This window comes from Dryobates pubescens, chromosome 22 (assembly GCF_014839835.1).
Source record: "Dryobates pubescens isolate bDryPub1 chromosome 22, bDryPub1.pri, whole genome shotgun sequence".
Classification (NCBI taxonomy): domain Eukaryota; kingdom Metazoa; phylum Chordata; class Aves; order Piciformes; family Picidae; genus Dryobates; species Dryobates pubescens.
In genome coordinates, this window is record NC_071633.1 from 14,219,994 (window position 1) to 14,747,495 (window position 527,502).

At 62.6% G+C, this 527,502-nt stretch overlaps 40 protein-coding genes across 50 annotated transcripts; 23 read left to right on the forward strand and 17 right to left on the reverse strand.

Moving 5' to 3' along the window:
* The first annotated feature begins 3,367 nt into the window (after positions 1–3,367).
* On the forward strand, positions 3,368–6,501 carry RAD9A (RAD9 checkpoint clamp component A). Its single transcript, XM_054171804.1, has 11 exons — positions 3,368–3,486; positions 4,131–4,201; positions 4,305–4,427; positions 4,520–4,634; positions 4,711–4,810; positions 5,364–5,473; positions 5,557–5,663; positions 5,752–5,816; positions 5,911–6,012; positions 6,101–6,314; positions 6,401–6,501. Exons 1-11 carry the CDS (start codon positions 3,453–3,455, stop codon positions 6,497–6,499), a joined length of 1,140 nt encoding a protein of 379 aa, XP_054027779.1. The 5' UTR covers positions 3,368–3,452; the 3' UTR covers positions 6,500–6,501.
* Positions 6,502–6,631: 130 nt separating this feature from the next.
* PPP1CA (protein phosphatase 1 catalytic subunit alpha) lies at positions 6,632–15,877 on the reverse strand. The gene is made up of 7 exons (XM_054171682.1): positions 15,802–15,877; positions 12,585–12,716; positions 11,699–11,929; positions 10,721–10,825; positions 9,319–9,542; positions 8,217–8,351; positions 6,632–7,036 (listed from the first exon to the last, which is right to left on the reverse strand). Exons 1-7 carry the CDS (start codon positions 15,854–15,856, stop codon positions 6,926–6,928), a joined length of 993 nt encoding a protein of 330 aa, XP_054027657.1. The 5' UTR covers positions 15,857–15,877; the 3' UTR covers positions 6,632–6,925.
* A 3,583-nt stretch (positions 15,878–19,460) lies between these two features.
* Positions 19,461–27,737, forward strand: CARNS1 (carnosine synthase 1). Of its 2 annotated transcripts, XM_054171685.1 has the most exons (10): positions 19,461–19,493; positions 20,192–20,210; positions 21,176–21,407; positions 21,754–21,843; positions 22,213–22,700; positions 23,262–23,442; positions 24,182–24,267; positions 24,983–25,214; positions 25,315–25,586; positions 25,865–27,737. In XM_054171685.1, the coding sequence occupies exons 2-10, from the start codon at positions 20,208–20,210 to the stop codon at positions 27,089–27,091; spliced, it is 2,811 nt and encodes a 936-aa protein (XP_054027660.1). In that variant the 5' UTR covers positions 19,461–19,493; positions 20,192–20,207; the 3' UTR covers positions 27,092–27,737. The 2 variants fall into 2 exon arrangements, with proteins under 2 accessions (XP_054027660.1, XP_054027661.1); XM_054171686.1 differs by lacking the exons at positions 19,461–19,493; positions 20,192–20,210 and adding an exon at positions 20,251–20,275.
* Positions 27,738–29,772: 2,035 nt separating this feature from the next.
* RPS6KB2 (ribosomal protein S6 kinase B2) lies at positions 29,773–35,034 on the forward strand. Of its 2 annotated transcripts, XM_054171687.1 has the most exons (15): positions 29,773–29,890; positions 31,066–31,100; positions 31,171–31,291; positions 31,400–31,468; positions 31,559–31,706; positions 32,405–32,462; positions 32,549–32,649; positions 32,761–32,851; positions 32,975–33,065; positions 33,196–33,303; positions 33,658–33,720; positions 33,828–33,905; positions 33,994–34,101; positions 34,192–34,304; positions 34,851–35,034. In XM_054171687.1, exons 1-15 carry the CDS (start codon positions 29,819–29,821, stop codon positions 35,011–35,013), a joined length of 1,419 nt encoding a protein of 472 aa, XP_054027662.1. In that variant the 5' UTR covers positions 29,773–29,818; the 3' UTR covers positions 35,014–35,034. The 2 variants fall into 2 exon arrangements, with proteins under 2 accessions (XP_054027662.1, XP_054027663.1); XM_054171688.1 differs by lacking the exon at positions 33,828–33,905.
* A 1,277-nt stretch (positions 35,035–36,311) lies between these two features.
* On the reverse strand, positions 36,312–38,221 carry PTPRCAP (protein tyrosine phosphatase receptor type C associated protein). Its single transcript, XM_054172035.1, has 2 exons — positions 38,144–38,221; positions 36,312–36,935 (listed from the first exon to the last, which is right to left on the reverse strand). Exons 1-2 carry the CDS (start codon positions 38,219–38,221, stop codon positions 36,330–36,332), a joined length of 684 nt encoding a protein of 227 aa, XP_054028010.1. The 3' UTR covers positions 36,312–36,329.
* A 451-nt stretch (positions 38,222–38,672) lies between these two features.
* On the reverse strand, positions 38,673–44,366 carry CORO1B (coronin 1B). The gene is made up of 10 exons (XM_054171887.1): positions 44,141–44,366; positions 42,937–43,059; positions 42,717–42,846; positions 42,463–42,644; positions 41,503–41,622; positions 41,314–41,418; positions 41,088–41,233; positions 40,915–40,972; positions 39,576–39,860; positions 38,673–39,080 (listed from the first exon to the last, which is right to left on the reverse strand). The coding sequence occupies exons 1-10, from the start codon at positions 44,339–44,341 to the stop codon at positions 38,961–38,963; spliced, it is 1,470 nt and encodes a 489-aa protein (XP_054027862.1). The 5' UTR covers positions 44,342–44,366; the 3' UTR covers positions 38,673–38,960.
* Positions 44,367–46,790: 2,424 nt separating this feature from the next.
* On the reverse strand, positions 46,791–47,903 carry GPR152 (G protein-coupled receptor 152). The gene has a single exon (XM_054172036.1). It carries the CDS (start codon positions 47,901–47,903, stop codon positions 46,791–46,793), a length of 1,113 nt encoding a protein of 370 aa, XP_054028011.1.
* Positions 47,904–50,752: 2,849 nt separating this feature from the next.
* On the forward strand, positions 50,753–56,827 carry LOC104304469 (calcium-binding protein 2). Its single transcript, XM_054171832.1, has 6 exons — positions 50,753–51,066; positions 52,791–52,821; positions 53,957–54,100; positions 54,741–54,850; positions 56,520–56,667; positions 56,753–56,827. Exons 1-6 carry the CDS (start codon positions 50,821–50,823, stop codon positions 56,779–56,781), a joined length of 708 nt encoding a protein of 235 aa, XP_054027807.1. The 5' UTR covers positions 50,753–50,820; the 3' UTR covers positions 56,782–56,827.
* Positions 56,828–59,321: 2,494 nt separating this feature from the next.
* Positions 59,322–73,709, reverse strand: OSBP (oxysterol binding protein). Its single transcript, XM_054171886.1, has 14 exons — positions 73,334–73,709; positions 72,429–72,637; positions 71,553–71,800; positions 69,766–69,964; positions 68,626–68,728; positions 68,476–68,530; positions 67,578–67,709; positions 66,543–66,788; positions 65,428–65,548; positions 65,227–65,330; positions 65,014–65,109; positions 64,737–64,918; positions 60,414–60,634; positions 59,322–59,465 (listed from the first exon to the last, which is right to left on the reverse strand). The coding sequence occupies exons 1-14, from the start codon at positions 73,681–73,683 to the stop codon at positions 59,323–59,325; spliced, it is 2,409 nt and encodes an 802-aa protein (XP_054027861.1). The 5' UTR covers positions 73,684–73,709; the 3' UTR covers position 59,322.
* Positions 73,710–76,061: 2,352 nt separating this feature from the next.
* Positions 76,062–86,168, reverse strand: PATL1 (PAT1 homolog 1, processing body mRNA decay factor). The gene is made up of 18 exons (XM_054171896.1): positions 86,092–86,168; positions 85,142–85,253; positions 84,790–85,001; positions 84,618–84,695; positions 83,326–83,520; positions 83,145–83,246; positions 82,937–83,026; positions 81,695–81,903; positions 81,526–81,615; positions 81,169–81,346; positions 79,974–80,097; positions 79,745–79,842; positions 79,581–79,640; positions 78,927–79,075; positions 78,221–78,380; positions 77,700–77,855; positions 77,046–77,137; positions 76,062–76,215 (listed from the first exon to the last, which is right to left on the reverse strand). Exons 1-18 carry the CDS (start codon positions 86,104–86,106, stop codon positions 76,062–76,064), a joined length of 2,274 nt encoding a protein of 757 aa, XP_054027871.1. The 5' UTR covers positions 86,107–86,168.
* A 1,054-nt stretch (positions 86,169–87,222) lies between these two features.
* On the forward strand, positions 87,223–98,287 carry STX3 (syntaxin 3). Of its 2 annotated transcripts, XM_054171883.1 has the most exons (11): positions 87,253–87,655; positions 89,449–89,529; positions 89,634–89,733; positions 89,845–89,919; positions 90,039–90,106; positions 91,354–91,462; positions 92,071–92,144; positions 92,243–92,377; positions 94,393–94,503; positions 97,593–97,694; positions 97,893–98,287. In XM_054171883.1, exons 1-10 carry the CDS (start codon positions 87,626–87,628, stop codon positions 97,668–97,670), a joined length of 861 nt encoding a protein of 286 aa, XP_054027858.1. In that variant the 5' UTR covers positions 87,253–87,625; the 3' UTR covers positions 97,671–97,694; positions 97,893–98,287. The 2 variants fall into 2 exon arrangements, with proteins under 2 accessions (XP_054027859.1, XP_054027858.1); XM_054171884.1 differs by lacking the exons at positions 94,393–94,503; positions 97,593–97,694; positions 97,893–98,287 and adding exons at positions 94,166–94,276; positions 95,542–95,885 and having other exon boundaries at positions 87,223–87,655.
* A 1,640-nt stretch (positions 98,288–99,927) lies between these two features.
* Positions 99,928–102,703, reverse strand: MRPL16 (mitochondrial ribosomal protein L16). The gene is made up of 4 exons (XM_054171825.1): positions 102,606–102,703; positions 101,666–101,731; positions 101,406–101,554; positions 99,928–100,448 (listed from the first exon to the last, which is right to left on the reverse strand). The coding sequence occupies exons 1-4, from the start codon at positions 102,670–102,672 to the stop codon at positions 99,963–99,965; spliced, it is 768 nt and encodes a 255-aa protein (XP_054027800.1). The 5' UTR covers positions 102,673–102,703; the 3' UTR covers positions 99,928–99,962.
* Positions 102,704–105,226: 2,523 nt separating this feature from the next.
* On the forward strand, positions 105,227–108,394 carry LOC104296265 (cobalamin binding intrinsic factor). The gene is made up of 9 exons (XM_054171983.1): positions 105,227–105,296; positions 105,425–105,595; positions 105,733–105,876; positions 105,969–106,112; positions 106,190–106,365; positions 106,451–106,688; positions 106,795–106,936; positions 107,487–107,605; positions 108,310–108,394. Exons 1-9 carry the CDS (start codon positions 105,227–105,229, stop codon positions 108,369–108,371), a joined length of 1,266 nt encoding a protein of 421 aa, XP_054027958.1. The 3' UTR covers positions 108,372–108,394.
* A 2,261-nt stretch (positions 108,395–110,655) lies between these two features.
* On the reverse strand, positions 110,656–114,347 carry LOC128898353 (cobalamin binding intrinsic factor-like). The gene is made up of 9 exons (XM_054171903.1): positions 114,251–114,347; positions 113,950–114,131; positions 113,667–113,808; positions 112,801–112,944; positions 112,548–112,723; positions 112,225–112,462; positions 111,977–112,121; positions 111,308–111,426; positions 110,656–110,737 (listed from the first exon to the last, which is right to left on the reverse strand). Exons 1-9 carry the CDS (start codon positions 114,318–114,320, stop codon positions 110,676–110,678), a joined length of 1,278 nt encoding a protein of 425 aa, XP_054027878.1. The 5' UTR covers positions 114,321–114,347; the 3' UTR covers positions 110,656–110,675.
* Positions 114,348–124,771: 10,424 nt separating this feature from the next.
* LOC128898347 (membrane-spanning 4-domains subfamily A member 15-like) lies at positions 124,772–129,886 on the forward strand. Of its 2 annotated transcripts, none has more exons than XM_054171862.1 (6): positions 124,772–124,945; positions 126,139–126,258; positions 127,257–127,313; positions 127,593–127,724; positions 129,419–129,532; positions 129,624–129,886. In XM_054171862.1, the coding sequence occupies exons 1-6, from the start codon at positions 124,856–124,858 to the stop codon at positions 129,738–129,740; spliced, it is 630 nt and encodes a 209-aa protein (XP_054027837.1). In that variant the 5' UTR covers positions 124,772–124,855; the 3' UTR covers positions 129,741–129,886. The 2 variants fall into 2 exon arrangements, with proteins under 2 accessions (XP_054027837.1, XP_054027838.1); XM_054171863.1 differs by having other exon boundaries at positions 129,426–129,532; positions 129,624–129,742.
* A 10,851-nt stretch (positions 129,887–140,737) lies between these two features.
* On the forward strand, positions 140,738–143,853 carry LOC128898352 (membrane-spanning 4-domains subfamily A member 15-like). Its single transcript, XM_054171885.1, has 6 exons — positions 140,738–140,918; positions 141,188–141,307; positions 141,567–141,623; positions 142,681–142,836; positions 142,969–143,088; positions 143,627–143,853. Exons 1-6 carry the CDS (start codon positions 140,748–140,750, stop codon positions 143,633–143,635), a joined length of 633 nt encoding a protein of 210 aa, XP_054027860.1. The 5' UTR covers positions 140,738–140,747; the 3' UTR covers positions 143,636–143,853.
* A 287-nt stretch (positions 143,854–144,140) lies between these two features.
* Positions 144,141–146,739, forward strand: CCDC86 (coiled-coil domain containing 86). The gene is made up of 4 exons (XM_054171847.1): positions 144,141–144,318; positions 144,686–144,815; positions 145,742–145,816; positions 146,378–146,739. The coding sequence occupies exons 1-4, from the start codon at positions 144,164–144,166 to the stop codon at positions 146,495–146,497; spliced, it is 480 nt and encodes a 159-aa protein (XP_054027822.1). The 5' UTR covers positions 144,141–144,163; the 3' UTR covers positions 146,498–146,739.
* Positions 146,740–150,442: 3,703 nt separating this feature from the next.
* LOC104296264 (acyl-coenzyme A amino acid N-acyltransferase 1) lies at positions 150,443–152,715 on the forward strand. Its single transcript, XM_009896049.2, has 3 exons — positions 150,443–150,905; positions 151,019–151,221; positions 152,128–152,715. The coding sequence occupies exons 1-3, from the start codon at positions 150,443–150,445 to the stop codon at positions 152,713–152,715; spliced, it is 1,254 nt and encodes a 417-aa protein (XP_009894351.2).
* A 2,142-nt stretch (positions 152,716–154,857) lies between these two features.
* On the forward strand, positions 154,858–162,572 carry ZP1 (zona pellucida glycoprotein 1). The gene is made up of 13 exons (XM_054172037.1): positions 154,858–155,017; positions 156,340–156,461; positions 156,738–157,004; positions 157,236–157,752; positions 157,825–158,133; positions 159,304–159,447; positions 159,581–159,765; positions 160,309–160,406; positions 160,555–160,682; positions 161,014–161,203; positions 162,023–162,173; positions 162,300–162,384; positions 162,466–162,572. The coding sequence occupies exons 1-13, from the start codon at positions 154,858–154,860 to the stop codon at positions 162,570–162,572; spliced, it is 2,463 nt and encodes an 820-aa protein (XP_054028012.1).
* A 1,199-nt stretch (positions 162,573–163,771) lies between these two features.
* PRPF19 (pre-mRNA processing factor 19) lies at positions 163,772–170,962 on the reverse strand. Its single transcript, XM_054171743.1, has 16 exons — positions 170,872–170,962; positions 170,546–170,695; positions 169,465–169,541; positions 169,244–169,385; positions 169,085–169,158; positions 167,991–168,053; positions 167,858–167,899; positions 167,681–167,755; positions 166,874–166,949; positions 166,564–166,673; positions 165,914–166,069; positions 165,759–165,828; positions 165,449–165,534; positions 164,495–164,665; positions 164,209–164,314; positions 163,772–163,915 (listed from the first exon to the last, which is right to left on the reverse strand). The coding sequence occupies exons 1-16, from the start codon at positions 170,888–170,890 to the stop codon at positions 163,818–163,820; spliced, it is 1,515 nt and encodes a 504-aa protein (XP_054027718.1). The 5' UTR covers positions 170,891–170,962; the 3' UTR covers positions 163,772–163,817.
* Positions 170,963–172,581: 1,619 nt separating this feature from the next.
* On the forward strand, positions 172,582–173,608 carry TMEM109 (transmembrane protein 109). The gene is made up of 3 exons (XM_054171846.1): positions 172,582–172,853; positions 172,949–173,051; positions 173,139–173,608. The coding sequence occupies exons 1-3, from the start codon at positions 172,644–172,646 to the stop codon at positions 173,507–173,509; spliced, it is 684 nt and encodes a 227-aa protein (XP_054027821.1). The 5' UTR covers positions 172,582–172,643; the 3' UTR covers positions 173,510–173,608.
* A 1,409-nt stretch (positions 173,609–175,017) lies between these two features.
* TMEM132A (transmembrane protein 132A) lies at positions 175,018–186,780 on the forward strand. Its single transcript, XM_054172038.1, is given in 14 exon segments — positions 175,018–175,194; positions 175,196–175,241; positions 175,244–175,369; positions 176,405–176,619; positions 176,740–177,252; positions 177,351–177,718; positions 177,927–178,070; positions 179,364–179,556; positions 180,298–180,441; positions 183,297–183,499; positions 184,214–184,493; positions 185,044–185,235; positions 185,607–186,548; positions 186,550–186,780. Coding segments are annotated over 14 exon segments (3,744 nt in total). The 3' UTR covers positions 186,751–186,780.
* A 2,333-nt stretch (positions 186,781–189,113) lies between these two features.
* SLC15A3 (solute carrier family 15 member 3) lies at positions 189,114–192,117 on the reverse strand. The gene is given in 8 exon segments (XM_054172039.1): positions 189,114–189,289; positions 189,731–189,893; positions 190,004–190,162; positions 190,242–190,446; positions 190,537–190,608; positions 190,704–190,851; positions 190,933–191,222; positions 191,575–192,117. Coding segments are annotated over 8 exon segments (1,734 nt in total). The 3' UTR covers positions 189,114–189,135.
* Positions 192,118–196,166: 4,049 nt separating this feature from the next.
* LOC104296259 (uncharacterized) lies at positions 196,167–215,515 on the forward strand. Its single transcript, XM_054172040.1, has 18 exons — positions 196,167–196,368; positions 196,716–197,024; positions 197,980–198,279; positions 199,119–199,184; positions 199,389–199,529; positions 199,663–199,799; positions 199,911–199,992; positions 200,095–200,175; positions 200,312–200,481; positions 201,457–201,558; positions 209,795–210,209; positions 210,295–210,357; positions 210,500–210,808; positions 211,969–212,247; positions 212,954–213,085; positions 213,799–213,852; positions 214,235–214,357; positions 215,430–215,515. The coding sequence occupies exons 1-18, from the start codon at positions 196,167–196,169 to the stop codon at positions 215,513–215,515; spliced, it is 3,051 nt and encodes a 1,016-aa protein (XP_054028015.1).
* A 3,205-nt stretch (positions 215,516–218,720) lies between these two features.
* VPS37C (VPS37C subunit of ESCRT-I) lies at positions 218,721–224,273 on the reverse strand. The gene is made up of 6 exons (XM_054171937.1): positions 224,235–224,273; positions 223,263–223,363; positions 222,051–222,166; positions 221,803–221,974; positions 220,560–220,642; positions 218,721–219,791 (listed from the first exon to the last, which is right to left on the reverse strand). The coding sequence occupies exons 3-6, from the start codon at positions 222,141–222,143 to the stop codon at positions 219,108–219,110; spliced, it is 1,032 nt and encodes a 343-aa protein (XP_054027912.1). The 5' UTR covers positions 222,144–222,166; positions 223,263–223,363; positions 224,235–224,273; the 3' UTR covers positions 218,721–219,107.
* Positions 224,274–234,958: 10,685 nt separating this feature from the next.
* Positions 234,959–237,623, forward strand: LOC104296257 (pepsin A-like). Its single transcript, XM_054171942.1, has 9 exons — positions 234,959–235,017; positions 235,101–235,248; positions 235,867–235,984; positions 236,175–236,293; positions 236,390–236,589; positions 236,847–236,963; positions 237,076–237,220; positions 237,300–237,392; positions 237,486–237,623. The coding sequence occupies exons 1-9, from the start codon at positions 234,959–234,961 to the stop codon at positions 237,621–237,623; spliced, it is 1,137 nt and encodes a 378-aa protein (XP_054027917.1).
* A 3,714-nt stretch (positions 237,624–241,337) lies between these two features.
* On the forward strand, positions 241,338–244,282 carry PGA5 (pepsinogen A5). The gene is made up of 9 exons (XM_054171941.1): positions 241,338–241,393; positions 241,532–241,685; positions 242,206–242,317; positions 242,479–242,597; positions 242,688–242,887; positions 243,083–243,199; positions 243,330–243,468; positions 243,963–244,055; positions 244,133–244,282. Exons 1-9 carry the CDS (start codon positions 241,338–241,340, stop codon positions 244,280–244,282), a joined length of 1,140 nt encoding a protein of 379 aa, XP_054027916.1.
* A 2,231-nt stretch (positions 244,283–246,513) lies between these two features.
* On the reverse strand, positions 246,514–257,600 carry VWCE (von Willebrand factor C and EGF domains). The gene is made up of 20 exons (XM_054171690.1): positions 257,491–257,600; positions 256,325–256,419; positions 256,144–256,233; positions 255,786–255,914; positions 255,566–255,682; positions 255,361–255,477; positions 253,621–253,749; positions 253,217–253,533; positions 253,043–253,136; positions 252,878–252,960; positions 252,654–252,741; positions 252,434–252,519; positions 251,498–251,615; positions 250,934–251,019; positions 250,634–250,730; positions 248,315–248,397; positions 248,073–248,163; positions 247,894–247,976; positions 246,715–246,805; positions 246,514–246,521 (listed from the first exon to the last, which is right to left on the reverse strand). The coding sequence occupies exons 1-20, from the start codon at positions 257,598–257,600 to the stop codon at positions 246,514–246,516; spliced, it is 2,112 nt and encodes a 703-aa protein (XP_054027665.1).
* Positions 257,601–261,281: 3,681 nt separating this feature from the next.
* Positions 261,282–281,407, reverse strand: DDB1 (damage specific DNA binding protein 1). The gene is made up of 27 exons (XM_054171965.1): positions 281,329–281,407; positions 279,812–279,960; positions 279,622–279,738; positions 276,426–276,647; positions 275,257–275,371; positions 275,052–275,149; positions 274,623–274,781; positions 274,129–274,212; positions 273,773–273,889; positions 273,313–273,415; positions 272,607–272,682; positions 272,417–272,525; positions 272,085–272,263; positions 271,830–271,993; positions 271,634–271,741; positions 270,457–270,664; positions 269,604–269,699; positions 269,267–269,378; positions 268,632–268,755; positions 267,866–268,030; positions 266,966–267,060; positions 266,668–266,838; positions 264,740–264,849; positions 263,766–263,935; positions 262,776–262,878; positions 262,247–262,370; positions 261,282–261,510 (listed from the first exon to the last, which is right to left on the reverse strand). Exons 1-27 carry the CDS (start codon positions 281,387–281,389, stop codon positions 261,427–261,429), a joined length of 3,423 nt encoding a protein of 1,140 aa, XP_054027940.1. The 5' UTR covers positions 281,390–281,407; the 3' UTR covers positions 261,282–261,426.
* Positions 281,408–282,349: 942 nt separating this feature from the next.
* TKFC (triokinase and FMN cyclase) lies at positions 282,350–290,558 on the forward strand. Its single transcript, XM_054171970.1, has 17 exons — positions 282,350–282,510; positions 282,618–282,807; positions 282,893–283,003; positions 283,104–283,285; positions 284,636–284,714; positions 284,853–284,942; positions 285,030–285,064; positions 285,150–285,234; positions 285,304–285,393; positions 286,406–286,522; positions 286,680–286,799; positions 287,390–287,527; positions 288,327–288,433; positions 288,531–288,634; positions 288,743–288,776; positions 288,893–288,982; positions 290,318–290,558. The coding sequence occupies exons 1-17, from the start codon at positions 282,505–282,507 to the stop codon at positions 290,468–290,470; spliced, it is 1,731 nt and encodes a 576-aa protein (XP_054027945.1). The 5' UTR covers positions 282,350–282,504; the 3' UTR covers positions 290,471–290,558.
* A 2,025-nt stretch (positions 290,559–292,583) lies between these two features.
* Positions 292,584–294,405, reverse strand: LOC104299789 (lysosomal membrane ascorbate-dependent ferrireductase CYB561A3). Its single transcript, XM_054171691.1, has 5 exons — positions 294,191–294,405; positions 293,308–293,516; positions 293,074–293,228; positions 292,737–292,893; positions 292,584–292,607 (listed from the first exon to the last, which is right to left on the reverse strand). The coding sequence occupies exons 1-5, from the start codon at positions 294,372–294,374 to the stop codon at positions 292,584–292,586; spliced, it is 729 nt and encodes a 242-aa protein (XP_054027666.1). The 5' UTR covers positions 294,375–294,405.
* Positions 294,406–295,985: 1,580 nt separating this feature from the next.
* Positions 295,986–298,728, forward strand: TMEM138 (transmembrane protein 138). Its single transcript, XM_054171950.1, has 5 exons — positions 295,986–296,049; positions 297,025–297,266; positions 297,349–297,520; positions 298,333–298,408; positions 298,510–298,728. The coding sequence occupies exons 2-5, from the start codon at positions 297,139–297,141 to the stop codon at positions 298,620–298,622; spliced, it is 489 nt and encodes a 162-aa protein (XP_054027925.1). The 5' UTR covers positions 295,986–296,049; positions 297,025–297,138; the 3' UTR covers positions 298,623–298,728.
* Positions 298,729–299,862: 1,134 nt separating this feature from the next.
* On the forward strand, positions 299,863–301,713 carry TMEM216 (transmembrane protein 216). The gene is made up of 5 exons (XM_054171954.1): positions 299,863–299,916; positions 300,137–300,238; positions 300,352–300,444; positions 301,267–301,468; positions 301,578–301,713. Exons 1-5 carry the CDS (start codon positions 299,904–299,906, stop codon positions 301,591–301,593), a joined length of 426 nt encoding a protein of 141 aa, XP_054027929.1. The 5' UTR covers positions 299,863–299,903; the 3' UTR covers positions 301,594–301,713.
* Positions 301,714–304,091: 2,378 nt separating this feature from the next.
* On the reverse strand, positions 304,092–319,669 carry CPSF7 (cleavage and polyadenylation specific factor 7). Of its 2 annotated transcripts, XM_054171934.1 has the most exons (11): positions 319,631–319,669; positions 318,433–318,551; positions 314,753–314,858; positions 312,575–312,793; positions 310,662–310,765; positions 309,492–309,637; positions 307,659–308,067; positions 306,733–306,851; positions 306,478–306,646; positions 305,293–305,466; positions 304,092–304,251 (listed from the first exon to the last, which is right to left on the reverse strand). In XM_054171934.1, exons 4-10 carry the CDS (start codon positions 312,764–312,766, stop codon positions 305,298–305,300), a joined length of 1,308 nt encoding a protein of 435 aa, XP_054027909.1. In that variant the 5' UTR covers positions 312,767–312,793; positions 314,753–314,858; positions 318,433–318,551; positions 319,631–319,669; the 3' UTR covers positions 304,092–304,251; positions 305,293–305,297. The 2 variants fall into 2 exon arrangements, with proteins under 2 accessions (XP_054027909.1, XP_054027908.1); XM_054171933.1 differs by lacking the exon at positions 314,753–314,858 and having other exon boundaries at positions 319,631–319,663.
* Positions 319,670–319,737: 68 nt separating this feature from the next.
* SDHAF2 (succinate dehydrogenase complex assembly factor 2) lies at positions 319,738–323,315 on the forward strand. The gene is made up of 4 exons (XM_054171953.1): positions 319,738–319,844; positions 320,524–320,747; positions 322,253–322,362; positions 323,003–323,315. The coding sequence occupies exons 1-4, from the start codon at positions 319,830–319,832 to the stop codon at positions 323,131–323,133; spliced, it is 480 nt and encodes a 159-aa protein (XP_054027928.1). The 5' UTR covers positions 319,738–319,829; the 3' UTR covers positions 323,134–323,315.
* A 361-nt stretch (positions 323,316–323,676) lies between these two features.
* PPP1R32 (protein phosphatase 1 regulatory subunit 32) lies at positions 323,677–326,143 on the forward strand. Its single transcript, XM_054171692.1, has 9 exons — positions 323,677–323,821; positions 323,908–324,016; positions 324,099–324,322; positions 324,903–325,003; positions 325,093–325,143; positions 325,243–325,329; positions 325,415–325,501; positions 325,838–325,910; positions 326,013–326,143. Exons 1-9 carry the CDS (start codon positions 323,677–323,679, stop codon positions 326,141–326,143), a joined length of 1,008 nt encoding a protein of 335 aa, XP_054027667.1.
* An 870-nt stretch (positions 326,144–327,013) lies between these two features.
* LRRC10B (leucine rich repeat containing 10B) lies at positions 327,014–327,922 on the forward strand. Its single transcript, XM_009899989.2, has one exon. It carries the CDS (start codon positions 327,014–327,016, stop codon positions 327,920–327,922), a length of 909 nt encoding a protein of 302 aa, XP_009898291.2.
* Positions 327,923–338,811: 10,889 nt separating this feature from the next.
* SYT7 (synaptotagmin 7) lies at positions 338,812–382,646 on the reverse strand. Of its 6 annotated transcripts, none has more exons than XM_054171928.1 (13): positions 382,514–382,646; positions 365,566–365,669; positions 362,486–362,568; positions 359,696–359,827; positions 356,955–357,170; positions 351,978–352,367; positions 348,815–348,940; positions 345,236–345,371; positions 343,536–343,806; positions 342,748–342,917; positions 341,580–341,694; positions 341,272–341,471; positions 338,812–339,126 (listed from the first exon to the last, which is right to left on the reverse strand). In XM_054171928.1, exons 1-13 carry the CDS (start codon positions 382,542–382,544, stop codon positions 339,022–339,024), a joined length of 2,079 nt encoding a protein of 692 aa, XP_054027903.1. In that variant the 5' UTR covers positions 382,545–382,646; the 3' UTR covers positions 338,812–339,021. The 6 variants fall into 6 exon arrangements, with proteins under 6 accessions (XP_054027903.1, XP_054027902.1, XP_054027901.1 ...); XM_054171927.1 differs by having other exon boundaries at positions 362,486–362,565; positions 365,566–365,672; positions 382,514–382,606; XM_054171926.1 differs by having other exon boundaries at positions 365,566–365,672; positions 382,514–382,606.
* Positions 382,647–425,457: 42,811 nt separating this feature from the next.
* Positions 425,458–426,433, reverse strand: LOC128898323 (basic proline-rich protein-like). The gene is made up of 2 exons (XM_054171693.1): positions 426,376–426,433; positions 425,458–426,275 (listed from the first exon to the last, which is right to left on the reverse strand). Exons 1-2 carry the CDS (start codon positions 426,431–426,433, stop codon positions 425,458–425,460), a joined length of 876 nt encoding a protein of 291 aa, XP_054027668.1.
* On the forward strand, positions 425,579–519,291 carry DAGLA (diacylglycerol lipase alpha). Its single transcript, XM_054171967.1, has 21 exons — positions 425,579–425,695; positions 467,013–467,184; positions 471,703–471,841; positions 472,871–473,082; positions 476,712–476,813; positions 478,390–478,528; positions 483,408–483,495; positions 491,894–492,028; positions 492,866–492,943; positions 495,288–495,412; positions 496,638–496,794; positions 497,468–497,551; positions 497,671–497,748; positions 505,005–505,085; positions 508,048–508,190; positions 510,528–510,596; positions 512,296–512,368; positions 513,709–513,905; positions 516,351–516,480; positions 517,311–517,492; positions 518,353–519,291. Exons 3-21 carry the CDS (start codon positions 471,747–471,749, stop codon positions 519,278–519,280), a joined length of 3,096 nt encoding a protein of 1,031 aa, XP_054027942.1. The 5' UTR covers positions 425,579–425,695; positions 467,013–467,184; positions 471,703–471,746; the 3' UTR covers positions 519,281–519,291.
* Positions 519,292–527,502: the final 8,211 nt, after the last annotated feature.

Here is a 527,502-nt window from a genome sequence, read left to right on the forward strand (position 1 = left end):
ACCCCAGTCATGCTGCTGGGATCTGGTTTCCCCCTCCTTGTCCCCAGCACACAGCGTGGAAAAGTTGGGAAAAGCCACTTCCACCTCCCCTGGGGAGTTGCTGTAGTGTGGCTGGGGCTGTGGGAGCAGCTGTCAGCCCTGGGCAGGGGGGGGGGACATCAAGTCTTGTCCTGTCGCCACCCCCCCCCCCCCCCAAACATCCCCAAAGGCAGCACCAAGGTCGTTTCTGAGGACTTTTCCAGCTCAGTTCACTCTGGGCCCACACCTGAGAGAGAAGAGAGGAGGAGGAGGAGGAGAAGGGTGAAACACTCAGTGAACGTGGCACAAGCCCCCTGACCCAGGAGCAGCGTCAGTGCCCCCCAGACAGCGAGACAGCCCCATCTGCAGCCCCTCCCACCCCCCCCCCAGCTGGTGCCCAGCAGTGTGGGTGAGCCCATGGCCCCCCCACCCCCATGCCCACGGGCACCACGTCACCCGCAGCGCTGTGGGCAGCTGATTTCACCTTCGTCCCCTCGCCGGCGCCGCGCCCGGGGCCTGCCTCCCACTGCTGACCTTTGTGGCGGGCAGCAGCTCGCCACCCGGCTGTGCCACAGCCTCTGCCCGCTCACCGCGGTCCCTTGTGCTCCTACCTGCCTCCCAGCTCCGCAGCCAGCTTTGTCTGTGGCATCTGAGGGCTGCACCGTGGGCAGATGAAGGAAGGAGAGAAAAAGGGATGCCGAGTGCCCCAAAAAACCCTGGCACCGGGGTGGGTTTGAATCCCAAATCGTCTCCAGACACCACCCCCCCCCCCCCCCCAAACTGTGAGTTACACAGACAGGGCACTGTCCCAGTTCCTTGGGGACACCCCTGGGAGACAAGCCAAGGGACGTCTTGGGGGCACCAAGCAGCCATTTGTCCCCTGCTGCCAGCCCCAGCTGTGGCCGTCTGTCTCCCCGCGCCGCTGGCTGGGCGAGGGCACAGCGCCATGGTGCCGTTCTGGGAAGGAAGCCGGCAGCCCCGCGAGCGGTGGGCAAGCTGCTGCTGTTGGGAGATGGCCCACCAGCCCAGCAGGCACGTGGAGGCCACCCCAGGGGTGGCAGGGAAGGTGACAGGTCCCCAGCCTCGGGGGTAGGTTGAAACCAGGGGTGCCGGAGCCCTCGGAGGGCTGCCAGGCTCCTGCTCCCGGCACGCATCCAGCCCGGTCCCCAGTGCCTCGTCGGTGCCGGCTGGGGGAGGCCAGGGGAGGAGGGGAGGGGTGCTTGTGGCTTTGGCCACCACTGAGGTGTGTGTGTCACGCCCGCAGCCAGCTGCGTCCTATCCACAGCCCCATAAAACGCTGAGCCCCGAGGCCAGAGCCCCTCCTGGGGACGGCGGCTCCAGAGGAGCCCCGGCTGCTGTTCCAGAGCTGGAACGGACACACACACAATCCCATCCTCCTCCTCCTCCTGGGAGGAAGGGGCTGGCAGCCAGTGCTCGCCCCAGAGGTGGAGTGAGCCAGATCCAGCTGACCCCGTGGAGGCTGGACCCCAAAGCCAGGCCAAGGCAGGCCTGGGAGTCCCCTGAGCTCCCCAAGCCCAGGCACACGCAGGCGGCTTGGCCCAGGAGCGGCCCCAGGGAGGTCAGAAGTTGATGGTACCTGGAGGGGATGTGCTGCTGAGGGGTGCTGGGTCCAAAATTCCAGCTGTGGGGCACTCAGAGAGGTGCTGAGCACCAGCAATGCACCTGAGATGGAAAAAAAGGAGGCAGAGAGGCTGTGGCTGAGGGGCTCTGTGCCCCCCCCCCCCCCCCCCCCCCCCCCCCCAGGTGCCAGCCACATTCTGCAGGCTACAGACTGGGGGGCCCCTCAGCTTGGGCTCTGCAGACACTGAGCCTAGGAGGAGGGACTTGGGCAGTTGCTGCTCCTGCTGAAGGACCCCACTGCAAGCCCGAGTCAAGTTCCTCACAGCCAGATTTCCTCCCCCCCCAGCCTCCCTTGAGGCATCAACCCGAGATGCAGTCACTCCAGACTGGCTGCCTGCATGAGGAAAGCAATTTACTGAGGCCCCCCCACCCCAGCAGGACCATTTACCCTCCTTATTGCTTTCTTACCCTCACCCACTTCAGACATGGAACCAGCCTTCTAGGGTGGAAAGACCCTGAACTGCTGCCAACCTGGCTATGGCATCCCTGCCCACCCATGTGCCACCAGCCACCAGCCAAGAGGCTGAGACCTGCAGACACAGGGCGGAACACTGGGCTCACCAGAGACCCTGGAGCAGAGACTGCTTCATTAAAGCCTCCTGTGACCACCCAGATCTGGGGAGCACTGTGTGGGGCAGGAGCTGGCAACAGCAGCTTGTTGGATGGGACTGAGCTAATGGAAGTGAGAGAATGGGGTGAATCTTACCCTGGCTGCTGGTGGGGGAGAAGCAGAGGGGCAGGCAGGAGGGGGTGCATCAACAGGATGGCTGCTGGAGGGAGAAGGGGGCAGCTGGAGCAGGCTGGGAAGGGGGACTGGGATCTAGTGGAGAGCCACGGTACAGCCTGGGGTTACCAATGCCATCTAGGGGAGGTCCAGGAACCTCACAGCGATCCAGAGGATGCAGAAGAGCCAGGGGTGGGCCCAGGGGTGGGCCCAGGGGCGGGTTGAGGGCCTGGGATCAGTGGCCCAGGTCTGTAACTGGGGTCAGGGCCTGAAACTAGAGCTCAGGCCCAGGGTCGCGGCATGAGCCCAGAGTGGGTACCTCGTGCCAGGGGATTGGGGCCAGGAGCCGGGGGTTGGGGTCCGGGGTCGAGGTTGGAGCCTGGAGCTGGGGTCCAGGACCGGAGCCAGGGGCCGGAATCAAGGTCAGAGTCGGGAGGTGGAGTCGCGCTGAGGGGCGCAGAGCCGCTGTCGGCAGTCGAAGCCCCATTGGCTGAGCGCCACGTCACTCCAAGAGCGGGCGGTGCCTGCGCCTTACGGCCCAACAGAAAGAGAAGGGAGGCGGAACTACATGATGAGCCCAGCCCTCAATCACGTGAGGCGAAGCCCGGCACCAAACACCGCCCCGCGGCAGTCACGCGGGTAGCGCTGGCCAATCGTCCGGCGGTGGAGGCGGGACAAAGGCGGGCTCCCACCCAATGGGAAGGCGACGGGAGAGGGCGGCGGCGGGATCGGGAAGGTGGCGGCGCGCGGAGGAGAAACGGGCGGAACCAACGGCCGGGGGGAGGTGGGGGGGAGGGGGGTACGGGCGCGACCACCCCCGGGCTGGGCGGCACCGCCGGGACCCCCCGAAATCGGAGAGGGAGGGAAAACAGTGGCAGGGGAAGGGTGGACGTGTTCAAGGGGCGGGAGCGGGGCTGGGCTGGGCTCGTCCATAGAGGCGTGGGCAGCGGGAGAGCCCGAGCGGAACCATTCGGCGGGGGCGTGAGTTGGGGCGGGGCCTAAGCGCTGGGGTGGGGCCTGGGCGGCAGGCGCGAAGCCCCCCCACGTGTGCCGGTGCTGACCCCGCGCCATGAAGGGCGTCATCATCGGGGGCAACGTCAAAGGTGAGAGGGTCGGGGGTGGAGGGGTGTGTTTGGAGTGGTGGTGGAACACGGGGCGTGGGAGGTGAGTGGGGAACGGAGGTGGGGGGGGCACTACAGTGGTAGAGGGGCACAGTGGGTATGGGGGGCACGGGCGAGCGGGGAGCAAGGAGAGTGCTGGGGGCACTGGGGTGTGTGGCGTAGGGGTGGGGGTGTCACAGGGGGGGTTGGTGGGAATGATGGTGTGAGGGGCCACTGGGGAGTGGGGGATGTGGGGAATGCACAGGGGGTTTGGTGGGTGTGGGGTCATCGGTGGTGTGGGAGCATAGAAGAGGTGTGGGGCATTGAGTGTGTGGGCTGCAAGGGGTTTAGCGGGAGTGGGACGGCATGGAGAGTGGTGGACACGGGGAGTGAAGGGCATGGGGGCGGCAGAAGGATTTTGAGGAGCATGGGGGAGTGGGGCACAGGGAGTAGAGGAGGCATGAAAGGAGTGGGGATGGAAAGGAACTGGGGGGGTACAAGGGATGTGAGGGGAATGGGGGACATGAGGGACATGGGATTTGAGAGGTGTGGGGTTGTATCCCTGAAGAATGGGAAGCAATGGGAGTACAGGGCGGGGGGGGGCACAGGAGCACCCCGCCTGACCCTCCCCTTCTCCTCACCCCCAGTTCTCGGCCGTGCTGTGCACTCCCTGTCCCGCATTGGGGACGAGCTCTACCTGGAGCCCACCGATTGCGGGGTACGAGGCACCAGGCCTGGGGGGCAGAGCCGGCTGGGAGCTTGCCTCTTGTGCCCGCTGTGTGTCTCAGCTGGTGCCAACGCTCTGTGTCTTCCCCCACAAGCTGTCCCTCCGCTCCGTCAACTCCTCGCGCTCAGCCTTCGCCTCCTTCCTCTTCGCGCCCCTCTTCTTCCAGCTGTACCAGCTGCCTGAGCCCCAACCCTTCCGATGCAAAGTTCTCATGAAGGTGAAGCCCCCTGCCTGGGCACCCCCAAGCTTCTTGAGGGTGAGGGGTGCCAGGTAAGGGTGACTGTCCCCTCTCCTGCCCCTTCCTTACAGTCCTTCCTGGGTGTCTTCCGCTCGCTGCCTTCCCTGGAGAAGACGGTGGGGAAATGTCTGATCCTGCTCAAGCCCAGCGCCAACCGCCTGGTCCTGCAGCTCCACTGCAAGTATGGTGAGTGCCAGCGCTGGGAGGGGGCATGTGGTGGCACTGCCAGCCTGCCCTGCTGAGCTGGTCGCCTCTCTGCCAGGTGTCACCAAGACTCACAACCTGGCTTTCCAGGAGTGCGAGCGGCTCCAGGCTGTCTTCGACATCCAGCAGTGTGCCAGCAGCCTCTGTGCCCCAGCACGGTGGGTGGCAGCACAGGGACACTGAGCTCTCCAAGGGGATGGAGGTGGCACAGAAAGATGGGATGAGGTAGAGGCTGGGGTGGCAAAGGGTGTGTAGGTGGCACAAAGGGGACACCGAGGTGGCACCACATTGCCGAGGGAGGCTGGGGTGGAAGAGAAGGGATCCTGGAGCAGCAAAGAAGATGCATGAAGAGGACACTGAGTTGGCATCAGGGTAGGGAAGGAGGGCATGGAGAGCCTGGGTAGGTGGCACAAAGGGAACATGGAGATGGTACTAAGGTGGGAGGTGGTAGAGGCTGGGATGGAGAAGGACAGTTGGATGGCATGAAAGTGACACCCAAGGTGGCACCAGGGTAGAAGGGATGGCAGGGGGCGCCTGGGTCAGCACAAAGGGGACACTGGGGTGATAAAAGTGATGTGGGTGGCACAAAAGGGACACTGGAGTGGCACCAAGGTGGGCAGGGGTATAAAGGAGAGTTAAAGGTGGGACCCTGGGGGGGAGTTGGGGTGGTCAGCCCCAGCTGCCCTCACTCACCCTCCCCTGTGCCTGCAGGGTGCTGGCAGAGGCCGTGGTTCACTTCCCCCAGACTCTGGCTGAAGTGACGCTGGGGGCTGGCCCTGGGGGCAAGATCAGCCTCCAAAACTACGTGGAGGATGAGATGGGTGAGCCCCCTGGGGGGGAAGTGGGTGCCCCTTCCCTGGCCTTGGGGTGCCACCACAACTCCCTGACTTGCCATCACCCCCAGAGCTGAAGAAGACAATGGTGACAGAGCTGTGGCTGGCAGAGGACGAGTTCCAGAGGGTGGCAGTGACCCCAGGCTCCTCCATCACCTTCTGCCTTAAGGAGTTCCGGGTCAGGCCCTGCTGGGAAACCTCCCAAACCTTGGGGTCACTCCATTGAACCCCTCCCAACCCCTTCTTTGTCCCTCTCCACCTGACAGGGGCTGCTGACCTTCGCTGAGGCCTCCAACCTGCCCCTCACCATCCACTACGATGTGCCCGGCAGGTAGGAGTGGGCATCTCAACCCACCCCTGTGCCAACCTGCCCTTGGCTGCCCCCAACCCTCACAACCCTTTGTGGCCTTCCACCCTCCTCCCAGGCCGGTGATCTTCACCCTGGAAGATGCTGTCCTGGAGGTCCACCTGGTGCTGGCCACCCTCTTGGACCCCAAAAGTGACTCGCAGCCCCCCATGGCTAATGGGTAAGCTGAGGATGGTGTTGGGTGGCATCAGCAGGGACCAGAGTGAACGGTCACCAATCTGCCCCTGCTTGCTCACTTCTCACCCCAGCAACGTCTCCAGTCTGCCCCACCCTTCTGATGACCTCCCTGATGACCTCGAGTCCTACATGGTTGCCATGGAAGCTGAGGAGGAGCCCGAGGTGCCCCCCAGCCCCACCTTCCCCCTACACACCCCATGTCCAGCCCAAAGCGACCCTGAGGAGGAGGAAGAGGAAGAAGAGGAGGAGGAGGGAGCGGTGCCAGGCACCCCCCCTCACAAAAAGGTGTGGGATGGGCATTTGTCTAGCTGGGGAGGTGGGGGCAGAGGGGGTACAGCCCCCTCCTGACCCCCATGTTCTCCCTCCCCCAGTTTCGGTCGTTGTTTTTCGGCTCGGTGCTGACGCCAGGGGAGCAGATCCTGGCCCCCACCCAGGAGGTGCTGGCAGAGGACAGTGACAACGACTCCTGAAGACCCCCACCCCCCCCCCTTCATAACACCCCCACCACACACACAGTGTCCTCCCCAATCCACCAGCAGCTCCTAAACATGACCCATTACAAGTTTATTCCTCAAAAAAAGCATCCTTGCTTCCCTACCCCCCACCCCCTCCACTGTTCCCCCCCCCCACTCCCCCACCAACCCCAGGGCTGGGCTCTGGGCTTTGTAACTGCCCCCTCCCCAACCTCAGCCCTGCCCTCAGAGTGGTCTGTGGGGGGCAGCTGGATTTGGTTTGGTGGAGCTTGGCTGGGGGAGAGAGGGGGGGGGGGAAGGCAGGATCTTCCAAATAAAAAACCGACTTGAAAAGGTGACCTGATGTTTAGGGGGGCTGGGGGGGGAGGGAGGAGGGATCCTCCAGACCCCCCCCCAGCGTGGGGTGGAAGGGCAGCTGAGGGCTCATTTCTTGGCTTTGGCAGAGTTTCGAGGGGGGGTCACAGGGCGGCCGGCAGGGTTCAGCCCACTGAACTGCCCATATTTGCCCTTGTTCTTGTCAGCTGGCTTCAGGATCTGGGCAGGGAGAAACGGGGGGGGAGAGGGTGAGGTGGGAGTCAGGAAAGGGTGGGGGGTAGAAAAGGGTGGGGGGATAAAAAAGGGTTGGGGGGGGGGAAAAGGGTGGGGGGGAAGGTGGAAAAAGGAGGAAAGGGTGAGGAGGGTGTGAAGAAAGGGAGAGAGAAATTGGGGGGGAGGGAGAGAGAAATTGGGGGGGAGGGAGGGAGAAATGGGGGGGGAGGGAGGGAGAAATGGGGGGGGAGGGAGGGAGAAATGGGGGGGAGGGAGAAATGGGGGGGAGGGAGAAATGGGGGGGAGGGAGAAATGGGGGGGAGGGAGAAATGGGGGGGAGGGAGAAATGGGGAGGGAGGGAGAAATGGGGAGGGAGGGAGAGAGAAATGGGGAGGGAGGGAGAGAGAAATGGGGGGGGAGGGAGAGAGAATTGGGGGGGGAGGGAGAGAGAAATTGGGGGGGGAGGGAGAGAGAAATTGGGGGGGGAGGGAGAGAGAAATGGGGGGGGAGGGAGAGAGAAATGGGGGGGAGGGAGAGAGAAATTGGGGGGGGAGGGAGAGAGAAATTGGGGGGGGAGGGAGAGAGAAATTGGGGGGGGAGGGAGAGAGAAATTGGGGGGGAGGGAGAGAGAAATTGGGGGGGAGGGAGAGAGAAATTGGGGGGGGAGGGAGGGGAAAAGGGTGAGACAGGGAAAAAGCAAGGGGGGGTAAAAAAGGGGTGAGGGGAGGCCAAAGAGGGGCGAGGGGAGGCCAAAAGGAGAACAAAAAGAGCAAAGGATGAAAGGGGAGGAGAAAATGGTGAGGGGAGGAAAAACGAGGGAGAAAAGCAGGGGGAGGGGGGGAAGGAAAAGAGAGGGGAGCAAGTGTGAGGTGTGTGTGAGGCAAAGGTGTCGAGGGGGTTGCACAGCCTGCCCCAACTCCCCTCTCCCCCACCCCAGAGCCGTGTGTGGAGGCTGCCCCCAGTTCCTCCCCACCTCGGCAGGTCGCAGGGCCCGCCCGCAGCGCCCACCCTGGGTCTGTGTGCGATGCCCCCCTGCTGGCTGTGTGTGACACCCCCCCAGCTGTGTGTGACCCCCCCCCCAGCTGTGTGTGACACCCCCCCCCAGCTGTGTGTGACACCCCCCCCCCAGCTGTGTGTGACACCCCCCCCCCCAGCTGTGTGTGACACCCCCCCCGCCCAGACCCACCTGGAAGGAGCACATCAGGGTCTCGTCCACGCTCATCATGGCCCCGGCGTTGTCGAACTCCCCGCAGTAGTTGGGGGCTGAGAAGAGGGTGACCAGCTGGCGCTTGGCGAAGAACTCGTACCCGTCCTCTACCACCTGGAGAAGGGAGGGGGCAGGGAGGGTTAAACAGCACATGGGCGCCCCCCCAGGGCACAAATACCCCCACCAGGGGCATGCAGCCAACCTCCTGGGGGAAAACCTCCACCCCAGGGGGGAAAACGTCACCCCCCTGGGCGGAAATGCCCACCGCCGGGGGTTGAACGTCCAGCTCCTGGAGTGAATACTCATCCCCACCCCACCCAGGGCAAACATCTGCCCCCTACAGGGGTGAACAGCCACCCCCCTGGGGCAAATATCAACCCCCTGGGGTGAATATCTAGCTTCAGGGGCAAGCAAAGACACCCTGGGGCAAACACTTAACCCCCTCTGAGGTGAGTGTCAATGCCCTGGGGGGCATGCCCAGCTCCTGGAGTAGATACTCACCCCCTCTGGGGCAAAACCCACCCTGATGGGGGCAAAAAGCCACCCTCTGGGGCAAAAGTTCACCCCATTAAGGGCAAGAAGCCAACCCCTGGGGCAAAACCTCCCTGCTCTGGGGCAAATGCCCACATCTCAGGGCAAATCCCTGCTCCCAGGAGCAAATTACCACCCTGGGAGGGCAAATAACCACACCATGGTGCAAGTCCCTGTGCCTTGGGTCGAGTACTCACATCCCCTTGGGGCAGATACCCACTGCCCTGTGCCAATATCCACCCCCTGGGGCAAAACCTTACCTCTCAGGGGCAAAACCTCACCCCAGGGGCAAATACTCTACCTTGGGGGCAAAACTTCACCTCCCAGGGGCAAACCCTCACCCCTGGGGCAAAACTTCACCTCCCAGGGGCAAAAACCTCACCTCTGGGGCAAAACTTCACCTCCCATGGGCAAAAACCTCACCTCCTGGGGCAAAAAGCTGCAGAAGCCCAGCCCCCAAGGTCCCCTCCAACACCCCCAAGGCCAAGCATCTCGGGTCCAGGGCTGAGCCCCGTGCCCGGGCACGGCAGCGGCGTGGGCACGGCGGTACCTGGTGCGCCCGGCAGATGAGGTCCAGGTCGTGCTTGTGCAGGAACTTGGCCACCACCTCGGCGCCGAAGGTGAAGGAGACGCCGCGGTCGTTCTCGCCCCAGCCCTGCACGTCCTTGTCGGGGTCCGACCACAGGAGGTCGCACAGCAGCCCCTGGTCCGGCACGTCCGTGGGCCGCATGATCCGCCGGATCTGCTCCATCGACTGCAGGTCGGGGGACAGCCCTGCGGGGGGAGCAGGAGGAGGCCAGGCCCCGCTCGGCGTCGGCAGAACGGTTGCAGGGGGAGGAGAGCTTCAAGAGCCTGGAGTGCAACCCTTCCCCCAGCACCCCCCCCGGGCAGCACCGAGCCGTGGCCCCCAGCACCGCAGCTCCAGGGCTTTGGAGCCTTCTCCAGGGGTGGGGACTCCAACGCGGCCCTGGGCAGCCTGGGACAGGCCTTGACAACCCTTTGGGTGAGAGTGTTTCTCCTCATGTCCAACCTAACCCCCCCCTGGGCAACTCGAGTCCATCTCCTCATCCTGTCACTTGTTAATTGGCACAAGAGCCCAACCCCCACCTGGCTCCAGCCTCCTTGCAGGGAGTTGAGGACACAGCCTCAAGCTGCACCAGGGCAAGTTTAGGCTTGAGGTGAGGAGAAAGTTCTTCACTGAGAGAGTTGTTGGCCATGGGAATGTGCTGCCCAGGGAGGTGGTGGAGTCCCCATCCCTGGAGGGGTTCAGGAGGGGATTGGACGTGGCACTTGGTGCCATGGTCTGGTCATGAGGTCTGTGGTGACAGGTTGGACTTGGTGATCTTTGAGGTCTCTTCCAACCTTGGTGATTCTGTGACTCTGAGTTGCAGAGAGCCAGAAGCTCTCCCCACAGCCTCCTCCTCTCCAGGCTCAACACCCCCAGCTCCCTCAGCTGCTCCTCCCCAGCCCTGTTCTCCAGCCCCTTCCCCAGCTTGGTTGCCCTTCTTTGGCCCTGCTCCAGCTCCCCAATGTCCTTCTGGGAGTGAGAGGCCCAAAACTGCCCCCAGGATTCCAGCTGTGGCCTCAGCAGTGCCCAGCCCAGGGGACAATCCCTGCCCTGCTCCTGCTGGCCACACTCTTGCTGCTCCAGGCCAGGCTGCTGGTGGCCTCCTTGGCCAGCTGGGCACCCCCTGGCTCATCCCCAGCTGCTGTCACCAACCCCCCCAGGGCCTTTCCCACCAGGCAGTTTCCACTCTGCCCCCAGCCTGGAGCCTTCGTGGGGTTGTGACCCAAGTGCAGGACCCAGCTCTTGCCCTGGGTGAACCTCATCCCATTGACCTCCCCATGGATCCAGCCTGGCCAGACCCCTCTTGGGAGCTTCCAACCCTCCAGCAGAACCCCTAAGACATCAGCACACAGCTCCTGCCCCCTTCCTCCAGCCCTGTGCCTACCTCCATGACAGCAGAAGATCTTCTCATCCACGATGGCAGCAATGGGCAAACAGTTGAAGCAGTCAGTGAAGGTCTTCCAGAGCTTGATGTTGTATCTCCGCTTGCCTGCAAGGCACAGGGGGGTGTGGGTGCCAGGATGCCCCTTTTGGGGGGGGGTACAGGGGTCCCCAATGTAGGCTTGTGCCCCCCAGGTGAAGCACATGCAGCTTCTCACTGGCTCTGGCAATGCAATAGGGTGGTGGCATCTGGGAGGGAGATTGTTGGCACCTCTGAGGGGGGCAGGAGGTGGGTGTGGGACACTCAGTGTGGATGGTGCTGGGGGAGATAGGCTGGCACAAGGGTGGCAAGGGAACATAAGGGTGGCATGAGAATGGGGGGGGGAGCAGAAGCACATAGCAGGGGGGACACAGGGACACAAGGGGGCAAGAAGACACAGAGGTGGCAGAATGCTTGTGGTGGAGATGTGAGGAGGCAGGGGGGGTTGTGGGGTGGTGAAGGGGATGCAGGGGGACACATGGGGATGGCAGAGGGGTTGTGGGGTGGTGAAGGTGCAGAGGGACACATGGGGATGGCAGAGGGGTTGTGGGGTGATGAAGGGGGTGCAGGGGGACACATGGGGATGGCAGAGGGGTTGTGGGGTGGTGAAGGGGGTGCAGGGGGACACATGGGGATGGCAGAGGGGTTGTGGGGTGGTGAAGGGGGTGCAGGGGACACATGGGGATGGCAGAGGGGTTGTGAGGTGGTGAAGGGGGTGCAGGGGGACACATGGGGATGGCAGAGGGGTTGTGGGGTGGTGAAGGGGGTGCAGGGGGACACATGGGGATGGCAGAGGGGTCGTGGGGAACGTGAGGTGGCAGAGGTGTTGTGAAGGGACACAGAGGGCTGGGAGCAGTCTTGGGGAACACAGGGAGAGCAAGGAGGCTGTGGGGCTGGGGGAGGGCAGCGGTGAGGGGGCAGGGGGCTGTGGGGGTCACCCACACTCGTCGTAGAAGCCGTAGATGCGGTTGATGCTGGCACACTCGTGGTTGCCCCGCAGCAGGAAGAAGTTCTCAGGGTACTTGATCTTGTAGGCCAGCAGGAGGCAGATGGTCTCCAGGGACTGCTTGCCCCTGTCCACGTAGTCACCCAGGAACAGGTAGTTGCTCTCGGGGGGGAAGCCCCCGTACTCGAAAAGCCTCAGCAAGTCGTAGTACTGCCCGTGGATGTCACCTGAGACGGGGGGGGGACATCACACTACAAGGTGAGGGAGGAATCCCAGCTCCTCAAGCCACCCCTCCTGCCTCCCCCAGGCTGTACTGGGGACCCTCTGCCAATGCAGGCTTTCACACAGGCTCACAGGATGTCAGGGGTTGGAAGGGACCCAAAGAGATCACCCAGTCCAACCCCCCTGCCAGAGCAGGGCCATACAATCTAGCTCAGGTCACACAGGAACACATCCAGATGGGGCTGGAAAGTCTCCAGAGCAGGAGACTCCACAACCTCTCTGGGCAGCCTGCTCCAGTGCTCTGGGACCCTCCCAGGGCAGAAGTTCCCCCTTGTGCTGAGATGGAACCTCCTGTGCTGCAGCTTGCATCCGTTGCTCCTCGCCCTGTCACAGGGAGCAAGCGAGCAGAGCCTGTGCCCTCCCTCCTGACCCCCAGCCCTCAGAGATTTACAAACCTTTATTAAATCCCCTCTGTGTCTTCTCCTCTCCAGACTGAACAGCCCCAGGTCCCTCAGCCTCTCCTCCCCAGGCAGCGCTGCAGTGCCCTCACCGCCCTCCGCTGCGCCCTCTCCAGCAGAGCCCTGTCCCTCTTGAACTGCCCAAGGTGCCAGGCCGTGCCCGCCGGCATGGTGCCCTCCCCCACCACTCAAGAGCTCTCACCACAGATCTTGAGGGGAGCTTCCAGCTCCAGGAGGATGGGCTGGCTGAGGAAGATCTCCCTCGACTTGAGGCAGAGCCCGCGGATCTCGTTCTCGGTCAGCTGCACGTTCTTGCCCGGCCGCGAGCCTTGCACTGCGCCCCCCCCAGGAGAGAGCAGGCGTGAGGGCCCCTGGCACCGGGGGCACGGGGCTGCTGCCAAGCCCTGTGCCCACAGGCGGCCGGGGGAGATGCTCAGCAAAGACTCGGGGCTGTCCCCCACCAACCTCGGGGCACCTCCCTCCTCCCAGACCCCCCCCAGCTGGCACACGCCCTAATGCTGCCCCCCCCAGCCTGGCACCCCTATGCTCTGGCACACTCCCTAATGCTGCCCCCCCAGCCTGGCACATGCCCTAATGCTGCCCCCCCAGCCTGGCACATGCCCTAATGCTGCCCCCCCAGCCTGGCACATGCCCTAATGCTGCCCCCCCAGCCTGGCACCCCTATGCTCTGGCACACACCCTAATGCTGCCCCCCCAGCCTGGCACCCCTATGCTCTGGCACACTCCCTAATGCTGCCCCCCCCAACCTGGCACACGTCCTAATGCTGCCCCCCCAGCCTGGCACACGCCCTAATGCTGCCCCCCCACAACCTGGCACCCCTATGCTCTGGCACACGCCCTAATGCTGCCCCCCCAGCCTGGCACACGCACTAATGCTGCCCCCCCAGCCTGGCACACGCCCTAATGCTGCCCCCCCAGCCTGGCACACGCACTAATGCTGCCCCCCCACAACCTGGCACCCCTATGCTCTGGCACACGCCCTAATGCTGCCCCCCCAACCTGGCACACGTCCTAATGCTGCCCCCCCAACCTGGCACCCCTATGCTCTGGCACACTCCCTAATGCTGCCCCCCCAACCTGGCACACACCCTAATGCTGCCCCCCCAACCTGGCACACATCCTAATGCTGCCCCCCCAACCTGGCACACGCCCTAATGCTGCCCCCCCAACCTGGCACACATCCTAATGCTGCCCCCCCAAGCTGGCACCCCTATGCTCTGGCACACTCCCTAATGCTGCCCCCCCCACAACCTGGCACATGTCCTAATGCTGCCCCCCCAACCTGGCACCCCTATGCTCTGACACACTCCCTAGCAATGCCCCCCTAACCTGGCACATGCCCTAATGCTGCCCCCCCCAACCTGGCACCCCTATGCTCTGACACACTCCCTAGCAATGCCCCCCTAACCTGGCACATGCCCTAATGCTGCCCCCCCAAGCTGGCACCCCTATGCTCTGGCACACTCCCTGATGCTGCCCCCCCAGTCCCAAACCCAGCAGCCCTCCTGCCAAATCCTGAGCCCCCAGACTCCATTCCCCCCCCCCCCAAACTTCAGAGCCACCCCCCCCCCCAGTATCCAGCCCCCTAACAGAGCAGGCCCAAGATTTCCACCTCTCCCCCCCAATGTTCCCCACCCCCTCCCACCCCCAATGTTCCCCACCCCCTCCCCCCCCCAATGTTCCCCACCCCCTCCCACCCCAAGCACTCCGCTCCAGGGCAATCCCCCAGCGAGGGCTCAGCTGGCCTGCTGGGGGGGGAGTCTGCAGCCAGGGAGTAGGGGGGCAAGGAGGCTGTTTGGGGTGCAAACAGCAGGAGAGGGGGAAAATGAGGGCATTTTAGGGGAAAAAGGGGCTGCTGGGGTGGGCTGGAGGCCTTTAAGGGGGATGGGCACCATTGGAAGGGGATCAAAAGGGATTGTTTGGGGGGGCATGGGGAACATTGAGGGAGCCTAATGCCATTGAGGGCCAACGGGGCCATTTGTGGGGGGTCTGCTGAGGGCCTTGGGGGTGCTGGAGGAGAGGATGTTGGGGGGCAGGCAGGGCCACTTGGAATCAGGGCAGTGCAGGCTAGAGAATGATAAGGGGGGGGGCTATGTGGTGGGGGGATGGAAAGGGGCTGCTGGGGAAGGCTGAGGCCATTGTGGGGGCTGGTCTGGGGCCATTGGTGGGGATGGGAATGGGGCAGTCTGGGGGGGGAATGGGGCAGTCTGGGGGGGGGAATGGGGTAGTCTGGGGGGGGAATGGGGCAGTCTGGGGGGGGAATGGGGCAGTCTGGGGGAAAGGAGGCTGGAGGCTGCTGGGGAGGGAGAAATGGGGCTGTGGGGGGCGGAAGGGGGGCTGTGAGGGGCGGGAAGGGGCTGTGGGGAGCGGAAGGGGGCTGTGGGGAGTGGGAAGGGGGCTGTGGGGAGCGGGAAGGGGCTGTGGGGAGTGGGAAGGGGGCTGTGGGGAGCGGGAAGGGGGCTGTGGGTAGCGGGAAGGGGGCTGTGGGGAGCGGGAAGGGGGCTGTGGGGAGCGGGAAGGGGGCTGTGGGGAGCGGGAAGGGGCTGTGGGGAGCGGAAGGGGGCTGTGGGGAGCGGGAAGGGGCTGTGGGGAGCGGAAGGGGGCGGTGGGGAGCGGGAAGGGGCTGTGGGGAGTGGGAAGGGGGCTGTGGGGAGCGGAAGGGGGCTGTGGGGAGCGGAAGGGGGCTGTGGGGAGCGGGAAGGGGGCTGTGGGGAGCGGGAAGGGGCTGTGGGGAGCGGAAGGGGGCTGTGGGGAGCGGGAAGGGGCTGTGGGGAGCGGAAGGGGGCTGTGGGGAGCGGGAAGGGGCTGTGGGGAGTGGGAAGGGGGCTGTGGGGAGCGGAAGGGGGCTGTGGGGAGCGGAAGGGGGCTGTGGGGAGCGGGAAGGGGGCTGTGGGGAGCGGGAAGGGGCTGTGGGGAGCGGAAGGGGGCTGTGGGGAGCGGGAGGGGGCGGGAGGGGGCCGCGGGGAGAGGGGAAATGCGGCTGTGGGGCGGAAGTGGGCTGCTGCAGGCCGCTGTGGGGGGCAATGGGGCTGTTCTGAGGGTGCTGCTGGGGGCGGGTTGGAGGCCGCTGAGGGGAAAATGGAGGGGGGGGGACCGGAGGCCGCGGCTGAGAGGAAATGGAGCCATTCCCGGGAGGGGGAAGAGGGCTGGTGGGGGGCGGTAAGGCGCCGGGAGGAAGGAGGCAGCCGGATGCCCTCGGTGAAGCCCCGGTGCCGTGGTGGGGTCCCGGCGCCGTTACAAGGGAGCCTGGAGCCGTTCCAAGGTGTGGGGGGAGGGGGCGGAACGTCCCGGTGCCGTTACGAGACCCCGCGGCCGCTCGACGCAGGGGGCTGAGGGGGTTCCCGGGACCGCCGGGTGTCCCCGGGCGGGCAAATGCGGCGGGCGCCGGCTCCTCTCACCCTCCAGGAGGCGGCTGATGATGGAGTCGAGGTTGAGCTTCTCGGTGTCCGCCATGGCCGCCGGACGCTGCCGCCAAGCCCCGCCCGCCACGCCGCGCGCACCACCCCCGCGGCGCGCCCCGCCCCGCCAGCGCGCCCCCTGCCGCCCGGGAGGAGTCGGCGCCGCCGCCGCCGGGTTGGTGCCGGGCGGGGGCAGCGGGGGTGCTCCCGGTGACCCCGGGGCTGGGGGGACAGCGTGACGTCCTTTGTCATAGTGACATCCTTCCTCGCAGTGCCAGCCTTTGCCGTGGCACCGTGGGTGTGACGTCAGGGGCACAGCGACAGGACAACCCCAGCTTGCGGGGGCGCAGCGGGGTGTCCCCAGCTTGCGGCGCAGGGATAAGGGGACGCCAGTGACACACGGCGGGGGGGGGGCATGGGGACCCCCGGTAAGGAGCAAAGGGGACACGCACACGCCCCGTGGGAGCTTCATAGGTCGATCCCCGCTGTCACCCCTCCTTTCTCCGAGCTCCTGGGGCCACCTGTTGCCAGCATCCCCGGGTTGTTGCTTGGAGGCTGTTGCCACCTCGATGTCCCCAAGGCCACCCCGAAGCTTGGGGACACGGCCTGGGGTGGCACGACGTGGGGACGCAACTAGCCCCGTTTGTCCCGCCTGTGTTCCCCGCCCCAGCTCACAGCTCCCCCTCCCCAGCCTTGACATTTCTGCTGCGCGGTGTCAGTTTTACAGCCGTCCCCCGGGTGACCCCCCCGGGCTGGCCCTGTCCCCTGTGTCCCCTGTCGTGTCCCCTGTGTCCCCCCCAACGTTTCCTTGGGGCCCCCTCAGCCCCGCCTTGGCCCTCCCCGGGGCCGCCCCGCCCGGGACCGGAGCTGGCACAGCCTTTGATAGCACCGGACAAACTGACAAGCACTGTCACCCTGTCTCTGTCGCTGTCGCCGTCGGTGGGTGCTGGCGCGGGCGGGAATGGGGGGGGGCCGGAGGGGGGATGTGAGCAGAGAGGGGGAAGGTGCTGGGGAGGAGCGGAGGAGTGGAAAATGAGAGGGGGTACGAGTGTGTGTGAGTGTACATGTGAGACTGTGTGTACAGGAGTGTGTGTGTGTATGAGTGTGTGTGTGAGTGTACATGTGAGACTGTGTGTACAGGAGTGTGTGTGTGTATGAGTGTGTGTATGAGTGTGTGTGTGAGTGTACATGTGAGACTGTGTGTGTACAGGAGTGTGTGTGTACAGGAGTGTGTGTGTGTATGAGTGTGTGTATGAGTGTACATGTGAGACTGTGTGTGTACATGAGTGTGTGTGTGTATGAGTGTGTTTGTGAGTGTACATGTGAGACTGTGTGTGTACAGGAGTGTGTGTGTACAGGAGTGTGTGTGTGTATGAGTGTGTGTGTGAGTGTACATGTGAGACTGTGTGTACAGGAGTGTGTGTGTACATGAGTGTGTGTGTGAGTGTACATGTGAGACTGTGTGTGTACATGAGTGTGTGTGTACATGAGTGTGTGTGTGAGTGTACATGTGAGACTGTGTGTACAGGAGTGTGTGTGTACATGAGTGTGTGTGTGAGTGTACATGTGAGACTGTGTGTACAGGAGTGTGTGTGTACATGAGTGTGTGTGTGAGTGTGTGTGTGAGTGTACATGTGAGACTGTGTGTACATGAGTGTGTGTGTGTATGAGTGTGTGTGTGAGTGTACATGTGAGACTGTGTACATGAGTGTGTGTGTACATGAGTGTGTGTGTGAGTGTACATGTGAGACTGTGTGTACATGTGTGTGTGAGTGTGTGTGTACATGAATGTGAGTGTGTGTGCACATATGAGTGTGTGTACATGTGTGTGAGTGTGTGTATATGTGTGAGTGTGTGCACATGAGTGTGAGTGTACATGTGTGTGTATATGTGTGTGTACATGTCAGTGTGAGTGTACATGAGAGTGTGAGCGTACATGTGAGTGTGTGTACATGTCAGTGTGAGTGTACATGAGAGTGTGTGTACATGTGAGTGTGTGTACATGTCAGTGTGAGTGTACATGAGAGTGTGTGTACATGTCAGTGTGAGTGTACATGTGAGTGTGAGTGTACATGTGAGTGTGTGTACGTCAGTGTGAGTGTACATGTGAGTGTGAGTGTACATGTGAGTGTGTGTACATGTCAGTGTGAGTGTGTGAATGTGCACGTGTGTGTGAGTGCACACGTGAGTGTGTGGGCTGGTGTGCACACGTGTGTGCTTGTCTGCAGGTGTGTGTGCAGCTGCGCGTGTCCACGTCTGCACGTGTGTCTGTGCATGTGTGTCTGCGTGCCTGCGTGTCTGCGTGCCTGCATGTGTGTGCTCGCCTGATGTCTGCATGTCTGTCTGCACGTGTGTGCGTGCCTGCATGCGTGCAGCGGTGTGCCCAAGCCCGTGTGCGCAGAGAGCTGCAGGGCTGTGGGGCCCGTCCGTGTGCACGGGTGCCCGCAGGGAGCGGCTCTGCATGCAGGCAGCGGCGCTGCAGCGCCGGCTGGGCAGCACCCCCGGGCCCTTGGGGTGCTGGTGGCTGTGCCAGGGGAAGGTGGCAGTGGGTGCCGGTGGCAGGGTGCAGCTGACAAGGTGCTAGTAGCGGTGGGAGGCAGGGGGTGACAAGATGTGGGTGGCAGGGGATGGTATGGGGTGGGTGGCAGGATGCCCGTGGCAGGGTGGCAGTGCCAAGGTGTGTGTGGCAGGGGTTGGTATGGGGTAGGTGGCAGGGGATGGTACAGGGGCGTGTGGCAGGAGATGGTATGGGGTGTGTGGCAGGGGATGGTATGGGGTGGGCATAAGGGGATGGTATGGGGTGGGTGGCAGGGGATGGCACGGGGGTGGGCGACAGGGGATGATACAGGGGTGGTGTGGTAGGGGATGGTATGGGGGCATAAGGGGATGGTATGGGGTGGGTGGCAGAGGATAGTATGGGGTGGGCATAAGGGGATGGTATGGGGTGTGTGACAGGGGATGGTATGGGGTGGGCATAAGGGGATGGTATGGGGTGTGTGGCAGGGGATGGTATGGGGTGGGTGGCAGGGGATGGCACGGGGGTGGGCGACAGGGGATGATACAGGGGTGGTGTGGTAGGGGATGGTATGGGGCAGGGTGCACGCGGTAGGGTGGCAGTGCCGAGGCGCGAGTGGCAGGGGGTGCCAAGGTGTGGGTGGCAGCGGGTGGCAGGCCGTGTGTGGCAGGGCAGGCAGGGCCCCGCGGCGCGGTGGCTCGGTGCCTGCTGGTGACGGCGACAGTGACGCCGCGGGCAGCTGGAGCTAAGCCGGGGGACGTGCGGCCTGGCAGCTCTGCCATGCTGGGGAGAGTGGGACAGGGAGGGGGCGGTGCCCAGCCTGGGGCCAGGGCCAGGGGGCCAGGGCCACCCTGACACGCTGTGCCACCACCCCGGGTCCCCACGGCCTCCTTATTGTCTCTCCGTGGGGACAAGGACAGGAGCAGGGGTGTGAGCCCAGCTCGTGGCGAGGGTGCCAGCGCCTGGCGCGAGGTGCCCATGTGCCCCCCCGGCTGCGGAGGGGACAATGGGGCTCTGTGCCGCCCGCCGTGCCCGCCGCCTAATCCGGGGCACGGGGCCGGGGGCCGGGCACCCTGGGGTGGCACCAGGGGGGGTTTAAAGGCCAGAGCTGAGTGGTGTCCCCTGTGCCAGGCGTCCCCGAGCCCTCGTTCCCTGCGAGCTCTCAGGCCACCGCAAGGTACCCGCGGTGGGCACGGGGTGGGGAGGGACACGGCGGTGCCAGTCTGGGGACAGAAGAGTGGTGCCCGGGCTGCAGGGCGCATGGACCTGCCAGGGACCCTATGTCTGGGTGGTGGGGGAGGGGACTTCATGGTGGAGGAGAGGGGACTGAATCATGTGTCCCCTTAGCCTGGCACCAGGTCCTGGGCACCCCGTGGGGACACGCTTCTCTGGGTGGGGGTCCTGGCACAGTGCCACAGGGGTGTAGGAGCCTCCGGGGGTGGGGCAGGGAGTTCTCTGCAAGTGGGCACCACCCAGCTCCTTGCCCCAGTTTCTCTCCATGCCCAGGCACCCTGGTGGGAGCTAGGCACCCACCGAGGGGTGACAGGGAGGTGCTGGGTGCCCTAGGGCACTGGCACCCCGGGGCTCTGCTGAGCTGGCAGAGGATTACACTAATCCCTGCTCGGGCTCAGCCGGGGTCACCGCGGCTGGCACCGAGGGGACAGCCTCGGGTCATCAGGACTGGCACTGAGGGGACAACCTGGGGTCACCGCAGCTGGCACCAAGGGGTGCCCCAGGAATGGGTGCCTGGCCCCAGCGGGTGCTGCAGGAGGGGTACCCTGGGCACCGCAGCGTGGGGAGGGTGGTCCCTGGCACTGAGTGAGGGTGGCACGTTTCCAGGGGTCCCCGCTGACTGTGCCCGTCCTTCCTTTGCAGCCCATTGGTCACCAGGATGGTGAGTGGCACCTGGGGGGGGTCCCGGTGGGGGTGAGCGCCCCGTCCCGGTGGGGCACGGTCCCGGTGAGCCCCAGTGGTGCCGGGCACTGTGGCAGGGAAGCAGGCAGCGTGGCACGCTGTGCCCACCCACCGCGTGACCCCGTGGGGACAAGGGGATGCTTTGTCCACAAGCTGGTGGCCTGGCAGCTGGCACTGCCCCACTGTCCCAGGGGTGGTGGCTGTGTGCCCGGCACCCACTGCCCCCCACCAACCTGGCACCCCACCCACGTGCCCCTGTGCCCTGTGCCCCTCTGCCAGCCCCTCACCCCCGAGGCTGCCCCATGTCCCCTATGCCAGCACCCTACCCCCATGCCAGTGTCTGCCCCAGTGTCTGCCTTGTACTGGTCTCATGCCAGTCCCTTAGCCCCTTGCAAGTCCTTTAGCCCCATTTCAGTCCCGTGCCAGCCCCATGCCAGCCCTGTGCCAGGCGATTAACCCCATGTGAACCCATTAACTCTATGCCAGCCCCATGCCACCCCTTTAGCACAATATCAGCTCCATGCCAGCACTATGCCAACTCATTAGCCCCTATCTAGCTCTGTCAGCCCCATGCTAGCCTCATGCCAACCCCATGCCAGCACTGTAGCCCCATGTCAGACCCATGCATGCCCCCTGCCAACCACTTACCTTCATGTCAGCCCCATGCCAGTCCCATGCCAACCTTATACCAATCCACTAACCACATGCCAGGCCTAAGCCAAACTATTAGCCCCATGTAGCCCCCTACCAGCCTCATACCAACTCATTCGCCCCATGCCAGTTCCTTACCAGTCTCATGCCACGTCCTCAGCCCTATGCCAGCCCATCAGCCCTATGCCAGCCCCATGCCAACCCATTAAACCCATGTCAGCCCCGTTCCAGCCTTGTGGCAGCCTCTTAGCTCCATTCCCAGCTCTGTGCCAGCCTCACCTCTGCCCCCTGCAGCTCTCGATGGAGCAGTCGAGTGTAGAGCAAGGATCGTGCCCAGCGGAGCAGGAGTGGGCAGGGCCCGAGGCGCTGTGCCCAGGCTGGCTGGAGGATGAGGCCCCTGATGGAGAGGTGCCCGAGGACAGTGAGGACCATGATAATGCCACCCATGCCTATGAGCTGCTCCAGAGTGCCCTGTGCCAGGAGGGGTTGCCCCCCACACTGGATCGCTCTGCAGAGCCCCGCACAGGTAGGGGGCATAGGGGACACGGTGCCAGGCTGGGGATGTGAGGGTGGCAGGGACCGAGGTGGCAATGGGGGGCACCCTGCCAGGCTGGGAATGAGGGGGTGGTAGGGACTGGGGTGGCAATGGGGGGCACAGTGCCAAGCTGAGGACATGGGGGTGGCAGGGACAGGGATGGCGCTGGGAGTGAGGAGCTAAGTTGGTGTTGGCAGGAAGAAGGGTGGCCATGGCGTCACGGTGCCAGGCTGGCAATGACAGAGTGACAGTGGGTTTGTAGCCTGGTGGGAGTGCCAGGGCCAGGGTGGCGATAGGGTGCCCATCCTGGGTCTGGTAACACTCGCCTTGCTGGCAGGATTTGGCCCGCTGGATGTGACCGTCTGCATCCTGGGCTCCCCCACTGCCTTTCTGCCCATCCTGCTGGAGGGTGGCACCCGCTGCCCAGGTGGGTATGGCGTCCCCACCCCCACTTCCGTGAGCCAGCCAAGAAGCCCCAGCAGGTGTCCCCATCTCCCACCCAGCTCCCCCGGCCCCGGCCCAAGGCGTTCCCTGCACCCACCCGTGCCTGCGTGACTGGCACTGGGAGGCAACCTGGGGCGGGGGATGAGGGTGGCACCGACCCCTCTGCTCGTGCCCCCCCTGCAGTCCCATCCACGCCAGCACCCCCCAGTGCAGTCAGCAAATGCCACCTCAGGGTGGCACAGGGCAGCCACGGCATCACTCCTTACCCTCCCTGGAGGGGTGTCCCCTTTGCCCCTCATCCCAGGGCAAAGGTTTGGAGACAACGGCTGCCTGTTCCCATGCCCACCCCCAGGTGCCATGGTGCTGTGCCTGTCACCCACCTGGGCCAGCCGGGTGCCCTCGGAGACGTCCCCAGGAGCCTGGTCCCTGCTGCTGTCCCGGGGGATCTCCTTCGAAGCTGGGGGTCACAGCACCCTGGAGACTTTCGTGCCACCCCGCCGTGCCAACTACGTGACGGGCACCTTCCCCGCGGGGGGTCCTGAGGGCGGCTGGGTGGGCGAGCTGGCACGGGACCTCGACTGCCCCACGGGGGGGTCGGTCCCGCTCAGCCGCCGCCTTGAGGACCCCCTGCTCACCCGCTGGCTCCTGGCAGCCCGTGCCAACCTGCCCGTGCCCCCAACCCTGGCCTTTGTCCTGGGGTCAAGAGGGGACCTGCCTGCGGAGCTGGTGGCACCTGGGGTGAGGCTGGTGAGGCTGGAGGACCCCCAGGGCCAGGAGAGCCTGGTGAAGGAAGAGGTGGGCACCTTCCTGGGGAGCACCGCCATGGAGCCCTACAGCCAGGTGGGCACAACGGGGCGTGGTGGGCACGGGAGTACCCATGGGGCATGGCAGAGGGGTGGGCAAAGACATGTGGGGCATGGATGAGGTGTAGGGGGCGTGGGCATGGCCTGTTGGGGCATTCAGGGGCACTTGTGGGTCATGTGCCAGTGGGGTGGCATCAGTGATGTGTGGTGACAACTGTACCCAGGGGGAGTGGTGGCTGGTGGGGTGGTGGTGGTGGTACCAGGTGACATGGGACAGCACTGTGGTGAGGTGGCACTGGGTGGCACGGGCTGGTGTGGGGTGACATCGTGGGGCACATAGCTGATGGTAGGTGGGTGGCCATGATGTGGGGTGACATAGGAGTGCCCTGTGCGGGTGGTGGGGTGGCACTGGGGGCATGCGAGTGGTGGGGTGGCACAGCGGCACCTGGAGACATTGGTGGGTGACAGTGATATGGAGGTGGCCTGGGGGTGCCATGCGGTCGGTGGGGTGGCACTGGGTGGCACGGGGCTGGCACGGTGGCATGTGGAGCTGATGATAGGTGACCGTGGCATGAGGTGACCTGGGGGTGGCACGCAGGTGGCGGTGCGGCCGGCGGGGTGGCTCTGGCGTGGGACGGGCACCCACAGCACCCACGGGAAGGAGGAGGGGGAGGCGGTGGCACGGGCAGTGGGTGCCCGGCTCCGAGGGCTGCGGGAGGAGGACAGCGTCCTGCTGGAGGCCCTGGTGCCCACCGCCCGCCTGCCCGCACCCCCCCCACGTAAGATCCCCGCCCTTGGGTGCCCACCGCCCTGGGATGGGAGGGAAGGACCCCCCAGGCTCCCCGTGGCTGTGGTGGCCACTTGGCTGGCCCTTGGGATGGGTGTGGGGGGGACCACCAGGGTGTGAAGGTGGCCACCACGGACCTTCTGTGGTGCCCTGGGGTAGAGGTGGGGGGCAAAGTGGCCACCTTGGACCTCTGTGGTCCTCTGGAGCGGAGGAGAAGGCTGTACTGGTCCCTCATGGTCCCCTGGGGGTGGGGGAGAAGGTCACCTTGGACCCCCGGAGTCCCCTGGGGCAGGAGTTGGGGAGAAAGTGGCCACCCTGGTCCCATGGGGTAGGGGGGAAGGTTACCCTGGTCCCCTGTGGTCCCGTGGTGGGGTGGGGGAAGGTTACCCTGGTTCACTGTGGTCCATGGGGTTGGGGGGAAGGTAACCCTGGTCCCCCATGGTCCCCAGGGGTATGTGGGAGGCTACTGGCCACCTGGGCTGGAGAGGAAGGTCACCGTGGTCCCCTGGGGCAGAGCAGGGTGGTGAGGTGGCCACCTTGAACTCCCCACACTCCCGTGGGGCTGGGGCTGACAGTGGCCAAGCTGGAGCAGACAGTGCCCTGGGGTCGGGGTTGGCCACGGCCACCACGGTGCCACACAGGGTCCAAGAAGCTCTTGGGGTGGGGAGGGTCAGGCAAGGCCACCCCACGGGCAGGTGGTGGCCGTGCCTGCCCTGTCCCTCGCCCCCCAGGCAGCCCAGCCCCACGGCTGCCGGTGGCCCTGCGCATCTGCACCCTCGTCTGCAGGTCCTGGGGGGACCGGCCCCAGCTCTGCCAGGTACCAGCCCTGCCCAGCCTGGGCTCTTCCCCTCCCGGCCGGTGGGGCACGGTGTGGGTGGTGGCCCAGCAGGTTATGGGGTTGTGGGACACGTCCCCAGGTCCTGGTGGCCTTCCGTGTCCCTAGGTCTGAGGTGGTCATCCGTGCCTCCACGTCTTGGTGGCCCTGCATGTCCGCAGGCTATGGTGACCACCCACTGTTCCCGTGCCTGGGTGGGTCACGTCTCCAGGACACAACCCAGATGGCCCCAGGTGTCCCCAGACAGCTGTCCGTGTCCCCATGCCCTGGTGGCAGCCCTTGTCCCCCTAACATTGAGTCACAATGTCTCCAGTCGACAGGGTGACAGCCCACACCTCCAGGCTATGGTGGCCATTCATATCCCCATGCCCTGGTGGCAGCTGGTGTGCCCATGCCCTGGTGGCAGCTGGTGTGCCCAGGCTATGGGGTGGCAGCTGGTGTGCCCATGCCCTGGTGGCAGCTGGTGTGCCCAGGCTATGGGGTGGCAGCTGGGGTGCCCATGCCCTGGTGGCAGCTGGTGTGCCCATGCCCCGGTGGCAGCTGGTGTGCCCATGCCCCAGTGGCAGCTGGTGTGCCCAGGCTATGGGGTGGCAGCTGGTGTGCCCATGCCCTGGTGGCAGCTGGCGTGCCCATGCCCTGGTGGCAGCTGGCGTGCCCATGCCCTGGTGGCAGCTGGTGTCCCCACGTGTCCCCACAGGTGGCATGTGCCGTGGGGCGTGCGGAGGCCCCGGTGCGCCACGGGGTGTCACTGCCCCAGGGCCTGGACTCCAGCCTGCAGCAGTGGGGGGTGGTGGCCCCCGGCCAGCGGCAGGTCCTGGCCACGCGGCTCCGAGAGGCCGCCGAGGCCACCATGGCTGCCATCTCGGCCACCGAGGCTGAGCTGAGTCCCCAGCAGCGTGGTGGCACCCGTGCCCGCACCGACCTCCTGGGTGAGCACCGCCGGGGAGGGTGACCGTGCCGGCCCCCAGGTGCCACCCCACGGCGGTGGCGCTGCCGCCACGGTGCTGAGCGCCACGTCCTCGTCCCCAGGCGTGGACTTCTTGCTGGCGTGCGTGGACGATGCCCTGGAGCTGGTGGCCTTGTCCACCAACAGCCAGCGCTGCCTGGAGACCTGTCTGCTGGCCCACGGCATGGGGCGCGCCACGGGGGAACCCCCCGGCGACATGCCCCGGGTGGTGGCCGAGGTCCTTCTGCACCGGGCGCAGTGTCACCTGGTGGAGGGCAAGGACATCCTGCTCATCGGGGCTGGCGGTGTCAGCAAGAGCTTCGTGTGGGCTGCTGCCCGCGACTACGGACTGAAGGTGAGCAGAAGGCTGGGTGGGCACCGCCATCAGCCGGCTTCAGAGCGAACGCTGCGTGCCACCCTGCCCACAGCGGTGCCACCCTGCCCACAGCGGTGCCACCCTGCCCACAGCGGTGCCACCCTGCCCTCAGCGGTGCCACCGTAGCTGTGCCCAAGCACCAAGCGGTCTCTCTGCTGTCCCGGTCCGTGGGGAGGGGGTGGCAGGGCTAGGGTGCCAAGGGGTGGGTATCCTCTCTCTGCCACCACCACCATGGTGACACCTCCCCGGGACCTCAGATCCACCTGGTGGAGTCGGACCCGGAGCACTTCGCGGCGGGGCTGGTGGAGACCTTCCTGCCCTACGACAGCCGGGAGCACCGGCGCGACGAGGAGCACGCCGAGCGGGTGGCGGAGCTGCTGCGCTCCCGGGGCATCCGACCCCACGCCTGCCTCTCCTACTGGGACGACTGCGTGGTACTGGCGGCACTGGTGTGCCAGCTCCTGGGCCTGCGTGGCTGCCCACCCGCGGCCGTCCGGGTGGCCAAGCAGAAGAGCCGGACCCACCAGCACCTGCAGCGGTGCCGCCGCGGCCGCCCGCCGCCGGCCGCCTTCGCCGTGCCCTGCCGCCGCCTGCAGAGCCACGGTGACGTTGAGCGGGCGGCTGGCACCGTGCCCTTCCCCGCTGTGGCAAAGCTGGAGTTCGGAGCCGGCGCCGTGGGGGTTCGACTGGTGGAGAACGCCGGGCAGTGCCACGCTCACGCCGCCCGCCTCTGGCGGGACCTGCGGGATGACGACGATCACCCTGGCATCGGCTTGGGCTGGGGCAATGCCATGCTGCTGATGGAGTACGTGCCGGGCACCGAGCACGACGTGGACCTGGTGGTCTTCCAAGGAAGACTTTTGGGGGCTTGGGTGTCCGACAACGGCCCCACACGGCTGCCAGCCTTCCTGGAGACGGCTGCCTGCTTGCCGTCCTGTTTGCCCGCCGACCGGCAAGCCCAGCTGGTACGGGCAGCCCTGAGGTGCTGCCAGGCGTGTGGCTTACGGGATGGTGTCTTCAACGTCGAGCTCAAACTGGGACCCACCGGGCCCCGCCTCCTGGAGATCAACCCTCGCATGGGGGGGTTCTACCTCCGCGACTGGATCAGGGAGATCTACGGTCCCGACCTGCTGCTGGCAGCCGTACTGGTGGCGCTGGGGGTACCGCCGGTGTTGCCCGCTCGCCCGGTGCCCCGCGGTCACTTGGCCGGTGTGATGTGCCTGGGCTCGGAGCACGGGGTGGCACTGGGGGGCGGCGGGGGCTTGGCAGCTCTGCAGGCTCTGCATGAGCGGGGGCTCGTCCGCCTCAACCGGCTCTTTGAGGAGACGGCGGGGGACGGCGAGTACGAGGAGCCCTGCCTGAGCGTGGCATGTGCCGGGGAAACGCGGGCAGAGGCCTGTCTGCGCCTGCTGGGGCTGTGCCAGGCGCTGGGCATCGACTCGCCACGTTACCCAGTCGAGCATTTCTTGTCCCACTTCAAATAGCGCCGGGCAAGCAGCGGGGATGGAGGGGGAACAGCCGAGCATGGGCATGACCACCCTGCTGTCCTGGCATCCCCTCCTGCAACCCCGCCACCCCATGCCCTGGCATCCCTCTGGCACCCTGTTCCCTGTCCTATGACCACAGCAACTCCATTCTCTGGCATTTCCCTGGCATCCTCCCTGCCCTGGCATACCCCCCACCATCCTGGCACCTCATCCCCTGGAATCCTCTCAGTCCTCTGGCATCCACCCATTATCCTCCTACTCCATCCCCTGCCATCTCCCTAGTGTCTTGCCACCACATCCCCTGCCATCTTCCCCTGCCATCCTGGCATCACATTGCCTGGCATCCCCCCACTCCCCTGACACATCAGCTCTTGGCATCGTCCTGCCATCCAAGCGTTTCGTCCCTGGCATCCCATTACCCTGATGCCCTATACCCCTGCCCTGACACCCCATACCCTGGCATCTCCCCATTACCCTGACACTTCATCCCCTGGAATGTCTCTTGGCATCCTGACTCTTGGCATCCCATTCCCTGCCATTCATCTGACACCTCATCCCCTGGCATCCCCCTCACCATCCTGACATCCCATCCACCTGGCATGCCCCCATCACCCTTGCCCCCCATCCCTTGGCATGCCCCCTCCAACCCCATTGCCCTGGCATCCCATCCCCTGGCACACCCAAGCCCTGTCCCCAGCATTCCCTGTCCCCACAGCTGGAAGGGGTCCGGTGCCATTCCCATGCCAGGGGACACTAGGGCAGGGGGCACAGACAGGGTTCTTCTTTAATGAACCTTTGCTAATGGGTTGAGGGGAATGTGAGGACACCCCAGGCGCCCCACCAGGACAGCTGGCACAGCCTGGGGTGTGCTGGCATCCGCTGGCACAGGGAGACCCTACAACAGCACACTAGGATCACCAACGAAGCCCGGGGGTGGGGTGCTGAACGTCACCGTTTCCCCCCAGCGACACAGGACTTCCACCGGCCCCGAGACCCCGCGGCAGGACGGGGCAAGGAGCAGAGGGCAGCGCTGCCCCCGCAGAGAGGGACAGTGTTGGGTCCTAGAGTGAGAGGCAGCCCCTATAGGAACCCTACGGCAACATGTAGCCCCTATAGTGCCTCAGACTCTACAGTAACACCAGAGCCCCTCCAATAACACAAGACCCCTATAGAGAGACTTCACACTAACACACAGCCCCCTATAGGGAGCCTACAGCAATGCATAGCCCCTACAGAGCGCCAGACCCTACACTAACACACGGCTCCTATAGAGACCAGACCATAATAACACATATAGAGCCCTTACACTTACACACAGCCCCTGCAGGGAGCCTACAGCAATGTATAGCCTCTATGGAGCCCCAGACCCTACACTAACACACGGCTCCTATGGAGACCAGACCATAATAACACGCATAGAGCCCTTACATTAACACACAGCCCCTGTAGAGAACCTACACTAACATACAGCTCTTACAGACCCCCTGCACTGACATGCTGCCCCTACAGAGCCTCTGCACTAACTGGGAGCCCCTGCAGTGACCTTACACTAACACACAGCACCTGTACAGACCCTGCACTAACACAGAGCCCCTAAACTAACACATGGGCCTTGAGCTCCTGCACTAAGCCCCAACAGTGACCCTAAAACAACACACGGACTCTACAGAGCCCCTGTAGTCCCCGCAGCTTCCTATAGAGCCTCTACAGCCCCTATAGAGCCCCTACAGCTCCTATAGAGCCCCTGTAGCCCCCATACAGCCTCCATGACCATTAAAGAGTCCCTATAACCACTACAGAGCCCCTGCAACTCCTTAGAGCCCCTATGGAACCCCTACAGCCCCTGTAGAGCCCCTATAACCCCTTTAGAGCCCCTACAACCCCTTTAGAGCCATCATAGAGCCCCTATAACCCCATAGAGCGCCTACAGGCCCTTTAGAGCCTCTACAGAGTCCCTACAACCCCTTTAGAGCCCCTTATAACCCCTATAGAGCCCAAATAACCCCTATAGAGTCCCTATATAGTCCCTATAACCCCTATAGAGTCCCTATAACCTCTATAGAGCCCAAATAACCCCTATAATGTCCCTATAGAGTCCCTATAACCCCTATAGAGCCCCCATAGAGCCCCTAGAGCCCCTATAGAGCCCCTACAGCCCCATTAGAGCCCCTACACCCCTTTAGAGCCCCTATAGAGCCCCTATAACCCCTATAGCGCCACTATAGAGCCCCTACAGCACCCATAGAGCCCCTATAACCCCCATAGCTCTCATAACCGCTACAGCTCCTGCAGCCCCCCGACCCCACACTAACACCGCCCCACACGTCCCCAACGCTGATCCCCGGTTGGGGGGGAGTACCGGGTTGGGGGGGCGGGGGGGTGTCTCGGTCTCTTCCCGATTCTCCCCCCTCCCCCTCCGGTGTCGTCACGGCGTTGCCGGTGATGTGACAGTGACGCGGCGGGGGGCGGTGTCCACAAGTAAAGGCTGTGAGCGGCCCGCGGGGCTCTGTCCTTGTCCCCTCCGTGCGTGTCCCCCATCCCGGGAACACCCTCCCGGGACGCCCCCTCCCCCGCGCAGGGGATTCCCGGGATCCCCCCCGCCCCCCGAAATGACGCGAGGGGGTGTGACCGAAGGGGGCGTAGCCAATGAGGGAGAGGGTGGGGGCTAAGGGGGCGGGGCCTAAGGGGCGGGTCCCGCCGGGGTCCCGGTACAGCGGCGGCGTCATGGCGGGGGTGTTCGATATCGACCTGGAGACCGAGGAGGGCAGCGACGGGGATGAACCCGAGCTGGGCACCGTGAGCTGGCACCGGAGGGGGACGGGGGCACCGGGGAACCGCGCACCGGGATTGCCACCGGGAGTGGGGAATGGAGGCACCGAGACCGGGGAACAGGGACACCGGCACCGGACTGAGGATGGGGATGTGGCGACCTAGAGAGGGACAGGAGCACCGAGAGCGGCTGGGGACTAGATCTGGGACCGGGGGCTCCGGGCATAGGCATACCGGGAGCGGCTGGGGCCGGAGTAGGGGACACCTTCATAGAGGCACCGGCACCAGCTGGGAACAAGATCAGGGATCGGGTGGCACCGGACATAGGGATACCGGGACAGGCTGGGGCCGGGATTGGTTGCACCGGGACTGGGAATGGTGACACCGCACCGGACTGAGGATGGGAATGGAAACAGGGACGGGAGCACCGGGAGCGGCTGGGAATGGGGATCAAGGACAGGGAACACCAGGAATGGAGATAGGGGCACCGGGACTGGCTGGGACAGGGAGCATGGAGAGCGGGGATGGAGGTACCGGGAGTGTCTGGGGCCACGATCGGCGACCAGGGACGCTGGGACTGGGAATGGGGGCACCGGGACTGGGCACCGGGACAGGGATGTGGGTACCGCGATGGGCTTCAGATGGGGCTTGGAGCCGGCTGAGCAGCACCGGGACGCGGTGGGGATGGAGAGCCCGGGAACTGCTCGGTGCAAGGCACTGCCGGGGGTCCCGGTACGACCGGGCAAAGGGAGGCTCTCGCTGGGCAGGGCCCGGGCTCAGCCCGAAAACATCCGGCTGGGCCGGTGGCACCACGCCTCGCCCTGCCTGCCTGCCTGCCATGGGTGCTGTGGGTGTCCTAGGGGACATGGGTGCCCTGCCTGCCATCCTGCCATGGCTCTCCTGCCTATCCTGGGTACCCTGTCTGCCGTGGGTGCCCAGACATAGGTGCCCTGCCTGTTGTGGGCACTCTCTTTGCCATGAGAACCCTTCCTGCCACAGGTGCCCTGTCTGCCATGGGCATTCTGCCTACTGTGGGTGCTCTGTCTGCTGTGAGCACCCTGCTTGCCGTGAGCATCCTGCCTGCCGTGGTCTTGGCTTCCTGCCATGGGCATCCTTCTTGCTGTGGGCACACTTTACAGTGTAGGCACCCTGCCCACCAGGGCCCCCCTTGCCCACCAGTGCCTATGGTTTCCCTCCTACAGGAGATGGAGATGGAGCCCCGGGGAAACGGCCTGGAGTAAGTTGGGGCCAGGCAGTGGGAGGGGCCAGGCAGGGGGTCTGTCCCCTCTCACCCCCTGTCCCCACAGGCCGGTGGGACACTACGAGGAGATCGAGATCTCCGAGAGCAGCGTCAACAACGGCCCCGAGCACATCGGCCCCCACTGCTTCGAGCTGCTGCGTGTCCTGGGCAAGGGTGGCTATGGCAAGGTGGGGAGGGGAGGGAGGGCACGGCAGGCTTTAGCAGGGGAAGGTGGGGGCTGCAATTTTGGGAGGTTTTGCTTCCACACCTCCAACCACTCCTCGCCATCCTTCCAGGTCTTCCAGGTCCGTAAAGTCCAAGGCACCAACACGGGGAAGATCTTTGCCATGAAGGTTCTGAAGAAGGTAACGGCAACCCAGCCCCCTGAGCCACCCTCCAGCTTGCTGGAGACCTCCCCCACCCAAGCTCACCACCTCCCAACCCCCCTCATCAAGGCCAAGATCGCCTGCAACGCCAAGGACACGGCTCACACCCGAGCTGAGAGGAACATCTTGGAGGCCGTCAAGCACCCCTTCATCGTTGACCTCATCTACGCCTTCCAGACGGGTGGCAAGCTCTACCTCATCCTGGAGTGCCTCAGTGGTAAGGGTGGGCTCCAGAGGGTCTCATGGAGGCTTAGCAGGCCTTGAGGTGGCTCAAGGGGTCCTGTGGTGGCTCAAGGGGTCCTGCGGTGGTGCTGGGGGTTGGTTCGGGGTGCCCTATGTCTGGGCACCCCTGGATTGTTCAGGGGTCCTGGGGTGGCTTCAGGGGTCCTGTGGTGGCTCTGGGGGTTGGTTCAGGATGTCTCAGAGATAGCATAGGAGGATCCCTGGTTATGGTTCAGGGGTCCTGCAGTGGCTCTGAGGATTGGTTCAGGGGGTTCCAGGAATGGGTCAGGGGCTTCCAAGGTGGCTTAAAGGGTCTCAGAATGATTCTGAAGGTCTCATGGATGGCTTAGGAGGGCCCATGGATGGTTCAGGGGTCCTGGGGTGGCACTAGGGGTTGGTTCAGAGTGTCTCAGAGATGGCTCAGGGGATTCAAAGGTGGCTCAGGCGTTCCTAGGGATGGCTTAGGGGGTTCCAGGCATGGTTCACAAGGTCCCATGGATGGGTCAGGGTGTCCTGGAGATGGATCAAGAGATCCCATGGTGGCTTAGGGTGTCCTGGGGTAGCTCAGGTCTTGGGTTGATTCAGTAGGTTCCAGAGATGGCTCAGCAGATCCTGGATGGCTCAGGGGATCCCAGGATGACTCAGGAGGTCCTGGGGTGGCTTTAGGAGGTCTTAGTTGAGCTGATTTTGCAGGTGGAGAGCTCTTCATGCAGCTGGAGCGGGAAGGCATCTTCCTGGAGGACACTGCCTGGTAGGGATGGGGTTGGGGAACCATAGCTGGGGGCTGGGGTGGGGACCAAGACCCCAACACCACTCACAGTGCCCTCCCTACCCCAGTTTCTACCTGAGTGAGATCACCCTGGCACTGGGTCACCTCCACTCCCATGGCATCATCTACCGAGATCTCAAGCCGGAGAACATCATGCTCAACAGCCAAGGTGGGTTGGATGGGGCTGGGGGGGTACAAGGTGTGTGGGTGTTGGGGGGGGGGAGGAGTCCCAGCAATGGTTCTTGACAACCACCCCCCCCTCCAAAATGTTCCTCCTTAGGTCACATCAAGCTGACAGATTTTGGGCTGTGCAAGGAGTCGATCCACGACGGGGCCGTCACCCACACCTTCTGCGGCACCATTGAGTACATGTGAGGCAGGGGGTGAGGGTAGGAAGGTCCCCTGGGGGTGGGGGTGGGGGGTGGGGCTGTTTCTCAGCTCAAGGGACCCCTTCCTCCGCTGGAACAACCCCCTCCCCCCACCCCCACCCGCAGGGCCCCCGAGATCCTGGTGCGCAGCGGGCACAACCGGGCGGTGGACTGGTGGAGCCTGGGCGCCCTGATGTACGACATGCTCACAGGATCGGCAAGTCCCACTCCTGCTCTTTCCTCTCCTCGCCCTGGCTGGCTGGGTGGGGGGTGGGCAGCCCTAGCAGGGTGATGTGGAGCCTTCCTCACCCTCCTGGCTCTTCCTCACCACCCGGTGCCTCTCGCAGCCCCCTTTCACCGCCGAGAACCGCAAGAAGACCATCGACAAGATCCTCAAGGGCAAACTGGTGCTGCCCCCCTACCTGACCCCCGATGCAAGGGACCTTCTCAAGAAGGTACAACCACCCCCTTGGCCAGCTGGGGCCTGCCAGAGCAGCTTTGTGTGGCTCCTACCAGAACTGCTGTCCCCTGCTTGGCTCCATAGGTCCATCCAGAACAGCTTTACGTAGGTCCTACCAAAACTGCTGTCCCCCACTTGGTTACCTAGGTCCTACCAGAACAGATGTAGGTCCTACCAAAACTGCTGTCCCCCACTTGGTTACCTAGGTCCTACCAGAACAGCTTTATGTGGGTCCTACCATAACTGGTGTTCCATGCTTGGTTCCATAGGTCCTACCAGAAGAGGTTTCTGTAGGTCCTACCAAAACACAGCCCCACCATGCCCCACTCCATCCCCTTTTCTCTTCCAGTTCCTCAAGAGAAACCCCAACCAGCGGGTCGGAGGCGGCCCAGGTGATGCAGCTGACGTGCAGGTACAGGCAGGGGTGGGCAGCAGGGTGGATGCCAGGCTGACACCCCCCCCCCTCCCTGGACCCCTGACCCTCCCCACCACCCACCCCCCACCCCCACCCCCCCGCAGAAGCAGCCTTTCTTCCGTCACATCAACTGGGAGGATCTCCTGGCCCGCAGGCTGGACCCTCCGTTTAAACCGTGCTTGGTACGACTGGGGGCGGGCGAGGGGGTGGGCAGGGGGCGACCTATGGGTGGGGGGCGCCCGTAGGAGCACCCACCCCCGCTTCCTGCAGCAGTCAGAGGAGGATGTCAGCCAGTTTGACACCCGGTTCACTCGCCAAACCCCCGTGGACAGCCCGGACGACGCTGCCATCAGTGAAAGTGCCAACCAAGCCTTCCTGGTACCCCGCGGGGCGGCTGCGGGGGGAGGGGGGGCGCTCCGCAGCAAGGTGGGCACCCCCTGATGCCCCCCTCCCCAAATCACCTCACAGGGCTTCACCTACGTGGCCCCATCGGTGCTGGAGAGCATCAAGGAGGGGTTCTCCTTCCAGCCCAAGGTGCGCTCCCCCCGCCGCCTCAACAGCAGCCCCCGCACCCCCGTCAGGTACCTGGGGCTGGGGGCAATAGCTGTGGGGGGTGATTGGGGGGTGGAGGGCATTGAGGTGGGCACCATAGGGTGATGTTGGGGGGGCAAAGGGGTGGACAGTGGTGTGGTAGTGCTCTGTGGACTACTCCTGCCCTTCATCTCTCTCTGTGGGGGCAGTGGGTTGGCGGGGGGGGGGGACATCGAGTACAGGAAGCTGGGGCAGGGCACTGGGCACAAGGGGATGGGGCTGGGCTGGGTAGTGGGCACAAGGGGATTGTGGAGGGGTCATTGGGCACAATGGGACAGGGCTGGGGTGGCACTGGGCACAATGGGACAGGGCTAAGGGAGCTCTTGGCGCAAGGGGACAGTGCTGGGAGGGGCACAGGGCACAAGGGAATAGTGGGGTTGGGGCATAGGGCACAATGGCACAGTGCTGGGGAAGCACTGGCCCCTCTGGGACAGCACTGGGGGTACAGTGGAGGGGGGACAAGGAGGGGTTTCTGTGGTGGGCAGGGGATGCCCACCTCACTCCACCCCCTCCTATTTTTGTGTGTGTCCCCCCAGCCCTGTGAAATTCTCCCCCTTTGAAGCATTCAAGCCAGGAGGGACAGGGGGAGAGCCAATGGAGGTGGGAGCCACCCTGCCACCCCCTCCTCCAGAGGGCACAGCCCCCTTGCCCATCAAGACCAAGAAGCAGAAGGGAAGTCGGGGGCGGGTGCCCAGGTAGGGGTGGGGTGGGGGTGGGGATGGGGAGGGCTAGGGGAAGGGCTGGCGTCCCCCCATGGGGTCAGGTCTGGGGGGCACCCCCAAAGCTGCTTCTGCTCTGGGTGTCCCCCCAGCTCGATTTCCCCCCCATGCCTGCTCACACAGACGCCAGGAGGAGCTGGTTTGGGGGGGATGGGGGTGGGCAGGGGCACTCCCAAGGGTGTGGCTCCCCAAGGGTAGGATCCTTGGGGTGTGCCCCCTCCAAAGGCGTGGCCCAGCTGCTGGATGTGTGATAATTAAAGGACTTAATCAGGCCTTGGTGGTCCTGTGTTGGGAGGGTGGGTCCTGAGGGGGCGTTCTTGGGGTGGGGCATGGGCTGCAGGCCCTTCCCCTTTCCTTGTCCCTTATCCACTGTGCCCCCAGTCCTGTCCCCTTATGCCCAGTGCCCTGCCCCCTGTCCTCCTGTGCCCAGTGCCCCCCATTACCCCTTCTCTGTGCCACTCCACCTGTACCCTCTTGTGCCCAGTGCCCCTAGCAGTATCCCATTGTGCCCAGTGCCCCTCCTGCAATCTGCTTGTGCCCAGTGATCCCTATAGCCCCACTCCCTCATGCCTGGTGCCCCCCAGTGGTGCCCCCCAGTACTGCCCCCTTGTGCCCGTCTCATTAGGCTCCGCCCCTCCATTAGCCCCACCCCTTCCATAGGCTCTTCCTCTTTATAGACTCCTCCCCTTCCACAGGCTCCTCCCATCCACAGACTCCACCCACCATAGGCTCCACCTCCTCCACAGGCTCCTCCTCTCCCATAGCTCTTCCCTTCCATAGACTCCTCCCCTTCCATAGGCTCCTCCCCATGCCCCACCTTTTCCCTTGACCACACCCACTCCCCAAGCCCCGCCCACTACAGAACTGGCAGGACATCGATTGGACAGAGCTGCTCTTTTATTGGCCAGCAGCCAGGCTCTGGCAGCCAATGGGGAGCTTCAGACAGGGACAGGTAGTGCCCGCAGGAGGGGCAGGGATGGCACAGGGCAGTGACGGCACAGGGTGGTGACGTCACAGGGCGGTGATGTCACGGGGTGGGCGGTGCCATCACGGGGCAGTGACATCACAGGGTGGTGACATCCCAAAGCACTGACTAAAGTGCAGTGCCATCCCAGGAGGGTGATGGCACAGGCAGTGGCATCCTCCCAGGGCAGTGGCACCACAAGGTGCTGATGTCACACGCTGGGGGTGACGTCACGGCAGTGCCAACAGGGTGAGGACGTCCTGGGGGGTCGCAGGGCACTGCCAGCACAAGCTGGTGACATCCCAGGGTGGAGATGTCCCAGGGCAGTGCCATCACAGGGCGGTGACATGTGGCCCTGTGTCCCCCCACGCCGCGGTGCCTGAGAAGGAGTGGAGGTCACTGAGCAGGGCCTCGGCGCTGCCCCCTGCCACCTGCCCCACGCCTGGGGGGCTGCCTGGGGTCTCCTCCTCCACCTCCTCCTCTTTCTGCTCTTCCTCCTCCTCCTGCTCCTCTTCCTCCTCCTCTTCCTCCTCCTCTTCCTCCTCCTCCTGCCGCCTCAGCTCCTGGCTCCAGGGCATCAACTCTTCCTCGTCATCCCGAGGTGCCATCACCACCACCACGTCCTCCGCCAGGGCTGTCCCCTCCCCGTCCCCGTCCCCGGGCAGCACCTCGGTGTCGCTCTGCCGTCCCCGCAGCCGGTGCCAGCCTCCCCGCAGCAGTGCCAGTGCCCTGTGGCCCATGGGCCGGGGATGGTAGCGCCCAGGCGAGAGCCGGCAAAGGTGGTGCCAGGCTAGTGCCAAGCCCACCACCAAGCACAGCAGGACCCCTAGCAAGGTGCCCACCGCCCGGTCGCTGCGGCTGGCCACGGGGTCGCCCGCCGCCACCGGCCCCAGCAGTGCCAGCAGCACCGGCGCCAGGGGCTGCCACCGCGCCGCAGCCTGCAAGGGGAGGACAAGGAGGTCACTGCCGTGTGGCTGGCACAGGGCCACGATCTCCCTGGCTTTGGGGTGACAGCCACCTCCCAGGATGTGGGGCAGGGGTAGGGCAGAGGGGACAGGGACAAGGGCAGGGCTGTGTCACACCCCCGCTCGCCCCCCTCTGCCCTGGCTGACACCGGTGCGTGCCAAGCAGGTGGCCAGCTGGCCACGGCACCGGGGTGGCACCGTGACAGGAAGCTGTGGTTGGTGGATGCCACCGCACCTGTGGGTGCTGGGGGCACAGGAGGTGGGTGCTGTCCCCATGCCAGCACACACACAGCACCCTGAGCCCCTTCCCCTGCACCTCACACCCCCACAACGTGCCTCTGGGCAGCCCCACCCCAGCCCTGTAGCTACAGCACCCCCCACACCGCCCTGAACCGCCCAAATCTGCCCCCCAACCCCACCATGTTTCCCTGACCCCTCCAAATCTGCCCCCCAGCCCCCCACAATGCCCTTGTGACCTCCAAATTTGCCCCCCAACGCTATTATGGGGCAGTGACCCCCCCAAAAAACTGCACCTCATGCTACCCCAACGCCCCCAACTATGCCCACCCACCCCCAATGCCCTGAACCCCCCCAAATCAGTCCTCCCACCCCCCAAATCTGCCCCCCGTAGCCCCTGCCTCTCCATCCTGTTCCTTCTGCCCCTTCCATGCTGTCCTACCCTCCTCCCCCCCCCCACCCCGCCACAACCTCTCCGGCTTCCCCCCACCCAAGCCCTGCTGTCCCCCCTTGACCCCAACCCATCTGGGCGGGGGGGGGGGGCGTCTGTCCCACTTCCCACCACTAATGCCCCCCTACCCCCGAGATCCCCAGGGTGTTCAGGGGGGACCCAAATATAAGCAGCCCCTCCCCCCTCACAAACTTAGCAGTGGAAACAGGCAGGGGAACGATACTGCCTCCCCCCCCCCCCCAATTCACCTCACTCCCAGACACCCCCCCGCCCCCAAACTTTGGGGTGCTCACCATCAATGGGTGCTGGCAGATCAGGTGCTGGTGCCACTGGTTGGGATGGTGGGGGGGGGGGGGGCTGGCAGGGGAGAGAGCCGGGGGGGGGCCCCCCCCTGCTGCTTCCTGTCCCCCCCACGCAACGGATGTATCGACGCGGGGGGAGGCAAAAGGCTGCACCCCATCCCCCTCCCCCCCCACAGACACCTCCAGCTTACCCCAAAGACACGCTGGAACCCCCAGATGTTGAACGAGTTGTGACCCCCATCCCCCCTTCCGTGTGCCCCCCCCTCCATAATCACCAGTGCCCCCCTCCCCAGCATTATACTGGGGGGGGGTGAAAGGGAGCTTGCTCCCCCCGCCCCCATCTCCCCATTTCCTGCCTGATGTGGCTGAGCTCAAACCCGTGACCACTGCTCCTTCCTGTGTGCCCCCAGCCCCCAAACCAGCCCCCCCAACACCATAATGACTCCCTCATTGTCTCCCCCCCCCCCGACTCGCCCCCCCCCCCCCTTTTTTTCCCCCTTTCTTTCTTACAAATTCCTTTATTTGGAGTGAAAATAGAACTTTTTGACCCTGCACTGTAAGGTAGGAGAGGTTAGAAGCCCCCAAAATCTATGGGGGACAATATTCCATATTTGGGGGGGGGGTATGAGGGGGGACACACAGGGAAGACCCCTACCCAGGGCTGGGAGGGTGCAGGGAATAGTGTTTGATCCCAGGAGTAGCCCCCCCACCCTGAGCCTGAGGATAGTGGTTGGGGGCAGGGGGGAAGCCCACAGGAATGGTCCACGATTCTGGGGGGGGGCAGCACCCAGTAAGGCAGTGGGGGAGGGGCAGCACCCAGTAAAGGGGTGATGGAGGAGGGGGTGGCCAGCCCCCCAAAACGGGAGGACACCCCAGGAAGGATGATCTCAGGGAGGTCCTGGGGTGGGGAATGGTCCCTTGGGGGCAGTCCGACGCGGGAGGGGGTCCAGTGGTCCCTTGGGGGGTGTGAGGCGTGAGGTGGTCCCCTGGGGGGGCGGGAGGTGGTCCCTAGACGTGGCCGTTCTCCAGGCGGCTGAGCTGCTCCTCCAGGCGGCTGATGCGCTGCCCCTGCTCGGCCACCAGTGCCCGCAGCGTGGCCACCTCCTGCAGCACCTCCTCCAGCCGGCCCTGCCGGGCCAGGCCCGGTCAGCCACGCCCGCCGCGGCCGCACCCACCCGCCACACCCGCTCGCCAACCCGCCACACCCGCTCGCCAACCCGCCACACCCGCTCCCCAACCCGCCACACCCGCTCGCCAACCCGCCACGCCCGCTCCCCAACCCGCCAGCCAACCCCACGGCCCACCACCCGACCTATGGACCACCAACCCTGCATCCAACCCATGGGCTCCACCCATGAAGGTCCCACCCATGAAGGCCCCACCCACAAAGACTCCACCCATTCCACAACATAACCCACACCGACTCCACCTACTCCACAGCCCCACCCAAAGACCTCACCTATGAGGTGAGACCTCATGAGGGGAGACCTCACCCCACCCACAGAGACCCTATGTACCCCACAGCCCCACCCATGGAGACCCCAGATATGAAGCCCCCACTCACAAAGACCCCCCCGCCCCCCCAGAGAGCCCCCAGCCCCGCAGCCCCTGCCCCCCACCTACCGTGGGTGCGGGCGGGAGGGTGCCGAGGGCGGGTGGGGCGCTGAGGCGGGCGTGGGCGGCGGGGGGCGTGGCGGGGGGGGTGGCGGGCGCGGCGGGGGGGCCGCGGCTGTCCTGGAGCAGCGAGCGGCGGTTGACCTTCAGGTCCCGCTGCTTGCTGGGGACGTAGGCCTGGCGCAGGGACACCAGCACCGGCCCCGCCGTCCGGCCGGCCACCCACTCCTCCGCCTCCATGGCCGCCTCGGGGCCGGCCGTGTCGGGGTACAGGTCGTCCTGGAACAGGTCCGACTGCCGCCCCCCCGAAAGACAGCGTCAGAGGAGGCGATGGGACCCTCCTGCAGCCCCCCGCGGAGAGCCCCCACGCAGCTGCGCCTTGTCCTGCCCCAGCAGCTCGTGGAAACCCCCATGCAGGCAGCTCCCCCTGCACCAGCACCCCACACACACCCCAGCCCTGCCTGCCTGCATGGCAGCCCCCACACCCAGGGAACCCCCACACCCAGGGAACCCCCACATCCAGGGAACCCCCACGCCCAGGGAACCCCACACCCAGGGAACCCCCATGCCCAGGGAACCCCCACATCCAGGGAACCCCCACACCCAGAGAACCCCCACACCCAGGGAACCCCCATGCCCAGGGAACCCCCACATCCAGGGAACCCCCACACCCAGAGAATCCCCACACCCAGGGAACCCCCATGCCCAGGGAACCCCCACATCCAGGGAACCCCCACACCCAGAGAATCCCCACACCCAGAGAATCCCCATGCCCAGGGAACCCCCACGCCCAGGGAGCCCCCACGCCCAGGGAATCCCCACGCCCAGGGAACCCCCATGCCCAGGGAACCCCCACGCCCAGGGAATCCCCACGCCCAGGGAACCCCCATGCCCAGGGAACCCCCACGCCCAGGGAGCCCCACTCAACCCACATGGGAACCCCCCCCCCACCTAAGCAATGTGTTCTACCCACAGGCATGACTGGAGATGCCCACCCAGCCACTGTGCCCTATCCAGGGACCTCCACCCAGCCTGCTATGACTGAAGAACCCTACCCAGCCACCCCCATCCTGCCCAGGAACCCCAAACAACCCCAGTGAGGACCCCCTACACTGGAACTCCCACCCAGCCACCATGTCCTGCCCACAGACCCCCACCAGCACGACTGCAGACTGTAACTCAACTGCCTTGTCCTGCTGGGGCAGGGGGGATTTCAACCCACCACACCCAGGGACCCCACAAGGCCCTCACAAGGACTGATTAAAGAGCCTCCACCCAGCCACCAGTGCCCCCCATCCCAGTGCCACACCCTGGGGTACTGGGGACCACCCCCCAAGCCCCCACTGACCTTCCTTGGCACCGTCATGATGATGGGCTCACACTTGCGTTCGTGCAGCTTGTAGAACCTGCCCAGGTTTGGGGGGTCCAGAGTGGGCCACAGAAGGGTTGAGGAGGAAAATGGGGACAAACCCCCCCTCCGCCCTTGCCCCCCAACCCTGTGTCCCACCTCCCTGTGCCCACCTGGCAATCTCACACTTGCTGACGTCCAGCCCACGCTTGGGCATCCAGCCCATGCCCCGCTGGGACTCCTTGCTGGTGAAGGTGTTGAGGAAGTGGATGTAGGGAGGCTCCTCCGTGATCTCAAAGTACCGGATGCTTGAGTCACCCTGGGGACATGGCATTAGGGTGGGGGTCTGCGGCCTGGGGAGGGGCCCCGAAGGCCGGGGGCCACGCCGCGGGGCCGCACCTTGCCGCAGACGTAGACCACGTTGGTGTCGGGGTCGTAGAAGGGCAGCAGAGCGCCGTTGCTGGAGTCCAGCTCCTGCAGCCCCATGGGCTCCTCCAGGTTCTCCTGCCCGGGGGAGGGGGGGGGAAGGTGTCAGCCCCATGGCACACCCCCGACACGGTGCCAGGGGACCCCTGGGGCGCTCCTCACCGTGTCCCACAGTGCCAGCTGCCTCTCGCTCATGCGGCTGAAGCCGGTGGTGAAGATCTTGCCGTCGGCCAAGAAGACAGCCCGCATGGGGCGGGCCCCCTCGTGTGCCCGCTCCTTCTCCTAGGGAGGGCACAGCTGGGTCACCAGCACCGCCCTGGCACCGCCCTGGCACCCACAGATGGCACAGCCAGTGGGGGACACCCAGGGGAGCGGCAGCCGAGCGACATGAGACGGCGCTGAGAGACAAGGGGGGGTTGGAGCAGCTCTGCTACAAGCATAGGCTGAGGGAGCTGGGGGTGTTCAGCTTGGAGAAGGGAAGGCTCCAGGGACACCTAATAGCAGCCTGCCAGTGCCTGAAGCAGGCTACAGGAAGGATGGAGACTGCAAAGGCCTGCAGGGACAGCACCAGGGGCAATGGCTTCAAACTAGAGAAGGGCAGAGTGAGATTGGATAGCAGGAAGGAGTTCTTCACCATGAGGGTGGTGGGACACTGGAACAGGTTGCCCAGGGAGGTGGTTGAGGTATTTAAGGTATATGCAAAGTGAGGCTCAATGAGGCCCTGGGCAGCCTGATCTAGTTGGGGATGTCCCTGCTGACTGTCAGGGGGTTGGACTGGATGAGCTTTGGAGATCCTTTCCAGCCTGGACCATTCCATGATTCTATGACTCTATGATCTATGCCTCTCTGATTCTATGCCTCCCTCATTCTATGACTCTCTTGAGTCTATGACTCTCTGACTCTGATTCTATGACTTGATTCTGAGACTCTGATTCTATGACTCTCTGACTTGATTCTGTGACTCTCTGACTCTCTGATTCTATGACTTGATTCTGTGACTCTGATCCCATGGCTCTCTGACTCTCTGATTCTCCAGTTCTATGCCTCTACGACTTGGTTCTCCCAGGGGCCGGATGGCGCCGTGGGGAGGCGAGCAGGGTGACAGTGGGTGGGGGCACTCACGGCCACCACGGTGCCCCGGCGGGGGTCGATGACGCGGATGGCCTTGTCCTTGCAGGCGGTGCAGAAGAGGGAGCCGTCGCGGCTCCAGCTGACGCTGTAGATGAGGTCGGGGTGGAGCCCGTCCAGGCGGTACAGCTCCTCCGCCGTGCCCACGTTCCAGATCAGCACCACGTTGTCGCACCCTGAACGCCACACCGGGAGGTCACCTCAGCCCCTGTGTCCCCCCCGCCTCCTGTGACCGCCCCCGCCGGTACCTGCGCTGAGGAGGACGTTGCGGGCGGTGGGGTGCCAGGAGATGATGCCAACGCGCTTCGAGTGCCCCTCCAGCACCACCACCGGCTCCGTCAGCGGCTGGCTCAGCCCGTTCTCGGGGATCTGCCACACCTGGGAGGGGGCAGAGGGGGACAGTGGGCAAAGGAGAGGGACCCTCACCTTCACCACTCCCCCCCACCCCGGCCCCTGTCAGCCCCTCACCATGACAGTGCAGTCCTCGGAGCCGCTGGCGATGACGTGGTCGTTGTGGGGGCACCAGTCGATGTCCAGCACGGGTCCCGTGTGCCCGCACACCGTGGGGTAGGACTTGTCAATGCGCCCGGTCTGGGGACAAAAGGGACATAGGGAGAGTGGTCACACCCCCACCATCACGCCAGCAGCCTCCCAGTGCTGCCACCAGCTCCCTGGCATTGCTGCCACCTTCCTGTCACCACACCAGTACCCTCCTGGTATCGCTGCCACCCTCTTGTCACAGCGTCAGCACTCTGCCAGTACTGACACCAACCTCTGCTCAGTGCGCTGGAACTGTCCTGATACCATCATCACCCTCCCAGTATCCAATGTCCTGGGTTGGAAGGCACCTTAAGGATCATCCAGCTCCCCACAACCACCCTCCTGGTATCACCACCACCCTCCCAGTACCACCACAGAATGGTTGGAAGGGACCTTACAGATCATCCAGTGCCTCACCACTACCCTTCCAATATCACCACAGGACCACACAATGGCTGGAAGGGACCTTAAAGATCATCCAGTGCCTCACCATTACCCTTCCAGTATCACCACAGAATGGCTGGAAGGGACCTTAAAGATCATCCAGCTCCCCACCACCCTCCTCCTGGTACCACCAGAGAACCACAGAATGGCTGGAAGGGACCTTAAAGATCATCCAGCTCCCCACCACCCTCCTCCTGGTATCACCAGAGAACCACAGAATGGCTGGAAGGGACCTTAAAGATCATCCAGCTCCCCACCACCCCCTCCTGGTATCACCACCACCCTCCCAGTACCACCATAGAATGGTTGGAAGGGACCTTAAAGATCACCCAGTGCCTCACCATTACCCTTCCAGTATCACCACAGAATGGCTGGAAGGGACCTTAAAGATCATCCAGCTCCCCACCACCCTCCTCCTGGTATCACCAGAGAACCACAGAATGGCTGGAAGGGACCTTAAAGACCATCCAGCTCCCCACCATCCCCCTCCTGGTATCACCACCCCCCTCCTGGTATCACCACCACCCTCCCAGTAGCAATGGCTTGGGTTGGAAGGGACCTTAAAGATCATCCAGCTCCCCACCACCCCCCTCCTGGTACCACCACCACCCTCCCAGTATCAATGGCTCAGGGCTGGAAGGTGCCCTAAGGGCCAGCCAGCTGCCCACCAGCACCCTCCCAGCAGCACCTTGTGGAGGGGGAGGACGAGGAAGGCGCCCCCGCCGCTGGCCTCCACGATGATGGCGAGGAAGGCCGGGTTGACGGCGCAGAAGGTGCTGTCCCAGGTGACGCGGGACACGCGGATGTCATCGTAGCACTGCTCCGTCTTCACCGGCTGCCCGAAGACGTGCCGGAACTTGCTCTGCCGAACCACCTTCCGGAACGACATGGCTGGGGGGCGCACGCACCCCCGCCCCCCGCACAGGAGTCAGCGCCCGGCTGGAATCTCGCGTGCAAGCAGCCAAGGGTGGCCGAGAGGGGAGGCTGTCCCTTGTCGCCCGCCCTGGGTAAAGGGCAGCCCAGCCCCTTCCCGCTAGCAGATAAACCCCTCCCTGCCCTGCCCCGTGCAGGGGGGCTCATGGGGGGCCCCTCCCACCATGGGGACAGGGAGGTGGATGGGGACAAGGGTGTTCACACTGGGTAGAGGGATGGGGAGGGTCCTGACGGGTCAGGGCTTGGGGACAGACGTGGGGTCAGGAGTGGCCCTGCTGGGTAAAAGGGGACAGAGACAGGGGCAGGGGTGGGGACAGGGATGGGGATGAGGATGGGGACAAGGACACGAGTGAGGATGGGGACAAGAACAGGGATGGAGAAAGCAAATGAGGACAGAGCTTGGGGATGAGTTTGAGACAGGGGATGAGGACAGGGATGGGGACAGAGTCAGGCACAGGATGAGAACGTGAATGGCCCTGCTGGGTAAGGGAACAGGGACAAGGACAGGGGATGAGAAGACAGATGGGGACTGGGGAGGGGACTGGGGCCAAGGACAAGGATGTGACAGGGGAGGCCCCACTGAGTTAAGGGGACAAGGATGGGGACAAGGATGGGAACAGGGATGGCCCCATTGAGTAAAGGGACAGGAACCAAGGGCAGGAATGGGGACAGAATGGGACAGGGCAAGAGACAAGGACTGAGGTGGGGTCAGAGATGGCCTCACTGGGTAAAGAGACAGAGATAGGCACAGGACAGGGACGACGACAGCAGGGGGAACAGGGATGGCCCCACTGGGTACGGAGACAGGGATGGGGACAAGGATGGAGACAGGACGGGCACAGAGGCGGGCACAAGGATGAAGACAGATCTGGGGACAGGAAGAGGACAAGGACAGGGCCAGGATGAAGACAAGAACGGGGACAGGATGGGGATAGGGCTGGCGAAGGATGAGGGCAGGAACGGGGACAGGAACGGGGACAGGGATGGGGACAGGGATGGGGCCGGTCGCGAGTCCGGTTGGGTCCAGCACTGCGGAGCCGGTTCCCGGGAGCCCCCCTCGGGCCGGGCCGGTGGCGCTGGCAGTGGGGGGGTGTCCGGTCCCCGCACTCACCGGGACCGGGGCCGGGGGCGGCGGGCGGCGGCGCGCGGGGCCGGTAGCGGCGGCAGCGGCGGGAGGGGAGGGGGCGGGGCAGGAAGTGAGCGCGACGGCCCCCGCCCCGCGCATGCGCTACCGGGGAGTGGGAGGGGGTACCGGTACCGGGGGATGAAGTGGGGGAAGGGGCGGTTCACCCCGTGTCAGTGTCCCCCAGTGGGGACTGTCCCTCCGTGGGCGCCGTCACCCCGTGGGGTGGGGATGAGGATACGGTCCCCGTGGGCGCCGTCACCCCGCTGTCAGGGTAACCCCATAGGCAGGGGCATCCCGTGGGCACGGGGTCCCCCCCGTGGGCAGAGTCCCCCCATGTGCAGGGCCCCCCAACAGGCATGGTCACCCTCTGGACAGGGTCACTCCTTGGACACGGGGACCCCGTGGATCAGGGTGCCCACCGTCACAGTGACTCCGTGGACAAAGTCCTCCTATGTCAGGTCGCCCTGCTGGGAGGACACAGTCCCCGTGGGGCAGGGTCGCCCCATAGGCAGGGTCACCCTGTGGGGCAGGATCCCCCAATTTCAGGTCACCCTGTGGGGCAGGGTCCTACCATGCCAGGGTCACCATGTGGGGCATGATCCCCTTCAGGGGTAGGGTCCCCATGGTCATGGTCTTTGTGGGTAAGGTCACCCTAAGGTCAAGGTCACCTCGTGGTCAGGGGCTGCCCATTGGGCACAGTCACTCCATGGGCAGGGAGCCCGTGGAGCATGCTGTGTCCAGGGGTAGGGTCACCCCATGCCAGAGTCACTCCATAAGCAGAGGGCCATGGGCAGGGTCTCCCCTACAGGCAGGGTCAGTCCATGGGACAAGGTCAGCCTGAGGGCAGGGTCACCCTGTCTCAGGTCACCCTGTGGGGTGCAGTGTTCCACCTGGAGCAAAGGAGGCTGAGGGGAGACCTTCTGGCTCTCTACAACTCCATGCAAGGAGGCTGGAGCCAGACAGTGTTCAGGCTCTTCTGCCAGGGAACAAGTGACAGGATGAGAAGAAACAGCCTCAAATTGAGGTTTAGATTGAACATGAGGAACAATTTGTTGCCTTTGAGGGTTGTCAAGACCTGGCCCCAGCTGCCCAGGGCAGTGGTGGCATCCCCATCCCTGGAGGGGGTTTCCAAGCCCTGGAGATGTGGTGCTGAGGGCCATGGCTTGGTGGCCAGGGTGGTGCTGGGTTGATGGTTGGACTCCACGACCTCAGAGATCTTTTCCAACCTCAGTGATTCAGTGGTTCTGTAACAGCAGCAGCTGGCCCAGGGTGATGGTGGTCACTGGCACTGAGGTGGTGGCAGTGGCACAGGGCTGACAGCGGTGGGTGGCACTGAGGTGGTGGCTGCAGTTGGCACAGGGTTGTCAGTAGCAGCTGGCACAGGGTTGCCAGTAGCAGCTGGCACAGGATTGCCAGTAGCAGCTGTCACGGGAGTGACAGGAGCGGGTGGCACGTGGCTGAGGGCAGTGGGTGGCACTTGGGCAAGGGCCGTGGCTGGCCGGCGGGCAAGGAGAGGCAGGCGGGTGAAGCACTGGCAGGCGCTGGTGGTGCCAAAGAGCAGGTAGAGGCAGGGGTTGATGCAGCTGTTCAGATTGAAGGCCAGCCCCAGGAGGTAGATGAGGTGCTCGGAGGTGCCAGGTGCCACCAGCGTCAGCAGCTGGGCCACCTGGAAGGGCAGGTGCAGCGCCACGTAGAGGCTCACCGTGGCCACCAAGATGCGCTGGAAGCGAACCGGGGGGCGGCCCCCGTGCCCACGCCGGCAGCTTGCCAGCGCCAGGGCCACCCCGTGGCACACCATCACCACGCCGAAGGGCAGCAGCCCCTCCACCAGCACCTCCAGCCAGCGCATGGGCACCTCCCAGCTGCCCCTCAGGGTGATGCACGCCACAAAGCCCGGCGCCCACTGCAGCTCCAGCGCCTCCGCCAGGACCGTGTCGGGCACGCTGCAGGCGGCCGCTGCCGCCCAGGCGCCCAGGCACAGCGCCAGCGGCAACCGTGCCGGGCGCCGGCACCGGTACCACAGCGGGGCGGCCACCAGCAGGCACCTGTCCAAGCTGATGGTCGCCAGCAGGAAGAGGCTGCTGTAGTAACCCAAAGCGTAGAGGAACTGGTGGAGTTGGCACAGCGAGGTGCCCAGCAGCCACTGGTGGCTGTTGGCCACAGACCAGATCTGCAGGATGGAGTTGGCGAGGAAGAGGAGGTCGGAGGTGGCCAGGCTGAGGATGAAGCATGCCAAGCCTTGGCCCCGCAGGCGCCAGCCCGCGAACCACAGGGTGAAGGCGTTGGCTGGTAGCCCCAGTGCCACGCAGGCCACCAGAAGCCACCCATCCCACCTTAGGGTGCCCGGTGGCAGGGACAAGGCTGGGGACAGTGTGGTGTTTGCTGCCTCCATCGGCCGAGGTCTAGCCCTGTGGGAAGCATGGGGGGCTTGGAGCTGTGGGAAGAGGTGTCGCCCGTTCCTGTGTCACCTCCTCCGTGTGTCACCCCCTCCCTATGTCCCTCCCGCCGTGTCACCCCTCCCCTGCCACACCTTCCACGTCCCTCCATCCCGTGTCACCCCTCCCCTGCCACACCTTCCATGTCCCTCCATCCCGTGTCACCCCTCCCCTGTGACCCCTTCCATGTCCCTCCTGCCGTGTCACCCCTCCCCTGCCACACCTTCCATGTCCCTCCTGCCATGTCACCCCTCCCCTGCCACACCTTCCATGTCCCTCCATCCCGTGTCACCCCTCCCCTGTGACCCCTTCCATGTCCCTCCATCCCGTGTCACCCCTCCCCTGTGACCCCTTCCATGTCCCTCCATCCCGTGTCACCCCTCCCCTGCCACACCTTCCACGTCCCTCCATCCCGTGTCACCCCTCCCCCTGTGACCCCTTCCACGTCCCTCCATCCCGTGTCACCCCTCCCCCTGTGACCCCTTCCACGTCCCTCCATCCCGTGTCACCCCTCCCCTGCCACACCTTCCACGTCCCTCCACCCTTCTCCTGCCACCCCCTTCCCTTTCACCTCCTCCTCTGTCATCTGCTCTGGTATCCCCTCGTCCTGTGTCACCCCTTATCATATCCTCACACACCACCCCCCCCCGGCATCACCCCCTCTTCGTCACTTCCTTATGTCACCCCTTCCTGTAACATTCCCATCCCATGTCATCCCCCTCTGGTGTCACCCCCTCCCTTGTTACCCCTTCTCGGGTTGCCCCTCCTCTGTCACTCCCTCCTGTGTGACTCCCTCTCGTGTCTCATCCCACATCCCCCTCCCCCCCCCGCCCCCCGCCGTGTCACCCCCTTCTGTATCCCCCTCCAGTGTCACATCCTCCCCTATTGTCCCCTCTGGTGTCCCCCCCTCTAGTCTCCCCCCCTCCCCTGTCACCCCCACTCTGGGCATCTTCCCTTCCTGTATCATCCCTTCCTCTTCCCCCTCTTCCCCCCCCCGCCCCCTTTATCACCCTCTTGTGTCACATCCTTCCCTATTTTCCCTTCTGGTGTCACCAGCTTCCCATCTCCCCCATGTCCCCCCAGCCCCCTGACCCTCTTTCCTGCCCTCACTTTGGGCTGTCCCCCTGTGTGCCATGTGCCATCCATGTTCCCCCCTGTGTGCCATGTGCCATCCATGCCCCCCCCTGTGTGTCATGTGCCATCCATGTTCCCCTTGCTGTGCCATGTGCCATCCATGTTCCCCCCGCTGTGCCACCCCATGTCCCTGTGCCACTCCCTCCTGGGCATTAGGACCTACCTTAGTGGTGGGGACAGCTGGAGCAGAGGTGGCAGATGGGGTTCCCCTGGCTGTGGGATGCCCTAAATGTGGGTGCAACTGGGAGGGGCTTCAGTTCGGGAGCTCCACCCACTTCCCCTCCCCCCACCCCCCCAAAATCTCTCCCTTTTCCCAGTACTGATACTGGAGGGGTTCCTGGGGGGGAGGCATCACCCCTGCCTCAGTTTCCCCATCTGGCCTAAGACTGGGGGGAGGCTGCACATGGAACACCCCAGTGTGGCCCCATATGGGCCCCCTCCCAGCTTGGGGACAGTGCCATGGGGCAGCCACTGGGTAAATGTGGAGCAGGACTCCCTCTCCCCCGGGGCCACCCAGTGCTGGCCTCTACAGAGCATCAGGGTGGGGGGCTTGGGCTAGCCCCCGAGGTGGGGGCGATGGGGACGTGTGTGGTGTGACAGTGCTGTGACGATGCCCCTCAGATGGCATCTCCCCATCCTGCACTGGCTTCCTGCTGCCGCCCTCCCTGCCCAGCACTGATGGTATCAGGGCACACAGCAGGGCCGAGGTGCAGCACAGTGCTCATGGCTGTCACTGCCTCCTGGGGATGTGCTGGAGGAGGGGGTCAGGGCTGAGGGCAGCAGTGGTGGATGTAAGGTGAGCGTGCTGGGGACATGGGTTGGTGCTGGGGGCATGGTGGTGGCCACAAGGTCAGAGTGCTGGGGCATGTGGTTGGTGCTGGGGACATTGGTGAGGCCATGGAGTGAGTATTGGGGACGTTGTTTTATGCTGGGGACACAGATGGTGGCTGTGGGTGAGTGCTGGGGACATGGTTTGGTGCTGGGGACATTGTGGTGGCCATGAAATGAGTGCTGGGGACATGGTTTGGTGCTGAGGGCATAGGTGGTGGCCTTGAGGGGAGTGCTGGGGACATGGTTTGGTGCTGGGGACATTGTGGTGGCCATGAAATGAGTGCTGGGGACATGGTTTGGTGCTGGGGACATGGATGGTGGCCATGAGATGAGTGCTGGGGACATGGTTTGGTGCTGGGGACATTGTGGTGGCCATGAAATGAGTGCTGGGGACATGGTTTGGTGCTGGGGACATTGTGGTGGCCATGAGATGAGTGCTGGGGACATGGTTTGGTGCTGGGGACATTGTGGTGGCCATGAAATGAGTGCTGGGGACATGGTTTGGTGCTGGGGACATTGTGGTGGCCATGAGGGGAGTGCTGGGGACATGGTTTGGTGCTGGGGGCATGGGTGGTGGCCTTGAGGGGAGTGCTGGGGACATGGTTTGGTGCTGGGGGCATGGATGGTGGCCTTGGGGTGCCACCACGTCAGCGGGGTGACCCCAGGACGCCCTTTGGGCACCCAGCCGGTCTGTGTCGGCGCCGTGGCAGCGTGGCTGTGCCCCAGCACGAGGCCATGGAGGGTGGCAGCGGCGGCTGGTGGCAGTTTCCTGTCACTAATCACCGCTAATTGGCTTTGCCCAGGTTCATGGGCCGGGGGGCGGGCGGGGGGGAGCACCTAAGAGGATTTCCCAGCCGCCTTCCCCAGGCTTGGCCACCCCAAGGTCCTGCTCCCTGCCCACCCGGCCACATGCCACGCACCCGGGGGGACAAGGGGACCCCCAAGGACGCAGAAGCCCCGGGCAAGGGGAAAGGAGGGGAGGTGGGGGAGAAGCGCCCCAAAGCTGCTGAGGATGGTGGCGGCCACCCGGGCACCAAGAGCCCCGAGTCCCGGCACGGGGGCCACGGGCACAAGAACAGCAAGAAGGGCTCTGCCGACCCCAACGCCGCCGCCAGCAAGACCTACTCCCCCTTCCTCAACACTGTCTTCGGCAAGGTGGGGACAGCGGGGCAGGCAGGGGACCTCGGGGACACGGGGCCGGGGCTGCACCACCGGGACTCGGGAGGAGGAGGGGACGAGGGGATGAAAGTGAAGACGTTCTGGGAGCCTGGGGGGAGAGAGGCGAGGGCAGGCTGGTGGAGGGGACATGGGGGCAGCAGGGATGGGGACAGGGACAACGTGGGACCATGGGGACGGGGGCAGTCCAGGAGCCTGGAGGTGGAGGGAATGTGAGGGCAGCAGGGATGGGGACAGGGACAACGTGGGACACTGGGGATTGGAACAGGGACAAACTGGGACTCTGGGCAGAAAGGGGACATGGGACTGGGCTGGGCACAAGGGCTGGGACAGTCCAGAACCCTGGGGATGGAGGGGACGTGGAGGCACTGGGGATGGGGACGGGCACACTCTGTGACCCTTGGGGTGGAGGTGACATGGGGCCTTGGGGACGGAGTCAGGGATGTCTCAGGACCCTGGGGATGGAGGGGATGTAGTGACACTGGAGATGGTGCTGGGGACAGCCCAGGGCCCTGGGGATGGAGGGGACATGGGGACAGTGAAGATGGGGTGTGGGATGATCTGGGACCCTGGAGACTGGGGGGGACATGGAGGCACTGGGAAATGAGGTCAGGGGTGCTCTGGACCCTGGGCATGGGGACATTTGGGATGGGACTGGGGACACTCTAGGACCCCAGGGGATGGAGGGGACATGGGGACAGCAGGGATGGGGACAGGGACAGTCCAAGACCCTGAGGGTGGAGGGGACATAGAGGTGGTGAAGGTGGGGTTGGAACACTGGGGACAGGACTGGGGAGACATCAAAGCAGCCTGGGGATGGAGGGGACGTGGGGGGACTGGGGATGACGCTGGGGACACCTCAGGGTCTTGGCAGTGGAGGGGAATGGAGACCCTGGGAATGGACAGGGACATTCCTGGGTGCTGGGAATGGAGGGGACATGGGGGGCAGTGAAAATGGGGTTGGGGACATTCCAGGACCCCAGAGATGGAGGGGGTGTGGGGACACTGGGGACAGGGTCAGGGATGTTCTGGGAAGCTGGAGATGGAGGGGACATGGGGGTGCTGGGGATGGGGACAGGGGGATGAGGGATCAGGACACAGGGGATAGGACTGGGGACACTCTGGGACCCTTGGGGTGGAGGGAACATGAGGACACTGGGGATGGGGACAGGGACACTCTAGAATGCTGGGGTTGAGGACAATGGGGACAGGAACTAGGGGCACTGTGGGACCCTGGAGATGGAAGGAAGGAAGATGGAGGTGCTGAGGATGGGGACACTCCAGAGCTCTGGGGACAGAAGGGACACAGAGACACTGGGGATGGTGTTGGGGACACTGGGGATGGTGTTGGGGACACTCCAGAGCTCTGGGGATCAAGGGGACAACCTAGGAAGGCAGCCCCTCGGCAGGGGGACAGCTCCAGGAGCACGGAGCAGCCTGGGGGGCAGCCATGGGTACGGGAAGCTGAGGGTCCTGGGCTGGGTCAGCCCTGGGTGGGTGACAGGTGAGGGGCCAGGGGTGGCAGGGCAGGACGGGGCGGGGGGGGCACAGGGCAGGGCTTTGTCTCCAATCCTTCTAATCCCTGCCGCCGGAGTTAATTTTGTCTCACGCTTAAGGAAGGTGACTTGGGGGGGGGGGGGAGGGGGGCTGGGGGCACTGAGCTGCAGCTGATGCTGTCCCCACCCCATTTGTGACCGGGACAGGAGCGGGAGCTGTCACCGGAGGAGCTGGATGGTGAGTGAGGGCACAAGGGGACTAGGGTGGGCTGGGGGGGTGGGGGGCTCCTGCTTGTGGAGGTATCTGCCATGGGGTGAGGTGCTGTGGGGACACCTGGTGTGGTGGGGGCTGCCGTGGGGTTCAGTGCCATGGGGTGCAGTGCCATGGGGTGCAGTGCCATGGGGTTCAGTGCCATGGGGACCCATCATGGAGGCATCTGCCATGGGGTCCAGTGCCATGGGGTCCAGTGCCATGGGGTTCAGTGCCATGGGGTTCAGTGCCATGGGGATGCAGGCCATGCAGGCTGTGCCATGGGGTTCAGTGCCGTGGGGTGCAGTGCCATGGGGTTCAGTGCCATGGGGTGCAGTGCCATGGGGTTCAGTGCCATGGGGACACATCATGGAGGCATCTGCCATGGGGTTCAGTGCCGTGGGGTTCAGTGCCATGGGGTGCAGTGCCATGGGGTTCAGTGCCACGGGGTGCAGTGCCACGGGGTGCAGTGCCACGGGGTGCAGTGCCACGGGGACGCAGGCCATGCAGGCTGTGCCACGGGGTGCAGTGCCACGGGGTGCAGTGCCACGGGGTGCAGTGCCACGGGGATGCAGGCCATGCAGGCTGTGCCACGGGGTGCAGTGCCACGAGGTGCAGTGCCACGGGGACGCAGGCCATGCAGGCTGTGCCACGGGGTGCAGTGCCACGGGGTGCAGTGCCACGGGGACGCAGGCCATGCAGGCTGTGCCACGGGGTGCAGTGCCACGGGGTGCAGTGCCACGGGGACGCAGGCCATGCAGGCTGTGCCACGGGGTGCAGTGCCACGGGGTGCAGTGCCACGGGGACGCAGGCCATGCAGGCTGTGCCACGGGGTGCAGTGCCACGGGGATGCAGGCCATGCAGGCTGTGCCACGGGGTGCAGTGCCACGGGGACGCAGGCCATGCAGGCTGTGCCACGGGGTGCAGTGCCACGGGGATGCAGGCCATGCAGGCTGTGCCACGGGGTGCAGTGCCACGGGGACGCAGGCCATGCAGGCTGTGCCACGGGGTGCAGTGCCACGGGGACGCAGGCCATGCAGGCTGTGCCCTGGGCGGGTGTGGCACCTGGAGAAGCCCAGAGCTGAGGGTGCCCCTGTGCCCTGCCCGCCCTGTGCGTGGCCAGAGCTGCTGGACGCCTTCAAGGAGTTCGACACGGACCAGGACGGCTACATCAGCTACAAGGACCTGGGCGCCTGCATGCGCACCCTGGGCTACATGCCCACCGAGATGGAGCTCATCGAGATCTCACAGCACATCAAGATGAGGAGTGAGCAGGGGGCACCGCGGGGGGGCCACCACGGGCTGACCACCATGGGGATGGCCACCACGGGGGGGCCACCACGGGCTGACCACCATGGGGATGGCCACCACGGGGGGGCCACCATGGGGATGGCCACCACGGGGGGGCCACCACGGGCTGACCACCATGGGGATGGCCACCACGGGGGGGCCACCACAGGGTGACCACCATGGGGATGGCCACCACGGGCTGACCACCATGGGGATGGCCACCACGGGGGGGGCCACCACGGGATCACCACTGTGGGGATGACCACCACGGGATGACCACCACAGGATGACCACCATGGGGTGACCACTGGGGGGGTGACCACCATGGACTGACCACCAAGGGATGACCACCACGGGGTGACCACCATGGGGATGGCCACCATGGGGATGGCCACCAAGGGGTGACCACTGTGGGGCTGACCACCACGGGCTGACCACCAAGGGATGACCACCACGGGCTGACCACTGTGGGGATGACCACCACGGGATGACCACCACAGGATGACCACCATGGGGTGACCACCATGGGGTGATCACTGTGGGGCTGAGCGCCTTGGGGCTGGGGGGCCGGGGGCCGGGGTGGGTGGGGGCTGAGCTCGTCCCTATGCCCTGGGCAGTGGGTGGCCGTGTGGACTTCGAGGACTTCGTGCAGATGATGGGACCCAAGCTGCGGGAGGAGACTGCTCACATGGTGGGCGTCAGGGAGCTCAAGATCGCCTTCCGGGAGGTATGGCCACCCCGGGGGACTGCAGGTGTGCAGGGGACAGCTGGCGTGGAGGGGACAGCTGGTGTGGGGACTGCAGGTGTGGGGACTGCAGGTGTGCAGGGGACAGCAGGTGTGGAGGGGACAGCTGGTGTGGGGACAGCTAGTGTGGGGACTGCAGGTGTGGGGACTGCTGGTGTGGGGACTGCAAGTGTGGGGACTGCAGGTGTGGAGGGGACAGCTGGTGTGGGGACAGCTGGTGTGGGGACAGCAGGCGTGGGGACAGCTGGCGTGGAGGGGACAGCTGGTGTGGGGACAGCAGGCGTGGGGACAGCTGGCGTGGGGACAGCAGGTGTGGGGACTGCAGGTGTGGAGGGGACAGCTGGTGTGGGGACAGCTGGTGTGGGGACTGCAGGTGTGGAGGGGACAGCTGGTGTGGGGACAGCTGGCGTGGGGACTGCAGGTGTGGAGGGGACAGCTGGTGTGGGGACAGCTGGTGTGGGGACTGCAGGTGTGGGGACTGCAGGTGTGGAGGGGACAGCTGGTGTGGGGACAGCTGGTGTGGGGACAGCAGGCGTGGGGACAGCTGGCGTGGAGGGGACAGCAGGCGTGGGGACAGCTGGTGTGGGGACTGCAGGTGTGGAGGGGACAGCAGGTGTGGGGACAGCTGGTGTGGAGGGGACAGCAGCCCTTGCAAGTCCGTGGTAGGGACAATGGCCATGGGGGTGACCATAGGTACAGAGGGGATGATGGTCATGGGAAGACTTTGGGGTGATGGCGACCAAAGAAGAACAATGACCTTGGCATGGAGGGGATGGTGACCATGGGGGTAACCATGGCCATAGGGGGATGGTGACCACGGGGGATGACCACAGGCATGGAGGGGATGGTGACCATGGGGTAACCATGACCATAGCACAATAGTGACCACAGGCATGGAGGGGATGGTGACCATGGGGTAACCATGACCATAGCACAACAGTGACCACAGGCATGGAGGGGATGGTGACCATGGGGTAACCATGACCATAGGGGGATGGTGACCATAGCACAGTGGTGGCCACAGGCACGGAGGGGATGGTGACCATGGGGTAACCATGACCATAGCACAGTGGTGGCCACAGGCACGGAGGGGATGGTGACCATGGGGTAACCATGACCATAGGGGGATGGTGACCATAGCACAATAGTGACCACAGGCATGGAGGGGATGGTGACCATGGGATGGGGTAACCATGACCATAGGGGGATGGTGACCATAGCACAATGGTGGCCACAGGCATGGAGGGGATGGTGACCATGGGATGGGGTAACCATGACCATAGGGGGATGGTGACCATAGCACAATGGTGGCCACAGGCACGGAGGGGATGGTGACCATGGGATGGGGTAACCATGACCATAGGGGAATGGTGACCATAGCACAGTGGTGGCCACAGGCACGGAGGGGATGGTGACCATGGGGTAACCATGACCATAGCACAGTGGTGGCCACAGGCACGGAGGGGATGGTGACCATGGGGTAACCATGACCATAGCACAGTGGTGGCCACAGGCACGGAGGGGATGGTGACCACGGGAAGGTCGTGGGTTGGCCCTGGGGGGCCGGCGGGGCGGCCGTTGGCCGCGGGGGTCAGCAGAGGCCTGGGGGGGGCCGGCGGGGCCGGTGACCCCCGGGGCCTGGGTGCCCCAGTTCGACGTGAACGGGGACGGGGAGATCAGCAGCGGGGAGATGCGGGAGGCCATCGCCGCCCTGCTGGGCGAGCAGCTGAAGGCTCAGGAGGTGGAGGAGATCCTGCAGGACGTGGACCTCAACGGGGACGGCCACGTGGACTTCGATGGTGAGGAGCCCCCCTCCCAGCTTCCCTGCAGCCCCCCTGAGGGGGGTGTGTGTGGGGGGGTCACCTCACCTCCCTCCCCCCACAGAGTTCGTCATGATGCTGTCATCTCGGTAACGAAGCCTTGGGGCAGGAGAAGACCACCCCCACCCCCCACCCCCCCTCAGAAACCACCCCCAGATCCAGCCAGCCCGAAGCTCTCTGCCATCATTAGGCTTCAGAGTGAAGAGCTGGAGTTGATGGGAATGGGGGCAGACATGAGACACCCCCCACCCTGCCACCCCCACCCTTAGAGCCTAAAACCCCCCCGGGGCAGGGTGGCAGGGTGAGTGGGGGGGCACTGGGAGGAGTAGGAGGGCATGGGGGGGTGGCACAATAAACCTCCTTGATGAGAGCTGGAGGGGAGCCTGTGCTGGTCATTTGGAGGGGACCAGCCCCTCACCACCCCCCAGGGGTGAGCTTGATGGGGTGGGGTGGGCAGGAGAGTCTCTGGGTGACAAAGTGGGAGGTCCAGGGGGGGACAGGGACAGTGGTTGCTTCTCCTCAAGGCACAGGAAGGGCTGGAGGTAGGGGACAGGGAGGGCTTAGGAGGATGGGCTGGAAGAGTTTGGGAGGGAACTGGAAGGGTCTGGGAGGGGATTGAAAGGGTTTGGGGAAGGATAAGCAGGTGTGGGGAGGGGACTGGAAGGGTTTGAGGGGGGACTGGAAGGGTTTTGGGGATGAGAGGCAGGGCAGAGGGGGACTGGAAAGATTGGGAGGGGGGACAAAGAGTTGAGGGTACTGAAGATGTAGGGAGACACACAGGGCTGGGGACTGGAAGGGAACTGGAAGAGCTTGGATGGGGGTACAGGGACAGCTGGGGGGGGAACAGGCAGGGCTCTGGACAGGACACAACACACCCATGGGGACCCCATCCAGGATGAACCCTTGTGAGCCAGTAGGGGGGCAGGGGGGGCACAAGCCCCTAAAGATTTAGGGGTCACCCCTTGGATGAGTGTCCCCACTTCTGGCTCCTTTTTCTTTGGGGGGGGGGGAGGGGGGGAGTGGACAGGAAATAACCTGCCCCAGGACCCCCACCCCCCAAGGTGTCTGAGGGGATTTGGGGGATGGGAGGGGAGACGTGGAGGGTCCCACACTCTGGCCAAGTGCCCACCCCAGGGCAGCAGAGGAGGGAAGGTTTGGCATGAGCTGTGCCCCCTCCCCCTCAGGGGGGCATCAGGGTGGCACTTGAGGAACCTCCAGAAACACTGGAGGGGGGGAGGCTGGGGGCCTTCACAGCACCCAGGAAGGGAGTGGGGGAGGCACAGGGAGGTACCCACAGTGCTGGCCCAGCCAGGAGGAAGAGGAGGAGGAAGGCTGGGGAGCCTGTGCCCCCTCCCTGCTACCCCAGCAGCCCCCCCTGGGGGTAGCTCAGCCAGCAGAGCAGCAGAGTTTTCATCCTGAGGTGCTGCTACCCCCTCCCCTCCCCCCCCACTTTCTGAGGTGATGATCCACAGCCTCTTGCTGATGAAGGGGTCCCTAAACCCCTCACCTCGATGCCCCCCCTGCCCCTCCCCCCCCTTTAAAGCCAGGCACAGCCAGGGTGGGGCATTCACAGATTTTAATTTAATTTTCTTGGAGAGAGAAAAGAAAAAAAAAAACAAAAAAAAAAAAAGGGGGAAAGAAAAGAAAAGAAAAGAAAACCCCAAAAAAGGCCTCAGACAACCCCCCCGCCCCCCCCCCCCCCCCCCCCCTCCATGGTTCAGGTCTGGGGGCACAGAGGCATCCCCCTCCCCCTCCCCTGCCTGCTTCCCCTCCCCCCATCAAGTCTCTGTAGTGTTTGGGGGGGGCAGGGGCCTGCTGCTCCCCAGGGATAGAGGGGAGAGAGTCACCTCCCCCCTCCCCCCCCCCCCCCCGAAGAACGACCCCAAAACCTCCCCTCCCCCACCTGGTCCTAAGCTCTATGGGGAAGGCACCTCGGGGGGGGGAGGGGGGGCGCTGTTGAGTCTCTGGTTGGGGTGGAGGCCCTGGTGAGAAGCCCACCCCTGCTGCACCCCAAATTCCTGGTTGGGGAGGAAGGGGAAAGGAAAATAAAGCTGGGGGAGAGGGGGGGGGAGGGAAGGAAACGAGACCAAGGCCAGCCTCGGGCTCACCCCAGTGCCAGCCCCTGCCCCCCCCGGGGGGGTGGCCAAGCTGACCTGAATCCTCCCTCCCCCCCCCCAAAAAACCCCACCCCAAAACCGTGTGAGTGTGTGTGGGGGAGGCTGTTTGTGCCCCCCAACCCCTGGGGGGGAGGCTCCTACAGTGGGGAGGGGGCCAGGAAGAGGACGAAGTGCATGTGGATGGCGGGGGGGGGGGATAAAGGAGACCCCTCCCAACCCGCCAGGATGGAGCAGGTAAGGTTGGTTGGGTTTTTTCTGGGGGGGGGGGGGGAGGTGGAGGGAAACCATACACCCCCCCTCTCCTCCCCCCACCACGGGGGGCTGCAACCCCCCCAGCTCAAGGTCAGTTTGGATGGGTTAAGGCAACCCCGGCTCGGCGTGGGGACGGACGGGGAGGGGGTTAAGACAAGACGGACAGACAGAGCTGAGGGGGGGTTCTTTGTGTGTGTGTCTGTGTCCCCCACCTCCTCCTCCTCCTCTCCTCACATCATTCTTTGGGGGCCCCCCCTGCCCCAGCTCAGAAAATGTCCGGGCACAAGCTCCAGTCCTGTCTGTCTTTGCTCTCCCAGTACCCGCCCCTGTAGACGTGCTCCTGCTCCTGCGTCACCGGATCCTTCCTGCGCTCGAACCACAGCGGCTTGTAGGGGTCGTAGGGAGTGCCTGGGGGGCAAAGAGAGCGGGCAGGGTGAGGGGCAGGCAGCCAGGGCAGGGCTTGGAAGAGAGCTTGGCCAGGGCACCACCCAAACCACGGCCCTCAGCACCACAGCGTTACGCAACCCCTCCAGGGATGGGGACTCCAGCACTGCCCTGGGCAGCCTGGGCCAGGCCTTGACAGCCCTTTGGGTAAAGATGTCCAACCTAAAGCTCCCCTGAGGCAGCCTGAGGCCACTGCCTCTTGTCCTGTCCCTTGTTCCTTGGCACAAGAGCCCAACCCCCACCTGGCTGCAGGCTCCTTGCAGGGAGCTGCAGAGGGCCAGCAGGTCTCCCCTCAGCCTCCTCCTCTCCAGGCTCAACACCCCCAGCTCCCTCAGCTGCTCCTCCCCAGCCCTGTTCTCCAGACCCTTCCCCAGCTTGGTTGTCCTGCTCTGGACCTGCTCCAGCTCCTCAGTGTCCTTCTGGGAGTAAGAAGTACAAAACTGACCCCAGGGTTCCAGCTGTGGCCTCGCAGTGCACAGTCCAGGAGGACAATTCCTGCCCTGCTGGCCACACTCTTGCTGCTCCAGGCCAGGCTGCTGGTGGCCTCCTTGGCAACCTAGACACCCCCTGGCTCATCTCCAGCCACTGTTGCCAACCTGCCCTGGGCAGTTTCCATCCCCTCTCTCTGCAGCCTGGAGCCTTCCTGGGGCGGTTGTGACCCGAGTGCAGGACCCAGCCCTTGGCCTTGTTGAGCCCCATCCCACTGAGCCCACCCCGGATCCAGCCTGCCCAGACCCCTCTGCAGAGCCTCCTGCACGTCACCGCCACCCCCCAGCTCTGTGCCCCCCACTGCCCGCCTGGGGCTGCCTCAGCCTCTTCCTCCAGACGCTGCTGAAGCTCCTGGGGGGGCTGAGCCTGGGGGGGCTGAGCCTGTGGGGGGCTGAGCCTGTGGGGGGCTGAGCCTCTGCTCACCGTCCTCGGTGGCTCTGGCAGCTTCGGCCTCGCGCCGCTTGCGGGAGGTCCTCTGCTTCTCCTCCAGCCTCTGCTTCTCGGCGTTGGCCTCGTCCCAGCGGCCGTTCTCCATCAGGCGCTGGTCCGGGCGCCGCCGGCTGTCGGTGGGGGCCGTGCCGCTCTCGGGGGCGTTCAGGGTCAGAGCCAGCTCCGAGAAGTAGTACATGTTCTCTGCATGCTTCCTGCCCCAGAGACACCCAGCTCAACCCCTGCCACCAGCACAGCCCCAGGGAACACCCAGCTCAACCCCTGCCACCAGCACAGCCCCCAGAGACACCCAGCTCAACCCCTGCCACCAGCACGGCCCCCAGGAGACACCCAGCTCAACCCCTGCCACCAGCACAGCCCCCAGAGACACCCAGCTCAACCCCTGCCACCAGCACAGCCCCTGCAGACACCCAGCTCAACCCCTGCCACCAGCACGGCCCCTGCAGACACCCAGCTCAACCCCTGCCACCAGCACGGCCCCCAGAGACACCCAGCTCAACCCCTGCCACCAGCACGGCCCCTGCAGACACCCAGCTCAACCCCTGCCACCAGCACGGCCCCCAGAGACACCCAGCTCAACCCCTGCCACCAGCACAGCCCCTGCAGACACCCAGCTCAACCCCTGCCACCAGCACGGCCCCTGCAGACACCCAGCTCAACCCCTGCCACCAGCACAGCCCCCAGAGACACCCAGCTCAACCCCTGCCACCAGCACAGCCCCCAGAGACACCCAGCTCAACCCCTGCCACCAGCACAGCCCCCAGAGACACCCAGCTCAACCCCTGCCACCAGCACAGCCCCCAGAGACACCCAGCTCAACCCCTGCCACCAGCACAGCCCCTGCAGACACCCAGCTCAACCCCTGCCACCAGCACGGCCCCTGCAGACACCCAGCTCAACCCCTGCCACCAGCACGGCCCCCAGAGACACCCAGCTCAACCCCTGCCACCAGCACAGCCCCTGCAGACACCCAGCTCAACCCCTGCCACCAGCACAGCCCCTGCAGACACCCAGCTCAACCCCTGCCACCAGCACGGCCCCTGCAGACACCCAGCTCAACCCCTGCCACCAGCACAGCCCCCAGAGACACCCAGCTCAACCCCTGCCACCAGCACGGCCCCCAGAGACACCCAGCTCAACCCCTGCCACCAGCACGGCCCCCAGAGACACCCAGCTCAACCCCTGCCACCAGCACAGCCCCTGCAGACACCCAGCTCAACCCCTGCCACCAGCACTGCCCCTGCAGACACCCAGCTCAACCCCTGCCACCAGCACAGCCCCTGCAGACACCCAGCTCAACCCCTGCCACCAGCACGGCCCCTGCAGACACCCAGCTCAACCCCTGCCACCAGCACTGCCCCTGCAGACACCCAGCTCAACCCCTGCCACCAGCACGGCCCCCAGAGACACCCAGCTCAACCCCTGCCACCAGCACAGCCCCTGCAGACACCCAGCTCAACCCCTGCCACCAGCACGGCCCCCAGAGACACCCAGCTCAACCCCTGCCACCAGCACGGCCCCTGCAGACACCCAGCTCAACCCCTGCCACCAGCACGGCCCCTGCAGACACCCAGCTCAACCCCTGCCACCAGCACGGCCCCCAGAGACACCCAGCTCAACCCCTGCCACCAGCACAGCCCCTGCAGACACCCAGCTCAACCCCTGCCACCAGCACAGCCCCTGCAGACACCCAGCTCAACCCCTGCCACCAGCACGGCCCCCAGAGACACCCAGCTCAACCCCTGCCACCAGCACAGCCCCTGCAGACACCCAGCTCAACCCCTGCCACCAGCACAGCCCCTGCAGACACCCAGCTCAACCCCTGCCACCAGCACAGCCCCTGCAGACACCCAGCTCAACCCCTGCCACCAGCACAGCCCCTGCAGACACCCAGCTCAACCCCTGCCACCAGCACGGCCCCTGCAGACACCCAGCTCAACCCCTGCCACCAGCACGGCCCCTGCAGACACCCAGCTCAACCCTGCCACAGCACGGCCCCTGCAGACACCCAGCTCAACCCCTGCCACCAGCACGGCCCCCAGAGACACCCAGCTCAACCCCTGCCACCAGCACGGCCCCCAGAGACACCCAGCTCAACCCCTGCCACCAGCACGGCCCCTGCAGACACCCAGCTCAACCCCTGCCACCAGCACGGCCCCCAGAGACACCCAGCTCAACCCCTGCCACCAGCACGGCCCCTGCAGACACCCAGCTCAACCCCTGCCACCAGCACAGCCCCCAGAGACACCCAGCTCAACCCCTGCCACCAGCACGGCCCCCAGAGACACCCAGCTCAACCCCTGCCACCAGCACAGCCCCTGCAGACACCCAGCTCAACCCCTGCCACCAGCACAGCCCCCAGAGACACCCAGCTCAACCCCTGCCACCAGCACGGCCCCTGCAGACACCCAGCTCAACCCCTGCCACCAGCACAGCCCCCAGAGACACCCAGCTCAACCCCTGCCACCAGCACAGCCCCTGCAGACACCCAGCTCAACCCCTGCCACCAGCACGGCCCCTGCAGACACCCAGCTCAACCCCTGCCACCAGCACGGCCCCCAGAGACACCCAGCTCAACCCCTGCCACCAGCACGGCCCCCAGAGACACCCAGCTGAACCCCTGCCACCAGCACAGCCCCCAGAGACACCCAGCTCAACCCCTGCCACCAGCACGGCCCCCAGAGACACCCAGCTCAACCCCTGCCACCAGCACGGCCCCTGCAGACACCCAGCTCAACCCCTGCCACCAGCACGGCCCCCAGAGACACCCAGCTCAACCCCTGCCACCAGCACAGCCCCTGCAGACACCCAGCTCAACCCCTGCCACCAGCACGGCCCCTAGAGACACCCAGCTCAACCCCTGCCACCAGCACGGCCCCCAGAGACACCCAGCTCAACCCCTGCCACCAGCACAGCCCCTGCAGACACCCAGCTCAACCCCTGCCACCAGCACGGCCCCCAGAGACACCCAGCTCAACCCCTGCCACCAGCACGGCCCCCAGAGACACCCAGCTCAACCCCTGCCACCAGCATGGCCCCCAGAGACACCCAGCTCAACCCCTGCCACCAGCACAGCCCCCAGAGACACCCAGCTCAACCCCTGCCACCAGCATGGCCCCCAGAGACACCCAGCTCAACCCCTGCCACCAGCACAGCCCCTGCAGACACCCAGCTCAACCCCTGCCACCAGCACAGCCCCTGCAGACACCCAGCTCAACCCCTGCCACCAGCACAGCCCCCAGAGACACCCAGCTGAACCCCTGCCACCAGCACAGCCCCCAGAGACACCCAGCTCAACCCCTGCCACCAGCACAGCCCCCAGAGACACCCAGCTCAACCCCTGCCACCAGCACGGCCCCCAGAGACACCCAGCTCAACCCCTGCCACCAGCACGGCCCCCAGAGACACCCAGCTCAACCCCTGCCACCAGCACAGCCCCTGCAGACACCCAGCTCAACCCCTGCCACCAGCACGGCCCCTAGAGACACCCAGCTCAACCCCTGCCATCAGCACAGCCCCTGCAGACACCCAGCTCAACCCCTGCCACCAGCACGGCCCCCAGAGACACCCAGCTCAACCCCTGCCACCAGCACGGCCCCCAGAGACACCCAGCTCAACCCCTGCCACCAGCACAGCCCCCAGAGACACCCAGCTCAACCCCTGCCACCAGCACGGCCCCCAGAGACACCCAGCTCAACCCCTGCCACCAGCACGGCCCCCAGAGACACCCAGCTCAACCCCTGCCACCAGCATGGCCCCCAGAGACACCCAGCTCAACCCCTGCCACCAGCACAGCCCCCAGAGACACCCAGCTCAACCCCTGCCACCAGCACAGCCCCTGCAGACACCCAGCTCAACCCCTGCCACCAGCACAGCCCCTGCAGACACCCAGCTCAACCCCTGCCACCAGCACGGCTCCTGCAGTCCCAGGGGACAGCCAGCTCAACCCCTTCACACCAGCACAGCCTCCAGCCTCCAAAACCCAGCCCCTAGAACCCGGCTCCCAAAGCCCAGCCTCCAAAACCCAGCCCCCAAGACCCGGCTTCCAGCAGACACCCAACTCCACCCCTTAGCACCAGCACAGCCTCCAGTCCCGGAGACCCAGCCCCCAGCCCCGGAGACCCAGCCCCCAGCCCCGGAGACCCAGCCCCCAGCCCCGGAGACCCAGCCCCCAGCCCCGGAGACCCAGCCCCCAGCCCCGGAGACCCAGCCCCCCGCCTCCCAGCCGGTGGCTGCAGCGGGCCGCCCCGCTCGCTTCTTGGGGCTGCCTTTCCTCGCCCCTCTCCCCTCACTCACGGGAGTGGGTTCCTCTTCCACAGCAGGACCTTGCTGTCCTCAGCCTCGTGGGCCCTCTGCCGCCCTTCCCCGCCGTTGTCCCCAGCGCCCAGCGTCACCTTGTAGCAGTCCATCTTCTCGTCCCAAGTGCCCAACAGGACGAAGTGAACCTTGCCGGAGGGGTCCGTCACCTCCCCGGTGACCTGAGGGGGAGACAGGGGACAGCCTGAACTAGGACACCGGGGAGTTAAACCCCCCCACCCCCCAGGGTGTCCCAGGCCCTCTCCCCATGTCCCACCTTCCTGGCCACGTCCCGTGAGAAGTAGCTGTAAGGGACAAACTTGAGGTTGCATTTGTCGCCGGTCTTGTGGTTGACGATCTCGATCTCGCCCGACTGGGGAGGGAAGGAGAGGCTTGGACCCAAGCCCGGCCCCTGAGGCACGAGGGGGTGATCCCCTTCGTGCCACAGGCAGGCCCCCCGAAGCCCCCTTCCCCTAGGCTTCCACCCCACCTGGTCTATCCAGAGCTTGCCCACGATGATGTTGTGCACGGTGGTGGTGACTTTCTTCCACGTGTAGTGGTTGCCGGAGGAGTGGAAGACGCAGTGGATGGTTCCTGAGGAGGGAAGGGGAAGGCCGGCTGTGACCTCCTGGTCGTCCCAAACTTCTCCCAAACCCACCTACAAAGGGTCTCCTAGGAGCCTGGCCCTCACCCAGGGGCATGATGGAGAGGTATTTGCCCCGAAACTTGCTGGTGATTTTGATCTCCTGGCGAAGGGTCCAGCCGTGCTTGGAGTCAGCGTGGTGGGCAGCGGCCGGCGGGTGGTGGCTCACCTGGCCAGGAGAAAGAGCGGGGGACAGCTCGCCAGTGGCCACCCCAAAGGCTGTGGGTGGCCTAGGAGGAGCAGGGCTGGGTGCTCAGTATCTTTATTGATGATCTAGAGGAGGGGATTGAGTCCATCACCAGCAAGTTTGCAGATGACACCAAGCTGGGGGGCAGGAGTTGAGCTGTTGGAGGGTAGGAGAGCTCTGCAGAGGCACCCTGCCAGGCTGGGCAGATGGGCAGAGTGCAGGGGCAGGAGACTGAACACAGCCAAGTGCCAGGGGCTGCACTTAGGCCACAGCAACCCCAGGCAGTGCTACAGGCTGGGGGCAGAGTGGCTGAGAGCAGCCAGGCAGAAAGGGACCTGGGGGGTAGTGGTCCACAGTAGGCTGAACATGAGCCAGCAGTGTGCCCAGGGGGCCAAGAAGGCCAAGGGCATCCTGGCCTGCATCAGGAAGAGTGTGGCCAGCAGGAGCAGGGAAGTCATTCTGCCCCTGTGCTCAGCACTGCTTAGGCCACACCTTGAGTCCTGTGGCCAGTTCTGGGCTCCTCAGTTTAGGAAAGATGTTGAGATGCTGGAAGGTGTCCAGAGAAGGGCAACAAAACTGGGGAGGGGTCTGGAGCACAGCCCTGTGAGGAGAGGCTGAGGGAGCTGGGGTTGCTTAGCCTGCAGAAGAGGAGGCTCAGGGGAGACCTTCTTGCTCTCTCCAACTACCTGAAGAGAGGTTGTAGCCAGGAGAGGGTTGGTCTCTTCCCCAGGCACCCAGCACCAGAACAAGAGGCCACAGTCTCAAGCTGTGCCAGGGGAGGTTTAGGCTGGAGGTGAGGAAGAAGTTCTTCCCAGCAAGAGAGGTTGGCCATGGGGATGTGCTGCCCAGGGAGGCGCTCAGGATGGGGCGCTTGGCGCCACGGTCTAGTCGATTGGATGGTGCTGGGTGGTAGGTCGGACTGGCTGATCTGTGAGGCCTCTTGCAGCCTGGCTGACTGTATCCTGTTCTGCCCTACCTGCTCACAGAGGGAGCGGTAGCCGTTCTCCTCCAGCCGATCCAGCTCGAAGGTCTCTCCCAGGAGGGGGTTGAAGGGTTTGCTGGTGCGGAAGACGGTGGTGGAGTAGGAGGAGACGGTGAAGGCGGCCACGTAGCACAGCTGCTCCAGAGAGCTCTCGCACTTGGCTGCCCTGTCCAGCAGCTCGTGGTACTCCAGGTCCTCCGTCAAGCGCTGCAGCATGGACAGCGGCTCGTTGAAGTTGACCTGAGGGAAAGGGGAAGAGAAGTAAAGCCAAGGGAAGGGTTTCAGGCTGTCCCCCATGCAGAGCTACAGGCTGGGGTCGGAGTGGCTGGAGAGCTCCCAAACAGAGAGGGACCTGGGGGTGCTGATTGACAGCTGCCTAAACATGAGCCTGCAGTGTGCCCAGGTGGCCAAGAGGGCCAAGGGCATCCTGGCCTGCATTAGGAATAGTGTGGCCAGCAGGAGCAGGGAGGTCATTGTGCCCCTGTACTCTGCCACACCTTGAGTCCTGTGTCCAGTTCTGGGCCCCTCAGTTTAAGAAGGACATCGAGACACTTGAAGGTGTCCAGAGAAGGGCAACAAGGCTGGGGAGGGGTCTGGGGCACAGCCCTGTGAGGAGAGGCTGAGGGAGCTGGGGTTGCTTAGCCTGCAGAAGAGGAGGCTCAGGGGTGACCTCATTGCCCTCTACAACTACCTGAAGGGTGGTTGTAGCCAGGAAGGGGTTGGTCTCTTCTCTCTAGCAACCAGCACCAGAACAAGGGGACACAGTCTCAAGCTGTGCCAGGGGAAGTTTAGGCTCGAGGTGAGGAGAAAGTTCTTCACCGAGCGAGTCATTCGTCATTGGGATGTGCTGCCCAGGGAGGTGGTGGAGTCACCATCCCTGGAGGGGTTCAAGAGGGGATTGGATGTGGCACTTGGTGCCATGGCCTAGTCCTGAGGTCTGTGGTGACAGGTTGGACTCGATGATCCTTGGGGTCTCTTCCAACCTTAGTGATACTGTGAGACTGTGACCCCCTCCCCATGGCCGCTCACCGGCATGGGGATCTTGGACAGCTCCTTCCCGATACAGTTCTTCATGATGCTCCACAGGTTGAGGCTGTAGTTGGGTTTGTAGGGGATGCGGGTTCTCTTCTCCTTCTTGGTGTCCTCCACTTGGTGCTTGTACTGGGGGGGGTTGGATGGAGATGAGGGATGCTGCTGTGACCGCCTCCAACCCGGCCCTACCTCACAGCCCCCCTCGCTTCCAGCCCTGCTCTTCCAAGAACCTGATGGAGAAGCCCCTTCCAAACCCATTCCTCCAAGACCCAGATAGACAACCCCCTTCCAAACCTATTCCTCCAAGACCCAGGTAGACACCCCCCTTCCAAACCCATTCCTCCAAGAACAATGTAGACAGCCCCCTTCCAAACCCATTCCTCCAAGACCCAGGTAGACAGCCCCCTTCCAAACCCATTCCTCCAAGAACAACGTAGACAGCCCCCTTCCAAACCCATTCCTCCAAGAACAATGTAGACAGCCCCCTTCCAAACCCATTCCTCCAAGAACAATGTAGACAGCCCCCTTCCAAACCCATTCCTCCAAGAACAATGTAGACAGCCCCCTTCCAAACCCATTCCTCCAAGACCCAGGTAGACAGCCCCCTTCCAAACCCATTCCTCCAAGACCCAGGTAGACAGCCCCCTTCCAAACCCATTCCTCCAAGAACAATGTAGACAGCCCCCTTTCAAACCCATTCCTCCAAGACCCAGGTGGAAAAGCCCTTTCCAAGCCTGTTCCTCCAAAAACTGGGTGGCAAACCCTCTTTCACCCCCACTCCTTCAAGACCCAGGCAGACAACCCCTTTCCAGCCCCATTCCTCCCAAACCCAGGTGGAAAAGTCTCTTTTCCAGCCCTGTTCCTCCCAGACCCAGGTGGAAACCCTCCCTCCTACCTGCTCATCCAGGCTGATGTCACTGCTGGTGCCACTGATGTTGCTGCCAGTGCGCCTGGGGTGGGATGAAGAGGGGCAAAATCAGCCCCAGGCCGGGGGGGGTGTGTGTGTGGGAGGCAAGGAAGGCAGCCCCTGAGCCCCACCACTCACTTGTGGCCCATGCTCTCGGGCATGGTGATGATCTCCGGGGCGTCAAAGAACTCATTGTCATCGTCCTCGTCGCTCAGGTCACCTTTGGCAGGACAGCAAGGGTCTGGGAAGGAGGGGAGAGGGTAAGTGAGGCAGTTAAGTGCCTCCCAGCTCCCCTCACTGGAGGATCACCTGGCACCACCCCACTGTGCTGAGGGACATCAGACAATGTTGAGGAGGAACTAGGGATGGAGCAAGGAGGTTTTGCTCCGTGAAGGAGGCAGCAAACAAGGCTTAGGAGGAGCTGGGGATGGAGCAAGGAGGTTTTGCTCTGTGAAGGAGACTCCAGAGAAAGCTTAGGGGGGAGCTGGGGATGGAAGAAGGAGGTTTTGCTCCGTGAAGGAGAGACCAGAGAAGGCTTAGGAGGAGCTGGGGATAGAGCAAGGAGGTTTTGCTCTGTGAAGGAGGCCCCAGAGAAAGCTTAGGGGGGAGCTGGGGATGGAAGAAGGAGGTTTTGCTCCGTGAAGGAGAGACCAGAGAAGGCTTAGGAGGAGCTGGGGATAGAGCAAGGAGGTTTTGCTCCGTAAAGGAGAGACCAGAGAAGGCTTAGGGGGAGCTGGGGATAGAGCAAGGAGGTTTTGCTCTGTGAAGGAGACCCCAGAGAAGGCTTAGGAGGAGCTGGGGATGGAGCAAGGAGGTTTTGCTCTGTGAAGGAGGCCCCAGAGAAGGCTTAGGAGGAGCTGGGGATGGAGCAAGGAGGTTTTGCTCTGTGAAGGAGACCCCAGAGAAGGCTTAGGAGGAGCTGGGGATGGAGCAAGGAGGTTTTGCTCTGTGAAGGAGGCCCCAGAGAAGGCTTAGGAGGAGCTGGGGATGGAGCAAGGAGGTTTTGCTCTGTGAAGGAGGCCCCAGAGAAGGCTTAGGGGGACCCAGGGATGGAGGAAGGAGGTTTTGCTCTGTGGAGGAGACCCCAGAGAAGGCTTAGGGGGAGCTGGGGATGGAGCAAGGAGGTTTTGCTCTGTGGAGGAGACCCCAGACAGCCTCTGCTGCTCACTCTCAGCAACAGGAAGGACATTGAGCCTGGCTTGAGGAAGGGGCTGGAAGCAACTGGGGGCGACGTCGGTCCCCCAGCAGCCGGGGGTGGGCGGGAAGCCGCGGCTGTACCTTTGGCGGAGCCGCCGGTGCCCGGCGCGCTGGCGGGCAGGACGGTGGCACCCCGGAACGCCCTCTCCAGGTGGTTGTGCTGCTTGGCCAGCTGCTCCAGGGTCTCCTCCAGCCGGATCCGCTGGTCCCGTTCGTGCTGCAGAGACTTCTGCCACTTCTTGCTGTGGGTCTGGGCCAGCACCAGGAAATCCCTGCAGGCCTGGCGGAGGGAAAGCGGTGCCTCACGGAAGGGTTCGGGTTGGAAGGGACCTCCAGAGGTCATCTAGTTCAACCCCCCTGCAGGGACAGCCTCCACTGGAGCCTTGTTGAGCCTGACCTTGAGTATCTCCAGGGATGAAGCCTCAACTACCTCCCTGGGCAACCTGTTGGCTGCAGAACTTGTTCCTCACAGCCAATCTAAACCTGCTCATCTCTCCTGGTGCACAGCTTATTCCTCACATCCAACCTCAACCTGCTCTGCTCTCCTGGTGCACAACTTGTTCCTCACATCCAATCTCAACCTGCTCTGCTCTCCTGGTGCACAGCTTGTTCCTCACAGCCAATCTAAACCTGCTCTGCTCTCCTGGTGCACAACTTGTTCCTCACATCCAACCTCAACCTGCTCTGCTCTCCTGGTGCACAACTTGTTCCTCACATCCAATCTCAACCTGCTCTGCTCTCCTGGTGCACAGCTTGTTCCTCACAGCCAATCTAAACCTGCTCATCTCTCCTGGTGCACAGCTTATTCCTCACATCCAACCTCAACCTGCTCTGCTCTCCTGGTGCACAACTTGTTCCTCACATCCAATCTCAACCTGCTCTGCTCTCCTGGTGCACAACTTGTTCCTCACATCCAACCTCAACCTGCTCTGCTCTCCTGGTGCACAACTTGTTCCTCACATCCAACCTCAACCTGCTCTGCTCTCCTGGTGCACAGCTTGTTCCTCACATCCAACCTCAACCTGCTCTGCTCTCCTGGTGCACAGCTTGTTCCTCACATCCAATCTCAACCTGCTCTGCTCTCCTGGTGCACAACTTGTTCCTCACATCCAACCTCAACCTGCTCTGCTCTCCTGGTGCACAACTTGTTCCTCACATCCAACCTCAACCTGCTCTGCTCTCCTGGTGCACAGCTTGTTCCTCACATCCAACCTCAACCTGCTCTGCTCTCCTGGTGCACAGCTTGTTCCTCACATCCAATCTCAACCTGCTCTGCTCTCCTGGTGCACAACTTGTTCCTCACATCCAACCTCAACCTGCTCTGCTCTCCTGGTGCACAACTTGTTCCTCACATCCAACCTCAACCTGCTCTGCTCTCCTGGTGCACAACTTGTTCCTCACATCCAATCTCAACCTGCTCTGCTCTCCTGGTGCACAACTTGTTCCTCACAGCCAATCTAAATCTCCTCTTCTCTCATGGGGCACACACCTTGTTCCTCACAGCCAATCTCAACCTGCTCTGCTCTCATTTCCAACCATTGCCCCTCATCCTGTCCTTGCAGGCCGTTGCAAACAGTCCCTCTGCAGCCTCCTTGCAGCCCCCTTTCTGCTACTGGAAGGCCAATCTAAGGTCCTCCTAGAGCCTTCTCTCCTCCAGGCCCAACACCCCCAGCTCCCTCATCCTGTCCTCGTAGCAGAGCTGCTCCAACCCCCTCACCACCTTCACGGCCTCCTCTGGACCCACACTCCACCACCTCCATGTCCTTCCTGCGCGGAGCGCTCCAGAGCTGGATGCAGCACTCCTGAGCGGATGGTCCGCCTAAGGAGGGGTCCAAAGCCCCCCAGGACCCTCCCCAGCACGGACTCACGTTGATCATGGCGTTGGAGGTGATACGGAAGAGGGTTGCTCGCTCGTTGACCTGCTTGATCTTCTCGGTGCTCTCGGCCGGCAGCCGCAGGGTCTCCAGCTCGCTGAGGGAGCGCTGCAGGGCCGTGCCGTGCTTGGCTATCAGGTCGTTGCAGGTGCTCAGATCTTCCACCTTGCTGGACAAGGTCCTCAGCGTGCTCTGCAGCTCTGTCTTGTCCGTCTGCGACACCGACTCGTCACCGGAGTCGTCTGCCGGGGAGGAGGGGACGTGAGGGCGGCTCCAAGGGGGCAGCGGCGGGGGCCCTGGTGGGGGCTTCTCTTTTTCCCCACCCCCCCAGGAGATGAGGGAATAGCTGGAGGTCTACCAAGGTTTGCCAAGATGGGGCCACAGCAGGAGCCTGACCGCTCCCTGAGGGCTGGGAGCCGCAGGTGGGATGCTGCAGGCCACCGCTACAGCAATGTCACAGCAAGGAGTGGCAGCTCGGAGCAGATGGCTGATGACCTGGCACAGGCGCTGGGTACACGTGCCAGGCTGCTCCTCAAGCCAAAGCTGGGCAGCAGGGAAGGACAGGAGAGCGCTGCCAGGCTCACACGTGGATGGGCACGGCCACCTCATCCCAAACCCCGCTCAGGGGGCGGCTACCAGTACCACAAGCCACATGCCGTGACACTGTCACCACCCAGCACCTCAACCAGGCAGAGAGAAGGACGGGAGAGAGCCAGCAGGAGAAAAGGGCTTGGCAGCAGGATGGGGACACAGGGTCACGTTTGAGGAGGAACAAAACAACCCCTGGCCCCCTGGAGGAGGACCTGTCAAGGTGTAGCAAGTGGCTGACAGACACTTGAGTGGCTGCAGGGACACCATCGAGGGCCATACCTGACTCCTCGAGCATCTTGACAGCTTTGGCCTTGGCCAGCTCCAGGGCAGTGACCCAGCGTTGCCGTTCCACCTCTGAGCTGGCCTTCAGGTGGTAGGTCTGGGCCCCACCGTTGGAGATGATGAAGTTGCAGGAGTCCTCCACGGTGATGTTGGCCGTGGCCAGGTTGATGGTGCCACGGCAGGTGTGCCTCATCTCCGCTTTGGATCTGGGGGGAGGGGGCAGGATGAGGGACACGGTGACAGGGGGCTGGAGAAAGGAAACGGCCCATAGCTTGGCCCAGGCAGTGCCCAAGCCCCTCGGGCTCCCATGGAGAGGGGGCCTAGAATTCTGCACCCTGCAGGCAGGGCTATTAATAGGGCACCAGCTCCCGGTGGCTTTGCCAAGCGGGAACAGGGCCAAGGCTGGCACCGTTGTGTTGGGGGAAGAGGGTCACAACCGCCAGGGAGGGCTCGGGGACGACCGTGCAGCTCTGGTCGGTGCCTCCGGGAGGGGACAGAAGCGTCCTGGTGCGGTATGAGGCTGTGCCAACCCAGCACGGGACTGTGCCAACCCGGTACGGGGCCGTGCCAGCCTGGCACACCCCTTCCACGTCACCGGACCCGGACCTGCCGGGGACAGGGTGGGACCCAGCCACCCAGAACACCCCAGACGGGGCTGTCAGCGCTCTCCCCCTGCCCGCCCGCCAGGCTGTAACCGGAGCTGGCAGCTGCCTGCAAGCTCCGGTTCCCCTCCATGAATAATGAAGGGCCAGGGAGGGGCACGGCCACCATGACCGGGCTCAGGTGTCCCTGTGTAGTGACACAAAGGGGAAGGGGCCGGTAACGCAATCACGGGAAAGCTCCGTGGGAGCAGGGCCACGGCCTCGGTACCGGTATGGGCGGCGGGGGTCCCCGGTACGTACCGGTAGTAGCTGAGGAGCCCGTTGCTGAGTACGAACCAGCGGCGCTGATAGCCTTTGATGTAGTTGGTCCATTTAAAAAGCCAACCCTCACGGGCCGAACCGGACCCAGCACCACCCGCCCCAGAACCACCTCCTCCTCCTCCCCCCGCCGCCGCCGCTGCTGCCGCCGTCGCCGCACCCGCCCCTGGGCCTGGACCCGCCCCACCACCCGCCGCCGGTGAAGGCAGAGCCGGGGCCGCACCAGGCGCAGCGGGCAGCGCCATAGGGCCGGGCAGCGCTGCCGCTGCTGCTGCTGCCACCGCAGCCGCCGGGCCGGGCCCCGCGGCCGCCGCTCGCAGCTCCGCCGCCATCGCCGCCGCCGCCTCCCCGCCGCACCGCCCCCGCCGCCCTGCCGTCACACGCCCCGCCCCCGGCGGCGTGTCATTGGCCTCAGAGATCCCTGTGCGTCCCGCCCCGGCGGGTTGATTGGTGCTGCTGACCGGGAGGGGCGGTGCTTGCACTCCCATTCGTTCATGAGGCGCTTGCGCCGAAGATCCTGAGGCAACTCTCCCCGCCCCGCTTCCTTACTGGTCCACCCGCCTGTCTGTCTTGACGGAGAGCCAACCATAGGGGAGCCGCGCGTCACTGACATCAGGCGCGCGGCCGCGCGGTGGAGAGGTGACTCATCCCGACAGTGATTGGCCTGGGGGCGGGGCCTCCTCTTACTCGCGTCGCCATTGGTTGATGCATTGCCAGCGGGGAGGGGGACGGTGACCTCTGACCTTTGACCGTGGCCAGGGCCCCGCCATCGGCGGTCGCCCAGCCTCTGGGGGTACGCTTTCCGGGCCTCCCCTGGGTTCTGCCCTCCCCTCCGCGAACCCGTCCCCTACCGAGGGGCCTGCTCCTTAAACCCACCCCCGGGAAGGCCTAGCCCAGACTGGGGGCACCGTGAGCCCTGTGGGGGTTGGGATCGTTCTCGGCGGCAGGAGGGCAGTCCACGGAGGAAGACGTCAGGGAGTGGAGGGTCGGGGATGAGGTTCTAGGGGCGGGGATGGAGCCCGGGGGTAGGGAGGAGGGTTCTAGGGTGGAGTCCTCGGGATGGGGAGAGGGTCCCAGAGGTGAAGGGAGCAGGAACAAAAGCCCCCAGGGGTTGGGGAGTAAGGTCCCTGGAGTCCAGGAAGGAGCATAAAGGTAGAGTGTGGCCCAGAGACAGAGGTGCATAGAAGTATGGGGTTGGCCCTGCATAGGGTTGGGCCCCAAGGGTGAAGGGGTGGAAGTCCCCAGGGCAGTGTGGAAGAACTGTGCAGGCTAAAGAGTGCACTGAGGGGTGGGGAAAGGTCTTTGGGGGTGGCAGGTGAAGGTTCCTGGGTGTGTGGGGAGCCTCAGGAGTTAGGGGGTGCCTGGCCCCTGGTGCTCTCCCCCACCCCAGGGAAGCAGAGGCCAAGCTGGTGGCAGTATACAATTCCTCTTTATTTACAATACCCTATAAAAATGTAAATTTAGAAACTTTATTCTCATTAACCAGAACCAAAAAAAAAAATTGAGAGGAGGAGAGGGAGAAGGAAAAAAAAAAACCAAATCCCCCAAATAAACAACAACAAAAACAACCAAGGGGGGGGGGGGAGGGGGGAAACCAAAAACCAAAAGCACAAAGGAAAAGAATAAAATAAAATAAATGAACTTTCCACTTGATCAGTCAGAGGGGGGGGGGGGAGGGGGGCAGGGGGCAGCCAGGGTTGGGAGGGGGCTGGTTAATGGCAGGGAGAAGTTACTCTGGGGGGTAAATACCTACAATGTGCAAATCTCTTTTGTTTTCTTTTTGTTTTTTAAAAGCACAAAAAAAAAAATATTTAAAAGGAACAAAAAAGTAAAATCAAACCCTATCCCCTCCCTCCCCCTCCCCCCCACACTCCTCCTTATTCCCCAGGAGCACAGAACAGCAGAACCCACCTGGAGGAGGAGAGGAAAAAGGGGGGGTGGGGGGGAAGCACAATTAGAGGACCCCCCCCCCACTCCTCTCCACCTCTTCCTCTCCCCTCACCCCCCCCAGAGCTGCTGGGCCTGACCCTGGGGGCTAAGGGAAGGAGCTGATTTTTGGGGAAGACCAAGGCAAGTGTGCAAAAAAGTGTGCACCAGCATTCACACAGCCAGGGAAAGGGGGAAGGGAGGGAGGGGGCAGGACAGGAACCAAGCCTCAGTGGTCAGCAGGGGGTGGGGGGCACCCTGCTGCCCCACAAACAGAGCAGGGGGAGGCTTCTCCCAGCCCCACACTCCCCCCTACCCCCCTCTTTGCCCATAGTGTGCATGTGTGGGGAGGAGCAGCCTTCTGGTGGGTGGGAAAGAGAGGAAAGAAGGGGAGGGGGGGCAGAGCAGGGAGAGGCAGCACGTTGTTGGGGGGAGCAGCCAAAACACTTCCCCCCTCCACCACCCCCCCCCAGCCCCACCCTGAGATAGGATTTTGGGGTGGGGGGCACCGAGCTGGCTGTCAGGGTGAGGTGGGGGGAGATCCTCCTGCCCTCCATCCATCCATCCATCCTCTGGATCACTCTGTGCTGAGGAGCTCTACCGGATCCCGTGCACTAAGCTGGTACCAGGGAACAACCAAATGGGGGAGGGGGAGCGGTCAGAGGAGCTGTGGGGTTCATCTTCTGCCCCACACTTGCACCCCCCAGCACCTCTGGCTTGCCCTCCACCCCTCATTCTCTTGTTCCACCCCACCCCACCCAAGGAAGAAGATGTCTGCTGCTACTCACTGCAATTTTGTCTCCAGCAGGTTGAGCTTCTGCTGGTCAACGTAGCGAGAGAAGAGGGAGATCAGGTTGGAAGGGGTGGACACAGGCTTGGCCAGGGCAGCCTGAGGGATGCGCAGCAGCTCCCGGGTTGCCATCAGCATCAGCTCAGTCCTGCCACAGAGGAGGAAGGAGAAGGGAAGGGTGAGAGGTGGTGAGGCTTTGGCTGCTCACCAAGCTCCCCCAGGGAGCCCCTGCCCTACAGACGTCTCGTGGCGTTTGGCAGTGGAACCAAGGAGTACGACCAAGTGGCCAAGGAGGCCACCAGCAGCCTGGCTTGGGTCAGCAGGAGCAGGGCAGGGATTGTCCCCCTGGACTGGGCACTGCTGAGCCCACACCTGGACCCCTGGGGTCAGTTTTGGGCTCCTCAGTCCAAGAAAGGCATTGAGGGGATGGAGCAGGTCCAGAGATGGGTAATAAAGCTGGGGAAGGGAACAGCTGAGGGAGCTGGGGGTGTTGAGTCTGGAGCAAAGGAGGCTGAGGGGAGACCTTCTGGCTCTCTGCAGCTCCCTGCAGGGAGGCTGGAGCCAGGTGGGGGTTGGGCTGTCATGCCAAAGAACAAGGGACAGGAAATAGCCTGAAATTGTGCTAGGGCAGGTTTAGGTTGGACTTGAGGAACAATTTGTTGCCCCTGAGGGTTGTCAAGGCCTGGCCAGGGCAGTGGTGGAGAGGTTTTAAAGGCATAGAGATGTGGTGCTGAGGGCCATGGTTTAGTGGTCCCTGGCAGTGCTGGGTTAAGGCTTGGACTCCATGATCTCAAAGATCTCTTCCAACTCAAACCATTCTGGGACTCCACAATCCTTTTCTTCAGCACCATGGCCATTCCCAGTGCTGCTGCTGACATCACCATTCAAATCACCTTCTTCCCAGCCCTTGTGACCCTACACAACACAGCTTCCAGCCCCATCACCACCTTCTCCCCACCCCGAGGGCAATCCGCTCACCACTGGTTGTCCTGCATCAGCTCCGTGTTGGCATCCGAGCTCTGCAGCTCCTCCCCACGGCTCAGGACCAAGTACAGCAGGGACAGACCGAACTGTGGGGACAGAGGGAGGGACATCAGGGGGGCAGGAGGGGGGGAGGGAGGAGGAGGAGGAAGGGGAGGCCAGGAGGGGGAGAGGGAGGCCAGGAGGGGGAGAGGGAGGCAGGCCTGGAGGGGAAGGAGGAGAGGGAGGCCAGGAGGGGAAGGAGGAGAGGGAGGCCAGGAGGGGAAGGAGGAGAGGGAGGCCAGGAGGGGAAGGAGGAGAGGGAGGAGGGGGAGGCAGGGAGGCAGAGGAGGGGGAGGCAGGGAGGCAGAGGAGGGGGAGGTGGAGGAGAGGGAGGCAGGGAGGCAGAGGAGGGGGAGGCAGGGAGGCGGAGGAGGGGGAGGTGGAGGAGAGGGAGGCAGGGAGGCAGAGGAGAGGGAGCCGATGGAGGAGGGGGGGGGGGAGGGAGCCGATGGAGGAGGGGGGGGGGGGAGGGAGCCGATGGAGGAGGGGGGGGGGGGAGGGAGCCGATGGAGGAGGAGGGGGGGGAGGGAGCCGATGGAGGAGGAGGGGGGGGAGGGGAGGAGGAGGGGGGGGAGGGCAGGAGGGGCCAGGGAGGAGGGAGGGCAGGACCTTGTTTTGGAGCACAGCAGTGAGGTGCAGGTTGGTGGGCGCCGACGCGGTCGCGCTCTGAGGTAGGTTCGTTAGCTGCTGCACAAGGCTGGTGACGGTCCCCAAAGGGAGGTGGTAGAGAACGTGTGAGAAGGGCCTCAACAGGCAGGGCAGCACCTAGGGACAGAGCAGAGGGGCAGTGGTGACAGGGACTTGAGCTTCCTTGAGGCTGGCTGGAGAAGATGTTTGGCTTCCAGCTGTCACCTGAGGAGCCAGAGAGGCAGCCCTTTGGGGGAGCACTCAGCCAAGAGCTGGTGAAACAAAGGCCACATTTACCAGCAGTGTCCTTCCTGGTGAAGCTGGGATGTGCTGGGCCAGCCAGCAGGCACTCAAAAATGGGCTCTGCCAGGAGCTCAGGCCTCCAGCAGCCTCCCAGGAGAGGAAGAAACCACCACGTCCTTTGCCGTGGAGATGAGAAGATCCAGCTCCAAAGCCTACCCCAGAGTGAGGGGAAACCCTATTCCCAGTTCCTGGAATCTCACCTCATCCTGAGCATCCTTCTTGATGAGGAAGGGCAAGTTCCTGGCTGTTGCCATGAGGACATCAGCTGCTTGTTCAGGTGAGAGGAAGGGGAGGATCCGGGCCACCAGGCGCTTCCCTTTGCGGATGCACATGATCTGCATGAAGTGGTCATCGCTTGGCCTGCGGAGCAGAGGAGAAAAGGTGTCCAGCCCTCACCTGGGAGCTGTGGGTAGCCCCCTGTGCCCCAGAAGGACCTCCCTGGGGAGGGGCAAACAACACAGGAAGGACACCCTGAAGCCTAATCTCTGCCTGGTTGATGGGATGGGCAGGAGGACAAGGTCTGGGTCCTCAGGGAGCGGCAAAGGAGAAGCCACCAAGGCCCTGGGTCCTTCTTTTGGCCATTTGTAGGCCAGGTCAGGTGAGAGGCAATGCAGTTAAAAAGAGGCACTCAGAGATGGATGGGTGGAGAGCTCAGGGTGGAGACACCCAAGGAGCAGAGAGGCAGCAGCCCAGCTGCAGGGATGGCAGCTCTGGGGCCGTAACCCAACGCCAACGATCGCAGGAGGAAAACGGCCAAGAAGAGGTCGAAACCAAAGGTTACTTCAGCCCCCCCCCCAGCTCCCCAGCACATCCCTGGAACCCTCAGCCTGACTTTTCCTTGGGAAACAGGTCCTTGGGAAGCCATTTTCAGGAGCTTCAAGTGCTCAGGGCCTCTGAGCCACCCACCTGTCCTGCCCAGGTGCCTTCCCCCTCAGATTGTCGTACATGTCGCAGATCTTCTGCTTCCTCTCGCCCATCAGGGCCGGCCGCTCGCCTTCCAGGCTCAGGAGGTAGCGTCTCTCGTAGTCCTCCACATCCAGGAGGAGGCTGTAGGTCTGCAGGAGAAACTTGGATCACAGCAGGGCACAGGGATCTTGCCATGGGATCCACTAGCCCCGTCTCTGTAGAGATCCAGCCCCAGCCAGGGCTCTCCCATTGACTTCGCCGGGAAAGGAACCACGCGTCCTGGGCCTGGATCACCTCAAAGCCTCATTTGGACTCAAGAGTGAGGAGAATCTGTGACCTGCAAGCATCCATCCCCTCCTGTGGAGGCTGCAGAGATCCAACATCTCAGCTCTGAGTCAAGAATGGGCCCTGCAAAGCCTGGCCAGGCTGCTTTTGGGAAAGGGTGAAAGCATGGCTGGTCCTCAGCCCCAGCTCCTCTTCTCCAAGGCTCCCCATCTCCTGCAAAGCAGCTTCTCAGCCACTGCTGAGGGGTGACTTGTCCCCAGCTGGATGTCCAAAGCTCAGTGCTGTGCTGTGGTCTCCCTGGCCCTTTCTTCATCCTTTGCACCTCACCACAGAGCCCTTGAGGGTCACAGGGAACCTCCTCAAACTCACCTTCTCGATCGTGACGAGGGTCTGGCGCCTCTTGTCTCGAACCTGCTTCTCCTTCGTCTCCTGCCAGGGGAAGACAAGGAGTCAAGGACCAGGGCAGGTGGCTTCTCTGCTGGCTTGAGCACCAGCTGCCCCATTGGGAGGGGATGAAGGGCCACAAAACTCACATCATCCTCGCTGCGGGAGGTCACCACCGCGTCGATCATCTTGCGCGGGTTGTTGACGCTGGAGACCGTGAGCTTGCCCAGCGAGCCCTCGAACTGCACTGCAGCAAGGAGGGAGAAGGGAAGCAAAGGGAGTCAAACCCCACCTCATCCTGCTTTGCCTGCAGCCCAGAAGTAGGCCCTTGGTGCCCTCTCTTCACCCACAGGTTGAGTGGAGGAAGGGGAGTTTTACCTGGCTTGTAGGTGTGCTCCAGCTTGGCCACCTGAGGCGTGATGAGTTTAGTGCGTTCCTTCTTGGGACCATCCCCGTGCACTTCCTCTGCTGCTGCCAACTTCTCCAGCTTCTGGAAGTAATTCTGAGGCAGGCAGAGAGGAGAGCTTGAGACCCCCTCCAAGCCACTTGGTAAGGATTGATGCAACACATGCCTCTTCCCAGCCTCTGCTCCAGTTCTTACCCAACCCTTATTGCTCTTCCAGACGCACCACAAGCGTCTGAAGCCGCTGCTCTTCCCCCAGGACTACTGCACCCTCTCCTCTATCACCCCTTGAAGATTAGAGAGGTCAAAGTTCCTCCCCAGCCCTCTCTTTCTCAACACAAACAATGCCAAATCCTCTCTCCCCAGCTCCCAGTGCCTCCCAGCACGCTCCAGTTGGCCCATCTTCCTCTGTCAGCACCATGCCTGGGGCCTCCCACCCCGGCCAACATTGGGCTCTTTCGCAACGGCAGAGCTTTGTTGACTCACATCCCGCCTGAGGCCGCACCAGTTCCTCTTCTTTACTGGGAGAGCAGCTCACCCACAGCTCCCCAAACCCCCTCTGTGTCAGCATGATGCCTCCTGCCAGCCCCAGAGCAGAGGTACCACAGCTGAGCTCCCACCAGAGAGCTCAGACAGCCCCACAGAGGGCTCTCGTCCCTCCTGGCCCACCACAGAGTGACAGGACTGCTCTGGCCTACGTCACCTGCTGGGGACTGTTTTCCCTGCTCCACCAACCACACTCCAGGACCAGGAACCACCCCCAGAAGACCAACTCAATCTCCCAAATCCATCCTACATAGCTTGAAGACCTCCCCAGACTCCCCTCACATGAAGCTGCCCTGTCCCACCTCAAACCCAGCTGAGATTTGAGAGTCCAGTTGTCACCGTGCTGCACTCCTGTTATCTTGACCCTCTTAAATCCATGCTACCAGCATCCACCACCAGCTCCTCACCCCTGAAGATCTCATCCAAGATCAAGAAGGCAGTTCTCCCCTTCCTCATCTCACCTCAGCCCATCCTTCTGCTTCCTCCACCACATCCCCCCTGAGCACTAGGAAGACACTGGGAGGACAGCATTCCCCCGTGGGAAGGTTAAGGAGCTCGCCAACCATCAACCAAGGGGACTGGAGGTGCACAGGAGAGACCTGGGTGCTTCCCCATCCCTGGTACCTGGTAGTAATAGTCATCTAGGTAGGGGTCAGTGCTCTGGAGCTGCATCATCTGGATCTTGGACACCCAATCCTTCTCCCTTTGCAGCATGAGGTTGGCATAGGGGTCTTTGCGCTCCTGCTGGTTGCTCCGGTGGCCTCCCCGGTCCCCAACTGAGCCGTTGAGGCTCCGGTGCTGGCTGGCAGGAGGTAAGAAGGGACCCTGTGAGCACACAGGAGCTACAGGAAGGGACAGAGAGCGGTGCACAGGCTAATCCCCAGCAGCAAGGACCCCCCCCACCTTCAGCAGAGTCGATGCAAAGCCACCCCCCTGCCCCCAGCCACAGCAGGCAGCTCCCCTCTGGGGCAGGGCACTCACTTTCGGTTCTGCTGCTGCCGCTGGTGCAGGAGCCGGCGGTGCTGGGGGTGCAGGTGGGTGGTATCCGGCCGGAACATCTGGGACTGGGGCCTGGAGAAGAGGTGGGAATCCTCAAGAGGTGGCTACAGAGCAGGGGGAAGTGGGCAAGCAGAAAAGGGATGGCACCTACCTGAGGCTCTGCAGGTGGGAGCCGGCGGGGCCCGGCGGGTGCTGCGGCTGCGAGGGGGCCGGGGGAGCCCCGAAGAAGGCACGAAACCCGCTGGCAGGAGACATCATCTGCCCAACTCTGCCTTGGAGCAGCTTGGGATTGACAGAGGGAAGGGGGCTCCCAACCAGCCCAGAGACACGAGCAAACTGGCTGGGGGACATTCGGCCGGCCTGGCAGGGCAGAGAGGACACCCGGAGTCAGGGACCTGGGGGCACGAGGCAGGGTCCAGAGAGGGTGGCTGGGTTTGGGCTGAGCAGAGAGGACACCCGGAGTCAGGGACCTGGGGCATGAGGCAGGGTCCAGAGAGGGTGGCTGGGTTTGGGCTGAGCAGAGAGGACACCCAGAGTCAGGGACCTGGGGGCATGAGGAAGGGTCCAGAGAGGGTGGCTGGGTTTGGGCTGAGCAGAGAGGACACCCAGAGTCAGGGACCTGGGGGCACGAGGCAGGGTCCAGAGAGGGTGGCTGGGTTTGGGCAGGGCAGAGAGGACACCCAGAGTCAGGGACCTGGGGGCACGAGGCAGGGTCCAGAGAAGGTGGCTGGGTTTGGGCTGGGCAGAGAGGACACCCAGAGTCAGGGACCTGGGGGCATGAGGCAGGGTCCAGAGAGGGTGGCTGGGTTTGGGCAGGGCAGAGAGGACACCTGGAATCAGGGACCTGGGGGCACGAGGCAGGGTCCAGAGAGGGTGGCTGGGTTTGGGCAGGGCAGAGAGGACACCCAGAGTCAGGGACCTGGGGGCACGAGGCAGGTTCCAGAGAGGGTGGCTGGGTTTGGGCTGGGCAGAAAGGCACAGAGGCAGCTCCTGCAGCCACACCAAGAGTAGCATAGAATCCCTGACTGGTTTGCGTGGCAAGAGACCTTTGAAGGTCACCTAATCCAACCCCCTCTGCAGTCAGCAGGGACATCCCCAACTAGGGCAGGTTGCTCAGGGCCCCAAACAACCTGGCCTGCAATGGTTCCTGGGATGGGGCATCTCCCACCACTCTCTGGGCAACCTGGGACAAGGTCTCACCACCCTCAGCATCACAAGTTTCTCCCTTCTCTCCAGTCTGAATCTCACTCTTTGAAACCATCACCCTTTGCCCTGTCACAACAGGCCTGGCTCAAAAGCCTGTCCCCAGCTTTCTTCTTGGCTCTCCAAAAGATCCTGGCTGTGGTGGAGGGGAGGTTAGGAAGGCTCAGGAAGGGGTTGGGAAGGGCTTTACCTGGGCTCCTCCAAGCAGCTGCGCTCTCTGCAGGTGGGTGAGGACGGGAGAGACGCTGTGAGGGAAGGGGTGGCCCAAAAGGGAGGAGTTCTGGGGAAAAAGAAGGGAATGAAGCGTTGGGAAAGGCAGAGGAACTCTCAGTGGTGAGGGGCACAAAGGCAGCACCCACACAGAGGGGTGGCAGAGGAGGAGGAGGAGGAGGTGGTACCGGGACGTTGCAGAGCTGGTTGGGGGACATCCTCTCGCCATAGGGAGCAGGGTAGCGCTGAGGCATCGTAGCTCGGATGTGGACAGGCTTTGGACATAGGATCTAGGGGAAAGGACCCAGCTCAGTCACCCTGGGAGCTCCTCAGAGATTATCTTGCACCCTCTGAGCCCCAAGAAGGTACCTGCTGGTTGAAGTTGGGCACTGCAGCCTGCTTGGGAGGGGTGCCGATGGGAACAGCCCGGACCGGGGGGCTCCCGATGACAGGGGACGACGAGCGGCGCGGCAGCGCCCGCTCCGAGGGGTCCCGCTCCTCCTCTCGGGTTTGAGGGGGTCTCTGAGGCAGAGCATAGTCCAGCACGGACACAGAGGGCATCTCCTGCCAGCAGAACAGCAGGAGAATATAGAATCATGGACTGGGTTGGGTTGAAGGGACCTTCAAAGCTCATCTAGTCCAACCTTGCTGCAGCCAACAGGGATATCCCCAACCACAGCAGGTTGCTCAGGGCCCCAGACGACCTGAGCTGCAGTGGTGCCAGGGCTGGGGCAGCTCCCAGCTCTCTGGGCAGCCTGGGACAGGCTCTCACCACTCTCTTCCTTCTCTCCAGTCTGAATCTCCCTCTGTTAGATCCAAACCACCACCCCTTGTCCTGTCACAACAGGCCCTGCTCCAAAGCCTGTCCCCAGCTTTCTCCTCAGCACCCCTGAGGTGCTGAAAAGCCACCACAAGGCCTCCCTGGAGCCTTTTCTTCCCCAGGCTGAACAACCCCAACTCTCTCAGCCTGGCCTCACAGCAGGCTTCCAACCCTCACACCCTCCAGAAGTCACTGTGACAACAAAGACTCCAGCACAGACTGCCCCAGCACAAGACAGCCACATCCTTCTTCCCACCCCACCCCCCCACCTCATTCCACTTCCTTGGCCCCCAACCCTGGGAAGTCCTGAGAACCCTCAGGGCCTGGCTCCACACATTCCACATGGCTCCCAAGACCCTTTATGTGGTGGCAAGGCTGTGCCACAACCACTATGGGAGGTCCACACTCAGCTCCCAGCCCTGCAGAGCCACACAACACACTCTGCCTGCAATTAAAAACCTGACTCTTAATTACATCACAGCAAATGACATTCCTCTGCCTTGAGGCACCAATATTCCACATGGGGATGCCACCAGGATATCCCTGGGACCCACAGATCACCAAGAACCCCCCAACTTGGCTCTCCAGCCCTGCAAGGGGTGATGTCTAAGAAGGCCTAGAGCTCAACTCAGGCCACACAGACTCAGCCAGAGGCAAAAATGACCTGGGGGGTGCCCCCCTCCAGCACTGTCCAGCCCATAGCAACACAGCACATCAACTGCTGAGGAGGTCTGGAGGGAGCATTAAGGAAGCCACCATGGATACTACCACACCCCCAGCATCCCTACCCCCACCATGGCTACTACCACCCCCACTATGGCTACTGCCACCCCCCCACTACCTGAGTGAGAAGAGGCCCCCGGATCCGCCGCAGGACTGCTGAGCTGTCCCAGATGCTGGAATTCAACCCTCCAGGCTGCTGGAACACAGAGAGGGAATGAGCACAGAGCTGCTGAGACCCTCCCCTGCTTCTCCCACCTCGGATCCCCCAGCCTCTCCAGCCCCATTCTTACCTGAGCGGGGACCTTGGTCTGCACGGCCTGCATGATGGCAGGGTCCTCCAGCTCGCTGTCGATGACCAGCCTGGTCAGACGTTCAGCCAAGGTGTCCTCAGGCTCACCCAGCAGGTCTGAATCCTCCCCACTGGGTCCATCCTGTTCCCTGTTGGCCACTGGTTTGTCCTCCAGCTCTGCCAGCCGCTCGTGTGCCTCCTGCCAGTCGTCGTCTGCGAGGGACCCACGGTGAGGGAGGCACAGGGAGGGCCCCGTGGGGAGGGACAGGTGCAGGGAGGGCATCACTGGGGTGGTGGGGCCCAGCCCCAAGGATGTGAGGGGTGGTTTGCAGGGGCAGTCTCCCAGCACTCACCGACAGCCCCAGCTCCGAACGTGTCGTCGTTGAACTGGTCGATATCTTCATCTTCCTCCCCCAGGGCCTGGAAGGCATCTTCATCCTCATCCAGTGGACAGTCCTCCAGGGACTGGGGAGAGCGAGGATGGGGGGGGTCAGCACTGGTCTTTCACCCCTAGATGTACCCCATAACCCCTGCTCCCTCCATGAGGCCTCCTCCCTCTGCTCTCCAGTATGCTGCACCTCCCAGATGATGCCTTCTCCAGCCCGTTATACTCCTCAGGTGACCCCCCCCCCCTCCACCTCTGATGACCCCCTATATGCTGCCTAGCCTGTTACACCTCCCCAGTGACCCCTCTCCCGCTGGTCAGACTCCCCATCTCTGCACTACAGAGCCTGTTACGCCTCCCTGTGCCCCCCCAGGCTTCTGTCCCCACCCTATTATACAACCCCAGCGACCCCCCCCGCCGACTCTTCTCAGCCCGTTATATCTCCCCAGTGATTCCCTTCCAGCCCTTTACACCTGCTCGGTGACCTCCCCACTCCGATCCTCGCCCCATTATACCTCCCCAGTGACTCCCTTCCAGCCCGTTACGCGTCCCCAGCCCCCTCCTTAACCCGTTACACTACGCCAGGGACCCCCTCCACTCCTCTCCTTAATCCGCTAGAACCCAACGGTGACCTCCTCCCTGCCCCATTATACTCTCCAGTGACCCCCCCCACCCCAACCCCACCCTCCGGTACCGGGGGTACAGCACACTCCCCGGCTCCATATCCCAACACCTTCCCGGTTCCTCCGCAGGCCTCACGGCAGCCGGTAGAGGCGGGGTAGGGGGGAGAGCGGGCCAGGGTGGGAAGGGGGCGCAACGAACCCGTTCCCGGCCCGGCGCGTGCCCTCCCCACCCTGGTCCGCGTTCCTCCTTCCCCATTAGACCCTCCCCCATCCTCTCTCCACCCTCCCCACTTACCTGATACCGGAACATGGCGGCGGCGGCGGCGCCCACCGCCCGTAGGCCCCGCGCCGCCCGCTCCGGCCCCAGGCCGAACCGCGCATGCGTAGCCGCGGGCGCACGCACATGACGTCATCACGCACGCCCCTTCCGCTAGCGGCGCAGGCGCGAAGGGCAAGGGGGCGGGATACCGTGAGGGGGCGTGGTCTCCCGGACGCCACGCCCCTTGGTGTGCTTAAAGGTTCCACCCCGGTTGCTCTTAAAGGGCCAGCGGCATTTTTTTTCGCCCCTTACCGACAGACGTGTCCCCTCTGCTATGCCCTCCCAGCTATGTCCCCCATCTCCACCCGTGTCCTCCCAGCCATGTCCCTCCAGCCATGTCCCCTAACTGTAACCCATGCCCCCCAGTTGTGTCCCCTATTCATAAACACATCCCCCAGTGTTGTTCCCACCCGCACCCGTGGCCACGTCCACCACACTGTGACCTGCGGGGTCAGCTCCGTGTCCCCTGTCACCCCTTTTGCGACTCCTATCCCCAGCCATGATCCCTGGATGTGTCCCTCTAGCCATGCCCCCTTTCCCCAGCCATACCCCCTCTCCCTGTGTTGTCCTGCTGTGTCCCCTGTCCCCAGCTGTGTCCTCCCTTCTGTATCCCCTATCTGCAGCTGTGTCCCCCCTTCTGTGTCGCCTACCTGTACCTGTGACTCCCCTTCCACATTCCCTATCCCCAGCTGTGTCTCCTGTCCCCAGCTGTGTCCCCCCTTGCATGTTCCCTCTCCGTATCCATATCCCTGAAGCTGTCCCCGCTCCGCAGACATGCCCCCCCTTTCCACGTCCCCTACCCCAGCCATGTCCCTCAGCTGTATCCCCCCATCCATGCCCCCTCACCCCAGCCATGTCCCCTAACTGTAAACCCTCATCCGTGTCCCCTCTTTCCAGCTGTGTCCCCCCGCTGTGCCCCTGTGTCCCCCCATCCATGTCTCCTCTCCCCACCCGCATCCCCTGCGTCCCCCCACCCACGCCCCCTTTCCCCAGCCAAGTTCCCTAACTGTGACCCCCCCCCCCCCCGCCAATCCGTGTCCCCTCTCCCCAGCCGTGTCCCCAGCCGTGTCCCCGTTGCAGCCACCCGTGACAGAGAAGGACACGTCGTCGTCACCACGTGTCCCTCGTGGGGACCAGCTTCCTCATCGAGCCTCCGAGCTGGTCCACGTCCACACCCCCACCCCCTCCACATCCACCCTCCAGCCTCATTACCAGCTCACGGGGGGTGGCCAGGGCCACCAGCACCGGCTCTCCTTTAACCAAACCGGTGTCCCCGGGGTGTCCCCAGGTGAAGGGTGGCTCCACCTCGTCCCTCCCCTCGGCGCCTTCCTGCCTTCCTTGCGCCTGTCACTGGGGATTAGCGGAGGGACAACAGCCTTGGGCTTGGGGACAGGGGGCACAGGGCCACCGCCACCTCGCCTGGATGTAGGAAGCCCGGGCTTGGCCAGGGAGGACCAAGCGCTGAGGTGGGCAAGGACGGGGGGACCTCCCCCCAGCCCTTGGGGGCACCATGAAGGACCGGCTGGAGCAGCTCAAAGCGGTGAGAGACCTCCCCCCTCCAGCCCACCCCCAACCCGTGGGGACAGCTCCAGGGGTGGGAGGTCACCCAAGGGGAGCTGGGACCCTGGCACCGGGGGCCCTGGGTGACATGGGGATGAGGGTCCTTAAAAACCCCACTTCATAGGGGATGGAGGACCCTGAGACCCCATCCCATGGTTGATGGGGGTGCTGGGGGTGGGGGTGGGAGGCATGGGGATGGATGGTTTCAAGACCCAGGTCTGTGGTGGATGGGGACATCATGGGATGAATGTCACCAAGCCCCCATGCCATGGAGAATTTATGGAGGTGGGGGGTCCTGAGACACCACCTCATGGTGGATGGAGGGGGGTCCTGGGGACAGGTGGCCCCAAAATTCAGGTTTGTGATGGGTGAGAGCATTATGGGGGTGGCTGTCGCTGGGATGCCATCCCATGGTGGGTGGGTCGTTGGGTGGGAGACTTCACCCCATGCTTAATGTGGGAGTCGTGAGTGTGGGGGGACCCTGAGACCCCCACCCCAGGGTTGATGGGGTGGTTATGGGGAGGGGGTAGCCCCAAGACCCAGGTCTGTGGTGGATGGGGACATCGTGGGGATGGGTGTCACTGAGACCCCACCCCATGGGGGATGGGGACACAATGGGGGTAGGGAGAGAGGTCTGTGAGCCAGACACCACCACCCCCCCCCAAGCTACGGGGGTGTCAGGTGGAGGGGACTGCAGGGGCTGGTAAGCTCTGTGGGTTTGGGGGGGTGGGCATTTTGGGGTGACAAGAGGGTCACCTCAAAGAGGGTACTGTGGGGTGGAGTGGGGATACACCAGCCCAAACTCACACTGTGTGGGGCAGAGGGGGTGTCCCTCCCCGGGCAGGGTCCTGTAATGGTTATGGGATGCCCGCGGAGGCCAGCACCCCATCCTGCACCCCACGTCTTGCCGCCACCATCTCTGCTTCCTCCTCCCGCTCTTGCCGTGCCCTGGGGCCCCACTGTCCCCCCCCAGCTTCCTGGGGACAGCCCTGCCCCGCTGTGAGCTTCCCTTCGGACGCTCTGGGGGGGTCCCAGCCGCCCTCCAAGCTGTGTCAGGGCCCCAGCGTGGGGCAGGCAGCCGCGGCAGGGAGGCTTGGCAGGGATTTAGTGGGGATTACGAAGTCATCAGATAAAAGCCCTGGGGGGGGCAAAGGGATTAATTTTATTTTTACTCTGGCGGGAGGAGACCAAAAGGGGGAGGGGGGGGAGGATGTCGGGGGTCCCCTGCTGGGGTCTGTCCCCGTCTTGTCCCCCCTGCCACCTCACAGGCAGGCGCTGGGAACCCCAGTGTGGTGCTGAATGGGGTGAGGGGAGGTGGAGGGGGTGGGACTTGGCACCCCCCGAGAAGGGATGGAGGTGGGTGGCCCTTGGAGGGGGGCGGGGGGGGATGGCAGATATGGTGTCACGACGAGGGGTGACAGCCACCCTTGGGCCCCCTGCGGAGCCCCGGTGCTGCCTGGAGCTGCCACCGGCCAGAGGCTGGGGCCATGAGAGCCTGTCCCATCCCTGCCACCATCCCTGTCACCGTCCCCTCCCTCCAGCCAAGCCTGGCAATCCCTTAATTCCTCAGCCAGATGTGAGAAGCTTGGCCACCCCCCGCAACACCCCCCCTCGCTGCAGCTGTCCGTCCGTCCGTCCCCCACGTGGGCCACCACGTCCCCATGGCTGGCTCCTGCCTCGTCCCCCCCTGACCCCGCAGGGCTGGTGGGGAGGGGGCTCTGTGGCAGTCACCCACGGGAGGGGGCAGTGACGCTCCCCACCATTGCCCCTCAGAAACAGGACGCAGACGATGACACCGAGGAGCTGGAGATCGCTGTGGACAACACGGCGTTCATGGACGAGTTCTTCTCAGAGGTGAGGTGGGGGACAGACGTGAGACCACCCCCCCTCGGAACGCCCCCCCTGCCTGCCCCCCAAGCCCCTTCGTTGCTCCCCACCCCCCTGCTTGGCTCGTGCAGATCGAGGAGACCCGGCAGAACATCGACAAGATCTCGGAGAACGTGGAGGAGGCCAAGAAGCTCTACAGCGTCATCCTCTCGGCCCCCATCCCCGAGCAGAGTGAGTGTGGGGGGCACTGCTCTCCCCTTCCCCACCTCCCCAGGTCGCCTATCCCCTCCCTGGGGACCTTCCCGTGCTGGCTTCCCCTCCTCATGTGCTGTCACCCCACAGAGACCAAAGATGACCTGGAGCAGCTGACCACAGACATCAAGAAAATGGCCAACAGTGTCCGCAACAAGCTGAAGAGTGAGTGGCTGTGTGCCCCCCCCCCCGCCACGGGGTCCCCCTTGTCCTCACGGGGAGGGCAGGCTGTGCTGGGAGCACTGGGGCAGGTCCCTGATGGCCTGGGGTTTGGCTCTCCCCAGGCATGGAGAGGAACATCGAGCAGGATGAGGACAGGTCCTCCGCTGACCTCCGGATACGCAAGTCTCAGGTGAGCTGCGGCCCCCAGGACCTGCTGCTGGGGGTTGTCCAGGTGCCACCCTGTCCCCACCCCATCCTCCACAGGCTGGCGTGGAGGGGCATGTCCTGGGTGTCCCCAGGTCTCCCAGCTCCATCCCTAGCAGCATCCCTGTCTCAGACACACCGTGGCTGAGTGCTCCCAGGCTCCATGTCGCTCTGCCCTGCTCCCCTTGGGCTGCAACGTGTCACCTTCTGGGTCCCCAGCTCCAGCACTTCATCCTGTCCTGTCTCCTGGCCCAGAGTGTCACCAGTCTTGTCCCTGGCCCCATCCTCAGCACCCTACCTTGTCTCCTGGGGCTGGAGTGTGGCACATCTGGGGCGTCCCCAGTGTCACATCCCCTGTCCTAGCTCTTGTCCCCTGGGAGAATGGCCCATAGGCACGTGTCATGCCTGGGGTGTCCCAAGCCACGAGTCCTTGTCCCCATCCCCAGCACTGGGTCCTGTGCCCCAGGGTTGGGACATGCCATGTCCCCACCACACAATTCTGGGTCCTGCTGCCTCTGGGACCAGGCAGGTGCCGTGTCCGTGGTGTGTCCCCAGCCCCATGGTCTTGTCCCTGTCCCCATCCCTGGGTCCTGCTGCCTGTGGGACCAGGCAGGTGCCATGTCCGTGGTGTGTCCCCAGCCCGTGTCCTTGTCCCTGTCCCCATCCCTGGGTCCTGTGCCTGTGGGACCAGGCAGGTGCCATGTCCGTGGTGTGTCCCCAGCCCATGTCCTTGTCCCTGTCCCCATCCCTGGGTCCTGCTGCCTGTGGGACCAGGCAGGTGCCGTGTCCGTGGTGTGTCCCCAGCCCATGTCCTTGTCCCTGTCCCCATCCCTGGGTCCTGTGCCTGTGGGACCAGGCAGGTGCCATGTCCGTGGTGTGTCCCCAGCCCGTGTCCTTGTCCCTGTCCCCATCCCTGGGTCCTGTGCCTGTGGGACCGGGCAGGTGCCGTGTCCGTGGTGTGTCCCCAGCCCATGTCCTTGTCCCTGTCCCCATCCCTGGGTCCTGTGCCTGTGGGACCGGGCAGGTGCCGTGTCCATGGTGTGTCCCCAGCCCATGTCCTTGTCCCTGTCCCCATCCCTGGGTCCTGTGCCTGTGGGACCAGGCAGGTGCTGTGTCCGTGGAGTGTCCCCAGCCCGTGTCCTTGTCCCTGTCCCCATCCCTGGGTCCTGTGCCTGTGGGACCGGGCAGGTGCCGTGTCCGTGGAGTGTCCCCAGCCCGTGTCCTTGTCCCCAGCACTCGGTCCTGTCCCGCAAGTTCGTGGATGTGATGACCAAGTACAACGAGGCGCAGGTGGATTTCCGGGAGCGCAGCAAGGGCCGGATCCAGCGGCAGCTCGAGATCAGTGAGTGCCCCGCCCCCTGCACAGGCCCCGCCCCCGGCAGGACAAGTGGGCGGGGATTTGGGCTCATGACCACGCCCTCATGGGACTGCTGGGCGGGGCCAGCCACCAGAACCCCACCCCTTGGGGCAAAGTGGGCGGCCTCGGGCCATAGGCCACACCCCCCCGGGTGAACTGGGTGGGGTTAAAGTATAGACTCCGCCCCTTTGGTAAAAAGTGGGTGGAGCCAGGTCACCTAGGCTCCACCTCCTTTAGGCTAGAGTGGGTGGGGCCTGTCCCAACCCTTTCCCTACCCTTATCCCACCCTGTTCCACCCTGTCCCCACCCTTTCCTCACACCTTCCCATCCTTATCCCACTCTACTCCCACCTCTGTCCTACCCCTATCCCACCCCTTTCCCCACCCCTGTCCCACCTCTGTCCCACTGCTGTCCCCACCTCTATCCTACCCCATCCCACCTCTTTCCCCACCCCTGTCCCACCTCTACCCCCACACCATCCCATTCCTCTCTGACTCCTGTCCTTGCCTTATCCCACCTCTGTCCCACCCTATCCCGCTCCTGTCCCAACTGCTCTCCCACCCTTGTCCCACCCTGTCCCCACCTGCCCGCAGCCGGCAAGAACACGACGGACGAGGAGCTAGAAGAGATGCTGGAAAGTGGGAACCCCTCCATCTTCACCTCGGGGGTGAGCAGCGGTCTGGAGGGGACACCAGGAGGGCCACAGGGACCTGGATGAGGGCCACAGGGACCTGGATGAGGGCCACCAACCCTGTCCTGTTGCAGATCATGGACTCGCAGATCTCGAAGCAGGCGCTGAGCGAGATCGAGGGGCGGCACAAGGACATCGTGCGGCTGGAGAGCAGCATCAAGGAGCTCCACGACATGTTCGTGGACATTGCCATGCTGGTGGAGAACCAGGTGTGCTGGTGGGACAGCAGGGACCTGGATATGACAGCAGGGACCTCTGCGTGGGGACAGCAGGGACCTGTGCATGGGGACAGCAGGGACCTGGATATGACAGCAGGGACCTCTGTGTGGGGACAGCAGGGACCTGGATATGACAGCAGGGACCTCTGTGTGGGGACAGCAGGGACCTGGGTATGACAGCAGGGACCTCTGTGTGGGGACAGCAGGGACCTGGATATGACAGCAGGGACCTCTGTGTGGGGACAGCAAGGACCTGTGCATGGGGACAGCAGGGACCTAGATATGACAGCAGGGACCTCTGTGTGGGGACAGCAGGGACCTGTGCATGGGGACAGCAGGGACCTGGATATGACAGCAGGAACCTGTGCATGGGGACAGCAGGGACCTGGATATGACAGCAGGGACCTGTGCATGGGGACAGCAAGGACCTGGATATGACAGCAGGGACCTCTGTGTGGGGACAGCAAGGACCTGTGCATGGGGACAGCAGGGACCTAGATATGACAGCAGGGACCTGTGTGTGGGGACAGCAAGGACCTGTGCGTGGGGACAGCAGGGACCTGGATATGACAGCAGGGACCTGTGCATGGGGACAGCAGGGACCTGGATATGACAGCAGGGAACTCTGTGTGGGCACAGCAGGGACCTGTGCATAGGGACAGGAGGGACCTGGATATGACAGCAGGAACCTGTGCATGGGAACAGCAGGGACCTGGATATGACAGCAGGAACCTGTGCATGGGGACAGCAGGGACCTGTGTGTGTGGACAGCAGGGAGCTGGACATGGGGACAGCAGGGACCTGTGTGTGGGGACAGCAGGGAGCTGGACATGGGGACAGCAGGGACCTGTGTGTGGGGACAGCAGGGACCTGGATATGACAGCAGGAACCTGTGCATGGGGACAGCAGGGACCTGTGTGCGGGGACAGCAGGGAGCTGGGCATGGGGACAGCAGGGACCTGTGTGCGGGGACAGCAGGGACCTGGATATGACAGCAGGAACCTGTGCATGGGGACAGCAGGGACCTGTGTGTGGGGACAGCAAGGACCTGTGCATGGGGACAGCAGGGACCTGTGTGTGGGGACAGCAGGGAGCTGGGCATGGGGACAGCAGGGACCTGTGTGTGGGGACAGCAAGGACCTGTGCATGGGGACAGCAGGGACCTGGATATGACAGCAGGGACCTGTGTGTGGGGACAGCAGGGACCTGTGCATGGGGACAGCAAAGACCTGTGCATGGGGACAGCAGGGACCTGTGTGTGGGGCCAGCGGAGAGCCGGGCATGGGGACTGCAAGGAGCAGGGCATGAGATGAGAAGGAGACCTCTGTATGAGGACAAAAAGGAACCTGTGCACGGGGACAGCAGGGACATGAGTGTGGGGACAAGTGGGAAGCTGTGAGTGGAGACAAGCAGGAACTTCTGCACGGGGACAGCAGGGACCAGGCTAAGGGGACAAGAAAGGACCTGTGCATGGGGACAAACAGCAACCTGGGCATGAAACCGCCCAGGCACTGTCCCCCAGGGCTGCCCGGAGCCCCGTGGGGACGCAGGGGTGGGCAGAGGCGTGTGTCCCCGGCACCATGGTGGCCCTGGCCGCTCTCTCAGCCCCCTTTTTGTCCCCCCCCATGCCACGCGAGGAGCCACTGTGCCCGCTGGGGACGGGTGAGTACCTGCGCCGTGGGGCCGCGCCGCTCGCCGTGGGGCCGTGCCGAACGCCACCACCCGTGGCACCACGCCACGGTGTCCCCCCTGAGCGCGTCCCCTCTGCTGTCCCCGCAGGGTGGGCTGCTGGATAACGTGGAGCAGCACGTCCGGCGGGCGGCCGAGCACGTGGAGCAGGGCCACCAGCAGACCAAAAAAGCTCTGCAGTACCAGGGCCAGGCACGCAAGGTGGGTGGGGGGGGGGAGGCTGAGTGCCACCCCCCTTGGGTGCTCTCAGTGTGTGTGTGTGTCTTGTCCCTCCTCTTTCTCCGCCTGTCCCCGGCCGTCCCCGCCCCGCCCCGCAGGGGACCATGATCGACCGCATCGAGAACAACATGGACCAGTCCGTCGGCTTCGTGGAGCGGGCGGTGGCCGACACCAAAAAGGCTGTGAAGTACCAGAGTGAGGCCAGGAGGGTGAGATGGACCAACGGCCCCAGTGTCCCCACAGTGTCCCCTCCGCAGCCCTGGCATCCCCAAGGCATCCCCAAGGCATCCCCGTTGTCCCTGTCTGTGCCTCGGCGTGCCATCACGCCTCCCAGTGCTTCCAGGACCTTCCTCACATAGCCTCCGGTAGACCTAAAGCCCCCTTGTGTCCTCCAGCCACTCCTCATGTCCCCCAGCCACCTCTCCTGTCCCCCAGACACTTCTTCTGTCCCCCAGACACCCTTTGTGTCCCCCAGCTATCCTTTGTGTCCCCCAGCCACTCCTCATGTCTCCCAACCACCTCTCCTGTCCCCCAGCCACCCTTTGTGTCCCCCCAGCCACCTCCAGTGTCCTCTTCTGTCCCTCAGCATCTCCCCATAACCTCCAGAGGCCCTGAAAACCCCTTGTGTCCTCCAACCACCTCTTCTATCCCAAACCACCTCATGTCCCCCAGCTACCCCACATTCTCCCCCTCTGTCCCCCAGCACCTCCTCATGCTCTCCAGTGACCCCAAGAACCACTTCTGTCCCCCAGCCACTTCTGTCCCCCAGCCACCTCTTGTCCCTCAACCACTTTGTGTCCCTCAGCCATCCATTGTGTCCCACAGCCACCCCTTGTGTCCTCCCCGCCACCTCTTGTGTCTTCCAGCCTTTTGCATCCTCCAGACACCTCTTGTGTCCCACAGCCACCCCTCATGTCCCCTAGCTACCCTCTAGATGACACCAACAGCTCCCATTGGCCACCAGTCACCCCCAACCACCCCAGCCAGTTCCTGGTCCTCTCTTATGACCTCCCTGGAGGTTGGCATCTCTGTCCTTCTCTGTCCCCTCACCTCCAACCTCACCCTTGGAACCCCTCAGGTGTGATGAGCTGGTGAGGGAGGGCTCAGCCCCCCCCTGCCTTGTCCCTGGGTCTGCAGCATCTCTGGCTCTTCTGGGCTCCTCTGGGCCCGCTTCTGCTCTCCATGTGTGTCCCCAAACCACGGGGCAGGTGTCACCCCAGCCCCATCTCCACTCTTGCCCCCTCCAGAAGATGCTGATCTTGGCAGCAGTTGTGGTGCTCTTGCTGGGGACAGTTGCCCTCATCATCGGACTGTCCGTGGGGCTAAACAAGAAATAGCCCCTGAGACTGGGGGGGCTGTGGTCTGTAAGTGTTTGGGGACCCTCAGCACAGGGACATGGAGGGCTTGGGGACAGTGGGCTGGCACGATGAGGCTGCTCTGTGTCCCAGTGCTGAGGTCTGGCTCTGTGGTGGTTTAGTTTCTGCTGCTGCTGCTTTTGGGGCTGGGGGTCCTGGTGTGAGGAGCTTCGTGGTGCTCAGGGGTCTGTGGTGCTCAGCACTGCTGAGGCCACAGCTGGAACCCTGGGGTCAGGTTTGGGTCCCTCACTCCCAGAAGGACATTGAGGAGCTGGAGCAGGTCCAGAGCAGGGCAACCAAGCTGGGGAAGGGGCTGGAGAAGAGGGCTGGGGAGGAGCAGCTGAGGGAGCTGGGGGTGTTGAGCCTGGAGCAGAGGAGGCTGAGGGGAGAGCTTCTGGCTCTCTGCAGCTCCCTGCAAGGAGGCTGGAGCCAGGTGGGGGCTGGGCTCTTCTGCCAAGGAACAAGGGACAGGATAAGAGGAAAGGACCTCAAGTTGTCCTTTAGGTTGGGTAGCAGAAGAAAGTTCTTCACTGGAAGGGTTCTCAAAGCCTGGCACAGGCTGCCCAGGGAGGTGGTTGAATCCCCATCCCTGGAGGTGTCTCAAAGAGGCAGAGATGTGCTGCTGGGGCCCATGGTTTAGCCCCAGCCTCGGCAGAGGTAGGGAATGGTTGGGCTGGATGATCTCAAAGGTCTTTTCCAACCAGCTCTGTGGTTCTGCCTGTGGTGCCTGGGGGCCTGTGCTGCTCAGGGCTCTGGGTTTCAGCTCCATGCTTGGCTCCATGCTCCCCACGCTGGTCCCTGCCGTCCCCATTCCCTGCTGCATCCCATCAGCTCCTTCCCCTCCAGCCTCTCCAGCTGACATCTCCTCTTTCCCTCCTCCAGACATGTCCAACCATCCCAGTGGTGATAGCTCCCAGCTGGACCCTTCCCAGCATCACATCCTGCTCCTCTCCTCTCCCTGCTCCTCCTGGACCTGCTGCCCTCATGTGCCAGCTCCCCCAGCTCAGCACCACTGCCTCTCCCTCCACACTGGGACCCTGACACTGGAGTGTCCCCCTCCTCTGGACCATTCCCTGCCAGTGCCTCATGTCCCCTGCAGGGAGGGGACAAGATTTGACTGTTCATTTTCTCTCTGCTGAGAAACCAACTTCTCCTTGTCCCCCATCTCTTGCCATGGGGACAAGAAGAGATGAGGGCCAGGCTCTCATCTGCATGGACATCGTGGGAGGACAAGGGATGATGAAGCTATGGCCAGGACAGGAAGGTTTGGTGGCACCAGCAGCTGCCAGCAGGTCTGGCCACGCTTTGCTGTCCCCTGTGCTGAGCAGACTCAGCTACCAGGGACCTTATCTAGCTCTTGGCTTTGATGTCTGGTGGTGGCATGGCCCCAGATGCTCACTGCCCCAGCACCGTGAGGAGCTGGGACGGGAGGATGTGGTGGTCACCCAAAAGGAACCTGGTGGGTCACCAAAAAGTCCTGTTTCAATAAAGGTCCCCACTGCCACCCACCCTGTGTGCTCAGTGTGACAATGGGCTGCTGAGGGGACAAGTGGGGGTCCTGGCACCTCCAGAAACCCGAGGCAGGGGATGAGCACAGCTCCGACTCAGCCTGTGGTGGCCACGGTGGTGGCTTTGGCTCAGGACCCAGAGCCTGGCACTGGCCCCAGCTTTGAGGTGCTGCAGTGACACAGCCCCTCGAGGAGATGTGACAGGGCAGTGTGGGGCTGGCCACACTGGCTCTGCCAGGCTGGGCCAGACCTTCTTCCTCAGTGCTCCTGGGTAAGTCACAGCCTCGGGCACTGTCCCAGCAGGACACAGGACCAGCTCACACCTGTCCCACTGCCTCCTCATCCTCCATCCCTTGCTCCCCAACCCCTGTCCCTTGTCCCTGCTCCCCAGCTCCATGCCACCCACATGTCACAGCCCCCTCTCTCCCCATGCAGAAGAAGATCCTGATCATGCTGTGCTGCATCATCCTTGCCATCATCTTGGCTTCCAGCATCGGGAGCATCTTCGCCTGAGCCCCTCCACCAGCTGCCCTCCAGGTCAGTGGGTGCCTGGTGGGAGGATGCAAACTGAGGTCCCTGCTCACACCCCACCCCCAAGGCACAGGTTTGGGCCTGGGTGGGGTCGAGTTGGGTGGCATTCACCCAGCAGCAGGGTGACCCTAAGCAGCCCCATCGAGGGGTGATCAGAGCCCTATCTTCTTCCTCAGTGTCACCTCATCTTCCTCCCTGCTGCAGGTGGCCTTTCCTCCTCCTACCCCCCACGTCTTGGATGATCCCACCCACACCCAACCTGCTGCTCCAGCCATGGGAGAGACCCCAGGACCCTCCTGCCAAGCCCTCAGCCCTGCTGCAGCCCCGAGGACATTCCGGAGGAGCCCACCTGCCCTGCTCCCCTTTCCCTCCCTCCCACCACTGGGTGAAGGTCCCAAGGTTTACCCCCACTGCCCTTTGCATCCCATCCTCCACTGTGGCTGATGGTGACAAATCAGCCCCTCCCTCGGTGGCAGAGCAGCCAGAGGAGCCACGTTCCTCCCCGGGGCAGCGTGCGGGTGACGGTGAGGGCTCTGCCTTGCTTGGGGTGGAAGGTGGAGCCTCCCTCCTCGCTCACAGCTTCTCCACGGTGACTTCTCCGTCTCCTTGGCTCTTGGGATGCACAGCTGCCCACACCAGAGCCCTCCTCCTGAATAAAAACATCACCCACACCCTGCTCCGGGGGTGCTGCCTTGCTTTTGGGGGTGGGTTCCGCAGCAGGAGACAAGCCCTGCCGCACCCACAGGCTCACAGGGGGTTAGGGGCTGGAAGGGACCTCTGAAGATCATCAAATCCAACACCCCCTGCCAGAGCAGGAGCATAGAACCCAGCACAGGGCACACAGGAACACATCCAGGTGGGACTTGGAAGGCTCCAGAGAAGGAGACTCCACAACCTCTCTGGGCAGCCTGCTCCAGGGCCCTGGGACCCTCACAGTGAAGAAGTTCCTTCTCCTGTTGAGGTGGAACCTCCTGTGCTGGAGTTTCCATCCATTGCCCCTTGTCCTATCACAGAGTGCAGCTGAGCAGAGCCTGTCCCCTCCCTCCTGACCCCCAGCCCTCAGATAAACATTTATTAAATCCCCTCTCAGCCTTCTCCTCTGCAGACTGAACAGCCCCAGGGCTCTCAGCCTCTCCTCACAGGGCAGTGCTGCAGTCCCTTCAGCATCCTCACAGCCCTCCCTTGGACTCTCTCCAGCAGATCCCTGTCCCTCCTGAACTGGGGAGCCCAAAACTGGAGGCAATATTCCAGATGTGGTCTCACCAGGGCAGAGCAGAGGGGGAGGAGAACCTCCCTCCACACTCCTCTTAATGCACCCCAGGATCCCTTGGACCTCTTGGCCACCAGGTCACATTGCTGCCTGTGGTGGGTTGAATATCCCCCTCCCCATTAAAACTACCTAAACCCACCATACTGCCCCATGGAGTCCCTCCTTACCCACCAGCACTCCCAGCTCCTTCCTCCACAGGGCTGCTCCCCTAACCCACACCGCTGCACCACATGTGGGGATGATGCCAGCTGCCCCTTTCCCCCTCCAACAATCATAGAATCAAAAAGGTTGGAAAAGACCTCAGAGATCATCAAGTCCAACCTGTCACCCAACACCTCCTGACTAACGAACCCATGGCTCCAAGGGCCACATCCAAGCCTTGTCTGAACACCTCCAGGGATGGTGACTCCACCACCTCCCTGGGCAGCACATTCCAGTGGCCAATTAGAATAGAATTAACCAGGCTTGAAAAGACCTCAGAGATCATCCAGTCCAACCTATCACCCAACACCATCTAACCAACTCAACCATGGCACCAAGTGCTCCATCCAGGCTCTTCCTAAACACCTCCAGGGATGGGGACTCCACCACCTCCCTGGGCAGCACATTCCAATGGCCAATCTCTCTTGCTGGGAAGAACTTTCTCCTCACCTCCAGCCTAAACCTCCCCTGGCAGCTTGAGACTGTGTCCTCTTGTTCTGCTGGTTGCCTGGGAGAAGAGCCCAACCCCCTCCTGGCTACAACCTCCCTTCAGGGAGTTGCAGAGAGCAAGAAGGTCTCCCCTGAGCCTCCTCTTCTGCAGGCTAAGCAACCCCAGCTCCCTCAGCCTCTCCTCCCAGGGCTGTGCTCCAGACCCCTCCCCATCCTCCTTGCCCTTCTCTGGCCACCTTCAGGTGTCTCAATGTCCTTCTTAAACCGAGGGGCCCAGACACTGGACAGCAGAAAGCAGGGCAGGGGCGAGAGGCAGGCTGCGGCGGGAAGCTTTAATGGGAGGCGGGAGGCGCTCAGACCCTGTGCTGGAGGAAGAACTTGCCCCAGTAGCGCCCCTTGAAGCGCAGGTCATAGGGGCTGAGGTAGCGGCGCATGCCCAGCATGTTGGCGGTGGCGACGCGCTCGAAGGTCCAAGGGTTCTGGTTGTTGAGCCTCCTCTCCTCCTCCCGCCGCCTCAGCTCCTGCAGGCCCTCCCTGCTGACGGGGACGGCGGGGAAGGGCAGCTTCCTGGCCACCTGCAGCAGGAAAGGCTGCACCTCCTGGAACTCGCAGCGGCCGCCCAGCTCCACCACCAGGCGCCCGCTCTTCACCGCCGTCACGTAGCGGTCGATGGGGCCCTTGCCGCCCCCCATGCGGTGCCCCAGGCTCTTCTTGGTCAGCGGCTTGTAGGGGGCCGGCACGCGCCAGATGGCGAACATGGTCTTGGGGTCCATGCAGCGGCCGATGGTCAGGCGGATCATCTCGAAGTGGCCCCAGTGCAGGTAGCCACCCCCCAGGGCCTGTGGAGGAGGAAGAGACGAGGCAGAGAGGGAGGCGAGGCAGAGAAGAGAGAAGAGAAGAGAGGAGAGAAGAGAGAAGAGAAGAGAGAAGAGAAGAGAGAAGAGAAGAGAGAAGAGAAGAGAGAAGAGAAGAGAGAAGAGAAGAGAAGAGAGAAGAGAAGAGAGAAGAGAAGAGAGAAGAGAAGAGAGAAGAGAAGAGAGAAGAGAGAAGAGAAGAGAGAAGAGAGAAGAGAGAAGAGAAGAGAGAAGAGAAGAGAGAAGAGAAGAGAGAAGAGAAGAGAGAAGAGAAGAGAGAAGAGAAGAGAGAAGAGAGAAGAGAAGAGAAGAGAACAGAACAGAACAGAACAGAGAAGAGAGAAGAGAAGAGAGAAGAGAAGAGAGAAGAGAAGAGAGAAGAGAAGAGAGAAGAGAAGAGAGAAGAGAAGAGAGAAGAGAGAAGAGAGAAGAGAAGAGAGAAGAGAAGAGAGAAGAGAGAAGAGAATGAACCAGGTTAATAGAAATAGATCCAGGAAATAGGATAGGATAGAATAGAACAGAGCAGAGTAGAACAGAATTAACCAGGTTGGAAAAGACCTTTGAGATCATCCAGCCCAACCTACCACCCAACACCATCTAACCAACTAAACCATGGCACCAAGCACCCCATCCAGTCTCTTCCTAAACACCTCCAGGGATGGTGACTCCAGCACCTCCCTGGGCAGCACATTCCAATGGCCAGTCTCTCTTGCTGGGAAGAGGTGGCTCAGCCTGACTTGTTGGAGCCAGTTTGGCCTTGGTCCCCTCCACCCAGTGCTTTACTTGGAGCTTCCACCTCCATAGGAGAGCCCAGCACCAGATGGGAGTCTCCACCCCAGGGATCCCTACTCCCAATCCCCCTTCAACTCCTTCCCAATGCAGCTCCCAGCCTCTCCAGGCTTCCCAGCTGTGGCTGGGGGTGGATAGCCCCATCCCACTCACCAGGATCCCGTACTGCCCCTGGGTGAAGTCGGTGGCCTCCCGGGATGGGCCACGGATGTCACGCAGATTCCGTGGCTCCCGCTTGACCTTGGGCACCTGCGGGACCTTATCCATGAATTTCAGCTTTGGCTTCTCCGGGATTACGATTCCTGCCGGCAGGACACACAGCGTGAGGGTCACAGCGACCCCTCAGGACACCCCAGTGCAGCAGCACCGTGGGTGAGAGCAGGCAGGGGGCGTCCCCTGCCGACCCTCCTTACCGCTGTAATCCGGGGGCACCACGTACTGCTTCAGCCCCGCCCGGGGGATGCTGAGACCACCGGCACCTGGGGGACAGAGCGGGGAGGTCAAACCGGGAACGTAGCCACCGGCAGCAGGGGCTCCGCAGGCGGCTCCGGCAGAGCCTGTGGGGACCCAGGAGGGAATTCTCCCGGATCTCAAACTCTCTTTAAGTTCTCAACGTCCCCATCCCCACCCCCAGACAGCACTGCTGGCCCAGGAGGCCTGGACCCCAACCCTCCCCGGCTAGTGCAGTAGGCGCCGGGGCGATACCGGAGCTCCCCCCCTAACCCCGGCTCGTCCCCGCCGGGATGCAGCCGCCCGACCATGCTCCCCGCCTGGACCCCAACCCTCCCCGGTGAGCGCAGTAGGCGCTTGGGGCTCCCGATACCGGGGCTCCCGATACCGGGGCTCCCGATACCGGGGCTCCCTCTCTGATCCCCGGCCTGGGTGCAGCCGCCCGGCCATGCTCCCCGCTGGGATCCCAACCCTCCCCGGTGAGCGCAGTAGGCGCTTGGGGCTCCCGATACCGGGGCTCCCGATACCGGGGCTCCCGATACCGGAGCTCCCTCTCTGATCCCCGCTCGTCCCGGCCGGGGTGCAGCCGCCCGGCCACGCTCCGCGCCGGGATCCCAACTCTCCCCGGTGAGTGCAGTAGGCGCTTGGGGCTCCCGATACCGGAGCTCCCCCCGATCCCCGCTCGTCCCGGCCGGGGTGCAGCCGCCCGGCCACGCTCCCCGCCGGGATCCCAACTCTCCCCGGTGAGCGCAGTAGGCGCTTGGGGCTCCCGATACCGGGGCTCCCGATACCGGAGCTCCCCCCGATCCCCGCTCGTCCCCGCCGGGGTGCAGCCGCCCGGCCACGCTCCGCGCCGGCCGCCCGGCGCAGCCTGCGGTCCCCGTGGCCGCTCCGAGTCCTTACCGGCGGTCCCCGGCCGTGCCGCAGCCGGCAGCGGCCGCAGCAGCCTCCACGGGCACAGCGCGGCCATGGCGCCCGGCCCCGCAGCTGCCCCCCGAGCGACGTCCCGGTGCCGCCGTGCTGCTGCCGCTTCCCCGGGAAACGCGGAACGGAGACATTGGTTCCGGGCGGGCAGCTCCGGACGAGTGCAGGATGGAAGAGACCTTTGGAGTCGTGGAGTCCAAACCTTCGCCCAGCACTGCCCAGGGCACCACCGAGCCAGGGCCATCAGCACCGCAGCTCAGAAACCCCTCCGGGGATGGGGACTCCACCACTGCCCTGGGCAGCCTGGGCCAGGCTTGGACAACCCTCAAGGGCAACAAATTGTTCCTCATGGCCAACCCAAACCTCCCCTGGGGCATCCTGAGGCCATTGCCTCTTGTCCTGGCACTTGTTCCTTGGCACAAGAGCCCAACCCTCATCTGGCTCCAGCCTCCTTGCAGGGAGCTGCAGAGAGCCAGAAGCTCTCCTCTCAGCCTCCTCATCTCCGGGCTCAGCAACCAAATGTCCCTCAGCTGCTCCTCCCCAGCCCTCCTCTCCAGCCCCTTCCCCAGCTTGGTTGCCCTTCTCTGGCCCTGCTCCAGCTCCTCAATGTCCTTCTTGGAGGGAGTGAGTGGCACAAAGCTGACCCCAGGCTTGGAGGTGCACTTGCTGCCAATTCACTGTTGATGGTCACTCACTCCCTGGGGCTTCCCCAAAACCTGTTGGATCCTTCCCCAGGAGCTGCTGGGCTGCTCCTCTGGCTACTGCCTCCATTCCTGCCCTTCAGTTCCGTTTGCTCCTCCCTCCTTGCAGCCTTGAATCCCATTTATCAGACCTTGCACCACTGCTCAACAATTCTCTCCCTCTGTTGAGTCATGAGAACCCCAGTTGGGATCCCCTGGGGGTGGCCACTCTCAGTTCCTCATTCCTGTGGGGCTTAACCCCATGATCTTTTCAATCACCTTTCTGTCTGGAGGGAAGAACCTTCTCAATAATGATGCTGCAGGTGATGAAAGAGCAATTCAGACACAGACACAATCTTTGATTCCTAAACCTGTGACTTAAGCTCATCCAGCCACGTGCCACCAAAAGCTGAAGCAAAAAAAAATGTTCCCCCCGTCCTAAACTTCTCTCTCCTTTCCCATTAGGTCTGCTCAGGGAACTTCACCACTCACCCCTCAGCACCTCCTGCTCCAAAGATCCTGGGTCAACTCACCTGCTGCCCACAGCTGGGGGGTTGGAGGTGAAAGAATGTGAAAGTGGCCCAAGGTCCCCCCTTCCCCAAGCTCTGAAAGGGGTTTCTCCACCCTCTCTTTGCCATGGCACAGTCTCAGGGTGTTGGATGGGGGTTTTGCAATCATTTTTTCTGATGGTGGAATGGAAAAGCAGCCTGAGCTGCTGCCTGTGGAGAGGGACCAGTGTCCACTCATCCAAGCCATCATGGCAGCCAGTTTGTCCAGAAGGATGCTGTGGGAGGCTAGCAAAGGCTTTAGTCAAGCCCAGGGAGACACATCTACAGCCTTTCCCTCATCCATGGGGGGGTCCCCTTGGCAAAGATGGAGATCATGTTGGTCAAGCAAGACCTACCCTTGGTGAAGCCATGCTGCCTGGGCATGATCCCCTGTTTGCCCATCATGTGCTGTACAGAATCAGAATTGTCAGGGTTGGAAGGGACCTCAAGGCTCAGCCAGCTCCAACCCCCCCTGCCATGGCCAGGGACACCTCACACTACAGCAGGTTGCTCACAGCCACCTCCAGCCTGGCTGCAAACACCTCCAGGCAGGAGGCTTCCACCACCTCCCTGGGCAGCCTGTGCCAGGCTCTCACCACCCTCATGGGGAACAACTTCTTCCTCACATCCAGTCTCAATCTCCCCACTTCTACTTCTGCTCCATCCCCCCCAGTCCTATCCCTCCCTGACACCCTCAAAAGTCCCTCCCCAGCTTTCCTGGAGCCTCCTTCAGATCCTGGAAGGCCACAATTAGGTCTCCTGGGAGCCTTCTCTTCTCCAGACCGAACAGCCCCAACTCCCTCAGTGTGTCCTCACAGGAGAGGTGCTCCAGCCCCAGCACAGCAGCAGTCAAGGTGAGCTGCTCCATGGCCACCCCTGGCACCAAGGTCAGGCTGATAGATCAGTACTCATCATCAGCTCCAGCCCTTTTCCAGCAGCTGGGGCTGGACTGTAAGTTTGATTCCAAGCCCTGCTGGTAAACTGGGCTACACTGCTTGCACTGCTGAGCTTCCAGTCAGCAGGGACCTTCCCCAGCACCCAAGGCTTCGAGTAGGTAACTGAGGCAGGTCTTATCATGCCAGCTCCTTCAGCATCCTGGGATGAATCATGGTCAAGCCCATGGACTCCAGCACATTCAACTGGTGCAACTGGTTCCCACTGGCAATTACAGTGACCTCAGAGGAAGAGCACTGCCCCTCCAGGGGTGACTCTCCAACCACATTTGCCACCCTCGGGCACATATATATATGAGCTGGCAGCGCAGGACAGGTGACCGGAGAAGGGCACCAGGAGCAGCTAAGAGCAGAGAGGACAACTGGACAGAGCAGTGCCCAGGGGACTGAGTGGACCTGCTTGCCCTGAGGACCAGAGGATGCTCCGTGTGGCTGTGACCGTTGGGGTCCTGCTGGCTCTGCTGGGTGGCACAGCCACCCTCTGCTGCGGTGAGTGCCAGTCCTGCTGCCAAGCAGAGACCTGTGACCTTGCCAGGGGCTGTGTGGAGGGGATGTGGCAGCCCTGGGTGACCTCTCATCACCAGTGCCAGAGGGATGCCCAGCCCCTCTCCTTCCAGGTGAGCCACAGGACCTGATCTCCATGTTGCTGCGAGAGATGGAGGCGGCCATCGAGATGCCCCCACACCCCGCGTTCCTGCTGGCCATGAACTTGGCTGGGGACAATAAAAGTGACATCCATAACAAGGTGCTGCAGTACATAAAGGAGGAGGCTGTGGAGAAAGCCCAAGGTAGGGTGGGGCTGTAGCCCTGCTATGGCACCCAGTCCAGCTGGATCTGATCCCACCAGGTCTCTCTGATCTGGCCAGGGACTGGAGTGCCAGGCCTCGGTCCCCACCCTGCCCCAGCTGCTTTCTTCTCCCCACAGATATGGCCTCGGGGAGGGTGGCTCTGGACGTGCTTGCCCTCGTCTCCTCCTGTGTGGACCCCAGGCACGTTGAAGCCAAAGGGAAAAGCATCGACCTGGTCAGCGTCCTGCAGAAGAAAACAGATGAGGAGGTGGCCAGCATCTGTATGCCAGGATGGGAGAGAGGGGCCTGGGGTCGGGGATGCCCATCTCTGCAGCCCAGCCCCCCCAGCAGCTCACTGCCCTTTGCCTTGCAGTGACCAGTGGTGTCCCAAAGACCACGCTCTTCAGTGTCAGCCTGGATGCCCTGGCCCTGTGCCTGGTGCAGGCTGGTGGCTACGAATCAGCAGCTGTGGCCCTGGCCGGGCAGGTGCTGGACCCCAAGAAAACAATCGATGTGGGTAAGGGACCCCTCCAGCCCCTCCTTTTGCCCAGCCCTGCTCCTGCTGGCCTTGGTGCTGACCCTGGGGTCTTGCAGATACCCGTGCCATGGCGGTGCAGGCGCTGGTGTGCGCCTACGGCCACGCGGACCTCCAGAGCGTCCAGGACCTGCTCTGGAAGGCAGTGTCCAACGTCACCAACGACCTCCTCGACGAGCAGGAGAGGAGGGGTGGCCTGATAGGCAACATCTACAGCATGGGGGTGGCCCTGCAGGTACGGCCTGGGGAGGGCTGCGGTGCCAGGGCTGCCCAGGCGCCGCTGCCAGGGCTGCTCACACCATCTCCCACCGCCCCCACAGGCACTGGAGACCTCCAGCAAGTTTTATGCCCCGCGGCAGTGGAACTGTGCCCAAGCCTTCGCCGTGGTGCACAGACATGACTACCAGCAGCCCATGGCCATTGCCCAGGTCCTGCCTGCCCTCGTGGACAAACCCTACCTGCAGGCAGCCAGCGTGGAGTGCCCTGCCAACACCACAGCGTCCCCAGACCAAGGCTTCTCCCCGCCCCCAAGCCTGGAGACAACCAAAGAGCACGAAGGTAGAGCTGCTGCCACCCTGAGCGTCCCCCAGAGCCCGTGGGGGCAGTGCTCCTGCCCTGTGGCACCGTGCCAGGTGCCCACCTGAGCCCTCTGCTCTGCCAGCAGCCACCATCGAGGTGCACTACCGCATCTTGAACACACTGATTGGCAACCACTTCAACAACTGCATCTCAGTGGAGGTCCCAGCTGGCTCTGTGCTGCTCAAGGTGCTGGAGGCTGCAGAGAAGAAGGAACCTGACACCTTTAGGTGAGAGCCAGAGGGGCTGAGGGGGCAGGTGGCAGCTCCCCACCGAGGCCTGAGCCCACCTGCTGCTCACAGCATCATGGAAGTGGTTGGCTGGCAAAGATCTTCAAGATCATGGAGCCCAACCCTTCACCCAGCTCTGCCCAGGGCACCACCAAGCCATGGCCCTCAGCACCACAGCTCCAGGGCTTGGAAGCCCCTCCAGGGATGGAGACTCCACCACTGCCCTGGGCAGCCTGAGACAGGTCTTGAGAACCCTCAAGGGCAACAAATTGTTCCTCAAGTTCAACCTAAACCTCCCCTGGGGCAACTTGAGGCTGTTCCCTCTTGTCCTGGCACTTGTTCCTTGGCACAAGAGCCCAGCCCCCACCTGGCTGCAGCCTCCTTGCAGGGAGCTGCAGAGAGCCAGAAGCTCTCCCCTCAGCCTCCTCTGCTCCAGGCTCAACACCCCCAGCTCCCTCAGCTGCTCCTCCCCAGCCCTGTTCTGCAGCCCCTTCCCCAGCTTGGTTGCCCTTCTCTGGCTCTGCTGCTCACAAGTTGTGCTCTCACACAGCTTCAAGACAGAGGAGACGTTCTGGGGCCCCATGGTGGTCTCCATCCATGGGCTGGCTGCCAACCCACGGGACAGGACCTACTGGGAGTTCCTCAGTGGCAAGGATGCACTGAAGGAAGGTGGGCAGCAGGGGGTGGGGGGCACAGGGGGTGATAGAATCCTGACTACTAAACCATGGCTCCAAGTGCCACATCCAACCTTTCCTGAACACCTCCAGGGATGGGGACTCCACCACCTCCCTGGGCAGCACATTCCCATGGCCAATCTCTCTTGCTGGGAAAAACTTCTTCCTAAGATCCAGCCTAAACCTCCCCTGGCACAGCTTGAGACTGTGTCCTCTTGTGCTGGTGCTGCTTGCCTGGGAGAAGAGACCAACCCCCTCCTGGCTACAGCCTCCCTTCAGGGAGTTGTAGGCAGCAAGAAGGTCTCCCCTGAGCCTCCTCTTCTGCAGGCTAAGCAACCCCAGCTCCCTCAGCCTCTCCTCACAGGGCTGTGCTCAAAGCCTCTCCCCAGCCTTGTTGCCCTTCTCTGGACACCTTCAAGTGTCTCAATGTCCTCCTTAAGTTGAGGAGTCCAGAACTGGACACAGGACTCAAGGTGTGGTCTAAGCTGAGCACAGGGCAGAATGCCCTCCCTGCTCCTGCTGGCCACACTGTTCCTGCTGCAGGCCAGGATGCCCTTGGCCTTCTTGGCCCCCTGGGCACACTGCTGGCTCATGTTCAGCCAGCTGTCCCACTTGAGGGGCACTCTGGTTCTTAAACTGAGGAGCCCAGAACTGGGTCCTGTTGCCCTGACCTCACTCACAGCTGTCCCTTCCCTGCAGGGGTTGGCACCTACAAGCCCCACAACATGGAGCACATCCTGGCCAACTTCACCACCTACTGAAGACACCAAGGCACCCCTGGCCCCAGCAGCCCCAACGTGGTAGCAATAAAAAGCTCTTTGCAGCACAGCTCTGTGTGTGTGTGTGTGAGAGAGGTGGTGGTGGGGAGTCTTTTGAGGGGGTCACAGAGACCCCAGAGCCCTGAATGGGGATGAGACCCTGGAGACAGGCTTGGGAGAAGCCACTGGAGGCAGTTGGGAACCTCAGCAGGACACTGAGGGTGGAAGGCTCCAGCCTGCCACTGGGTGTGGGACCATGAGGAATGTTGTGGAGAGACAAGGAGGGGTGGAATCCTACCCAGACCATCCCAGAGGTGGAGGTGGTGAGTCTTTTGGGGGGTGATGTTGGAAGGACAGAGATGTGCTCAGAGCTGTGGGGCCAAAGGCTTGGCTGGTGGGTCCCAGGCTGTCTCCAGGGACTGGAGCTGCAGGCTGGGCACGGATGGGATCATCCAGGGCTGGGGGGCAGGAGGGGGAAAGGCCACCTGCAATGAGGGGGAAGATGAGGAAGGGCATATGGCTCCCACCATGTCATTGTCCTCCTTCCTCCTTACTGGGCTCTCTGGGCACACCCTGGCAAGTCCCAGGTGGGCGAATCCCACCCAGCTAGAGGCCACCTGGGCCACACAGGCATTTGCTGCCAGTTCACTGTTGGCATTCTGGAGACTCATTCCCCACTAGTTCCACAAACCCTCTTCAGCTCTGCTCCAGGAGCTGCTGGGCTGCTCCTCTGGGCCCTGTCTCCATTCCTGCCCTTCAGTTCCATTTGCTCTTCTCTCCTTGCAGACTTGAACCCCATTCATCCCAGTCACGCTTCTCTGTCTGCCCATTGCCTCCTTCCATCCCAGCTCCTCCACTTCTCCCCCAGCCTGGCTCCATGGGATGGGGAGGGGCTTTGGAGGTACTGCCACAGCAGCCTCTTCAGTGTCAGCCTGGATGCTCCTGGATGCACCAGCCACCAGGCTGGTGGCTACAAAGATCGTGGGGTTAAGCCCCACAGGAAGGGGGAACTGAGAGTGGCCACCCCCAGGGTGATCCTAATTGGGGTTCTCATGACTCAGCAGAGGGAGAGAATTGTTGAGCAGTGGTGCAAGGTCTGATAAATGGGATTCAAGGCTGCAAGGAGAGAGGAGCAAATGGAACTGAAGGGTAGGAATGGAGGCAGTGGCCAGAGGAACAGCCCAGCAGCTCCTGGGGAAGAAGCCAACAGGCTTTGGGGAAGTCCCAGGGAGTGAGTGACCATCAGCAGTGAATTGGCAGCAAGTGCACCTCCAAGCCTGGGGTCAGCTTTGTGCCACTCACTCCCTCCAAGAAGGACATTGAGGAGCTGGAGCAGGGCCAGAGAAGGGCAACCAAGCTGGGGAAGGGGCTGGAGAAGAGGGCTGGGGAGGAGCAGCTGAGGGAGCTGGGGGTGTTGAGCCTGGAGCAGAGGAGGCTGAGGGGAGAGCTTCTGTCTCTCTGTAGCTCCCTGCAAGGAGGCTGCAGCCAGGGGAGGGTTGGGCTCTTGTGCCAAGGAACAAGTGCCAGGACAAGAGGCAATGGCCTCAGGTTGCCCCAGGGGAGGTTTAGGTTGGACATTAGAAAGAAATTCTTCACTGCAATCTCCTGTCAGGGAGGTGGAAGTCAAAGCACCAACAGGTAAGCTGTGAAGGCACAACCCTTCCCAAGGAGGCCCTGTCTTGGGTGGAGGAAGGGGAGCAGAGCCCATCAGCCTTCTCTGCTAGAGCCTTTCCCCCCAGGGAGATGTCCTCCTCAAGGGTTTTACATCCTGACCCTGCCTCTCCCTGCTTTCTGGGTGGTGTCTAGCATGGCCTGGCTGGAGACTTGAGCCTCAGTGGGACCTGTTTATCTCCACAAGGCTCCCTCCTGCAGCCACCTTGGCAGACTGGGCTTGGAGAAGATGATCTCCAGAGAACCCAGAGATTCCAGCTCCACCACTGAGTGACTCCATGATCTCCAGGCCCAGAGCCAGCACAACATCTCTTCGTTGCAGCATCTTAAGGAAAGTCTGGGTAGGATTCCACCCCTCCTCGTCCCTCCACAACATTCCTCATGGTCCCACACCCAGTGGCAGGCTGGAGCCTTCCACCCTCAGTGTCCTGCTGAGGTTCCCAACTGCCTCCAATGGCTTCTCCCAAGCCTGTCTCCAGAGTCTCATCCCCATTCAGGGCTCTGGGGTCTCTGTGACCCCCTCAAAATACTACCACCAGCACTCACACACACACACACACACAGAGAGCTGTGCTGCAAAGAGCTTTTTATTGCTACCACGTTGGAGCTGCTGGGGCCAGGGGTGCCTTGGTGTCTTCAGTAGGTGGTGAAGTTGGCCAGGATGTGCTCCATGTTGTGGGGCTTGTAGGTGCCAACCCCTGCAGGGAAGGGACAGCTGTGAGTGAGGTCAGGGCAATAGGACCCAGTTCTGGGCCCCTCAGTTTAAGAAGGACATAGAGACTCTTGAAGGTGTCCAGAGAAGGGCAACGAGGCTGGGGAGGGGTCTGGAGCACAGCCCTGGGAGGAGAGGCTGAGGGAGCTGGGGTTGCTTAGCCTGGAGCAGAGGAGGCTCAGGGGAGACCTTCTTGCTCTCTACAACTCCCTGAAGGGAGGTTGTAGCCAGGTGGGGGTTGGTCTCTTCTCCCAGGCAGGCAACCAGCACTAGAACAAGAGGACACAGTCTCAAGCTGTGCCAGGGGAGGTTTAGGCTGGAGGTGAGGAGAAAGTTCTTCCCAGCCAGAGAGATTGGCCATGGGAATGTGCTGCCCAGGGAGGTGGTGGAGTCCCCATCCCTGGAGGTGTTCAAGAGGGGATTGGATGTGGCACTTGGAGCCATGGTTTAGCAGTCAGGAGGTGCTGGGTGACAGGTTGGACTTGATGATCCTTGAAGTCTTTTCCAGCCTTATTGATTCGATCACCCCCTGTGCCCCCCACCCCCTGCTGCCCACCTTCCTCCAGGGCATCCTCGCCACTGAGGAACTCCCAGTAGGTCCTGTCCTGTGGGTTGGCAGCCAGCCCATGGATGGAGACCACCATGGGGCCCCAGAATGTCTCCTCTGTCTTGAAGCTGTGTGAGAGCACAACTTGTGAGCAGCAGAGCCAGAGAAGGGCAACCAAGCTGGGGAAGGGGCTGGAGAACAGGGCTGGGGAGGAGCAGCTGAGGGAGCTGGGGGTGTTGAGCCTGGAGCAAAGGAGGCTGAGGGGAGAGCTGCTGGCTCTCTGCAGCTCCCTGCAAGGAGGCTGCAGCCAGGTGGGGGCTGGGCTCTTGTGCCAAGGAACAAGTGCCAGGACAAGAGGGAACAGCCTCAAGTTGCCCCAGGGGAGGTTTAGGTTGAACTTGAGGAACAATTTGTTGCCCTTGAGGGTTCTCAAGACCTGTCTCAGGCTGCCCAGGGCAGTAGTGGAGTCTCCATCCCTGGAGGGGCTTCCAAGCCCTGGAGCTGTGGTGCTGAGGGCCATGGCTTGGTGGTGCCCTGGGCAGAGCTGGGTGAAGGGTTGGGCTCCATGATCTTGAAGATCTTTGCCAGCCAACCACTTCCATGATGCTGTGAGCAGCAGGTGGGCTCAGGCCTCGGTGGGGAGCTGCCACCTGCCCCCTCAGCCCCTCTGGCTCTCACCTAAAGGTGTCAGGTTCCTTCTTCTCTGCAGCCTCCAGCACCTTGAGCAGCACAGAGCCAGCTGGGACCTCCACTGAGGTGCAGTTGTTGAAGTGTTTGCCAATCAGCGTGTTCAAGATGCAGTAGTGCACCTCGATGGTGGCTGCTGGCAGAGCAGAGGGCTCAGGTGGGCACCTGGCACGGTGCCACAGGGCAGGAGCACTGCCCCCACGGGCTCTGGGGGACGCTCAGGGTGGCAGCAGCTCTACCTTCGTGCTCTTTGGTTGTCTCCAGGCTTGGGGGCGGGGAGAAGCCTTGGTCTGGGGACGCTGTGGTGCTAGCATCGCAGTTCACGCTGGCTGCCTGCAGGTAGGGTTTGTCCACGAGGGCAGGCAGGACCTGGGCAATGGCCATGGGCTGCTGGTAGTCATGTCTGTACACCACATCGAAGGCTTGCTCGCAGTCCCACTGCCGCGGGGCATAAAACTTGCTGGAGGTCTCCAGTGCCTGTGGGGGCGGTGGGAGATGGTGTGAGCAGCCCTGGCAGCGGCGCCTGGGCAGCCCTGGCACCGCAGCCCTCCCCAGGCCGTACCTGCAGGGCCACCCCCATGCTGTAGATGTTGCCTATCAGGCCACCTCTCCTCTCCTGCTCGTCGAGGAGGTCGTTGGTGACGCCGGACACTGCCTTCCAGAGCAGGTCCTGGACGCTCTGGAGGTCCGCGTGGCCGTAGGCGCACACCAGCGCCTGCACCGCCATGGCACGGGTATCTGCAAGACCCCAGGGTCAGCACCAAGGCCAGCAGGAGCAGGGCTGGGCAAAAGGAGGGGCTGGAGGGGTCCCTTACCCACATCGATTGTTTTCTTGGGGTCCAGCACCTGCCTGGCCAGGGCCACAGCTGCTGATTCGTAGCCACCAGCCCGCACCAGGCACAGGGCCAGGGCATCCAGGCTGACACTGAAGAGGGTGGTGCTGGGCACACCAACAGTCTCTGCAAGGCAAAGGGCAGTGAGCTGCTGGGGGGGGGGGGCCTGGACTGCAGAGAGGGACATCTCAGCACTCCAGGAAGGACACTGAGGGGCTGGAGGAGCCCCAGAGAAGGGCTGGAGCTGGGGAAAGGGTCTGGAGAAGAGGGCTGGGGAGGAGCAGCTGAGGGAGCTGGGGGTGTTGAGCCTGGAGCAGAGGAGGCTGAGGGGAGAGCTGCTGGCTCTCTGCAACCCCCTGGTTGTGGTGAGGTAGGGTTTGGTCTCTTCTCCCTAGTCTCAGGTGATAGAAAGAGAGGCAATGGCCTCAGGTTGCCTCGGGGGAGGTTCAGGCTGGACTTGAGGAACAATTTAATTGCTGCCAGAGCGGTCAGGCACCGGATCAGGCTGCCCAGGGGAGGTGGTGGAGTCCCCATGCCTGGAGGTGTTCCAGAAAGGTATGGCCATGGCACCTGGGGCCAGGGCTTAGTGGCCATGGTGGTGCTGGGCTGATGGTTGGACTCCATGCTCTCAGACAGTTCTCTGATGAGCTCCAGCAGACCTGATTTCTTTGGGCTGCATCTAACACTGCCGCTGCTGGGAGCTCACAGGGGCTGTTGAAACTTGTTTCTGGCCAGAAGGAGGAAGTCAACATCTTAAGCCTGGCTGTTCACTGGCTTTGTACCCCAGACAGGACCCTCTGGAGGGGCTGCACAAGTCCCTCCTTCCCCCCTCTCCCGTCCCAGCTCACCCAGGCTGGCCACCTCCTCGTCTGTTTTCTGCTGGAGGACATGGACCAGGTTGATGCTTTGTCCCAGAGCTTGGACTTGCTGGGGGTTCTTGCAGGAGGAGAGGAGGGCAAGCACAAGCAGAGCCACCTGCCCTGAGGTCATCTCTGTGGGGACAAGAGAGCAGCAAGGGGTGGGGGGTGGGTGTCGGGGTGGGGTGGGAGCTAGGACCTGGCAGCTGCCCAGCCCCCAGGTGCTGTGGAGAGAGCTGGTGGTCCTGGGACTGAACCCCCCACCCCACCCCACCCTACCTCGGGCTTTCTTCACAGCCTCCTCCTGTATCAGACGGAGCAGCAGCTGGTTGGCACTGCTGCCACTGCCCCCAGCCAGGTTCATGGCCAGCAGGACACTGGGGTTTGGTGGCTTGGTGTCTGAGACCGACCTGTCCAGCTGTCCCAGCATCTTGGAGACCAGGGAGCCTGGGGCAACTGGAAGGCAAGGAGCCAGGCAGCCTGTTAGCACTGCTAGTGGGGAGCCCCAGTCCCCCCCCCCCCCCGCCCCCCAGCAGCTCTCTGCCCGGTGCCTGGGCAGCCAGGCTGGCACTCACCGCAGCGGTGGGCATCTGTGCCACCCACCAGGGCCAGCAGGACCCCGGTGGTGAAAGCCACACCAAGCATCCTCCTGTCCTCGGGGCAAGCAGATCCACTCAGTCCTGTGGGCACTGCTCCCCGCGGGTGTCCCCTCCTGCTCTTAGCTGCTCCTGGTGCCCTCCTGCGGTGCCCTGCCCTCCCACATCCGCCCTGGCACTGCCGAGCGCCAGCAGCTGCTTTTGTGTGCTCAAGGTGGGTCACAGGGAGTTGAGGGGTGAGGCATTTTCCACTGAAGGACACTGGGGACCCAGCTGAGCTTCCCTGAGTCGTGAGCTGGCTGGGGTTGACCCCGGAGTGTTTGAACAGCTGGGGCAGGACCCACCTCAAACATCTCCTCCGTGCTTGGGGTGCCAGGGGAGGTCCTCTCTGCTGGGAAGCTCACCAGGCTGTGCCAGTTCAGCAGAAGGGTGTTTCAAAGGAGCTGCAGCCCTGTGTGCCCGGCCCCACTTCCCCAGAAGCTGATGAAGATGATAAGCAAGAGCCATTGAAAGGCACTTGAAGGACTCTGCCAACCTCCAGCAAGGGCAGCAGGAGGTCTCTGCCAGCCTCCAGCAAGGGCAGCAGGAGGTCTCTGCCAGCCTCCAGCAAGGGCAGCAGGAGGTCTCTGCCAGCCTCCAGCAAGGGCAGCAGGAGGTCTCTGCCAGCCTCCAGCAAGGGCAGCAGGATCCCAGGATGTTAAGGGTTGGAAGGGACCTCCAGAGATCATCCAGTCCAACCCACCCCTGCCAGAGCAGGGCCATAGAACCCAGCACAGGGCACACAGGAACACATCCAGATGGGGCTTGGAAGGCTCCAGAGCAGGAGACTCCACAACCTCTCTGGGCAGCCTGCTCCAGGGCTCTGGGACTCTCACAGTGAAGAAGTTCCTCCTCCTGTTGAGGTGGAACCTCCTGTGCTGGAGTTTCCATCCACTGCCCCTTGCCCCAGCCCAGGGTGCCACGGAGCTCACCAGGAGCAGGTTGCATCCCACTGGTTCAACACCCAGTGCTGATAAGGTCCTCCTCACCTCCTGGGTGATAGGAAGGGAGGGGATGGGTGTTGGTTTGCTGCATGTGAGTCAGGTTTGACCCCCATCCCTCCCAGCATCCTCGTGGAGGAGGTCTGCAGCTGGGTGAGGAGCAGGGCTGGGAGGGAAGGGAGCTCCCCCTGGCAGAGCGGCTCCGGCAGCTGCTACCTCGCCGGGAGGTGTTGGTGGCTCTCCCGGGGTGGGCAGGAGCCCTGCAGAGGGATGTGGCTGGCTGGCAGCGTTGGGCAATCAGTCAGGAAGCTGAGGATGAACAAAGGCTGGGTGTGGCCTGGGACCTTTCTTCCTGGCACGGCTGACCACTGTTTCCCAAAGGCTCTTGGCAGGGGCAGCAGGGCACGGCAGGGGGAGGGCAGCTCCAGGTCCATCCTCCAGGTCATCTTCTGCCCCCGGCTGTGCACCACAGGCCCATGGGCTACAGAGAAGCCATGGGCTCCCAGCACCATCCTGTGCTGGCATCATAGAATCAGCCAGGCTGGAAGAGACCTCAGAGATCATCAAGTCCAAGCTGTCACCCAACACCTCCTGACAGCTAACCCATGGCTCCAAGGGCCACAGCCAAGCCTTGTCTGAACACCTCCAGGGATGGGGACTCCACCACCTCCCTGGGCAGCACATCCCAGTGGCCAATTACTCTTGCTGGGAAGAACTTTCTCCTCACCTCCAGCCTAAACCTCCCCTGGCACAGCTTGAGACTGTGGCCTCTTGTTGTGCTGCTGCTTGCCTGGGAGAAGAGACCAACCCCCACCTGGCTCTGGAGTAGGCTGCCCAGAGAGGTTGTGGAGTCTCCTGCTCTGGAGCCTTCCAAGCCCCATCTGGATGTGTCCCTGTGTGCCCTGTGCTGGGTTCTCTGCTCCTGCTCTGGCAGGGGGGTTGGACTGGATGATCTCTGGAGGTCCCTTCCAACCCTTAACATCCTGGGATCCTGCTGCCCTTGCTGGAGGCTGGCAGAGACCTCCTGCTGCCCTTGCTGGAGGCTGGCAGAGTCCTTCAAGTGCCTTTCAATGGCTCTTGCTTATCATCTTCATCAGCTTCTGAGGAACTGGGGCTGGGCACACAGGGGGGGGTCAGACTCAACGATCTATCTCTTTGGGTCCCTTCCAACCCCTTAACACCTTCTGATCCTGTGAAATGCACTGGATCTGTACACAATCTACACTCTCTACAACACTGACAGGGACTTACAATTGAGAGACAGCACAAGAAACCTCCCCCCACCCCGGCCAAAAACCAGGGGAGCTAACAGCTCCTCTCTCCCTCCCTGCCCTCCCTCCTTGGACACAAAAGGGACAAGAGGAAAGGGCAGAGGGTTGTGAGAGCTTAGCCAAAGCAATGCAGCCAAGCTCCAGCAGGAGCCAGTTAGCCTCCCCCAGAGCCAGGAAGCCAAAAGAGGAGAAGGAGTCTTTACCAAAGTGATTCTTGGGGGAGCTGTCCCTGCAGTGGGAGTGTGCAGAGCTGGCAGCAGTTTCCCTCTTGCCCCCCAGTGGTGATTCCTTTGCGTTTCACCACTTTCCGTTCGAGATCGGTGAGCAAGGTTAAAGGTGCAGCCCAAACCCACCGCTCCCGGGGAGGAGGCTGTCACCCTGTGGGGGGGAACAGCTTGGGTCTGGGGGGGAAGGATGTGGCCAGAGGTTGAGTCTCGGCTTCTTCATCACCTCCTCCAGATGGAGGGGGAGGGCAGGGATCAGGACCAGGGGAAGAAGCTGGGAAAGAGCAGAGAGAGGGATTGGAGCTGGAGCAAGGGCAGGGAGCAAGAACAGGGAGCAAGGAGCAAGGGCAGGGAGCAAGGAGCAAGGACAGGGAGCAAGAGCAGGGAGCAAGGAGCAAGGGCAGGGAGCAAGGAGCAAGGGCAGGGAGCAAGGAGCAAGGGCAGGGAGCAGGATAAGGATCAGGACAAGAAGCAAGGACAGGGAGCAGGGCAAGGAGCAAGGACAGGGAGCAGAGCAAGGATAGGGAGCAGGGCAAGGACAGGGAGCAGGGCAAGGACAGGGAGCAGGGCAAGGACCAGCACAAGGAGCAAGGACTAGGATCAGGACAAGGAGTAAGGACAGAGACAAGAAGCTAGAGCAGGGACCAGGATGAGGATGAGGAGCAGGGAGAGGGACAGGGAGCAGAACAAGGAGAGGGGCAGGAACCAAGGCCTTTGTTTTGCCTCTTGGGCTGGGGAGATGGGCTCCAGGTGTGTGTGAGGAGGTGGGCAGGGGGGGTGGAGGCACCACCCAGCCTCCCATTGGGAGAGCTGCTGTAGCTGACCTTCACCCAGGTGTTAAAAGCCATCACTGGGGGCTGCTTCTTTTCTTCTTCTCCTCCATCATGATGAAGGCTTTCAGGAGCAGGTGGTTTGTGCTCTTCTTTGTGGTTGCAGCTTGGGCACAGGATGCCCAGGGTAAGGAGCTGCTTGGGGGGGGGGTGGGGTGGCTGCCCTCCCTTGGGCGTGCTGGGGAGTGGGGGGACCTGGGTGGTGCCAGCAAAGGAAGACCATGGGCAGGCTGTCCCAGACATCAGGTTTGGAACTAAGAGGTGAGGGAAGCCCTGGGATGGGTCCTGCATATCCTTCATCTCCCCACAGAGACCTCTCAGGAGCATCATGGCCACATCAGTGCCCTGGGCTGACCTCATGAAGCAACTCTCCTCCGTCCCCCCCCAGCCCTGCTCAGGGGAAGCTGGAAGGGGGGAGCTGGAGGGGACATCTGGAGGCCAGCAGCAGGGTGGCTCAGTGCCCTTCCTTCTTGCCCTGCTGCAGTCTCTGTTAGGTGTGGCCAAGCCTGGCTCTCGGTGGCAGTGCCCAGCAGCCTCCTGGGGAGCCGCCTGGCCCGCGGGGAGCTGAGCCTGGGATCTGGCTGCGGGGTGACCGCTGCTGATGGGGACAGGTACTGGCTGGAGCACCCCCTCGTGGGCTGTGGCACCGTGCTGCAGGTGAGGAGCCATCGGTGACCCCCTCCCCTCCTCATGGAGGTGCTGCTGCAGCAGCAGCCTGGCTCCCCTGGGGGTTGGCAGAGGAGGGCACACTGCCCCACCGGGGAGGGACAAAGTCGGGGCACCGTGGGCCCTGGCTGGGAAGAAGCCCCCCATGGGCATGGGGTCCTTCACACCCACCCTGAGGTGCCCAGGACATTGCTGTCACTGTACCCATGTGTTGGGGCTGGATCCCCCCAGGTCCTGCTGTCCCTAGAGGGGGGACCTGCAGCAGCACTCATGAGGACAGCCACCCTTGGGGCAGAGTGTGGCCACCACCAGTGACCTGAGCCTTGGCCCTCACCACGTGCTGAGGAGCCTTCTGCCCCTGGGCAGCTCCTGTTCTGGGGTGCTGGGGACACAGAGGGGGCTCTGGCTGGCGCCTGGGTGACCCCCTCCAGCCCCACACCTGCTTGTTCCTCCAGCTCCTGCCAGACAGCATCCACTACAGCAACGTCCTCCACTACCAGCCTCTGGCTGGGAGGCCTGTGGCTCACTCCAGACCTTTCTCCCTCCCTGTGGACTGCTCCTACCCCCGGTGAGCTGGGACCTCCGTGGAGCCAGGCTCTGGCTGAGCCCCATGTGCCTGCTGCTCCATGATGGAACCCCTCAGTGATGGCTCCAGCAGCCCCTCCTGGGCAGGCTGGGGGCAGGAGGGGTGGTGGGGTGGGCTTGCTCCAGACCCTTGTCCTTCCCCATGGACTGCTCCTATCCTGGCCAGCTGGGACCCCCATGGAGCCAGGAGGAGGCACACGGAGCAGGCTGAGCCCTATGTGCCTGCTGCTCTGTGATGGAACCCCTCAGAGGTGGCTCCAGCAGCCCCTCCTAGGCAGGCTGGGGCCAGGAGGGGTGGGCTTGCTCCAGACCCTTGTCCTTCCCCATGGACTGCTCCTATCCTGGCCAGCTGGGACCCCCATGGAGCCAGGAGGAGGCACACGGAGCAGGCTGAGCCCTATGTGCCTGCTGCTCCGTGATGGAACCCCTCAGAGGTGGCTCCAGCAGCCCCTCCTAGGCAGGCTGGGGCCAGGAGGGGTGGGCTTGCTCCAGACCCTTGTCCTTCCCCATGGACTGCTCCTATCCTGGCCAGCTGGGACCCCCATGGAGCCAGGAGGAGGCACACGGAGCAGGCTGAGCCCTATGTGCCTGCTGCTCCGTGATGGAACCCCTCAGAGGTGGCTCCAGCAGCCCCTCCTAGGCAGGCTGGGGCCAGGAGGGGTGGGCTTGCTCCAGACCCTTGTCCTTCCCCATGGACTGCTCCTATCCTGGCCAGCTGGGACCCCCATGGAGCCAGGAGGAGGCACACGGAGCAGGCTGAGCCCTATGTGCCTGCTGCTCTGTGATGGAACCCCTCAGAGGTGGCTCCAGCAGCCCCTCCTAGGCAGGCTGGGGCCAGGAGGGGTGGGCTTGCTCCAGACCCTTGTCCTTCCCCATGGACTGCTCCTATCCTGGCCAGCTGGGACCCCCATGGAGCCAGGAGGAGGCACACGGAGCAGGCTGAGCCCTATGTGCCTGCTGCTCCATGATGGAACCCCTCAGAGGTGGCTCCGGCAGCCCCTCCTGGGCAGGCTGGGGGCAGGAGGGGTGGTGGGTTGGGGTGTGGAGCATGTCAGCCCCCTGAAGGCTGTGCTGTGGGGCAGGGTGGGCAATGTTTCATCCAGAGCTATCCAGCCCACCTGGATCTCCTTCGGCTCCACCGTCGCCCGCCGCAGGCGTCTGCGCTTCGCCCTGGACCTCTATGACAGTGAGTAGAGGACCCCCAGACCTCCCTGCCCCCCCTTGGTGCTGGGCTGACAGGGACCCCCCTGCCTTGCTAGGGTCCCGGGGTGATGCTTGCAGCAACCATGAGCCAGCAATGTGCTCTTGTGGCCAAGAGGGCCAGTGGTATCCTGGGTTGTGTTAGAAGGGCTGTGCTCAGTGGGTGCAGAGAGGTTCTGCTCCCTCTCTGCTCTGCCCTGCTGAGGTCACCTCTGGAATGCTGTGTCCAGCCCTGGGCCCCTCAGCTCAGGAAGGGCCTCAGGGAGCTGCTTGAAGGAGTCCAGCACAGAGCCAGGAAAATGAAGGCAGTGGAACATCCTCCTTAGGAGGAGAAGCCTGAGGGAGCTGAGGGCCCTGCAGCTTGCAGAGGAGGAGCCTGAGAGGTGACCTCAGTGCTGGTGATAAAGCTGTGCAGGGTGAGTGCCAAGGGGCTGGAGCCTGGCTCTGCTGGGTGATGCCCAGTGCCAGCACAAGGAAGCTGAGGCAGGGGAAGTTCCATGGAAACAGGAGGAAGAATTATTTCCCTGTGAGGGTGCCAGAGCCCTGGAGCAGGCTGCCCAGGGGGGTGGTGGGGTCTCCCACGCTGGAGATACTCAAACCCCACCTGGCTGTGCTCCTGTGTGACCTGCTGCAGGTGATCCTGCTCTGGCAGGGGGTGTGTGGGGGGGGTTGGACTGGATGATCTCTCTGGGTCCCTTCCAGCCCCTCCCTAACATTCTGTGCTCTCCCCAAGGCTCCTGGTCCTCCCAGCTGCTCCAGCCCCCCAGGTATTCCCTGGGGGAGCTGATCAACGTCGAGGCCTCGGTGGGCGCCACCCAGCAGCTCCCCCTGAGGGTCTTTGTAGCCGAGTGCGTGGCCAGCCCCAGCGCGGCAGAGCGGCTCAGCTACGAGGTCATCACCGGCGATGGGTGAGCCCCAGGGCAGGGGCTGGGGGGAGGCTGCTGCCCCCAGGGGCTGCTCTGGCCCCTTGCTGGCGCTCTGAGGGGCGGCAGTGCCCGGCTCACCCTGCTTCCCACCCTGCTAGGTGCCTGCTGGATGGGCAGCTGGGGCGCTCCCGCTTCCTCCCCCGGCATGGGAACAGCTCCCTCCGCTTCCAGCTGGACACCTTCCTCTTCCCCAACGCCTCTGGAAGCCAGGTCTGTGCCAACAGGGGCGGGGGGGGGACCTCCACCCATCAGTGCAGGTGGTTGCCCCCCAGCTTGGTTGCCCTTCTCTGGCCCTGCTCCAGCTCCTCGATGTCCTTCTGGGAGTGAGAGGCACAAAACTGCCCCCAGGATCCCAGCTGTGGCCTCAGCAGTGCCCAGCCCAGGGGACAATCCCTGCCCTGCTCCTGCTGGCCACACTCTTGCTGCTCCAGGCCAGGCTGCTGGTGGCCTCCTTGGCCAGCTGGGCACCCCCTGGCTCATCCCCAGCTGCTGTCACCAATCCCCCCCCGGTCCTTTCCCACCAGGCAGTTTCTGCCCCCAGCCTGGAGCCTTCCTGGGGTGGTTGTGAGCCAAGTGCAGGACCCAGCTCTTGGCCTTGGTGAACCTCCTCCCACTGACCTCTGTCTCCACAGATCTACCTCCACTGCCACCTGAAGGCTGTGGCACCAGGTGCTGGTGGCACCTTGGGCAAAGCCTGTTCCTACGACCCTGTGAGAGGTGCTTGGCTGTCCCCGGATGGAGCCAGCTGCTCCTGCTGCGGCTCTGCAGCTGGCTGCGGGGGGCGGCGGCGGCGGGCGGCCGCCTCCGGAGGTAAGGAGCTGCTCGGAGGGCTCTGGGCACCCTCCTGGCTGACCTCTGTGCCTGATCAGCTTCTCCTTGCAGGTCTCCTGGGAGAAGCCACCGTCCTCCTTGGTCCCCTGGAGCTCGTCCCAGCTCTGCCCAGCTCCTCCCCAGGGACCCCCCCGGCGCTGGAGGCCAGCTGGATGCCCTCTCCTGGCCCCTCGGTCCCGGCGGTGCGGGGCGGGACGAGGGACTCCCGTGAGTGTCACCTTCCCCGGGGGGCTGCGGGGGGCGCTGGGCTGGCCCTGCTGGCCCCTCTCACCCCCACTGCCTCTCCCCACAGGGCCAGCCGCCCCTGGCACCATGCTGGCCATGGTGGCCATGTGCTGCACCCTGCTCGCCGTGAGCCTGGCCGCTTGCTACTGCTCCGTGCGCCGCCGCCGAGCTGGGGACCCCGAGGCAGCCCTGGGGGAGCCCCAGGCCGTGGCCATGGCCCCCACTGCACCCAGCGAAGACCACAGCCCCCCCAGGACCTGCCCTGCTCCTGTGGTGTGACCCTTCCCCGCTGTGACCCTTCTGGTTTGCTCAATAAACCCAGGGCAGAAACGGCTGTGCCGGGAGGGTGGTGCTGAGCACCTTGGGTGCCTCTGAGGAGGTGCTGGGCTGGCATCCCAAGGGAGCCAGCTGGCTTGGAGGACAGAGCAATGATCCCTGCCCCCGAGGGCTTGGGTGGAAAGCTTCCATCTCCAACGTGGGGACAGCAGCACGGTGACCCAGTGCCACTCCGTGCCAGCCTGCAGCCTTGCACCCGCGGCTGTAGAGCCCCTGCGGGGGGCACAGCGGCTGGGGGCACAGCGGCTGGGGGCACCTTCCCAGGGTGGCTAACGGGTGCCAAGGAGCCCGGGGGATGCTGCCAGGGTGCTGCCCAAGCTCCACATCCTGTCTCTGTGTGGGGCCAGGCTGGTGTCCAGCCCCCACACCCGGGCTCTGTCCAGCCCCACACGCAGGCTCTGTGGGTTCAGGGCTCTCTCCCAGCCCCACCGCCTGCCTCTGGAGGCTCAGGACAGTGCCCACCCTCACCCCCAGGCTCTGCGGGTCCAGAGCTCTGTCCAGCTGCACAACCTGGCTCTGTCCAGCCCCACATCCGGGCTCTGTGGGTCTGGGGCTCTGTCCAGCTGCACATCTTGGCTTCCTTCAGCCCCCATCCAGGCTCTATGGGTCGAGGGCTCTGTCCAGCCCTGGGTGCAGGCTCTGTGGGCTCAGGGCTCTGTCCAGCCCCACATGCAGGCTCTGTCCAGCCCCGGGTGCAGGCTCTGTGGGGCCAGGGCTCTGTCCAGCTGCACAACCTGGCTCTCTCCAGCCCCACAGCCAGGCTCTGTGGGGCCAGGGCTCTGTCCAGCTGCACAACCTGGCTCCCTTCAGCCCCACAGCCAGGCTCTGTGGGTCCGAGGCTCTGTCCAGCTGCACAACCGGGCTCTGTCCAGCCCCACATGCAGGCTGCAGCTCAGGGCTCTGTCCAGCTGCACAACCTGGCTCTCTCCAGCCCCACAGCCAGGCTCTATGGGGCCAGGGCTCTGTCCAGCCCCACATGCAGGCTCTACGGGTCCAGGTCTCTGTCCAGCCCCACACCCGGGCTCTGTGGGTCTGGGGTTCTGTCCAGTTGCACATTCTGGCTCCCTTCAGCCCCACAGCCAGGCTCTGTGGGTTCAGGACTCCCTTCAGCCCCCCATCCTGGCTCCCTTCAGCCCCACAGCCAGGCTGTGTGGGTCCAGGGCGCTGCTCTCAGCTCCCCCAGCTCTGCAGGGAGCAGCTGGCTGCTGCCTAATGGCCCTTGATGGATTTTTTTCTTCCAGGAACTGGCTGCAGGCAGCTCTCTGCTGGGCTGCTTTTATTTATTATTATTATTATTTTATGTCCTCTTCTTTCCCTTTTCTTTTTCTTCCTGTTTCTCCCTTTCTGAGCTCCTCTAAACAGAGCTTGGGCCTGGGGGGTGCAGGGACAGCTCTCAGCCAGGAAGGGTTAGGGGGGTGGGGGAGGGACACAAAGGACTTGAGGCCCTTTGGGGGCTGGTTTTTTCCCTGCCACTCTGCTTTCTTCACCTCCCTAGATGCTACTGGAGTCCCTCAAGCACAGCCCTGGGTGGCACAGGGGTCCCTGAGCATATTCCTAGGGGCCAGGGGCAGTTCCCAGCCACCTCTCTGGGCGGCACTGGGGCCCTTGAGCGCATCTCTGGGTGGCAGAAGGCTCCCAGTCACACTTTTGGGTGACACTTGGGTCCCCAAGCCCATCCTTGGGTGCCAGAGGTGTCCCTGAGTCCAGCCCTGGGGGTCCCCAGTCCCATTCCTATGTGACAGGAGGGTCCCTGAGCGCATCTCTAGGTGGCACAAGGCTCCCAGTCACACTTTTGGGTCCCCAAGCCCATCCTTGGGTGGCAAAGGTATCCCTGAGCACAGCCCTGGGTGACAATGGGGGGGTCCCCAGTCCCATTCCTACATGACACAGGGGTCCCTGAGCACACCCAAGGGTGACAGGGGGGTCCCTGAGCACATCTCTGGGTGGCACAAGGCTCCCAGTCACACTTGTGGGTGGCAGAGGTCTCCCTGAGTACAGCCCTAGGGGTCCCCAGTCCCATTCCTATGTGACACTGGCGTCACCCTTGGGTGACAGAGAGGTCCTTGGTCCCCTCCCTGGGGGTGGGGGGTTGGTCCCCAAGCCCACCCCTGTGATGGGTGTGTGGGGTCTCAGCATCTTTAGCCTGTGGGCTGTGGAGCAGGGGAGGGGGTGGGGTGTTCACCCGTGGGTCCTGAGGTATTCAGCCACAGCTAATCGGGGGGGGGGGTGGGGTGGGGTGGTAGTTTTCACCCGTGGGTCCTCGCTGCGGGGGGGGGGGGGGGGGGGGGGTGTTACCCGTGGATGATGAGGGGGGATTCACGCGTGGCCTGGGCGGTGCCCCCGGGGATGCTGCAGCCTCTGACATCAGCCACGTTCCACCAATGGGGAGCCGCCGAGGTGGGGTGGGGCGTGGGGGGGGGGGTTACTGTTGACCCCGGAGGGGACCGGAGCTGGCTCCGGGACCGGAGGTGTGTGTGTGGGGGGGTCCCAGTGACCCCCCCACTGCTCCCATGCAGGGGATGGGGAGCCTGCGACTGGGCAGCCGGGCGGTGATGTACACGGCTGAGACCCTGCCCAAGGGCAAGAACCGAGTGATGGGGGTGAGTCTGGGGGGGGAGGGGAGGAGAGGGGCTGGGACCCCTGCCAAAGCCTTCCCTGCCCCGCTCCCGGGGGGTTCTGCCCCGCTCCTGGGGGGTTTCACCCCTCAAATCCATCCCCCTGGGGGGATGCTGTGGGCTCAGAGGGGCTCCAGGTCTGAGGCACCCCCAGCCCTGGCAGGGGAAATTGGCTCCGTTCTCAGCCTGCCGCATTCCCGGGGGATTCCTCCCCATTCCCGCGGGGTTCTGTCCCGTTCCTGTTGTTTCCCCGTCCCCCCCATTCCCGAGGGGTTTGCCTCATTCCCGTGTCTGTTTTTTATCCTCATTCCCGTGTCCCACTCCCCCTTTTCCCTTTCCAGGGCTATTTCCCCCCCCATTCCCGGCTTGTTTTTCCCCTCCCATTCCCCCCACCCCTCATTTCAGTCCTACTCCCAGGGCTTTCTTTCCCCATTCCCGGGGGTTCTGTCCCGTTCCTGTTGTTTCCCCACCCCCCTCATTCCCCAGGGGTTTGCCTCATTCCCAGGGTCTCTTGCCCCATTTCCATGTCTGTTTTTTATCCCCATTCCGGTGTCCCACTCCCCCCTTCCCCTTTCCAGGGCTTCAGCCCTATTCCCAAGGCTATTTTCCCCCCATTCCCAGGCGGTTCTGCCTCATTCCCGGGTTGTTTTTGCCTTCCCATTCCCGATTCCCCCCACACCTCATTTCCAGGGCTTCAGCCCTATTCCCAGGGCTTTTTTTCTCCCCATTCCCAGGGGGTTCTGTCCCATTCCCATGGCTTGGTTTGGTCTTGGCTTTCCCCTCTCTCATTTCCAGGGTTTCATCCCCATTCCCAGGGCTTTCTTTCCCCATTCCCAGGGGTTTCTGTCCCATTCCCATGGCTTGGTTTGGTCTTGGCTTTCCCCCTCCCCCTTATTTCCAGGGCTTCAGCCCTATTCCCAGGGCTTCATTGTCCCATTCCCCCCACACCTCATTCCCAGTGGGTTTTGCTCCCTTCCTGTTGGTTTTCCTTATCCCTGTGGGGCTTTGCCTCCTTCCTGGAGGCTCCTCCCCGTTGCATCGACCCCCCCGGTCCTGGAGGAGCTCAGGGACCGGGGGTTCCCCCAACCCTGGGTGGGGGTAGAGGGGCTAGGGAAGGGGGTAGGTGGAGGCTGGGGGGGTGTGAGTGGTCCCCATTGTCACCCTGTCCCACGGCACAGACCATCCAGATCATGACTGGCTTCATGCACATCGGCTTTGGGATCGTCCTGACCACGCTGACCAACGTCTACACCTCCGTCTTCGTCATCGGAGAGATTCCCTTCCTGGGCGGCGTCTCCGTGAGTGCTGGGGGCACTGCCAGGGCTGCCCACCAGGGGGGAGGTGCCCACCAGGGAGGGAGGGAGGGCAACCAAGGAGGAGATGGCCATTTGGGAGGAGGGAGGGCAAGCAGGGAGGAGATGCCCACGAGGGAAGGAGGGAGGGCAAGCAGGGAGGAGATGCCCACCAGGGAAGGAGGGAGGGCAAGCAGGGAGGAGATGCCCACTGGGGAGGAGGGAGGGCAGCCAGGGGGGAGATGCCCACCAGGGAAGGAGGGAGGGCAGCCAGGGGGGAGATGCCCACCAGGGAAGGAGGGAGGGCAGCCAGGGGGGAGATGCCCACCAGGGAAAGAGGGAGGGCAGCCAGGGGGGAGATGCCCACTAGGGAGGAGGGAGGGCAGCCAGGGGGGAGATGCCCACCAGGGAAGGATTGCCCACCCAGAAGGATGCCCACTAAGGAGGTCTACTGGGAAGGAGATACACACTGGGGAGGGGTCCTCTCAGGAGGGATGCCCACCCAGAAGGAGGCCTACTAAGGAGGGAAGGAGATGCCCACAGGGAAGGGGATGGCAAGGAGGGAAGGATTGCTCACCCAGAAGGATGCCCCTGGGAGGGGGTGCCTACCTAGGATGCCAACTGGGCAGGGGGCTGCCTGCTGGAGGCAGATGCTCAGGGGGCAGGATGCCCACCCAGCAGGATGCTAAGTGGGCAGGGGGCTGCCTGCTGGAGGCAGATGCCCAGGGGGCAGGATGTCCACCCAGCAGGATGCTAAGTGGGCAGGGGACTGCCTGCTGGAGGCAGATGCCCAGGGGGCAGGATGCCCACCCAGCAGGATGCCCCCCAGCGTCCCTGGGAGCAGCAGGTTCTGGTCCAGCAGCCCTCGAAACTCAAGGACTAAGCACATGGCAGCCCTGGGAGGGGTGGGGCTGTGCCCATGGGCATCTGGGGGTGGGTTTGGGTGGCTCAGGGTGAGCTTGGCAGGGGCTGACTGTCCTCCTCCTCCTCCTCTCTTGGCACAGTTCATCATCTCAGGCTGCCTCTCCATCGGGGCAGAGAAGAGCCCCACGGAGTGTGCGGTGAGTGGCCCCTGGGCATCCCACCAGTGCCCCCCCTGCCCTGTGGGGGGTGGTGGTGGGACCACCTTGATGCCAGGTGAATGCCAGCAGGACAAAGCCACGTTCAGAAGCCTCTCTGGAAGGTTATTCCTTGCAGCAAGCAAGGTGGAGGAGCTAACCCTCACCCCGAAAGCAGCTTGAGCTGTCACCCACTGCCTGTCCCTAGCGGGGGGGGAAGTCCTTGTGGGCTTTGGGGGGGGCTGATTGTGTTCCCCCCCAACCCATTCTCTGTGCCCACAGGTGAAGGGCAGCCAGACCATGAATGTCATCAGTGCCATCTTTGCCCTGCTGGGCATCGTGGCCTTCATCGTGGACCTCAACCTGAACGGCCTCTACCGCTCCAACTTCAACTACTACAGTTACCTCGTCCTGGTAAGAGGGGGCACGGCCACGGCCCCCCCGAGCCACCACCCAGCCCCTCGAGGGGGGGCCCCAACCTTCTGGCAATGGCTGGTCCTTCCTCCATGCTCCCAGCCCACCCTGGAAAGGGTTAAACCTTCTGGGAACCTCTCCTGGTCCTTTCTCTCCCCTTCTACCCTACCCTGGAAGGGACTAAACCTTCTGGGAACCTATCCTGGTCCTTTCTCTGCCCTTCTACTCTACCCTGGAAGGGACTAAACCTTCAGGGAACCTCTCCTGGTCCTTTCTCTGCCCTTCTACTCTACCCTGGAAGGGACTAAACCTTCAGGGAACCTCTCCTGGTCCTTTCTCTGCCCTTCTACTCTACCCTGGAAGGGACTAAACCTTCAGGGAACCTCTCCTGGTCCTTTCTCTCCCCTTCTACCCCACCCTGGAAGGGGCTAAACCTGCTGGCAACCTCCCCTGGTCCTTTCTCCATCCTTTCATCCCACCTTGTACATGTGCTGGGGGAGGTCAGGGGAGGCTTGGCAGGTTCAGCCCTGGCACTGTTAGGCGCCCCCACAGCTGGTGGCACCCCGAGCACGGTGCCAGCTGCCAGGGCAGTGCTGTGTGCCTGACCTGGTTTAGGCTGGTACCTCTGGAGATGACTCATGGCCTGGCATGGCCTGGCATGGCCTGGCATGGCCTGGCTGCCTCTATAAGCCATGAAAGCAGCAAGGTGAAGGGGGGTGAGAGGAGATGGAGGAGAGGCAGGGTGATGAGAGGGAGGTGGAGGAGAGGCAGGGTGATGAGAGGGAGGTGGAGGAGAGGCAGGGTGATGAGAGGGAGGTGGAGGAGAGGCAGGGTGATGAGAGGGAGGTGGAAGAGAGGAAGGGTGATGAGAGGGAGGCGGAGGAGAGGCAGGGGGGCGAGAGGGAGGCGGAGGAGAGGCAGGGTGATGAGAGGGAGGTGGAGGAGAGGCAGGGTGATGAGAGGGAGGTGGAGGAGAGGCAGGGTGATGAGAGGGAGGTGGAGGAGAGGCAGGGTGATGAGAGGGAGGCGGAGGAGAGGCAGGGTGATGAGAGGGAGGTGGAGGAGAGGCAGGGTGATGAGAGGGAGGTGGAGGAGAGGCAGGGTGATGAGAGGGAGGTGGAGGAGAGGCAGGGTGATGAGAGGGAGGTGGAGGAGAGGCAGGGTGATGAGAGGGAGGTGGAGGAGAGGCAGGGTGATGAGAGGGAGGTGGAGGAGAGGCAGGGTGATGAGAGGGAGGTGGAGGAGAGGCAGGGTGATGAGAGGGAGGCGGAGGAGAGGCAGGGGGGCGAGAGGGAGGCGGAGGAGAGGCAGGGTGATGAGAGGGAGGTGGAGGAGAGGCAGGGTGATGAGAGGGAGGCGGAGGAGAGGCAGGGTGATGAGAGGGAGGCGGAGGAGAGGCAGGGGGGCGAGAGGGAGGCGGAGGAGAGGCAGGGCGATGAGAGGGAGGTGGAGGAGAGGCAGGGTGATGAGAGGGAGGTGGAGGAGAGGCAGGGTGATGAGAGGGAGGTGGAGGAGAGGCAGGGGGGCGAGAGGGAGGTGGAGGAGAGGCAGGGGGGCGAGAGGGAGGCGGAGGAGGGGAGCTCCAAAATAACGGGGTGGGCTTCACTCTGGGGGGAAGAGGAGGTGGGGGGTGGGAGCTGGGCGCGGGTTCCCCTCTGCTGGGGGCTGCTGACGGGGTCTTGTGCCCCCTGGAGCTGGCAGGGAACGGCATCTCCATCGTGCTGCTCATCTTCACCATCCTGGAGTTCTGCATCGCCGTGGCCACCGCCAACTTCTGGTGCAGGGCCACTCGCCTCAGCTCCAACGAGGTAGGGCAGGCAGTGGGGAGGGGGGGGGATCTGAGCACCAGCTGGTGCCCACCCTCAGCACTGCCCCCTCTCCCCCCTCCTCCTCCTCCAGGCCATGCTGATCGTCCCCAGTGCCACCCAAGCGGACCTGGCGGTGCCCATGGCCGACCTGCCCCAGCCCCCCAGCTACACCGAGGTGATCTACGACCCCAAGGAGCAGCCCACTTAGGAGGGGAGCTGGGCACTGGGGGGGGGCTCCCGGGAGCGGCCCCCCCAACCCTGCCTGCATGACAGACCTTCTCCCACCGCCACCAGTGCTTCCCTCCCACCCTGGGACAGCCTGTGCCCCCCCTGCCCGGGCAGCGCCCTGCCGCCGGCTGCTCCTCCAGCCGCGGGTGGGCATGGGGGGGGGGGAGGGCCCTGAAGGAGACCCCCATGGTGGGGTGGGGGGTGTGGGTGCTGGCTGACCACCCCCCAAATCCTTGTTCCCCTCGCCCCCAGCCCAGAAGCAGCAGCTTTGGGGGTTCTTTGCAGCTGGCCACCCACGGAGCCTGGCGAGGTGCTGGCCCCCAGCGCCTTGGTGTGGGTCCTGCATCCTCAAAGTGGTGTCCCCCCAGCCCCTCCAGCTGGCTCCTTGCACCTACAGCATCATCTTCCTCCCACTGTGCTGCAGGCTGGGACGTGCTGGTATCCCCCCTAGAAGCCAGTGAGTCCCCCCCCCCCCCCATTTTCCTCCTTCCCTGCCCCTCTGCCCCTGTGCTAGGTCTCAAAGCTTGCTGGCTGCTTTGGAGAAGAGGCTCCGAGCTGGGGGAGGGGGGCGGAATTCCGGAGCTCCGCGGGGGTGGTCCTGCCTGCACACCTCCGGCTGGCCGCGGGGGTTCGCTCCTCTTGGGGCTGAGGACCTCCCTGAGGGCTGCTGGCCGTGGAGGGAGCCCCCGAGGGGGAGCCGTGGAGGTCGCTGGAGCATCTACCTCGGCTCCTACCCTGCCGGCTTGGTTTGAGCTGGGAAATAAATGCTCTGCCCAGGCCCTTGGCTCCTCATTTCGGGGAGGGGGGAGCCATCACACAGCTGCCAACCCACCCCCTAGACCTGCTGCCCATCAGGCAAGGGCTTCCTCCTGCCCACTGTCAGGTGTCCCCTGCACTGCTCAGCCTTGTCTGGGCACGCTGGAGATGGCAGGATGCCCCCTCCCAGCCTGGAGAAGAGGAGGCTCAGGGGAGACCTTCTTGCTCTCTACAACTCCCTGAAGGGAGGTTGCAGCCAGGTGGGGGCTGGGCTCTTCTCCCAGGCAGGCAACCAGCACCAGAACAAGAGGCCACAGTCTCAAGCTGTGCCAGGGGAGCTTTAAGCTGGAGGTGAGGAGAAAGTTCTTCCCAGCAAGAGAGATTGGCCATGGGAATGTGCTGCCCAGGGAGGTGGTGGAGTCCCCATCCCTGGAGGTGTTCAAGAGGGGATTGGATGTGGCACTTGGTGCCATGGTTCAGTCATGAGGTGTTGGGTGACAGCTTGGACTTGGTGATCCTTGAGGTCTCTTCCAACCTTGGTGATGCTGTGAGTCTGTAAATCTCCCCCTTGGATATGCACAGAGAGTGGTGACAAGGCTGGCAGCAGCACCCCCAGCTTCTCCCACCCACCAGGGAGCTGCCCTGGGGCTGGGGCTGCTGCTCAGGGTGACATGGGGACAGCAGTGGCATGTGGCTTGTGATGGCAACAGAGCTGAGTGGCCCTTCTTGAACCTCCCTCCTGCTGCTGTCCCTCGAAGCTGGCTCCTGCTGGGGGAGCAGAGACTGAGCCCAAAGGGCTTTGGGCCCATTTGTGATCACCAGAGAGGCCTGGTGATGGCTCCTGAGGAGCTTGGCACCGATTTGCATTGAGCATCCTCCAGCAGATGGGATGCTTGAGGACCCCAGGAGGAGTGAGGCTGGGGGAGAGTACCCAGCAGGGGGATGCTGGTGGAGGTAGGAGCAGCCCAAGCTCCTGGAGAGGTTGGGATGGAAGTGCTGCAGCAGAGCCTGGTGTGGAGCACAGGGAACAGGAGCCAGGTGGGGGGCAGTCACTTCTCCCAAGGAATAAGTGACAGCACAAGAGGAGACAGCCTCAAGTTGCCCCAGGGGATGTTTAGGTTGCAGAGGAGCCAGGGGGTGCCCAGCTGGCCAAGGAGGCCACCAGCAGCCTGGCCTGGAGCAGCAAGAGTGTGGCCAGCAGGAGCAGGGCAGGGATTGTCCCCTGGGCTGGGCACTGGGGAGGTCAGAGCTGGAATCCAGGGATCAGTTTTGGGCTCCTCACTCCCAGAAGGGCATTGAGGAGCTGGAGCAGGGCCAGAGCAGGGCAACCAAGCTGGGGAAGGGTCTGGAGAACAGGGCTGTGGAGGAGCAGCTGAGGGAGCTGGGGGTGTTGAGCCTGGAGCAAAGGAGGCTGAGGGGAGAGCTGCTGGCTCTCTGCAGCTCCCTGCAAGGAGGCTGCAGCCAGGTGGGGGTTGGGCTCTTGTGCCAAGGAACAAGTGCCAGGACCAGGGATCAGCCTCAAGTTGCCCCAGGGGAGGTTTAGGTTGAACATGAGGAACAATTTGTTGCCCCTGAGGGTTCTCAAGGTGCGGAAGGAGCAGCCCCAGGGCGGCGGCGGAGTCCCCATCCCCCCCGGAGGGCTTTCCAAGCCCTGCAGCCGTGGTGCTGAGGGCTGTGGCTTGGTGGTGCCCTGGGCAGTGCTGGGTGAAGGCTTGGACTCCGTGACCTTGGAGGTGTTTCCCAGCGCCGCTGCTGCGGTGCCTGGAAGCCGTCCCCGGGGCCGGGGGGCGGCCGGAGCGCGCACAGCCCCCGCCCTGCCCGGCCGGCGCTGCGCCGCTGGAGCCTCATGGATTATTCACTCCCTGCCGGTTATTTCTGGGCCTGCCTCTGAAAAAATCATGAGCCTGGTGGGTAGAGAAAAGCCCCAGGGAGCAGGAAGAGGGCTGAGCAACCTCTCTCTCTCTCTCTGCTCACCCCGAGTTCATGACCCGTTGTGGCTCCGGTTCCGAGCAAAACTGGGAAGCGTTTGGCCTCAGCCTGGAGTCTGCAAACCCTCTGAGGAGAGGCTGAGGGAGCAGGGGATGCTCAGCCTGCAGCAGAGGAGCCTCAGGGCAGACCTCAGTGCTCTCTGCAACTACCTGAAGGGAGGTTGTAGCCAGGTGGGGGTTGGGCTCTTCTCCCAGGCACCCAGCACCAGAACAAGAGGACACAGTCTCAAGCTGCGCCAGGGGAGGTTCAGGCTGGAGGTGAGGAGAAAGTTCTTCCCAGCAAGAGAGATTGGCCATGGGGATGTGCTGCCCAGGGAGGTGGTGGAGTCCCCATCCCTGGAGGTGTTTAGGAAGAGCCTGGATGAGGCACTTGGTGCCATGGTTGAGTTGATTAGATGGTGTTGGGTGATAGGTTGGACTGGATGATCTCAAAGGTGTCTTCCAACCTGGTTAACTCCCTTTCCTTCCCCCTTCCCTTCCCCCTTCCCTTCCCCCTTCCCTTCCCCCTTCCCTTCCCCCTTCCCTTCCCCCTTCCCTTCCCCCTTCCCTTCCCCCTTCCCTTCCCCCTTCCCTTCCCCCTTTCCTTCCCCCTTTCCTTCCCCCTTCCCTTCCCCCTTCCCTTCCCCCTTCCCTTCCCCCTTCTCCTAAGGAACAAGTGACAGGATAAGAGAGAACAGCCTCAGGTTGCCCCAGGGGAGGTTTAGGTTGGCCATGAGGAACAATTTGTTGCCCTTGAGGGTTGTCCAAGCCTGGCCCAGGCTGCCCAGGGCAGTGGTGGAGTCCCCATCCCTGGAGGTGTTTCCAAGCCCTGGAGCTGTGCTGCTGAGGGCCATGGTTTGGTGGTGCCCTGGGCAGAGCTGGGTGAATGCTTGGACTCCATGACCTGAAAGGTCTTTTCTGACCTCAGTGATTCCATGGCTCCATGCCACAGGTCAGAGGAGGTGATGGTCCCCATCCACACCCAGCTGTGTGAAGCTCAGATGGGGATGGAGCTCCCCCTGCCCATGACCTCTCCTCTCTGCCTCTCAGCACACCGAGATGGGGCAGGGGGAACCATCCCAGGGCAGAGCTTCTTTGCCCTGCCAACCCCCTGCTGCTGTGGGACTGCAGCCTTGGAGCCAGGCTGGAGCTGTTCTGCAGCAGCAGGAGTTCTGCTGGGAGCAGAATGATCAAAGGCTGGAGCCTGGTGGGAGGATGATGATGGACACATCTGGGACAGCATTGAGGAGTTCTGCTGCTGTGTCCCACATGGCAGCACAACCTCCCTCCTGATGCCCAAAATGGCTTGAGGGTGGCTTGGTGATGGTTTCACACCAGTGCCAGCCCTGCTCTCCAGACCCTTCCCCAGCTTGGTTGCCCTTCTCTGGCCCTGCTCCAGCTCCTCAATGTCCTTCTGGGAGTGAGAAGCCCAAAACTGCCCCCAGGATTCCAGCTGTGACCTCAGCAGTGCCCAAGTCCAGGGGACAATCCCTGCCCTGCTCCTGCTGGCCACACTCTTGCTGCTCCAGGCCAGGCTGCTGGCCAGCTGGGCACCCCCTGGCTCACCAACCAGCTGCTGTCACCAACCCTCCCCAGCTCCTTTCCCACCAGGCGGTTTCCAGCCCCTCTGCCCCCAGCCTGGAGCCTTCCTTGGGGTGGTCGTGGCCCAAGTGCAAGCTCCTCCACTCCCTCCCCATCCCACAGCTCCAGCCATGAGCTCCTGGCCCCGTGAAAGGGCTGAGGAGATAGAGGGCTGCTGGAGGAGGCTGAGCCGCGCCAGCTCAGCACGCCCCGGAGCCCCGCGGAGCCCTGCGCTGCTGCTGCTGGCTCTGATGAGGCAGAGCCCCTCTCATCACCCTGCTGCTAACAAGTGCCACCCTGGCCAGCATCCCCCCGCAGCCCCAGCTGTGGAACACTTGAGCAGCCGTGGCAATGCTGGGATCTCCTCTTGAGCCCCGGCCAGGGGCTGGGTGCCCTGCAGCCTGAGCCGCAGCTCGCCTTCCCGGCCCGAAGCCGCCCGCCACGGTGCGTTTCCTCCCGGAGCCGCCTCTTCCACATTCCTAAAGCATTCCTGGCGGCCCCAGCCAGCCAGGGCCAGCTGGGGGATGGCAGGAACCCAAGGCAGGATGTCACCAGCCAGTCTGGAAGCAGATGCCGGGAGCTGAAGCTGGGTTGGTTTGCGTTCGGGTTGCGTTGTTTTCCCCCCCGCCACCCCTGTCTGGCGGAGCAGCTGGAAGGAGGTGGCAAGGCAGCTCCAGCCCTTTGCTGGCAGGAGCTCTTGGCTTTGCTTGGTGGACTGCAACACATTCCTTGGATTTTAATTGGTGGTGGTGTTCCTTGGCCAGCTGGAAAGCTCTGTGCTGACTTTCCTCCCTCTCGGGTCTCACGTTGGGGCTGGCAGGAGGCATCTGCCCCACGAGCAGCACAGCTGGATGGAGGGGGAGAGGGCTCCACGCTGGTGGCTTCAATCCAGCATCCCTTTGGATGGCAGGGTGGGGGTGTGAAGGAAGCCTTGCTGGAGGCTGAGGGTTGAGTAAACCTTGCTGGATGCTCAGGGCTTGGGGAAGTTCAGCACCCCAGCAGCTCCCTTCCCCTTCCCCCACCCCCCAGCCATCTTCTTCCCACCAGCACAGGACAAGTTTATGAGCCTGGTGGAACCCCAAAGAAATTCCTTTCTCCCAAGCCCCCAAAGCCTGCTTTGATCCAAAGAAAACAGATTCCAAGGCAGAAAAGCTGCTCACAGAGCCTTGCAGCTTCCTGGGAAGGGACTTTGGAGCCCCAGACAAAAACCCACCCAGAGTCAGCAGCTTGGCTTGGCCTCCAAATGCTTTGGGTCTCTCAGGGCTGGTGGGATGCAGGGAGCCACATTTGCTAGGACAAGGGCTTGGGGTTGGGAGTTTGCCAAAGGAGGGGAAAAAACCAACCCCAAAGCAGCTGGCTTTTATCTGTGCCATGTTCCCAGGTGGATCACAGAGGTGTTAGGGTTGGAAGGGACCTCAAGGCTCAGCCAGTGAGTGGTTTTGCCCAGGGCTGGAGAGCTGCTGGGGAGCCTCAGCCCTTGCTGGGGAGCTTCAGCCCTTGCTGGGGAGCTCCAGCCCTTGCTGGAGAGCCTCAGCCCTTGCCGGGGAGCTTCAGCCCTTGCTGGGGAGCTTCAGCCCTTGCTGGGGAGCCTCAGCCCTTGCTGGGGAGCTTCAGCCCTTGCTGGGGAGCCTCAGCCCTTGCTGGGGAGCTTCAGCCCTTGCTGGGGAGCCTCAGCCCTTGCTGGAGAGCCTCAGCCCTTGCCGGGGAGCTTCAGCCCTTGCTGGGGAGCTGAGCCCTTGCCGGGGAGCTCCAGCCCTTGCCGGGGAGCTCCAGCCCTTGCTGGGGAGCTCCAGCCCTTGCTGGGGAGCTTCAGCCCTTGCTGGGGAGCTTCAGCCCTTGCTGGGGAGCTCCAGCCCTTGCTGGGGAGCTTCAGCCCTTGCCGAGGAGCTGAGCCCTTGCTGGGGAGCTCCAGCCCTTGCTGGGGAGCTTCAGCCCTTGCTGGGGAGCTGAGCCCTTGCTGGGGAGCTGAGCCCTTGCTGGGGAGCTTCAGCCCTTGCTGGGGAGCTGAGCCCTTGCTGGGGAGCTGAGCCCTTGCTGGGGAGCTCCAGCCCTTGCTGGGGAGCTGAGCCCTTGCTGGGGAGCTCCAGCCCTTGCCGGGGAGCTCCAGCCCTTGCTGGGGAGCTTCAGCCCTTGCCGGGGAGCTCCAGCCCTTGCTGGGGAGCTCCAGCCCTTGCTGGGGAGCTCCAGCCCTTGCTGGGGAGCTGAGCCCTTGCTGGGGAGCTGAGCCCTTGCTGGGGAGCTCCAGCCCTTGCTGGGGAGCTGAGCCCTTGCTGGGGAGCTTCAGCCCTTGCCGGGGAGCTTCAGCCCTTGCTGGGGAGCTTCAGCCCTTGCTGGGGAGCTTCAGCCCTTGCTGGAGAGCCTCAGCCCTTGCTGGGGAGCTCCAGCCCTTGCTGGGGAGCTCCAGCCCTTGCTGGGGAGCTTCAGCCCTTGCTGGGGGGCTGAGCCCTTGCTGGGGAGCTTCAGCCCTTGCTGGGGAGCTTCAGCCCTTGCTGGGGAGCTTCAGCCCTTGCTGGGGAGCTCCAGCCCTTGCTGGGGAGCTGAGCCCTTGCTGGGGAGCTGAGCCCTTGCTGGAGAGCTTCAGCCCTTGCTGGAGAGCTGAGCCCTTGCTGGAGAGCTTCAGCCCTTGCTGGGGGGCTGAGCCCTTGCTGGGGAGCTTCAGCCCTTGCTGGGGAGCTTCAGCCCTTGCTGGGGAGCTTCAGCCCTTGCTGGAGAGCTTCAGCTCTTGCCGGGGAGCTGAGCCCTTGCTGCAGAGCTCATCCCAGCACTAGAAGCCTCTGCTGAGCTCCGGAAAGCTCCCAAACCAAGAGTCTCAGCTCCCCCTAAGGTCTAAAGGAAGGAAAAAGCTCTTCCCAGCGTTGCTCCACCTGCTCCTAACCGCTCCAGCTGGAGGCTGCGGGGGGTCCTGGCCCTTCCTGCTTTGGGCAGGGCGGTTGGGTTCCCTAAGGCTGGCGATGGCCATGACCACCGAGGTGGTGTGAAGCCAGCCCTGGGCGCCCACAGCCAAGCTCAGAGATGCCAAAACCTCGGGCTGAAATATTCCTCTTCCACCAAGAGCCAGCTCAGAGAAAGCCTCAGAGAAAGTTCAGGCACTCAAGGCAGGAAAAAGCCCACGGGCTCTGTGTGTGTGGTGTCCCCCAGAGCCATGGCCATCGGTCCTGCACCCCCTTTGCCCACCCCTCAAACCACCTCCTGGGTCCAGTTTCATGGCTGAAGGTTGAATCAAACCTCATCCCCTTCCTCCCTCATCCCCTTCCTCCCTCATCCCCTTCCTCCCTCATCCCCTTCCTCCCTCATCCCCTTCCTCCCTCACCCCCTTCCTCCCTCATCCCCTTCCTCCCTCATCCCCTTCCTCCCTCACCCCCTTCCTCCCTCACCCCCTTCCTCCCTCACCCCCTTCCTCCCTCACCCCCTTCCTCCCTCACCCATTTTTCCCCCATCCCATCTGTCCCTCAACCCTTCTCCACCACATCACCCCTCTGGGAGCTTTATTCCCTTCTGCAGCAGAGAATCTGGGAGCAAGCTCAGGGAAAGGGCAGGATGGGAGCAGATGGAACACCAGCACCCAGCCTCCCACCCCCACCCAGCCTCCAAGGCAGCTGGGAGGTCCTTCCAGGCCAGTTAAAGGAGGACCCCAGCCCTCTTGGCGAGCATTTGGGGATGGTGGCCACGAAGGAGAAAGCTGTGCTGACCTGGAGGGGAGTGGAAGGAGGAAGGGGCCTCCAAGAATGGCCCTTGAGAGCTCCTGGCCACGTGTGGTGGCTCTGTTCCCAGGCTGAGCTCTCATTTCCTAGCGGAAACAACCACATCTCCCTTTGGATCTCCCCAGGCTCCGGCTGGAGCCGTTCCTCACCACCTCCCTGTCCTCCCCAGGGGCAGACCCCCGGGCTTGAGGTGCTTGTGAAGGAAGGGACAAGTCCAAAGGAAACAAAAAGGCAATTAAGGAGCTTCCTCAGGACCCTTCTGGGCTAGGAGGGGTCGTAAAGTTCATGCCACGTCCTGTTCCCTGCCTTATGCTCTCCTGGAAGGGAAACCACTGCCTCGAGGTGGTCCCAGTGCCTCTGAGGACCTCATTAGGACCATGCCAGAGCTGCTCTGGGGCTCACTGCTGCCTGAACACAATGTCCACGGCCAGGGAGGGAGAGCAATCACCCAGGAGCCAGTAAGGGAGGTGTCCTCCTCGGCGTCTCCCAAGGGGTAAGCATCCAACTCCTCCCCTGCAACACAGACCTTGGACTGGGGGCCCACCTCAGGGGGTCCAAGCCCCCCTCCCCACCTTACCATAGAACCACCAGGTTGGAAAAGACCTCAGAGATCATCAAATCCAACCTATTACCTAATGCCTAACACCTCCTGACTAACTAACCCATGGCTCCAGGTGCCACAGCCAAGCCTTTCCTGAACACCCCCAGGGATGGGGACTCCACCACCTCCCTGGGCAGCACATTCCAAGGGCAAATTACTCCTTCTGGGAAGAACTTTCTCCTCACCTCCAGCCTGAACCTCCCCTGGCACAGCTTGAGACTGTGGCCTCTTTTTCTGCTGCTGGTTGCCTGCCTGGGAGAAGAGATCAACCCCCACCTGGCTGCCACCTCCCTTCAGGGAGCTGGAGAGAGCAATGAGGTCTCCCCTGAGCCTCCTCTGCTCCAGGCTAAGCAACCCCAGCTCCCTCAGCCTCTCCTCACAGGGCTGTGCTCCAGACCCCTCCCCAGCTTTGTTGCCCTTCTCTGGACACCTTCCAGCAGCTCAACCTCTTTCCTAAACTGAGGAGCCCAGAACTGGACACAGGACTCAAGGTGTAGCCTAAGAAGTGCTGAGCACAGGGCACAATGACCTCCCTGCTCCTGCAGCCCACACTGTTCCTGCTGCAGGCCAGGATGCCCTTGGCCTTCTTGGCCACCTGGGCACACTGCTGGCTCCTGTTCAGCTGCTGTCCACCAGCACCCCCAGGTCCCTTCCTCAGCCTCCATCCCCTGCTGGCTTGCACTGGCTGTCCCTCTGCTGGCAAAGCCACCACGTTGAGCAAGAGGGGCCTGATGAGATTTCCATGAACAAACTTCCTCCAGGGAGCAAAGGGCAGCAGGATCCTGGCCCTGGCCTCAAGCCCACCTCCCAGGGAGCACCGGGCAGCAAAGGGACCTCTAACGGGAAGAGGAGGAGGAGGAGGAGGTGGTGGTGGGCAAGCCCAGGCTGAAGGAGGTATCTAAGCAGGGGCTGAGGGGTGCAGGATGGGCTGAGGGGTACAGGATGGGCTGAGGGGTGCAGGATGGGCTGAGGGGTGCAGGATGGGCTGAGGGGTGCAGGGTAGGCTGTGGGGTGCAGGATAGGCTGTGGGGTGCAGGATGGGCTGTGGGGTACAGGATGGGCTGAGGGGTGCAGGATGGGCTGAGGGGTACAGGATGGGCTGAGGGGTGCAGGATGGGCTGAGGGGTACAGGATGGGCTGAGGGGTACAGGATGGGCTGAGGGGTGCAGGATGGGCTGAGGGGTACAGGATGGGCTGAGGGGTGCAGGATAGGCTGTGGGGTACAGGATAGGCTGAGGGGTGCAGGATAGGCTGTGGGGTGCAGGATGGGCTGTGGGGTACAGGATAGGCTGAGGGGTGCAGGATAGGCTGAGGGGTGCAGGATGGGCTGAGGGGTACAGGATGGGCTGAGGGGTGCAGGATGGGCTGTGGGGTACAGGACGGGCTGAGGGGTGCAGGACAGGCTGAGGGGTGCAGGATGGGCTGAGGGGTGCAGGATGGGCTGTGGGGTGCAGGATAGGCTGTGGGGTGCAGGATGGGCTGAGGGGTGCAGGATGGGCTGAGGGTTGCAGGATGGGCTGTGGGGTACAGGATGGGCTGAGGGGTGCAGGATGGGCTGAGGGGTACAGGATGGGCTGAGGGGTGCAGGATGGGCTGTGGGGTACAGGACGGGCTGAGGGGTGCAGGACAGGCTGAGGGGTGCAGGATGGGCTGAGGGGTACAGGATGGGCTGTGGGGTACAGGATGGGCTGAGGGGTGCAGGATGGGCTGAGGGGTGCAGGATAGGCTGTGCGGTACAGGATGGGCTGAGGGGTACAGGATGGGCTGTGGGACAGCTTCAGAGGAGACTCCTTGGTGCTCCTTGTGTCACCATTCACGTGGACATGTCCCAGGTGCTGGCCCCCAGCAGGGTGGGAGCTGGCCAGGGTCCCTCACTCCCAGAAGGACATCGAGGAGCTGGAGCAGGGCCAGAGAAGGGCAACCAAGCTGGGGAAGGGGCTGGAGAGCAGCGCTGGGGAGGAGCAGCTGAGGGAGCTGGGGGTGTTGAGCCTGGAGCAGAGGAGGCTGAGGGGAGAGCTTCTGACTCTCTGCAGCTCCCTGCAAGGAGGCTGCAGCCAGGTGGGGGCTGGGCTCTTGTGCCAAGGAACAAGGGACAGGACAAAAGGAGATGGCCTCAGGCTGCCCCAGGGGAGGTTTAGGTTGGCCCTGAGGAACAATCTGTTCCCTAGAGAGTTGTCCAAGCCTGGCCCAGGCTGCCCAGGGCAGCGGTGGAGTCCCCATCCCTGGAGGGGTTCCTGAGCTGTGGAGCTGAGGGCTGTGGCTTGGTGGTGCCCTGGCAGTGCTGGGGGAAGGCTTGGGCTCCAGGATCCCGAGGGTCTCTGCCAGCCAAAGCATTCTGCGCTTCCAGGATCCCCTGCCCCAGCTGCCCAGCCCTGCAGGCGATGGCAGCCACCGCGGTGACCGACGCAGGAGGCGTGAGGATCATCACAGAGCTCATCCCAGCCACGGACCCCCGGGCAGCCCAGCTGGCTGCTGGCTCCAGGCCACCCCCACCCACTGTGTCGTCCTTCCGAGTCAGAGGCTTCAGAAGGGCTCAGCCCAGGATACTGGGGGTGAGACACGGCGGCCGGGGGCGCCCCGGCGACAAGGCAGGGATCCCCGGGCACCATCCTGCTTCTCCTTGCCTGGGGGCAGCCAGGGCCGGGCCACGCAGTGGTGCCAAGTGCCAGCACACCAGGCTGTCCCCAAGACCCCTCCTGGCACTGCAGGGGGCAGGCAGGGCACGGTGTGCCACTGGGGCTGGGCTGGGAGCGGGCTGGCAGCGCTGGTCACCCTTTGCTGGTGCTGAGAGGGGGATCCCTCTCCCCTGTCCTTCCCCCAGACCATCCACATCTTCACTGGGCTCCTCCACATCTGCTTTGGGATCATCCTGACAGCTTCAGAGCACCAGGCCCCTTCGCTGCCCGTGGCCAGTGGGATCCTCTTCTGGCTCGGGGTCTTGGTGAGCAGGGACAGGGCTGGGCCTCCCCTCCTCCCCGTGCCACCGGGGGGTGAGGGGGGGTCGGGAACCACATCTCCTCCTCACCAGGACCTCCTTGTACACCCACAGCTTCGGGCTGTCCCCTCTGGGGCTGGAGAGGGGCTGGGTCCAGCCCCAAAGCCCCCTCCCCAGCCAGGGGGGCGCTGGGAGGTGCAGGAGGGGTGGGAGGGATCCACGCCTGGCTGCTGACCACCTCCTCCCCCTCTCTTTCCTGGAGCAGCTCCTGGTCTCTGGCTCCCTGCTGGTGGAGACTGACAAAAGGGAGAACATCTTGCTGGTAAGTGGGTGCCCTGAGGCCAGCCTGGGAGGGACAAGCCACCCCACTCCTTGCTTCTGTGGCTCCTGCCCCTTCCCTGGGCTCTCAGACCCCTTCCCTGCAGCCTGGACTCACCCCACAGGGTCTGCAGAGCAGCTCATCTCACCCTCAGAGATGCCCAGCAGGCACAGGGTGGGCACATCCCCACCCTCCAGGGCCTCCAGCAGGTGCTGGGAGCCTGGCAGAGTCACTCTCAGGGACAAAGGATGTCACAGAGGCTGCTTCCTCCAGGGGCAGATTTGGCCAGCTTGGAGTCATCCTCAGGCAAACAGCAAAACCTCTCCTGAGGGGGCTGGGGCTGCTCAGTCTGGAGAGGAGAAGGCTCCCAGGAGACCTCATTGTGGCCTTCCAGGATCTACAGGGGGCTACAGGAAAGCTGGGGAGAGACTTTTGAGGGTGTCAGGGAGGGATAGGATGGGGGGGATGGAGCACAACTAGAAGTGGGGAGATTGAGATTGGATGTGAGGAAGAAGCCTGGCACAGGTTGCCCAGGGAGGTGGTGGAAGCCTCCTGCCTGGAGGTGTTTGCAGCCAGGCTGGAGGTGGCTGTGAGCAGCCTGCTGTGGTGTGAGGTGTCCCTAGGTCTCTTCCAACCTGGTCTATTCCTATTCCTATTCCTATTCCTATTCCTATTCTATTCCATTCCATTCCATTCCAATTCCATCCTATTCTTACTCCATCCTATTCTTACTCCATCCTATTCTTACTCTATCCTATTCCAATTCTATCCTATTCCAATTCTATCCTATTCCAATTCTATCCTATTCCTATTCTATCCTATTCTATCCTATTCCTATTCTATTCCTACTCTACCCTACCCCAAGGCAGGGGGGTTGGAACTGGCTGAGCCTTGAGGTCCCTTCCAGCCCTGACCATTCTCTGATTCCAAGCCCCAGGGGCAGCCTTCTCCCCCAGCTCCCTGGCAACTCGTGGAGGTCTTTGTGGGAGGGGTGGGCACCCTGCTGTCACCCCCCCCCAGCTCCTGGCTGCTGCTGGCTGACTGGAGGTGACCCCCACAGGTGAAGGCCTGCTGCGTGGTCAACGTGGGGGTGGTGCTGAGCACGCTGCTGGCCACCCTGCTGCACACCACAGCCATCACCCAGGACGCCCCTGGCTGCCAGGCCACCCTGCTCCACAGCCTGAAACCTGCCTGGTGCTTCAACCCCAAGAACAAGGTAGAACCTCCTGGCCCTGCTCTGGGCATGGGGGGTTGGGGTCTGAGCCTCCCAGCGCCGGCTGGGATCAAGCAAGCACATGGGAGGGGATGGGATGTAAGCAGGACCCTTCTGCTCTCCTCCTCCTCGTAGAAGCTGAGCCATGGGCTGGATTCCATCTTGGTCATCTTCAACCTCCTGGAGTTCTGTGTGGCAGTGGCTGCCGTGGCCTTTGGCTACCATGCCCTCAAGCAGCAAAACTACTCCCGCATGGTGAGAGGGGCAGGGGCTCTGGGGGGGTCTCAGGGACCTTTGAGAGGGGTGCTCAGGGACCTTTGAGAGGGGCTGGGGGCTCTGGGGGTCTCAGGGACCTTTGAGAGGGGCTGGGGCTCTGGGGGTCTCAGGGACCTTTGAGAGGGGCAGGGGCTCTGGGGGGGTCTCAGGGACCTTTGAGAGGGGCTGGGGGCTCTGGGGGTCTCAGGGACCTTTGAGAGGGGCAGGGGCTCTGGGGGGGTCTCAGGGACCTTTGAGAGGGGCTGGGGGCTCTGGGGGTCTCAGGGACCTTTGAGAGGGGCAGGGGCTCTGGGGGGGTCTCAGGGACCTTTGAGAGGGGCTGGGGGCTCTGGGGGTCTCAGGGACCTTTGAGAGGGGGGCTCAGGGAATTTCGAGAGGGGCTAGGGAACTTTGGCAGGACCGGGACAGTGCTCCCCCGCCCCCTTCCCTCCCCCAAGGGGCTGCCCCAGGCCGGGGGCACTCAACAATTCCTCTGCACGACCCCAAACTTCCCCCTTTTCATTTTTTCTCCTCGCAGGCACTGTAGCCACGGCTAAACCCGCAGCTGTCTGCCGAGAAGCACCACGAGCTTCGGCCCTACCACAACCAAGTCGCTGGAGCCCCTGGAAGCCCTCCCCGGAGCCCGGCTCTGGAGCTGGCCGCGGCCTGAGGCACCTCCATGCCCCTGCCCCGGGCTCGGGGCCTGGCCCCGGGACGGTGGCTGTTCCCCTCCGTGGTTTGGGACCCCAATAAAGGCCTCTCGCCCAAGCCTAGGCCAGGGATGTCTCCAGAGCTCTCTGAGGAAACGGGGGAGGCCTCACCGGGTAGGACTGGGGGGGTGGGGGGGTGAACGGCCGCCGGCACAGGCCGCCCCCGTGCCCGGCCCTGCCCGGCACAAAGATGGCGGCCTCCACCCAGCGCCGTTGCGCAGGCGGGCGGTGTTGCCCAATTGCCCAATAGCAATATGGCGGCCGAGGCCTCGCGGTCGCCGCCGCTCGGCTTGCGCGCAACAGCGGCGCGGCGCTGCTCTGACGTCATCACCGTGCGCCGCAAAGGGGAAGGCGCCGCGTGGAGGATGGAGGAGCCCCAGGGGGCGGCCCCGGTGTCGACCCCTGCCCCGGCCCGGCGGCCTCGGAAGGCCGCCAAGAAGCGCAAGGAGGCTGCGGCAGTGGTCATCCCGCGGGGCAGGCCCAAATCGGGGCGGGTGTGGAAGGACCCCGACAAGAAGAGGTGGGTGCGGGGAGGGACCGGCAGGCTGCTGTTGGGGTCTTTTTGAGGAGAGTGTTTTGGGGGTCCACAGTTGGAGGCAGGGCTGCTGGGAGGTTCTCGAGCGCTGAGGGAAGCTCTGGGGGTTGTTTTTTGGGGAGATGCCATGGGGGCAGGGCTGTGGTTGGGTTCAGGCTTGGCGGGAGGCTCTGCAAGTGCTCTGGGTGGAGAGTCCCTACAAGGCTTTTGCCCCACAGACACCCTGTAGGAGCCTCCTTTATCTGACCCCAACCCCATGGAGGGTGACCACAGCAGTGGAGGGTTTCTGTGAGCCACGGGGAGCTGAGCTCTGCCTTCTCCAGCTGCCAACACGACCCCTCTGCCTGCCCAGGTTCTCACACATGATCCAGGACAAAGCACTTCGAAGCTCCTGGGCACGGAAGATGAAGGAGAGGCAGGAGAAGAAGCTTGTCCAGGACCTGGCACGGCAGCTGCAGGAGGGGAAGCAGCGGGAACGAGAGGTAACAACCTCTGGGCAGCCTGCTCCAGGCCTCCAGCACCCTCACCCCAAACAACTTTCTCCTCAGCTTCAGAGGCAACCTCCTGCCTACCACTTTGTGCCCTCTGCCCCTTGGCCTGGCCCTGGGCACCACTGAACAGAGTCTGGCCCCAGCCTCTTGCCCCCCACAGCTCCTTTAGCTCTTGCTGAGCATTGCTCAGCTGCCCTCTGGGGCTGCTTTTCTGCAGGCTCCACAGCCCCAGGGCTCTCAGCCTTTGCTCCTCACAGAGCTGCTCCAGGCCCCTCAGCACCTTCAGAGCCTGCCCTGGGCTCTCTCCAGCAGTTCCCAGGCTCTCTGGAACTGGGGAGCCCAGAACTGGAGCCAGGACTGCAGCTGTAGCCTGGCTGGGGCAGAGTAGAGAAGGAGGAGACCCTCCCTTGCCCTGCTGGGGTCTTCTTCATGCCCCCAGGAGACCACTGGCTTCCTTGGATGCCAGGGCACATTGCTGCCCCATGGGCAACTTGTTGTCCCCCAGCACTGCCAGGTCCTCCTTGGAGCTGCTTCCCAGCAGGCCCCCCCTGCCCTGCACTGCTGCAGGAGGTTGTTCCTCCCCCGGTGCAGGACCCTCCACTTGCCCTGGTTGGACTCCATGAGGTTCCTCAGCCACCTCTTCATCCTGGCCAGGTCTCCCTGAGTAGCAGCTCCTGTCCTGGTGCCCAGTCCAGGCTGTGACAGTCACAAGCTGCACATCACCCACGCAGGGTAAGGTCCCAGGCTCGCTTCCAGCCGGGCTTTGTGCCACGCATTTCACGCTCAGGTGGACGTCACTTGGGCTGCCACAGCCCCTGCAGCTCCTTGAGTGGTGCTGGTGGGTGCATAGTGGGTGGGGTTTAGGCCCAGAGGGAGTGGAGGAGCCCACAGGGAATGTTTTGCTGCTGCTCCCTCAGGAGAAGAAACGGCGAAGGGAGGAGAACATCAAACGGCGCCTGGAGAACGAGAGGAAGGCAGAGATTGTCCAAGTGGTGAGTTGTGGCCTCCAGAGCATGGAGAGCTGGGCCTCCAGTTTGCTTCAGTTCCTCTCCTCACCTCCAGTTCCCCTCCTTGGCTCCTCCTGTGGGCAGGCCTGGGGCATTCCAGCCACCCCCCAGCCACGCCGGGAGGGTTTTCTTCTCTGCTGTCCTCCAGAGCGGGGTTGAGGGGAGAGGCACAGCTTCCCTTTCATGCCTGAGGAAACCAAAGAGGGGCTCAGCATGGGGATCAGCAGCAGATGGGGTGGCAGAGTGAGGGAAACATGGTGCTGGTGGGCATCCAGGCATGATGCTGTGAGCAAACTCGTGGCTGTTCCACCTGGAAGAGACTTGGGAGGGGTGTGGAGAACCATGGAATGGTCAGGGCTGGAAGGGAGCTCAAGGCTCAGCCAGCTCCAACCCCCCTGCCACGGCCAGGGACGCCTCACACTGCAGCAGGTTGCTCACAGCCACCTCCAGCTCCATGCACAGGGCTGGGAAGCTGACAGCTCCACTGTGCCCCTGTCTCTTCCCTCCAAATCCCATTCTTTCTCCCCTGCCTCCCTCCCTCCCCAGATCCGGAACCCGCTGAAGCTGAAGAGGGCCAAGAAGAAGCAGCTGCGGCGGGTGGAGAAGAGGGACACCCTGGCCCTGCTCCAGAAGGCCCCTGCCAGGCCCCAGGCCCCCCCAGAATGAGAGGGGAAACGAGGACACTGCTGCCCAAGCCCTGCAGATGGGGCTTCCCTGCCTCCTGCCCCTCCTCAGGGATGATTCCTCAGCTTGGAGGGGCCCTTGGTGTTGGACACCGCAGTGAGCTGCTCCGGGACATGCAGGAAGCAGCTCCTGAATCCTTCTCTTTGCCTTTGTGGAGCTGCTGGAGCTGGGAAATTGGTTTTCACCTGCCCCAAATCTGCCTTTTCTGTGGAAAAATGAAGAGGAGCTGATCCATGCTGGCCTCCAGTGAATCAGTGGGGGAAGGGGGGGGCTGGAGGCTCCATCTTTGGGCTTCTCAGCTTTGCTGGGGTCACCCCCTGAGGTTCTCCTTCCTCAGAGAGATGGGGAGGTCACCTCCTGAAGTTTTCTCCCCTCAAAGAGGTGGGGGTCACCTCCTGAAGTTCCCCTTCCTCAAACAGGAGGAACTGTCATGCCCCTGGGATTGAGCCCTGCAGCTTGTCACAGAGGGGAGGGGACTGTGGAGATGGGAGTGGGGTGCAGAGTGCCACTCAGCTTGCTGTAACCCTGCTTGGGGTGGGGGTGGGAGCTGCAGAGTGGGTTGGGGTGGGGAGTGGGCAGGCTGTAATGGAAGGCTTTGGTGGGGCTAACCCCTCTCCAACCTCCTTAATCTTCAGCTTTCCTGTTTTTTTCTTGCTCTTGGTCTGCAGCCTGCTGGGAGCCAGACCAGTGGGGTGAGGGTGGGCACAGGTGGGGCTGAAGTGAGAGGGGAGCAAATAGGAGGCTGCAGTGAGGTGTGGTGGTGCCCAGGAGCTTCCTTTTGGGGAGGGGGACACAGGCTTGTGGCAGTGATGGGCTGAGGGCATCACAGCAGACCCATAGGGGAAGGGAAAGTAGGGGGGAGGGAAGTAGGGGAAGGATTGCTGGGGGGAAGGGGAAGCAGGAATGGAGAGGGAAGGAGTTGGAGGGAAGCAGGAATGGGGAGGAAGTGGGAATTGGGATGAGAAAAGGGATTGAGTTGGGAAAGGAGGGGCAGGAGGAATTGAGGGGAAATTGGGAACTGGGGAGAAATAGGAAGTGGAGGGGAAAGGAGGAATTGGGAAGGGGTAAGGAGGAGCTGTGGAGGGGAGGAAGGGGAGGAAGGAATTGGTAAGGAGGAATTAGGGGGGAGAAGTAGGAATTGGGGGGGAAGTAGGAATTTAGGGGTGGAAGCTGGAGTTAAGGAAAACAGGAACTGAAGGAGGAGGAAAGGGATTAGGGGGAGGGAAGCAGGAACTGAAGGCAAGAAAAGGGAAGAGGGAGGAACTGCAGGGAGAAGTAGGAATGGGGAGAAGCACAATTTTAGGGGGGGGAAGTAGGAATTGGAGGGGGAGAAGTAGGAATTTGGGAGTGGGAGGAGGAAAATAGGGGTTTGAGGGAGGGAAGTAGGAATTGAAGGTGAGGAAAGAAGAGAGAGGAAGCAACTGGATGGAAAGTAGGAACTTGGGGGGGGAAGTAGGAACTGAAGGGGAGGGAAGTAGGAATGGGGGGAAAGTAGGAATTGAAGGTGGGGGAAGTAGGAAATGGGGGGGAAGCAGGAACTGGAGGTGAGGAAAGTGGGAATTGGAGGGGGGGAATAGGAAATTGGGAGGGGAAGCAGGAACTGGGAGGAGGAAAGCAGGGGTCTGGGGAAGGCAAGTAGGAATTGGGGTGGGTTTTTTGGGGGGTGGGGGTGCTACAGGCAGGGGGAGGGGACCTGGCCCGTGGGCACCTGCGCAGCTCAGCGGGACTGGTGCCAGCCTGGCAGGGTCATGGGGCGGGAGGGCTCTGCCCTCGTCGGTTCTTGGGCTAATGATTGCCCAGGCTCGGGACGAGCAGATCCCAGCCTCTGCCGCCTCTCCGCAGCGCTCCGGCGGCAGCCCAGCCTTCTGCCCGCCAGGGTAAGGGTGCTGGGAACGTTGGGGGGGGGGGGGTGCGGGGCTGGAGCCCACCCCCAGGAGCTGCAGAGCCGGTGGGCGAGCAGAGCTCCGTGGCGGGGCTGGTTTTGCGCTGGGGCCGTGGTGGCTTTGTCTCCTCCCGGCGCTGGCCGGGGGCCAGCAGCTCGCTGGATTCCCTCCCTCTTGCCCTTGGGGAGCCAATGGGATCGGACTGGGGAGGGGGGTGGGGGGAGGCTCGGAGCCACTGCCCCCCAGGAGCCCCTGTCCCCAGGACCCCCTACCCTGGTGCTGCCCTGGGGTGCAGAGGGGGAGAGGGGATGCTGGCTGCTGGGGACACTGGAGCTGAGGGACAGAATGAAAAGGGGGTGACTCTGACCAGGACCTGGGGGGAGGGGGGCTTTAGCCAACTGACCCTACCCCTAGGACCCCCTACCCTGGCTCTGTGCTGGGATACAGAGGAAGAAGATGGAGAAAAGGGGTGGTGGCTGCAGGGGACGCTGGGGCTGGGGGACAGAAGAAAAAGGGGTGGCTCTGAGCAGGACTGGGGGGGAGGGGGTTGTAGCCCCTACTTCAAGACCCCCTACCCTGGTGCTGCCCTGGGGTGCAGAGGAAGAGGAGGGGGAGAGGGGATGCTGGCTGCAGGGGACCCTGGGGCTGAGGGACAGAAGGAAAAAGGTTGTAGCCCCTGCCCCCAAGCCCCCTTACCCTGGTTTGAGCCTGGGGTGCTGAGGAGGAGAATGGGGAGAGGGGACAGTGGGTGCTAGGGGCACAGAAGGAAAAGGGACGACTCTGGGGGTGACCCAGCTGCTGGCTGGGTTTGGGGGGGTGGGAGCTGCTGGAGAGGGTTTTTGGGGTGGGAGGGGGGGCTGGTGCTCCATGTCCTCAGGGATTGCAGTGAGAGCAGCTGGGCTGCAGACCCCCTCTGTGTCCCTCCTTGGGATCCCTGGGGATGGTCCCTTGCTGCCAGCCCACCGAGGGCCACCAAGCAGCTTCCTCCTCACTCAGTGGAGTGGGCAACCAACCACGGGGTGCTCAGGGGCTGTGATGCTCATCTCCACACCTCACCTGGAATACTGCCCCCAGTTTTGGGCTCCCCAGTTCAAGAGGGACAAGGATCTGCTGGAGAGAGTCCATGGAGGGTTACAAAGATGCTGCAGGGACTGCAGCACTGCCCTGTGAGGAGAGGCTGAGAGCCCTGGGGGTGTTCAGTCTGGAGAGGAGAAGATTGAGAGGGGATCTGATCAATGCCTATCAATAGCTGAGGGTCAGGGGGGAGGGCACAGGCTCTGCTCAGCTGCACTCTGTGACAGGACAAGGGGCAATGGATAGAAACTAGAGGACAGGAGGTTCCACGAGCACGGGCAGAGGGCTGGAGCTGCTCTGCTAGGAGGACAGACAGAGAGAGTTGGGGTTGTTCAGTCTGGACAAGAGAAGGCTCCCAGGAGACCTTCCTGTGGCCTTCCAGGATCTGCAGAGGGCTGCAGGAAAGCTGGGGAGGGACTCCTGAGGGTGTCAGGGAGGGATAGGACTGGGGGGGGGATGGAGCAAAACTAGAAATGGGGAGATGGAGATTGGCTGTGAGGAAGAAGTTGCTCCCCAGGAGGGTGGTGAGAGCCTGGCACAGGCTGCCCAGGGAGGTGGTGGAAGCCTCCTGCCTGGAGGTGTTTGCAGCCAGGCTGGAGGTGGCTGTGAGCAGCCTGCTGCAGTGTGAGGTGTCCCTGGCCATGGCAGGGGGCTTGGAGCTGGCTGAGCCTTGAGCTCCCTTCCAACCCTAACAGTTCTGTGATTCTAAGGGGCAATGGATGGAAACTCCAGCACAGGAGGCTCCACCTCAACAGGAGGAGGAACTTCTTCACTGTGTGAGGGTCCCAGAGCACTGGAGCAGGCTACCCAGAGAGGTTGTGGGGTCTCCTGCTCTGGAGCCTTCCAAGCCCCATCTGGATGCGTTCCTGTGCCGGATCCCGTGCTCCTGCTCTGGCAAGGGGGGGTTGGACTGGATGATCTCCGGAGGTCCCTCCCAACCCCTCTCCTCCTGTGCTCCCGCAGCTGCAGCATGGTGGAGGTGACGGTGACGCCGGAGCGGTCGCTGTCGGACCGGCGGGTGCGGGTGCGGGTGCGGGGTCTGCGCCCTGCCCAGCTGGTCACCCTGCGGGCAGCGCTGACCGACGAGCAGGGACAGGACTTCCAGGCTCGAGCCTTCTTCCGCGCCGACCCCGGGGGCGAGGTGGACCCCGGGCGCCACCCCGCTCTGGGGGGCAGCTACGCGGGCGTCTGCCCCATGGGGCTCTTCTGGTTCCTGCAGCCCGACAGACCCTTCCGCCGCCTGCTCAAGAGGGACGTGGCCGGCAGCCCCTTCCTCGTCCGGCTGCAGGTCTTCGACGGCCTCCAGCTGGCCGCCAGCCCCCCGGAGCCGCCGCTGGCCTCCTGCCGGGCTGAGCGCTGGTTCGTGGGTCCCGGCGTGCGCCGGCTGCCCGTCAAGGAGGGCAGGGTCCGGGGGGCTCTCTTCTTGCCTCCCGGTGAGCTACAGGGGGACCTCGGGGCGCCTGGGGGATGCCTGGGGGCCAGGTGGGATGGCGCCGGGGGCTCTTCCCCTCCGTGGGTGATGGTCTCTCTGTCTGGCTGCCCACAGGAGCGGGACCCTTCCCGGGGGTGATCGACCTGTTCGGGGGCGCCGGTGGCCTCATTGAGTTCCGTGCGGGGCTGCTGGCCAGCAGGGGCTTCGCCGTGCTGGCCTTGGCCTTCTTCGGCTACGACGACCTGCCCAGCACCATGGCCCAGCTCGACCTGGGCTACTTTGAAGAGGCAGCTGAGGTGCTCCTCCGGCACCCCAAGGTGAGCTCTGCGGCGGGACGGGCGGCTCCTGGGGACCAGCTCGGTGAGGAGGATGCTGTGATGGCCATGAAGGACACCCTGCTCACCAGGAGACCCCCACTCACCAGGGATGCCCTGGGGATGTCCTGGCAAGCAGGAAGGCAGTGGTGAATGAGGAGATCTTGGTGAATGGGATGTCCTGGTGACCAGGGCCATCCCCAGAAGCAAGCTCTCCTGGGGACATCCCAAGGAGATGATGACCAGGGGCTGTCCAAGCCAGCTCTCCTGGGGACATCCCAATGAGCAGGAGGTCCTGGTGAGCAGGGCTGCCCAGGCCAGCTCTCCTGGGGATCTCCCAATGAGCAGGAGGTCCTGGTGAGCAGGGCTGCCCAGGCCAGCTCTCCTGGGGATCTCCCAATGAGCAGGAGGTCCTGGTGAGCAGGGCTGCCCAGGCCAGCTCTCCTGGGGACATCCCAATGAGCAGGAGGTCCTGGTGAGCAGGGCTGCCCAGGCCAGCTGTCCTGGGGACATCCCAATGAGCAGGAGGTCCTGGTGAGCAGGGCTGCCCAGGCCAGCTGTCCTGGGGACATCCCAATGAGCAGGAGGTCCTGGTGAGCAGGGCTGCCCAGGCCAGCTCTCCTGGGGACATCCCAATGAGCAGGAGGTCCTGGTGAGCAGGGCTGCCCAGGCCAGCTGTCCTGGGGACATCCCAATGAGCAGGAGGTCCTGGTGAGCAGGGCTGCCCAGGCCAGCTGTCCTGGGGACCTCCCAATGAGCAGGAGGTCCTGGTGCCCAGGGCTGTCCAAGCCAGCTGTCCTGGGGACATCCCAAGGAGATGGTGGCCAGGGCTGCCCAGGCCAGCAGGCTGTCCCAGTGGCCAGGCACTGAGCCCTGCTGCCCCTTGGGCTCCATCCTCTCCCACCGCAGGTGCGAGGCCCTGGCCTGGGAGTCGTCGGCGTCTCCAAAGGAGCCGAAGTGGCCCTGGCCATGGCCACCTTCCTCCCCCAGGTGGTGGCCACGGTGTGGATCAACGGCACGGCCTCCCTCCATGGCACCCCCCTGGTCTACAAGGACCTCTTCATCCCCCCCATCCCCTACTGCGTGGAGCGAGTGATCTTCACGGAGCTGGGGGCCATGGACAACTCGGCCGTCTTTGACGACCCCCAGGACCCTGCCTACAGCACCTCAGCCATCCCCACCGAGAGGATCCGAGGCAAGGTCCTCTTTGTGGTGGGAGAGGCCGACAGGAGCGTCAACAGCAAGCTCTTTGCTCAGCTGGCCATGGCACGGATGCCGCCGGGGAGCTGCCGCCTCCTCTCCTACCCCGGGGCTGGGCACTTGATAGAACCTCCTGGCTCCCCCCTCTGCAGCATGTCCAGCCTTCGGGGCTCCCCCAGGCCCCTGCTGTGGGGAGGTGAAGCCCAAGCCCATGCCAAAGCCCAGGAGCACTCCTGGCAGGAGATCATCAGCTTCTTGCAGCTCCACTTGGGTTCTGTCGCCACCGGGAAGCTGTGAGGGCTGTGGGGAGGCGGTGGAAGGGGCTGGGGCTGCCCCAGGGTTTGTCTCACCACTCAATAAAGTGCAGTGCTCCTGGGCTGGGGGTGCCCCTGCTTTAGCCTGGATGGTCTCCAGGGGTCCCTTCCAACCCCCACCGTGCTGGGATGCTGTGCTCCTGCCCCCTGCATCCTTTGCTTGGGGCCTGGGGACGCTGAGCTCCTGGTGAGGGCACAGTGGAGGAGCCCTCTGTGTGTGTAGGTCCAAGGCTCTGAAGGGAATAGAATAAACCAGGTTGGAAGAGACCTTCTGCACCTGGCTTGGGGCAACCCAACAGGCTGGGGGTGAAGGGCTGGAGAGCAGCCTTGTGGAGAAGGCCTTGGGGGTGCTGGGGGGTGAAAAGCTGGAGGTGAGCTGGCTCAGAAGCCAGCCATGGCCTGGGCTGATCCCCAGCAGGGTGGGCAGCAGGGGCAGGGAGGGGATTCTGCCTCTCTGCTGAGACCAAACTGCAGGGCTGGGGCAGCTCTGGAATCATCAGCACAGACAGGGAGCTGTTGGAGCAGGGCCAGAGGAGGTCACAGCAGTGCTGGGAGGGCTGGAAGCCCTCTGCTGTGAGGCCAGGCTGGGAGAGTCGGGGTTGGGCAGCCTGGAGAAGAGAAGGCTGCAGGGAGACCTTCTGGTGGCGTAAAGGGGCTGAGGAGAAAGCTGGGAACAGACTTCTGAACAGTGCCTGCTGTGCCCAGGACAAGGGCTGATGGTTTGGAACTAACACAGAGAGATTCAGACTGGAGGGAAGGGAGAAACATTTGACCCTGAGGGTGGTGTCCCAGGTTGCCCAGAGAGGTAGGAGATGCCCCAGCCCTGGCACCACTGCAGGTCATTGCTCTAGATAAAAAAACTGCTGAGGCTGGCACCTGGGCACGGCTGAAGGGTGGCAAATGGGCACCTGGGCACGTTCACACCCAGCTTGTGCCAGGGCAGGGTGCAGGAGCTGGCTGGGACCATCACATCAGCAAGGGGAGGGCTGACTCAGTTTAAGCTGCAATAAAGGTAAGCCCCAGATGGGAAACTCTTAAGGAGGAGGAACCCACAAGGTGCTCAGCAGCCAGCTGAGGGGACCCAGCTCCTGCCTCCCCATTCCAGGGCACTGGTTAAACTGGGCTGCCTTGTCTGACCACGCTGGGCACCTCAGGGGACCACCATCAGAGAGTCACAGAGTGGGTTGGGTTGGATGAGACCTTCAAGATCATCCAGTTCCAAACCCCTGCCATGGGCAGGGACACCTCCCACTAGCTCAGGTTGTTCAAGGCCTCATCCAACCTGGCATGGAACACCTCCAGGGCACCCACATCCCTGGGACACCTGTTGCAGCGTCTTGGGGCCACCATGGCACAGGGGTTGGGACCATGACCATGCTGGCTTTGGGGTGATGGCATGAGAATGAGGTGCAGGGGAGCAACCCCAGAGCAAAGGCAGGTGACAACCAGACCAAGGGGTGACCTGGGCATCCCCTGGCCCTTTGCAGTGCTCAGGACAGGTCTTGATTCCTCACTGGGCAGCAGAGTTTCTCCTGACTCTTCATCTCCACAGGACCAAGTGCTCTTTGAAGGGCTTGTGGTGCCAGTGGGGCACTGGGGGTGGCAGCCACCATGGAGGAGGATCTGGGGGGGCAACTGCCCCATTCTCCAGCCCCTAAACCTCCCTTGGTCCCTCACCAGGCTCCCAGTCCTCTGGCTGCCTTGGGGTGGTCACTGGGGAGCCAGGTGCCACCAGTGTCCCCAACAGCTTGCGTCAAACCCCAGGGCTGCGTGGCCAGAGGGCAGGTGGGCACATGCCAGCCCCTTCCTGCCGCCTGCTCGGCTGGGTGCCAGCTGCTGTCCCTCTCCCCTGGCAGGAGGCTCTCCCAGGGTGCCGCTTTGCTCCGCGTTCCTGCCCGGTCAGCGCGGCACGGCCACGGAAGGTGAGCGCGGGGCCGGGGGCAGCGAGGGCAGCGGTGGCAGGGGAGCGAGGAGCCCTGGGCAGAGCTGGGGCAGGAGGCACCAGCCTGGCACAGCCCCGCCAGCCTGGCACAGCCCCACCAGTCAGCTGATCCCTGCTCTGCCTGCCTATAAAGCCACCTGCTCAGCGCTGACCCACGGACAGCCTCCTGCTCTGGCCAGCACCATGGGCCGGGGCCGCTGCTCCCTCCTGCTGCTTCTGCTCTTGTGCCAGTGGCCAGGAGCTGCCTTCTCTCTCCTCCGCTACCGCTACGACTGTGGGGACTATGGGATGCAGCTCCAGGCCTACCCCAGCCGTGGCCGCAGCGTCCGCTTCAAAGTCATGGGTGAGTGGTGGGCCCAGGGGCTGAAAGCCCCCCCCTGCCCCTCCTTGGGGTGGCCTGTGCTGGAGCAACCTGCTTACCCCCAGCCCTTGGTGGGACAAGTGGCTGGAAGCCCCCCCATGCCCCTCCTTGGGGTGGCCTGTGCTGGATCAGCCTGGTTACCCCCAACCCTTGGTGGGACAAGTGGCTGGAAGCCCCCCCATGCCCCTCCTTGGGGTGGCCTGTGCTGGATCAGCCTGGTTACCCCCAGCCCTTGGTGGGACAAGTGGCTGGAAGCCCCCCCCCTGCCCCTCCTTGGGGTGGCCTGTGCTGGATCAGCCTGGTTACCCCCAGCCCTTGGTGGGACAAGTGGGTGGAAGCCCCCCCATGCCCCTCCTTGGGGTGGCCTGTGCTGGATCAGCCTGGTTACCCCCAGCCCTTGGTGGGACAAGTGGGTGGAAGCCCCCCCATGCCCCTCCTTGGGGTGGCCTGTGCTGGATCAGCCTGGTTACCCCCAGCCCTTGGTGGGACAAGTGGCTGGAAGCCCCCCCCTGCCCCTCCTTGGGGTGGCCTGTGCTGGATCAGCCTGGTTACCCCCAGCCCTTGGTGGGACAAGTGGCTGGAAGCCCCCCCATGCCCCTCCTTGGGGTGGCCTGTGCTGGATCAGCCTGGTTACCCCCAACCCTTGGTGGGACAAGTGGCTGGAAGCCCCCCCATGCCCCTCCTTGGGGTGGCCTGTGCTGGATCAGCCTGGTTACCCCCAGCCCTTGGTGGGACAAGTGGCTGGAAGCCCCCCCCCTGCCCCTCCTTGGGGTGGCCTGTGCTGGATCAGCCTGGTTACCCCCAGCCCTTGGTGGGACAAGTGGGTGGAAGCCCCCCCCTGCCCCTCCTTGGGGTGGCCTGTGCTGGATCAGCCTGGTTACCCCCAGCCCTTGGTGGGACAAGTGGCTGGAAGCCCCCCCATGCCCCTCCTTGGGGTGGCCTGTGCTGGATCAGCCTGGTTACCCCCAGCCCTTGGTGGGACAAGTGGCTGGAAGCCCCCCCCTGCCCCTCCTTGGGGTGGCCTGTGCTGGATCAGCCTGGTTACCCCCAGCCCTTGGTGGGACAAGTGGCTGGAAGCCCCCCCATGCCCCTCCTTGGGGTGGCCTGTGCTGGATCAGCCTGGCTCCCCCAAGCCCCTGAGTGCCTCGGGGTGTCGGTGCCCTGCTGGGATGTGCCCAATGGCTTGAAGGAGCTTGGTGAGAACCCAGGGAGGGTTTACTGGGTGCTTGCCCACCCCAGGGAGCATCGTGGCACCTGGTTGTGCCACCTCCTTCCCACCACCCATCCCCATGGTGTGCCCACAGACGAGTTTGGCACCCGCTTCGACGTGGCCAACTGCTCCATCTGCCTCCACTGGCTCAGCACCGGCGGGGATGGTGCTGTCATCTTCTCCTCTGGCTATGATGGTTGCCACGTCCTAGTCAAGGTGAGGGTCCTGGCCCACTCCTGGGGTTCCCTCAGGGCTGGAGGTGACTGTCCATGGGTGAGAGTCAGGCCTTGGAGCGTGCTGCCCAGGGAGGAGGTTGAGTCCCCAAGCCTGGACGTGTTTAAAGGTGCTCTGGATGTGGTGCTTGGGGGGATGCGGTTTAGGGGTGAGCCCTGGAGAGCAGGGCTCTGGGTTGGAGTTGGTGACCCTGAGGGGCTTTTCCAAGCTGAATGCTGGTTGTGTCACCCTGTGCCTGTCTCTCCTGTCCCACCACAGGACGACCGCTACCTGCTGCGGGTGCAGCTGGAGGAGCTGCTGCTCAGCGGGGCCGTGGCAGCCTCCTACGCAGTCAACATGACCTGCCCCAAGCCAGGGCACGAGACCCTCGGGGATGGCAGCCAGGCAGCTCAGGGCAGTGGCACCCACCAAGCCCACAGCGATGTCCTTGTCCCCCTGGCCCAGCCTGGCCTGCTGCACCACGTCTCCCAGTCTTCACTCACCGTCTCTAGCAGCTCCCAAGGCCACTCGGAGCAGCTCCACTCCGTAGCTCAGACCCAGCCTGTCCTGCTGCGCCCTGGGCTGCAGCCCCAGCCCCAGCCCGCTTCGGTTCACCCAGGGCTCCCTGCCCAGGCTCACCTGGGCCTTCACACCCAAACCCAGCAGGGCTTAACACGCCCAGGCAGGCAGCCCCCAGTCCAGCCTGGCCAAACCCAGCCAGGGCTGCTTCAGACCCAAACCCGGCCTGGGCTGCTGAACCCTGGAGCTCAATCCCAGCCAGGTCTTCACCTCCCAAACCGTCCTGGGCTGCTGAACCCTGGAGCTCAATCCCAGCCAGGTCTTCACACCCCACACAGGCCTGGGCTGGTCCATCCTGGAGCTCAACCCCAGCCAGGTCTTCACCCCCCAAACCGTCCTGGGCTGCTGCACCCTGGAGCTCAAACCCAGCCAGGTCTTCACTCCCCAAACCGTCCTGGGCTGGTCCATCCTGGAGCTCAACCCCAGCCAGGTCTTCACAACCCACACAGGCCTGGGCTGGTCCATCCTGGTGCTCAAACCCAGCCAGGTCTTCACAACCCACACAGGCCTGGGCTGGTCCATCCTGGAGCTCAAACCCAGCCAGGTCTCCACAACCCACACAGGCCTGGGCTGGTCCATCCTGGAGCTCAAACCCAGCCAGGTCTCCACAACCCACACAGGCCTGGGCTGTTGAACCCTGGAGCTCAACCCCAGCCAGGTCTTCACACCCCAAACCGCCCTGGGCTGGTGCAACCAGGAGCTCAACCCCAGCCAGGTCTTCTTCAGCCAGGGTTTCAGACCCAAAGCCATCTGGGGCTGGTGCACCACAGTGTCCAGTCTGGCTCAGCACACACTGCTGCTCAAACTCAAGCAGGCTTCATCCACACAGGAGCTCAAGCCCCAAACCAACCAGGCTTCTCTCGCCCCAGCCTTCAGACCCACTCCCACGCTGGGCTCCTGCACCCTGGCCTCCAGAACCAAGCTGGGCTGCTCCATGCCAGCAGCTCCCAAGGGGACACAGCACTCCAGTCCCGACCAGGTATGGTACGGCCTGGACTTCAGGCTCAGCTCCACTCGGGGCTGGAACATCCAAGACTCCAATCCCAGGCCGGTCTGCTGCAGTCCATGGCTCTCTTCTACCCCTCAGCAGGGGCAGGTAGGTCAACAGGGTGGGATGGAGACTCTCTACAGCTACCTGAAGGGAGGCTGTAGCCAGGAGGGGGTTGGTCTCTTCTCCCACAAAGAGAGCACACAGTCTCAAGCTGTGCCAGGGGAGGCTTAGGCTGGGTGTGAGGAAGAAATTCTTCCCAGAGTGAGAGGTTGGCCATGGGAATGTGCTGCCCAGGGAGGTGGTGGAGTCACCACCCCTGGAGGTGTTTAAAACCAGCCTGGATGAGGCCCTTAGTGCTAAGGTTTAGTTGCTTAGATGGTGTGGGGTGATAGGTTGGACTGGATGACCTTGAAGGTCTATTCCAACCTGGTTAATTCTGTGGTAGCATCTAGCTGGGGTTTGGGACCTCCTTGTCCCTGGGAGCAGCAGGTCACAGGTGTGAGAGGACACATGGTGTGGGCAGGAGGATGGCTGGGCAGGGGGTGGGCAGGCCCAGGGTGGGCAGGAGGATGGTTGGGCAGGGGGTGAGCAGGTCAGGTGTGGACAGGAGGATGGTTGGGCAGGGGGTGGGCAGGTCAGGTGTGGACAGGAGGATGGTTGGGCAGGGGGTGGGCAGGTCAGGTGTGGACAGGAGGATGGTTGGGCAGGGGGTGGGCAGGTCAGGTATGGACAGGAGGATGGTTGGGCAGGGGGTGGGCAGGTCAGGTGTGGACAGGAGGATGGTTGGGCAGGGGGTGGGCAGGTCAGGTGTGGACAGGATGGTTGGGCAGGGGGTGGGCAGGTCAGGTGTGGACAGGAGGATGGTTGGGCAGGGGGTGGGCAGGTCAGGTGTGGACAGGAGGATGGTTGGGCAGGGGGTGGGCAGGCCCAGGGTGGGCAGGAGGATGGTTGGGCAGGGGGTGAGCAGGTCAGGTGTGGACAGGAGGATGGTTGGGCAGGGGGTGGGCAGGTCAGGTGTGGACAGGAGGATGGTTGGGCAGGGGGTGGGCAGGTCAGGTGTGGACAGGAGGATGGCTGGGCAGGGGGTGGGCAGGTCAGGTGTGGACAGGAGGATGGTTGGGCAGGGGGTGGGCAGGTCAGGTATGGACAGGAGGATGGTTGGGCAGGGGGTGGGCAGGTCAGGTGTGGACAGAAGGATGGTTGGGCAGGGGGTGAGCAGGCCAGGATGGTGCTCAGGGCGAGGCTGAGGGCACCACCCCCTCCCTGGCACCGCAGGCACCCAGCTGACGCGGGAGCAGTGCCAGGTGGCGGCGGGGAAGATGCCCTGCGTGGCCCCGGAGGGCCGGGAGGCCTGCGTGCAGGCAGGCTGCTGCTACAACGACATGGACCGGGTGACACCCTGCTACTATGGCAACACAGGTGGGAGGCTGGCTGGGGGCCCTGGGGACGCCCCCTGGCCCGGGGAGGCTGGCTGGGGGCCCTGGGGACGCCCCCTGGCCTTGGCCACCGCTTGCCCGGGGCGGGCTGACGGAGCCGCCCCCTCCTGTCGCAGCCACCGTGCAGTGCCTGCTGGATGGGCACTTTGTGGTGGTGGTGCCACGGGGCCTGGGCACCCAGCCCTACAACCTGGACAGCGTGAGGCTGGCCAGCAGCCAGCCTGGCTGCGAGCCCCTCAGGCTCAGCGAGGCCTTCGTCATGTTCCGCTTCGCCGTCACCCAGTGCGGCACCACCGTCCAGGTAGGGATGGGAACCACCCCCCCAGCCCAGTCCAGCCCAGTCCAACCCCCACCCCCTCCAGCCCAGCCCAGTCCAACCCACCCCCTCCAACCCAACCCAGTCCAACCCACCCCCTCCAGCCCAACCCAGCCCAGTCCAACCCACCACTCCCAAACCCAACCCAATCCAGCCCAGTCCAACCCACCACCCCCAAACCCAACCCAGCCCAGTCCAACCCACCACCCCCAAACCCAACTCCCCACCACCCAACCCAACCTGCCATCCCCCAACCCAACCCAGCCCAGTCCAACCCACCACCCCCAAACCCAACCCAACCCAGACCAGTCCAACCCACCACCCCCAAACCCAACCCAACCCAGTCCAGTCCAACCCACCACCCCCAAACCCAACTCCCCATCACCCAACCCAACCCACCATCCCCCAATCCAGCCCAGCCCAGTCCAACCCCCCAACCCAGCCCAGTCCAACCCACCACCCCCAAACCCAACCCACCCCCTCCAGCCCAGCCCCCGGGACCTCCCCCCATGGCTGTGTCCACCACAGGCGCTCGAGGACCGGCTGATCTATGAGAACCAGCTGATCTCAACCGTCGATGTTCAAGGGTCTCCCCGTGGCTCCATCACAAGGGACAGCATCTACATGTAAGCCAGCACCACCCCCTCCCAGCAGAGCCCATCCAGCTCCCCTTTGCCTCCAGCAACACCCAGACCAGTTCCCCCTGGTTCTGGAACTGGGAATCCCCCGCTGAGGGGTTGGAGGAGCAGCCAGGTGTGCTCTGCTCCCCCACAGCCTCCAGGCTCGTTGCATCTACAACGCCACTGACCTCCTGCCACTCCACATGGAAGTGGCTGTGCCCCCCACCTCCACCCCCCTGGCCATGCTGGGGCCACTGGGGCTCCAGTTACGCATTGCCACTGGTGAGTAGCCCACTCGGGACCGCAGGAGATGGCCTCCAAGTTGCCCCAGGAGAAGTTCAGGTGGGATGTGAAGAGAAACAACCCACCCCCACATGGGCTGTGAAGGCCTGGCCCAGGCTGCCCAGGGCAGTGGTGCAGCAGTCCCCACCCCTGGAGGGATGTCAGAGCCCTGGAGCCGCAGTGCTGAGGGCCACGGTTCGGTGGCGCCCTGGCAGTGCTGGGTCAAGGGTTGGGCTCCAGGGTGTTGGGAGGTCTCTTCCCACTCCAGCCCTTCCACCATTCTCTCATCTGCTGGACCTCCACCTGGCTGAGCCTCTCACCCTTCCCACAGATGAGACCTACAGCTCCTACCACCCCAGTGGGGACTACCCCTTGGTGAAGGTCCTGCGGGACCCGATCTACGTGGAGGTTCGGCTGCTGCAGAAGACAGACCCCAACCTGGTGCTGGTCCTGCACCAGTGCTGGGCAGCCCCCAGCACCAACACAGCAGCAGAGCCCCAGTGGCCCATCCTGGTGGATGGGTGAGCAGAGAGGGGACACTGCTGGGAGCTAGAGTGGTGTGGGGATGGTCAGTTGCATCTGTCAAAGGTCCTTCCTGCAGCTGGGTCAGGGCAATGCCAAGCTGGGCAGGGACTGGCTTGAGAGCAGCCCTGGAGAAAAGGACTTTGGGGTGCTGGGGAATGAGAAGCTCAACAGGAGCCAGCAGTGAGCACTTGCAGCCCAGAGAGCCAAGCAGAGCCTGGGCTGCAGCCAGAGAAGTGTGGCCAGCAGGGCCAGGGAGGGGATTCTGCCCCTCTGCTCTGCTCTGCTGAGACCACAGCTGGAGCTCTGAGGCCAGCTCTGGAGCCTCTGTGCCAGGAAGGCTCTGGAGGTGCTGGAAGGTGTCCAGAGAAGGGCCAGGAGGAGGAGCAGAGGGCTGGAGCTGCTCTGCTGTGAGGACAGGCTGAGGGAGTTGGGGCTGTGCAGGCTGGAGAAGAGAAGGCTCCAAGGAGACCTTCCTGTGGCCTTCCAGGACTGCAGGGGGCTACAGGAAAGCTGGGGAGGGACTCCTGAGGGTGTCAGGGAGGGATAGGACTGGGGGGGATGGAGCACAACTAGAAGTGGGGAGATTGAGATTGGATGTCAGGAAGAAGTTGTTCCCCAGGAGGGTGGTGAGAGCCTGGCACAGGCTGCCCAGGGAGGTGGTGGAAGCCTCCTGCCTGGAGGTGTTTGCAGCCAGGCTGGAGGTGGCTGTGAGCAACCTGCTGCAGTGTGAGGTGTCCCTGCCCATGGCAGGGGGGTTGGAGCTGGCTGAGCCTTGAGCTCCCTTCCAGCCCTAACAACTCTATGATTCTCTCCAGGTGTCCCTTCACAGGGGACAACTACAGGACCCAGCTCATACCTGTGGGCCCAGCCTCCCCCCAGCTGCCCTTCCCCAGCCACTACCAACGCTTCGCCATCTCCACCTTCACCTTCGTGGAGCCCCCATCCATGGCAGCGCTGGAGGGAGAGGTGAGTGGAGCAGCACCACCCCCAGGCCTTGGTCAGCAACTTCAGGGGTCCCTGCTGCTCCTCCTCAGCTCCTCAAGTGCTGGCAAGCCCCCTGGCCCTGCTGGTAGCCCCCCCGTGGTTTTTCAGGTGTACATCTCCTGCAGCGCTTCCGTCTGTCACCTCGCCCAGCCCGAGCCCTGCCGGCCCTCCTGCCAGCTTGGGATGCCCTCACGTGAGTCTGGGGGCCACCAGCCCCTTGGGGACCCCCCACCTGCCCCTCAGCTTTCCAGGCCAACCCCTTGCCCCTCTGCAGGAGCACGGCGGTCTCCGGCGGACGAGGCCACAGCTGGAGCCCTGGGGATGGTCACCTCCCAGGGGGGAGTCATCCTCCCCAGGCTGCCCAAGCTGCACACAGGATGAGACTGCAGCTGCTGGGTGAGTGGTGCCTCAATTCTCTAAGCTTCTCCTTCCTCCCAGCTCTAACTCACTCTCCTCCTCCTCCTCTTCCTCCTGCACAGCTCCTGCCTCCAGCCAGATGCTGCTGGATGTCTCCAGGCAAGCTGGACAAATAAACCAGTGGCCAGCACGGCTTGGTGGCCTGCTCTGTCCCTGGGCATGGGGGGAAAGAGGAGGGGCTCTGCTGCCCATCTCAGAGCTGGCAGCACCCCCAGCTCCACTGGGGTCTGATGGGCCCAGAAGCATCCAACCTTTTCTCTTGGAAGAGACCTTTAAGGTCATGGAGCCCAAGCCTCAACCCAGCACTGCCAGGGCACCACCAAACCCTCAGCACCACAGCTCCAGGGCTTGGAAACCCCTCCAGGGGTGGAGACTCCACCACTGCCCTGGGCAGCCTGGGCCAGGCCTTGACAACCCCCAAGGACAAGAAACTGTTCCTCATGGCCAACCCAAAGCTCCCCTGGGTCAACTTGAGGCCATTTCCTCTTGTCCTATCCCTTGCTCTTCAGCAGAAGAGCCCAACCCCCATCCTGCCTCCAGGAGGTCTCCCCTCAGCCTCCTTTTCTCCAGCCTCAACCACCCCAGGCCCCTCAGCTGCTCCTCTCCAGCCCCTTCACCAGCTTCATTCCCCATCCTTCTCCCTCTCGTGTGTAACACCCCAGAGCCTTCCTCCTCCCCACTCAGGAGGATGATGATGATGGGGCCTGCCACACAGCCCTCTGCTCAACAGCTTCTTTATTTCCTTAGTGAAACTAGAGAACTGCTTACAAAACCCCTTCATGGCCTTCCCCCTCCCACCACCCTCCGTCCACGCACCCCAGGCCCACACAAAGATCCACCACCACCACCACCACCACCCAGCAAGGTTGGAACCATTTTGTTGCATCAGCTACAGCCACAAAGCAGAACCTAAAGCCACACAGACACACACAAGAAAACCCCAAGTGGGGTCACACACACACACACAAAAAAAGGAGGGAAACTAAACCCCAACCAAACAGCTCCAGAGCGAGGCGAAGGTGAGCCCAAACTTCTCCTCTGCCAAGCAGCCACACAGCAGAGAGCCTGGAGAAGCAATGAACCACCTGTATCCCTCCCCCCCATCCCCTACTAAGCCCAAATTCTCCCCACCCCCCACTCCCACCCAAAACAAGAGCCCCAGAGCAGGCCAACAGGACCATCCCCCTCCCCCCAGCCCCACCTTGGAGGCTACAGGCTGTAGAACTTGAGGCTCCGGTCCATGCCCGTCGAGGCGATGAACTTGGCGTGGTGGCCAAAAGCCACCCCTGTGGTGAGGCCACTGTGCTCTGGGGAGGGAAAACAGCTCCTGGTTAGAGCACCAAGGGGAGTTTGGCCCTTCCTGCCCCCACCAGGAGTGGTGGCATGGGGAGACTTTGGTCGCTTTCACGCCCGCCCCCGCTCAAGGAGGCCGAAAGCTGAGGCTGGGAAGCCACCAGAGGGTCTTCTGAGGGGGGTGGGAAGCGTTTTGCACCCCCAGCACGGTCCACAAAGGCAAGGAAGTGATTCCTTCCCTCAGGAGGGGACCTCCACACCTTCCTCCCTTCCCCTCTCTGCCCTCCCACCATCCCCAGCCCCTCACCAGTGAAGTGGAGGATCTCGGTCCACTGCTTGCAGATGTAGATCTGGACGTCTGTCCCACCCAGGGCCAAGTAGGTGCCACTCTGGTCAAAGATGAGAGATTTCACCTGCAGGAGAGGAACAACAAAGCTTCAAACCTGCCCCAGGAAGCATCCAGCAGCTTCTTGGGGTGCCAGGGGATGGACAGGACCTCTGCATCAGACTTCCCCTGTGATCCCCGTGGCGGGCACTGGGAGCAGACCCTGCCCAGTAAGGCCAGCAAGGGGGGAAAGGGAATGCTCACACACCTCGAAGTTGTTGTCCAGCTGCAGTGTCTTGAAGTTCTTGAGCTTCCTCAAGTCCCAGAGCTTGACAGAGGAGTCATCTGCTGCTGTGGCCAGGTAGTAGCCATTCTCTGAGAAGGCAATGCTGGTGATGGGCCCAGAGTGGCCTGGGAAGTTGGCCACGTTGGTGCGCTCCTGGGGACAAGGGAGAGAGAGAGAGGGGCTGGGAGCAGGGCCCTGCAGCTGGCACAGCAGAGCCTAGGAGACCCCTGCAGCCACAGCTCAGCCAGGTCAGGCCTTGACAGCCCTCAAGGGCAACAAATTGTTCCTCATGGCCAACCTAAACCTCTCCTGGGGCAACTTGAGGTCCTTTGCTCTTGTCCCGGCACTTGTTCCTTGGCAGAAGAGCCCAAACCCCACCTGGCTCCAGCCTTCTCCCAGGGAGGTGCAGAGAGCCAGAAGGTCTCCCCTCAGCCTCCTTTGCTCCAGGCTCAACACCCCCAGCTCCCTCAGCTGCTCCTCCCCAGCCCTCTTCTCCAGCCCCTTCCCCAGCTTGGTTGCCCTCCTCTGGCCCTGCTCCAGCTCCTCAATGTCCTTCTTGGAGGGAGAGGCCCAAGACTGACCCCAGGGCTCCAGCTGTGGCCTCAGCAGTGCCCAGTCCAGGGGGACAATCCCTGCCCTGCTCCTACTGGCCACACTCTTCCTGGTGGAAGCTTCCATGTGCTCTTGTTGCCCTCAACAGCCAGAGCTGGGTAGCTCCAGCACATCCCTGACAAATTCCCGGCCATGGGAGCGAGCCAGACCCTCACACCCTGCAGAGCTTCATCCCACAGCAGAGCTGGCAACCTCTGGACCCTCCTGCTCCTTACTAATTCCCTCAGTTGTTCTCCATGCCTTGGTCTGAAGACTCTGCTGGGCTTCAAACCAAGCATACCCCCAACATGCCCCCCTCAACCCCAGTCCCAGGACCAGCCCTACCTTCAGGTCCCAGATCTTGATCTGAGAATCCATTGTCCCTGTTCCAAAAATGAGCCCATCAGGGTGGAACTGGGCACAAGTGAGAGCTGGGGAGACACAAGGGGAGATGGGTGACAGGTTGGACTTGATGATCTTCGAGGTCTTTTCCAACCTTATTGATCCTATGTGGAAGGTTGAAGAAGCCCTTCTGACTTTGTTAGCAAGTCCCACCACGTTCTTCTGAGCTCTAGGGACCTGAGCAGAAGAATTCCTTCTCTGCAGGCTTCCCACACTCCCCCCCAGGGTGGGAATACTCAGGCCTGAGCCTTACCACAGCCAGAGCTCTCGTCTGTCACCTTGGTGAGGACGCGGCCGGTCTGGATGTCAGAGAAAGCCCAGTACTGCAGGAGAGAGGAGCAGAGTGGTGACTCCAGGAAGATCAGGAGCGGTGCTGGGGGTGCTCTGTGGGCCAGGGGTGGGTCTCACCTGGTCATCAGAGGAGCTGAGGAGGTAATCACCCGTGGCATGGAGGCTCAGCCCCGTGACGGAGCCCTCGTGGGCACGGACAACCTGCACGCAGGAGGCGTTGGGCACGGACCAGATGCGGATGGTGGCATCAGGAGAAGCTGAGAACACCAAGTCCTAGAGAGAGAGAGAGAGAAGGGACAGGAATGTTCATGGAGAACCACAAGAGTGGTTTGGGACCTTTGAAACCCACCTAGTTCAACCCCCCTCTGCAGCCAGCAGGGACAGCCCCAACCAGAGCAGGTTGTGCAGAGCCCCAACCAACCTCCCTGGGCGCCCTGGGACAGGCTCTCAGCACCCTCAGGGTCAAACATTGCTCCCCTCTCTCCAGTCTGAATCTCCCTCTTTCAGTTCCAAACCATCCCCCCTCGCTCTGTCACGACAAGCCCTGCTCTAGTCTGTCCCTAGCTTTCTTCTCAGCCCCTGGAAGCACTGAAAGGCCACCAGAAGGTCTCCTCCAAACATCCAAAGCCTTCCCCCAGGAAAGGTGCCAACGGGTACAGACCGGCCCATGACCACCAGCAGAGAGACCTCACCAGAGAAGGGCTCAGAAACCTGATCTGGGGCAGCCTGGCTGGGAAGAAAGAGGCCACATGTGAGCCTGAGCACACCTGAGATGGGTGGAAGACGACACTGGTGACCTTCTTGGTGTGGCCCTTGAGCGTGGCCAGGATCTGCTCCGAGCTCTTGTCAAAGACGATGACGTTTTTGTCAGCCCCTCCTGGGGAAGAGAGCAGGGAGAGGTCAGAGGCACCAGTCTGTGGCCAGCCAAGTGCAAATCCACCTGCTCCTCCTGGGGACCACCACCCTCAGCAGCTCTGCCATGGGGGCTGCTGTCCCACTTCTATCACCTACGAGCAGGGAGAGAGGGACCTGCAGCCACCACGCAGTCCCCAGGACGCAGAGGAGCTTTGCCCTTACCGGTGAGGATCTTGTTGGTGTCGGAAGGACACAGATCCAAGGCCAGGATCCCAGGAATGCTGGCACTGTGCAGCCCCTGCAGGAGGGAAGAGGACACCAGACTGATGCCACAAGCAAGAAAATACCCCCAAGATGGATTGAGAAGATCTGGAGAGGGTCTGTGCCACCTCCACGCCGCTGGCACAGCCACAGTCCTCTCCTCGCTATGCCCAGGAGCAGATCTGCTGCTTACACACCCATGGAATGGTTTTGGTTGGAAAAGGCCTTTAAGGTGATGGAGCCCAACCCTTCACCCAGCACTGCCAGGGCACCACCAAGCCATGGCCCTCAGTACCACAGCTCCAGGGCTTGGAAACCCTTTCAAGGATAGGGACTCTGTAACTGCCCTGGGCAGCCTGGGCCAGGCCTTGACGACCCTCAAGGAGAAGGAACTGTTCAAATTGTTCCTCATGTTCAAGCTAAACCTCCCCTGGGGTACAATTTGGGGTCATTCCCTCATCTTGTCACTTGTTCCTTGGCACAAGAACCCAACCCCCACCTGGCTCCAGGCTCCTTGCAGGGAGCTGCAGGGAGCCAGAAGCTCTCCCCTCAAGCCTCCTCTGCTCCAGGCTCAACACCCCCAGCTCCCTCAGCTGCTCCTCCCCAGCCCTGCTCTCCAGACCCTTCCCCAGCTTGATTGCCCTTCTCTGGCCCTGCTCCAGCTCCTCAATGTCCTTCTTGGAACGAGGGGCCCAAAACTGAGGCCAGGATTCTGGGGGTGGGCTCACCAGCAGGCCAGGGTTTCTCCAGCCTCATCACAACACTCACCACGTGGGAAGCCACCTGCCGGTACTTGCTGAGCTCCTCTGGCTTCACCAGCTCCTCCGGCACCGTCTTCCCTCTCTGCAGAAGGAAAGCAGCGAGGAGATGACCATCGAGGCCGCTCAGGACGTGGCACAGCCAGGCTGCTGCGGCTGCTCTTTAGAGGGAAGCGAGGCCACTCACCTTCTTACGCTCCGTGGTCAGCACCGTGGCCTTGTCTTGGAGCTGCAAAAGAAGGGAAACGTGGTCCCGAGGGGGAAGGCTGCGGAGCAGCCCCCGCTGGGGCCTGCGGCGGCACCACCACGGCACCTTTTACCTTCTGGATGATCTCGGGGGTCATGCCTGCAAGCTCTCCCAGATCCATCGACTCCCCAGCTCCCTGCAGGGGATGGAGGAAGGAGCTGGTTACAAGGGGAGGAGGGAATGGAGCTGGTCATGCTGGGAGGAGGGAATGGAGCTGGGCCCGGGGGCTGGGAGCGGGGAGGGTGGCCAGGCCCGGGGGCTGGGAGTGGGGAGGGCGGCCGGGCCTTGGGGCTGGGAGCGGGGAGGGCGGCCGGGCCCGGGGGCTGGGAGCGGGGAGGGCACCGGGCCCGGGGGCTGGGAGGGCGGCCGGGCCCCGGGGCTGGGAGCGGGGAGGGCACCGGGCCCGGCGGCTGGGAGCGGGGAGGGCACCGGGCCCGGCGGCTGGGAGCGGGGAGGGCGGCCGGGCCCGGGGGCTGGGAGCGGGGAGGGCGGCCGGGCCCGGGGGCTGGGAGCGGGGAGGGCGGCCGGGCCCGGGGGCTGGGAGCGGGGAGGGCGGCCGGGCCCGGGGGCTGGGAGCGGGGAGGGCGGCCGGGCCCGGGGGCTGGGAGCGGGGAGGGCGGCCGGGCCCGGGGGCTGGGAGCGGGGAGGGCGGCCGGGCCCGGGGGCTGGGAGCGGGGAGGGCGGCCGGGGCCCGGGGGCTGGGAGCGGGGAGGGCGGCCGGGCCCGGGGGCTGGGAGCGGGGAGGGCGGCCGGGGCCCGGGGGCTGGGAGCGGGGAGGGCGGCCGGGCCCGGGGGCTGGGAGCGGGGAGGGCGGCCGGGGCCCGGGGGCTGGGAGCGGGGAGGGCGGCCGGGCCCGGGGGCTGGGAGCGGGGAGGGCGGCCGGGCCCCGGGGGCTGGGAGCGGGGAGGGCACCGGGCCCGGGGGCGGGGAGGGCGGCCGGGCCCCGGGGGCTGGGAGCGGGGAGGGCGGCCGGGCCCGGCGGCTGGGAGCGGGGAGGGCGGCCGGGCCCGGGGGCTGGGAGCGGGGAGGGCGGCCGGCCCCGGGGGCTGGGAGCGGGGAGGGCGGCCGGGCCCGGGGGCTGGGAGCGGGGAGGGCACCGGGCCCGGGGGCTGGGAGCGGGGAGGGCAGCAGAGGGGAGGAGGACTGAGGCGGGCAGCAGGGACTCACCGCGGCGTTGGGCTGGGCCGACGGCACCGTCTGGGGCACGATGAGGCCGGCCTGGGGCTTCAGAGTCGCCAAGGCTGCGGGAGGGAGGGCAAACAAGGAAGGGTGTGAGCGGTGGAGACGGCAAACGCGCCCGAGCCGCGGCCAGGGGCCCTGCCTCACCTTCTCTGGCGGCGGTGACCTCCTTGGTGAGGCGAGCGATGACGCGGCAGGCGGCGTCGTGCTGGTAGAGAGCGTGGGACAGCTCCTGGCGCGTGGTCTGCAGCTGCTGGCGGAGGGTGAAGCTGTGCAGCATGACGGCGTCCTGCAGGGCGAGGCGGGGTCAGGCAGGGCAAGGAGGCTGAGGGCCGGCACCGGCGCTCGGCAGCCTCCCCGGCACTCACCCACTCGTCCTGGAGGGCTTTGAGGATGGCTGGGATGCTGGTGGCCGACGGAGGCTTGGGGCGGATCGGGTGGGCGACTGCCAGGGAGACGAAGGGAATGCGTCAGCTGTGTCCTCAGTGTGCTGGTCAGAACCCCACTGCTGCCCTGACACCCCCTCAGCAACCTGCTCCCTGCAGCTCAGCTTTAAAAGCTCAGCAGAGTGAGGGTTAACCTGCCCTGCTCATCGTGGGATTGCTGTGGCTGGAGGAGAGCTTTGATTGGAGTCCAACCCTTCCCCCAGCACTGCCAGGGCACCACCAGACCATGGCCCTCAGCACCACAGCTCCAGGGCCTGGGAACATCTCCAGGGATGGGGACTCCACCACTGCCTTGCAGGTCTTGACAGCCCTCAAGGGCAACAAATTGTTCTTCATGTCCAATCCAAACATCCCCTGGGGTAACTTAAGGTGCTCTCCTCTTGCCCTGTCCCTTGTTCCTTGGCAGAAGAGTCCAACCCCCACCTGGCTCCAGCAGAGAGCCAGAAGCTCTCCCCTCAGCCTCCTCTCCTCCAGGCTCAACACCCCCAGATCCCTCAGCTGCTCCTCCCCAGCCCTGCTCTCCAGACCCTTCCCCAGCTTGGTTGCCCTGCTCTGGCCCTGCTCCAGCTCCTTAATGTCCTTCTGGGAGTAAGAGGCCCAAAACTGATCTCAGGATTCCAGCTGTGGCCTCAGCAGTGCCCAAGTCCAGGAGGACAATCCCTGCCCTGCTCCTGCTGGCCAAACTCTTGCTGATCCAGGCCAGGCTACTGGTGGCCTTCTTGGCCACCTGGGCACCCCCTGGCTCATCCCCAGCTGCTGCCATCACCCCCGCAGGTCCTTTTCCACTGAGCACTTTCCAGCCACTCTGCCCCCAGCCTGGAGCCTTCATGGGGCTGTTGTGACCCAGTGCCCATAGAGAGCATCACTGAGTGATCCCTTGGGAATCCCCTCCCAGGCTGCCCCCATCACCCTGGGGACACACAGCTCGTCTCCGACTAGGCAGAGCTGCCGTGCCTGGCATCTTCCCCCAGGGGAACCGCTATCCCTCCCCCCATCCCACCACCTTTGATGTCGATGAGCTGCTCTTCAGACAGGGGCTGGTTGTTGACCGGGTCGGTGCCGTTCTCTGCGATGTATTTCTCGATCAGACGCCGCTCGTAGACGTGGTTGGAAACCGGGGACACACAGGGGTGCTCGGGCACCTCGTTGGAAACTACGGCGGGGCGAGAAGGTGAGCAGGGGGTTACGGCACTGCCTGGCCCTGCCCGGTAGTCTTACAGCTGAGGAATCCCACCCCCCGCCTCCGGTAACCCCACAGCGCGGTCGCCCCCTGCCCGGTAACCCCGCCCCCGCCTTCTCCGAGGGCCTCCTCCGCTGCCTTGCACTCACTGGAGCAGATCAGCGCCATGGTAGGTACCGACTGCGGCCCGCTCCGGGTCCGCTTCTAGTTCCGGTTCCGGTGGAACGGGCGCGCACGCGGGGGGGGAGGGAACCGCCGCGACGCTCCCAAGGGCTCACGCGGACACCGCTGCCGCCGCCGCCGCCACCGCCGCCGGAACCGGAAACGCTCCCGGCCTGCCCCGCGCGGGAGGGGTTGGAGGGGGGGGAGGCCCCGCACCTTCCCGGCATGCCCTGGGGCGGAGGGGTGGCTGTTACCATAGCGAGCGTATCCCGGCATGCAACGGGCCGCGAGCGCAGACTACAGCTCCCGTCGTGCACCGCGGCAGACGGAGGGTGGGGGGGTGGCTGTTGGCGCGCTCCAGCTCGTCCTGCTCTGCAGCGCCCCCGTGCGGTAGTGGTGAGCGCTACCCCTCCGAGGGTACCCCGCTTGGGGAGGGGGGGTTGGGGGATTCGAGGCGGGGCACAGGTCGGGTGGAGGGGTCCCGGAGGGGACAGATAAGGGGGGGGACGACATAGAGGTCCCGGAGAGGAGGGCAGAAGGGGTGGAGGGATCCGGGGGTGGGAGGGTGCCGGGGTGCGGGGATCTCGAGGGGGTATAAACAGGGTTGGGGGGCTCGGGACGCCCCGGGGCGGGGAAAGACAGGGGGAGGGAGCCGGGTGTGGGGGACCCGGCTATGAGGGGGTCCCGGGGAGGGGACATAAAGGGGGTGGGGGACCCGAGGGTAGGGAGGTGCCAAGGGGGGGGGCGGTTATCGGGGTTCGATGGATCCTGGGGTGAGGGGGCTGGGGGAGACGGGGACCCGGGAAGGGGGGACACAGGCAGGGTCGGGGGGTCCCGGGACTGGGAGGATTCTGGGGCTCGAGGGTTCCCAGATTGGGGAATCTGAGCGGGGGTGCCGGGGATGAAGGATCCCGGGGGTGCAGCAGATGAGGTTGCGGCGGACACCCCCCGGTGGGGTGGTCCCGGAGGGGACGGGACACAGGGCTGGGGACGGGGGAGTGCGGGGGGTCCTTGGTGGGATAGACGGCGTGGTCGGGGGGATTGCGAGTGTCCTGGGTGATACCATGGGGACTGGAAAGGGAAGAGGACAACCCTCCCTCCCTTCTTTCCCACCCCCCATCCCCCCGGGGGTCTGTTGGGTGGGGGGGTCCCCAAGGTCCATGATTGGGGCGGGGCGGGGGAGTGGAAACGGGACACCCAGGGACTGAAGAGGGGACAGGGTGGGATAGGACACATGGGGAGGGGGTGAGGTGAGCCGGTGGGGGTCTCCTGGGTGGGGACAGATGCAGCGGTGGGGTTCCAGGGTTGTGTCCACCCCATCGGAGCCAGGCCCATGCCCTTGGGCAGGGCGGGCACCGTGCCCTGCTGACGCTGATACTAAAGATAGCTGGGGAGGAGGCGGGGGTGGGGGGGACACCAGATCTGGGCTTGCTGCAGGGCCACAAGTGTCCCCTCCCACCCAGGACACCCCAAAAATCGGGTGGAGAAGACCCCAAAAGCCACGAGGGGGACCTCAAAGACCAGAGGGGGGACCCTAAAAGTCACAGGGGGTGGGGGGACACCCGACAGGCATCTGGGGGAAACCCACTGCCTCCAGCCATCCCCTGGTTCTGGGCTGGTGCCCAGAAGTGGCAGTGGTGGCCCTGGCACAGAGTGGAGGAAGAGTGTCCTGTACCATAGGGTCCCGGCTCGCTGCCCCTCACCTCACAGAGACCCCTCCCCACCCAGAGCAGAGGCAAGCCACAAGGTGGAGGGTGCCATGGGTCAGCGGGCTCTGGTGGTCCTGCTGCTGTGGCTGCCTGTCCTCGGCGTGGTGGCAGCGCAGGAGGACGGCCAGGACAAGTTCCACGGCCAGGAGAAGTTTCGTGGCCATGCCACCGCCGACGACCTGCTGACACGGCTGGGTCGAGCCACCTGGGACACCCTGGAGAGCTGGGTGGGCTCTCAAGCCCTGCACCTGGTGGCTGAGGTGAGCTCCACACCCCCTTAGGGACGCAAGGGAAGCTGCCCCCAGCCTGCCACCCGCCCCAGGTCTCCTCCTTAACCCGCTTCGTGTCCCCGCAGAGCCTCTCCGCCACCGTCTGGGTGGTGTCCTCGGGGATCTCGGTGGCCCTGACCATGCTCTGCGGCATCCTGGGCGACCTCCTGGCCGCCACCGGCTTCAGCGGTGAGTCGAGGAGCCCGGAGGGGGGACAAGGACAGCCTGGGGGCTTTGTCACCTCCCTGGTGACACCTCCCCCTGTCCCTCACGCAGGGGACCGGCTGGTGCGGACGGCGGCGCTGGGTCCCAGCGAGGTGCAGCGAGTGCTGCTGTGGGGTCTGGCGGCCCTGGTGGGCTCCTGGCTGCTCTCGTGGCTGCGGGGGCTGCTCTTGCCCACCCTCCGCTGGGTGAAGATCTTCTGCTTCCTGGGGGCTTTCCTCAACGTGGCGGCTTCCCAGGAGACCCCCACGGCCAAGGCGGGGATGCTGCTGGGGCTCTGGGTGCTCTACACCTTGCTGGAGAAGCTGGTGGCGCCCCCCAGTGGCAGCAGCCGCCTGGACGAGGCCGTGCGCAGCCTGGAGTGGAAGGTGGAGGAGCTGCGGAGGAGGCAGAAGTGGGGGGGACCCCGGAACCGTGAGGAGTGACTCAAGCCCCCCCGACAAGAAGGGGCAGCCCAGCCCAGCCTACCCCCATTTATCATGTGTCTCCCCCACCCCCAAGCATGCATCCTCCTTGCTGCTCCCCCCCCAGCCAGCTCTCCTGGTGGGGTCCTGTTCTCCCACCCTGTGGTGCCCCCCACCTCGCTGGAAGTGCCCTCCCCCCCCCCCCAATCAGAGCAGCACCCCCAAAAGCTGGGACAAAGGTGCCACAGTGCCTTCACCCAACCAAAAGTGCCTTTGCCATGGGGTTAGAGGGGGGGTCCTCAGGTGTTCCTCTGCCCCCCAGCCCCAAATCCAACCCTCCATGGAGTTGGGGGGGGCAGAAAAAGAGTGTCCCCGTCCCCACTACCCCCCAGCCTGCTGGTCTTGTGCCCTTGGCACGCAGAGGGGTGCCAGCTCCCCACCCAGGGAATGTCCCCAGCACAAAAAAGAGGGGGGGGAGGGGTGACAACAACTCTGCTACCACAGGGAAGTGGGGGGGGATGTCACAACCTCCTTCCCCCCACTCCCCCCAGGCCTCCCCCCAGCCCCCTCCTGGTGTTCTGCTGCTTTTTTGATAATTGGATCTGAATAAAAACGGTTTGGACCCGGGGCTGGCTCAGATTTGGGGGCTGGGGGGGGGGCAAGGGGGTGTGAGCAGGAGGAGGAGGAAGGGGAACTGCCCTCCAGTTCCTCCCAGTTCCTCCCAGTACCCTCTCTGGGGGAGGGATGTGGTCCTGCTCATGTGTGCCCTGGAATGGGATGGGGGTGGGAATGGGAAGTGGGATGGGGAGCAGGGATGGGATTGGGGATGAGATTGGGGGGTGGGATGGGGAGCAGGGATGGGACTGGGAATGAGATTGGGGAGTGGGATGGGAAGCAGGAATGGGACTGGGGATGAGATTGGGGGGTGGGATGGGGAGCAGGGATGGGACTGGGGATGAGATTGGGGAGTGGGATGGGGAGCAGGGAATGGGATTGGGAATGAGATTTGGGGGGGTGGGATGGGGAGCAGGGAATGGGACTGGGAATGAGATTGGGGAGTGGGATGGGAAGCAGGAATGGGACTGGGGATGAGATTGGGGGGTGGGATGGGGAGCAGGAATGGGACTGGGGATGAGATTGGGGGGTGGGATGGGGAGCAGGGATGGGTTGGGGTCAGATGGAAATGAAGAGTGGGGTGAAAATTGGGGTGGGATTGGGGTGGGAAGCAGGGATAGGGATGGGAATGTGGAGGATGGTGGGGGGATGGGGAGAGGGTTGGGGACAAGATGTGATTGGGACAGGATGAGGATGGGATGGGTTGGGATTGGATGGGAATGAAGAGTGGGGTGAAGGTGGGATGGGGATGGGATGGGGATGGGATGGGGTTAGGATTGGGATGGGAAACTGGGGAAGGGGAGCAGGGATAGGGATGGGGATAAGGAATGAGGTGGGGGAAGCAGGATGGAGTTGGGGAGCAGGCAATTGGAATGGGGATGGGGAATGGGATGGGGAATGGGATGGGGAGCAGGATGGGAGTGGGGAGCAGGAAGCGGACTGGGACGGGGAGCAGGGATTGGCACGGGGTGAGGAATGGGGGGGAAGCTGTGCCAGGGCTGGCTCTGGCGTTAGGGAACGCGCCTGGAGCCGTGCCCGGCGCTGCTCGGGGCCGGTGTTTAGGACCCGGCGGGACGAGGCGGTGCCGGTGCCCGGTCCCGCCCCGGCCCCATTGTCTGGGCGCGGAGGCGGAGGGACGGGACCGGCGGTGGCTGCTCGCACGGACACGCCGCGGAGCCCTCCCGGCCATGGCTCCCACACCGGCCCCGGGAGCGGCCCCGGGGACCCGGTTGGCGCTGCTGATCGCCGCCCTGATCTGCGCCTCAGGTGAGCCACCGGGAACCGGCACCGCGAACCGGCACCGGGAACCGGCACCGCCGACCGGTACCGCCGACCGGTACCGCCGACCGGCACCGCCGCGGGCAGCGCCGGGAGCCCCCAGCTGGGCTCCGCACCCGATCGCGGGGGATCCCCGCCTGGATCCCCTCTCACGATCCCGGGCGATCCGCTCCCCTCCTCCCGCACTCGGGATCGCCGGGAGCTGCTCCTCCCGTTCCCGGGATCCCGGGGGGATCTGCGCCCCCTCTGCATCCTGGGATCACCCGGGATCTCGAGGGGATCTGCTCCCACTCGCTCCTCGGCGATCCCGTGGGGATCTGTTCTCCCTTCACCGCCTGGGGTCCCCCCTAAAAGAACGTGGGATCCACTGGGATCTCGGAAGGAATCTCCTCCCCATCCCCGGCGGGATCCCTGCGGTCCGAGGGGATCTGCTTACCACGAGATCTGCCCCGGTGCTCTCCCTGCCCCCCCAGGGAGCTTCCCCACCTCCCATGCCCCACGGGGAGCTGGGGATCGGGTGGGATCCACCCCCGGGGCCCCGAGGCATCCCGGTGGGATCTGCTCCCTGCACACTGAGGGTCCCGGTGATCAGGGTACCCTGATCCTGGATCCCAACAGGAGTGGATCCCCCCCGCCACGGGCAGAGCCTTACCAGTGTCGTTACCGGGTGGGGGGCTGCCTTACACACCCCCCCCCCCCCCCCCAGTGCTGATCTCCCTCAACAGTGACCCCCCCATACTGGTGTCCCAGTGCTGCTGCCCCCATGCTGCCCCCCCACCAACCCTGGGTGCCAGCCACCCTCCAGCACCCACTCCCGAGGGGCACAGGGGGCTTGCCACGCAGGGGACATCGTCTGGGGGGACATGGGGTGTCTCTCTTCAGAGGTGGTGGGGGGGAGGGGGCTGGACGCCTCGGGGGGTGGGAGGGTCCTCCGTGGTGCCAAGCCGCAGCCTCAGGCACAGAGACGGGCACAGATGTGGGCACAGAGACCCAAGGCTGGTGACTGTGCCCTTGTGCCCGCAGCCAGGGGTGACGGGGAGCCCCCAGACCCCGTGTACCTGCCGGTGGAGCTGGAGGTGCTCGGCGTGCCCGAGTCCTACCGGCTGCAGCGGGCAGACCAGGACGTGCCCACCAACAGCTCCCTGCACGCCCGCACCGACACCTACCTGCTGCTGGCGCACGGCTCGGCCCCCCAGCCCCTGCTGCAGGCCACCTACCCACCCTTCAGCACCCGCCAGGTAAAGGGGCACCAACCCCCCCTGCCCATCCCCCCTGCCCACCTCCCCTGCCAACCCGCCCTGCCAACCCGGGGTGGTCCGGCCTGGCCACCCTGGCACCGTCCTTGTGTCTCTTTGCAGGAGGTGCCCACAGAGAGCCCCGCAGGGAGGGAGGGTTGGGCCGTCCGTGCTGTGTCACTCGAGAGCTCCGTGTCCCCAGCCGAGCCCTTCGCCCGGGTCCTCTTCCACCTGTGGGGTCCTGACTGGATGCCAGGGCAGCGGGACCACCATGGGCAGCAGCACCACCCCGGGGAGTGGGACCACCACCCTGGGGAACGGGACCACCCTGGGAAGCAGAACTACCCCAGGGAGTGGAGCCACCCCGGGCAACAGGACCACCCTGGGCAGTGGGACCACCCTGGGGAGCAGAACCACCCCAGGGAGTGGGACCACCACCCCGGGGAGCAGCACCACCCCGGGGAGCAGCACCACCCCGGGGAGCAGCACCACCCCGGGGAGTGGGACCACCCTGGCAAACGGGACCACCGGGAGCACTCCGTGGAGCACGAACACCCCGGGGCGTGGGACCTCCCCTGCGTCACCCTCCATGCCCACCACCGCGGGCGGGTGGCCCGTGGGACGTGCCGCTTGCAGGTCAGTGCCACCCACCGCGGCCGCCGCCCCCCTGCCCGTGGCACCACCTCGCTGCCTTCCCCCATCCCCCCCAACCCTGAGCCCTCTCTGTCCTCCAGGCACCCTTGGGCGCCTGCGTGGTGGAGCTGGAGATCCCTCCGCGCTGGTTCTCCTCACCGCCCCCCACCCCCCGCAGCCGCCGGCGGGCGGCCGAGCCCCCCGTGGCCCCCGAGCCGGCCGAGCCGGCCGAGCTGCGCTACGGGCTGCTGGCGGCGGCGGACTGCGGCCGCGCACGGAGCCCCGGGGAGGCGCCGCGGTACCTGGGGAGGTTGGAGCTGCGGGGGGCAGAGCCGGGGCGGCGCCAGGAGGTCCGCTTGGACGACAAGGTCCTGCTGAGGGTACCCGACGCCAGCCTGCGCCCCGGGCAGCGCTTCACCGCCACCCTCAGCCTGCGGCACAACTTCACCGCCGAGCAGCTGACCCTCCGGTGAGACCTGCTGCGGGGTGAGCCCCTGCTGGGGACGAGGGGGACACCGTAGTGTGACCAGGTGGGGGGTCTCTGGTGGCAGAACCAAGGGGCTGCAGGTGGTGGGTGCCCGGGCTGGGGGTGGCACCTTCACTTGGGAGGGGTGAGCCCCTGCTGGGGACAAGTGGGACACTGTTGTGTGACAAGAGGGGGGGGTCTCTGGTGGCAGGATCAAGGCCAAGAAGGGGCTGCAGGTGGTGGCTGCCCGGGCTGGGGACAGCAGTGCTTGGAGCACCCAGCTGGAGCGTACCCGAGGTGCCAAGCACTCGATGGCCGTGGTGACGTGCCAGCGCAGAGGGGACAGTGAGTGGAGGTAGGTGTGGCACCCCTGGCACCTCCCCACCCAAGGGTGGGAGAGGGGCTTTGGTGTGCTAGCCCTGGACAGCCCAGTAGGGCCCAGGCAGAGGAAAGGGGACATGTGCATGGGACTCCAGTATAACCCAGTTGGTGCATGGTGCATCACTGGGGACGGGAGGGACCTGGGTGTGGCTTGCTCCCATCCCAGTGTGGCCCACTTGGAGCAGGGGGACCTCTGCATGGTGTTGTCCCCATCCCAGTATGGCCCAGGGGGAGCTGTGCATTGCACTGCTCCCATCCCAGTATGACCCAATATGGCCCAAGGGGGTATATGTGTTGCACTGTTCCCATCCCAGTACAGCCCAGAGGGACCTGGCATGACAGTGTCCCTATCCCAGTGTGGCCCAGTCAGAGCACAGGTGAGCTGTGCACGGTACTGCCTCCATCCCAGTATGGCCCAGTTTGAGCAGGGTATCCCATATGGCCCAGGGATCCTATGCTTTGCCCTGCTCCCATCCCAGCATGTCCCAGTCAGAGCAGGGGATGCTGTGCTTTGCCCTGCTCCCATCCCAGCATGTCCCAGTCAGAGCAGGGGATGCTGTGCTTTGCCCTGCTCCCATCCCAGCATGCCCCAGTCAGAGCAGGGGGTGCTGTGCTTTGCCCTGCTCCCATCCCAGCATGGCCCAGTCAGAGCAGGGGATGCTGTGCTTTGCCCTGCTCCCATCCCAGCATGGCCCAGTCAGAGCAGGGGATGCTGTGCTTTGCCCTGCTCCCATCCCAGCATGCCCCAGTCAGAGCAGGGGGTGCTGTGCTTTGCCCTGCTCCCATCCCAGCATGCCCCAGTCAGAGCAGGGGGTGCTGTGCTTTGCCCTGCTCCCATCCCAGCATGCCCCAGTCAGAGCAGGGGATGCTGTGCTTTGCCCTGCTCCCATCCCAGCATGGCCCAGTCAGAGCAGGGGATGCTGTGCTTTGCCCTGCTCCCATCCCAGCATGTCCCAGTCAGAGCAGGGGATGCTGTGCTTTGCCCTGCTCCCATCCCAGCATGGCCCAGTCAGAGCAGGGGGTGCTGTGCTTTGCCCTGCTCCCATCCCAGCATGTCCCAGGCAGAGCAGGGGATGCTGTGCTTTGCCCTGCTCCCATCCCAGCATGGCCCAGTCAGAGCAGGGGATGCTGTGCTTTGCCCTGCTCCCATCCCAGCATGGCCCAGTCAGAGCAGGGGATGCTGTGCTTTGCCCTGCTCCCATCCCAGCATGGCCCAGTGTGGTGGCTGGGGGGCAGGGGGCAGCCTGACCCCCCTTTGATGCCGCAGGGCGAGCGACTCGGCTGCGTTCCTGCTGCTGGACGTGGTGGTGGAGAACGGCACGGGGGGGCTGGCCCCGGTGCGCCCCCTGACCTGGCAGGTGGAGTACCCTGGGCAGGACCCCGAGGCCCAGAAGGACAAACTGGTCTGGGAGGTCCAAGTGTCTGAGAGGGATGTCCGAGCCCTCGTCCCCCTGGTGCAGGTAGGGGCATGAGATGTGTCCCCATTACCCACCCCACTGAGCCCACCCAGCACTGCTGACACCAGTGTGTCCCTATTACCCACCCTGCTCAGCCCACCCAGCCCTGCTGACACCAGTGTGTCCCTATTACCCACCCTGCTCAGCCCACCCAGCACTGCTGACACCACTGTGTCCCCATTACCCACCCCACTGAGCCCACCCAGCACTGCTGACACCACTGTGTCCCTATTACCCACCCTGCTCAGCCCACCCAGCACTGCTGACACCACTGTGTCCCTATTACCCACCCTGCTCAGCCCACCCAGCCCTGCTGACACCAGTGTGTCCCTATTACCCACCCTGCTCAGCCCACCCAGCCCTGCTGACACCAGTGTGTCCCTATTACCCACCCTGCTCAGCCCACCCAGCCCTGCTGACACCAGTGTGTCCCTATTACCCACCCTGCTCAGCCCACCCAAGCCTGGTGACACCAGTGTGTCCCTATTACCCACCCTGCTCAGCCTACCCAGCCCTGCTGACACCACTGTGTCCCTATTACCCACCCTGCTCAGCCCACCCAGCCCTGCTGACACCAGTGTGTCCCTATTACCCACCCTGCTCAGCCCACCCAAGCCTGGTGACACCACTGTCCCCATTACCCACCCCACTAAGCCCACCCAGGCCTGGTGCCACCAGTGTCCCATCCCACTGCCCCCCAGTCTCCCGAGGATGAGCTTCTCAAGGCCTCTGTGCCCCACGCAGGACCTGGAGCTGCTGAACACCGCGCCCCTGACGGGGGTCCCTCGCTCCATCCCGGTCAGACTGGTGATGGTGGCAGCTGGGGGTGGCATCACCCAGCTCCCAGACCCCCCTCGCTGCGAGTCAGCCGACAGGCAGGTGCTGCAGGTGAGTGAGTGGTGCTGCAGGTAAGCAGTGGTGCTGCAGGTAAGCAGTGGTGCTGCAGGTAAGCAGTGGTGCTGCAGGGGAGTGAGTGGTGCTGCAGGGCAGTGAGTGGTGCTGCAGGTAAGCAGTGGTGCTGCAGGTGAGCAGTGGAGCTGCAGGGGAGTGAGTGGTGCTGCAGGTAAGCAGTGGTGCTGCAGGTAAGCAGTGGTGCTGCAGGGCAGTGAGTGGTGCTGCAGGGCAGTGAGTGGTGCTGCAGGTAAGCAGTGGTGCTGCAGGTAAGCAGTGGTGCTGCAGGTGAGCAGTGGTGCTGCAGGGGAGTGAGTGGTGCTGCAGGTAAGCAGTGGTGCTGCAGGTAAGCAGTGGTGCTGCAGGTGAGCAGTGGTGCTGTAAGGCAGTGAGTGGTGCTGCAGGGCAGTGAGTGGTGCTGCAGGTAAGCAGTGGTGCTGCAGGTGAGTGAGTGGTGCTGCAGGTAAGCAGTGGTGCTGCAGGTAAGCAGTGGTGCTGCAGGTGAGCAGTGGTGCTGTAAGGCAGTGAGTGGTGCTGCAGGGCAGTGAGTGGTGCTGCAGGTAAGCAGTGGTGCTGCAGGTGAGTGAGTGGTGCTGCAGGTGAGTGAGTGGTGCTGCAGGTAAGCAGTGGTGCTGCAGGTGAGTGAGTGGTGCTGCAGGTGAGTGAGTGGTGCTGCAGGTAAGCAGTGGTGCTGCAGGGCTGTGAGTGGTGCTGCAGGTAAGCAGTGGTGCTGCAGGGCTGTGAGTGGTGCTGCAGGTAAGCAGTGGTGCTGCAGGTAAGCAGTGGTGCTGCAGGTAAGCAGTGGTGCTGCAGGGCAGTGAGTGGTGCTGCAGGTAAGCAGTGGTGCTGCAGGTAAGCAGTGGTGCTGCAGGGCAGTGAGTGGTGCTGCAGGTAAGCAGTGGTGCTGCAGGTAAGCAGTGGTGCTGCAGGGCAGTGAGTGGTGCTGCAGGTAAGCAGTGGTGCTGCAGGTAAGCAGTGGTGCTGCAGGTAAGCAGTGGTGCTGCAGGGGAGTGAGTGGTGCTGCAGGTAAGCAGTGGTGCTGCAGGTAAGCAGTGGTGCTGCAGGGCAGTGAGTGGTGCTGCAGGTAAGCAGTGGTGCTGCAGGTAAGCAGTGGTGCTGCAGGGCAGTGAGTGGTGCTGCAGGTAAGCAGTGGTGCTGCAGGTAAGCAGTGGTGCTGCAGGGCAGTGAGTGGTGCTGCAGGTAAGCAGTGGTGCTGCAGGTAAGCAGTGGTGCTGCAGGTAAGCAGTGGTGCTGCAGGGCAGTGAGTGGTGCTGCAGGTAAGCAGTGGTGCTGCAGGGCAGTGAGTGGTGCTGCAGGTAAGCAGTGGTGCTGCAGGTAAGCAGTGGTGCTGCAGGGCAGTGAGTGGTGCTGCAGGTAAGCAGTGGTGCTGCAGGTAAGCAGTGGTGCTGCAGGTAAGCAGTGGTGCTGCAGGGCAGTGAGTGGTGCTGCAGGTAAGCAGTGGTGCTGCAGGGCAGTGAGTGGTGCTGTAAGGCAGTGAGTGGTGCTGCAGGGCAGTGAGTGGTGCTTCAGGGCAGTGAGTGGTGCTGCAGGTAAGCAGTGGTGCTGTAAGGCAGTGAGTGGTGCTGCAGGGCAGTGAGTGGTGCTGCAGGGCAGTGAGTGGTGCTGCAGGTGAGCAGTGGTGCTGCAGGGCAGTGAGTGGTGCTGTAAGGCAGTGAGTGGTGCTGTAAGGCAGTGAGTGGTGCTGCAGGGCAGTGAGTGGTGCTGTAAGGCAGTGAGTGGTGCTGCAGGGCAGTGAGTGGTGCTTCAGCAGAGTAGTGCTCCCAGGATCGTAGAGCTGCCCAGGGCAGTGGTGGAGTCTCCATCCCTGGAGGGGTTTCCAAGCCCTGGAGCTGTGGTGCTGAGGGTTTGGTGGTGCCCTGGCAGTGCTGGGTTGAGGCTTGGGCTCCATGACCTTAAAGGACTCGTCCAAGAGAAAAGGTTGGATGCTTCTGGGCCCATCAGACCCCAGTGGAGCTGGGGGGAGCTGGGGGTGCTGCCAGCTCTGAGATGGGCAGCAGAGCCCCTCCTCTTTCCCCCCATGCCCAGGGACAAAGCAGGCCACCAAGCCGTGCTGGCCACTGGTTTATTTGTCCAGCTGCAGGAGATGTACACCTGAAAAACCACGGGGGGGCTACCGGCAGGGCCAGGGGGCTTGCCAGCACTTGAGGAGCTGAGGAGGAGCAGCAGGGAACCCTGAAGTTGCTGACCAAGGCCTGGGGGTGGTGCTGCTCCACTCACCTCTCCCTCCAGCGCTGCCATGGATGGGGGCTCCACGAAGGTGAAGGTGGAGATGGCGAAGCGTTGGTAGTGGCTGGGGAAGGGCAGCTGGGGGGAGGCTGGGCCCACAGGTATGAGCTGGGTCCTGTAGTTGTCCCCTGTGAAGGGACACCTGGAGAGAACCATAGAGTTGTTAGGGCTGGAAGGGACCTCAAGGCTCAGCCAGCTCCAACCCCCTGCCATGGGCAGGGACACCTCACACCGCAGCAGGTTGCTCACAGCCACATCCAGCCTGGCTGCAAACACCTCCAGGCAGGAGGCTTCCACCACCTCCCTGGGCAACCTGTGCCAGTCTCTCACCACCCTCATGGGGAAGAACTTCTTCCTGACATCCAATCTCCATCTCCCCACTTCTAGTTTTGCTCCATCCCCCCCAGTCCTATCCCTCCCTGACACCCTCAGAAGTCCCTCCCCAGCTTTCCTGTAGCCCCCTGCAGATCCTGGAAGGCCATCCCCATCCCATCCCCATCCCATCCCATCCCCATCCCATCCCATCCCATCCCATCCCATCCCATCCCATCCCACCCCACCCTGGGTGCCCCCCCAGCTGTGTGTGTGTCCTTTGCCCCTGGCAGGTGTCGGATTCCTGTGACAGAGTCTTCGTGGGGGGCAAGGAGAGCCGGGGGGCCGGGGGGGCGCGGGTGGATTTCTGGTGGCGGCGGCTCCACGCCTCGCTGAGCTTCAGCGTCTGGGCACCGCTGCTGCCCCTGCGTGTCCAGCTGGGGGACACCGTCCTGGAGCAGGTCAGGGGCTGGAGGCTGCCTGCTGGCACCGACAGGTGAGCCCAGTGCCACCCACGGGGGGGCTGCGTCGCCCCGGGGGGAGCTGGGAGGCGGCGGGGGGGGGGGGTGGGAGCCGAGGCGCTGGCACGCTGGGCCCCAGGGAGCTGGAGGGGAGCACCACAGCCCTGCAGAGCCCTGTGGGGCTTGGGACATGTGTCACTGCCCCACTGAGCCCACCCAGGGCTGGTGACACCAGTGACCCCATAACCCACCCCACTGAGCCCACCCAGGGCTGGTGACACCAGTGTGTCCCCATTACCCACCCCACTGAGCCCACCCAGGGCTGGTGACACCAGTGTGTCCCCACTACCCACCCCACTGAGCCCACCCAGGGCTGGTGACACCAGTGTGTCCCCACTACCCACCCCACTGAGCCCACCCAGGACTGGTGCCACCAGTGTGTCCCCATTACCCACCCCCCTGAGCCCACCCAGGGCTGGTGCCACCACTGTGCCCATTACCCACCCCCCTGAGCCCACCCAGGGCTGGTGCCACCACTGTCCCCACTCCCCACCCCCCTGAGCCCACCCAGGGCTGGTGCCACCACTGTCCCCACTCCCCACCCCCCTGAGCCCACCCAGGGCTGGTGCCACCACTGCCCCCACTCCCCACCCCCCTGAGCCCACCCAGGGCTGGTGCCACCACTGTCCCCACTCCCCACCCCGCCGAGCCCAGCCAGGCCCCCTGCCAGCAGCGTGTCCCCCCCGCAGCGGTGGCCCAGCCGAGGCGGAGGAGCCTGGGGAGGAGGCGGAGCGGCGGGCGCGGGGCTGCAGAGCCCAGTACCAGCGCACGGGGGTGAGGGTCCTGGCGCACTTCGTGTCCCACCCCCTGGACGGCGGCCGTCACCTCGCCTACCTGCCCGCCCCCCAGTGGCTCCTGGACGTCACCCACCTGGTGGCCGGCCGCACGCGGGTGCAGGACCCACGGGTGGCCTCGCTGGAGGGGGGCACCGTGGTGGTCGGCAGAGAGCCTGGGGTCACCTCTGTGGAGGTAGGGGTGGGGGTGGGGGGTTCCTGGGGAGGGGGTTGCAAGGGCTGGAAGTTGGCTCCTGGGGGCATGGAGGGGTTGGAGGGGGAGTCCTGGGGAGGCTGGAGGGGAGGTCCTGGGGGGTGCCAGGGTTGGAGGGGGGTCCTAAGGAGTGCAGAAGCTGGAGGGGGGTTGCTGTCTGGAGGGGTGGAAGGGCTAGAGTGGGGGTTCCAGGGGCATGGAGGGGCTGGAAAGGTTGGTCCTGGGGGGCTGTGGAGGTTGCAGGGTGGGGCATGGAGGGGTGTCCTGGGGGCATGCAAAGGCTTGGAGGGGGTCCTGGGGAAGATGGAGGGGGGTTCTGGAGGAGCTTTAAGAGGTGGGGATAGAAGGTTGAAGTGGGTCCTGGGCAGGGGGGGTAGAAGGGAGCTGGGGGTGCAGAGGGGTCCTGGGCGGACCTAGGGGCTGGAGAGCTGGAGCTGGGAGGGGCTGGAGAGGGGTGGCAGAGGTTGGAGGTAGGGAGGCCATGAAGTCTGGGGGCTCACCAGCTCCACCCCCCCAACCCTGGTCCCCCCAGGTCCGCTCCCCACTGTCAGACTCCATCCTGGGGGAGCAGATGCTGGTGGTGTCCGAGGAGAAGGTGACAGTGACAGAGCTGCGTGCCCAGGTGGTGGCTGGGCTGTCCCTGGCGCTGCGGGCAGAGCCAGGCCACCCTGGCATGGTCACAGCCACCGCCACGGGGACAACCGCCCTGCGTGCCCCCAAGCAGGTGAGAGGGACGGAGGGAGGCCTACCCCCTAGCCCCCGGCATCCCCCTCCCTGCCATCCCCCTCCCTGCCATCCCTGGTGTTACTCTCCCTGGCATCCCCCTCCCTGGCATCCCTGGAGTCACCCTTCCTGGCATCACCCTCCCTGGCATCCCTGGTGTAACCCTCCCTGGCATCCCTGGCATCCCCCTCCCTGGCATCCCTGGTGTTACCCTCCCTGGCATCACCCTCCCTGGCATCCCTGGCGTTACCCTCCCTGGCATCACCCTCCCTGGCATCCCTGGTGTTACCCTCCCTGGCATCCCTGGCATCCCCCTCCCTGGCATCCCTGGCGTTACCCTCCCTGGCATCACCCTCCCTGGCACCCCGGCAGGAGGCGACGCTCTCGGTCTGGCTGTCCTTCTCCGACCGCACGCTGGCCCCGCTGGAGCTCTACGGCTGGCAGGATGCCACCTTGACTGTCACCACCTTGGACCCCTCGGTGGCCACCGTCGGGGGCTCCCCTGGGGGCCCCTCCGCTCGCCCCTGGGTGGTGGCCGAGGGGCCGGGCCGCGGGGCCCTGCTGCAGCTCAGCCTGTACCCGCCGGACGCTTGCCGCCGGGGCCGGCACCGGGCGGCAGCGCTGGGCACCGGCACCGCCTGGCTCGAGGTGGGGCTGGGCCAACGCCTCCCCACCACCGGCGGCCCCCGAGCCCGGGGGGGTCGCCCCCGAGCCAGCTCCCCCTTCCCGAGAGCCGAAGGGGCCATGTCGGGGGAGGCAGTGACGGCAGCCAGCGAGCCCCGGCGGAGGGACCCCGCGGGCGTAGGACCTGCTGCCACCAAGCTCCACGGCCTGGGGTCTTCCTCGGAGGAGGAGGAGGACGAGGAAGGCTACGGCCACCGCAGCCGAGCTGGCGGGCTGGAAGAAGAGGAGGAGGAGGAGATGGTGAAGGCTCCTGAGCGGGTGACCGACCTGGAGATCGGCATGTACGTCCTGCTGGGCGTCTTCTGCTTGGCCATCTTCATCTTCCTGGTCAACTGCATCTTCTTCGTCCTGCGCTACCAGCAGAAGGAGCTGCCCGACGGCGCCAGCGCTGCCCCCTCCGCCCCCCAGCCCCACAACTGGGTTTGGTTGGGCACCGACCAGGAAGAGCTGAGCCGGCAGCTGGACCGGCAGCAGCCGGAGCCGCCGGGAGCCAAAGCGGCCACCGACGGCGGCCGCTGCTGCTGCGGGGAGCCGCCGGGCGCCGCGCCCGCCCCGGAAGCCGGGGCTCCCCCCCCCGCCGATACCCCAACGCCCGGAGCTCCTCTGCCTCGCAAAGAGGGGGGCACGGCGGGGGGGGGGCCGCAGGAAGAGGGTGGAGTTTGTCACCTTTGCCCCCGCCCGGGCCCCCGAGGAGCCCCCCGAGCCCGTCCCCAATGTCCAGTCCATCCTGGTGGCCAGCGAGGATGACATCCGTTGGGTGTGTGAGGACATGGGGCTGAGGGACCCCGAGGAGCTCAGGAGCTACATGGAGAGGATCCGGGGTAGCTCCTGACCATGGAGGGCTTCCCCCCCAGCCCCCTCCCCCCCCCCGCCCCCCAACCCCCCTCCAACCAAACCAGTAAGGCACCAAAACCTCCTCCTGGTGTCCCCCCCCACACCTCCCAACCCCATCCCCCACCTCCAGCAGGTTGTGCTGCTCCTGGGGGCCACCTTGGGGACCTCAACCCCATGCCAGCGAGGCCACCCAAGGGACCAACCCCAGCTGCCTGCAGGGGCGGGGAGGGGTCTCCACCTTAGCTCAGAACCTCCTTGGGGGGAGGGGGGTGGGTGGGTGTAGGGGAGGTGCCCACAGCAGCCCCTTCCCCAGCCTCAGTGAGGAGGAACCTGGGATGCCCCTTACTGCTTTGGGCCTCATTGTGACATTGTGTTCATAGTGATGATGCTGATGCTGAGTCCTGTGGTTTGAGCCTGAGGGGAGGGTCCCATGCCTCCTCCTCCTTCTCCTCATCCTTGGGGGGGGGGGGGAGGAAAGAAGAAGAGTGGGGAGGAAGGGGGAGGGGGGGATGTGTCCTTCACCCCCACCACACATCTGTTGGTGTTTTTTTTGTACAAGTCAGAAACATTTTCTACCTGTGCTGCCGTGAGGGGCTGTTAATTTATGGGAGAGTTTCCAGTCTGAGCCTTGGGACAGAAATAAAAGGGATTCAAAAAACTCCCACCAGAGTGGTCCTGAGGTGGCTGTTCCCTGCTCTTCCCAGCCAGGGAATCCTGCAAGTGGTTGGGTTGGAAAAGAGCTTTGAGGTCGTGGGGTCCAAGCCTTCACCCAGCACTGCCCAGGGCACCCCCAAGCCATGGCCCTCAGCACCACAGCTCCAGGGCTTGGAAACCCCTCCAGGGATGGGGACTCCACCACTGCCCTGGGCAGCCTGGGACAGGCCTTGAGAGTCTTTCTGTGAAGAAGTTTCTTCATGTCCAACCTAAACCTCCCTTGGGGCAACCTGAAGCTGCTCTCTCTTGCCCTGTCACTTGTTCCTTGGCACAAGAGCTCAACCCCCACCTGGCTGCAGCCTCCTTGCAGGGAGCTGCAGAGAGCCAGAAGCTCTCCCCTCAGCCTCCTTTGCTCCAGGCTCAACACCCCCAGCTCCCTCAGCTGCTCCTCCCCAGCCCTCTTCTCCAGACCCTTCCCCAGCTTGGTTGCCCTGCTCTGGACCTGCTCCAGCCTCTCAATGTCCTTCTGGGAGTGAGAGGCCCCAGACTGACCTCAGGACTCCAGGGATGACCTCAGCAGTGCCCAGTCAGGGAAAAATCCCTGCCCTGCTCCTATTTGGAACCAACAGGAGGGAAGGGAAGGGAAGGGAAGGGAAGGGAAGGGAAGGGAAGGGAAGGGAAGGGAAGGGAAGGGAAGGGACGGGAAGGGAAGGGAAGGGAAGGGAAGGGAAGGGAAGGGAAGGGAAGGGAAGGGAAGGGAAGGGAAGGGAAGGGAAGGGAAGGGAAGGGAAGGGAAGGGAAGGGAAGGGAAGGGAAGGGAAGGGAAGGGAAGGGAAGGGAAGGGAAGGGAAGGGAAGGGAAGGGAAGGGAAGGGAAGGGAAGGGGTTGGAAAAGACCTTGGAGATCAGGTCCTGCCTCTCTTCCAGAGCAGGGGATGGAGGCTGGCTGTGTGGTGCTGGGGTCACCATGGGCATGGACCAGCTCTGCCAGGCACAGCTGAGCCTGCCAGGCTCCTGGGGCCATGCCCTTGACATTGGCTCCACGTGGGGACAAACATGGCAGCTGGTCACGGGGGCTGGGGCTGGGCCAGCCAAGGTGACCTTGGGGCAAGGGACCTGGTAATGGCTGGACTCAGTCTTCAAGATCTCTTTCCAAGTTAAACAATTCCATGATTCCATCCCATGACCTCCTTCCTCCCTGCTCTGCCGTGAGGAGGAGGCTGCTGCCTTCATCCCCCTCCTCCATCCCTCCAGCCCCCAGGACCAGGGAGCACCACCTCAGCCTGGTCCTGAGTCCTCTCCCAGCATGACTGCTCCCTGCCCAGCCCTCACACCCCAGCCAAGAGTCTTCTGCAACGACAGCCACCAGCAATGGGTCAGCAGGTCCCTTTACTCAGGGGAGTCCTGGGGTTTTCCACCCCTCCAGTGTCCTCCAGTCTGGCCCAAGACACCCCCAAATCACCTTGGGTCATGACAGGAGACACCTCACCTCTGTCACCCTGCTCCTTGCAGTCTCCTCACCCTACCCACCTAACTGTCACCTTCTCTCTGCCCCACACTGAGCCATCTTCACAGCCCCCACCCTCCCCCAACCCCCCCAAATCCCACTGAGATGGGGTGACAGCTCTGGCTGGAGATCCTGTCCCCACCCCTGTCCTGCTGGCACTGGGTCCACCACCCCTGCCCCCAGGGAAAGGTGGTGATGCCTTGCCACTCTTCCTGGCACCACATCAGTCCTCTTCTGGCCCCATGGAGGGGTGTGGGGCACTCAGCAGTGCTGGGTGGCTCTTGTAGTGCTTGGAGATCCAGATGAAGAGGAGGCAGTTGACCAGCTGGATCCCCACCAGCAGGAAGAAGTAGTTGTCCAGACGGCAGTGGTTGATGCTCCCTGTGGGGAAGAGGGTGGTCAGAGGGAAGGGAGGGTGGTCAGAGGGCAGAGAAGGTGGTCAGAGGGCAGGAAGGGTGGTCAGAGGCCAGGGAGGGTGGTCAGAGGGCAGGGAGGGTGGTCAGAGGGCAGGGAGGGTGGTCAGAGTGCAGGGAGGGTGGTCAGAGGGAAGGGAGGGTGGTCAGAGGGCAGAGAAGGTGGTCAGAGGCCAGGGAGGGTGGTCAGAGGGCAGGGAGGGTGGTCAGAGGGCAGGGAAGTTGGTCAGAGGGCAGGGAGGGTAGTCAGAGGGCAGGGAGGGTGGTCAGAGGGCAGGGAGGAGGGTGGTCAGAGGGCAGGGAGGGTGCTCAGAGGGCAGGACACCTCCATGGCCCACATCCCACCCCCACTGGCCATAGAAGCAGCCCATGGAGGAGGTGCCACCCACGTCCTCACCCCCAGGCTCAGCAGGGTCCTTTGGGCAGCGCATCCACCCATGGGTGGGCTGTGAGAGCAGGGCCAGCAGCCCCTCCCCCAGCAGGAAGCCCAGCCCAGAGGTGAAGCAGAAGAGCCCCATAAGGGCTCCCCTCATGGACCTGGGGGCCTCGGTGCAGGCAAACTCCAACCCTGTGGAGAGAAGAGAGGGAGCAGCTCGAACCCCCACCCTCCACCCGACCCAAGCTGCCTGCTGGGCAGGTGGATGCCCCGGGGGGAGGGCAGAGGTGGGCATGGCTCACTGGAGATGCTGACTAGGAGCTGGCTGATGCTGAGGAGAAGGTGCTGAGGGACTTGCCACCAGACTGGCAAGGTGGCAGCCACGTAGAGGTCCTCGCCAAGGAGCTGCGGCACCACCCGGCTGTGCCGCACGTACCGCAGCCGCTCCCGCTCCAAGAAGCCTGTGGGGGTGAGGACAGGGAGCTGGGAAGCCACCAAAGCCTGGCCTGTGGCATCATCCCAGCCCTGCCTGGGGCCTACCTGCTGTGAGGATGGAGGTGAGGCTGAAGAAGGCGCCCAGGGCCAGCCGCTCGAGCGCTGAGGGCAGCAGCTTGCGCCGGGCGAGGAAGGGGTCAATGATGTGGTTCTTCAGGGGCACCAAGGCCAGCAAGACCACCAGGTTGGCCAGGAGCAGCCAAGCAGCTGGGAACTGGGGAGCAGAGGCAGGTCAAGCCCTTTGCCCACCCTGGGGAGCTCAGCATCTGGTGGGACACCGTCAGCTCCACCGTCAGCTCCACCGTCAGCTCCACCGTCAGCTGCCGGCCTCATCCCTCACCGTGTAGGGAGCGTGCTGGAAGGTGCTGGGGATGTGGAGGTGAAGAGCTTGCAGCTGATAAGTTGCCTGGATCTGAAAGGCAGCAAGGTGGTGGCTCCAGGGACCACCACCTCCTGGATGGAGCCAGCACCAGGGAGGGTCCCTGCCTGGGGCAGAGTCCCCCTCACCTGCGAGTAGACCATCCAGTAAGGGATGAAGGTCAGCAGCACAGGCAGCACCCGGGCCAGCACCTGGAAGTTGGCAAGGTCCTCCTCGGGTGAAGGGGCTCCAGGCTGGGCTCTGCTGCTGGGGAGAGGGTCCTCAGCCTCCTGTGTGCTCAGCCTGGGGAGAGGGACAACGTGGGAATGGCCAGGGCTGGGAGAGTTCAGCCCCACGCAGGTCTCCCAAGCTTCTCACCTGGCCCTGGTGTCCCCCGGCCAGGCACAGCCCAAGTTCTTCAGGGCCAGCTTGATCATAGAAGAGACCTGGCTGCCTCTGGGGGGCTTGATGATGAAGGTGGGGGTGGCCAGGAGGAAGATGAGGAGAGCCAAGGCCAGGCAGGCAACGGGGATGAGGCAGCTGGCCAGCAAGCTGACGTGCTGCTGGACAAAGGCCAGCAGCAGCAGGGAGAAGGCAGCCCCAATGTTGGTGCTCCAGTAGAACCAGTTGAAGAAGCGGCGTGTGGCATCACCACCCTGCTCCCTCACCTGCCAGGGCAGAGGGATGGGCCCCAGGGCCGGCTCTGAGCCTCCCCGGTGCCCAACCTCAGCCCTAAGCACAAGGTTTCTGCTTCAGCCCCTGCCCCACCACCCTCCTGTGCCTCCCACCAGCCCTCCGCACCTCACCTCCTGCTTTCCCTCCCTCCCTCCTCCCCCCATCGGGGCTGCCCCGGGGATTTTGGAGGTGATCTGTGGGGTGCCACCCCCTCGTGGGAGCCTGCAGCCCACCCTTGGGCTCAGCAGAAGCGGGAGGGAGAGCCCCAGGTCCGCGGCGGCCCCTGCGGGATGCGACGGCCGGGAAGGGACAAAAGGGGAAGGGACAAAAGGAGAAGCGCCTCACCTGCTCGGCCCCGAAGGGGCTGAGGTTGGCTTTGATGGAGCTGACTCCCAAGGCCAAGACCAGGAGGCCGGTGTAGACGGTGGGGGCACAGTAGAGCTCGGGGGGGCGGCCCCGGCACGTCCCCCCGCGCTGCCAGGAGCAGTTGCGGAGGGTGCCGGCGGGCAGCTGCCCGCACAGCGACAGGCGCCCGTCCAGCGTGGCGGCGAGGGGCAGCACGCAGCCCACCAGCAGGCACAGGGCGAGGCTGAGCACCAGGCTGCCGTAGCGGCCGAGGTAGACGTCGGCCAACCAGCCACCGACGGGGGAGAGCAGGTCCGACGCGGCCAGGAAGAACGCGGCAGCCTGGGAAGCTTGGGCGGCCCCCCAGCCGAGGGTGCTGCTGCTGCTGAGGTAGAGCCCCAGGCCGCTGGAGGTGCTGAAGAAAGCCACCCCCGCCAGAGCCTCCACCACCAGCACGGCCACACGCCCCGCTCCCCGGCCCTGCGGCCCCGGGCCCACCCCCAGTAAGGGGCTGCGCTCCCCGCTGCCCCCCCGCCCGGCCATGCCCTGCCCGACGGCTCGGGTCCGCTGCTCGGCACCCCTCTAAGTGGGCAACCGAGGAGCTCCTTGTCCTGCCGCCCTCCTTTCTCCGTCCGCCTGGCCCCTCGCTGGGATGGACACCCGGCTGGGTGATGATCTTCAGCCTCCGGTCCCGCTCCGCAGCGGCCAGTTCCTCATTCCTGTCGAACAAACACATCATGTGACAGCCAAGGAGGCTGCTCCCTCCTGGGGGCTTCCCCAGGCCGCCCAGTTGGGCTGGGGCTTGGCTCAACCCGCACACCATCGCCCCCGAGCCTCCTGGGTCCTCAGCCCCTGCTCATCCTCCTCCACCAGTGCAGCTCTGGGTCCTCATCCCCTGCTCATCCTCCTTCAGCACAGCCCTGGGTCCTCAGCTCCTGCTCATCCTCCTCCAGCACAGCACTGGGTCCTCATCTCCTGCTCATCCTCCTCCAGCACAGCTCTGGGTCCTCATCCCCTGCTCATCCTCCTTCAGCACAGCCCTGAGTCCTCAGCTCCTGCTCATCCTCCTCCAGCACAGCCCTGGGTCCTCAGCTCCTGCTCATCCTCCTTCAGCACAGCCCTGGGTCCTCAGCTCCTGCTCATCCTCCTCCAGCACAGCCCTGGGTCCTCAGCTCCTGCTCATCCTCCTCCAGCACAGCCCTGGGTCCTCAGCTCCTGCTCATCCTCCTCCAGCACAGCTCTGGGTCCTCATCCCCTGCTCATCCTCCTCCAGCACAGCTCTGGGTCCTCATCTCCTGCTCATCCTCCTCCAGCACAGCTCTGGGTCCTCAGCTCCTGCTCATCCTCCTCCAGCGCAGCTCTGGGTCCTCAGCTCCTGCTCATCCTCCTCCAGCACAGCTCTGGGTCCTCAGCCCCTGCTCATCCTCCTCCAGCACAGCTCTGGGTCCTCAGGCCCTGCTCATCCTCCTCCAGCACAGCTCTGAGTCCTCAGCCCCTGCTCATCCTCCTCCAGCCCAGCTCTGGGTCCTCAGCTCCCTGATCCTGGGATTTCCCCTTGCTATGGAGGCATCAGAGCCCCACATACCCCAGAGGACACAGTTTGCCCTCCCCACCCCCCAGGACCAGTATAAACTGGGCTGGAGCCAAGCTCAGGGCTGCCACCCCAGCTCCCCACCAGTCCCAGGCCCCCAGTGCACTGGGGTTGGTTTATCTTCAGCCCAGTTTGATGAGGGAATGAGGCTTGGCTGGGGCTGGGAGTGCAGTTTGTGGCCTCCCCACAGCCCCCAGCATCCCTCCCCATGGCTCCCAGTAACCCCACAGCCCCCAGCATCCCTCCCCATGGCTTCCAGTATCCCCACAGCCCCCAGCATCCCTCCCCATGGCTCCCAGTAACCCCACAGCCCCCAGCATCCCTCCCCATGGCCCCCAGTATCCCCACAGCCTCCAAATCCCACCAGCCCACCAGCCCCTTTCAGCATCCCCAGCATCACCCCAGCATCCCCTCAGCTCCACAGCCCCTGGCACCCCTCCTCATAGCTTCCAGCATCCCCCTCCAGACTCTGGGATCCCCACAGCTCCCACTATCCCCACAACTTCCAGCATCCCACCAGCTCCTGGCATCCCCCTGGCCCCCAGCATTCCCAGCACCCCCATGGCTCCCAGGCTCCCACCAGCTCCTGGTATCCCCATGCCCCTCAGCACCTCCACAGCTCCCAGTAGCCCCCCCTGTCCCCCCACCATCAGGCAGCCCTACCTGGCAGAGGGACAAGGTCTCTGGCTCCTGGTGGTCCCACAGCCTCCTCTTGTCCACCTCAAGCCCCACACTCAGCTCCCATCACCCCATGGAGCTCCCAGAGCCTGGAGGACCCTGAGCCCCTCCGGTGCTGTCCCGACCCCCCGGCACGGTGCCACACCAGGACCTCAAAGGCCCACAGGTGCACAGCCTGGGGTGGTTCCTTCCTGCCCCTGTGGCTCCCACGACCCTGAGGGATGCCACAGGCTCACATCGTGGTCCCCAAGAGGACCTCAGCTCCACTCAGCCCCACCAGAAGCAAGCAGGATGAGGCCACCACCCCCACCCCCCCTCCTCTCGCTCTCCTCCTCCCCGGGGTGCTGAGCTGGCTTCCTGCAGCCCACGGCCACGGAGCAGAGAGCAGCAGAGAGCACGGGGAGCTCACATCCAAACCATGCCCCCAAGCTCCTGAAGGCAGGAGGAGGTCACCACCCAACCCTCAGCTGGCCATGGGGCTGCCCCCCAGCTGCTGAGCAGGATGGAGGGGCCCTGCCTGCTCTTGGTGGCTCTCTCGGCCCTGGTGCCCGCACAAGGTACGTCGGTGTCCCCCCCAGCCTCTGCCTTCCTGCCCCTCTCTGCCTGCTGGCACCCCTTGGTGCTGGCCCTGCCCCCTCCCTGGCTCCCAGTGGGGCAGGGGGGTGCGGGGAGCCTGTTGCCGGGGGGGGGTTGGGGGGCTGAGCCCTGCTGCTCCTCAGCTCTGCTCCACCCTGAGGTGCTCAGCGTGGCCACTGCCACCTCTGCCCTTCCTTGGGGTGGCCCTCCCCGTGGGGAGGGGGGTCCCTGCTTGGCCTTGGGGGGCTTTGAGGACCCTGCTTAGGGGGTGGTGGCTCTGGGGGCCCTAAAAGTCCTCTTGGGACCATCCCACCCCAGCACCTCCCAGCCCTGTGGTGCCCTCCTGCTTCTGGCAGCTGTGAGCCAAGCCCACCCTGACTGCTCCTGCCACCAGGGTCACCCCAGGGTGGGTTTGGGGGGCAATGTCCCTTGGTGGGAGTGAGGGAAAGGGGTTTGGTGGCCACCAGGGTGGGTTGGGGGGATGATGTCCCTCGGTGGGAGTGAGGCATGTGGGTCTGGTGGCCACCAGGGTTATCCCAGGGTGGGTTTGGGGGGATGATGTCCCTGGGTGGGAGTGAGGGATGTGGGTCTGGTGGCCACCAGGGTCACCCCAGGGTGGTTTGGGGGGCAATGTCCCTTGGTGGGAGTGAGGGAAAGGGGTTTGATGGCCCAACCCACCAGGGTGGGTTGGGGGGATGATGTCCCTGGGTGGGAGTGAGGGATGTGGGTCTGGTGGCCCCCAGGGTTATCCCAGGGTGGGTTTGGGGGATGATGTCCCTGGGTGGGAGTGAGGGATGTGGGTCTGGTGGCCCCCAGGGTTATCCCAGGGTGGGTTTGGGGGATGATGTCCCTGGGTGGGAGTGAGGGATGTGGGTCTGGTGGCCCCCAGGGTCACCCCAGGGTGGTTTGGGGGATGATGTCCCTGGGTGGGAGTGAGGGATGTGGGTCTGGTGGCCCCCAGGGTCACCCCAGGGTGGTTTGGGGGGCAATGTCACTCGGTGGGAGTGAGGGATGTGGGTCTGGTGGCTCTGTGGGGGGACCCTAAAAGAGGTCTTGGGGACCCCCCAGCCCAGCAGCAGCAAGCAGCCCCTCTCCCTCAGCAGGGCTGGTGGGCAGGGAGGCAGCAGGCTCGGCAGCACCTCCTGAGCTCAGCGCCACCCAAGGCTTCGGCTCTGCCAGCGGTGAGTCCTGCCCCAGCGGCACCAGCTCAGGGCCACATCCTGCCTCCTCCAGCCTGTGAGCAGAGCCCAGGCCAGGGCTCGGTCCCAGGGCACATCCCTTCACCCCCAGGGGCGATGTGAGGAGCCCAGGAGCGAGGTTTCGGGGCGCAAAGGAGCCGCAGCCGCGGGCCCTGAGCAGGCTGCTGGCGGTGCCCGTTCTGTGCCAGCCTGGGGATGGCATTTTGGCCACCACGCCCCAGCACAGCAGGGGGCGGGGGGGGGGGCTGCACATTCCTGCACCTCCTCCATCTGCCCCCCCCCTCAAGCCTCCTCACGGTCTCCATGCCAAGGGACCCTTTGGTTTGCCATCTGCCGGCTGGCACGGCAGGGGCGAGGGAGCAGCCCCAGCTCCGCTGCTGGCAGCAGCCAAACCTTCTGCTCCAGGCTGGAGATGATCCAAAGGAGGGATGAGGGAGGGGGCTTGCCCACCCCCCCCAGCACCCACTGACCTCACTCCTCCTGCCACCTCGGCGGCTGCCAGCTCCCAGCCGAGCTTTGGTGGGGGGGGGGGGCGTCTGTCTGGCGGCATGTCCGTCTGTCCCGCCACCGTGCTGCCACCTCCTGTCCGGCTCCGAGGGGTCACTCGGCTCAAAACGGGAGGGGAGATCCTGGTGGGCTCAGCCTCTCATGCCCTGCTCTGCCCCTTGCTCCTCGCAGCCCCCACGGAGGCAGCAGCACCGCCCAGGACCCCGGCGGGAAGTGGGGCTGGGAACACCTCGGGGGCACCAGGTGAGCGTAGGAGAGACCTCCCTGCACCCACGCTTGGGTGGGCAAGGGGCTGGTGGCACAGGAGGGACCTCCCTGCACCCACACTTGGGTGGGCAAGGGGCTGGTGGCACAGGAGGGACCTCCCTGCACCCACACTTGGGTGGGCAAGGGGCTGGTGGCACAGGAGGGACCTCCCTGCACCCACACTTGGGTGGGCAAGGGGCTGGTGGCACAGGAGGGACCTCCCTGCACCCACACTTGGGTGGGCAGCAGGATGGCGACTCCTCTGCCCCCTGCAGCTGGCGGCCCCGGGGGGCGGCCCCGGGGGGCACCCCCAGCGTCCCCTCCACCTCTTTCCCCTGCCCCAGGTGCCAGGGCGCTGCGGCTGGTGGGTGGCCGGAGCCGGTGCGAGGGTCGAGTGGAGCTGGAGCTGGAGGGGACGTGGGGGACGGTTTGTGATGACAGCTGGGACCTGGCCGACGGCGACGTGGTGTGCCGGCAGCTGGGCTGCGGGCGAGCCCTGCGCGCCCCCGGCGCCGCCGCCTTCGGCCGGGGCAAGGGAAGCATCCTGCGGGACGAGGTGGGATGCGAGGGCCACGAGGAGCACCTCTGGGACTGCCCAGGGGAGCCGCAGCACGACTGCAGCCACAAGGAGGACGCCGGCGTGGTGTGCTCAGGTGGGTCTGGGGGCGCTGGGCTGGGTGGGACACCGAGAGGGGTTTGGGCTCCGAGGGGGGCAGAGGTGCCAAGGAATCACAGAGTGGGTTGGGTGGGAAGAGAGCTCGGAGGTCGTGGGGTCCAAGCCTTCCCCCAGCACTGCCCAGGGCACCCCCAAACCCTCAGCACCACAGCTCCAGGGCTTGGAAGCCCCTCCAGGGATGGAGACTCCACCACTGCCCTGGGCAGCCTGGGACAGACCTTGACAACCTCAAGGGCAAGAAACTGCTCCTCAGGTCCAACCTAAACCTCCCCTGGGGCAGCCTGAGGCCATTGCCTCTTGTCCTGGCACTTGTTCCTTGGCACAAGAGCCCAACCCCCTCCTGGCTCCAGGCTCCTTGCAGGGAGCTGCAGAGAGCCAGAAGGTCTCCCCTCAGCCTCCTCTGCTCCAGGCTCAACACCCCCAGCTCCCTCAGCTGCTCCTCCCCAGCCCTCTTCTCCAGACCCTTCCCCAGCTTGGTTGCCCTGCTCTGGCCCTGCTCCAGCTCCTCGATGCCCTTCTGGGAGTGAGAGGCCCAAAACTGCCCCCAGGATTCCAGCTGTGGCCTCAGCAGTGCCCAGCCCAGGGGACAATCCCTGCCCTGCTCCTGCTGGCCACACTCTTGCTGCTCCAGGCCAGGCTGCTGGTGGCCTCCTTGGCCAGCTGGGCACCCCCTGGCTCATCCCCAGCTGCTGTCACCAACCCCCCCAGGGTCCTTTCCCACCAGGCAGTTTCCAGCCCCTCTGCCCCCAGCCTGAAGCCTTCCTGGGGTGGTTGTGAGCCAAGTGCAGGACCCAGCTCTTGCCCTTGGTGAACCTCCTCCCATTGACCTCACCATGGATCCAGCCTGGCCAGACCCCTCTGCAGAGCCTCCTGAGCAGGGTAAGAAGGGGCAGAGCAGGTTGGCCACCTCCCTCCCCACTCTGTGCCCCCAGAGCACCAGGAGTGGAGGCTGTCTGGGGGCCGGGACGGCTGCGCCGGCCGGGTTGAGGTCTTCTTCCGCGGGCTGTGGAACACGGTGTGCGACAGCAGCTGGTACCAGCTGGAGCCCCGGGTGCTGTGCCACACCCTGGGCTGTGGGGAGCCCCTCCAGCACCTCTCCTTCGACCACACCTTGCCTGGCAAGATGCTCTACGAGTGTGAGAGCCCCCAGCCCTCCCTGGCCCACTGCAAGTGGACCTACAACAAGTCAGCTCCCTGCTACCAGTCGCGGGCGGCCGGCGTGGTCTGCAACGGTATGGGACCCCCCTGGGCCCCCCTCCCCTTGCTTGTCCCCTTGGGGTTCTGGGCTCTGTCCCTTTATCTGTGGCCACCAAGGTCCCCTTGCTTGCCCCCTTGGGGTTCTGGGCTCTGTCCCTTTATCTGTGGCCACCAAGGTTCCCTTGCTTGTCCCCATGGGGTTCTGGGCTCTGACCCTTTATCTGTGGCCACCGAGGTTCCCTTGCTTGTCCCCATGGGGTTTGGGCTCTCTCCCTTTAATTTTGGCCACCAAGGTCCCCTTGCTTGTCCCCATGGGTCTGAGCTCTGTCTCTTTATCTGTGGCCACCAAGGTTCCCTTGCTTGTCCCCATGGGTCTGAGCTCTGTCCCTTTATTTATGGCCACCAAAGTCCCCTTGGGTTTGGGCTCTGTCCCTTTATTCATGGCCACCAAGGTCCCCTTGCTTGTCCCCATGGGGTTCTGGGCTCTGTCCCTTTATTTATGGCCACCAAGGTCCCCTTGGGTCTGAGCTCTGTCCCTTTATTTATGGCCACCAAGGTCCCCTTGGGTCTGGGCTCTGTCCCTTTAGTCATGGCCACCAAGGTCCCCTTGCTTGTCCCCATGGGGTTCTGGGCTCTGTCCCTTTATCTGTGGCCACCAAGGTCCCCTTGCTTGTCCCCTTGGGTCTGGGCTCTGTCCCTTTATTTATGACCACCAAGGTCCCCTTGCTTGTCCCCTTGGGTTTGGGCTCTGTCCCTTTATTTATGACCACCAAGGTCCCCTTGCTTGTCCCCATGGGGTCTGGGCTCTGTCCTTTTACTTGTCCCCTCCCACTCATCTTCTTGTGCTCCTCCATCCCTGCTCTTCTCTTGCCAGGCTCTCAGGGCTTGCAGCCCCCGAGCTCCACGGCCATGGTGGCACCAAGCAACAGCACCCTGCTGGGTGGTGAGTGTCCTGCAGAGCTTCACCCACGGCCTGGGGCTGCCTGGGGCTGCCTGGGGCTGCCTGGGGCGGTCTGGGGCTGCCTGGGGCTGCCTGGGGCTGCCTGGGGCGGCCTGGGGCTGCCTGGGCAACCTCCCCTCCCCCCTCCTGACCTGGAGGAAGGGTGCCCGAGGTGTGAGCAGCTCTGTCCTTTCTCTGTCCCAGCTGAGGAGGGTTCTGAGGCCACAGGGCCCCTGGCCCCTCTGCACCTGCCACTCTTGGTCCTCTGCCTGGTCCTGGCAGCGCTGCTGCTCCTCGCTGTGCTGGCCTTCACCATCGCCCTGCTGAGGCTGAGGAAGAGGAGCGGTAAGGAGCCCTCGGGGTAGGCTCAGGCCACGGATGAGGTGTGGTGGGGTCGAAATTCAACCCCCCCCCCACCCCAGCTGGCACTGCCTGGGAGCCAAGCCACTGAGTGGGTGCAATCTCTTGTCCCCCACAGCCCACCCCGTGTCCCCCCTGGGTCTAGCCGGCCCGGTGCTGATGAGCCACAGCGCCCAGAGCCCCAACGCCACCTCTGGGACCCCCAACGAGTACAGGGAGCCCCCTCCCAGCCTTCCCAAAGCAGCAGGTAGGGCTGCTAGGGCAGTGGTGTCCCCGTGGAGGGGGCTGGAGGGCAGGAGGTCCTGGCTGGTGATGGCTGCCCCACCTCCATCTCGCCCCCCAGACCCCCCGGTGCCCCCCGGCAAGGACCCCGACCCCGACTCCGACTCGGACTACGAACACTACGACTTCAGCAGCAAGCCCCCCGTGGCCCTCTCCACCTTCTACAGTGAGCCCAGCCCCAAGATCTCCACCCCCACAGCCCTGGGACCCCCCCCCCAGCCTGCTCGGGGGTGCCCCTGTTGATGCCCCCTCCCTGCCCTCCCTCCAGACTCCCTGCGCCGGCAGCCTGGGGAGCAGCAGCTCCTGCTGAAGACCACCCCCGGGGGGAGGGAGCCCTCCCCTGCAGCAGGTAGGACGTGCTGGGCACCCATCCCTCTGTCCTGCAGCAGCTAGGGCATGATGGGCACCCAGCCCTCTGTCCCGTGGCGCTGGGCACCTGCTCATCCTGCCTGTGGGTGGGTGATGTGAGCCCTGTGCCCCAACAGTGCCACCCAGGCCGGGCCCCCTGTCCCGCGGCAGCTCCTCCACCTCTTCCTCCTCCTTTTCCTCCTCCTCCACCGAGCCCTATTGCAACGAGACGGCACCCACCATGCAGCCCCCCGCCCGTGGCACCCATGGCACCCACCAGCTGGCAGCACCCACCACCCACGGCTGCACTGCCTGCCCTGGCGCAGGTGGGCACTGCCAGGGGGGTGTGGGGAAGTGGGGGGGGGAGGAGGACAGGGAGTGGAGCAAGGATGGGGACAGGACCCCTGAGATGTGAGCAGGGATGGAGAGAGCCCAAAGATGGGAGCAAGGGATGGGGACAGCCCTGGAGACAGGGAGCAGGAGTGGAGAGAACAGGGCTGGAGAGACCTGGGGATGGGAGCAGGGGTGGAGAGACCTGGGGATGGGAGCAGGGGTGGAGAGACCTCGGGGATGGGAACAGGGATAGGAAGACCTCAGGGATGGGAGCAGGGATGGAGAGACCTCAGGGATGGGAGCAGGGATAGGAAGACCTCAGGGATGGGAGCAGGGATAGGAAGGTCTCAGGGATGGGCACAGGGATGGAGAGACCTCGGGGATGGGAACAGGGATAGAAAGATTTCAGGGATGGGAGCAGGGATAGGAAGACCTCAGGGGTGGGAGCAAGGGTGGAGAGACCTCAGGGATGGGAGCAGGGATAGGAAGACCTCAGGGATGGGAACAGGGATAGAAAGACCTCAGGGATGGGAGCAGGGATAGGAAGACCTCAGGGGTGGGAGCAGGGATAGGAAGGTCTCAGGGATGGGAGCAGGGATAGGAAGGTCTCAGGGATGGGAGCAGGGATGGTGACAATCCCAGGGAGGGAAGGGGAATGAAGGACTCCAGGGGACGGGAGCAGGAGGGCAGGACTGGAAGGGTGCAGCGAGTGAGCCCGTCGCCCCCAGCAGCGCCCCGTGTGCCCAGCCCAGCGCCGGCCCGGCCCGGGGCGCCAGCCCCAGCAGCCGACAGCTCCAGCACCTCCTCGGGGGAGTGGTACCAGAACGAGCAGCCCGGGGAGCCGGCCCCGCACGGCGGTGAGGACCCCCTGCGGGTGGAGGGGCACAGGGTGGCTGCAGGCTTTCTCTGTGCCCCCCGGCACCCACCTGACGGCCACTGTCCCTCCCAGGCTGCTCGGCTCCAGCCTGTCCCTCGAGGGGACACGAGTGGGACCCTGACTCTCCGGATGGCAGCGACTACGACGACGTCCAGGGCTCTGCCCGCTGAGGCTGTGCCACGGCAGGCAGAGGGACGTGGCAGGGCACACAGGGCGCTGTGTGTGGCCAGGGACTTGCCAGCAGCTCCTCCGGACCTCTCCAGACTTCTCCTCCGTGCCAGGGCACCGATCCCGCTGGCATCTGGGGGACGTTTGGTGCAGGAGAGCTGTGCCAGGCTGCCAGCTGCCATTAAAGGCTTCTCTCAGGGGCTCACTGTGTCACTTGGCCACAGGGCTGGCAGCTCACCGTGTCCCTTGGGCACAGAGCTGCCAGCTCACCATGTCCCTCAGCCAGAAGGGTGACAGGTACCTGTGTCCCTTGGGCACAGAGCTGCCAGCTCACCATGTCCCTTGGCCACAGGGGTGGCAGGTCACCATGTCCCTTGGCCACAGGGGTGGCAGGTCACCATGTCCCTCAGCCAGAAGGGTGGCAGGTCACCATGTCCCTTGGCCACAGGGGTGGCAGGTCACCATGTCCCTTGGCCACAGAGGTGGCAGGTCACCATGTCCCTCAGCCAGAAGGGTGGCAGGTCACCATGTCCCTTGGCCACAGGGGTGGCAGCTCACCATGTCCCTTGGCCACAGGGGGGGCACCTCACCATGTCCCTTGGCCACAGGAGGGGCAGCTCACCATGTCCCTTGGCCACAGGGGGGACAGCTCACCATGTCCCTCAGCCAGAAGGGTGGCAGCTCACCATGTCCCTTGGCCACAGGGGGGGCACCTCACCATGTCCCTTGGCCACAGGGGGGACAGCTCACCATGTCCCCTGGCCACAGAGGTGGCAGCTCACCATGTCCCTTGGCCACAGGGGGGACAGCTCACCATGTCCCTCAGCCAGAAGGGTGGCAGGTCACCATGTCCCTTGGCCACAGGGGGGGCACCTCACCATGTCCCTTGGCCACAGGGGGGACAGCTCACCATGTCCCCTGGCCACAGAGGTGGCAGCTCACCATGTCCCTTGGCCACAGGGGGGACAGCTCACCATGTCCCTCAGCCAGAAGGGTGGCAGGTCACCATGTCCCTTGGCCACAGGGGGGGCACCTCACCATGTCCCTCAGCCAGAAGGGTGGCAGGTCACCATGTCCCTTGGCCACAGAGGTGGCAGGTAACCATGTCCCTTGGCCACAGAGGTGGCAGGTCACCATGTCCCTTGGCCACAGGGGTGGCAGGTCACCATGTCCCCTGGCCACAGACCTGGCAGGTCACCATGTCCCTCAGCCAGAAGGGTGGCAGGTCACCATGTCCCTTGGCCACAGGGGTGACAGCTCACCATGTCCCTTGGCCACAGGGGTGGCAGGTCACCATGTCCCCTGGCCACAGACCTGGCAGCTCACCATGTCCCTCAGCCAGAAGGGACCCACTCCCTCACCCTCCCCGGGTGGGATCCCAAACCCCGTGGGACCCTCCCTCGGGTGCCCATCTCGGCTGGCACAGCCAGGTGGAGCCTTGGGGTTCAGACATCCTCACTCTGTGCCTGGGGACAGGGGCACTGGTGGGCACCCACCCAGCAGCCCCCTCCCTCGCCCTCCCCGGGTGGGATCCCAAACCCCGTGGGACCCTCCCTCGGGTGCCCATCTCGGCTGGCACAGCCAGGCGCAGCCTCGGTGGAGCTTGGGGTTCAGACCTATACCCCCGTGGAAAATTCGTGGCCCCCCCTCCCCTTCCCCCCTCCCACCTCGGCCACATCCTTCAGCTGTTTACGGAGCAGAGAGGCTCCGGGGAACAAAGGCTGAGCCGCAACAAGGGAGGAAACGCCCGAAATAGCAGCGGGGCCCCGCAGACAAAGGGCTGCTGCCGGCGCAGAGGGCACGCCGGCGGGCATGGGGGTGGGCACAGGGCTAGCCCCGCTCCCCCGGCGCGGAGGGCTGGGGAGGAGAGGGTGGCAGCGGCCTCAAGGTGGTCGCCTGCTCCGTGGGGTGGGTGGGAAGTGGGCCGGGGGCTAGGGGTGGGGTGATGGCCAGGGCATGGAGGGGCTCAGAGGGTACCAACAGCCAGGAAGTTGCAGTGCCCCAGGGGTACTGGTGCCAAAGGGCTACAAGGAGCCCCCAAGAGGGCTCCTGAGCTGGCAGCTGGGAGGGCACCAAGCTGGGGCAGCTCTCTCTGCCTGGCCAAGGAGATGCAGAGCCTGCAAGGAGCCCCCAGGAGGGCTCCTGAGCTGGCAGCTGGGAGGGCACCAAGCTGGGGCAGCTCTCTGCCAGACCTCTGCCTGAGCCTGGCAGCCCAAGGCCACTTGCCACCCACTGCAACCCCAAAGAGCTTCCTCTTGAGTCATGGAAAAAAGAATAATCTTCACCCCAGAGAGAGAGTTTGGGGCAGGAAACACCCAGGGGAACCAACCCCCTGCTCAGGGCTGGGAACTGGAGCATCCTCTGGCTCTGGGGAGCAGCCCAGGGTGCTGGCAGCGGGGGCAGGAGCTGTCTCTAGCTCAGCAAGCTGCCCAGGGTGCCCAGGAGCCCTCCCTAGGCACCAGCTCAAGCTCAGCAAGCTGCCCAGGGTGCCCAGGAGCCCTCCCCAGGCACCAGCTCAAGCTCAGCAAGCTGCCCATGGTGCCCAGAAGCCCTCCCCAGGCACCAGCTCAAGCTCAGCAAGCTGCCCAGGGTGCCCAGGAGCCCTCCCCAGGCACCAGCTCAAGCTCAGCAAGCTGCCCATGGTGCCCAGGAGCCCTCCCCAGGCACCAGCTCAAGCTCAGCAAGCTGCCCAGGGTGCCCAGGAGCCCTCCCCAGGCACCAGCCCTCAGCAGAGATGGCAGCAGGTCAATGGCAATCAGCTGCCTTTGTTAGCATGCATGACCTGGATTTGGAGGCATTAATTAGGGCACAATCAATCAACTCCTCTCCCTTTCCCCTGCTCCATCACCACCAGTGCCCCACGTGCCCTTGCAGAGAGCTGCAGGGTGCCAGCCCCTGGCACAAGCAGGAGTGCACTGGCATGGAACCTCACTCACCACCCCCCCGGGGCTGCCCTGGCTGGTGGGGCATGGGGTGGCACAGCAGCAGCTGGAGGTGAGCCAGGGGGGGCCCAGCTGGCCAAGGAGGCCACCAGCAGCCTGGCCTGGAGCAGCAAGAGTGTGGCCAGCAGGAGCAGGGCAGGGATTGTCCCCTGGGCTGGGCACTGCTGAGGCCACAGCTGGAATCCTGGGGGCAGTTTGGGGCTCCTCACCCCAAGGAGGACATTGAGGAGCTGGAGCAGGGCCAGAGCAGGGCAACCAAGCTGGGGAAGGGGCTGGAGAATTGCAGCTGAGGGGGCTGTGGGTGTTCAGCCTGGAGCAAAGGAGGCTGAGGGGAGAGCTTCTGGCTCTCTGCAGCTCCCTGCAAGGTTGGTCTCAAGGACCAAGTGCCAGGACAAGAGGGAATGGCTTCAAGATGCTTCAGGGGAGCTTCAGGTTGGCCATGAGGAACAATTTGATGTCTTTGAGGCTTGCCCAAGCCTGGCCCAGGCTGCCCAGGGCAGTGGTGGAGTCCCCATCCCTGGAGGGGTTTCAGTGGAGCTGTGGTGCTGAGGGCTTGGTGCTGCCCTGGGCAGTGCTGGCTGAAGGCTTGGGCTCCATGACCTCAGAGTTCTCTTCCATCCCAAACCTTTCCATGGTTGCCTGGCTGTGGCAGGCCTGGCACAGAGCACAGCCTGGCCAGGGAGCTCCTGGCTGCCATCTCTGCTTCCTTTCCAGCAGCAGCATCCTTACCCTGGCCAAGGGCTGAGCCAAGCCCCCAGCATCCTCCCCCCGCCCCAGGCCAGCCAGGGGCAGAGCCAGGGGCTGAGGGCTTGGTGCTGCCCTGGGCAGTGCTGGCTGAAGGGTTGGGCTCTTAAAGGTCTTCTCCAACCCAAACCATTCTCTGGTTCCCTGGCACTGGCTCCTCCCCAGCAGGAGCCAGGGGTCTGGGCACGCCTCCTGCCTTGGCACCGGTGCCCCCCGCGGCGGTGCCAGCCACAGGAGGGCGAGTTGGGGGGGGGAGGGGGGAAGGGGGAAGGGGAAAGCAGCCCCCAGCACAGGGAGGTGATTCCTGGCAGGGGGATGGTGGTGGTCTCCTGCTGCCCCCTGGCAGGGAGCTGGGGCTGGTTTGGTGTGGTGGCCACCCCTGCTTCCCCCTCGCTGCCATCCAGGGGCTGGGCTCCCACACCAGCTCACCCTGGGGCTGGGATTTCCCCTGGGGAATGGTCCCCCCGGACCCCCCCCGAGCTCCCACCACCTCAAACCCCCTCCCTGACCCCTCCAGCTCCCACCACCCCAAACCCCCTCCCTGACCCCTCCAGCTCCCACCACCTCAAACCCCCTCCGTGACCCCCCCAGCTCCCACCACCTCAAACCCCCTCCCTGACCCCCCCCAGCTCCCACCACCTCAAACCCCCTCCCTGACCCCCCCAGCTCCCACCACCCCAAACCCCCTCCCTGACCCCCCCAGCTCCCACCACCTCAAACCCCCTCCCTGACCCCCCCCCCAGCTCCCACCACCTCAAACCCCCTCCCTGACCCCCCCAGCTCCCACCACCCCAAACCCCCTCCCTGACCCCCCCAGCTCCCACCACCCCAAACCCCCTCCCTGACCCCCCCCCAGCTCCCACCACCTCAAACCCCCTCCCTGACACCATCTCAAACCCCCTCCCTGACCCCCCCAGCTCCCACCACCTCAAACCCCCTCCCTGACCCCTCCAGCTCCCACCACCCCAAACCCCCTCCCTGACCCCCCCAGCTCCCACCACCTCAAACCCCCTCCCTGACCCCCCCCCCAGCTCCCACCACCCCAAACCCCCTCCCTGACCCCCCCAGCTCCCACCACCCCAAACCCCCTCCCTGACCCCCCCAGCTCCCACCACCTCAAACCCCCTCCCTGACCCCTCCAGCTCCCACCACCCCAAACCCCCTCCCTGACCCCCCCAGCTCCCACCACCCCAAACCCCCTCCCTGACCCCTCCAGCCCGTGCCCCTCAGCTCTCCTTTGGGAGCATCTTCTTGGAGCCCCCCAAGGGAGAGCTGAGCCCCTCTCAGAACTGAGAGATCAAGGAAAGTTGGGGGGGGAGGGAGGGAGGTGCTGATGGGAAGCCCCCCCCCCAAGATGGGGATGAGCACCAAGCCCTCCCTGCCCCCCCCCCAGGTTCCTGTCCCCTTTGCTCTGCTGCTGAGCAGGAGCTGGGGAGGCAGAGGAGGCCTCAGAGGAGCGGAGATGTGACGCAGAAAACCACAGGGAGAGGAAAACCAGCCCTGGCTCCCCCCCCCCGCACACCTCCTGCCTTCCTGGGCTGGGGAGCAGAGCTGCTGGGCCCCCCCTAACCCCCCCCCCCAGCTCCCCCCCTCCCGGGGCAACCTCCAGCTCAGGCACCAGCGCCAGGCTGGCTGCTGGCCGTGCCCATGGCTGCCCAGGTGCCCACCCTGCCCCTGCTGCTCCTCTGGCTGGGGATGTGGGGTGAGTAGGGGGAGGGGGAAGGGAAGGGGGGAGGGGGGGAGGGGCTTGGAATGGGGGAGGGAGGAGGGGGTGGGGGTCGTGGCTGCTTTAACCAAGTGCCAGCAGCAGTGGTGCCAGGGGGGCCCCGTGGGGTGCCCATGGGGTGGCCAAGGGGTGTCTGTGGGACGTGCAAGGGGTGCCCAAGGGGTGCTCAAGGGGTGGCCAAGGGGTGTCCAGAGAGTAAAGGGTGGCCAAGGGGTAGCCAAGGGGTAGCCAAGGGGTAGCCAAGGGGTAGCCAAGGGGTGTCCAGAGAGTAAGGGGTGGCCAAGGGGTGTCCAGAGAGTAAGGGGTGGCCAAGGGGTGTCCAGAGAGTAAAGGGTGGCCAAGGGGTGGCCAAGGGGTGGCCAAAGGGTAGCCAAGGGGTGTCCAGAGAGTAAGGGGTGGCCAAAGGGTAGCCAAGGGGTGTCCAGAGAGCAAGGGCTGCCCAAGGGGTGCCCAAGAGGTGCTCAAGGGATGTCCAGAGAGTAAGGGGTGCCCAAGGGGTGGCCAAAGGGTGTCCAAAGAGTAAGAGGTGCCCAAGGGGTGCCCATGGGGGGGTCCAATGGGTGTCCATGGGATGTGCAAGGGGTGCCCAAGGGGTGCCCAGAGAGCGTGTAAGGGGCATCCGGTGTCCAAGGGGTGCCCAAGGGGTGCCCAAGGGGTGCCCGAGGGGTGCCCGAGGAGGGGCCCAAGGGGTGCCCAAAGGGTGCCCAAGGGGTGCCAGTCTGCCTTTCCTGCTGCTGGGCAGACTTTGGGGTGCTCAGCCCTTGGCTGAGGGCCATGGGTGCTCCTGGCACGGTGACAGAGGATGCCCTGTGCCCACCCTGGGGCAAGCCCCAAGCACTGGGGCTGAGGCCAGGGGCTGGTGAGCAGCAGAGGAGTGCAGCCCTCCACATCTTTGTCCCCCTGTCCCTGGGGCACCCCAAGGTTGCTCACCCATGAGGACAGGAGGGCAAGCAGGGACCTCCCCACCCTCATGCCCTGCCAGTTCCTGCCCTCCTTGGCTGTTCCACCTGGCACTGTGCTGCTCCAGGTGGTGGTGATGATGATGATGATGGTGATGATGGTGATGATGATGATGATGGTGATGATGGTGATGATGATGATGATGATGATGATGATGGTGGTGGTGATGGCACCATCCATTGCTTCTTGGCCATCCCTTCCTCCCATGTTAGCTAATTAGGCACTGGGGCAGGGATTGTCCCCCCCTGGGCTGGGCACTGCTGAGGCCACAGCTGGAATCCTGGGGGCAGTTTTGGGCCTCTCACTCCCAGAAGGACATTGAGGAGCTGGAGCAGGGCCAGAGAAGGGCAACCAAGCTGGGGAAGGGTCTGGAGAACAGCAGCTGAGGGAGCTGGAGGTGTTGAGCCTGGAGCAAAGGAGGCTGAGGGGAGACCTTCTGGCTCTCTGCAGCTCCCTGCAAGGTTGGTCTCAAGGACCAAGTGCCAGGACAAGAGGGAATGGCTTCAAGGTGCTTCAGGGGAGCTTTAGGTTGGCCATGAGGAACAATTTGTTGCCCTTGAGGCTTGCCCAAGCCTGGCCCAGGCTGCCCAGGGCAGTGGTGGAGTCCCCATCCCTGGAGGGGTTTCAGTGGAGCTGTGGTGCTGAGGGCTTGGTGCTGCCCTGGGCAGTGCTGGCTGAAGGCTTGGGCTCCATGACCTCAGAGTTCTCTCCCATCCCAAACCTTTCCATGGTTGCCTGGCTGTGGCAGGCCTGGCACAGAGCACAGCCTGGCCAGGGAGCTCCTGGCTGCCATCTCTGCTTCCTTTCCAGCAGCAGCATCCTTACCCTGGCCAAGGGCTGAGCCAAGCCCCCAGCATCCTCCCCCCGCCCCAGGCCAGCCAGGGACAGAGCCAGGAGCCACTGGGGACTCCTCCCTGCCTCAGGAGCAGGACTGACCTCCTCTGTCCTCTGTCTTGCAGCTGTCCCCAGCCATGGAAGAGCCACACTGAGCCTTGGAGGTGAGTCTGTGGGGACAACACTTTGGGGACCTCCTCCTGGCTTCATTAGCAGCTCCTTGGCTTCACTGCTGCCTTCTTGGCCATGGCTTCACTGGCAGCTCCTTGGGGGTGGCTTCACTGGCAGCTCCTGGCTCATGTCCTCACTGGCAGCTCCTTGGGGGTGGCTTCACTGGCAGCTCCTGGCTCATGTCCTCACTGGCAGCTCCTAGCTCATGTCCTCACTGGCAGCTTCTTGCTGGTGGCTTCACTGGCAGCTCCTGGCTCATGTCCTCACTGGCAGCTCCTTGCTGGTGGCTTCACTGGCAGCTCCTGGCTCATGTCCTCACTGGCAGCTCCTTGCTGGTGGCTTCACTGGCAGCTCCTAGCTCATGTCCTCACTGGCAGCTTCTTGCTGGTGGCTTCACTGGCAGCTCCTGGCTCATGTCCTCACTGGCAGCTCCTTGGGGGTGGCTTCACTGGCACCTCCTGGCTCATGTCCTCACTGGCAGCTCCTGGCTCATGTCCTCACTGGCAGCTCCTTGGGGGTGGCTTCACTGGCAGCTCCTGGCTCATGTCCTCACTGGCAGCTCCTTGCTGGTGGCTTCACTGGCAGCTCCTAGCTCATGTCCTCACTGGCAGCTCCTTGCTGGTGGCTTCACTGGCAGCTCCTGGCTCATGTCCTCACTGGCAGCTCCTTGCAGGTGGCTTCATTAACAGCTCCTCAGCCACAGCTTCATGACTGTGGCCAAGAGACCAGCTCCACTGCCTCATGGGCTCCACGCAGACAGGTCTCCACAGCTCAGCTTCATGCTGTTTGCCCCCCCCAACCCCTCTCCCAGCTGCCCAGGGAGCCCTCTCCACTCCCTCTCCTCCCTGCCTCTGTCTGCCACAAGCCCCAGCCGCCACCACAGGCCACCAGCCGCAGCGAGAGGTTGGCCCAAGAGCTTTTGCAGCCCTGGGTGGAGCAGGAGGTGAGGAGGGCAGCCTCTAACCGCTGTGTTTTCCCAGCCAAGCCCAGGCTGCAGCTCTCTGGGGACGGCCACCGCTGCTCTGGGATGCTGGAGGTGCAGCGGGAGGCCAGCTGGAGTCGCCTGTGCTGGGACAGCTCCCTCGAAGCCTTCCTGGACGGCACCTGCCGGCAGCTGGGCTGTGGCCCCTCCGCCTCCAAGCCCCTCCAGGCCATTGGCAGGGTTGGGAAGGAGCCACAGGTGAGGCTAGAGGGGTGCTGGAGGCCGGCGACAAAGCAGCTGGCAAGGTGCTTCTTGGTGCCAGCAAACTGCACCCACCACATCTTCCTCAACTGCAGCGGTGAGTCTGGACCCCCCCCTCCCCTGCCCCCCATCCCTGCAGCCCCCCAACATGTCCCAACCTGCTGCTCCTCTTCTCGTCTCAGAGCCGGTGAACACCACCCCCGAACCCACACCAGTGCCACCAAGCACCACGCTGGAACCCACTGGTGAGAGGCTCACCCCTGCCCGGGGCCGGGGCAGGGCGACTAAGCTCCGGGCAGGGTGGGCTTGGGGACTTCTTGCTCGGCAAGGGGAGGAAAGGGTGGCCCCGGTCTGCAGGGAGATCTTCCTCCCCCTGCTCTTCCTCAGGACCTCCCAGGCTGCTGCTGGTGGACGGAGATGTGCCTTGCTCAGGCTTCGTGGAGCTGCACAAAGAAGGGCTGTGGGGAGCTGTGGCCAGCAGCCCAAGCCTGTGGCCACGAGTGGCCACCGAAATCTGCCGGCACCTGGGCTGCGGCCCGGCCGCCCCCAGCGGGGACCGCGGCGAGCCGGAGCCGGGCAGCCTCCTGCCGGTGAGCTGGGAGGTGCTGGAGCCCTGCGGCAGCCCCTCCGTCCTCAGCTGCTTCGGCAGGACCGGCAGGCAGCGGGGCAAGCCTCCTGCCTTCATCACCTGTGAAGGTCAGCCCTCAGCCTGCCGGGCTCCCTGCTCCGGCCCCGCAGCCCTGCGCTTGCCCCGGGGCCGCTCCTGCCCGCGCAGAGCTGGGAGAGCCCTTGAGGGGGGAGGGGAGGACCAGGGGGCCGCAGGGCGGACAGCTGAAGCCCTGAGCAGAGGAGCAGCCCCACCTCCACCTGCCCCACATCACCTGCCCCACGCCCCCCAACACCTGCCCCATGCCCACATCACCTGCCCCATGTACCCCACCTGCCCCATGCCCCCCATCACTTGCCCTATGCCCCCCAACACCTGCCCCGTGCCCACATCACCTGCCCCATGCCCCACAACAACTGCCCCATGTACCCCACCTGCCCCATGCCCCCCATCACCTGCCCTATGCCCCCCAACACCTGCCCCATGCCCACATCACCTGCCCCATGCCCCACAACAACTGCCCCATGTACCCCACCTGCCCCATGCCCCCCATCACCTGCCCCATGCCCCACAACACCTGCCCCATGCCCACATCACCTGCCCCATGTACCCCACCTGCCCCATGCCCCCCATCACTTGCCCTATGCTCCCCAACACCTGCCCCATGCCCACATCACCTGCCCCATGCCCCACAACAACTGCCCCATGTACCCCACCTGCCCCATGCCCCCCATCACCTGCCCTATGCCCCCCAACACCTGCCCCATGCCCACATCACCTGCCCCATGTACCCCACTTGCCCCATGTCCCCCCCATCATCTCCCCATCACAAACATCTCCCTACCACAAACACTTCCCCACCAGAAGCTTCTCTCCATCTCCCCACCACCATCTCCCCACCACCTCCATCCTCTCCCCTCCACCACCACCTCCCCGCCAGCAGCTTGCTGCAGCAGGCAGATCCCAGCTGCAGGCTGAGGGAGAGGCTCCCTCCAGCCCCTGCCACCTGCCTGAGCTGGGGGCTCTGGGGCTTTGCTGGGCAGCAGCTGCCAGAGCCCCTTCCCTGCTTCGTGTCCCCGGGGCGGGGGGGACGCAGCTCGAAGCTGCCCTGCGCGCAGCCTGGGGGCAGCTCAGAGCGGCCAGGACGCTGCGAGCCGCTCCCAGCGGGCGGGGGCCCAAAGCCGCGACCCCAGCAGCCGCCTGCGGGGCCACCCCCCCCGGATCTGAGCCCCCTTCAACCCCTCTGCAGGCTCCCGAGCCCTGAGGAGGCTGGGGGGCGGCGCCACGCCGTGCGAGGGGGAGCCGGAGGTGTTTCACCGGGGCAGGTGGCAGGGGCTGTGTGACAGCAGGGAGCAGCGAGCCCGGCGCGGCCAGCAGCTCTGCCGGGAGCTGCAGTGCGGCAACCTCTCCTCCAGCACCAAGAGCCAGGCCCCACCCGCCCTGGGGGTCGCCTGCAGGGCCCCCAGCCTGCACCTCTGCCCTGGCCCCCTCGACCCGCTGCAGATGTGCTCCCGGACCAGAGTTGTGTGTGAGCCACCCTGGCAGGCTGGGGGCAATGGGGGCTGGGGGCAGCGCCACCTGCAGCACCTGCTGCTGGGGTGGTGCTGGGATAGAGTTGGGATGGTGCTAGGGTGGAGCTGAGACAGAGCTGAGACAGAGCTGAGGTGGTGCTGGGGTAGTGCTGAGACAGAGATGAGATGGAGCTAGGATGGAGCTGGGACAGAGCTGAGATGGAGCTAGGATGGAGCTGCAATGGTGCTGGGACAGAGCTGGGATGGTGCTGGGACAGAGATGAGGTGGATCTGGGATGGTGCTGGGACAGAGCTGAGATGGAGCTAGGATGGTGCTGGGACAGAGCTGAGATGGAGCTAGGATGGTGCTGGGACAGAGCTGGTATAGAGCTGGGATGGATCTGGGATGGTGCTGGGACAGAGATGAGATGGAGCTAGGATGGTGCTGGGATGGAGCTGGGACAAAGCTGGGATGGAGCTGGGGTAGAGATGAGATGGAGCTGGGATGAAGCTGGGGTGGTGCTGGGACAGAGCTGAGATGGAGCTGGGGTGGAGCTGATATTTCCACCCCTGGAGAAGGGGCAGAGGGAGTAAGCTTGGGGCAGGGCACAGGGAAATCCTCTCCCAGGCTCCTTGCAGCCCTCCTGGTAGGGTGGGAGGTGCCCAAGCTGCCCTTGCCCGGGCAGAAGAGGCTTCTCTGGTGCCAGCTGTCCTCTTCCCCAGGTCAGGACTCCAAGCCACAGCCTGTTGGCACACCTGCAGGCACCATCGTCAGCATCTGCCTGGCCCTGCTTCTCCTGGGCGTCCTCCTGCTCATCTGTGGCCCTCCAGCCTACAGGAGGCTGGTGAAGAGAAGTAGGTGGAAGGAAGGAGAAGGTGGAAGAAAGGAAAAAGAAGGAGGAGGTGGAGGGAAGGAAGGAGAAGGAGGAGGTGGAAGGAAGGAGAAGGGGGAGGTGGAAGGAAGGAAGGAGAAGGGGGAGGTGGAAGGAAGGAGAAGGGGGAGGTGGAAGGAAGGAGAAGGGGGAGGTGGAAGGAGCAGGAGGAGGTGGAAGGAGCAGGAGGTGGAAGGAAGGAGAAGGAGGAGGTGAAAGGAAGGAAGGAGAAGGAGGAGGTGGAAGGAAGGAGCAGGAGGAGGTGGAAGGAGCAGGAGGTGGAAGGAAGGAGAAGGAGGTGGAAGTAGAACTTCTCCTCCTCCTCCTCCTGCTCCTCCCATCAGCACGGGGCAGCTCAGGGTTGGCAGCTCCATGCATCCATCCCTCTCCCCTCCATCTCCTTAAGGGGGAGGGGATGCAGGTGGGGCTCAACCTGACAGATCCCCCCTGCCTCATTGTCCCCCAGCAGCTCTCTTTGTCCCCAAGCCTGCAGGGCAGGGGGGCTGGGGGGGATTAGACACTGAGTGGACACAAAGGAGCAGGCAGAAGGTCTCGGGGGGGATTACTGGGCTGGGGAGATGATTTGGGGTGACAGATGGGGTCTGGGGGGGGTGTGTGGGTGGGGAGGCAGCTGGAGGAAGCCAAGCTTGGGGCAGGAGCATGAGATCCACCCCCAGCACCACCTCTGCCTTCCAGTCTCCAAGAAGAAGCAGCGGCAGTGGATCGGCCCCACAGGGCTCAGCCAGACGGGTGAGGAGATGCCCCCCTCTGGGCACAGAGCTGGGGCTTGGGGGGGTGGGCTGCTCGGCCTCATGCTTCCTTTCCCCCTCCCCATCCTCCCAGCCCCCAAGAGCGGAGCAGGCTGCGGAGGGTGGGGGTGTGAGCGGGGCAGGCTGCTCGGCTCAGCCCCGGCTCTCGTTTCCTGCCTTGACTCAGATGAGAACTCGGCCGGGAGCGCCGAGCCCCAGCTCTGATGGCACAGGAGCAGCTCCTGCTCTTACTCAGCCCCCAGCTCGGGGGGTTGGGCTTGAGGGAGGGCGGGGAGGGGAGAGGAAGGTGGTGTCACCCGGAATCTGCAGCTGAGGGTCCCCAGACCCCCACCCCAGAAGCTGCCTCCCATCTTCTCTTCCAGTCTCCTTCCACCGCAACAGCACCGTCAGCAGGAGGCCACGGGCCGAGGGACAGAGGGGGCAGGGGGTGGACAATGACTATGCTCAGCCCCCCCAGAGGAGCTCCTGCCTCTCAGCTTACCCAGGTAAGAGCAGCAGAGCCTCGGCAGGGGCTTCTCCCTGCTCCCTTCCCCACGGGTGTCAAGCAGGGGAGGATGCACCCCGGGCAAGAGCACCGCGGTGAGGCAGCAGCCCAGGGGGAGAGGACTGCAGGGGGACCCTGCCAGGCTGGAGAGAGGGCAGAGTCCCAGGGCAGGAGAGTGAACACAGCCAAGTGCCAGGCTCTGCACACTGCCCACAGCAACCCCAGGCAGTGCTACAGGCTGGGGGCAGAGTGGCTGAGAGCGGTCAGGCAGAGAGGGACCTGGGGGTAGTGGTTGACAGCAGCTGAACAGGAGCCAGCAGTGTGCCCAGGTGGTCAAGAGGGCCAAGGGCATCCTGGCCTGCATCAGGAACAGTGTGGCCAGCAGGAGCAGGGAGGTCATTGTGCCCTGTGCTCAGCACTGCTCAGGCCACACCTGGAGTCCTGTGTCCAGTTCTGGGCTCCTCAGTTTAAGAAGGATGTTGAGCTGCTGGAAGGTGTCCAGAGAGGGGCAACAAAGCTGGGGAGGGGTCTGGAGCACAGCCCTGTGAGGAGAGGCTGAGGGAGCTGGGGTTGCTTAGCCTGCAGAAGAGGAGGCTCAGGGGAGACCTTCTTGCTCTCTCCAGGTCCTTGAAGGGAGGTTGGAGCCAGGTGGGGGTTGGTCTCTTCTCCCAGGCACCCAGCAGCAGAACAAGAGGCCACAGTCTCAAGCTGTGCCAGGGGAGGTTCAGGCTGGAGGTTAGGAAGAAGTTCTTCCCAGCAAGAGAGATTGGCCATGGGAATGTGCTGCCCAGGGAGGTGGTGGAGTCCCCATCCCTGGAGGTGTTTAGGAAGAGCCTGGATGGGGCACTTGGTGCCATGGTTGAGTTGATTAGATGGTGCTGGGTGATAGGTTGGATTTGATGATCTCAAAGGTCTCCTCTCCAAACCTCTCCTCTCCAAACCTCTCCCCTCCCTTTTCCCCTCCCCTCCTCTCCTCTCCAACTCCTCCATTGCTGATGGGCTTCACCAGACCTGGGGGTCAACCTCAGACCCTCCCCAGCCCCCATCATGAGCTTCCCCCTTGCCCTCCCCAGCCCTGGAAGGTGCATGCAGAGCTTCCAACCCTGCGGACAACTCCTCCGACAGCGACTACGACCTGAGCTCTGCCCGCAGAGTGTGACCTTCCCCTCCTCAGCACCTGCCTCCAAGCTGCCCCTCTGCCCCCAGCTGAGCCAGTGCCAGCCAGCCAGCGCTGTGCCAGGCTGGTGGCACAGGTGACAGCCAAGCTGTGCAGCTGCTGGACCGTGCAGGCCTTCGCTGAGCAGCTCCTGCCCTCCGCAGGCAGAGCTGGGACACGCCGAACGAAAAGGGGAGCTGGGACCTGGCACCAGAGGCTCCTGCCCATGGCAGGGGCTTGAACCAGAGGGAAGCAAAGAATCATGGACTCAGAGGATGGTTTGGGTTGGAAAAGGACCTTCAAGGTCACAGAGTCTCCAAGCCTTAACCCAGCGCTGCCCAGGACAGCCCCAAACCCTGGCCCTCAGCAGCACAGCTCCAGGGCTTGGAAACCCCTCCAGGGATGGAGACTCCGCAGTCCCAGACTGCTTTGGGTGGGATGGAACCTTCCCAACTCATCCAGTCCAACCCCCTGCACTCAGCAGGGACAGCTCCAACCACAGCAGGTTGCTCAGAGCCCCCCAGCCAACCTGAGCTGCAGTGGTGCCAGGGCTGGGGCAGCTCCCAGCTCTCTCTGGGCAGCCTGGGACAGGCTCTCACCACCCTCAGGCTCCAACATTTCTTCCTCCTCTCCTGTCTGAATCTCCCTCTGTCAGTTCCAAACCACCACCCCTTGTCCTGGCACAAAGGGCTCTGCTCCAAAGTCTGCCCCCAGCTTCCTCCTCTGCCCCTTGAAGCACTGCAAGGCCACCAGGAAGGTCTCCCTGGAACCTTCTCTTCCTTATCTGCCCCAACATCCACCCTGAACCTCCCCTGGCACCACTGAAGGCCATCCCCTTCAGATCTCACAAGGTCCTTCCCAGCCCAAGCCCTTCTGGGGCTCCACACAGTGCTGCCCTGAAGCAGTGACCAGCTCCAGTGCTGCTCACCCCAGCAGAAGCCTGCCCAGGTGCCCCCAGATGTGATGGGAGACCTCTGGGGCTGGACCCCCACCCCCAGCTCCTGCCACACTGAGAGCCAAACCCACCCATGCTGCTCCCTGCTGCTCACCCCACGCCTCAGGCACCCACAGCTCGGCTCCAAGCCAGCCCAGCTTGGCTCCAGCCCAGCCCAGCTCAGCTCTAACCCACCCTAGCTCAGCTCCAGCCCAGCTCCAACCCAGCTCTAACCAGGCCCAACTCAGCTTCAACCTATCCCAGCTCAAACTCAGCCCAGCTCAGCTCTAACCCAGCCTAGCTGAACTTTAATCCATCCCAGCTCAGCTTCAACCCAGCCCAGCCCTAACTCAGCCCAGCTCTAACCCAGCCCAGCTCTAACCCAGCCCAGCTCAGCTCCTTCCTGAGGAGCTTCCTCTGCTTTTGAGGCTCTCCCATGGGAGAGTGTGAGGCAGGGGGGAATTGTTTCAAGCCCTTTGTGGGAGGCTAAGCAGCAGCAAGGCTCAAACCTGTACTGAGAGCAGCACAACCACGCTCAGGGCTGCTCAGAGAGGGTCTGCTGGCTTCTCTGGCTCTCAAAACTGAGACAGCCACACACTCCTCCTCCTCTTCCTGCCACCTGGGCTGGGCTGAAAGCAAACTCAGGTGCTGAGCTGCAGGAGAAAAGCCTGTGAGATGCCATCAGCTGGGGCCTGAAGGAGCTGCAGAGACAAGTGCTTGGCTGGCTGGGTGGGACAGCAGGGTTGGGGCAGCTGGGGCAAGCCAAGGGTGGCTGTGGGGAAGGCAGAACTGGTGAGAAGCACTCAGAGAGATTTAATTAGCAGGCACTGTTGCCATTAAATTGGGTTTCCTCCTAGTCCTTATGGCTTCCTCTCTTCTGTCCAACACTACCCAGTGCTGCTCCTTGGGCCATCAGCCTCCTGGCCAGGGAGGGAAAGGACAGGTTGGTGCCAGGGGGAGATGGATGGGCTGAAAAGGGAGGGAGGGAAAGGAGGGATGGAGTGAAAAGGGAGGGAAGGGAGGGATGGAGTGAAAAGGGAGGGAAGGGAGGGATGGAGTGAAAAGGGAGGGAAGGGAGGGATGGAGTGAAAAGGGAGGGAAGGGAGGGATGGAGTGAAAAGGGAGGGAAGGGAGGGATGGAGTGAAAAGGGAGGGAGGGAAGGATGGAGTGAAAAGAACCTGATCCAAGCAGGCTCCGTAGGAAAGGTGGAAAGAGAGCAGCAAAGAGGAGCTGGGAGAGGCTGGTCCTGCAAGGCTCCCAGGAGAGTTTAGGTTGGAAAAGCTCTTTAAGGTCATGGAGCCCAAACCCTTCCCCCAGCACTGCCAGGGCACCACCAAGCCATGGCCCTCAGCACCACAGCTCAGAAGCCCCTCCAGGGATGGGGACTCCACCACTGCCCTGGGCCAGGCCTTGACAAGCCTCAAGGGCACCAAATTGTTCCTCATGGCCAACCTAAACCTGCCCCTGGGGCCACCTGAGGCCAGTTTCCTCTTGTCCTGGCCCTTGCTGCTTGGGAGAGGGCTGAAAGGTTTCATCAACCAACCCAAGGGGCAGCAGGCTGGAGGATGCCAGGGGTGGGGAGCAGAAGGGTGAGTGCTGAGTGCCCCCAGCACCTCCCAGAGCAAGCAGCATGCTGAGCCCAGCAGCAATGCATCAAGTTTTATTACTGTAATTAACCACAGCTCTGGAACTGTTCCCCTCAACCCACCCCAACCTCCCCCCTCCCCCCAAAGCATTTGCCTCCTCCTAGTCCATTAGTAATGGTTCCTTATAAATAACTCACAGGGATACAGGCAGGATTCCCAGGATAAAGTGCTGAGCAAAGCAGATCCCATCAACATCCCATCACTCCCTCCTGTTACCCAAGTGTTTCCTGAGAAGGGAAGGTTGGAGGGCCCCAAAATAACCACCACCACCCCCCCTCTCCCCACCCAGCTGGAGAGGGGCTTGGAGGAGGCTACAGGGGGCTGCAGCTGCTGCTTCTGCCTCCCAAAGCAGCAGCAGCTGGTGGTGGCAGCCCAGGAGCCCCTCAAAAGCACAGATGAAAACCCAGGTGGGGAACTCTGGGAAGCTCTTCCAGAGCTCTCTGTGAGGCAGAGTCCTAAGGTCCAAGGTCAGTGGGGAGAAGGCTCCTGGGCTGCAAAGCAGCAGCAGCAGTGGTAGAGATGGAGCCAGAGAGCCCAGGTCTCCCCAGGCTGGCTCTGCCTTTTTGCTTCCAGGGAGGTCTCCTTGGAGAGCAGTGAGTGAAATACTGGCAGTGTCCTCCCCCCCCACACACCTCACCCTTTGTCTTCAGGAGCTGTGAGAAGGCTGAGGATGATATTACATCCCTCTCACCCTCCCAGGCAAGGGTGGGGGCCGGTTTCTTGGTGGCTGCCAGCAGTGCAAGTCGTTGCCAGGGTCCTGGCTGTCACCTCAGAGCCTGGGTGAGCCCAGCTGGGCCTCTTCAGCCCGTGAGCCACCCCCCCAGACACAACTCCACAGAGTCAAGAGCCCGTGGTGGGGGACACATCAGCCTCTCCAGCCACCCCCAGAGCCACTCACTCTCTTCTCCTGCTTAATGCTTCTGCTCTGATGGGGGGGGGAGAGTGAAGCTCTTCATCCTCAGGCCACACAACGTGGAGGGGAGCGGTGGAGGATGCTCCCCCAGGGGGCTGCACTTAGTAGCCAGGCCAAGGAGGACGTTGAGGGTTTGGAGGTGGTGGAGGGTACCCAAAGGCTTGGGGGGGGCCAGAAGGGTAAGGAGCTTGTGAGGGGATTGGGAAGTTAGGAAGAGGAGGTTGGGTTGGGTAGGGGCACTGAGGTCTGGCTGCCCCAGGGGGGTAGTAGGGAGGGTAGACAGGTCTGGGTGGCGGAGGAGAAGGGGCAGGAAAGGGGGAGGGGGCAGGGGGGGCCCTGGAGGGAGACCAGGCGTAGACTGGAGTGGAAGATGAGCCTCCCGAGGGGGGGGTGGGATAGTCAGCAGCCTGTGCTGGGGGAGGTCTGTAGGCAAAGGAGGGCTGGGGGCCGGGCTGGGAGGAAGCGAGCTGCGCCGCCGGGAAGGGAGCGGCGGGCAGGGCCCCCCGGGCCGCGGCGCCTGCAGGGGGGCTGGGGGCCGGGCCGTAGGGCAGGGGGAGGGAGGGAGGCCCCGACGGGAAGGGCTGCGCCGGGGGCGGGGCGCCGGCGCCGGCAGGAGGAGCCGGCTGCGAGTCCCCGGCGGGCTCCGGCGCCGCCGAGCGCCGCAGCAGCTCCTGCAGCTTCTCCACTCGCACCCGGCGCAGGTGGGAGAGCTGCCGCAGCGCCCCGAACCGCGCCAGGAAGCACTCCAGGCTCGCCTCGCCCCCCAGGAACTCCTCAGCCAGCTTCTGCAGGGGGGGGGGGAGGGGAGAGGGGAGGGAGGGGAGAGGGGCAGGGGAGAGGGTCTGGGAGGGAGGGGAGAGGGGGAGGGAGGGGAGAGGGGGAGGGAGGGGAGAGAGGGAGAGGAGGAGAGGGAGAGGGAGGAGAGGGAGGGAGGGGAACGGGAGGAGAGGGAGGGAGGGGAACGGGAGGAGAGGGAGGCGAGGGAGGGAAGGAAGGGAAGGAGGGGAAGGGGGGAGAGGGAAGGAAGGGAAGGAGGGGAAGGGGGGAGAGGGAAGGAAGGGAAGGAGGGGAAGGGGGGAGAGGGAAGGAAGGGAAGGAGGGGAAGGGGGGAGAGGGAAGGAAGGGAAGGAGGGGAAGGGGGGAGAGGGAAGGAAGGGAAGGAGGGGAAGGGGGGAGAGGGAAGGAAGGGAAGGAGGGGAAGGGGGGAGAGGGAAGGAAGGGAAGGAGGGGAAGGGGGGAGAGGGAAGGAAGGGGAAAGAAGGGAGGAGAGAAGCAAAGCCATGAGTTCAGCACTGCATCCTTCCACTTCACCTCCAGCCCAGCAGAGGATGTGTGCCTCACCCAGAGACCATCCCACCAGACCCAAGCAGGACAAGGGCAATCCAGTGCTTCTGGGGAGCAAGAAGGGCCAGATGACAAAGGGCTGACCCCTGCCTTGAGGGACTGGGTTTGGGGATGCAATGGACCAGTGGGATTTGATCTGCAAGGCCTCTTCCAACCTAAACAGGTCACCCACTCCATGAGTGTTCCATGGATTTAAACCTCCAGCTCACCTCAGACTCCTCCTCAATCTTCTGGCTTTCCACCTGCAGCAGCTCCAGCAAGGTCTGAGGATGCAGAGCTGCTGAGAACTTCTCTGGGGAACAAAGGGAACAGAACCAACAAACATGGGACCGGGGAAAACCATCAGCACACAGACCTGCTGCACCCTCCCCTTCCTGCCTGGGCAACTGTTACAGGATCCCAGAAGAGTTTGGGTGGGAAGAGACCTTTGAGATCATGGAGTCCAAGCCTTCACCCAGCACTGCCAGGGCACCACCAAGCCATGGCTCTCAGCCATGGCTCTGAAACCCCTTCCAGGGATGGGGACTCCACCACTGCCCTGGGCAGCCTGGGCCAGGCCTTGACAACCCTCAAGGGCAATGAACTGTTCCTCATGGCCAACCTAAACCTCCCCTGGGGCAACCTGAGGCCATTGCCTCTTGTCCTGGCAGTTGCTCCTTAGGTGAAAAGCCCAACCCCAACCTGGCTTCAGCCTCCTTGCAGGGAGCTGGAGAGGGCCAGAAGGTCTTCTCTCAACCTCCTCTTCTCCAGGCTGAACAACCACAGGTCCCTCAGCTGCTCCAAGACTTATGCTCCAGAACCTACACTGACTTCATTGCCTTTCTTTGGCCCTTCTCCTTGCATTCCCTTGGTGTTAGGAGATCTAGAGAGGAAAGGACCTCACATGGCTGCAGTAGTTGGGATAAGCATCCTTGATCTGTGATCAGGAAACCAAAGAGCTTAGAATCATAGAATAGAATCAGTAAGGTTGGAAGAGACCTCAGAGATCATCAGGTCCAAGCTGCCACCCAACACCTCCTGACTGCTAAACCATGGCTCCAAGGGCCACAGCCAATCCCCTCTTGAACACCTCCAGGGATGGGGACTCCACCACCTCCCTGGGCAGCACATCCCAATGCCTAACAACTCTCTCTGGGAAGAACTTTCTCCTCACCTCCAGCCTAAACTTCCCCTGGCACAGCTTGAGACTGTGCCCTCTTGTTCTGGTGCTGGTTGCCTGGGAGAAGAGACCAACCCCCTCCTGGCTACAGCTTCAGGTAGCTGTAGAGAGCACTAAGGTCTCCCCTGAGCCTCCTCTTCTCCAGGCTGAGCAACCCCAGCTCCCTCAGCCTCTCCTCGTAGGGCTTGTGCTCGATCCACAACAGAGCCCTCTCTGCCACCACCCTGAAGAGCTTCTGTGCTCAGTGTGGCCAAGGCAGGCAGAAGGAGAAAGGCAGGTTTGCAGACACTCACCCAGCTTGGCCTTCTGCTCTTTACACCTCTCAGCCAGCTTCTGCAGCTCCTCATACTTGCTGGAGAGGTCGGAGCGCCCGGACTCCAGCGGCGCCTGGAACTTGAGGTTCTGCTCAGCCAAGCTCCTGTTGGCAGCCAGGGCCATCTCCCTTTCCAGCTGCAGCTCCTGAACCTGCAGGAGGGGAGAGGAGCAGAGCTGTGGAATCAGGGGGTCACACAGGTGAGGTGCTTGCCCAGCCCCACAATACCTCCTGAGACTCCAGGGCCAGGCGCTCGATCTCCTCAGCGTCCTCCTGCAGCGCCTGGAGCTCCTCCACCGTCCGGCTCCTCAGGCTGTCCATCCTCCTGGAGAAGCTGCAGGCTCCTAAGGGGCAGGGAAAGGCAAGCAGATCAAAGGGGAGGGTTTGCTAAAGCCAAGTGCAGGTAGGAACTAACCCTCTCAGGGATTTAAACCCAGCTCTGGGGGTGTGGGAGCGTGTGGGAGCTCCTCTGAAGGCGCAGAGGGAGAGGCAGCACAAGGCACAGCTCCTCTGCCCTTCTGGCCCAGCTGCTTTGTTTCCCCCTCCTCACAGCTTCTTTAGAGGGGTTCTGTCTGTGTGCCAGACAAGTCTGCCAAGGAAACACCTACTCACAGCCACCCAGTGTCTGCCTCTCACCCCCCACTTGGCTCTCACCACAGGGTCCCATTGCAGACTCCTGCTCCAAAGAGCAACAAGAGCAAGGCTCTGGTATCTGCTTGTGTCCAGCTACACCCCCAGCACACATGGGGCCATGGTGGCCACCTGGGGCTTCATCACCTCTCCACTCCCTCAGCTGCCACCTCAGCTGCTGGGTTTCCTCTCTGGGTGTTCTCCTCTCAAGCCACGTGGTGCCACCGCTGCCCTCAGGAATGGTGGAGGGATGGCTTCGGCTCACCACCCCCAGGGGCCAACAGCTCTCCCTTCTCTCCAGCCTCAATCTCCCTCTGTTAGCTCCAAACCATCAGCCCTGCACAACAGGCCCTGCTCAGAAGCCTGTCCCCCAGCTTCCTCCCCAGCCCCCTGAAGCACTGCAAGGCCACCAGAAGGTCTCCCTGGAGCCTTCTCCAGGCTGAACAACCCCAGGTGCAGCAGGGCCAGAGCAGGGCAGCCAAGCTGGGGAAGGGGCTGGAGAACAGGGCTGGGGAGGAGCAGCTGAGGGAGCTGAGGCCCCCTGAAGCCACCAAAAGGTCCCCCTGGAGCCTTCTCTTCTCCAGGCTGAACAACCCCAACTCTCTCAGCCTGGCCTCCCAGAGTGGCCTCCTCTGGCCCCACTCCAACAGCTCCCTGCCTGTGCTGTGCTGAGGACTCCAGAGCTGGCCCCAGCACAGCAGCTGGGGGGTCTCAGCAGAGAGAAGCAGATGGGCATAACCCACTCCCTCCCCCTGCTGCCCACAGCACCAGCAGGTGAGCAAGGCACTCCTGCCAGTGAAGGGGACATACCAGCAGGGATTCCAGCGTTGTCCTAATTGCTGGTGGCTTGTCTACCTCTCACCCAGGTGGAACATCCCAGTGCTATCACTCCAGGGAGGTTGCATCAGCCTCTGCAGAGAACATGGCATGACAAGGTGAGGCTCAAGTGTTACCAAATCCCTTCACCCAGGATCCAGCCAAACTTGTCCCAGCAACAACCAGCTGGGAAATCAGCTCCCTTATCAGGTATAGATGGATCTAACATCATCCCTCTGGCAGACAAGAAAGGAACTCACTAAAACAGATATTGAAGCAGGAAGATCAGGAATAATGGCAGCTGGGATGCTCAGCCCCTGCTGCCATGTGGGAATGGAGGCCATGGATGGTCTGTGGAAAGCACCCAGAGGGCCCCGAGGAGGGGGGATGCAAAGAGCTGGGCAGTGCCCCGGCTCCAGCACAGGGCAGGGGCTCTGGCCTCACGTATCCCACCGGCTGTTAGCAGTGTTCTGGCAAGATATGGCAGCGAGGTGACACTTTGCCTCTCCAAGGGGCAAGGCACAGGCTCTCACACCCCAGAAAGGCACCGAGAAGAGCCGCTCGCAGGACTGCTGCACCCCGTTCATTGCCCTCCGCGTTAGGGAACCCCCAACCTCAGCCCCGGGGAGTCCCGCCTAAGGCCTCCGTGTCCTGCCACACCGGGAAGGCGAGCTGCGGGGAACGCCTGGGTTCACCCTCCAGCTGGGACACGGCAGAGACTGCTCTGCCAACGCAGAGCTGCTCCTGGGAGGTGCAGGGGAGGGCAACCGGGAGGCTGTGGCCTACAGAGCGGCTGCCGGTACAAGGCATGACCCGGCTGAGTTCCCGCCCGCTCCCTAAGGTCCCGGCGGGGTCCCGGCTGCAAACACCCAGCTGAGGGGCTGCGAACGCCGGGGAGAGCGGCGGGCCGGGGCCTCCTTTCCCTCGCAGGGCAGGAGGGAATGACCCCGATCGCCGGGGACTCACCGCCGCGCATCCGGAAGCCTCCTTCCGCCGGGCGCTTCCTGCTTCCGGTGCGAGAGCGGAAGTGGGCGGAGCCACGGCGGGGCCGGGGGGTGGGGGGCGGTGAGGGGATTCCCCCTCCCCTCTCCCTGAGGCGCCTCCCGCCGCCATCTTGCGGCCGCCATCTTGTGGCGCTGAGGCGGGAGGGCGGCCGGGGCTGGGGGCCGGTCGTTGATCGCCGGCGGGTAAAGCGATGCTCGGCACCGGCTGCTTGGCGTTTTGATAAACCGCTCTGTGTTTGAATAAATCGCTGTGGCTTTGGTGGTGTTTCCCCCCCCCCGACGGTGCTCCTCGAGCTGCGGCCTGCTGGAGCCCCTCGCGTCCTCCATGTTGGTGCCACAGAGGAGCTGCCCCTGGCCTTAGAGAGTCCCAGGCGGGCTTGGGTGGGAAAGGACCTTCACAGCTCATCTACTGCAACCCCCTGCGGCCAGCAGGGACAGCCCCAACCACAGCAGGCTGCTCAGAGCCCCCCAACCAACCTGAGCTGCAGTGGTGCCAGGGCTGGGGCAGCTCCCAGCTCTCCCTGGGCAGCCTGGGACAGGCTCTCACCACCCTCAGGGGCAAACATTTCTCCCTCCTCTCCAGGCTGAATCTGCCTCTCTTAGAACAAAATAGAATAGAAATCAAATGGGATAGGATGGGATGGGATAGGATAGGATAGGATGGGATAGGATAGGATGGGATGGGATGGGATAGGATAGGATAGGATAGGATAGGATAGGATAGGATAGGATAGGATAGGATAGGAATAGACCAGGTTGGAAAAGACCTTTGAGATCACCGAGTCCAACCTATCACCCAGCACCATCTCATCAACTCAACCATGGCACCCAGCACCCCATCCAGTCTCCTAAACACCTCCAGGGATGGGGACTCCACCAGATGTTGAGCTGCTGGAAGGTGTCCAGAGAAGGGCAACCAAGCTGGGGAGGGGTCTGGGGCACAGCCCTGGGAGGAGAGGCTGAGGGAGCTGGGGTTGCTTAGCCTGCAGAAGAGGAGGCTCAGGGGAGACCTTCTTGCTCTCTGCAACTCCCTGAAGGGAGGTTGGAGCCAGGTGGGGGTTGGTCTCTTCTCCCAGGCACCCAGCACCAGAACAAGAGGCCACAGTCTCAAGCTGTGCCAGGGGAGGTTTAGGTTGGATGTTAGGGAGAAGTTCTTCCCAGCCAGAGAGATTGGCCATGGGAATGTGCTGCCCAGGGAGGCGGTGGAGTCCCCATCCCTGGAGGTGTTCAAGAGGGGACTGGACGTGGCACTTGGTGCCATGGTTTAGTCAGGAGGTCTGTGGTGACAGGTTGGACTCGCTGATCTTTGAGGTCTCTTCCAACCTTGGTGATGCTGTGAGTCTGTGAAGAGCTTACAACTCATCCATGGCTCCAAGGGCCACATCCAAGCCTTGTCTGAACACCTCCAGGGATGGGGACTCCACCACCTCCCTGGGCAGCACATCCCAGTGGCCAATTAGAATAGAACAGAATTAACCAGGCTTGAAAAGACCTTTGAGATCATCCAGCCCAACCTATCACCCAACACCATCTGCTCAACTAATCCATGGCACCAAGTGCCCCATCCAGGCTCTTCCTAAACACCTCCAGGGACGGGGACTCCACCACCTCCCTGGGCAGCACATCCCCGTGGCCAATCTCTCTGGCTGGGAAGAGCTTTCTCCTCACCTCCAGCCTGAACCTCCCCCTGGCCCAGCTTGAGGCTGGGGCAAGGTCAGCCAGGTGTGAGAGGGCTGCTGGGATCCCAGGCACACGTCCTGGGAAGGGCACCTCTGGCCCCTGCCTGGGGCCGGGCGCCACGTGAGGAGGGTTGGACAATGGGTGTGAGTCATGTGAAGCCCGAGAGGTCCCCTGGGCTTTGAACAAGGACCATTTGTTCGGGAGGGGTGGTTGATAAGCAGGTCAAACCCGCTGTGTTCCCTGCAGCTTGCCTCTTTCCAGAGGCTGATGAGGTGGTTTCCAAGGGCTTTGATGTGAGAAGCCATCCCCAGGGACAGGGAAGGGCTGCAGGACGTTTGCTTAAGAGGATCGTAGGTCCCAGGACTGTTTGGGTTGGAAGGGACCTCCAAAGGTCATCCAGTTCCAAGCTCTCTGCAGTCAGCAGGGGCAGCTTCAACTGCAGCAGGCTGCTCAGAGCCCTCTCCAGCCTGGCCTGGTTAAAGTGGGGCCAGCCCTGGTGGAGAGAGGGTCCAGAGGGGGGCCACAAAAATGGAATGGAGTGGAGTGGAGTGGAGTGGAATGGAATGGAGTGGAGTGGAGTGGAGTGGAATGGAATGGAATGGAATGGAGTGGAGTGGAATGGAATGGAATGGAATGGATTGGAATAGAATAGAATTAGAATAGAATAGAATAGAGTGGAATGGAATAGAGTGGAATGGAATGGAATAAAATAGAGTGGAATAGAAGAGAATGGAATGGAATGAAATGGAATAGAATTAGAATAGAATAGAATAGAATAGAATGGAATAGAATAGAATAGAATAGAATGGAATAGAATAGAGTGGAATAGAATAGAATAGAATAGAATAGAATAGAATAGAATAGAATAGAATAGAATAGAATAGAAGTGGAATAGAATAGAGTGGAATAGAATAGAATAGAATAGAATAGAATAGAATAGAATAGAATAGAATAGAATAGGATGGAATAGAATAGGATGGAATGGAATAGAATTAGACTAGACTAGACTAGAATAGAATAGAATAGAGTGGAATAGAATAGAGTGGAATGGAATGGAATAGAATAGAAATAGAATAGAATGGAATGGAATGGAATGGAATGGAATGGAATAGAATAGAATAGAATGGAATGGAATGGAATGGAATGGAATGGAATTAAGCAGGTTGGAAAAGACCCCTGGAGGTCATTGAGTCCAACCTATCATCCAACAATGAGCAGGGGGCTGGAGCACCTCTGCTACAAGGACAGGCTGAGGGAGCTGGGGTTGTTCAGCCTGGAGAAGAGAAGGCTCCAGGGAGACCTTAGAGCAGCCTTCCAGCAGCTGAAGGGGGCTGCAAGGAGGCTGCAGAGGGACTGTTTGCAAAGGCCTGCAGGGACAGGACGAGGAGCAATGGCTGGCAATGAGAGGAGATTTAGACTGGATGTGAGGAACAAGGTGTGCCCCAGGAGAGCAGAGCAGGTTTAGGTTGGATGTGAGGAGCAAGATCTGCACCACGAGGGTGCTGGAACACTGCAGCAGGTTGCCCAGGGAGGTGGTGGAGGCTTCATCCCTGTAGGTATTCAAGGTGAGGCTGGAGAGGGCTCTGAGCAACCTGATCTGCCTGCAGGGGGGTTGGACTGGCTGACCTTCAGGAGGTGCCTTCCAACCCTGGCCATTCTCTGGCTCTCTGAAGGTGTTACCCAGCCATCAGAGCTGTGCTAACTGAGTGCTTTCTGGGCCATGCTGAAGGATGAGGCCTCCTCTGTTCTCTGGCCTCCTTTCTTTGGAGGAGAGATGGCTTCATGGTCACATCACACAGATCCTCTCCCAGATGACAGCCACAAAGGCTGACAGGACAAGGGGAAGCGACCTCAGGTTGCACCAGGGGAGGTTTAGGGTGGGCATGAGCAACAATTCCTTCCCCTTGAGCATCCATCCCCATGAGAGGGGGGATTTGGGCTGGTGGGGCTGTACCCAGCTCCTCCAGGATGTGTCCCCCCCCCAAGGGGCACAGCAGTAGAGAGGTGCAGCTGGTGCTGTGCTCCTGGGGGAGGGAGGAAGGAAGCTGCTGGGGTGGCCACCAGCCCTCCTCACGAGGTGCTGGGAGGGGAAGCCACAAGGCTCATGAGGTCCCAGGCACAGGGTGGGGGTGAGGAGAGGGTTGGTGCCTTGCTGCAAGGACACTGAGGAGCTGGAGCAGGGCCAGAGAAGGGCAACCAAGCTGGGGAAGGGGCTGGAGAGCAGGGCTGGGGAGGAGCAGCTGAGGGAGCTGGGGGTGTTGAGCCTGGGGAAAAGGAAGGGGGAGACCTCCTGGCTCTCTGCAGCCCCCTGCAAGGAGGCTGCAGCCAGGTGGGGGTTGGGCTCTTCTCCCAGGGCCAAGTGATGGGCCAAAAGGAAATGGCCTCAGGATGCCCCAGAGGAGGTTTAGGTTGGCCATGAGGAACAATTTGTTGCCCTTGAGGGTTGTCAAGGCCTGGCCCAGGCTGCCCAGGGCAGTGGTGGGGTCCCCATCCCTGGAGGGGTTTGAGAGCCCTGGAGCTGTGGTGCTGAGGGCTGTGGCTTGGTGGTGCCCTGGGCAGTGCTGGGGGAAGGCTTGGGCTCCATGACCTGCAAGATCTTTCTGTGATCAGTGCCAGGCTCATCAGGGCAGGGAGGGGGGGGGGGTTGGTGGTGTGGGACTGGAGAGCAGAGGCAGTGAAAGGCTAAGAAAACAACCCCCCAGGGGCAGGGCTGACCTCAGCAGTCCTGCTCCTTCCTCAGAATTCCCCTTTTGTTTAGCATCTGGCCAAGTCCCTTTGTGGTTTTGCTTGGAGGCTCCTCCTGAGCCCAGGAGTCAAAGGAAAGTTGGAAGCTTTCCCAATGAGAAGGGTGGAGGGGGTGGGGGGGAAAGAACCCCCCCCCCCCCCAAACCAAAACAACCCACCCCTGATAATGTGCTTTTTATCTGCTGGTGTGCTGCTGGGGGTGAAGACAATGTTAGCTGTGTTCCTCGGCAGGCAAAGGGCTCAAGGCACTGAAGAGCCATTCTCTGAACCTCACCCAGCCCTTAATCAGCAGCTCAGCAGAGCTGCACCACTTAGGAGAGAGCTCAGAGAAAAGCTGGGCTTGGAAGGGCTCCTCCGGTCCAGCACCCTCCCTGCAGCCAGCAGCTCCTCAGCACCACATCACAGGCAGTCCCCTGGCCACTGCTTGCCTCTCACCACCACAATCAAACCATTTCCCCTCCTGCACTTGCTCTTTGCAGCCAGGAAGCTTTGTGGTCTCTCTGGTCCGGTCACTCTCTGGCCAAAGAAGAGCATTCACTGATTTACCAACCACAAGCTGAGGCCACCCAGGCTCTTAGTCAGCATCCCCAGCAGCTGCCTGAGCTCCTGCCCCAGCAGCAGTCCACCCACAACCACTTCAGCAGGGATCAGCCTACAGCCCTGTGGGCCCTCCTGGGGAATTCAACCAAAGAGGAGAGGAGAGGATAGGAGAGGATAGGATAGGATAGGGTAGGATAGGATAGGAGAGGATAGGAGAGGATAGGATAGGAGAGGATAGGATAGGAGAGGATAGGAGAGGATAGGATAGGAGAGGGTAGGATAGGATAGGATAGGATAGAATAGAATAGAATAGAATAGAATAGAATAGAATAGAATAGAATAGAATAGAATAGAATAGAATAGAATAGAATAGAATAGGAGCAGGTTGGAAAAGACCTTTGAGCTCATCCAGTCCAACCTATCACCCAACACCATCTAATCAACTAAACCATGGCACCAAGCACCCTATCAAGGCTCTTCCTAAACTCCTCCAGGGATGGGGACTCCACCACCTCCCTGGGCAGCACATCCCCATGGCCAATCTCTCTTGCTGGGAAGAACTTTCTCCTCACCTCCAGCCTAAACCTCCCCTGGCACAGCTTGAGACTGTGGCCTCTTGTTCTGGTGCTGGGTGCCTGGGAGAAGAGACCAACCCCCACCTGGCTACAACCTCCCTTCAGGGAGCTGGAGAGAGCAAGAAGGTCTCCCCTGAGCCTCCTCTTCTCCAGGCTAAGCAACCCCAGCTCCCTCAGCCTCTCCTCCCAGGGCTGTGCTCCAGACCCCTCCCCAGCTTTGTTGCCCTTCTCTGGACACCTTCCAGCACCTCAACATCTTTCCTCAACTGAGGAGCCCAGAACTGGACTCAGGACTCAAGGTGTGGCCTGAGCAGTGCTGAGCACAGGGCACAATGACCTCCCTGCTCCTGCTGGCCACACTCTTCCTGCTGCAGGCCAGGATGCCCTTGGCCTTCTTGGCCACCTGGGCACACTGCAGGCTCATGTTCTGCCTACTTTTAACCAGTCCCCCCAGGTCCCTCTCTGCCTGGCTGCTCTCAGCCACTCTGCCCCCAGCCTGTAGCACTGCCTGGGGTTGCTGTGGCCAAAGTGCAGCCCCTGGCACTTGGCTGTGTTCAATCTCCTGCCCTTGGGCTCTGCCCAGCCTGGCAGGGTGCCTCTGGCAGAGCTCTCCTACCCTCCAGCAGCTCAACTCCTGCCCCCAGCTTGGTGTCCTCTGCACACTTACTGCTGAGGGACTCAGTGCCCTCCTCCAGCTCATCCACAAAGACATTAAAGAGCATGGGGCCCAGCACTGCTCCTTGGGGCATCCATCAGATGAAATCAAAGGGCTTTGGCCCCTCAGAGGAGCCTCCACCCCGAGCTCTCTGCTCTGTGCCTCCCTGCCCTGTGCCTTTCATCTGACGGGGCTGATAAAGCCACCGTGATGGCCACCAATGGCTTTAGGGAAGGGACAGGAAGGGCCTGGGACTGGAAAACAACTTTGCTGCCTTAATCTGTGCTTGCCAAGATAAGGGCCAGCTGAAGGAGCTGATTTCAGGCTGAGTTTTTCAAGCCTGGGCAGATAAAGTTGGCTGAGGCCATTGCTGAGCTGAGTCAGCAAAGAGCCTTCCCCGTGCAGGAGGACATTGCTCAGTGGTCCTCTCTGGCCCCCAGAATCAGCCCCAGGATGGCTCAAGGCAGCAGGAGGGTGGTTGGCCAGTCTTGAAGGCTTCCCTTGGAGGCACTTGGCCACAGAACCACAGAGGTGTTTGGGTTGGAAAAGCCCTCTGAGCACCATTGAGTCCAGCACCACCATGGCCACCAAACCAGCCCCCAGGTGCCCTCTGAGCACCACTGAGTCCAGCACCACCATGGCCACCAAACCAGGCCCCCAGGTGCCCTCTGAGCACCATTGAGTCCAGCACCACCATGGCCACCAAACCAGCCCCCAGGTGCCCTCTGAGCACCACTGAGTCCAGCACCACCATGGCCACCAAACCAGGCCCCCAGGTGCCCTCTGAGCACCATTGAGTCCAGCACCACCATGGCCACCAAACCAGCCCCCAGGTGCCCTCTGAGCACCATTGAGTCCAGCACCACCATGGCCACCAAACCAGCCCCCAGGTGCCCTCTGAGCACCATTGAGTCCAGCACCACCATGGCCACCAAACCAGGCCCCCAGGTGCCCTCTGAGCACCATTGAGTCCAGCACCACCATGGCCACCAAACCAGCCCCCAAGTGCCCTCTGAGCACCATTGAGTCCAGCACCACCATGGCCACCAAACCAGGCCCCCAGGTCCCATGGCCACACATTTCTGGACCCCCTCCAGGGATGGGGACTCCAAGCTGGCCTTGTGGCCATTGCATTCCCAACAGGCATCCCCACACAGGAGCTGATTTATTTGCCACTCAAGGCCCATCTTAGAGCCCAGGTAGTTTTGGAGATGTCCATCTCCTGCTGCTCTTGACCACCATGCTCAGGGAACCCTGAGAGTGACCTCCAGGAATAATCAGCCACCTCCAGAGCAACCTCCTGCAGCAGGGCAGGGCAGGGCTGGGAAGCAGCTCCACAGAGAGGGACCTGGCAGTGCTGGGGGACAGCAAGATGCCCATGGGCCAGCAATGGGCTCTGGGGGACAAGAAGGCAAATGGTGTCCTGGGGGTATGAGGAAGAGTGTGGCCAGCAGGGCAAGGGAGGCTCTCCTCCATCTCTACCCTGCCCTGGTGAGGCCACAGCTGCAGTCCTGGCTCCAGTTCTGGGCTCTCCAGCTCAAGAGAGCCTGGGAACTGCTGGACAGAGCCCAGGGCAGGCTCTGAAGATGCTGAGGGGCTTGGAGCAGCTCTGTGAGGAGCAAAGGCTGAGAGCCCTGGGGCTGTGGAGCCTGCAGAAGAGCAGCCCCAGAGGGCAGCTGAGCAATGCTCAGCAAGAGCTAAAGGAGCTGTGGGGGGCAAGAGGCTGGGGCCAGACTCTGCTGAGTGGTGCCCAGGGCCAGGCCAAGGGGCAGAGGGCACAAAGTGGCAGGCAGGAGGTTGCCTCTGAAGCTGAGGAGAAAGTTGTTTGGGGTGAGGGTGCTGGAGGCCTGGAGCAGGCTGCCCAGAGAGGTTGTGGAGTGTCCTGGTGTGGAGAGCTGGCAACCCCCCCTGGGCACTGTGCTGCTGGGCAAGCTGCTGGGGGTGCCCTGCTGGGGCAGGGGGCTGGGGCTGGGTGGTCTCCAGGTGCTGGCATTGGGGGATTCTGCCATGCAAAGCTTTAGCATGGCCCAAGCTCATCAGGAGCCTCTGCACACACACAGAGCCAACCCCAGCCTTGCTCAGCCAGCCAAAGCTGCCATTCCCTGGCCACAGGAGCCAGCCTTTGGGAATGCTATGGAGCAGGGCTCCTGAGCCAGGCACAGTGCCCCGGGCAGGGGCAGCCAAACCAGGCCACAGAGCCTCCAGGCTCCCCCCCCCCCCAGCTGCCAGCTGCTCTCCATCTGCTTTTGGAGAGCACAGAGGGCATCTCCACATCGTTTGGTGCCCTCTGCTGCCAGGCAGAGCTACGACAGAGCAGGCACTGCCCGCTGCCACCCGAGGTGGGCAGCCGGCACCCAGCCTGTGCCCCACGGAGCGCTGCCTGCCCCCTGCCCTCCCCGGGGCTGCTGCCTCTGCCCTGCTGAGGGAGCAGCAGGGTTGTGGCTGGTGCCCTTTGCAGCTGGGTTTGGACCTTCCTCCTGGCTCAGAGGGCAGCTTCTGGCAGGCCCCAGCACGGCTCACTCTCTCCAGTTCTCTACCAAGGTCGGAAACCTTCAGGTCAGGACCCAAGTCGTCAGCCTGAGCCTTCCAGGTCCCTTCCCCACGGCACCCTGAGCCTGACTGTCCCCAGCAGGGTGACCTCCAGAGCCAGACTCACCTTGGACAGCAAGGGCAGCCCAGCAGCCTGCTTGTGCTGCTGGTTTCCCCTCCTCCCATCCCAGAGGATGAGGCTGGAGGGCTGTCAGGATGGCTCACACCACATCTGCCTCCTAGCTCCCAGGCTGAGAAGATCCTCAGAGGGCTCTAAACCCCATAATAACAATCAAGACTGAGAGGAGCCTGGGTGAACTGAGCTCAGGGAAGAGCTCACCAGCACATGGGACTAGAGGATAAGGCCAAGAGGGCAGGTCCTGGGAGGAGAGGATCCTTCACTCAGGAGCCATCACCATGAGCCACTTCCAGCCCAGGGAACACCAAGCCTGGCTGTCTCTCCAGCAAGCTCCTTGCCAGGGGAATTACTCAGCAAGATTAAAGGGAAGGATGGTGCCAAGTGTGGGTTGAGAGCTGTGTGGTGCCCAGGGAGGGACACTGAGCCACTTCTAGATCTCCAGACAGTCCACCAAGGTGCCTAGGCAAGGGGCAGAGGGCACAAAGTGGCAGGCAGGAGGTTGCCTCTGAAGCTGAGGAGAAAGTTGTTTGGGGTGAGGGTGCTGGAGGCCTGGAGCAGGCTGCCCAGAGAGGTTGTGGAGTGTCCTTGTGTGGAGAGCTTGCAACCCCCCCTGGGCACTGTGCTGCTGGGCAAGCTGCTGTGAGTGCCCTGCTGGGGCAGGGGGCTGGTGCTGGCTGAGCTCCAGAGCTCCCTTCCAACCCCCCCATGCTGGGACTCTGGGATGTGTCTCCATCTCCACAGATGCTCAAGCACCCAAACCCTCAGGGGACAAATCCAGTCCTGCTTCTGCACCTTCAGCTCATTGTCCAGGTGCCTCCTACATCCCCTCTCAAGTTGCTCTTCTCTTTCCACTCCAGGTCTGAAACTTTTATTGAGATTCCCCCCGCTCCAAAGCCCTTTTTTGCTCACTGAAGCCCAGCCTGTGCCCAGGTGGCTGGGAAGGGCCTGGCTGGTGTGGTTTAGGAGCAGGCAGCAGCCATGAGCTGCTCCCAGCAGCCCAGCCTCAGGGACACCCTCCAGAAGAGGTCCCTTGCATGCCCCAGGCTGCCAGAGTGGAGAGGGCTGATGGTCAAGGTGGCTTTGGTGAGGATGTGCCCTGCCTGCAAGGAGGGCTGAGGGGGCTGGGGGCTGGCCAGGAGCAGGGAAAGGTCAGGCAAGAAGGAAATGCAGCTCTGGGCTGATCACTGATAAGATAAACTCCTCTGAGGCCTCTGGAGCCGATGGATCTGCCCCAAGAAGCACAAAGCTGCCTGGGCAGGCAGCTGAGGGATGTTTGCTCCCTCCCAGCTCAGCAGCCCCCAGCATGAGGAAAGGTCAGGGGATGGCTCTGGGCCAGGGGGCAGGAGACACTCAGGGGCAGAATGGGAGCTGCTGTCCCATGCCAGTGAGGAGGAGAAGATCAAAGGAGGCTCTGCCCGTGCCCAAGACTCATCCTGGGTGGGGGGAGAGCTTCTGGAGGCCTTTAAATAGCCACAGTGGCCATGCAGAAGGTGCAGAAGAGCCACAGCCTCCCAGTGCTGCTTCTGCCCCTGAGCCCTCCTGTGCCAGAGGTGTCTGAGTGCCTGAGAGCTTCCCTGCACTGCAGCAGAGCCTGGTGAGTCCTTCCCCCTGCCCTTGCTGGCTGCAGGGGCTCCCCCTGCCCAGCTGCAGGACCCCCCCCCCTTGCCCTGGGTGGTCTCCAGGAGCTTCCTCTCCCCCAGCCCTCCAGCCTGGCCAGCTCTCCCTGCAGAGCCTGGTGGCTGCCAGCCTCTCCTGCCAGCCCTGCACCAGCACCAGAGTGGCTGAGGGTCCTCTCTGTGCCTCTCCCCAGGGTGCTGAGCAAGATGTGGAAGCTGCTTCTGCTCCTCAGCCTGGTGGCCCTGGCCCAGTGTGGTGTGTTCAGGTGAGCACTGGGAGGGGGCTGAGGACCCCCAGCCCCCTGCCCCTGCCTGGCTCCTGCTGACAGCAGGGCTCCTGTCCCTGCAGGGTGCCTCTGTGGAGGGGCAAGTCCCTGAGGCAGACCCTGGAGGAGAAGGGCTTGCTGGAGACCTACCTGCAGAAGCACCAGGCCAGGCTGGGGGCCCAGGCTGCTGACAGCAAGGGAGACAGAGAGCCCATGAGGAACTACATGGACGTGAGCATGGCAGGGCACAGGGGCTGGCACCTGCCCTCAAGCTGTCCCCCAGCCCCAGCCTTGCTCCCCTTCTTCCTTACCCACCCCCCTGGCCCCTTGCCTGTCCCCTAACCCTGGAGCTGGGGGGTTGGTGACAGCAGCTGGAGGTGAGCCAGGGGGTGCCCAGCTGGCCAAGGAGGCCACCAGCAGCCTGGCCTGGAGCAGCCAGAGTGTGGCCAGCAGGAGCAGGGCAGGGATTGTCCCCTGGGCTGGGCACTGCTGAGGCCACAGCTGGAACCCTGGGGGCAGTTTTGAGCCCTTCAGCACAAGAAGGACATCGAGCAGCTGGAGAGCAGGGCCAGAGCAGGGCAACAAATGTGGGGAAGGGGCTGGGGCAGAGGGCTGGGGAGGAGCAGCTGAGGGCCCTGGGCCATGGCTGGGCAGCAGCCCTGGCAGAGGTGGAGAGCAGTGGGAGCTGATGGCCGGAAAGGTCCTCTGCAGCTGGCAGGACTCTGGGATTCTTTTCTCTCCCACCCCAGTGAGCTCTCCCCGGTGCCAGCAGCCCCTGTGCCAGCCCTGCAGCCCCTCTGCCCCCCCTGAACCCCTCTGCCTCCCCTGAGCCCTCTTTCCCCCCCTCAGAATGAGTACTTCGGCAACATCTCCCTCGGGACCCCGGGGCAGGTCTTCACTGTGATCTTTGACACCGGCTCCTCCAACCTCTGGGTGCCCTCCGTCTACTGCAACAGCTCTGCCTGCAGTGAGTGCCCAGCAGCCCCGTGCCCACCAGCGGGGGGGGTGGCAGCCCCCGGGCTGGCTGCGGGGGGCTCTGCCAGCCCGGGAGGGCTCTGCCCTGCCTCTTCCCCAGGGCGCTGAGCGCTGGGGGAGGCCCCGGGGAGGGGTCCCCGAGGGCAGGGCAGAGCCTGAGCTCCTCCCTCCTGCGCCCCCAGGCAACCACCAGCGCTTCAACCCCGACGCCTCCTCCACCTTCGTGGGCACCAACCGGACGCTGAGCATCACCTACGGCACGGGCAGCATGACCGGCGTGCTGGGCTACGACACCCTCACCGTAAGGGGCAGCTGGGCAGCCCTGCCAGCTGCACACTGCCCGCCCCCACCCCCGGCCCCCCCAGCAGGGCCTCCCTCTGCCCCTCTCCCCACACAGGTCTATCAGATCACCATCACCAGCCAGGTCTTCGGGCTGTCGGTGACGGAGCCCGGGGACGTCTTCACCTACAGCCCCTTCGACGGCATCCTGGGGCTGGCTTACCCCAGCATCTCCGCCTCCCAGGCCACCCCTGTCTTCGACAACATGATGGCACAGAACCTGGTGGCAAAGAACCTCTTCTCTGTCTACCTCAGCAGGTGAGCCCTGCCCAGACAACCCCCCCCTCCCCCCCAGCCCCCGCTGAAGACCTTGGCTCCCGGGGCCTCCCAGCACCGCTGCCTCTGGCACCGGGCACCCGCGCCAGGTCCACCCCCACCCCCGGCTCCTGAGGAACCTGGCTCAGCCCTGACACCGCCAGAGGAGGATGGCAGCAAAGCCCCCGTGGTGCTGGCACTGCCAGTGGGGCTGGGGGGGTGCTGGCTGAGCCCCTCAGCTGCTGCCTTTCCTCTCCCAGGAACGGGGACGGTGGCAGCTTCATCCTCTTTGGTGCCATCGACTCCAAGTACACCTCCAAGGGCATCACCTGGATCCCCCTCTCTGCCCAAACCTACTGGCAAGTCAGCATGCAGAGGTAGGCCTGGCACAGCCCCCGGGCTGGGCACCTTCCCTTGGTGCTGGGGGGGGGAGGGGCTGCAGCCCCTCCTGCCATGCCCAGGAGCCTCACCCCGTGCCCCTCTGCCCAGTGTCACTGTCAACTACCTGCCCATCGCCTGCCTGGGGGGCTGCCAGGCCATCCTGGACACGGGCACCTCCCGGATAGTGGTCCCCACTTCATCCCTGCCCAGCATCCGCTTCTTCCTTGGTGCCAACTCCCAGGGCCAGGTGAGGGCTGAGGCCGGGCAGCTGCCCCCCGGGGCGGCTCCTTGGGGCAGCTCCCGGGGCGCTCACTGCCCTGCCCCTGGCGCAGGTCAGCTGCAACGCCGTCCGCTTCATGCCCGACGTTGTCTTCCACATCCACGGCGACCTCTTCCCCGTGCCAGCCCGGAGCTATGTGATCAAGGTGGGCAGCCCCCTGGGGAGGGCACTGGGGGGGGGGTGGGTTCGGGCAGGGGCTCCGGCAGCTGCTGAGCAGCCTGCACCTCGTCCTCGGCAGCAAAGCGACGGCTCCTGCATCCTGGGCTTCGACAGCATGGACAGCGACCTCTGGATCCTGGGGGACGTCTTCCTGCGGCAGTACTACAGCATCTACGACAGGGACAACAACAGGGTGGGGCTGGCCAGGGTGCCCTGAGCTGCCCCCGAGCAGCAGCAGCCCCTCCTGCCGTCCCCAGCGTGGGGGCTGGCAGCACGGAGCCTCCCCCGGCGCTCCCATCCCCCGCACAATAAAGCGATGAAGCAGCTCCCTTCGTGCCACCTCTCCTGGGGAAGGGCTGCCCCGGCCACTGGGGCACTGCCAGCGTGTCCCTGGGCATGGGCACCAGTGTGTGGGCTTAGCTGCTCTAGATTAGCTCCAAGGAGAAGGGCCTGGCAGTGCTGGGGGACAGCAAGTTGCCCATGGGCCAGCAATGTGCCCTGGTGGCCAAGAAGGCCAATGGTGTCCTGGGGGCATGAGGAGGAGTGTGGCCAGCAGGGCAAGGGAGGTTCTCCTCCCCATCTACCCTGCCCTGGTCAGGCCCAGGCTGGAGCACTGGGTCCAGTTCTGGGCTCCCCAGCTCAAGAGAGCCTGGGAGCTGCTGGAGGGAGTCCAGGGGAGGCTCTGAAGGTGCTGAGGGGCCTGGAGCAGCTCTGTGAGGAGCAAAGGCTGAGAGCCCTGGGGCTGTGGAGCCTGCAGAAGAGCAGCCCCAGAGGGCAGCTGAGCAATGCTCAGCAAGAGCTAAAGGAGCTGTGGGGGGCAAGAGGCTGGGGCCAGACTCTGCTGAGTGGTGCCCAGGGACTGGGCATGGACACCAGGGCAGGGACAGGTGGGGTACCACCCCCTGGTGAGGTCCTCAGGCACCCTATGGCCCCCTAGATGTCTTTACAGACCTAGAGGTGCCCAGAGTGCCCAGGCTCATCCCAGCAGGCTTTATGGGAGCAGCTGGTGGTCCTTATCCAGGGCTGGGTACTTCTTGGCCACTGTTTTCCTTCTCCACCGTGCCACAGGACACGTCTGGAGGCCACAGGGGTGCTGGGGCTGCTGGTGGTCGAGTCCTGCACCACATGGGAGCAGGTTGTGAGCACAGCTGCATCTCTGCCACACCAGCATCCATCTGATGCACCCCACAGCAGGTTGCTCACAGCCACCTCCAGCCTGGCTGCAAACACCTCCAGGCAGGAGGCTTCCACCACCTCCCTGGGCAGCCTGTGCCAGGCTCTCACCACCCTCATGGGGAACAACTTCTTCCTCACAGCCAATCTCAATCTCCCCACTTCTAGTTGTGCTCCATCCCCCCCAGTCCTATCCCTCCCTGACACCCTCCAAAGTCCCTCCCCAGCTTTCCTGTAGCCCCCTGCAGATCCTGGAAGGCCACAGGAAGGTCTCCTTGGAGCCTTCTCCTCTCCAGCCTGCACAACCCCAACTCCCTCAGTCTGTCCTCACAGCAGAGCAGCTCCAGCCCTCTCGTCCTCCTCCTGGCCCTTCTCTGGACACCTTCCAGCCCCTCCAGATCCTTCCTGGCACAGAGGCTCCAGAGCTGGCCCCAGAGCTCCAGCTGTGGTCTCAGCAGAGCAGAGCAGAGGGGCAGAATCCCCTCCCTGGCCCTGCTGGTCACGCTTCTCTTGCTGCAGCCCAGGCTCTGCTTGGCTCTGTGGGCTGCAGCTGCACACTGCTGGCTGGTGCTGAGGTTGCTCAGAGCCACATCCAGCCTGGCCCTGCCAAAGCTCCATTTCATTCCCTGCAGCTGGGCCGTAGCTGCTGCCGGGGCAGGCGAAGCCGCTCCGAGCCCGTCCGGGGGTGGCTCTGGGCAGGTGGGTCCCCAGCTCCTTGGCATGGCTGTGGCTTTGTTTCCCTGCAGGACAAGGTGACCCTGCTGGCAGCCACATCTCCTGCACGTGATGCTGTGACGGAGTCGGGGTGGCCTGGCCCAGCAGCGGGCACCCCCTGGCGCGGCCTGGCACCGGCGACCTTGGCAGCGCGCAGCCAGGGGCATCCTCGGCTGCCCCCAGCTCCACCTCTCCCTCCTTCCTCGGGGGCAGATGGGGCAGGATGGACACCCAGCACAAGGACCTGTTGGAGCAGGGCCAGGAGGAGGTCGTGGAGATGAGCAGGGGCTGGCAGCCCTCTGCTGTGAGGCCAGGCTGGGAGAGCTGAGGTGGTTCAGGCTGGAGGAGAGAAGGCTCCAGGGAGACCTTCTGGCGGCCTTTGAGTGCTTCAAGGAGAACTATGAGCTGGGGACAGACTTTGAGCAGGGCCCTTTGTGCCAGGACAAGGGCTGATGGTTTGGAACTAACAGAGAGAGATTCAGGCAGGAGAGGAGGGAGAAATGTTTGCCCCTGAGGGTGGTGAGAGCCTGTCCCAGGCTGCCCAGGGAGAGGTCTTCCTCATGGCCAACCTAAACCTCCCCTGGGGCAGCTTGAGGCTGTTCCCTCTTGTCCTGTCACTTGTTCCTTGGCACAAGAGCCCAAGCCCCACCTGGCTGCAGGCTCCTTGCAGGGAGCTGCAGAGAGCCAGAAGGTCTCTCCTCAGCCTCCTTCTCTCCAGGCTCAATACCCCCAGCCTCAGCTGCTCCTCCCCAGCCCTCTTCTCCAGACCCTTCCCCAGCTTGGTTGCCCTTCTCTGGCCCTGCTGCACCTGGGGTTGTTCAGCCTGGAGAAGGCTCCAGGGAGACCTTCTGGTGGCCTTTCAGGGCCTCCAGGAGCTGAGGAGGAAGATGGGGACAGACTTTGGAGCAGAGCCCTTTGTGCCAGGACAAGGGCTGATGGTTTGGAACTAACAGAGGGAGATTCAGCCTGGAGAGGAGGGAGAAATGTTTGCCCCTGAGGGTGGTGAGAGCCTGTCCCAGGCTGCCCAGGGAGAGCTGGGAGCTGCCCCAGCCCTGGCACCACTGCAGCTCAGGTTGGTTGGGGGGCTCTGAGCAACCTGCTGGGGTTGGGGCTGTCCCTGCTGACCGCAGGGGGTTGGACTGGATGAGTTGGGAAGGTCTCTTCCCACCCAAAGCAGTCTGGGACTCTATGGGGAGATGCTGGAAGAGGCTGCCCAGAGAGGCTGTGGCTGCCTCATCCCTGGGAGTGTTCAAGCCCAGGTTGGATGAGGCTTGGCTCAAGCTGCTCTGGTCCAAGTCTCCTTCTCTGCAGAGCTTCCAACCCCCTCCCTGGCTATTGTGCTGCCCCTGGGCAAGCTGCTGTGGGTGCCCTGCTTTAGGCCAGGCTGGACAAGGCTTGGAGCACCCTGCTGCAGGGGAAGGTGTCCCAGCCCATGGCATGGGGCTGACCTGGATGATGTTGAAGCTGCCTTCCACCCCACGCCAGGCTGTGACCTCTGAGCTAAGCTGGCTCCCCCCAGCACAGCTCCTCCACCACCCTCTGCCCAGCCTCACCCCAGGATGAAAGCATTTCACCCCAAACTCACTGCCAAGCCCCTGGCACCGGTGGTTGGTGGAGCTTGGCTGCCACCCGGAGTGGCCAGACGGGGAAGGGAGCGGAGTGCCCAGAAGTGACCACATGCAGCCCCACGACCCCCTCCTCAGCCCCCCACCCCGTGCCTGCAGTTTGAAGCACAGCCTCAGTGGAGGGTGTCAGCCCCCGTGCCCAGCTTGCCAGCAGCATCCCTGTGCCCTGGCCGCGGCGTCAGCCCCCGGGTGGGGGGAGGATGGCAAAGCCTGGGCTCGACTTTGCCGCGGGGCCACCTCCTGCCTTAAGGACGTTGTGATAACTGCCCCGGGAGCCGTTTGCCTTTCTTATCGGGGCCGCTGGGCAAACAAGCCCCAGCTGGGATATAAGGGGCCAGCCTGGGGCCAGGTGGCACTCTCAGCCCCTTCCTCCTCCTCCTGCCTTGCAAACCCGCGCACCCCCCGCCTTAGCCACCGCCATGAAGCTGCTCCTGCTCCTGGCCCTGGTGGCCCTGGCTCAATGCCGCATCTCCAGGTGAGCGTCCCGGGGCTGGGGAGGTGCCGGAGGACCACCCCCTCCCCCCCTCCCACCCTGTCCCTGCCTGGGTCCTGCTGATGGATGGATGGATGGATGGATGGATGGATGAATGGATGGGGGTCGTCTTCTCCCCAGGGTGTCTCTGTGGAGGGGGAAATCCTTGAGGCAGACCCTGAAGGAGCACGGCTTGCTGGAGCTGTACCTGCAGCAGCACCCCTACAACCCAGCCGCCAAGTACTTCCCCAGCCTGCTCTCTGCCGAGCCGCTGCAGAACTACATGGATGTGAGCGTGGGGGCAGGGGCAGGGGGGTCGCCAGCCTTTTGCCCCTCCCCTTAGCCCCTTCCCTCACCCACCGGTCCTGCTAGCCCCTTTGCCATCCCTCTAGCCCTTCGCTTGGCCCTTTAACAGCCCCCCAGGCCATCCCCTCAATCCCTTGCCCATCCCACTAGCCCCTTACCCATCCCACTAGCCCCTTACCCATCCCACTAGCCCCTTACCTATTCCCCTGGCCTGATACCCATCCCACTAGCCCCTTGCCCATCCCTCATAGCCAATTAACCATCCCTCTAGCCCTTAACCCATCCCACTTAGCCTTTTGCCCATTCCCTTAACCTACTGGTCATCCCCTCTCGCCCCTTACCCATGGCCCTAAGCCATTACTCCTCTGCCCCCAGCCCCTTTTGCCAGCCTCTCTGCCCCCAGCCCCTTTTGCAGCCTCTCTCCCCCCAGCCCCTTTTGCCAGCCTCTCTGCCCCCAGCCCCTTTACCCCAGCCCCCTCACCCCTCTCCCCCCTCTCCCCCAGAATGAGTACTTTGGCACCATCTCCATCGGGACCCCAGGGCAGGACTTCACTGTGATCTTTGACACCGGCTCCTCCAACCTCTGGGTGCCCTCCATCTACTGCACCAGCCAGGCCTGCAGTGAGTGCCCAGCAGCCCCGTGCCCACCAGCAGAGCTGGGGGCAGGCCCCCGGCCGAGGAAGGCTGCAGCTGGGTGTTGGGGTGATGGAGGAGCCCCCCACCCCCCCCCGGTGCCCAAGGGCAGGGTGACCTGTGACCGTCTCCCCCTTCTGTGCCCGCAGGCAACCACAACCGCTTCAACCCCGCAGCCTCCTCCACCTTCGTGGGCACCAACGACAGCGTCAGCATCGCCTACGGCACGGGCAGCATGACCGGCGTGCTGGGCTACGACACCGTCACCGTAAGGGGCACCGCGGCCACCCCCTGCCGGCTGGCACGGCACCCACGCCCCCTAAACCAGCCCTCCCTCTCCCCATCTCCCCCCCCCCAGGTGGCAGACATCAAGGTCCTCAACCAGATCTTTGGGCTGACCGAGACGGAGCCCGGCGACTTCTTCTACTACAGCCCCTTCGACGGCATCCTGGGGCTGGCATTCCCCAGCATCGCCTCCTCCGGTGCCACCCCCGTCTTCGACAACATGATGGCAGAAAACCTGGTGCCGAGGGACCTCTTCTCTGTCTACCTGAGCAGGTGAGCCCCGGCTGGGGCTGGCTCCGACCGGCGGTCACCGCCTCCCCGCAGCCCCCTACCGCCGCCGGGGGGGACCTGGCTCGGCGCTGCCGTCCCGGACGCTGGCAGCAAAGGGAGATGGCAGCAAAGAGCCCTCGGCGCTGGCGCTGCCAGCGATGGGGTGAGAGCCTCCCGCCGTGCTTTCCCTCCTCGCAGCAATGGGGCCAGCGGCAGCTTCGTCCTCTTCGGTGCCATCGACTACAGCTACACCCCCAACGGCATCAGCTGGATCCCCCTCTCTGCTGAAACCTACTGGCAGGTCACCATGGACAGGTAACCCTGGCACAGCCCCCAGGCTGGGCATCAGGCTTGCCCCACCACCACCACCATGGTGTTTTGGGGGTGGGGGGGGGGGGGGGGGGGTGTGCAGCCCAGAAAGCTCACCCCCTGTCCTTATCCCCAGCTTCTACCTTGGTGGGCAGCCTGCTGCCTGCTTCCAAGGCTGCCAGGCCATCGTGGACACTGGCACCTCGCTGCTGGTTGTGCCCAACAGCATCCTTGGCACCATCTTTGCCAGCCTTGGGGCCAACTCCAACGGCCAGGTGAGGCCCCAGGGGTGGGGTGGGGGGATGGGGGGTGGTAGGGGGGTTGTGCTGCTCCACTGGTTCCCCAGAGGGAGACCTCAGAGGGCTCTCCAGCTGCCTGAAAGGAGGTGGTGGAGAGGTTGGTGCTGGCCAGGTTGGGGCTGGTCTCTTCTCCCAGGTGACAGAACAAGAGGGAATGGCCTCAAGCTGGCACTGGGGAGGTTTAGGCTGGGCACTAGGGAACATTTGTTCCCAGCAAGAGTGGTCAGGCCTTGGGCTGTGCTGCAGCAGGGAGGTGGTGGAGTCCCCCAGCCTGGAGGGGTCTGAAGGGGCTCTGCAGTGCGGTGCTTGGGGTTTAGGGGTGACCCACGGAGAGCAGGGTTAGGGGTTGGACTTGGTGCCCCTCAGGGCTCTTCTCCAGCCTGAGTGTTTCTTTGCTTTGCTCCTTGGGGGCACACTGGTCCCTCCTGGGGGTGGGCACTGACCCTCCCCTCCCCTTGTGCCACCCGCAGATCAGCTGCAGCGCCCTCAGCTCGCTGCCCGACCTGGTCTACTACATCAACAACCAGGCCTTCAGCGTGCCCCCCACCGCCTATGTGCTAGAGGTGAGCAGCCCCCCGGGGCGGGGAGGGGCTGGGGGAAGGGCTCCAGCGGTCGGTAACCACCTGCCCCCTGGCTGCAGGGCGATGGGTACTGCAGCCTGGCCTTCCAAGGCATGGATGTGCCCACCGAGGCCGGGGAGCTCTGGATCCTGGGGGACGTCTTCATCCGCCAGTACTACACCATCTTCGACAGGGCCAACAACAGGGTGGGGCTGGCCCCTCTCAACTGAGCTGGCCACAAGGGCAAGGGGCCTGGCCCTCTGCCCTGGCACCCCCAGCTCAGTGCCTGGCAGGGCTGACCCCCACCCCCCAGCCCGGCGCTCCCCTTGCCTCCACAATAAAGCTATGAAGAAGCTCTCTTGTGTCCTGGCTGGCTGGCTTGGCTCCCCCCCTGCCCCTCCTGCCACCCCTGCCACCCCTGCCCCTGCCACCCCTGCCCCTCTCTGCTGCTGCCCTTTGGCCCTGTGGCTACACCAAGCCCCCCAGCGCCTGTGCGGCTGCGGGGCTGAGGCTGCCCACGGAGCCTCAGGCTGCCCAGGGCAGAGCTGTGCCACCCACTGCTCCCCCCCAGGAGGCTGCAGGAAGGCAGCTGGCGCTCCTCAGCCAGGCCTGGGTGCCCCAGGCTCACCACTTTCTGTCCCCATGGTGCCAGGGGGCTGATAGGGCTGGGGGTGGTCAGGAGGGATGGGGAGGGTGTGGAGGAGCACAAGGGAGCAGGATGGGAGCAGGATGGGAGCAGGATGGGAGCAGGATGGGAGCACAGCTGTGGCTCTGTCCCTCCAGCAGCCATCTGCTGCCCACCTTTGGGGCTGGTGGTGGTCAAGAGGGATGGAGAAGGTGTGGGGGACCACAAGGGAGCAGGATGGGAGCACAGCTGTGGCTCTGCCCCTCCAGCAGCCATCTGCTGCCCACCTTTGGGGCTGGTGGTGGCCAAGAGGGATGAGGAAGCTGTGAGGGACCACAAGGGAGCAGGATGGGAGCACAGCTGTGGCTCTGCCCCTCCAGCAGCCATCTGCTGCCCACCTTTGGGGCTGGTGGTGGTCAAGAGGGATGGAGAAGGTGTGGGGGACCACAAGGGAGCAGGATGGGAGCACAGCTGTGGCTCTGCCTCACCAGCAGCCAGCTGCTGTCTACTTCAGGGGCTGGGTGCTGGTGCCTGCTGTGGTTCTGGTGGTGCTGGGAGCTGCTGAGCACCCTCTCTCCTTGCTGGACACCACCAGGCTGAACCCCCACGCTGCTTCCAGGGAGCCATAGATGTGTCCTGGGGGTTGAGCCCTTTAGGCAGGGGGCAGCACCAAGCTCAGCATCCAGCAAACATCTCCCACGATGGGACCCCTGGGGTGACCCTTGGTAAGTGCCAACCAGGAGCAGACAACTGTGGTGCTACCCTCGCCCCCCCTTTTCCCCCCTCCCCAAATCCTCTCCCCCCCTCAGCTCCCTCAGGCTCAGCTTGCAGAGCCCTCAAAGAAGTCTCCCTCCCTGCCAAGCCAGCAGGGCAGGGCACATCCCTGCTGTCCCCAGGCCCCTCCAGCACTGCCCCTGTCACCCCGGGGGAGGTCACTCACCCCTGAGCACCCCCCCCAGGAGAAGCCCCACGGCAGGGTGCCCAGGGGGGCAAGCAGGAGGGGGGGGGCAGCATAAATATCAGGGTGACTTTATTGGTGACAGGCTGGGGAGGCAGCTGGACCCCTCCTCAGGCCAGTGCCCACCCTAGGGCTGTGTGCCAGGGTTGGGGGGGAGGGTAGGGGGCTGCTTTGGGCCACCCCAACCTGGCCAAGAGCATCTCCCACTCCCACAGCTTGCACCCAGAGAGCTGGGAGGGTGCAAGGAGGGGGTGGGGTGGGGGTGGTTCCACCTCGCTGTCCCGCTGCAGTGGGGTGGTGAGGGGCTGGGGACACCCTGGGGACCTCCTCCAGAGGGGGGCAGTGCCTGTGCCCCCGTGGGAGAGGGCACAGAGCCGGGGGGGGGGTGGGGGGGGGATGCTGTTGCCCAGCCTATCTGCTTGGCACCCCTTCCCCAGCCTCCCACCACTCCCTAGGTCTGGTGGGCCAGGCCTGCTGGTCCTGCAGATCCTCTCTTCCTCCTCCTCCTCCTCTCACCTGAGCCCTAGGGTGCCTCATGCCCACCGTGGCTCTCCCCACTGGCTGGGGGCACGACGGAAGGTTCCACCTCCGGGGGGGGTCCCCAAGCCCTGGGACTCAAACTGGGGCTGCCTGTGGGATCTGGGGGGGCTGCAGCCTCAGGGGGGGTCTCGGGGGGCAGAGTGGGTGGCACTGGGTGCCCGGCGGGGGCGGTCGGAGGGGGCTCCCCAGCCGCTGTGCTCCTCTGAGAGGGTCCCAGGGGCAGCAGGAGCTGTGCCAGGCTGGGGCGAGGGGGCAGAGGGGGCGAGGGGGGGCTGGGAGAGGGGGTGCCAGCGGGGGGATCCCCATGGGGTGGGGATGGGGCCGGGGGTGGGGCCAGGTCACTGCCCTGCAGGGGGAGCCGGACGTCAGCGGCTAACGGAGAGAGGAGCTCGGTTAGCACCCACCTCACCCCCGGGCACCACCCACCTCACCCCCGGGCACCACCCACCTCACCCAGGCACCCAACCACCCCCCGGGGTGCCACAGCAGGGCCGGGGAGTCCCAGACCAGCCCCTGCTGGAGCCCGGGCACCACGTTACCTTGGCAGAGTGGGCAGCAGGCAGCAGGCGGCACAGAGGACTCGGAGCAGGAGCGTGGGCACAGCCTCTTCTCACAGCTCACCTCGCCAAGCTGGCACCCAGGGGGGAGGTGGGGGTCAGCCGGGCTCCCCCCACCCCCTGCCCAGTCACATCTGCCACTGGCATGGGCACCCCAAGGGCATGGGCACTCTATGAGCATGGGCATCCCGTGGGCATGGGTAGTCTATGGGCATCCTGTGGCAAGAGGCTCCTCAGGGACGTGGGCATCCTATGGGCACAGGCACTCCATGAACATCAGCACCCTGTGGGTACTGGCACCCTGTGGGCATGGCCAACCCACGGGCATGGGAAACCTATGGGCATGGGCACCCTGTGGGCATGGGCACCCTGTGGGCAGAGGCATCCTATGGCCATGGGCACCCTGTGGGCATGGGCACCCTATGGGCAGAGGCATCCTATGTGCATGGGCATCCTATGGGCATGGGCATCCTATGGGCATGGGCACCCTGCAGCCATGGGCACCCTGTAGGCATGGGCACCCTATGTGCAGAGGCATGCCATGGGCATGGGCGCCCTATGGGCATGGGCATCCTATGGGCATGGGCACCCTGCAGCCATGGGCACCCTATGGACAGAGGCATCCCACGGGTATGGGCACCCTGTGTGCAGAGGCATCCTATGGCCATGGGCACCCTACGGGCATGGGTATCCCATGGGCACAGGCACCCTGTAGCCATGGGCACCCTGTGTGCAGAGGCATCCTATGGCCGTGGGCACCCTATGGGCATGGGTATCCCATGGGCACGGGCACCCCTTGGGCAGAGGCACCCCTGGGCACGGACACCCCTTGGGCAGAGGCACCCCTGGGCACGGACACCCCTTGGGCAGAGGCACCCCTGGGCACGGGCACCCCTTGGGCAGAGGCACCCCTGGGCACGGACACCCCTTGGGTAGAGGCACCCCTGGGCACGGGCACCCCTTGGGCAGAGGCACCCCTGGGCACGGGCACCCCTTGGGCAGAGGCACCCCTGGGCACGGGCACCCCTTGGGCAGAGGCACCCCCTGGGCACGGGCACCCCTTGGGCAGAGGCACCCCTGGGCACGGGCACCCCTTGGGCAGAGGCACCCCTGGGCACGGGCCCCCTGTGCTCCCTGGCAGCCCCTGGGCAGGCTGCTCACCTGGCAGGTGCAGCGGGTGCAGGGCTGTCCCTCGGGGCTGAAGCTCTGCCCGTTCACCACCTTCCTCCCCTGGTAGTTGCAGTCTGGGCCGGGGGGGGGAGCAAGGAAGCTCAGCAGAGGGGGAGGGGAGGGGAGGGGCACCGAGGGATCCCCTTCTGCCCAGCGCTCCCAGGTCCTACCGTGGCACACCGGGCAGCACTCGCCCTCGGGGTGGAAGGGGTAGGTGCAGAAGATGGCACAGTCCACAGGAGAGCAGGCCACAGAGCCCAGCTGCAGGAGATGAGAGAGGGGCTGCTGGCAGTGCCCACCGGGGTGGGGGGGAGGGGGAAATGGGGGAGGGGCACAAGGCTGAGGCAGCCAGGAGCTTCCTTCTGCCGCAGAGGAGCCCCAGGGCACCTCTGGTGCTCGCTGCAGCCCTCACCAGGCAGATGCAGCTGAGACAAGGGTCCAGCAGGGAGGGGAAGGTCTCATTGTTGTAGAAGATCCTCCCCATGTAGGTGCAGCCTGGGGGGGGAGGAGAGAGGCTCTTGGGTGGCTTGGAGATCATAGAACCATGGAATGGTCAGGGTTGGAAGGGAGCTCAAGGCTCAGCCAGCTCCAACCCCCTGCCATGGGCAGGGACACCTCACACCGCAGCAGGTTGCTCACAGCCACCTCCAGCCTGGCTGCAAACACCTCCAGGCAGGAGGCTTCCACCACCTCCCTGGGCAGCCTGTGCCAGGCTCTCACCACCCTCATGGGGAACAACTTTTTCCTCACATCCAATCTCCATCTCCCCACTTCTAGTTGTGCTCCATCCCCCCCCAGTCCTATCCCTCCCTGACACCCTCCAAAGTCCCTCCCCAGCTTTCCTGTAGCCCCCTGCAGATCCTGGAAGGCCACAATGAGGTCTCCTTGGAGCCTTCTCCTATCCAGCCTGCACAACCCCAACTCCCTCAGCCTGCCCTCACAGCAGAGCAGCTCCAGCCCTCTGCTCCTCCTCGTGGCCCTTCTCTGGACACCTTCCAGCCCCTCCAGATCCTTCCTGGCACAGAGGCTTCAGAACTGGCCCCAGAGCTCCAGGGGGGGTCTCAGCAGAGCAGAGCAGGGCAGATCCCCATGGAGACCTCTTTGCTTAAGCTCAGGCTGGGCTCAGTCAGCAAGGATGGGGCTGGGCAGCAAGGGTAGGTTGGGGTTGGCCATGAGGAACAATTTGTTGCCCTTGAGGGTTGCCAAAGCCTGGCCCAGGCTGCCCAGGGCAGTGGTGGAGTCCCCATCACCCCTGGAAGGGTCTCTGAGCCCTGGAGCTGTGGTGCTGAGGGCCATGGCTTGGTGCTGCCCTGGCAGTGCTGGGGGAAGGGTTGGGCTCCAGGACCTTGAAGGCCTTCTCCAACCCAAACCCATTCCATGGTTCCATGGTCCTGACGTGGGAGGGAGCTGTGGGCAGGGGGTGGAGAGAGTGGATATAGTGGGGATGAAGATGGGATGGAGAGGGGATGGAGAGAGGCTGCAGAGGGGGGATGAAGAGGGAGGGATGAAGAGGGAGGGATGAAGAGGGGGGGATGAAGAGGGGGGGATGAAGAGGGGGGGATGAAGAGGGAGGGATGAAGAGGGAGGGATGAAGAGGGGGGGATGAGAAAGGGGGATGAGAAAGGGGGATGAGAAAGGGGGATGAGGAGAGGGAATGAGGAGAGGGGATGAGGAGAGGGGATGAGGAGAGGGGATGAGGAGAGGGGATGAGGAGAGGGGATGAGGAGAGGGGATGAGGAGAGGAGATGAGGAGAGGGGATGAGGAGAGGGGATGAAGAGGAGCTGAAGATTAAAAGAAGGTGAGAGAGAGAGTGTGATGCAGAAGGGCTGCAGGGGAGCCGAGGAAGAAGGGCTGCAGGGGAGCCGAGGAGGGGCTGCAGGGGAGCCGAGGAAGGGCTGCAGGGGAGCTGAGGAAGGGCTGCAGGGGAGCCGAGGAAGGGCTGCAGGGGAGCCGAGGAGGGGCTGCAGGGGAGCCGAGGAAGAAGGGCTGCAGGGGAGCCGAGGAGGGGCTGCAGGGGAGCCGAGGAAGAAGGGCTGCAGGGGAGCCGAGGAAGAAGGGCTGCAGGGGAGCCGAGGAAGGGCTGCAGGGGAGCCGAGGAGGGGCTGCAGGGGAGCCGAGGAAGAAGGGCTGCAGGGGAGCCGAGGAAGAAGGGCTGCAGGGGAGCCGAGGAAGGGCTGCAGGGGAGCCGAGGAAGGGCTGCAGGGGAGCCGAGGAGGGGCTGCAGGGGAGCCGAGGAAGGGCTGCAGGGGAGCCGAGGAAGAAGGGCTGCAGGGGAGCTGAGGAGGGGCTGCAGGGGAGCCGAGGAAGGGCTGCAGGGGAGCCGAGGAAGGGCTGCAGGGGAGCTGAGGAGGGGCTGCAGGGGAGCAGAGGAAGGGCTGCAGGGGAGCCGAGGAAGGGCTGCAGGGGAGCCGAGGAAGGGCTGCAGGGGAGCCGAGGAGGGGCTGCAGGGGAGCCGAGGAAGGGCTGCAGGGGAGCCGAGGAGGGGCTGCAGGGGATCCGAGGAAGGGCTGCAGGGGAGCCGAGGAAGAAGGGCTGCAGGGGAGCTGAGGAGGGGCTGCAGGGGAGCCGAGGAAGGGCTGCAGGGGAGCCGAGGAGGGGCTGCAGGGGAGCCGAGGAGGGGCTGCAGGGGAGCCGAGGAGGGGCTGCAGGGGAGCCGAGGAAGGGCTGCAGGGGAGCCGAGGAAGGGCTGCAGGGGAGCCGAGGAGGGGCTGCAGGGGAGGCAGCAGCTACCTGCGGAGCAGTCGGGGCAGCACTGGCCGGGGATGCGGATGGGGTGGGGGCAGCTCTCCAGGCAGTCCGTCCGGGTGCAGCTGACCGAGCCGTCCGCCTGCGGGGGAGAAGCACTTGCCAGAGACTTTGGGGTACCCCGAAACGGCGCTGCTGGGATAAAAACCACGACCAGGAGCAGCCCTGGCAAGCTGAGGGATGGAAGAAAGGAAGAAAGGAAGGAAGGAAGGAGAAGGGGAGCAGGAGCCGTGCCCGGGGCAGGGCCGGGTAGGAGGGGGTGAAGCAGAGCAGGTTCTCATTCACCTGGCAGATGCATAACTCACAGGGATCGCCCGGAGACCAGATCTGTCCGACGGGAAACTCCACCCCGTTGTCATCCATCAAGCAACCTGGGGTGGGATACGGGGTGGGGCAGGACACGGGTCCCCCCCAGAGCCAGCCTGGCATCCTCAGCTGTGTGCCCACGTGGGCACCGCTGTGCACGCTCCTCGGCAGCTCCCCCCGGTGCCCTGCCCGGCAGCTCCTCGTCCCCAGCCATCCCCTACACCCTGTCCTCATTGTTCCCCCGGCTGTGCAAGACCTTCCCTGTGCCCAGCCTCCCACCCTCCCCATCCCCAAGCGTCCCTCACATCCCAGCCCAGCTGTAGCCCACACCACTCCTGTCCTCACCAGCACCCTGTCCCCAGGCTGTCCCCTGCATCCCACCCTCCCCAGGTGTCCCTCACATCCCACCCTGCCCATCTTTAGGGGTCCTCCATCTCCTCTCATCACTGTCCCACAGCTGCCTGCTGCATCCCACCCTCCCGACCCCCAGGTGTCCCTCACATCCCACCCTGCTGCCCCTGCCCAGCTGCCCTGGGGTCTCACCAGCAGGGGCTGGGGGGTCCTGGCAGGTGAAGCAGCACTGCCCTGGGCGCAGGAGCCGCTGGTGCTGAGGGCAGTCGAGCACGGGGCAGGGAGCGAAGGAACACTCCACCTCCCCACCCTGGGGACATGGGCACCTGTCACCCTCTGTGCCCACAGCCAGCCCCAGCCCTGTGCCCTCTCATCCTGCCCAGGCCCCACCCATGAGCCAGCAATGTGCCCTTGTAGCACAGAAGGCCAATGGTGTCCTTGAGGGCATGAGGAAGAGTGTGGGCAGCAGGGCAAGGGAGGCTCTCCTCCATCTCTACTCTGTCCCACTCAGGCCACAGCTGCAGTCCTGGCTCCAGTTCTGGGCTCCCCAGTTCCAGAGAGCCTGGGAGCTGCTGGAGAGAGCCCAGGGCAGGCTCTGAAGATGCTGAGGGGCTTGGAGCAGCTCTGTGAGGAGCAAAGGCTGAGAGCCCTGGGGCTGTGGAGCCTGCAGAAGAGCAGCCCCAGAGGGCAGCTGAGCAATGCTCAGCAAGAGCTAAAGGAGCTGTGGGGGGCAAGAGGCTGGGGCCAGGCTCATGTCAGTGGTGCCCAGGGCCAGGCCAAGGGGCAGAGGGCACAAAGTGGCAGGCAGGAGGTTGCCTCTGAAGCTGAGGAGAAAGTTGTTTGGGGTGAGGGTGCTGGAGGCCTGGAGCAGGCTGCCCAGAGAGGTTGTGGAGTGTCCTTGTGTGGAGAGCTGGCAACCCCCCCTGGGCACTGTGCTGCTGGGCAAGCTGCTGGGGGTGCCCTGCTGGGGCAGGGGGCTGGGGCTGGCTGAGCTCCAGAGCTCCCTTCCAACCCCACCATGCTGGGTTTTTGGGTCTCCCCAGCAGAATGGTGTGGGGGAGCTCTCTGGAGCATCCCTAGGGATCTCCTCAGCAGCCCTGAGGACCCTCCAAGCCCCCCAGGACCTACCCTGCAGGTGCAGGTGGTACATTCGTCCCCATCCAGGCTGAAGTGGGCACCGTGGGGGTACGAACGGCCCCGAAAGCTGCACTTTGCTGGGGGGGAAGAGAGGCAGCAGGGCTGGGGCTGGGGTGGAGGAGTGAAGTACAGCTCCTGCTGCACCCCCACCCCCAGCAGAGCTTGGGGGGTCCCCCTGTCTCCGTGGGCTGGGTGTCCTGGGGGGACCCACCTGGCTGGCAGGAGCAGCAGTCTGCTGGTGACGAGCTGGGGCAGGAGCCGGGGGGGCATTCAGGGGTGATGCAGGAGATGTTGCCAGCCTGTGGAGGACGGTGTGGGGGTGCTGTGGGGGTGGCTAAGGGACAGCAAGCCCCTTCCCCACCAGCACATCCTTCTCCCTCAGCCCGAAGCGGGGCTAGAGAGTGCTGCTCCCGCCCCAGCCCGGCGCGGACTCACCAGGCAGAGGCAGACGGTGCAGTTGCCGTTGGGGAAGGAGAAGACATCCCCCTCGGCCCGGGCCACCCCCTCATGCCAGCACCCTGCAAGCAGGAGGCTCACTGGGGGGAACCCTCTTGGGGCAATGGAGCTGGCTCAGGGGGGGCACAGCGCCCGGGAGCTCACCTGAGCAGCTGGGACAGCAGCCCCCAGCCGGGGCGGGCAGCGGGTGGGAGCAGGGCACAGGGCAGCTGATGGCCTCGCAGAGCACTTGCCCCCCCTGCAAGGACAGGTGGGGGGCTCCAGACGGGGTCAGGCTGGGGGGGCTGGGGGAGGGGTGGGGAGGATGGGGGACCTTACCTGGCAGCTACAGCTCTGGCAGCCCAGCTCTGCCCAGCGAGCCCCGGGCTCCCGGGGGACCCCCCGGTGCCAACAGTGTTGGGCTGAGGGGACGGAGGTCCCAGGAGGTCCCGCAGCGCCTGGGGGTGGCTGGGTGGCCAGGGCCACCGAGATGGGGGAGGAGAAAGGGAGCTGGGTGCCAGGAGCCGCAGCTGGGCGGTGGGAGGAGGACCCAGCCAGCAGGGGTCCTCCAGAGCCGGGTGGGAGCAGGACCAGGGTGGGTGGATGCTGCAGGGACTGCAGGATGGGGGACGGCGCCAGGATGGATTTGGGGTAACCTGGGAGGGAAAAGACGACGCTGAGGGCAGGAAGGGAGCTGAGGACATCTGCCTGAGCTGCCAGGGGCTGGAGAAGGAGGCGGTTACCTTCGCAGGAGACCCTGTCCCCGCTGAGGCGGTAGCCGGGGCGGCAGGAGCACAGGAAGCTGCCGGGGGTGTTGTGGCAGGAGTGGTGGCAGGCGCGGCGCCCCCCCGGCCACCGGCACTCGTTGACATCTGCGGGGACAAAGGGACCGGTCAGGGGCCAGGCAGGAGGGGCTGCAGCCCTGGAAAGGGCTCAGGAGGGAGCCTGGCACCGAGGTGAAGTGCAGCCTCCGTGAGGCTGGAGGTGAGACCCAGCTGAGTGTGGTGGGGCTGAGGGATGGGCTGGCCTCCAGAGGGACTGGGATGGGATGGGATGGGATGGGATGGGATGGGATGGGATGGGATGGGATGGGATGGGATGGGATGGGATGGGAGGGGATGGGATGGGATGGGATGGGATGGGATGGCCTCCAGAGGGCCCTGGATGGGCTGGAGAAGTGGGAGAGTGTGAACCTCACAAGGGCTGAACAAGACCAAGTGCAAGGTCCTGCCCCTGGGCTGGGGGAATCCCAGAATGGTTTGGGTTGGAAGAGAGCTTTCAGGTCATGGAGTCCAAGCCTTAGCCCAGCACTGCCAGGGCGCCACCAAGCCATAGCCCTCAGCACCATGTCTAGTGTCCAGCTGTGGAGTCTTACAGCACAGGGGAGCCAGGGACTTGTTGGACCAAGTGAAGATGATCATGGTCTGGAAGCCCTCTGCTGTGAGGCCAGGCTGAGAGAGTTGGGGTTGCTCAGCCTGGAGAAGGCTCCAGGGAGACCTTCTGGTGGCCTTTCAGTGCTTCAAGGAGGTCTATAAACTGGGCACAGGCTTTGGAGCAGGGCCCTTTGTGCCAGGACAAGGGCTGATGGTTTGGAACTGACAGAGAGAGATTCAGCCTGGAGAGGAGGGAGAAATGTTTGTCCCTGAGGGTGGTGAGAGCCTGTCCCAGGCTGCCCAGGGAGAGCTGGGAGCTGCCCCAGCCCTGGCACCACTGCAGCTCAGGTTGGTTGGGGCTCTGAGCAACCTGCTGTGGTTGGGGCTGTCCCTGCTGACCGCAGGGGGTTGGACTGGATGAGTTTGGAAGGTCCCTTCCCACCCAAAGCAGTCTGGGACTCTATGGGGAGATGCTGGAAGAGGCTGCCCAGAGAGGCTGTGGCTGCCTCATCCCTGGGAGTGTTCAAGCCCAGGTTGGATGAGGCTTGGCTCAAGCTGCTCTGGTCCAAGTCTCCTTCTCTGCAGAGCTTCCAACCCCCTCCCTGGCTATTGTGCTGCCCCTGGGCAAGCTGCTGTGGGTGCCCTGCTTTAGGCCAGGCTGGACAAGGCTTGGAGCACCCTGCTGCAGGGGAAGGTGTCCCAGCCCATGGCATGGGGCTGACCTGGATGATGTTGAAGCTGCCTTCCACCCCACCCCAGGCTGTGACCTCTGAGCTAAGCTGGCTCCCCCCAGCACAGCTCCTCCACCACCCTCTGCCCAGCCTCACCCCAGGATGAAAGCATTTCACCCCAAACTCACTGCCAAGCCCCTGGCACCGGTGGTTGGTGGAGCTTGGCTGCCACCCGGAGTGGCCAGACGGGGAAGGGAGCGGAGTGCCCAGAAGTGACCACATGCAGCCCCACGACCCCCTCCTCAGCCCCCCACCCCGTGCCTGCAGCCAGCCCACAGCAGCCCAGACAAGACTGCAGAAGCCTTCCAAGCCGAGGCGGTCTGTGACTCCACGAGCCCGGGGTGGGCTCAGGGCCCCCTCCCGGGGCCGCGCTGCTCACCCAGGCAGGAGTGGCGGTTGCCGTGCAGGTGGTAGCCGGGCCGGCAGGAGCAGCGGTAGCTGCCGACGCTGTTCTTGCAGCGGTGCTGGCACGGCGTGGCCAGGCACTCGTCCGTGTCTGCCGAGGGGGATGGAGGGGGAGAGCCCCGGGGTCAGCGGCTCCAGCCGGAGCGGCGCGGCTCCCCTCCCTCCGGTCCCCCACGCACCCTGGCAGCTGTGGCGGTCGGCGGAGAGCTGCATGCCGGGGCCGCACTCGCAGACGAAGCCGCCCTCGGTGTTGACGCAGAGCCCTTCGCAGGCAGCGCTCAGGCACTCATCGATGTCTTGGCGGGGAGGGGGGGGGAAAGGAGAACAGCTGGAGGTGGGGCGGCCACCGCCGCTGGGACCTGCCCTCCCCCCGCCAGGACCTGCCCCGTCCCCGCTCACCGGTGCAGCGCACGCCGTTGGTCGTCTCCAGCATGGAGAAGCCAAGAGGGCAGACGCGGGCGACCTCCTGGCACCCGCCGTGGTTACAGGAGAGGTCGCAGCCGTACTCCCCGCACGTCCCTGGCGGCTCTGCAACGGGGACAAGGGGGCCACGGAGCTCCAGTGCCACCCCGATGCCCGCCCAGCTGGGCAGCCCAGCCCTGCGGCGCTCGCCCCCTGGACCGCACCCCCAGCCGGGAGCACCTCTGAGCTTGCCGGGGATGGGGACCGCGCCGGGGGACAGTGCCAGGAGAGGTGCCGAGGAGCGTGGTGCCAGGGGGTGCTGGCTCCTGGCAGAGCAGGGGCAGGTGGGGGGTACCTGGGCAGGTGATGCCCTGCTCTCCATCCGGGCACGAGCAGAGGTTGGGAGCAATGCAGAAGCCACTGCCGCAGCCAAAGGAGCAGAGAGCTGTGGGGACAGGGGACAGGTGGCCACCAGGAGGGCAAGGGCTCCCCCCAGATCCCCCCCCCCCCCGTGCCCCCCAGCCCCCTGTACTCACGCAGGGTGCAGTGCCCACTGCCTGGGGCCACCATCCACCCAGGGCAACATCCACTGCCAAAGCCTGAGAAGCAGACATGGGGTCCCAGGCGACGTCTGTGTGACCACGAGAGGCTGAGGTCACCTTGGCCACCCTGCCCCAGGACCCCAGGGCAAGGAGCAAAGGTCCTGGGGGAGCTTCTCCAGTGAGGCCACCCTGCCCCAAGACCCCAGGGCAAGAAGCAGAGGTCCTGAGGGAGTTCCTCCATTGAGACCACCCTGCCCCAAGACCCCAGGACAAGGAGCAAAGGTCCTGGGGGAGCTTCTCCAGTGAGGCCACCCTGCCCCAAGACCCCAGGGCAAGAAGCAGAGGTCCTGGGGGAGCTCCTCCAGTGAGGCCACCCTGCCCCAAGACCCCAGGACAAGGAGCAAAGGTCCTGGGGGAAGCTATCTCCCGTTGGTGAGGATCTCTCCCATCCCAGGAATGTGAGGGCAGGAGGAGATGGAGGAGTGGTCACCGTGTGGCCATGGCCACCCCACCCCAGGGATGGATCCAGGGGGAGGCAGGTATGTGGTGACCCCCAATCAAAGTGGGATGGATGGAGGGGATCATGTCCCAGGTGAGCCAAGCAAGGGAGCATGTGGTGAGAGCAGAGAAATGGACCCCAGGAGGACATGGGGAGCAGGGCACAGAGGTGGGGAGCAGGGCACGGATGTGGGGAGCAGGGCTGATGGAAGGAGCAAGACACAGAGGTGGGGAGCAGGGCACAGATAGAAGGAGCAGGGAAGATGGAAGGAGCAGGGCACAGAGGTGGGGAGCAGGGCATGGATGTGGGGAGCAGGGCACGGATGGAAGGAGCAGGGCATGGATGTGGGCAGCAGAACCCGTGGGGAGCAGCACGGATGCAGGGAGCAGGGCACGGATGCAGGGAGCAGGACAGGGATGTGGGGGCCAGGGCACGGATGCGGGGAGCAGGACTCCTGCAAGGGTGACATTCCCCTGGTCCCCAGGGCAGCAGGAGGAGCCCACGGAGCGCCATCCCCTCCGGCCGGGATGGGTCGAGGCACCGGCAGAGCCCCGACGGCAGCTGCGAGGGGACAGCGCAGCGCAGCTGGGCACCGCACTCCACCCTGCCCAGGTGTAGCTGGGAGAAGGAGAAGGAAAAGGAGGAGGAAAAGCCGGGCTACCTCTCTACAGCAAAGCTGGTTGGCTTCTTCTTGCCGGGATAGACCCTGCCCTGGCTTCCCGGGAAGAACAGGGACACACAGGCAGCGTGGAAGAGCAGCTCCACCAACATGACAGCGTCTGCGGCACGCTCCCAGCTCCTGCCTTCCCTTCCTGCCTTCCACGGGCGCCTACCACATGTTGGCTCTCGGCCCTGCTCCTCCTGCTCCTCCTCCTTCTCCTCCTCCTCCTGCTCTGGCTGGGTCTGGAACAATGCAGGGGGTGGAGGGAGGCGAAGGCCGGTGGGGGGTGGAGAGGGGTGGGTGGAAAACCCCCCGGCCAGGCAGCTCCCCAGCCAGCCTCCCTCCCGGGCTGGAGGTGGAGGTGGGGGATGCTCGCCCCCAGGTTGGCTGCCTCGGCCAAGGCCAGCGGTTCCACGCTGGCCCCCAGCGTGCTGGGGCTCCAAGGAGAGGAAGGGGGTCCTGGAGGAGGGGGGAGGCAGCCGGGAAAGCTTGTCCCCCCCCCCCCCCTCCCCCTTCTGCTCTCCTTTCCCACATCTGGCAAAGCTCTGACATGGCCTCTCCCCACCCCTCCTCCTCCTCCTCCTCCCTCCTGGAGGCACTGGGCTGCCTTCCCAGTCCTGCACTGGGACCCACCATCGAGCAGCACGCAGCAGAGAAAGAGGCCAAAGTGGAGCTGGGCTGGGGAGCAGGGTGCTGTGGGACACCCCTAGAGCGGGGGCACCTTGCTCCAAAGCATCACCTCCCCCCAACCAACCAACCACCACCACCCTAACCTCCCCCCCAACCCCCCATCCTGGCCCCTCACCCCTTCCTGGGCTGGTGGGCTGAAGGTCACAGGTAAATGATTGATGCCAGGGAGCAAAGGGCTGCTTGGGGCGAAGCTGGGGGGGGGAGGTCTTCAGCTTCACCAGAGAGGGCACCACCCCACCAGCCCCCCCAGCCTCCAGCTCCCCCTTTGGTGCTAATTTCCCCCCACACACACCCACCAGAGAAAGGGGGGTGGGGGTCACCCAAGCTGCACACAGTGTGACCCCCAGCACCATCACTGCTTCCAGAGCAAGTCCCCGGGGGGTGGGGGGAGGACACATGCTGGATCCAGGGGGGCACGACCCCCAGGCTGGATGGGAGGAGCAAGGAAAGCTCAGTCCCAGGGGGATACAACAGCCCCCAGCTCCTGCTGGGGGGGAGGGTGGTTGGAGTGTGAGCAGTGGCATGGGACAAGCCCCAGCCCTGCCCTGCCCAGCAGCACTTTGAACCAGGCTTCTGGCACACAGAAAAGGGGGGGGGGGACGCACGACACAGACACCACCTTCAGCACCAGCCTCCCTCCCCCCCCCCCCCCCCCCCAGTTCTACTGGGGAAGGAGAGCACAGAGCCAGCCCTGCTGGGCTCCAGGGGCTTGCTGAACATCTCCTCCCCGCTTCCAATCTTGGGGAGAAGCCAAGGGAAGAAGCAGCTGTGGGCAGGGGAATGCAGAGCCCAAACATCCCAGCTCATAAAAGCTGCTGTCTGCTCCCCCCCAGCCCCAGCCCAGCAGAGACATGGCCAAATATAGCCTTCTCCTGGGACCACCTAGGAGAGAGCAGCACAAAGATGGCAGCAGGAGCCCCAGGGATGCTTGCAGCAGGAGCTTCTCTTTCAGGAGGCAGCCCGGCCCTGGCTGCTGCAAGGAGCTTCCACTACTGCTCTGCAGGACTTAAAGACCCCAACCCCAGCACGGTGGTGTTGGAAGGGAGCTCTGGAGCTCAGCCAGCCCCAGCCCCCTGCCCCAGCAGGGCACCCCCAGCAGCTTGCCCAGCAGCACAGTGCCCAGGGGGGGTTGCAAGCTCTCCACACAAGGACACTCCACAACCTCTCTGGGCAGCCTGCTCCAGGCCTCCAGCACCCTCACCCCAAACAACTTTCTCCTCAGCTTCAGAGGCAACCTCCTGCCTGCCACTTTGTGCCCTCTGCCCCTTGGCCTGGCCCTGGGCACCACTCAGCAGGGTCTGGCCCCAGCCTCTTGCCCCCCACAGCTCCTTGAGCTCTTGCTGAGCATTGCTCAGCTGCCCTCTGGGGCTGCTCTCCTGCAGGCTCCACAGCCCCAGGGCTCTCAGCCTTTGCTCCTCACAGAGCTGCTCCAGGCCCCTCAGCACTTTCAGAGCCTGCCCTGGGCTCTCTCCAGCAGTTCCCAGGAGCCTAGAAGTGGATGCAGGACTCAGCTGTGGCCTGAGTGGGGCAGCGTAGAAGGGGAGGAAAACCTCCCTTGCCCTGCTGGCCACACTCTTCTTCATGCCCCCAGGACACCATTTGCCTTCTGGGCCACCAGGGCACATTGCTGGCCCATGGGCAACTTGTCCCCCAGCACTGCCAGGTCCTCCTTGGAGCTGCTTCCCAGCAGGTTACTCTCCTCTGCACTGCTGCAGGAGGTTGTTCCTCCCCAGGTGCAGGACCCTGCATTGCCCTGGTTGGGACTCCATGAGGTTTCCCTCCCTCCCCTCTCCAGCCTGGCCAGGTCTCCCTGCATGGCAGCAGAGCCTGATGGGTGCCAGCCACTCCTCCCAGTGCTGTGCCAGCAGCTGAGGGCCTAACTCCATCCCCTCATCCAGGTCATGGATGAAGATGCTGGACAGGACTGGGCACAGCCCAGCCCTCCTGGGGCTCCAGGCCTCCAGAGCTGATTTGAGTCTAGATGAGAAGCCACCCAGGGTCCAAGTGCCTGGTGCCACACAGACCCTGAGAAGATCCTGGTCACCCTAAGAAACGTCTTGCAACCTTGAGCAAGGTTCTCTGGTTTTGTCTAACACCTGAACAACTGAAAGCTGCCCAGGGAGGGGCATGGGGGGGCTCATGGGATCTCAGTATGATGGCTCATGGATGGAGCTGATTCAGCCTGCATCAAGCAGGGAGAGAGGTCACAGAGCCATGGAGGAGGAGCAGGGTGAGCACAAGCTCCTCATGTGGAATTGGACAGCAGTCCAGAGGTGAGGGCAGAGTGTAGAGCACACACAGAGCAGTGGAGAGCAGGAGGGTAATGATTAATCCACGTGGAGAACTTCAACCCAGCACAATCCAGCTTGAGGAGGCCAAGCCTGAGCCTCATCATCCGTCACCTGAAGAGGAAGTGAGGTCTCCCAGGGCTCCCCCTCCAGAGGACTGCAGCTGGAGCACAGACTCACATCTCAGCACCTGCAGCCCCATCCAGCAAGGAACAGATGCAAAACTGCCTTGAGGGTGGGAAGAGGAGGGTCCCCTCCTCACAGTCATGGGAGAGACCTTTCCTCATGGACTACTTTATTTGGTAAAGCTCAGAATCCAACCACTGCTGAAGCTTCCCAGAACTTCCCTCCCTGAGCGAGCCACAGGCCCCGTGGGGAGCCAAGAGGAAAGGGCTCAGAGCCTCTCCCTCCTCAGCACATCCCCACCAGCCCCGGCTGGCTCCTCCAGCCCTCACCCTCCAGCTTCTCTTCCTCTTCTGGACCACCACAAAGGAACCCAGGAGAGTCCAAACCCCCCAAAAGTCAAACTGAAAAGCAAAACCCGACCCAACCACAACCCTAAAACTCAGCTCCTAAAGACAAGGGTGAAGAGCAAACCCCGGGGGCGAGGGCAGGGCCTGGGCTGAGCGCTGGCCTCCAGCAGCAGCAGCCAGCAAAGCCCAGCTCTGGGCTCAGCAGCCAAGCCTGCAGGGATCCTGGAGTCCAAGCACGGTGCCTGACCAACCACCCCACCCCCTCACAAGTTTCTAAAAGCTGGCTTTCCCCCCTCCCCAACCCCCACCCCCAGACCTCAGAGGCTCCTTCCCCCCACGTCCCCTAGGGGCGAAGCGCCGCCGCCGCCGCCGGGCCTTGAGCACGGCCGGCAGGGGGCTCCGAGGGAGAGAAGCTTCTCCAGCCTGGAGGAGATTCCCCTGCTGGCTCTGGAGGAAGGTTGTTTCGGGAAGGGGCCTGGCTGCTGCTAATGGATGCGGGTCAGCTCCTCCACGATCTTGATCAGGTCGTCCACGGTGGCTTCCCTCTTCATGCCGCTGCCGTCGTCGATCTGCGGGCAAGGAGCGGGGAGGCGGCTGGAGAACGTTCCCACAGCACCCCTGGCCTTGGGGGAAGGCTGATGTCCTCAGCAGCCACTGCTGCACTGCAGCCCTGCAGTGCTGGGCAGGGGCTCCACTGCCAGCTTGAAAGTTGGGCTTGGAAGAGACCTTCGAGAGGCTGGAGCGCAGCCAGGGCACCACCGAACCACAGCCCTCAGCACCCCAACTCCAGGGCTTGGAAACCCCTCCAGGGATGCCTGGGCCAGGCCTTGACAACCCTCAAGGGTAACAAATTGTTCCTCCTGGCCAACCTAAACCTGCCCTGGGGCAACTTGAGGCCACTCCCTCTTGTCCTGTCACTTGGTCCCTGAGACCAACCTTGCAGGGAGCTGCAGGGAGCCAGAAGGTCTCCCCTCAGCCTCCTTTGCTCCAGGGCTCAACACCCCCAGCTCCCTCAGCTGCTCCTCTCCAGACCCTTCCCCAGACTCATTGCCCTTCTCTGGACCTGCTCCAGCCCCAAAATGTCCTTCTTGGAGTGAGAGGCCCAAAACTGCCCCCAGGATTCCAGCTGTGGCCTCAGCAGTGCCCAGCCCAGGGGACAATCCCTGCCCTGCTCCTGCTGGCCACACTCTGGCTGCTCCAGGCCAGGCTGCTGGTGGCCAGCTGGGCACCCCCTGGCTCACCTCCAGCTGTTGTCATCAACTCCCAACCCCAGGTCCCTTTTGAAGGGCCCAGGCATCATCTCACCTGCAAGTTTGCCACCACCTCCTGCATCTTGGGCCTGCTGATGTCCAAGAAGCTCTCAATCAGGTCCCCGTCGATGAAGCCTGTGGCCGGCTCTGTCTTGCGCTCGGTGTGGAAGGATCTCCAGGTGCCGGTGTCAAGGAGCAGCCAAACCCCCAGGGAGCAGCCCCTCACCTACTGGTGCCCCCCAACAGCCCCACAATGCTGCAGCAGGAGCCTCCTGGCATGTGGGCCACGGTTTGGGGCTACCACAAAGGCAGCCTCAGCCCCAAAGCCTCTGAGAGAGGGCTCCTGTCCACCACGGGCACCCTCCCTTCCAGCAGGAAGCTCTGGCAAACAGCATCACCTCCTTCCCCACATCAGCTTCACCCTCACCAGAGGGTCCCAGCACAGACAAGTGTCCTGGTTAGGCTGAGCCAAGCTCTTGAGGGAGCTTCTAGCTGCTCCACACTCCCACTAGAAGGTCCCAGCAAAGATGAGCTCTCAGGTTTACCTGGCCCACGCTCCTGATCCTGGAGCTACCAAAGGATATAAGGAGTGCTCAATCTTGCCCACACTCTTGATGACTTTGTTCAACCTGTTCTGCATATCCAGGAGAAGGTTGTACCAGCTCTCTGACAGGGAGGTCACCAGGCCTGCAAAATGGATGTGGGAGGGTCAAGGCTCACCCCAGACCACCCCAGGGCAGATGCTCAGCACTGGAAACTGCTGCCCAGGAGAGCCTGGACAAGGAAAAGAGTCTCAGAGAAGTGACCCAGAGAGCAAAGCAGGTTTCTGAGGGGAGTGTGACACCAGAGTGCCACTCAAGTGGGACAGCTGGCTGAACACGAGCCAGCAGTGTGCCAAGAAGGCCAAGGGCATCCTGGCCTGCAGCAGGAACAGTGCGGCCAGCAGGAGCAGGGAGGTCATTGTGCCCTGTGCTCAGCACTGGTAAGGCCACACCTTGAGTCCTGTGTCCAGTTCTGGGCTCCTCAACTTAAGAAGGACATTGAAACACTTGAAGGTGTCCAGAGAAGGGCAATGAGGCTGGGGAGAGGTCTGGAGCACAGCCCTGGGAGGAGAGGCTGAGGGAGCTGGGGTTGCTTAGCCTGCAGAAGAGGAGGCTCAGGGGAGACCTTCTTGCTCTCTATAACCACCTGAAGGGAGGTTGTAGCCAGGTGGGGGTTGGGCTCTTCTCCCAGGCACCCAGAACAAGAGGCCACAGTCTCAAGCTGTGCCAGGGGAGGTTTAGGCTGGAGATGAGGAGAAAGTTCTTCCCAGCCAGAGAGATTGGCCATGGGGATGTGCTGCCCAGGGAGGTGGTGGAGTCCCCATCCCTGGAGGTGTTCAGGCAAGGCTTGGCCGTGGCCCTTGGAGCCATGGGTTAGCTGTCAGGAGGTGTGGGGTGCTAGGTAACAGGTTGGACTGGAGGACCTCTGAGGTCTTTTCCAGCCTGGTTGGCTCTCAGGAGGGAGGGCCAAAGGCTGGAGGCAGGAGGGGGCTCGGCCGGGAGGAGGGGGCCCGGCGGCGGCCCGGCCCTTACCGATCATGCCGTTGACTGTGCCGAAGAGAACGGAGCCCTGGGTGGGGGTGGAGGTCTCCCCCAGGTTCTGCATGACCAGGGAGCCATGGCAGAAGACATTGACAAACTCTCCCAGGTGGGACAGCCCCACCTCCTGCAGGTGCTGGCGCTCCTCGTCGGTCGTGGCCGCGCTGAAAGCCACAAAGGACCTGGCTGGGGCAGGGCTGGGGCAGGGCTGGGAGGCCGCACAAAGCTCCTCCTGCCCCCACCCAGCCTGCCCCTCAGAGCTGCCTCTGCTGCTGGGCACTGCAGCCCACAAAGCCAAGCACATCCTGGGCTGCAGCAAGAGAAGCACAGCCAGCAGGGCCAGGGAGGGGATTCTCCCCCTCTGCTGAGACCCCCCCTGGAGCACTGTGTCCAGTTCTGGAGCCTCTGTGCCAGGAAGGATCTGGAGGGGCTGGAAGGTGGCCAGAGAAGGGCCACAAAGGGTGAGCAGAGGGCTGGAGCTGCTCTGCTGTGAGGGCAGGCTGAGGGAGTTGGGGTTGTGGAGTCTGCCCAAGAGAAGTCTCCAAGGAGACCTAATTGTGGCCTTCCAGGATCTGCAGAGGGCTCCAGGAAAGCTGGGGAGGGACTTTTGAGGGTGTCAGGGAGGGATAGGACTGGGGGGGGATGGAGCAAAACTAGAAGTGGGGAGATGGAGATTGGCTGTGAGGAAGAAGTTGTTCCCCAGGAGGGTGGTGAGAGCCTGGCACAGGCTGCCCAGGGAGGTGGTGGAAGCCTCCTGCCTGGAGGTGTTTGCAGCCAGGCTGGAGGTGGCTGTGAGCAACCTGCTGCAGTGTGAGGTGTCCCTGCCCATGGCAGGGGGTTTGAGCTGGCTGAGCCTGGAGCTCCCTTCTAACCCTGACCATTCTATCTATGATGCTATGCTCCTGCCTGACCCACTCCCATCTCCTGTGGTGGAGGAGGCCAGAAGGTGCCCTCAGCCCATGCCTCACCTGTCCTTCTGGCACACAAAGAGGTTGAAAGCATTCTCTGCTCCCAGGAAGTTGTCGTCGTCCAGGATCTCCACGGCGCTCATCCAGTTGGGGTTGAAGTCCCTGGCAATCTGCAAGGGCACAAGAGGAGGCACAGAGTGTCCAGATGGCCTGGCCCTGGGATCCAGCAGCTTCATTCAACCCCACACCAACGCTCAGCAGCCAGGTGGGCATCCAGCCTGCCCTCCTCTGAATGCCAAAAGCATCCTGTGCCTTCTGGAGGCGGCCTGAGCGGCACTGGGCCGACGCCAGGGCGCTCCTGGGGTGAACAAAGAGCAGCCCCTGCCAAAGCCGTGCCCAGGGGGCACCTGGCATGGGCCAGCAGCCAGCTAAGTGGCACCTGCTGACACACAGCTACAGCCACATCCAGCCAGGCCAAGGGGAGAACAGGATGGCCAGATGGCAGCTCCCCACAGCGGGCACCCAGAGGCTGCTCTTCTGGGCAGCCTGGGCCAGGTCTTGGCAGCCCTCAAGGGCAACAAATTGTTGCTCATGCCCAGCCTAAACCTGCCCTGGGGCTACTTGAGGCCATTGCCTCTTGTCCTGGCACTTGTTCCTTGGCAGAAGAGCCCAACCCCCACCTGGCTCCAGCCTCTTTGCAGGGAGTTAGAATCAGGTCTCCCTTCAGCCCTGCCCTGCTCCTGCTGGCCACACTCTTGCTGCTCCAGGCCAGGCTGCTGGTGGCCTCCTTGGCCAGCTGGGCACCCCCTGGCTCATCCCCAGCTGCTGTCACCACCCACCCCCTGCCAGCTCCTTTCCCACCAGGCAGTTTCCATCCACTCTGCCCCCAGCCTGGAGCTTTCCTGGGGTGGTTGTGAGCCAAGTGCAGGACCCAGCTCTTGGCCTTGTTGAACCACAACCCATTGGCCTCACCACAGATCCAGCCTGGCCAGACCCCTCTGCAGAGCCTCCAGCCCTCCAGCAGATCAACACTGCCCCCCAACTTGGTGTCATCAGCAAACTGAGCATTACCCTCAGCTCTGCTCCCCCTGCCCAGAGCCTGCTGGAAGAGGCAGCAACAGCTCCCAGCAGACCTTCAACCAAGACCTTGGAGGGGTTCAAGAAAAGTGTGGCCATGGCACTTGGTGGGGGAGATGGTTTAGTGGCCATGGTGGTGCTGGGTTGATGGGGTCAGAGTGGCTGGAGAGCAGTCAGGCAGAAAGGGACCTGGGGGTACTGATTGACAGCAGCTGAACATGAGCCTGCAGTGTGCCCAGGCAGCCAAGAAGGCCAAGGGCATCCTGGCCTGCATCAGGAAGAGTGTGGGCAGCAGGAGCAGGGAGGTCATTCTGCCCTGTGCTCAGCACTGCTCAGGCCACACCTGGAGTCCTGTGTCCAGCTCTGGGCTCCTCAGTTGAGGAAAGAAGTTGAGCTGCTGGAAGGTGTCCAGAGAAGGGCAACAAAGCTGGGGAGGGGTCTGGAGCACAGCCCTGGGAGGAGAGGCTGAGGGAACTGGGGTTGCTTAGCCTGGAGCAGAGGAGGCTCAGGGGAGACCTTCTTGCTGTCTGCAACTCCCTGAAGGGAGATGTGACAGGTTAGGGAGGTTGCAGCCAGGTGGGGGTTGGTCTCTTCTCCCAGGCAGGCAGCACCAGAACAAGAGGACACAGTCTCAAGCTGTGCCAGGGGAGGTTTAGGCTGGAGGTTAGGAGAAAGTTCTTCCCAGAGAGAGTTGTCAGCCATTGGAATGTGCTGCCCAGGGAGGTGGTGGAGTCCCCTTCCCCTGGAGGTGCTCAAGAGGGGACTGGCTGTGGCCCTTGGAGCTGCAGTCAGGAGGTGCTGGTCCCTGAGGCCTTCCCCAACCTGGCTGATTCTCCGGCTGGGCTGGATGACCTTAGCAGGGCTTGGGGCTGGGAAAGAGCTCCCTGAAGAGCTTTTGACAGCACTGATACCTCCTCAAAGTTGCCCTCCATGGGTTTGTAGGCGAGGAGGAGGACAGAGCGCATCAGGTCCCCCACCAGGATGAAGTCCCCCTTGGTCTTCAGGTAGAGGGCCATGATGTTGTTGTAGTGGTTGCACTCCGTGCGCAGCTCCTTCTCCGCCGTCCACTCGTAGAGGCGCACCTGGGGCAAGGGACACCGCCTCTGAGCCTCCCCACCCTGCCCAGCAGGCAGCAGGCAGCAGCCTGAGGAGCTCCCAGCTCCAAAGCTGTGCTCCCCAAGCCCAGTCAGGGGGCTGGGAGCTGCCTACCGTGCTGTTGATGCTGGCTAAGAGCTTGCCGTTGAACTCCACCATGGAGTAGACAGCTCCCTTCACCTCCTTCTCAGCCAGGCTCTGCAGCTTCCCTGCAACAAAGCCAGGGATGACTCAGTTACTGTCCTGTGCTCCCAAACAGGCTGTCCTGAACAACACTGCCCCCTCTGGAACGTGCCCTGGGGACCAGAAAGGCAGGGGAGGTGCGAGGCAAGGACAGGGGAAGCAAACAGGCAGGAGGCAGCGCTGGTGAGGGGCTCCTGGGCTCCTCCAGAGGGTGGGAGAGGGAGAGTGCTGGGAGGGCCTGCAGGGGTCTGGCAGCACCTCCAGGTCCTGGCTGTGGGCAGCTGACAGCAGATCCCTCAGGAAAACCTCCCATCTGCTGCTGGGCTGGGAGGTCTCCTGAGCCTGAGGAGCTCATCTCTGCTCACCCTCAAGCAGCTGGCCATGAAAATGCTCAGAGGGGTGAAGGCCTCTGCTGTGAGGCCAGGCTGAGGGAGTTGGGGTTGTTCAGCCTGGAGAAGAGAAGGCCACAGGGAGACCTTCTGGTGGCCTTGCAGTGCTTCAAGGAGCTGAGAAGAAAGCTGGGGACAGACTTTGGAGCAGGGCCCTTTGTGCCAGGAGAAGAGGTGGTGGTTTGGAACTAACAGAGGGAGATTCACACTGGAGAGGAGGGAGAAATGTTTGCCCCTGAGGGTGATGAGAGCCTGTCCCAGGCTGCCCAGGGAGAGCTGGGAGCTGCCCCAGCCCTGGCACCACTGCAGCTCAGGTTGGTTGGGGCTCTGAGCAACCTTCTGGGGTTGGGGCTGTCCCTGCTGACTGAGGGGCATGGATTAGAGGAGCTTTAAAGGGGCCTTCAACCCCAAGCAATCTGTGCCTCCAAGACCTTGCTCTTACCATCAGAGTAGTGGAAGACAACGATGCGACCCTGCTTGGGCTCTGCCTCCTCAGGGTACACCATGGCAGTGCCCACAATGAAGTAGGTGTTGGGGTCCTTGCCCAGCTTGCAGGAGACCAGGCTGAGGGCATATTCATTCTGCAGAAACTGGTGAGCATGAAGCACTGGGCAAAGAGAGATAAAGAGGGGAAAATGAGTCCTTCAGGTCCTGGAAGGAAGCATCTCCCAAGGTGGGCAGAGCAGCTTGTCCAGTTCTGGGCTCCACAGTACAGGAGAGCCTGGGAACTGCTGGAGAGTCCAGGGGAGGCTCTGAAGGTGCTGAGGGGCCTGGAGCAGCTCTGTGAGGAGCAAAGGCTGAGAGCCCTGGGGCTGTGGAGCCTGCAGAAGAGCAGCCCCAGAGGGCAGCTGAGCAATGCTCAGCAAGAGCTAAAGGAGCTGTGGGGAGCAAGAGGCTGGGGCCAGACTCTGCTGAGTGGTGCCCAGGGCCAGGCCAAGGGGCAGAGGGCACAAAGTGGCAGGCAGGAGGTTGCCTCTGAAGCTGAGGAGAAAGTTGTTTGGGGTGAGGGTGCTGGAGGCCTGGAGCAGGCTGCCCAGAGAGGTTGTGGAGTGTCCTTGTGTGGAGAGCTGGCAACCCCCCCTGGGCACTGCGCTGCTGGGCAAGCTGCTGGGGGTGCCCTGCTGGGGCAGGGGGCTGGGGCTGGCTGAGCTCCAGAGCTCCCTTCCAACCCCACCATGCTGGGCCTCTGTGTGATTTGGGATTGGTACCTTCAAAGGTGTGCTGATCTATGATGAGCAGGTTGTGCACCTCCACCTCCTCACCAAAGGATGTCTCATGTGGTGCTGTGCTGCTGGAGAACAGCTTGCTGGTGCTCACACTGCTGGACAAGGCCTAAGACAGAAGGAGAGCTGTGACATCCAGCAAGTCCTCCTGCTGCTCTACATGGGTTGGGGCAACCAAGGACCATAAGAACAAAGTGAAGGAGAGAAGGTGAAGCAAGGAGCTCCCTGGGCCTGAACAAGTGGACTGGCTCAGAAGGGTGACATGAAGGTAGCACCACTGAGCAAGAACATTGATGGAAGAGTTTATGGATTGCTGTGCTTCCAGCAGAGCTCCTGCCTGAAGGGCCCTTGTGACAGCACCCCTGGGAGAAGGAAACCACCTGAGACCAAAGAGAAACCTGACTGAAGGAGGAGCCCCAAACCCAAAGGTGATCTGACAGGCTGCTGGAGAGCAGCACAGAGAGTCCTTGTCACCACCATGGAGGGAATCTCAGCACCCCATCTCCTCCCAGGCTGCCCAAGGGAGAGGCTGGAGGCTGTCAAGGACAACCTGCACCATGGTTTGGCCTGAGGTATGATGATACCCACAGCTCAGGGCTGGTGTCCCAGCTCCTCCTCACCTGGGTGCTGGCACTGGGTCTGAGGGCAGTGGTGCCCCCACTGGCATCCTGCACCTCGATACGACTCGAGAGGACACCAAAACACTGAGACACCTCCTGGTAGCAGATCTTCCTGTGGGACAAAGAGACTTGGGTGGGCAGGGGAGCCAGGAAAGGCCACCCCAAGGGGAGCACAGAAGCTCTGGAGACGAAAGAGCTGTCACAGCAGCCTGCAGGATCAACTGGGCCCACGAGGGGAAGGCTGAGGGGGATGTCTCCCCACAGCCTTGTCCCATGGGGCAGAGCAGAGCAGAGCAGAGCTCCTCAAGCCAGGCTCCCTGCCCCTGGCTCAGCTCACCTGGGTGATTCATAGAGGGGAACTGTGCGGATGTGGAGCTTCTGGATCTCATCGATGGTGCCGATGGTCAGGGTGCTGTTGTTGGCCAAGGCCAAGCTGGATGGGGGGAAAAGAAACACCATGAGAGAGGAGAGAATAGAACAGACCAGACCAGGCTGGAAAAGACCTCAGAGCTCATCCAGTCCAACCTATCACCCAACACCATCTGATCAACCAAACCATGGCACCAAGTGCCTCATCCAGGCTCTTCCTAAACACCTCCAGGGATGGGGACTCCACCACCTCCCTGGGCAGCACATCCCAAGGGCCAATCTCTTTTTCTATGAAGAACTTCTTCCTAACATCCAGCCTGAACCTCCCCTGGCACAGCTTGAGACTGTGGCCTCTTGTTCTGGGGCTGGCTGCCTGGAAGAGACCAACCCCCACCTGGCTACAGCCTCCCTTCAGGGAGTGGTAGAGAGCAAGAAGGTCTCCTCTGAGCCTCCTCTTCTGCAGGCTAAGCAACCCCAGCTCCCTCAGCCTCTCCTCACAGGGCTTGTGCTCCAAACCCCTCCCCAACTTCGCTGCCCTTCTCTGGACACCTTCCAGCATCTCAACATCTTTCCTAACCTGAGGGGGGGCCCAGAACTGAACACAGGACTCAAGGTGTGGCCTCAGCAGTGCTGAGCACAGGCCACACCTTAAGAGTACTGTGTGCAGATACTGTTGCTTGGAAGGTTGGTGGCACAGCCACAGCCTCCCTGCCCTCCCCACTCCTCACAACTCCTCTCGGGGGGGCAATCCCACCTGCCGACCGCAGGGTGCCCGCAGCTCTCCCCGCCGTGTCCCAGCCGAGGCAAGGTGAGAGGCCCACCTGTCAGGATAGCCATCTGAGTTGAGGGGACACATGTAGTTCACCTCCTTCAGGTTGACATTGGAGAAGACCAGCTTGTGGTTGCTGCTGTAGATGACGGTGGGGCGGTCGGAGCAGGCGAAGACGTTGGTGGTGGAGAGGGAGCGGAAGGTCCTCAGCACGGTCGGCTGCGTGCCCAGGGTCACCTTCTTGCGGTCGCTCAGCAGCCCTGCGGGCAAGGAGCAGGTGTTGGGAGCTGCTGCAAGGGAGGTCCCAAGAGCAGGGCAGCAGAAGGCAACGTGGCTGTGACGGCTGGGCAGAGACAAGGAGGGTAAAGCGCAGCCCTGCCGGCAGAGGCACAGAGCGGGGCTGGCCGGGAGAGGACTTCGAGGTCATGAACCCAGCACTGCCAGGGCACCACCAAGCCCTGGCCCTCAGCACCACAGCTCCAGGGCTTGGAAACCCCTCCAGGGATGCCTGGGCCAGGCCTTGACAACCCTCAAGGGCAACAAATTGTTCCTCATGTCCAACCTAAACCACTAGTCCCTTTCCTCTTGCCCTGTCACTTGTTCCTTGGCACAAGAGCTTGGGCTGCAGCCTCCTTGCAGGGAGCTGCAGAGAGCCAGCAGCTCTCCCCTCAGCCTCCTCTGCTCCAGGCTCAACACCCCCAGCTCCCTCAGCTGCTCCTCCCCAGCCCTGTTCTCCAGACCCTTCCCCAGCTTGGTTGCCCTTCTCTGGCCCTGCTCCAGCTCCCCAATGTCCTTCTGGGAGTGAGAGGCCCACAGCTGACCCCAGGATTCCAGCTCTGACCTCCCCATTGCCCAGCCCAGGGGACAATCCCTGCCTTGCTCCTGCTAGCCACACTCTTGCTGCTCCAGGCCAGGCTGCTGGTGGCTTCCTTGTCCATCTGGCCACACCCTGGCTCATCTCCAGCCACTGTCACTGACCCTCCACTGGGTCCTTTTGCACCAGCCACTCTGCCCCCAGCCTAGAGCCTTCATGGGGGTGCTGTGACTCAAGCAGTTGGAGAGATCCACCAGCTCCCAGTTCACTCACAGCTACTCCTATCTGAGCATGATGCCACCAGAACGAGAGAGGTCTCTCCAGAAGGCAAGAGAGGTCTCTCCAGAAGGGTGACAGCACATCAAGAAGGGGGCAAGGAGCCCAAACCACCCTGTCCAGCAGCTCCTGCAGTCACCTGTCTCAAGGCTGAGGCCAAAGTAGAAGAGGGCCCCATCTCCCAGGGCACACAGCAGGTAATGGCTGCTCTCAAAGGTCGTCATCAGGATGGAGCGAGGGATGATTTCTGCAGGGAGCAAGAGAAGAGCCATGAGGGACATCAGCCACCTCCAGGCAGCTCAGTGACCACTGCCACCAGGGCAGCAGAGCCCCACCTCCTCCCAGCATCTCTTTGTGCAGCAGCTCAAAGGAAGGCAGCTTCAGGATGCGGGCAGAGATGTCTGTCCAGAGCCCGATGGCGCAGAGCGGGGACATGCCGTTGCTGTCCCCCAGGGGGGTGATGTCCAGGCAGGCCACTTCGTGCTCCATTTCTGTGCAGCTGGCAGGAAGGAGGAAGCAGAGAGCAGGCTTGAGTGCCTGGGCAAGGCAGCAGAGCTGAGAGCCCCCTGGAGGCAGGGTTAGAGACCCACCTGATCTGCCTGAGCTCCTGAGGCCGGATCTCCAGGTAGTAGAGGGCCCGTCCCACGGCCACCACCACCTGGTTGCTGTTGCAGGAAGCCACGCTGATGTTCTTCCCATTGGGCTCTTTCCACTCACTCACCAGGGCTTTGGGCTCCTGGCTAACCAGCCTGACCGAAGCAGAGGTGATCTGGGCAGAGACCACACCTCTGCTCAGAGCCAGAGCTGCTCCCAACACCCAGGCAGCCCTGGCCCTCAGCAGCAGCAGCAGCACAGATCGAAGGTGGCCCCACCACCACGGGCTGCAAGGTCACCACCTGTGCTTCCTAGGACCTGGCATTACCTGGATCAGCTGCTGGTGTGCCACATTGCCACAGAAGAAGGTCTGCTGATCATCCACAAACCCTGTGAGCTCTGTCTCTTCCACCTCCTCTCCATTTAACATCAGCACCCTGGGCAGGAGAAGGAAGTGCTGCTCTAGCAAGCTCCCACAGGGTGGCTGAGAGCCTGGCTCAGCTTTAGCCCCACCTTACCTGGTCTGGCCAACAAAGGACAGCACCAAGGTATTGTCTGTTTCACGGTGAGAGTCTGACCTCAGGGGCCACAGACCTGCAACAGAGAGAGGCCACAGGGAAGCTGAGAGTCACAGAATGGTTTGGGTGGGAAAAGGCTTTTAAGATCAGGAGAGTCCAACCAATGACCCCAGCACTGCCAGGGCACCACCAAACCATGGCCCTCAGCACCCCATCTCCACAGCTCTGAAGCCCCTCCAGGGATGGGGACTCCACCACTGCCCTGGGCAGGCCTTGACAACCCTTTCCATAAAGGGTTCCTCATGTCCAATCCAAACCTCCCCTAGGGCAACTTGAGGCCATTTTCCTCCTGCCCTGTCACACTTGTTCCTTGGAAGAAGAGTCTGACCCCCACCTGGCTCCAACCTCCTTTCAGGGAGCTGGAGAGAAAGCCAGAAGGTCTTCCCTCAGCCTCCTTATCTCCAGGCTCAACAACCCCAGGTGCCTCAGAAGTTTTCCAGGCCCTTCCCCAGCTTCTCTGCCCTTCTCTGGACCTGCTCAATGTCCTGTTTGGAGGGAGGGGCCCAAACCCAACCCCAAATATTCCAACAGCTGGTGGGTGGCAAGTGCCCTGTCCCACCCCTCACCCTCAGTGCACACACAGGACGTGTCCCCACTGGTCCCTGAGGCCTGGGTTGTGTCTTAGAGCACAGGACAGCTCCCACACCTTTGATCCCTGGCAGGTCGATGCTGGCGTGCTCATGAATCCCAATCCCGTTCCGGATGATCCGCAGGGAACCCTCTTTGAAGGCCCCTGAGCAGGTGACCAGCTGGAGGAGAAGCAAATGATCTTTAACCACACATTGCTGGGAGGCTTCCCTACTCCTCCTGGCAGTGATGGCTTGAGGGCAAGATGGGGCACCCATCTTCTCCACCCCTCAGAGGAAGTCTTTCGGCAGCTGATCTTTCCTCCTCCTCAACAGGGGTACCCAAGAGTGAACCTCCTCTCTCCTTCACTGTAGGACCTCACTATCACCATCCCTGCACCTGGATGAGGCTTTTGAGATCCTCCACTGAATGGTTTCTAAGCCTTTCCCCCACCCCCTCCATGAACAAACCCACACTTACATCTGGCTGGCCCAGACCACCCTCAGCAGCAGGCTGAAGCCACGCAGAATCAACGTTACCTGCCCTTGGCCTTGTCTTTCCAGGTCCACCACACACATGTCAACAATGGGACCAAGGTTGGTGAAGGTCTCCATAGCCACCACATAGGAGCCCTGCTCATTGCTGTCCACGTTGAGCTGTGGAGAAACCAGAGTCAGTGGCTTTCAACATGGCAGGGTCACAGAACACATCGAGTCAGAAGGCTCCCTTGAAGGTCACCTTGCCCAACCCCTCCCAAGCACGTGGAAGGGATTTAGAGCAGGTTAAGAAAGCAAAATGCCTCCACTTAAGACCTCTGGAGGTCATGAGGGAAATAAACAGGTATCAAAACTCCTGTCTGGAGACACAGCTAAGCCAGGAGACATCTGCCACACACCTTCACGAGCTGGGAATCGCCGAGCCGAGAGCCAACGAACACAACTCCGTTGTCCAGGTAGGTCAAGCACTCTGCAATGGAGGTCTGGGAATGGAGAAGATGCAGGTGAACCACCACCAGCACCACCACCAGCCCCACCACCACCAGAACCCTGCCACACCCTGCAAGAACCACACCTGAGCTGCAGCCCAACAGAAGACTGAGGCCACAGCAAAGGGCAAATGAATCCCTTCATCAATTCCACAGAGTCCAAGCTTCTCCCCAGGGCAGCTCAGAAGCTCCAGGCAAGAACTTGGGCAGGTGATTTAAACTTCCAAGTGCCCAGACAGGGATTTTCTCCCCCCACCCCCCTCCAGCAACTTAACAGCTGGGACAACGTTGAAACATCCCCCTGGGCTCCAGAGGAGACAGAGCCGCCGCCCCTCGGCGGGCTGTCCCCAGCCCCGCGGCCAGAAGCCAGGGAGCCCCGGGGCAGGGCTGTGGTCAGGTCCTACCTCCCCAAGCAGCTCCACACGCAGGTCCTTCAGGGTGACAGTGCCATCCATCTGCTCCTCCTTCTCCAGGAGCAGCATGAAGAGGCGTCCTTCCATGTCCCCCAGCAGGTAGCGGGAGCCGTTGGGGTCCACGCGGTTGTGGCAGACGATGGTGCTTTGCTGCAGGCATGGGGGGGAGGGGAGCTCAGCAACCAGCTGAGGCAGCCCCCAGGGGGGCCAGCCAGCAAGGGCTTATCCCAATCCCAGCACGGTGGGGTTGGTAGGGACCTCTGGAGATCAACCAGCCCAATCCCTGCTAAAGCAGGGGCACCCCAAGCAGCTCGGCCAGGAGCGGAGTTCCTGGCTCCAAGCAGCCCCGGCGCCCTCCCAGCGGCGCAAAGAGCCCTGTGGGAGCAGGGGAGGGATCCCTGGACCCCTCAAATTGCTCACCTTGATGATGGGTGGAGCTATGGCCAGGTATTTGTCACCATTGTGGTAGGTGATGGACTCCTGCCCAATGATGATGGCGCCTCCAAAAGGCTCCGGCACTGTGTGGGAGAGAGAAGGTAAATGTCCTGCCAGAGAGCCTTGGGGCAGGAGGCAACCTGGCCCCGAGGGAGAGGCAGGAGAGAGGAGCTTCTGGGAAAGGGCCAACCTGCAATGACCATGGAGGCTTCAGCCTCCACGTTCTCCTGCTTCCAAGGACCTTTGTTGAACTCCTTCTCCCGCAGGGACACCTCGTAGGTCTTGACGTGGCGACCCTGGGGGTCCTGAAAGAGAAGCCACAGGAAGCTGCAGGCTGGGGACAGCCTCATGTGCACGGCCAGGCACTCCAGGTGGAGCTGGCAGGAGATCCACCTCACCCAAGGAGAGGCTCCAGCTCATCTCCTGACAAAGAACCAAGCCCAGTGAGCTGCTGAGGCTTCCCACCTTCTCCTTGGCCTCCCTCAAGCCACTTCACAGCCTCTCTGGGCAGCCTGCTCCAGGCCTCCAGCACCCTCACCCCAAACAACTTTCTCCTCAGCTTCAGAGGCAACCTCCTGCCTGCCACTTTGTGCCCTCTGCCCCTTGGCCTGGCCCTGGGCACCACTCAGCAGAGTCTGGCCCCAGCCTCTTGCTCCTTTAGCTCTTGCTGAGCATTGCTCAGCTGCCCTCTGGGGCTGGTACATCCCCACCTTCCTTCCCCCATCCCTGGAGGTGTTCAAAAAGGGACTGGATGTGGCACTTGGAGCTGTGGTTCAGTTGTCAGGACGGGGTGGGTGACAGGTTGGGCTTGATGATCAGTATCTGAAGGGGGCCTACAAGAAGGCTGGGGAGGGACTTCTCAGGATCTCAGGTAGTGACAGGACTAGGGGGAATGGAATGAAGCTGGAGGTGGGGAGATTCAGGCTGGATGTGAGGAGGAAGTTCTTCCCCATGAGAGTGGTGAAGCCCTGGAATGGGTTGTCCAGGGAGGTGGTTGAGGCCCCAGCCCTGGAGGTGTTTAAGCCCAGGCTGGATGAGGCTCTGGCCAGGCTGACCTAGTGTGGGGTGTCCCTGCCCAGGGCAGGGGGGTTGGAACTAGCTGATCCTTGTGGTCCCTTCCAACCCTGACTATGATACTGTGAGGTCTCTGCCAACCCTGGTGATTCTGAGGTCATTTCCAACCTTACTGACTCTATGATCTTTCCCCATGAGCCTACACCCTGAGCCTCCAGGAGCCAGAGCCACCCCCTGCACCGCCTGCTGGCCGCTGCTGCTTCTCCTCCCAAGCCTTCGGGGGAGAGGCCTCGGCCGGCCGCAAGCTCCGGCAGGGCCCCGGGAGCGCCCCCCAGCGGGAGGTACCTGATAGACAAAGCAGATGGTGGGAGCCTGACAGCCGTAGAGGAACTTGACGTCGATGACCTGCAGCTCCTCCAGGCGGATGTTGAAAGCCTTGAGCTCCTTGTTCTCCCTGTCCAGGGGGATGACCTTGAAGAGGCCGTCGTAGAGGCGCAGGCCGATCATGCGGCACTCGGGGTCGATGATGCCGATGATGCCGGTCTCCGAGGGCCGCCCGATGCGGTCCTGAGCGCCACGGCCGCGCCGGAGGGGAAGCAGAAAGGGGGGTTAGAGGCACAGCACCGGCCCTGGGCTGGTCTTGGGAGAGGAGAGCCAGGGGATCACAGCAGGGTAGGGGTCGGGAGGGACCTCTGGAGATCATCCAGTCCAACCCCCCCATCCCCCCCCCGCCAGAGCGGGAGCAGGGAAGCCAGCGCAGGGCACAGAGGAGCGCATCCAGATGGGGCTGGGAAGGCTCCAGAGAAGCAGACTCCACAACCTCTCTGGGCAGCCTGCTCCAGGGCTCTGGGACCCTCCCAGTGAAGAAGTTGAGAGGACACAGCCTCAAGCTGCGCCAGGGGAAGTTTAGGCTGGAGGTGAGGTGGAAGCTCTTCACTGAGAGAGTCGTGCTGCCCAGGGGGGTGGTGGAGGTGCCGTCCCTGGAGGGGCTCAAGAGGGGCTTGGATGTGCCTCTTGGTGCCATGGTTTAGTCATGAGGTCTGTGGTGACAGGTTGGACTTGATGATTTCTGAGGTCTCTTCCAGCCTTGGTGATACTGTGAAGTTCTTCCTCATGTCCAAGAAGGGACTGGATGTGGCCCTTGGAGCCATGGTCTAGCAGTCAGGAGGTGCTGGGTGACAGCTTGGACTTGGTGATCTTTGAGCTCTTTGCCAACCTTATTGATTCTGTGTTGAGGTGGAACCTCCTGTGCTGGAGTTTCCATCCATTGCCCCTTGTCCTGTCACAGGGTGCAGCTGAGCAGAGCCTGTCCCCTCCCTCCTGACCCCCAGCCCTCAGCTATTGATAGGCATTGATCAGATCCCTCTCAGCCTTCTCCTCTGCAGACTGAACAGCCCCAGGGCTCTCAGCCTCTCCTCACAGGGCAGTGCTGCAGTCCCTTCAGCATCCTCACAGCCCTCCCTTGGCCTCTCTCCAGCAGATCCCTGTCCCTCCTGAACTGGGGAGCCCCAAACTGGAGGCAATATCCCAGGTGTGGCCTCACCAGGGCAGAGTGAAGGGGCAGGAGAACCTCCCCCCATCTGCTGGCCACACTCCTCCTCATGCACCCCAGGATCCCATTGGCCCTCCTGGCCACCAGGGCACACTGCTGCCTCCTGTCAGCAGCTCTCAGCTGAGGAACTCCTTCTACACCTCCTAACAGGCTTCAAAGTATCATCAGGCAAGGCCAAGGTGAGGCAGGCAGTGAAGAAGAGTGTCCCTGCTCACCAGAGAGCCTGGCACAGCTCCCACTGCACACACTTCCTCTCTCCCAGCACTCCAGGAGCAGGCCCTGCAACTGGAGAAGGTCTCTTCTGCCAAGGAACAAGTGCCAGCACAAGAGGAAAGGGCCTCAAGGTGCCCCAGGGGAGGTTATAGGTTGGCCATGAGGAACAATTTCTTGTCCTTGAGGTTTGGCAAGGCCTGGCCCAGGCTGCCCAGGGCCAGCGGTGGAGTTCCCATCCCTGGAGGGGTTTCAGAGCCCTGAAGATGTGGTGCTGAGGGCCATGGTTTAGTGGTGCCCTGGCAGTGCTGGGGGAAGGCTTGGGCTCCATGACCTGAAAGGTCTCTGCCCACCAGTCCCATTCTGTGCCTCTGCCAGCAGAATGCATTTACCCTCCTTGTTTCTCCCCAGCTGCCAAAGTCACATTGCCCTCTTCTGTCCTGCTCTCAGGACCTCCCTTGCAGCAGCAGGGTTGGACTCCATGACCTTGGAGGTCTTTCCCACCATTAGGTGCTTTGGCACCAAACATCCACCCCCAGAACTCCAGCACCGTTATCAGCCTCCACAGAGCCCACTCAGAGCTCCCTGGCAGGGGCTGATAGCACCAGCTCCAGGTCACAGCAGGCACAAGGGTGGCACAGGAAGATTAAGAACTGCTTCAACCCCCACCAGCACACCAATGTGTCACTTAACAGGGCATGCCCACCATCCCCTCCTGCCCACAACCCTCTGCTTAGCTCCACCAACAATCAGCCAGCAGGAGCTCAGTGCCTGGGAAGAGAAGGGAGGTGGTGTGGTTTGAGAGCTCCCTGGAACCATTCCAGGTCAGGTTGTTTGGGGCTCTCAGCAAGCTGATCCAGTTGAAGGTGTCCTGGCTCCCTGCAGGAAGCTGGACTACTAGAGCTTGAAATGTTCCTGCAACCCAAACCATTCCATGGTTCTATGACTCTGCTCTGCAAACCGCCCCAAGAGCACAGCTGCAGCTCTGTCCACAGACCCTGAGCCCCACTCACCACAGGCAAAAACCTCTGGCAGCAGAGGAACCCCACTGGAGAGAGTGTGAGGTAAAGGATCATCAACAGCAAATCAAAATCCCAGCATGGTGAGGCTGGAAGGGAGCTCTGGAGACCACCCAGCCCCAGCCCCCTGCCCCAGCAGGGCACCCCCAGCAGCTTGCCCAGCAGCACAGTGCCCAGGGGGGGTTGCAAGCTCTCCACACAAGGACACTCCACAACCTCTCTGGGCAGCCTGCTCCAGGCCTCCAGCACCCTCCCCCCAAACAACTTTCTCCTCAGCTTCAGAGGCAACCTCCTGCCTGCCACTTTGTGCCCTCTGCCCCTTGGCCTGGCCCTGGGCACCACTCAGCAGAGTCTGGCCCCAGCCTCTTGCCCCCCACAGCTCCTTTAGCTCTTGCTGAGCATTGCTCAGCTGCCCTCTGGGGCTGCTCTTCTGCAGGCTCCACAGCCCCAGGGCTCTCAGCCTTTGCTCCTCACAGAGCTGCTCCAGGCCCCTCAGCACCTTCAGAGCCTGCCCTGGGCTCTCTCCAGCAGTTCCCAGGCTCTCTGGAACTGGGGAGCTCAGAACTGGACTCAGGACAGAGCAGAAGGGGAGGAGAACCTCCCTTGCCCTGCTGGCCACACTCTTCCCATGCCCCCCAGGACACCATTTGCCTTCTTGGCCAGCAGGGCACGCTGCTGGCTCATCCCCTGGATCACTGGCAAGGTCAAGCTGCTGCCAAGGGAGGGGGCTGCCCCCGGGAGGTGCCTGAGCAGCACTCACCTGCACGTTGCCGTGGGCCCGGGTGATGATGTCGATGCTGTCGCCGTTCTGCTTGTACTCCAGGATGCAGGCGTTGTACTTGGCCGTCAGGATGAACAGCAGGTCCTTGCTCTCCCCCTGCCGGAGCAGAGCGGTGAGGGCCCCGTCGGGAGGCTCCTCCCAGCGCCCCCCGGCCCGCAGCAGGACCCACCTTGGGGCGGAAGAGCTCCATGACGGCGGTCTTGCCGTACATCCCCACCTCCTTGACCGGCCGCAGGCCCTCCGCCGTCACCACGTAGATCTCCAGCCGCGTGTTCTTGGCGATCAGCAGGTTCAGGTCCTCGGCTGAGGTGAAGTGGCCTGGGGCAGGGAGGGAAGAAGCCACCCTCGAGCCAGGGCCACGCCGCGGGGAGGCCACCCCCGGGCTGCTCTCGCCCGCAGCAGCTCGACGCGCCGGGGGCAGCCCGGGCCCTGCAGCACCCCCGGATCGCAGCTCCTCCCTCCCACCACACCCAGGCCCCCCGGCAATCCCCCATCCCTGGGCTCCAAGTCCTTGCCCTGGGGGGAGACCTTGCCCTCCCTGCCCCTTCCCGACGGAGCTCGGACTCGGAGCTGCAGGCAGCCTGGGCTCCTCTGTGCCACCATGGAGGTGAGCCCGAGCTGCCGGGGGAGCCCCTCGCTGCCCTCTTTGGCAGTCTCCCATACCCCACCACCGCCTCTCTGTGCCCCCAGGTCTCCAAGAAGCTGGGGAACTCGGTGGCAAGCTGTGCTGATGACTCCTTGGCCGGGCTGGTGGCCTGCAACCCTGGCCTGCAGCTGCTGCGGGTGGTCCTGGGCTCCCAGTCCTCCTCCTTCCCCAGGACTTCTCTTCCATCCTTACTCCTGAGGCCCCTCAGCAATCCCCCATCCCTGAGCTCCCATTCCTCCTCCTTCCCCAGGATTTCTCTCCTGAGGGTCCTTTCCACCACCTCCTCTCTGCAGAGGAGCCTGTAACACCCCAAAACACCTCAGGGGAAGGGAAGAGAAAAAGACAGACCTTCACCACCGCCACTTCCCACAGCACTCTGTCCCCCCACTTCAGCCCCACATTCTGAGCCCCCAGTACTTGCAACACTCTTTGGAACCCCTCGAGAGCCTCAGCACCCTCTCCAGTATCCCACAACACCCCCAGGAGCCTCAGCAGCCCCTTAGGGGCCTCAGCACTCCCTCAGTGCCCCACAACACTCTCAGTACTCCACAAGTGCCCCAGGAGCTTCAGCACCGCAGGAGCATCAGCACCCTCTCCAGTATCCCACAACACCCCCAGGAGCCTCAGCAGCCCCTTAGGGGCCTCAGCACTTCTCCAGTGACCTACAACCCCTTCAGGAACCCCCAGTGCCCCACAACCCCTTCAGGAACCTCAACATCCTCCCAGTGCCCCACAGCCCCCCGCCAGCAGCCTCAGCAGCTCCCCAGGGGCCTCAGCACCCTCCCCAACACCCCACAACGCCCTCAGAACCCTCAACACCCCCCCCCCCACTACCCTCCGCACACAACTGCCCCACACCCCCCCCACGCTATCCCCCTGACCCCCCACAAGGACCTCAGCACCCCCACAGCCCCCCGGTGCCTCGCTGACCCCCAAGACCCTCAATGTCCCTCCAGCTCCTCGCGACTCCGTGCTCCCCCCTCCCGCCGCCCCCGGTCCCACAGGCCTCGCCGTGCGGCCGGGGGGGTGCCGAGCGGTACCGGTGACGCAGCCGTTCACGGCCGTCGGCTTCTGCGCCGTCACGACGTAGTTGTAAGACATGGCGGCGGGCCGGGGGGGATCGCTGAGCCGGAGGCAAGCCGGGCCCACAGGCCGCGCGGGAAGCAGGAACGGGGCCCGCCGCGGCCGCTGCGCCGCTCGCACCGCCCCCGCCGCCGCCGTGACGTCACCGGAAGCGGCCGCTCTAGGCAGCCTGGAGGACCTGCAGGAGCAGACGAGAGGGAAGGTGGGGATGCTCCGGCGGGGGCGGGGGGGGGTCCCTGCGCCGCGGGGGGGATCCCCGCTTTGGGGTGCCACCTCCTGAGTGTGTGTGTGTGTGTGTCCCCAGCCTGAGAGGGTTCCCAATGGAGAGGGGGGGGCTCTGCTCCCACGCTGGATGGCTGGGGGGAGGTCCCCGTTTTGGGGGTGCAACCCCACTCTGCTCCTCCCATTGCACTCCAGGAGGGTTAGGGGAGAGGTTACGCTGGGGGAGAGGGGATGCACCCCCTGGTCGTCCCCTGATATACGCTCCGGAGGGGGCTCCTGATAGCGGGGTGCACCTACCCTGGTCCCTCTTGCACCTCCAAAGGGGTCCCTGTTGGGGGGCTGCACACCTCACACTCTAAAAAAGGGTGTCTGCTGAGGGGGTGCACCCCCCTAGGCACCCCGCACCCCAAAAGGGTTGTCCCTGCTGTGATTTGCTTTCATTCTGGTCTCTCCACACGCTAGAAGTGGGTCCCTGCTTGGGGGATGCACCCACTCCTGGGTCCTCCTCTTCCCCAGGGACAACGTCCCTCCCTGCCTCCACTCCACCCTGGGGTGGGATCCCTGCTCATGGGGATGATCCCACCCTGGTCTCCTCCCACCCCAGGATGGGGTCTCTGCTTTGGAGGTACTCCCATCCTGGTCCCTCACTCTATGAGGAGGTCTCTGCTGTGAGCCTTACCCCACCTCGGTTCCCCCTACACCCCCCCATTCAAAGACGACACCGACCTCAGCTCCTCCCTCCCACCAGTCACCCCATATCCCGCCCTGTCCCCCTCCTGCTGTCCATGTGCCAGGCCAGGCCGTCCCCACGGGGACAAGTCCTTGCCCTGTGGTGGACCTTGCCCTCCCTGCCACTTCCCGACAGAGTTTGGACTCGGAGCTGAAGGCAGCCTGGGCTCCTCTGTGCCACCATGGAGGTGAGCCCGAGCTGGCGGGGGAGCCCCTCGCTGCCCCCTTCCGCCTCCACGGGGCTTGGGTTGGCCGTCTCCCATACCCCGCCACCACCACCTCTCCGTGCCCCCAGGTCTCCAAGAAGCTGATCAACTCGGTGGCAAGCTGTGCTGACGACTCCCTGGCCGGGCTGGTGGCCTGCAACCCCGGCCTGCAGCTGCTGCGGGGCCACCGGGTGGTCCTGCGCTCCGACCTGGCGGCCATCCGCGGCCGGGTGGCTCTGCTGTCGGGAGGGGGCTCTGGCCACGAGCCTGCCCACGCAGGTGAGCCCCTCACCGCCGCCACCACCACCCCCCCGGGCTGGCTGCCCCCCGGGACAGCCCCTGAGAGCCCCCCCTGCTCCTCCAGGGTACGTCGGGCAGGGCATGCTGACCGGCGTGGTGGCCGGCGCCGTCTTCACCTCCCCGGCCGTGGGCAGCATCTTGGCTGCCGTCAGAGCGGTGACGCAGGCGGGAGCAGGTAAGGGGCAGGGGGGGAAGGACCTGGTGGGGGTTGCTGCTTGGGCTTTCACCTCCTTGCTTTGCCTGAGCTTCACCTCCAAACCCTCCTCTTCCTCCAGCTGGCACCCTCCTGATCGTGAAGAACTACACCGGGGACCGGCTGAACTTCGGGCTGGCGCTGGAGCGGGCGCGGGCGGAGGGCGCCGACGTCAGGATGGTGGTGGTGGGGGATGACAGCGCCTTTGCTGCCCCCAAGAAGGCTGGCAGGAGAGGCTTGTGTGGCACCATCCTGGTGCACAAGGTCTGGAGGCAGGCAGCTGGTGGTGCACAAGCTCCTGGCCCTGTGGGGCTGCCCCCAAGAAGGCTGGCAGGCGATGCTTGTGTGGCACCATCCTGGTGCACAAGGTCTGGAGGCAGGCAGCTGGTGGTGCCCAAGCTCCTGGCCCTGTGGGGCTGCCCCCAGGAAAGCTGGCAGGCGAGGCTTGTGTGGCACCATCCTGGTGCACAAGGGCTGGAGGCAGGCAGCTGGTGGTGCCCAAGCTCCTGGCCCTGTGGGGCTGCCCCCAAGAAGGCTGGCAGGCGATGCTTGTGTGGCACCATCCTGGTGCACAAGGTCTGGAGGCAGGCAGCTGGTGGTGCCCAAGCTCCTGGCCCTGTGGGGCTGCCCCCAGGAAAGCTGGCAGATGAGGCTTGTGTGGCACCATCCTGGTGCACAAGGGCTGGAGGCAGGCAGCTGGTGGTGCACAAGCTCCTGGCCCTGTGGGGCTGCCCCCAGGAAGGCTGGCAGGCGAGGCTTGTGTGGCACCATCCTGGTGCACAAGGGCTGGAGGCAGGCAGCTGGTGGTGCACAAGCTCCTGGCCCTGTGGGGCTGCCCCCAGGAAAGCTGGCAGATGAGGCTTGTGTGGCACCATCCTGGTGCACAAGGGCTGGAGGCAGGCAGCTGGTGGTGCCCAAGCTCCTGGCCCTGTGGTGCTGCCCCCAGGAAGGCTGGCAGATGAGGCTTGTGTGGCACCATCCTGGTGCACAAGGGCTGGAGGCAGGCAGCTGGTGGTGCACAAGCTCCTGGCCCTGTGGTGCTGCCCCCAGGAAAGGTGGCAGATGAGGCTTGTGTGGCACCATCCTGGTGCACAAGGTCTGGAGGCAGGGAGCTGGTGGTGCACAAGCTCCTGGCCCTGTGGGGCTGCCCCCAGGAAAGGTGGCAGATGAGGCTTGTGTGGCACCATCCTGGTGCACAAGGGCTGGAGGCAGGGAGCTGGTGGTGCCCCAGCTCCTGGCCCTGTGGGGCTGCCCCCAGGAAGGCTGGCAGGCGAGGCTTGTGTGGCACCATCCTGGTGCACAAGGGCTGGAGGCAGGCAGCTGGTGGTGCACAAGCTCCTGGCCCTGTGGGGCTGCCCCCAGGAAGGCTGGCAGGCGAGGCTTGTGTGGCACCATCCTGGTGCACAAGGGCTGGAGGCAGGGAGCTGGTGGTGCCCCAGCTCCTGGCCCTGTGGGGCTGCCCCCAGGAAGGCTGGCAGATGAGGCTTGTGTGGCACCATCCTGGTGCACAAGGTCTGGAGGCAGGCAGCTGGTGGTGCCCAGGCTCCTGGCCCTGTGGGGTTTGGGGGAGGGATGGAATGGAGCCCCCACCACCCATGCTTTTGCCCTTTGCAGGTGGCAGGGGCTCTGGCTGAGGCAGGGGCGAGCTTGAATGAGATCTTTGAGAAGGTGTCAGCAGTCACCAAAGCCATGGGTATGTGTGTGGAACACCCTGGGGGCTCTGCCTTGTCCCCCAACCCCCATCCCTTATATCCCTCTTGGTATTTCACAGCCCCCAGGGCAAATCAGATTCTGCCCCCCCAGGCTTAACCTCACCTCTCTCCCCACACAGGTACCCTGGGGCTCAGCCTGTCTCCCTGCAGTGTCCCGGGCTCCAAGCCCACCTTCCAGCTGGCTGAGGATGAGATGGAGCTGGGCCTGGGTGAGGATCTGCCCCCCATGGCCCTGGCACCATTGCCAGGTGTGGGAGGTGCCCCCAGCGTGGGCTGATGCCACCCTCCCTCCACAGGGATCCACGGCGAGGCAGGGGTGCGCAGGATGAAGGTGAGTGGGGGGCCTGCTGCCCTCCCCCCCAAAGCATCCTGCTGCCCAGCACTGCCCTCACAGCCCCCACTCTGCCCCCTCCCAGCTGCTGCCGGCAGATGAAGCGGTGGAGAGGATGGTGGCTCACATGACAGACCCCTCCAACGCCTCCCGCCTGCCCCTCGGCCCTGGTGAGCCTCCCCCCGGCCCTCCGCAGCCTCCCCCAGCTCAGGGGCCTCATTCTGCTCCCCCCCCTACAGGCTCCTCCGTGGTGCTGGTGGTGAACAACCTGGGAGGGTTGTCCTACCTGGAGCTGGGCATCGTGGCTGGCGCCGCTGTGCGCTGCCTGGGTGAGTTGGGGGGCAGGGGGGGAGGCTCTGGTGTGCCCCCAGGGCTCAGCACTGGGACCTTCAGCAGTGGTTTGGCTGAGGCTGTTGGGGCACCCTCAGTCACTTGGCAGGTGACACTACACTGGCTGGCAGTGTGGACATGCTTGGAGCCTCTGCAGAAGGGTCTGGCCAGGCTGGATCCATGGCAGGAGGTTCACCAAGGCCAAGAGCTGGGTCCTGCACTTGGCTCACAACCACCCCAGGAAGGCTCCAGGCTGGGGGCAGAGGGGCTGGAAACTGCCTGGTGGGAAAGGAGCTGGCAGGGGGAGCAGCTGGAGGTGAGCCAGGGGGTGCCCAGGTGGCCAAGGAGGCCACCAGCAGCCTGGCCTGGAGCAGCAAGAGTGTGGCCAGCAGGAGCAGGGCAGGGATTGTCCCCTGGGCTGGGCACTGCGGAGGCCACAGCTGGAATCCTGGGGTCAGTTTTGGGCCTCTCACTGCCAGAAGGACATTGAGGAGCTGGAGCAGGGCAGAGAAGGGCAACGAAGGTGGGGAAGGGGCTGGAGAAGAGGGCTGGGGAGGAGCAGCTGAGGGAGCTGGGGGTGTTGAGCCTGGAGAGAAGGAGGCTGAGGGGAGAGCTGGCTCTCTGCAGCTCCCTGCAAGGAGGCTGCAGCCAGGTGGAATTCAAGCTCTTCTCCCAAGCAGAAAGTGCTGGGACAAGAGGCAGTGGCCTCAAGTTGCCCCAGGGGAGGTTTAGGTTGGACATAAGGAGCAGTTTCTTGCCCTTGAGGGTTGTAAAGGCCTGGCCCAGGCTGCCCAGGGCAGTGGTGGAGTCCCCATCCCTGGATGGGTTTCCAAGCCCTGGAGCTGTGGTGCTGAGGGCCATGGTTTGGTGGTGCCCTGGCAGTGCTGGGGGAAGGGTTTGGGGCTCCATGATCTTGAGAGTGTTCTCCAGTCAAAGCCATTCTGTGCCTCCCTGATTCCCTGGCCTCTGGAGAGCCTTTCCCCCCTCCCTGAGCCCCTGCCGTGCCCACAGAGCGCAGAGGCGTCCGCATCGCCCGGGCCCTGCTGGGCTCCTTCATGACGGCCCTGGAGATGGCTGGGGTGTCCCTCACCCTCCTCCTGGTGGATGAAGAGCTTGTGAGGCTGATTGGTGAGTGCCTGGTGCCCTGGGATGGGGACCTGGCATGCCCTGGGCGTTGGGACATCCAGCACAGGAGGTCAAGGGAGTGTCCTGCGCAGCCTGGTGAGGAGGCAGCCAGGGGCCCCTGAGCCAGCACCCAGCCTCCTGTCACCTCCTCCTGCTCCAGATGCCAAGACCACGGCCATGGCTTGGCCCAACCTGGCTGCAGCACCTGCAACGAGCCAGAGACAGGAGCTGCCAGCACCAAAGGAGGGACCAGGGACCGTGCAGCATCAGGCCACCACGGGTACAGGCAGCTGGGGGGGGGGCTCAGGGGCTCAGGTCCCTCAGGGCTCTCACCTTCCCACACCTCAGTTTCCCTCTCTCCTCTGGGGGTGGATAAGGGGAGCTATCCTCCCTCCTCCTGGGTGCCACCCTCCTCCTGGGTGCCACCCTCCTCCTGGGTGCCACCCTCCTCCTGGGTGCCCTCCTGTCCTGAGAGATATCCCTTCCTGGGTGCCACCCTCCTGTCCTGGGTGCCATCCTCCTCCTGGGTGCCATCCCCTCCTGGGTGCCCTCCTGTCCTGAGAGATAGCCCATCCTGGGTGCCATCCTCCTGTCCTGGGTGCCATCCTCCTGTCCTGGGTGCCATCCTCCTCCTGGGTGCCATCCCCTCCTGGGTGCCCTCCTGTCCTGAGAGATAGCCCATCCTGGGTGCCATCCTCCTGTCCTGGGTGCCATCCTCCTCCTGGGTGCCATCCCCTCCTGGGTGCCCTCCTGTCCTGAGAGATAGCCCATCCTGGGTGCCATCCTCCTGTCCTGGGTGCCATCCTCCTGTCCTGGGTGCCACCCCCTCCTGGGTGCCACCCCCTCCCGGGTGCCACCCCCTCGTGGCAGGGCCCAGCACGGCAAGGGTGCAGCTGGTGCTGGGGAGGGTGTGCAGCGCCCTGCTCAGCATGGAGGAGCAGCTGAACGAGCTGGATCGCGCTGCCGGGGACGGGGACTGCGGCCACACGCACGCCCGGGCTGCCCGAGGTGGGTGCTGGCACCTCGGGGGGGTGCTGCTGGGGGCTTGTGGGGACAGGGTGCCCCAGCTGTCACGTCCCAGGAGTGGGGACTTCCCTGGGACTGCCACTGCCTGGGGAATGGGGGAGACTCCAGGTGTTATCTCCAGCTGGGGAGCAGGTCCTGTCCCCTCTGAGCCGGCCCTCCCTGGGGGGCAGAGAGGGTCCCCTCTGAGCCGTCCCTTCCTGGGGGGCAGAGAGGGTCCCCTCTGAGCCGTCCCTCCCTGGGGGGCAGAGAGGGTCCCCTCTGAGCCGTCCCTTCCTGGGGGGCAGAGAGGGTCCCCTCCGAGCCGTCCCTCCCTGGGGGGCAGAGAGGGTCCCCTCTGAGCCGTCCCTCCCTGGGGGGCAGAGAGGGTCCCCTCTGAGCCGTCCCTCCCTGGGGGGCAGAGAGGGTCCCCTCCGAGCCGTCCCTCCCTGGGGGGCTGAGAGGGTCCCCTCCGAGCTGGCCCTCCCTGGGGGGCAGAGAGGGTCCCCTCCAATAGATCCCTTCCTGAGGGGGTGTCCCCGCAGTCCATACTTCCCTAGGGGACAGGGAACCACTGCCTCCTCTGCTGGCCCTCCCTAGGGGCCAGGCTCCTCGCACCCTGGGAGCCACGGCCCCCCAAATCTCCCTGCCTCCAGCGGCAGCTGCCCCAGGGCGTTGGAGGGGGCTGGCCCTGCTTGCCCCCAGGCATCCTTAGCTAGCCCTTGGGCAATTAGGTGTTCCCCCAGCTGGCCCCCACGGGGCCGCAGGAAGGTTCCCATCCCGCCCTCCTCCTCCATCCCTGCAGCCATCCAGGAGTGGCTGCGTGCGGGGCCGCCGCCGGCAGCCCCAGCCCAGCTCCTCTCCGCCCTGGCTGACCTGCTGCTGGAGAAGATGGGTGGCTCCTCTGGTGTGGTGAGTGCAGGGGGGCTGGTTTGTCACCCTGGGGGGCCCCACTCGTGCCCCTTCCCCCCCACCTCCCAACCGCGGGGTGGTGCCTGTGTCCCCGCAGCTCTACGGGCTGTTCCTGACGGCAGCCGCCCGGCCCCTGCTCCGCCGCAGCGACCTCCCGGCGTGGGCCGATGCCATGGATGCTGGCATCCAAGCCATGCAGAAGTGAGTGACGCGGGACCCCCCCCCACCCCCACCCTGGGGACCTGCCTGGGCCCCCCCAAATCCTCTGCAGGGTCCTAGCAAGCCCATCCCTGCCTCAACCCCACGCAGGTACGGCGGAGCCGCGCCGGGGGACAGGACGATGGTGAGTGCCGGTGGCCTGGGGCACGCCAGGCAGCGCCACCCCGGTGCCCACAGGCCCTGGTGGCCGCCAGCTGGGCCACAGCCACGGTTCTCAGCCCTTGTGCCCATCTGTCCCAGCTGGACTCGCTGTGTGCTGCAGCACAGGCTCTGCACGCCCTGCGCAGCCCTGGGGCCGAGCTGCTCCCGGTGCTTTCCGCTGCTGTGCAGGTACTGGCAGGGGGGCAGGGGACGTCTGGGAAGGGGGCTGGCATCTGCACGTCCCTGGGGACAAGCAGGGCCACCTCCCTCTGCAGTGCCCTGGGGCAGCTGCCACTGGATGCAAGAGAGAGTTGGGAGCTGTGTGAGGAGGGTGTGAGGAGCCTGTCCCCTAGGGAGGGACACCTGAGGAGGGGTTGGTCTCCTGTGCCCTAGGAAAGCAGGGACTGTGGGGACAATCCTCCCTCAGGAAGGGAGGGCTTGGAGGGGACCCTGTCCCTCAGGAAGGGAGGGCTTGGAGGGGACCCTGTCCCTCAGGAAGGGATGGCCTGAAGGGGATAGCTGAGGAGGGGACCCTGTCCCTTAGGAAGGGATGGCTTGGAGGGGATAGCTGAGGAGGGGACCCTGTCCCTCAGGAAGGGATGGCTTGGAGGGGAGAGCTGAGGAGGGGACCCTGTCCCTCAGGAAGGGAGGGCTTGGAGGGGATAGCTGAGGAGGGGACCCTGTCCCTTAGGAAGGGATGGCTTGGAGGGGATAGCTGAGGAGGGGACCCTGTCCCTCAGGAAGGGAGGGCTTGGAGGGGATAGCTGAGGAGGGGACCCTGTCCCTTAGGAAGGGATGGCTTGGAGGGGATAGCTGAGGAGGGGACCCTGTCCCTCAGGAGGGGATGGCTTGGAGGGGATAGCTGAGGAGGGGACCCTGTCCCTTAGGAGGGGATGGCTTGGAGGGGAGAGCTGAGGAGGGGACCCTGTCCCTTAGGAGGGGATGGCTTGGAGGGGATAGCTGAGGAGGGGACCCTGTCCCTTAGGAAGGGATGGCTTGGAGGGGAGAGCTGAGGAGGGGACTCTGTCCCTTAGGAGGGGATGGCTTGGAGGGGAGAGCTGAGGAGGGGACTCTGTCCCTTAGGAAGGGATGGCTTGGAGGGGATAGCTGAGGAGGGGACCCTGTCCCTTAGGAGGGGATGGCTTGGAGGGGAGAGCTGAGGAGGGGACTCTGTCCCTTAGGAAGGGATGGCTTGGAGGGGAGAGCTGAGGAGGGGACCCTGTCCCTTAGGAAGGGACAGCTGAAGGGAGTCTGTCCCCCATGAGAAAACAACTCAGGCTCCCCCATTCCCCGAGCAGTGCCAATCCCAGGCAAGTCCCCACTCCTGGGAGGTGCCAGCTGGGGTACCCTCTGCCCCCCCAGCCCCCATCCCATGTCCCCCCAGCTGTGCTAACACCAGGCTGGGAGGGATGAACTGGGGGTGGGGATCACCGTGCCGGTTGCCCAGGCTGCTCCTGGCACCTCTCCTGGGGTTGCTTTGTCCCTCTCCATCCTTGTCTGTTTTTTGTCCCCACCCCCTGGCAGAGTGCAGAGGCAGCAGCAGAGGCCACCAGGACCATGGAGGCTGGAGCAGGCAGAGCCAGTTACATCAGCTCAGCCCAGCTGCTGCAGCCTGACCCCGGGGCTGTGGCAGCGGCAGGGGTGCTGCGAGCGGTGCTGGAGGGGCTGCAGGGCTGAGGGCAGCAGGGCATCACCTCCAGAAGCCAGGAAGGGCCTTGAGAGTAACCCCCCATGGGCCCCAAATAAACCTTTGTGGTCACCCAAAGCTGGCCTGGAGCATCCATCCCCCTGAGAGGGTGGTGGGGCTGTACCCAGCTCCTCCAGGATGTGTCCCCCCACCCAAGGGGCACAGCAGTAGAGAGGTGCAGCTGGTGCTGTGCTCCTGGGGGAGGGAGGAAGGAAGCTGCTGGGGTGGCCACCAGCCCTCCTCACGAGGTGCTGGGAGGGGAAGCCACAGGGCTCATGAGGTCCCAGGCACAGGGTGGGGGTGAGGAGAGGGTTGGTGCCTTGCTGCAAGGACACTGAGGAGCTGGAGCAGGGCCAGAGAAGGGCAACCAAGCTGGGGAAGGGGCTGGAGAAGAGGGCTGGGGAGGAGCAGCTGAGGGAGCTGGGGGTGTTGAGCCTGGAGCAAAGGAGGCTGAGGGGAGAGCTCCTGGCTCTCTGCAGCTCCCTGCAAGGAGCTTGGAGCCATTGAGAGAATCAAGAGCTGAGGGACAACAGGCTGGGGGGGAAACCTTCTGGCTCTTTCCAGGTGGGGGTTGGTCTCTGTTCCCAAGGACCAAGAGGCAATGGCCTCAGGATGCCCCAGGGGAGGTTTGGGTTGGCCATGAGGAACAATTTCCTGCCCTTGAGGGTTGCCAAGGCCTGGCCCAGGCTGCCCAGGGCAGTGGTGGAGTCCCCATGCCTGGAAGGGCTTCGGAGCCCTGGAGAGGTGGTGCTGAGGGCCATGGCTTGGTGCTGCCCTGGCAGTGCTGGGTTGGACCTTCAAGGTCCCTTCCAACCAAAACTAATCTATGAAAGGGACAAAGAGGAAGCAGGGGACAGGGTGGAGCAGACAAAGAGCCAGCAAGGACAATGCAGATCCTCAGAGGTGACACAAACCCCAGGACCTGCTCCCCAGGCACCCACTGCTGCCACCCCAGCTCCTGGGACCCCCACCCCTCTTGACCCCAAGAAGGTGGGTACAGAAACATTGCAGAAGGCAGCATTTATTACAAGTCCATGAGGGTCCCAGGGAGACCCCTTGGCTGGTCCCACACCCCTGGGGGTGGAGGAAGTGGCAGCAGCAGCTCAGGGAAGGGCAAGGCATGGTGGTGCTGCCTGCTCTGGTGGCTTCTGACCCAGGGAGGCTCTTGACAGCTCTGGCTGCAGCCTTGAAGGGTGCAGGGAGGGCTTGGCACAGCTGGATGGGACAGAGCTGGCACGTGGAGGTCTGAGGACAGGGGCAGCAGCATCAGAAATAGAAATGCAGAAGCATCAGAGAAATCTCGTGGCCAGCAGCAGTGGGGAAGTGATTGCCCAGGGGCACTGGGCACTGCTGAGGCCACAGCTGGAATCCTGAGGTCAGTTGTGGGCCTCTCACTGCCAGAAGGGCATTGAGGAGCTGGAGCAGGGCCAGAGAAGGGCAACCAGGCTGGGGAAGGGGCTGGAGAAGAGGGCTGGGGAGGAGCAGCTGAGGGAGCTGGGGGTGTTGAGCCCTGGAGCAGAGGAGGCTGAGGGGAGACCTTCTGGCTCCCTGCAGCTCCCTGCAAGGAGGCTGGAGCCAGGTGGGGGTTGGGCTCTTGTGCCAAGGAGCAAGTGACAGCACAAGAGGGAATGTCCTGGAGCTGAGATTCAGGTTGGCCATGAGGAACAGTTTCTTGCCCTTAAGGGTTGTCAAGGCCTGGCCCAGGCTGCCCAGGGCAGTGCTGGAGGCTCCATCCCTGGAGGGGCTTCAAGGCAGTGGAGCTGTGGTGCTGAGGGCCATGGTTTGGTGGTGCCCTGGCAGTGAAGATCTCTCCAACCCAAACATTTCCATGATTCCATGATCCCACTGCTGCTGCCTGCAGCAGGCAGGAGGCCAATACAAGGAGGCCACAAAGGAGGCGAAGGAACCTTCTCAGCACAGCCCCATCTCTGCCACAGGGGAGCTGAGCCCATTCCTCACACAGGCAGAGGAGCATCAGGAGCAGGAAGCAGGAGTTCCTGGCCAGGGTGAGGCTGGAGGGAGCTGGCAGAGCAGGCAGGGAAGTGCTGGAGTTGAAGGGCTCAGGGCCGGCAGCCCCAGGAGGAGCAGGAGAAGCCTCGGGTGTCAGCGCTCGGCGGCGAGCAGCGGCTGTGGGGAGAGCCTGAGTGACCCCAGTGCCCGCAACCCCTTCTCCAACCCCTTCCCCAGCCCCAGGGGCAGACCACCCAGAGCTCCCCAGAGCCCCCCTGTGAGCTGGTGTGGCCCCAGAGCTGGTACCTGTTGAGCGTCCGGGCAGTCGGCGTCGGGGCGCTTCCAGCTGGGCCTGGCCAGGGCACCCAGCACCAGCACCCCGAAGAGGAGGAGCAGCAGCCCCAGGCTGTTGGCAAAGACAGCCTCAGGGGGCAGGAGCTTGTATGCAGCTGTCCCATTCTTCCTGGGGAGGGGGGCAGAAAAGGCACCTAAGAGCTTCTTCCCTGGTTCCCCTCAGCAGGGAGCTCTGCAGCTTAACCTCACTGCTGAGGCTGAAACCTGCTCGCTTCCCCTCGCTGCCGCAGGCAACCAGCGGCCCCAAGCCCCCTCCCTCCCTGCCTCCCCTGCCCAGCCCCGTGCTCACAGGCTGAAGAAAAGCTTCTCATTGATGCCTGACAGACAGGAGGCCAGGGACAGCATGAGGATGGTGGAGCCAAAGAAGACGTGGAGGGGTTTGTAGAGGGCACGCAGCCAGGCAGGAGCCCAGGGCAGCAGGAAGGCAGCGAGGCCGGCCAGCCACTGCGGGGAGCAGAGGGCAGGGTGAGCAGCCCGAGGGCTGGGGGGCAGGGGTGGGGATGAGGACTGAAGCAGCACCCACCTGGCAGGAGAAGAGGAGAACAGTGGCCAGCCCCAGCCAGCTGTGCAGGGAGTACATGTTGGGGGTCCCTTGCTGGTTGTGGAAGCGGAAGACAGCTGCCAGCCCCAGCACGGCCAAGGTGAAGGCAGCCAGGGCCAGCCCAGCGTGGAGCAGCTTCCAGGGCAGCTTGGGGCCGGTCCAGGCAGGGGGCAGGCGGTACACCAGGGCTGCTGTAGGCAGAGAATCCCCCAGACCCAGCATGGTGAGGTGGGAAGGGAGCTCTGGAGCTCAGCCAGCCCCCTGCCCCAGCAGGGCACCCCCAGCAGCTTGCCCAGCAGCACAGTGCCCAGGGGGGGTTGCCAGCTCTCCACACCAGGACACTCCACAACCTCTCTGGGCAGCCTGCTCCAGGCCTCCAGCACCCTCACCCCAAACAACTTTCTCCTCAGCTTCAGAGGCAACCTCCTGCCTGCCACTTTGTGCCCTCTGCCCCTGGGCCTGGCCCTGGGCACCACTCAGCAGAGTCTGGCCCCAGCCTCTTGCCCCCCCCAGCTCCTTTAGCTCTTGCTGAGCATTGCTCAGCTGCCCTCTGGGGCTGCTCTTCTGCAGGCTCCACAGCCCCAGGGCTCTCAGCCTTTGCTCCTCACAGAGCTGCTCCAGGCCCCTCCAGAGCCTCCCCTGGACTCTCTCCAGCAGTTCTGTTGAGCTGGGGAGCCCAGAGCTGGCCCCAGTGCTCCAGCTGTGGCCTGAGTGGGGCAGAGTAGAGGGGCAGGAGAACTTCCCTCGACCTACTATCCACACTCTTCTTCATGCCCCCCAGGAGACCATTGGCCTTCTTGGCCCCCAGGGCCCACTGCTGGCTCAGGAAGGAGCTGTGCTGGCAGCACACCTCCCAGCCACTCACCTGCACCATACAGCACCACCATGCCTGTCACCATCAGCACCGGGTGCCAGTTGAAGGTCCGGGCGCTGCCATCCAGAGCGAAGCCTCCACGCCAGTACTGGCACCAGGCACTGACAAAGGCCACACACACAACGCCCAGGAGAGCCAGGAGGGCACTGAAGGGCAGGAAAGGCAGGTCCCACATCACAGTGCCTGGCTGCTGGCTGCTGGGGAAGAGCAAGTTGAGCGTTGAGGCTCCCTTGGGGACCGCCGGCAGCCAGCCCCAGCCCTCAGCTGCCTGCAGCCAGCCCCAGGGAGGAGCCAGGCCACAAGGGGAAGCAGGCAAACCCAAAGAGGGGTGGCCCTAAACCAGCTGCTGCCCATGCAGTGTGAGACTGGGCCCTTCAGAGCCAGATCTCTGGGCACCAGCACGCTGCACCCCAAGGAAGAGGGCACCACAGAGGGTCTGAAGTGTCTCCTGTAACCCCAGCCCCACTGCATTGTGTGTGTCCCCCCCCCCCCAGTAATTCCTTCCCTCTCACACATCCCTGCTCTTTCCAACCCCTCAGCACCCCCAAATCTGCACCTCAGCCACACTTCCATCCCCCCCACTGGCACCTGCACTCCCTCTCAAGCCCTCCTCAGCACCTTCTATCTCCCCCAGCTGCACCCACAGCAGAGGGCTCACCCCAAATGGGTGCAAAGAGACAGCCTGCCCTGGATCCTGGCAGCCCCCAGCACCCTTCTACCCACTCTGTGCCAGCAGCAGTTCCATGGGTGGGGCAAGAGCCTCTCAGGCAAGACCCTGCCCTCAGGGTGCTGCCCCTCAGCCCACAGGGCTGGAGCAGGGGACTGGCAGGAGTGGGGCTGTGCTCATTTGCCTGGCCATTTGCATCTGCCTCCAGAAATAGCTATCTGTGTCCCCTGGTGGGGCAGGGGTTGGCTCTGTCCCCACCCAGATCAGCCACCCATGGGACCATGAGCTCAGCCACCCACTCTCTCTGAGGCCTGCCAGTGCTGGTCACAGGGCTCAGCAACCCCACACTTCCCTCAAAGCCAGTACCCCACAGCAGCCCTAAAGGGGATGTGAAGTCTGGCCCCAAGGCTGCTCCAGACCTGGTGACACAGGGCCTGGCCCCACAGCTCCCCCAGAGCCTGGGCATGTGGGGTCTGGACTCAGGATTCCCTCGCTGCCAGGGCTCTGCAGCTCCCCTAGACCCGGTGGCACAGGGCCTGGCCCCACAGCTCCCCAGAAGCCTGGGGACGTGGGGCCCGGCCCCACGGCTCCTCCACAGCTCTTCCAGCCCCGGGGACAGAGGCCTGGCCCCACAGCTCCTCCAGGCCTGGTGGCACAGGGCCTGGCCCCATGGCTCCCTCTGACCTGGCGACACAGGGCCTGACCCCCCGGCTCCTCCAGGGCTCCTCCAGCCCCGGTGGCAGAGGTCAGGCCCCACAGCTCCCCTGAAGCCTGGTGACACACAGCCCGCCCCCACGGCTCCTGCGGCGCCGGCAACACGGGGCGGGCCCGAACCTAGGGCTCCTCCCGGCCTCGGGAGCACGGAGCCGGCCCCACGGCTCCCGCAGCCGCGGGGCAACCGGGGCCCGGCCTGCTCCCGGGGCCGTACCTCAGCCCCGCCCGCCGCCCGCTCGGCCCCGCCGCCCCCTCAGCCTCGCCGAGCGCCTCCATGTCGGCCGGCACCGCTCTGGCCTCCCGCCTCGATGGTGGCCGCCGCCCAAGCCTCCAGCGCCACACACCCCCCCACACCCCCGAGACCATAGAGAGCGGCGGCCAGAGCGGCGCCGCCCCTCCAGCGCCGCCACTTCCGCCGCCGCCTCTGTGGCTGCGCCGTTACCCTGGAGACGCAAGATGGCGGCCGCAGGTCAGCGCCCGGCCGCGGCCGGGCTGCGGGAGGCGGCGGGGACCACCGGCTACCCGCAGCACCGCGGGGAGCGGGAGCCATCGGCCGCTTACCGGCGCGGGGGTGCTGCGGGGGAACATCCCCCCTCCCCCCGCCCGGTGCTGAGGCCTCCTGAGGGACTGGGGTCGAGGGGGGCCGAGGGCTGCGTGAGGGGAGAAGAGGGTCCCGGGGGTCACGCAGGGAGGCCGAGGGGACTTGGAGACGACGCAGGGAGGGGATGGGATCGGGGGGCGGGCGGGGAGCTGCTCCTTTTCTCCCCCCACTTTTCTCCCTCCCCCTTCCACACCTCCCCCCCCCCAGCCCTGTGGCTTCCTTCGCTGAAGGAAGGACTCTGCTGCCGGGACATGGGGGACCCCAAGTCGTCCTGGCCCCCTTCATCCCTCATCCCTCCCAGCACCATCTCACCTCCCTCTGTGTCCCGTCCCTCCTTCCCCAGGCTGTCGGGAGCGGGCAGGAGGAGGGCTCTGTGCCACCTTGCTTGTGCCCAGCCAGCCTCCCTCCTTGCCTGTGTCCTCATCCCCAGCAGCCCCAGGCAGGGCTGGGCTGTCCAGGGGTGGGGTGAAGCAGGGCAGCGCTGGGGCACAGCGTGCCCAAACCTGTCCCTGTAGCGTGGCCTGCTCAGCACTGCCCAGCAGCTGCTGGCAGCCTGGGGGGGGGCAGGAACCTGCCTGGATGGTGCTGCCTGGGACTCACACACCTCCCTCATCCAGGAGCTGGGGGAAGGAGAGGCCAAAACCTGAGCCCTGGTGTGGGGTGAGCAGAAAGGGCAGATGGCTTCTCCAAGAGAGCTCATCCTGCAGAGCAGGGGCAGAGAGTGGCTCAGCGTGGCAGGAGCCATTGGGTTTGGCCCTGCTTGGAGCTTCCTGGCTGAGGAGGTTTGTGAGGTGCAGGGCAGGGGGTGGGGATGCAACCAAAACCTCTCTGTGTGTGTCCCAGCTCCAGGTCCTGGCTGTAAGGAGAGGCAACGCTGAGCCCTTCAGCTCCAAACCATGAGCTGGCTCTGCCCTTGGGCATGCTGGAGCTGAAGGCTCCAGTCCTTGGGGAGAGAAGATGCTCCAGACCAGCAACTACAGCCTGGTGCTGTTCCTGCAGTTTGTCCTCCTTTCCTATGACCTCTTTGTCAACTCCTTCTCGGAGCTGCTCCGCACGGCCCCCGCCGTCCAGCTCGTCCTCTTCATGTGAGCACGGGGTGGGCACAGCAGGCAGCACAGGGGGGAGGGCTGGGCTGGGGATCCCACCACCTCTCTCTCCTCCCTGCAGCATCCAGGACATTGCTATCCTCTTCAATGTCATCATCATCTTCCTCATGTTCTTCAACACCTTTGTCTTCCAAGCTGGGCTGGTCAACCTCCTCTTCCACAAGTTCAAGGGCACCATCCTGCTCTCAGCAGCCTACCTGGCCCTTAGCATCTCCTTCCACATCTGGCTTATGGTGAGCTGGGGTGGGCTTGGGGCTGCTCCTTTTGAAGGCCCTCTCTCATGAGAAGAAAGCCACTGCAGGGACAGTTTGGTGTCCACCCTGCCCCTGTGGTTGGCATCAGGCTGGAAGGGAGCTGCCCCCATCCCAGCCCCTTCCCTAAAGGCCGTGACCTGCTGGAAAATCCTCTTTCCCCTGGGCAGCTCCAGCTCTCTGCTGGCTCCCAGCAGCCCAGGCTGGGGTAATCCCCAGCTGAAGGCCACGACAGCAGCTCCTGTTTTACCTGGGATTAATCCCCAGCAAACACCAGAGCCTGGGGTGGGGAGCAGCCCCCTCTCTGCTGGCAGCACTGGGGGCTCTCAGGGGTCCTAGCACCACCCTTCCCTCCTCACATTCAGCTCCCTCTTGTCCCCTTCCCCTGCCACCACCACCTGGAGGAGCAGCCTCAAGCTCTGCCCAGGCCCTGAACACCCTCGGAGTGAGGCTGCATCCTCACTCCACTGCCCCAAAGCAAGAGGGGCAAACGGTTTGAACAGGGTTGGGGGCCCAGGTGGTGCCAGGGTGCCCAGCAGGCAGCAGGCACAGTGCTGCCCACACCATCCTGGCAGGGGATTGCCAGGGATTTGCAGGGATCTGGAGTCTGAAGCCAGAATAGGCCCTGGCTCGCTGGCTAAATCCCCTGAGCTGCTTAACTTTTGGGGTTGGGGGTGGGGGGTGGGGGGTGGTTAGCCCCTTCCCAGCCAGCCCAAGGGAGGCAGAGGTGTGGGGTGCTGCCCCTAAACTACCAGGGGTGTGATTCCTGCCTGCTGTCTGCCTGCCTGCCTCAGAACCTGCGCTGGCGAGACCCCAGCCGCTTCGTGTGGACCGAGAGCCTCCAGACCCTCTTCGTCTTCCAGCGGCTGGGTAAGGGCTCGTGGGCACAAGCTCCCTCCCAGGCTCCCACCCCTCCTGGGGAGCCTGTGGGGGCTGCCTAACCTCAGTTCTATTCTCAACCCCCCCCACAGCAGCCGTGCTCTACTGTTACTTCTACAAGAGGACAGCAGTGCACCTGGGGGACCCTCTCTTCTACCAGGACTCGCTCTGGCTGCGCAAGGAGTTTGCACACTTCCGGGGCTGATGGGGCCCCCAGCGAGCTCTGGGCCGCCCACCCCCCGCCCTCCTCGGCTTGCCGGCAGCCCCCAGCACCTCTCTGCCCTCTGCTGGCTCCGCTGGGGAAGGGTTCAGGCTCCTCCAGCTGCCTGTGTTCCGCCGGCGCCTGGCGCAGCTCGGCTGGCGGCAGGGGACTCCCAGCGCAGCCTGGCTGGCGGGGTGGGAAGGTCCAGCCCGGGGCTGCAGCTCCTGCTGGGACTTGAGTGCTTGTGGCAAGAGGGAAAGGAATAAAAGGGGATGAGTGTTGGGTTTGGTTTTTTTCCAGAAGTTTCCTGGTGTTTGTGCTCTCCAGCCAGGGCTTGTGGTGCACTAAGAGCCAGCAGGTCAGGGGAGGTTCTGCTGCCCTGGTGAGGCCACATCTGGAATGGAGTGTGGGTTCTGCAGTGCAAGAGACTGGGAGCTGCTGGAGAGGGTACAGCAAAGGGCTGCAAAGAGGCTGAGGGGACTGAGACATCTCTGATGAGGAAAGAGGGAAGGGATGGGGGCTGTTTAGCCTGGAGAAGAGCAGCCTGAGGGGGATCTCATCCATGCTGAGCAATACTTCAAGGGTGGGGGTCAGCAGGATGGGAGCAGGCTCAGTTCAGTGGTGCCCAGGACAAGGGGTTACAGGCACAAACTTGGACATAAGAAGTTCCTGGATGAGGAGGAACTTCTTTAATGTAAGGCTGAGGGAGCACTGGGACAGGCTGCCCAGAGAGGTGGTGGAGTCTCTATCTCTGGAGACATTCCAGACCCACCTGGGTGTGTTCCTGTGTGGCCTTCCCTAGGTGAGACTACCTCGGCAGGGGGGTTGGAGTGGATCATCTCCAGAGGTCCCTTCCCACCCTCACCATGCTGGGATTTGGGATACTCTCACTCCCAGTGATGGCAGCTGCCCTCCTGGTGGCCTTCCCCACCCTGCAGTTAGACTCCAAGGTGGCAGAAGCGGAAGGGGAACCGGAGGAAGAAGTGCTCGCTGCTTGCCTGGCCCTTCAGCCCCCTCGGCGGGACGCGGGACTCGAACCCGCAGCTCAAAGGCTCCCATGGAGGGCAGCCAGAGAGGGGCCTCGGCGCCGGCCTCAAACCCCTCCTGAACCATAGAGAGGGGACGGAGAGAGCGGCCGCGGCGCAGGCCTCAAACCCCCTCGGAAACCATAGAGAGCGGACGGAGAGAGCGGCCGCGGCGCAGGCCTCAAACCCCCTCGGAAACCATAGAGAGCGGACGGAGAGAGCGGCCGCGCGCGGGCGGCGGTTTCCATGGCGATGGAAGATGGCGCCCAGGAGTGAGTGCGGGGCGGCGGGGAGCAGGGGGGACGGCTCCGGGGAGCCAGGGAGGGCAGCGGGAGGGACGGCCCCAGAAGGGAGCAGCCCCGCGGGGGACAGCCCCGGGGGTGCAGGGTGGGGGAGGGGAGCAAGGCAGAGCTCAGCGGGGCGCGGTCCGGAGCGGGGCCGTCCGGGCTCTGCGCGGCCCCCACCCCGCCCATGGCCGCCTCGCACCCGCAGGCCGCCAGCGCTCCTCGGCCCCGCTCCAGGTCCTGCTGTTCCTCAACGGCTGGTACAGCGCAACCTATTTCCTCCTGGAGGGATTCATCTTCGTGTACAAGGGTGAGCCCCCCACCAAAGCCCAGCCTCCCTGCACCCACGCCGGGCACTAGACCTCCGCGCCCAGGCTAGGGGCAGAGCAAGCCCTGAGGGCAGCTCTGTGGCTGTGCCCGCAGTGCTGCTGCTGCCCTACCCCTTCACCAACCTGGTGCTGGACGTGGTGCTCCTCTTCCTCTACCTCAGTACTGAAGCCACTCGCATCTTCTTTGGTAAGTGCTGGGGACAGCCGGGAGGGTGGCGTCCCCCTGCGGTGCACTGGGGTCACAACAGCCCCAGGAAGGCTCCAGGCTGGGGGCAGAGGGGCTGGAAACTGCCTGGTGGGAAAGGACCTGGGAGGGTGGTGACAGCAGCTGGAGGTGAGCCAGGGGGTGCCCAGCTGGCCAAGAAGGCCACCAGCAGCCTGGCCTGGAGCAGCAAGAGTGTGGCCAGCAGGAGCAGGGCAGGGATTGTCCCCTGGGCTGAGGCCACAGCTGGAATTCTGGGGTCAGTTTTGGGCCTCTCACTCCCAGAAGGACATTGAGGAGCTGGAGAAGGTTCAGAGCAGGGTAATAGAGCTGGGGAAGGCTCTGGAGAACAGGGCTGGAGAGGAGCAGCTGAGGGAGCTGGGGGTGTTGAGCCTGGAGCAGAGGAGGCTGAGGGGAGAGCTTCTGGCTCTGCAACTCCCTGAACAGAGTTTGAACCAGGTAGGGGTTGGTCTCTGGTGCCAAGCAACAAGTGACAGGACAAGAGGCAATGGCCTCAAGCTGCCCCAGGGGTTGGACTTGAAGTTCCCTTTCCTTGAGGGTCATCAAGGCCTGGCCCAGGCTGCCCAGGGCAGTGGTGGAGTCCCCATCCCTGGAGGGGTTTCTGAACTGTGGTGCTGAGGGCCAGGCTTTGGTGGTGCCCTGGCAGTGCTGGGTGGGCTCCATGACCTGAAAGACCTCTGCCAACCAATCTTTGATTGCATGGCACTGGAAGCAGGCAGAGCTGGGAAGCCACAGCCCTTTGCCACATCCCCCAACTTCAGAGCCCCCCCTCCCCTCCCCCTGCAGGCTCCAAGGGCAACCTGTGCCAGCGCAGGCTGCCCCTCTCCATCAGCCTGGCCCTGACCGTCCCTGCAGCCGTGCTGGCCACCTACTACCTGCTGCTGCAGACCTATGCCCTGCGCCTGGAGGCCATCCTCAATGCCATCCTCCTGCTCTTCTATGCTGGGGAGCTGCTGCTGGGCATCCTGGCACTGGTCTCCTTCTCCAGGTACCACACTCTGGGGGGTGGGGGGCAGAGCCGGGTGCTGCCGGTGGCACAGCAAGACGCCAGGCTGGCCTCGGGCACTGACACCTTCCCCTTCCTCCCTTCTTCACAGTGTGGACTCCTACTGAGGCCACGTGCCATGCCAAAGGACCTGGCCCAGAGGGGCAGAGAGTGGCACAGGTAGGCGAGGTGGCAGGGAGCTGGTGCCAGGGGGCTGGTGCCAGGGAGCTCGGTGGGTCTGTGAGCTGCAGCTCGGTTCCAGGGCTGCAGGAGTGGGAGATCTTTGGTGTCCCTTTTTCTACCTTCTCACCAGCATGGACTTATTTTCCAATAAAGAGTTATTTTTACCTGCTGCCTGGCCCTGGGCCTTGGCCCCCAGCAGCTGGGGGAGCGCTCAAGGGCCTGCCAGCTGCCCCCCCCCCCCCCCAAACCAACCCGGGGGGCACAGCAGGCCCCCTCAAAAAGGGGTGGGAGGAGGAAAGAAGGGGCAGGAGGGAAGGCACAGGGGCACAGAGAGCCCCTCAGGGGTGGCACAGGAGGGGCACACCGAGAGCCCCCCCCGGGGGGGGGGGGCACCGGAGGATGAGGAAGGGGTCAGGGAGAGCAGGCAGAGGGGCACTGAAAGCCCCTGGGGGGGGGGGGTGTGCAGGAGGGGGCACTGAAAGCCCCTCGGTGGGGGGGGGGAGTGGGGGGGGCAGGAGGGGGCACTGAAAGCCCCTCGGGGGGGGCCGGCACTGAAAGCCCCTCGGGGGGGGGCCGGCACTGAAAGCCCCTCGGGGGGGGGCCGGCACTGAAAGCCCCTCGGGGGGGGGGCGGCACTGAAAGCCCCTCGGGGGGGGGGGGGGGGGGGGCGGCAGCACTGAAAGCCCCTCGGGGGGGGGGGGGGGGGGGGGGCGGCACTGAAAGCCCCTCGGGGGGGGGGGGGGGCGGCACTGAAAGCCCCTCGGGGGGGGGGGGGGGCGGCACTGAAAGCCCCTCGGGGGGGGGGGGGGGCAGGAGAGGGCACTGAAAGCCCCTCGGGGGGGGGGGGGGGGCACTGAAAGCCCCTCGGGGGGTGAGAGGATGAGGAAGGGGTCAAGGGGAGCAGGCACAGGGGCACCACAAGCCCCTCAAGAGTTATCAGAGGATGATGAAGGGGTCAGGGAGAGCGGGCAGAGGGGCATCACCAGCCCCCCCAACACCACCTCCAAAGCCCCCCACCCACCCCTCCCAAAGCCCCAGGGCCCCTCCCTGTTACCTCAGAGCCACTCAAAGGGAGGAGAGGGAGAGGAAGAGAGAGAGGGAGGGAGGGAGGGAGGGCAGCAGCCCCGAGGCCCCAGCTGAAAGATTGACAAGATCCTGGAGTTTATTACACAATTAATTTCCAACCTATCAGAAAGACAAAACAAATCTAATCACTGTGAGAGCAGGAGGAGGGAAGGGGGGGAGGGAGGCAGAGCCTTGCTGGGTGCTTAAGAGGAGGGGAGGGGAGGGGGGGGGGGGGCAAGGGGCTTTTAGCTCTGTGTTTTCTTTTCCTCCTCCCCCCCCTCCCCTCCCTTCCCCTTCCTCTCTCTCTCCCTCTCCCCCACTATTTGGAAAGAAAAACTAAACCTTTTTGAAGTAAAAAAATGCAACTCTCCCCCTCCCTCTCCCCTCTCCCTCCCCCTCCCCTCCCTCCCCTCCCCAGCCCCCCCTTCAGGGTTGGGTGATTTTGTTTTTTACACCATGGGCTTTGGGATTTTATGGGTTTGGGGGTTGGGTTTTTTTTTTTGTTCTTTTGATCTCTTTTTCCTCCATTTTTTTGTGGTGATTTCAACCTAAAAAGCTTCTCCCAGAGGTGGGTTCCTCCTGGCCAGCCACAACAGTTCAGAAGGGGGGGGGGGGGGGGGAGGTGGTGTCCCCCCCGGAGGGCTGGCACCCACCCACCTCTGGGTGTCACTTTGTGTCACCCTTCAGCTCACCTCAACCAGCCCTGGGCTCTCTCTTTTCCTTCTCTGCTGGAAGGACTCAGGGTGAGGCCTTGCAACTCCAACCCCCCCCCCCTTCAGCTAAGCATGGGACACCCCCACACCATGTCCCCACCCCCGCAAAGGGACACAGCTGGGGGAGGGTAGGATCCCCCCCTCCGCCCCCCAGCACCCATGGGGCAGCTGAATTGGGGAGGGGGTGTGTGTGGGGGGGTCACAGCTTTGCCCTGCCTCCTCCTCTTCCTCTAAAACAAGGAAGGTGCTGGTTGCACAGCTGGTTTGGGGAGGGGGGGTGGTGCCACCAGGTGGGGAATGTTGGGACAAAGAGGGGTGACACCACCCCCCCCCTCCCCCACCCCAGCTCCAGTCCCCTCCCCTTCCCTCCATGCTGCTCCCAGGCAGAGCAGAGAGGGTAAGGGTGGGGGGCAGTTAAAAATGGGCCTGTGGGAGGGCTCAGCCACGCTTGGGGACAGGAGGCCCCTCCCCAGTGCTGCTGCCAGGCACCTCCACAAGATGGGGAGGGGTCCATCCCCCTCCAACCATCCCCCCCCCGTCCCCTCCAGCAGAGGGGAAGGGGTTCCACAAACCTCCCTCCATGGAGATAAAAAAAGCAGAAAGAAATCCAAGCACCATTTGTCTTTGGGTCCAAAGTGTCCACGGAGGGCGGCCCCTGGGCAGCAGGAGCTGGGGCAAAGGCCACCGAGGTGTGGGTGGGAGTCCTGCTGCAGAGAGCTGGGGGAGGAGCTGAAGGCAGGGAGGAGAGTGGAGCAGCCTCGCTCAGGGAGCTCTGGGCGAGGCGAGGAGATAGCAGTCCGTTAAAAACCACTCAGTGCTGAGCTGCTGCGGGGAGAGAGCAGAGGCAGGGTCAGAGCAGGGCCCGGGAGCCTTCCACCGCCTCGGGGCCGCCGGGAGGGCTCAAGATCCTGCCACAGGCCCCTCCCACAGCAGGGAGGACCAAGGCCTCACCCTGCAAAGCCTTCCCTCAGGACAGCAGGGAGGACCCAAGACCTCTCCTTGCAAAGCCTTCCCACAGGACAGCAGGGAGGACCAAGACCTCACCCTGCAAAGCCTTCCCACCGCCTCAGGGCAGCAGGGAGGACCCAAGACCTCTCCTTGCAAAGCCTTCCCTCAGGACAGCAGGGAGGACCCAAGACCTCTCCCTGCAAAGCCTTCCCTCAGGGCGGCAGGGAGGACCAAGACCTCACCCTGCAAAGCCTTCCCACCGCCTCAGGGCCTTGAGGAGGGCTCAGGACCACAGCACAGACCCTTCCTCGGGATCTCAAGACCCCACCACAGACCCTTCCCACTGCCACAGACCCTTCCTACCACCTCAAGAAGAAACCAGGATCCCCCCCACAGGCCCTTCCTCAGGAGCTCAAGGGCTCAAGTGCCCCCACAGACCCTTCCTCAAGGGCTCAAGCCCCCTCTCCCAGACCCTTCCTCAGGAGCTCAAGGGCTCAAGTGCCCCCACAGACCCTTCCTCAGGAGCTCAAGGACTCAAGCCCCCCCTCCCCCAGACCCTTCCTCAGGAGCTCAAGGGCTCAAGTGCCCCCACAGACCCTTCCTCAAGAGCTCAAGGGCTCAAGTGCCCCCACAGACCCTTCCTCAAGGGCTCAAGCCCCCTCCCCCAGACCCTTCCTCAGGAGCTCAAGGGCTCAAGTGCCCCCACAGACCCTTCCTCAAGGGCTCAAGTGCCCCCACAGACCCTTCCTCAAGGGCTCAAGCCCCCCTCCCCCAGACCCTTCCTCAGGAGCTCAAGGGCTCAAGCCCCCCCTCCCCCAGACCCTTCCTCAGGAGCTCAAGGGCTCAAGCCCCCCCAGACGCTCCCCACAGCCCCGGCACCTGGAGGAGCCCTGGGCAGCGCCCCCCCCGGCGGCACACCTGCCTCAGTGGTGCCGGTCCCGCTCTCTGTCCCTGTCGCGGTGCCGCTCGTGATCCCGGTTCCGCTCCTGGAAGTAGTCCTCGTGCCGCTCCTCGCCGTGCAGCGGCTCCCGGTGCCGCCGGCTGCTCTCGCGGGACCGGCTGGGGGAGCGCTCCCGGGAGCGGTGCCGCTTCCTGCCCGGGGAGAAGCCAAAGCGGCGCCTGGGGAGGAGGCTCAGGGCGGCCCCGGGCTGGGGCCCGCACCTGCCTCACGACCACCCCGGGGAGGCTCCGGGCTGGGGGCAGAGCGGATGGAAACTGCCTGGCAGGAAAGGAGCCGGCAGGGGGTGGGTGGTGACGGCAGCTGGGGATGAGCCAGGGGGTGCCCAGCTGGCCACCAGCAGCCTGGCCTGGAGCAGCAAGAGTGTGGCCAGCAGGAGCAGCGCAGGGATTGTCCTCCTGGGCTGGGCACTGCTGAGGCCACAGCTGGAATCCTGGGCTCAGTTTTGGGCCTCTCACTCCAAGCAGGACATTGAGAGGCTGGAGCAGGGCCAGAGAAGGGCAGCCAAGCTGGGGAAGGGTCTGGAGAAGAGGGCTGGGGAGGAGCAGCTGAGGGAGCTGGGGGTGTTGAGCCTGGAGCAAAGGAGGCTGAAGGGAGACCTGGCTCTCTACAACTCTGGAGCCAGGTCAGGGTTGGTCTCTGGTGCCAAGCAACAAGTGCCAGGACAAGAGGCACTGGCCTCAGGTTGCCCCAGGGGCAGGTTTAGGTTGGCCATGAGGAACAATTTGTTGCCCTTGAGGGTTGTCAAGGCCTGGCCCAGGGCAGTGGTGGAGTCCCCATCCCTGGAGGGGTTTCTGAGCTGTGGAGATATGATGCTGAGGGCCATGGCTTGGTGCTGCCCTGGCAGTGCTGGGTGAAGGGCTGGGCTCCATGACCTTAAAGGTCTCTCTCAACCCAAACAATTGACAGGGCTACAGTGAAGAGAAAGTTCTTCACAGAGAGAGTTGTTGGCCATTGAAATGTGCTGCCCAGGGAGGTGGTGGAGGTGTTCAGGAGGGGACTGGATGGGGCACTTGGTGCCGTGGTTTAGCAGTCAGGAGGTGCTGGGTGACAGGTTGGACCTGGCGATCCTTGAGGTCTTTCCCAACCTTATTGGTTCTATGAAGCCACCCCAAGAGAACTTGCAGCCTTGGAGCTGTGGGTACCTGGAGGAGCTGCTGCTGGCACTGGTGCTGTAGGACTTGGCCTCGATGCCATGCAGACAGTCTTTGAGGGACGAGAGGAGGACGCGGCACCGCTCGTCGCTGGCCACGCGAGACTGCTTGATGACCGCGATGGCCGTGAGCAGCGTCTCGATGGCATCACTGTAATCACCTGGGGAGGGGGAAACACAGAGGGGCTGAGGGATGAGGACCCACCAGAGGATGGGGGAGGACACACACACACAGAGTCAGCTTTACCTGCGCTGGCACCGGACACCGCCTTGGAGATGGCACTGCTGGAGATGGCCCTGTTCCTGTTCATGATCTCCTCAAACTCCCCTTCGCTGACTGGGGGAGCTGGAGGGCCAAGCTCCCGGCTGCACAGGGAGCAAATCAGAGCCTTAGAGCGGTGGGGATGGAGGGGGAGCTCTGGAGCTCAGCCAGCCCCAGCCCCCTGCCCCAGCAGGGCACCCCCAGCAGCTTGCCCAGCAGCACAGTGCCCAGGGGGGGTTGCCAGCTCTCCACACAAGGACACTCCACAACCTCTCTGGGCAGCCTGCTCCAGGCCTCCAGCACCCTCACCCCAAACAACTTTCTCCTCAGCTTCAGAGGCAACCTCCTGCCTGCCACTTTGTGCCATCTATCCCTTGGCACCACTCAGCAGAATCTGGCCCCAGCCTCTTGCTCCCCACAGCTCCTTTAGCTCTTGCTGAGCATTGCTCAGCTGCCCTCTGGGGCTGCTCTTCTGCAGGCTCCACAGCCCCAGGGCTCTCAGCCTTTGCTCCTCACAGAGCTGCTCCAGGCCCCTCAGCATCTTCAGAGCCTCCCCTGGACTCCCTCCAGCAGTTCCCAGGCTCTCTTGAGCTGGGGAGCCCAGAACTGGAGCCAGGACTGCAGCTGTAGCTTGACTGTGGCAGACTAGAGGAGGAGGAGAACCTCCCTTGCCCTGCTGGCCACACTCTTCCTCATGCCCCCAGGGCACCATTTGCCTTCTTGGCCCCCAGGACACATTGCTGGCTCACGGGCAACTTCTTGTCCCCCAGCACTGCCAGGTCCTTTTCCCATGGAGCTGCTTTGCAGCACGCCAACTCCTAGCCCCTGGTGGTGCATGGTGGTTGCGGGGGGGTCAGCATGCCCCTCAGTTTGGGCCCCCCCCTGTCCCCTTCTCCCCCAGCCCCTCTCACCTGCTGTGGTTGTAGGGGGCCATGGCCTTGCCGTAGGTGTCTGGCGGAGGACCCAGCGCCGCGTTGGGTGGGGGGAAGAAGGCAGGATTGAGGTGCAGGGCCGGGGGGACGGCCCCCGGGGGGGGCACAGCCAGGTGAGGGGGCAGTCGAGGCGGCGGGGGCATGAGGTGCTGGTAGTGGATGCCCGGCGGGGGCGGGGGGACGCCGAAGCCGGAGGACAGGGGCGGCGGGGGGGGCATGGGCGGGGGGGGCAGCCCCATGAGGGGCAGGGCGGCAGGGGGGCGGTTGAAGAAGGGCAGGACCGAGGGGGGCTTGTCCAGGCGGGCGGGGGGCAGGGCGTTCTCCGTCGGCGTGGCACGGCCGTCCACCGAGTCCACCGAGTCCCGGGAGTGGGCCCGCGGGGGCACACCTGCAAGAGGCGCAAGGGAAGAGCCATCAGCTGGGAGCAGAGGGGCCCTACGAGCCTTGGAGACCTCCTCCTCCTCCTCCTCTTCCTTCCCACCCAGGAGGAACCTCCTCCTCTCTCCTACAGCCCCAGGAGAGATCTGGGAGAGCTCCAGTTGCCCAGAGAAGGATCCAGCCAGCCAAACGTAGCCTCCGCTTCCGTGTGCCTCCGAGAAGACCCCCAGCTGCCCGCACAGCACCCTGGGGACAGTCACTCCTGGCCAGCCTGGCCCTGAGGAGGAAGCCACCAAGCAAGTGGGTTAGAGGGACAGAAGCCAAAAGCCACGAGGAACAGCAAGAGATCCCCAGCAGAGAGGTCACTGGGGGCCCAGAGTCTCCGAAGATGATGAATGACCCAGATGCAGAAAGGCCTGGACATGGAGCAGCACCAGGGGACAGAACCCAAGTGCCAACAGCGATGGAGATGCTGGAGGAAGGAGAACTCGGTGCCTGCCTGCCCTCAAAGAGAGGGACAGGAACCTTGGGTGTCCAAAGAGGCTTTGAGGATGAGACAGGAGAGGGATGGAAGACACTGTCCCTGCCCAAGACCCCAGTGGGAAGCCACAGCTCCTCACCAGGCCAGCAAGCTGAGCACCGCTGGGGCACCAGCTCTCTCAGTAAGGGTTCGCCCAAGCTCAGCTGTGCCAACAGAAGGGCCCTGGGGACAGGCTGAAGCTCTCCATGCCTGGTGGCATGAGGAGGTGAGAGAAAGGAACGTGCCCAAACACCAGGGGCAGCCTGGGGCCGCGGCCTAAAGTGGCGCTGCCAAGCAGCGGATGACGGCGCCGGAGCCGAAGGAAGAGCGGCGAAGGTCTGGGAGCTTAGGAAGGACTTTCTGTTTGGTTTGTTCCTCGTGGGAAACGAAGCAATGGGACCTACAAGGACCACAGGCTAGTCAAGACCTCCTCAAACATAGTCCTGGTGGGCAAGCAGTCTCAGGGTGTCACATCGCTGCGGGGTGAGGACCACCTATCGTCACTGCAGAAAGCCCACGGCCAGGCCCCGGCTGGGAACCTGCGGCACCTTACCTCCGCAGGGATGGACACATTCTGGAGGAGGTCCAGAGAAGAACTACTAATAGATATGGAGGGTCTTAGCTATGTTGATAGGCTGAAGAGCTTAAGCCCCTTCAGTTTGGAGAAGAGGAGGAGGAGGCTACGAGGGATCTTCGCGGTGTGTGAGCACCTAAAAAAGGGGATCATAAAGACTCGGGTCAGGAGCTCATCAGACTCAGCAGCCAAAGGAAACCAACCCCCAGGAGACAGCTGGCAGTGGTGCCCACCCCCACACACACCCCAGGGGGCTTGGTGGCTTCAGCCTGGCAGCTCTGCTGGGGATCTGTGTGGAGAACAACCCCCCCCAGCCACGCTGGGTCTTCACCTCACTCACGTTTGCGAGCCTGAGCCTCGAACTGCGACAGGTTCTGCCGGGTTGCCAGCCTCACCTCCACCTTGTCCCCATTGAGGATTTTGCCAGGGAGCAGCTCCAGGAGTTTGTGGACTGAGTTTTCAGAGGCCACCACCACCTCTGCATACCTAGGGGGGGCGGAAAAGAGCCTGGCTGTCAGCCCCTGGCAGGGATGTGCCCCCTCCCCACACACTTCCTCCTCACCGGGCACACAGCGCCGCCTCGTCCCACCTTCCCTGGCAGCTGAACCCAACCTGGTGTCACATGTCCCCTCCCCTCTCTGTCCCATCCCAGCTCCAGGGCAGACTTGCATCACCCTGTGCCAACTGGGTCAAGCACCATCTGCCCCTTTGCTCCCTGTAACCAAAGCATGTGGCCACAAGGGGCTGCTCGCCCCACTGCAGGCTGGTTTGGGATGGCAGGGACCTCAAAGATCATCTAAGTCCAACCCCCTGCCATGGGCAAGGACAGAGAATCACAGCATGATATGGAAGATACCCCTGGGAGATCATCCAGTCCAGGGTGATGCCCTAGAGCAGGGCACCCACAGCAGCTTGCCCAGGAGCACAATGGCGGGGGGGGGGTTGGAAGCTCCGCAGAGAAGGAGACTTGGATCAGAGCAGGTTGAGCCAAGCCTCATCCAACCTGGGCTTGAACACTTCCAGGGGTGAGGCAGCCACAGCCTCTCTGGGCAGCCTGGGGCAGTGCCTCATTATAGAATCCCAGACTGGTTTGGGTAGGAAGGGACCTTTTGAGGTCATCCAGTCCAACCCCCCCCTGCAGTCAGCAGGGACAGCCCCAACCACAGCAGGTTGCTCAGAGCCCCCCAGCCAACCTGAGCTGCAGTGGTGCCAGGGCTGGGGCAGCTCCCACCTCTCTCTGGGCACCCTGGGACAGGCTCTCACCACCCTCAGCATAAAACATTTCTCCCTCCTCTCCTGTCTGAATCTCCCTCTGTTAGTTCCAAACCATCAGCCCTTGTCCTGGCACAAAGGGCTCTGCTCCAAAGCCTGTCCCCAGCTTTCTTCTCAGCTCCTTTAAATCCTGAAAGGCTGCCAGGTGGTGTCCCTGGAGCCTTCTCTTTTCTAGGCTGAACAACCCCAACTCCCTCAGCCTGCTCTCCACATTCCCCCACCCCCCAAGATCTCTCACCCTTTGGACTGGCCATTGGCTCTGTTCTCTGCAAATTTCAGCTCTACAACATCGTAGACACCAACTGAGCGGATGGTCTGGATCAGCTGCTGGTCAGTTGTCCACTGAGGAGAAGATGGAAGAGGCTGGTGTCAGCTCACACAGCCCTTCACAGGGCTCCCAGAGTTCCCCAAGCTCAGCTCTCTTGGGGGGCTGGGGTTGACTACAGGCACCCTCAAGAGTCCCCCCCAGGGAGCTTAACATCAACCTTCAGGCTGAAACAAGCCCTAGGGACAGCTAAGAGAGTTCTCTGGAGAAGACAGAGCCCTCCCAGGGCTGTCACAGGAGAATCACTGCATGGTAGGGGCTGGAAGGGACCTCTGGAGATCCTCCAGCCCAAGCCCCCTGCTAAAGCAGGGCACCCACAGCAGCTTGCCCAGCAGCACAGTGGCTGGGGGGTTGGAATGACTCCAGAGAAGGAGACTTCAACCAGAGCAGGGTTGAGCCAAGCCTCATCCAACCTGGACTTGACCACTTCCAGGGATGAGGCATCCACAGCCTCTCTGGGGCAAGCTGGGGCAGTGTCTCAACAGTCAAGAGCATGGCAGGGGCTGGAAGTGGCCTCTGGAGATCATCCAGTCCAACCCCCATGCCAAGGCAGGGTCACCCCGCACCTGTCCCATAGCGGGGGTGGCACCTGGCCCACATGGGAAGGGGAAGGGAGGGGGCACCTGGCCCCCACAGGGAGTGTGTGTGTGGGGGCTGCCTGGTTCATGCAGGGATAGGGGTGAGGTGGGGGGGGCACCTGGCCCCCACAGGGAGGGGATGGGGGGGGCTGCCTGGCTCATGCAAGGAGGGGGGTGAGGGCAGGAAGGGGAAGGGAGGCAGGGGGGTGCCTGGCCCCTGCGGGGAGCCTGGTCCCCTAGCTGCCAAAAAGGCAGAGCCCCGAGGCAGCAGCAGCAGCACCAGCTCTGGTGCCTCATCCCATGCTGGATTAGAGGCTCTGGGATGCTGCCAGTGCCTCTCGCGGGAGGCCGTGGCCTTGAGGCCCAGCCGCGGCCCAGAGACCAGGCCCAGAGGCCTAGAGGCCAGGCCCAGAGGCCCAGCCGCGGCCCAGAGGCCAGGCCCAGAGGCCCAGCCGCGGCCCAGAGGCCAGGCCCAGAGGCCCAGCCGCGGCCCAGAGGCCAGGCCCAGAGGCCCAGCTGCGACCCAGAGGCCAGGCCCAGAGGCCCAGCCGCGGCCTAGAGGCCAGGCCCAGAGGCCCAGCTGCGGCCCAGAGGCCAGGCCCAGAGGCCCAGCCGCGGCCCAGAGGCCAGGCCCAGAGGCCCAGCCGCGGCCCAGAGGCCAGGCCCAGAGGCCCAGCCGTGGCCCAGAGGCCCAGCTGCGGCCCAGAGGCCAGGCCCAGAGGCCCAGCCGCGGCCTAGAGGCCAGGCCCAGAGGCCCAGCCGTGGCCCAGAGGCCCAGCCGCGGCCCAGAGGCCCAGCCGCGGCCCAGAGGCCAGGCCCAGAGGCCCAGCCGCGGCCCAGAGGCCAGGCCCAGAGGCCCAGCCGCGGCCCAGAGGCCAGGCCCAGAGGCCCAGCCGCGGCCCAGAGGCCAGGCCCAGAGGCCCAGCCGTGGCCCAGAGGCCAGGCCCAGAGGCCCAGCCGTGGCCCAGAGGCCCAGCCGCGGCCCAGAGGCCAGGCCCAGAGGCCCAGCCACGGCCCAGAGGCCAGGCCCAGAGGCCCAGCCGCGGCCCAGAGGCCAGGCCCAGAGGCCCAGCCGCGGCCCAGAGGCCAGGCCCAGAGGCCCAGCCGCGGCCCAGAGGCCAGGCCCAGAGGCCCAGCCGCGGCCCAGAGGCCAGGCCCAGAGGCCCAGCTGCGGCCCAGAGGCCCAGCCGCGGCCCAGAGGCCAGGCCCAGAGGCCCAGCCGCGGCCATCGGAGGGGCCGGCGCTCACCCAGGAGAAGCTGCCCACGTAGACCGCGGCTCTCTTGTTGCGCAGGCCGCTGTAGGTGTAGAGGATGGCAGGAGGCTTGGCGTTGGGCTTGGGAGAGGGCTCCTGGCGGATCTCCGGGGGGGCCTCGGGGGCGCCGCCGCGGCTCTCGCTGGGCTGGGAGCTGGCTGCTAAGACGTCGTCGTAGAGATCCATCTGATCAGCATTACTGAACTCCGAGTCCTGCCGGAGCGAGCGGCCGTCAGCCCCGCCGCAGCACGGCCCCGGGGGCCTCGCAGAGGGGCCTGGCTGCGGTGGGGAGGGGAGGGGTCCTAACAGTCTCAACAGGCCTTGGGCTCCTCCAGCACCTCCCAGCAATCAGCATCAAGCAGGAGCCCACCCCCCCTCCCCCAGCTACCACAGGAGATGCTTCAAATCAACCTGGTTGGAAAAGACCTCAGAGGTCATTAAGTCCAACCTGTTACCTAGCACCCCACACCTCCTGGCAGCTAACCCATGGCTCCAAGGGCCACAGCCAAGCCTTGTCTGAGCACCTCCAGGGATGGGGACTCCACCACCTCCCTGGGCAGCACATTCCCATGGCCAATTCCTCTTGCTGGGAAGAACTTTCTCCTCACCTCCAGCCTAAACTTCCCCCTGGCACAGCTTGAGGCTGTGTCCTCTGGTGCTGCTTGCCTGGGAAAAGAGACCAACCCCCACCTGGCTACAACCTCCCTTCAGGGAGTTGCAGAGAGCAAGAAGGTCTCCCCTGAGCCTCCTCTTCTCCAGGCTAAGCAACCCCAGCTCCCTCAGCCTCTCCTCCTAGGTCATCTCATGGGGCTGCCAATGAGGCATGCTAGAGGTTTGCAAAGCAGTTGTCCCAGTTCGGCTCAAGAGGTCTTCTGAGGTAGCACAAGATGGGCTCAAAGGTTCAGTGCCCAAACCACCTGTCTAGGGTCTGTAGTTAGAAAGTGGTGAATCCCTGGGGGGATGGTGACAGCAGCTGGAGGTGAGCCAGGGGGTGCCCAGCTGGCCAAGAAGGCCACCAGCAGCCTGGCCTGGATCAGCAAGAGTGTGGCCAGCAGGAGCAGGGCAGGGATTGTCCCCCTGAACCAGGTACTGCCGAGGCCACAGCTGGAGTCTCTCACTCCCAGAAGGACATTGAGGAGATGGAGCAGGGCCAGAGAAAGGCAACCAAGCTGGGGAAGGGTCTGGAGAAGAGGGCTGGGGAGGAGCAGCTGAGGGAGCTGGGGGTGTTGAGCCTGGAGCAAAGAAGGCTGAGGGGAGACCTTCTGGCTCTCTGCAGCTCCCTGCAAGGAGGCTGGAGCCAGGAGGGGGTCAGGCTCCTCTCCCAAGTCAAGAGGAAGCAGCCACAAGTTGCCCCAGGGGAGGTTTAGGTTGGACATGAGGAGCAATCTCTTGCCCTTAAGGGCTGGCAAGGCCTGGCCCAGGCTGCCCAGGGCAGTGGTGGAATTCCCATCCCTGGAGGAGTTTCTGAGCTGTGGTGCTGAGGGCCATGGTTTGGTGGTGCCCTGGCAGTGCTGGGTGAAGGGCTGGACTCCATGATCTTAAAAGTCTCCTCCTGCCAAAACCATCCCCTGCATCACTGTCCTGAAGGAAGCCACAGCAACCAGACTGAGCACCTGTTGGCTCTCAGGAGCCAGCTGCTCCTGCTGGAGCTGCCCCCTCTCCTTGGCGACACGCCACCACGGTGTGCCCCTCCTGCAGCACTTTGGCTTTGCAGTAACAACCTGACACCAGCCCCTGCTAGCCCCCCAGACCCTGCTGAGCACTGCCCTGCCACCCCTTCCAGTGGCCACTCATCTCCTGGGCGAGAGGACAACCCCTCTGGAGTGTCCCCAGCCCTCCAAAGTGGCCAAGCCAAGCTCTCAAGCCCCACAGCAACAAGATGAAGACCTCCTTCCCCAAGAGGGAGCAAGGGGCTCAAGCTTTGTGCCACTTGACATAGCCATGGAGCCCTTTTACATGCAAGGAGGTGGAGGAACCCTCCAGGGCCGCCAGGCTCGACCAGTGCCGCTGGGATCTTTTTCCCCCTCTCTCCTCTTCAACTTCAACCCCAGAGCATTTCCTTCTCCAGCATGCCCCCTGTGGCGAGCAGAGCTTCACCAGGGTGCCCTGAGCAGAGAGGGACAAGGCTCAACTTTGCTGCCCTGGGAGGGAGGCCACCAGGAAGAAGCTCACCTTTTGTAAGCATGTGAGGGCAAGAGTTCAGCGGTGGAAAACCAAACGTCCTCGACGGACGAGCCTCTCGCTCCTTCCCAAGGCACACGCTTCACTGCAGAGGGGTCTAGGGAGGTTCAGGTTGGAAATTAGGAACAGTTTCTCCAAGGAAAGGCTCTGTCAAAAGCCTGGCCCAGCCTGCCCAGGGCAGTGCTGCAGTCCCCCATCCCTCGAGGGCTCCGGAAGCCGTGGCGGTGCGGTGCCGAGGGCCAGGCGGCTCAGCGGTGCCCTGGCAGCGCTGGGTTAAGGGTTGGGCTCTCGTGATCTTAAAAGGTCTCTTCCAACCATAACCATTCTGTGATTCCATGAGTGCACAGCCACCCCCAGGCCCTCCTCACCTTGCCACAGCCTCACTCTTGGGGCCTTCAGAGCCCTCCTGAGGGCTCCTGCACACACAGACACTCGCACACCGCCTCCCCTTCCCCTCAGCAGCGCAAACCAAGCAAGGAGGAAGCTTCCCAGCTGTGAATTCCAACGTCCTAAATCTGCCTTCCAACTCCCAGTCTCTTCCAGCCTGGGTTTCCTTGGGATTGTACATCAATTCCCAGTCTCTTCCAGCCTGGATTTCCTTGGGATTGTCCACTCCAGGGCTGTGTTTACTGCTGAGCTCCAGACTAATTGCTCACCCAGAGAAGCAGAGCAGAAGCTTCGTGCTACAAATGACTACGCCGGTCCCCGTCCCACGGGACTGAAGCACAGCTCCAACAGCACAGAAACCAAAGCTCCTGCTCCCACATCACACAAAATCCCTACATGGGGAGGCTTGGAAAGGCCCTCTGGAGATTATCCACTCCAACCCCCCTGTTGAGGCAGCTTCACCTACAGAAGGCCACACAGGAACACATCCAAGTGGGTCTGGGCTGTCTCCGGAGACGGAGACTCCAGCACCTCTCTGGGCTGCCTGTCCCAGTGCTCCCTCACCCTGACATTAGAGAACTTCCTCCTCCTGCTGAGATGGAACTTCTGATGCTCCAGCTGGTGCCTGTTACCCCTTGTCCTGTCCCTGGGCAGCACTGAACAGAGCCTGGCCCCATCCTTTTGACACTCACCCTCGAGGCAGTGCTCAGCACTGCTGAGATTCCTGCCTCAGTCTGCTCTTCTCCAGCCCCAATGCTCTCAGCCTTTCCTCAGCAGAGCTGTTCCAGGCCCCCTCCTCAAGCATTTCACTGCAGGCTTTCCAAGGAGCTATTCCTGCCAGCCAAACCCCCATTTCTGAGGCAGGCTGTAACTTCTGGGCCCTGGCTATCTAAGCTGCAGAGCTGGCAGGAGGCTTTTCAGGAGCTCCCAGCACAGGAGGAGACTTTTTTTGTTTTCACTCTCCAAACGTTTGTTGAATTCACCTCCCACTCTCCTCCTCCCACTAAGTGCCTCCAGGCATGGACCAAGGCTGGAAGATTTCTTCTGCTGGCTTGCTTGCTTTCCCAGCCCTGAAAGCCCTTCAGAAAGTTCACAACTAAGACAATCTAAGGGAGGAGAAATCACTCAGAAAGCCTTGGTTGGGTTACTCAAGGCATCATAAGAGTGGTTGGGTTGGAAAGGACCTTAAAGATCATCTCAATCCAACCCCTCAGCCATGGGAAGGGACACCTCTTGCTAGACCAGCTTGCTCAAGACCTCATCTAACCTGGTTTAAGATGAAGTTTGTGGAGATCATAGTTGGGGGGGCAGGGGGGGGAAACCCCTCTGGAGATCTTCTCCTCCAAAACTCAGCAGCCTGACAGGAAGCTGGTGCAGAAGTACTGCAGCTGAAGCATTTGTGGTCACTGAATCACAGAATCATGCAAACACAGAATGGTTTGGGCTGGAGAAGACCTTGAAGATCATGGGAGTCCAACCCTTCACCCAGCACTGCCAGGGCACCACCAAACCGTGGCCCTCAGCACCACAGCTCCAAGGCTCTAGGGATGGGGACTCCCCCACTGCCCTGGGCAGCCTGGGCCAGGCCTTAACAACCCTTAAGAAGAAGAAATTGTTCCTCATGTCCAACCTAAACCTCCCCTGGGGCAACTTGAGGACATTTCCTCTTGTCCTGCCACTTGTTGCTTGGGAGAAGAGCTTGATTCCCACCTGGCTCCAACCTCCTTGCAGGGAGTTGCAGAGAGCCAGAAGGTCTCCCCTCAGCCTCCTTTGCTCCAGGCTCAACACCCCCAGCTCCCTCAGCTGCTCCTCCCCAGCCCTCTTCTCCAGACCCTTTCCTGGACCTGCTCCAGCTCCTCAATGTCCCTCTGGGAGTGAGAGGCCCAAAATTGACCTCAGGATTCCAGCTGTGGCCTCAGCAGTGCCCAGTCCAGGGGGACAATCCCTGCCCTGCTCCTGCTGGCCACACTCTTGCTGCTCCAGGCCAGGCTGCTGGTGGCCTCCTTGGCCAGCTGGGCACCCCCTGGCTCATCTCCAGCTGCTCCCCCTGTCAGCTCCTTTCCCACCAGGCAGTTTCCAGCCACTCTGCCTCCAGCCTGGAGCCTTCTGGGGTGGTTGTGAGCCAAGTGCAAGACCCAGCACTTGGCCTTGGTGAACCTCCTCCCATGGATCCAGCCTGGCCAGACCCTTCCAGGAGTTTTCCAGGAAGGACTCAGGAAGCAGCACCCTAGAGCCAGAGGGTGACTGGGAAAGGCTGCTAGAAGCAGCTCAGATGTTTGCTTCACAACTCACCTTCCTAGGGAGATTCCCCTCACTTTGGGAACTTTCCAGACAGCTCATCCCAACCTTTCTCCAGGGCTCTCAGTGACGAACTCCTGCTCCTTCCCAAGCTGCTGGCAGTCCCCTCACCTCTGGGATAATTAAGTTTCCACCATTTTCATCCTCTCTGAAGGTCTAACCCTGGGCTAGCCACACCCAACAACCTCCCACCTCCTCAGAATCAGATTTACCACCCTCAGCTCCTCCTCAGCCCCCTGGGAGCTCATGGCCACTCTTCCCTCCACGCTTTTTGCTTGCCCTCCAGCATGGATCACTCTTCCTCCAGTAGCTTTCCACAGCTTGCAACATCTATGCTGGAACACAGATGAGCACTGCCTGATCCCCAGACTCCCTCAACTCTGCTGCTCTAACAGCTACAGCCCCACAGCCACCTTCTTCATCAGTCCTTCCCCCATGTCCCAGACGACCCTGGGGTGGCAGAGGTGCCAACAAGCACCTCTCTGACTTCAGCTACAGCTTCTCAGTGTGATTCCAAGAGTTTGGTGCTCTGAGTCCTTTCACTTTGTTGTTCCTCTCTTCCAGCTTGGATTTCCCACTTCTCCAAGCAGGAAAACTGCCTCCCTCAAGCCCTGCTCATCGCTGCCCTGGCAAACAGCCTGCTCCACGCTCAGCTTCCCCCTTCCCAAGTACTCTGTGATCATTCCCAGGCTGAAACTCAGAGAGAGAGCCTTTATTTCCCCCCCTCCCCAGCTCAAGGTGGCATCCCCCCTGGGATTTCAGAAGCCTCAGCTCCCAGAGGCTCTCTCCAGTGCTGTCTCACCCTGCCCCATGCACACCAGTCACACCTCCCACTCCTCTCCACATGCACCTCCACGCTAATTACTCCAGCCCCTCACTGAGGAGCGGGCTGGCAGTGCTTGGGGTGGTCTCAACCCCCCCAAAACCAAGGAGGGGGATCTCTCCCTAAGCCCCAAGCCCCCTCCCCAGGAGGAGAGGTGGCTCACCTGGTTGAACTCCTCGTCGGCGTAGATGTCGATCAGATCCACTCCCTCGGACATATTTCTAGGGACAGGAGCAGGAGCCCAGGCTGGGACCAGGGCCAAGCAGGAAGATGCAAGGTGCACTGCAGTCAGGGGGCAAAAGAGTCAGTGAGGCATTGGGGACAGGCTGGCCATGCACCTCCCAGTCCCCTCTGCGCCTTCCAGTCCCCTCCTAACATCCTCAGCCCCACCTCAATCCCTCCTGCCCCTTCCCACTCCTCTCAGTCCCCCACCTCTCTCCACATGGCTGTGCCCTGCTTCTTCTGTAGCCACCTGCCCCATATGGCTGTGCCCCACTCCTTCTGTAGCCACCTGCCCCCCTCCCAGAGCCCCACAGCCCTCAGCCCACACCCATCAGGTGGAGTGGAAGGGTGTCCTGCAGCAGAGATCCCCTCAGGGGATCATCTCACCTTGCTCAACCCCTGTTTGCTGAGGGCCACCCCTCGGGGCCCTATTCACTGGGGGCAAAAACTCCCCTCAGGGCAACCACAACTTGCCCCTCACAGGAGCTGGGAGAGCCACGTTCCCCCTCCACACCCCCTACCACACTGGGACGATCCCACCCCGGCCCCAGCCTTCACTGAGGGCCACCCCTGGGGACAACAACTCCCCTCGGGGCAGGGGGGCAACCACAACCTGCCCCTCATAACACCTAGCGGGGGAGGAGGGCCCCATCCCCTCGACACAGCCCACAACGGGACAATCCCAAGGCAAGCTCCCTTTTCCCTTCTCTGAGGGGGCCCCTTGAGGGGGGGAACATGGGCCCGCTCTCAATCCCCGGGGTGGGGAGCACCAAGGCCCCTCGAGGCGGGCGACCACAACCTCCCCCCTCAGAACACTCACAAAGTGGCGGTGGAGGAGCTACAACCCCCCCCAGAGCTCCCCTTAAACCAAACACAGGGGCTCCTTGCCCTACACCTCGACCCTTCTCCTGGTGAACCCCCCCCCGCCCCGAGTGGGGACTTCCCAGTTCGAGTTGGGCCTCCCCGCCCCGGGGCAGCAGCAGCGCCGCCGCCGCCCCCTGGGCCAAATCCCCTCCACGCTCCACGCTCCGTTTGCGAGAGAGCGAGGAGGGCAAGGGAAAGACGGAGGGGAAGGGAGGGAGGAGGTGGCGGGTCTCGGTCAGCCTCTCCCCGGCCCCGGCTCGGCCCCGCCCGTTTACCGCCAGCAGGCCCCGAGCGCGCGCCAACCGCGCTCACCGCCACCGCCAGCGCCGCCGCGCCACGTCCCGCCCCTTCCGCTTTACGTCACGCCTACTTCCGGCCCGCCCCGGCGCCCCGCTGCAACCAGCGAGTCAGGGCCGAGCCCCTGTACCACAGAGCGGCCTCCAACGGACGCTAGAGCGGCGGCCGGGAGGGGCTATGGCGGCGGCCAGGGTGGGAGGACTGGGGGGAGACGGACGGGGGGCCCGGGGAGGGAAGGGGGGTGGTTACTGGGTAGAGGTGGGGCTGGGGGCGAGGGGAAGAGTCAGGGGGCGGTGGGAGAGTGAGGGAGGCTCTGAGGGAGCAGAGATGGGGGGGGGTTTGGAGGGCAGAAGGGTCAGGGATTAGAGGTGGGGGCTTGGGGGGCAGCAGGGTCTGGGGGATTTTAGATGGGGGGTTGGGGGCAGAGGGGTCGCGGTTATAGATGGGGCCTTGCGGGCAGCAGGCTCTGTGGGATTTTAGATGGGGGTTTGGGGGGTAGAAGGGTCTGGGAGTTGTAGAAGGGGGTTGGGGAGGCAGAAGAGTCTAGGGGATTTTAGATGGGGGGCTGGGGGGCATCAAGCTCTGGGGGATTTTAGATGGGGGGTTGGCAATCAGCAGGGGCTGGGAGGGCTGGAGGTGGGGGGCAGCAGGGTGGGGGGGGGCTATAGATGGCTGCTTGGAGGACAGAAGGATCTTGGGGGTGTTACAGATGGGAGGCATCAGGGTCTGGGTGTGGATTACAAGGGTGGTGTGGAGCGGAGGATCATGGCCATGAGGGGCTGGGGGGGAGGCATGTGTGTGCTGGGGGTCTCCCCATCCCTGCTGCGCTGGGGTAGCCAGGCATCATGGCCCCTGGATGTCTCTCTCCCAGCTCTGCTCCCTGCCCGGGCGGGCTCTCTGCTGCCACCTTCTGGGGCCAGTGAGGCAGCGGCGTGGCTACCGTGGGGACTCCCCGAAGGACTCCGGGAAGGACCTGCTGGAGATCCCTCTGCCCCCCTGGCAGGAGCGTCCCAACGAGCCCCTGGAGACCAAGAGAGCCAGGCTGCTGTACGAGAGCCGCAAAAGGGGGATGCTGGAGAACTGCATCCTGCTCAGGTGAGCTGCTGCTGCACCTGCCCCCCTCCTGCAGCACAGCCTTGGTGAGGAGCAGCTGGGGTTGTTGAGCCTGGAGAAAAAGAGGCTGAAGGGAGACCTCCTGGCACTCTGCAACTCCCTGCAAGGAGGCTGTGAGAATCAAGCTCTTCTCCCAAGCAACAAGTGGCAGGACAAGAGGAGACAGCCTCAGGAAGCCCCAGGGGAGGTTGAGGTTGGACATGAGAAGAAAATTCTTCACTGAAAAGGTTCTCAAACACTGGACCTTGCCCAGGGAGGTGGTTGAGTCCCCATCCCTGGAGGGGTTTAAAAGAGGCAGAGGTGTGGTGCTGAGGGCCATGGTTTAGCCCCAGCCTTGAGAGAGTTGGAGAATGGTTGGGCTCCAGCATCTTCAAGGTCTTCTTCAACCTCAACCATTCTGTGATTCTTAGCCACCCCAACAATTTGTCCCCTGCACACAGAGGTGGCTTTACAGGAGAGGTGACACCAGCCCTGGAGAGCTGAGGGAGAAGGACTGGGGTGGGGAGTGTGGCTCCTGTGTAGTTCAGCTTCCTAAAGGGGTCTCAAGTCTGAAGTGAAGAGGGAAGAGCCCCAGGTACTGCAGGGAAGAGTCTGGGGGAGTGGTGCACAGCCCTAATCTGAAACCTAAGGAGAGGTGGTGTGGAGAGGAGAGAAAGCTGAGCTCTTGGATCCAAGTCACCACAAGAGCTTTGCTGGTGTGAGTGCAGAGATCAGAGCTGCTGCTGGACAGGATGGGGCAGAGCCACAGGCAGCTGGAGGAGTGTGAGCTCCTAGCTAATGGCTGAGCTGAAATCCTTCCTGTCTAGTTCTGGGCTCCCCAGTTCAAGAGAGACTGTTGGAGAGAGGCCAGGGGAGGCTCTGAAGGTGCTGAGGGGCCTGGAGCAGCTCTGTGAGGAGCAAAGGCTGAGAGCCCTGGGGCTGTGGAGCCTGCAGAAGAGCAGCCCCAGAGGGCAGCTGAGCAATGCTCAGCAAGAGCTAAAGGAGCTGGGGGGGGCAAGAGGCTGGGGCCAGACTCTGCTGAGTGGTGCCCAGGGCCAGGCCAAGGGGCAGAGGGCACAAAGTGGCAGGCAGGAGGTTGCCTCTGAAGCTGAGGAGAAAGTTGTTTGGGGGGAGGGTGCTGGAGGCCTGGAGCAGGCTGCCCAGAGAGGTTGTGGAGTGTCCTTGTGTGGAGAGCTGGCAACCCCCCCTGGGCACTGTGCTGCTGGGCAAGCTGCTGGGGGTGCCCTGCTGGGGCAGGGGGCTGGCTGAGCTCCAGAGCTCCCTTCCAGCCCCCATGCTGGGATGCTGTGGGAGGGAGGGATGCAGCCCTTGGGATGCATGAAGAGAGCTGCTCTGGCTGATGGAGACCGCCTGGGGCTGGCCGCAGAGCGCTTTGGACCCAGCTCCTCTGTGTCTTCTGGCACTGTGCAGCAAGCTGGATGCCAGCCATGGTTAGAAGCCTGATGGCAGCCCAGCTCTTCCTCCAGTCACACTCCTCCTCTCTCCAGCCTCTTTGCAAAGGAGAACCTGGGCAAGATGAGTGAGCAGCAGCTGAACCTCTACGACCGCCTCATCAACGAGCCCAGCAACGATTGGGACATCTACTACTGGGCCACAGGTAGGCTCCAGCTGCCCACTGGGCCACCAGCCAAGGCTGTGCCAGGGCTCTGGGGGGCCCTGGGAGCTGGTTTAGGTTCAGTGAGGGTGCTGTTGGGTGCTCTGGGATGGGCCCCTCAAGTTAAGAAGGACATTGAGATGCTGGAAGGTGTCCAGAGAAGGGCAACGAGGCTGGGGAGGGGTCTGGGGCACAGCCCTGTGAGGAGAGGCTGAGGGAGCTGGGGTTGCTTAGCCTGCAGAAGAGGAGGCTCAGGGGAGACCTTCTTGCTCTCTGCAACTCCCTGAAGGGAGGTTGTAGCCAGCTGGGGGTTGGGCTCTTCCCCCAGGCAACCAGCACCAGGAGGCCACAGTCTCAAGCTGTGCCAGGGGAGGTTTAGGCTGGAGGTGAGGAGAAAGTTCTTCCCAGAAAGAGGAATTTGCCACTGGGATGTGCTGCCCAGGGAGGTGGTGGAGTCCCCATCCCTGGAGGTGCTCAGACAAGGCTTGGCTGTGGCCCTTGGAGCCATGGGTTAGCTATCAGGAGGTGCTGGGTGACAGCTTGGACTTGCTGATCCCTGAGGGCTTTTCCAGCCTGGCTGATTCTCTGATTCTGTGGGACAGAGCTGTTTCTGAGCTGCTTTTTCTTGCTGCTTTTACCCCAGAAGCCAAGCCCACCCCAGCTGTGTTTGAGAATGAGGTGATGGCCATGCTGAGGGACTTTGCCAAGAACAAGAAGAGGGAGCAGAGGCTGAGGCAGCCAGACCTGGAGTACCTCTTTGAGCCACCTCGCTGAGACGAGAGCCTCCTTCTTCCTCCCCATCCCCTGGAGCAGAGGAGAGAGACACAGGGCCCTGTGGAAATGCTGCTGCTGCTGGTCCTCTCTTCCTCCTCCTTCTCCTCCTCCTCTTCCTCCAGCAGCAGCTTTTGGACTCTCAGGATGTGCTGAATAAAGCCAGAGCTGCTAGCCCTGCTGCTCCTGCTGCCTCCTGGGCTCCGGGCTCTGATCCTCTGGTGGCCTTGGGAGCAGGTCCTGTGGGCTCACCCTGGCACCTGCCAGCTTCTCACTGTCACCAACTCCTCCCTGAGTCCTTGAAACCCCACACTTGGGGGTGCTGGCCCCACTCTTGGGGGTGCTGCAGGAGGTGGCAGAGGAGCCTCCTGCTCCCCGCAGCCCCCCAGCAGCAGGGGGAGTCCCCGTGTGGCTCTGGCCCCGCTGTGTCACTGAGCCTGTTGCCAGGAAACGCTGTCACCATCCCAACCCCTGCTCCTGTGGGGACATTCCAGAGCCAGCAGCACCCCTGGGCAGGCAGAGAGCTGCCCTGGGACGGCCCAGCCCATGGCCTGTCCCGTTGCCTGTCCCCGGGGGAAGCTGCGCTCCCTGCCCCCGGGGCTGGCCGCTGGCTTCCCCTCGCCCAAGCTGGAGACAGGAGGAAGCAGCGAACTCCTGAGCTTCTACACCACCAGCTACAGGGTGGCCCATGGTAGGGGGTGTCCCAAACCCCACCCTGAAAGGCTGGGGGGGGGGAGCTCACTCCCCGGGGCTGAGCCCCCTTCTTGCTGTCCCCAGGCCAGCCACGCTTCCGCCCCCGCCTCGGCCGCCACACCGGTGCCGGCTTTGTGCCCAACAACTACTCAGCCCTCTCCTACCTGCTCTGCCCACGCAGCACATCAGAGGGGTAGGGGCTCCTGCTGCCTCTGGGGACAGGGGCTGGGGTTTGGGGTCACTCTGAGGCAAGCCCCCCGCTCCTTCTGCCGCAGCTGCTGCCGGGACGTTGCCGCCTCCACCACCACCGAGCATTTCAGGCCCCTCTGGCTCCCTGACGGCCGAAGCTTCCTGCCCAGGCATGTCCAGCAGCCAGGGAGTGGCTACCTCCAGGAGTCTGCCCCTGCCTGGCTCTACACAGAGGGGGTTCTCCAGGGACCCCCAAAACCATCCAGGGAATGTGGCACTGAGAAACTCCACCCTGGTCCTGCCCGGCCAGGTATGGGGTTGGGGGTGCTGCTAGTCCTGGGGCCAGCTGCATCCCCAGCAGGGTTTGGGGGTCCTGGGGCCAGCTGCATCCCCAGCAGGCTTTGGGGGTCCTGGGGCCAGCTGCATCCCCAGCAGGCTTTGGGGGTCCTGGGGCCAGCTGCATCCCCAGCAGGGTTTGGTGGTCCTGGGGCCAGCTCCATCCCCAGTAGGGTTTGGGGGTCCTGGGGCCAGCTGCATCCCCAGCAGGGTTTGGGGGTCTTGGGGCCAGCTGCATCCCCAGCAGGGTTTGGGGGTCCTGGGGCCAGCTGCATCCCCAGCAGGGTTTGGGGGTCCTGGGGCCAGCTGCATCCCCAGCAGGGTTTGGTGGTCCTGGGGCCAGCTCCTTCCCCAGCAGGCTTTGGGGGTCATGGGACCAGCTCCATCCCCATCTGGGTTTGGGGGTGCTGGTGGTCCTGGGGCCAGCTCTGACACCAGGAGCTCCTGGGGCCTCTGGAGTGCCCTGCCAGGTAATGCCATGATTGGCTGTGGGGCTGGGTTGGGGGCCAGGGGGCAGTCCTGGGGGCTCCCCCTGCCCCATCTGCTCCCCACAGACATCCTTCAGAAGATGACCATTGGTGCCAAGCAGCAGTCAGGCTTCACCAGGGCCACCCCAAGGACCAAGGACAGCCTGGCAGCCCTGCCAGGCCAGCCTGTGAGCCACCACCCCCCCATGTCCCCTGGCCCCTAGAGCCTCCCCAGCCTCCCTGCAGCCCAAGGGACACTTTTCTACCCCCCCCCCAGCTCGGCGTGAGTGTCACCAGGATGGATTATGTGCCCTCTGTGCACAGCCATGTAAGTGAGACCCCCTGCCTCCCCCCAGGCAGGCAGGGCTGGGGGGGGTGGCACAGGGGACACCTGTGTGCCAGCCACCCAACATCCATCCCCTGCCAGGGCAGAGAGACTCTTGCAGCGCTGCCCCTGGGCTCCGAGAGAGGCAGCGGCTTCGCCAGGGAGGTGCCAAGGTCCCTGGGCACAGTGGTGAGCAGGACCCCACCCCCACCCCTTCTCCCCCCATGTGTCCCTCCTCCTCCTCCTCTTCCTCACACCCATTGTCTCCATGCAGGACTTGCCCAGGCTGGGCCACCAAGGGCTGCAGGCACCGGGAGTGACCCACAGCAGCTTCCTGGGACACCCTAGAGTTGGCAGAACGGTGGGTGGTGGCATGGCCAGCCCTGCCCCCTTCCCTCTCCTTGCCCCCTTCCCTCTCCTTGCCCCCATCCCTCTCCCTGCCCCCTTCCCTCTCCCTGCCCCCATCCCTCTCCCTGCCCCCTTCCCTCTCCCTGCCCCCATCCCTCTCCCTGCCCCCTTCTCTCTCCCTGCCCCCTTCCCTCTCCCTGCCCCCTTCCCTCTCCTTGCCCCCATCCCTCTCCCTGCCCCCATCCCTCTCCCTGCCCCCTTCCCTCTCCCTGCCCCCATCCCTCTCCCTGCCCCCATCCCTCTCCCTGTCCCCATCAGACCATGCACCCAACCTGCCTCCACCCTGCAGGAGCCATCAGGGTTCACTACCAACTACAGCCAGAACGTCACCCTTGGCCCAACCTGGTCCCCCCCAGCACCAGGTGAGTTTGAGGGGGGGGCACGGGGGGAGATGGGGGAGGGTCTCCCAGCTGCAGGCTGAGGAGCTCCAGCCTCACCACCTCGTTCCTCTCGGATTTTTCCAGCTCACTGCTGCCGGGATCCATCCTGGACAGCAAGACCCATGGGGGGCATCCAGCCCCAACGTCCCAGTGGCTTCAGCACCAACAACCACAGCACTGGGCTGGCAGACAGCGTTGGCCACCTCCTGGCGTGACCCCCCCACACCTCCCCCAGGGCCCAGCAGTAGCCCCCAGCATTTTGTGCCCCACTCTCGGTCCCTGGAAGCAGATGGAGTAATAACTCCCTCCCCCAAACCATCGCGTCGTTGTCAGCCCTGTCACCTCTAGCGACCTCGGGGGAGCTGTGCCTGCCCCACACTTTCATTTTGGGGGCTGCCTGCACCCCCAAAAGCTGGCAGGAGTAGCGGGTGGGGGGCACGGAGGAGGAGGAGGAGGAGGGGGTGTCAGCTGGCTGGCAGCCACTGGAGGGCTGTACGAGCCCAGCTTTCCAGAGCCGGCTTTGGGATGACACAGCTGATTTGCAGGGAAAATCCAGGCAGGGCTGGCTGGGGTGGGGAGGAGGAGGAGGAGGGAGGAGGAAGGAGAGCCCCCCCAGCGCCCCTCCCAAGGCCGGACCCAGCAGGGTGGGCAGCAATGGCACGGGGAGGGGTGGGCTGTGACTTGGGGGTCTCCAAGCGTGCCCAGCCGGGCCCCGAAGAGGGGTGGGGAGGGGGCAGGGGCTGGGCAGGGCGTGAGGAAGGCAGCGGCGGGGCAGAGGGCAGAGCGAGGGTGAGGCAGGGCACAGGGGGGCCGGGGGCAGGGCGCGGGCGGGGCACGGGTGGGGCACAGGCAGGGCACGTGCGTGGCACTGACGGGCAGGGCGTGGGACAAGCGGGGCACGGGCGTGGTCCGGAGGGCGTGGCCTCCCGATAGGCGTGGCCACCTCGCGGCTGCCCCACCCCCCCCGTCCGCCCTCCCCCCCTCCGCCGCCATTGGCCCTCGCCGGTCGCCATGGCAGCGGCGGCGGCGTGGTCCCGGCGCCCGGGGCCGGTGCCCTCCGCCAGCGGCCGGTGCCGGCGCCGGGGATGGGCAGCGGCGGCTCCTCGGGACGCGGGACGCGGCTGGCGTCGGCCGAAGGCCCCGAGGGCACCGAGCAGCGGCTGGAGGTGCGGAAGGGAAAGGTGCCCGAGGCTCTGTGGGCGCTGAGGGGGGTCCAGAAGCTGTACCTGAGCGGCGCGGGGCTGCGGGAGGTGCCGGCCGAGCTGGCCGAGCTGCGGCACCTCCGCACTCTGGCTCTGGACGGCAACGAGCTGATGGAGGTGCCCGACGCCCTGTGCCAGCTGCCTCGCCTGGCGCACCTCTACCTGGGGCGCAACGGCTTGCAGTGGCTGCCGGCCGCCTTCGCCCAGCTCCGGAGCCTGCGGTGCCTGTGGCTGGAGGGCAACTTCTTTGCCCACTTCCCCCGGGCCCTGCTGCGCCTCCCCGAGCTCCGCAGCCTGCAGCTGGGCGACAACCGCCTGGCTCGCCTGCCCGCCAGCCTGCCCGGCCTGGGCAGCCTCCGAGGGCTCTGGCTTTACGGCAACCGTTTCACCGAGTTCCCTCCTGCCCTGCTGCTCATGGGACAGCTCCGGGTGCTGGACCTGGACCGCAACCGCATCGCCGCCTTCCCCGACCTCAGCGCCCTCACCAACCTCTGCCTCCTCTCCTACGACCACAACCCTGTCCAGCAGCCTCCCGCGGTGGCAGATGCCACCCGGCTGGTGGGGGAAGGGGCGCAGGAGTTCATGGAGGAGAGGCAGCAACGCCTGCAGAGCCTTCAGAATCGAGAGGGAGAGGAGGAGGAGGAGGAGGAGGAGAGGGAGGAGCAGGAGGAAGGCGCCACTGAAGTCCCACCGGTGGTTCCCGAGGATGGCTGCCCGCTGCTGGAGGAGGAGGAGGAGGAGGAGGAGGAGGGTGACTTTGTGGCCCTGCCAGGCTCCCCTGGGGAAATGTGAGCTGCCAGGCTGTGACCAGACACCCTCGGGGGGGGAGGGCAGAGTCCCGAAGGCCAGCACCTCCCAGCTGGGGCTGGGGAAGAAGGAAGAAAACCAGCCTGCAGACCAGCAGCTGCCAGCTGGAGCAGCCAAGGGCTGCCTCCCGGCTCTGCAGGGCTGGTGGATCACTGCTGGGATCCACCAGGCCGCCTTAGAGCACCCCACAGAAGCACAGGGTGCCTTGGATGGGGCACACAGCCCTCTGCCACCACAGGTGACCCCACAGCCCCCATTCACCTGCTGGGCAGGTCCCAGCAAGGCTCCCCTGCCCACAAGCACAGCCACCTCCTGCCCATGTGCTGCAGCTGGCCCACCCCCACCCCCCGACCCCCCAAAGTGTGCTCCTGGCTCTGTGGGCAAGGCAGGACAAAGCAGCAGCATTTGGATTGGCTCCACGTGGACCCCAGCAGGCTGAAGAGCAGCAAGAGCCAAGAGCAAAGACACAGACCTCGACCTCCTCCCACTGCTGGCACTGGGCTGGTGGAGAGAAAAGCCTCCCCTGGGCTCCTCCCAGCCACCAGGTTTGGGAAGGAGCTGATGGAAGCTCCAGCTGGAAGAGGTTTTGCCTCTGTGTGGGAAGAGCAGCCCCAGCTCCAGCTCCCCCAACACGAGCATCACCAAAGCCAGGGCTGCCACCTCGTCCTTCTTCTTCTCCTCCCTGAGTACCCAGCTCATGCCAGGGAAAAGGGAACCAAAAAAAGAGGCACAGATCCCAGAAAAGCCAAAGTGAGAGGAAGGTGGTGGGCTCAGAGCTCCAGGGGAACCATGGCAGGGAAGGGAGCTGCTCAAAAGCGCAGCAGCACATCCTGCTGTGACGCCAGCAGCTCTCTCCCTCTGAGATAAGCCACTCAGATGTGGTGCTCCGGGCTGTGGTGGCCCTGGCAGAGCTGGAGAATGGTTGGGCTGAACGATCTGAAAGGGCTCTGCCCACCACAGAGTGTTTGCAATGTGCCCTGGGGGCCAAGAAGGCCAAGGGTGTCCTGGGGGGCATGAGGAAGAGTGTGGGCAGCAGGGCAAGGGAGGTTCTCCTCCTCCTCTAGTCTGCCACAGTCAGGCCACAGCTGAAGTCCTGGCTCCAGTTCTGGGCTCCCCAGTTCTAGAGAGCCTGGGAACTGCTGGAGGGAGTCCAGGGGAGGCTCTGAAGATGCTGAGGGGCCTGGAGCAGCTCTGTGAGGAGCAAAGGCTGAGAGCCCTGGGGCTGTGGAGCCTGCAGAAGAGCAGCCCCAGAGGGCAGCTGAGCAATGCTCAGCAAGAGCTAAAGGAGCTGGGGGGGGCAAGAGGCTGGGGCCAGACTCTGCTGAGTGGTGCCCAGGGCCAGGCCAAGGGGCAGAGGGCACAAAGTGGCAGGCAGGAGGTTGCCTCTGAAGCTGAGGAGAAAGTTGTTTGGGGTGAGGGTGCTGGAGGCCTGGAGCAGGCTGCCCAGAGAGGTTGTGGAGTGTCCTTGTGTGGAGAGCTGGCAACCCCCCCTGGGCACTGTGCTGCTGGGCAAGCTGCTGGGGGTGCCCTGCTGGGGCAGGGGGCTGGGGCTGGCTGAGCTCCAGAGCTCCCTTCCAAGCTCTCCCATGCTGGAGCTCTTCAGTTGGAGGACTCCTGTTCTCCTCCTGCTGTCTCTGAGCCATCCCAGCGGGGCGGGCTGGTGCCCACTGGAGGTTTCAGGCCATGCATCCGCTTCTAAGTGCCAGGGGCTTGGGTTTGGGGGCTGGGTGGCAGCCAGAACTCCTGCCACATCCTCTGCCACGCTGGTGGGGTGGCTGCTGCTGGGCTCTGTGCCCCTCTCTCTCTCTCTCCCTGCTCTGCAGCAGGAGCCGCAGCTATTTTGGACGTGATAGAACATCCTCATCCCTGGGGTGTGTGGTGCCAACCAGCAAAGAAGCTCCTGCCTCTCCAGCAGGAATGAAGCCCCATGCCCAAGTGGTGGATCTGGGGCTTGGCAGCAGCTTGGGTGGCTCTTCCCCTCGGCTTTGGTTGGGGATGGGCACAGGCTGTAGGTCCCTCCTGCCACCCTTCGCTGTTGCGGTTGGCAGCAGGCAGAGCGCCCTGGCACGGGGCACCCCCAAGCACACTGGTGGCACCTGGGGGTGCTGCCAGCCTTCAGGGGGTCAACACCATCAAGCTGGCAGGCACCCAGCTTGAGGTGAGTCATCCTTGCCTGCTTGCCACAGCCCACCTGGTGCCACCACACAGACCCCTGCCAGTCAGCGCAGGTGGCCCTGGGTGCCACCAGCCTGGCCCTGCAGAGCTCCGGAAGGGATGGGAAAGGGATGGATGGGGAGGGGAGGGGAATGGAGGGGAGGGGAATGGAGGGGAGGGAAGGGAGGGGGGTCCTTACCTCCCCCCCCAACCTTTCCCTGACCATTTCACCTTCTCTTTCACCCCCTGCTGGAGGAAGGAGCAGGGTGCGGGGTCCCAGAGCTGGCGCCGCGGCGGCGCCGACGAGCGGCACGGTGCCACCCAGCCCGGTGCCACCGGTGCCAGGAGACAGCCACCTCACCCTGGCTGGGGCTCGGGGTTGGGGTTTGTCAATCTCTTCCTGCTCTGCACAAGTATTTTTGGGGCTGTTGGCATCATCCATACGTCTGTCTCTCTATATATATCCCTGCCTCCTCTCCCATCCCTTGCATCCCGACGGTTGGTGGCCTCGCCGCAGCTGGGATCATGCTGCTATTTCCATCTGCTCCTCTTGGCCACCGGCACGAGGGAGAGGGAAGGAGGCAAGGGAAGAGGATGGGATGGGGGATGGATCAGCCAGCAGCACCCAAAAATGGGGTCAGATAAAGGGAGGGGGGCGGTGGAGAGGAGGGTACGTGTGTGTGTGTGTGGCGGGGGGCGTGCGGGTTTGAGAGGCGGAGAGGGATGAAGGAAAGGCAGCCTGGGGCTGTGGTGGCCATGCTTCCAGAATTCCCAGCTTTGGCTCAGCTGGGTGCAAAGCAGAGCTTGGCTTGGTGCAGGCACAGAATCAGAGGAGGGGGTTGGAAGGGATCTCTCAAGGTCATGCAGTCCAACCATCCCCCTGCATTCAGCAGGGCTATCACAGTATCACCGAATCACCAAGGCTGGGAGAGACCTCAAGGGGCAGGTTGCTCCTCAGGGGATTCAGCCAGGCTGACCCTGGATGTCTCCAGGGATGCAGCCTCCACCCCAGCCCTGGCAACCCCTCATTGTGAAGAACTTCCTCCTGATGCCCAGCCTCAGTCTCCCCTGCTCTGGTTTCAAACCGTTGCTCCTCCTCATCCTGTCCCCACAGCCCCTCCTGACCAGTCCCTCCCCAGCCTGCCTGCAGGTTCCCCTTCAGATATTGAAAGGCTGCTCGGAGGTCTCCCTGGAGCTGCACAGCCCCAGCTCTCCCAGCCTGTCCCCAGAGGGGAGGTGCTCCCAGCCCTCTGGTCATCCTCATGGCCTCCTCTGGACCCTCTCCAGCAGGTCCAGGTCCTTCTTGTGCTGGGGGCCCCCCCAGAGCTGGACAGAGCAGAGCAGAGGGGCAGGATCCCCTCTCTCCACCTCTGGCCACGCTGCTTTAGATGCAGCCCAGGCTGCCGTTGGCCTTCTGGCCTGCAAGTGCCCACTGCTGGCTCCTGCCCAGCTCCTCACCCACCTGCACCTCCAAGCTCTCTGCAGGGCTGCAATCCTATCACCCCCAGGCTGGGTTGTGCCAGCCCAGGCTCAGGACCTGGCCCTTTGCCTTCACAGAATCCCAGGGGCTGGAAGGCACCTTGGGAGATCATCCAATCCACCACCCCCCCTCCCAGAGCAGGGTCACCTAGAGCAGGTCACTCAGGAACTCATCCAGGTGGCTCTTGCATACCTCCAGAGAGGGAGGTATTGCCTTACAGAAGCTCAGAAGGCTCTCCTCAGCCCCACCACAAGCAGCAGCAGCAGCAGCCTGCTCCCCTGCCCCACAGAGCAGCTGGTCAAGGGGGGGCACAACCTTGTCACTTGCTGCCACCAACCACCTGGAGGCTGGTGGAAATGCTTCACCCCAGCAGCTGGATGGTGGCTCCAGGGGGGATGCCCCCCCAGGGGACCAGGATGGTGGCTCCAGGGGGGATGCCCCCCCAGGGGACCAGGATGGTGGCTCCAGGGGGGATGCCCTCCCAGGGGACCAGGATGGTGGCTCCAGGGGGGATGCCCTCCCAGGGGACCAGGATGGTGGCTCCAGGGGGGATGCCCTCCCAGGGGACCAGGATGATGGCTCCAGGGGGGATGCTCTGCCAGGGGACCAGGATGGTGGCTCCAGGGGGGATGCCCCCCCAGGGGACCAGGATGGTGGCTCCAGGGGGGATGCCCCCCCAGGGGACCAGGATGGTGGCTCCAGGGGGGATGCCCCCCCAGGGGACCAGGATGGTGGCTCCAGGGGGGGGTGCCCCCCCCAGGGGACCAGGATGGTGGCTCCAGGGGGGATGCCCCCCCAGGGGACCAGGATGGTGGCTCCAGGGGGGGATGCCCCCCCAGGGGACCAGGACTCCTTCCTCCCCCCGTGGCCACGGGTGGAATTTCCTTTATTAATGCAAGGCCAGTGCCTGGTGAATTATTGAAGAGGCACTGGAGCCTCTGCAGGGACAGCCTGCTGGCCCCTTGGCCCCTGTGCCTGGCCCCCTCCTTCCCACAGCCTGATCCCAGGGCCCCACAAGCCCCTCCCAGGCCAACCCCACCCTGTGATGGGCCCTGCCCCCCCCCCCACCTGTCCCCTTTGCTGCTCGTGGGGACACCCTGTGTGTGACCCCCACCTCGGGGTGACCCCTAGCAGAGGGATGGGGAGCCCCCAGCCTCAAAGCCCCTTGAGCAAGGCTGCTCCCCCTTGGTGCCCCCTTCTGCATGCAGCTCGGTCCTGGGGGGTCTGCTCGGTCCTGAGGGGCTTCTTGGTGCTGGGGGGGGACGTTTGGTACTGGGGGGGGGGAATCTTGGTACTGGGGGGGGGAGTGTTTGGTACTGGGGGGGGGAATCTTGGTACTGGGGGGCAGTGTTTGGTACTGGGGGGGGAATCTTGGTACTGGGGGGCAGTGTTTGGTACTGGGGGGGGAATCTTGGTACTGGGAGGCAGTGTTTGGTACTGGGGGGGGGAATCTTGGTACTGGGGGGCAGTGTTTGGTACTGGGGGGGGGAATCTTGGTACTGGGGGGCAGTGTTTGGTACTGGGGGGGGAATCTTGGTACTGGGGGGCAGTGTTTGGTACTGGGGGGTGGGAATCTTGGTACTGGGGGGCAGTGTTTGGTACTGGGGGGGGGAATCTTGGTACTGGGGGGCAGTGTTTGGTACTGGGGGGTGGGAATCTTGGTACTGGGGGGCAGTGTTTGGTACTGGGGGGGGGAATCTTGGTACTGGGGGGCAGTGTTTGGTACTGGGGGGGGAATCTTGGTACTGGGGGGCAGTGTTTGGTACTAGGGGGGGGAATCTTGGTACTGGGGGGATGCTCAGTGCTGGGGGGGGGGATGCTCAGTGCCGGGGGGAGGGATGCTCAGTGCTGGGGGGGGGGGATGCTCAGTGCTGGGGGGGATGCTCAGTGCTGGGGGGGGATACTCAGTGCTGGGGGGGATGCTCAGTGCTGGGGGGGAGGTGCTCAGTGCTGGGGGGGGGGATGCTCAGTGCTGGGGGGGATGCTCAGTGCCGGGGGGGGATGCTCAGTGCTGGGGGGGGGGGATGCTCAGTGCTGGGGGGGGGATGCTCAGTGCTGGGGGGGGATGCTCAGTGGGGGGGGGGATGCTCAGTGCTGGGGGGGGGGATGCTCAGTGCTGGGGGGGGGGATGCTCAGTGCTGGGGGGGATGCTCAGTGCCGGGGGGGATGCTCAGTGCCGGGGGGGATGCTCAGTGCTGGGGGGGGGATGCTCAGTGCTGGGGAGGGGGATGCTCAGTGCTGGGGGGGGGATGCTCAGTGCCGGGGGGGGGGATGCTCAGTGCTGGGGGGGGATGCTCAGTGCTGGGGGGGGGGATGCTCAGTGCCGCGGGGGGAGGTGCTCAGTGCTGGGGGGGGGGATGCTCAGTGCTGGGGGGGGGATGCTCAGTGCTGGGGGGGGGGATGCTCAGTGCCGGGGGGGGGGATGCTCAGTGTTTGGGGGGATGCTCAGTGCTGGGGGGGGATGCTCAGTGCTGGGGGGGGGATGCTCAGTGCTGGGGGGGGGGATGCTCAGTGCTGGGGGGGGGATGCTCAGTGCCGGGGGGGGATGCTCAGTGCTGGGGGGGGGGATGCTCAGTGCTGGGGGGGGGGATGCTCAGTGCCGGGGGGGGGATGCTCAGTGCTGGGGGGGGATGCTCAGTGCTGGGTGGGGGGATGCTCAGTGCTGGGGGGGATGCTCAGTGCTGGGGGGATGCTCAGTGCTGGGGGAGGAGGTGCTCAGTGCTGGGGGGGGGATGCTCAGTGCTGGGGGGGGGATGCTCAGTGCCGGGGGGGGAGGTGCTCAGTGCTGGGGGGGGATGCTCAGTGCTGGGGGGGGGATGCTCAGTGCTGGGGGAGGAGGTGCTCAGTGCTGGGGGGGGGGATGCTCAGTGCTGGGGGGGGGATGCTCAGTGCCGGGGGGGGAGGTGCTCAGTGCTGGGGGGGATGCTCAGTGCCGGGGGGGATGCTCAGTGCTGGGGGGGGGATGCTCAGTGCCGGGGGGGGATGCTCAGTGCTGGGGGGGGGGATGCTCAGTGCCGGGGGGGGGGGATGCTCAGTGCTGGGGGGGATGCTCAGTGCAGGGGGGGGATGCTCAGTGCCGGGGGGGGGATGCTCAGTGCTGGGGGGGGGATGCTCAGTGCCGGGGGGGGGATGCTCAGTGCTGGGGGGGGATGCTCAGTGCCGGGGGGGATGCTCAGTGCTGGGGGGGGATGCTCAGTGCCGGGGGGGGATGCTCAGTGCTGGGTGGGGGGATGCTCAGTGCTGGGGGGGGGGATGCTCAGTGCCGGGGGGGGAGGTGCTCAGTGCTGGGGGGAGGTGCTCAGTGCTGGGTGGGGGGATGCTCAATGCTGGGGGGGGATGCTCAGTGCTGGGGGGAGATGCTCAGTGCTGGGGGGGGGGGATGCTCAGTGCTGGGGGGGGGGATGCTCAGTGCTGGGGGAGAGGTGCTCAGTGCTGGGGGGGATGCTCAGTGCTGGGGGGATGCTCAGTGCTGAGGGGGGGGGATGCTCAGTGCTGGGGGGGGGATGCTCAGTGCCGGGGGGGGATGCTCAGTGCCGGGGGGGGATGCTCAGTGCCGGGGGGGGATGCTCAGTGCTGGGGGGGGATGCTCAGTGCCGGGGGGGGGGATGCTCAGTGCTGGGGGGGGATGCTCAGTGCTGGGGGGGGATGCTCAGTGCCGGGGGGAGGGATGCTCAGTGCTGGGGGGGATGCTCAGTGCTGGGGGGGGGGAGGTGCTCAGTGCTGGGTGGGGGGATGCTCAGTGCTGGGGGGGGGATGCTCAGTGCTGGGGGGGGATGCTCAGTGCTGGGGGGGGGATGCTCAGTGCCGGGGGGGATGCTCAGTGCTGGGGGGGGGGATGCTCAGTGCTGGGGGGGGGATGCTCAGTGCCGGGGGGAGGGATGCTCAGTGCTGGGGGGGATGCTCAGTGCAGGGGGGGGATGCTCAGTGCAGGGGGGGGATGCTCAGTGCTGGGGGGGGGGGGGATGCTCAGTGCTGGGGGGGGATGCTCAGTGCTGGGGGGGGGGAGGTGCTCAGTGCTGGGTGGGGGGATGCTCAGTGCTGGGGGGGGGATGCTCAGTGCTGGGGGGGGATGCTCAGTGCTGGGTGGGGGGATGCTCAGTGCCGGGGGGGATGCTCAGTGCTGGGGGGGGGGATGCTCAGTGCTGGGGGGGGGATGCTCAGTGCTGGGGGGGGATGCTCAGTGCTGGGTGGGGGGATGCTCAGTGCCGGGGGGGGGATGCTCAGTGCTGGGGGGGGGGGGGGCAATGCTCCGTGCTGGAGGAGCTCCTCAGTGCTGAAGGCAACATCCAATGCCCGGAGGTCGCTCAGCCAGCTGCAGGTGACCCTACAGCCCCCCTCCCACCCCCTCCCCGCAGCCCACCCCCTCCCACACGTTCTTGTGCCCCCTCCCCCCGCCCAGAGACGAGGCAGACTGGCAGTTCCTGACTGTCCCTTTATTACCAAGAGCAGGGGCTGCCTCCAGAAAGAAAACCAAACCAAACCAAACCCCCGAGGGGCTGCCCACCACTCCCCCCCCCCCCCCAAACAAAAAAGAAGACCTCCCCCCCCTCCCCCACCCCCCCCAAACCCACCACCTCCCCCTCCAAACCCAACCCAAACCCAAGTGGCCACTGCCACCCTCCTCTTCGCATCGAAGCCCCCTCCCCCAGCCAGGAGGTGACATCCCCCTTTGCTCCGGGCTCCCTGGGCGGGGGGGGGAGGGGGGAGCTTTATTTTGCCGTTTGCTTCCCCCCTCCCCCCACGTTGCTGTTTGATTGATTGATCGATCGATCGATTGCTTTACTTTAAACCACTTTTAATCGTGGGGGGGGGGGGGGGGGGGGAGGCTCGTTGTTTATCTCCTGTTATTTTACACACCAGTTGGATGTCGTTTCGCTTCGGGGGGGGGGGGGGGGGGGTTGGGGGGGGGGTATTTTGTCCTCGGGGGGTGGGAGTGGGGGGGGTTCGTTTGGTTTGTGGTTTGACTTGTCACATGGAGAAGAGAGAGACCTGAACAAGATCACTGCTAAGAGCTCTAAGAGTTAAAAAAACAGAGAACAGAAAGGAACACACAACTCCCACCCCCCCCTCCCCCCCACCCCCACCCCTTTAAACCTCCCCCCCTCCTCTTTTCCCCCCCTCAGGGAACACCCCTCACCCTTCCCCCCCCTCCCAGTACCCTGATTTCGGGGTGGGAAGGTAGGGAGGGGGTAAGGGGGGGGGGGGGGGGGAGGGGGGCGTCCCGTGGCTCCAGCCCCTTCCCCCAGACATGGAAATCTCTTCTTTGATGGTGAAAAAACAAACCCAAAGAGAGAGGATTTGACAACACCCCCCCCCCCCCCCCCCCCCCCCCCCCCCCCCCAAAAAAAAGCCCCACGACTGGCCCCTAGAAGCATTATTACTGTGGTAGCAGAGTTATGACTTCTCTCCAGATTGTCCAAAGAGCGGCTAGAGGAGGACCACGGGGGAGGGGGGAGCTACAGGACCACTCCCCCACCCCCCTCCTTGCCGCCTTGCCCCCCCCCCCCACTTAGCCCTAGGGTGGCAGGGGATGTCCCCTTCCCCCTCCTCCAAAGGGCCCAGCAGCCAAGCAGCCCGGGCTGGAGGGGGGAGGGGGAGGAGGGTATTTATTTGGGGGGGCTCTGGTGGCAAATCCTCCTCCACGCAGGGGAGAAACTCCCTGGAGCAAAGCCTCCCCCACCCCCCTGGGCTCCCTTTTCCCCCCCTTTTCCCCCCCACCCCCCCAAAGGGAAGGGGGGAAGGGGGGGGGAGCACTGGGGGCGGGGGCCGTGGTGCGGCACAGGGATGGTGGTGGCAGAGGGAGGGCTCCTGCCTGCACGCAGTGTCCGTGTGTCCCCCCCCTGCTCCTCCCCACCCCCTCCCAGGGGACAACCCGTGGCTTTGGTGGCACCTGGGGGCACCCAGTGGGGGTGGGGGGTTTGGTGTCCTCCCCCACGGGTGCAGGGAGGGGGGCAGGGGGCGGTGGGTGCCAGGGAGGGAGTAGGAAGACTGAGGCTGGGGGCCCCCCGGCCGGGCGGGATGGCTCTGTGCCCACCCGGTGGGCTCGCTCTGGGCGTCCCTGTGCCCCTGGCTGGCCATGCCCTGCCTGAGATGGCTGTGGAGGAGGTGGCAGCATCCCCCTCCCTCTCCCCCAGATGGGCTTGGCCAACCTCCCTCCAGCCAGAGGCTGGGGGGCTGCTGGTGTCCCCCCACCCTGGCCAGCTTGGAAGGGGCTCTGCTCGCCGGGCACCGAGCGTCACCTGCTGGGCACAGGGCTGTGCCACGCCGCCCTCGGCGCTGATGTGGCCCTGGCGGGAGCCACAGCCACCGCGGGGAGCCACCAGCAGCGAGGAGGAGCCACAGGGGTGACCCCCATCTGTCACCCCCCACCCCCCCTCCCCGGAGCTGCCCTAAAGCCGCTTTGAGGAGCCCTTGTGCCGGCAGCCTTTGCCCCAGGGGGTGGGCAGGGGTCCAGCATCCCCCCGGGGATGCCATCACCGTGGAGAACGCTGCTGGCACCACTCCTGCCAGGCTGGGTGGCCCCAGGGCGTGCCAAGGTGGGGGCAGTGGCACTTGCTCCAGCCTTTAGCCCCCAGGGCCCCAGGGGCGGCCCCGGGGCTCCTGCGGCTCCCGCAGCCAGCCGGCTGGAAGAAGATGCTCTAGGGCTCAGCATCCTCTGCAGGGGGGACCACCCCTTGCCCAGGGGGAGGGGGAGAGTGGGAAGAGCTGGAATGGGGAGGGAGGGGGGAGGTTCCCCACATGGGCTGTGAGCTCCCCAGCCAGGATGGGATGGGTGATCCCCCTCCTGCTCCCACCGAGGAGGAGGTAAAGCCCCAAGCCCGGCTGGAGGCAGCAGCCTGCTTTGGCTAACGAACTGTGTCATGGCTTCCAATCCCAAAACCCCGAGCCTGGCCCGGGAAAAGGGGCTGCCCTCCCCTCCCCGGGTGCCCCCCACCCCTGTGCCAGCCCAGTGTGGCCGAGGGGTGCTTAGGGTGGGCAGTGGGGATGGGGCAGGGGGCATGGAGAGGAGCTCCGTGCCCCCCGGGTTGGGCAACGCTGATGGCTCGGAGAGGTTCGATTGAGCTGAACAGGGAGGGGGGAAGGTGAGGGGGGAGCCCTCTGGTACCCACAGCCTGGCCCTCCCTGAAATGGGGGTGGTGAGGCCAGGGAGGGGCAAAGGGGCTCCCAGGGATTGGGGCTGGAAGCACTTGGAGAAGTCCTGCCTGGTGGTGGGGATGGAGGGTGGGGGTGGGATGGGGGGGTGTATGTGCATCACTTCTGACACCCTTCTGAGCCAGGGAGAGGTGGAAGTGGGGAGTCAGGGGGGCTCCATCCCCCTCCTACCCCAGGGTCCCCACCAGCCAGGCCAGTGTCCCTCTGATCCCTCGTCTCCTCAACGGGAGCCCCATGGAGGGGTGAAAGAAGGGGATAGGAAAGGGGTTCCCCCCCTGTCCCCACAGTCCTGGGGGGCTCAAGCCTTCAGCTGGTGCCACTGTGCCACTGCCTGCCGGGGCCGGGCGATCATGTCCTTCCAGTGCTTCACCTCCCCAGGGCCACTCTTCCAGGACAAGTAGATCTGTGGGGACAAGCAGCTCTTGGACCCACAGCTTCATTCCCAGCCCCTCCAGCCCCATCCTGCTGCTTGGTGATGCCAAAGAAGCCTCAGACCCACAGCTTCATTCCCAGCCCCTCCAGCCCCATCCTGCTGCTTGGTGATGCCAAAGAAGCCTCAGACCCACAGCTTCATTCCCAGCCCCATCCTGCTGCTTGGTGATGCCAAAGAAGCCCTGGACCCACAGCTTCATTCCCAGCCCCTCCAGCCCCATCCTGCTGCTTGGTGATGCCAAAGAAGCCTCAGATCCACAGCTTCATTCCCAGCCCCATCCTGCTGCTTAGTGATGCCAAAGAAGCCCTGGACCCACAGCTTCATTCCCAGCCCCTCCAGCCCCATCCTGCTGCTTGGTGATGCCAAAGAAGCCCTGGACCCACAGCTTCATTCCCAGCCACTCCAGCCCCATCCTGCTGCTTGGTGATGCCAAAGAAGCCCTGGACCCAGAGCTTCTCTCCTACCCCTTCCAGGCCCATCCTGCTGCTTGGTGATGCCAAAGAAGCCTCAGACCCACAGCTTCATTCCCAGCCCCATCCTGCTGCTTGGTGATGCCAAAGAAGCCCTGGACCCACAGCTTCATTCCCAGCCCCTCCAGCCCCATCCTGCTGCTTGGTGATGCCAAAGAAGCCCTGGACCCACAGCTTCATTCCCAGCCACTCCAGCCCCATCCTGCTGCTTGGTGATGCCAAAGAAGCCCTGGACCCACAGCTTCATTCCCAGCCCCATCCTGCTGCTTGGTGATGCCAAAGAAGCCCTGGACCCAGAGCTTCTCTCCTGCCCCTTCCAGCCCCATCCCAAATGCAATCCAAAGCCAGTGACAAGCTGCTGGCCACGGCGTGGTGGACAACCTCCTCCCCTCCAGCTCCACCCCTTCCCTCCCGGTAGGGCTAATGGGAAGTGGAGGCACCCCAGGCACCATCCCTCTGCCCCTCCATCCCAGCTGCTGCCTGGCCCTGGGCTGTGCCCCATGCCACTGCTGATGTCCCCTCTGGGCTGTGACCGTGCTGAGGACACCAGCAGCTCAGCTCCTCTCCAGCAGCCCCTGGTGCAGAGCCCTCCCCTGGGTTTCTCCCAGTCTGGGTGTTTGGCTGCTGGAGCTTGGGGATCATCAGCTTGCTGTGGTGAGCAGCAGCCACGGTGAGGACAGAGCTCCTTTGTCATCGTTAGCCTAAGGAGCTGGGAGCTGGAGGGATCTGACCTACATTGAATCCTCCAACCCCAGCACGGTGGTGTTGGAAGGGAGCTCTGGAGCTCAGCCAGCCCCAGCCCCCTGCCCCAGCAGGGCACCCCCAGCAGCTTGCCCAGCAGCACAGTGCCCAGGGGGGGTTGCCAGCTCTCCACACAAGGACACTCCACAACCTCTCTGGGCAGCCTGCTCCAGGCCTCCAGCACCCTCACCCCAAACAACTTTCTCCTCAGCTTCAGAGGCAACCTCCTGCCTGCCACTTTGTGCCCTCTGCCCCTTGGCCTGGCCCTGGGCACCACTCAGCAGAGCCTGGCCCCAGCCTCTTGCCCCCAACAGCTCCTTTAGCTCTTGCTGAGCATTGCTCAGCTGCCCTCTGGGGCTGCTCTTCTGCAGGCTCCACAGCCCCAGGGCTCTCAGCCTTTGCTCCTCACAGAGCTGCTCCAGGCCCCTCAGCATCTTCAGAGCCTCCCCTGGACTCTCTCCAGCAGTTCCCAGGCTCTCTTGAGCTGGGGAGCCCAGAACTGGAGCCAGGACTGCAGCTGTGGCTTGACTGTGGCAGAGTAGAGCGAGGGGAGAACCTCCCTTGCCCAGCTGGCCACACTCTTTTTCATGCCCCCAGGACACCATTTGCCTTCTTGGCCCCCAGGGCACAGCTGGGAGCCACCACATCATCCCCTGCTTGTGCCAAGTGAGCCCTTGCCACCCCCCAGCCCATTCAGGGAGAAGCCAACACGCAGGAGGGATCTCTACCACCCTCTCTCTTCAGCTTGGCACTGGCTCCATAGTCCCCATGGAGGCAGGTTGGAGGCTGTCCCCTAGCTGCCAGCCCTCAGCAGGAGCTGCTGCAGGGCTCCCAGCACCTTGGTCCCCCTGGGGGCAGGGGGGAGGCTGCCCCCCGGCCGCGGGGTCCTAGCGCCGGCCCCCACCTTGCCGATGACGTCGTTGCGGCTCAGCCGGTCCTTGTCCATGACGGTGATGACGATGGTGGTCTCCCGCAGCCTCTCCGTGGGGATGTCGAAGGCGAAGGACTCGTTGAAGACAGGGTTCAGGCAGCGCTTCATCACCACTGTCTTCTTCTTCTCCACCCTCTTGTCCTTGTACATCAGCCACACCTTCACGTAGGGGTCTGGGGGAGGCGGGGAAAGGGGAGGGGAAAGGAAGCGGTCTCAGCCCCGGCCACAGGGGCGCCGGCCACAGGGACGGTGCCCAGCCTGGCAGGAGCTGGAGCTGGTACCTGACGTGCCCCCGATGTCCATGGCTTTGAGGTTCCTTGCTTTGATGATGTTCACCACGATGGAGTTGGCAGAAGGGTTGTAGCACAGTGACAGCAGCAGCTCCCCACGGCTCCCCTGTGGAACCCACAGAGCCTCTCAGGGGGGCATCCAGGACCACCTGCTGCTCACCACAGCACCCTGCCCGACCTCAGGTGGGCATCCAGGACCACCTGCTGCTCACCACAGCACCCTGCCCGACCTCAGGTGGGCATCCAGGACCACCTGCTGCTCACCACAGCACCCTGCCCGACCTCAGGTGGGCATCCAGGACCACCTGCTGCTCACCACAGCACCCAGCCCGACCTCAGGTGGGCATCCAGGACCACCTGCTGCTCACCACAGCACCCTGCCCGACCTCAGGTGGGCATCCAGGACCACCTGCTGCTCACCACAGCACCCAGCCCGACCTCAGGTGGGCATCCAGGACCACCTGCTGCTCACCACAGCACCCAGCCCGACCTCAGGTGGGCATCCAGGACCACCTGCTGCTCACCACAGCACCCAGCCTGACCTCAGATGGGCATCCAGGACCACCTGCTGCTCACCACAGCACCCAGCCCGACCTCAGGTGGGCATCCATAACCACCTGCTCCATAACCACAGCACCCAGCCCAAGACCTAATTTGGGGCACAATGCTCTCATGTCCCATCACAGCACCCAGCCTGACCTCAAGTGGGCATCCAGGACCACCTGCTCCATAACCACAGCACCCAGCCCAAGCCCTGATAAGGAACCCAAAGCCTGCCCTGTCCTGCCCCAGGAGCAGGATGCTGGGCTGAGACACCTCAGAGCTGCCCCAGGGGTGGACTTTGGGGTGGCACAGAAAAGGAGGGCAGGAGGAAAGGAGGCCACCCCCGGTGGGACCTTTCCTGCTCTTGCTGGAGGCAGGAGAAAAAAAGCTTTCATTGTAGGTCTGCCTGAGCCCCCTTTCCTTTGCCCCCAGACTGTCCACTGTGGACCTGCTTAGGGAGAAAGAAACCTCCCTGCTGGGGGGCTGAGCCTTCTGCCACAGCACCAGTTGAGGTAGCAAGGTGGTGGTGGAGATCCCCGGGGGCCGCAGGGGCGGGAGGTGGCCTCCCCTCCGGGGCTGGTGCCGGGGGAGGGTGGAAGGAGGAGCAGGGCCTTACACTGCCATCGCTGCAGGGCTTCAGGTCCTTCCAGAAGGTCTGCATCTGGGTGAGGTCGATCTTGTTGAGGGGGATGGAGACCTCCCCGATGGGGTCGTTGCGGCTGAAGCGGTCATAGTCCAGCACCTGGAGGTACAGCACCCTCTGCACCACCTTCTCGTAGGGGAACCCTGTGCCACAGAGGGAGAGGGTGAGGAGTGGCCCTGGCCGTGCTGGTGCCGCCCTGCCTGGCCTCTGCTGGCATCAAACAGTGGGGGAGTGGGGGGAGGGGAGGCGTGACAGAAGGGCAACCAAGCTGGGGAAGGGTCTAGAGCAAAAGCCTGGGTGGGGAGGAGCAGCTGAGGGAGCTGGGGGTGTTGAGGCTGGAGAGAAGGAGGCTGAGGGGAGAGCTTCTGGCTCTCTGCAGCTCCCTGCAAGGAGGCTGCAGTCAGGTGGGGGTTGGGCTCTTGTGCCAAGGAACAAGTGCCAGGACAAGAGGCAACGGCCTCAGGTTGCCCCAGGGGAGGTTTAGGTTGGCCATGAGGAACAATTTCCTGCCCCTGTGGCTGCCCAGGGCAGCGGTGGGGTCCCCATCCCTGGAGGGCTTGAACAGCTGTGCAGATGAGGCGCTGGGGGCCACGCTTTGGTGGTGCCCTGGCAGTGCTGGGTTAAGGCTTGGATTCTGTGATCTGAAAGGTCCCTTCCAGCCCAAACCCTCCTGCGACCCCAGGGCTCCAGGATCCAGCCCCGCGGGCAGGGCGGGAGGCGCCGCAGCCTCTCCGAGCCCGAGCCCAGCCCGGGGGCCCTACCTTCGAAGAGGAAGGTCTCATTCCAGTGTGGGTTGAGGTTCTTCCTCTTCACCTTGGTCTCCAGCTTGTGCTTCTTGTCTGGGAGCAGGTAGATCTTGACGAAGGGGTCGCTGGTGCCGCTGAAGTCCTTGGCCGGCAGCTCCTGCGCCTTCATGATCTTGACGGTCAAGGTGGACTCCTGGAAGTTGTAGCCCACGCTGAACTGGATGCGCCCCAGGTTCTCCCTGCTGATGCCTTCGTGCCCCTCGTCGTCCTCAGAGCCCGGGGAGAGCTGCGGGGGGAGAGGGGCGGTGAGGCCGGCGGGGGGCGCCGCGCACCCCTGCCCCCCAAGCCTGCCCCTCCATATCGGCAGCCAGCCGCGGCTCATGGCGGCTCCAAACCCTCCGCCCCCCTGAGCTGTCGGAGGGCATCAGGCTGCCTCCCCCTGCTCCCCGCCACCGCCATCGACTCAGATGACTCCTGGCTCCCTGCCACTCGTCCTGGGGACAGGGAGCGCCAATTAACCAAATTCCTCCTGACAGCCCTGTCCCTGCCGGCTGCGGCTGGGGCTGGCTGCGTCACCTCGGCTGAGCCGGCCCCGGAGCCCGCCGCTGATGGGCACTTGGCAGAGCAAGCTGGGACGTGCCAGGGTGCTTGAGACGCAGGGCGGGCACAGGGAATCGCGGCATGGCGAGGGGGGCTTGGGAAGGGAGCTCTGGAGCTCACCCAGCCCAAGCCTGGGGTGGCCCTGCTCCCGTTCATGATCTCCTCTCAAACTCCCCTTCGCTGACTAGGGGGGAGGGGGGCTGGAGGGCCAAGCTCCCGGCTGCACAGGGAGCAAATCAGAGCCTTAGAACGGTGGGGATGGAGGGGGAGCTCTGGAGCTCAGCCAGCCCCAGCCCCCTGCCCCAGCAGGGCACCCCCAGCAGCTTGCCCAGCAGCACAGTGCCCAGGGGGGGTTGCCAGCTCTCCACACAAGGACACTCCACAACCTCTCTGGGCAGCCTGCTCCAGGCCTCCAGCACCCTCCCCCCAAACAACTTTCTCCTCAGCTTCAGAGGCAACCTCCTGCCTGCCACTTTGTGCCCTCTGCCCCTTGGCCTGGCCCTGGGCACCACTCAGCAGAATCTGGCCCCAGCCTCTTGCCCTCCACAGCTCCTTTAGCTCTTGCTGAGCATTGCTCAGCTGCCCTCTGGGGCTGCTCTTCTGCAGGCTCCACAGCCCCAGGGCTCTCAGCCTTTGCTCCTCACAGAGCTGCTCCAGGCCCCTCAGCATCTTCAGAGCCTGCCCTGGGCTCTGTCCAGCAGTTCCCAGGCTCTCTTGAGCTGGGGAGCCCAGAACTGGAGCCAGGACTGCAGCTGTGGCCTGACTACTAGGGCAGAGTAAAGGGGAACAAGAACCTCCCTGGACCTGTTGGCGACAGTTTTCTTCATGCTCCCAAGAAGGGGCAAGACACCCAGGTGGTGGCCAGGGTTGGATGCCATCCTTGAGGAGCCAACCAGACCACATCCATCCATCCATCCCTCCATCCCTCCCTCCATCCCTCCATCCATCCCTCCATCCCTCCATCCCTCCATCCCTCCATCCATCCATCCTTCCATCCATCCATCCATCCCTCCATCCATCCATCCATCCCTCCATCCATCCATCCCTCCCTCCCTCCCTCCCTCCATCCATCCCTCCCTCCATCCCTCCATCCCTCCCTCCATCCCTCCACCCACCATCAGCATCTCACTGGTCAGGGAGTTGACCAGGTCGGAGACAGAGGAGTGTGGCTCTGTCTTGCGGTCGGACTCATCGTGCGGCGGCTGCCCGGGCACCGGTGCCGTGTTCACTGCCTTGCCCCCGGCTGGCAACCTGGGGAAAGAGAGGCAGTGCCATAGAGGAGAGGGGCCAGGAGCCAAGGCTGAGACCGGGGCACCCCGGGCACCCTCTCCCAGCGGCTGCTGCTCCTGGGCCGTACCAGCCCCCGCTGCAGGCTGCCCGTTGGGCAGCAGGGATGCCCAGGGCTGTGCTGCTGGCGGCGTTGTGCCACCCGTTCCAGCCTACCAGTATCTCCACACCAAGGCATCCTGGCTGGCGTAGGCAGCTGGTTCTGTGTCGCTGCCAGGCACAGCTGGGTGCCAGCTGGTGCCCTGCCGCTTGGGCTTGTCAGGGCGCAGCAGCAGGTCCCACGCTGCCCAGGTGCCACCTTCAGCAGCTGCAGAACCCACGGCGATGCCAGGGGCACCCACTTGGAGCTGTGGCTACCCAGTCCCCACCAGTACTGGCTGCGCCCCACAGCCCCAGCGTGGCTCTGGGGGAGTGGGTGACCCACGGGTGCCCCACGCTGCGGTGAGGGCTCAGTGCCCAGCGCCAACCACCTCCTTTTTCTTCCGCCAGTGAGCCACCGTCCCAGTTGTCCCCACACAGCCAGCTCCTGGGGAAGGGGAGGGTGGGGTCGTGCTGGTGGCACCCAGGTGATTCCAGGATGGTGGGCACAGTGCCCAGGAGGAAGGAAAGGTGGGCAGCCAGAAGCTGCAGGGGGGGCACACACAGACAGAGCAGCGATGGAAGGGGACGGGCACGCAGCAAGGCCACGCTGCCAGCGCCGCTCAGGGACACCAGGGGGACACAGGCACGTGGCAGGGGGGCACAGATCCGAGAGGGAGAGGGGGATGGGCACACAGACAGGCACCCCACGATGCACCCCCACGCCACGGCTCCCGCCCAAGCCGAGCCACGGCGACAAACCAGCAGGGGCACCCACGCAAACGCACACACACGTGCCCCCCCCCTGCCCCCACCGTGGGCACCAGGCTGCTGGCACAGCCCTGGCACCCCGGTGGGGTCAGCAGGCAACAAGCCACAACGCATGCCACGAGCCCACGGGCCGAGCACACCCAGACACACGCCACTGGTGACGGCACACCGGCAGGGCACCTGGGGGGGACGGAGGTGGCACAGGCTGGCAGCCCTCTCACGCACCCGCACGCACACAGCTCGCCCAGCCCAGCCAGGTTGGCACCCAGGGAGGACCAGAGAGCCCGAGGCAGCTGGGGAGGCAAAATTAGGTTAACAAACACCAAACCACCGACCAAAAAGCCAAGAGAGAGGGAGAAGGAAAGCGGAGGAGCTGGCGGCGGTGGTGCCGCCTCCTGGGTGAGGCGGTGCCAGTGGAGCCGCTGGGTGCCGGGGTGCTGGGTGGCACGTGCCAGTGGAGGCCCAGGACAGCAGAGAAAGAGAGGAGGGAAGGAAGAAAACAACCCACAAACAACCCAAGCAAGAGAAAGGAGGAGGCAGAATCGTCCAGCGCTGGCCCTGCTGGGAGGGAAGGGGGAGAGAGGAGCAGGGCAGATGGACAGACGGACGGACAGAGAGCAGCTGGTTAGTCACTGGGACAGGAGACACGGCGAGGAGCCAGGCTGGAGCTGTTGGGAAGGAGCTGGAAGGAAGGAAGGAAGGAAGGAAGGAAGGAAGGAAGGGAGGAAGGAAGGAAGGGAGGAAGGAAGGAAGGAAGGAAGGAAGGGAGGAAGGAAGGAAGGGAGGAAGGAAGGAAGGGAGGAAGGAAGGAAGGGAGGAAGGAAGGGAGGAAGGAAAGGAGGAAGGAAGGGAGGAAGGAAGGGAGGAAGGAAGGAGGGAGAGGAAGGAAGGAAGGAGGGAGGGAAAGGAGGAGGGAGGGAAGGAAGGAATAAGGAAAGGAGGGAGAGAAGGAAGGAATTTGGAAGGAAGGAATTCAGAAGGGAGGGAGAAGGGAAGGGAGGAAGAGAAGAAAGGAGGAAGGAAGGGAGGAAGGAAGGGAGGGAGGGAGGGAGAAACAGGGATGGAGGAGACATTTGGAAGCAGAAGAGTGGGACAGCAGCAAGAAGCTGAGAAACAGGACTGGAGGAGACACCTGGGCAGCCAGCAGCGTCGGGTGGGCAGGAGAGAGCAGAAGGTGCTGGAGTCCGACCCCTCCACCAGCTGAGCCCTCCCATCCCATGGGATCCGAGGAGATGGGCAGCAAGGGGAGGTGGATGGAGGCCATGCATGGGGAGCAGCAAGCTGGAGCAGGAGATGCAGGGAGCAGGGCATGCAGGGTGCAGGGTCCTTCTGTGCCACAGCCACTGCCCCCCTCCCCCTCCCTCCTCCCCCCCACTTTCCCATGCCTGGCACCCAGCATCTCCCATCCCCTTGGCAGGCATAGCGTGGCACAGGGTGGCACAGCACCCAGTGCTCCCAGCATGGGCCAGTTGTGCAGCAGGGAGGCAGGGGAGGGAAGTGCTGCAAGATGGAGCCAGAGCAAGCCGAGCAGGGTAAAAATAGGCAGCGGGCAAGAGCGGTGCCAGTTCATGAAGGCGCCGGGCATGGCTTCACACCTCCTCCCTGCTCCACAGGGCATCAACACCTGCTCCTGGCCATGCCCAGCCCCTCTGCTCCTGCCAGCCCTCATGGCAGGGCTCTGCTACCGCTGCTGGATGTGGTGCTGAGATGCTGGCACCCCGGGAAGGCAAAGCCTTTGGTACCCGGGCCGTGCCACCTTGCTTGGAGGAGAACAGGGGGTGCCACGTCCCCCAGCTTGCTCTGCCCCACCAGATCAGCCTTGAGGCTCGAGCACATGCCACCCCAAGGATGTCTCCTGACCCATCCAAGCCATCAGGCTGGAGGTTGTGGCAGCGTGGGGCACGAGGCATGCATCGGCACACCGGGAAGGCAAAGCCTTTGGTACCCAGGCTGTGCCACCTTGCTGGGAGGAGAAAGGAGGGTGCCATGTCCCCAGGCTTGCTCTGCCTGGAAGCTCGAGCACGTGCCACCACAAGGATGTCCCCACCGTCCCCGGGGCTGCTGCCCAGGGCTGGAGGTCGTGGCAGTGTGGGGCACAAGATGGGCTGCAGTAGGAAGGGACATGGCTCCGCGGCGTCGGGAGGTGCCCTCCCTCTACCCGCTTGTCCTCCTGGCACAGGGCTTGCTCCTGTGCCCCCTCTCTCAGCATGCAGTCAGGGGGTGGGGGTGGGGGTGGGTCTGGCAGTGGGGATGGCAGGAAGGAGAGGACAGGGAAGAAGGAGGAAGGGATTGGGGCGCGGGAGGGACAGGGGGAGTCCTCTTGGCGCCAGCGCTCCGGAGGCGGAGCCGTGGGGGTGCTCCAGACGTCTCCGCGCCCGCCGGGGCCACCCTCTGCTGCTCCAACCTTCACGCTCCACGAGGCCAGCCTCCTCCTCCTCCTCCTCCTCCTCCTCCACCCTGGGGTTGAAGCCCTGGTCTCCTCCTCCTCATTCTCCTCCTCCTCCTCCTCCTCATCCTCCTCCTCCTCCTGCGGGACTTGCCCTCGTCCTCGCTCGTACCTCTTGTCCCCCTGAGCGTTCGACTCGTTCGGCTGCGTCCCAGCAGGTTGTAGGTCGGGGATATTGGCAAAGTCATCTTGCTCTGAGAGTCCCAAAACCAGGGATAACACCACCATCCGGCCTTCCCTGCCCGGGGGGGCCCCCCACGGGCAGCGGGAGAGAGAGAAAGAGAGAGAGGAGAGAACACAGCATCAGGCAGAGGACCTGCAGCAGAACCAGCAGAAGCAACCCCCTGCGGTCCCTTCAGCTGGGGGGCAAAGGGAGCCTGGATCTGCCTGCTGGCTCCTGCCTGAGAGGTGACGTCCAGGATGGGCACAAAGGGCTGTAGGGAGGAAGGTGTCAGCTCCAGTGAGGAGATCATCACCACCACCACCTCTCTCCTCCTCCTGGTCCAGGCAGGGAGGATGCTGAGGTCCTGCTGAGGTGGGAGAAGGTGCTTGGAGGGGTGAGAACATGCCCAGAGGAAGGAGAAGGTGTCCAGAAGAAGGAGAAGGTGCCCAGAGGGGTGAGCACATGCCCAGAAGAGGGAGAAGGTGGCCTGAGAGATGAGAAGGTGTCCAGAAGAAGGAGAAGGTGCTCAGAGGGGTGAGAAAGTGCTCAGAGGGGTGAGAAAGCACTCAGAGGGATCAGAAGGTGCCCAGACAGATGAGAACTTGTCCAGAGGAGGGAGCAGTTGGTCAGAGGAAGGAGAACATACCCGGAGGAATGAGAAGGTGTCCAGAGGAGGGAGATGGTGCCCAGAGAGATGAGAACATGCCCCGAGGGATGAAAATGTGTCCAGAGGCATGAGAACATGCTCAGAAGAGGGAGAACATGGCCAGAGGGAAGAGAACATGCCCAGAGGGATGAGAAGGTGTCCAGAAGAGGGAGATGGTGCCTAGAGGGATGAGAATGTGGCCAGAAGAGGGAGAAAGGTGTCCAGAGGGATGAGAAGGTGTCCAGAGGAGGGAGGAGGTGGCCAGAGGGATGAGAACATGCCCAGATAGCTTAGAAGGTGTCCAGAGGGATGAGAAGGTGTCCAGAGGAGGGAGGAGGTGGCCAGAGAGATGAGAACATGCCCAGATAGCTTAGAAGGTGGCCAGAGGGATGAGGTGTCCAGAGGAGGGAGGAGGTGGCCAGAGGGATGAGAACATACCCAGATAGCTTAGAAGGTGTCCAGAGGGATGAAAACATGCCCAGAGGGATGAGAACATGCCCAGAGGGATGAGGAGGTGGCCAGAGGGATGAGAAGGTGGCCAGAGGGATGAGAAGGTGACCAGAGGGATGAGGAGGTGACCAGAGGGATGAGAACATGCCCAGAGGGATGAGAAGGTGGCCAGAGGGATGAGAGGCTGCCCATGGGGATGAGAAGCTGCCTGGAAGGGCTGGGAACAAGGGACAAGAAGAAGGGAATGAGGTCCCAGCATCCTTCCCTGGAGGAGGAGGAGCTGGTGGCACCGTGGCTGAAGCTCTTTGCCGTCCCCTGGCCGCGCTGGCCCGGCCTCCCCGGGGCCTGGAAGCGCACTCACGCCGCGGCGCCGGGGAAGCAGGCGGGAGGGGAAGCGGAGGGCAGGGCAGAAAGCAAAGTTAATGGCTCGGGAAAGCAGCAGTGGTGGGAAATGGCAGAGGCTCCCCCGTGGGGAAGTGGGACAGGGCTGCTCTCCCCACCACCAATTAAGGCTGGAAGCGGTGCCAGGGCTGGGTAAACAGGGAGGAAGGCGCCCCTGGGGATGGCTAATGAGCTCCAGCTCCACGTGGAGGGAGTGGAGCCGGAGAGGAAGCTCTCGGTGGGAAAGGGCAGAGCCAAGGACGGCACCGACTGGTTAGTGAGGAAGAGTGGGGGTCATGCCCAGGGCTGGAGCAGCTGGGAGGAGACACCCCCAAGGGTGCTCCTGCCTGTCAGGACCTGAGCACTGCCTCTCCCAGGAGGCAAGGGGAGAGCAGGAGGATCCTGAGGAGGATAGAAGAGCTTGGGGGCAGGGGGGGGATGACAGTGGCTCCTGGGGGGAGTCCCAGTGTCACATGCTGAGTGCTGGTGGCAGCACGGGACTCAGCTTAGCCCTGGGTGGTGGAGGTTTGATGCAGGAGATAGGGTTAAGCCAGATTAAAGATCACAGGACTCTGAAGGCAGCCTGACAGGCAGCGATATCGGGGCTGAACAGACTCCCACCCCCCTGCACAGGGGCCACCAGAAGCGGGGCTGCCCCCTCTGTCACCACCTCCCTGGGGCAGTGTCCCTCCTCGGGGGCCATGCTGGTGCCCGTCCCATGGGCTGGGGCATCCCTAAAGCAGCCCTGAGCACCCACACAGGCTGGGACAAAGCAAAGTGGGGGAGTGTGTAAGAACCTTCCCTGAGTCCCCCCGGGCTGGGTGAGACACCCTTGCACCCCTTGGTGGGGCTGGATGGGACCTGGCTCTTCCCACACCCCTGGGGAGCGTTTGGCCATGGTGGTGATGGCTGAGAGGCTCTGCCGGGGTGAGTGAAGGAGAGCAGGGAGCAATGGGGTGAGGAATGGGGAGAGCAAAGTGGGGGAGAGAGCAAAGGAGAAAGCAGAAGAGAAAGGAGAGGAGAGAGGATGAAATAGCAGAGGAAAGAGCAGAGATATATGAGGAGAGAAAAGGAGAGAGCAAAGGAGATGAGAAGTGGGGAGAGTGTGGGGAAGAGAAAGGGGGAGAGAAATGAGATTAGAGGAGTAATTGAGAGAGGAATTAAGACAGCAGAGGAGAAAGCTGAAAAGAGAGCAGTGGGGAGAGCAGAGGGGAGAGCAGAGCAGAGAGCAATGGGGAGAACAGAGCAGAGAGCAATGGGGAGAGCAGAACAGAGAGCAATGGGGAGAACAGAGGAGACAGCAATGGGAAGAGCAGAGGAGAGAGCAGAGGAGAAAGCAATGGGGAGAGCAGAGGAGATAGAATGGGGAGAGGAGAAGAGAGAGCAGAGGATACAGCAATGGGGAGAGCAGAGGGGAGGAGGGAGCAATGGGAAGAGCAGTGGAGAGAGCAATGGGGAGAGCAGAGGAGAGAGCAGAGGAGAGAGCAGTGGGGAGAGCAGAAGTGCACACAGTGGGTAGATCAGAAACAAGCAGAGGTGAGAGCAATGGAGAGGGAAAAAGGGAAAGCAAAGAGGAGAGCAGAGCAGAGGAGAGAGCAGCGAGCAGAGCGCAGAGAGCAGCAGCTGCACACTTACAGGAAGGACTTCATGTCCAAGCCACGGTTGCGGATCTGCCCCACCACATGGTCCCAGCTGCCGGGGTTGGAGCCGCTCCGGCCGCCGGCCGTCGGGTGCTTGGAGCCGGCGGTGCCGCCCGGGCGCGTTTGGCCGCCGCCGCCGCCACCACCGCGGGGAGCCCGGGGGTTGGTGGCACCGGTGGTGGAGGAGCCGCTGTGGGCCTGGAGGTGCCCCAAGCTCTGGCTGGTGGTGGGCTGGCTGTGGTTGGCGCGTTGGTGGTGTTGGCTGAGGGGCTGCTGGAGACTTTGCTGGCGCATGAGCGTGCGGGGCCTCTGGCATTTGGGGTCTCCTGCTGAGGTGGGGATATACTCAAGGGTAGTGGCTGTGGACAAGGTGGAGTCCTCGAAACTTAGGGAGAGGAAGGGCAGAGGAGAGGAGAGAAAGGAGAAGAAGGTGAAGGGGCAAAATTGGAGGAAGGAAAAGAAGAGCGTTAGAGAGAAGATGCCCCAGCGGAGGGAGCGCTCCGGCAGCGCCCAGCGGATGCAGCCAGCACTTCTTCTGCCTCTCGGCCGCGGCTCGGGCTCGCCGAGGACGCGGGGCTCTCGCCTCGCCGCCATCTCACCCGGGCGCCCCGCCGTGCCAGCCTTGGCCCCCCGGCACCCAGGTGGTCAATGGGGATGGGGCCGGGTGCCCTCCCGCCGCCCCGGTGCGCAGCCGGAGCCTTCCCGGCACCGCCAGCCGACCTGGTTGCCTGCGAGCTAATTAGGGCTGCTGCGTGAAGGCGAATCCCTGGTGCCCGCTCACGTGCTGCCAGCCAGCCCGGCCCCGGCCCCAGCCCCAGCCCCAGCCCCAGCCCCAGCCCCAGCCCACTCCCTCCCAGTCCAGCACCCAGCCACCAGCACCGCCGCGGCTCAGCGCGCCCCCTTTTGCCGGGGCTGGGGGGGGGGGGCTGAGGGGGTCCGGCAGCGAGGGAGGGGCTGAGCTGGCCGCGGCTGGGAGACGCCACCAAGCTGGGTGTGCCCAGGGCCATGCCAGGCTGCCAGCAGAGTGGGATCCCAGTCCCTGGGTGATGGGCTGGGGAGATGCAGAGAGAGCTCCAGCGTGGGCCAGCTTTGTCTGGTCAACAGAGAGAGAAGAGCAGGCGGGAGGCCGGTGGAGGAAGCGGCGGTGCCATCACTGGCTCATGCAGCCAACCCCACAGGGGGGTAGTGGCACATGCATGGCACAGCCCATGCAGCCAGGCACAGCGCCGGTGCCCGCGGCAGCCTGCAAAGCTCACGGCCGTGAGGCCAAGGAGTCCAACCAGCCTGGCAAAAGCCCTTGAAGACCCTCACTGCCCTGCCTGACACCGGGCAATCACCTTGAGCAGCAGCCACCAACCTTACCCTGGTCCCCGTGCCACCCAGGGCCGGGCAGGGCGCCGGTTGAAACCATGTGGCAAAGCTGTGCCATCGTGCAACGCCAGCAGCGAGGGACAGAGAGGGAGGGGTGGGGAAGGATAAATAGCTCAAAACAACAACAACAACAAAAAAAAAGAGGTGAAGGAGGAGTGAAAAGTGAGAGAGAGAGAGAGAGAGAGGAGGGTGAGGTGGGGAGGGAAGAGGAGAGGAGGGGAGAGCTGGGACGGATCCGGGCTGAGGGGAGGTGGGGCACTGCCACCCCCCGCGGTGTCTGCCGCCGACCTGCTTTCGCTTTCCTATCGAATCCTAAATTAGTTCCATTTACAACCTCCCAGTCGCAGGGAACTAAATCTGGCTCCTCTCGGCCCCCTGCCAGCCGGAGGCGCGAGCTCCTGCCAGCGCTGTGCCAGGCGGCAGCTCGCCCTGCCCGTGCCAGCCCCGCTGCCACCGGGACCAGGGGAGGGGGACAGCAGCTGGACCCTCACCATGGCCCCCATCAACGCCCTCAAACCCGACGGCTCTGCACAGAAGGGATCACACAGAACCCCAGCACGGTGAGGGGCTGGAAGGGAGCTCTGGAGGCCACCCAGCCCCAGCCCCCTGCCCCAGCAGGGCACCCCCAGCAGCTTGCCCAGCAGCGCAGTGCCCAGGGGGGGTTGCCAGCTCTCCACACAAGGACACCCCACAACCTCTCTGGGCAGCCTGCTCCAGGCCTCCAGCACCCTCACCCCAAACAACTTTCTCCTCAGCTTCAGAGGCAACCTCCTGCCTGCCACTTTGTGCCCTCTGCCCCTTGGCCTGGCCCTGGGCACCACTCAGCAGAGTCTGGCCCCAGCCTCTTGCCCCCCCCAGCTCCTTTAGCTCTTGCTGAGCATTGCTCAGCTGCCCTCTGGGGCTGCTCTTCTGTAGGCTCTCAGCCCCAGGGCTCTCAGCCTTTGCTCCTCACAGAGCTGCTCCAGGCCCCTCAGCACCTTCAGAGCCTGCCCTGGGCTCTCTCCAGCAGTTCCCAGGCTCTCTGGAGCTGGGGAGCCCAGAGCTGGAGCCAGGACTGCAGCTGTGGCCTGAGTGGGGCAGAGTAGAGATGGAGAAGAACCTCCCTGGTCCTGCTGGCCACACTCTTCTTCATGCCCACACTGCCAGGTCCTTCTCCTTGGAGCTGCTTCTCAGCAGGTCAGTCCTGCCCTGTACTGGTGCAGGGGGTTTGCCCTCCCCAGGCTCAGGAGCTGTCCTGGTTGAACCTCATGAGGTTCAGCTCATGAATTCACTCACTTCTCTTCAACCCCTCACTCAAGCCTCCACCCTGGCCAGTTCAGATGGACATGGAGACACCAAAAGGCAGGAAGCTTTGCAGGTAGCTTCCACATCCCCTTAACCCTGCCCTCACCAACTGGGAGCATCCCAGTGCTCCCAGTCCATCCATTATCCACCTGCCCAGCTACCAGCCAGGACAGCAGAGCCTGTCCCCTCACCAGCACTGTCCCAGCCTTCATGGGACAGAGGCTCTGAGCCATCCTTCCCCCATCCCACCAGAACACTGCAGGATCCCAGGGGGTTTTCACTCCACCACCAAGCCTGGATAAGGCTGAAGGCTGCTCCCTCTCTTCCTCACCTCTCCTTTTTGCCCCCCCACTAGCCAAGTCCACCAGCACAACACCCAGCAGGTGACCATGGCTCCAAACTGGAGACACCCCCCAGTCTTTGGTGCTCCAGGAGGCATTTGGGATGTGCCCATGGCAGCAGGGGTGGCTTTTCCCTTTGGAAAGGTTTTCTCAGAGCCTTTGCCATCACCAGCAGCCTCTCCAAGGGTGCCAGTTCTGGGACCAGCAGAACCAGCAGAGACCAGAGAGGCAGGACGGAGCCCACGGCCACTAAATCCCCATCACCTCCTTCAGCAGAGCTCTGGTGGCCTCCAGCAGGGGTGGGTGACACCCAGAGCCTCACCCAAGCATCCCTGTGTGCCACAGCTCTGCTTTCCTCCCCTCCCTGCATCTGATGAATGCCTGATTTGGGGCTGGTGGAGCTCCAAGTGAGGTGCCAGTGCCAGGTCTGGGGGTTGTGCCATGGGTCAGGGGAGTACCACAGAGGGAGAAGGCTGGTGATGCCCCCACACCACCAAGATGGGGACATGGGAGAGCAGCCAGCAGCTCCTGCCTTTGGGGCATCACCAAGATGATGCCCTGTGCCCCAGGGAGCCTCACTGACAATCACAGAGCCATCGAGGCTGGGTAAAACTCTCTGAGATCCTCAAGTCCAGACTTCAACCCAACACCACCATGGGCACCAAACCATGGCCCCAGGTGCCATGTCCACATGCTTCCTGAACACCTGCAGGGATGGTGACACCACCACCTCCCTGGGCAGCCTGTCCCAGTGCTTGACCACTCCTGCAGCAAAGAAATGTTGTCCTCCTGTCCAGTCCAAGCTTCCCACCAGCTGTCCATGTGGTGGACAGCAACCAAAGCTGCTTGAGCCTTACAGCTGCCTCCTGAACCAAATGCTACCAAGAACCTCTTGTCATGGGCTGGGGAATGGCTTAAAGAATCAGAGGATTGGACTCTGGAATCCTGGACTTTGGACACCTGGAATACTGGGCTGGTTTGGACCTCTCATTCCAAGGACACTGAGGAGCTGGAGCAGGTCCAGAGGAGGGCAGTGAAGCTGGGGAAGGGTCTGGAGAACAGGGCTGGGGAGGAGCAGCTGAGGGAGCTGGGGGTGTTGAGCCTGGAGCAAAGGAGGCTGAGGGGAGAGCTTCTGGCTCTCTGCAGCTCCCTGCAAGGAGGCTGCAGCCAGGTTGGGTTCTTCTCTCTAGTATGGGGTGAGAGGGAATGGCCTCAAGTTGCCCTAGGGGAGGTTTACAGGAACACAGGATGTCAGGGGTTGGAAGGGACCTCTGAAGATCATTGAGTCCGACCCCCCTGCCAGAGCAGGGCCATAGAACCCAGCACAGGGCACACAGGAACACATCCAGATGGGGCTTGGAAGGCTCCAGAGCAGGAGACTCCACAACCTCTCTGGCCAGCCTGCTCCAGGGCTCTGGGAGCCTCACAGTGAAGAAATTCCTCCTCCTGTTGAGGTGGAGCCTCCTGTGTTGGAGTTTCCATCCATTGCCCCTTGTCCTGTCACAGAGTGCAGCTGAGCAGAGCCTGTCCCCTCCCTCCTGACCCCCAGCCCTCAGCTATTGATAGGCATTGATCAGATCCCTCTCAGTCTTCTCCTCTGCAGACTGAGCAGCCCCAGGGCTCTCAGCCTCTCCTCACAGGGCAGTGCTGCAGTCCCTTCAGCATCCTCACAGCCCTCCCTTGGTCTCTCTCCAGCAGATCCCTGTCCCTCCTGAACTGGGGAGCCCAAAACCGGAGGCAATATCCCAGGCGTGGCCTCACCAGGGCAGAGTGAAGGGGGAGGAGAACCTCCCCCCATCTGCTGGCCACATCCCACTGGCCCTCTTGGCCACCGGGGCACCCACGGGAGAGCTTCTCATCCACCAGCACTCCCAAGGTCCTTCCTCCAGGGGGCTGCTCTCCGGCGGCTCTCCTCCTAACCCTGCGCCGGGTATTTTTTTTTGCCGTGCCAAGCCCCCGTAAGGTTCTCAACTCACTTGGACAGGCTGAGCTTCCCTGCGGCCAAGTGACTCTGCACCGTGTGCCAGCGGCCCCGTGCCACCTTCCCCGTGCCAGGCTCGCTGTGGGCAGAGACGCTGCTCCTCAGGCCGTCCTCGCCGAGCCGCTGCTTCTCCCCGGGCCGAGCGTGGCGGTCCCCGGCCAACCCCGCGGCCGCCGACGCCGTCAGCTTGGCTCCCGATAACAGAGAGCCACTGGGGCCGGGTCGGCGGCCGGACAAACCCCCCAGGACGGACGGACGGACAGGACAGGACAGGACGGGACGGGACGGGGCGGGACGGGACGGGACGGATGAGGAAAGGTTAAGGGGAAGCCGTCGATAGGAGGACAAAAGGGGGGAGGGCGAGGAGAAAAAGCCGGAGCGGGACGGACGGACAAGACGGACAGACAGACAGAGAGAGAAAGAGAGAAGTCAGCGCTGCCAGCAACATAAAAAGAAGAGAGGGGGGAAGGGGTGGTCCTGGTGTTGGGAAGGGGGTGCCTGGGTGGCCTTGGTCTTGGTGAGTCCATCCAAAATAAAGAGAGGAGGAGGGTGGGAAAGGGATCAAGGGGGGACACACACCCCACTTGCTGGCAATCCAGCCCTGGGGGGGAGGGGGGGGCAACCCAGTCCCACTCCAAGGTGGGTGGCCCCCAACGTGCAACCCCGTCCTGCACCACCCCCAAGCATGATGAGGGCTTGGATGAGATTCAGAGAGGCACAGCAGGGGTCGGGTTGGAAGGGACCTTGAAGACCCTCTAGTGCCAACCCCTCCCTGCCACGGGCAGGGACACCTCCCACTAAGCCCAGGATGCTCAAGACCTCTACCCAAGGTGACCTGGAACCTCTCCAGGGAGGGAGCATCCCCAAACCTCCCTGGGCAACCTGTTTGAATGTCTCCCCAGCTCTTCGGGCTCCTTTCCAACCCAACCCATGCCCCTGTGTCTGTGTCTGACTGCTGGGGGCACATCTGCCCAGCTCTTCAGGCTCCTTTCCAACCCATGCCCCTGTGTCTGTGTCTGACTGCTGGGGGCATCTCTCCTTAGCTCTTCCAGCTCCTTTCCAACCCAACCCATGACATTGTGTCTAAGTCTGACTGCTGGGGGCATCTCTCCCCAGCTCTTCCAGCTCCTTTCCAACCCAACCCGTGCCCCTGTGTCTGTGTCTGACTGCTGGGGGCACATCTCCCTGGGTCTTCAAGCTCCTTTCCAACCCATGCCCCTGTGTCTGTGTCTGACTGCTGGGGGCACATCTCCCCAGCTCTTCAAGCTCCTTTCCAACCTATGCCCCTGTGTCTGTGTCTGACTGCTGGGGGCACATCTCCCCAGCTCTTCAAGCTCCTTTCCAACCCATGCCCCTGTGTCTGTCTCTGACTGCTGGGGGCACATCTGCCCAGCTCTTCAGGCTCCTTTCCAACCCAACCCATGCCCCTGTGTCTGTGTCTGACTGCTGGGGGCACATCTGCCCAGCTCTTCAGGCTCCTTTCCAACCCATGCCCCTGTGTCTGTGTCTGACTGCTGGGGGCACATCTGCCCAGCTCTTCAAGCTCCTTTCCAACCCATGCCCCTGTGTCTGTGTCTGACTGCTGGGGGCACATCTGCCCAGCTCTTCAAGCTCCTTTCCAACCCATGCCCCTGTGTCTGTGTCTGACTGCTGGGGGCACATCTCCCCAGCTCTTCAAGCTCCTTTCCAACCTATGCCCCTGTGTCTGTGTCTGACTGCTGGGGACACATCTCCCCAGCTCTTCAGGCTCCTTTCCAACCCATGCCCCTGTGTCTGTGTCTGACTGCTGGGGGCACATCTGCCCAGCTCTTCAGGCTCCTTTCCAACCCAACCCATGCCTCTGTGTCTGTGTCTGACTGCTGGGGGCACATCTCTCCCCAGCTCTTCCAGCTCCTTTCCAACCCAACCCATGCCCTTGTGTCTGTGTCTGACTGCTGGGGACACATCTCCCCAGCCCTTCAGGCTCCTTTCCAACCCAACCCATGCCCCTGTGTCTGTGTCTGACTGCTGGGGGCACATCTGCCCAGCTCTTCAAGCTCCTTTCCAACCTATGCCCCTGTGTCTGTGTCTGACTGCTGGGGGCACATCTCCCCAGCTCTTCAGGCTCCTTTGCAACCCAACCCATGACCTTGTGTCTGTGTCTGACTGCTGGGGGCACATCTGCCCAGCTCTTCAGGCTCCTTTCCAACCCAACCCATGCCCCTGTGTCTGTGTCTGACTGCTAGGGGCACATCTCCCTGGGTCTTCAAGCTCCTTTCCAACCCAACCCATGCCCCTGTGTCTGTGTCTGACTGCTGGGGGCACATCTCCCTGGGTCTTCAAGCTCCTTTCCAACCCATGCCCCTGTGTCTGTGTCTGAGTGCTGGGGGCACATCTCCCTGGGTCTTCAAGCTCCTTTCCAACCCATGCCCCTGTGTCTGTGTCTGCTGGGGAGGGGGGGACACCACGACACAAACCACAACCCCCACCCCCCCACTTTCCTTTCCACCCTCCCTCCCCCCCTTACCACCTCTCCCCTCCCCCCCTAACCCTTGGCAGAAGGAGGGGTTGCTCGTCTCCATGGGGCCGCCCATGGGGGGTGGAGTGTGTGGGAGGAGCGAGGAGCCGGAGGAAGAAGGGTGGGGGGGGAGGCAGGAGGAGGATGAAGAAGAGGAGGAAGTGTGGCGGAGGAAGGCGAGTGGGTGCTGCCCGTGTGGGGGTGTGGGGGGAAGCCAAGGCGGCGAGGAGGAGACTCACTTGAGGGAAAGGCGCGGGTCGCCGTAGGGAGCGTAAGGAGAAATGTTTAGGATAAACTCCTTGGGAGGGTAGGAGCTCCATTTCTGCTGCACTGTGTTGTCATTGTTATTCCAAAAGTCTCTGTCTAGATCGCTACGGAGGAGGTCGGAGACCATAAAGAAGAAAACAAAGGGAAGAGAAGGGGGGGAAAAAAAAAAAATGACCCAAACCCCTCCCCCCCCCCCCGGCAAAAAAAAAAAGCAACAAGAAACCGACCCCGAACCACAGCCCCAAAGCGAAGGGAAGTAGGAAAGAAGCTGAATTCCTGTGGGGGGAAAAGGGGGGAGAGGAAAAAAAAACATCTCCTGCTGAACCCTCCCCCCGGCCCCCCCTCCCCATCCCCTCCCGACCCCCCCCCCCCCCCCCCCCGCACACACAGCAAACCCAGCCCCAAAGCCTCCAGCCCCGGAGCGCTGGGATCCTGTGGAGAGAGCTGGGGCCGCGGTGCTGCCCACCCCGCGGAGCCGGCCACGGACACACGCACACACACACGGACAGACAGACGGATGGACGGAGCGGGGAGCGGCTGTGGAGAGACAGGGGAGGGAGGCTGGGGAGGAGAAGGAGGGCGGTGAGGGGTTAGAGAGGTGCCGGGAGGCGTGGGGCTGGGCGGGGGGTGCCCGGCGAGGGGGTCTGGGTGCCCCTGGCACCTGGGTCTGGGTGCCCCTGGTACCTGTGTCTGGGTGCCCCTGGCATGCATCTGCATCCTTGGCACTGTGACCATGTGTCCCTGGCACAGGTGTCTGTGTGTCCCCATCAGGTGTGTCTGTGTGTCCCCATCACAGGTGTGTCTGTGTGTCCCTGGCACAAGTGTGTCTGTGTGTCCCCATCAGGTGTGTCTGTGTGTCCCTGGCACAGGTGTGTCTGTGTGTCTGTGCCACAGGTGTGTGTGTCCCCATCAGGTGTGTCTGTGTGTCCCTGGCACAGGTGTGTCTGTGTGTCTGTGCCACAGGTGTGTGTGTCCCCATCAGGTGTGTCTGTGTGTCTGTGCCACAGGTGTCTGTGTGTCCCCATCAGGTGTGTTTGTGTGTCCCCATCACAGGTGTGTCTGTGTGTCCCCACCAGGTGTGTCTGTGTGTCTGTGCCACAGGTGTGTCTGTGTGTCCCCACCAGGTGTGTCTGTGTGTCTGTGCCACAGGTGTGTCTGTGTGTCCCCACCAGGTGTGTCTGTGTGTCTGTGCCACAGGTGTGTGTGTCCCCATCAGGTGTGTCTGTGTGTCCCTGGCACAGGTGTGTCTGTGTGTCTGTGCCACAGGTGTGTGTGTCCCCATCAGGTGTGTCTGTGTGTCCCTGGCACAGGTGTCTGTGTTTCCCCATCAGGTGTGTCTGTGTGTCCCTGTCACAGGTGTCTGTGTTTCCCCATCAGGTGTGTCTGTGTGTCTGTGCCACAGGTGTCTGTGTGTCCCTGTCACAGGTGTCTGTGTCCCCACCAGGTGTGTCTGTGTGTCCCTGGCACAGGTGTCTGTGTTTCCCCATCAGGTGTGTCTGTGTGTCTGTGCCACAGGTGTGTGTGTCCCCATCAGGTGTGTCTGTGTGTCCCCATCACAGGTGTGTCTGTGTGTCCCTGCCACAGGTGTCTGTGTGTCCCCACCAGGTGTGTCTGTAGGTCCTCTCCTCCTGGGCAGCCGGGTGCTGGAGGCGGTCGCTGCTTGCTCGCCCATGCTGCTGCCACATCCTTGCAGAGCCCTCCAGGTGCCCTCTTGCAGGCTGCCAGCACTGCCTCCAGCAAGCCCAGGCTGAGCTTCCTGCCAGAGGCTGGGGTGCTGAGCAGCGCCCTGCTGGCCCTGGAGAACTCGAGGGTCCACCCCTGCCCAGCCCTCCCAGCCCTCCTCGCTGCCCACCTGCGGCTCTGGCCTGAGCCTGGCTGCGTGGAACCTGCTGGAGCTGGGAAGGAAGGGCTGCAAGTGCTGTGCCTGTGAGGAAAGGAGGTGCCCCCTCCTCCAGTCCCAACTGGGCACAGCCACCCCCGAGGGAGCCCCAGGTGCCTGCACCCTGATATCACCCTGGGCAGGTTGCTCCAGGTAGGGGAGTGGTGGTCCAGCCCTGGCTCCTCCCAAGAGCCCTGGGAGTGTGCCAGGGGGTGTAGGGGACTGAGCTGGAGCTGGGGTGCCCAGAAAAGGCTCAGCTGGCTGCCAGCTCCTTACCCAGCAGCAGGAGGTGTGCCAACCACCTCCACCCTCCACATGCCCACTGGCCACGGTCTGCAGAGCTGTGCCAAGGGGCCAGGCACGGCTCCAGTGGCAGGGCTTGGGCTCTGCACCTCTGGGCACAACTTGCTGAGGTGCCCATGGCCCCAGCCAGCCATGCCCACAGCTTGGTGGGCAAGCCAGGAGGGGCACCCAGAGCCCTGTCAGCTCTGCCTGTCTCCTGCAGAGCCTCTCCCACTGGGGCTGGAGGTACCTGGGGGCAACTCTGCCGTGACCGAGGGGACCAGGCAGCCACAGGAGGAGTGGGGGATGGCACAGCAGTAGGGACCACCCATTGCTTGGTCTTCCTGGGCAAGCAGCTGCTGCCAAGCTCGCTCTGCCAGGGCTGGGCATCAGCCTTCATCATGGGCAGCAGGGGGCTGGGCACCTTTGTCCCCAAGAAGGGACCTCCCAGCTGCCAGTGGGGACGGCACCCATCCAGCTCGTGTCCCCCGAGCTCGCCGTGGTGCTGAGCAGGCTGTGGCCGTGCCAGCCCTGTGGGCACAGAGGCTCCTGCTGCCACAGCCCCCCTGCACCTTTGTCCCCCTTCAAGCCTGGCACCTACTTGATGGTTTTCTTCTCACTGCGGCCTCGGCTGGAGTCTGGGGTCCCTACGGTCTCCAGGGAAGTCTTGTAACGCTTCCCCTGCTGGGAGGAAGAGGAGGGGGAAGGGGGGGAGGAAGAGGGGAAGGAAGTGGGGGAGGAAGGGAAGGGAAGGGAAGGGAAGGGAAGGGAAGGGAAGGGAAGGGAAGGGAAGGGAAGGGAAGGGAAGGGAAGGGAAGAGGGAGAGGAGAGGGAGAGGAGAGGGAGAGGAGAGGGAGAGGAGAGGGAGAGGAGAGGGAGAGGAGAGGGAGAGGAGAGGGAGAGGAGAGGGAGAGAAGAGGGAGAGGGAGAGAAGAGAAGAGGGAGAGGGAGAGAAGAGAAGAGGGAGAGAAGGAGGAGAAGGGGAAGGGGAAAAGGCAAAGAACGAGGGAAAGGGAGAGAAGGAGAAGCGAGTCAGTGTGTGGCCAGGAGACTCCCAGCACAGCCCAGAGCATCCCAGCCAAGAGCGAGGATGGGAGAAGTTCCCCTGGGTTTTCCTCCTTACCCCTCACAGCTCCCCCCCCCCCCCCCCCCCCCCCCCCCAGTTCTTCCCCCTTGTTCCCCCTGTAGTTGCCAGGCTCCATCCCAGCACACATCAGCATCCCCTGGCAGAGACGCTGCTCAGACACTGCTGTGGCCACCCTGGCACCACCCCTGGGAGGCTGGAGGGCAGAGGGGGAGCTCTGTGTGTGTGTGTGTCCCCCCCGCCAGGACAGAGCAGCAGCCACCACCTGCCTACCCTTCTGTGAGCTCACTGGGGTGGGGGCAAGCAGGTAATTTTAGGACTAATTGAAGCTGGATTAATTGAGTTCACCTTCCCCAGTGAAAGGCAGGAGCTGCCATATGCTAATGAAGCAGGAGCTGGCGCCGAACTGGGGCTCCTAATCAGGGCACCTCCGATGGCAGGTTCAGCCTGTGCCGCTCTGCTCCCAGCCAGGGAGGCCAAGGGCCCAATTAAGGCCAATTAGCCACCAATTAGGAGCAGAAGGTGCTCCACGCAGCTGCGAGGGGCGGGGGGAGGAAAGCAGCCGAGGTGGGCTCGGAGCAGGCTGAGGTCGTGGATCAGCCACCCCGCTGCTGCTGCTGCTGCTCCTGCAGCTGCGAGGGGGTTGCCCGTCAGCTGGAGGGGAGCTGTGCCTTCTCCTCCCCCCCAGCCACGTCCCCTGGGCTCAGAGCTGGCTCCCTGGCAGCGAGGAGTCCAAGGGCTGCCTCCACCCTCAGCGTGGGACGGCCACAGGCTTGTCCTGCCGGCAGCTGCAGGGTTGCAGGACACCCCTGGGCTACTCCTGGTGGCATGTTGGACCTCCTTGGATGGCCATGGACTGATCCTGCCAGGATCTGCTGGGGTGCTGGACCTCCTTAGACATCCCTGGGCTACTCCTGGTGGCATGTTGGACCTCCTTGGATGGCCATGGACTGATACTGCCAGGATCTACTGGGGTGCTGGACCTCCTTAGCTGCCTCTGGACTACTCCTGGTGGCATGTTGGACCTCCTTGGGTGGCCATGGACTGATACTGCCAGGATCTGCTGGGGTGCTGGACCTCCTTAGACACCCCTGGGCTACTCCTGGTGGCCTCTTGGACCTCTTTGGATGTCCATCAGCTAATCTTAGCAAGATCTGCTGGCATGCTGGACCTCCTTAGACACCCCTGGACTGATCCTGGTGGCATGTTGGACCTCCTTGGATGTCCATCAGCTAATCCTAGCAAGATCTACTGGCATGCTGGACCTCCTTAGCTGCCTCTGGACTACTCCTGGTGGCATGTTGGACCTCCTTGGATGTCCCTGGACTGATACTGCCAGGATCTGCAGGGATGACCAACCTCTCTGGAAGCCCATAGGCCAATCCTGCTGGCACCTGCAGGATGCTGGGCTTCCTTGGATGCCCACAGGCTCGCCCTGGAGGCAGTCAGCCTCCAACCCAGCCTTGTCCCCAGCTGGCCATGGCACAGGGCTCATGAGGACATGGGAGCAGAAGCTGCTGGCCCCCACTCTGCCAGCCCTAGCCAGGCTGGTGCTGCTGGGCACAGACTGGGGCCAGCCCAGCAGCCTTCCAGGAGCTTTGGCTGTGTTCCCCCACAGCCCTTCCAGCTCTGTGAGCTGTCAAGGCTCAGCCAGGCTGTGCCTGTCCCCAGCCTGAACACCTCTTCCTTGCCAATTTACACTTCTTTGATCCCCTGCCAGCTTTGCCCTTCAGCACTAAACCTTCTCCTCCTTGGTGCTCAACCCTCTGCCAACCTCCTACCCATCCCTGGATGGCACCAGCTAGGTTTGGAAGCTCCTTCCCACCTCCGTGGCAGCTCCCTCTGCCTCTGTGCTGCCTCATCCTTGATGGGCATCCCCCCCCTCTCCTCTTCCCATGGGATTGTTGTCTTCCCACAGCTTGGGAGGAGCCACTAGAAACCCTGGGCTGGGCATCTCCCACCCAGGAGCATCCACCAGCACCTCAGTGCCTGACCCAGATTTGAGTGTGATGGTGGAGGAACTGTGGCAGCACCCAGGGGCAGTGGAGGAAGAGGAAGGAATCAGGGCAGGAAGCAGCCAAGCCAAAGACCTCCCTGCCATGGTGGGGCTCTCCTCACAGGGCTGTGCTCCAGACCCCTCCCCAGCCTCATTGCCCTTCTCTGGACACCTTCCAGCATCTCAATGTCCTTCTTAAGCTGAGGGGCCCAGAACTGGACACAGGACTCAAGGTGTGGCCTAAGCAGTGCTAAGCACAGGGCACAATGACCTCCCTGCTCCTGCTGGCCACACTCTTCCTGCTGCAGGCCAGGATGCCCTTGGCCTTCTTGGCCAGCTGGGCACACTGCTGGCTCCTGTTCAGCTGCTGTCCACCACTACCCCCAGGTCCCTCTCTGCCTCCAGCCTGTAGCTCTGCCTGGGGTTGCTGTGGCCGAAGTGCAGCCCCCGGCACTTGGACTCATTCAGTGCCATCCTGTGGCGCTCTGCCCAGCCTGGCAGGGTCCCTCTGCAGAGCCCTCCTACCCTCTACGAGGTCCCCAGCTGCCCCCAGCTGGGTGCCAGGCGCAGTGCCCCCCTCCAGCCCCGGGGCAGCACTTACCAGCTTGCGCTGGCACCACTGGCAGATGCCGCAGAGGACGATGGTGGCACTAAGGCTGACGGTGATGATGGCTGACACCAGGAGGACGTCACGGGAGGGAGACCCTGCTGGGGCAGCAAAGCAGAGTCACCACTCAGAGAGGAGGGGGCACTGGAGGGGGAGGGGGGGTCGCGGCTCCCCGTGCCCGAGGTGCCAGCAGCGTGGAGGTGACCGGCACCCACCGAGAGCTGGGCGAGGACAGCGAGAGTAAAGAGGTGGGGGGAGGGGGGCACGGGCCAGCTGACAGGTGCCAGCCCCACCACACCACCCTGCCTGGCACAGCTTGGGAGTTGCCTGAGCTGGGAAAGCCCTCTGAGACCGCCAGGTGCAACCATCAGCCCAGCAGCACCACCGCGGGCGCTGAGCCCTGTCCCCAGGGAGGTGCCGTGGCCACAGGCTTCTCTGCCACCCCCCTGGGCAGCCTGTGCCACTGCCAGACACCCCACCCCCGCCAGCCCAGCTCTGGCTTCCCAGTGGCATGTCCTGGGCTCCAGCTGCTCCCCAGGAGCTCAGCTGGGGGCAGAACAAAGGTTTTAATCTCTGGGGCACCCTGGCAGAGCTGGCAGGTCCTGCAAAGGGCACAGCCTCCCCAGCAGCTTCCCACAGCTTCTGCCACAGCCAGGCCACCAGGCTGCTGCTTTGGGGCCCTTCCCCTTCCCCTTTTCCTTCCCCTTCCCTTTTTCCCTTCCCCTTCCCATCACTTACCCATCCTATCACCTTCCCCATCCTCTTCCCTTACCCCTTTCTCTTCCTCTTCTCTTTCCCCAACCCATTTCCCTTCCCCATCCCTTCCCCTTCCCCCTTCCCTTTCCTCTTTCCCTTTCCTCTTTCCCTTCCTCCTTGCCTTCCTATTTCCTATCCTTTCCCCATGCCTTCCTCATCCTTTCACCTTTTCCTTCCTCTTCCTCTTTTCCTTCCTCTTCTCTACCTCTTCCCTCTTTGCTTCCCCTTTCTCTTCCCAATCCCCATCCCTTCTCCATCTCCACCTTCAGCCCTTGCCCATCCTTTCAGGGTGTCCTCACTATCCAGCACAGCCCCCAAGCCATGGCCACATTGTCCCCATGACCCCCAGCACAGTGTCCCCAGCACCAAGCTCATAGCCACACTGTCCCCATGCTGTCCCCAGCACCAAGCCATGGCCACACTGTCCCCATGCTGTCCCCAGCACCAAGCCATGGCCACACTGTCCCCATGCTGTCCCCAGCACCAAGCTCATGGCCACACTGTCCCCATGCTGTCCCCAGCACCAAGCCATGGCCACACTGTCCCCATGCTGTCCCCAGCACCAAGCTCATGGCCACACTGTCCCCATGACCCCCAGCACAGTGTCCCCAGCACCAAGCCATGGCCACACTGTCCCCATGCTGTCCCCAGCACCACGGCAGGGTGACCCTAAGGTGGCTCTGGGGGTGGTGGGGTCCAGCAGGGCCCCCAAGCCCAGCTCACCCCCCTTCCCTGGCAGGCCCCCTTGCTGTGGCACCCCAGAGGCAGGTCTCCAGCCCGGGCTGGGGCCATGGGGCCAGTGGGGAGGGAGGTGGCCAGAGCAGCTCTGCTGGAGCCGTGCTGCACTATCAATACTAATCACTACTGATTAATAATTCATTTGCCCACAGCCCTTGTTGTTGTAAAGCCATTTGCCAGTGGCTGAAGGAGGAGGAGGTGGGGGGGGGGGGGGGGGGGCGCTAAGTACAGAGCAGCCTGAGCAGATGGCCTGGGACACAACCAGGTCCCCAGTGCCCCCAGTGCCACGCTCCCAGCCTGGCAGGAGCGGGGGTGAGGAAGAACCAGCAGCCTCCTGTTCTCCAGGGGAAAGAGAAAGAGATATAAAGGGGATGGGGCAGCAAAGAGGAGGTTAGGGAGGCCCTCAAAGAGCTGAGCAGCATGGAGAGGGGTGAAGATGGTCAAGGTGATGCTCAAGAAACATGTGGCCAGGGCATTTGGGGGCCATTTGGGTGGAGGGTTGGACACCTTCTCCATCCTTCTCCATCCCTTCTCCATCCCTTCTCCATCCTTCTTCATCCCTCTTCATCCATCCTTCTCCACCCATCTCCATCCTTCTCCATCCTTCTCCATCCCTTCTCCATCCCTTCTCCATCCCTTCTCCATCCTTCCTCCATCCCTTCTCCATCCTTCTCCATCCTTCTCCATCCCTTCTCCATCCCTTCTCCATCCCTTCTCCATCCTTCCTCCATCCCTTCTCCATCCCTTCTCCATCCTTCTCCATCCTTCTCCATCCCTTCTCCATCCCTTCTCCATCCTTCCTCCATCCCTTCTCCATCCCTTCTCCATCCTTCCTCCATCCTTCCTCCATGCCTTCTCCATCCCTTCTCCATCCTTCCTCCCTCCTTCCTCCATGCCTTCTCCATCCCTTCTCCAACTCTTCTCCAACTCTTCTCCATCCCTTCTCCATCTCTTCTTCATCCCTTCTCCATCTCTTCTTCATCCCTTCTCCATCCCTTTTCCATCCTTCCTCCATGCCTTCTCCATCTCTTCTCCAACTCTTCTCCATCCCTTCTCCATCCTGAGGAGCCTGTGTACAGTCCTCACTTAGCAACTGTTGCCTAGGAGGGAATTTGGGACCAACCCTTAATTTCAAACATTTATAAACCCAAGTGAGAGAGCTGCTGCTGGGGAGGGAGGAGGGGGGGGGGGGCATCTAAAGCAGCCTCTCTGGTGGAGGGGGGCTGGGACAGCCCCCACTTGGCATAGCCAGCTCTTGGAGGTGTGTGATCCCAAACAGCCCAGCTTTGTGCCTCCTTGGTGGCTTTGTGCCTCCTTGGTGGCTTTGTGCCTCCTTGGTGGCTTCATGCATCCTTTGTGGCCTTGTGCCTCCTTGGTGGCCTTGTGCCTCCTTGGTGGCTTTGTGCCTTCTTGGTGGCTTCATGCACCTTGGTGGTTTCATACATCCTTGGTGGCCTTGTGCCTCCTTGGTGGCTTTGTGCATCCTTGGTGGCTTTGTGCCTCCTTGGTGGCTTTCTGCACCTTGATACCTTCATTCATCCTTGGTGGCTTAGTTCACCTTGGTGGCTTCATGCATCCTTGGTGGCTTTGTGCCTCCTTGGTGGCTTCATGCATCCTTGGTGGCTTTGTGCCTCCTTGGTGGCTTTGTGCCTCCTTGGTGGCTTCATGCATCCGTGGTGGCTTCGTGCCTCCTTGGTGGCTTCATGCATCCTTGGTGGCTTCATGCATCCTTGGTGGCTTTGTGCCTCCTTGGTGGCTTTGTGCCTCCTTGGTGGCTTCATGCATCTTTGGTGGCTTTGTTCACCTTGGTGGCTTTGTGCCTCCTTGGTGGCTTTCTGCACCTTGGTGGCTTTGTGCCTCCTTGGTGGCTTTCTGCATCCTTGGTGGCTTTGTGCCTCCTTGGTGGCTTTCTGCACCTTGGTGGCTTTGTGCCTCCTTGGTGGCTTTCTGCATCCTTGGTGGCTTTCTGCACCTTGTTGGCTTTGTGCCTCCTTGGTGGCTTTGTGCATCCTCGGTGGCTTTCTGCACCTTGATACCTTCATGCATCTTTGGTGGCTTCGTGCCTCCTTGGTGGCTTCATGCATCTTTGGTGGCTTTGTTCACCTTGGTGGCTTTGTGCATCCTTGGTGGCTTTGTGCATCCTTGGTGGCTTTCTGCACCTTGATACCTTCATGCATCTTTGGTGGCTTTGTGCCTCCTTGGTGCCTTTGTGCCTCCTTGGTGGCCTTGTGCCTCCTTGGTGGCTTTGTTCACCTTGGTGGCTTTGTGCCTTCTTTGTGGCTTCATGCACCTTGGTGGCATTGTGCACCTCGAGGTTGGACCTGATGACCTTGGAGGTCTCTTCCCAGCTAAGTGTTTCTGTGGTTCCCTGCCCTTGCTGCCCCTCTACAGCTCAGTGCCTTTGGGCACCTTGGTGGCCAAGCAAATCTTGGTGGCTTTGCATATCTGAGTGCTTTTGCACCTCTCACTTGCTTTGTGCCCCACACTGACCTTGTTCCCCCTCCCCCAGCTCTCCCCTTCAGCCTGGCACAGCAAGACCACCCCACTCCAGGGCATCTCCACCTCCTTTCCTCCTTCTGTCTCCTTGTGTGCATCCCAGCACTCAAACCCAGCCAACATCTTCTCCACCAGCACCAACTGCTCACCACAAGTCCCACCCTGTGCTGCCAGGGCAAAGCACCCAAGAGGGGCACCCAAGGTGAAGGCCTTCAGCTGCTGGCTGCTCTCTCAGGCAGGAGGGGGAAGCTGGAAAGCTCCTCCCCGGAGTGGCAGGTGGCCAAAGGGCTTTGGCCAAGCAGTTGGCCAAGGGCTTTGGATGAGCATTTGGCACAAGCCAGCCCTGCCAGGGCTGGGGCCAAGCTCTCCACAGGTGCCCCAGTGAGAAGCCAGAGCCCAGCTGTACTCTCAGGGCCATAACCTTGGGTGCAGAGCCCAACATGCCCGAGGCGGGCACGGTGCCCACCCTATAGCTGCTCCACTCTCCGGCCCCACGTCCTCAAGCATCCTCCTTTGGTCCTGGGGTGGGGAGGAATCAAAGCCATGCAGAACAACTCCCCAGGCCCCCCAGCCACCTGGAGAGGCAAAGCCCCAAAGCTCCCTTCCACAGCCACATCCCCAGGCAGAGAAGCTTCGCCCCGTGCCAAGCCGCCGTCGCCACGCCGGTGCCCGCTGTGCCAGCCCGTGCCCACCTGCTCCCCAAAACCAGCAGGGGAAAGCATGTGAGCACCCAGGGAGAGGAGGGACTGGGGGAGGGGAGGGGAGGGGAAGGGGGGAGGGAAGGAGAACAGGAGAAGGTGCCAAGAGAGCTGCACGTCCCCAGCACCACCACGGTTTGCTGCCAGCCGGTGCCCGCTGCCAGCCGCCGAGCCGGGGTGGGATGTGACGTGGAGCCCAAACTGGGATGGTGATGGTGATGGTGATGATGATGATGATGATGATGGTGGTGGTGGTGGAGGGGATGCTGGGCAAGTGGGGGATGGGGTGGGATGGAGAGAGCCTGCCCCACATGGCATCCAGAGCCTCGCTTTGCCCCGGGGGGGTGGCGGTGCCAGGGCGGAGGAGCATGGGGTGGGGAGGGGAGGTGGCAGCGTTGCCACGCTGGGGCTTCCCAGATGCTGTTTGCCTGGCACCAGGCCATCAATTCCTCCTCTTCTCCTCCTCCCACTCATTTGCTAGATATTTCCCCAAAACCTCTTATTTTTAGGCTGCAGCTGAGAAGCTGTGAATCCTGCAGCTTTCTCTCCTGGGCAGCATCCTGCAGGCAATGGCAGTGGGTACTGGGCAGGGGCACGGTGGGGGCAAAACACCGGCACAGGGAGAAGGAGAGGAACTGGGCATGGAGGGGGAGGTGGGGGGCTGCCAGGATGCCAACCCTCCAAGGAGGGATGAGGCCTCCCCAGCATCCCTGGGAAGCTGCTCAGAGCAAGGTTGGCATCGCCTGGGGCGGAGCTGGGTGGGCACAGAGGGAGCAAGGTGGGTGTAGAGGTGCCCCCAGGGGCTGGGTGGGCACTAGGAGCTCAGTGGGGGGATGCTGGGAGCCCCATGGTGGTCCCACTGTCCTGGGTGGGGGGGAAGGCCTGGCCAATGTCCCACCATTGGATGAGCCTTGGGTGGGAGAGGATCAGCACAACACCATGGCTCAGCACCACGGCTCAGCACCACAGGCATGGCCTTGGGTAAGAAGGAAGGGAACAGGAGTCTGTCCTCCCTATGTGTCTGTCTGTCCTCTGCTCCAACACATTCATCAAGCTCTTCATCCATCCATCCATCCCCCCATCCATCCTTCCATCCATCCCTCCATCCATCCCTCCATCCATCCCTCCATCCATCCCTCCATCCATCCTTCCATCCATCCTTCCATCCCTCCATCCATCCATCCATCCATCCCTCCCTCCCTCCCTCTATCCCTCCACCATCTATCCCTTCATCCACCCCTCCATCCATTCATTCATCCATCCTTCCTTCCATCCATGCATCCCTCCATCCCTCCTTTCACCCCTCCCTGCCTCCCTCCATCCCTCGGACACATCTGTTTCTCCAGCCAGCCATCTGGCCAGCCCCCGGAGCTGTCAATCCATCAATCTCTCTCTCTGCCTCCCCCCCACGCAGAAGCTGCCTCCCCTGGTGGGGCTTTGCCTCCAGGCTTTGCCCCTCCCCCCCGCTAACCAAGCTGCCTCCTCTGCCAGGGCCCCCCCAGCCTGTGGTGGTCCATGCCCCAGCACCCATGTGCCAAGACACTCGAGCCTGGTGAGAGCACCATGCTGAGGATGGCAGTGCCCATGGGTACCATCCTAGGCTCTGGAGAAGGAGGATACCCCCTCCCCCCCCCCCCAGATACACCACCCGGTGCCGCTGGGCATGCCCTGTCCCAGCCTGATGCCACCCATCGATGTGCCCCGCGTGGAGGAGCAAGAGTGAGGCACCTGGGTGGTGGAGGAGAAAGCTCCTCAAGCCCTCAGGGTGCTTCCTGGCAGCCAGCTTTCACTTCATGCCACCTCCAAAAGCAAAGCCCCGCTCCCACTTCGGCTGCGGCGCCAGGAGCGGGCACCAGCTCCCCAGCCCTGCCCGGCCCCAACATGGCAGCGGCGTGGCACCGCTCCCCCCCTCGCCCTCCCCGCCGCGGAGCAGCCAAGCAGAGCTCCTGGGCACCCTCCTGCCGAGGGCCAGGGGCCGCTGAGGGTACCCAGCGCCTCGCCGGGCGCCCGGCTGGGCAGCGCTGCCCGCGGGCATCCCTCCTGCCTGGGCTCGCCCAGCACGCCGGCAGCCAGCAGCTGCCTGCTCTGCTCTGCCGCCGCGCTGCCTGCACGCCTCACGCCTTGCCCTGCCGCCCACCCAGCCCTGCCCGCTGCGGGCACCTGGCTGGAGGTGCCACCCGCGGCCCCTCTCGGGGGCTGGCAGCGGGCGGGAGGCAGAACGGTTTTGGCAGGAGCTGAGGCTCCTTCCTCCCGGGCTGGGCTATTTTTGGCTGAGGATTTCCGGAGAGCTCTGTGGTTTCTCTGCCTCGTGGTCCTCACCAGCACCTCTCCTCTTGAGGAGCGACCGAAGCCGCAGCCCTCCCCGCCCCCCAGCCCGCCCCCAGCCTCACGGCTGGCTGCCCCCATGCCCTGCCCAAGCCCCCTGGGGTTTCCGTCCGTCCCAAACCCTGCTCCTGACAGCCTCCTGCTGCTCCTCGCAGCCCTCTGCTGCTCCTCACAGCCTCCTGATTCTTCTCACAGCCTCCTGGTGCTCCTCATAGTCTCCTCATGCTCCTCACAGCCTCTTCATGGCTCCTCACAGTCTCCTGGTGCTCCTCATAGCCTCCTGGTTCTTCTCACAGCCCTCTGCTGCTCCTCATAGCCTCCTGATGCTCCTCATAGCCTCCTGATTCTTCTCACAGCCTCCTGATGCTCCTCATAGTCTCCTGATGCTCCTCACAGCCCTCTGCTGCTCCTCAGAGCCTCCTAATGCTCCTCAGAGCCTCCTAATGCTCCTCACAGACTCCAGCTGCTCCTCACAACCCTCTGCTGCTCCTCATAGCCTCCTGATTCTTCTCATAGCCTCCTGATGCTCCTCATAGCCTCCTGATGCTCCTCACAGCTTCCTGATGCTCCTCACAGCCCTCTGCTGCTCCTTATAGCCTCCTGCTGCTCCTCATTGCCTCCTGATGCTTCTCACAGACTCCTGATGCTCCTCACAGCCTCCTGATGCTCCTCATAGCCTCCTGATTCTTCTCACAACCTCCTGATGCTTCTCATAGCCTCCTAATGCTCCTCACAGCCCTCTGGTGCTCCTCATAGCCTCCTGATGCTTCTCACAGCATCACAGCCTCATGATGCTCCTTACAGCCCCCTGATGCTCCTCATAGCTTCCTGATGCTTCTCACAGCCCTCTGGTTTTCCTCACAGCCTCATGATGCTCCTCACAGCCTCATGATGCTCCTTACAGCCCCATGATGCTCTTCATAGCCTCCTGATACTTCCCACAACTTCCTTATGCTCCTCATAGCCTCCTGCTTCTCCTCATAGCCTCCTGCTTCTCCTCATAGCCTCCTGCTTCTCCTCACAGCCTCCTGCTTCTCCTCACAGCCTCCTGCTTCTCCTCATAGCCTCCTGCTTCTTCTCATAGCCTCCTGCTTCTCCTCACAGCCTCCTGCTTCTCCTCACAGCCCTCTGGTGCTCCTCATAACCTCCTGATGCTCTCAGGTTGCACCAGGGGAGGTGGAGGTTGGGTACCAGGAACAATTTCTTCATCACAAGGGTCACTGGGCCCTGGACCAGGCTGCCCAGGGAGGTGGGGGAGGCTCCATCCATGGAGGGGTTTAAAGGGATGAGGGACAGCTAAGGTGGAGCAGGGCAGGTTGGACATCATCAGGAGGAAGCTGTGGACAATAAGAGTGGTGAAACCCTGGGACAGGTTGCCCAGAGGTGTGGTGGAGTCTCCATCCCTGGAGGTATTCAAGGCCACACTGGCTGGGGCCCTGAGCAACCTGCTCTGGTTGGAGATGTCCCTGCTGAGGGCAGGGAGGGTTGGCCAAAGATGACCTTTGCTGCCTTCTGTGGGGCTGTGATGGTCTCACAGCTGTGCACAGGGAGATGCTGGGGCGGGGGGGGGGGGGGGGCTTGGACTTGATGCTCTCAAGACCTTTCCCAGCCAGGCAACCCTTTGGCAAGGCTGGATTGTGCTCACCCTCCCCTCCACATCCCCTCTGTCCCCAAACACAGAATCCCAGCATCACAGAATGGGCAGGGCTGGAAGGGGACCTTGAGGCTCAGCCAGTTCCAGCCCTCCCTGCCCCGGGGCAGGGACTCCTCACACCGCAGCAGGCTGCTCACAGCCACCTCCAGCCTGCCCTTCAAAACCTGAGCTCCACAAGTTGTCCCCCGGCCCTTGCAGCCCCAGCCCCAGCTCGGGCAGGCTCAGAAGCCTCTGGCAGCAGCGCTGGCAGGCAGGCAGCGGCAGGCAGGCAGCAGCAGGCTGGGCTCTCCCAGCCAGCGGCGCTGCCGGCTCCTGCGCTCTCACCGCCGCCACCACTTAGCCTCTCGCCCCCAGGGCCCTCCATCATTCCCAGGCACTCCGGGTGACAGCCAGAGAGAGAGGGAGGCAGAGAGCCAGAAGCTCCCGAGGGGACAGGAGTCAGCAGGCTCCACATGGCCACGGCCAGCCCCATGAGCTCCATCCCCCCCTCCCCCCCGGCCTGCTTCCCCAGCTCCCTGATCCCCCTGCCCAGGCGGTGCCCCCCTGGCCACCAGCGTTCTGCAGCCAGGGGGAGAGAGGCTGAGCTTTGTGGCCACCACGGGGACAGAGCTCAGGGCTGGGGGGGGGTAGGGGAAATGATCAGCATCAGCCACAGCCACCCAGATTAGGGGGCTGGAGGTGCTGGGGGAGGAAGAGGAGGAGAGATGCAGCTTGGAGGGGAGGAAGCAGGGGAGAGGAATGAAGGGCTGAGGAAGGCCCCTGGCTGGAGGACAGGAGGGGGACACAGAGAGGTGGGCTGGTGCCTGGGGGGGAGTGGTGTGGGGCTGGGTGGAAATCCTCCTGCAAACCCTGGCTCCTCCTCCAGGGGTGAGATGCTGAGACCACGGAGGGGGGCTGGTCACCCACAGGGGCTGGCCACCCATGGTGGAAGGAGGATGGGGGAGCAAGGATGGGGGAGCAAGGATGGGGGAGCAAGGATGGCCACCTATCATACCCCACACACACACACCCCCAGCCACCAGCATCCCACAGACCCAAGCTGGAAGGAGGAGCTCCTCACATCTCCTCTGAGGGGTGCCCAGCGCTCCTCCCCTCCAAGCACACCCTCAGGCTCGGTCCCCCACGCCGTGCCCGGGCTGGATGGGCAGGGGAAGAGGTGCTTGCTGCTCTGTGCCATCCCTCTGCCACCACCCCCCCCTCAGCTCCATCCCTCTCGGCTCCATCGGCTGCTTCCCTTTCAAACCTCATTAACTCCCCCCAAGGTGACTCTCTCCCTCCTGCAGCAGGACCACGAGGGAAGGGACAACAGGAGGCGGGGGGGGGGGGGGGGGGGGATCACACAAGATACTCCCAGGACACCCCCCAAAAGCTGGCAGCAAGGCACTGAACACCCCCCCCCCCCCCCCCCCGCACACAGCCCCCTCCCCACACCACAACCAGCTTGGCACCTACGGCGATGTGGGGACACAACCTGACCCCCGATCCCCCCCAGCCCACAACTCTGTGTCCCCAGCTTGAGACCCTTCCCCCCCCCCCCATATCCCTCCCCATATCTCCCCCCTCCCAGTCTGATGCTGCTGTAGCATTCCTGGGAAGCTCTTCCCTTGCTCCAGCGGAGCCCCCCCCAGGGGCTGGGGTCGGGAGGTGGGGAGGAGATGTTGGGGGGGGGTGTGGCAGAGATATTATCTGCGTCTTATCTCCCTCCCTCCTCTCTCCCCCTCCCTTCCCTGGCAAGCTGAAAAGCCGCGAGATCAGGCGGTGGGAAAGCCGCCTCCGGCTCCTCTCCTGCTCCTTCTTGGTGTGCAGGGGGGGGGGACGACGACACACACACACATCAAGCAGACCCCCCGCCCCCCACCTCAGCTGGACCCCCTGCCCGCTTATAATCCGCCCCCCCCAAGCCGTTGGGTTTGATGTCCCCCAGCTCTGGGGCTGTGTCACATCTCTGTGCCTGGCTCTGTGTCTGTTTGTGTGTGTGTGTGTCCCCCCCAAAGTGGGGCTGATGAATGGCTTGGAGGTGGGGAGGGGGCAACAAAGCAGGCAGGACCCCCCGGGGGGGAGCTCAGCACCTTCCTGGATGCCTCACTGCTGTGGGGAATGGGATGGAGTTGTAGAGGGGAGGGGGCAAAAGAGCAGGCAGGACCCCCCCGGGGGGAAGCTCAGCACCTTCATGGCTGCCTCACTGCTGTGGGGAATGCGATGGAGTTGTGGTGGGGAGGGGGCAAAAGAGCAGGCAGGACCCCCCGGGGGGGAGCTCAGCACCTTCCTGGATGCCTCACTGCCGTGGGGAATGGGATGGAGTTGTGGTGGGGAGGGGGCAAAAGAGCAGGCAGGACCCCCCGGGGGGGAGCTCAGCACCTTCATGGCTGCCTCACTGCTGTGGGGAATGGGATGGAGTTGTGGAGGGGAGGGGGCAAAAGAGCAGGCAGGACCCCCCCGGGGGGGGGGAGCTCAGCACCTTCCTGGATGCCTCACTGCCGTGGGGAATGGGATGGAGTTGTGGAGGGGAGGGGGCAAAAGAGCAGGCAGGACCCCCCGGGGGGGAGCTCAGCACCTTCCTGGATGCCTCACTGCCGTGGGGAATGGGATGGAGTTGTAGAGGGGAGGGGGCAAAAGAGCAGGCAGGACCCCCCGGGGGGGAGCTCAGCACCTTCATGGCTGCCTCACTGCCGTGGGGAATAGGATGGAGTTGTGGAGGGGAGGGCAGGGGCCCGGGGGGGGCACACAGAAAGGGGCAGGGTGAGGTTGTGGAGGAGGTGCCAGCAGGATGGGATGCTGGGGGGGTGGTGAACCCCAACCTTGAGGAGGGTGCTGGGGAGGGGGCAGTGTGTGGGGGGGGTTGGTGCTGGAGCCACCAGTGCTGTCCCTGCACCATGTGGGGCCGTGGCTGCAGCAGGTGCCTGGCTCCCAGCTCTTTGTCTGCCTTCCTCCTCAGCTGTCACGAGTCCCCCTCCTCATCCTCCCAGCAGCTCCTGGCCTTCTCCCGCTGCTCCTCGGGGTTTGGTTGCTTTCCCCACCTTCTCCTCCCATTTTATCCCAGCCCTGGGAAACCTTCTCCTCCAGCTCCCTGCAGGCAGCCAGCAGCCACTTCCCCGCGGCCCAGACCTCTCCACTGCCCACCGGGAGACAGCGCTGGGGGGAGGACGGTAGGGGAGGGAGGGAGGGAAGCAGGCAGCTGCTGGTTGTTGATTCACCGGCTCCAGCACCACCACCTCGGCTCGGCTCCACATGGAGCATGGGAGGATGGAGCTGGGGGGGGGGGGCAAGGAGGTCCCAGACCCTCCCCAGTATACCTCCTGGAGGCACTGAGGTGCTCATGGAATCAGTCATGGAATCAGTCATGGAATTGCCTGGTCGGGAAGAGAGCTGAAGATCATCAGGTCCAAGCAGGGAGGGACTGAGGTGCAGCCACCTCCCCCAGGGAGGGGACAGCTGCTGGCGGCGGGGGGGTGGGCAGCAAGGATGGGGATGGAGAGGAGGAAGGAGCTGCCTGGTGTCCCCAGAGCTGGTGTGGGTGGCCTGTGGCACCGAGGGGACCTTTGCCTCCAGCCCCAGTCACGACTCTCCTGACACCTCCCGGGGTGGCCCCACCGGGGGGCACAGCCTCCCAGCAAAGCCCTCTCCCCCCTCCCCCGGCTGGAAGGAATCACCTCAGCTGGGTGCCCATCTCAGACACCTCTCCCCCAGCCCAGGCTGGTGACCAGGGGTGGGGTGGCACCAGCCCTCCCAGGCATCAGCACCTCCTGGGTGCACCTCGCCCCCTCCCCCCCCCAGCCAGCCTGGGGGGACGCAGAGCAGAGGACAAGGTTCAGGGGGCAGCCAGGAAGGTGGCACGGCCAGCACCTGGCTCTTGCCAAAGCCAGCAGGGGTGGCTGAGCCACCAGCACCCTCCCAGCCCCCACGGGTGGGTGACAGACCTGGCACCCCGCTGGCACGGGCGGGGGAAGCAGGGGCAGGGGGGAGAGGTGGCTGAAGCAGATGGTGCCCCAGTGCCAGCCCAGGGCTGCTGGCAGGGGTGGAAGCAACTCTGCCCCCACCACAGCACTCCTGGCCCCACCACAGAAAGCGATGGCTCCACCTCAGGACCTCCAGCCCCACCACACCACCTCTGCCCTGCCCACAGCGTGCCATGGCCCCACCACGGCCCCCCTGGGCCCACCCCAGCCCCACCACAGCACTCCATGGGCCCACCAGGGCTGCTCTAGATGCATCATGGCATCCTGGGACCCACCACAGCACCCCACAGCCCCACCAGAGCATCTCTAGACCAACCAGAGTACCCACCACAGGTCCCCACAACCCATGGCCCTACCACAGCTCTGCATGGATCCACCACAGCTCTGCATGGATCCACCACAGCACTCCATGGATCCACCACAGCTCTGCATGGATCCACCACAGCTCTGCATGGATCCACCACAGCACTCCATGGATCCACCACAGCTCTGCATGGATCCACCACAGCTCTGCATGGATCCACCACAGCACTCCATGGATCCACCACAGCTCTGCATGGATCCACCACAGCACTCCATGGATCCACCACAGCACTCCATGGATCCACCACAGCTCTGCATGGATCCACCACAGCACTCCATGGATCCACCACAGCACTGCATGGATCCACCACAGCTCTGCATGGATCCACCACAGCACTCCATGGATCCACCACAGCTCTGCATGGATCCACCACAGCTCTGCATGGATCCACCACAGCTCTCCATGGATCCACCACAGCACTCCATGGATCCACCACAGCTCTGCATGGATCCACCACAGCACTCCATGGATCCACCACAGCACTGCATGGATCCACCACAGCTCTGCATGGATCCACCACAGCTCTGCATGGATCCACCACAGCTCTCCATGGATCCACCACAGCTCTGCATGGATCCACCACAGCTCTCCATGGATCCACCACAGCACTCCATGGATCCACCACAGCTCTCCATGGATCCACCACAGCTCTGCATGGATCCACCACAGCTCTCCATGGATCCACCACAGGTCTGCATGGATCCACCACAGCTCTGCATGGATCCACCACAGCACTCCATGGATCCACCACAGCTCCACCACAGCCCCCCTGGACCCATCACAGCTCCACCACAGCCCCCCTTGGACCCATCACAGCTCTACCACAGCTCCACCACAGCACCCCTTGGACCCATCACAGCTCCACCACAGCACCCCTTGGACCCATCACAGCTCCACCACAGCACCCCTGGACCCACCACAGCTCCACCACAGCTCCACCACAGCATCCCTGGACCCACCACAGCACCCCTAGACCCATCACAGCTCCACCACAGCCCCCCTTGGACCCATCACAGCTCCACCACAGCTCCACCACAGCACCCCTGGACCCATCACAGCTCCACCACAGCTCCACCACAGCACCCCTGGACTCTTCACAGCTCCACCACAGCCCCCCTGAGGAGCAGAGAGCTTGGGGAGGGGGCAGCTGGGATCTGTCCCCCAGCAACTCAGGCTCTGCCTGGTCACCTTGCAGCTGGCAGTGCCACCTGCAGCCTGCTGAGTGCCAACAGGGAGGGCCAGGGAGGGCATCTGGAACAAAGCGGGGGCAGAGGCCATGCCTGGAGGGGACATGAGGCAGGTGCACACCGTGGGCACCAAGAGGGAAGGGCAGCTCTGCCACCCTGCTGCCTGCCAGCAGGGACAAGCTGGTGTCCCCCACTCTGCCACCCGGCCGGCAGGTGACCTTGGGCCGAGCAGTGCCGTGCCACGCTCCCCTGACCCACCGTGGCACAAGCAATGGGGTGGCACAGGGCTGGAGTGGCACACAGATGGGGTGGCACAGGGTTGAACTGACACAGGGATGAGGTGGCACACAGATGGGGTGGCACAGGGCTGGGGTGCAGGCACAGGGCTGGAGTGGCACACAGATGGGGTGGCACAGGGCTGGACTGGCACACAGATGGGGTGGCACAGGGCTGGACTGGCACACAGATGGGGAGGCACATGGATGGGGTGCAGGCACAGGGCTGGACTGGCACACAGATGGAGTGGCACAGATATGGTGTGCAGGCACAGGGATAGGGTGCAGACACAGGGCTGGACTGGCACACAGATGGGGTGGCACAGGGCTGGGGTGCAGCACAGGGCTGGACTGGCACACAGATGGGGAGGCACATGGATGGGGTGCAGGCACAGGGCTGGACTGGCACACAGATGGGGTGGCACAGGGCTGGGGTGCAGGCACAGGGCTGGACTGGCACACAGATGAGGTGGCACAGGGATGGGGTGCAGGCACAGGGCTGGACTGGCACACAGATGGGGTGGCACAGGGCTGGGGTGCAGGCACAGGGCTGGACTGGCACACAGATGGAGTGGCACAGATATGGTGTGCAGGCACAGGGATAGGGTGCAGACACAGGGCTGGACTGGCACACAGATGAGGTGGCACAGGGCTGGGGTGCAGGCACAGGGCTGGACTGGCACACAGATGGGGTGGCACAGGGCTGGGGTGCAGGCACAGGGCTGGACTGGCACACAGATGGGGTGGCACAGGGCTGGGGTGCAGGCACAGGGCTGGACTGGCACACAGATGGGGTGGCACAGGGGTGGCAGAGCCGCAGCCAGAGGGAAGGTTCATCCCCCCGGGGCAGGTGGCAGCTTCACCTGGCAGGTGGCTCGTCTGGAGCTGCCAACAACTCTCGGGGCAGGCACCGCCGCTGCCACCTGCCCTGGGTGGCAGCTCGGCGCCGGCCCCAACCCTGCCCTTCTCCCGCAGGCCTGGCTCTGCCCGGCTCCTGCGGCTCTCCCCAGCGGCGCGCAGCACCGGCAGCTCCCGCTCTGCCCGGCCCGGTGCTCCCCACCGGCACCGCCACAGGACACCTTGTCCTTCTGCCCGCCCCGGCCCCTTCGGGGACGTGGCCAGGGAAGGCCTCCAGGTGTCTCCCCCCCGCCCCAGCCTCGGTGCTCCCTTCGCCTCCACACCGGCTGCCGCCAGCTCTCACACCCCCAAAAAAAGCCCTCCCCGGCGGCGTCCCAGATTCCTCCATCCTGGGCCGAACTGATGCCTGAGCCGGGAGCATGAGCTCAGCAAAACGGCCCCGCTCGGAGCCCCTGCCCCGGCTGCCCACCCGGGCGAGCAACAGCGCAGCGGGATGGGGGCGGGGGGGCACAGGGGCTGGGGGCCCCGGAGTGATGGAGCGAGGAGGATTGGGAGTGATGCTCTGCCCGCTGGTACCCAGCGGGGCTGGGGCTGTCAGCGAGGGGCTGGGCTCATCAGCCTAGGAGCTCACCGTGGGGCTTTGGGGTCACCCCAGGGGGCTAGGGGGTCGCTAAGGGGCTGGGGAGGAGGGGGTGTCACTGAAGGGCTTCGGGGTCACCCCAAGGGGCCGGGTCTTTCTCTTGGGGGGGGGGGGTGGGTTGGGTTTTGCCCAGGATGAAGGGGTACTGGCCCCGTGGTTTGGGGTGTCCCCGGGATGGGGTGTCCCTGGATGGGGGGCCAGGACCCCCCGGCGGGGGGTGGACTCCAGCAGCTCTCGGTGTCGTTTGCAAGTGGTGACGGTGACTTTTCCTCCCTGAACTCCGGGTAACTCCCGACAGATCCCACAGCCCGGGAGGAGGAAAGGGGAGGGGGGTGGGGGGGAAACTGGGAGAGGTGTGGGGGGACGGGGGACACACACACAGACATCACGGACCGGTCCCACCGGTGGAGCCGGGCAGGCACCACCGGGCAGCGAGGAAGCCCTGGTGTTTGTGTGCCCATCTCGGTGTCCCCCATCCTCTCCCAGCGCCTGTGTCCCCATCCCGGCGTCTCCCCATCACCTCCCCGCCGTCTGGCCCCATCCCGCTGGCCCCATCCTGGTGTCCGTGTCCCCGTCCTGGTGTCCCCCATCACCTCCTCACAGTCTGTGCAGCCCATCTCGGTGTCCCCCACGCTCTCCCCGCTGGCCGTGTCCCCAACCTGGCGTCCCCCCACCCTTTCCCCAGTGCGCCCCTGTCCCCATCCCGCTGTCCGTGCGTCCCCATCCCGCTGTCTGTGTGTCCCCAGCCCCACGTCCCCCGTCCTCTCCCTGCTGTCCGTTGTCCCCATCCCAGCGCCTCCCATCCTTTCCCCAGCGCGTCCGTGTCCCCATCCCGGTGTCTCGTGTGTCCCCAGCCTGCTGTCTGCGTCCCCAGCGCGGTGTCCCCCATCACCTCCCCGCCGTCTCCGCGTCCCCGTCCTGTCATCCGCCACCCGGCCCCCCCCCCCCCCCCCCGCCATCTCCCCGGTGCTCGGCGCTGCCCCCTCCCAACTCACCTGCGCTGGCAGCCTCCGGGTGCAGGTACATGGTGGCGGCCGGTGGCAGGGGCGGTGGCGGCGGTGGCGGCGGCGGCGGCGGCTGCTGCCCGCTTCGGCGGAGCCGAGGCTCTCATCAGACAAGGGCGGCGGGCGGCGGGGCGGGTGCGGGGGCCGCGGGAGGCGGCGGCGGAGCGGCGGGGGCCGGCATGCGGTGGTGGTAACGGGGGTGAGGGAGGGGGGGTTGGAGGGGGTGGGTGGGTGAAGGGGGGTCCGGTAGCCCCGGGGCTGCCCGTTCGCTGCCTGCCCGTTCGCTGCCTGATGCCTGCTGGGGGTGGGGTGGGGGTGTAAGGGAAGGGTGGGGGGGATTGGGGGGGGGGGGGTGTGCACCCCGATCGCGCATCCACTTGCTGCTCGCTGCTGGCGGGAGAGGAAACTGCAGCCGGTGGGGGAAAGGGAGGGAGGGATTTGGGGGTGGGGGCGTTGGGGATGCGCATGGAGTGTATGTGTGTGTGTGGGGGGGGTCGCACATACACAAGGCCAGCAGCAATGGGGGGGGGACACACACACACACACGCGTGGGGTGACACAAGACACGCGTGAGGGTTCACACCACCCCACCTCCAAGCAATACCGGGGCCACATATCGGAGGGTTGGGGGGGGGGGGAGAATCTAGATGCACGCCCCCCCCGCCCCGCCCGCATGGCAACAAGCGCGGGGCACGGTGTGCGCGTCCCCGTGGGGCCGGGCAGGCGCGCACACACACGGGGGGCAACAAAGGGATTCAGTGGGTGGTGGCACTGCCCGGACAGCGCAGCGCAGCTTTGTCATATCTCCCCCGCCCCGAATACACCCCCGCAGGTTGTCCATTGTCCGGATCCCACGGGCTCCGGTCCGGGTTTTGCCGGGGCCGGGGCACGGCGGCTGGGGCCGGGGCACTGCGGGAGAGGCGGCGGCGGCGGGAGAAGGAAAAACCCGGAGCGGAACTGCCGGAGCGGGAGGTGAGCAGGGCTCCTGTTCTAGAATCGCACAGCGAGAAAATCGTGGAATTGTGGAGTCACAGAACGCTTCGGCTTGGAGGAGATCTCTCAGGCCCTGGAGGCCAACCCTTCACCCAGCGCTGCCCAGGGCAGCACCGAGCCAGGGCCCTCAGCACCCCAGCTCCACAGCTCAGAAACCCCTCCAGGGATGGGGACTGCCCTGGGCAGCCTGGGCCAGGCCTTGGCAAGGCTTTTGGGTGAGGATGTTTCTCCTCGTGTCCAACCAGAAGGTCTCCCCTCAGCCTCCTCTCCTCCAGGCTCAACACCCCCAGCTCCCTCGGCTGCTCCTCCCCAGCCCTGTCCTCTAGACCCTTCCCCAGCTTGGTTGCCCTTCTCTGGAGCTGCTCCAGCTCCTCAACATCCTTCTTGGAGTGAGGGGCTCCAAACTGACCCCAGGGTTCCAGGTGTGGCCTCAGCAGTTCCCAGGGCAGGGGGACAAGCACCCCACCACGAGAAGGTGATCTGTGCCCCGGTGTTGATCACCCAGTGAAGAGCAGACAAAGGGCAGAACTGCACTTAGGGTGCAAAGAGCAGGTCCTGCCAGGCACCTTCACCTCCAGTTCTGTTTCCAGCATGCTCACTTGGGAGTCCCTAGGGTGCAGACCTGAGGGTCCCTGGACTGGTGGCTTTGGGGTTTTGTGGGTGCTGACCTGGAGGTCCTTGTGGGGCTGACCTGGGGGTGACCCTGCTGCTGGTCTTGGAGGCTTTGGAGGTCCTGGTCTGGGGGTCCCTGGGGTGCTGGCCTTGAGGTTCTGAGGGTGCTGGCTTGGGGTCCTTGGGGTGCTGACCCGGGGATCCCTGGGGTAGGAGGGAGCAGGGTGAAGGAGGTGGTGCAGGAAGTGCCTCCAGATGAGGTGGTGAGGCAGGGGCTGATGATGGCAGCTGAGGCTTTGCTCCCAGGACCGTTCCTGCTTCCCCCTTCTGCTGAGGGGAGGGGGTCAGAGGCGCACCCCAGCGCTGAGCCATGGGGCTGGGGCACTCACTTGGATGGTCCAGGGCTTGGGGGAACCTCGAGGGACAGAGCCCAGCCTGGATGGAGGGGATCAGGTGGAAGTTCTCTGGAATCATACCGGGGAGAGCCAGAAAACTACCTCCAGGATGGTTTGGAAGCTTCTGGGACTGAATCTTGACATTCCTTGCCCCCAGGCTGGATTTCCAGCAGGGGAGGAAGCAGGGCTAATCTCCTTAGGATGATGTTTGATGCAAAGGAGCCTGCAGAGAAAAGCCTGCACCAGGGGAGATTGGATTTAGGGATGTGGCTGAGCAGGGGGCAAGTGGCTCCCCGGGCAGCAGGCTGCCACCTCTCGCCGCTGCCCACTCCAGCCAGGCCACGTGGGTGATAAGGGATCTGGTCTCGTGGGCCTGACTCACACCATGGGCTCCTCAGTGCCCATCCTGATCACGGCACACACCCCGGGGGAGGTTGTCAGCCCCTCAGAGCTGAGCCAGCAGCAGCCCAGCTTGGGCTGGGCGCCAGTGCCCGCAGGCGGGGGTCTGGCTGGGGAGTGGTGTGCCAGGCAAACTTCTGCCTTGTATACACCCAGCAGAAGCTGTTCCAACGCTGAGGAGCAGGTGCCAGCCTGCTGCCAGCCTGCTGCCAGCCCCTCCAGGACCACGAGTGGGTTGGGGGAAGGAAGGGGACCAACCCTCTGCCCTTTCTGTGCTGGGAGGAGGGCTGGCAAAGCCTCCTGGCGGGGCTGCGGGGCTTTTCCTTTGGTTCCGCGCTGCCTTTTTGTCTTCTCTCTGCCCCCCTCCTTCGGTTGTGGGAACCTTCTCATTAAGCCCTTGGCACCAGCCCTTGCTTTCACTCTTGCTTTTCTTTCTTCCCCCCTCCACTGGCTTCCCACACACTCTCCAGCAGCAGCTCTCAGCTCCCCATCCCCGCACTCGCAGACATCCCGGCAGCGCCGTAACCTCCCCGCACCCACGCCGCCGCTCGCCGCCGCTGCCACTTCCACCGGGGGCCAAGTGGGGGGGGGAGGGGCAAAAAACCCCTAACAACCCACAACCCACCCGTGGCTGACTCATGGCTGGGTGTCACACGTGAGCTCCTGGCCCGGCTGGGTGCTGAGCAGCACCCCGAGGTGGTGCTCGCTGCCCAATGAGCCCTGGCAAGCTGAGCACCTTCCGTCGCACAGCAGCTCCTGGGGAAGGGGAGAGCCTGCCAGCCCAAAGCAGCTCCTGGGGAAGGGGAGAGCCTGCCAGCCCAAAGCAGCTCCTGGGGAAGGGGAGAGCCTGCCAGCCCAAAGCAGCTCCTGGGGAAGGGGAGAGCCTGCCAGCCCAAAGCAGCTCCTGGGGAAGGGGAGAGCCTGCCAGCCCAAAGAAGCTCCTGGGGAAGTGGAGCCCCTTCCATCCCAAGTGCCTGCACAACTGGAGCCCCTTCCACCCCAAGTGCCTGCACAACTGGAGCCCCTTCCAGCCCAAGTGCCTGCACAACTGGAGTCCCTTCCATCCCAAGTGCCTGCACAACTGGAGCCCCTTCCAGCCCAAGTGCCTGCACAACTGCAGCCCCTTCCACCCCAAGTGCCTGCACAACTGGAGCCCCTTCCATCCCAAGTGCCTGCACAACTGCAGCCCCTTCCAGCCCAAGTGCCTGCACAACTGGAGTCCCTTCCATCCCAAGTGCCTGCACAACTGCAGCCCCTTCCAGCCCAAGTGCCTGCACAACTGGAGTCCCTTCCATCCCAAGTGCCTGCACAACTGCAGCCCCTTCCAGCCCAAGTGCCTGCACAACTGCAGCCCCTTCCAGCCCAAGTGCCTGCACAACTGGAGTCCCTTCCATCCCAAGTGCCTGCACAACTGCAGCCCCTTCCAGCCCAAGTGCCTGCACAACTGCAGCCCCTTCCAGCCCAAGTGCCTGCACAACTGGAGTCTCTTCCGTCCCCAATGCCTGGGTAAATGGAGCCATTTCCATCTCAAACCCCTAGCTAAATGGAGCCCATTCCATCCCAAATGCCTGGATAACTGGACCTCCTTTCACCCCAAACTCCTGGATCAGAAGAATTCCTTCCATCCCAACCCCCTGGCTACCTGGAGTCTCTTTAATCCCAACCCCCTGGGTAACTGGAGCCCCTTCCACCCCAACCCCCTGGAGAACTAGAATCCCTTCCCCCCCCCCAAACCCCTGGCTACCTGGAATCACTTCCATCCCAAATCCCTGAGTACCCCAAGCCCATCCCAGTGTGGTCCCCTTGCCCTGGCCACAGGGAAGGGAGGTGCTCCTGCAGCTCCAGCAGGGTGCTGAGCTGTACCGGGGGGGCATCACCATCTGGTCCTGTTGCGTTCCTCTGGGACTGCCCCACTCCTACCCACTGCCCAGAGCTTGGCTTTGGCTTCTACAAACCTCAGTGGGACAGCCCCAGCTCCTCCTGCAGCCCCCCAGCATCGTGCCCAGGTCCTTCCCCAGAGCTGCCCAATGGCCCTTCCGTGGCCAGGGCTCCACCAACTCACCTGGAATGTCTCAGGGAGGTGTGGGCAGAGGGCTCCTGGGCAGAGGTAGGTTCCTCTGCCAAATTGCAGCTTTCACTTCTCAACTGCTTCAGCTTTCAGGCTGTTCAGAAGAGAGTCATTAAGCTCCTTTCTTCCCTCCTTCTCTTTTATTGTGGTGATGGGGGAGAAAGAAAACAAAAATGGATTGATTTCTGCTTTAATTCACCCTTCCCAAGGAACCTTTTCTGCTTTGGGGGGGATTTTTTTCTGTGTGGGGGGGGATTTTTTTTCTCTGCCCTTGCTGAAGGCTTGCTCTGGTTTGTTTTGTTGGGAATGAATCCTTGGGTCGAGGCCAAGGCTGGGGAAATTTCAGCTCAAAGGCTGAAACTCTCAGAGGCTCACAAGAAATCACAGAGCTACAGAGTGGTTGGGCTTGGAAGGGACCACTGGAGGGGGTTGAGTCCAACCTCCCCCCCTGCCAGAGCACCTACAGAAGGTCACACACACATCCAGGTGGGGTTGGAATGTCTCCATGGATGGAGACCCCACCACCTCTCTGGGCTGCCTGTCCCAGTGCTCCCTCACCCTTACATTAAAGATCTTCCTCCTCACACCCAGCTGGAACTTCTGCTGTCCAAGTTTGTGCCTGTAACCCCTTGTGCTGTCCCTGGGCACCACTGAACAGAGCCTGCTGCCATCCTGCTGCCACCCACCCTTGAAGTATTGCTCAGCATGGGTGAGATCCCCCTCAGGCTGCTCTTCTCCAGGCTAAACAGCCCCAGGGCTCTCTCAGTCTCTCCTTGGCACAGGGATGTCTCAGTCCCCTCAGATGTCTCAGAGATGTCCCAGCCCCTCCTTGGGTCAAGGCCAAGGCTGGGGAAATTTCAGCTCAAAGGCTGAAACTCTCAGAGGCTCACAAGAAATCACAGAGCTACAGAGTGGTTGGGCTTGGAAGGGACCACTGGAGGGGGCTGAGTCCAACCCCCCCTGCCAGAGCACCTACAGAAGGTCACACAGGAGCACATCCAGGTAGGGTTTGGAATGCCTCCAGCGATGGAGACCCCACCACCTCTCTGGGCTGCCTGTCCCAGTGCTCCCTCACCCTTACATTAAAGATCTTCCTCCTCACACCCAGCTGGAGCTTCTGCTGTCCAAGTTTGTGCCTGTAACCCCTTGTGCTGTCCCTGGGCACCACTGAACAGAGCCTGCTGCCATCCTGCTGCCACCCACCCTTGAAGTATTGCTCAGCATGTGTGAGATCCCCCTCAGGCTGCTCTTCTCCAGGCCAAGCAGCCCCCATCCCCTCCCCCTTTCCTCATCAGAGATCTCTCAGTCCCCTCAGCATCTTTGCTGCACCTTCTCCAGCAGGTCCCTGTCCTCCTTGAACCTGGGAGCCCAGAACTGGACACAGCTCTCCAGACGTGGCCTCACCAGGACAGAGCAGAGGGTGGACCTGCTGGCCACACTCTTCTTGATGCCCCCTACCACCAGGAGACCACTGGCATAAGCCATTTCCCAACCTGACCAAGGGCAACCTGTGACCCTCCCCTGCTTACAACGAATTCAAATGGCCCTGAAGCAGCAGCAGCAGCCATGGGGCTCCCCCCCCCCATCCATCCCTCTTCCTTCTCTGCTGCTCCTGGTCCTCTGGAGTGGAAGCAGAGCTGTGTTTGCCTTTCTGTGCAAACAGGGCAGAGGGCAGAACCGGTCAGGTGGGATCAGAGCTGCTGACATCAGCCAGGCAGCTCCTGCTGAGGCTGGGGGTGCACTGGGAGGAGCGCTGTGGAGCTGGGCAGGCGTGGGGGCTGTGTGTCTGTGGGCAGAAGCACTGAGCCAGGAGGATGCTCAGCCCCCCAAGGAGGTGCTCTGGGTGTGGGACACAAGGGAGTGAGCTGGGGCTGCCCTCTTCTCCTTAGGATCAGGTGGTAGAACGAGAGGAAATGGCCCTGAAAGTGCCCAAGAGGAGGCTTAGGGTGTTCAAGAGGGGACTGGATGTGGCACTTGGTGCCATGGTTCAGTCATGGGGGCTGTGGGGACAGGTTGGACTTGATGATCTCTGAGGTCTCTTCTCACCTTGGTGATTCTGTGTGACAAGAGGAACCATTTCTTCACTGGAAGTGTGGTCAGGCATTGGAAGAGGCTGGCCAGGGAGGTGGTGGAGTCAACACAGCTGAAGGCACTTAAAAACCATCTAGACATGGCACCTGGGGGCATGGGTCAGTGGCCATGGTGGTGTTGGGTCAGTGGTTGGGCTGGATGAGCTCAGAAGGCTTTTCAAACCCAGTGGTTCTATGATTCTATCAAGTGGCCAAGTGCAAGGTCCTGCACATGGCTCAAAGCAACCCCTGGTATCAATCCCTGCCAGGGATGAAGGGATGGAGAAGGGCTTGGGGGTGCTGGAGGTGAGCTGGCTCAGAAGCCAGCCATGGCCTGGGCTGATCCCCAGCAGGGTGGGCAGCAGGGGCAGGGAGGGGATTCTGCCTCTCTGCTGGGCTCTCCTGAGACCCAACCTGCAGTGCTGGGGCAGCTCTGGAGCCCCCAGCACAGACAGGGAGCTGCTGGAGCAGGGCCAGAGGAGGCCACAGCAGTGATGGGAGGGCTTCCAGCTGAGAGAGTTTGGGTTGGGCAGCCTGGAGAAGGGAAGGCTCCAGGGAGATCTTCTGATGGCCTTTGAGTGCTTCAAGGAGCACAGAAGAAAGCTGAGGACAGACAAGGGCTGATGGTTTGGAACTAAAAGAGAGATTTGGATGGAGAGAAGGGAGAAATGTGTGCCACTGAGGGTGGTGAGAGCCTGTCCCAGGGTGCCCAGAGACAGCTGGGAGCTGCCCCATGGCTGGACCCACTGCAGCTCAGGTTGGTTGGGGCTCTGAGCAACCTGCTGTGCTCGGGGCTGTCCCTGCTGAGTGCAGCAGGGGGAGGGCTGAACTAGATGAGCTGTCAGGGTCCCTTCCCACCCAAACCACTGCGTGCTCCTGTGATTCTCTGCTGGCTGACAGTGAGTGATGAGCTCACCAAGCCATGCATGAGCAAAGCTCCCAAACCCCAGCCTGGGGCTCCCTGGGGAAGTCAGCTCAGCTGGAAGCCCACCCACGGCGGGGGCCAGCAGGAAGCCAAGGACCGCATCAAACCCCATGTGCTGGGGGTGAGAGGGGCCAGCTCCGCTTGGGTGCTCCTCCCTGGGAGGCTGGCATGTGAAGAATTGCCCTGCTGGTGACACGGCAGCCCCGAAGGTGGAGTTTAATTGCCGGCAGCATCCGCGCCCGGCCCCTCCCGCAGCCCAGCTGCTCCGCAGGCACCACCTTTGCCTGGGGTTCTGAAGGCTCTTCCCGTCGTGGCCGGGGCTGTTTGCCGCGGCCACCGCCTGCCTGTTTGCTTTGTGTGCCTCCTCCTACCAGGACAACCCTTTTGGGGAGCTTTCCAGACCACACCAGTGCAAAGAGACGGAGTGTTCCAGCCCCGCCGCTGCCGACACTTGGACGCCCCGAGGCTTGGTGGCTTTCCAAGGAGGTGTGGTGGGGACTTTGCTTGGAGGTTCCTGAGCTAGGTCAGAGGATCCCAGGGTGTTAAGGGTTGGAAGGGACCTCTGAGGATCGAGTCCAACCCCCCCCCCTGCCAGAGCAGGAGCAGAGAAGCCAGCACAGGGCACACAGGAACACATCCAGATGGGGCTGGGAAGGCTCCAGAGCAGGAGACTCCACAACCTCTCTGGGCAGCCTGCTCCAGGGCTCTGGGACCCTCCCAGGGAAGAAGTTCCTCCTCCTGTTGAGGTGGAAGCTCCTGTGCTGGAGTTTCCATCTATTGCTCCTTGTCCTAAGCCATCAAGGATCTGCAGGGTGAGGCAGGAGGCTCCAGCATGGATGGTGCTAATCCAGCCCTGGAGCTGTGCTCTCCATGGGGATTTCTTCCTGAGCAAGAGGTTGAAGCCATCAGGGATCTGTAGGGTGAGACAGGAGGCTCCAGCATGGATGGTGCTAATCCAGCCTGGAGCTGTGCTCTCCATGGGGATTTCTTCCTGAGCTAGAGGTTGAAGCCACCAGGGATCTGTAGGGTGAGACAGGAGGCTCCAGCATGGATGGCTCTAATCCAGCCCTGGAGCTGAGCTCTCCATGGGGGTTTCTTTTCTTCTTTGAGCTTCTCAAGCTTGAGGTTGAAGCCACCAGGGACCTGTAGGGTGAGGTGGGAGGCTCCAGCATGGGTGGCTCTAATCCAGCCCTGGAGCTGTGCTCTCCATGGGGATTTCTTCCTGAGCTAGAGGTTGAAGCCATCAAGGATCTGTAGGGTGAGGTGGGAAGCTCCAGCATGGATGGCTCTAATCCAGCCTGGAGCTGTGCTCTCCATGGGGATTTCTTTTCTTCTTTGAGCTTCTCAGGCTTGAGGTTGAAGCCATCAGGGATCTGTAGGGTGAGACAGGAGGCTCCAGCATGGATGGTGCTAATCCAGCCTGGAGCTGTGCTCTCCATGGGGATTTCTTCCTGAGCTAGAGGTTGAAGCCACCAGGGATCTGTAGGGTGAGACAGGAGGCTCCAGCATGGATGGCTCTAATCCAGCCCTGGAGCTGTGCTCTCCATGGGGATTTCTTCCTGAGCTAGAGGTTGAAGCCATCAGGGATCTGCAGGGTGAGGCAGGAGGCTCCAGCATGGATGGCTCTAATCCAGCCTGGAGATGTGCTCTCCATGGGGAGTTCTTCCTGAGCTAGAGGTTGAAGCCATCAAGGATCTGTAGGGTGAGGTGGGAAGCTCCAGCATGGATGGTGCTAATCCAGCCTGGAGCTGTGCTCTCCATGGGGATTTCTTTTCTTCTTTGAGCTTCTCAGGCTTGAGGTTGAAGCCATCAGGGATCTGTAGGGTGAGGTGGGAAGCTCCAGCATGGATGGCTCTAATCCAGCCCTGGAGCTGAGCTCTCCATGGGGGTTTCTTTTCTTCTTTGAGCTTCTCAAGCTTGAGGTTGAAGCCATCAGGGATCTGCAGGGTGAGGCAGGAGGCTCCAGCATGGATGATGCTAATCCAGCCCTGGAGCTGTGTTCTCCATGGGGAGTTCTTCCTGAGCTAGAGGTTGAAGCCATCAAGGATCTGTAGGGTGAGGTGGGAAGCTCCAGCATGGATGGTGCTAATCCAGCCTGGAGCTGTGCTCTCCATGGGGATTTCTTTTCTTCTTTGAGCTTCTCAGGCTTGAGGTTGAAGCCATCAGGGATCTGTAGGGTGAGGTGGGAGGCTCCAGCATGGGTGGTGCTAATCCAGCCCTGGAGCTGTGCTCTCCACGATGGGAATTCATCACTGCTTGGCTGCTGAGCAGCAAACATCAAAAGCAGCAGAGCAAAAGCCATCAGGAACAGGAGTTATCCTCAAATGGCAATGCTGGAGATGGCCTCATGGCTTGGAGAGACACAAGCCCAGGTACCATTCCCCACAGCCCTGGGTCAGCCTCATGAGCCCCCCAGGAACCCTCCCCCAGACTGTACCACACATTCCTGCCCCAGCACCCCCCTGACCCCAGGCTGAGAGGGAGGATGAGGAAGGACAGAAGTGGTTGTGTGTAGCCATGGCACTTGGGGACGTGGTTTGATGGCCATGGTGGGGTTGGGTCAGCAGCTGGGCCTCCTGATCTTGGAAGCTGCGTGGTGTGGAGGCTCCTCAGATCCCACTGACCTCCCTGACTTCATCCTGAGGGGGGTTTAATGTGCTGCCTGGGGGGATGCCCTCGACAGCCTCCAGTTGCCCCAGGGGAGGTTTAGGCTGGCTATTTAAAGAGGTTTCTTCACTGGAAGGGTTCTCAAAGCCTGGCACAGGCTGCCCAGGGAGGGCATTGAATCCCCATCCCTGGAGGTGCTTGGAAGAGGCAGAGATGTGGTGCTGAGGGAGATGGTTTAGCAGCAGCCTTGGCACAGAAGAGTTGGACTGGGCCATCACAAAGGCCTCCTCCAACCAGAGTAATTCTCTGACTCAGTGATTTGATGCCAAATCCTTCTGGGCAAGGTCCCTGCTGCCCTGGAGCCCCCTTCCTCCCTGGAATTCTTGGTGGGCTCAGGTGGGGTGGAAGCTTGGGCCTTTTGCAGGCATTCCACTGGCATGTGGAAGGAGCCCTGGCAGCTCCTGTGTGGTGGTGCTGGGAGCCAGGATGGTGCTTGGCACCAGGGGGGTGGGCAAGCTGCCTGCTGCTGGTGCAGAGGGCTCCTGCCTCGCTGAGGGAAGCAGGGGAAAGTGGCAGGTGGAGGCTGAAGGTCACAGCTTGGACTTTGCCTGTGGCACTGCTGGCAGCAGCTGCTCAGCAGCTGAGCTGTGGCTGCCCCCCCAGGCTGGCTTCCTCCCTGCTGGCCCCCAAGCCATGGGATGTAGGAAGATGCACTGCTGCTCCAGGAGCATCTGGGGGGGCTTTCAGCCTGGGCTACCTGGGTCCTGTCCCCCCCCCCAGACCCTGCAGAGGCTGGGGGCAGCCACCTTGAGTCCAGCTTTGTCCTTCATGGCAGCACAGAGGCCAAACCCAGGATGTGCTGAGGTCCTTCTCCACAACCAGACCTTTCTTTTCCCTCCTCCCTGCCCCCTGCTCGCTTGGGAAGTGTTTCTTTCTATGCTAGGAAGAAATTCTTCCCAGCAAGAGAGGTTGGCCGTTGGGATGGGGCTGCCCAGGGGAGGTGGTGGAGTCACCATCCCTGGAGGTGCTTGAAAGGAGCCTGGATGAGGCACTCGGTGCCATGGCTTGGTTGATCAGATGGTGCTGGGTGGTAGGTTGGACTGGATGGTCTCCAAGGTCTTTCCCAACCTGCTTAATTCTGTGTTTGGGGCTTTGTTTCCATCGGGATGCCCTCAAGGGAGGGGACAGAGGTCTGCTCCAGCACCGCGGAGGACACAAAGGACGTGTGGCCGCCCATCACCTCTCAGCCTCTCTCCCAGGACCGAGGGCTGCTCTGAAGTCCTGGGGCCGGGGCCGGGCGGAGCAGCCGTCACCTGAGGGAGGGTTTTCATGCGGCTCAGCCCTGGCTCGGGGCTCAGGTTTCGATCGATGCCTGCTCCGGCCCCGCCGCCCTGACTCAGCAGCTGCCAGCGCTGGCCAGCGGCGCTGGGCACCGCGGCCGCAGCCTGGCGCCGCCGCTGCCCGCAGCCCCCCGCCCGGGGGCACCCAGCCGCCCTCGTCGCGGGCGGCAGGCTTGGAACCGGCCAAGCCCCCTCCTCAAGGGGCCTGGGAGCGCGCTGGGGATGCTGGCCCTCCCCAGGGGAGCCGGGGACAGCGGGTGGAGCGCAGCGGGGACAGCGCTGTGCGCCGGGGACAAGCCGGGCCGGGCTGAGGACACCACCCGGGAGCAGCCTGCGGCAGCATCGGGCTCCTCTCTCCTCTCGGCCCCCCGCACCCCAAAGGCCCTGCGGGATCCCCACCCTCCCTCCTGCCGCATTCCCAGCGCTGCCCTGGGGTCATCTTTATTTCATGAGCTCTGGAAGGCCTTGAGCTGGTCGATGGCTGGCTGAAGATGCTGCCCTCGGGCAGCTTGGCAGGGCTTGAACCTTGCTTCTTTGCAACCACCCCCCTCAAAAGCTCTCCTCAGACGCCGGCACGGGCTGGAGAGCTCCCTCTGTGTCCACACCGATAGCTCTCCATGCCCTGATGCTCCTCTGATGTGCGGTGCATGGCTCTGTAAATGAGTGGGGGCCTCAATTAGCCGTGCCATTAAGCTCCCGGAGCACAGCAGCAGCTTGGGCTGGAGGCTTCAGCTATTTGGTTTGGGGTGGGGAGAGAAGCAAGTTGGGTTCTGCCCAAGCAGCTGCACAATTAGGGGCCAAATCCTTCCTGCAGCCACTGAAGGATGGGAGCTGGTGGGGAGGGCTGGGGGTGGGGGTAGGGGTGATGGGCAGTTTCTCCTCTGGCTGCTCTCCATCGTGGCATGGCTGCAAAGGTGCTGGTGCTGGTGGTGGTGGGGAGGTCGGGTGGGACCAGCTCCATCTGTCAGGAAACAAGTGGGGCAGAGGTGTGAAAGGAAGGACCTGACCTGAAAAATCAGAGAGAAAAGGGATGGAGAGATGAAAGGCTGTGCTGGACCTCACCCTGACAAGCTGCAGGGACCCAGAGAGCCAGTCCCATCCTGGGCTGCAGCAAGAGAAGCACGGCCAGCAGGGCCAGGGAGGGGATTCTCCCCCTCTGGGGAGACCACCCCTGGAGCTCTGGGTCCAGTTCTGGAGCCTCTGTGCCAGGAAGGATCTGGAGGGGCTGGAAGGTAACCAGAGAAGGGCCACGAGGGTGAGCAGAGGGCTGGAGCTGCTCTGCTAGGAGGACAGGCTGAGGGAGTTGGGGCTGTGCAGGCTGGAGAGGAGAAGGCTCCCAGGAGACCTAATTGTGACCTTCCAGGATCTGCAGGGGGTACAGGAAAGCTGGGGAGGGACATTTGAGGGTGTCAGGGAGGGATAGGACTGGGGGGGATGGAGCAAAACTAGAAGTGGGGAGATTGAGATTGGCTGTGAGGAAGAAGTTGTTCCCCAGGAGGGTGGTGAGAGCCTGGCACAGGCTGCCCAGGGAGGTGGTGGAAGCCTCCTGCCTGGAGGTGTTTGCAGCCAGGCTGGAGGTGGCTGTGAGCAACCTGCTGTGGTGTGAGGTGTCCCTGGACATGGCAGGGGGGTTGGCACTGGCTGAGCCTTGAGCTCCCTTCCAACCCTGACAGTTCTGTGATTCTATGTCCCAAATCTGGCTACCTCAAACTCATTGCCACCTTGGACACAATTTAGGGTGAGCCTTTCCTTCAAAGCCTCCTGAGATGTTCCAGCAGCACCAAGGAAACCCTTGCTTTGCCCTGGCACCAGAGAAACCTCCTCTCCAGGCAGCAGCAGGGTGGGTAGAAGGGGGCTGGGGAAGAGAGAGCTTCAGGGAAGATCCCATGGCATCCCAGAGAGATCTGCAAAAGGGATTCAGTGGCAGCTGGGGAAGACACAGAGGGGAGAGTGTGTGGGAGAGCCAGAGGAGTTGGGTGGAGAGCTGGGTGGAGAGGAACCTCATGAGGTTCAACCAGGGCAAGTGGAGGGTCCTGCACCTGGGGAGAAACAACCTCCTGCAGCAGTGCAGGGCAGGGGGGGCCTGCTGGGAAGCAGCTCCAAGGAGGACCTGGCAGTGCTGGGGGACAACAAGTTGCCCATGGGCCAGCAATGTGCCCTGGTGGCCAAGAAGGCAAATGGTGTCCTGGGGGCATGAAGAAGAGTGTGGCCAGCAGGGCAAGGAAGGTTTTCCTCCCCCTCTACCCTGCCCTGGTCAGGCCCAGGCTAGAGCACTGGGTCCAGTTCTGGGCTCCCCAGTTCCAGAGAGCCTGGGAACTGCTGGAGGGAGTCCAGGGGAGGCTCTGAAGGTACTGAGGGGCTTGGAGCAGCTCTGTGAGGAGCAAAGGCTGAGAGCCCTGGGGCTGTGGAGCCTGCAGAAGAGCAGCCCCAGAGGGCAGCTGAGCAATGCTCAGCAAGAGCTAAAGGAGCTGTGGGGGGCAAGAGGCTGGGGCCAGACTCTGCTGAGTGGTGCCCAGGGCCAGGCCAAGGGGCAGAGGGCACAAAGTGGCAGGCAGGAGGTTGCCTCTGAAGCTGAGGAGAAAGTTGTTTGGGGTGAGGGTGCTGGAGGCCTGGAGCAGGCTGCCCAGAGAGGTTGTGGAGTGTCCTGGTGTGGAGAGCTGGCAACCCCCCCTGGGCACTGTGCTGCTGGGCAAGCTGCTGGGGGTGCCCTGCTGGGGCAGGGGGCTGGGGCTGGCTGAGCTCCAGCGGTTCCTTCCCCCCTCCCCCGTGGGTGTGGAGGGTGAGGGGGCAGGGCAGGGGGGATGGTGCGCGGCCAAGCGCTGCCACATCCGCTTGCAAACCAAACATCGCTGCCGCACCGCCGGCGCTGGAGCAAAGTCCAGCCCAGCCCCCGGCCCTGCCAGGGCCGGAGCAGATGGGGCTAGGCAAATCCTCCAGCCCGTGATGGATGCAGAGAAGCAGGGCAAGGGAGAGGCAGGGAGCGGGGTGGGGGGACAAAGGGGAGGGAGCCTCGTCCCGGCTACGGGAAGCGCAGAGGTTGGGAATCATCCGGACACCCCGCCCCGGCCATAAAAAGCCATTTGCGGAGGATTGCCCTCGCTAATGCTTAGGAGAAAGGTTGCTAATAGCCACCGAGCAACCTGGGGTTATCAAGAACGCGTCGTGCCAAAGCCCTCTAAAAGCCTCCTCAGATGTAATCGGCGAGGAAGGAGGCAGAGCAGCGCCGGGCGCAGCAGCCCCGCACCTCCCAGCCCGGAGGTGGGAGCAGAAGTTCGGAAGCTGGCCCCGGTGCCAAGCGGCTGGAGATGCCACCGCGTGTGTCGGCCGGCAGGGAGCCCTCTGCCCGGGGGCTCTGGGGATGCCAGCATCGCCCAGGGGGGGATTTGGTAGCTCCGAGGTGTGCCGGCGGCATCCAAAGCAGCTGCAGGGAGTGAGAGGAGATGGGAAGTGGGGAGCAGCCTAAAGGCATCTCTGGGCTGGTTGGAGCCTCTCTGAAGCTTCTCCAGCCTCCTCCTGCCCACCCTGTGCTGCCCTCTCTTCTCCAGCCTCCTCCTGCCCACCCTGTGCTGCCCTCTCTTCTCCAGCCTCCTCCTGCCCACCCTGCTGCTGCCTTGAAAGGTTTCTTCAGTGCCAGGGCAAAGCAAGGCTCCATTGGTGCTGCTGGAGCATCTCAGGATGGGATGGGAGCCTCCCTGAAGCTTCTCCAGCTTCCTCCTGCCCACCCTGTGCTGCCCTCTCTTCTCCAGCCTCCTCCTGCCCACCCTGTGCTGCCCTCTCTTCTCCAGCCTCCTCCTGCCCACCCTGCTGCTGCCTTGAGAGGTTTCTTCAGTGCCAGGGCAAAGCAAGGTTCCTTTGGTGCTGCTGGGGCATCTCAGGATGAGATGGGAGCTTCCCTGAAGCTCTCTCTTCTCTGAAGCTCTCTCTTCTCCAGGTTCTTTCTGCCCAGCTGCCTTGAGAGGAAGTTTCTTTGGTGCCAGAGCAAAGCAAGGGTTCATTAGTGCTGTTGGAGCATCTCAGGATGGGAGGAGAAGAGCTGGTGGCCTCCCTGGAATGGATGAAGTCCCATCACTGGGCCAGGCTTGAGACTGCTCTGTGCCAGCAGCCCCTGGGGCAGAGAAGAGGAGCAGGGGGTTGTGGCATCCAGCTGAGCAGCTGCTGACAGGGCAGGACAAGAGGAAACAGCCCCAAGCTGCCCCCAGGGTGGCTGAATCCTCATCCCTGGAGGGGTTTCATGGCTGCAGAGCTGTGGTGCTGGGGGCCATGGTTTAGCACCAGCCTTGACAGAGCTGGAGAATGGTTGGTCCTGATGGTCTGAAAGGTCTCCCCCAGGCCAAGCCATTCTGTGATCACTGGTAACCAGTGATTGAATGGTCAGCAGCCTGCTGAGAGCCAGCCTCAGGGGGCACCACCTGGCTGGGCAGTGGGGCTGTGGGGACCTGGGGGAGCCCTGACACCTCCTGGCAGCCTCACTCATCCCAGGTGAGACCCCAGGCAGCCATCCTGCAGCCCTGGCCTGGGATGGACAAGCTCTGTCCTACCTCTGCCACTGTGTCCCACAGCTCCCCAAGGTCTGCTGGCCTGGTGCTCTCCATTTTTGGCTAGGGAAGGAGCAGAAGCTTCATCCTCCCATCCTCTTTGCACAGGGAACAACATCAAAGCAGAAGAGAGAAGCTCTTCTCTCAGCTGAGTCCACTCCAACATCATCACTTGAGCCTCTGGCAGGGAGGGGAGAGAGGAGTTGTGTCCTGGAGCCAAGGGAGGGAGATGCTGGCTTGGCCACCATGCCTGGAGCTGTTCAGGTGTAGGTTGGACATGAGGGGGAAGCTCTTCACAGGGAGGCTGCTGAGCCCCTGGAACAGGTCCCCAAAGAGGTGGTGGAAGCCTCATCCCTAGAGGCAGTCAAGGTGAAGCTTGCTGGGGTTGAGGGGTAGGAGTTCAGCACTAGAGGAGGGATTGGGAGCTCCCAGGCGTGGGGTTGGGACTTGATGGTCTCAGAGGCACTTCTGTGATTGGCAAAGGCTCCCCAAAGCAGGCTGCTCCTGCTCCATGTCCACTCCCCAGCTCTGAGCCCTCACCCACAGACATCACCACGCTGAGCAGGAGATCTGCTGGCTGTGGAGAGCTGGCAGCAGCTCCCACTCCATCCCAGCAGCCAAGCTGGCAGATGCTGGGGCTGGGAACGCCCCACAGCCTCCCAGCAGCCTCCTGGTTCCAGCCTCATGTGCTGCTGCTTGCCACTGGTCCCCCTCCTGCCTCTGTGGGCCCTGAGGCTGGCAGCAGATGCCCAGCACTGAGCCCCTCTGGCACCGGCCACAGCAGATGGGCTCCCGGTGAGCAGCCCTGAGGCTCTGCAGGGAAAGCAATTCCCAGCACCACGGGGAGCAGAGGGGAGAGCAGCCAGCTCCAGGTACCTCCTGCCCCTGCATGGCTGCCTGAGCCCAGTGTGGATGAAGCAGGAGCTGACCCAGGGTGCTGCAAGATCCCTGAGATCCCAGAGAGGCTTTGAAAGGAGATCCTTCTGCCAGCGCTGCCTGAGCCTGGCTGGGAGAGGATGGAGCCTGGCTGGGGAGCAGGACTTTGAGATGGCCACATGGGGAACTGCAGGGCTTGGAGCACAGGATCCCAGAATCCCAGCATGGTAAGGGGTGGAAGGGAGCTCTGGAGACCACCCAGCCCCAGCCCCCTGCCCCAGCAGGGCACCCCCAGCAGCTTGCCCAGCAGCACAGTGCCCAGGGGGGGTTGCAAGCTCTCCACACCAGGACACTCCACAACCTCTCTGGGCAGCCTGCTCCAGGCCTCCAGCACCCTCACCCCAAACAACTTTCTCCTCAGCTTCAGAGGCAACCTCCTGCCTGCCCCTTTGTGCCCTCTGCCCCTTGGCCTGGCCCTGGGCACCACTCAGCAGAGTCTGGCCCCAGCCTCTTGCCCCCCACAGCTCCTTTAGCTCTTGCTGAGCATTGCTCAGCTGCCCTCTGGGGCTGCTCTTCTGCAGGCTCCACAGCCCCAGGGCTCTCAGCCTTTGCTCCTCACAGAGCTGCTCCAAGCCCCTCAGCACCTTCAGAGCCTCCCCTGGACTCTGTCCAGCAGTTCCCAGGCTCTCTGGAACTGGGGAGCCCAGAACTGGAGCCAGGACTGCAGCTGTGGCCTGAGTGGAGCAGAGCAGAGATGGAGGAGAACCTCCCTTGCCCTGCTGACCACACTCTTCTTCATGCCCCCAGGACACCCTTGACCTTCTTGGCCACCAGGGCACATTGCTGGCCCATGGGCAACTGGTTGTCCCCCAGCACTGCCAGGTCCTCCTTGGAGCTGCTTCCCAGCAGGCCATCCCTGCCCTGCACTGCTGCAGGAGGTTGTTCCTCCCCAGGTGCAGGAGTCTCCTCTTGCCCTGGTTGGACTCCATGAGGTTCCTCTCCCTCACCTCTCCAGCCTGGCCAGGTCTCACTGAAGGGCAGCACCCCTGGTGCTGGGTGGCTCAAGCCCAGCTGGCAGCACAGGGTCCCAGCCTTGCACCTTCTGTGCCAAAGCCAGGAGCAGGCAAAGGGCTGCGGGGAGGAGAACCTCCAAAGGCTGCTCTCCACCTTCCTTCCATCCTCACCCTCCCTGCACATGCCAGGCTGGCACAGTGGGGCTCCCCCCCTTGTCAGGGGCTGCCACAGGCCCTGTCTTGCCTGAGGGAAGCTCTCCCTGGGTGACTCAACTGCTGCTGCCTCTCCTCCCGGCGGAGTCCCCACTCCTGCCGCGTGTCACCCTCTGACGTAAATCCTCCCACCCCCAGTGCCAGGCACTGCTGTGGGAAAGGGCTCATCTGGCCTGTCAGGGAGGATCCTCACACCCCCAGGCACCAGCACAGGGGCTGCTGCTCTGAACCTGTGCCAGGCTGTGCCCAGCTGGCCAAGGAGGCCACCAGCAGCCTGGCCTGGAGCAGCAAGAGTGTGGCCAGCAGGAGCAGGGCAGGGATTGTCCCCCTGGGCTGGGCACTGCTGAGGCCACAGCTGGAATCCTGGGCTCAGTTTTGGGCCTCTCACTCCAAGAAGGACATTGAGAGGCTGGAACAGATCCAGAGAAGGGCAAGCAAGCTGGGGAAGGGTCTGGAGAAGAGGGCTGGGGAGGAGCAGCTGAGGGAGCTGGGGGTCTTGAGCACTGGAGCAGAGGAGGCTGAGGGCAGAGCTTCTGGCTCTCTGCAAGGAGCTTGGAGCCAGGTGGGGGCTGGACTCTTGTGCCAAGGAACAAGTGACAGGACAAGAGGCAATGGCCTCAAGATGCCCCAGGGGGAGGTTTAGGTTGGCCATGAGGAACAACTTATTGCCCTTGAGGGTTGTCAGCCCAAAGCCTTCCATGGTTCCATGGCTCACAGATGAGTCCAGCTGCAGATGTCCATCTTGGAGCTGCTCCTACCCAGCTGGAAGCCCTCTTCCAACATCCCTGAAGCCCTGGGAATGGGTGTGAAGGGCTGAGGTGAGATCAGGAGCACTGGGGGCTGGAAGCTGATGGAACAGGAGGCACCCCGGGGTGCCCTGGGGGTGCCAGGAGCACTGGGATGCCCTGGGAACATCGAGGATCCTTGGAACAGACCAGGAGCACCAGGAATCCCGGGGGCACCGGGGTGCAACAGCAGCCCTTGGAGAGCTGGGATGCTCCAGGGTGCACTGAGAGCCCTGGGAGCAGAGGGATGTGCTGGGAGCACTGGAGCTTTGGGAGCACAGGGATGCTGCAGGTGCACTGGGACCCCTAGGAGCTCAGGGATGCATTGGGAAGCACAGGGATGGGACCAGGAGCCCTGAGAGCAGCGGGATGCTCCAGAAACGCTGGGATGCTCCAGGAGGAGCAGCGGGAGCCCTGGGAGCAGCGGGATGCTCCGGGAGCAGCGGGATGCTCCGGTGCGGTCCGAAAGCTCCTCCTCGTGGCTCCCGCACAGAATTACCGGGCACCGGCTCCTGGGAGAGCCCCGGGACACGGGTGGGACACGGGAACACGCCGCGGTGCGTCCCTCCCCACCCCGCCAGGTCACAGCCACCACCCTAGGAGTGACGGGGCCGTCGGGCTGGGCTAAGGAGGGGCCATCAGGATGGGCTAAGGAGGGGCCATCAGGATGGGCTGCTGCTGGCCCATCAGGCTGGGACTCTCCCTGTGCCCACCTGGGTCGGGACTGTGGCCACGTCCCAGCTCTCTTGCCACGGGGAACCCCAGCAGCGCGGGGTGACTCTGGGCACAGGGCCACCAGGCACCCTGAAAGAGGCTGGTGTGGCAGCAGGGTTGGGTTTCTGCTGGCTTCCAGGAAGGTATTAGGTTAATGCATGAAATCTGATTTGGAGCCACCAGCCCTGGCTGGGGAAGGGCTGTGGGGAGCAAGGCTGGAGCTGGGTGAGTGGAAAATCACTTCTGCTGCGAGCAGCAATTTCCTCTCCCTCTGTCCCCTGGCTGGAGAAGGTGTTTGACATGGGAGTGAGGGCAGAGGGATGGGGACAAGAAGGGAACCCTCGGGGCAGGGTGCAGCTGTACCCCTCAGAACCCTGTGCCCCTTTCTGAGCATCCTGAGGTGGGCTGTGCCCCACCACCTTGTGTCCCCACCCCAGCAGGCTGGTGCTCCCCTGCAGGGAGGCACATCCCCAGCTCCCTCTGTGCCAGTCCCCCACCATGGACAGCCTGGCAGCAAGGGATGGAGCAGACTGGGGCTGGAGTCTTTTGGGTTTGGGGTGCTGGAATCCCCTGGGGGGGGTTAACCCTGTCCCTTGCCAGCTGATCCCAGCTGCTGCTGGCATCACAGCCAGCTTGGCCACCCCAAGCTGACACGGGAAAGGGGTGGTTGGGTCCTGCAGGGTGCCACCCCTCCTCTCCCACCCCCCCACCCCCCCTCCCAGTCCCCTCCAGTTACAGACACACAAGGAAAAATCAATACCTGGCTGCCCAAAAGAGAAAGGGCAGCAGGCAGCAGCTTTTTATAGCAAGCTGTCCCATTTGCATCCTTCCTCAGCCCTGACCCAGGGAGACCGACCTCTGGCTAAATTAGCTGCCTTATCCCAAGGGAAAGAGGCTTTAAAAAGCAGCAGGCAGAAGCTGAGGAGGTGAGGCTGGAATATTCCACCACAGCCACCCCCTTCCCCTGCTCCCTGCTGCCCCCCGAGCAGCTCCCCGCCGGGAGGTAGAGCTGCTCCCTCCTCCTTGTCCCCATCCCAAACCAGGGCTGAGGAGTGGGCAGGGGGATGGCTGCCAGCAGCCCCAGCCTCCTATTTCCTCTGGGATCACTTCTCAGGTGGGAAAAAGCCGACCCCAAAGTAAATCAGATAGAAGGATGCAGGCAGGAGCAGAGCTGGGGCAGCCCTTCCCTGGGGGTGCTGTGGGGTGGTAGCCCCGAGCTGCACCCCCAGCCCTTCGCCGTGGCTTTAGGGAGGGTTGCCAAGCAAAAAGCAGCACAAGGAGCAGGAATGTTCCTCTGGGAAGCAGGGAGAGGGGTGGAGGAGCCTGCAGATGCATGCCCAGGATGGAGAGGAGCTGGACTGTGCCTCTGCCCCGTCCCAAAGTGCCGCTGGCACCCGGAGGTGCTGAGGCAGGGGAGCAGAGCGCGGTGGCATACGGAGGGCACCAGCGTGAGTGTCTGACTGAGGCCCCTCCTCAGCTGCTTCTCTCTCCTCAGGGCACCTGCAGGAGGCTGAGGGCTTGAAATTGGTCTCTGCCCTGGTGAGGAGGAGATTCTGAAAGCCCCTGAGTGGGGAGGAAAGACAGATGGACTCACGAGCCCATCCAGACTGGAGCAGAGGAGAGGCGGGGAAGGGAATGTTGGGGTGGAGCAAGGCAGGAAGGTGGCAAGGAAGGAGGGAGGGGGGAAGGGAGGGAGGGAGGGATGGATAGATGGAGGGATGGATGGATGGATGGATAGATGGAGGGATGGAGGGATGGATGGATAGATAGAGGGATGGCTGGCTGGATAGATAGAGGGAGGGAGGGATGGATGGATGGATGGATGGATAGATAGAGGGAGGGATGGCTGGCTGGCTGGATAGATAGAGGGATGGATGGATGGATGGATGGATGGATGGATGGATGGATGGATGGATGGATGGATGGATAGATGGAGGGAGGGATGGATAGATGGAGGGATGGATGGATAGATGGAGGGAGGGATGGATGGATGGATGGATGGAGGACAACTGGGCTCATATGGGTGCAGGCTGAGCACAGGCTCCAGTACCCTCATGTTGTCCTTGACTTTGGGTTTTCCCTGCTCTGGAGGCTGCCTTCCACAGCCAGCCCAGGTGCTGTGCATCAGCATCCCCCACCTGGAGCAGATAAACTGTGCCCTGATAAAAGGGCAGCCAGGGGGAGGAGGAGCTCTTTAGGAAGAGGACAGCCTGATCTGGGGCTCTCTGTTGGGATGGTTCCAAGCTGGAACTCTGGAGCTGAGGGTGGTGCCTTGGAGGAAGGTAAGAGACCTCCTGGAGCCTGTCTGGAGAGGATGGACCAGGAGCTCTGCCTCCCAAAGAACATTTTCCTCTGTAGCACTGCCTGCCTGGGACTGGCTCAGCCTGAGGTCACCAGCCCTAAGCCTGCTTGCTGGAGCTGGAGGGCCCCCCCCCCAGCTGCTGGAACTGCCTCCCCCCCCAGCTGTGTGCCCCCCAAACCTTTTCTTGCTCTCCTTTGTTGCTGCTGTTCTGTGTGGCTGACCTCCAAACCGTGCCCCTGGCCTGGCTTTGAGCCCTGCTCTCCTGCCGCCTCCTTGTGCCTTTCCCATCAGCAGGGTGTTTTGATGACTCTGGGAGGGTGTGAGGTGCTTGTGGCTTTGGGGACATGCCACTGACACCCCCTCCCCTCTCCCCCCTTCCCCCCCCTCCCCCCAGCCAGGATTAGGTCAGGAGAAGGAGCTGGGTGGCAGAGGCAGGGATGGGTGAGCCATGGGTTGGGAGAGCAAGGAAAAGGAGGAGGTGTGCTGGGGTTGGTGACTGATAGGATCTGGAGTGGAAGCAGCAGCCAGAGCCCTCCTGAGGATGAGTCAGTGTCACTGGGAACAGGGCTGGTGACCAGGAAAAAAAACGTTTCAAGGACAGAGCCTCTTTAAAGCTCCACTCTGCAGGCAGGGCTGCAGTGGTGCTGAGGTCCCCAGGAGCTGCCTGGTCCCACCCAGGGCCACCCCCAGCTGCATGGCTGCCCCAAGGGGCTCAGGTCCTCCATGTGCTGCTGCAATGGTGTCTCCAGCTCCTGTTCTCGGCACAGCAGAGACAGGGGCTCACTGGAGCAGGGCCAGAGGAGGCCACAGCAGTGAGGGCAGGACTGGAAGCCCTCTGCTGTGAGGCCAGGCTGGGAGAGTTGGGCTTGGGCAGCCTGGAGAAGAGAAGGCTCCAGGGAGACCTTCTGGTGGCCTTTGAGTGCTTCAAGGAGAGCAATAAGCTGGGGACAGACTTTGGAGCAGAGCCCTTTGTGCCAGGACAAGGGGTGGTGGTTTGGAACTAACAGAGGGAGATTCAGGCAGGAGAGGAGGGAGAAATGTTGGACCCTGAGGGTGGTGAGAGCCTGTCCCAGGCTGCCCAGGGAAAGCTGAGAGCTGCCCCAGCCCTGGCACCACTGCAGCTCAGGTTGGTTGGGGCTCTGAGCAACCTGCTGTGGTTGGAGCTGTCCCTGCTGACTGCAGTGGGGGAGGGGGGGGGTTGGACTGAATGACCTTGAGAGGTCCCATCCCACTCAAAGCCTCCTGCAGGGTGCCCACAGGCAGCAGCCCGGGGCAGGGGGGGCTGCCCCAGCAGCTCCTCTCCCAGCCCCCCCCTGCCTCGTCCCCTTCTCCTGCCGCGGGGCTCCACGCCGGGGGGCATTAAGCTGCTGCTGGAAGGACCTTGAGGAGCTCGGAGCTTCTGGAGGCCAGCAGGGCCCCGTGCTGTGCTGCCGTGCCTGGTGACCAGCCTGGCACCGGCCCGCTGGGGTGAGCGGTCAGCGACAGCCGGCAGCGCCTTGCGTGGCACCGGGCGTGTAATTGGTGTCACCGTGAGGCGGCGGCTGAGGCCGGCGCTCCGAGGATGAGTAATTACAGCAGCCTTAATTGGGACGATCAGCTTCTTAATGTCTTGCCAAGCTCATTTGCAGGACAAGCCTGGCGCGGCCGGAGCCGCTGTGCCAAGGGGCGGGCAGCTGGCGGCGGCGATGCCCGGCTGGCCCCGGCCCCGTGCCCGCCGGAGGTGGGCGCAGCGCGCCCGGCTTGTCCCCCTGCCCTGCCCAAGGAGGGGCAGGTCCTGCTGCCCCTCGGTAGGAGGGCAAGGGGCCGAGGAAGGCGTCGCCCCCATTGGCACCGGGGCAGCTGGCAGGGCTGAGCCCGGGGGCAGAAGGTTTGGAGGACACCGGAGTCCTTGGGGAGGAGGTGGAGCTCCGGGGGGGGGCAGTGGGCAGGGGACAGCAAAAGGGTTGGGAGAGCCTCGGTTTGCTTTTGTTTAGCTCCTGCAGCTACTTTGGGTCATGTCAGAGAATCCCTGAATTGGTTTGGGAGGAAAAGACCTCCAAGGGCATCGAGTAGCACTGTTAAGATGTCCTTGGTGCTTGCAGGGTGAGAAGAGAGGATACAGGGAAAAGATAACTCCATTGAGCTTCAGATCCCAGCATGGTGAGGGCTGGAAGGGACCTCTGGTGCTGCAAGATCCCTGAGATCCCAGAGAGGCTTTGAAAGGAGATCCTTCTGCAAGCACTGCCTGAGCCTGGCTGGGAGAGGATGGAGCCTGGCTGGGGAGCAGGGCAGTGAGATGGCCACATGGGGAACTGCAGGGCTTGGAGCACAGGATCCCAGAATCCCAGCATGGTAAGGGGTGGAAGGGAGCTCTGGAGCTCAGCCAGCCCCCTGCCCCAGCAGGGCACCCCCAGCAGCTTGCCCAGCAGCACAGTGCCCAGGGGGGGTTGCCAGCTCTCCACACAAGGACACTCCACAACCTCTCTGGGCAGCCTGCTCCAGGCCTCCAGCACCCTCACCGCAAACAACTTTCTCCTCAGCTTCAGAGGCAACCTCCTGCCTGCCACTTTGTGCCCTCTGCCCCTTGGCCTGGCCCTGGGCACCACTCAGCAGAGTCTGGCCCCAGCCTCTTGCCCCCCCCAGCTCCTTTAGCTCTTGCTGAGCATTGCTCAGCTGCCCTCTGGGGCTGCTCTTCTGGATCTTCTTTTCCTGTCCTCCAGCACTGGAGGAGAGCTGCAGCTCCCCTTGTCCTGGCTGCAGAATCATAGACCTGCTTGAGCTGGAGAAGACCTCCAAGATCATTGAGTCTAACACTCACACCAAGACCACCATGGCCCTTAAACCACGTCCTGAAGTGCCATGTTCAGATGGTTCTTGAACATGTCCAGGGATGATGAATCCTCTCCAGCCTGGACCTCCTTTCCCTGCCTCTAGGACTGGAGGAGAGCTGCTGGTTGCAGATGTTCCTCTCCAAGCTCTGCCACCCAGCACCTGGCTGCTCCTGCTCCCTGCTGCGTGCCTGGGCTGGCACTGGAGCTGTCACACGGGCACAGAGGGTGCTGGCAAGGAGCAGGGGGAGGGCTGTGTGTGCTCCTGGCATTCCCCCTCCCCTACTGCCCTGCTGTAGAGGGACAAGATGTGTTGCTGGCTTCCCCTCCCCAGCAGGCCCAGCCCCAGGAAGGAAAGGAGCTGGGGGGGGAGGCCTTGGCGTGCGAGTGGTGCCGAGCTCCTTGGCTTGTCTTAGCATCTGTTTGTTTGTGTGGGTTTCATCTCAACAGCAGCCCTGGCAGCTTGGCACCAAACGTGGTAGCTGCTGCTGCTATCTGCAGCTTCTCTTGAGCACAGCTCCAAGATGTAGCTGCCCACACAGCCAGCTGAACTGCCTGGGCCAGCAGCTCGGCGCTGCCACGCTCCTCTTCAGCACAGGATTGCCAGGGTTGGAAGGGAGCTCAAGGCTCAGCCAGCTCCAACCCCCTGCCATGGCCAGGGACACCTCACACCGCAGCAGGTTGCTCACAGCCACCTCCAGCCTGGCTGCAAACACCTCCAGGCAGGAGGCTTCCACCACCTCCCTGGGCAGCCTGTGCCAGGCTCTCACCACCCTCCTGGGGAAGAGCTTCTCCCCACTGCTGGCCCAAAGCTAGCTGGCAAGGAAGCCAGGGAGTGCTGGTGGCATGTTCTGTGTCCTCCTGGTGCTCCAGCCTCCCTCTGCTCAGCATCAGCTGCCTTGCAACACACAGAACTAACCAGGCTGGAGAAGACCTTGGAGATCATCGAGTCCAAGCTACCACCCAGCACCACCTAATCAACTAAGCCATGGCACTGAGGGCCCCTTCCAGTCTCTCTTTTAAACCCTTCCAGGGGTGGTGACTCCAGCACCTCCCTGGGCAGCCCATCCCAGGGGCCAAGCTCTCTTTCAGTGAGGAGTTTGGATGCTTCTCGTGGCGCTGGTTGCTGTTGCTCCTGCGGGTCCACGCTCCAGGGGGTGTGGAGGTGCTCTCCAGGGCTGCAGCTGGGGGGGGTGCCAAGGCTGCCAGAGCAAATTCCCCCTCCTCCTCCTCCTCCTCTGCTTGGCAGCAGGAGCAGAGCAATCCTGTGAAGCAAATGATCTGGGCCCTGCTGCTCAGGGCTCCCCCTCTGGGGCTGTCGCTGGGAGCAAGGTGGGGGGGGAGGGTCCTGGGCAGCTCTTTAATGGCCTGTTGAGACCTGCACTTCCAGGTGGACCTGCTGAGATGATGTCAAGGCTGAGGGGTGCCTGTGACAGGAGCTTGGAAGGTGGAGTCACGATTTCTACCCCCAGAACCCTCCCTCCCCACTGTGGGTGTGAGAGCTGCTGGGGAGGTGGTGACAGGAGGCAGCCTGGTCCAGCTTGAGGTTCCTCAAGCCCTCATCCCTGCCTGTTAGACCTTGCCTCTCTCCCCCCACCCCTCAAATCCCAGCAGAGAGCTGCTCTGTTGGGTGTGACACAGTGGTGCATGTCTCAGCTTGAGCTCTGCTGCCTTTGCTGCCAAGCTTTGGGGTGGCTTTTTTTCCCCCTCCTCTTTCTTTCCCCCCCCCCATCCCCTTCTTCCCTTCAGTGCCTTGTTTATGGCTGTCAGGGTTTGACAGGCTCTTGGCACCCCTCCCACCCTCTCTCCCCTTGCCACTGAGGCTGGAGACCTGTTGAGGAAGGGCTGGCTTTGCAGGGAAATGAAGTTGGAGACTTTTTAGAGCCAGAAAAGACCTGGCAGAGGGCTGACAGCAGCAGAAGCCAAGGAGGCTCAGATGGTTTTAAATGTCAGGGAGAGGTGTAAATGGATCCCAGAGCCAGTGTGGCCAGGAGGGCTGGGGTGTTACAGGCACCTCCAGAGCCAGCATCTCCTCAGCTTTCCTTTCTCTTGCAGCTGTGGCTTTGCCTGGTCGCTGCCCCAGGGCTGGGATTTGCCCAGTGTGGGGATGGGGAGGGTGTTGGGGGCCTCTGGGGAGCAGGAGCAGGGTGAAGGACTTGGCAGTGTGTGAGTGGAAGGGGGGGGGGGGGAGGGGGGAGGGATGAGTTCTTGATGAGCAGGAGTGCAAATGCATCTTGGCTCCTGCTGCTTCCATGACCTTTCTCATTCTGACATGATCCACTCTGACACTTGGAGGGGGAGAGGAAGGGGGGAAGTGGTCATCCTGCTGCTGCTGGGGGAGAGGAAGGGGGGAAGTGGTCATCCTCTTGGTGCTGGGGGAGAGGAAGGGGGGAAGTGGTCATCCTGCTGCTGCTGGGGGAGAGGAAGGGGGGAAGTGGTCATCCTCTTGGTGCTGGGGGAGAGGAAGGGGGGAAGTGGTCATCCTCTTGGTGCTGGGGGAGAGGAAGGGGGGAAGTGGTCATCCTCTTGGTGCTGGGGGAGAGGAAGGGGGGAAGTGGTCATCCTCTTGGTGCTGGGGGAGAGGAAGGGGGGAAGTGGTCATCCTCTTGGTGCTGGGGGAGAGGAAGGGGGGAAGTGGTCATCCTCTTGGTGCTGGGGGAGAGGAAGGGGGGAAGTGGTCATCCTCTTGGTGCTGGGGGAGAGGAAGGGGGGAAGTGGTCATCCTCTTGGTGCTGCTGGGGGAGAGGAAGGGGGGAAGTGGTCATCCTGCTGCTGCTGGGGGAGAGGAAGGGGGGAAGTGGTCATCCTGCTGCTGCTGGGGGAGAGGAAGGGGGGAAGTGGTCATCCTCTTGGTGCTGGGGGAGAGGAAGGGGGGAAGTGGTCATCCTCTTGGTGCTGGGGGAGAGGAAGGGGGGCAGTGTTCATCCTCTTGGTGCTGGGGGAGAGGAAGGGGGGAAGTGGTCATCCTCTTGGTGTGCTGGGGGAGAGGAAGGGGGGAAGTGGTCATCCTCTTGGTGTGCTGGGGGAGAGGAAGGGGGGAAGTGGTCATCCTCTTGGTGCTGCTGGGGGAGAGGAAGGGGGGAAGTGGTCATCCTCTTGGTGTGCTGGGGGAGAGGAAGGAGGGGAAGTGGTCATCCTCTTGGTGTGCTGGGGGAGAGGAAGGGGGGAAGTGGTCATCCTCTTGGTGCTGGGGGAGAGGAAGGGGGGCAGTGGTCATCCTCTTGGTGCTGGGGGAGAGGAAGGGGGGAAGTGGTCATCCTCTTGGTGCTGGGGGAGAGGAAGGGGGGAAGTGGTCATCCTCTTGGTGCTGCTGGGGGAGAGGAAGGGGGGCAGTGGTCCTGCTCTTGCTTGCTCTCCTCTGCCACTCCCCTCCAAGGAAAGAAAGAGAAAGGAAGGGAAGGAGAAGAGTTTGAAGGCTCCAGGAGTCAGCAAGTTCCCCGTGCCAGCCATCTGTCCCATTTCCCTTAGCAACCATTTGTCCTTTTCTCCTTCATCAAGTGTCTGAAGCAGCTCCTGACTGTCAGACCCTCTCTGCTGTCCCTGTTTTTTGCCTGCCTTTGGCTCTCTGGGTGATCCTCCCCCCCTCCCCCATTGCTTCTCACTCTTGCAGAGACAGTTTGCAGCCAGCCCCACAGCATCCTCCCCGCTCAGGGCCCAGTGGCCAGGCTCATGTTCTGGCAGGGGCTGTGTTTGCTCACCCCTGGGGTGGGTGCTGCTTTCTGCACCCATCCTGCTGCCCTGTGCTGCATGGAGGCACAGAGTGGGTCAGGCTGGCAAGGACCTTAAAGGTCATCTGGTTCCAACCCCCCCCTGCTATGGGCAGGGACAGCTTACACCAGACCCAGCTCATAGAATCAGTGAGGCTGGAAAAGACCTCAGGGATCAGCAAGTCCAAGCTGTCAGCCAGCACCTCCTGACAGCTGAGCCATGGCTCCAAGGGCCACAGCCAGACCTTGACTGAGCACCTCCAGGGCTGGGGACTCCACCACCTCCCTGGGCAGCACATCCCAAGGGCCAATTGCTCTTGCTGGGAAGAACTTTCTCCTCACCTCCTGGGGAGGGCTCTGGAGCTCAGCCCTGTGAGGAGAGGCTGAGGGAGCTGGGGTTGCTTAGCCTGCAGAAGAGGAGGCTCAGGGGAGACCTTCTTGATCTCTACAACTACCTGAAGGGAGGTTGTAGCCAGGTGGGGGTTGGGCTCTTCTCTCAGGCACACAGCACCAGAACGAGATCTCTTCCAACCTTAGTGATACTGTGATTCCCAGGGGCTGGCTTTCAGGGACCCTCTGCTCCCAGAGCCCTCTCCCATCACCCTTGGCACCCCGTGGTCCCCCCCCCAGCCCTGTGCCTGGCTCTGCTTTGCTCCCAGAGCCCTCTCCCATCTCCCTTGGCACCCTGTGGTCCCCCCCAGCACTGTGGCTGGCTCTGCTTTGCTCCCAGAGCCCTCTCCCATCACTCTTAGCACCCTGTGGTCCTCCCAGCCCTGTGCCTGGCTCTGCTTTGCTCCCAGAGCCCTCTCCCATCACTCTTAGCACCCTGTGGTCCTCCCAGCCCTGTGGCTGGCTCTGCTTTGCTGCCAGAGCCCTCTCCCATCACTCTTGGCACCCTGTGGTCCCCCCCCAGCCCTGTGGCTGGCTCTGTGGAGGAGCTGTCCTCTCCTGAGTGCTGTGAGAAGGGTTAGGAGCTCCATGGGCAGCCGTGCCTCCAGGCAGGAGCTGTCAGACTCCCCCTCTGGCTCTGGAGGGCTGGGCTCATGCCAAGTGGGGCAGGAAGGGCTTTGAGGTGGCAGGGAAGGGAGGGCTGGCTCTGCAGGCCTGCTGTGAGGAGTGGGCAAGGTGCCAGGGGGAGGTTTTGAATGTGAACTGTTCCAGTTCAGCACAGCTGCCTCAGGCCTGTGCAGAGTCACCTCCAGAAGCAGGGGCAGGGAAGGGAGGATGTGGGACCCAGCAGAATGACCCAGATCTGGCTTTGCATCACAGCCCTGAACCCAGTCCCTTCCAGGAGGAGGAGGAGGAGAAGCTCCACACACCTGGGGGAGGAAGAGAAGTGGCCAGGACCCAGCTCCTGCTTTAATTGGATCTGATTGATGTCCAGAGCTGTGGCAAGCAGGGAGGGAGAGAGCCAGTGGAAGAGGGACAGGAATGCACTGCAGTGCCCAGTGGAGGCTATGGGGAAGATGAAGAGATTGGAGCATCTGTCTTCTGAGGAGTACTGGGGGACAGGGAGCTGCCCAGGAGCCAGCAATGTGCCCTCATGGCCAGGAAGGCAAATGGGCTGCTGAGGGGCATGAGGAAGAGTGTGGCCAGCAGGGCAAGGGAGCTTCTCCTCCACCTCCACTCTGCCCCACTCAGGTCACACCTGGAGTCCTGGCTCCAGTTCTGGGCTCCCCAGCTCAAGAGAGCCTGGGAACTGCTGGAGAGAGCCCAGGGCAGGCTCTGAAGATGCTGAGGGGCCTGGAGCAGCAAAGGCTGAGAGCCCTGGGGCCTGGAGCTAAAGGAGCTGTGGGGGGCAAGAGGCTGGGGCCAGACTCTGCTGAGTGGTGCCAAGGGGCAGAGGGCACAAAGTGGCAGGCAGGAGGTTGCCTCTGAAGCTGAGGAGAAAGTTGTTTGGGGTGAGGGTGCTGGAGGCCTGGAGCAGGCTGCCCAGAGAGGTTGTGGAGTGTCCTTGTGTGGAGAGCTTGCAACCCCCCCTGGGCACTGTGCTGCTGGGCAAGCTGCTGGGGGTGCCCTGCTGGGGCAGGGGGCTGGGGCTGGCTGAGCTCCAGAGCTCCCTTCCATGACTCTCTGTGCAGCACCTGCATCCTGCAGGCAGTGCCCATGGTCCTATTCCTGGCCCCTCTCTCTTCCTGGGGAACAGGAGAGGAGGCTGCAGGTGCTGCTTGGTGAGGGAGAGGCAGGCTCAGAGCTCTCTCTGACTGCTGCTCTCTCTCTCTCTGTCTCTCACTGACAGGCACAACACAGCTGAACCATAAAGCCTCCCCAGCCTGCTGCAGCCCTCACAGGAGGTTAGGAAGCTGCTGGCAAGCAGGGAGCAGCTCAGTCTTGGTCAGCCCATGGGGCAAATGTTCATGGGCTTGCTGTCTCAGGCAGCTTCTGCTCTGCAGGGAGGTTGTGTTAATGCCACCTGAGTGAGCCCTGGGAAGAGGCCAGCTCCTCCTGCTCCTGCTGGGGCTTGGATGCTATATCCCACCAGCCCTGAAGCTCCTCTTCCCAATCCCTGATTCATTTCTGGGCTAAGAAGGTTTCCTTCCAAAAGGAGCTTTGAAGCAAAGAGAAGGAGAGGGGTTGGGGGGGGGGGGGGGGGGGGGGAAGAAGGATGGAGCCAAAGGTATTTTGGGAGGTGAGGAGAGGACTGAGGGCATGCAGGAATTGGGAGGGGGTTTGGTCAAGCAGCTCAAGGACAGGAATGGTTGGGGCAGCTGGTTTGGGCAGTGGCTGTGATGGAAAACCTCCTTCTGCCTGGCTGCCAGTGCTGCAGGCACCAGCACCATGAGTCAGGGGCCCAGGATGGGAAGCTGAGAGCTTTTTGGGGGCTTGATTTTTATTCATGTTTTAGTATGGTTGTGGGTTTTTTCCTCTCCCCTTGCAGCCTCTGAGGTTCACTTCTAGGATTCCCTTTCATTTGCCCAACCCCATGAGGGCTTTGCAAGCCAAGAGGAAAAAGCAGCCTTCAGAGCAGGGCAACAAAAGGCTTGCTGCAAATGAGGGAGCTTGAGCTGGAGGATGATGGGGAAGGTGGGCAGCAGTGGGGCAGGCTCTCCAGCTGGAGGGCTGCAGGTTGTGGTGTGGCCCCCAGGGGCAGGGCTGGGTCCAGTCTTGTTTGTTGTCCTCCTCAGCGACCTGGAAAACGACCCAGGAACGGGGACTGAGCCATCCTGCTGCTGGCACAGCACTGGGAGGAGTGGCTGGCACCCATCAGGCTCTGCTGCCATGCAGGGAGACCTGGCCAGGCTGGAGAGGGGAGGGAGGGAAACCTCATGGAGTCCAACCAGGGCAATGCAGGGTCCTGCACCTGGGGAGGAACAACCTCCTGCAGGGGAGGGTAACCTGCTGGGAAGCAGCTCCAGGGCAAAGAGACCTGGCAGTGCTGAGGGATAACAAGTTGCCCATGAGCCAGCAATGTGCCCTGGTGGCCAAGAAGGCAAATGGTGTCCTGGGGGCATGAAGAAGAGCGTGGCCAGCAGGGCAAGAGAGGTTCTCTTCCCCTTCTACTCTGCCCCACTCAGGCCACAGCTGCAGTCCTGGCTCCAGTTCTGGGCTCCCCAGTTCCAGAGAGCCTGGGAACTGCTGGACAGAGCCCAGGACAGGCTCTGAAGATGCTGAGGGGCCTGGAGCAGCTCTGTGAGGAGCAAAGGCTGAGAGCCCTGGGGCTGTGGAGCCTGCAGAAGAGCAGCCCCAGAGGGCAGCTGAGCAATGCTCAGCAAGAGCTAAAGGAGCTGTGGGGGGCAAGAGGCTGGGGCCAGACTCTGCTGAGTGGTGCCCAGGGCCAGGCCAAGGGGCAGAGGGCACAAAGTGGCAGGCAGGAGGTTGCCTCTGAAGCTGAGGAGAAAGTTGTTTGGGGTGAGGGTGCTGGAGGCCTGGAGCAGGCTGCCCAGAGAGGTTGTGGAGTGTCCTTGTGTGGAGAGCTTGCAACCCCCCCTGGGCACTGTGCTGCTGGGCAAGCTGCTGGGGGTGCCCTGCTGGGGCAGGGGGCTGGGGCTGGGTGGTCTCCAGAGCTCCCTTCCAGCCTCACCATGCTGGGATTCCTGGATTCATGCAAGGAACTGGGAGCCCAGAGCTGCTTTAACCACTCACCCTGCTGTCTCCTCTGCAGATGCCACCTGCAGCTGCTGTGCAGGAAAAGCCTCTGGGCTTGGCTTGGCTAAGCAGCTCCACCAGCAGTGAGAGAGCTCCAGTGCAAGGTCAGTTAATGCTCCTCTCAGGTGCTGCTGGCTATTTCCCTGTGAGAAATTGCTGGGCTGAAGAGGCACAGCTTGGGTAATGCTGGCTGAGGTTCCTTGGGAAGGGGAGGGCTGAGGCTTGAGAGCAAAGCCTTGGAGGCTTGGCTTCCAGAGCTGGATCTGGCCCAGATTTAGAAAAGCAGCTGGAGGATGAGTTTGTGCTTGGAATCATTAGCAGGGAGGCTTGTGGGGGGGAGAAATCCTTTCAAGGGCCAGCAGAGTGTGTGCCCCACAGGGATGGATTCATTTGGGGCCAGCAGACAGCCCCCAGCGCTTGGAAGGCAGGGAGTGAGTGTCCCAGCTCCTTGTGCTGGGAGCTGGCCTGCAAGGGGAACGGCTCCTGCTGGAAGAGGGAAGATTGAGGCTGGAGAGCAGGAGGACAATTCTGTACAGTGAGGGCTGGGAGACACTGGCTCAGGTGGCCCAGGGAGGCTGTGGATGTCCCCTCCCTGGAGGTGTTCCATAGAATGATGGAGTTGTCAGGGTTGGAAGGGAGCTCAAGGCTCAGCCAGCTCCAAGCCCCCTGCCATGGGCAGGGACACCTCACACTGCAGCAGGCTGCTCACAGCCACCTCCAGCCTGGCTGCAAACACCTCCAGGCAGGAGGCTTCCACCACCTCCCTGGGCAGCCTGTGCCAGGCTCTCACCACCCTCATGGGGAACAACTTCTTCCTCACAGCCAATCTCAATCTCCCCACTTCTAGTTTTGCTCCATCCCCCCCCAGTCCTGTCCCTCCCTGACACCCTCAAAAGTCCCTCCCCAGCTTTCCTGTAGCCCCCTGCAGATCCTGGAAGGCCACAATGAGGTCTCCTTGGAGCCTTCTCCTCTCCAGCCTGCACAACCCCAACTCCCTCAGTCTGTCCTCAGAGCAGAGCAGCTCCAGCCCTCTGCTCATCCTCCTGGCCCTATCACTTCAAGCCCTTGCAAAGAATCCCTCTGCTGGGCTCCCTCTCAGATGTTAGACTGGACCCCAGAATGAAACACTCCTCACACCAGAGCAGGTTGCTCAGAGCCACCTCCAGCCTGGCTGTAAACACCTCCAGGGCTGAGGCTTCCACCACCTCCCTGAGCAGCCTGTGCCAGGCTCTCCCCTCCCTCATGGGGGAAGGTTGCCTGAAGCCTTGAGCAACCTGGGCAGGTGTCCCTGCCCGAGGCAGGAGGGTTGGAAGTGGCTGGATCTCCACAGTCCCTTCCAAGCCAACCCATCCCATGACCCTGCAAAGCAGTGCCTAGGAAAGCAGCTCTGGGGCTTGGAGCATTGGTGTCACCTGCTGAGGCAGAGCTTTGGAGGCCTCCTGGCTGGGCCTGGTGTGGAAGGAAAGAGCTGCTGTCCAAGAGGAGGAGCTGCCAAGCTGGCCAGGGGCATGCCAGCACTCTGCCCAGCTTGGCTGCAGTGGGAGCTGCTCCACACCTGGCTGCTGGTTTGCCTCTTCGTGTGCAGGGCAGAGGTTTGCCAGCCCTGGGGGCGAAGGGTCCCTGCTCACTGGGTGCTGTTTCAGCTGCCAGGGCAGCCTCTGAACCCCTGGGAGGTCACTTTAGGAGCCTCACTCTGTGCCTTCAATTTGTCTCCAGAGCTCCCCAGGTGTCAAGTGGCTGAGGCTGGAGAGCTCTCATCTCTCCAGGGAGTTGTAGCTGACAGAATCCTGGCGTGGCTGGGCTTGGAAGGGACTTGTAGGAGATCAGCTGGTTCAAAGCCTCCCCCCTGCTAGAGCAGGGTCACCCAGAGCAGGCTGCACAGGGCTGCAGCCAGCTGTGCTCTGAATGACTCCAGAGAAGGAGACTCCAAAACCACTGCTCTACCACCTTCCAAGCAAGGAAGCTCCTCCTGATGTCCAGGTGGAACTTTCTGGGGTCAACTTTACAGTGGGGAAGAACTTTTCAGTGGGTTGGAGGAACAAAGGAGGAGCCAGGAGTGAACCTGGCTACTTTGGGCTGCTCCATGATGCACCTCCTGAAAGGCACAGCAATGGGGGCAAGCCACCCAGCTTGTGCTGAGTGGGAGTTTGTCTTTGTCCCCCCCACAGTGGGACCCACTGAGCTCTCCTGGGATGCCCTGACAGCAGTGCCTGTGGGGTATTTGAATCAGCAGGGTCCCTCCTTTGCCTTGGGCAGCTTCTGGACCTTTCCATGGATGCTGCCTGCTGGCAGAAAGTGCCAAGGAGCAGCTATTAATCAGGAGAGAGGAGGCTGGGTGCAGAGTCCTCAGTGTGGTGTGGAGAGGCTGGGGGGAGGGTCACTGTGCTTGGCACAGCAGTCTGGGGCCCCCTCCCCAAGCCATGTGCTGGCATCTGGAGGAAGCCCAGGAAGCTCTGCCCCAGCTTTGGAGGGAGATTGTTACCAACATGCTGAGCACAGGAGAAGCACCTCCATTAGGAGAGTGATTTTTAGTTAAGGTTGGAGGGATGCTGCTCCTCTGCAGTGCTGCAGCAGCTGGTCCTGCTGTGGGGACATCAGCAGCAGCTAGCTCCTGCTTGGAGAGCTTGGCAGTGCCAGAGCAAGGGACAGGAGAGGGAGGGAGGGAGGAGGAGACAGAGGGCCCAGTCTGGGGGTGGTGGTGGCTTGGTGTGTTGGGCTCCCAGCTGCTGCTGTGGGTGTTCATGAAGAGCAGGTTTCTGGGGGAGAGCTGCTGGTGGAGGATGGAGGACTTGGTGTGTGGGTGTGTGTGTGTGTGTGTGGAGCTTCTCCTCAGGCAAGCAGGATCAGAGAGTTGTTTTGGGTGAGAAAAGACCTCTAAGATCAAGCTCAGCTGCCAACCCAGCCCCACCACAGCCACTCAACCGTGTCCCCAAGGGCCATGGCCACAAGCTGCTTGAACAGCTCCAGGCATGGGGACTCCACCACCTCCCTGGGCAGCCTGTGCCAACGCCTGACCCCTCTGGCAGCCAAGAAATTGTTCCTCGTGCCCAACCTAAACCTGCCCTGGCACAGAATCACCAAGGCTGGAAGAGAGCTCAAAGATCATTCCCTCTCATCCCTGGCACCTGTAACTAGGGAGCAGAAACCAGCACCCACCTTGCTCCAACCTCCTGTCAGGGAGCTCTGGAGAGAGGCTTTTATTGCACGTGGTGGAGGAAGCTTCGGGCTGATCACTTGGTGGTGAGGTGCTGCCCCCTCATTTCCCACCCCCCCCCCCCCCCCCAAAAAAAAGCCATCTCAAGGCAGTTTTTAGCCTGCAAGGAAAGAGAATGAACCTGGAACAATGCCTGGAAGTGATGAGGTGCACCTTGGCTTGGTGTTTTGCAGGGCTTGAGCAGGAGGTGGCCTGGGTGCCCGAAGCGCTGCGGCGAGGAAGCTGTTGCGGTCTCAGAAGCAGCCTGTGTGGGTTTGTGGTTAATAGTTTGTTGGCTTCTGGGTTTGTTTTCCCCTCTTTTCCTTTCTGATTTTTTTTTGTTGTTGCCACAGAGTGGTTCAAGAAAGCTGGCAAGGCTGGGATGGAGGAGGAGGAGAAGGGTTTGCTGCCACGGGAGTAACAAACTGTCTGGCTCCGCCGGAGAGGCAAACGGGAGCAGGGGGCTGGGGTGCAGAGCGCTTGGAAGTGCTGTGCTTGGGGGTGGTGGGAATGAAAGCTGCAGAAGAAGGATAAATAATAACAGTATTAAAAGGGCTTCCCATCCACACAGCTATTTTTTTTGGCAGCTGGGGGGGGGGGGGGGGGGCTTTTGGGTGGTTCTACCCTGCAGGGCTTTGTTCCTCGCCCGGATTTCCCGGGGAGGGCCTTGGGTTTGCTTCGCAGGAGGAGGTGATGCTCCTGTGGGCCTCAGGGCAGGGTGTCAGAGCACTGCCACAGGCTGCCCAGAGAGGTTGTGGAGGCTCCTGATCTGGAGCCTTCCAAGCCCCATCTGGATGTGCTCCTGTGTGAGCTGTGCTGGGTTCTCTGCTCCTGCTCTGGCAGCGGGGGGTTGGACTCGATGACCTTCGGAGGTCCCTTCCAACCCCCTGTGAGCCTCTGATCCTTAACTCTCTTCAGGAGACCAAGATCATGGAATCAGAGAATGCTTTGGGCTTGGAAGGGGATGTTGAAGATCATTCCACCTCCCCTGCTGTGGGCAGGGACACCTTCCACCAGCCCAGGTTGCTCAAGCCCTCATCCAACCTGGCACGGAACACCTCCAGGGAGGGGACAGCCACAACCTCCCTGAGCAACCTGTTCCAGTGCCTCACCACAGGATCACAGCATGCATCTGGTTGGAAGAGACTTTCAAGATCATCCAGTCCAGCCCTCAACCCAGCCTATAAAGCCCACAAGAGAAGGTAATAGCCCCCTCCTCCACCCCCCAAAAGCCCTGATATTAACAGAAGCCTGATGGGATAGGGATAGGGATGGGATAGGGATAACAAGGTTGGAAGAGACCTTTGAGATCATCAAGTCCAACTATCACCCAACACCATGTGATCAACTAACCCATGGCACCAAGCACCCCATCAAGTCTCCTCCTAAACACCTCCAGGGATGGGGACTCCACCACCTCCCTGGGCAGCACATTCCCATGGCCAATCTCTCTTGCTGGGAAGAACTTTCTCCTCACCTCCAGCCTAAACCTCCCCTGGCACAGCTTGAGACTGTGTCCTCTTGTACTGGTGCTGGCTGCCTGGGAGAAGAGACCAACCCCCACCTGGCTACAACCTCCCTTCAGGGAGTTGGAGAGAGCAAGAAGGTCTCCCCTGAGCCTCCTCCAGGCTAAGCAACCCCAGCTCCCTCAGCCTCTCCTCCCAGGGCTGTGCTCCAGACCCCTCCCCAGCTTTGTTGCCCTTCTCTGGACACCTTCCAGCATCTCAACATCTTTCCTCAACTGAGGCTCCCAGAACTGGACACAGGACTCAAGGTGTGGCCTAAGCAGTGCTGAGCACAGGGGCAGAATGTCCTCCCTGCTCCTGCTGGCCACACAGTTCCTGATGCAGGCCAGGATGCCCTTGGCCCCCTGGGCACACCCCCCTGGACTCCCCCCTTGCCCTGGGGAGCTGCTCTCAGCGCTGTGGCCGCGGACCAGCTCTGCGTGGCTGAAGCACGACACGCTCCACCTTAAAGAGCAGCTCAGAGGATGCTTCTTCCCTCTTGCCCCTGGGTTATCCTTCAGCTCCAGTGCACAAAGCATGCAGAGCAGCCCAAGGGTGAGCAGGGATGGGGAGGGCTGGGGCCGTTTGTCAAAGCCAGCGCTGCCGCTGAAGGTTTTATTGTGGGACCGCTGGCGAGGTGTCAGCCGAGGTGATGTCCTGATGGAGAGGCAATAAAGCAGGGCTGCACAAAGTGCACCCTGAGAGGCTCATATCTGAGCTATCCACTGCCTGATAGATGTAGCCTCAGTGCTGTAACTCTGCTCTGCTACATGCCTCTGAGATGTAGGACCCGTCGCCGGGGCATCCGCTTCTCCCTGCCGTTGCCCTGGGCGCTCGGACCCAAGCTCCATCCTCCTCCCCAGCTTGGTTTAATGTTCTTCCCCCTCCCCAGATCAATGCCCTTGCTGCAGGAGACTTGGCTCAGTGGGGGTAAAGTGGTTCTCTGGGGCTTAGTGAAGTCTGTGTGGTTGAATCCCTCTCCCTGGAGGGGGTTTCAAAGAGGCAGAGACGTGGTGCTGGGGGGAGATGGTTTGGCAGAGTTAAGAGAATGGTTGGACTCGAAGATCTCTTCCAAGCAAGAGGATTCTGTGGTGCCACCTCTCTTGTGGGGCACTCCCATTGCTGTCCAAACTGGTTTGTGACCTCTCACTGCCATGTAGGAGTCTGGAGAGAAGGAGGCTGTGCAAGGGTCAGCTGCTTCTCCCTAGCAGCAAGTGATGGGACAGGAGGAAATGGCCTTAAGTTGCCCCAGGGGAGGTTTAGGTGGCACATTACAAACATCTTCTTCACTGCAAGGGTTCTCAAAGACTGGAGCAGGCTCTCCAGGGAGTTGCTTGGATGCCCATCCCTGGAGGGGTTTCAAAGAGACAGAGAGGTGGTGCTGAGGGACATGGTTTAGCAGCTAGACCATGGCACTAAGTGCCTCATCCAGGCTTTCCTTGAACACCTCCAGGGATGGGGACTCCACCACCTCCCTGGGCAGCACATTCCCATGGCCAATCTCTCTTGCTGGGAAGAACTTCTTCCTCACCTCCAGCCTAAACCTCCCCTGGCACAGCTTGAGACTGTGTCCTCTTGTGCTGGTGCTGGGTGCCTGGGAGAAGAGACCAATCCCCACCTGGCTACAACCTCCCTGCAGGGAGTTGTAAAGATCAAGAAGGTCTCCCCTGAGCCTCCTCTTCTGCAGGCTAAGCAACCCCAGCTCCCTCAGCCTCTCCTCCCAGGGCTGTGCTCCAGACCCTTCTCTGGACACCTTCCAGTACCTCAACCTCTCTCTTTGAGCCTCCCAGAACTGGACACAGGACTCGAGGTGTGGCTTAACCAGTGCTGAGCACAGAAGAGGAATAACCTCCCTTGTCCTGCTGGCCACACAGTTCCTGATGCAGGCCAGGATGCCATTGGCTCTCCTGGCCAGCTGGGCACACCTCTGGCTCCTGCTCAGCCTACTGTCTACCGGCATCCCTGAGTCTCTTTCTGCCTGGCTGCTCTCCAGCCACTCTGTCCCCAGCCTGTAGCACTGCCTGTGGCCAAAGTGTGGAACCCAGCACTTAGCCTTATTAAATCTCAGGCCATTTGGCCTCTGCCCACCCAGCCAGCCAGCCTGGCAAGGTGGCTCTGCAGGGCCCTCCTTCTCCTCCAGTGGGGAGGAGCTCTGCCCCATCAGTCAGACTCCAGCCTTGCCCAGCTCCTGACTGCATTTTCATTAACAAATTAATCACACCACAGGGTTTTTTTTTTGGGGTTGAGATTTGGGGTGGGGTTTTTTCCCCCTTGGGGGGGGGGTAAGGGGGGTGTGTGTGCTGCTTTTTGCTGCTGTCTGCTCCAGGCTCTCAGCCCTTCTGTGCCCACCGGCTTGGCACCGCTCTCGCTGAGAACAGTTCGTGCTGAGAGGAGACCTTGGAAGTGCCACACACACACACACACAGAGGATGGAGGGGAGGGGAGGAAAAAATGATGATTTGTGGCAATCCTATATTTGGCACCCAGCTTTTCATCTAAACCAGAGCCACTTTACACCTGTCTGGCAAGATAAAGGGCCTGCAAATGAGCGTGAGTGGAATTCTTCTGCCTGAGCAGGACACAAAGGGCCTCGGCAGAAATGAATACCTGAGCTTCAAAGCTGCTGCTGGATGGGGGTTTTTTCACCCACCTCTAGCACTGCCAGGCTGTTTTCTTTTTCAGGGCAGGCTGATATCGCTCCCCAGGACCGTTTGAAGGCTGCTCTTAGCTTGCTTTAAGGAGGGCTGGTGTGTGCTGCTCTCCCCTGCTGAAGGGGCTTAGCTGTTTTCTGGGACACATCTTCCTGCCCACAGGAGACTCTCTCTCTTTGCTGCTTTTCCAGGTCTGCCTGTCTTTTTTTGTGTGTGTTAAGAGCATCTCAATGATGTCATAAAATCATAGCAGTATAGAATGGGAAGGGTTGGAAGGGAGCTCTGAGTCTATCCCTGAGATCCCAGAGAGGCTTTGAAAGGAGATCCTTCTGCCAGCGCTGCCTGAGCCTGGCTGGGAGAGGATGGAGCCTGGCTGGGGAGCAGGGCAGTGAGATGGCCACATGGGGAACTGCAGGGCTTGGAGCACAGGATCCCAGCATGGAGAGGGTTAAAAGAAACCTCTGGAGGCCACCCAGCCCCCTGCCCCAGCAGGGCACCCCCAGCAGCTTGCCCAGCAGCACAGTGCCCAGGGGGGGTTGCCAGCTCTCCACACAAGGACACTCCACAACCTCTCTGGGCAGCCTGCTCCAGGCCTCCAGCACCCTCACCCCAAACAACTTTCTCCTCAGCTTCAGAGGCAACCTCCTGCCTGCCACTTTGTGCCCTCTGCCCCTTGGCCTGGCCCTGGGCACCACTCAGCAGAGTCTGGCCCCAGCCTCTTGCCCCCCACAGCTCCTTTAGCTCTTGCTGAGCATTGCTCAGCTGCCCTCTGGGGCTGCTCTTCTGCAGGCTCCACAGCCCCAGGGCTCTCAGCCTTTGTTGCTCCCAGAGCTGCTCCAGGCCCCTCAGCACCTTCAGAGCCTCCCCTGGACTCTCTCCTTGTCTCTCTTGTACTGGGGAGCCCAGAACTGGACACAATATTGCAGGTACTGCCGGACAGAATAGAGGAGGAGGAGAATCTCCATTGCCCTGCTGGCCACACTCTTCTTCATGCCCCCCCAGGAGACCATTTGCCTTCTTGGCCACCAGACACATTGCTGGCTCATGGGATATTTGTTGTCCCCCAGCACTGCCAGATCCTTCTCTCTTGTGCTGTCCCTGGACACCATTGACAAGAGTCTGGCAACTTCTTGACACTCACCCTTCAAACATTAATAAGCATTAATGAGATCTCCTCTGTCTTCTCTTCTGCAGGCTCAACAGCCCCAGGTCTCTCAGCCTTTCCTCATCAGACAGATGTTCCAATTCCTCCTTCATCCTCATAACCTCTGTTGGGCACTCCAGTACATCCCTGTCCCTCTTGAAGTGAGGAGCCCAGAACTGGACACCATACTCCAGATGTCCATGGATGAGATGTTGGTATTTGAGGCTTGAGATCATTGTGCCTGACCCAGGCCACTGCTGCCCTTCCAAATGCCATGAGGAGGAGAAGGTTCTTCTGCCAAGTCCATTCTGGGGAGAGCTCTTGGTGAGGGTTATGTGTGAGCAGCAGGCAGTGGAATCATAAAGGTCTTTCCCAACCTTGCTGATTCTATTCTAAGCTCACTAAGTCATCAGCCCAGTGAAGGGCCTTGGGTGTGGAGCTTCTCCTAAGCCAAGAAGGATCACAGAATGACAGAATTGTGTGGGTGTGAAAAGACCCTTAGGATCTAGTCAAACCATCAAACTAAGGTCACCAGGGCCACTAAACCATCTCCCCAAGTGCCATGTCTACATGTTTCTTGAGCATCTCCTCCAGGGAGGGTGACTCCACCTCCCTGGGCAGCCTCTTCTAAAGCCTGACCACTCTGGCAGGGAAGAAATTGTTCCTGGTGTCCCCATGGTGTCCTAGCCTGGGGATGGTCCATGAGGGAGGCTTCCATGTAGTGCTGGGGGCTTTTCTCAGGGAAGGGAGAAGTGATTGTCACTGGTGAGGCCACACTTCATCCTGGGTACAGTTTTGGGCCCCCTTACTGCAAGAAGGACATTGAGGAGCTGGAGCAGGTCCAGAGCAGGACAACCAAGCTGGGGAAGGGTCTGGAGAACAGGGCTGGGGAGGAGCAGCTGAGGGAGCTGGGGGTGTTGAGGCTGGAGCAAAGGAGGCTGAGGGGAGAGCTTCTGGCTCTCTGCAGCTCCCTGCAAGGAGCCTGGAGCCAGGTGGGGGTTGGGGGTCTTGTGCCAAGGAACAAGTGACTGGATGAGGACATGGCCTCAAGTTGCCCCAGGGGCCCCAACTGAGATTTAGGTTGCACGTGAGGAACAATTTCTTCTCCCTGAGGGTTATCCAAGCCTGTCCCAGGCTGCCCAGAGCATTGGTGGAGTCTCCATGCCTGGAGAGATTTCAAAGCCCTGGAGCTGTGGTGCTGAGGGCCATGGTTTGGTGGTGCCTTGGCAGTGCTGGGTTAAGGGTTAGACTCCATGAACTTCAAGGTCTTTTCCCACCCAAATGATTCCATGATTCTCTGATCTGTTTTAAACAAGGAACTAGATGCTGGCCTTGGTTATGTCTTCACTACTGGGTTAATGGTGGGACTCCACAGAGGCTGTAGTGAGGTGGGGGGTTGGTCTCTTCTCAGTAGTGTCAGGTGATAGAACAAGAAGAAATGGCCTGAAATTCTTCCAGGGCAGGTTTAGCTTGGGTATCAGGAACCATTTCTTTGCTTTGCATTGGAAGAGGCTGCCCAGGGAGGTGGTGGAGTCCCCATCCCACGAGGAGATGTTCAAGAAGCGTGCGGCCACGGCTCTTGGAGATGTGCTTTCATGGCCATGGTGGTGTTAGATTGATGGTTGGGGTCGATGGTCTTAGGAGGTCGTTTTCAACCAAAGCAATTCTAGGAGCTTAAAGCTCTTTGCCAGCCCAAACCGTTCCGTGGCTCCACGTCAAAGCCACTTCGATGCCCGTAGTGGGGTTAGGAGGCGCCCGCATGCAGCAGGGCTGGGATTTACCCCCGGCTGAGGGTTGTGAGAAGGAAAGATCGGGCTCCCTCAGGGCACTGTGCCACACGACAGCCCTGGCCGGGTTGGGGTACCCCTGCTTTAGGGGGTGGGTGCTCAGCGGGGCCGGTCCCGGTGCAGCCCCGCGGTAACCGCAGCGGAGCCTGAAGGGTCCGGTCCGCCAGCTCCGCCTCACCCCCGCCAGGGGGCGCTACCACCTGCTGTAGTTACTCCGTCTCTCCCCCCCGGCTCCCCTCCCGCCTTCCCCAGCCGTCGCTATGGTTACCTACGCTGGGTGCGTAGCGGTCCTTACGAAGCTGACGCAGTGGGCGGCCCGCTACGGGCGGGGGCGGCCCCTGGACGGGCGGAGGCGGTGTTAGAGAATCGGGGGGCCGCCGGGCCCCCGGGATGGAGGCGGCGGCGCCGGCGGCTGCCCCGGGCTCGCGTGTGGCTGGCTGCAGAGAGGTGAGGGCGAAGCGGCTGGAGGCAAGGGCAGAGCCGCGGGACGCCCGGCCGGCCGCGCGGAGGGGCTCGCCGGCACCTCTCCTCCGCGGTAGGAGGGTAGGTCCCCGCCGGCGGCTGGGGGAGGAGGCCGCTGCGGCAGGTGCGGGGGCGGCGGTGCGGGGCAGGGGCTGCTGGTCCCGGGGCTGCTGGTCCCGGGGCTGCGTCCCCCCGCTTCTCCTCTCTTCCCGCACCGGTGTCGCCTTGCCGAGCGGCCGGGGGAGGCGGGCAGGTGCGGGGCCGTGCCCGGAGCGGAGCGGCTTCCTCTGCCGGGCCGCGGGGGGATGCGGGGCCGGCCGGGCAGGGCCGCTGGCTCCGGCCGGAGCGGCCTCTTCCCACCGCAGCCTTAGGGCCCCTGGAAATGGGGCCTGCAGCCCGCGGGCAGCGGAGCCTCTTCTAGCCGAGAGGTGCGGTGGCAGGGTCGGGGTTGGGCTGCGAGCCGCTGGCCGGGGCCGGGCTGGGACCCGAGCCCCCCGCGGGCCGAGCCGGCCCGGGCCGGCAGCGCCGTCCCGCTGCGGGAGATGGGCGAGGGGCTGCCCTGTGCCTGCGGAGGGAGAAGCTGCTGCCGTGCGGAGGGCTTGGGTGTGCCGCACGGGTCCTTCCAGCCTTTATTCTGCGCGGGGGCTGCCGTCTGAAACTGTTACCTGGCGCTCCGGCAGCCGCTGCCCGCCCCGGCGGGCGGTGAGCCCCGGCCCGGGGCATCCCCAGGGAGGGTCCCAGGGCACCTGCCGGCTTGTCACAACAAAGGCTCTATCGCTCCGAGATCTGAGGAGCTGGGACGCTGCCCAGGGCTGCTCAGCCAGCGCTGTGCCCGCTCTGGGAGCTGTCACTCGCCTGCTGTGCTCGGGACGGGTTTCGCTTGCCACTTGCGCTGTGGGAATGGGAGGGGATGGAGCCTTCGGGGGCTGAGCTGCGGGGGTGGCTTTTTTTTCCGCCCCCCACCCAGCTCCGGGTGGGAGGCGAGGTTGTGATTGCCCAAGATGGACACTGGAGTGTTTGGAAGTGTGTGCGCGCTGGAAGCGAAGCAAATCGTGTGCTGGGTTAGGCAAGGCTTAAAGGAACTGGTTCTGAGCGGGGGGAAGGCAAGTGTCACCTCCGCCGAGGTGGGAAGGTGATGACTCGCCTGCCAGGAGCAAACCTCGTGGCGCCTGGGGGTGAGCTGCTGCATCCCACTGACTGCAATTTGCTGCTTGAGCAGGGGAGAAGTGCCTGAGCTGGTGCGGTCAGGCTGAGTGGTTTGGGTTTGTTTTGAAGCAGCCGTGGTTGGGAGCTAATGAAATGGCAGGAAGTGGCTTGGGTAAAAGAGAGTCTTTAATCTCCTGCCGTTGTGACACCGGGCTTCGGGTCTGCTGGGGGAGTGCCTGCCTTCCAGGAGCTCAGCTTGTGGCTGGGGAGGGAGGAACTATCTCTTGGCACCAGTGGGGGTGTCTCCTAAATAGCAAACGGTATCTGGCTGAAGCTATTTGTTGTCCTAGGTGTTAGCTTTCTGGGTCGTGGAAGTTGACTCTGGGTTCTGGAGGCTGCTGATTAGGTGGCAGCTCAGCCCCCTGAGCCTGGGACAGTCTGGGGGGGGAGGGGGCTGGCAGGATAGCAGGGCAGGAGTCTGGCCAAGGGTGGGTGTCAGGAGGATGGAAGCAGGTGCCCAGGGACAGGGCAAGGGGGAAGAGGCACAAGCTGGGACGTGAGGAGTTCCAGCTCAGCATGAGGAGGAGCTGCTGCAATTTAAGGCTGGTGGAACACAGGCTGCCCAGAGAGGTGGTGGAGTCTCTGTCTCTGGAGGAATTAAACACCCCCCACCCCCACCACCCCCCCCAGCAGTGTTTCTGTGTGGTGTTCCCTAGGTGACTCTGCCTTGGCAGAGGGTTTGGACTCAGTGTTCTCCAGAGGTCCCTTCCAGCCCCTGTGATGAGAAAGTTGAGCAGTGTCTGGTGAATGATGAATGTAGCCTGGAGCTGCTGTAGCCAAATCACTTCAGAAAGGAGTAAGACAAATGCCCCCCCTTTAAACTTGTGTTTGAAAGGTCTGGGACATAGCCTCTCTGCAGCTGTACTGACATTTGACTCCCTCCATGACAAGCTAAGGTGCCAAACTTAGCCAGGAGGGTCTGAACTCTGTGTGTGGCAGGTTTCAGCAGCCTTGAGCAGAGTTTTGTTCAGCTGCAGGAGATCCTCTCTGTAAAACCAAACCAGAAGCTGCAGAAGCAGGGGGAGGGCTGCTGTAATTTTCTCTGATAGCTCTGCTGGTGCTGGGAAATGGGCAGTGAGAAAGCCAAAGTTCACTCTGGCTGTGCCACCCCTTCCTCTTCTGGCTTCTGAGGAAGGAGCAGTTGTGCAACAGTATGATCTGAGCCTGAGCAATGGGGAGAGGTGCTGTTCCAGGGAGGAAAATGGGGAAGAGGGAATGCTGCTTCCAGTGGCAGTCCACAGTGGACCAGAACAGGTGAGGGCTTGAGCTGCTGCAGGGCAGCCCCAAGGAGAAGGATCTGGCAGTGCTGGGGGACAAGAAGTTGCCCATGAGCCAGCAACGTGTCTGGTGGCCAAGAAGGCAAATGGTCTCCTGGGGGGCATGAAGAGGAGTGTGGCCAGCAGGGCAAGGGAGCTTCTCCTCCTCCTCCTCCTCTATTCTGTCTGGCAGTACCTGGAATATTGTGTCCAGTTCTGGGCTCCCCAGTTCAAGAGAGACAAGGAGAGAGTCCAGGGGAGGCTCTGAAGGTGCAGCTCTGTGAGGAGCAAAGGCTGAGAGCCCTGGGGCTGTGGAGCCTGCAGAAGAGCAGCCCCAGAGGGCAGCTGAGCAATGCTCAGCAAGAGCTAAAGGAGCTGTGGGGGGCAAGAGGCTGGGGCCAGACTCTGCTGAGTGGTGCCCAGGGCCAGGCCAAGGGGCAGAGGGCACAAAGTGGCAGGCAGGAGGTTGCCTCTGAAGCTGAGGAGAAAGTTGTTTGGGGTGAGGGTGCTGGAGGCCTGGAGCAGGCTGCCCAGAGAGGTTGTGGAGTGTCCTTGTGTGGAGAGCTGTCAACCCCCCCTGGGCACTGTGCTGCTGGGCAAGCTGCTGGGGGTGCCCTGCTGGGGCAGGGGGCTGGGGCTGGCTGAGCTCCAGAGCTCCCTTGCCAGCTCCCCCAGGCTGGGCTGCTGAATGGAACTGAAGTGGCTGCTAGCACAGGATCTGCCCTTGGCCTCCGGCCGGGGATAGCCGTGCAGCCTTCCCTGTGCTCTGTCCACCTCAGCTGCTGAGATGAGATCCCTTAACCCCTGGGTGCATCTCACCAAGGAGCTGGCACTGTGAGCTTGCCAGGCCTGTAGAGCTGCTTGCTTGTGCCACCTGCCTTTGCTTTCCCCCCGTGGCAGGGTGGCACTTCCCCTGGCGTGTGCCAGCTGCGCTGTGCGGAGCTCGGTGGTGCCGGCGTGGGGGAGCTGACCTTTCATCCCAGGCTGCTGAAGGTGCAGCTCTTCAGGGCTGCTTTCTGGGGCCAGGTGGAGAACTGGCCAGAGGAGGTCTTTGTTTTGCCCTGGGGGCTCAGCTGGAGGTGCCTCACCCAGACAGAGTCCCCTGGAGCCCCTTTGGCGGCCCTGAGCTGCAGGCAAACACGAGGGGCTCCCCAAACCTCCTCTCTGGCTTCACAGCTCTCCTTAAAGCAACCTGGGTTGGCTAGGGTGGGCTAGGGTAGGCTAGGGTGGGCTAGGGTAGCAAAGGCTGGGCTAGGGTGGGCTAGGGTAGCAAAGGCTGGGCTAGGCTGGGCTAGGTTAGGGTATTATAGGCTAGGCTAGGTTAGAGTGGCTTAATCTAGGCTAGGGTAGCAAAGGGTGGGCTAGGCTGGGCTAGGCTAGAGTAGCAAAGGCTGGGTTAGGCTAGGCTTGGTTAAAGTGGCTTAATCTAGGCTAAGGTAGGCTAGGGTAGCAAAGGGTGAGTTAGGCTGGGCTAGGGTAGGCTAGGTTGGGGTATTATAGGCTAGCCTGGGGTATTCTAGGCTAGGCTAGAGTGGCTTAATCTAGGCAAGGGTGGGCTTAGGGTAAGCTAGGATAGCAAAGACTGGGCTAGGTTGGGGTATTATAGGCTAGGCTAGGTAGGATAGGGTAGCAAAGGGTGGGCTAGGCCAGGCTAGGCTAGGTTGGGGTAAGCCAGGCTAGGGTGATCTAGGCCAGGTCAGGCTAGGCTAGTCTAAGTTAGCAGCCCCTTAGCAGAAAGAGTTGCAGCCCTTGAGAGGGTAAAAGCCTGTGTGGGGGACAAGCTGCTGAGCGCTGGGCAGGCAGCTGGGAGGTTTCCAAGTCAGGAAGCTCCCAGGATCAAGCCAGCAGGGATTCTCTCCTGCCTTCAGCCAGGGGAAGGATGTGTCCTTCTCCTTTATCCCCCTTGCAGAGTTTCATATCTAGGATGGAGTGGGGAATGGGAGTGAAGTGGGGAATGGGAATGGAATGGGAATAGGAATGGAGTAGGGAGTAGGAGTGGAGTAGGGAATGGAGAAGGGAATGGGAATAGGGAATGGGAATGGAATGGGAATAGGAATAGGGAATAGGAATGGAGTAGGAATGGAATGAGAATGGGAAGGGAATAGGAATGGAATAAGGGATGCAATAGGGAATGGGAAGGGAATAGGAATGGAATAGGGAATAGGATTGGAGTTAGGGAATAGGAATGGAATAGGGATGGAATGAGAATGGGAAGGGAATGGGAATGGAATAGGGAGTAGGAATGGAATGGGAATGGAATAGGGAATAGGAATGGAGTTAGGGAATAGGAATGGAGTAGGGATGGAATGAGAATGGGAAGGGAATAGGAATGGAATAGGGAATGGGAATGGAATAGGGATGGAATGAGAATGGGAAGGGAATGGGAATGGAATAGGGATGGAATGAGAATGGGAAGGGAATGGGAATGGAATAGGGAGTAGGAATGGAATAGGAATGGAATAGAACAGCATGAACCAGGTTGGAAAAGACCTTGGAGAGCATCCAGTCCGACCTATCACCCAGCAGCATCTAACCATTCAAACCACGGCACCAAGCGCCTCAGCCAGGCTCTGAGGACTCCTCCTGTGCCCCGCTTGTCCCTCTGCCCCTTGCAGCTCAGCGCTGAGAGAGCAGCGAGCGCTCCTCAGCCGGAGCCGGTGTCTGCGGTGCTGACGGCGATCCAGCCGATGAATAAGCACATCCTGAGCCGGAGGCAGCCCCGGAGTTTGAGGAAGTTCCGCTTAAAGAGCAGCTGGGGATGCTCGGAAGGGCGAAACCCTTCTCACCAGCCGGCTCGCAGGGCTGGGGCTGCCAGGGAGCCGAGCGGGGGTGGAAGGAGCCGCTGCGAGCGCCCTGTGCGCCGGCGGGAGCTGACAAACGGCCCCCGTGGGGCGTGGGGAGAGCTCTGCGGAGGGCTCTGCCGGCCGGGATGGATGCTCGGCGGTCAGTCAGGCTTTGAACTCAGCTAGGTGGTGCTGAGGTTTCCTCTGCTCTGCGCCGTCCGCGCACGGGGTCGGCATTTCAGCCTGTGCCTGCCGGAGCAAACAGCCATGGCACAGCTGCAGGCAAACTGCTGAGAGTTGTAGGAGCACAATACAGGGGGGGCAGGGGGAGCTGAGAGTCTACCCCAGGGCACAGGGACAGCCTCTGGGGTCTGCTCCCTGTGCTCATCCTGCTGGCTGGATCTCACTCTGCTTTCCCCTGTACCCCAGGGCACAGGGACAGCCTCTGGGGTCTGCTCCCTGTGCTGATCCTGCTGGCTGGATCTCACTCTGCTTTCCCCTGTACCCCAGGACACACAGGGACAGCCTCTGGGGTCTGCTCCCTGTGCTGATCCTGCTGGCTGGATCTCACTCTGCTTTCCCCTGTACCCCAGGGCACAGGGACAGCCTCTGGGGTCTGCTCCCTGTGCTGCTCCTGCTGGCTGGATCTCACTCTGCTTTCCCCTGATGCATTTTGTTTTGTCTCCTCTGCCTGCAATTCTGGGAGCCACTTGCTCTTCCCCTGCTTGCTTAGGGGCTGGGTTGAAGCCCTGGTGCTGGCAGCTTGAGCCTGAGCTCATTATTAAGCCAATGATGCAGACAGGCTTCAGAGGTGAGCTAAAAAGTCAGCCTCTGGAAGTGCACCAAGGTAAGGGCAATCCCAGCTGCCAAGCCCTTTGGGTCTCTGCTGGGCTGGGCTAGGCTAGGCTAGGGTGGGCTGGGCTAGGCTAGGGTGGGCTAGAGTGGCTTCAGAGGTGAGCTGAAAGTCCAGCTGGGGAAGTTCACCCAAGCTAAGTGCATCAAGGTAAGGGCAATCCCAAGCCTAACTGCAGGCTGGGTGGAGAGGGGAAGGAAAGCAGTGCTGAAGGGGGAGTTCAGGCTGCTGGGGGATGAGAAGGGCTGCATGAGCTGGGAGTGTGCATTCACAACCCAGGCCCAACCATCTCCCTGGCAGGGAGGGGATTCCTCCCCTCTGCTGAGAGCCCACCTGCAGTGCTGGGGCCAGCTCTGGAGCCCTCAGCACAACAGGAGGCAGGGACCTGTTGGAGCAGGGCCAGAGGAGGCCACAGCAGTGCTGGGAGGGCTGGAAGCCCTCTGCTGGGAGGGCAGGCTGGGAGAGTTGGGGGGTGTTCAGGCTGGAGAAGAGAAGGCTCCAGGGAGAGCTTAGAGCATCCTTCCAGTATGTGAAGGGGGCTGGAGGAGAGCTGGGGAGGGATAAAGTGATAGGGCTCATTGCTCTCTGCAACTACCTGCAGGGAGGTTGGAGCCAGGTGGGGCTTGGTCTCTTCTCCCAGGCACCCAGCACCAGAACAAGAGGACACAGTCTCAAGCTGCACCAGGGGGAGTTTAGGCTGGAGGTGAGGAGAAAGTTCTTCACTCAGAGAGTTGTTAGCCACTGGGATGTGCTGCCCAGGGAGGTGGTGGAGGCCCCATCCCTGGAGGTGTTCAAGAGGGGACTGGATGTGGCACTTGGTGCCATGGTCTGGTCATGAGGTCTGTGGTGACAGGTTGGACTTGGTGATCTTTGAGGTCTCTTCCACCCTTGGTGATGCTGTGGTGAGGGGTGATGGTTTCCCCCTGGAGGAAGCTGGATTTAGATGAGGGAGAGATTCCTTCCAGTGGGGGTGGTGAGGCACTGGGGCACAGCCTGGCAGGCAAGACCTGCAGAAGGGGAGGTTAGATGCAGAGCAAGGTGCTGCTGAGTTGGAGGAGAGGGTAAAAATCCATCCTGTCTCCTCTCTCCAGATCATTTCTGGTCCTTCCCTCCCTCCTTTTTATCCTTTGCTGTCCTCCTTGCACTGAAAGCAGTGCAAGTCCCTTCCCTCCTGCACTGGATTTGGTTGCAAAGATGTGAAGCTAAAAGATGAAAAGAAGAAGAAAACAGCTTGCTGATGCACTTTGGTTTCCCCCCTCTGCCTTGCAGCAAGAGCAGAAAATCTGCATGGCAAGCAGAGCCTGCTTGATTCACAAGGAGTCCTCTCAGGGGCTCTTAACCCCCAAGCTCCCAATCTGGCTGCTAAGATGCAGAGACTCCTTCAGGCAGGCTCCTGGTGCTCCACATCCTTGCAGACCCATGCAAGTCCTTCTCCTTCTTGCCCCCCACTGCAGTTCCTGGCCCTCTTTGAGGGGGGGCTTGGTCTTCAGGTTGCCTCCAGATCTCTGTGGAGCTGTTTGAGAGTTCATGGAATCCTGAAGGTGAGGCTGGAAGGGAGCTCTGGAGCTCAGCCAGCCCCCTGCCCCAGCAGGGCACCCCCAGCAGCTTGCCCAGCAGCACAGTGCCCAGGGGGGGTTGCCAGCTCTCCACACAAGGACACTCCACAACCTCTCTGGGCAGCCTGCTCCAGGCCTCCAGCACCCTCACCCCAAACAAGTTTGTGCCCACCTGCAGGAGGAGCATCCTCTGTGACCAGCTGCTGCCCACAGGCTGCTCCCAGGCCCCAGCAGGTTTGCTCTGGGGGTTGGGGCAGGGAACTGCTCAGCAGCTGGGCACTGGGCTGCTGCTGGAAGCAAGCTAATGGAGGACTCTTGGTTAGAGCTATTGGTGTCACTCAGAGTGGCTTTCACACCAACATCTGAGCCCTCACCTGAACAGGATGCAGTTCTCCAGCATCCCCCTTTTAGGACTTTATCATCTGATACCAGGGGGAAGAACCTGACCCCCACCTGGCTGCAGCCTCCTTGCAGGGAGCTGCAGGGAGCCAGAAGCTCTCCCCTCAGCCTCCTTTGCTCCAGGCTCAACACCCCCAGCTCCCTCAGCTGCTCCTCCCCAGCCCTGTTCTCCAGACCCTTCCCCAGCTTGGTTGCCTTTCTCTGGCCCTGCTCCAGCTCCTCAATGTCCTTCTGGGAGTGAGAGGCTCAAAACTGCCCCCAGGATTCCAGCTGTGGCCTCAGCATTGCCCACTCCAGGGGGACAATCCCTGCCCTGCTCCTGCTGGCCACACTCTTGCTGCTCCAGGCCAGGCTGCTGGTGGCCTCCTTGGCCAGCTGGGCACCCCCTGGCTCACCTCCAGCTGCTGTCACCAACCCTCCAAGTCCTTCTCTGGCCCTGCCCCAGCCCCAGCAGACCTTTTCCAGCCCAGTGGCTCCTGTTGCAGGCCATCCCTCTGAAGCTGTGTCCTTCCAGGGCAGCAGTGCTGGGTGGCTGCTTCACCTCTCAGCCAGCTTTAACCTTTCCCACTCCAGTCCCCCTTTTCCTCTGTCCCTGGCTTCTGTTTGCTTCAGCTGTTTGTCACCATCTCCATGGCACCCAAGCATCCTCCCAAGGCCAGCTCAATGAGAGCATTCAGCGCCTGGAGAGGGGGGTGGGGGTGAATGTGCCCCTGATCCCCTGTCAGAGGAAGTCAACCAAGCTTCCCTTGGCTCTGCTGAATGGTGGAGAAGTGACATCCTGGAAAGAACAGCAAGCTGCAGGCACTTAGTGACTCCATCTCTGGAGTTCCTGATGTGGATGCTCTTTGTTCCTGGGCTGGACACTCTTTTCTCTGCCCTGGAGCAGGGCAGGATGCTCTGAGGGATGCCTCTGTGTGCTGTGGGTGCTGTTTCTCTGCCCTGGAGGAGGGCAGGATGCTCTGAGGGATGCCTCTGTGTGCTGTGGGTGCTCTTTCTCTGCCCTGGAGCAGGGCAGGCTGCTCTGAGGGATGCCTCTGTGTGCTGTGGGTGCTGTTTCTCTGCCCTGGAGGAGGGCAGGATGCTCTGAGGGATGCCTCTGTGTGCTGTGGGTGCTGTTTCTCTGCCCTGGAGCAGGGCAGGCTGCTCTGAGGGATGCCTCTGTGTGCTGTGGGTGCTCTTTCTCTCCCCTGGAGGAGGGCAGGCTGCTCTGAGGGATGCCTCTGTGTGCTGTGGGTGCTGTTTCTCTCCCCTGGAGGAGGGCAGGCTGCTCTGAGGGATGCCTCTGTGTGCTGTGGGTGCTGTTTCTCTCCCCTGGAGCAGGGCAGGATGCTCTGAGGGATGCCTCTGTGTGCTGTGGGGCTGCTCTTCCCCCTCCCCTTTGTCATCCTCCCCTCCTGTGCAGCTGAGGCTGCTCTTTCCTTTTCCTCCTGCCTCCCCAGCCTGCCTCCCGAGGTGAATGTGGTGCTACAACTCTTTGGCAGCTGCATGATGAAGCCCACAGGAAGTGAAGTGAGATTTGCCTTTCCTGAGCTCTTTGCTGCATGCTCTCAAGCTGGCAGGAGCAGAGCTTCCCTGGATCCCCAGCCCCCCCGTGGGGAGCCCAGGGCAGGATGCCTTGGGGGAGATGTGCTGTTACAGCTTCCTGCTGCAGGGAGCTTCTGTCTCCTCAAGCCCTTTCCCCTCCTCTCCCCCCTCCCCCCCTCTCTAGATTTGATGCCTGTTCTTGGCTCAGCATCTTGCTTTTGGAAGTCTTTTGGGCTTGAATCACAGAATCCTGTGGGTTGGAGGAGACCTTCAAGCTCAGGGAGCCCAAGCCTTCCCCCAGCACTGCCAGGGAGCCCCCAAGCCCTGGCCCTCAGCAGCACAGCTCAGAAAGCCCTCCAGGGATGGGGACTCCAGCACTGCCCTGGGCAGCCTGGGCCAGCCCTTGACCACCCTCAAGGGTAACAAATCGTTCCTCATGGCCAACCTAAACCTGCTCTGGGGCAACCTGAGGTCCTTTCCTCTTGTCCTGGCACTTGTTGCTTGGGAAAAGAGCCCAACCCCCACCCCTGGCTGCAGCCTCCTTGCAGGGAGCTGCAGAGAGCCAGAAGGTCTCCAGGCTAAGCAACCCCAGCTCCCTCAGCCTCTCCTCACAGGGCTGTGCTCCAGACCCCTCCCCAGCTTGGTTGCCCTTCTCTGGACACCTTCCAGTACCTCAACCTCTCTCTTTGAGGAGCCCAGAACTGGACACAGCACTCAAGGTGTAGCCTCAGCAGTGCTGAGCACAGGGCAGAATGAGGAGCCCAGAACTGGACACAGCACTCAAGGTGTAGCCTCAGCAGTGCTGAGCACAGGGCAGAATGAGGACCCCAGAACTGGACACAGCACTCAAGGTGTAGCCTCAGCAGTGCTGAGCACAGGGCAGAATGAGGAGCCCAGAACTGGACACAGCACTCAAGGTGTAGCCTCAGCAGTGCTGAGCACAGGGCAGAATGAGGAGCCCAGAACTGGACACAGCACTCAAGATGTAGCCTCAGCAGTGCTGAGCACAGGGCAGAATGAGGAGCCCAGAACTGGACACAGGACTCAAGGTGTAGCCTCAGCAGTGCTGAGCACAGGGCAGAATGAGGAGCCCAGAACTGGACACAGCACTCAAGGTGTAGCCTCAGCAGTGCTGAGCACAGGGCAGAATGAGGAGCCCAGAACTGGACACAGGACTCAAGGTGTAGCCTCAGCAGTGCTGAGCACAGGGCAGAATGAGGAGCCCAGAACTGGACACAGCACTCAAGGTGTAGCCTCAGCAGTGCTGAGCACAGGGCAGAATGAGGAGCCCAGAACTGGACACAGCACTCAAGATGTAGCCTCAGCAGTGCTGAGCACAGGGCAGAATGAGGAGCCCAGAACTGGACACAGGACTCAAGGTGTAGCCTCAGCAGTGCTGAGCACAGGGCAGAATGAGGAGCCCAGAACTGGACACAGCACTCAAGGTGTAGCCTCAGCAGTGCTGAGCACAGGGCAGAATGAGGAGCCCAGAACTGGACACAGGACTCAAGGTGTAGCCTCAGCAGTGCTGAGCACAGGGCAGAATGAGGAGCCCAGAACTGGACACAGCACTCAAGGTGTAGCCTCAGCAGTGCTGAGCACAGGGCAGAATGAGGAGCCCAGAACTGGACACAGCACTCAAGGTGTAGCCTCAGCAGTGCTGAGCACAGGGCAGAATGAGGAGCCCAGAACTGGACACAGCACTCAAGGTGTAGCCTCAGCAGTGCTGAGCACAGGGCAGAATGAGGAGCCCAGAACTGGACACAGCACTCAAGGTGTGGCCTAACCAATGCTGAGCACAGGGCAGAATGACCTCCCTGCTCCTGCTGCCCACACTGCTCCTGCTGCAGGCCAGGATGCCCTTGGCCCCCCCCTGGCACCCTGCTGGCTCCTGTTCATCAGGGGCTGCTTCCCCTGGGCAGGGGCTGGCTGAGGCAGTGTGGTGGATTCCTCTGCTGGGGACAGTGTGTTGGTGAGGCTGGGCTGTGTGGTAGGAGCCTGCACAGCCAGAGCTGTCAGGAGGGTTTCATTTGCCCTGCTGAAGGCTCTGTGTGTGTAAGTTTGCTCAGGGAGGGGTGGGCAGGAGCCTTGGCAAGCCACTGTGAGCTGGGGAGAGAGGCAGCCCCAACCTGCCCTCCTGGCCACCTTCTGCTGTGCTGTGCAGCTTGCAGCTTGCTCCTGAGGGGGTCAGAGGTGCCCTGAGGACCATCTCCCCCACCACCTGCTTGGATGTCCCTTCTCTGGCCTGGCTTCAAAGCCCCTGGGCAGCTCCAGGGCGTGCTGCAGCTCACCTTCTGGGCTCTGCAGTGCTGCTTGGGTGCTGAGTTTGCCCTCGGGGTGGGGGGTGGGGGATCTTCAAGGGGATGATTATCACCACAGAAAGAGTGATTCATCTCTTGGGTTAGATCAGAGAGAGGGATTCAGGTAGGGCAGGAGGAAGAATTTCTTGACTCTGAGGGCATTTGGGGGGGGGGAAGATGAGGAAGAGCAGGAAGGAGGCCAAGGGAAGGTTTGAAGCCTCCAACACTGGAGCATTCTGGAGTGGCCTCTGAGCTCCCTGGGCTTGTGATTCCCTCCCAGTGCTGCAGTGTTGTGCCCTGGGGGAGCCAATGCCCTTGGTGCCCCCCAGCTGCTGTGCTCTTTAGCCTGACACAGCCTGGCTGGGGTGGGAAGGGAGCTTGGGAGGCTGCAGCTCAGGGAGAGGAGGTTGGTGGGCTGCAGGTCCAAGGTGGGGGTTCTGCTCCCCCCCTCCCCTGCTGGGGCAGCTCTGGAGCCCTCAGCACAGGCAGGGAGCTGCTGGAGCAGGGCCAGAGGAGGCCACAGCAGTGCTGGCAGGGCTGGGAGCCCTCTGCTGTGAGGCCAGGCTGGCAGAGTTGGGCTTGGGCAGCCTGGGCTCCAGGCTTCTGGGGGTCTTTCAGTCTCTTTGGGTGGGAAGGGCCTTTACAGCTCCCCTAGCTCACCCCCCCTGCAGGGACAGCCCCAACCAGCCTGAGCTGGGGCAGCTCCCAGCTCTCCCTGGGCAGCCTGGCACAGGCTCTCACCACCCTCAGGGGCAAACATCTCTCCTTCCTCTCCAGGCTGAATCTCTCTCTGTCAGTTCCAAACCATCAGCCCTCATCCTGGCACAAAGGGCCCTGCTCAACAGTCTGTCCCCAGCTTTCTCCTCAGCCCCTTGAAGGCCACCAGAAGATCTCCCTGGAGCCTTCTCCAGGCTGCCCAAGCCCCAACTCTCCCAGCCTGGCCTCACAGCAGAGGGCTCCCAGCCCTCCCAGCACTGCTGTGACCTCCTCTGGCCCTGCTCCCCCAGCTCCCTGCCTGTGCTGTGCTGGGGACTCCCTTCCAAGAGGCAAGGAGCTGGGTTTTGGGGGGCAACAGGAGGAAGAGGCAGGAGGTGTGTGGGCCCCTGGAGCCCTGGCTGTGTCCCTGCCCTGCAGCCTGGGGCTGTGCACCCAGAGCCTTTGTGGTGCAGGAGCGTGAAAGGGAGGGGTCAGGGCAAGCAGGAGCCTTTGCACTTCAGATGACTTGATTTATGGCATGAGGAACCCTCTCCATGCTGCCATGGGCTTGTTTGGCAAGCCTCTGGAGTGGAAGTGAGCTGCTGCCACCCCAGGACACTCCCTCCTGCCTGCCCTCTGCCAAGGCAGCTCCCTGAGCCTCTGCTCCCCACCGGCAGGGCTGAATGCCCCTGAGACACAAGAGAGTAAGTGGAACCTTCACTTCTGGCTGATGGGCTCCGTTCCTGGGGGCAGCTCTGGGCCTCCCACTCCCAGAAGGGCTTTGAGGAGCTGGGGCAGGACCAGGGAAGGGCAACCAAGCTGGGGAACAGGGCTGGGGAGGAGCAGCTGAGGGAACTGGGGGTGTTGAGCCTGGAGAGAAGGAGGCTGAGGGGAGAGCTTCTGGCTCCCTGCAGCTCCCTGCAAGGAGGCTGAGGGGAAACCTCCTGGCTCTCTGCAGCTCCCTGCAAGGAGGCTGAGGGGAGAGCTGCTGGCTCCCTGCAGCTCCCTGCAAGGAGGCTGAGGGGAGACCTTCTGGCTCCCTGCAGCTCCCTGCAAGGAGGCTGAGGGGAAACCTCCTGGCTCTCTGCAGCTCCCTGCAAGGAGGCTGAGGGGAGAGCTTCTGGCTCCCTGCAGCTCCCTGCAAGGAGGCTGAGGGGAAACCTTCTGGCTCCCTGCAGCTCCCTGCAAGGAGGCTGAAGGGAGAGCTTCTGGCTCCCTGCAAGGAGGCTGAGGGGAGAGCTTCTGGCTCCCTGCAAGGAGGCTGCAGCCAGGTGGGGGCTGGGCTCTTGTGCCAAGGAACAAGTGACAGGGCAAGAGGAAAGGACCTCAGGTTGCCCCAGAGCAGGTTTAGGTTGGCCATGAGGAGCAATTTATTGTCCTTGAGGGTGGTCAAGGCCTGGCCCAGGCTGCCCAGGGCAGTGCTGGAGTCCCCATCCCTGGAGGGCTTTCTGAGCTGTGCTGCTGAGGGCCAGGGCTTGGGGGCTCCCTGGCAGTGCTGGGGGAAGGCTTGGGCTCTCTGAGCTTGAAGGTCTCCTCCAGCCCACAGGATTCTGTGATTCAACCCCAAAAGACTTCCAAAAGCAAGGGGTGTTGAGCCTGGAGCAGAGGAGGCTGAGGGGAGAGCTTCTGGCTCTCTGCAGCTCCCTGCAAGGAGCCTGGAGCCAGGTGGGGGTTGGGCTCTGCTCCCTTCTATCAGGTGATGGAACAAGAGGAAATGGCCTGAAGTTGTGCCAGGGGAGGTTTAGGCTGGACATAGGAACAATTTCTTTGCTGCAAGAGTGGTCAGGCATGGGGATGTGCTGCCCAGGGCAGTGCTGGAGTCCCCATCCCTGGAGCTGTTCAAGAAACCTGTGGCCATGGCACCCTGGGACATGGTGCAGTGGCCATGGTGGGGTTAGGTTTGCTGGTTGGACTCTCAGAGGGCTTTACCAAGCCAACCAATTCCATGAGTCTGTGAATTCTGTTAGTACTTGAGGAAGTCTTTTGGGTGAGGAGTGTGAGTGAAGCCCCTTTCCCCTTCCTCTTCTGGTCCACCTTAATCCCCCCCAGTCTGGATGGGCCTGCAGCTTGTGTGTTAATGGAACCCTAGAACTGCCAGGGTTGGAAGGGACCTCAAGGCTCAGCCAGCTCCAACCCCCTGCCATGTCCAGGGACACCTCACACTACAGCAGGTTGCTCACAGCCACCTCCAGCCTGGCTGCAAACACCTCCAGGCAGGAGGCTTCCACCACCTCCCTGGGCAGCCTGTGCCAGGCTCTCACCACCCTCCTGGGGAACAACTTCTTCCTCACAGCCAATCTCAATCTCCCCACTTCTAGTTTTGCTCCATCCCCCCCAGTCCTATCCCTCCCTGACACCCTCAGGAGTCCCTCCCCAGCTTTCCTGTACCCCCTGCAGATCCTGGAAGGCCACAATTAGGTCTCCTTGGAGCCTTCTCCTCTCCAGCCTGCACAACCCCAACTCCCTCAGCCTGCCCTCACAGCAGAGCAGCTCCAGCCCTCTGCTCATCCTCCTGGCCCTTCTCTGGACACCTTCCAGCACCTCCAGATCCTTCCTGGCACAGAGGCTCCAGAATTGGCCCCAGAGCTCCAGCTGTGGTCTCAGCAGAGTGGAGCAGAGGGGCAGAATCCCCTCCCTGGCCCTGCTGGCCACACTTCTCTGGCTGCAGCCCAGGCTCTGCTTGGCTCTCTGGGCTGCAGGTGCTCCCTGCTGGCTCCTGTCTGAACCCAGGCTTGCTCTGCTGCCCTGCCCAAGCCCCTCTGACTGCAGAGCAGGTGGCTGCTGGCAATCCTGCTTGTCCCAGGCTGGGCAAGCAAGGGCTCCTGTTTCCAGAAGAGGTGTCCATTTGTTCCCCCCGTGCTGCAGCTGATTGTGTGGTGTTTGCACAACTGCTGTGCACCTGATCCCTGCAGGAGTGTGCCAGGAGCTTCTCTGTCACAATGGAGCTTTTGTTGAAGCTCTTGAGGGGGTTTGTGGAAGAGAGGGAAGTGAGGGAAGAGAGAGGAGGAAGGTGGGATGAGCCTGGGCTGGGGGGTTGGCCCTTTTTGGGGGGGTGGGGGGCAGGGTTTGGGATGCTGAGGCAAGTGTTGGCTTTTGGCTTCGTGGGCTGCCCCCAAGCCCCTGCCAGAGGTTGCTGCACTGAGGGGCTGGAGGCAGTGGTGGCTCTCCTGTTCCTAGGGGAACAGATCCAGAGATGCAAGGGCTTGAGCTCCCCAGCTCCTCAGGGGAGGTGGGGGAAAGGATTTCATTTGTGAGGCAAGTGGGGGACTAATACTCATCCTCTGCCTGGCTGCCTGCTGCAAGCTTTCCCCCTGCTGAAGAGGGGGGGACAGCATTCTCTGCAGGGCCTCACTGCTGCCTGGCCATAAGGCTGATTGCAAGTGGGACACTGTGGGGCATGAGTCCCTGGTGCTGGCCAGGTCAGCAGTGGGGGAAAGGGCAGCAAGAGAGCCCCCCACCTCTGCTGGCAGTCCCCAGAGCAAGGGGAGCAGGCCCCTCTGACTGCTCCAGGCTATTCTTGAACCCACTTTGCTCACTGGCACAGGGTGGAGGAAGCAGGCAGAGTACAGCTGGGCCCTGCCCTTGGCTCACAACCACCCCAGGAAGGCTCCAGGCTGGGAACTGTTCAGTAGAGAAGGACCTGGGGGTGTTGGTCAAGAGCAGCTGGAGGTGAGCCAGGGGGTGCCCAGCTGGCCAAGGAGGCCACCAGCAGCCTGGCCTGGAGCAGCAAGAGTGTGGCCAGCAGGAGCAGGGCAGGGATTGTCCCCTGGGCTGGGCACTGCTGAGGCCACAGCTGGAACCCTGGGGGCAGTTTTGGGCCTCTCACTCCAAGAAGGACATTGAGGAGCTGGAGCAGGGCCAGAGAAGGGCAACAGAACTGCTCACCAGCAGCTTCCCTGCCCTCTGCTTGCTCCAGAGGCTCACCAGCAGCTTCCCTGCCCTCTGCTAGCTCCAGAGGCTCTCCTGCAGCTTCCCTGCCCTCTGCTAGCTCCAGAGGCTCTCCTGCAGCTTCCCTGCCCTCTGCTAGCTCCAGATGCTCACCAGCAGCTTCCCTGCCCTCTGCTTGCTCCAGAGGCTCTCCTGCAGCTTCCCTGCCCTCTACTAGCTCCAGAGGCTCTCCTGCAGCTTCCCTGCCCTGTGCTAGCTCCAGAGGCTCTCCTGCAGCTTCCCTGCCCTCTGCTAGCTCCAGAGGCTCTCCTGCAGCTTCCCTGCCCTCTGCTTGCTCCAGATGCTCTCCAGCAGCTTCCCTGCCCTCTGCTTGCTCCAGAGGTTCTCCTGCAGCTTCCCTGCCCTCTGCTTGCTCCAGAGGCTCTCCTGCAGCTTCCCTGCCCTCTGCTTGCTCCAGAGGCTCTCCTGCAGCTTCCCTGCCCTCTGCTTGCTCCAGAGGCTCTCCAGCAGCTTCCCTGCCCTCTGCTAGCTCCAGAGGCTCTCCTGCAGCTTCCCTGCCCTCTGCTTGCTCCAGATGCTCTCCAGCAGCTTCCCTGCCCTCTGCTAGCTCCAGAGGCTCTCCTGCAGCTTCCCTGCCCTCTGCTAGCTCCAGAGGCTCTCCTGCAGCTTCCCTGCCCTCTGCTAGTTCCAGATGCTCTCCTGAAGCTTCCCTGCCCTCTGCTTGCTCCAGATGCTCTCCAGCAGCTTCCCTGCCCTCTGCTAGCTCCAGAGGCTCTCCAGCAGCTTCCCTGCCCTCTGCTTGCTCCAGAGGCTCTCCAGCAGCTTCCCTGCCCTCTGCTAGCTCCAGAGGCTCTCCTGCAGCTTCCCTGCCCTCTGCTAGCTCCAGAGGCTCTCCTGCAGCTTCCCTGCCCTCTGCTAGCTCCAGAGGCTCTCTTGCAGCTTCCCTGCCCTCTGCTAGCTCCAGAGGCTCTCCAGCAGCTTCCCTGCCCTCTGCTAGCTCCAGAGGCTCTCCAGCAGCTTCCCTGCCCTCTGCTAGCTCCAGAGGCTCTCCTGCAGCTTCCCTGCCCTCTGCTAGCTCCAGAGGCTCTCCTGCAGCTTCCCTGCCCTCTACTAGCTCCAGAGGCTCTCCTGCAGCTTCCCTGCCCTCTGCTTGCTCCAGAGGCTCTCCTGCAGCTTCCCTGCCCTCTACTAGCTCCAGAGGCTCTCCTGCAGCTTCCCTGCCCTCTGCTAGCTCCAGAGGCTCTCCAGCAGCTTCCCTGCCCTCTGCTTGCTCCAGAGGCTCTCCAGCAGCTTCCCTGCCCTCTGCTAGCTCCAGAGGCTCTCCTGCAGCTTCCCTGCCCTCTGCTAGCTCCAGATGCTCTCCTGCAGCTTCCCTGCCCTCTGCTTGCTCCAGAGGCTCTCCAGCAGCTTCCCTGCCCTCTGCTAGCTCCAGATGCTCTCCAGCAGCTTCCCTGCCCTCTGCTTGCTCCTTAAAAGCTTCCCTGCCCTCTGCTAGCTCCAGATCCCATCCTTTCTTCCCAGCCCTTCCCATCTCCCACCCCCAGCCTTTGCAGGATGCAAGGTGAGTTAAGCTGCCTTAGGTGTGCAGCACACTTTTGCAGTGCTTGAGCTGCAGCCTCTGTAGCCTTTCTCCTGAAGGCTTGGAGCTATTTTGAGTGCATGATTTCACCTCCCTTGGAAGGCAGGGGGGTGTATGGGGAGGGGGAAAGCCCACCCTGGCAACGTGGAGGCTTAGAGCTTCTGTTCTTGCCTGCAGTATCCCAAACCATCTTCTGGCAGTTCTTCCTAAGGGAAAACAAACCCAACCCAGGAGATGTCAGAAAGTTGGGAGGCAGCTGGGACTCCCTGGCTGTGTGCTGGTGGCTCAGCAGCTGCTGCAGGGATGGGGGGCACAAAGGGCAGCCCTGGAGCAGGCAGGGGCTGCCTGGCTGCTGGCAGCTGAGGGAGGGCTGCTGAAGGGGCAGGCTCTCCCTCTTCCCAGCCTGGGCCTAGCAACTTTTCCTCCCTCCTTCCCTCCCTCCCTCTCTCTCTCTCCCCCTCTCCAGGCTGCCAGTTGCTGTTGTGCTGCTGGATTCTTTGTGTAGGTGAGCTCTCTCTCTCTCCCTGCACTGAATGCATTTCAGGGAGCAGATTGGCTCCCTGCCCCTCCCCTGCTTCTTTCCCTGCTGGGAACACTGAAATTTCCCCAGTTTTGTTTGGCTGCAGGGTTTTTGTGATTCCTCTCCCTTCTCCTCCCTGCTATTAGGGGAAAGCACAGGGAGAGGAGGAGGGAGAGAAGGGAGAAGACAAGTGTGGGCTGCTGGTGTTGCAATCTAAAGCCTCCTCCTGGAACAGGAGCTGGGGTCATGCTGGAGTCCTTTCCAGGTTAGTTTTCCTTCTGCAGCTTACCTTCAGCCTGGCAGCTGGAACACCTTGCAAGTGTCACGGGGCTGAGGCTGAATTATTCAGTGGCCTTCCACCAGGCTTCTTAAGTGGCAGCCAGGCAGTGGTGCTGGGCCCCCAGGAAGCAGTGCTGGGCCCCATGCTCTTGAACATCTTCAGTGATGAGCTGGAGGAGGGCACTGAGTCCCTCAGCAGTAAGTGTGCAGAGGACACCAAGCTGGGGGCAGGAGTTGAGCTGCTGGAGGGTAGGAGAGCTCTGCAGAGGCACCCTGCCAGGCTGGGCAGAGCCCAAGGGCAGGAGATTGAACACAGCCAAGTGCCAGGGGCTGCACTTTGGCCACAACGACCCCAGGCAGTGCTACAGGCTGGGGGCAGAGTGGCTGAGAGCAGCCAGGCAGAGAGGGACCTGGGGGTAGTTGTTGACAGCAGCTGAACAGGAGCCAGCAGTGCACCCAGGGGGCCAAGAAGGCCAAGGGCATCCTGGCCTGCAGCAGGAACAGTGTGGCCAGCAGGAGCAGGGAGGTCATTGTGCCCTGTGCTCAGCACTGCTCAGGCCACACCTGGAGTCCTGTGGCCAGTTCTGGGCTCCTCAGTTTAAGAAGGATGTTGAGCTGCTGGAAGGTGTCCAGAGAAGGGCAACAAAGCTGGGGAGGGGTCTGGAGCACAGCCCTGGGAGGAGAGGCTGAGGGAGCTGGGGTTGCTTAGCCTGCAGAAGAGGAGGCTCAGGGGAGACCTTCTTGCTCTCTCCAGCTCCCTGAAGGGAGGTTGGAGCCAGGTGGGGGGTGGTCTCCCAGGCACCCAGCAGCAGAACAAGAGGCCACAGTCTCAAGCTGTGCCAGGAGAGGTTTAGGCTGGAGGTGAGGAAGAAATTCTGCAGAGAGAGAGATTGGCCATGGGAATGTGCTGCCCAGGGAGGTGGTGGAGTCACCATCCCTGGAGGTGTTTAGGAAGAGCCTGGATGAGGCACTTGGTGCCATGGTTGAGTTGATCAGATGATGCTGGGTGAGAGGTTGGACTTGATGATCTCAAAGGTCTCTCCTAACCTGGTTTATCCTATCCTGTCCTATCCTGTCCTATCCTATCCTATCCTGTCCTATCCTAGCTGGAAGAGGGGAGGTTGAGCCTGGAGATGAGGAAGGAGTTCTTGATACTGAGGCTGGGGAGACACTGGGGCAGGAGGCCCAGGGAGGTTGTGGCTGTCCCCTCCCTGGAGGTGTTCCAGGCCAGGCTGGATGAGGCCCTGAGCAGCCTGGGCTGGTGAGAGATGTCCCTGCCCTGGGCAGACGGCTTGGCCATGAGCTGATCTCTAAGGTCCCTTCCAACCCAAGCCCTTGTGTGATTTTGTGCCCCTTGCTGGGGGCTGAGGAGGAAGGGAGAAGCCTGAGGAGCTGCTTTACAGCATGGCTGAATCCATCCTGTGCTGGGCAGGTGGTAGCTCAAGCCTGGAGGGAGCAGCAGGCTCTGCTCTCTGGGGCTGGCTGCTCTGCCCTCTTCCTCTTTGCAGGGAGAAGGGAAGTCAGCCATTCCCTGTGGAGCTTTCTGCCACACCTTTTGGGAGCTGCTCAGCTGAAGGTGTGCAGAGGGCTCAGATGTTGGTGTGAAAGCCACTCTGAGTGACACCAATAGCTCTAACCAAGAGTCCTCCATTAGCTTGCTTCCAGCAGCAGCCCAGTGCCCAGCTGCTGAGCAGTTCCCTGCCCCAACCCCCAGAGCAAACCTGCTGGGGCCTGGGAGCAGCCTGTGGGCAGCAGCTGGTCACAGAGGATGCTCCTCCTGCAGGTGGGCACAAAATTGTTTGGGGTGAGGGTGCTGGAGGCCTGGAGCAGGCTGCCCAGAGAGGTTGTGGAGTGTCCTTGTGTGGAGAGCTGGCAACCCCCCCTGGGCACTGTGCTGCTGGGCAAGCTGCTGGGGGTGCCCTGCTGGGGCAGGGTGGTCTCCAGAGCTCCCCTCCAACCCCACCACCCTGGGATTGTGTGTGATTTTGTGATGCAGAAGGGCTCAGACCTAGGCTGGGCTTATGCCTCGTGCTTAGCTGCTTGATTATAGCTTAATCAGCCAGGTTAATTGCAATGTAATCCTGCCTGGAGGCTTTTGGGCTCTAATCAAGGATGAGGAGCTGAATCAAGTGCTGCAGCTGAAGGAGATGAGATCAAGAGGCTTGCTTTTGCAGGCTTGGAGAGTTCCCCTGCAACAAGGCCAAAGGAATCAGTTCCCCAAGCCCAGACCTTGTGATCTCTTCCAAGGTGATCAAAAGATTCTTACCAGGTCCTGTGAGGAGCAGCTGAGGGAGCTGGGGGTGTTGAGCCTGGAGAGAAGGAGGCTGAGGGGAGAGCTGCTGGCTCTCTGCAGCTCCCTGCAAGGAGCCTGCAGCCAGCTGGGGGTTGGGCTCTGCTCCCAGGCAAGCAGCACCAGAACAAGAGGCCACAGTCTCAAGCTGTGCCAGGGGAAGTTTAGGCTGGAGGTGAGGAGAAAGCTCTTCCCAGAGAGAGCTGTTGGCCATTGGGATGTGCTGCCCAGGGAGGTGGTGGAGTCCCCAGCCCTGGAGGTGCTCAAAGGGGACTGGATGTGGCCCTTGGAGCCATGGTTTAGTCATGAGGTGTTGGGTGACAGGACAAGAGGAGGTGGCCTCAAACTGCCCCAGGGGAGGTTTAGGTTGGCCATGAGGAACAACAACTTCTCCTTGAGGGTTGGCAAGGCCTGGGGCAGGCTGCCCAGGGCCAGTGGTGGAGTCCCCAGCCCTGGAGGGGTTTCTGAGCCCTGGAGCTGTGGTGCTGAGGGCCAGGGTTATAGTATCACAGTATCACAGTGTAACTAAGGTTGGAAGAGACTCCAAGGATCATCAAGTCCAACCTGTCCCAACAGACCTCACGACTAGACCATGGCACCAAGTGCTTGGTGTGGTGGCTCCCTGGCAGTGCTGGGGGAAGGCTTGGGCTCCCTGATCTTTGGGGGCTCTTTTCCACCCTTAATCATTTCCATGTTTCTCTGACCATTGACTTCTGAGGCCCAGCTGCAAAGCTTGAAATGAATTAGAAGCCTCCTGCTTAACTGTAATGTAATTAAAGGAGGGGGGGAGAGGATAGGGGGGCTGGGGGGGGGAAGTCCACACCTAGACAAATCTTGCTGGAGACATCTCCACAAAGGCTCTGACTTTAATTACAGGGATAACTCTGTGCTGCCTGCAGTGGAAGAGGAAGAAGCATTTTCTCTTCATACAGCTTAAACCCTGCCAGCTCAGAGCCAGCCTCTTGTCCTGCAGTGGAGCTGAATAAACAGCTTTAGGGTTTTTTTTTTGGTCCCCCCCTCACCCCACCCCCTTCCTTCTAATCCTGTTGGGATTAGAAGTTGAAGTGTGAAGGCTCATGTAGCATTTGCAATCCTGATCTGCCAGGCTGGGAGGAAAGGTGGCTGCCCTCCTGGAAATCCAGTGGGAAGCTCATCCCTTTTCTCCCCTGCTGCTGGAGCTGCAGCCTCCTTCCCATCCTCCACATGGGAGCTTGCCTCTGTGCAGCCCCAGCAACCCCAGGCAGTGCTACAGGCTGGGGGCAGAGTGGCTGAGAGCAGCCAGGCAGAGAGGGACCTGGGGGTAGTGGTGGACAGCAGCTGAACAGGAGCCTGCAGTGTGCCCAGCTGGCCAAGAAGGCCAAGGGCATCCTGGCCTGCAGCAGGAACAGTGTGGCCAGCAGGAGCAGGGAGGTCATTGTGCCCTGTGCTCAGCACTGCTTAGGCCACACCTGGAGTCCTGTGTCCAGTTCTGGGCTCCTCAGTTTAAGAAGGATGTTGAGGTGCTGGAAGGTGTCCAGAGAAGGGCAACAAAGCTGGGGAGGGGTCTGGAGCACAGCCCTGGGAGGAGAGGCTGAGGGAGCTGGGGTTGCTTAGCCTGGAGAAGAGGAGGCTCAGGGGAGACCTTCTTGCTCTCTCCAGCTCCCTGAAGGGAGGTTGGAGCCAGGTGGGGGATGGTCTCTTCTCCCAGGCAAGCATCACCAGAACAAGAGGACACAGTCTCAAGCTGCGCCAGGGGAGGTTTAAGCTGGAGGTGAGGAAGAAATTCCTCACAGGAACAGAGATTGGCCACTGGAATGTGCTGCCCAGGGAGAAATTTCTTCCCAGAGAGAGTTGTTGGCCATTGGGATGTGCTGCCCAGGGAGGTGGTGGAGTCCCTGTCCCTGGAGGTGTGCAGAAAAGGCATGGATGAGGCCCTTGGAGCCAGGGGTTAGTTGATGAGATGGTTTTGGATGATAAGTTGGACTTAGTGATCTCAAAGGTCTTTTCCATCCCATCCCATCCCATCCCATCCCATCCCATCCCATCCCATCCCATCCCATCCCATCCCATCCCATCCCATCCCATCCCATAGGCAAATCTTGTCCTGGGCTGCACCAAGAGGAGTGTGGCCAGCAGGGCAAGGGAGAGGATTCTGCCCCTTTCCTCTGCTCTTGTGAGCCCCCCACCTCCAATGCTGCACCCAGTTCTGGTGTCCCCCAGCACCCAAAGCAACTCCCCAGAGCTGCTGGAGGGAGTCCAGAGGAGGCCCCAGGGATGCTCCAAGGGCTGGAGCAGCTCTGCTGTGAGGACAGGCTGAGGGAGCTGGGGCTGTGCAGCCTGGAGAAGAGAGGACTCTTGGGGGGGGACCTTAGGAGCTGCCTTCCCATATCTGAAGGGATCCTGCTGGAAGGCTGCAGAGGGACTTCTGATGAGGGTGTCTGGAGACAGGGCAAGGGGGGGAAGGGTTTGCTGCAGAGGGGGAGCAGGGTTAGGCTGGAGGATTAGGAGGGGGTTGATAGGGACAGGATGAAAGGGAAGGGACTGAAGCCTGAGGGCAGATTGAGACTGGAGAGTAGGAAGAGATTCCTGCCAGTGGTTGTGGGGAGACCCTGGAGCAGGCTGCCCAGGGGGGGGCTGTGGGTGACTGCTCCCTGGAGGTGTTGAAGGCCAGGTTGGGGGAGGCCTTGAGCAAGCTGGGCTGGAGGGAGGTGTCCCTGCCCGTGGCAGGGGGCTTGGGACTGGGTGACCTTCAAGGCCCCTTCCAACCTAAACCATTCTCTGAATCTCCTGGCCTGCAGCTCCCTCCCTGAGACTGAGGATAGTGAGCTTGCTTCCCTGTGTTGTAGCACAGGCTGAGTTACTGATGTGGCCAGAAAGTTAGCTGAGCAGGGAGGGAAACTTGAGCTGGGAGCACCTGGCTCTTGTCCAGGTCCCAGAGGATCACAGACTCAGCTGAATGGAGCAAGACCTCCAGGCCAGCCAGCAACCCAACCCCACCATGGCCATCAAGCCCTGTCCCCAGGTGCCAGGGCCCCAGGTTTCTTGAGCACCTCCAGGCATGGGGACTCCACCACCTCCCTGGGCAGCCTGTGCCAGAGCCCTCTGGCAGGAAGGACTTTTTCCCTTCGCTTCCTCCATGCTGTGGCCATCCCCACAGCTCTGGAAGTCCTGCCTGGGAGCAGACAGCTAGGCTGCAAACAGCTCTGTGCCTGACCCTGCTGATTTCCTTCAGGAAGGATGCCATTTGTCCTGTTCAGCCCAGCCAGGCATGAGTTAGGAGCAGCAAGTCAGGCCAGTTCAGCCCTCTCCTGGAAAGCAAAGAGCTCAGGTGAGTCAGCTTTGAAGGAGGGTTTGATTAGCTGTGTCCAGAGGGCCTGCAGCTGGCTGCCATGGGGCTGGGCTCTTTGTCCAGCAGATCTCTTCCCCTCTTCCCTGCTCCCACGTAGGATGGGTGGTGTTGGTTCTTCTTCCTCTGCAGCTCACTGGCACCCCAGTGATGTCCCCCTGGGCATGGAGCTGGATTTGGGCAGGGAGGAGAGAGCTCATGCCTTCCCTGGCCTCTGTTTTGTCAGCTCTCATCCACTTCAGCTGCAGGGTGCTGAGGCACTGGAACTGCTTGCCCCAAGGAGCTGTGGAGACTCCAGGCCTGGAAGTGTTCCAAGCCAGGCTGGATGGAGGCTTTGAGCAACCTGGTCCAGCAGGTTCCTTCCTTGCCCATGGCAGGGGGGGGTTGGAACTGGATGATCTCTAAGGTCCCTTCCAACCCAACCCATTCTGTGGTGCATGGTTCTCCTCTCTCTCTGTTTGTTAAGCATGGCTTTGAGTTAGCTGGGTCTGGAGCACAGCCCTGGGAGGAGAGGCTGAGGGAGCTGGGGTTGCTGAGGAGGCTCAGGGGAGACCTTCTTGCTCTCTGCAACTCCCTGAAGGGAGGTTGTAGCCAGGTGAGGGTTGGTCTCTTCTCCCAGGCACCCAGCACCAGAACAAGAGGCCACAGTCTCAAGCTGTGCCAGGGGAGGTTTAGGCTGGAGGTGAGGAGAAAGTTCTTCCCAGAGAGAGTTGTTGGCCACTGGGATGTGCTGCCCAGGGAGGTGGTGGAGTCCCCAGCCCTGGAGGTGTTCAGGAAAGGCTTGGATGAGGCCCTTGGAGCCATGGGTTAGCTGTCAGGAGGTGCTGGGTGACAGGTTGGGCTTGATGATCTCTGAGGTCTGTTCCAGCCTGGTTGACTCTATGATTCTATGATCTCCTGAGCAGTCTCCTGCTGCTTTCTGTACCTCCTGCAGCCCTGCCAGCCCCCTTCCACCAGAGCTGGGGGACTCCCCTGTGTGCTTAGGTGATGTTTCCTGCACCCCATGAGCTTGGGGGAAGGATTGCTCCTGCTTGTTTTGGTGTGTTCAGCAGGGCCCATCTTCAGCCAGGGAAGCAGACACTTGCAGCCTGTGTTGGCTCTTCAGCCTGTGGCTGTGCAGCTGCCTGGGGCCAAGGGATGCCCTTGCAGGGTGGTCTGCTGCAGCTCTCCTCTTGCCCCGTAGGGAGGTCTGCTTCTGCCTCCCCTCCTTCCCCCTCAGGTGTGTGGCTGTCCCCTGCCCCCAGGCTCTTCCAGCTCCTCCCAGCACAGAGTCACTGAGTGCAGCAGGGGGGAAGGGACCCTCAAAGGGTCATCTCAGAGGCCTGGAATTGCTTTGGCAGGAAAAGGCCTCCAAGATCTCTGGCTCATGGGCCCAGCACCACCGTGGCCATTAAACCAGGTCCCCAAGTGCCTGTTGAACAGCTCCAGGCATGGGGACTCCATCCCCTCCCTGGGCAGCCTCTCCCAATGCCTGACCACTCCTGCAGCCAAGAAGTTGTTCCTCATGGCCTCCCCTGGGGCAACCTGAGGCCCTTTCCTCTTGTCCTATCACTTGTTCCAAGCCTTCCCCCAGCCCTGCCAGGGCACCACCAAACCCTGGCCCTCAGCACCACAGCTCCAGGGCTCAGAAACCCCTCCAGGGCTGGGGACTCCACCCCTGGCCCTGGGCAGCCTGCCCCAGGCCTTGCCAACCCTCAAGGAGAAGTTGTTGTTCCTCATGGCCAACCTAAACCTCCCCTGGGGCAGTTTGAGGCCACCTCCTCTTGTCCTGTCACTTGCTCTCTCTGGGAAGAGCACCTCACCTCCAGCCTAAACTTCCCCTGGCACAGCTTGAGACTGTGGCCTCTTGTTCTGGTGCTGCTTGCCTGGGAGCAGAGCCCAACCCCCAGCTGGCTGCAGGCTCCTTGCAGGGAGCTGCAGAGAGCCAGAAGCTCTCCCCTCAGCCTCCTCCTCTCCAGGCTCAACACTCCCAGCTCCCTCAGCTGCTCCTCCCCAGCCCCTTCCCCAGCTTCATTGCCCTTCCCTGGCCCTGCTCCAGCCCCTCAGTGTCCTCCTTGGATTGAAGGGCCCAAAACTGAGCAGGGGGTTCAGGCACTGTGGTGCAAGCAGCCTGCAGGGCCCTCTCGAGCTGGCTCAGGTTGCTGAGGATCCCATCAGCTTGCAATGATCCTTCTCACATGGAGCTGGCTAAATAATTACTGAGCTGGGAGCTGAGCTCTCTGCTGCTCACCTCCAGCTCTCTCCCTGGGGAGCAGCAGGGAGGGATGGTGGCTGGCAGAGGCTGGGTTGAGGCACAGGGGAGCTGTTGGAACCCCCAGGCAGGGCTCAGCCAGCAAGGACCTGGAGGAGCTGCTTGTGCAGGTGAGGTGCTGTGAGTGTGTGCAGGAGGGGGAGGAGGAGGAGGAGGAGATGTGTGCTGGGGGTCAGCAGTGGAGCTGGTGGTGGCTCTGGCTGAAGAGAAGCTGCTTTTGAGCTCTGGATGATAGGAAGAGAGAGAGAGAGAGAGCTCTCCAAGGCTTCAGCATGCTGTAAGCTCAGAGGAGCCTGGGCCTGATTCATCCTTTGCTTACATAAGCACCTTGAACATCAGGCTTCCTGCCCTCCCAGCCAGGTCTGGGATTCAGGGAAGAGGCCAACCCCTTCAGCCTGGCAGGATGCAGCCCAGGGCATCACTTGGATCTTGCTGTGTCATGAGGGAAGTGCTTGGATGCTCAGGGACTCCAGGGAAGGGGAGGGGAAGGATTTGGAGCTCTGCTGGTCCCTGGGGGGGGGATGAGAGAGGCGTGGGGCCTGTGCTGCTGCTGGCTTGCTGCTGCCTCTTGCTGTGTGGTGCCAGCATCCCTGGCTGAAGCAGCAGCTGGAGCAAGTGTCTGGAGGGGAAGGAAGCAGAGGGGTAAGTCACCAGGGAGTTGCCTGGCTTGGATTTCCTCTCTGGTTTTTGCACTGGGGACTTCATTTCCCAACCCAGGGGTGGGGAGCTGTGGCTGCATGCACTGGTGGGTTTGTGACTCCTTGCAGGCACTTCCTCCTCAGTCCATCTCCTTTTGGGGGCTGGGCAAACAGCTGGCAGCAGCTGGAAGGAGAGTGGGGCGGGGGGGAAGCTCAAAGATAGCTCCAGGGCATCCTGGCAACCATAGATGGGGAGGAATTAGATGGAGGGCTGCAGAGCCAGTGTGAGCAGTGCAAGGCAGAGGAAAGGTGGAGAGGGAAGAAGCAAAGGGGGGCAGAGAGCTGGCAGAATAATGGGGGAGTGGGCTGGGAGGAGAGAGAGCAGGAGCAGCAAATGCAGAGGGTTTGGGTGAGGAGAGGAAGGAAGCTCTCAGAAAGTGCTGGGCAGGGTGATGTGTGAGGGCATGGTGATGTGTGAGGGCAGGGCTGCCCCCAGCAGAGGAGGCTGCTGCCCCCAGAGCTGTGTGCAGCAGAAGCAGGGTGGTGTGGAAAGAGGCTGCACTTCAAGAGGGTCTCCACGAGGTGATGGGCACTGGGGGCTTGGCAAGGGCTGGTGGTGCCAGGAGGAGGGGGGTGGTGGGTGTGAGCTGGAAGAGGGGAGGTTGAGCCTGGAGATGAGGAAGGAGTTCTTGATAGTGAGGCTGGGGAGACACTGGGGCAGGTGGCCCAGGGAGGTTGTGGCTGTCCCCTCCCTGGAGGTGTTCCAGGCCAGGTTGGATGAGGCCCTGAGCAGCCTGGGCTGGTGGGAGCTGTCCCTGCCCAGGGCAGGGGGGTTGGAGCTGGATGCTCTTCAAGGTCCCTTCCAAGCCACTCTGTGATTCTGGGAGCTGTTGGAGTGGCTCCAGGGGGGGTCACAAAGATGGTCCAAGGGCTGAAGGCCTTCCCCTGTTGCAGGCAGGCTGAGAGAGTTGGAGCTGCTGAGCCTGGGGAGGAGAAGGTTGCAGGGAGATGTCAGAGCAGCCTTCCAGCAGTTGAAGGGAGCTACAGGAGAGCTGGGGAGGGACTTTGGACAAAGGGCTTGGAGTGAGAGGATGAGGAGAGCTGGCTTCCATGTGGAAGAAGCTGGGGTTAGATGAGACAGCAGGAGGAACAACTTCTCCATGAGGCTGGGGAGACACTGGCACAAGTTGCCCAGGGAGGCTGTGGCTGCCCTCTGCCTGGAGGTGTTCCAGGCTGGATGAGGCCCTGAGCAGCCTGGGCTGGTGAGAGATGTCCCTGCCCTGGGCAGAGGGCTTGGCCATGAGCTGATCTCTTAAGGTCCCTTCCAACCCAACCCCTTGTGTGATTTTGTGCCCCTTGCTGGGGGCTGAGGAGGAAGCCTGAGGAGCTGCTTTACAGCATGGCTGAATCCATCCTGTGCTGGGCAGGTGGTAGCTCAAGCCTGGAGGGAGCAGCAGGCTCTGCTGTCTGGGGCTGGCTGCTTTGCCCTCTTCCTCTTTGCAGGGAGGAGGGAAGTCAGCCATTCCCTGTGGAGCTTGCCCAGGGAGGCTGTGGATGCCCTCCCTCTGGAGGTGTTCCAGGCTGGATGAGGCCCTGAGCAGCCTGGGCTGGTGAGAGATGTCCCTGCCCAGGGCAGGGGGCTTGGCCATGAGCTGATCTCTTCAGGTCCCTTCCAACCCAACCCATTGTGTGATTCCTGCAGCCCTGAGCCCTGGAGGGGGATTTATTTATAGCAGCCACCACTGAGGCAGGAAAAGTTTTGCTCAAGCTGTCATTTGGGTGAGGAGCCAGAGCACTGGAGCTTGCCTCTGCCTCCCTCTCCCTCCTGCCCTTGCTTCCCTTCAGCTTTTGCACTGTAATTAGCAAGCTTTCCCTGAGCTGGGGCAGAGCTGGCAGCTTTCTTTAGCAGCCTCTGCTCCTCCAGGCAGGGATACAGCAGGATTCCTCTTCTGGGAGTGCTTAGCCTGAGAGTTTGTTTTAGTTCAAGGGCTGCTCTTGAGTGCTGAGGTGGAAGCCACAAGATGGGAGGGGCAGGGAGCCACAGGGCTTCTGAAGTTGCAGCAGCATCTTGAGGCTTCACTTGGGCTTTAAATGTTCACTTGGAGCTTCAGAGAGAGAGAGGGAGGCATAAAAAGCTCATTTACAGACTGATCTGTACTAATTTGGGCTTGGCTGGGCTGGGAAGCAGCAAAGCTGTCAGTGCAAAGCTGGCCTGCTCTTTGTCTTGAAGGCTTCTTTCCTTTCCAACCTGAGCCAGCCTTGGTTCTGAGGAGCCAGAGCAATGGGGTGAGGACAGCAGGAGGCCAAGGTGCAGCCACAGATGTCCCAGCTGGGCTCTTGGGCCAGACCTGGCACCCCTCTGCTGGCACATGCTGTAAACCACAGGATGGCTTAGGCTGGAAGGGTCCTTAGAGCTCCCCGTCCCGTGGGCAGGGACACCTGCCACCAGCCCAGGATGCTCAAGGCCTCATCCAGCCTGGCCTGGAACACCTCCAGGGAGAATCAGAGAATCAATGAGGTTGGAAAAGACCTCAGAGATCATCAGGTCCAACCTGTCACCCAACACCTCATGACTAAACCATGGCTCCAAGGGCCACATCCAGTCCCCTTTGAGCACCTCCAGGGCTGGGGACTCCACCACCTCCCTGAGCAGCACATCCCAATGGCCAACAGCTCTCTCTGGGAAGAACTTTCTCCTCACCTCCAGCTTAAACCTCCCCTGGCACAGCTTGAGACTGTGGCCTCTTGTTCTGGTGCTGGGTGCCTGGGAGAAGAGCCCAACCCCCACCTGGCTACAACCTCCCTGCAGGGAGTTGCAGAGAGCAAGAAGGTCTCCCCTGAGCCTCCTCTTCTGCAGGCTAAGCAACCCCAGCTCCCTCAGCCTCTCCTCCCAGGGCTGTGCTCCAGACCCCTCCCCAGCTTTGTTGCCCTTCTCTGGACACCTTCCAGCACCTCAACATCTTTCCTAAACTGAGGGGCCCAGAACTGGGCACAGGACTCAAGGGGGCATCCAACCTCTTCCAGAGTCCCACCACCCCTGTAGTGAAGGAAAGACCTCTTGGAGTGTGAGTACAACTGCTGTCACCCAGGGCAGGGATGCTTCCAAGCTGAAAGTTCTAATTCTGGGGGATCTGAGCAAATCTGACATGGGAGTGATGCTGTGGGGGGCAGAGGTTGGAGGCAGTCAGAGGCAGTGGTGTGGTGTTGGTAGCCTTCTGCTTATGGCTGTAGGTATTCTCCCTCTGCTCTGACCTGGTCAAGCCACAGCTGCAGTCCTGGCTCCAGTTCTGTGCTCCCCAGTTCCAGAGAGCCTGGGAACTGCTGGACAGAGCCCAGGGGAGGCTCTGAAGGTGCTGAGGGGCCTGGAGCAGCTCTGTGAGGAGCAAAGGCTGAGAGCCCTGGGGCTGTGGAGCCTGCAGAAGAGCAGCCCCAGAGGGCAGCTCAGCAATGCTCAGCAAGAGCTAAAGGAGCTGTGGGGAGCAAGAGGCTGGGGCCAGACTCTGCTGAGTGGTGCCCAGGGCCAGGCCAAGGGGCAGAGGGCACAAAGTGGCAGGCAGGAGGTTGCCTCTGAAGCTGAGGAGAAAGTTGTTTGGGGTGAGGGTGCTGGAGGCCTGGAGCAGGCTGCCCAGAGAGGTTGTGGAGTGTCCTTGTGTGGAGAGCTGGCAACCCCCCCTGGGCACTGTGCTGCTGGGCAAGCTGCTGGGGGTGCCCTGCTGGGGCAGGGGGCTGGGGCTGGCTGAGCTCCAGAGCTCCCTTCCAACCCCCCATGCTGGGATCCTCTGACATCCCAGGATTCCTTCAACACCTATGGAGCTCAGGCTGGATGAGGCACTTGGTGCCATGGTTTAGTTGTCAGGAGGTGCTGGGTGATAGGTTGGCCTCCATCATCTCCAAGGTCTCTTCCAACCTGGTCCATTCCATCCCATCCCATCCCACTCCATTCCATCCTGACCAGAGGCTCACCCAGAGCATCCTCTGCCATCCCTTAGCCTGCTGCCCTTCCAGGGCCACCTTCCCTTCCCTTCCCTTCCCACACCCCAGCCGCCCTTGCATGTGAGCAGCGCCAGCACTTCCTCCTCCTGTCCTGGCAGCCAGCACAGGGAGGAAACCTCTCCCCTGCTCTTGGGAGCCTGCTGCTGCCTCTCTGCTGCTGCTGGAGCAGGCCTGCTGCTGCTGCTGCTGCTGAGCACAGGCTGCTGTGGGGAGGGGGGAGCAGGGGAGGAGTGCCAGGGAGCGCTGCTGACCGCCCGGTTCCCCCCAGCTTGGCACCGAGCTTCTCTTCTCCCACTTCCTTCCCTCTCCTGTTGGCAGCAGGGGGGTCCTGCAGAGTGCCTGCTGGCTTTCCTTCCACTGACTCATCCTCCAGGGAATTCCTGAAGCAGTGAGTCAAGTTCTTGGGAAAAGTGTTTGCCCAGCAGCAGGCATCAGGAAGGCAGGGAGCCCGCTTCCAAGGCGCCGTGTGCTGGGGCTGGCCCCTCTCTGGCTTCCCCCAGCTGAGCTGCAGTGGGGAGAAAGCGCTGAGGAGAGGCTCCCAGGATTGTTTGGCTTGGGAAGGAGCTCTAAGAGCAAGGCCAACCTTCAAGCTGAGGCCAACCTTCAAGCTCAAAGGCCAACCTTCAAGCTGAGGCCACCGTGGCCATTAAACCATGTCCTCAGAGGTCGTGTCCACACCTTTCTTGAGCCCCTCCAGGGCCACCCCCTCAGCCTCTTCCAGTGCCTGGCCTCCCTTGCAGCAAAAAGCTTGTTCCTCATGTCCAACCTGACCCTCCCCTGGCCCAGTTTCAGACCATTTCCTCTTGTTCTATCCCCAGAGAGAAGAGCCTGACCCCCACCTCACTCCAGCCTCCTTGCAGGGAGCTGTAGAGAGCCACAAGGTCTTCCCTCAGCTTTCTCTGCTCCAGCTCCCTCAGCTGCCCCTCCCCAGCCCTGTTCTCCAGACCTTTCCCCAGCTTGGTTGTCCTTCTCTGGACCAGCTCCAGGCCCACAATGTCCTTTTCAGAGTGAGTGACTCAAAAGTGCACCCAGGATTCCAGGGGCATCACTCAGCAGTGCCCAGTCCAGGGGCACAATCCCTGCCCTGCTCCTTCTGGCCACGCTCTTTGCTGCTCCAGGCCATCTGAACAAAGGCTTTGCATAGGATGGGTTAGGTTGGAAGGGACCTAGTTCCAACTAGGACTAGTTCCTAGTTCCTAGATCATCTGGTTCCAACCTTGGTGCCATGGTTTCTCAGGGGAAAACAACCCCACTGCCCTATCTTCCTGATCCTAGGGTGGGAAGTGACCAACCCCTGAGGGTTGCCTCTGTCCATGGCACCAAAAGGCATGTCAAACAAGGCTGGTCCCTCAGCTGCTCCTCTCCAGCCCCTTCCCCACCTTATTCTCACCTTGAAACCTTCTCCTCTTGACAGCTAATTTCCCCACCCCTCCTCCCCTGTTGATTTTTCAGGTGCCTGCCCTGGTGAGACCCCAAGCACACCACCACCACCACAAAACCCCAAACCCACCACCCAGACCCCTGAATCAATCAGGTGCCTGAAGACCTGAAGCTGCTCAGCCTGGCAGCAGCTCAGCTGCTCCCTGTGGAAGGGGAAGCCCTAATGGCTGTTTAACCACATGGCCCTGGCTGCCTTCCTCCAGCCCTCCTTGCTTTTGAACTCCAGACAAGTTAATGGGTGTGTGGTTTCCAACCAGGAATTAACCACTTCTCAAGCTGGCCACAGGGATATTGCAAGGAACCCAAACAACTTTCCTTCCCCCCCCCCCCCCCCCCCCCTTCCTCCAGTGTCTGTGTCCAGGGAAAGAACATTAACTGGGGTGCTGTGGGGTTTCCTGCCTGGCCTGAGGCCACCCCTGGGAGCCCTGGGGTCAGTTTTGAGCTCCTCACTCCCAGGAAGGAAACTGAGAGGCTGGAGCAGGGCCAGAGAAGGGCATTAAAGGTGGGGAAGGGGCTGGAGGGAGGAGCAGCTGAGGGCCCTCAGGGGTCAGTCCTGGGACCAGTCTTGTTTGACATCCCTGTTGGTGCCATGGGCAGAGGCACTGAGTGCAGCCTCAGCAGGTCTGCTGATGGCACCAAGCTGTGTGGTGCAGCTGACAGCCTGGAGGGAAGGGATCCATCCACAGGGCCCTGGACAGGCTGCAGAGCTGGGCCCAGCACAACCTCATGAGGTTCAACAAGACCAACTGGGTCAGGGCAGTCCCAACCACTGATACAGGTTGAGAGCAGCCCTGAAGAAAAGGAGCTGGGGGTGCTGGGGGAGGAGAAGCTCAGCAGGAGCCAGCAGGGAGCTCTTGCAGCCCAGAGAGCCAAGCAGAGCCTGGGCTGCAGCAAGAGAAGTGTGGCCAGCAGGGCCAGGGAGGGGATTCTGCCCCTCTGCTCTGCTCTGCTGAGCCCACAGCTGGAGCTCTGGGGCCAGGTCTGGAGCCTCTGTGCCAGGAAGGATCTGGAGGTGCTGGAAGGTGTCCAGAGAAGGGCCAGGAGGAGGAGCAGAGGGCTGGAGCTGCTCTGCTGTGAGGGCAGGCTGAGGGAGTTGGGGTTGTGCAGGCTGGAGAAGAGAAGGCTCCAAGGAGACCTAATTGTGGCCTTCCAGGGTCTGCAGGGGGCTCCAGGAAAGCTGGGGAGGGACTTTTGAGGGTGTCAGGGAGGGATAGGACTGGGGGGCATGGAGCAAAACTAGACTGGTGAGAGCCTGGCACAGGTTGCCCAGGGAGGTGGTGGAAGCCTCCTGCCTGGAGGTGTTTGCAGCCAGGCTGGAGGTGGCTGTGAGCAACCTGCTGCAGTGTGAGGTGTCCCTGGCCATGGCAGGGGGGTTGGAGCTGGCTGAGCCTTGAGCTCCCTTCCAACCCCTGACCATTCCATGATTCTATGACCTGGGAGTGTTGAGCCTGGAGAAAAAGAGGCTGAGGGGAGGCTGGAGCCAGGTTGGGGTTGGTCTCTTCTGCCAAGGAACGAGTGACAGGACAAGAGGGAACAGCCCCAAGTTGCCCCTGGGGAGGTTTAGGTTGGACTTGAGGACCAATTTCTTGCCCTTGAGAGTTGTCAAGACCTGGCCTAGGCTGCCCAGGGCAGTGATGGAGTCCCCAACCTTGTAGGGGTTTCCAGGCTGTGGTGCTGAGGGCTGTGGCTTGCTGGTGCCCTGGCAGTGCTGGGTTGAAGGTTGGACTCCAGGACCTTGAAGGTTCTTTTCCCCACTTCGATTCTATGCTGTGTGAGTGTGTGTTGCCCAGGGCTGTTTCCCCCAGCCAGCTGATCCCAGTGAAGTTTGAGCTGCTCAGCATTTGCCCAGGTGAGGTCCTTGCTTCATGGCCAGCCTCAGGTCACCATCTCCTTCTCCTCCTCTTCCTCCTCCTCCTCCTCCCCCTCCCTGCCCCATTCAGGCCGCGCTTTCCGTGCGGCCGCTCGCACGACTGCTCCCCATTAGCAGCTTTGATTCCCACCCCCCCTCCCTGTGGAACACCAAGTCCTCTTTCCAACAGGATTGGTTTCACTCTTGAAGGCATTGCATTCTCTGATTTCCCCCTAGCAACTTGGCCATGATTGCTGCTGGAGCCTGGAGCCGTCAGCAAGCTCAGCTGGTGGGCTCTGCCGGCGCAGCCTGTAGGTGGTTGCAGATATGTCGGCGTTGATACGAGGCTGGGGGGTTGTTTTTAACTCCAGAACTGTCAGCAGGCTGGGGCTCTGCTCCTTCCCCACTCCCAGGCTTCAGGAGAGTGGCTCAGCTTAAGGTCAGCCTCCCCTGTTGGCATCTCTTGGTTCCTGAGCACTTCGTCGTGAAGACTTCCAAGGCCGCCTCTGTTGGTTCTTGGCCAGGCCATCAGGAAGGCTCTGCAAAGCCTTCTCTCTTGGCCTCTTGGTTCTTGACCAGTCCATCAGGAAGGCTCTGCAAAGCCTTCTCTCTTGGCCTCTTGTTTCTTGACCACTCCATCAGGAAGGCTCTGCAAAGCCTTCTCTCTTGGCCTCTTGGTTCTTGACCAGTCCATCAGGAAGGCTCTGCAAAGCCTTCTCTCTTGGCCTCTCTTGTTTCTTGACCAGTCCATCAGGAAGACTCTGCAAAGCCTTCTCTGTTGGCCTCTCTTGGTTCTTGGCCAGTCCATCAGGAAGGCTCTGCAAAGCCTTCTCTCTTGGCCTCTTGGTTCTTGACCAGTCCATCAGGAAGGCTCTGCAAAGCCTTCTCTCTTGGCCTCTTGGTTCTTGACCAGTCCATCAGGAAGGCTCTGCAAAGCCTTCTCTCTTGGCCTCTTGGTTCTTGACCAGTCCATCAGGAAGGCTCTGCAAAGCCTTCTCTCTTGGCCTCTTGGTTCTTGACCAGTCCATCAGGAAGACTCTGCAAAGCCTTCTCTGTTGGCCTCTCTTGGTTCTTGACCAGTCCATCAGGAAGACTCTGCAAAGCCTTCTCTGTTGGCCTCTCTTGGTTCTTGGCCAGTCCATCAGGAAGGCTTCTAGAAGATTTCTCTGTTGGCTTCTTTCTTGGCCACTTCATCCTGAAGACTTTAAAAGCTTCCTCTGTTGTTTCTTGGCCAGTCCATCAGGAAGACTTCTCTCAAGTTTCTCTGTTGGCTTCTCTTGTTTCTTGGCCAGCCCATCATGAAGGCTTCTAGAAGATTTCTCTCTTGACCACTTCATCCTGAAGACTTTTCCAGTTCTCTGTAGTCTGACAGGTAGGAATCACAGGACTGTGGCTGCCCAACCATCAGGAAGCTTGGAGTTCAACTGTGCTGCTGCTGAGGGCAAGGAGGCAAGTGCTGGTCATCTTGGAGCTGCAGGGTGAGGATCTTCTCATCTCTCTCAGGGCATTTTTCTTCCTATGTATTTGGCCAGTTGAAGTTGTCTCATGGTGAGCATTGTCTTTGTGGACTAAAATGAAGGAGCTTTGTAGAGATAAGCACAAAATTCCTCCTCCTGCCATGGACCAGTGCTGGCCTGAGGGCTCTCCAGCTTCATCCTTCCTGCCATGGACCAGTCCTGGCCTGAGGGCTATCCAGCTTCATCCTTCCTGCCATGGACCAGTGCTGGCCTGAGGGCTCTCCAGCTTCATCCTTCCTGCCATGGACCAGTCCTGGCCTGAGGGCTCTCCAGCTTCATCCTTCCTGCCATGGACCAGTCCTGGCCTGAGGGCTCTCCAGCTTCATCCTTCCTGCCACGGACCAGTCCTGGCCTGAGGGCTCTCCAGCTTCATCCTTCCTGCCATGGACCAGTCCTGGCCTGAGGGCTCTCCAGCTTCATCCTTCCTGCCATGGACCAGTCCTGGCCTGAGGGCTTTCCAGCTTCATCCTTCCTGCCATGGACCAGTCCTGGCCTGAGGGCTACCCAGCTGGAAAGAAAAGATAATCAGAGAGGGAAAACTTCAGGTCCAGCTGCTTTGGGTCTGTCTTTTGGGTTTCTGTTTCCTAACCTCAGCTAAGGCACCCTTGGCAAGTCCACCAAGGGCTGTGTCCTGGAACAGAGGGGCTGCTGGGGGGGTTGTCATTGGGTGTCCTCTCTGAGGGAGCTGTGGTGAGGACTGGGGATCCCTGGGAGCAGCCTCTGGGCTGACACCAGCTGATTCCACAGGAGCAAAGGTCTGTCTTTCTCTCTTGGGTTCAGTGAATCCCTTCTGGTGCTGCCTGTCCTTTTTTTTTCCCCTCCTGAATGAAGAGGAATCACTTAAGAGAAGCTCTGAGAAGAGCCTTTGGAAATGGAAAGGTGTAAATTGCAAGGCTGGGAGGGTACCAGGTGGGAGGTGCTGTCTGTTTGAAGATCATGAGGGACTCCTAAGAGCTAATTTTCCCCAAGCCCAGAGGTGCTTGGAGTGAGGGACAGAGGGGAGGGATTTAATCACTTGGAAAACAGCTTCCAGGATGGATGCTGCCTGAGGCACGGGGGGGCTTTGTGGGAAGATGTTAAGGAGGAGTAAGTGGAGATGAGATGGGGCAGGGCTGGGCCAAGTGGCCAGCAGCCTGCTCTTGTTACTGCCAATCTGTTCTGGTGAGCATCCCCACTGCAGCAGCCCCAGTGAGGGGCTGAGCTGCTGCAAAGCAGCATAGAGAAGGGCCTGGCAGTGCTGGGGGACAACAAGCTGCCCATGGTCTGGCAATGTGTCCTTGTACCCAACAAGGGCAATGGTCTCCTGGGGGAGGCATGCAGAAGACTGAGGGCAGCAGGTTGAAGGGGGTACTTCTTCCCTTCTGCTCTGCCCTGCTGAGGCCACAGCTGCAGTCCTGGCTCCAGATCTGGGCTCCCCAGTGCAAGAGAGCCTGGGAACTGCTGGAGAGAGGCCAGGGCAGGCTCTGAAGATGCTGAGGGGCCTGGAGCAGCTCTGTGAGGAGCAAGGGCTGAGAGCCCTGAGGGCAGCTGAGCAATGCTCAGCAAGAGCTGAAGGAGCTGTGGGGAGCAAGAGGCTGGGGCCAGACTCTGCTGAGTGGTGCCCAGGGCCAGGCCAAGGGGCAGAGGGCACAAAGTGGCAGGCAGGAGGTTGCCTCTGAAGCTGAGGAGAAAGTTGTTTGGGGGGAGGGTGCTGGAGGCCTGGAGCAGGCTGCCCAGAGAGGTTGTGGAGTGTCCTGGTGTGGAGAGCTGGCAACCCCCCCTGGGCACTGTGCTGCTGGGCAAGCTGCTGGGGGTGCCCTGCTGGGGCAGGGGGCTGGGGCTGGCTGAGCTCCAGAGCTCCCTTCCAACCCAGCTCCATGCTGGGATGCTGTGAACAGAAGCTGTGGATAAGCTGCACAACAGCAAAGGAAGATGAGGTCCTCCCCAGACATGTCTGCCTTGTACAAGTGGCAGAAGAGATCTCCTAGAGGGGCTGCAGGGGAAGCTCCTTCCATGAAGGTACAGCAGCTGCCAGGAGCTTGTGAGGACAGCTCCAGCATGCCTGAGAATGAGTCTGGGGACAGGGCTCTGCTTTCATGTCTACATGAACAGGAGGATGCTTTTGGCACTGAGGGTGGTGAAACTGTGGCCCAGGCTGCCCAGAGAGAGCTGGGAGCTGCCCCAGCCCTGGCACCACTGCAGCTCAGGTTGGTTGGGGCTCTGAGCAACCTGCTGTGGTTGGGGCTTTCCCTGCTGGCTGCAGCAGGGTTGGACTGGGTGAGCTTGAAAGGTGACTTCAGCTTCCAGGGAGCAATTCAGGGCCATATTGACAACCAGGTGCTCTACATTGGCTAGAAACCCCTGGGCCCTCCTAGTTTGGGTTCTGAATGACACACCACTTCTTAGGTTCTCCTTCAGAGTCTCCCCTTTTTCCAAGGGGAGGGAAATGAGTCAGATCCAGAGCCATGGGACCAAGGCCATCAGGGCTGGAGAAAGGAAAGGGCTCAGAAAGCCCCTCGTGGCTTGGCACATTTCAGATGCAGCTCCCCCAGGGAGGAAGGAGGTCACTGCACCACAATCATCTCCTACAATGTCATCAGGACAGAGCTGATCTCATTAGGTTGCATCTGGGACTGCACAAACTGCCCCCTGACACCAATACCCAAAATACATCTTGGAGGACAAAGTGACCTTCCAAATCCAGGGGACAAGAGCTTACCTGTGTGCCCCACCTGCTGCAAGTGCTGCTGCTGCCAGCAGCCTGCACTGACTTCCTAGGTCTGAGCTCTCCAGATGGGTGTAGGAGCTGCAGAATCACTCAGGGTCCCAGCATGGTGGTGCTTGGAAGGGAGCTCTGGAGAGCAGCCAGCCCCAGCCCCCTGCCCCAGCAGGGCACCCCCAGCAGCTTGCCCAGCAGCACAGTGCCCAGGGGGGGTTGCCAGCTCTCCACACAAGGACACTCCACAACCTCTCTGGGCAGCCTGCTCCAGGCCTCCAGCACCCTCACCCCAAACAACTTTCTCCTCAGCTTCAGAGGCAACCTCCTGCCTGCCACTTTGTGCCCTCTGCCCCTTGGCCTGGCCCTGGGCACCACTCAGCAGAGTCTGGCCCCAGCCTCTTGCCCCCCACAGCTCCTCGAGCTCTTGCTGAGCATTGCTCAGCTGCCCTCTGGGGCTGCTCCTCTGCAAGATGTTGAGATGCTGGAAGGTGTCCAGAGAAGGGCAACAAAGCTGGGGAGGGGTCTGGAGCACAGCCCTGGGAGGAGAGGCTGAGGGAGCTGGGGTTGCTTAGCCTGCAGAAGAGGAGGCTCAGGGGAGACCTTCTTGCTCTCTGCAACTACCTGAAGGGAGGTTGCAGCCAGGTGGGGGTTGGTCTCTTCTCCCAGGCACCCAGCACCAGAACAAGAGGCCACAGTCTCAAGCTGTGCCAGGGGAGGTTTAGGCTGGAGGTGAGGAAGAAATTCTACAGAGAGAGAGAGATTGGCCATGGGAATGTGCTGCCCAGGGAGGTGGTGGAGTCCCCATCCCTGGAGGTGTCCAGGAGGAGACTGGCTGGGGTGCTTGGTGCCATGGTTGGGTTGATTAGGTGGTGTTGGGTGGTAGGTTGGACTTGATGATCTCTGAGGTCTCTTCCAACCTGGTCTGGTCTATTCTATTCCTATTCTATTCTATTTCTATTCCTATTCCTATTCTATTCCTATTCCTATTCCTTATTCTATTCTATTCTATTCTATTCTATTCTATTCTATTCTATTCTATTCTATTCTATTCTATTCTATTCTATTCCTATTCTATTCCTATTCTATTCCTATTCTATTCCTATCCTATTCCTATCCTATTCCTATCCTATTCCTATTCTATCCTATTCTATTCTATTCTATTCTATTCTATTCTATTCTATTCTATTCTATTCTATTCTATTCTATTCTATTCTATTCTATTCTATTCTATTCTATCCTATTCTATTCCTATTCTATTCCTATTCTATCCTATCCTATCCTGCTTGCCAGCAGGGGTGTGACCTGGAGGAGGCTGAGCAGTGGCCAGGAGAGGTGGTTTAGGTGAGGGAGGTGGGGCTGCAGGGTCCCCCCAAGCCTTTGGGGGCCGGGGCTGGGGGGCTGCAGCAGGCTGCTGCGCTGGGCTGCGTGGGTGCCGCTGCTCCCCCGGGGGCCTGCGTGGTGCTGGGAGCTGAACGCAACTCCCGCTGCCGGGGAGAAGCTGCTGCTCTCCCGGGGTGTTGGCGTGGTGTGGGTGGTCTCCTGCCGTGCAGGCTCTCCTCCCAGCCCTTCTCCCTCGGCTCTGCCGGCGCTGGGCTCCGTGCTTGCCTGGGGAGCCGCAGCCGAGGCCGAGGGCAGCCGCGCTGGGCTGCTGGCTTAGAGCAGAGCTCCCAGCCGTAGCTGCAGCCCTGGCTTCGCCGGAGCTTTTTGCTCCCTTGCTCTTTTTCCCTCAGCCTTCTCCTCCAGACAGCTAATTCCAACACCCCCCTTCCCCCACATCCTGTCATAGCCCAGAGCATGTCACAAGGAATTAAGGGCTGAAAAGGCCTGGGAGAAGCAGCTCCTCTGGAACAGTCTCTCCTTTCTATGAGCGCCCTGGCCCCCTCTCTGTGCCCCTTTTGTGTCCCATCCGATCCCTCCCCTCCTTCCCCCTCCCCCCCGGCTCCTCTGCCTGCCCCCCCCCGCCCATTCAGTCCATGCCAGAGGACAAACCAGCAGCAGCCCCGAACCTTTCCCAGCCCTGCTCCGCTGACCCTTCCCTGATGCCATCCCCACAGCAGCTCCCGGAGGATCCCGAGCCTCTGCCGCAGCGCTCCTCCTGCCTGGCAAGGAAGAGGAGGTTTGGGAGCTCTGTGCTGCTGCTGCCGCAGCTGCTGCTGGAGGCTTTCTGCCTCCCTTCTCTTCCCTCTCTCTCTCTCTCTCTCCCTGTGCATCTCTGACAGCATCACCCAGCTCCCCATCCTCCTTCCCACAATCCACACCCGAGCTCCCTCAGAATAGGGATGATGTCACTTCCTTGCAGAGGGTGCTGTGGGGAAGGGGGGGTGGGGGGAGATCATGTGTGGAAAAGGGGAGCCACGACCCCAGGGGCTCTCTCTCGGCAGCCCCCAGCCGAATGGGAGAGGTTTGGGTGCCTCGGAGGGGGGAGGGGTTTGCAGTGAGGACGATGCCGGGCTCTGTCGCAGGCGGTCGCCAGCCCGGGTCCTTCCCTGTGCCGTGTGGGATCGCTCAATGGCTGCAAAGAAGAGTTTGCTGCTCCCTCCCTGCCTTCTGATGGCTGTCTCCGTGGAGCTGCACTTTCCCTGACTCCTAGCCCGATGGGAGAGAAGAATGTGCAGCAGCTGGACCACATGCCATGTAAGCTCTGTGCTTCCATCCAAGCCTTCCCCAGCCTCCCCGAGAGGGCCGAGGGCTCTCCGAACCCCTTCTGCCCACACACAGCTCCCAGCCTGCATGTGCTGCCCTCTCCTTCCAGCCTCGGGAGCCTGGGAACCGGCCCGGGGTGCAGGTGGTAGGGCCCTGGGCGTCGGAGGGGGAGGGAGGGGGAGGAGGTTGTGCTGTTGCAAAACTCCAGTCACAGAGTGGTCGAGGGAGAGAGCTTGGAGCAGCCTCTGGAGGGGGCTACAGGAGAGCTGGGCAGGGGCTTCTGAGGAGGCTTTGGGGAGACAGGGTGAGAGGTGATGGCTTGGAGCTGGGAGAGGGCAGGCTTAGACTGGGGATTAGGAAGAAATTCTTGAGAGCTGAGGGCAGGGAGACACTGGCACAGGATGCCCAGGGGGGGTTGTGGCTGCCCCCAGCCTGGATAGGTTGAACTTGGTGATCTTTGAGGTCTTTTCCGACCTTATTGATTCTCTGCTTCTCCCTGGAGGTGTTCAAGGCCAGGCTGGAGGAGGCCTGGGCTGGTGGGAGGTGTCCCTGCCCATGGCAGGGGGTTGGAACTGGAGGAGCTTTAAGGTCCCTTCCAACCCAAACCCTTCTATGCTTAAGGCTGGAAAAGACCTCTAAGACCACCCAGTCCAACCCCTGTGTGGCCACTAGACCATGTCCCAGAGTGCCACATCTCCTCATGTTCTGAGCACCTCCAGGGCTGGAGGCAGTGCCCTCAGTGCTGTTCGCACTCTGCCCTTCCCAATGCCTCTGCCAGGTACACCTTCATCACCTGAAAGCTACACTCCTGGGAGGAAGCCAAAGAGCCTCCAGACTGGGAGCCTGAATCTTGGAGGCTGCTTTGGGCTTTACAGCCTCAAGGCCCTCTGTCATCAGCCTTCTTTGCACACCAGGGGCAGAGCCCCAGCCCTCATGCTTTAGGTTTTCAACAGCCAGCTTTACCAGTTCCCTGGGAGCCTGGGTGGTGCACTGGGAGCATGGGGAGCACACAGCCAGGAGCATTCTGCTGTCTGACACTGACAACCTGCTCTGTCCCCATCTGCTGCTGTGGGGAAGGAATCCACATTAGGTGCTTGCTGCTCCTGCAGCCTCTTAAACTGGCACAGGGTGGTGGAAGCAGGCAGAGCACACCTGGGACCTGCACTGGGCTCACAACAGCCCCAGGAAGGCTCCAGGCTGGGGGCAGAGTGGAAAGTGCCTGGCAGAGAAGGACCTGGGGGGGTTGGTGACAGCAGCTGGAGATGAGCCAGGGGGTGCCCAGCTGGCCAAGGAGGCCACCAGCAGCCTGGCCTGGAGCAGCAAGAGTGTGGCCAGCAGGAGCAGGGCAGGGATTGTCCCCTGGGCTGGGCACTGCTGAGGCCACAGCTGGAATCCTGGAGTCAGTTTTGGGCCTCTCACTCCAAGCAGGACATTGAGGAGCTGGAGCAGGGCCAGAGAAGGGCAACCAAGCTGGGAAAGGGTCTGGAGAAGAGGGCTGGGGAGGAGCAGCTGAGGGAGCTGGGGGTGTTGAGCCTGGAGCAGAGGAGGCTGAGGGGAGAGCTTCTGGCTCTCTGCAGCTCCCTGCAAGGAGGCTGCAGCCAGGAGGGGGTTGAGCTCTTGTGCCAAGGAACAAGTGCCAGGACAAGTGGGAATAGCCTTAAGTTGTCCCAGGGGAGGTTTAGGTTGGCCATGAGGAACAATTTGTTGCCCTTGAGGTTGTCAAGGCCTGGCCCAGGCTGCCCAGGGCAATGCTGGACTCTCCATCCCTGGATGGGTTTCGGAGCCCTGGAGCTGTGGTGCTGAGGGCCATGGCTTGGCGGTGCCCTGGCAGTGCTGGGTGAAGGGTTGAGCTCCACGACCCTGAAGGTCTCTTCCAACCTTAATGATTCTATGATTTGCTGAATCTGTTCTCAGTTGGGAGAACCTAACCCTCCTGAGGTGGTGGCTTGGAGCAAAGAGGCCCAGGCCAAGGTGTGCTGCCTGGTCTGCGGTGGGACAGGGAAGGTACAGGGGAGAGGACTGAGGGCAGGGAAGCCTGGGGGCAGCCCGCACAGGCAGCAGCTTAGAAGCCACAGGTTGCCCAGAGCACCGAGAAGTCATGCTTGTGGGCCATGGTTCGAAGCCTGGTGCTCAGGGCAGGCAGAAGGGGAGGCTGGGTGAGCTGCAGGAGAGGGCTGAGGCGCCGGGATGGAGCGGAGCAGGCTGGAGGCTGCGCGGCGCAGCAGCCGTGGAGTGGGAGAGCCGTGCTGGGAGGAGGTGTCTGGCCAGCCCTCGGCAGTCTCGTGACTTGGCCCACTGCTGCTGCTTTTTATAAAGCCCTGGGCAAGCTTCAAAAATAGGAGAGCCACCCAGCTGGGAGGGGGAAAAGGCTTTTGGGCTGCTAGAGAGCCTGGCAGGGGCCAGGGTGAGCCCAGAGGTGTGGAGCCGGCAGGGTGAAGCCAGAGCAGGTGAGAGGTGGAGCTGGCTGCACCTGCTCACAGAATCAGTTTGGTGGCAGAAGACCTCTCAGATCTTCAAGATCAACCATTCTCAGACTGCCAAGTCTGGGGCTAAACCATGGTCCTCAGCACCACAGCCCTGCAGCTTTAAACCCCTCCAGGGATGGGGACTCCACCACTGCCCTGGGCAGCCTGGGCCAGGCCTTGACCACCCTCAAGGGTAACAAATTGTTCCTCATGGCCAACCCAAACCTGCCCTGGGGTGACTTGAGGCCATTCCCTGTCACTTGTTCCTTGGCACAAGAGCCCAGCCCCCACCTGGCTGCAGCCTCCTTGCAGAGAGCTGCAGAGAGCCAGAAGCTCTCCCCTCAGCCTCCTCTGCTCCAGGCTCAACACCCCCAGCTCCCTCAGCTGCTCCTCCTCAGCCCTGTTCTCCAGACCCTTCCCCAGCTTGGTTGCCCTTCTCTGGCCCTGCTCCAGCTCCTCAATGTCCCTCTGGGAGTGAGAGGCCCAAAACTGCCCCCAGGATTCCAGCTGTGGCCTCAGCAGTGCCCAGCCCAGGGGACAATCCCTGCCCAGCTCCTGCTGGCCACACTCTTGCTGCTCCAGGCCAGGCTGCTGGTGGCCTCCTTGGCCAGCTGGGCACCCCCTGGCTCATCCCCAGCTGCTGTCACCAACCCCCCCAGCTCCTTTCCCACCAGGCAGTTTCCAGCCACTCTGCCCCCAGCCTGGAGCCTTCCTGGGGTGGTTGTGAGCCAAGTGCAGGACCCAGCTCTTGGCCTGGTTGAACCTCCTCCCATTGGCCTCACCATGGATCCAGCCTGGCCAGACCCCTCTGCAGAGCCTCCAACCCTACAGCAGATCAATACTTGGTGTCATGTCTAAGTTCAGTGAGGGTGCCTTGATCTCCTTGTCCAGATGATTGAGGACAATCTGAGCAGAGGTCTTGGCTTGAGTGAGAGGCCTCCTTGGAGCTTGCTTAAGTGCTTGCTGTTGGGAGTCAGCCAGCAGCTTCTCCACTCACTGCTGGGTGCTGGTTTTGTTTTGGCTGAGAGGAGGGACTGGCAGCAGGTCTGCCTGAGGAGGAGCATGGTAATAAGGCCACCTTCAGAGCTGGGACCTGTCTAACCTGTCCAAAGCTACCCCGTGGTGCCTGCTTACCATCATGCAGCCCTAACAGGATTCTAAGTAATCTCATGAAGTGCAGCTGGGTCAGGAGTGGTGATTATGTTCAGCAAGTCACTCAGTGGCTTCACCTAATGCTGCCAGCTCCTTAAAGAGCCCAGCCCTCTCCTGTCCTCTCCTTCTCGAGCTTGCCATGCCCCCTGGTGCTGGGAGGAAGAAGCTTGGCCTCCTGTGGGATGAAACAGCTCCTGGGGGTAGGAGTCCCTTGGAATCATAGAGCTGATGTGCTTGGAAATGACCTTTAAGTTGATCAAGCCCAACCAGGACCTAACTCTACCAAGTCTACCATGGCCCTCAGCACCACCCCTCTGCCTCCTCTAAGCACCTCCAGGGCTGGGGATTCAATTCCCTTGCCTGGGCAGCCTGTGCCACTCTTGGAGAGCCCTGCCAGTGAAGAAGTCTCTTTGGATAGCCAACCTAAACCTCCCCTGCTGCAACCTGAGCAGCTCTAACGGCCTGAAGCTGTGCCAGGTTGGACATCAGGCAGCCTTTCTTTGCTGCAGGAGTGGTCAGGCACTGGCACAGGCTGCCCAAGGAGTTGGGGGAGTCCCCAGCCCTGGAGGGGTTCAAAAAACATCTAGATGGGGCCCTCCAGGACAGGGTTTAGTGGTCATGGGGCTGTTGGGTAGAAGGTTGGACCTGATGGTCTTGCAGGTCTTTGCCAGCCTCAGTGATGCTGGGACTGAAGCTGTTTCCTCTTCCCTGCCCCTTGTTCCTTGGCAGAGGACACCGACCCCCACCTGCCTCCGACCTCCCTGCGGGGGCCTGGCGAGCGAGGAGGCTTCCCCTCGGCTTCCTTTCCTCCTCCTGCTGCTGGGGCTTTGTGGGGCTCTCCTGAGGGGCCTTGAGGATGCTCAGCAGAGCCTCTGCTTCTCCTCTTTGGCAGGAGGTGAGTGTTGTGCCTGCTGAACTGCCTGAGAGCCACCAGCCATGCCAGGGATCGTCGTGTTCCGCCGCCGCTGGTCCGTAGGCAGCGATGACCTGGTTTTGCCAGCAGTCTTCCTCTTCCTCCTGCATACCACCTGGTAAGTGAGAAAGGCAAGAGCCATGCCTCCTGATGTCTCCCACCCATCCTCCTTCTTCCACCTCTAAGCCTTCCTGCAGCTGGAAGGTTTGGTTGGGGTATTGGTGACAGACACCACCAGGAGGGTGGTGAGAGCCTGGCACAGGCTGCCCAGGGAGGTGGTGGAAGCCTCCTGCCTGGAGGTGTTTGCAGCCAGGCTGGAGGTGGCTGTGAGCAACCTGCTGCAGTGTGAGGTGTCCCTGCCCATGGCAGGGGGGTTGGAGCTGGCTGAGCCTTGAGGTCCTTTCCAACCCTGACCATTCTATGGTTCTATGACCTCTCCAGCTTCTGGTTCTTTGGATGTGCTCCAGTTCCAGCTGCACAGAAGGAACCTGCCCAGAGCTCCCTGCACAGGAGCATAAAATCATGAAGGTTGGAAAAGATCTCTAAGATCATCAAGTCCAACCTTCTGCCCAAGATCTCCATCCTCCAAGGTGGTCCTACCCAAGGAGCTCCCCTGGAGCTTGGGGCTGTGTTTCTCACCCAACATCTCCATCCTCCAAAGAGCTCCCCTGGAGCTTGGGGCTGTGCTTCTCACCCAACATCTCCATCCTCCAAGGTGTTCCCCTGGAGCTTGGGGCTGTGCTTCTCACCCAACATCTCCATCCTCCAAGGAGCTCCCCTGGAGCTTGGGGCTGGGTTTCTCACCCAACATCTCCATCCTTCAAGATGGTCCTACCCAAGGTGCTGCCCTGGTGCTTGGGGCTGTGTTTCTGTAGAGGGGCTCAGGAAAAAAACCCAAATTGGAGTGGCAGCTCCTGCAGTGTTATGAGACCTGACCCAACATCACACTGGTGAGACTGGGGAAGCAGGGCCCCTGGATGGCTTTGTGGCAAGGAGATGTCCAGACCCGAGCAGCTTGGCCACTTGTGGATCCTTAGCTTTGTGAGGAGAGCAGATAGGGAGGTGGGGAGAGGGGAGGGGGGGGAGAGGGGTGTTGCAGCTTTCCTTTGGCTTGCTGCTGGTAACCAGGGGGGTTTGTGCCTGGCAGGTTTGTGATCCTCTCTGTGGTGCTCTTTGGGCTGGTGTACAACCCCAACGAGACCTGCTCCCTGAACCTGGTGGACCACGGCCGAGGCTACCTGGGCATCCTGCTCAGCTGCATGATCGCAGAGGTGGCCATCATCTGGCTCAGCATGAGGGGCAGCATCCTCTACACAGAGCCCCGGGACTCCATGCAGTATGTGCTCTATGTCAGACTGGGTAAGAGGCCTGGAGTCACAGAATCATAACCAACCAGCTGGGAAAAGACCTCGGAGCTCACCGAGTCCAGCCTGGCCCCCAGCACCTCCTGACAGCTAAGCCATGGCTCCAAGGGCCACAGCCAAGCCTTGCCTGAGCACCTCCAGGCATGGGGACTCCCTGGGCAGCACATCCCAATGGCAAATTTCTCCTTCTGGGATGAACTTTCTCCTCACCTCCAGCCTGAACCTCCCCTGGCACAGCTTGAGACTGTGGCCTCTTGTTCTGGTGCTGCTTGCCTGGGAGACCAACCCCCACCTGGCTACAACCTCCCTTCAGGGAGTTGGAGAGAGCAAAAAGGTCTCCCCTGAGCCTCCTCTTCTGCAGGCTAAGCAACCCCAGCTCCCTCAGCCTCTCCTCCCAGGGCTGTGCTCCAGACCCCTCCCCAGCCTTGTTGCCCTTCTCTGGACACCTTCAAGTGTCTCAATGTCCCTTCTTAAACTGAGTGGCCCAGAACTGGACACAGGCCTCCAGGTGTGGCCTAAGCAGTGCTGAGGCCCCGAGGACCTTCCTAATAATGACTCAGCCTCCACTCTGCCATCTGCTAATCACAGAAGAACTTCTCTTCCCCTACCACCCATGACAAACACACACACACACAGAGAGCTTCTGAAAGACATCCAGATGGCCACTTGTATGTGATGTGCATCTGAATCCATCACGTTGCCTGCACCCTGTCAGTGCTGGAAGGCTCTTCGTGCAGTGCCCCAAATCTCTTCCTAGCAAACCCTTCTCACTTGCCATCCTCATTGCCATGCAGGTCCAGCCTTCCCCTCCATACAAAAATCTGCTCCCCTTCTAGCTCCTGACACAGATCTGCCACAGTCAGCTGCTTCTACACCTCTCCCCCACCTTTTCAGTTTAGTTTTCCCCCTCATACAGGGCTGTATTTCATGGTGCTCCTGCCCCTGTCTGTGCTGCAGGCACATCTACACCCACCTACCCTTCAGACATGTGCTTGACCTCTTGGCTTCACATGTGAGGCACCAACCTGTACTTTGATACTTCCACCTCCAGGCACCATGAGATAATCAGGTTTGCCACCTGCTCTCTGCTTCCATCCTCTCTTGCACTGCATATTTGCCTTCCTAAAACACATTGCCTGCCTCCCTCACCCGTCAGGAGCTAGAGCAGGAAAGAGGGTGTGCCTTGCTCTCTTACTCAGGGGCTTCCCTTTCAGCTTGCTTTCCCTCCTCTCTGTGCCCCCCCTGGCTTTCCCTTCTCTCTGTGCCCCCCCTGGCTTTCCCTTCTCTCTGTGCCCCCCCTGGCTTTCCCTTCTCTCTGTGCCCCCCCGGCTTTCCCTTCTCTCTGTGCCCCCCCTGGCTTTCCCTCCTCTCTGTGCCCCCCCTGGCTTTCCCTTCTCTCTGTGCCCCTCCTGGCTTTCCCTCCTCTCTGTCCCCCCACAGCTTTCCCTCCTCCCTGGCCCTTCCTCCTCTCTGCCCCCACCTGGCTTTCCCTCCTCTCTGTCCCCCCACAGCTTTCCCTCCTCCCTGGCTCTTCCTCCTCTCTGCCCCCCCCTGGCTTTCCCTCCTCTCTGTCCCCCCACAGCTTTCCCTCCTCCCTGGCTCTTCCTCCTCTCTGTCCCCCCCTGGCTTTCCCTCCTCTCTGTCCCCCCACTCAGCTTTCCCTCCTCCCTGGCCCTTCCTCCTCTCTGTCCCCCCTTCTGGCTTTCCCTTCCCTCTGTTCCCCCCTGGCCTTCCCAGTACAGAACCATGGCCAGGTTGGAGACCAACCTCTTTTGGAGCCCCAGAGCTGAGCTCATTCCAAAGCTTCTCCTGGCTTGGGGGTGGTATTTTTTTTTTCCCCTGGGTATTTTTTGCATCTCCTTTTTTCCCTGGTTTCTTTTTTGTTTGCTCACACCCAGGGGTGACCTTGCTTTGAAAGCTCTGCCTGGGAGAGGCATTTTCCACCTTCTGAGTGCAAATCATTAACAGCAAGAGCAAACAAACTCTTCCTCCAGCCTCCCAGCCACTCTGCAGTCTCCCTGGGGGAAGCACGAAGCTCCCTGGCAGTTTGAGTTATAAACCAGGCTCAAATGGGGCAGGGGAGGCAGAGAGCAGGCAGAGAGCAGCCTGAGAACCATTTTTCTACCCCTCCCCAGCCCCCCCCAAATCCTCCACTTCTCTTCTTCCTCTGCTTTCAGCTCTAGATGTGTTCAGGATCTGGATTGCCACTGGAGCCTGGGCCTGCTCCAGGCTTGTCTGGTGGGGGCTCTTCCTCTCCCTGGCTTCATCAGTTGTGATGGTAGAAAGAGGGAGTGTGACCACTGTGTGGGCAAGGTCCATGTGACTGTCCCATTTTAAGCATCTGCTGTCATCCACATCTTCTTTCTAAGGGAAGAATTCCCACTGTGAACCCAGGAGAGTCACATCCCTGCTCCTGCTCCTTCTGCCCTGCAGCAAGGAGTGGGCTGGGGTGGAAGGGACCTGAGCTGGTGGGAAGTGTCCCTGCCCATGGCAGGGGGCTTGGAACTAGATGGTCCTCGAGGCCCCTTCCAACCCTGACAATTCTGTGACCTCCTTGCCATGGGCAGGGACACCTCCCACTAGCCCAGGTTGCTCAAGGCCCCATCCAGCCTGGTCTCCACTCTTAACACCCCCCCAGCCCAGTTCCTTGTTTGTTACCAGGGTAAGTGAGGAGTCAGTAAATGACTCCTTGAGGGCTGTGTCCTGGCAATTAATACTGGGAGGAGGATGGCAAGGAGCAAAGGTGCTGGGAGCATTAGCTAAGTGTAGCAGGCAGAATTCATCCTGGATGCCCCCAGCTGATTCCCTGTGTCTCTGAATCAGGCCAAGTGGCTGGGGAGGGTGAGGCCTAGCCACTGGTGCACTGTGATTCTCCTCACCTGAGGGAGGCTTCCCACTGCTGGCTGGGTGATTCACACCTCTGCACAGCACAGGATGCCCCAACCCCAGCATGGTGAGCTTGGAAGGGTGCTCTGGAGGTCACCCAGCCCCAGCCCCCTGCCCCAGCAGGGCACCCCCAGCAGCTTGCCCAGCAGCACAGTGCCCAGGGGGGGTTGCAAGCTCTCCACACAAGGACACTCCACAACCTCTCTGGGCAGCCTGCTCCAGGCCTCCAGCACCCTCACCCCAAACAACTTTCTCCTCAGCTTCAGAGGCAACCTCCTGCCTGCCACTTTGTGCCCTCTGCCCCTTGGCCTGGCCCTGGGCACCACTCAGCAGAGTCTGGCCCCAGCCTCTTGCCCCCCACAGCTCCTTTAGCTCTTGCTGAGCATTGCTCAGCTGCCCTCTGGGGCTGCTCTTCTGCAGGCTCCACAGCCCCAGGGCTCTCAGCCTTTGCTCCTCACAGAGCTGCCTCAGCACATGGCCCTTGTGTCATGAAGGAGCAGCTGGCAGTGAGGCCCCAGGCCAGTTTGGGTTCACTTCCTTGAGCATCACCTTGCCAGGCACTGAGGCTCAGGCCTGCCCTCGCTTACTCACAGCACTGAGAGCGAGTCCGACCATCAAGCTGAGCCCATGTCCTGCTGAAGGAGCTGGGTTGGGTTTTCCACCCCAGGAGGTGGGCAGAGGCAGTCCTGAGCCCTTGGGGAGAGGCTGCAACCCTCCCTTGTGCTCCCTTTGTTGCAGCCATCCTGGTGATCGAGTTCATCTATGCCATCGTGGGCATCGTCTGGCTGACGCAGTACTACAGCTCCTGCAATGACCTCACAGCCAAGAGTGTCACTCTGGGTACGTGCTTGGGGCATGGTCTGGGCACATTCCATGGCTGTGGGCACCTCCTTGCCTTGGGGAGCCCATTCCTTGGGAGGTGTGGGGGGTTGGGATTGACTGCTTGGGGCTGTCAGTGTGGTGCTTGGCTGCCCGGAACGGCTGGGTCCATTCGTCTCTGCTGGCTGCACTGAGGCAAGAAGTCCTCTGCCCATGGAAGGGGTTTCATAGTATCATAGAATCAGTCAGGGTTGGAAGGGACCACAAGGATCAGCTAGTTCCAACCCCCCTGCCCTGGGCAGGGACACCCCACACTAGATCAGCCTGGCCAGAGCCTCGTCCAGCCTGGGCTTAAACACCTCCAGGGCTGGGGCCTCAACCACCTCCCTGGACAACCCATTCCAGGGCTTCACCACTCTCATGGGTTTGCTGGGGAGTCCTGCAAGGACTGGTTCCTCTTCTTCAGCTTTAAAATAGCTTTACTGGAGCTCCTTTGTAGTCTCAGCCAGTGTCCTGGCAGGGATCAGTCAGAGAATCACAGAGTGGTCTGAGTTGGAAGGGACCTGAAAGCTCATCCAGTTCCAACCCCCCTGCCAGGGTCAGGGACACCTCCCACCAGCCCAGGTTGCTCAAGACCTCATCCAGCCTGGCCTGGAACAGCTTCAGGGAGGGGACATTTGTGGCCTCCCTGAGCAGCCTGTTCCAGTGTCTCCCCACCCTCACTGGCAAGAATTTCTTCCTCATCTCCAGTCTCAATCTGCCCTCTTCAAGCTTCAATCCATTCCCTCTCATCCTGTCACTAGTGATACTAATGCTGAAGTCCCTCAAGATACTCAGGGGGTACTCAGTGGCCTTTAGCATGGAGCTTCAGGATCTCTCTTGGAGCAATCTGCTAAACACCAGCTGGAGAATCTCCCTGGGGTTTAGAGGCCTGTCCAGAGGAGTTCCCTTCTCTGCAGTTGGCTGCAAGGGTATCTGGGGGAGCTTTCTCTGCCCTCTGGCAGAGGGTGGCTCTGATGCCTGTGGTGAAAAGCAGGAAGAGGTAGACTTCATTGAATGCTTGGGGTTGGAGCCACCTGGTCTAGCAGGCAGGGGGGGTGAAACTTAAACGGTCTTTAAGGTCCCTTCCAGCCCAAACCATTCTGTGATTCCATCACCTAGTTCCAGCTCCCCCTGCAGGAGTCACATCCCTGCTGCTGCTCCTTCTGCCCTGGGTTGGAAGGGACCTGCTCTAGTGCTCATGGCAGGGGGGGTTGGAACTTGATGGTCCCAGAGGTCCCTTCCAATCCTGTGACCTTAAAGAGCATCTGGTTACGACCTCCCCGCCACGGGCAGGGACCTCTCTTACTAGCTCAGGTTGCTCAAGGCTCCATCCAGCCTAGCTTTGAACACCTCCAGGCTTGTCTGGAGCTTCTCTGGGCAGCCTCTTCCAGTGCCTCACCCCCCTCATGGGGCAGAAGCTCCTTCTGACACCTCATCGAAATGCAGCCGCTCCCTCTCGGAAGCCATCAGCCCTCCTCCTGACGCTGCCCAGAGCCAGCAGCAGGACACCTGACTTGTTTTCTTTCCCCCCCCCCCCCCTCCTCTCTCTCCTCAGGGATGGTGGTGTGCAACTGGGTGGTCATCCTGAGTGTCTGCATCACTGTCCTCTGCGTCTTCGACCCCACAGGCAGGACCTTTGTCAAGCTTCGAGCCACCAAGCGGAGGCAGCGCAACCTGAGGACCTACAACCTGCGGTGAGGCAGCGCCGCCGGCAGGCTGCTCCCTTTGCTCTCTCCCACCTTGCTCCAGGGGGAGCCTTCACCTCCAGGAACATCAGTTCCTCCATCAGGAGCTGGCCTGATGCTGGCCAGAGGAGCAGTGTGGCCAGCAGGAGCAGGGAGGTCGTTCAGCCCCGCCGCGCGGCGCACACCTGGGGCGCTGCGTGCGGCTCTGGGCCGCTCGGGTCAGGCAAGGTGCTGAGGGGCTGGAAGGGGTCCAGACAAGGGCAGCAAGGCTGGGGAGGGGTCTGGAGCACAGCCCTGGGAGGAGAGGCTGAGGGAGCTGGGGATGCATAAGCTAAGGCTGGTTAGGTCCACCTTGAGGACACTCAGAGGCCATAGTGCCTGCCAGGCTCATGCTGGGCAAGATCCTAGCTGAGCATCAAGTCCCATCCTAGAGTGTGGTGGAGTTGAAGATGGTCCTGCTGACCACAGGGGAGTTGGGCTGCATGGCCTTTAGAGGTGCTTTCAACCCAGTCCTGGGCCCCTCAATTTAAGAAGGACTTTGAGACACTTGGATGTGTTCAGAGAAGGGCAGCAAGGCTGGGGAGGGGTCTGGAGCACAGCCCTGGGAGGAGAGGCTGAGGGAGCTGGGGTTGCTTAGCCTGGAGAAGAGGAGGCTCAGGGGAGACCTTCTTGCTCTCTACAACTCCCTGAAGGGAGGTTGCAGCCAGGTGGGGGTTGGTCTCTTCTCCCAGGCACCCAGCAGCAGAACAAGAGGACACAGTCTCAAGCTGTGCCAAGGGAAGTTTAGGCTGGAGGTGAAGAGGAAGTTCTTCACAGAGAGAGTTGTTAGCCATGGGAATGTGCTGCCCAGGGAGGTGGTGGAGTCCCCATCCCTGGAGGCGCTCAGACAAGGATTGGATGTGGCCCTTGGTGCCATGGTCTAGTCATGAGGTCTGTGGTGACAGGTTGGACTTGGTGATCTATGAGATCTCTTCCAACCTTGGTGATTCTGTGTTCCTCTCAGACTTTACAACATGGTGCTGACACTAGTCCTGCCTATTTGGAGCCTGTTTGCTAGCCTTGTGTTGTGATCTCTGAGGAGATGGGAATGAGAAGCTGTGACAATCAGCAGGGCAAGGGAGTTTGTCCTCCCCCCTCTACTCTGCCCTGGTGAGGCCACAGCTGGAGCACTGCCTCCAGTTCTGGGCTCTCCAGTTCTGGGCTCCCCAGTTCCAGAGAGCCTGGGAACTGCTGGACAGAGCCCAGGGGAGGCTCTGAAGGTGCTGAGGGGCCTGGAGCAGCTCTGTGAGGAGCAAAGGCTGAGAGCCCTGGGGCTGTGGAGCCTGCAGAAGAGCAGCCCCAGAGGGCAGCTGAGCAATGCTCAGCAAGAGCTAAAGGAGCTGTGGGGGGCAAGAGGCTGGGGCCAGACTCTGCTGAGTGGTGCCCAGGGCCAGGCCAAGGGGCAGAGGGCACAAAGTGGCAGGCAGGAGGTTGCCTCTGAAGCTGAGGAGAAAGTTGTTTGGGGTGAGGGTGCTGGAGGCCTGGAGCAGGCTGCCCAGAGAGGTTGTGGAGTGTCCTGGTGTGGAGAGCTGGCAACCCCCCCTGGGCACTGTGCTGCTGGGCAAGCTGCTGGGGGTGCCCTGCTGGGGCAGGGGGCTGGGGCTGGCTGAGCTCCAGGGCTCCCTTCCAACCTCCCCCTTGCTGGGACTCTGTGTGACACCCTGGATCTGCACCTCACTGCCTCAAAAGCTGTTTGACTCAGTGCATTACCCTTCCAAAGGGAACCCAAATGCCTCAGGTGGCAAATTTGGCTTTGGTTTTTAACCAGAGAACTTCAAAAGACCTCAAAAGAAAGGCCAAACCTCTCTCTCCTGTGAGGAGTTTTGAGATCAGAGACAAGTGAGTGAGTGAAGGAGGTTTGTCCTTTGGGCCTTGGCCAGGTTTCTCCCTCCAGGCCTGTAACATTAATGGAGAGCTTGCTCCTGCTGTTTGCCACTCCAGAAAGGGAACCTGAACAGATGTTAACAAGCACAAGGCTGTGGGCTACAGCCTGAAGGGGAAACACAAAACCTTGCTGTGTGCTCACCACACCCCCAGTTGCTTGGTGGCAGGGAACAGGCTCTGAAATTCACCTCTTGCTTAAAGCCACCCTCTCCAGAGGCTAGGTCATGGAACTCTCTGCCTGTTTCTGGCTTGAGGGACAGCAGATCTGATGGAAATCCCTCACTCTGCCTTGGGACTGCATAGAATCAACCAGGCTGGAAAAGACCTCAGAGGTCACCAAGTCCAGGCTGTCACCCAACACCTCCTGACTGCTAAACCATGGCTCCAAGGGCCGCAGCCAAGCCTTTCCTGAACACCTCCAGGGATGGGGACTCCACCACCTCCCTGGGCAGCACATCCCAATGGCAAATTTCTCCTTCTGGGAAGAACTTTCTCCTCACCTCCAGCCTAAACCTCCCCTGGCACAGCTTGAGACTGTGGCCTCTTGTTCTGGTGCTGCTTGCCTGGGAGAAGAGACCAACCCCCTCCTGGCTGCAACCACCCTTCAGGGAGTTGCAGAGAGCAAGAAGGTCTCCCCTGAGCCTCCTCTTCTCCAGGCTAAGCAACCCCAGCTCCTTCAGCCTCTCCTCACAGGGCTGTGCTCCAGACCCCTCCCCAGCCTTGTTGCCCTTCTCTGGACACCTTCAAGTCTCTCAATGTCCTTCTTAAATGGAGGGCTCCAGAGCTGGACACAGGACTCAAGGTGTGACTTCTGCTCTGTCTCCTGCTGGACAGCAGTGCTGTGACCTTGGTATTCCAGTGGGTCTAGGTGAACCTCATGAGGTTCCACAAGGCCAAGTGCCTCCTGCAGCTAGGGCACTCAGTGCCAGTCCAGGCTGAGGGGTGAAGGGCTGGAGAGCAGCCCTGTGGAGGCAGACTTAGGGGTACTGAGAGGTGAAAAGCTGGAGATGAGCTGGCTCAGAAGCCAACCATGGCCTTAGGGCCAGTAGCAGGAGGGAGGGGATTCTGCCCCTCTGCTGCACTCTGCTGAGACCCAACCTGCAGTGCTGGGGGCAGCTCTGGAGCACAGGCAGGGAGCTGTTGGAGCAGGGCCAGAGGAGGCCACAGCAGTGATGGCAGAGCTGGAAGCCCTCTGCTGTGAGGCCAGGCTGGCAGAGTTGGGGTTGTTCAGCCTGGAGAGGAGAAGGCTCCAGGGAGACCTTCTGGTGGCCTTTGAGTGCTTCAAGGAGCTGAGGAGAAAGCTGGGGACAGAGTTTGGAGCAGGGCCCTTTGTGCCAGGATGAGGGCTGATGGTGTGGAGCTGACACAGGTTTGAACTGGAGAGAAGGGAGGAATGTTGGACCCTGAGGGTGGTGAGAGCCTGTGCCAGGCTGCCCAGAGAGAGCTGGGAGCTGCCCCAGCCCTGGCACCACTGCAGCTCAGGTTGGTTGGAGGGGCTCTGAGCAACCTGCTGGGGTTGCTGACTGCAGCGGGGGGCTTGGGCCTGGGTGACCTATAAAGATCACTTCAAGCCAAACCATTCCATGGTTCTATGGCCACACTTCACCTGAGCCAGCTTGCCTGTGGCTCACCTGGATGTGTGGCCCCAGGGGGACTTTGTGTGCCCCTGGCTTTCCTTCCTGTGGGCCTCTGCTGAGCTCCCTGCCGGGGCTGCTCCCCCGGCAGCGGCATCGTGATGTGTGTGGGCTCTTTGTGCTCTTGCAGGGCTAAGAAAGCCAAACAACCAAACAAACAGCTCAGCTAATTGTGCTGAGGCTTTTCTGAGCAACTTGCTGGAGAGCTGATGGGGAAGCTCAGTGCCAGGAAGAAGGAATTTGGGGGGGGGGGGGGGGGGGGGAAGGGGAAAAGCTGGAGTGGAAATAGCTCGGAGCACACTTTGCTTGTTCAGCCCCCGCAGCGAGGTTGCGAAGCTCTCTGCGTCGCTGCCCAAGTTCTCCTGGCGTGTGGTGGAGCAAGCTGAGCCCTGCCAGCTCTCTCCCAGGGCACTGAGAGTCTTCTTTCTCTTTGGGAAGCCTGCCTTGGAGGTTATGGATCCCTGCCCTGGGGGGTTCTGCTCCCTTCTCCTGCAGCCAAATGCTCCTTTCCCGGCGTCTGTTCCTGCAGGCGCGACCCGCTCGGTGCATCCCAGCGTGCTGGGCTTGGGAAGGGGCCTCTGGAGGTTAGCCAGCCCAGCCCCTTGGTACCAGGGGAGGGTTAGGCTGGCCATGAGGAACAAATTGTTGCCCTTGAGGGATGCCAAGGCCTGGCCCAGGCTGCCCAGGGCAGGGGTGGAGTCCCCATCCCTGGAGGGGTTTCAGAGCAGTGGAGCTGCGGCGCTGAGGGCCAGGGTTTGGTGGTGCCCTGGCAGTTGATGGTTGGATTCCATGATCAGATTGGATGTCAGGAAGAAGTTGCTCCCCAGGAGGGTGGTGAGAGACTGGCACAGGCTGCCCCAGGGGGGTGGTGGAAGCCTCAGCCCTGGAGGCTTTTCAGGCCAGGCTGGAGGTGGCTGTGAGCAAGCTGAGGAGCCCCTGCCCACGGCAGGGGGGTTGGAACTGGCTGAGCCTCGAGGTCCCCTCCAACCCTGCCAAATCTATGAAAGGTCTCTTCCAACCAAAGCCAGTCTGTGTTTCTCAGCTCTCAACCCTGCAGCAGCCCCCTGGCAGCTGCTCAGTGGGTTAAAGAGCTCAAGCTGAGCTGGGGAGGTCCCACATCTCCTCCTGCTTCCCCCCAGCCCCCTGCCAACACCACCTGCGCTGCCCCGGCCCGGTGCCCGCTGCCTGCCCACACCGCAGCCCCCTGCTCTGACTCTCTCTTGGGATGGCTTAGTGCAGGTTTCCCCAGGGCTAGCCTGGGCTGGGTGACTGTGTAGCAGAGCCAGCTGTGTGTCCTCCTGCCTGTCCTCATGTGCACCCTCTGTTCACAGGCACCGCCTGGAGGAGGGGCAGGCCAGCAGCTGGACCCGCAGGCTCAAGGTTTTCCTTTGCTGCACAAGGACAAAAGACTCTCAGTCGGTAGGTACCAAGCAGCTGCCCTCAGGCAGGGAGCTCTGAGGCTGAGCTGTGGGGCTCAGCAGGCTGGGAGCAGCGTGGGGGCTCCTGCTGGGGGGCCTGGATGATGTGTGGCCAGTGGGGGCTGGAGGCACTCAGATCAGCCTTCATGGCAGTGCATGCAAGGACTGGGAATGCCCTGCAAGGAGCTGAGCTGCCCTCAGGCAGGGAGCTCTGGGGCTGTGCTGCTGAGCTGCCCTCAGGCAGGGAGCTCTGAGGCTGAGCTGTGGGGCTCAGCAGGCTGGGAGCAGCATGGGGGCTCCTGCTGGGGGGCATGGATGATGTGTGGCCAGTGGGGGCTGGAGGCACTCAGCTCAGCCTCCATGGCAGTGCATGCAAGGACTGGCAATGCCCTGCAAGGAGCTGAGCTGCCCTCAGGCAGGGAGCTCTGGGGCTGTGCTGCTGAGCTGCCCTCAGGCAGGGAGCTCTGAGGCTGAGCTGTGGGGCTCAGCAGGCTGGGAGCAGCATGGGGGCTCCTGCTGGGGGGCATGGATGATGTGTGGCCAGTGGGGGCTGGAGGCACTCAGCTCAGCCTCCATGGCAGTGCATGCAAGGACTGGGAATGCCCTGCAAGGAGCTGAGCTGCCCTCAGGCAGGGAGCTCTGGGGCTGTGCTGCTGAGCTGCCCTCAGGCAGGGAGCTCTGGGGCTGTGATGCTGAGCTGTGGGGCTCAGCAGGCTGGGGGGCAGCGTGGGGGCTCCTGCTGGGGGGCATGGATGATGTGTGGCCAGTGGGGGCTGGAGGCACTCAGCTCAGCCTCCATGGCAGTGCATGCAAGGACTGGCAATGCCCTGCAAGGAGCTGAGCTGCCCTCAGGCAGGGAGCTCTGGGCCTGTGCTGCTGAGCTGCCCTGAGGCAGGGAGCTCTGGGGCTGTGCTGCTGAGCTGTGGGGCTCAGCAGGCTGGGAGCAGCGTAGGGGCTCCTGCTGGGGTGAGCCTGGATGATGTGTGGCCAGTGGGGGCTGGAGGCACACAGCTGAGCCTCCATGGCAGTGCATGCAAGGACTGGGAATGCCCTGCAAGGAGCTGAGCTGCCCTCAGGCAGGGAGCTCTGGGGCTGTGCTGCTGAGCTGCCCTCAGGCAGGGAGCTCTGGGGCTGTGCTGCTGAGCTGTGGGGCTCAGCAGGCTGGGAGCAGCGTGGGGGCTCCTGCTGGGGGGCATGGATGATGTGTGGCCAGTGGGGGCTGGAGGCACTCAGCTCAGCCTCCATGGCAGTGCAGGCAAGGACTGGCAATGCCCTGCAAGGAGCTGAGCTGCCCTCACAATGGGCAGGCTTTGAGGGCTTTGGGCTGTGCTTGTTGCTCTTCCTCTCAGCCCACAGAGCCTGAAGGAGCATTTGTGTTTCTGCAGGAAGGTACAGGCACAAAGTGGAAGGCTCCAGCTGGAGCTGAGGAGAAAGTTGTTTGGGGTGAGGGTGCTGGAGGCCTGGAGCAGGCTGCCCAGAGAGGTGGTGGAGTCTCCTTGTGTGGAGAGCTTCCAAGCCCCCCATGAGGAGCACATGTGCAGAGCTTATTGCTGTCTACAACTGCCTGCAGGGAGGTTGTAGCCAGGTGGGGTTTGGGCTCTTCTCCCAGGCACCCAGCACCAGAACAAGAGGCCACAGTCTCAAGCTGTGCCAGGGGAAGTTTAGGCTGGAGGTGAGGAGGAAGTTCTTCCCAGAGAGAGTTGTTAGCCATTGGAATGTGCTGCCCAGGGAGGTGGTGGAGTCCCCATCCCTGGAGGTGTTCAAGAGGGGATTGGATGTGGCCCTTGGAGCCATGGTTAGTAGTCAGGAGGTGTTGGGTGACAGCTTGGACTTGATGATCTTTGAGGTCTCTTCCAACCTGGTTGATTCTATGATTCTATGCCAGTGTGCTGCTGGGCAAGCTGCTGGGGGTGCCCTGCTGGGGCAGGGGGCTGGGGCTGGCTGAGCTCCAGAGCTCCCTTCCCACACCACCATGCTGGGATCCTCTGACATCCCAGGATTCCTTCAACCATCTGTGGAGCTCAGGCATGGAAGTCTCCTTACTTTTGGACTTCCCCCAGCCCTAAGCACTGAAGCTGAAGAAGGCTTTGGGGTGAATCCTAGAGGAGGGCTTCAGAGGGGAGGCAGAAGTCGAGGGGTCCAGCTGAAAGAGGCTGCTGACAGGTGGGAAACAGAATGGGATGGGATAGGGGAGGGGAGGGGAGGATAGGGGAGGATAGACCAGAACAGGTTGCTGAGCTGGCAGCTCTGGGCTGGGACTTCTCAATGGGGCAACATTGCCTGGGAACACAGTGGCCTTTCAGCCAGTCCTGCAAGGGGGGCCACTGAGAGGGCAAAGGGGGCCAGTGTGAGGGCAAGGGGTGTCACTGAGAGGGCAAAGGGGGCCAGTGGGAGGGCAAGGGGTGTCACTGAGAGGGCAAAGGGGCCCAATCCAGGCTGCTGGATTTCTGCAGTGAGGGCTGTGGCAATTGCCTGCACCCTGCAGACAGCTGCCCAGCACTTCCCACCAGAGCCTTTCAGCCTAAGCCACACTGGCTGCCATCTGTGAGGGCCACACGCTCAGGGAGCCCTCACCTGCCTCCCCATCCTCTGAGGTTCAGATCCCAGCCTCATTTCTCTGCCTCTCCCAGCTCACCTCCCCTCCAATCTGCTCCCTGGGTTTTGTCAGCTGCCTCTGTGAGGAGCCCAAAGACAAGGCTATATTTAGTGAGGACATCACTGATGTGCTTGGTCCCTTGATGCTTTCCCTGGCACTTTCTTTGCCCTTCTGCTGAAGCTAAACATTTCCCCTGTTTTTTTCCCCCCTCCTCCTTCTCTTGGCCACTCCTCTGCACTGATGTCTTTGCTGAAGTGTCCTTGATACCTCCTAGCTGCTTTCCAGACAGGTTGTCATGAATTCAGAGCCCAGCACACGCAGGAAGCTTAGCCTGCTGCTTTTTCACACTGAATCCAAGCGTGGGGGAGCTTGGAAGGGACCTCTGGAGATCATCCTGACTGACTGAAAGGCCACTGTGATCCCAGGCAATGCTGCCCCATTGAGAGGTCCCAGCCCAGAGCTGCCAGCTCAGCAACCTGGTCTGGTTTGGTCTGGTCCATTCCATTCCATTCCATTCCATTCCATTCCATTCCATTCCATTCCATTCCATTCCATTCCATTCCACTTCATTCCATCCCATTCTGTTTCCCACCTGTCAGCAGCCTCTTTCAGCTGGACCCCTCGACCTCTGCCTCCCCTCTGAAGCCCTTCTCTAGGACTCACCCCAAAGCCTTCTTCAGCTTCAGTGCTTAGGGCTGGGGGAAGTCCAAAAGTAAGGAGACTTCCATGCCTGAGCTCCACAGATGGTTGAAGGAATCCTGGGATGTCAGAGGATCCCAGCATGGTGGTGTGGGAAGGGAGCTCTGGAGCTCAGCCAGCCCCAGCCCCCTGCCCCAGCAGGGCACCCCCAGCAGCTTGCCCAGCAGCACAGTGCCCAGGGGGGGTTGCAAGCTCTCCACACAAGGACACTCCACAACCTCTCTGGGCAGCCTGCTCCAGGCCTCCAGCACCCTCACCCCAAACAACTTTCTCCTCAGCTTCAGAGGCAACCTCCTGCCTGCCACTTTGTGCCCTCTGCCCCTTGGCCTGGCCCTGGGCACCACTCAGCAGAGTCTGGCCCCAGCCTCTTGCCCCCCACAGCTCCTTTAGCTCTTGCTGAGCATTGCTCAGCTGCCCTCTGGGGCTGCTCTCCTGCAGGCTCCACAGCCCCAGGGCTCTCAGCCTTTGCTCCTCACAGAGCTGCTCCAGGCCCCTCAGCATCCTCAGAGCCTGCCCTGGGCTCTCTCCAGCAGTTCCCAGTCTCTCTTGGACTGAGTCAGTACAGGACAAAGGCCTTTGCTGTTCTGCAGTCACCCCACAACATATACTGGCCTCCTCACCCTCCCAGTGGCATGCTCCTGCTGGACTGGATGAAATGCCACCATGTTCCCAGACAGTGTCCCAGCCTTGACCTGCTGTCCCTCTGAGACCTCAGACCCAGCACTGGTGGCTCTCACAGATCCTCTCCTCGAGCTGCTTAGGACAATCCATGTGGAAAACTGGAGCCAAGCAAGCTTTGTGTCACAGCAGCTCCAGCAGCAGCATTTTGCTGTCTCTGAGTCTGCTGGAGGCTGGGGCCAGACTCTGCTGAGTGGTACCCATGGCCAGGCCAAGGGGCAGAGGGCACAAAGTGGCAGGCAGGAGGTTGCCTCTGAAGCTGAGGAGGAAGTTGTTTGGGGTGAGGGTGCTGGAGGCCTGGAGCAGGCTGCCCAGAGAGGTTGTGGAGTGTCCTTGTGTGGAGAGCTGGCAACCCCCCCTGGGCACTGTGCTGCTGGGCAAGCTGCTGGGGGTGCCCTGCTGGGGCAGGGGGCTGGGGCTGGCTGAGCTCCAGAGCTCCCTTCCAAGCCCCATCATGAGCCTGTGATCTCCTTAGGGGTTACTCAGTGCTCCTCTGCTTGGCCTCTGCCACCGCAGCTCAGGCATCGTCGCTCCCAGCGCCAGTGCAACCAGGTCACCTCGCCCGGAGGTGCTGGGCCTGAGGGTGGAGGATGGGTGCTGCAGCCTTGCTGGAGAGCCCTGAGAGGCCTCCCAGTGACCTGATTTCTGAACAATTCTGATTTATTCAGGAATGCAAAATATTTCTCTTCATGTCAAGCTGGGTTCCCTTCCCCCCTCTCCCCCCCTCCCCTTCTCTTACCAACCTTCCCTCTCCAGCAGCTCTGTTCCCCCTCTTGTGTTTGAGTTCAGGAGACAAGCAGCCAGCTAGCAGATCTCCACATTCCTTCTGCTGTGGAATTTCCATTTTTACATTCAGCTGGAGTGACTTCCAGCCTCTCTTTTCTTCTGCAGAAACAAGCTCTGACTTTGTGTGTCCTGGCATGACAGGCTGTGGAATGAATGCCTGTGTGTGTGTGTGTCTAAGGGAGCAGAAATGAAGCCATCATCCCTGCCTCTCCCAGCCTTCCTGGGAGGGGGGAGGGGGTAAAAAGTGTTCCAGCAGATGACTGGCATCTTCTGGGGTGGAAAAACAGTTCTGCAGAGTGGGGCTGGATCTGCTCTCAGGGGCTGGAGTGAAGCCTGCAATGTTAAAGGCTCCACCAGCTCTACCAGCTCCATGCTCCTAGATGCACAGAATGGCTTGGGTGGGAAGGGCCCTCAAAGATCATCCACTTCCACCCTCCCCCACCATGGGCAGGGACACTTCCCACCAGCCCAGCTTGCTCAAGGCCTCATCCAGCCTGGTCTTGGACACTTCCAGGGAGGAAGCATCCCTGGGCAACCTCTTCCAGTGTCTCCCCACCCTCCCTGGCAAGCATTTCTTCCTGATCTCCAGTCCAAATCAACCCTCTCCCAGCTCAGGGGATGGAGAAGAGCACCACAATCATCAAGCCACCTCCAGGTGGTCCAGGAGAGCTCTTCTTCTGGAGCAGAACACAGAGGTTGATAGCATCATAGCATCTTCCAGCTCAGGGCATGGAGAAGAACACCACAATCATCAAGCCACCTCCAGGTGGTCCAGGAGAGCTCTTCTCCTGGAGCAGAACACAGAGGTTGATAGCATCATAGCATCTTCCAGCTCAGGGCATGGAGAAGAACACCACAATCATCAAGCCATCTCCAGGTGGTCCAGGAGAGCTCTTCTGGTTCATAGGTTCATAGCATCACAGAACAGCTCAAAGATCCCTTGGGCAGGGACACCTCCCACTAGACCAGGCTGAACTTGGCTTTTTCCTCTGGTCAGGCTGTGAAGGGCTGCCCTTGCCACTTGGGCTTGATGGATTCTGCCCCTGCCCCCACTTGGAGGCTGTTTGCACTTCTTGTGGTGCTTAGAGGAGCTGCTCAAAGCTGGATGGGGTCAGCACTTCAAGGCTACTGCAGCTGAAACACTGGAGAGGTTAATGCTGGTCCATTGGCTCTTCAGTGGCACAGCTGGCACCTCCAATCCCATTCTTAATGGTGCTTTGGCTTGCTTTTGGGTGGGCAAGTGACAAAGGATAGGAAGTCACCTTGCACTCCAGGGGTCTGTCAGTGATAAAGGAAGGTAGGTCACTTCCTGCAGGACTGCTGCTGGAGGAAGGGATCTGCAGTGTGGTGGGGTGTTTTTTTACCCATCAAAGAGGAGAGATTGAGAGATCTTGGCCTGAAGATCAACCCTCCTTCAAGTGCACAGCTCAGCCTCCCTCTGCAGGCACAGCTGCAGCTGCCTGCCTTTGGGGTGCTGTGAAAACCTGGGCTGAAAGGTCAGGGTGAGGCTGTGACAGGATCAGAGGGTGTCAGGGGTTGGAAGATCATCAAGGCCAAGCCCCCTGCCAGAGCAGGAGCATAGAATCCAGCACAGGGCACACAGGAACACATCCAGATGGGGCTTGAATGTCTCCAGAGAGGGAACAGAGGTTGGAAAAGACCTTTGAGATCATTGAGTCCAACCTATTAACCAACACCATCTGATCAACTCAACCATGGCACCAAGTGCCTCACCCAGGCTCTTCCTGAACACCTCCAGGGATGGTGACTCCACCACCACCCTGGGCAGAACATCCCCATGGCCAATCTCTCTCTGTGTAGAACTTCTTCCTAACATCCAGCCTGACCCTCCCCTGGCACAGCTTGAGACTGTGGCCTCTTGTTCTGCTGCTGGGTGCCTGGGAGAAGAGACCAACCCCCTCCTGGCTACAACCTCCCTTCAGGGAGTTGTAGAGAGCAATGAGGTCTCCCCTGAGCCTCCTCTTCTGCAGGCTAAGCAACCCCAGCTCCCTCAGCCTCTCCTCCCAGGGCTGTGCTCCAGACCCCTCCCCAGCTTTGTTGCCCTTCTCTGGACACCTTCAAGTCTCTCAATGTCCTTCTTAAACTGAGGAGCCCAGAACTGGACACAGGATTCAAGGTGTGGCCTAAACAGTGCTGAGCACAGGGCAGAATGAGCTCCCTGCTCCTGCTGGCCACACTGTTCCTGCTGCAGGCCAGGATGCCCTGGGCCTTCTTGCCCCCCTGGGCACACTGCTGGCTCATAATCTTACCTTTCTCCAGGTTCTCCTTCTCAACCCCTTTTGTTTGGATGTAGTCCAAGGTGAACAATTGGACTTGATGCTCTTGAAGGTCTTTTCCAGCCTCAGTGTTTGTATGAGCTTGGTAACTTGGTCAGCTCCTTCACCTCCCATGCCTCATACCTGCTTCCTGCAACTGACTGTTCCAAATCCCATAGCAAAGGGCAGGATGGTGAACGACAAAGCAGCTGTGGACACTGATCAGGGGCTGGCTTCAGAGCTGTCACCTTCTCTGTGCTGTGCCTGGGGTGGTGAGCTCTGGGTTGAGTAAGGGATAAAATGATCCCAGAGCAGGGGTAAACTGTTCAACACCACAAAATCAGTGTGTCCCCTGAATAGCTTTGGTTCAGTTGGCCTGGATCAGCCAGGGTCTGGTCAGCAGGAGCAGGGCAGGGATTGTCCCCCTGGCCTGGGCACTGCTGAGGCCACTCCTGGAATCCTGGGGTCAGCTCTGGTCCCCTCACTCCAAGAAGGACATTGAGGAGCTGGAGCAGGGCCAGAGCAGGGCAACCAAGCTGGGGAAGGGTCTGGAGAACAGGGCTGGGGAGGAGCAGCTGAGGGAGCTGGGGGTGTTGAGCCTGGAGGAGAGGAGGCTGAGGGGAGAGCTTCTGGCTCCCTGCAGCTCCCTGCAAGGAGGCTGCAGCCAGGTGGGGGTTGGGCTCTTGTGCAAGGAACAAGTGACAGGACAAGAGGAGAGGGCCTCAAGTTGCCCCAAGAGAGGTTTAGGTTGGACAGGAGGAACAATTTCATTGCTGCCAGAGTGGTCAGGCACTGGAACAGGCTGCCCAGGGAGGTGCTGGAGTCGCCCTCGGGGAGGTGTTCAGGAAACGTGTGGCCATGGCACCTGGGGACATGGCTTAGTGGCCACAGTGGTGTCATGCTGGCACTTGGACTGGGTGATCTTAGAGGGCTTTTGCAACCCAACCAGCCCTGTGGCTCTGTGAAATTGGTTTTGAGGAGTAAGGGCAACTCTGAGATCCCCTTGGCTTGGGGTTTGCTTGGTTCTCATCTTACTTCCTCTGCTTTATTTCCAACTTAGAGCTGAGAACATAGCTCCTCTCTCCCTTTTGCTGGTGAGGTGCTCTGCTTGCCCACACAAACACCCATCACAGCACCAATTCAGTCTCAGCTGAAGCCTCCAAATGTGCCTGTGTTAAAATAAGCCCCATGCAGACCATCAGAGCAGACACTGTGTTCCCTGAAGGAACCTCCTGGCTGGTTGGGAGCCGGCGCTCCAGAAACGAGGCCGCTCCTGCCGCAGCCCTTCTCCTTCCCTGGGCCTGTTTTGTGGTTCCCCCCCACAGCCAGTCCCCCTCAACTCTTCTCCCCTGGGCTCTTTGCAGGATGCCTACTCAGAGATTGCCTACCTTTTTGCTGAGTTCTTCAGGGACCTTGACATCGTCCCCTCCGACATCATCGCGGGGCTGGTCCTCCTGCGGCAGCGGCAGCGAGCCAAGCGCAGCGCCGTGCTGGATGAGGTAGGTGGCTGAGGAGGAGCCCTCTCCCTGTGCTCTCTTATCTTGCTGCTCTCAATTGCCTTGCTGGGAGCTTCAGGAGGAAGCTCTTTACCAGGAGGGTGGAGGAGCATTGGAACAGCTAAGCCCAGGGAGGCAGTTGAGGCTCCGTCCTCGCGGGGTGTTCGAGGTGAGGCTCTCCAGAGCTGTTGGCAGCTTGGCCTGATGGAGGCTGCCTAGGTGAGCCTTGGAGGCCCCTTCCAACACAAGCCATTCTCTGGCTCTCTGACTCTGCACACCTTGCTGCTCTTGCAGGATGGGGCTGGTGCCAGTCACTGAAGCTGTCAAGTTGACAGCAACATTCCCAGCTTCTCCAGCAGCTCCTTCCTCCAAGGTTCCCAAAGAGCTGAGGCACCACTGAGCCAAACTCGTGAAGCCTGGTGCCTTTTCTGGGGCAGGTGATAGATCCAGATTTAGCTCTTGACCCCAAGGAGGCCTTGGAGGAGGTGGGAGGTACTTGCAGAGCACATGGGAAGATCACTTCTCCAGTCGTGATGTGGAGAAGGCTTCCAGCACCTGGCTAAAGCAAGCTGCAGGAGGAACTCGAGGAGGGGGGTAGGGAAACATTCCCAAGCCAACTGTGGCTTGTCCAAGCCAGCAGCAAACTCCTTGGGCTTAGTTTTCCCCTCAGAGGTGGGGTTCAGGACGTGGTGAAGAGGTTGAGCAGCAGAGTGGGAGCCAGCTGAGGGGAATGGGTTGGGGCTCCTGGGAGGTGTTGTCCCAGGGGCTTTCTGGTGGAGGTGTGGCTGTTGTCTTGGTGTCCCAGAGCAGAACTCTTGGATGTGTGTTTGTGACTTACAGGCAAACAATGACATTCTAGCTTTCCTCTCTGGGATGCCAGTGACCAGGAACACCAAGTACCTGGATCTGAAAAACGCAGTAAGTGCCTGGCTTCTGCTCCTGCAACCTGCTCCTGCTTCCTCACACCACAACCCTGCCTGTGGTGGGCTTCCCAGTGGCTTCTCTTAGGCCTCTCTGGCCCTCTCTGGAATAAGCCCAAGAAATGGGAGTGGAATTTAAAGTTAAATCCAGAAACCCCCAAAGAAAACTAAATAGAATCACAGCATTGTTTGGGTTGGAAGAGACCTCTGAGTCCAGTCCTCAACCCAGCACCACCATGGCCACCAAACCAGCCCCCAAGTGCCCTCTGAACACCACCCAGTCCAGTCCTCAACCTAGCACCACCATGGCCACCAAAACAGCCCCCAAGTGCCCTCTGAACACCATCCAGTCCAGTCCTCAACCCAGCACCACCATGGCCACCAAAACAGCCCCCAAGTGCCCTCTGAACACCATCCAGTCCAGTCCTCAACCCAGCACCACCATGGCCACCAAACCAGCCCCCGAGTGCCCTCTGAACACCACTCAGTCCAACACTCAACCCAGCACCATCATGGCCACCAAACCAGCCCCCAAGTGCCCTCTGAACACCATCCAGTCCAGTCCTCAATCCAGCACCACCATGGCCACCAAACCAGCCCCCAAGTGCCCTCTGAACACCATCCAGTCCAGTCCTCAACCCAGCACCACCATGGCCACCAAACCAGCCCCCAAGTGCCCTCTGAACACCACTCAGTCCAACACTCAACCCAGCACCATCATGGCCACCAAACCAGCCCCCAAGTGCCCTCTGAACACCACCCAGTCCAGCCCTCAACCCAGCACCACCATGGCCACCAAACCAGCCCCCAAGTGCCCTCTGAACACCACCCAGTCCAGTCCTCAACCCAGCACCACCATGGCCACCAAACCAACCCCCAAGTGCCCTCTGAACACCACCCAGTCCAGTCCTCAACCCAGCACCACCATGGCCACCAAACCAGGCCCCCAAGTGCCCTCTGAACACCACCCAGTCCAGTCCTCAACCCAGTACCACCATGGCCACCAAACCAGCTCCCAAGTGCCCGCTGAACACCACCCAGTCCAGTCCTCAACCCAGCACCACCATGGCCACCAAACCAGCCCCCGAGTGCCCTCTGAACACCACCCAGTCCAGTCCTCAACCCAGCACCACCATGGCCACCAAACCAGCCCCCAAGTGCCCTCTGAACACCACCCAGTCCAACACTCAACCCAGCACCACCATGGCCACCAAACCAGCCCCCAAGTGCCCTCTGAACACCACCCAGTCCAACACTCAACCCAGCACCACCATGGCCACCAAACCAGCCCCCAAGTGCCCTCTGAACACCACCCAGTCCAGTCCTCAACCCAGCACCACCATGGCCACCAAACCAGGCCCCCAAGTGCCCTCTGAACACCACCCAGTCCAGTCCTCAACCCAGCACCACCATGGCCACCAAACCAGCCCCCAAGTGCCCTCTGAACACCACCCAGTCCAGCCCTCAACCCAGCACCACCATGGCCACCAAACCAGCCCCCAAGTGCCCTCTGAACACCACCCAGTCCAGCCCTCAACCCAGCACCACCATGGCCACCAAACCAGCCCCCAAGTGCCCTCTGAACACCACCCAGTCCAGCCCTCAACCCAGCACCACCATGGCCACCAAACCAGGCCCCCAAGTGCCCTCTGAACACCACCCAGTCCAGCCCTCAACCCATCACCACCATGGCCACCAAACCAGGCCCCCAAGTGCCATGGCCACACATTTCTGGAACACCTGCAGGGATGGGGACTCCACCATCACCTTGCAAGGGCAGTCTGTTTCCATGCCTGACCCCTGCACTAATGTACAGCAGGCTCTAGACAGATCCCTTTCAAAGCCTCAGCTCTGCCCTCCATGAGGGGCAGAGCTGCCACATGGATGAGGAACGGCAGCGTGAGGTGTTTCCAAAGCTGGAGGGATGAGTGCAGCCTCCAGGAGCATCATGCAGAGCTCCATATGGAAGTGCCACCAGCAGAGCTCACAGAGCCCAGCAGGCAGATCTGCATCCTGCTAAGGGCAGGGAGCTGCCTGGTGGCGGTGAGCTGGAGCCCTTCTCCCTGGGGCTACCTCTCGGGGTGGAAATGGCCACAGTCTGCTCTGCTCTGCTCTGTGTGAATCAAGCTTGGCTTTCCTTCTGGACTGCTTGCTGGGACAGTCCTTCACTTGGCACAGTGTGCTCAGCCCCCCCTGGACGAGGTGGTAGTGCTGCAAGGTTGCCCTGAAGAAGGGATGGTGCGAGGAGGCAGCTCGTGGCCCTGCCGGCGGCGCCGGGAGGAGCAGGGGGGAAGCTCAGGGTCCCCAGGGGCGGTGTGCAGTGAGTCCCTTGTCTCTTGCAGCAAGAGATGCAGCGCTACAAGGAGGTCTGCTACTACATGCTCTTTGCCCTGGCTGCCTATGGCTGGCCCATTTACCTGATGAGGAAGCCCACCTGTGGACTCTGTCGCCTGGCCAGATCCTGCTCGTGAGTGCTCGCCCCGTCCCCCCCAGCACCCTGCCTTCTCCTCTGCCTTGCCCTCCTGTTTTGCCTAGTTGGAGCTGTTTCAGCACTTTCCTTTCCATCACCCCTCGGGTTTCTTGTCCCTGCCCCTGCTAGGGGGGGTTGGAATTGCTAGAGCAGTGGAGGGACAGAGCTTGGAAGCACAGGATCCAAGAGAAGACTCTGAGGGGGACACCTTAGAGCTGCATTCCGGCAGGGTAGGGTAGAGCAGGGTGGGGTAGGGTAGAGTAGAATAGAGTAGAGTAGAATAGAATAGAATAGAGTTAGAGTAGAGTAGAGTAGAGTAGAGTAGAGTAGAATAGAATTAACCAGGTTGGAAGAGACCTTTGAGATCATCCAGCCCAACCTATCACCCAACACCATCTAATCAACTAAACCATGGCACCCAGCACCCCAGCCAGGCTCTTCCTAAACACCTCCAGGGATGGGGACTCCACCACCTCCCTGGGCAGCCCATCCCAATGGACAATCTCTCTGTTTGTGAAGAACTTCTTCCTAACATCCAGCCTGAACCTCCCCTGGCACAGCTTGAGACTGTGGCCTCTTGTTCTGGTTGCCTGGGAGAAGAGACCAACCCTCACCTGGCTCCAACCTCCCTTCAGATAGTTGTAGAGAGCAAGAAGGTCTCCCCTGAGCCTCCTCTTCTGCAAGCTAAGGGTGTCTAGAGATAGGACAAGGGGGAATGGTTTGAAGCTGAGGGAGAGCAGGGTTAGACTGGAGCTTAGGAAGAAGTTCCTCAGCACTAGGCTGGTGAGAGTCTGGACCAGGCTGCCCAGGGAGGCTGTGGCTGCCTTCCCTCTGGGGATGTTCAAGGCTAGGCTGGATGAGACTTCGAGTCCAGTTGAGAGGCGTCCCTGCCCGTGGCGGGGAGGTTGGGGTGGATGATCTCCGAGGTCCCTTCTGTGATCCCTTGAGGAGATGATCCCGTCCTCCCCGCGCGTTGGTTCCTCGGGGACTGCTTGCCCTGGAGCTCTCTCTGGTGCTGGGAAGGAAAACTGCAGCAGCAGCCAGCGCCGCTGGTGCGCTGCCGCCGCTGCTGCCGCGGAGCGGAGCTGCCGCAAGCGGCGGCGGCCGCTGCTCCCCTGCCTCGCTGCCTCTCTCCTTCCTTCCCCTCGCATCGTCCCACTCCAAAGCCAGCCCCTTCCCCAGCCCTCTTTTCCTCCAAGCCCCGTTTGTTTTATCCCGGCAGGTGCTGCTGTCTGTGCCCGGCCCGGCCCCGCTATGCCCCCAGCGTCACCATCGAGGAGGACAACTGCTGCGGCTGCAACGCCATCGCCATCCGCAGGCACTTCTTGGACGAGAACATGACCTCGGTGGACATCGTCTACACCTCTTGCCACGATGCAGTAAGGAGCTTCAATAGGAATAGGACAGAAACAGGACAGAAATGGAATGGGATAGGAGAGGAATGGGATAGGAGAGGAATGGGATAGGAGAGAATTAACCAGATTGGAAAAGACCTTTGAGATCATCCAGTCCAACCTATCACCCAGCACCATCTGGTCAACTCAACCATGGCACCCAGCACCCCAGCCAGGCTCTTCCTAAACACCTCCAGGGATGGGGACTCCACCACCTCCCTGGGCAGCACATCCCAATGGCCAACCTCTCTTGCTGGGAAGAACTTTCTCCTCACCTCCAGCCTAAACCTCCCCTGGCACAGCTTGAGACTGTGTCCTCTTGTTCTGGTGCTGGGTGCCTGAGAGAAGAGATCAACCCCCACCTGACTACAACCTCCCTTCAGGTAGCTGTAGAGAGCAATAAGGCCTCCTCTTAAGCCTCCTCTTCTCCAGGCTGAGCAACCCCAGCTCCCTCAGCCTCTCCTCCCAGGGCTGTGCTCCAGACCCCTCCCCATCCTCGCCGCCCTTCTCTGGTCACATTCAAGTGTGTGCTGCTGCCCAAGATGAGGTGACTCAGAAGAGTGTTTCCCAAGAGGCAGAACCTGTCACCCTGCTCTGCAGGAGAAGAACTGCAGGAGGAATGCCTCCCCTGCTTGTTACAGGAGTGGATCTTTTCCAGGTCTATGAAACCCCTTTCTATGTGGCTGTGGACCACGAGAAGAAGAAGGTGGTCATCAGCATCCGAGGGACTCTGTCTCCAAAGGTGAGTGTGGCCTCCACTGGGCTCACACACCCTGGCAGACACCCAGGAGAGCCTGAGAGCTTCCTGACTCACACATGATGCTGGCTTGACCTGAGCTGTGGTGACTCCTTCTCTTCCAGGATGCCCTGACTGACCTCACTGGGGATGCAGAGCGCCTGCCGGTCGAGGGTCACCATGGAACGTGGCTGGGACACAAGGTGAGGAAATGAAACCAAACTCCACCACTGCTTTTCCTCATGGTTTGGCTTCTTCATTACAGCCTCCCCCCCCCTAAAAAAAAAAGAGGTCTTGAGGTTGTTTTTCAGGAGGGTGTTAAGGGCTGGCTGCAGGACAGAGCTCAGAGGGTTGTGAGCAGCGCTGCGGAGTCCAGTTGGAGGCCTGGAGCTTGTGGTGGTCCCCAGGGGTCTGTATGGGGTCCAGTCTTGTTCAAAACCTTCATCAGTAACCTGGATTGAAGGGACAGAGCTGGAGGTCTCAGCCTTTGCTCCTCACAGAGCTGCTCCAGGCCCCTCAGCGTCTTCAGAGCATCCACTGGACTCCCTCCCAGTCTCTCTTGAACTGGGGAGCCCAGAACTGGACCCAGTGCTCCAGCTGGGGCCTCACCAGGGCAGAGTAGAGGAGCAGGAGAACCTCCCTTTGACCTGCTGGCCACTCTTCTTCATGCCCCCAGGAGACCATTGGCCTTCTTGGCCAAGAAGGCTGAGAGCCCTGGGGCTGTGGAGCCTGCAGAAGAGCAGCCCCAGAGGGCAGCTGAGCAATGCTCAGCAAGAGCTAAAGGAGCTGTGGGGAGCAAGAGGCTGGGGCCAGACTCTGCTGAATGGTGCCAAGGGGCAGAGGGCACAAAGTGGCAGGCAGGAGGTTGCCTCTGAAGCTGAGGAGAAAGGTGTTTGGGGTGAGGGTGCTGGAGGCCTGGAGCAGGCTGCCCAGAGAGGTTGTGGAGTGTCCTTGTGTGGAGAGCTGGCAACCCCCCCTGGGCACTGTGCTGCTGGGCAAGCTGCTGGGGGTGCCCTGCTGGGGCAGGGGGCTGGGGCTGGCTGAGCTCCAGAGCTCCAAGCCCACCATGCTGGGCCTCTGGCTTGCTGTCTTACATAACTGCATTGAAATGGCTTTGAAATGGTAAAGCAGAAGCCTGGGTGTAAGCAGGGCAAGTCAGGCTGCTAATTAAACCCTGCTCAATTAGTAAAAGCCAAACATCTGCAGAGAGACTTAGAACCCAAATCATTGGAGTCATCCAAATGAGGTTGGGGTGGGGTTTTGTTTTTTTTTCATCCAGTGACCTTCTCAGAAGTTGTAATCAGCACCTTGAGGAGCTGTTTAAAATTCTGCTGCTGTGGGGTGGGCCAAGCTGAAGCTCCTTGAAGGACACTGGCAGGACAGGGATGTAGGCAGGGGGGGGAGGGGTGGGCTGAGACCGGTGCTCTGTGTCTGGGTTACTGATCAGCGTGGAGCTGCCTGAAATCCATTTACTGGAGGGCTGACCCCTTGCCCCAGTCCAGCAGAAGCATGCCACACATGCTGAGTTTGAAGATCATCAGGAATTTGGCAGCCTCTCAAGCTCCTCTGCCGGGGTGGGAAAGGAAGAGACAACCTGGAGGCTGTGCGCGGTGGGAAGGACGCGCAGCAGCTGCCGGAGGGGCTGAGCTCAGGGGGAGGAGGTTTGTGGGGGCTTGCAGCTGAAAGGAGGGGATTCTGCTCCTCTGCTCCCCTTTGCTGAGACCCCCCCCCCCCCTGCAGTGCTGGGGCCAGCTCTGCAGGTCCTCAGCACTGCACAGACAGGGAGCTGTTGGAGCAGGGCCAGAGGAGGGCACAGCAGTGATGGGAGGGCTGGAAGCCCTCTGCTGTGAGGCCAGGCTGGGAGAGTTGGGGTTGTTCAGCCTAGAGAAGAGAAGGCTCCAGGGAGACCTTCTGGTGGCCTTTGAGTCCCTTTGGGTGGAAAGGACTTTCAAAACCCATCCACTGCAACCCCCTGCAGTCAGCAGGGACAGCCCCAACCCCAGCAGGTTGCTCAGAGCCCCCCAACCAACCTGAGCTGCAGTGGTGCCAGGGCTGGGGCAGCTCCCAGCTCTCTCTGGGCAGCCTGGCACAGGCTCTCACCACCCTCAGGGGCAGAAATCTTTCCCTTCTCCCCAGGCTGAATCTCTCTCTGATAGTTCCAAACCATCAGCCCTTGTCCTGGCCCTGCTCAAGGGTCTGTCCCCAGCCTTCTCCTCAGCCCCTTGAAGCCCTCTGCACTTGCTTTTAGAGGTCCATGTCCTTCTTGTGCTGAGGACTCCAGGTCTGGCTGGCTGAGGGCACATAAAGTGATCTTTAGCCATGTGACTCTCTAAAGCCTCCTAAGCTCCTGTCCCCTGCAGTGCCAGTGCCACTTCTGCTTGCACTGAGCCATTAGGTCCAAATGACTCCACACAATCAGTGTGAGCAGCAGAAAGAAGGTAAAAGGGAACAAAGGGACAGCCAGGGGATTCCTTCTGGGTTCCCTGTGCAGAAAAGACACCAGGGAGAGACCCTTGCAGAAGCTGGCTTTTCCTTGGGAGCTTTGTGTTGGATGTCTTCACCTGCCAGTGCCTGAGCTGAGCCAGGGGCAGCTCATTGCCTTTCTTCTCCACTGAGCTCTTCCTTGGCCCTCTGTGTTAGCTCTTTTTCTTCTTCTCCTTTTTTTGTTCCCCATTGTTGCTGGGACAGAAGAAAGCTTCAGCCTGAGTTGTTATCAGCATTCATCTGCAGACAAAGGACAGCCCCAGGGGAGCTAATGGGGATCAGAGCCTCCTCAGCTGCCAGGCTGCATGAATGTTTTATGTCCAAAAGTCATCTTCAATGCCAACAGAAATGCAGTGGCCTGGGAACACATTTAATTAGGGGAAGAGGTAGCTGGGGAGGGTTGGTGAGAGTGGCTGGAGGGGTGCCCAGGTGGCCACAAAAGCCACCAGCAGCCTGGCCTGGAGCAGGGCAGGGATTGTCCCCCCTGGGCTGGGCACTGCTGAGGCCACAGCTGGAATCCTGGGGGCAGATTTGAGCCTCTCACTCCAAGAAGGACATTGAGGAGCTGGAGAAGGTCCAGGGGGAAGGGTTTGGAGAAGAGAGCTGGGGAAGAGCAGCTGAGGGAGCTGGGGGTGTTGAGCCTGGAGCAAAGGAGGCTGAGGGGAGAGCTTCTGGCTCTCTGCAGCTCCCTGCAGGGAGGCTGCAGCCAGGCAGGGGTTGGGCTCTTGTACCAAGGAACAAGTGACAGGACAAGTGGGAATGGCCTCAAGTTGCCCCAGGGGAGGTTTAGGTTGGCCATGAGGAGCAATTTGTTGCCCTTGAGGGTTGTCAAGGCCTGGCCCAGGGCAGTGCTGGAGTCCCCATGCCTGGAGGGCTTTCCAAGCCCTGGAGCTGCGGTGCTGAGGGCCAGGGCTTGGCGGTGCCCTGGGCAGCGCCGGGCGAAGGGTTTGGGCTCCATGATCATCAAGGGTCCCTTCCAACCCAACCCCCTCTGTGATTCCATGGCTCTGTGCTTGTCTGGAGGCCTGGCCATGCAGGAGCTGCCTCCCTGGGGCTGGCTGTTGGTTGTGCCTCCTGCTGGTTCCCTCCCGCAGGCTGCTGCGGCCTCTTCCCTGCGCTCAGCTTCACGCAGGGTGCAGCAGGCAGCCGAGGAGAGAAGCCTCTTGATGTGTACATGAGCTGCCTTATCTCCCCACCAGGGCCACCACTGAAGCTGTCTGATTGCTTGGCTTACTGCCAGTGCCACACTTGAAATATAGATGAGGCCTCAGAGCTGCTTTGGATCCAAACACGCAGCTGGGAGTGAAGGTTTAGGGCTTGGAATGGCTAAGGGCAGGGGAAGAGAAGAGGTGGCCACAGTTGGGAGGGGAAAGGAACAGCAAAGACAAGACCCCAAACCCTCTTTCACTGGTTTTGAAATCAAATCTACAGGTTTGGATAGGAATTCACTGGGAAAAAAATCATTGAAGCCATCAGGTTGGGAAAGACCTCAGAGCTCATCGAGCCCAACCTGTCAGCCAACGCCTCCTGACTACCTAAACCACGGCTCCAAGTGCCATGATGCTCCTTAGGCAGAGGTGTGGAGCCCTCCTGAGTTCTCTTGGGCTTGGAGAGGGCAAAAGCCATGTGGTGATGGTGGTGGTGCTGGGTTCTGAAGGTGCTGAGGGGCCTGGAGCAGCTCTGTGAGCAGCAAAGGCTGAGAGCCCTGGGGCTGTGGAGCCTGCAGAAGAGCAGCCCCAGAGGGCAGCTCAGCAATGCTCAGCAAGAGCTAAAGGAGCTGTGGGGGGCAAGAGGCTGGGGCCAGACTCTGCTGAGTGGTGCCCAGGGCCAGGCCAAGGGGCAGAGGGCACAAAGTGGCAGGCAGGAGGTTGCCTCTGAAGCTGAGGAGAAAGTTGTTTGGGGTGAGGGTGCTGGAGGCCTGGAGCAGGCTGCCCAGAGAGGTTGTAGAGTGTCCTTGTGTGGAGAGAGTCTTGTGTGCTGCAGAGTCTAGTTGGAGGCCTGGAGCTTGTGGTGTTCCCCAGGGGTCTGTATTGGGTCCAGTCTTGTTCAAAACCTTCATCAGTAACCTGGATTGAAGGGACAGAGCTGGAGCTCTCAGCCTTTGCTCCTCACAGAGCTGCTCCAGGCCCCTCAGTGTCTTCAGAGCATCCACTGGACTCCCTCCCAGTCTCTCTTGAACTGGGGAGCCCAGAACTGGACCCAGTGCTCCAGCTGGGGCCTCACCAGAGCAGAGGAGGACCTGCTGGCCACACTCTTCTTCATGCCCTCACCTCCAGCCTGAATCTCCCCTGGCACAGCTTGAGACTGTGGCCTCTTGTTCTGTTGCTGGCTGCCTGGGAGAAGAGACCAACCCCACCTGGCTACAGCCTCCCTTCAGGGAGTTGCAGAGAGCAAGAAGGTCTCCCCTGAGCCTCCTCTTCTCCAGGCTAAGCAACCCCAGCTCCCTCAGCCTCTCCTCCCAGGGCTGTGCTCCAGACCCCTCCCCAGCTTTGTTGCCCTTCTCTGGACACCTTCAAGTCTCTCAATGTCCTTCTGAAACTGAGGAGCCCAGAACTGGACACAGGACTCAAGGTGTGGCCTGAGCAGTGCTGAGCACAGGGCACAATGACCTCCCTGCTCCTGCTGGCCACACTGTTCCTGCTGCAGGCCAGGATGCCCTTGGCCTTCTTGGCTGCCTGGGCACACTGCTGGCTCCTGTTCAGCTGCTGTCAGCCACTACCCCCAGGTCCCTCTCTGCCTGACTGCTCTCAGCCACTCTGCCCCCAGCCTGTAGCAGTGCCTGGGGTTGCTGTGGCCAAAGTGCAGCACCCAGCCCTTGGGCTGGTTGAATGCCATCCTGCAGTTTCATTTCTTTGGGGTACAGGAGGAAGTGTCCCTCCTGCTGGTGGGCTCCAGGTCAGGTTGTCTGATTCTCTGCTATTAGAATCCCTGCCTTTATGAGGCCCTCCTTTTAATTGTCCAAAACAGAGCTCCAGGGCTGGCTAACAGCCCCATTTGGAGCCTCTCCATGGATTTAGGTCATGCTGTTCCAAAATAGCATGCTGCCTTTCCCATGCAGTCTGAGGTTCACTTCTCATTAGGGTGGCAAATGAAGAGCCCTCTCAACACCATGGAAGCTGCTGGCAGCTCTGCACAGGCCCCCTCCTGGCATCTGCTTTTGGGTGGTGGGGGTTTTGGTGGCACTGACAGACAGGCAAAGCTCAGCAGAGTCATCCTGGTTCTGCTCCTTTCCCTTCCCTCGGTGCTCAGGTGGGGTTTGATAGTGAGGACTTTGAAGATGCTTTGCCAAGGAGTTCTTTCATGTCTCTGTGATCAAACAGTGCCCAGTCCTGGGCACTTTGCACCTCCAGGCTTTTCAGGCATGAGAAGCAGCAAAGGAGGTGATCTGCCCTGGGTTTGGGGCAGCCCAGGCACTGGGAACTGTCTGAGGTCTTTCATCACCAAATTAGCAGCAGATGACTTCACTTTGCCATGGATCACAGCACTTTGCCTTCAGCCTTTGGAGCTCAGGCTCACTCAGCCCTGAGGTAAACTGCAGTGAAGGCATCACCAAGAGCAGCTTCTAGCTGCATGTTTCAGGCAGAGCAGAGAGGCAGGGAATGCTTCAGGCTGGGAAAAGAACCTCAAGGTCATCAGTTCCAGCCCTTCACCCAGCACTGCCCAGGGCACCACCAAACCACGGCCCTCAGCACCACAGCTCAGAAACCCTTTCAGGGATGGGGGCTCCACCACTGCCCTGGGCAGCCTGGGCCAGGCCTTGACAGCCCTTAAGAGCCAGGTCTTGACTATCCCTGCCCTGCTCCTGCTGGCCACACCATTGCTGCTCCAGGCCAGGCTGCTGGTGGCCTTCTTGGCCAGCTGGGCACCCCCTGGCTCACCTCCAGCTGCTGTCACCAACCCTCCCCAGGTCCTTTCCCACCAGGCAGTTTCCACTCTGCCCCCAGCCTGGAGCCTTCCTGGTTGCTGTGACCCCAGTGCAGGGCCCAGTTGTGCTCTGCCTGCTTCCACCACCCTGTGCCAGCTTGAGATGCAGCAGGAGCAGCCAGCATCTGATGTGGATTCCTTCCCCACAGCAACAGAGCAGATGAGGAGAGGACACTGTGCAGGACCCAGCCCTCTGGCCTCACCCATGGCTCCAACCACACCAGGTCCCTTTGCAGAGCCTTCCAAGCCTCCAGCAGGTCAACACTGCCACCCAATTTAGTGTCATCTGCAAGCTGCCTGAGGGTTCACTCCATCCCCTCATCCCCAGCAGCTGCCAGTGAAGCCCAGTCTGGAGCACAGCCCTGGGAGGAGAGGCTGAGGGAGCTGGGGTTGCTCAGCCTGGAGAAGAGGAGGCTCAGGGGAGACCTTCTTGCTCTCCACAACTCCCTGAAGGCAGGTTGTAGCCAGGTGGGGGTTGGTCTCTTCTCCCAGGCAAGCAGCACCAGAACAAGAGGCCACAGTCTCAAGCTGTGCCAGGGGAGGCTTAGGCTGGAGGTGAGGAAGAAATTCTTCACAGAAAGAATTGGAATGTGCTGCCCAGGGAGGTGGTGGAGTCCCCATCCCTGGAGGTGTTTAGGAAGAGCCTGGATGGGGCACTTGGTGCCATGGTTGAGTTGATCAGATGGTGTTGGGTGAGAGGTTGGACTGGATGATCACAAAGATCTTTTCCAACCTGCTCTGCTCTGCTCTGTTCTCCTCCTGTTCTGTTCTATTCTATTCTGCTCTGCTCTATTCTATTCTATTCCATTCTGCTCTGCTCTGCTCTGCTCTGCTCTATCCCATCCCATCCCATCCCATCCCATCCCATCCCATCCCATCCCATCCCATCCCATCCCCAAAATATGCAGTGGAGTCAGAGTGTCCTCCCTGCCCCCTGGAGCCATGCTGGGTGGCAGTGGGGGCTGGCAGAGCACCCGAGGGGGCTCAGTGTGTGCTCAGGGCTGATGTGCAGCTGTTCACGTCCTGCTCTGCCTTGGTGTTTCTCCCTCAGGGAATGGTGCTGTCTGCTGAGTACATCAAGAAGAAGCTGGAGCAGGAAATGGTGCTCTCTCAAGCTTTTGGGCGAGATTTGGTGAGTCCTGAGCTGGTTTCTCTCCTTGCAGGCTCCCCAGAAGGTGAGAGTTTCAGAAGCTGCTGGCTTGAGGGGAATCTCCACAGCCCTGCATCTCCTGGGCTGGTTTCTCACATCTTCCTCCCATTCCTCTCCCTCTGGATTGCCAGGCAGGCAACCAGTTACACAGCATCCCAGCATGGTGGTGTGGGAAGGGAGCTCTGGAGCTCAGCCAGCCCCAGCCCCCTGCCCCAGCAGGGCGCCCCCAGCAGCTTGCCCAGCAGCACAGTGCCCAGGGGGGGTTGCAAGCTCTCCACACCAGGACACTCCACAACCTCTCTGGGCAGCCTGCTCCAGGCCTCCAGCACCCTCACCCCAAACAACTTTCTCCTCAGCTTCAGAGGCAACCTCCTGCCTGCCACTTTGTGCCCTCTGCCCCTTGGCCTGGCCCTGGGCACCACTCAGCAGAGTCTGGCCCCAGCCTCTTGCCCCCCACAGCTCCTTTAGCTCTTGCTGAGCATTGCTCAGCTGCCCTCTGGGGCTGCTCTTCTGCAGGCTCCACAGCCCCAGGGCTCTCAGCCTTCTTGGCCAAGAAGGCCAAGGGTCTCCTGGGGGCATGAAGAAGAGTGGCCAGCAGGTCAAAGGGAGGTTCTCCTGCTCCTCTACTCTGCCCTGGTGAGGCCACAGCTGGAGCACTTGGGTCTAGCTCTGGGCTCCCCAGTTCAAGAGAGACTGGGAGGGAGTCCAGTGGATGCTCTGAGAGCTGGAGCTCTCAGCCTTTGCTCCTCACAGAGCTGCTCCAGGCCCCTCAGCATCTTCAGAACCCAGCACCACCACCATCACCACAGAACTCAGGAGGGCTCCACACCTTTGCCTAAGGATCACTTTTGGCAGTGAGTTCCTCTCAGAATCTGCAGCTTCCATTTCATAACCAGGGAATTTGCTTTGCTTTTGCTGGGGCTTTGCTGTTGTTCATTTCCCCTGCAAACCCTTCTGCAGGCTCAACAGCCCCAGGGCTCTCAGCCTTTCCTCCTCACAGAGATGCTCAAGGTCTCCAAAGGGTGGTTGATTTTGCAGCCCCCCCTTCCCCCCCCAGTACTGCAGAGCTGATTGCTTTCAGCTCAGGCTGAGCCAAGTCCCATTTGGTGGCAGTGCAGGAGAGGGAACATTAAAGCCCAAACCAACAAGAACTGAAACCTCATCTCTATGGAGATTCTCTCTGGGGGTGGCACCAGGATGCCCCACTGGCTGCCTGAGTGTGCACATCTCTTGTGCTAGCAAAGCTCTCAGAGAACCCAAGAGAGGTGTTAGGAAGCAGCTTACCTTGGGTTATGTGCTTGTAAGAGCAGAGGCTTGTCCCCCCCTCAGGGAAGTGAGTTCTGAGCTGCCTCATTCCCTGCTGCCAGGCAGCTGTCCTTTCCTCATGCCCACAGAGTGCCCAGGGGGACAGCAGCAGCAGCTCAAGGGAGAAGGAAAAGCAGCATGGAAACTGCATGGTTGCCTTCTGAGTTGAGTGTCACAACAGTCAGCCTTGAAGTGGCTGCCTGGAGGTGCTTGGGACACGCAGGGAGAGCTGTGCAGGCATCTGACTTCTTTGTGTGGGGCTTTCATTCCTGCCTCTCCTCTGCTGAGCCCCCACCTGCAGTGCTGGAACCAGCTCTGGAGGCCACAGCACAGGCAGGGAGCTGTTGGAGCAAGGCCAGAGGAGGCCACAGCAGTGATGGGAGGGCTGGGAGCCCTCTGCTGTGAGGCCAGGCTGGGAGAGTTGAGGATGTTCAGGCTGGAGAAGAGAAGGCTCTAAGAGGTTGACCTTTTAGTGCTTCAAGGGGCTGAGGAGAAAGCTGGGGACAGGCTCTTGAGCAGGGCTCTTTGTGCCAGGACAAGGGGTGGTGGTTTGGAACTGACAGAGAGAGATTCAGCCTGGGGAGAAGGGAAAGATTTCTGCCCCTGAGGGTGGTGAGAGCCTGTGCCAGGTTGCCCAGAGAGAGCTGGGAGCTGCCCCAGCCCTGGCACCACTGCAGCTCAGGTTGGTTGGGGGGCTCTGAGCAGCCTGCTGGGGTTGGGGCTGTCCCTGCTGACTGCAGGGGGATTTGGACTTGATAACCTCCAGAGGTCCCTTCAAGGAAAGCAGTGTGGGATTCTCTCCCCAGATAAAGGCTAGCTTGGTGTTCAGTGAGCTGTCATTTGGACCTAATGGCTCAGTGCAAGCAGAAGTGGCACTGGCACTGCAGGGGACAGGAGCTTAGGAGGCTTTAGAGAGTCACATGGCTAAAGATCACTTTATGTGCCCTCAGCCAGCCAGACCTGGAGTCCTCAGCACAAGAAGGACATGGACCTCTAAAAGCAAGTGCAGAGGGCTTCAAGGGGCTGAGGAGAAGGCTGGGGACAGACCCTTGAGCAGGGCCAGGACAAGGGCTGATGGTTTGGAACTATCAGAGAGAGATTCAGCCTGGGGAGAAGGGAAAGATTTCTGCCCCTGAGGGTGGTGAGAGCCTGTGCCAGGCTGCCCAGAGAGAGCTGGGAGCTGCCCCAGCCCTGGCACCACTGCAGCTCAGGGTGGTTGGGGGGCTCTGAGCAGCCTGCTGGGGTTGGGGCTGTCCCTGCTGGCTGCAGGGGGCTTGGGCTAGGCGACCTCCAAAGGTCCCTTCAAGCCAAACCAGCCTGGGATTCTCTCCCCAGATAAAGGCTAACTTGGTGCTCAGGGAGCTGTGGCTGTTGAGAAGCTGCTCCTGACGTGCTGCAGAGCTGGGAGGGGATGGTGGGAGTGGGAGCTGCCCCTTTGGCTGGCTCCTGTCGGCGATCTGCAGCATCCTGCTCTGCCCCAGAGGCCACCTCTGATCACTCCCATTCTGGAACCCTCTGAAAGGGCCAGACCTGGGGGGGGGGGGGGGGGGGGGAGGGGGGGGAGGTTGGTTGTGGACTTCTTAAACCTTTGAGTCAATTTCTTGCTTGATTTGCTGTGGTTGCTGCTGCTTCCTTTCAGGGGAGAGGCACCAAGCACTACGGGCTGATCGTGGTGGGTCACTCCCTGGGGGCTGGCACAGCTGCCATCCTCTCCTTCCTCCTGCGTCCTCAGTACCCCTCACTGAAGTGCTTTGCCTATTCTCCTCCAGGTGGGCTTCTCAGGTAGGTTTTGGGCCAGGGGAGGGGGAAAGAGAGAGAGAGAAAGGGAAGTAGCTGTTGCTCGAATCTGATCCTCTTTATGATGCTCTGAGGAGCAGGAGGAAACAACTCTCCACTCCCCCCAGGAAAACAGAGAGGAGGGATGCAGGAGCTGAGAGCAGCTGGCAGCCTTTACTCTGCTACTTTGGAGCTGAGGCTCTGATGGCAGGTTGCTGCTCTCCTAACTCTTCTGCTCTGTGACTTGATTGTGCCTAGCTGGCCCCAATGTCACCCTGAGCAGTGGGAAGTGGCAGCTGAGGGGATGAACGTGGGGCAGCCTCCTCATCCTCTCTGCACAGTGTCCTCTGCTCATCTGCTCTCAGCAGACAGGATCCAGCAGAGATGCCTCCATCAGCTGGAGCTGCTTGGTTGGGTTCCTTTTGTAGGTGACAACCCCCCCCCTGGCACTTCTGGGGAGGGGGGGGGGGATGTGATCTCTGGCATTCTGAAGGGGGTGCCCAAAATGGCTCAGCAGGGTTGTGCTGCTTGGGTTCCTCTGCCTGGCCTATAGGTGGGCTCCAAAGCAGCTGCCTGGGAGATCTCTGAAGAGAGGGATAGGGTGGGTGCCCCCCACCCTACGTTGGGCCAGACCTGCTGCTCATGTTATCTGCATGGCAGCCAAACAAAAGCATCCCCCTTGGTTGCTGGGGGGTGAGAGGAGGTCTCTCTAGTCCTGACAGGCAGTGTGGGGGCACTCAGAAGCAGCTCTGGCTTATCAGAAGCTTCTTGAGATAGTTACTGCCTCCTGTTCCAGCAGCATCCAAGGGGTCTGAAACCATCCTGCTAACCAGCCTGGAGGCTGGCATGGCTTGTCACCAGGATAATCCCTGCTCTTCTGCAGGGCTAGAGGAGCTGCTCTGTACAATGTTTCATGAGAGCCTGATAGCTTTCTGCTCCTGAGCCTCCCAGCTCTGCTGGGTTACAGCTCTGATGTTTGCAGGGTTCAAGGAGGTGCCTCTGACTGCCACAGCCTCCCAGCTCTGCTGGGTTACAGCTCTGAGGTTTGCAGGGTTCAAGGAGGTGCCTCTGACTGCCACAGCCTCCAAGCTCTGCTGGGTTACAGCTCTGAGGTTTGCAGGGTTCAAGGAGGTGCCTCTGACTGCCACAGCCTCCAAGCTCTGCTGGGATACCTCAGCTCTGAGGTTTGCAGGGTTCAAGGAGGTGCCTCTGACTGCCACAGCCTCCCAGCTCTGCTGGGTTACAGCTCTGAGGTTTGCAGGGTTCAAGGGGGTGCCTCTGACTGCCACAGCCTCCAAGCTCTGCTGGGTTACAGCTCTGAGGTTTCCAGGGTACAAGGAGGTGCCTCTGACTGCCACAGCCTCCCAGCTCTGCTGGGTTACAGCTCTGAGGTTTGCAGGGTTCAAGGAGGTGCCTCTGACTGCCACAGCCTCCAAGCTCTGCTGGGTTACAGCTCTGAGGTTTGCAGGGTTCAAGGGGGTGCCTCTGACTGCCACAGCCTCCAAGCTCTGCTGGGTTACCTCAGCTCTGAGGTTTGCAGGGTTCAAGGAGGTGCCTCTGACTGCCACAGCCTCCCAGCTCTGCTGGGATACCTCAGCTCTGAGGTTTCCAGAGTCCAAGGAGGTGCTTCTGACTGCCACAGCCTCCCAGCTCTGCTGGGATACCTCAGCTCTGAGGTTTCCAGGGTTCAAGGAGGTGCCTCTGACTGCCACAGCCTCCAAGCTCTGCTGGGATACCTCAGCTCTGAGGTTTCCAGCGTTCAAGGGGGTGCCTCTGACTGCCACAGCCTCCAAGCTCTGCTGGGTTACCTCAGCTCTGAGGTTTGCAGGGTTCAAGGAGGTGCCTCTGACTGCCACAGGTTTGTTGCACTCTGTGTCATGCCCGGGATCACCTCTAGGGCAATGGTACAACCTCTGTCTGGTTCAGAGGGACCTCCAGGGAGGTTGCAGAACCAGCTCATAGTTTGGAAGCCTTAATTCCCTCTGGCCTTGGCACTCAGGTTGCTGCAGAAAGTGGCCATCTAACTTCTGCTGTGTCTTTGTGAGGTGGTCAGAGGAGCTCAGTAGCCTTAGGGGATATCTTCTTCCTCTCTGCTGTCCTGAGCACTCCCAAACCCTTGGAGAAGTGCTTCCTTTGCCAAGCGCTTTCAGAGCCACCCACAGGGTAACCTTGCTGGGGGCAGAGGATGTGTGAGGCCCAGGCCTTTGCTTTACCAAAGTGGAGGTCCCAGAAGCCTTGAGCAGCTTGGGCTGTGGGCTTTACAAGCCTTGGCAGGTTGGGGAAGGAGGTGCAGCTTGCCAGTGAAACACTGTGTGCTTCTTCTTGGTCCTCTTTCTCTTCCAGTGAGGATGCCATGGAGTATTCAAAAGAGTTTGTGACTGCAGTCGTGCTTGGCAAAGATCTAGTGCCCAGGCAAGTTGAGGAGTGCTTGGATCTCTCTGCTGAGTGCCTGCTGCTCTGTACCAGAGTCACCTCTCTCCTAGCACAAGCACCTAGGTGGCTCCAGGTTCCTCACTTCCTCGCTGTCCTCCTGTGCTTCTTACTTGTCTTCATGGAATCAGAGGCTCAGGGACTTGTTTGGGGCTGGAAAAGGCCTCTGAGATCATCAGGTCCAACCAGCAGCCCAGCATCACCATGGCAGAGAATCATTAGGGTTGGGAAAGACCTCTGGAGAGGCCACTGAAGACCTCTTAAGAAAGACCACTTAAGAGGCCACAACCCTGGCCACCAAACCATGTCCCCCCCAGTGCCATGGCCATAGGTTTCTTTTCAACCCCTCTAAGGGATGGTGGCTCCACCACCTCCCTGGGCAGCCTGTTCCAGGGCCTGACAGCCTATCCAGCAAAGAAACTGTTCCTCCTGTCCACCCTAAGCCTCCCCTGGGGCAGCTGGAGGCCTTTTCCTCTTAGCCCATCACCTGTCACTTGTGGGGTTGGGAAAGGCCTCTAAGATCAGCAGGTCCAACCAGCAGCCCAGCATCACCATGGCATAGAATCATTAAGGCTGGGAAAGACCTCTTAAGATCACCAAGTCTCACCCTCAACCCCACACAACCCTGGCCACCAAAGCATGTCCCCCAGTGCCATGGCCACAGGGGGTTTTCTGACCCCCTCCAGGGATGGTGGCTCCACCACCTCCCTGGGCAGCCTGTTCCAGGGCTTGACAGCCCATTCAGCAAAGAAACTGATCCTCCTGTCCACCCTAAGCCTCCCCTGGGGCAGCTGGAGGCCTTTTCCTCTCAGCCCATCACCTGTCACTTGTGGGGAGAGCCCTGGTGCCCTGTATGGCTGCCTCTTGTGTCTGGCCACCTCCCTCGGTGTTTCCCTCCCCACCTCCCAGCTGCCTGGAGGGAAGGCCTGGGCAGAGCCCTGGCCCTGCTGAGACTTAGCTGACATGTCAGTGCCATCCTCCTGTTTGCTCATCTCATCCTCTTCACACTCTGCCCTGCACTAGATGTGCTGTCATCTCAGTTGGTGCTGCCTGGCCCTGAGCACCTGTGCCGTCTCATCTCCCATCTCTCACCCAGCCTTCCCTCATTGCTTCTCTCTTGGCATCTCTTCAACCTCTCATCATCTCCTGGGAGCATGTTCTGGACTAGGAGCCAGGCCACTTGGGTTTTGACTTGTGCTTCTGCCCCTATCCTGCTGAGTGACCTCAAGAGAGCTGGTGCCACTTGTCTCTGCCCACCCCAAGGCCTGTAGAAGGGAGCAGCACAGCTCTGAGTGTTGCCCTTGGGTAGGCTCCAAGCTTCTCCATCCTCTCACCTGCTTCCACAGCTCCCTCTCACCTTCCTAACTTAACCTTCTGGGTCATCCTCTACTTGGTTCTTGCTTCACTTCTTCCTGTGGTTGCATCATCTCCCTCCTTCTCTGTCCCTTGCCCTCTCTCTCTGTCTCACTGCTCTGATTCTGCCGCTCCATTCCCTCCCGGGTTGTGCTCACCGCGGTGGCCTCTCAGGCCCTGCTTCCTGGACCTCAAATGGTGTCAGCCCTTTCTTTTTTTGGGGGTGGGGGCAGATTCTTCTGTCAGCTGGTTTGGTGGTGTGTGCTGTGTGGCCCTGTGGCCCTGCTGCCTGGCCAGCAGCTGCTGTAAACCTCTCCCTCTCCTCCAGGATTGGGCTGTCGCAGCTGGAGGGATTCCGCCGGCAGCTCCTGGATGTTCTTCAAAGGAGCAACAAACCAAAGGTAAGAGGAGAGCTGTTCAAGGCCAGGTTAGATGAGGCCTCCAGCAACCTGGTCTGCTGGGAGGTGTCCCTGCCCATGCTCACGGCTGGGAGGTTGAACTGGATGATCTTGAAGGTCCCCCTCAGGTTAGGAAAGATGTTGAGGTGCTGGAAGGTGTCCAGGGAAGGGCAACCAAGCTGGGGAGGGGTCTGGGGCACAGCCCTGGGAGGAGAGGCTGAGGGAGCTGGGGTTGCTTAGCCTGCAGAAGAGGAGGCTCAGGGCAGACCTTCTTGCTCTCTACAGCTACCTGAAGGGAGGTTGCAGCCAGGTGGGGGTTGGTCTCTTCTCCCAGGCACCCAGCACCAGAACAAGAGGACACAGTCTCAAGCTGTGCCAGGAGAGGTTCAGGCTGGATGTTAGGAAGGAGTTCTTCCCAGCAAGAGAGATTGGCCATGGGAATGTGCTGCCCAGGGAGGTGGTGGAGTCACCATCCCTGGAGGTGTTTAGGAAGAGACTTGGTGGGGTGCTGGGTGCCATGGTTGAGTTGATTAGATGGTGTTGGGTGAGAGGTTGGGCTTGGTGATCTCTGAGGTCTCTTCCAACCTGGTCTGGTCTGTTCTGTTCTATCCTGTTCTGTTCTATCCTGTCCTGTTCTATCCTGTCCTGTTCTATTCTATTCTGTCCTGTTCTATCCTGTTCTATTCTATCCTATCCTGTTCTGTTCTGTTCTATTCTGTTCTATTCTGTCCTGTTCTATTCTGTTCTGTTCTATCCTGTTCTATTCTGTTCTGTTCTGTCCTGTTCTATTCTATCCTATCCTGTTCTGTTCTGTTCCATCCTGTTCTGTTCTGTTCTATTCTGTCCTGTTCTATTCTATCCTATCCTGTTCTGTTCTGTTCTATCCTATTCTGTTCTGTTCTATTCTGTCCTGTTCTGTTCTATCCTGTTCTATTCTGTCCTGCACAAGATGAGGACCAAGACCAGAGGGGGACTGGGGGGTGACTGTGAGGTGGCTTTGAGGCCACAGCCTGCCCCAGGTCAGGTCTGGCTGCTGCCACTTGGATAGGACCCGAGGCAGCAGCAAGAGACAGTGTGGGGAGGGACTGCATGAAGGCCATGGTGGGAAGCAGGAGAGTGGGAAATGCCAATCGGGCCCCAAGGGAAGGCTGCTCTGAAACACAGCGCTGGGAGCAGCCAACGGCTTTAGAGGGCTTCCCTTTGGCTGCTGGCTGTGCCAGGGCCAGGCCCCCCAGCAGCGCACTCCATAGCTGGTGCCAGGGGAGGCGCAGGACCTTGGCCGTGGCCAGCCCCTCAGCCCTGCCTGCTGACAGCTCTCTGCTTGCCTCCCCGGCGCCGCGCAGTGGCGGATCATCGTGGGCGCCACCAAGTGCATCCCCAAGTCGGAGCTGCCCGAGGAGCCGGAGGAGAGCTCGGTGAGCAGCAACCGCCTGTGGAGCCACCCCAGCGACCTGACCATCGCCCTCTCGGCCAGCACCCCGCTCTACCCGCCCGGCCGCATCATCCACGTGGTGCACAACCACCCTGCCGAGCAGTGCTGGTGAGTGGCGACCCCAGGCGCAGCCCCCGGGGATCAGCCGAGCCCAGGCACGGCCCCCGGGGATCAGCCGAGCCCAGGCACAGCCCCCGGGGATGAGCCGAGCCCAGGCACAGCCTGCAGGGCCCCGGGGATCAGCCCAGCCCAGGCACAGCCCCCGGGGATCAGCCCAGCCCAGGCACAGCCCCCGGGGATCAGCCGAGCCCAGGCACAGCCCCCGGGGATCAGCCCAGCCCAGGCGCAGCCCCCGGGGATCAGCCGAGCCCAGGCACAGCCTGCAGGGCCCGGGGGATCAGCCCAGCCCAGGCACAGCCCCCGGGGATCAGCCCAGCCCAGGCACAGCCCCCGGGGATCAGCCGAGCCCAGGCACGGCCCCCGGGGATCAGCCGAGCCCAGGCGCAGCCTGCAGGGCCCCGGGGATCAGCCCAGCCCAGGCACAGCCCCCGGGGATCAGCCCAGCCCAGGCACGGCCCCCGGGGATCAGCCCAGCCCAGGCACGGCCCCCGGGGATCAGCCCAGCCCAGGCACAGCCCCCGGGGATCAGCCCAGCCCAGGCACAGCCCCCGGGGATCAGCCCAGCCCAGGCACAGCCCCCGGGGATCAGCCCAGCCCAGGCACAGCCCCCGGGGATCAGCCCAGGCACAGCCCCCGGGGATCAGCCCAGGCACAGCCCCCGGGGATCAGCCCAGCCCAGGCACGGCCCCCGGGGATCAGCCCAGCCCAGGCACAGCCCCCGGGGATCAGCCCAGCCCAGGCACAGCCCCCAGGGCCCCAGGGATCAGCCCAGCCCAACCTGTCACCCAACACCTCCTGACTAACCAAACCATGGCACCCAGCACCCCAGCCAGGCTCTTCCTGAACACCTCCAGGGATGGGGACTCCACCACCTCCCTGGGCAGCACATCCCCATGGCCAATCTCTTGCTGGGAAGAATTTCTTCCTCACCTCCAGCCTGAACCTCCCCTGGCACAGCTTGAGATTGTGTCCTCTTGTTCTGCTGCTGCTTGCCTGGGAGAAGAGACCAATCCCCACCTGGCTCCAGCCTCCCTTCAGTGAGTTGTAGAGAGCAGTAAGGTCTCCCCTGAGCCTCCTCTTCTGCAGGCTAAGCAACCCCAGCTCCCTCAGCCTCTCCTCCCAGGGCTGTGCCCCAGACCCCTCCCCAGCCTTGTTGCCCTTCTCTGGACACCTTCAAGTCTCTCAATGTCCTTCTTAAACTGAGGGGCCGAGAACTGGACACAGGACTCAAGGTGTGGCCTAACCAGAGCTGAGCACAGGGCACAATGACCTCCCTGCTCCTGCTGGCCACACTGTTCCTGCTGCAGGCCAGGATGCCCTCGGCCTTCTTGGCCCCCTGGGCACACTGCAGGCTCATGTTCAGCTGCTGTCAACCACTACCCCCAGGTCCCTTTCTGCCTGGCAGCTCTCAGCCACTCTGCCCCCAGCCTGTAGCACTGCCTGGGGTGGTTGTGGCCAAAGTGCAGCCCCTGGCACTTGGACTTGTTGAATGCCATCCTGTTGGCCTCTGCCATCTGTCCAGCCTGGCAAGGTCCCTCTGGAGAGCCCTTCTGCCCTCTAACTGATCAACTCCTGCCCCCAAGCCTGGAGCATTGCTTGGGGTTGTTGTGACCCAAGTGCAGGACCTGGCCTTGTTGAAGCTCTCCTTCTGCTCCTGTTGGTGAGGCACTGGGACTGGCTGCCCAGGTGGGGGTCACCATCCCTGGAGCTGCTCAGAAAAGGCTGTGGCACTTCAGGATATGGTTTAGTGGTCATGGCTGGACTTGATGACCTCAGAGGTCTTTTCCAACCTTGAGGATTCTATGGCTCTACTCCTTTTGCCTGCCAAGATATTGGCTTGCTCTTTCCCCCTCTGTTTGGATCCAAACTGCTCTTCGAGCTGAGAGGAATTTGTCCCTCCTGGGCTGGGCACTGCTGAGGCCACAGCTGGAATCCTGGGGGCAGTTTTGGGCCTCTCACTCCCAGAAGGACATTGAGGAGCTGGAAAAGGTCCAGGGGGAAGGGTCTGGAGAAGAAGGCTGGAGAAGAGCAGCTGAGGGAGCTGGGGGTGTTGAGCCTGGAGGAGAGGAGGCTGAGGGGAGAGCTTCTGGCTCTCTGCAGCTCCCTGGGAGAAGGCTGGAGCCAGGTGGGGGTTGGGCTCTTGTGCCAAGAAACAAGTGCCAGGACAAGAGGAAAGAGCCTCAAGATGCCCCAGGGCAGGTTTAGGTTGTCCATGAGGAACAATTTGTTGCCCTTGAGGGTTGTCAAGGCCTGGCCCAGGCTGCCCAGGGCAGTGCTGGAGTCCCCATCCCTGGAGGGGTTTCCAGGCCCTGGAGCTGTGGTGCCGAGGGCCACGGCTTGGTGGTGCCCTGGCCAGTGCTGGGTGAAGGCTTGGACTCCATGACCTGAAAGGCCTTTCCCAGACTGAAGGACTCCATGATTCTGTGCTTGCAGCTGCTGTGACCAGGAGGACCCCACTTACTTTGCCATCTGGGGTGACAATAAGGCCTTCAACGAGGTGATCATCTCGCCGGCCATGCTGCACGAGCACCTCCCTTACGTGGTCATGGAAGGGCTCAACAAGGTAATGCAGGGAACTGGGGTGGAGGGGCACCCAGCTGCCCCAGGAAGAGTGCCTTGTCACAGGCCTGGAGGTCTGCAGGAGAGGAAGTCCTTGCCCAGGAGAACTGAGTGTTTAATTCCAGAAGGCTTTGGAGGGGAGGAGGCTGTAGTTTGGGTCACTCAGGCTACTAGAGCTGAGTGTAAAGAGATCTGGCAAAGGAGTGCAGCTCTCCATCCCCAGTCCAACCATCCCACACCAGGTGGTCTTCCCAAATTGCCTGGCATCAGCATGGGAAGCTGGGGGATGTTTGCTTCCATCTCTCAGGAGCTGCCTGTTAGAGGCTGCAGCTCAGCTGGCACCCAAGCTACGACGGAAGCTCTCCGCGCTGTGACTGCAGCCCCTCTCTCGGCCTGGGAGGTCACTGAGCTGCAGAGGAGCTGCACTGGATGGCCTTGAAAGGTCCCTTGCACCCCAGAGCGGTCTGTGATGATGTTGTCATGGTTGCAGGATGGCTCTCTGCCACTCAGCTCCACCACGGAGAGGGAGCCAAGCCTCCTTCGCCCTGCTGGTCTGGAAGCTGCTCCTCCCAGCTTCCCTCCAGTCACCTCCTCAGCAGGTGAGGAGGATCAGGATTCCCAGTCAGGGAATCGCCTCAGGATTCCCAGCAGGGCATCCTGCCAGGTTAGGTGGTGTCAGAATCCATGGATGTTACCTCTTATCCCAAGGCCTTGCCCCGGGCTGGCCGGAGGCCTTGGTAAGAAAGAGGCCAACGCAGCTGCTCTGGAGCCCTGAGCTGAGAGGAGCAAATCCCTCCAGCAGAGCTCTGGGGTTCCTCTGCTTGCTCTCCACAGGTCTTGGAGAACTACAACAAGGGGAAAACAGCTTTACTTTCTGCAGCCAAAGTGATGGTGAGCCCCACAGAAGTGGATCTCACCCCGGAGTTGATCTTCCAGAGTCAGCCCTTGCCGAGCGCCCCCTCGGTGCAGGTTGGAACTGCAGCCGTGACAGTGGACAGGAGGAACAGCAGCACCAAGTAAGGAGACAGCTCTGCTGCTCTCTTTGCCCCCCCTTGCCCTCCTTTTCCCCCTCCTTTTCCCCCTCCTTTTCCCCCTCCTTTTCCCCCTCCTTTTCCCCCCTTTTTCCCCCCTTTTTCCCCCCTTTTTCCCCTCCTTTTCCCCTCTTTTCCCCTCTTTTCCCCTCTTTTCCCCTCTTTCCCCCCCTTTCCCCCCCTTTCCCCCCCCTTTCCCCCCCCTTTCCCCCCCCCTTTCCCCCCCCTTTTCCCCCCCTTTTCCCCTCCCTTTCCCCTCCCTTCCCCCCCTTTTCCCCCCCTTTTCCCCCCCCTTTTCCCCCCCCTTTTCCCCTCCTTTTGCCCCCTTTTTCCCCTCCTTTTCCCCTCCTTTTCCCCTCTTTTCCCCTCTTTTCCCCCCCCTTTTCCCCCCCTTTCCCCCCTCCTTTTCCCCTCCTTTTTCCCCTCCTTTCCCCCCCCTCCTTTTCCCCCCTCCTTTTCCCCCCTCCTTTTCCCCCCCCTTTCCCCCCCCTTTCCCCCCCCTTCCCCCCCTTTTCCCCCCTTTTTCCCCCCTTTTTCCCCCCCTTTTCCCCCCCTTTTTCCCCCCCTTTTTCCCCTCCTTTTTCCCCTCCTTTTCCCCCCTCCTTTTCCCCCCCCTTTCCCCCCCCCTTCCCCCCCCTTTCCCCCCCCCTTCCCCCCCCCTTTCCCCCCCCCTTCCCCCCCCCCCTTTCCCCCCCCCTTTCCCCCCCCCTTTCCCCCCCTTTCCCCCCCTTTTTCCCCCCCTTTTTCCCCCCCTTTTTCCCCCCCTTTTTCCCCCCCTTTTTCCCCTCCTTCCCCCCTCCTTCCCCCCCTCCCCCCCTCACCCCCTGGTCTGCCGCCGGTCGCAGGAGCAAGTCTCACTCGGAGATCAGCCTGGAGGGTTTCTACGAGACGAAGCCGAGCTCGCCGGCGCCGAAGGACCCGGTGGAGCTGCTGCTGCTGGACACGAAGGAGCGGCTGGCGGTGGAGCTGCAGGACCGCCGCGCCCCGCTGGCCACCATGGAGAGCCTCTCGGACAACGAGTCCATCTACAGCTTCGACTCGCGGCGCTCCTCCGGCTTCCGCAGCATCCGGGGCTCGCCCAGCCTGCACGCCGTCATGGAGAAGGACGAGAGCCACTGCTTTTACATCGACCCCGCCATCCCCGAGGAGAACCCTTCCCTCAGCTCCCGGACAGAGCTGCTGGCCGCCGACAGCCTCTCCAAGCACTCCCAGGAGACTCAGGCTCCCGACAACGCTCTCAACAGCGGCGGCACCACCCCCCGGCGGCGCTGCAGCGAGGAAGGGGCCAGCAGCGAAGGGGATCACCTCTCCTTGGCCCCCAGGGAGGAGCTGGCCCTCCAAAACGGGCGCCTCGGCGACGTGCCCAGCCCCCAGGTGCTGGAGTTCGCCGAGTTCATCGACAGCCTCTTCAATTTGGACAGCAAGAGCAGCTCCTTCCAGGACATCTACTGCATGATGGTGTCAGACAGCTCCAGCGACTTCGCGGAGCTGCCCAAGTCTGTCAGTGAACAGGAGATCCTCTTGAGGGCGCAATACGAACCCAACTTAGTCCCCAAGCCCCCGAGGTTGTTTGCAGGCTCAACAGATCCTTCGTCGGGCATCTCGGTCTCCCCCTCCTTCCCCCTGAGCTCGTCGGGAGAGCTCATGGACATCACCCCCACGGGGGTGAGCAGCCAGGAGTGCCTGGCCACTGACAAAATCCGGACTTCCACCCCTTCTGGGCCTGTAACCAGCCCTGCCAAGCAGGATGACCTCATGATTTCAGCCCTCTAGTGCCAGGGGAAGGGGGGAGAAAAAACCCACCAACCACCAAGCAGGGGGAGGGGGGAGGGCAGCTCTGAGAGCTGAGCCCGCTGAAAGGCTGAGTGCTGGGACCCAGACAGGGAGGAGGGGGTCCCCTGGGGCAGTTTGGATGGGAGGGAGGCAGCTGGAAGTGGTGTGGCAGGAGTGGAGGCTGGCTGGTGCTGGAAGCTGGCAGGGGGAAGGGGGTGCTGAGAGAGGGCCCTTGAGCTGCTTGCTGCAGCTGGAGGGCGAGCTCCCCACCTCAGCCTGCCTCCTGCCCGAGGCACAGCCCTTGCCCCCCACCCAGGGCACCTGCTGAGCTGGGGAGTGAGCCCCCCCACCCCCCCACCCCTGCTTGGTGGAGCCCTCAGGGGTGGGGGGTGGAGGGCTGGATGCTTTGAGGGCTGCAAGGGGAGGGGGGGGTGCTCCAGAGCAGGTCACACCACCCCCACCCCCCCCCCTGGCCCTGTGTTGGTGGCCATGGAAGAGAGCAGATGGAGGTCTTTGGGCCCTGTTGCACTACCACATGGATCTGGCCCAGGATCCAATCTGCCACCTTTTCCATGGGGGGGGTCTCTCCTCTTTTCAAAGCCATTGTGGGGGGAGGAGGGGGGGGGGGGAGGGGGCTGTGTTCTTCCCCTAAATGCAGTCTCCCCTCTGCCCTCCCCCCCCCATCTCCCCCCTTCCCCTTTCTCCCCTGGCCAGGCACAGCAAGGATGGGGCTGGCACTGTGTTTTCTTAACTCCCTTTGAGCACTTCTGTCTTCAGTGACCTCCCCCCCCCGACCCCAGGGCTGCCTCCAAGAGGGGAAGGGACAGCGTTGTGGAGAGCCAGAGCCCCTCTGCCACGGCCCTCTCTCACCAGAGGAAGAGTTCTCCTGGCTCTCACCAGCCCTCCTGGACCACTCTGAGCTGCCTGCAGGACTTTGGCAGGACCCTCACCTCAGAGCTGCATGGATGGATCAACTTCCAGCATCCCCCCACCACCACCACCACCACTTTTTTTGCTCACCACCCAGTGTTAGATGATGATGATGATGATTATTGTTGTTGTTATTCTTCCCCCCTCCCCCTCTCCCTGCAGAGCCTGGGAGCTCCTCCTGGCCTCTGCTGGCTCCTCACAGCCACCCCTTATGCAGTGAGCACAGATCAGTGCCAGCCTCTTGGCAGTGGGAGTTGAGGGGGAAAGAAGAACTCTGACTTGAAGCATTGAAACTCTTTTGTATTGTTTACAGAGCTGCTAAGCTGCTGCTTTTCCCCCTCCCCTCCCCCCCCTTTTTTTCCCCTTTTTTGGGGGGTGGGAGGTTGGGGGGGGAGGGGAAAGGTATTTATTAAGCAAACAAGGAGCAAAGAGCATGTTCATTCTCTCCTCCCTTCTGCTGCTCCCTCCTGGGGCTGAAGGGAGAGGGGGAGAGAGAGAGGGGCTGGGCAGCCAGGAGGGTGGCAGTCCCCTGCCTTCAAAGCAGGTTAGAGCTGGGGAGGGTGGAGGAGGTGGGGGAGGGGGGGTGGGGAGCAAGCTGCACACAGCCCCTCCCCCCCACTCCCACCCCCCCTCTGCACAGCACCTTGCAAAGCTTGACCAAGTGGCCACTGAATCTCCCTTGAGTGCTGCTGTGCAGAGCCTGGAGGAGCCTTGGCCAGGCAGGGAGATTCCCAGGCTGGAAGCAGGAGGAGGGGGAAACTCCCTGCCTAGCAAGTGAGGGAGGGGGAAACCATGCTGTGAGCTGCAGGAGGCCTTCAGGGGCCAAAAGACCTCCATGTCCAAGCCTGGTGGAGGGGCCAGGGGCTCTTACTGGAGCTCTGCCCTCCCTCCCTGGGAAGGAAGCTCCTGCTTCCTCTTCCTCACAGCCACGGAGGGCTTAGATCTTGCTCAGCTGCAGTATTTGCACGGTGGGAGAGCTGCTGTGCTGCTCAGGAGCTCCACTCAGGAGCAGTCCCCTCCCCACCCCCTGCTCCTGCTGTCCTTAACCTCTGGCAGTGTTCCTTTGAGCAGCTGCTGGCAGCCCCCCAGGCCTTCAGCCAGGGTTGTGCTGGCCCTGGGTGCCACCCAAGAGAGGGCATGGAGAGGCCTCCAGTGCCCCCTGGGTGCCACCCCAGAGAGGGCATGGAGAGGCCTCCAGTGCCCCCTGGGTGCCACCCAAGAGAGGTCATGGAGAGGCCTCCAGTGCCCCCTGGGTGCCACCCAAGAGAGGTCATGGAGAGGCCTCCAATGCCCCCTGGGTGCCACCCAAGAGAGAGCATGGAGAGGCCTCCAGTGCCCCCTGGGTGCCACCCCAGAGAGGGCATGGAGAGGCCTCCAGTGCCCCCTGGGTGCCACCCCAGAGAGGGCATGGAGAGGCCTCCAGTGCCCCCTGGGTGCCACCCAAGAGAGGGCATGGAGAGGCCTCCAGTGCCCCCTGGGTGCCACCCCAGAGAGGGCATGGAGAGGCCTCCAGTGCCCCCTGGGTGCCACCCAAGAGAGGGCATGGAGAGGCCTCCAGTGCCCCCTGGGTGCCACCCCAGAGAGGGCATGGAGAGGCCTCCAGTGCCATCAGGGCAGGATGGGAGCACTTCAGAGCCAAGTGGGCACTGCTGTAGGTGGGCTTCTAAGTGCCCAGAAGTGAGCTGGGTCTCCAAGCAGCAATTTCCCCCCTGGGTGACTTCCCCCCCCCTGCTCCTCAGAGCCTGCAGAGCCTCCAGGCAGTGAGAGCTTGGCCCTGGGGGGTAGGTTCCCCGAGTTCCATTCCCTGGGGCTGGAGGGATGAAGCTCCTGGGCTGGCAGGAGTCTGCCAGAGGCAATGGAGCTGGGATTCTGGGCCACAAGAAGTGGCTTTTGTTTGCCCCTTGTGGCTCCTTCAGCAAGGAGCAATCTGCCCTTGCAACCTCTCTGCTCTCAGGAGCTGCCCACACAGGGCACAGGCTGAGGCTCAGCTGCTTGCCTGCACCCCAGAGGCCACTGGTTGAGGGGGGGGGGAGGTAGAAAAAGGGGGAGGTGAGGTGGGGGGAGGTAAAGAAAGGGGGGAGGTGAGGTGGGGGGAGGTAGAAAGGGGAGGTGAGATGGGGGGGAGGTAAAGAAAGGGGGAGGTAAAGGGGGAGCTGAGGTGGGGAGAGGTAGAAAAGGGGGAGGTGAGATGGGGGAGGTGAGATGGGGGGAGGTAAAAAGTGGGAGCTGAGGTGGGGGGAGGTAGAAGAAGGGGAGGTGAGATGGGGAGGTAAAGGGGGAGGTGAGATGGGGGGAGGTAGAAAAGGGGGAGCTGAGATGGGAAGAGGTAGAAAAGGGGGAGATGAGATGGGGGGAGGTAAAGAAAGGGGAAGGTCAAGGGGGAGCTGAGGTGGGGAGAGGTAGAAAAAGGGGGAAGTGAGGTGGGGGGAGGTAGAAAAACGGGGAGCTGAGATGGAGGAGGTAGAAGAGGGGGAAGGGGAGGCAGGGGGAGGTAGAAGAGGGGGAAGGGGAGGCAGGGGGAGGTAGAAGAGGGGGAAGGGGAGGCAGGGGGAGGTAGAAGAGGGGAAGGGGAGGCAGGGGGAGGTAGAAGAGGGGGAAGGGGAGGCAGGGGGAGGTAGAAGAGGGGGAAGGGGAGGCAGGGGGAGGTGGAAGAGGGGAAGGGGAGGCAGGGGGAGGTAGAAGAGGGGGAAGGGGAGGCAGGGGGAGGTAGAAGAGGGGGAAGGGGAGGCAGGGGGAGGTAGAAGAGGGGGAAGGGGAGGCAGGGGGAGGTAGAAGAGGGGAAGGGGAGGCAGGGGGAGGTAGAAGAGGGGAAGGGGAGATGGGGCAGGCTGAAGGCAGCAGGCTGGCTCCCCTCCCGCTGCCGGGAGGGGGCAGAGAGCGGCTGGAAGGTGGGGGAAGCCTCGGGCAGAGCTTCAGACCTGCCAAGCACTTCGGGGAGGGGGAGGCAGGCAGGCAGCCCCTCTGGCTGGGGGCAGGGGGCTGTCACTCGAGCTGCAGCTCCCGGGGCCCTGCCCCAGGCTGCTGGGGAGCTGGCTTCAAGGGGGGGCAGGGGGATTGTCCCCTCCTTAAGGCGGGGGGGGGGGGGGTTCAGTAGGAGCTGCTGCTGCTGCTGAGCAGGTCACAGTATTGCACTGGGAGTCACTGCTGCCCCCGGGGGTACCTCCGAGGCTGTTCCCTCCTCTGTGCCGCTGGAACTGTGTGCCAGGGGAGCAGGGGCTTGGAGCTGGCCCCAGCCTGGCATGCTGCACTGGCTTGCCTTGTGCTCTGATTCTTCTCCTGGGGGGGAGGAACCCCCCCAGCCCAACAAACCCACCCCCCCCTTGCTTGTGAGCTGGGCTTGCCAGGCATGGAGGCAGTGAGGGTGCAGCAGAGCCCTGTGTGGGAGGCCAGGCTCCCATCTGGGGGCACTGCTGGTGTCCCTCCTGCAGCACAGCGCTGGCCCTGGGGCTCCTGAGGTGGATCCACCCTCTTGGCATTGCTTTCTGCTTGAAGCCTCTCTCTTGTGTCTCAGCCCTCCTCCCTGCTTGGCTGCAGGAGGGTGGAGGCCAGGCTGAGCCTCCTCTGTCACCCTGGAGGAGCAGACCTGCGAGGTGGGAATGCTGAGGCTGAAGCTGCCTCCTTCCTCTGCACCTCCTTGCTGCCTCTGCCCTCACCCTCAGGTGCAGCCCTCTTTGGAGGCAGGAGGCTGCCTCAGATTGCTTCGGCTCTTGCCTTCTGTGCCCTCCTCTTCAGCTGTGTGCCTTCTGCTCTTGCTGTGCTCCCTGCAGGTCAGGGGGCTGCTCCCCCCCGGGGGGAGGCAGTGCTGGCTGCAGGCAGTGCTGGCTGCAGGCAGTGCTGGCTGCACACTTCTGAGCTCCTGACCCAGCCAGCAGCTCTCACCCAGTGCCACGGCACAGCCTTAAACTGTCCCCTGAGAGCTCCTGGGAGGGTTGTGGAGCTGGAAGGTTTGTGGCCCTGAAAGTGAAGAGAGCCTCTGCACCAGCCCAGCTTTGCCAGAGCCTGGCTGGGTCCTCTGCTCCTTCCACCACCCCCTGGGGCAGCCCAGCTGACTGGGGACTGCTGCTTGTGCTGGTGGTGCTGCTTTGGGAGGGCAAGGGAGGTTCTCCTGCCCCTCTGCTCTGCCCCACTCAGGCCACAGCTGGAGCCCTGCCTCCAGTTCTGGGCTCCCCAGCTCAAGAGAGCCTGGGAGCTGCTGGAGAGATGCTGGAGAGATGCTGAGGGGCCTGGAGCAGCTCTGTGAGGAGCAAAGGCTGAGAGCCCTGGGGCTGAGAGCCTGCAGAAGAGCAGCCCCAGAGGGCAGCTGAGCAATGCTCAGCAAGAGCTAAAGGAGCTGTGGGGGGCAAGAGGCTGGGGCCAGGCTCTGCTGAGTGGTGCCCAGGGCCAGGCCAAGGGGCAGAGGGCACAAAGTGGCAGGCAGGAGGTTGCCTCTGAAGCTGAGGAGGAAGTTGTTTGGGGCGAGGGTGCTGGAGGCCTGGCCCAGGCTGCCCAGGGCAGTGGTGGAGTCCCCATCCCTGGAGGGGTTTCAGAGCCCTGGAGCTGTGGTGCTGAGGGCCATGGCTTGGTGCTGCCCTGGCAGTGCTGGGGGAAGCCTTGGACTCCAAGGTCTGCTCCAGCCCAAAGGCTTCTGTGGGTCTATGACTTGCAGCCCTGCAGGGCTCAGCTGTCCCCCTGCCCTTGGCTGTCTCTGCTTCCTTTATTGATTCCTTTCCTGCCCCTGCTTCCCTTTGCTGTGAGCTCTGAGCCTCCTGCTTGGCACCCCCCAGCTGCCAGCTCCCTTTCCCACCCAGCCTTCCTCTCTGGGTGTGCAAAGGTGGCCAAGAGCTGCTCAGAGTCCCCTTCAGTGCTGGGCTCTCCTCCCTCTCTCACCTGGGACTCACCAAACGGCCCCCACCTGCTGCCTCAGGTCCTGTCCAAGTGCCAGCAGCCAAACCTGACCTGGGGCAGGCTGTGGCCTCAAACCCACCTCTCACTCCCCTCCAGTCCCCCTCTGATCTTGGTCCTCATCCTGTGCAGAGCAGTGTGCCCTGCTCACCCTCTGCCCAGCTCCCCAGGCAGTGGCCAGCAGCTCTCTTCCTCAGCAGCACTTCCTCTCAGGCTCAACTCAGGAGTGAAACCCTTCCTTGCTCTCCAAGTCCTGACTCTTGTCTCTGCAGGAGTGGAGCTTGGCAGGCCCTGACCTGGCCCCTGCACTGCTGGGGGGGCCTCTCCCTGGCCCTGGCCCAGCCAGCAGCCAAGGGGCAGCTCTCTAAAGCCAGGGCTGGGGAGTTTTGCTGCTCCCATCGCTGTGCTTCAGAGCTCTGAGCTGTGCTCCACCTGCTGCTGCTGCTGCCCTCTCCCTGCCCAGCACCTCTGGCCCCTGCAGGAACCTCTTCCTGCCTCCTCCTTTCTTCCTGCAGAAGCACAGAGCAGCCCAGGAAGAAGCCTTCCCTTGGGGCATTTCCCACTCTCCTGCTTCCCACCATGGCCTTCCTGCAGCTCTGATGGCTCAGCCTTGGAGGTACCTGCTGCCAGGTGGCAGTGCCAGGAGGAGGGAGCAGCCCCTCAGCCCCCAGGCTGGCTTGGGGGCACATGCCTCTGTGCTCTCTCCTGTCTTGATGCCCTGCTTGGGATGCTGGGTGGGAAGAGAGGGCACCCTGGGGGGGGGGGGGGGGATTTGCTCAGCCCACTGCCACCCACAGCCCCTCCTGGGGGGCTCCACTCCTCCAGCAGCAGGGCTGCTGGCCAGGTGGCATCACCTGCAGCTCCTGGGGGGCTGCAGCTGCCCAGCTTTCCTTCCACAGATGCTGCAGCTGAGTGAAGAGCAGAGGATGGCCAGGGAGCAGCCTCAGGCTCCTGTCCCTGGTGCTAAGCTGCATCCCTGATGTCACCTGCAGGGCTGAGCTGAGCTGGGTGCAGCCCCTGGGGAAGCAGGAGAGGACCTCTTTGCCCTCTTCTCCTTAGGCTCAGCTCTCCCTTCTGGTGTGCTGGCCCAGCCCCCAGGCTGGGGCTGTGCCTGGCTCTGAAGAAGCAGAGGCAGCAAGAGCAGAAGGAACCCTTGGAAGCCTTTTTCTTTCCCTCTCCCCTCCTCTTTTTGTTGTGCTTTCTCTCCTCTTCACCCTGCCAGCCCCCTTGGGTGCAGCCCAGCTGGGTGGCCAGCAGGCTCCAGGAGCTGGCAGTGGCACAGAAGAACTCCCTGTGGAGAAGGCCTCCTGTCCCCCCCCTCCATCCCCTGCTGGAGAGTGGCTCCAAACCCCCAACCCTTCCAGCCCCAGGCTGGCTCAGGCCCTGCACTCCTGGGGGCAGCAGCTCCTCCTGAGGGCCTCTGAGCTGCTCTGCCCTGCCCCTTGCAGGGGCTTGGAGCACTTTGAACCACACTTTGGGGTTAGTGGGGAGGGCAAGAAAAGACCCCAGGATGCTCTGCCTCCTGCTCAAGCCACGGGGTCCCTGCCCTGCTCCAAGCTGCCCCAGCATGAAGCCTCCAAGGCAACTCCCAGCACTCCTCCTGGGCCATCCCTTTAGGGGACTCTTTTTTGTGTCCTGCTGGGTTGGGTTGGGTTTGATTTTTGGGGTTTCCCTTTCGTACCTTTCTGGTCTGGGAAAGATCCCAACCTGCTCTGGGCTGTGAGGAGAGAGAGCAAGCAGCCTGGAGAGAGCTGGAGAGAGCTGTATAGCAAAGGTCCTGTACATTCCATGGCACCCCTGTATAAAGTGGATGTAGAAGCATGACTGGTGGTTACCTGACTCTTGCCAAGCCTGGCCTGGAGGAGGGCAGCTCTGCTGGTGCCTGAGGGGCTGCCTTCAAAGGTGGTGGTGGTGGTGGTGGTGGAGGAGGAGGGGGAGAGGTGGCAGGAACTGTGCTCCCTTCGTGGGGTGGGTTGGAAAGGGACCTGAAAGATCATCCAAGTGCCTCAAGGGACACCTCCCACCAGCCCCAGCCTGCCCCTGAACACCTTCCAGGGCTTCCACAACCTCCTGAGGAGCAAATCCTTCCCAGATGGACATTGGGAGGCTGGGACAGGTCCAGAGCAGGGGAAGGAGCTGGAGAAGAGGGCTGGGGAGGAGCAGCACCATCCAGGGCTTCCACAACCTCCTGAGGAGCAAATCCTTCCCAGATGGACATTGAGAGGCTGGGAAAGGTCCAGAGCAGGGGAAGGGGCTGGAGAAGAGCAGCACCATCCAGGGCATCCACCACAACCTCCCTGGGCAGCCTGAGCCAGGCTCTCTCCACCCTCACTGGCAAGAAGTTCTTCCTCCTCTCCAGTCTCAATCTCCCCTCTCCTCCTCTCCTGTCCCTGCAAGCCCTTGCAACAAGT

Excerpts from the sequence above, each read along its gene's own strand:
- RAD9A (XM_054171804.1), top strand. The coding sequence starts at position 3,453 with ATGAAGGGCGTCATCATCGGGGGCAACGTCAAAG. Across the intron at positions 3,487-4,130 it reads CATCGGGGGCAACGTCAAAG|TTCTCGGCCGTGCTGTGCAC; the intron begins GTGAGAGGGTCG and ends CCTCACCCCCAG. Across the intron at positions 4,811-5,363 it reads AGCCTCTGTGCCCCAGCACG|GGTGCTGGCAGAGGCCGTGG; the intron begins GTGGGTGGCAGC and ends CTGTGCCTGCAG.
- PPP1CA (XM_054171682.1), bottom strand. The coding sequence starts at position 15,856 with ATGGCGGACACCGAGAAGCTCAACCTCGACTCCATCATCAGCCGCCTC. Across the intron at positions 12,717-15,801 it reads CATCAGCCGCCTCCTGGAGG|TGCAAGGCTCGCGGCCGGGC; the intron begins GTGAGAGGAGCC and ends GGGGGGGCGCAG. Across the intron at positions 8,352-9,318 it reads TCATCTGCCGGGCGCACCAG|GTGGTAGAGGACGGGTACGA; the intron begins GTACCGCCGTGC and ends TCCCTTCTCCAG.
- CARNS1 (XM_054171685.1), top strand. Across the intron at positions 24,268-24,982 it reads ACCGGCCCCAGCTCTGCCAG|GTGGCATGTGCCGTGGGGCG; the intron begins GTACCAGCCCTG and ends GTGTCCCCACAG. Across the intron at positions 25,215-25,314 it reads TGCCCGCACCGACCTCCTGG|GCGTGGACTTCTTGCTGGCG; the intron begins GTGAGCACCGCC and ends CCTCGTCCCCAG.
- RPS6KB2 (XM_054171687.1), top strand. The coding sequence starts at position 29,819 with ATGGCGGGGGTGTTCGATATCGACCTGGAGACCGAGGAGGGCAGCGAC. Across the intron at positions 32,463-32,548 it reads TTCCTGGAGGACACTGCCTG|TTTCTACCTGAGTGAGATCA; the intron begins GTAGGGATGGGG and ends TCCCTACCCCAG. Across the intron at positions 32,650-32,760 it reads CATCATGCTCAACAGCCAAG|GTCACATCAAGCTGACAGAT; the intron begins GTGGGTTGGATG and ends GTTCCTCCTTAG.
- PTPRCAP (XM_054172035.1), bottom strand. The coding sequence starts at position 38,221 with ATGGAGGGGGGGGCACACGGAAGGGGGGATGGGGGTCACAACTCGTTC. Across the intron at positions 36,936-38,143 it reads GGTTCCAGCGTGTCTTTGGG|GCTGCGGCGCGGTGGCAGCC; the intron begins GTAAGCTGGAGG and ends CTCCCCTTGCAG.
- CORO1B (XM_054171887.1), bottom strand. The coding sequence starts at position 44,341 with ATGTCGTTCCGGAAGGTGGTTCGGCAGAGCAAGTTCCGGCACGTCTTC. Across the intron at positions 42,847-42,936 it reads CCGAGGACTGCACTGTCATG|GTGTGGCAGATCCCCGAGAA; the intron begins GTGAGGGGCTGA and ends GCCCCCTCCCAG. Across the intron at positions 39,081-39,575 it reads CCCTCCCGCCCGCACCCACG|GGCCGGCTGGAGGAGGTGCT; the intron begins GTAGGTGGGGGG and ends CTGGCCCGGCAG.
- GPR152 (XM_054172036.1), bottom strand. The coding sequence starts at position 47,903 with ATGGAGGCAGCAAACACCACACTGTCCCCAGCCTTGTCCCTGCCACCG.
- LOC104304469 (XM_054171832.1), top strand. The coding sequence starts at position 50,821 with ATGCCACGCACCCGGGGGGACAAGGGGACCCCCAAGGACGCAGAAGCC. Across the intron at positions 52,822-53,956 it reads GTCACCGGAGGAGCTGGATG|AGCTGCTGGACGCCTTCAAG; the intron begins GTGAGTGAGGGC and ends GTGCGTGGCCAG. Across the intron at positions 54,101-54,740 it reads ACAGCACATCAAGATGAGGA|TGGGTGGCCGTGTGGACTTC; the intron begins GTGAGCAGGGGG and ends TGCCCTGGGCAG.
- OSBP (XM_054171886.1), bottom strand. The coding sequence starts at position 73,683 with ATGGCGGCGGAGCTGCGAGCGGCGGCCGCGGGGCCCGGCCCGGCGGCT. Across the intron at positions 68,729-69,765 it reads CACCGGCGGCTCCGCCAAAG|ACCCTTGCTGTCCTGCCAAA; the intron begins GTACAGCCGCGG and ends CCTCCTTCCCAG. Across the intron at positions 68,531-68,625 it reads CCCGAGAGCATGGGCCACAA|GCGCACTGGCAGCAACATCA; the intron begins GTGAGTGGTGGG and ends ATCCCACCCCAG.
- PATL1 (XM_054171896.1), bottom strand. Across the intron at positions 79,076-79,580 it reads CCCTCGTCACGATCGAGAAG|ACCTACAGCCTCCTCCTGGA; the intron begins GTGAGTTTGAGG and ends TTTCTCCTGCAG. Across the intron at positions 78,381-78,926 it reads AAGGCACCTGGGCAGGACAG|GCCAAGCGATGACCACTTCA; the intron begins GTGGGTGGCTCA and ends TCTGCTCCGCAG.
- STX3 (XM_054171884.1), top strand. The coding sequence starts at position 87,626 with ATGAAGGACCGGCTGGAGCAGCTCAAAGCG. Across the intron at positions 89,530-89,633 it reads TGGACGAGTTCTTCTCAGAG|ATCGAGGAGACCCGGCAGAA; the intron begins GTGAGGTGGGGG and ends TGGCTCGTGCAG. Across the intron at positions 94,277-95,541 it reads ACCAGGGCCAGGCACGCAAG|AAGATGCTGATCTTGGCAGC; the intron begins GTGGGTGGGGGG and ends TGCCCCCTCCAG.
- MRPL16 (XM_054171825.1), bottom strand. The coding sequence starts at position 102,672 with ATGGCCGCGCTGTGCCCGTGGAGGCTGCTGCGGCCGCTGCCGGCTGCG. Across the intron at positions 101,732-102,605 it reads GGCACGGCCGGGGACCGCCG|GTGCCGGTGGTCTCAGCATC; the intron begins GTAAGGACTCGG and ends TCTGTCCCCCAG. Across the intron at positions 100,449-101,405 it reads AGGGGCAGTACGGGATCCTG|GCCCTGGGGGGTGGCTACCT; the intron begins GTGAGTGGGATG and ends CCTCCTCCACAG.
- LOC104296265 (XM_054171983.1), top strand. The coding sequence starts at position 105,227 with ATGCTCCGTGTGGCTGTGACCGTTGGGGTCCTGCTGGCTCTGCTGGGT. Across the intron at positions 106,366-106,450 it reads GCATGGGGGTGGCCCTGCAG|GCACTGGAGACCTCCAGCAA; the intron begins GTACGGCCTGGG and ends CCGCCCCCACAG. Across the intron at positions 107,606-108,309 it reads CAAGGATGCACTGAAGGAAG|GGGTTGGCACCTACAAGCCC; the intron begins GTGGGCAGCAGG and ends CCTTCCCTGCAG.
- LOC128898353 (XM_054171903.1), bottom strand. The coding sequence starts at position 114,320 with ATGCTTGGTGTGGCTTTCACCACCGGGGTCCTGCTGGCCCTGGTGGGT. Across the intron at positions 114,132-114,250 it reads CACAGATGCCCACCGCTGCG|TTGCCCCAGGCTCCCTGGTC; the intron begins GTGAGTGCCAGC and ends CTTGCCTTCCAG. Across the intron at positions 112,724-112,800 it reads CAAGAAAACAATCGATGTGG|ATACCCGTGCCATGGCGGTG; the intron begins GTAAGGGACCCC and ends GGGGTCTTGCAG.
- LOC128898347 (XM_054171862.1), top strand. The coding sequence starts at position 124,856 with ATGCAGGGGATGGGGAGCCTGCGACTGGGCAGCCGGGCGGTGATGTAC. Across the intron at positions 124,946-126,138 it reads GCAAGAACCGAGTGATGGGG|ACCATCCAGATCATGACTGG; the intron begins GTGAGTCTGGGG and ends CCCACGGCACAG. Across the intron at positions 127,314-127,592 it reads AGAGCCCCACGGAGTGTGCG|GTGAAGGGCAGCCAGACCAT; the intron begins GTGAGTGGCCCC and ends CTGTGCCCACAG.
- LOC128898352 (XM_054171885.1), top strand. The coding sequence starts at position 140,748 with ATGGCAGCCACCGCGGTGACCGACGCAGGAGGCGTGAGGATCATCACA. Across the intron at positions 140,919-141,187 it reads CTCAGCCCAGGATACTGGGG|ACCATCCACATCTTCACTGG; the intron begins GTGAGACACGGC and ends TCCTTCCCCCAG. Across the intron at positions 141,308-141,566 it reads TCTTCTGGCTCGGGGTCTTG|CTCCTGGTCTCTGGCTCCCT; the intron begins GTGAGCAGGGAC and ends TTCCTGGAGCAG.
- CCDC86 (XM_054171847.1), top strand. The coding sequence starts at position 144,164 with ATGGAGGAGCCCCAGGGGGCGGCCCCGGTGTCGACCCCTGCCCCGGCC. Across the intron at positions 144,816-145,741 it reads GGAAGCAGCGGGAACGAGAG|GAGAAGAAACGGCGAAGGGA; the intron begins GTAACAACCTCT and ends CTGCTCCCTCAG. Across the intron at positions 145,817-146,377 it reads AGGCAGAGATTGTCCAAGTG|ATCCGGAACCCGCTGAAGCT; the intron begins GTGAGTTGTGGC and ends CTCCCTCCCCAG.
- LOC104296264 (XM_009896049.2), top strand. The coding sequence starts at position 150,443 with ATGGTGGAGGTGACGGTGACGCCGGAGCGGTCGCTGTCGGACCGGCGG. Across the intron at positions 150,906-151,018 it reads GGCTCTCTTCTTGCCTCCCG|GAGCGGGACCCTTCCCGGGG; the intron begins GTGAGCTACAGG and ends GGCTGCCCACAG. Across the intron at positions 151,222-152,127 it reads TGCTCCTCCGGCACCCCAAG|GTGCGAGGCCCTGGCCTGGG; the intron begins GTGAGCTCTGCG and ends CTCCCACCGCAG.
- ZP1 (XM_054172037.1), top strand. The coding sequence starts at position 154,858 with ATGGGCCGGGGCCGCTGCTCCCTCCTGCTGCTTCTGCTCTTGTGCCAG. Across the intron at positions 156,462-156,737 it reads GTTGCCACGTCCTAGTCAAG|GACGACCGCTACCTGCTGCG; the intron begins GTGAGGGTCCTG and ends GTCCCACCACAG. Across the intron at positions 159,766-160,308 it reads AGTGCGGCACCACCGTCCAG|GCGCTCGAGGACCGGCTGAT; the intron begins GTAGGGATGGGA and ends TGTCCACCACAG.
- PRPF19 (XM_054171743.1), bottom strand. Across the intron at positions 169,159-169,243 it reads GGTCACCGCCGCCAGAGAAG|CCTTGGCGACTCTGAAGCCC; the intron begins GTGAGGCAGGGC and ends TCCCTCCCGCAG. Across the intron at positions 167,900-167,990 it reads CCCCCGAGATCATCCAGAAG|CTCCAAGACAAGGCCACGGT; the intron begins GTAAAAGGTGCC and ends CTTCTTTTGCAG.
- TMEM109 (XM_054171846.1), top strand. The coding sequence starts at position 172,644 with ATGGGTCAGCGGGCTCTGGTGGTCCTGCTGCTGTGGCTGCCTGTCCTC. Across the intron at positions 172,854-172,948 it reads CCCTGCACCTGGTGGCTGAG|AGCCTCTCCGCCACCGTCTG; the intron begins GTGAGCTCCACA and ends GTGTCCCCGCAG. Across the intron at positions 173,052-173,138 it reads GGCCGCCACCGGCTTCAGCG|GGGACCGGCTGGTGCGGACG; the intron begins GTGAGTCGAGGA and ends TCCCTCACGCAG.
- LOC104296259 (XM_054172040.1), top strand. The coding sequence starts at position 196,167 with ATGTCCGTCTGTCCCGCCACCGTGCTGCCACCTCCTGTCCGGCTCCGA. Across the intron at positions 198,280-199,118 it reads GGCCGGCGTGGTCTGCAACG|GCTCTCAGGGCTTGCAGCCC; the intron begins GTATGGGACCCC and ends TTCTCTTGCCAG. Across the intron at positions 212,248-212,953 it reads CTCCCGGACCAGAGTTGTGT|GTCAGGACTCCAAGCCACAG; the intron begins GTGAGCCACCCT and ends CCTCTTCCCCAG.
- VPS37C (XM_054171937.1), bottom strand. The coding sequence starts at position 222,143 with ATGGACAGCCTGAGGAGCCGGACGGTGGAGGAGCTCCAGGCGCTGCAG. Across the intron at positions 221,975-222,050 it reads TGGCCCTGGAGTCTCAGGAG|GTTCAGGAGCTGCAGCTGGA; the intron begins GTATTGTGGGGC and ends CCCCTCCTGCAG. Across the intron at positions 219,792-220,559 it reads AGATTGAGGAGGAGTCTGAG|AAGCTGGCTGAGGAGTTCCT; the intron begins GTGAGCTGGAGG and ends CCCCCCCTGCAG.
- LOC104296257 (XM_054171942.1), top strand. The coding sequence starts at position 234,959 with ATGTGGAAGCTGCTTCTGCTCCTCAGCCTGGTGGCCCTGGCCCAGTGT. Across the intron at positions 235,249-235,866 it reads CCATGAGGAACTACATGGAC|AATGAGTACTTCGGCAACAT; the intron begins GTGAGCATGGCA and ends TCCCCCCCTCAG. Across the intron at positions 236,964-237,075 it reads TGGCAAGTCAGCATGCAGAG|TGTCACTGTCAACTACCTGC; the intron begins GTAGGCCTGGCA and ends CCCTCTGCCCAG.
- PGA5 (XM_054171941.1), top strand. The coding sequence starts at position 241,338 with ATGAAGCTGCTCCTGCTCCTGGCCCTGGTGGCCCTGGCTCAATGCCGC. Across the intron at positions 241,686-242,205 it reads AGAACTACATGGATGTGAGC|TACTTTGGCACCATCTCCAT; the intron begins GTGGGGGCAGGG and ends CCCCAGAATGAG. Across the intron at positions 244,056-244,132 it reads CCACCGCCTATGTGCTAGAG|GGCGATGGGTACTGCAGCCT; the intron begins GTGAGCAGCCCC and ends CCCTGGCTGCAG.
- VWCE (XM_054171690.1), bottom strand. The coding sequence starts at position 257,600 with ATGTTGGTGGAGCTGCTCTTCCACGCTGCCTGTGTGTCCCTGTTCTTC. Across the intron at positions 255,683-255,785 it reads CAACGGCGTGCGCTGCACCG|ACATCGATGAGTGCCTGAGC; the intron begins GTGAGCGGGGAC and ends CTCCCCGCCAAG. Across the intron at positions 252,520-252,653 it reads CTGCTGCTCCTGCCAGCCAG|CAAAGTGCAGCTTTCGGGGC; the intron begins GTGGGTCCCCCC and ends CTTCCCCCCCAG.
- DDB1 (XM_054171965.1), bottom strand. The coding sequence starts at position 281,389 with ATGTCTTACAACTACGTCGTGACGGCGCAGAAGCCGACGGCCGTGAAC. Across the intron at positions 269,379-269,603 it reads CCCCTCTATGAATCACCCAG|GAAGATCTGCTACCAGGAGG; the intron begins GTGAGCTGAGCC and ends TTTGTCCCACAG. Across the intron at positions 262,879-263,765 it reads CACAGTCAACGGCATGATCG|GCCTGGTGACCTCCCTGTCA; the intron begins GTAAGGGCCGGG and ends TCCATTTTGCAG.
- TKFC (XM_054171970.1), top strand. Across the intron at positions 283,286-284,635 it reads GCACCATCCTGGTGCACAAG|GTGGCAGGGGCTCTGGCTGA; the intron begins GTCTGGAGGCAG and ends TGCCCTTTGCAG. Across the intron at positions 288,434-288,530 it reads TGGGTGGCTCCTCTGGTGTG|CTCTACGGGCTGTTCCTGAC; the intron begins GTGAGTGCAGGG and ends GTGTCCCCGCAG.
- LOC104299789 (XM_054171691.1), bottom strand. The coding sequence starts at position 294,374 with ATGTGGGACCTGCCTTTCCTGCCCTTCAGTGCCCTCCTGGCTCTCCTG. Across the intron at positions 293,517-294,190 it reads GGTGGTGCTGTATGGTGCAG|CAGCCCTGGTGTACCGCCTG; the intron begins GTGAGTGGCTGG and ends CTCTGCCTACAG. Across the intron at positions 293,229-293,307 it reads TTCTCCTCTTCTCCTGCCAG|TGGCTGGCCGGCCTCGCTGC; the intron begins GTGGGTGCTGCT and ends TGCTCCCCGCAG.
- TMEM138 (XM_054171950.1), top strand. The coding sequence starts at position 297,139 with ATGCTCCAGACCAGCAACTACAGCCTGGTGCTGTTCCTGCAGTTTGTC. Across the intron at positions 297,267-297,348 it reads GTCCAGCTCGTCCTCTTCAT|CATCCAGGACATTGCTATCC; the intron begins GTGAGCACGGGG and ends TCCTCCCTGCAG. Across the intron at positions 297,521-298,332 it reads CCTTCCACATCTGGCTTATG|AACCTGCGCTGGCGAGACCC; the intron begins GTGAGCTGGGGT and ends TGCCTGCCTCAG.
- TMEM216 (XM_054171954.1), top strand. Across the intron at positions 300,239-300,351 it reads ATTCATCTTCGTGTACAAGG|TGCTGCTGCTGCCCTACCCC; the intron begins GTGAGCCCCCCA and ends CTGTGCCCGCAG. Across the intron at positions 300,445-301,266 it reads AGCCACTCGCATCTTCTTTG|GCTCCAAGGGCAACCTGTGC; the intron begins GTAAGTGCTGGG and ends CTCCCCCTGCAG.
- CPSF7 (XM_054171933.1), bottom strand. The coding sequence starts at position 318,486 with ATGTCCGAGGGAGTGGATCTGATCGACATCTACGCCGACGAGGAGTTC. Across the intron at positions 310,766-312,574 it reads ACGTGGGCAGCTTCTCCTGG|TGGACAACTGACCAGCAGCT; the intron begins GTGAGCGCCGGC and ends TCTTCTCCTCAG. Across the intron at positions 306,852-307,658 it reads GCCCCCTACAACCACAGCAG|CCGGGAGCTTGGCCCTCCAG; the intron begins GTGAGAGGGGCT and ends CTCCCTGTGCAG.
- SDHAF2 (XM_054171953.1), top strand. Across the intron at positions 320,748-322,252 it reads GAGAACTGCATCCTGCTCAG|CCTCTTTGCAAAGGAGAACC; the intron begins GTGAGCTGCTGC and ends TCCTCTCTCCAG. Across the intron at positions 322,363-323,002 it reads CATCTACTACTGGGCCACAG|AAGCCAAGCCCACCCCAGCT; the intron begins GTAGGCTCCAGC and ends CTTTTACCCCAG.
- PPP1R32 (XM_054171692.1), top strand. The coding sequence starts at position 323,677 with ATGGCCTGTCCCGTTGCCTGTCCCCGGGGGAAGCTGCGCTCCCTGCCC. Across the intron at positions 324,323-324,902 it reads CCCTGGTCCTGCCCGGCCAG|ACATCCTTCAGAAGATGACC; the intron begins GTATGGGGTTGG and ends TGCTCCCCACAG. Across the intron at positions 325,004-325,092 it reads CAGCCCTGCCAGGCCAGCCT|CTCGGCGTGAGTGTCACCAG; the intron begins GTGAGCCACCAC and ends CCCCCCCCCCAG.
- LRRC10B (XM_009899989.2), top strand. The coding sequence starts at position 327,014 with ATGGGCAGCGGCGGCTCCTCGGGACGCGGGACGCGGCTGGCGTCGGCC.
- SYT7 (XM_054171926.1), bottom strand. The coding sequence starts at position 382,544 with ATGTACCTGCACCCGGAGGCTGCCAGCGCAG. Across the intron at positions 342,918-343,535 it reads TGAGACCTTCCTCTTCGAAG|GGTTCCCCTACGAGAAGGTG; the intron begins GTAGGGCCCCCG and ends TCTGTGGCACAG. Across the intron at positions 341,695-342,747 it reads AGCCCTGCAGCGATGGCAGT|GGGAGCCGTGGGGAGCTGCT; the intron begins GTAAGGCCCTGC and ends TGGGTTCCACAG.
- LOC128898323 (XM_054171693.1), bottom strand. The coding sequence starts at position 426,433 with ATGCCCCGGGCCGGGGCTCACCGCCCGCCGGGGCGGGCAGCGGCTGCC. Across the intron at positions 426,276-426,375 it reads AGCGGCTGCCGGAGCGCCAG|GCACAGGGCAGCCCCTCGCC; the intron begins GTAACAGTTTCA and ends CTCCCTCCGCAG.
- DAGLA (XM_054171967.1), top strand. The coding sequence starts at position 471,747 with ATGCCAGGGATCGTCGTGTTCCGCCGCCGCTGGTCCGTAGGCAGCGAT. Across the intron at positions 516,481-517,310 it reads TCATGGAAGGGCTCAACAAG|GTCTTGGAGAACTACAACAA; the intron begins GTAATGCAGGGA and ends TGCTCTCCACAG. Across the intron at positions 517,493-518,352 it reads AGGAGGAACAGCAGCACCAA|GAGCAAGTCTCACTCGGAGA; the intron begins GTAAGGAGACAG and ends CGCCGGTCGCAG.